This window comes from Callithrix jacchus, chromosome 15 (genome assembly GCF_049354715.1).
Source record: "Callithrix jacchus isolate 240 chromosome 15, calJac240_pri, whole genome shotgun sequence".
Lineage (NCBI taxonomy): Eukaryota > Metazoa > Chordata > Mammalia > Primates > Cebidae > Callithrix > Callithrix jacchus.
In genome coordinates, this window is record NC_133516.1 from 39,014,428 (window position 1) to 39,516,735 (window position 502,308).

At 39.5% G+C, this 502,308-nt stretch overlaps 5 protein-coding genes, 4 non-coding genes and 2 pseudogenes across 31 annotated transcripts; 5 read left to right on the plus strand and 6 right to left on the minus strand.

Moving 5' to 3' along the window:
- Nucleotides 1–33,797: 33,797 nt before the first annotated feature.
- LOC100413083 (hsc70-interacting protein) lies at nt 33,798–35,400 on the plus strand. The gene has a single exon (XM_035275868.3). The coding sequence runs from the start codon at nt 33,883–33,885 to the stop codon at nt 34,990–34,992; it is 1,110 nt and encodes a 369-aa protein (XP_035131759.1). The 5' UTR covers nt 33,798–33,882; the 3' UTR covers nt 34,993–35,400.
- DNAH12 (dynein axonemal heavy chain 12) lies at nt 33,799–380,143 on the minus strand. 15 transcript variants are annotated; one of them, XM_078351228.1, is made up of 81 exons: nt 375,362–380,143; nt 361,842–373,739; nt 358,568–358,780; nt 348,076–348,149; nt 347,748–347,992; nt 346,561–346,763; nt 336,085–336,166; nt 335,864–335,890; nt 322,401–322,590; nt 321,218–321,290; nt 320,465–320,623; nt 319,137–319,332; nt 312,885–313,073; nt 311,108–311,264; nt 310,402–310,493; nt 305,380–305,558; nt 300,045–300,180; nt 293,978–294,103; nt 292,619–292,753; nt 291,603–291,796; nt 283,487–283,727; nt 277,006–277,191; nt 275,555–275,755; nt 272,969–273,163; nt 271,479–271,600; nt 271,101–271,383; nt 268,173–268,292; nt 266,766–266,922; nt 266,369–266,541; nt 253,284–253,436; nt 252,779–253,018; nt 251,971–252,216; nt 251,495–251,614; nt 235,992–236,101; nt 232,608–232,791; nt 232,332–232,472; nt 227,782–227,865; nt 227,035–227,223; nt 222,429–222,548; nt 220,602–220,790; nt 218,452–218,603; nt 214,726–214,864; nt 212,715–212,881; nt 205,922–206,177; nt 204,753–205,052; nt 204,071–204,249; nt 202,709–202,901; nt 186,985–187,146; nt 184,903–185,097; nt 180,657–180,790; nt 180,010–180,172; nt 179,229–179,309; nt 178,703–178,879; nt 175,978–176,109; nt 174,011–174,100; nt 172,647–172,787; nt 170,515–170,756; nt 168,746–168,893; nt 168,310–168,455; nt 153,879–154,093; nt 152,584–152,776; nt 149,207–149,399; nt 144,893–145,065; nt 139,249–139,389; nt 117,196–117,354; nt 116,887–117,031; nt 111,252–111,402; nt 110,791–111,044; nt 110,141–110,281; nt 102,377–102,514; nt 98,542–98,775; nt 97,508–97,696; nt 95,220–95,323; nt 93,112–93,316; nt 88,787–88,924; nt 88,278–88,369; nt 86,593–86,660; nt 80,474–85,363; nt 80,223–80,378; nt 72,691–72,843; nt 33,799–50,680 (listed from the first exon to the last, which is right to left on the minus strand). In XM_078351228.1, the coding sequence occupies exons 6-78, from the start codon at nt 346,728–346,730 to the stop codon at nt 85,173–85,175; spliced, it is 11,880 nt and encodes a 3,959-aa protein (XP_078207354.1). In that variant the 5' UTR covers nt 346,731–346,763; nt 347,748–347,992; nt 348,076–348,149; nt 358,568–358,780; nt 361,842–373,739; nt 375,362–380,143; the 3' UTR covers nt 33,799–50,680; nt 72,691–72,843; nt 80,223–80,378; nt 80,474–85,172. The 15 variants fall into 15 exon arrangements, with proteins under 15 accessions (XP_078207354.1, XP_078207359.1, XP_078207356.1 ...); XM_078351233.1 differs by adding an exon at nt 73,347–74,057 and having other exon boundaries at nt 33,799–46,462; nt 361,842–380,143; XM_078351230.1 differs by having other exon boundaries at nt 361,954–380,143.
- LOC118148211 (small nucleolar RNA U13) lies at nt 291,308–291,413 on the minus strand. Its single transcript, XR_004734987.1, has one exon. It is a non-coding gene; the product is annotated as a small nucleolar RNA U13 (small nucleolar RNA).
- Nucleotides 323,663–335,853, minus strand: LOC128929734 (RING-box protein 2 pseudogene; annotated as a pseudogene).
- Nucleotides 324,005–324,111, plus strand: LOC118148110 (U6 spliceosomal RNA). Its single transcript, XR_004734904.1, has one exon. It is a non-coding gene; the product is annotated as a U6 spliceosomal RNA (small nuclear RNA).
- Nucleotides 339,637–339,742, minus strand: LOC118148121 (U6 spliceosomal RNA). The gene has a single exon (XR_004734913.1). It is a non-coding gene; the product is annotated as a U6 spliceosomal RNA (small nuclear RNA).
- On the plus strand, nt 352,835–352,941 carry LOC118148132 (U6 spliceosomal RNA). Its single transcript, XR_004734923.1, has one exon. It is a non-coding gene; the product is annotated as a U6 spliceosomal RNA (small nuclear RNA).
- Nucleotides 362,344–367,953, plus strand: PDE12 (phosphodiesterase 12). Its single transcript, XM_002758494.7, has 3 exons — nt 362,344–363,754; nt 365,058–365,136; nt 365,621–367,953. The coding sequence occupies exons 1-3, from the start codon at nt 362,450–362,452 to the stop codon at nt 366,061–366,063; spliced, it is 1,827 nt and encodes a 608-aa protein (XP_002758540.1). The 5' UTR covers nt 362,344–362,449; the 3' UTR covers nt 366,064–367,953.
- Nucleotides 379,213–401,741, minus strand: ARF4 (ARF GTPase 4). The gene is made up of 6 exons (XM_002758503.4): nt 401,474–401,741; nt 391,162–391,242; nt 390,390–390,499; nt 385,457–385,528; nt 383,454–383,579; nt 379,213–380,143 (listed from the first exon to the last, which is right to left on the minus strand). Exons 1-6 carry the CDS (start codon nt 401,538–401,540, stop codon nt 380,057–380,059), a joined length of 543 nt encoding a protein of 180 aa, XP_002758549.1. The 5' UTR covers nt 401,541–401,741; the 3' UTR covers nt 379,213–380,056.
- Nucleotides 401,742–423,227: 21,486 nt separating this feature from the next.
- DENND6A (DENN domain containing 6A) lies at nt 423,228–483,740 on the minus strand. 8 transcript variants are annotated; one of them, XM_008981867.5, is made up of 20 exons: nt 483,437–483,740; nt 469,918–469,956; nt 469,774–469,816; nt 463,190–463,302; nt 460,786–460,863; nt 456,837–456,942; nt 455,546–455,625; nt 453,909–453,971; nt 452,768–452,823; nt 441,544–441,666; nt 440,905–441,000; nt 439,170–439,264; nt 432,234–432,299; nt 432,088–432,152; nt 430,825–430,914; nt 428,662–428,715; nt 428,144–428,253; nt 427,854–427,956; nt 426,566–426,640; nt 423,228–426,108 (listed from the first exon to the last, which is right to left on the minus strand). In XM_008981867.5, the coding sequence occupies exons 1-20, from the start codon at nt 483,671–483,673 to the stop codon at nt 425,977–425,979; spliced, it is 1,824 nt and encodes a 607-aa protein (XP_008980115.1). In that variant the 5' UTR covers nt 483,674–483,740; the 3' UTR covers nt 423,228–425,976. The 8 variants fall into 8 exon arrangements, with proteins under 8 accessions (XP_008980115.1, XP_008980114.1, XP_078207408.1 ...); XM_008981866.5 differs by having other exon boundaries at nt 460,786–460,866; XM_078351282.1 differs by lacking the exon at nt 483,437–483,740 and adding an exon at nt 480,445–483,420 and having other exon boundaries at nt 460,786–460,866.
- LOC100414824 (ubiquitin-conjugating enzyme E2 N pseudogene) lies at nt 457,227–457,915 on the plus strand (annotated as a pseudogene). The gene has a single exon (XR_013527398.1). The product of XR_013527398.1 is annotated as a ubiquitin-conjugating enzyme E2 N pseudogene (transcript).
- Nucleotides 483,741–502,308: the final 18,568 nt, after the last annotated feature.

The following is a 502,308-nucleotide window of genomic DNA, read 5'->3' on the forward strand; positions in this document are numbered from 1 at the left end:
AAAAAAAAAAAAAACAGTACCTGGATTCTCTGAGCTTTATGTTCTGTTTGAAGCAGGAGAAGTGACAGTAACTACCTGTTAGGGTGAGTTTGAGGATTAAATGAGATACTGTGTACAAAGTTTATAGCATGGGTTTTGGATCACAGCAGAGACTAGAAAGTTCAGTTTTGCCTCCTCTTAGTCGGTCCCGAACCCCAATATACTTTTGGAAATTTTTTCAGCACAGATTTTAGAGTTTGATAGAAATAGAATCATATTGTGATCACTCCATATGTAAGGTTTCTTTTAGTCAAGAAAATGTTTTTGATATTCAGCCATGTTGTTGCACATGTCAATAGATTTTTCCTTTTTTATCCTCCTATCTCAGGTCTTAGAAAAGGAATACTGCAAAAATAAATGGAACAATATTTCCACTTGTATTAGGTTTTGGTCTACAGTTGACATTGTTCTCAAGTATCTCTAACAGGTTCCCATGGAGAGAAAAATTTATTTTCTGTCCACAACATAACAGGAATTATAACAGATGCAGAAGGCCTACTAGCCCTGTGTGAAAATCATCATGTTGACTATATTTCTCAAAAGTTAAACACAGGTGTAGGGGCAGCTGTCAGTCTTTGTTTCCTCACTATCAATCCCACCACTTTTATTTTTTCATTTGGGGAAAAATAATAATGACTGTAAGAACAATGAAAAAATAATAAAAGGACAGTAAAAAGGTTGAATGCACTGGCTGTGGCAGGGAGCAATCAGAAATGGTTTGTTATTTCCCTTTACTTCATCAAAGTTGCTACATGGACTCATTCTTACCCACCTATTGGGTAGAATCTTTGATATTTTGTATTTCACTGAGCAATTTAAGATATTAAAAAATTCTGTCTAGTTTAACACAGGAGCAGAAAACCAAGCACCACACTTTCTCACTCATAATTGGGAGTCGAACAGTGAGAACACATGGACACAGGGAGGGAACAACACACATTGGGGCCAGTTGGGGGTCGGGGGAGGGTGAGAGGGGGAGACCATTAGGACAAATAGCTAGTGCATGTGAAGCTTAAAACCTAGATGAACGGTTGATAGGTGCAGCAAAGCACCATGGTACACATATACCTATATAATAAACCTACACATTCTGCACCTGTATCCTGGAACTTAAGAAAAATCCTGTTTAGTTTAATTTCCAAACTCAAAAATCTCATTCAGCTGAAAACCTAACTCTTTTTTACATATTTTAACTCATAAAATAATCAACAATGAAAACAGGTAGAGGTTGAGCATCTCTGATCCATAAACCCCAAAATCCAAAATATTCCAAGATCTGAAATTCATCCACATCGATGGCTGAGATAGCGATATGTGTGCTTTCTGATGGTTCAATGTATACAAACTTTGATTCGTGCACAAAATTGCTAAAAATATGTAAAATTTTATTTGCGTTATGTGTATGAGGTGTACATAATCATAGGTAAATTTTGTGTTTAGACTTCAGTTATATCTTTAAGAGATCTCTTTATGTATATGTAAATATTCCAAAATATTAAAAAAATTTAAAATCCAAAACACTTCTAGTCCCAAGGAATTCAGATAAGGAATATTCAACCACTACATCTAATAAGTCATGGATACTTTAAAATGAAATTTTAAAAGTATTTAAAGAGTCCAAAAGACATCAGGAGAAAAGGGACAGGACAAAAAGTGGGGAAGGGGATGCAAACAAAAACAAACAAAATAATGAAACAAACCATTAAATTGTAAGCTTGAATCCAATTACATCATTCAACCACTAATAAATCTATATTTAATAACGTTAAATGTTAATGAATCATACCACATACTCCAATTAAAGTGCAGAGATTGCCAGAATTGATTTAAAAAACCCACAAGACCCAGTGCTGTATATGAAATAAACACTTTGAATAGAAAAAAAAGACAAATATACATCGGTCTAAATAAGTACATTTGATTTTTTTTTAGACAGTATCCTCCTCTATCTCCCAGGCTGGAGTACAGTGGTGCAATCTCTGCTCACTGTAAACTCCGCCTCCTGGGTTCGAGCAATTCTCCTGCCTCAGCCTTTTGAGTAGCCGGGAATACAAAAACCTGCCACCACGCCTAGCTAAATGTGGGGGTATTTTTAATAAAGCTGGGGTTTCACTGCATTGGATAGGCTTGTCCTAAACTTTTGACCTCAAGGGATCTACCTGCCTCAGCCTCCCAAAGTGCTGGGATTGCAGGTGTTAGCCACAGTACCTGACCCTAAATGAGTACATTAAAAATGATATACTATGCAAACAGTCAGTAATGGAAGTGTGAAGAAGCTATATTAATACCAAATAAAATATGCTTAAGTCAAAACAGTATTTCCAAAGATAAACGGGGATATTTCATGATTGCAGAAGAGTCATTTCATCAAAAAATGGATTAAAAATAATTTGTGCATCAATTTGCACAAAACAAAATTGAACTAAAAGAATAAACAAACAATCCACAATTTTTATTGGTGATTTTAATACCCATCTCCCAAGCAATTGATAGATAAACTAGACAAAATCTTAGTCAAGATGCAGATGACCTGAACAACACTCTCCACCATCTTAAACAAACCAATGGAAGACGACACCCAATAACCACAGAATACTGTATGTTTCAAGTACATGTAGTGTTCACTAGGATAGGTCACATGCTAGGTCGTAAAACCAGACTGAAAAATTAAATCAAATTGAATTCATGCAGTGTATGTTACCTGACCACAATAGGATTAAAACAGAAATTAACAATAAGAGAACGAGGAAAGCTCCAAGTACTTGGAGATTAAATATAATACACAAGCCCAAGAAGAAATCAAAAGGTAGAATATAAAATATTTTATTCTAAGGGATAATCAAAATAAAACATGTCAACACTTATGAATTACAGCTATGGGAGTTCCCAGAGGGAAGTATAGCCGTACATGCTTATACTGCAATAGAAGAAAAAGAGCAAGGTCTAAAATCAATGACGTAAATGTTCACCTAAAGAAGATTGAAAACACACACACACACACACACACACACACACACACACACACACACAGAGCAAAGAAAACTCCAACGAAGTAGTAAGAAGGAAACAATAAAGGTAAAAGTGTAGAGATAATCCAAATTGAAGACAGACAAAATAATAGAGAAAACTAACAAAGCAAAGAAGCTGGTTGTTTTAAAATATCAACACTAATAAACCTTAAGCTACTCTGATCATGAAAAAAAAGAGAGGAAACACAAATGGTCAGTATCAATATCAGAAGTGAAAGCAAAGTGAAACTATCACTACAGATCCTGCAGATGTGAAAAGGATAAAAAGAGACTATCATAAACAACGTCATGGTGACAAATTCTGCAACTTAGATGAAATGAACAAATTATCTGAATAATACAACAAAAACTAACACAAATTTTGCAGAAAATGTGTCTGGGAAAATTAAAAGATACATTAAAAAAAAGAATATGCAAGCCACAGCCTGACAGAAAATGGTCATAAATCTATTTTCAGTAAAGAGCCTAATTTCCAGAATATATAAAGCAGTTTTATAACCTGAAAATTAGGCTGGGCACAGTGGCTCACATCTGTAGTGCCAGTACTTTGGGAGGCCGAGGAGGATGAATGGCTTAAGGCCAGGAGTTTGAGACTAGTCTGGGCAACATGGTGAGACCCTGACACCTAGTATAAATACAAAAAATTAGCCTTGTATGTTGGCTAATATCAATACAAAAAGTTAGCCTGGTATCAGCTAATTGGGAGACTGAGGTGGGAGGATCACTTGAGCTCAGGAAGCAGAGGCTGTAGTGAGCCAAGATTGCACCATTGCCTTCCAGCCTGGATGACAGAACAACTAAAAAAAAAAGAAAAAGAAAAAGATAACAATTACTGTTTAGAAGGGGAAAAATTTGAGGAGCCACTTTGCAAAGATAATATACAAGTGGGACAAAATGGTTAACATCAAGGAAATGCAGATTAAAACCACAGTGAGATACTACTACACACCCCACAAAATAACTAGGTTGGGAAAGACTAAACACCAAATGTTGGCAAGAATACAGCACAACTATAACTATTGCTAATGGGGCTATAAAACAGTACAACTACTTTGTCAAATTTCTGGAATTTCCTTATAGAACAAATATACATCTCATCTATAATAAATTTCCGAGTTAGGAATTTACCCCAATTAGTGAAAATACATGTTAGTAAAAATACTTATAGAAGACCACAATAGCTTTACTCATAATAATCAAAAGTTGAAAATATTTCTGGTGACCACAAATAGAGGACCAGGTAGCGAACTACGTTATTTCATAGCATGAAATACTACTCAGCAATAAAAATGAAAGAGATACTGATATGTGTAACCTGACTGATAAATATAAAAATTATTTTGTGGACTGAATGGAGCCTTATATATAGGGTTATCACAACATGATTCAATTTACGTGGAATTTCTAAAGTTGGCAAACTTAGTCTACAATGAAAAAAATCCAAGGGTACAGAGCTGGAGACTGAGACAGGTCATGAGGAAACTTTCTGGGATTGTATTAGTCCGTTTTTCCACTGCTGATAAAGACATACCTGATACTGGGTACTTTATTCAAAAAAGGTTTAAGGGACTCACAGTTGCACCTGGCTGGGGAGGCCTCATAATCACAGCAGAAAGTCAAAGGGACATCTTACATGGTGGCAGACAAGAGAGAAATGAGAAACAAGCAAAAGGGCTTTCCCCTTATAGAACCATCAGCTCTTGTGAGACTTATTCACTATCACAAGAACAGTATGGGGGAAACTGTGACCATGATTTAATTCTCTCCCACCAGGTCCCTCCCACAACACGTGGGAATTCTGGGAGCTACAATTCAAGAAGAGATTTGGGTGAGGACACAGCCAAACCATATTAGGGATTATAGTAATGTTCTTTATTTGATAGAGTTTTGGGTTACACATATGTATACTTTTGTCAAAATTCGGTAAATACATACTTAAAATTTTTGCATTTCATCATTTGTAAACTTTACACCAAAAGGGAAAAAACGGTACCAAATTCTAGTTAATGCACGTTGAGTTACTGATATCTGCAATTTACTTTAAAATGCCTAAAAACTATAATGGATTACTGGATGGATAGAAAGATGGATCTATGGATGGACATGAGGTAAAACAAGACTCCAAGTTGGTGAAGATACAGTTAAAGTGTTCACTGTAAAGTTTTTTCAACTTTGCTGTACGTTCATAAATGTGCATAATAAAATATCAACGAAAACAATTTTCATCCCTCCTCCTCTGTGATAGCCTCAGCCTGAGAAACCCACAGTGGGAAGGGAAAGGAGGGCAGTGTGTTTGGTTATGACCATCCACCCTCACCCCTTAGTGGTGGTTTCTGGCTCTTCTAGGGTTGGCTAGGGACAGAGAGAAAGGAGAGACTGCGGAACAGATAGGGCCTTATTGAATAGTTCAGCTGTACTGTGGTGTCACATTTTAGGAGCAGGCATGCAGTTTTTGGCCCTTTCTCATGGGTTCCTGAGAAATTCTCCTGGTAGGGATCTCTGACAGCAGTTTACTACCTCAGGTAATACAGTTTCTAGGAAGCCACTAAGAGCCTTCCTACCACCTGCCTCTGGGGGTCCTGGGCAGCCTCTTCCTTACCCCTGGCAGGAAGCTTTTCAGGACAGTGTCCTCCTTAAAAATCAATGGTTTTCTCTATTATGGAATTCCTATTTGGCCCATATAAAACATGCAAACACCTTTGTTTGGCTTAACTTGAAGTACGGGCCACTCCCAGCTCCAGTCTTTATCGTTTCTATCTGCCCCATTATTTCAACTTGGCCACAGCCTTTTGCCTTTGGATTTTATTCAGATGGGATAGCAGTTCCCGAATTCTCCAGCCTTCAGGGATGTGAGCTAATCAGTTTGAATGGTTAATTAGAAATTCCTGTTCAGGCAGCTCATTAGCTTTAAAATGAAGCAGAAGCATTTTCCCATCCATGAGAATTGGGTGAGGAGGGAGTTCATACAGCACACAACCCTTTCAAAAGTCTTCAGTGTAATTAAAAAAAAAAATGCCCAGCGTGGTGGCTCACATCTGTAATCCCAGTACTTTGGGCAGCTCAGGTAGGCGGATCATAAGGTCAGGCTTTGGAGACTACCCTGGCAAACATGGGGAGACCCTGTCTCTACTAAAAATTCAAAAATTAGCTGAGTGTAGTGATGGGCCCCTGTAATTCCAGCTACTCAGGAGGCTTAGGCAGGAAAATCACTTCAACCTGAGAGGCAGAAGTTGTAGTGAGCTGAGATCATGCCACTGCACTCCAGCCTCAGGAACAGAGCAAGACTCTGTCTTAAAAAAGAGAATTTTTAGTCCTGTCCTATAAAGGTAAGGGGTAGAAAATAGTCTATTCTGGTAAAACTGGTTCTTGCCCACACCATTTGAAAAGTCTAGAACCTGATTGTAAATGAAAGGATTCTTGACAACTACTGTTTGGTGCTTGATCTTTGACTCCAATGCCAAACTTGGAGAAAACAGCATGTTTCCACTGTTCTGAAAACAGTAGCTAATCTGTGCTTCCCTTTGCTGTCTCGAGTATAGTAAAACATTTATGAGGTACAGAGGCTTGCAGAAAAGTATTGTAGAAGTGGAGTCAGAACTCTACTGTGGAAAGGGGGCTGAGAGAATCATGAATCCTATTCCTTCTCTTGCCAGAGGAGACTCAGATTTGTGATGTGGTTTCTCTGGGTAAACATGAGTAAGTAACAGAAGAGATCAGTAAAACTCTGGTCCACTGCTTAGAAATTAGTGTTTTATGACCTCCCCTCTGCCAGGGAAATAAGCATCAAGACAGCGCTTTTCCTCCCACTATTTTTAAAACTCAGATGAGCAGGTGTTCTATTGCTCCACGTGGTGCGCTTTTGAACTGAGAGGGACTGAGCACGGAGAAGCCAGAGTAGCACTGCCCCGACCCCGGGCCACCTGAAACTCATCATGCTGCTTTCTTTGGAGCGGCTGCCCATTTAAAAGAAGACTTAAGGGGTTTCATTTGGCTCTGTGATTCTGCTGGAAGGAGGCCTGAGTAAGGTTGAGCTGAGGTTGCAGAGGAAAGGGGCCGTTTGTCCTACAACCTGAACAAAACAGAACTATGATGAAGCAGCATTGTCCATCTGAGGTAATACCCAAGGTACGTTGCCTCATGTCAAGAAAATCAAGGACGTGAATACACATGGAGTGAGGTTAAGAATGGAGGTTTTACAGGCAAAAGAAGAAAAGAGAACATCTCTCTCTCCTGCAGAGAGAGAGGGGCTTCGGAGTGTGTTTTCTGGTGAATTGCACAAGGTTTTATAGACTTGTTGAGGAGGTGGTGTTTGATTTATATAGGGTCCAAATAAGGGTTGGACCAGGTGAGAGCTTTACATAGCTCGTGAAGAAGCTGGCTATCCACCCTAATCTTCTTATGCATATAGGTTTTCTACTTGGCCAGTGCATGTTGTCTGTCCCTTACTGCACTTGTGGTTGATAAAGAAAAAGGAAGATGGAGCCGTCAGGTTGAGCATGCCTGGCACCCTGGTAGCCTTCTATTGTTACAGCTGCTGACATTCGCCTGTGCAAGCTTCCAGCTTGCTTGTCTATGTCTGCAGCTTGATTTTACAGGCCGCTCTTTGTTAGAAATTGTTTTGGGGCTGCTTTTTATTCAAAGGGAAACCTTACCAAAGACTTCCTTACCCTCAATCTCTGACTAATTTCTTTAGAACTCCTGTATCAATGGGACTTCTGGATTACAGTTGAAATAGTTTTGGCTGATCATCAACTCTGCCTCCACTTAATAGTGAATGCTTTTATTTTCTATGTTTCAAGGAGGGTCTCTTTGCTTCTTGCCCTTCTTCAGAATAGCAGTGTGGAAATTGCATTTAGAACACCTGTTGAGCACAGTGGCTCGCACCTGTAATCCTAGAAATTTAGGAGGCTAATATGGGAAAATTGCTTCAGGCCAGGAATTTGAGAGCAGTCTGGGCAACATAGCGGTACCCCATCTCTCAAAAAAAAATTACTGGGTGTGGGGATGCACACCTGCTGCCCTGTTTGCCCAGCTTCTGTCAGGAGGCCATGGCAGAAAGGTCACTTGAGCTCAGGAGTTTGGGGCTGCAGTGAGCTATGGTCATGCCACTGTACTCCAGCCTGGGTGACTCCATCTCTTAAAAAAACACAACAAAAACCAACAAAAGCCCACTTCCTATCTGGAATGGGAACTGGTAGAGCCTTATGACAGTGAGTGACTCAGAGGCAGAGCAAACGTTTGGCCACAGCTTTAATGGTGCAATTTGAACCTTGTGTTTGTCCTACTGACCAAGGCTGTGGCTGTCTTAGGGTCCTCCATATGGTCTGGCCTTGGAGGAGAAGAAACTGTTCTTGTTCAACACTTTCTGTTTGTGGAGCCCAAGATAAGAACTTTATGTTTGTTTCACAGATGAGAGGGTGCTAAATAGCTTGCTTAGAATCACACAAGTCAGAGGTAGGAGGGCCACGTTCTTTAACCAGTTTGTGAGTAGATGTCTTCCCAAGAACGTACAGCTGATGGCATAATGCTGACCTTAAGCCTAGGTTAATCAAATTGATGTTTCATGAAAAGCAATAGATTTCCTCCTGTAGCCTAAGAAAGAGCCACTTGACTACAGCTAATCAGTGAGAGAAATACCTCTATCAAAGGAATAGGTGATCAGAATTCATGGGCACCAATGGGACATAGGAATGTGGAAATGAGAGGTGTGGGCTCCAGGGATGCTGGAGAAAACTCCTCCTCCAGTATTCCCTAACTCTCGAATGCTGCTGTCTTTTAAATACAAATACAAACCCACTCTGTTGTTTTGCACTGCCCCGTGCCCTGAATCTCTTTTTTGTGGACTGTATCCTCCAGTAACTTATTCAAGCAAGGATACACTGAAGCAAATTGTTCTGAAATATGACTTTATTTCTTCTTACACTTACATGACTGGTGGGGCATATAATTTTTGATTGAAAATAATTTCCCATTCAAGTTTTAAAGATACTACTCCATTATTTCCCAGCTTCTGGTAGTGCTGTTGAGAAGCCTGAAATCATTCTGATTTTTGATTCGTTGTAAATACTGTTTTAAAAAAAACTTTTCTGAAAACTTAGGAGAGCTGTTTTCCTTTGTCATATATTGCAGATTTTCAAGACAATGTTTCTTGGTGTGAGTTTGTGTTCATGTTTTTAAACCTAGGAGGTTATGTTATTCAACTTGAGAATTTGCCTTTTTTTTTTTTTTAACTTTTATTTAAGTTCAAAAGTTCAAGCACAGGTTTGTTATTTAGGTAAAGTCTGTCATGAGGTTTGTTGTACAGATCATTTCATTACTCCGGTATTAAGCCTAGTCCCATTTAGTTGTTTTTCCTGATCTTCTTCCTTCTCTCGTTCTCCACTCTCTGAAAGGCTCTAGTGTGGGTTGTTCTTCCGTCTGTCATATGTCCCTGTGTTCGCATCATTTAGCTCCCACTTGCAAGTGAAAATATCTGGTATTTGGATTTTGTGTTCCTGCATTAGTTTGCTAAGAATAATAGTCTCCAGCTCCATCTATGTCCCTGAAGAGAACATGATCGCATTCTTTTGTGGCTGCCCAGTGTTTTTTGGTGTATATGTACCACATTTTCTTTATCCAGTCTACCATTGATGGGCATTTAGCTTGAGTCCATATTTTTGCTATTGTGGACAGTGCTGCCATGGACATATGCGTGCACATGTCTCTATAACAGAAGGATTTATATTCCTTTGGGTACATACCTAGTAACCCATTACTAGGTTTGCTGAATCAAATGGTATTTCGCTCTTTAGGTCTTTGAGGAATCATAACACTTTTTCACAATGGCAGAACTAATTTGCATTCCCGAATACAGTGTGTAAGTGTTGTTTTTCTCTCTAACCTTGCCAGTATGTGTTTTTTTTTTTGACTTTAATAATTGCCATTATGACTGGTGTGAGATGGTATCTCATTATAATTTTCATTTGCATTTCTCTAATAATCAGTGACGTTGAGCTTTTTTAATATAATTGCTTGTTGCATATATGTCTTGTTTTGAAAAGTGTCTGTTTATGTTCTTTGCCCACCTTTTTATGGGTTGGTTGTTTTCCTCTTGCAAATTTAATTTCCTTACCAATGTTTGATATTAGATTTTTGTGGAATGCATAGTTTACAAACATTTTCTCACATTCTGTAGGTTGTCAGTTTTCTCTGTTGATAGTTTATTTTGCTGTGTGAAAGTTTCTCATTTTAATTTGACCCCAGTTTTCTATTTTGCTTTTGTTACCTTTTCCTTTGGCAGGTTCATGATGAAATCTTTGCCTGTGCTTATGTCCTGAATGGCATTGTCTCGTGTCTTGCAGAGCTTTTATAGTTTTTGGTTTTACATATCAGTGTTTAATCTATCTTGAGCAAATTTTTGTATGTAATGTAAAGAAGGGGTCTATTTCAGTCTTTTGCATATGGCTATCCAGTTATCCTGGCATCGTTTATTTAATAGGGAGAATCTTTCCCCCTTGCTTGTTTTTGTTAAGTTTGCCAAAGATCAGGTAGTTGTAGAAGCTTGGTTTTGTTTCTGGATTCTCTATTCTGCTCCATTAGTCTATGTGTTTGTTTTTGTACCAATACTATGCTGTTGTTTCCTGTAGCCCTGTAATGCAGTTTGAAGTCTGGTAGCATGTCGCTTCCAGCTTTGCTGTTCTTGCTTAGGATTGCCGTGGCTGTTTTCGGTTCCACATAAATTTTTCAAAAGCTGGTTTTCTGAAAAAAATAATAAAACTCAACCTACTTCTTAATATTTTTCAAGAACCCAAATGAAATCATAACTGCTCTTGGAGATGGCACTCTGTATGTTTCAATTTACTACCCAGTAACTGGTCTATTAAAATCATACTGGTTAAAAAATAATAAACTTGAAGCTAGACCAATGAAGGAGAAAGGGAGGAGATTCAAATAACCACCATCAAAAACAATAAGGGCAATATTACCACTGACCCCACAGAAATACAAACCACCCTCAGAATATTATGTACAACTGTAGGCACTTTTTCTTTAATTTTGAGATGGAGTTTTGTGCTTGTTGCTCAGGCTGAAGGACAATGGTGAGATCTCGGCTTAGTGCAACCTCTGCCTCCTGAGTTCAAGCGATTCTCCTGCCTCAGCTTCCTGAGTAGCTGGGATGACATGCATGTGCCACCATGTCTGGTTAATTTTGTATTTTTAGTAGACATGGGGTTTCTCCATGTTGATCCAGCTGGTCTTGAACTCCCAATCTCAGGTGATCAACCCACCTTGACCTCCCAAAGTTCTGGGATTGCAGATGTGAGCCACTGAACCTGAAAAAATTGAGAAATCTACAAGAAACTGATCAATTCCTGGTCACAACCACCCTCCCTGAGATGCAAGTTTGGTTTAACATATGCAAATTGATAAATGTCATCATCACATAAACAGAACTAAAGAAAAAAATTACCCATATGATTATCTCAATGGATGCAAAAACAGCTTTTGATAAAATTCAACTTTCATGTGTGTTAAAAACTCTCAATAAACCAGGTATTGAAGGAACATACCTCAAAATAATAAGAGCCACATGTGACAAAACCACAGCCAGCATCATACTGAATGGACAAAAGCTGAAAGCATTCCCCTTAAAAATTGGCACAAGATAAAGATGCCCTCTCTCCCCACTCCCATTCAGCATAGCTTTGAGGGTGTTCTTTGCTCTTGGATTTCTAATTCTTTTAATTGTGATGTTGGGTAATTAACTTGAGATCTCAATTTTGTTTTTGAGATGGAGTGTTGTTCTCTCAACCAGGCTGGAGTGCAGTGGTGTGATATGGGCTCACTGCAACATTTATCTCCTGGGTTCAAGCAGTTCTCCTGCCTCAGCCTCCTGAGTACCTGGGATTACAGGTATGTGCCACAACACCAGCTAATTTTTGTATTTTTAGTAGAATGGGGTTTCACCATGTTGGTCAGGCTGGTCTCAAACTCCTGACCTTGTAATCTGCCCGCCTTGGCCTCCAAAAGTGCTGGGATGACAAGAGTGAGTCACCGCAGCTGTCCCGAGTTCTCACTTCTTGATGTGAGCATTTAGTACTATAAATTTCTCTCAACACTACTTGACTAGCTGCATCCCAGAAACTCTGGTAAGTTGTATCTTTGTTCTCATTACTTTCAAAGAACTTCTTAAACTTCTTGATTTCTGCCTTAATGTCATTATTTACCCAGGAGTCATTCAGGAGCAAGTTACTCAGTTTCCATGTAAGTGTATGGTTTTGAATGAATTTCTTAGTCCTGATTTCAAATGTGATTGCATTTGCTTTGTGACCTAAGGTATCTTCTATACTTATGAATGATCTATGTGTTGAGTTGAAAAATGTGTATTCTGCAGTCATGATGAAATGTTCCTTGAATATCAGTTGCATTTGGTCTGTAGTAAAGATTAAATTTAATGTTGATTGATTGGTTTTCTGTCTGGAAGATCTGTCCAGTGCTGAAAGTTGGGTGTTGTAGTCTCCAGCAATTACTGTGTTAGGGTTTATCTCTCTCTTTCTTATTTGCTGCGTGTGTCTGTTCTTTTTTCTCTCTCTCTCTGTCTGTCTCTATTTCTATCTTTGGAATTCTGATCATTTTAGTGTTGAACCTGTTCAAATTTTCTTCCGGATTCCAACTTTTTTCTTATCGCTATTTCTGGAAGACATAAGGTTCATCTACTCAACTTTGTTGTCTTACTATTCTAACAAGAATTTTTCACAAGTTCTGCTGTCATATTTTCAATTTCTAAGCGTTTACTTTTTCTTTAAATTTGGTTCTTGTTTCATGAAAATGGTAACACTTTTATCTCTTCGAGAACATTCATATGGGTTTCAGAAGGTCTTTTCTCCTAGCACAGTCCTCATTCAGGCTGCATTTATGTGTCTTCTTGCTCTGGTCTCGGCCATTCATGTTAGAAGCTTTGCTCAGATGCCTGGTGACCCTTAGCTGTCTGTGTCTGTTAGAAAAAAATGGAGCACTAAAAAGCTAAAAGCTGATGGAAGTTCTGTGATTGTAACATTTTGTGGGCGGTGGTCTTTCTGGGTCAGACCTTTTCTTCTTGAGCAAGAGAGATTCTCTCTAGAGAAAAATCATCTTAACTTCTGACCAAGTATCTGCCACCCTCATTGGAACTAAGTGGTAGAAAATCTGGAGGATCTCAGTGTTCAGTGTGTACATTTAAGCACTTGTGTCTAGAGAGCTCCTGCCTAGAGACACGAAATTTTACCCTATAGAGAGGAAACCTCCACCCTGCCACCACCGTGGGATGCAGTCACCCATTCTAGGGAGAGGATCTGGGATCTACCTACTACTAAAACATAAATTCCCTAGGTAAATTTAGCTGCCAACTCTTGAACCCTTGGGGATCCTGGTTGCCTTCCTGCTACTGGCTTGGGATTTAGCATCCCTGGGTCTACTGTCAGGTGTCACTGACAGCTTCTGCTTGCCAGTTTTCTATATGCTGAAGGGATTGTCTTTATTTTCTTTTTATCTTTATTGGTTTATTTATTTTTAATCATCCCATGTTAATGTGGTTTAATGATGGAGTGAAGGCATATGCAGGTATTCAACCAAACATCTTAGCTAAAGTTTGTGTATTTCTCTTGTAGTAAAATCTTAATCATTCTATGTTTCAGTTAATCACATTTTTATATATGCATTCTGATTTGGGGATGATGTGAGGGAAGAGAGAGAGAAAGAAAGAGAGACTCAGACGGACAGAGACAGGGTGAGAGAGAGAGGCTACTGTGACAAATCTGTGGGTCTGTGTATTTGGAAGTCAATAGGAATTTAGCCGTTTTCTGTCTAAAAAGCAGGAGTGTCCAGACAATGGATCTTGAACTAGGCTAAGAATCTTTGAGGCAATGGCGCAGATCCAGTTGTGTTCAATTTTTAGTCCTTAGGCTGAAAGGGAAAATAACGTAAAACACATTTTATAAAATTTCTGGCTGGGCGCGGTGGCTCAAGCCTGTAATCCCAGCACTTTGGGAGGCCGAGGTGGGTGGATCACAAGATCAAGAGATCGAGACCATCCTGGTCAACATTGTGAAACCCTGTCTCTGCTAAAAATACAAAAAATTAGCTGGGCATGGTGGCGCGTGCCTGTAATCCCAGCTACTCAGGAGGCTGAGGAAGGAGAATTGCCTGAACCCCAAAGGCGGAGGCTGCGGTGAGCCGAGATTGTGCCATTGCACTCCAGCTTGGGCAACAAGAGCGAAACTTCATTTCTAAAAAAAAAAAAAATTTTCTGAAAGTGGTGTTTTCTGATTTGCCCTCAGATAATTAGATATAGAAGGTAGCCATACATTTTTGGCTAACTCAGCATTCGTTGCTCCATTCAGCGAATTCATCTTTATATTCATGTTCTTTCTCTCCAGCTTAATATCCAAAATTTAAAAGTGAGGAATGCAGAATAGTTGAACTAAAAGAAACAGATCAACCACAACCTGCCTCTTCTTCCTCTCACCCAAAGAAAACCATTGTTAACATTTTGCTATATTCTCTTTATGTACTTTTTTAAGGTACTTTTATTCGAATATATTTTTGATCATAAAATTGTCTTAGACAATAAGTTGCCAGAGAAGAACACCCACTCTTTGTACACTCCGGGCTTCCAGCTTGAAGGTGACTGACTTGGGAATCCTGTATTTTAACAAGATATGATGTTGATATGGAATCTTTTATTTGACTGTTCTGAGGTGTTCTCTTTTTAGCATACTCTCCTTCATCCCATTCTTTCCTGCTATACACACACATACACATTCACACATACACGCACTCTTTTTCTCTCTCACATGCACATTCTCATATGCAAGTACAAGCATGCTCATACACATGTGCACACACACACAGACACGTGCATGCACACACTCACACTCATGTGAACCAACATGCACATACACACTCTCCTTCATCTCCTTCCTCCCTGCTACACACACATACTCTAACACTCATATGCACAGACACACATGCACATGTGCACACACACACATATGTACAACATGCAATGTGTCAGAAGGCCATGTAGAAAATTATTGTTACTTTCCAAAAGGAAGGACACCCACACTTTTGCAATGAAAAAAAACAGCTCTGTTTTTGTAAAAAAATGAATTTTCTATTAGGCCTAGAAAGAAACTTAAAAAGTGTTTCTTCTTTTATCTAATCGGAACTTGTGTATGTGCACACACCCGTGTGACAGAAAGAGCCAGGGAGAGAGGGAGGGAGAGGAGGTGAAGGCAAGAAGAGAGAAAGCGATTAAAAAGCAAGTGCACTGTGGCAAGCTCGTCTGGACTAAGTGAGAAGCAGGCGGTTGTGGTGATGAGATAGGAACTCGGAATGCTTCCTGGTACCAAGACTGTCATAAGTGGCTTTTGGGGTCTAAAAAAGTGACAGCAAAATTCAGCGTTCCTTTGACAACCACTCAGAAAATAGAATGTGAGGAAGCAGGAGGAAGGGAAGGTGTGGGGCCAGCCATGAGAATGCACCCCTCTGCTCCACGGATGCCTAGAAATACTGGTCACTTATAGGGCACAGGTGAGGGGAAGTCTGGACTGGTGGCAGTAGTGCTGCCAAGCCATGTAGCCTGCTCTCTCAAGGGTGAATGTTCTTGCATAAGTAGTGGGGAAGATTATTCCCTAGTTTATATAGGCCCCATTTGTCCTAGACACAGATTTTAATGTTCTCAGGTGATCGCTTGCTTGATTGTTTGTGTAAAAGATCAGCAATCCTTTTTTTTTTTCTGGAAAGGTCTAGGCAGTAAACATTTTAGGCTTGGCAGCCCATATGGTCTCTGTCACAGCTACTCATCTCTGTGGTTGTGGTGTGAAAGCAGCCATAGAAATGGGTAATAAAGAAGTGGGGCTGAGTTCCAAAGTACTTTTATGAGAACTGAAAATTGCATTTTATATAATTGTTGACATGTCCCAAAATATTGTTACTTTTTTGAATTCTTTCACATTCGTGGCTCATGAGCTGTATGACAAGAGACAACAGGCAGGAATTGGTGGATGGGCCATGGTTGCCCAAACCCTGTGTCCAAATCATGGCATTGTACAAGCAGAAGGGATCTCTGACCCTCTCTTTTTTTTCTCTTTCCTTCTTTTCAGTTTCTCATTGTGCTGATTTGGAAACCAGAAATTGAAAGCTCTGGGAAGTGAACTCTTTCTGACTTAACCTGTTAGTGGCAGTGTTAGGATAAAATTTCAGGTCTCAAGGAGCACTTCTAAGAGCCCAGATCAGACTGAATGCTGCTTTTGTGATTGCAGAAGGCATACCATCCTCTGGTACACTAGCTCCTTAGGGTCACCCTGAATCTGAAACTTAGTTCTTCATAAAGTCTTTTGTTCTATGATTCCTCAGTGCATCATTTGCTAATTTGCGCCAGTTATTCTGTTTAACACAACTGAGATATAGACATAAGCAAAGTTCCTACCCTTTAGGAACTCACTTCTTCAGGGCCTGGTTTTGATAATCCAGACAAAGCCACTTAAATGTAGTTTTATCCTTAAAAGCAAAATCGGCTGCACTTATGTAAATTACAATAATAATTAGAATTTAGGAAAAATCCATTCTTAAAACAAGAAGGCAAAGAGAATAAAAAATAAACATCCAAGTCACCCTCTGACTGTGTGTTGGTTTTAAAACAACAAGACTATTATTTTAAGTGAACACAAAGAAAATTTTGCTACCAAGCGAGTACAATTTCTAACAGGTGATACATCGACTCCTCTGATTCCAGACATTTCCGAAAGTGCCCTTACTACCTACGTTACTTCCTTCTGTAAAGCTCTACTGATTAAGACTTTATCTTTTGTGGTTGGATTTTTGCTTTTGGAATTGCAACCTGCTTTTCAAGTCACATTTTGTAAATTAGTTGAGGTATCTTGCTGAGTGATAAAGTCTGAGTCAAAAACTTCCTGAAAAGTGCCTCGTGAACCCGTGAGACATCATGGCAAAGATCCCAATTGTTGGACTGAGGCAGAGAGGTAGAAAGAAGAACACAGACTTTAAGGTCTGACAGATGTAAGTATAGGTCCCACCTCCACCACGTATTAGATGTGTGATGTTAAATGAGCTACTATACCTCTTTGAGCCTCAGCTTTCCTCTCTGTAAAAAGATGATGTTAAACCTTTCCTTGCACTATTGTTGTAGGGATTAGAGATGATGTAAATAAAAATGTTTCCAGCATGCTCGGTATTCAATGTACCTTGGATAGTCTTATTTGGCCAGTTCACTGCAAAGGGTAATATACACGAGTAAGATTTTTTCTTTTCTTCAAAATAGACTTTTTGGGATTAAACTCTAAAAAAGTGTTAAATAAATGAATCAAGATATTTTTCATTTCTGTTGTTGAAGTATTTGCCTTCTTATGTTTGGTAATGTTATGATTTTCCACAGAAGAAGTTGACACTTTCCTTCTTAATCATACTGGCAATACCATGTTTCAACACTAGTTACTATTTTCTTTTTGAAAAGTGTCATTTGTCTAGCTTCCCTTGAAAGATCAGCTAAATGTCAAATTATCCCTGCTTCTGCTAATCTTTCAAAATGCTCACCACCATAGTCATAACATTTTCTTCATGCTCAGGTTTATTTAAAAAATGTTCGGAAAGAGTGTTGCTGAATTTTTATTTGTTTAATAAAAATTAGGCTTTTAAATATAAAAATATAGATTTATTATAATGCCTCTAGAAAGCAAAGAAAAATAGATTTGAAAAATACCTTGTTTAATCACATAAAGCTAGGCAGAGTTAAATTACTGTTTCCATTTTGGTACATTTTATTTTAATCTTTTCACTATTTTAATGTCCTTCTTTATATCCATAATGGTGATAACATGATGTATATATGAACATGTATATATTATATAAATATATAAAATACATAAACATATCTTTTAAAAATGGTATCTGTAGGCCAGGCGCGGTGGCTCAAGCCTGTAATCCCAGCACTTTGGGAGGCCGAGGCGGGTGGATCACGAGGTCAAGAGATCGAGACCATCCTGGTCAACATGGTGAAACCCCGTCTCTACTAAAAATACAAAAAATTAGCTGGGCATGGTGGCGTGTGCCTGTAATCCCAGCTACTCAGGAGGCTGAGGCAGGAGAATTGCCTGAACCCAGGAGGCGGAGATTGCGGTGAGCCGAGATCGCGCCATTGCACTCCAGCCTGGGAAACAAGAGCGAAACTCCGTCTCAAAAAATAAATAAATAATAAAAAATAAAAATGGTATCTGTTTATTTATTACATATAAATATATATCTAATGACTATATATCTACATATCTACTTATATATTTATATATCTCCATGATAGAAGTTGGAAAATACTGAAAACTGTAGAGGAGTTCGGAGAAACAACCTATAATCTCATTATACAGAAATAATTTTCTTCCCTTTTGCTTCTCCACATTTTGGCTTAGATCAAATTTAGAAATGATTTTCTTAACGTTTTTGGTATTGTGTTTTTAGAGTATCAAGATGTTGCTGCAATTCTGATTTTTATGTATAGTTGTGACAGGAACACCCACAAAAATAATTGTTCTAGAAAAGAATTTGTTAACAAATATTTTCTCCCAGGAAGTGGTGTATTAGCGTTTTAAAGAAACATTTCTGGACGTCAAAGTAGACATTGGGTTTATATCAACAGCTCAATCTTTTTTAAAATACGCTTTATTTTTAGAGCAGTTTAAAGTTAATAGTGAGGCATAGTGGCAAGTACAGAGAGTTTCTACATTCCCACCTCCCCAAATGCACAGCCTCCTCCACTATCAGCCATCCTCACTAGAGAGGTACATTTGTTACAATGGATGAACCAACCTTGACTTATCACTGTCACCCATAGTTTATAATTGACATTAGGGACCATTCTTGCTGTTGTATATTCAGTGAGTTTTAACAAGGGTGTAATGGCATGTGTCTACCATTATAGTAACACACAGAGTAGTTTCATTGCCCTGAACATCCTCTATGCTCTGCCCATTTATCCTTCCCCACTTTTCAACCCCCAGCAATCACTGAACGTTTTGATGTCTCTATAGTTTTGCCTTTTCCAGAATGTCATATAGTTGGATTCATATAGTAAGTGGTCATTTGAGATTGGTTTCTTTCACTTAGTAGTATGTATTTGAGTTTCCTCTATGTCTTTTAATGGCTTCATAGCTCACATGCTTTTTTTCTGCAACAAAAGCCACATTCAAAGATTATTGCTTTCATTGCTGAATAATATTCCACTGTGTAGATGTACAGGTTTGTTTATCCAGGCACTTACGAGTCTATAGTAACCAGTGTGGAGCCTGGGGAAGCCATAAATGGCCTGGTTGTGGTGAAGGCCTGGAGCCTATGTTGATAGGAGCCATGGAGGTTGGAGGCATTAGATCTTAGAGCCATAGGGAAAGGCCTGGAGCTTCGGTTGACAGGGTCTGTCCCATAGCCTGTGGCTATAGAAACCTGCCTGGTGTTGAGTTCACTGAATTGTGCCTGGCATTGGAGTTGATGTTGAAGTCAGGTGTTACATTGACTCTCCTCTCTGCACATACATAGTATCTCTTTCCATGCTGCACTACCCAGGTTTAGGGGCGGGGTAATGCAGATAATAGAAAACTGTCTTTTATACTCTATTTTATGCAGTTTTTCTTACTTTTCTACTCCACAAACGTGCTATAGCCTCTCACCTGGATTCCTTGTCTCTTTTGAAGACACTTTGATGCACGAATGGCTGTTCAAATTGATGTTTCTGTGAAGGAATAAGTGCTGAAAAGTTCTGTTTTGCCATTTTGTCCATGGCATTCTTCTCTGTTAACTGAAAAAATATTTTTACTGAATAACATATTGTTAAAAATTGTCAGACCCTTGGTTTAGCTCTGGAAGTTTCTCCTTTAGAGCAAGTTCCTTTCATAGTTCTCTATAGAAAGACTATAGTTGTAAAATGTTGGTAGAGATGATATTTTGTGTGTAGAATTAAGGACTGATTACACATAAATGTTTAGTGGACAATAAACATTTGTGAGTAATCTGTTCTTACACACAAAAAGAAGGTCTATAGCTTTAGGAAAGGGAAAATTATCAAGGTTATTCAGACAATATAAAATGAGTTGAGAAAATTGAAGGGAATGTTTATACTTGAATGAGACCTCATGGAGAAAGACAAAATAAGAAAGACATGGGAGAATATTTGCATTCTCGGAACCACAAAAGTGACGAAAGCCAAGAGCACAGCTGGAGTTGCACCAGATCAAGTAGACATTCCATCAGAGCCTGAACTGAGAATGCACCATTCCTAGTCACCTTGATAACAGCCCCATTTTCTGTTAATAATACTCTATGAGAAAAATCTTGCAAAAATAGTCAGAAAAGGCAGAGTCACATGCGGTTCAGTGTGTTCCACCTTGGCAGACGGTCTTAGGAGGAGTTTTGGAAGGATCGTGCTGCAGGCAATGGATGAGATAATGATGAGAAATTTTCCAGCTCTGTATAAAAAGGCAAGCGAAATATATGCTTGTGAATTTTTGGCTGCTTTTCCATGCTGTGTTTTCAGATCAATTTTATCCCAGTTAATGTGAATATAAACTCTGATTGTTATGGTTATCTCTCATGGGGTGTCTATTATTTTGTCAGAAATTGTATCAGGAATTTTATATCAATCACTAAATTACACATTTCCAAGCTGCATATGAATTAGGTATTACTATGATCATTTTACAGATGAAGAAGATGAGACTCAGAGCAATACATAAGTTGCCCAAGGTCAGAGAGCAAGTAAGTACCAGAAATAAAAGCCAGATAAATCTAATTCCCATATCCTTGCTCTTTCAATGATGTTTCAGAGTTGATTACAAAAAGAACCGTTCTGTGTGCTCAGGATAATTTACTACCTACTAAATTTAACCATAGGGCAGTCTTATAAACAGGGTAGAGTATGCAGTTAAGATAAAATTTGAGAGGAAAAAATTAAATTAAAATAGTACATAACCAATGATCAGAATATTCTCTCAGTATTTTAGAAATTTATGTAAGAATAAACTAGATACTGATAAAAAATTCACATTCTTTATGCACAAATCTTGTAAGTAGCTACTGTTAAAGAGAGGATATTATTTACCTAGAAGAAAGTGGGGTTGTCAACCACTATATAACCATTCGTGGGGTGAATGTCTTTTTTATTTTAGGCCTCTGGCTGATGGATCCAAGAGGTAGATACGTGATGTCAAAATATTCTCTTTTATAGGTAATTACAATTTACAATGGAAGATACAGAGGCCACAAGGTAGTAGAGTTGAGTTATATTAACAGAAAACCTTGTTAGAGAAAAGAACCACCTCTCACTATCATGTTCAATGGCAAAGATTAATAGAAGGTACAGCAAAATGGACACACATGCGAGTATACCCACATTGATATTGGAAGTAACTTTTTTCTTATATACTATAAATCATATCCCAGAATATACTCATAATGTGTACACTTATTGGGATATTACAATCAACGTACAAAATATGTACCATATGTACATTGACTGTGATGTACATATGTGTACACAATACAGATGTACAAAAAATGTACATAATCTGTACAATATGTACATTTATATGTACATAATGTGTACACAGTAGGTATGTACATAATGTGTACAATATGTAAATATATTGTAATATTACAATGATTTCATATAATCACAACAGCATATATAATCACAATACACATATAATACATAATATCAATATAAATGTACATATTGCACACATATACATTTACATTTATTGTGATATTACGATATGTACACATGTACATCATGCACACGTGCAGATTTGCGGTATATACAGGTGTACATAAGTGTGCACAGTATGTACATATGTACACTACACATATGTTCATATAATGTAGATATGTACCTTCTGTACAGGAGTACACAGTATGTACAATATGTACACGTATATACTAGGTACACATATAGGTGTATACCCACTTTGGTAACCGGAGAGATTTCTAACTAATATACTAAATATAAAATCCCAGAATGTAGTCATAGTGTGTACATTTATTGTCATATTGCGACAAATGTATTAAATAGGCACAATCTGTACATGTACTCTGCTGTACATAGGTGTACACAATGCACATGTACAAAAAATGTACATAATCTGTAAAATATGTACCTATATATTTCTATAATGTGTACACAATGCATAGGTACATAATGTGTGCACTATGCACATTCCTTAAAATATCAGTGATAAAATATATATAATCACAGTAAGATATATAATCACACTAATACATATATATCATGTAATATCACCAAAAAGTACGTATTGTACACTTTAGGTATGTATTAGGTACATATGTATAGTGCACATATTATGAAAATATATATGTATCATGATAACACCGTATGTACACGTATACAAATATGTGCCTACTATTTAAACAATGTACACATGCAGAAATAGGTGCAAACTACATACCTATGCACAGCAGGCTATTACTACAGTTCCGCTCGTAGCAGCCTCAATGCCCACCCTGGCTGCTTAAAGACCCCCTGGCTAGGGGGCTGTACCCACAGCCCCCGCCAGAGGGCCCATAACAGCTACCAGGCCCACGCTGGCTGCTTAGGGACCCCCTGCCTAGGGCGCTGTGCCCACAGCTGCTGGGGCCCGGCTATTTTGAAAATGTGGTGTAATATGATACTGGCAACCATATCACACAGAAATGATAATGTTATTCTGGTTCTTTACATATTAGGCAATAGTTCTAGTTACACATTTGGCATATTGACAAAAATGTCATCCTCACCCCATTGACATTAGAATTGAAAGCATAGGAGGGTTTCACCCCTTGCAATGTTTAATTCAATATAATTGTTTTCTTGTTTACATTAGTGACCATATCAGAGCACGGTGTACACCTCTTGCAGTATTCAGAGTATTTCTCTATGGGCAGCAACATTTTTCTCTCCTTATCTGGATATTAGAAAGAATATCACAGGACCGGCTTACAGCGCCAGTCACATCGTGAGCAATGTCATCTGTAATCCCCTAGTTATTAAGAACAATGTAACGGGGGTCTTGTGTGCTTTTGGAGATATTTGGAGTAATATCCTTTTAGTTTCTGGATATTAGAAACAATACTACAGTGGTGGTGTACACTTCCTGCGATATTAAGAGTATACTCATCCTTTGTCCCTGGGATATTAGGAACTACATCACAGAAGCATTGCACTTTGCCTATAATATTGGAACAATTACAGAGTGTACACCTTCTTTCATTGTAAGAGAAATGCCTACTTAGGATATGATGGATAATATCACAAAATGGACACACATGGGTATATACCCACTGTGATACTGGAAGTCATTTTTATCTAATATACTAAAAGTCATAACCCAGAAAAAACTCATAATGTGTACACTTATTGGGATATTACACTCAATGTACAGAATATGTAACATGTACATTGACTGTGATGTACATACATGTACACAATACAGATGTACAATAAATGTACATAAACTGTATCATTGTACGAATATATGTACAAAATGTGCACACAATAGGTATGCATATAATGTGTACAATATGTACATTTATTGTAATATCACAATGTTATATAATCACAACTGCATATAAAATCACAATACACATGTAATATGTAATATCAATATAAATGTACATATTGCAAACATTATGTACATTTACATTTATTGTGATATGATATGTAAACATGTACATCATGTACCCATTATGTACAGATGCACAATATATGCAAGTGTACATATGTGGGTACAGTATGTACATATGTACACTACACATGTGTACATATAATGTAGATATGTACCTTCTGTACCCGAGTACATTCTATGCACAATATGTGCACATATAAACTATGTACACACCTGGGTGTACAACCACTTTGGTAACTGGAGAAATTTCTAATATACAAAATATAATAATTCAGAATGTAGTAGTAGTGTGTACATTTATTGGCATATTGCAATAAATGTATAAAATAGGTACAATCTGTACATTTGCCCTGCTGTACATATGTGTACACAATGCACGTGTACAAAAAATGTACATACTCTGTAAAATATGTACCTACATATTTCTATAATGTGTAAACAATGTATAAGTACATAATGTGTACACTATGCACATTCCTTAAAATATCAGTGATAAAATATATATAATCAAAATAACGCATATAATCACAGTAATATATATATATCATGTAATATCACAAAAAAGTACATATTGTACACAGTAGGTACCCATTAGGTCTATATGTATTGTGCACATATGTACCTATATATTTATCATAACACCATGTGTACACTTATACAAATATATGTTCACTATTAAAACTATGTACCTGTGCAGAACAGGCTATTACCACAGCCCCCCTCGTAGCAGCCCCAAGGCCCACCCTGTCTGCTTAAAGACCCCCTGGCTAGGGGGCTGTAACCACATTACCCGCCAGAGGGCCTGTAACAGCTCCCAGGCTGACGCTGGCTGCTTTGGGACCCCCTGGCTAGGGCGCTGTGCCCGGCTATTTTGAAAATATGGTGTAATATGATGCTGGCGACCATATCATATGGAAATGATGTTATTCTGGTTTTTTATATACTAGGCAATAGTTCTAGTTACACCCCTGCCATATTGACAAAAATGTCATCCTCACACCCCTGGACATTAGAATTGAAATCATAAGGGGGTTTTACCCCTTGCAATGTTAAATTCAATATAATTGTTTTCTTGTTTACATTAGTGACCATATCAGAGCACAATGTACTCCTCTTGCCGTATTCAGAGGATTTGCCTATGGGCAGCAAATTATTCTCTCGTTCTCTGGATATTAGGAACAATATCACAGGACTGGCGGACAGCCCCAGTCATATCATTAGTAATGTCCTCTGTAATCCCCTAGTTATTAGAAAAAATATCACGGGGGTCTTGTGTGCTTTATCAGATACTTGGAGTAATATCTTTTCCGTTTTTGGATATTAGACATGATACTACAGTGGTGGTGTACACTTCCTGTGATATTCAGGGTATGATAATCTTTTGTCCCCAGAATATTAGGTAGTACATTAAAGAAGCCTTGTACTTTGCCTGTGATATTGGAACAATCACAGAGTGAACACTTGCTTTCAAAATGAGAGTAATACCTACTTAAAATATGATGGATAATATCAAAAAATGGACACACATGAGACACACACCCACTTTGATATAGAAAGAAATTTTTATCTAATATACTAAAAATCATATATCACAATATACTCATAATGTGTACACTTATTGAGATGTTACAATCGATGTGCAGAATATGTACCATATGTACATAGAGTGTTATGTACATATGTATACACAATACAGATGTACCAAAAATGTACATAATCTGTACAATATGTGCAATTACAGGTACATAATGTGTACACAATAGGTATGTATGAAATGTGTGCAATATGTACATTTATTGTAATATTACAATGATATCATATAATCACAACAGCATATAAAATCACAATACACAAGTAATACATAATATAAATGTACATATTGCACACATCATGTACATTTACATTTATTGTGGTATCACGGTGTGTACACATGCACATCATGTTCCCATTACACATGTACAAAATATGCACATGTACATATGTGTGCACAGTATGTACATTTGTAAACTGTACACATAAATACATATAATGTTGACGTGTACATTTTGTACATGAGTACCTAATATGCACAATATGTACACGTATAAACTATGTACACACCTGGGTGTACACCCACTTTGGTCAATGGAGTAATTTCTAATATGGTAAAAATTATATTTTAGAATGTACTCATAATGTGTACATTTATTGGCATATCACAAGAAATGTATAAAATAGGTACAGTCTGTACATTTACTCTGCTGTGCATAGGTGTACACAATTCACATGTAGAAAAAGTGTACATAATCTGTAAAATATATACCTATATATTTCTATATTGTGTACACAATACATAGGTACATAATGTGTGCACTATGCACATTCCTTAAAATATCAGTGATAAAATATATATAATCACAATAAGATATATAATCACAGAATAAATACATATTGTGTACTGTCACAAAAGAGTACATAATGCACACATTTGGTATGCATTAGGTACATATGTATTGTGCACATATTATGCACATATATATTTATCATAACACTATATGTATATGTGTACAAATAAGTGCCCACAATTTAAAATATGTACACATGCAGATATAGGTGCAAACTATGTACCTAAGCACTGCACGCTATTACGACAGCCCCCCTTGTAGCATCCCCCACGCACACCCTGGCTGCTGAAAGACACCCTGGCCAGGGGGCTATGCCCACAGCCCCTGCCAGAGAGCCCATAACAGCTCCCAGGCCCACCCTGGCTGCTTACAGACTCCCTGGCTAAAAGGCTGTGCCCACAGCCATGCAAGAGGTCCCTAAGCAGCCCGCAGGTTCACCCTGTCGTCTTAGGGACCCCCTGGCTAGGGGGCTTTGTCCAAGGCCCTGCCAGAGGGCATGTAGCAGCCCCCAGGCCCACCCTGTTGCTTAGGAACACCCTGACTAGGTGACTGTGCCTAGACCCCCCCCCGAGGGCCCGTAGTAGACCCCAGGCCTACCATGGTTGCTTAGGGACACCCTGGCTATGTGTTTGTACTCACAGCCCCCACCAGAGTGCCCGCAGTGGCCCAAAGGCCCACCATGGTTGCTTAGGGACACCCTGGCTAGGGAGCTGTGCTCACAGACCCTACCAACGAGCTTGTAGCAGGCACCAGGCACACCCTGGTTGCTTAGGGACACAATAGCTTGGCAGCTATACCCACATTTGCTGGGGCCCAGCTATTTTGAAAATGTGGTGTAATATGACACTGGTGACCATATCATACAGGAGTGAAAATGTTATTCTGTTTTCTTATATATTAGGCAATAGCTCTAGTTACACCTCTGCCATATTGACAAAAATGTCATTCTCACCACCCTTGACATTAGAATTGGAAGCATAGGGGGGTTTCACCTTTTGCAATGCCTGTTTCAGTATAATTGTTTTCTTTTAATTATTTTCAAAGAATTAGCGGGACAGAATATTTTTTTTTAAAGAAAAAAGGAGTTAAGGAGAGAAAGAAAGAGGAAGAAAAAGAGGGAGAGAGAACGGAAATATTGCTTAATTCTAAAAATGGGTATTAATAATGGCCGATCAATATTTGGTGTATTTAAGGTGGAGAATGTATATTTTGTTTATTTAAAGTGGAAAGCTCTATAAATATTTATTGAGTTTACTTGTTCTGGATCTGAGTTCAAGTCCTGCATATCCTTATTAATTTTCTGTCTCGTTGACTCTAAATCTCTTTATGAGTCTTATGTATCTGGGTGTTAAAATCGTTAGCTCTTATTGTTGCATTGATCGTTTTACCACTATATCTTTGTTGCTTTGAAATCTATTTTACCAAATGCAAGAATTGCAACTCCTGCTTTTATTTATTTATTTATTTTGCTCTCCATTTGGTTGGTAAATCTTTCTCCATCCCTTTGTTTTAAGTCTTTGTATATCTTTGGATGTAAACTGGGTCTGTATGTAGCATATCATTAGGTTTTGGCTCTATCTTTTGTTTGGGGGATTAGTCGACTTAAATTTAGGGTTACTGCCATTTGATGTAATTGTTTTCTTGATTACATTAGTGACCATATCAGAGCATGGTGTACACCTCTTGCCGTATTCAGAGTATTTCCCTATGGGCAGCAACATTTTCCTCTTCTTCTCTGGATATTAGGAACAATATCCCAGGACCGGCATACAGCTCCAGTCACATCTTGAGTAATGTCATCTGTGATCCGCTAGTTATGAGGAACAATATCACGGGGGGCTTGTTTGCTCTGTGAAATATTTAAAGTAATATCCTTTAAGTTTTTGAATATTAGAAACAATACTACAGTGGTGGTGAACACTTCCTGCGATATTCAGGGCCTGGTCATCCTTTGTCCCCAGGATATTATTAACTACATCACAGAAGAGTTTTACTTTGCCTGTAATATTGGAACCATCACAGAGTGTACACTTACTTTCACAACGAGAGTAATACCTACTTAGAATATGATGGATAATATCACGAAATGAACACACATGTGTGTATACACACTTTGATATTGGAAGTAATTTTTATCTAATATACTAAAAATTATATCTCAGAATATACTCATGATGTGTACACGTATTGGTATATTAGAAGAAATTAACAGAATATGTACCACATGTTAATTGACTGTGATGAGCATAGGTTTACACAACACAGATGTACAATAAATTTACATAATCTATACAATATGGACAGTTATATGTATACAATGTGTACACAAGAGATATGTAGAAAATGTGTACAATATGTACATTTATTCTAACACCACAACGATATCATATAATCACAACAGCTTATAAAATCACAATGCACAGGTAATACATAATATAAATGTACATATTGCACACATTATGTACATTTATATTTATTGTGATATTACGATATGTACACAGGTACATCATGTACCAATTAGGTACGAATGTGCAATATGCACGTGTAGATATGTGGGCACAGTATGTACATATGTACACTCTATACAAATACATACATATAATGTAAATATGTACCTTCTGTACACGAGTACATAATATGCACAGTATGTACAGGTGTAAACTATGTACACACATGCGTGTACACAAACTTTGGTAACTGAAGTAATTTCTATTAAATGTGCTAAAAGTAATATCCCAGAATGTACTCATAATGTGTTCATTTATTGACATATCACAATAAATGTATAAAATAGGTGCAGTCTGTACTTTTACTCTGCTGTACATATGAGTACCCAATACACAAGTAGAACAAACGTACAAAATCTGTCAAATATGTTCCTCTCTCTTTCTATAATGTGTACACAATGCATAGGAACATAATGTATACTTTACATACATTTATTGTAATATCACAATGATATAGCAACAGCATATGTAATCAAAAATATAATACATAATATCAATATAAACATACATATTGCAAACATGTACATTTACACTTATTGTGATATGACAATGTGTACACATGTACATCATGCATGCATTATGTAGAGATGTACAATATATGCACATGTACATATGTGTGCACACTATGTACATATAATGTAGATGTGTACATTCTGTACATGAGTACATTATATGCACAATATGTACACGTATAAAGTATGTACACACATAGATGTACACCCCCTTTGGTCACGAGTAATTTCTAATATGCTAAAAATTATATCCCAGAATGGACTCATAATGTGTAAATTTATTGGCATATCACAAAAAATGTTTAAAATAGGTACAGTAAATACATTTATTCAGCTGTATGTATTTGTACACAATACAGATCAACAATAAGAGTACATAATCTGTACAAAATGTACATTTATGTGTGCATAATGTATACTAAATAGGTATGTACATATTGTGTACAATATGTTCATTTATTGTAATATTACATTGACATCGTATGACAACATATAAAATCACAAAACACATGTAATATATAATATGAATATAAATGTACAAACTGTAAGCATTATGTACATTTCTATTCATTGTAAGATTTTGATATGTACACATAAATATCATGTACACATGTTCACATGTAAATCATGTACCCAGTACGTACACAAATCAGGTACCCATTATGTACACATGTACATCGTGTACCCATGATGTACAGATGTACAATACATGCAGATGTACAATTGTGTGCACAGTATGTACATTCTTTACATGAGTATATAATATGCACAATATGTTCATGTATAAAATATGAACACACATGGGTGTACACCCACTTTGGTAACCAGAGAAATTTCTAATATGCTAAAATTTATATCCCAGATTGTCTCATAATGTGTACATTTATTGGCATATTGCAATAAATGTATAAAAGAGTTACAATCTGTACATTTACTCTGCTGTACATATGTGTACACAACACACATACCAAAATGTACATAATCTGTAAAATATGTACCTATATATTTCTAAAATGTGTACACCATGCATAGGTACATAATTTGTGCACTATGAACATTCCTTGAAATATCAGTAATAAAATATATATAATCACAGTAAGATATTATGATCACAGTAATATATACATATCGTGTAGTATCACAAAAGAGTACATATTGCACACATTAGGTATGCATTAGGTACGTATGTGTTTTGCACATATTGTGTACATACAGATTTATCATGTTAACATCATAAGTACACGAGTACAAATATGTGCTCACTATTTAAACTATGTACACATGAAGATATAGGTGCAAACTCTGTACCTGTGCACAGCATGCTATTACCACAGCCCACATCGTAGCCTCCCCTACACCCCCTCTGGCTGCTTAAAGACACCCTGGCTATGAGGCTGTACCCACAGCCCCCACCAGAGAGCCCATAACAGCTCCCAGGCTCACCCTGGCTACTTATGGATGCCCTGGCTAGAAAGCTGTGCCCACAGCCCCACCGGAGGTACTGTAGCAACCCCCTAGCCCACCCTGACACCTTAGGGACACCCTGGCTTAAGGGCTTTGTCCAACGTTCTGCCAGAGAGCACGTAGCAACCCCAGGCCAACCCTGCAGTTTAGGGACACACTAACAAGGTGACTGTGCCCAGAGCCCCTACCAGAGGGCCCAAAGTAGACCCCAGGTGCACCAGGGCTGCTTAGAAACACCCTCGGTATGTGGCTGTACTTACAGCCTCTTCCAGAGTGCCCGTAGCAGCCCAGTGGCCCAGAATGGCTGCTTAGGGACACCCTGGAGAGAGCACTGTGCCCACAGCCCCCACCAACAAGCCCATAGCTGGCCCCAGGCACACCCTGGTTGCTTTGGGACCCCATCGCTTGGTGGCTATGCCTACAGCTGCTGGGGTCCAGCTATTTTGAAAATGTGGTTTCATATGATACTGGCGACCATATCATACAGAAATAATAATGTTATTCTGTTTTACTATTTATTAGGCAGTAGCTATAATTACACCTCTGCTATATTGACAAAAATGTCATCCTCACATCCCTTGACATTAGAATTGAAAGCATGGGGGGGTTCACCCCTTGCTATGTTTAATTCAATATAATTGTATTCTTATTTACATTAGTGACACTATCAGAGCATGGTGTACACCTCTTGCCATATTCAGAGTACTTCCCTATAAGTAGCAAAAGTTTCCTCTCCTCCTCTGGATGTTAGGAACAATATCCAGGACCGCGTTCAACCCCAGTCACATCGTGAGTAATGTCATCTATAATCCCCTAGTTATTAGGAACAATATCACGCGGGGCTTGTGCTCTCTCTGAGATATTTGGAGTGATATCTTTTAAGTGTTTGAATATTTGAAACGATACTATAGTGGTGGTGTATACTGCCTTCGATATTCAGTGTATGTTAATCCTTTGTCCCTCGGGCATGATTAACTACACCACAGAAGCATTTTACTTTGCCTGTGATATTAGAACAATCGCAGAGTGTACACTTCCTAGCACAATGAGAGTAATACCTACTTAGAATATGATGGATAATATCACGAAATGGACACACATATGTGTATACCGACTTTGATATTAAAAGAAACTTTAATATACAAAAAATCATATCGCAGAATATACCCATGATGTGTACACTTATTGGTATATTACAAGCAATTAACAGAATATGTACCACATGTAAATTGACTGTGATGGGAATATGTGTACACAATACAGATGTACAATAAATTTACCCAATCTATAAAATATAAACAATTATATGTATACAAAGTGTACACAATAGATATGTAGAAAATGTGTACAATATGTACATTTATTCAAACACCAGAACAATATCAAATAATCATAACAGCTTATAAAATTACAATGCAAAGGTAATACATAATATGAATCTAAATGAGATGGTGTATATACTCGAAAAGAAAGTAGAAAAGAGCATTGTATATTTTTTCTAACACAGTATCTCCAGAGCAATTTTGTTTTTACCACTGGGATACAAAGAGAATATTTATATTTTTTCTAACCGTGTAAAGTGAGAATTTCGGTATTTCATATGAGACAGATTATTGAGATGGTGCATATACTCAAAAAGAGAGTACAAGAGGGCATTGAATATTTTTTCTAAAAGATTATCTTCAAAGCATTTTGCTTTTAACATTGGGGTACATAGATAATATTTATATATATTTGTAAACGCGTAAATTTAGAATTTCAATATTTTACATGAGAAAGCATATTGAGATGGTGTATATACCCCAAAAAAAGGTAGAAAAGGGCATTGTATATTTTTTCTAACAGATAATCTTCAAAGCAATTTTGCTTTTAACATTGGGGTACCTAGATAATATTTATAATTTTTTCAATTCGCGTAAAATTAGAATTTCGGTATTTTACATGAGAGAGCATACTGAGTTGGTGTATATACTCCAAAACAGGGTAGAAAGGGGCATTGTATATTTTTTCTGACAGATTATATTCAGAGAAATTTTGCTTTTAACATTGAGGTACCTAGATAATATTTATATTTTTTTCTATTCGCGTAAAATTAGAATTTCGGTATTTTACATGAGAGAGCATATTGAGTTGGTGTATATACTCCAAAACAGAGTAAAAAAGGGCATTGATTATTTTTTCTGACAGATTATATTCAGAGCAATTTTACTTTTAACATTGGGGTACATAGATTATATTTATATTTTTATCTATTCGCGTAAAATTAAAATTACGGTATTTTACATGGGAGAGAATATTGAGATGGTGTATATACTCCAAAAGAATGTAGAAAAGGGCATTGTATATTTTTTCTAACAGATTATCTTCAGAGCATTTTTCTTTTAACATTGGGGAACATAGATAATATTTATACTTTTTTGTAACAATGTACATTTAGAATTTCAATATTTTACATGAGAGAGCATATTAAGATGATGTATACACTCCAAAATAAAGTAGAAAGGGGCATTGTATATATTTTTAAACAGATTATATTCAGAGCAATTTTGCTTTTAACATTGGGTACAAAGATAATATTTATATTTTTTTGTAACGGCGTAAATTTAGAATTGCAATATTTTCCATGAGAGAGCATATTGAGTTGGTTTATATACCCCAAAACAGAGTAGAAAAGGGCATTGTATATTTTTTCTGACATATTATGTTCAGAGCAATTTTGCTTTTGACATTGGGGTACCTAGATAATATTTATATTTTTTTTTTCGTGTAAAATTAGAATTTCGGTATTTTACATGACAGAGCATAATGAGTTGGTGTATATACTCCAAAACAAAGTAGAAAAAGGCATTGTATATTTTTTCTGACAGATTATATTCAGAGCAATTTTGCTTTTAACATTGGGGTACCTAGATAATATTTATATTTTTTTCTATTCATGTAAATTTCGAATATCAGTATTTTATATGAGAGAGCATATTCAGTTGGTGTATATACTCCAAAAAGTAGTAGAAAAAAGCATTGTATATTATTTCTGACAGACTACATATAGAGCAATTTTGCATTGAACATTGGGGTTCCTAGATAATATTTATATTTTTTTCTATTCGCGTAAAATTAGAATTTCGGTATTTTACATGAGAGAGAATATTGAGTTAGTATAAATACTCCAGCCCCCTCTGCGCGGTCACGCCGAGCCAGCGCCTCGGCCTGGAAGCGGGCCGCAGACCCTCAGCTTCGCCCACCGCTTCCCTACCATGGACCCCTGCAAAGTGAACGAGCTTCAGGCCTTTGTGAAGATGTGTAAGCAGGATCCAAGCGTTCTGCATACCGAGGAAATGCGCTTCCTGAGGGAGTGGGTGGAGAGTATGGGGGGTAAAATACCACCTGCTACTCAGAAAGCTAAATCAGAAGAAAATACCAAGGAAGAAAAACCTGATAGTAAGAAGGTAGAGGAAGACTTAAAGACAGACGAACCATCAAGTGAGGAAAGTGATTTAGAAATTGATAATGAAGGTGTGATTGAACCAGACACTGACACCCCTCAAGAAATGGGAGATGAAAATGCAGAGATAACAGAGGAGATGATGGATCAGGCAAATGATAAGAAAGTGGCTGCTATTGAAGCCCTAAATGATGGTGAATTGCAGAAAGCCATTGACTTATTCACAGATGCCATCAAGCTGAATCCTCGCTTGGCCATTTTATATGCCAAGAGGGCCAGTGTCTTCGTCAAATTACAGAAGCCAAATGCTGCCATCCGAGACTGTGACAGAGCCATTGAAATAAATCCTGATTCAGCTCAACCTTACAAGTGGCGAGGGAAAGCACACAGACTTCTAGGCCACTGGGAAGCAGCAGCCCATGATCTTGCCCTTGCCTGTAAATTGGATTATGATGAAGATGCGAGTGCAATGCTGAAAGAAGTTCAACCTAGGGCACAGAAAATTGCAGAACATCGGAGAAAGTATGAGCGAAAACGTGAAGAGCGAGAGATCAAAGAAAGAATAGAAAGAGTTAAGAAGGCTCGAGAAGAGCATGAGAGAGCCCAGAGGGAGGAAGAAGCCAGACGACAGTCAGGAGCTCAGTATGGCTCTTTTCCAGGTGGCTTTCCTGGGGGAATGCCTGGTGGTTTTCCTGGAGGAATGCCTGGAATGGGAGGGGGCATGCCTGGAATGGCCGGAATGCCTGGACTCAATGAAATTCTTAGTGATCCAGAGGTTCTTGCAGCCATGCAGGATCCAGAAGTTATGGTGGCCTTCCAGGATGTGGCTCAGAACCCAGCAAATATGTCAAAATACCAGAGCAACCCAAAGGTTATGAATCTTATCAGCAAATTGTCAGCCAAATTTGGAGGTCAAGCATAATGCCCTTCTGATAAATAAAGCCTTTGCTGAAGGAAAAGCAACCTAGATCACCTTATGGATGTCGCAATAATACAAACCAGTGTACCTCTGACCCTCTCATCAGGAGAGCTGGGGTGCTTTGAAGATAATCCCTATTCCTCCCCCAAATGCAGCTGAAGCATTTTACAGTGGTTTGCCATTAGGGTATTCATTCAGTTAATGTTTTCCTACTAGGAATTACAAACTTTAAACACTTTTTAACTTTAAAAATATTTAAAACAAATTTAAAGAGTCTGTTAATTCTTATATTTTTCTTTACTAATCATTTTGCATTTTTTTCTTTGAATTATTGGGCAGGGAAGATTCTTAATGTATAGAAGATTTTTTCTCTAATTCGAGTGAAATAAAAGTTTATTAGTGCAAGGCAAACATAACTCATTTCAGGATAAAGTTTGTGTTGGATATGTGGTTCCTGAAGTATTTTGACTTGTCTTTTTAAATGCTTCATCTTTTTCTTTAAAGATTTATTTCAATAAAACTAATTGGGACCACCAGTATCTCAGTAGGACCTGGGTAGAGACTGGAAGTATTTGGCAGGGCAGCAGCAATCTTGCTGTGTTTTATATAACGTGCATCCTTGGGCAGGTTGTCCTTAAATCTTACACTGTGGTGAAGGGATGATTTTTTTGTAATGCTGCAGTAGAGTTGGAGTACTTAGTTCTGTTCTTGTCTAGTATATCTAATAAATATATCATATTATTTCCACATGGGGAAAAAAAAAATAAAAATAAATAAATAAATACTCCAAAAAATAGTAGAAAAGGGCATTGTATATTTTTTCTGACAGATTATATTCAGAGCAATTTTGCTTTTAACATTGGGGTACCTAGATAATATTTATATTTTTTTCTATTCGCGTAAAGTTAGAATTTCGGTATTTTACATGAGAGAGAATATTGAGTTAGTGTAAATACTCCAAAAAATAGTAGAAAAGGGCATTGTATATTTTTTCTGACAGATTATATTCAGAGCAATTTTGCTTTTAATATTTGAGTACCTAGATAATATTTATAATTTTTCTATTCGCGTATAATTAGAATTTCGGTATTTTACATGAGAGAGCATATTGAGTTGGTGTATATACTCCAAAAAAAGTAGAAAAAAGCATTGTATATTTTGTCTGACAGATTATATTCAGAGCAATTTTGCTTTTAACATTGGGGTACCTAGATAATTATAATTTTTTCTATTCGCGTAAAATTAGAATTTCGGTATTTTACATGAGAGAGCATATTGTGTTGGTGTATATACACTAAAACAGAGTAGAAAAAAAGCATTGTATATATTTTCTGACAGATTATATTCAGAGAAATTTCGCTTTTAACACTGGGGTACGTAGATAATATTTATATTTTTTTCTATTCGCGTAAATTTATAATTTCAATACTTTACATGAGAGAGCATATTGTGTTGGTGTATATACTCCAACAAATAGTAGAAAAGGGCATTGTATATTTTTTCTGACAGATTATATTCAGAGCAATTTTGCTTTTAACATTGGCGTACCTAGATAATATTATATTATTTTCTTTTAGCGTAAAATTAGAATTTCGGAATTTTACATGAGAGAGCATATTGAGTTGGTGTATATACTCCAAAAAGTAGTAGAAAAAGGCATTGTATATATTTTCTGACAGATTATATTCAGAGCAATATTGCTTTTAACTTTGGGGTACATAGATAATATTTATATTTTTATCTACTCACGTAAATATAGAATTTCGGTATTTTACATGAGAGAGAATATTGAGATAATGTATATACTCCAAAATAATGTAGAAAATGGCATTGTATTTTTTTAAACAGATTATCTTCAGAGAATTTTGCTCTTAACATTGGGGTACATAAAGTTTATTTTCTTTTTGGTAACCGCGTACATTTAGAATTTCTGTATTTTACATGAGAGAGCTTATTGAGATGGTGTATATACTCCAAAAGATAGTAGAATAGGGCATGGTATATATTGTCTAACAGATTATCTTCAGAGCAATTTTTCTTTTAACATTGGGGTACATAAATAATATTTATATTTATTTGTAACGGAGTAAATTTAGAATTTCAATTTTTTACATGAGAGAGCATATTGAGTTGGTGTATATACTCCAAAACAGAGTAGAAAAGGGCATTGTATATTTTTTTTGACAGATTATATTCAGAGCAATTTTGCTTTTAACATTGCGGTACCTAGATAATATTTAAATTTTTTTCTATTCACATAAATTTAGAATTTCGGTATTTTACCTGAGAGAGCATATTGAGTTGGTTTATATAGAACAAAAAATAGTCAAAAAGGGCATTGTATATTTTTTCTAACAGATTATATTCAGAGAAATTTTGCTTTTAAAATTGGAGTACATGTGTAATATTTATATTTTTATCTATTCGCGTAAAATTAGAATTTCGGTATTTTACATGAGAGAGAATATTGAGATCGTGTATATACTCCAAAAGAATGTAGAAAAGGGCATTGCATATTTTTTCTAACAGATTATCTTCAGAGCATTTTGCTTTTAACATTGGGATACATGGATAATATTTACATTTTTTTAAACACGTAAATTTAGAATTTCAATATTTTACATGAGACAGCATATTGACATGGTGTATATACTCCAAAAAGAGAGGAGAAAAGGGCATTGTATATTTTTTCTAACATATTATCTTCATAGCAATTTTGCTTTTAACATTGGGGTACATAGATAATATTTATATTTTTTTGTAACCGCATATATTTAGAATTTCAATATTTTACATGAGAGAGCATATTGAGTTGGTGTATATACTCCAAAACAGAGTAGAAAAGGGCATTGTATATTTTTTCTGACAGATTATATTCAGAGCAATTTTGCTTTTAACATTGGGGTACATAGATAATATTTATATTTTTATCTATTCGCGTACAATTTGAATTTTGATATTTTACGTGAAACAGAATATTGAGATGGTGTGTATACTCCAAAAGTATGTAGAAAAAGGCATTTTATATTTCTTTTAACATTATCTTCAGAGAAATTTTGCTATTAACATTGGGGTAAATACATATTTATATTTTTTTGTAACCGTGTAAATTAAGAATTTCAATATTTTACATGAGAGAGCATATTGAGTTGGTGTATACACTCCAAAACAGAGTAGAAAAGGGCATTGTATATTTTCTCTAACAGATTATTTTCAGAGCAGTTTTGCTTTTAACATTTGGGTATGTAGATAATATTTATATTTTTATCTATTCACGTAAAATTAGAATTTTGGTATTTTACATGAGAGAGAATATTGAGATGGTATATATACTCCAAAAAAATGTATAAAAGAGCATTGTATATTATTTCTAACGCATTATTTTCAGAGCGTTTTACTGTTAACATTGGGGTACATAGATAATATTTATATTTTTTTGTATCCGCGTCAATTTAGAATTTCAGTATTTTACATGAGAGAGCATATTGAGATGGCATATATACTCCCAAAGAGAGTAGAAAAACGCATTGTATATTTTTTCTAACAGATTATCTTCAGAGCAATTTTACTTTTAACATTGGTGTACATAGATAATATTTTATTTTTATCTATTCATGTAAAATTAGAATTTCGGTATTTTGCATGAGAGAGCATATTGAGTTGGTGTATATACTTCAAAACAGAGTATAAAAGGGCATTGTATATTTTTTCTGACAGATTATATTCAGGGAAATTTTGCTTTTAACATTGGGGTATATAGATAAAATTTATATTTTTATCTATTCGCGTAAAATTAGAATTTGTTTTTTACATGAGAGAGAATATTGAGATGGTGTATATACTCCAAAAACATGCAGAAAAGGGCATTGTATATTTTTTCTAACAGATTATCTTTAGACCATTTTGCTTTTAACATTGGGGTACATTGATAATATTTATTTTTATCTATTAGCGTAACATTAGAATTTCAGTATTTTACATGGGAGAGAATATTAAGATGGTGTATATTCTCAAAAACAATGTAGAAAAGGGCATTGTATATTATTTCTAACAGATTATTTTCAGAGCATTTTGCTTTTAACATTGGGGTACATAGATAATATTTATATTTTTTGTAACTGCGTAAATTTAGAATTTCAATATTTTACATGCGAGAGCATATTGAGGTGCTGTATATACTCCAAAAGAGAGTAGAAAAGGGCATTGTATATTTTTTCTAACAGATTATCTTCAGAGCAATTTTGCTTTTAATATTAAGGTACATAGAGTATAATTGTATTTTTTTGTAACCGCGTAAATTTAGAATTTCAATATTTTACATGAGAGAGCATATCGAGTTGGTGTATATACTTCAAAAAACAGTAGAAAAGGGCATTGTATATTTTCTCGGACAGATTATATTAAGAGCAATTTTGCTTTTATCATTGGGGTACATAGATAATATTTATATTCTTTTCTATTCAGGTACATTTAGAATTTTTATATTTTACATGAGACAGAATATTGAGATGGTGTATATACTCCAAAAGTATATAGAAAAAGACATTTTAAATTTTTTCTAACAGATTACCTTCAGAGCAATTTTGCTTTTATCATTGGGGTACATACATAATATTTATATTTTTTTGTAACCGCGTAAAATTAGAATTTCGGTATTTTAAATGAGAGAGCATGTTGAGATGGTGTATATACTCCAAAACCGAGTAGAAACGGGCATTGCATATTTTTTCTAACAGAATATATTCAGAGCAATTTTGCTGTTAACATTGGGGTACACAGATAATATTTATATTTTTTTGGAACCACGTAAATTTAGAATTTCAATATTTTACATGAGAGAGCATATTGAGTTGGTTTATATACTTTAAAACAGAGTAGAATAGGGCATTGTATATTTTTTCTAACATATTAAGAGAAATTTTGCTTTTAACATTGGGGTACATAGATAATATTTATATTTTTATCTATTCGCGTAAAATAAGAATTTCGGTATTTTACATGAGAGAGAATATTGAGATGGTGTATATACTCCAAAAGAATGTAGAAAAGGGTATTCTATATTTTTTCTAACAGATTATCTTCAGAGCATTTTGCTTTTAACATTGGGTTACATAGATAATATTTATATTTGTTTGTAACTGCATATATTTTGAATTTCAATATTTTACATAAAAGAGCATATTGAGTTGGTGTATATACTCCAAAACAGAGTAGAAAAGGGCATTGTATATTTTTTCTACAGATTATATTTAGAGCAATTTTGCTTTTAACATTGGGGTACATAGGTAATATTTATATGATTTTCCATTCGCGTACAGTTTGAATTTTGATATTTTACATGAGACAGAATATTGAGATGGTGTGTACACTACAAAAGAATGTAGAAAAGGGCATTGTATATTTTTTCTGACAGACTATATTCAGAGAAATTTTGCTTTTAACATTGGCGTACATAGATAATGTTTGTATTTCTATCTATTCGTGTAAAATTTTAATTTTGGTATTTTACATGAGAGAGAATATTGAGATGGTGTATATACTCCAAAAGAATGTAGAAAAGGGCATTGTATATTTTTTCAAACAGATTATCTTCAGAGCATTTTGCTTTTAACATTGGGGTACATAGATAATATTTATATTTTTTTGTAGCCGCGTAAATTTAGAATTTTACATGAGCAAGCATATTGAGATGGTGTATATACTCCAAAAAAAGAGTAGAAAAATGCATTGTGTATTTTTTCTAACAGATTATCTTCAGAGCAATTTTGCTTGTAACATTGGGGTACATACATAATATTTCTATTCTTTTGTAACCGTGTATATTTAGAATTTCAATATTTTACATGAGAGAACATAGTGAGTTGGTGTATATACTCCCAAAAATAGTAGAAAAGGGTATTGTATACTTTTTCTAACAGATGATATTCAGAGAAATTTTGCTTTTAACATTGGGGTACATAGATAATATTTATATGTTATTCTATTCACGTACAGTATGAATTTTGATATTTTACATGAGACAGAATGTTGAGATGGTGTATATACTCAAAAAGTATGTAGAAAAAGGCATTTTATATTTTTCCTAACAGATTATCTTCAGAGAAATTTTGCTTTTAACATTGGGGTACATAGATAATATTTATATTTTTTTGTAACCGCGTCAATTTAGAATTTCAGTATTTTACATGACAGAGCATATTGAGATGGCGTGTATACTCTAAAAGAGAGTAGAAAAACGCATTGTATATTTTTTCTAACAGATTATCTTCAGAGCAATTTTGCTTTTAACATTGGTGTACATAGATAATATTTTATCTATTCGCGTAAAATTAGAATTTCATTATTTTACATGAGAGAGAATATTGAGATGGTGTATATACTCCAAAAGAATATAGAACAGAACACTGTGTTTTTTTCTAACCGATTATCTTCAGAGCATTTTGCTTTTAACATTGGGGTGCATAGATAATATTTATATATTTTGGAACCATGTAAATTTAGAATTTCAATATTTTACATGTGAGAGCATATTGAGATGGTGTATATACTCCATAACAGAGTATAAAAAGGCAATGTATATTTTTTATAACAGATTATCTTCATAGCAATTTTGCTTTTAACATTGGGGTACATAGATAATATTTATATTTTTTTGTAACCGCGTATATTTAGAATTTCAATATTTTACATGAGAGAGCATATTGAGTTGGTGTATATACTCCAAAAACAAGTAGAAAAGGGCATTTCATATTTTTTCTGACAAATTATATTCAGAGCAATTTTGCTTTTAACATTGGTGTACATAGATAATATTTATATGTTTTTCTATTCGCATAAATTTGAATTTTGATATTAGAATATTGAGATAGTGTATATACTCCAACAGTATGTAGAAATAGGCATTTTATATTTTTTCTAACAGGTTATCTTTAGAGAAATTTTGCTTTTAACATTGGGGTACATACATAATTATATTTTTTTGTAACCGTGTAAATCTAGAATTTCAATATTTTATATGAGAGAGCATATTGAGTTGGTGTATATACTCCAAAACAGAGTAGAAAAAGGCATTGTATATTTTTTCTAACAGATTATATTCAGAGAAATTTTGCTTTTAACATTAGGGTACACAGATAATATTTATATTTTTATCTATTCGCGTAAAATTAGAATTTCAGTATTTTACATGAGAGAGAATATTGAGATGGTGTATATACTCCAAAAGAATGTAGAAAAGGGCATTGTATATTTTTTCTAACAGATTATTTTCAGAGCATTTTTCTTTTAACACTGGGGTACATAGATAATATTTATAATATTCTGTAACCGCGTATATTTAGAATATCAATATTTTACATGAGAGAGCATATTGAGATGGTGTATATACTCCAAAAGAGAGTAGAAAAGGGCATTGTATATTTTCTCTAACACATTATATTCAGAGCAATTTTGCTTTTAACATTGGTGTACATAGATAATATTTATATTTTTATCAATTTGCCCAAATTTAGAATTTCGGTATTTTACATGAGAGAGAATATTGAGATGGTGAATATACTCCAAAAGAATGTAGAACAGGGCATTGTATATTTTTTCTAACAGATTATCTTCAGAGCATTTTGCTTTTAACATTGGGGATACATAGATAATATTTATATTTTTTTGTAACCGCATATATTTAGAATTTCAATATTTTACATGAGAGAGCATATTGAGATGGTGTATGTACTCCAAAACAGAGTAGAAAAGGGCATTGTATATTTTCTCTATCAGATTGTATTCAGAGCAATTTTGCTTTTAACATTGGGGTATGCAGATAATATTTATATGTTTTTCTATTCATGTACAGTTTGCATTTTGATATTTTACATGAGACAGAATATTGAGATGGTGTGTATACTCCAAAAGAATGTAGGAAAGGGCATTGTATATTTTTTCTGACAGATTATATGCAGAGCAATTTTGCTTTTAACATTGGGGTACATAGATAATATTTATATTTTTATCTATTTGCGTAAAATTTGAATTTCGGTATTTTACATGAGAGAGAATATTGAGATGGTGTATATACTCCAAAAGAATGTAGAAAGGGGCATTGTATATTTTTTGATCAGATTATCTTCAGAGCATTTTGCTTTTAACATTGGGGTACATAGATAATATTTATATTTTTTTGTAGCCGTGTAAATTTAGAATTTCAATATTTTACATGAGAGAGCATATTGAGATGGTGTATATACTCCAAAAGAGTAGAAAAACGCATTGTATATTTTTTCTAACAGATTATTTTTAGAGCAATTTTGCTTTTAACATTGGGGTACATAGATATTTATATTTTTATCTTTTCGCGTATAAATAGTATTTCGGTATTTAACATGGGAGAGAATATTGAGATGGTGTATATACTCCAAAAAAATGTAGAAAAGAGCATTGTATATTTATTATGTCAGATTATATTCAGAGCATTTTGCTTTTAACATTGGGGTACATAGATAATATTTTATTTTTATCTATTCGTGTAAATTTAGAATTTTGGTATTTTACATGAGAGAGAATATTGAGATGGTTTATATACTTCAATAAACAGTAGAAAAGGGCATTGTATATTTTTTCTAACAGATTATCTTCAGAGAATTTTGCTTTTAACATTGGGGTACATAGATTATATTTTTTTGTATCCGCGTAAATTTAGAATTTCAATATTTTACATAAGAGAGCATATTGAGTTGGTGTATATACTCCAAAAAAGAGTATAAAAGGGCATTGTATATTTTTTCTGACAGATTATATTCATAGCAATTTTGCTTTTAACATTGGGGTACATAGGTAATATTTATATGTTTTTCTATTTCGCGTACAATTTGAATTTTGATATTTTACATGAGACAGAATGTTGAGATGGTGTATATACTCAAAAAGTATGTAGAAAAGGCATTTTATATTTTTCCTTAGATTATCTTCAGAGAAATTTTGCTTTTAACATTGGGGTACATACATAATTTTTATATTTTTTTATAACCGCATAAATTTAGAATTTCAATATTTTACATGAGAGAGCATATTGAGATGGTGTATATACTCCAAAACAGAGTAGAAAAGGGCATTGTATATTTTTTCTAACAGATTATATTCAGAGCAATTTTGAATATTACCACGCACAACATTGCTGTCAGTGCATGCCCAAGCTACTGGTAGCCTAGAAATATTTCGACCTGGTTTATTAACCATACACTTGCCAGATCCAACCCAGCTAAAACATGAAATCGACTGAACTCAGTAACCCACATCTGTAATCCTAGCACTTGGGGAGGCCAAGGCAGGTGGATATCCTTAAGTCAGGAGTTTGAGACCAGCCTGGCCAACATGGTGAAACCCCATGTCAACTAAAAATATAAAAATGAGCCGGGTGTGGTGGTGCACACCTGTAATCCCAACTACTCGGGAGGCACAGGTGGGAAAATCTCTTTAATACAGGAGGTGGACGTTGCAGTGAGCCGAGATTGAACCATTGCACTCCAGCCTGGGCAGAGCACGAGACTCCATCTCAAAAAAACAACAAAAACACAAAATCAATCCCCCACCCTTCCCTTTTTTTAGAGTTAGGGACTTCCTGTGTTGTCCAGGCTACAGTGCAGTTGAGCCTCTTACTCCTAGGCTCAAGCAGTCCTCCCACCTCAGCCTCCTGAGTAACTGGGATTACAGGTACATGCCACCATGCTCAACTAATATTTGTGTGTGTGTGGAGATGGGAACTCACCATGTTGGCCAGGCTGGCCTCAAACTCTGGGCTTCAAGGGATTCTCCCATCTCAGCCTTCCAAAGTGCTGGGATTACAGGCATGAGCCTCTGTTCCTGACTAAAACCTAATTACACATTCATGAATGACCGAGGGCATGAGCTTCTGTGTCCTTTAACAATGAAATGGATTCTTCCTTGGGTATAACTTTGCTGGGGATGCTGTAATAAAGTGCAACAAACTATGTGGCTTAGAACAAGACAAATTTGTTGTCTCAGGCCAGATGCCCTGGCTCATGTGTGTAATCCCTGTACTTTGGGGAGGATGAGAGGATGTCTTGAGGTCAGCACTTCAAGACTGGCCAGGCCAATAGGATGAAACCCCATCTCTACTGAAAGAATACAAGGCCGGGAGTGGTGGCTCACACCTGTAATCCTAGCACTTTGGGAGGCTGAGGTAGGCAAATCATGAGGTCAGGAGTTCGAGACCATCGTGGCCAACATGGCGAAACCCTGTCTCTACTAAAAATATAAAAATTAGCTGGGTGTGGTGGTGTGCATCTGTAATCCTAGCTACTCAGGAGGCTGAGGCAGGAAAACTGCTCGAACCCAGAAGGTGAAGGTTGCAGTAAGCTGAGATCACACCACTTTACTCCAGACTGGAAAACAGAGCAAGAATCCATCTCAGAAAAAAAAAAAAAATTAGCCAGGCATGGTTGCATGTGCCTGTGATCCCAAGCTACTCTGGAGGCTGAGGTGAGAGGATTGCTTGAGCTAGGGAGAATGAAGCTGCAGTGAGCTGAGATCATGCCACTGCACTCCAGCCTGGGTGACAGAGTGAGTCCCTGTCTCAATAAATCAATAAATAAAATAAAATTGTTGTCTCCCAGTTGGGAGGCTGGAAGTGTAAAGTCAGGTGTCTGTAGCCGGCTCTCCCTGGAGGCTCTGGGGAAAAATCTGTCCCGGCCTCTCTCCTGGCTCAGGCATCCCTTGACGTATAATGGCCATTGTCCTTCTATGCACATCTGTCTCTGTGTGCAAATTTACCTTTGGGCAGGTGCAGTGGCTCACACCTATAATCCCAGCACTTTGGGAGGCCAAGGCAAGATTGCTTGAGCCCAGAAGTTCAAGTCTAGCCTGGGAAACACAGTGAGATACCATCTCTACATAAAATACAGAAAATTACCTGGGCATGGTAAAACACACCTGTAGTCCCAGCTACTCAGGAAGCTGAGGTGAGAAAAATCACATCAAACCCAGGAGATTGATGTTGCATTGAGCTATGACCACACCACTACACTCCAGCCTGGGTAACAGAACAAGACTGTCTCAAGAAAAAATATTTTATTCTTTTTTTTTCTTTTACTGGCAACAAATGTTCCTTATAGTAAGGACATCAGTTATATGGGATCAGGGCCCCACCTTTATAACCCATTTTAACTTGATGACCTTTGTAATGACCACATCTCCAGATAAGGTCATGCCTGTAATCCCAGCACTTTGGAAGGCTGAGGTGGGAGGATCACTTGAGGCCAGAAGTTCAAGACCAGCCTGGGCAACATAGTGAGACTTCACCTCTACAAAAACAATAAATTAAAAAAATAGCTGTTTATAGGGGTGTGTACCTGTAGTCCCAGCTCCTTGGAAAGCAGAAACACAGAGCAAGCCCAGGAGGTTGAGGCTGCAGTCTTCTGTGATTGTGCCACTGCACACCAGCTGGGCAACAGCAAGACCTAGTCTGTCTCAAGAGAAAAAAAAAGGTTTGCTGATCCAATGTGGGGTAATTTTTTTAAAACTGTAACTCTGTATTTTTTCATATTGCCTACCTTTTCCACATGATCTCTGTGATTTTAAGAAGAAAATAGCAGCCACACTACATTTTTTTTTTTGAGATGGACTTTTAATCTTGTTGCCCAGGCTGGAGTGCAGTGGCATGATCTCTGCTCACTGCAACCTCCACCTCCTGGGTTGGGCAATTCTCCTGCCTCAGCCTTCTGAGTAGATGGGACTACAGGCGCATGCCACCATGCCTTGCTCATTTTTGTATTTTTAGAGGAGAGGGGTATTCACCATGTTGGTCAGGTTGGTCTCGAACTCCTGGCTTCAAGTGATCTGCCTGCCTCAGTCTCTCAAAGTGCTGGAATTGCAGGCATCAGCCACCACACCCAGCCATACTTGTCTTTTTGTCCACAGAAATGACCAGAATTTCAATTTTTGTTTCTCTTGTTTTTCTTAGATGAAAACAAACTGGCAGTTATAATTGGGGAGGACAATTTGCATTATGGGAATCTGGGAGTCGTGCCAAGTTCTGTAATCAAAGTTGGTAAAAAGAAACTGGGGTTATGCAGTGGGGGTAGTGGCACACACCTGTAATCCCAGCACTTTGGGAGGCTGACATGGATGGATCACCTGAGGTCAAAACTTTGAGACCAGCCTGGTCAACATGGTGAAACCCTGTCTCTACGAAAAAAAAAATACAAAAATTAGCCAGGCCTACTGGTGGGTGCCTGTAATCCCAGTTACTCATGAGACTGAGCAGGAGAATCACTTGAGCCTGGGAGGGGGAGTGAGACTCTGTCTCAAAAAAAAAAAAAAAGAAAAGAAAAGAAAAGAAAATTCATCCTGGGATGCAAGGTTCAACATACACAAGTCTATAAACATAATTCACCACAAAAATAGAACCAAACACAAAAACTACAGGATTATCTCCATAAATTCAGAGAAGGCAAAACTCTCAATAAACTAGGTACTGACAGAACATATCTCTTTATTACAAACCCACAGCCAGTATCACAATGAATGGACAAAAATTGGAAGCATTCCCTTCAAAATCTGGCACTAGATAAGGATGCCCTCTCTCACCACTCTTATTCAATATAATACTGGAAGTTCTAGCCAGAGCAATCAGGCAAGAAAAAGAAATAAAGGGTATTCAAATAAGAAATGAGGAAGCCAAATTGTCTCTATTTGCAGATGACATGATTGTATATCTAGAAGACCCCAACGTCTCAGCCCAAAATCTCCTGAAACTGATAAGCAACTTCAGCAAAGTCTCAGGATACAAAATCAATGGACAAAAATCACAAGCGTTCTTAGACACCAATAACAGACTTAAAGAGAGCCAAATCAAGAACGAACTGCCATTTGCAATTGCTACCAAGAGAATAAAATGACTAGGAATACAAGTAACAAGGAATGTAAAGGACCTCTTCAAGGAGAACTACAAACCACTGCTCAATGAAATGCAAGAGGACACAAACAGATGGAGAAACATTCCATGGTCATAGTTAGAAAGAATATCATGAAAATGGCCATACTGCCAAAAGTAATCTATAGATTCAACACTATCCCCATCAAGCTACCAATGACCTTCTTCACAGAACTGGAAAAAAACACCTTAAACTTTATATAAAACCAACAGAGAGCCCACATAGCCAAGTCAAATCTAGGCAAAAAGAACAAAGCTCGAGGCATCACACTATCTGACTTCAAACTATACTACAAGCCTACAGTAATCAAAAGAGCATGGTACTGGTACCAAAACAGAGATATAGACCAATGGAACAGAACAGAGGCCTCAGAGGCAAGGCTACACATCTACAACCATCTGATCTTTGACAAACCTCACAAAAATAAGCAATGGGAAAAGGATTCCCTGTTTAATGAATGGTGTTGGGAAAACTGGCTAGTCCTGTGCAGAAAGCAGAAACTAGACCCCTTCCTGACACCTTATACTGAAATTAACCCCAGAGGGATTAAAGACTTAAACATAAGACCTAACACCATAAAAATCCTAGAAGAAAACCATGCAAAACCATTTAGGACATAGGTATAGGTAAGGACTTCATGACTAAAACACCAAAAGCATGGGCAACAAAGGCCAAAATAGACAAATGGGACCTAATCAAACTCCACAGCTTCTGCTCAGCAAAAGAAACAATCATTAGAGTGAACTGGCAACCAACAGAATGGAAAAAAAAAATTGTAAACTACCCATCTGACAAAGGGCTAATAACCAGAATCTACAAAGAACTAAAACAGATTAACAAGAAAAAAACAAACAAGCCCATTCAAAAGTGAGCAAAGGATATGAACAGACACCTTACAAAAGAAGACATACATGAGGCCAACAAACGTATGAAAAATCTTCATCATCACTGGTCATTACAGAAATGCAAATCAAAACTACATTGAGATACCATCTCATGCCAGTTAGAATGGCCATCATTAAAAAACCTGGAGACAACAGATGCTGGAGAGGATGTGGAGAAATAGGAACACTTTTACACTGTTGGTGGGAGTGTAAATTAGTTCAACTATTATGGAAGACAGTGTGGTGATTTCTTAAGGACCTAGAAATAGAAATTCCATTTGACCCAGCAATCCCATTACACCGTATATATTTAAAGGATTATAAATCATTCTACTGTAAGGACACATGCACACGAATGTTAATTTTGGCACTGTTTACAATAACGAAGTCTTGGAAACAACCCAAATGCCCATCAATGGTAGACTGGACAGGGAAAATGTGGCACATACACACCATGGAATACTATGCAGCCATAAAAAAATGAGTTTGAGTCCTTTGTAGGGACATGGGTGAACCTGGAAACCATCATTCTTATTAAACTGACACAAGAACAGGAAGTCAAAAACCGAATGTTCTCCCTCATTGGTGGGTGTTGAACAATGAGAACACATGGGCACAGGGAGGGGAGCATCACACCCTGGGATCTGGGGGTGTGGGAACTAGGGGAGGGACAGCATGGGGTGGGGAGTTGGGGAGGGATAACATGGGGAGAAATACCAGATATAGGTGATGGGGAGGAAGGCAGCAAACACACGTATGTATCTATGCAACAATATTGCATGTTCTTCACATGTACCCCAAAACCTAAAACGCAATTATATATATAATTGTATATGGAAAGTTCCCTTTCCACCTCTTTCTCAAAAAAAAAAAAAAAGAAAGAAAGAAAAAAAAAAGAAGAATTGGGGTTATTAATCAGTTGGTCAGGAGTAAAGGTCTTGTTCACAAACTTCGGATCCTTTTTTATGCAGGCTAGAAATCACTCCAGTTAGTAAAATAGTAACAGTAACGACAACAGCCAAAAGGGAAGAGTATTGAAAATGCATGAGGTGCTGGTCTAGGCACGTTCATGAGTAACATTATTTAGCCTTGAGCATCATCTTAGGAGTACATCCTCATATGATTCCTATCTGACAGGTGGGAAAACTGAGGCACAGAGACCTACGTCATCTGTCCGAACTCAAAGTGGTGTTAAGTTGTGGCGCAGGTGTCACCTGACATTGTCTTGTGCACTGAGCCTATCTAATTATTATTTTTATTTTGAGATGGAGTTTCCTTCTCGTTGTCCATGCTAGAGTGCAATCTCGGCTCACTTCAACCTCCGCATCCCAGGTTGAAGCAATTCTCCTGCCTCAGCCTCCCAAATAGCTGGAATTACAGGCACACACCACCATGCTTGGCTAATTTTGTATTTTTAGTAGAGACGGGGTTTCTGCATGTTGGTCAGGCTGGTCTTGAACTCCAGACCTCAGGTAACCCATTCACCTCAGCTTCCCAAAGTGCTGAGATTACAGGCATGAGCCACCACACCGAGTTTTGTTTGTTTTGTTTTGTTTTTTGAGATGGAGTCTTGCTCTGTCTTCCAGGCTGGAGTGCAGTGGGATGATCTTGGCTCACTAAAACTTTCACCTCCTGGCTTCAAGCCATTCTCCTGCCTCAGCTTCCAGAGTAGCTGAGATTGTAGGCATGTGCCACCACACTGGGCTAATTTTTGTAGTTTTAGTGAGTCAGGGTTTCACCATGTTGGCCAGGCTGATCTTGAACTTCTGACTTCAGGTGATCCACCCGCCTCAGCCTCCCAAAGTACTGGGATCACAGGCATGAGCCACGTCACCTGGCCACTATGCCTATCTCGTTCTATTTCTGAAAAAAGAGGGAAAAGAAATAATTGTATTTTCATCCTCACAGTAACTCCATGAAAGAGATATCATTTACCTTTTACAAATACAAAACAGAAGCTCCAGCTTTTTTTTTTTTCTGAGACAGTGTCTCACTTTGAAGCCCAAGCTTGAGTGCAGTGGCATGATCTTGGCTCACTGCAGTCTTGACCTCCAGGACTCAAGTGATCCTCCCACTTTAGCCTCCCGAGTAGCTGGGACTACAGGGGGACACTGCCAAACCTGGAAAATTTTTTGAAATTTTTTGTAGGGATGGGGTCCTGCTATGTTGCCCAGGCTGCTCTCAAACTCCTGGGCTCAAGCAATCCTCCCACATCGACCTCCCAAAGTGCTGGGATTACAGGTGTGGTCACTCCAGCTTTTTTTCCACCCCCCAAGGCCACATTAAGTTGTTAGTGGCTGAGTCAAGAGTCCTGGGGTCTGCTGACTCCTACTTCAGTGTTTTTCCATCTAGACTGTAGCCACTGTAATTCCTGAAAATATTCTAACAGTGGACTGTGATGGATTATTTGGGTGTGTAACACAAACAGAGGAACATCTCTTAGGAGACTGAACCCTGATGTTCTGATGGGGTCAGCATGTATTCTGGAAAAAGGTTCTATAGCTCCCATCCATGCCCAGTGAATAGGAATTAGGTACCAGGCATGGTGGCTCATGCCTGGAATCCCAGGACTTTGGGAGGCTGAGGTGGGTGGATCACTAGGTCAGTTCAAGACCAGCCTGGCCAACATGGTGAAACCCCATCTCTACTAAAAATACAAAAAATTAGCTGGGCATGATGGCACATGCCTGTAATTCCAGCTACTCAGGAGGCTGAGACTGCAGAATCACTTGAACACAGGAGGTGGAGATTGCAGCGAGCTGAGATTGCGCCACTGCACTCCAGACTGGGTGACAAAACAATCCTCAGTCTAAAGAAAATGCTGGGCATTGGCCAGGTGTTGTGCGGTGGCACACATCTGTAATCCCAGCACTTGGGGAGGCTGTGGCAGGCAGATCACTTGAGGTCAGGAGTTCCAGACCAGCCTGACCAACATGGTGAAAGCCCATCTCTACTAAAAATACAAAAATCAGCTGGGTGTGGTGGCAGGTGCCTGTAATTCCACCTACTCAGAGTTCTGAGGCAGGAGCATTGCATTAACCTGGGAGGCACAGTCTGCAATGAGCTGAGATCCCACCACTGTACTCCAGCCTGGGCGAAAGAGCGAGACTTCACCTCAAAAAAGAAAAAAAAGTTGGGTGTGGTGGTGTGTGGTCTCAGCTACTCAGGAGGCTGAGGTGTGCAGATCGCTTAAGCCCAGGAATCTGATGCTTCAGTGAGCTATGGTGGAGTCACTGCACTCCAGCCTGGGTGACAAAATGAAACCCCATTTCTAAAAAACTAATTTTAAAAATTAACAAAATAAGAAAGACAATAGGATAGTATTCATCACCAATAGGAGATCAATCACATCACTGACTGAATCTTGCCAACATGATCAAACTCTAATCTAATGTGGTGAGTATGAATCCAGCTGCAAATATGCCACAAATACAAAAGACAGAGAATGAGTTCACCTGCACCAGGGAAATCCAGACTTTGAGAAATGCTACAGGCACAACAATGTGGAGTCTTCCAAAATCCATAGAAAGGAAAGGGGATAGGCCAGGCAAGGTGGCTCAGGGCTGTAACCCCAGCACATTGGGAGACCAAGGAGGACAGATCACAAGGTCAGGAGTTTGAGACCAGGATGACCAACATGGAGAAACCCCATCTACCAAAAATACAAAAATTAGCCAGGTGTGGTAGCACATGCCTGTAATTCCAGCTATTCAGGAGGCTGAAGCAAGAGAATCACTTGAACCCGGGAGTCGGAGGTTGCAGTGGGCTGAGATTGTGCCATTGCACTCTGGCCTGTGTGACAGAGCAAGACTGTTAAAAAAAAAAAAAAAAAAAAAAAGGAAAAGGGATAGAGGAGAAACTTGTAGATTGTGTCTTTTTTACGATTTTAGTTTTTGGCCGGGCACGGTTGTTCACACCTTTGATCCCAATCGTTGCACTTTGAGAGACTGAAGTGGGCAGATCACCTGAGGTCAGGAGTTTGAGGACAGCCAGGCCAAAATGGTGAAAACCCGGCTCTACTAAAAATACAAAAATTAGCTGGGTGTGGTGGCATGTGCCTATAATCCTAACTCCAGAGGCTAAGGCAGGAGAATTGCTTAGAACCTGGGAGGTGGAAGTAGAAGTGAGCCGAGATTGCGCCATTGTACTCTATCCTGGAAGACAGAGCAAGATTCGGTCTCAAAATAAATAAATAAGTAAATAAAAATTTAAAAGTAGGTAAACTATTGCTTCATGAGGACAGCATTTCTGTTTGGGAGGATGAGAAAGTTTAGAGACAGATGGTGGCACTGGTTCCACAATATTGTGAATCTACCAAATGCCATTGAATTGTACACTTAAGTGTGGGTACATTTATCCAAGTTTATTATCTATTTCTACAAACATTCACGAAGGCTGGACCCCTGAAACGTCAAAGTCATGATCCAAGGTGGGGAAGGGTGAGTGGGTTTTGTGCTCCTTTTAGTACTGCTTGGTTTGTTGTCTACCTAAAGTCAGCTGGGCTAACCTCCAATGCTTGGTAGGGTAGGTGTAGTACATGCATTTGCGGGCCGGGTATGGTGGCTCATACATGTAATCCCTGCACTTTGGGAGGCTGAGGTGGGCAGATTGCCTAAGTTCAGGAGTTCAAGACCAGCCTGGGCAACATGATGAAACCCTGTCTCTACTAAAAATACAAAAAGTAGCTGGGTGTGGTAGGGTGCTTGTAGTCCCAGCTACCTAGTAGGCTGAGGCAGGAGAATCACTTGATCCCTGGAGGCAGAGTTTGCAGTCAGTGAGCCAAGATGGCATCACTGCACTGCAGCCCAGGAAACCAGACTCCACCTTCAAAAATAAAAATAAAAATCAATAGGCCAGGTACCGTGGCTCATGCCTGTAATCCCAGCATTTTAGGAGACTGATTTAGGCAGATTACCTGAGGTTGAGTGTTTTTGACCAGCCTGGCCAACATGGTGAAACCCAATCCCTACTAAAAATACAAAATTTACCCAGTGCTCACGCCTGTAATGCCAGCCACTGTGGAGGCTCAGGCAGGAGAATCACTGCAACCTGATAGGCAGAGGTTGCAGTGAGCCAAGATTGCACCACTGCACTCCAGCCTGGATGACAGTGTGAGACTGTCTCATAAAATAAATAAATGCATTTTCAACTCAGTATATTTTCCCTTCTTTTTCTTTTCCTTTTTTTTTCCCCCCCATAGAGACAGGATCTCTCTGTGTTGCCCAGGCTGGTCTTGAACTCCTGGGATCAAGCAATCTTCCCACATTGACCTCCCAAAGTGCCGGGATTAGAGATGTGAGCTACTGCACTTGGCTGCTATTATGAATTTGATAGATTTATGGAGACATGACCCCGTTGTAAGTCCAGGAGCATCTGTAATCATGCTGAAAATGGGGGTGGCTTGTGTGAGGATATGGGGGAGTGTCACAAAACACAAGGGGACCAGAGCCTGCAGGGGGACACCACAGGCTGCCTCTGGCTCAAACCCAGGGCTCCCTCCTCTGTGTCTCCTGCTGCAGGACAGACCCCAGGCTCACAGCTCTGCAAATTCATGCTGTCTGCACTGCAGGACTTGAATCCACAGCTTGGGGCTGTGGTGATGTTGGAGCAGGAGCAGGGCAGGGAGGACACATCAGGGGTTGCACCTGCAGCCACACTGGCAGAGAAAGTTCGGTTTTTTGTTTTTTGTTTTTTTGAGACAGACTTTGCTCTTGTTGCCCAGGCTGGAGTGCAATGGCATGATCTCAGCTCACCACAAGCTCAGTGTCCCATATTCTCCTTTATCACCCTCCTGAGTAGCTGGGATTACAGGCATGCACAAGCATGCCTGGCTACTTTTGTATTTTTAGGAGAGACAGGATTTCACCATGTTGGCCAGCTGGTCTCAAACTCCTGACCTCAAATAATCCACCTGCCTCAGCCTCCCAAACTGCTGGAATTACAGGCATTAGCCACTGAAACCTGGCCCTGGTTGCCCTGTCCGGCCTACAGGCTCTGCAGAGCCTCAGCTTCTCTTCCCCCCACCCCTAGCTGATAGAGAGCAACCCCCACTCCCTGGGGTTCTAGGCCACCTTCTATGAGAGCCGTGACAAGTTACATGGGAACACCAAGTACAATCTGGTGAGCTATGTCCCCACCAAACCTCACCACATGTCCCCTGAGGGCCCCCTCTTCCTTCTTCTCTTACCAGCATAAAGAGCTGAGAAATTTCCAGACAACACAGCCCCTAGCCCTGCCCCATGATGGGAAGATGAACAGGCAGCCATCACCTACACACCTGACTTCACTGAAGTGTCACACGGGTCAGGCGTGGTGTGAGCTTGCAATCCCAGAACTTTGGGAGGCCGAGGCAGGTGGATCACAAGATCAAGAGTTTAAGACCCACCTGACCAACATGGAGAAAACCCGTCTCTACTAAAAATACAAAAATTAGCTGACCGTGGTGGCATGTACCTATAATCCCAGCTACTCAGTAGGCTGAGGTAGGAGAATCACTTGGACCCAGGAGGCAGAGGCTGCAGTGAGCTGAGATTGTACCACTGCACTCCAGCCTGGGTGATAGAGTAAGATTTCATCTCAATAAATAAATAAATAAAGTATCGCACAGGAGATTCCAATGTGGCATGACAGGGAGGAAATTAATCCAGCCTGGGGCAGGGCTGGAGGTCTGAGTTAGCTGAGTAAACTGAGGCATAAGGATTTCATGGGGGCAATTTCCACAGGGTAGGGACGTGACCAGCTGCAAGTCAGCAACAGCAAACTTCTTTGACCAGGCTCATTACATCTAGATGAGTGAGGAAAACAATCACTCCTCACTGTGCGTCCCCAGAACTCCGGGAGCAAGGGAATGGGACCCATCATACTGGGGCCACTGTTTCCGTGAGTTCCCAGAAGTCTTTCACAGGCAGTGGGATTAGAACAGAGCAGAGCTTGGCTGAGCATGGTGGCTCATGCCTGGAATCCCAGCACTTTGGGAGGCCAAGGTGGGTGAATCGCCTAGTGTCAGGAGTTGGAGACCAGCCTGGCCAACATGGTGAAACCCCAGCTCTACTAAAAATGCAAAAATTAGCCAGGTGTGGTAGCACTCACCTGCAGTTCCACTACTCAGGCGGATGAGGCAGGAGAATCTCTTGAACCTGGGAGGCAGAGGTTGCAGTGAGCCAAGATTGCATCACTGTACTCCAGGCCTGGGTGATAGAGCGAGACTCCATCTTAAAAAAGTCGGGGCAGGGAACAGAGTGGGGCTAAGCGGCTTCCAGTTTTACCTCTCCTCCAATACCTTATCTCTCTCACAGTCCTGAGTTGGGGGATGCCCATGGTGTTCCACAGGTGCACTTGGCATTTTCTCTCCTGACCCCACAGGATATTTACCTAAAACAGAAGCAGCCCTGAGGCAGGACCAACTCAACTTCACTTCCAGGTATGCTGTCTCCTGGACAGAAGCGGGGACTGGGCTGCCTATGGGGAGTCTCTTAGCTTGAGCAGAAAGAAGCAGGGCTGAGATCAAAACCTCAGCTAAAGAACAGTAAAACAGGATGATTAAAACACTGTAGAAGAGCCAGGTGAGGTGGCTCACACCTGTAATCCCAGCACTCTGGGAGGCCAAGGTGGGTGAATCACCTGAAGCCAGGAGTTCGAGACCAGCCTGGCCAACATTGTGAAACGCTGTCTCTACTAAAAATACAAAAATAAGCCAGGTGTGGTGGCAGGTGCCTGTAATCTCAGCTACTCAGGCACCGAGGCACAAGAATGGCTTGAACCTGGGAGGAGGAGGTTGCAGTGAGGCCAGATCATGCCACTGCACTCAAGCCTGGGTGACACAGTGAGACTCCATCTCAACAACAACAAAACACTTTACAAACGGTGGTCCCTCAAAACACTTACACACAGCATTACCATTGGCTCTATCAAAGCCACTACCATCCATCCCAAAGGAATGTAAAGCAGGAACTCTGAGAGGTATTTGCACACCTGTGCTCACAGCAGTGCGATTCACAGCAGCTAAAAGGCAAAATCAACCGACGGGTCCACCATCAGATGAAAAGATAAACAGAGTGTGATTCATCTGCACAGCAGAAGATGACTCAGACTTAAGAAGGGAGGGAGGCTGGGCGAGGTGGCTCACGTCTGTAATCCCAGAACTCGGGGAAGTGATGGTGGGTGGAGACTGTCTTGAAAAAATAAATACATACAAATAAAGAGAAATAACAAAGGAAGTGAGAATATATCGTGAGTGACTCTAATAAGGACTGAAAGCGTTCTTAGCTGCTGATAGCATTACTACCAACCAGTTCAGTTATGTTCCTTTTCCTGGCTGGGAAGACCTGCACTTCTCCCCCAGGGCTCACCTTTCTGTACACCAGGCCAGCGATGGCTGACTGCAGCCTTATCTGCAGCACCTTGAGCTGGTACGTGTTCTGCTGCTTTAACAGCATCTGCAGGCAGGCCAAGAGGAACATCAGCACTGCAAGGAGGTAGCCCTCCCAGGCTGGAGACTTGGGGTCACCAATAAACTCCAGAAAAAGGCTTGCAGGGGAAGGATGGAGAAGGTACAGCTGGTGAGAATAAGTGCCCATGTGTGTTGCCTTTGCCCAAATCAGGCCAGGTGTGGAGGATCAGTCGGCGTGGTTGACTTTTTCACAATCATGATCTCTGTTATTTCCCCCACTGTCCTTGCTTCTTTTCAATCTTACTGCAGCTCCTCAAGATTAAGAGATGGTGTTTTTCTTCCCCCTTGTTATGGGCTAAATTGTGTCCTCACTAAATTTGTATGTTGAAGCCCCAACCCCCGGTTCCTCTGAATGTGACTGTGTTTGGAAATAGGGCCTTTAAAGAGGCAATCAAGTTAAAATGAGGTCATTAGGCTGGGCCCACATTCAGTCTGGAGTCCAGATAAGAGGAGAAAATGTAGACACACAGGGAAACACCTGGGTGGACACAGAGGAAAGACCATGAGAGTACACAGGGAGGAGGTGGCCAACTGCACACCAAAGGCAGAGGCCTCAGATGGAAACAATGGGCAGATACCTGATCTGGAACTTCCAGCCACCAGAATCATGAGGAAAATACATTTCTGTCATTGAAGCTACTCAGTCTGTGATGCTCTGTTATGGCAGCTGAGCAGACACCACTTGGACCTGGGCTGGCCACAAAACCACCTTAGACCAACAGAGTAGAGTGGAGGTAAAGCTATGCCAGCTGTGAGCCTCAGGAGAAAGTGTGGCTTTTGGCCTATTGCTTAGAACCCTCACAAGCAGCCACATGAACAAGTCTGAGCTAGCTTTTTGGAGGATGGGAACCCACATGGAACAGAAAGCCATCCCAGCTTCAGACACAAAACTGCAGGCACATGAGAAAACCCAGCTGAGCCGAGTCCACGTTACTGACCCACATTACCATAAACTAAATAAATGCATGCTTATAATTTTAAGCCACTCACTTTTGGGGTATTTTACAACAAAAGCTAATTTATACAGTCAGGAAAGAGCTTATTTGCCCTTGTGGGGGACAGTCACTTTCTCATTAATCATTTCCCTTTTTCAGTATCCTTCCCACCCACCCTCCAGTGTCCCAAGCACCAAATCTATAGGCAGAGGCATGAGAGCTGAAGCCCCCTGGCCCTGGAGGGATGCCATTAGGAGACCATCAGCCTTAGCAGAGCTCCTGAAGTCTGGACTTACCTAAGCAGCCTGGGGACAGTGAACCTGAAGACATCATTGATAAAGAGGCTGTGGGTCCCGTGATGAAGGTAGAATGGAACACCTGCCAGATGGCCCTCAGCAGGGAGCCCCACTGCCTCTTATTTTGCTATAGGAATGGCTCAGTCTCCGGAGCCTCCATGCCACTGCCTCCTTTTCTTTTAAACACTATTACCTTGGTGTGCCTTAGAGGAAGGGAGAGGCTGGCTCTGGGTCCCATTTTATACTCTCAGCCACCAGAAGCAGGGCCTGGCATTTATAACACTGAATGTAAAATGAGAGAAATATAAGATAACCCTTCTAAAATATAATTGAATGATTGGGCAATAGACAGACTGAAAAAAAAAGGTCTCTAAATTTGGTAAGAAAGAAGTCACTGATGGGCTCAGGAAACACATTTATAGTAAAGTACAAGGACTAGGAGCCATATTAAAGGGAAATGAGTGAAAATCAATTACTTTCAACAATATGTTTGAGGAATTTGGGGTCAAAGGGTAGTTGCATATTTCTTTTGAATCAGTCCATATCCAAAAATCTAAGGCTTAGGCCTTCCCAACTAAATTCCTTATGCTGATTTCTTTCTGTATATCATTTTAAATTTTTATCTTGTCATCTCTTTTTATCATATTGTTTTCACAATCTGATAAAAGGCCAAGAGAGTCCTGTCACACAAAATGGTCCAGATACTCACTTTGACACCCATTGACCATGTGACCTTAACTGCTCTGACCATCCATTTTCCCTGTCCTGCCTTCTGCCACCTCTCCAGAAACCTCAACACCCCACTCTGAGTTCTTTCAGGAACATCATTCAGGCTATTCACTCACTCATTCATTTTTTCAATCAGTGAATATAATTGAGCACCTGCTGTGAACTTGAGGTTGGAAAAACAGCAGTGAACACCATATAACGTTATCTCTGTTTCTCCTGACAGCCTTGCTCAAGCAGTTCTTTGTGTCTGGAATGCTCTTTTCTGGCTAACTCCCACCAATCCTCAGGTACCATCTCTCCCAGGAAGGACACTTGCCCACCACTATCTCCCAGATATGGCCAATAACTGAAGGCAGAGCTATAGAAATTTAACCACAGGCCTGTAAGCAAGAAATAACTGCTAGTGTAAGCTGCTGAGAGTTGGGGGGCTATTCGTTACACAGCATCATTGCAGCAAAAGCTGACCAATACAAACAGGCAAGTTCTAGGTTCAAGCTTCAGGACTGGGACATTATGAATGAACACTTAGTGTTTCTAGCCAGGGTGGGCCAATGCTAAGCAGATGTTCTCAGAAGAGACAACGTCTGAGATTAATGGAGACCTGGGTGTGAGTCTTTGCTTTGTAATGCAGGGGTAGTAAAAAGCCTAGTGATTTAAAAACATTCTCTGGAATGAAGTTGCCTGGGTGCAAATCCCAGTGCTGCCACTTATAAGCCATGTAACCTGGTACTAGTTTCTTAACTTTTGGGCCTGTTTCCTCATCTGTGAAATGGAAATGATTCAAGTGCCAGCCCCACAGGGGCATTAAGTTGATTTGGTGAGCGAATACATGTGATGTGCTATGAGTTGCTACCTTTCAGTCATTGTGGGTGAGCTTGGCTTGACAACTTTACTTCCAGAACCTTGTCATGTATCCAGCACACTTTGTGTTCTTCAGATTATTAGAAACTCTAGCTGGCATGTTGCAGCTTTCTAGGCACCAAAACCTTCTTGTGCTGACTCCATAGCAACTGCAAGCATAGACTCTGGAGTTGGACACACTCAAGTTCTAATCTGGTGACCTTGGGCAACTGATTTAACTCTTTTTGCTCATCTGTAAGATGATAGCAGTAATTTCACACGCCTCTGAGGGTACAGTGAGAATCAAATGCAAATAGTGTATTTTTTACAGAAGGACTTAGCACAGCACCTGGCTCGTAGATGATGTTATTGGCTCTTCTTGGAGAGAGCTGACCTATTGGAGAGCCATCTGCTTCTGGGCATAAGCTTGCAGGGAGGGTGTTACCAGAGCAATCCACTCTTGCCAGTAGGATCCTTTGAGTCTTTTCCCCCAAGGTTGGCAAGAGTCAGGCACAGAGAATAGGAAGAGCCCACCTAGTGTCTCCTTCTCCTCTATCTCCTAGCTGTCTGGCTTGATCCAGAAGACTTATGAGGGCCCCCTTCTTGTGAAGAAGCTCCTAGTTGGAACCCATCTCTACAATGGCCCCATCTGCCAGCACCACGATCCAATCAGCCTGGGGCAGGATGTGGAGTGCATGGGTTACAAGAGTCTGTGTCTGGGCAGGGAAGGGTTAGAAGTTAACACACATGTGGCCACGTTTCATGGTTCATGCCTGTAATCCCAGCACTTTGGGAGGCCAAGGTAGGTGGATCACTTGAGGCCAGGAGTTCAAGACCAGCCAGGTCACCATGGCTAAGCCCTGTCTCTACTAAAAATACTAAAATGAGCTTGGTATGGTGGCACACACCTGTAGTCAGAGCTACTTGGGAAACTGAGGCTTGAGAATCACTTGAAACAGGGAGACGGAGGTTGCAGTGAGCTGAAATTGCACCACTGCATTCCATCCTAGGTGATGGAGCAAGACTCCATAAAAAAAAAAAAGGAAAGAAGGGAGGGAAGGAGGAGAGAGGGAGAGAGAAAGAAAGAGGGAGAGAGAGGAAAGGAAAGAGGAATAAAGGGAAGGGGAAAGAAAGTAAGAAAAGAAAAGTCATACACCATGTGCTTTGCCAGCTTCCTGGAGCAGTGGGTAGGAGTGGGAGTATTGTCCCTGGACTCAGAGTGGGGAGAGCTCCTCTTTTGTGCTCCTGCTATCTTTCTTGAAAATAGCATTTCCAAATAGAGAAACAGGGGACTCCCTTCAGCCTACCTCAAGAAGACAAGGAGTCCATCTGACCCAGGCCAATCATCCAAGGCAGAGCTGTAGTAGTTAAACCACAGATGCATAAGCAAGAAACAGCTGCTATTGTAAGCTGATGAAATCTGAGGGGTTGTTATGTAGCATCATCACAGCAAAAGCTGACAAATAAAGAGGAAATTTGGACTCAAGTGGAAGGGGGCAGCGAGAGAAACTTGGGTTAGGACTGGATGCTAAGGGCATCCTCTGCCTTTGCCCTGTGCCCTCTGACACATGTTCCCAAACTTACTTTTCCCTGGAGTAGCCCACCAGGCCCAATGACCTGATTAAAGATGTGCTGAGTGACATGGGCATCCAAACCCATCGGGGGTTATCCAGCAGGTACACAGCTGCCTTGCTGTATGCAGCCAGGTGAGGCTCAGCTGCTGCTTTGGGCCCCTGAGAGATTCATGCCCTGTGGCCACAAAAGGAAGAGTGTCCTGAGTCTGCATCTACAGGGTGAAACTGGGAAGCCCAGGGAGGAGCAGGTTGGGACACGTCTGCCCATCAGGGTGAGGTGTTGCTCCCCATGTCTGTCCCCTGGGCACATGCTCAGCTTCAAAGCCACTCATTCCCAAGCCAGCATCCCCTGCATTCTTACCAGCCTCACTTCTCCCCTTCCCAGCATGCTTCCTGGAGGAATTACCTGTGCTTCCCAAGCTACTGTCTCCTACTCACTCTCTGTATCCATCTGAGTCCAACTTCTGTTCCCTTTCTCCACTGAGACAACCTTTAATGAGGACACCATTCATTTTTCTATTCAATGATCCAGTGGTAACTGTTCAGTCCTACTTTTTATTTTAAATTTTAATTTATTTATTTTAGGTTTTATTGATATGTAATAGTTGTACCTATTTGAGGGGCACAGGTGATATTTGAGATATGTAGAGCAGTGATCCCCAACCTTTTTGGCACCAGGGATCTGTTTTGTAGAAGACAACTTCTCCATGGACCTGGGGGCAGGGGGTTGGTTTCAGGATGATTCAAGCACATTATATTTATTGTGTACTTTACTTCTATTATTATTATTATTATTATTATTATTATTTATTGAGATGGAGTTTTGCTCTTGTCACCCAGGCTGGAGTGGAATGGCATGCTCTTGGCTCTCTGAAACCTCTGCCTGCTGGATTCAAGTAATTCTCCTGCCTCAGCCTTCCAAGTAGTTGGGATTACAGTTGCCTGCCACCACACCTGGCTGATTTTTTTTGTATTTTTAGTAGAGATCATGTTTCACCATGTTAGCCAGGCTGGTCTCGAACTCCTGACTTCAGGTTATCTGCCCACCTCACCCTCCCAAAGTGCTGGGATGATAGGCATGAGCCATTGTGCCTGGCCTGCTTCTATTAGTATTACATTGTAAAATATAATAAAATACTTATGCAACGCACTATAATGTGGAATCAGTGAGAGCCTCAGCTAGTTTTGCTGAAACTAGAGGGTCCCTTTAGGGACAATGGGAGACTGTGATAGATGATCGGGCATTAGATTTTCATCAGAAGCATGCAGCTGCAGGGCATGGTGGCTCATGCCTGTAATCCCAGCACTTTGGGAGGCCAAAGCGGGGGGATCACGAGGTCAGGAGTTTGATACTAGCCTGGCCAACATGGTGAAACCCTGTCTCTACTGAAAAAATACAAAACATAGCCATGCGTGGTGGTATGTGTTTGTAATCCCAGCCACTCAGGAGACTGAGGCAGGAGAATGGCCTCAACCTGAAAAGCGGAGATTGCAGTGAGTCAAAAATGTACCACTCTACTCCAGCCTGGGAAAGAGCAAGACCGCGTCTCAAAAAAAAAAAAAGAAAGAAAGAAAAAGCAGCAGCAGCAGCAGCATGCAGCTGAGATCCTTTGCATGTGGTCTTTAAAGTAGGGTTTGCACTCCTATGAGAATCTAACACTGCCACTGATCTAGAGGTGGAGCTTAAGTGGTGATGCGAACAATGAGGAGTGGCTGCAAACACAGATGAAGCCTCACATGCCTCTCCGCTGCTTGCCTGTTGTGCTGCCTGTACAGTTCCTAGCAGGCCTCAGACTGGTACTGATTTGTAGCCAGGGGGTGTGGGGACCACTGATGTAGACAGTATGTAATGATCATATCAGGGTAACTGAGATAGTCATTACCTCAAATATTTATCTTTTGTATTGAGTACATGACAATCCTTGTCTTCTAGCTACCTTGAAATTTACAAATAAATTCTCATTCACTATGATTTTCCTTGTGTCCTATTGATTACTATCACTTATTCCTTCTATCCAGGCCTTCTTGTCTTTCATGCATTCTTTTTTAAAATTATTTTATTTATTTTTGAGACAGAGTCTCACTCTTTCATCCATGCTGGAGTGCAGTGGCATGATCTCGACTCACTCCAACCTCCACCTCCTGGGTTCAATCGATTCTCCTGCCTCAGCCTCCCGTGTAGCTGGGATTACTAGTGCGCTACCATGCCTGGCTAATTTTTGTATTTTTAGTAGAGATGGAGTTTCGCTATGTTGGCCAGGCTGGTCTCAAACTCCTAACTTCAAGCAATCTGCCTGCCTCAGCCTCCAAAAGTGCTGGGACTACAGGCATGAGCCACCGCACCTGGCCATTCATTCATTCATTTTTTTTCTCTGTAATCTAGACTCAGATGACACATTCATTCATTCTTACATTAATTTATTCCACTAATAACTACTGCCCGGTTATCGTATCCCCATCAGGGTTCTAGGCTTTTGGGGAAACAGCAATGAAAGAAACAAAGTTTCTGCTATCTGAATGGATCCGTCATTCTAATGAGGGGGAGAGAGACAGGGAGACAGGCAATCCACAAACAAACCAGTACACAGACAGCACATCAGGTGGAAAGCGCAATGAAGAATAAAAACTAAAGCAGGTGCAGCCAGGTGTGGTGGCTCACACCTGTAATCTCAGCACCTTGGGAGGCTGAGGTGAGTGGATCACTTAAGGTTACGAGGTCGAGATCAGCCTGGCCAACATGGTGAAACCCCATTTTTACCAAAAGTACAAAAATGGTGGCACCTGCCTGTAATCCTAGCTACTCAGAAGGCTGAGGTGGGAGGATTGTTTGAACTTGGGAGGCAGAGGTTGCAGTGAGCTAAGATTATGCAACTGCACTCCAGCCTGGGGAACAAAACAAGACTCTGTCTCAAGAAAATAAATAACAAGGAAAAAGGAAAGGAGAAAGAAAATGAAAGGAAAGGAAAAAAAAAAGCAGGTGTGGGTGGAAGGCGCACTAGCATGAGCACAGTTGTGGTGGTGGTGGTGGATAAGGTAATCAGGAAAGGCTTCTCTGTGAATATTATAGAAGTAAGGGATGAGCCCTGGGAACTCCTGGGGAGAGATTTCCAACAGTGGGAACAGCAGGTGCAAAGGCCCGGGACAGAGTGTGCTGCAAGGGATCAGGAAACATCAGAGACTCTGGAGGCTGGAGTGAAGCCAGAAGATGACGATGGGAGATGGGAATGATGGATACCAGAGCAAGGTGACAGAGACCTTGCCAGGGATCATCACGACTTGGGCTTTGACTCTGAGGGAAATGAGGAGATGACCTGAAGTCAGGATCTCGAGATGAGCCTGACCAACATGATGAAACACTGTCTCTACTAAAAATATAAAAATTAGCCAGGTGTGGTGGCATGCGCCTATAATCCCAGCTACTCAGGGGGCCGAGGTGGAAGAATTTCTTGAATGTGGGAGGGGGAGGTTGCAGTGAGTCAAGATTGCACCACTGTACTCAGCCTGTGCAACAGAGTGAGACTCTGTCTGTCTCTCTCTCTATCTCTATCACACACACACACACACACACACACAAAGTGCACAAGTGGAGGGTTGGATTTGGCCTGGGAGTCACAGTTTGCGAGCTGCTACCCAAGCCATAGCTCCAGATGCATATACCCTGTGTCTTGGACATCTCTGTCCAGACCCTTTGGTGAGGCCCAGAGAGGGGAAGCAATTAGATCAACGTCACCCAGCAAGGCAGAGCAGAGTAAGACAGGAGTCTAGTCATCTCACTCTCAGTTGTCAGAGAGACTCTCACAGCCAATTCCTACCACAACTCCTTGCTTCTCTCTTTGTGTCCATATCTATTTATTAATGATTATTTATTGAGCACCTAATATGTGCTTGACCCTAAGCTGAGCACTACTTCTCCTCCACTTCCCTGATCACTTCCTGCATTTCTCCATCATACCATCCATGATGAGTCAGGGACCAAAATGACCCCCAACTGCAATGCCTCCCTGACCCAAAAGACCCTGAGACCCTCACCTTCTCCCCAATTGAAGTGTGGACTCCCGCAGGGAAGCTGTCCACATCTGGCCACAGGGCACAGGCCTCAAGGACTCTCTCCAGCCAGGCTGGGTCCAGCTACTGCCTGAGGCACACTTTCTCCACCACAGAGGTGTTCTGCACCCAGGCCTCCTGGAGAATGTAGGCCACTGAACACTAAAACACAACTTACTTTGGTCACAGAAGGATGATGGGGACAGAGGTATGACAGGTTTTGAGGAGCAGTGGGAGCTGGGCTCTCGGTGGGTGGGTGGTGGAGAGAATGAATGAAAGTGAGCTTGGCTGAGATAATGAGGGATGGAAAGGCAGTGAGGAAGGGGGACTTTCAGGATGATGGGGACATCCTGGCAGACAGGCAGGGGTGGCCTCACTTTGATGTTCATGAACCCTTCCACCTTTGACAGCTCCCCAAAGAAGACGAACAGAAGGGAGGACTTCTGTGTTCCCACTGGACCGACTACAGCCAGGAAACAGCCCTGGGGCATGGTGAGGTTTATTCTTTCAATACAAGAAAGGAGACATGACCATGGTTAGGGCCCAGCCTCCATCTTTGAGGAAGGGTGAGCCTCAGATGGAGACGAGCTTTCCTGCTCTGGGAGTCTAAGAGCACCTGTGGGGCTATTCTTTTCCCAGTCCTTGTCTGGCTATTTGAGCAACCATCCTGTGCACATCTGTGCATGTGCACACTTATGCATGCACATTTGCACACTCATACAAGCATGCTAGCGTGCACAGCAACACAATGTGGGCACACATCCACGCACACAAGCACACGTGCATACCCAAGCAATTCATGCTCACACGCATACATGTGTGCACATATTCACACCATGCACACACATGCATGCACGTCCATCCATGTGCACACAGAGTTGGCTGCTATCTGAGGGTTTCACCAGCCTAGCCTCCTGACTTGGCTCTTGCAATAAATAGGCTCTTTCCTACCCTGCCTGCCCCTGCTCTTGGTCCCACCCCACTCCTGTCCATGTTCCACAGCCCATCCTCCACCCTGTGACTAGAGGGATTTGTTAAAATCCAAGTTGGCAGCGGCTCACGCCTGTAATCCCAGTACTTTGGTAGGCTGTGGTGGGCGGATCACCTGAGGCTGGGAGTCCAGGACCAGCCTGACCAATATGGAGAAACTTCATCTCTACTATAAATACAAAAATTAGTTGGGTGTGGTGGCAGATGCCTGTAGTCCCCAGCTACTTGGGAGGCTAAAGCTGGAGAATTGCTTGAACTGGGAGGTGGAGGTTCCAGTGAGCTGAGATCATACCACCTCACTCCAGCCTGGCAACAGAGCGAGACTCTATCTCAAAAGCCAAACAAACAAAAAACTCAAGTCTGCTCTTAACACTTCCCAGCTAAACACGTCAGCACTCCCATTTCACTCAGGGGCAAAGCTAAAGTCCTGATGATCATGAACGACGTCCCAGCTCCTTCCACTCTGTGCCTCAGTTGCTTTCTTGGCCACTCTGACTCCTTGCTGTTTCTTGAACACAATAGGTAAGTGGCTTTCAACTGGGGATGACTGCACCCCCCAAGAGTCATTTGGCAAGATCTAGAGATATTTTTGAATGTCACAACTGGTAGGGGGTGCTGCTGGCATCTAGTGGGTAGAGACTGGGGGTCCACTAAACATCCCGCAATGCACAGAACAGAACCCAACGATGAAGTTTCAGCCCAAAATATCAACCATGCTGAGGTTGGAAAACCCAAGTCCAAGCATACTCCTGACCCAGGACCTTTGCATATGCCATTCCCACTGCCTAGAAGGCTCTTCTCCCATGCCAGGCACGGTGGCTCATGCCTATAATCCCAGCACTTTGGGAGATGAGGCAGGTGGATCACTCGAGATTGGGAGTTGGAGACGAGCACGGCCAACATAGTGAAAACCCGTCTCTACTAAAAATACAAAAGTGAGCTGGGTGTGGTGGTATGCACCTGTAATCCCAGCTACTCGGGAGGCTGAGGCAAGAGAATTGCTTGTACCCAGGAAGTGGAAGTTGCAGTGAGCCGAGATTGTATCATTGCACCCCAGCCTGGGTGACAGAGCAAGACTCTGTTTCCAAAAGAAAAAGCTCTTCTCCCAGACACCTGCACAGCTCAGGGTCTTTCCTTATGATCTCAGCTTGAAAGCCAAGCCTTCCCTCACTAGGCATGCCATCGTGCTCTGTCCCCCTGCCCTGGATTTCTGTTTGGGCGTCACCTCTATCAGCACATCACCCCAAGAGAGCTGGGCCCTTGTCTGTTTCTTTCACCCAATCCCCAGTACCTAGAACAGAGCATGGCCCATAGCAAGTGCTCCATCAATGAAGTGAGTGAATGACAACCAATACAAATACTGCCCAGGACATATTCTCTCCCTTCTTGTGGAGTTTCTGGGCTGGCTGAGATTTTAGGCCACAAAGACCAAGCCATGGAGTTGGGGCTAGAGATGATAATGATCTGGGACTGATATTATGTGGCACAGAATTTAGCAAAGCTGACAAGGCTGAACCATGGAACTCCTCAGCCAGCCTCACCTTGGCAACATCTTGGCCAGCTTGGGAGCAGAGGGGTGTCTCCTCCTGATGTGATACACTCAGATGCCATTGTCCCCATCTGCAGGAGGTGCAGGTCTATGCTGTATAGGTCCCTATCTGCAGGAGGTACAGGAGCATCCTGGGAACCTTCCTGGCAGAGCCCTGGCCCAACCTAACTAACCCTCGCATCCCAGGCTGGAAACCTGCACCACCCCTCAGGTGGAAGTCGGCAGGAGCCCCATGCAGCTTCTCCCTAAAAACATGAGGCTGGTTTCCATGGTTGTCATTCTGTACCTGTGGAAGCAGGGAGGGCTTTTCTGGAACCAGGCAAAGGTGGCACCATATATCATGATGCAATCATTTCTGGTAGCTGTGGGGCACAAGAGGCCAGTTACAGGAGACCCCTGACCTGGCCAGCCTCTCTATTGGAGAAGCCAGAGGCAGAAGCTGCAGCAGGAAATCTCTCTCACTGAACAAACCATCCTGCTATTTGCTGGCTTGTGTGTGACCCTGCAGGGGTCTTGTTCTTTTCATGTCCCCTGGCTAACAATCCAGGGGAAGGCAAACCATGGCCCAGAGACCAAACCCTGCCTACTGCCTACTCTTATCAATAAAGTTTTATTGGAACACAGCCAAATCCATTCATTTCTATATTTCATGTTTTGAGCAGTTGTGACAGAAACTGGCCCACTAGCCTAAAATATGCACAATCTGGTCATTTATGAAAAAGTTAACAAATTTCTGATATAAATTATCATCTAATTCCAGTCTTCCTGGAGAGTGGAGGGGGTGTTAATTTAATTTCTGATATAAATTATCATCTAATCCCAGTCTTCCCAGAGAGTGGAGGGGGTGTTATTAATTTCACTGTGGCTGGGCGTGGTGTCTCATGCCTGTAATCCCAGTACTTTGGGAAGCCGAGGTGGGTGGATCACTTGAGGAAACTCCTGGTCAGGAGTTTCAAACCAGTCTGGCCAACATGGCAAAACCCCATCTCTACCAAAGAGTATGAAAATTAGCCAGGTGTGGTGGCAGGCACCTGTAATCACAGCTACTCGAGAGGCCAAGGCAGGAGAATTGTTTGAATCTGGGAGGTTGCAGTGAGCCGAGATTGCACCACTCATTGCACTCCAGCCTGGAAGACAGAGCGAGACTCCATCTCAAATAATAGTAAATATTTATTAGAATATATATTACTTTGGGAGGCCGAGGCTGGTGGATCACAACATGAAGAGATCGAGACCATCCTGGTCAACATGGTGAAACCCCGTCTCTACTAAAAATACAAAAAATTAGCTGGGCATGGTGGCGTGTGCCTGTAATCCCAGCTACTCAGGAGGCTGAGGCAGGAGAATTGCCTGATCCCAGGAGGCGGAGGTTGCGGTGAGCCGAGATTGCGTCATTGCACTCCAGCCTGGGTAACAAGAGCAAAACTCCGTCTCAAAAAAAAAAAAAGAATATATATTATATATTTACTTTTAATTATATAACTATAATAATTATTATAACCATTATAATCAGTAATAAATATTTCACTATGACAAGTATAATTAGATTCGTGGTTCTTGATCCTTAACACATAGTTAGAATCTCCTGAAAGATTTTCTAAAAATCAAAGCTCTCATGGCTCAGCCCAGATCCACTAAATCCATTCTCACAATCAGCTGCTGTGATGATTGATATGCCCATTTTGCAGATGGAAACACGGAGGCTGAGAAAGATGATCTACTTGTTAGAATCAACCAGCTAGTCGGTGCTGGAGCTAGGATTTGGACCTGGGCAATCCAACACCATAGGCTAGGCTTTTTACCACTAGATGAGTGTTTTTCAGGTACACAGTTTGCCCACGTTCTTCAGTACAACAAGGGGGAGGATGGCTTGGTCTGGGGGGTGACAAAATGATGGGGTGGAAGGGCAAGCCCAGGTAACTTGAGTTTGGAGAGTCTCATTATGAGATGGACTCTCACTCTAGCACAGGATGGAGTGCAGTGGCATGATCTTGGCTTACTGCAACCTGCGCCTACCAGGTTCAAGTGATTCTCCTGCCTCAGCCTCCTGAGTAGCTGGGATTATAGCACATGCTATCACACCTGGCTAACACTTGTATTCTAGTTTGAACAGGCTGGTCTCAAACTCCTGACCTCATGATCCACACACCTTGGCCTCCCAAAGTGCTGGGATTACAGGCATGAGTCACCATGCCTGGCTTGCAATGATGCTTTTTTTCTAGCTTGACTAAAATGTTGTCATGCTTATCATCTTGGGTTTCTGCATGACGACAAAGAGCTGGTCTGTTAGAGCAGGTGTCCCCAATGCCCAGCTCACAGACTGGTACCAGTCTGCAGCCTCTCCGGAACTGGACCATACAGCAGGAGGTGAGAGGAGGACTAGCAAGCATTGTGTCACCTGTGTTTATAGACACTCCCCATCACATGCATCACTGCTTGAACCCTGCCTCCTGACAGATCAGCAGTGGCATTAGATTCTCATGGAAGCATGAACCCTATTGTGAGCTGCACAGGCGGGGGATCTGGGCTGCATGCTCCTTATGAGAATCTAATGTCTGATGATCTGTCACTGTCTCCCATCACCCCCAGATGGGGCCATCCAGTTGCAGGAAGACAATCTGAAATCATTATTTTATTACATATTACAGTGTAATAATAATAAATGTACAATAAATGTAATGTGTTTGAATCATCCCAAATCCATGCACCCCACCCTTGGCCATAGAAAAGCTGTCTTCCAGAACACCAGTCCCTGGTTCCAAAAAGCTTACGGACCACTGTGTTAGCACATTCCCAACACTGCGTTTAGGTATTCAACTCAACCATCAGCACCTCTAACTTTCACAGAGATGGGAGGGAGACTGAAATTTCAAATCCTCTAATGGCAAGGTTGGTTTCTTTGGCAACCAGCCTCACTGAGGCTGTCCAGGTGCCCCAGCCATCAGTCATCTCATTAGCACACAAAGACACATCACTTCATACATTACAAAGGCTTAGCCCGCTGCCTCAGGATACTGGGGCGGAGACCACACACAAACCCTTACTATGTTCCAGTAACCCACAGAATGGAAGAAAAAATCACACAGTAGATTCTTCATAAGTGCCTGTTATTCAGAATGTATAAATAACTTTTACAATTCAACAACAAAGACAATCCAATCTAAAAACTAACAAAGCACTTTAATACACACTTCACCAGCAAGCACTTGAGAGATGCTTAACATAATTAATTTAATTTTAGTCATAATTAAAACCATAAAGAGATACCCCTTAACTCACACTAGAATAGTCATACTAAAAAAAAAAAAATGTGTTGACAAAGATGTGTGGAAACGTGGACTATGAAACACTGCTTGTGACAATATGAAATGGGGCAGCACATGTGTCAAATAATTTGAAGTTTCTTTAAATGGTTGCCAGTAGATTTACCATATGACTCAGTTATTCCATTCCTAGTTATATGCCCCAAAGACCTGAAAACAGGTGTTCAAACAAAAACTTGTATGCTCTTTAAGTCTGTCAAGATCATAAATATGCAGGAAAGTCTTGGGAACAGTGTCAGGAAAACTGGATCAAAATGAAAAAACACATTTTACTCCCAGGCAGGGCAGGAGGTAAAAGTAAAATGAGTTTGTGAACTGAATTATCACATAGGAACCGTGCTGATTTCCTGATCTAGGGGTTATGTGGTGGTAACCTAGGAGAGTTTCCATGCTTTGGGTAAAATATACTGGAGTATTTTGTGGGACACTGCGAATCTGGAGCAACAATAACTGCTGGAGACTCTAAGAAAAGAAACAGGTTATATTTTGTACTGCTACTGGAAGTTTCCCAGAAGTATGACATTATTAGAAAGTAAATTACTTTTTAAAACAACCACATCAATACTATGCCAGAAAAGCAGAGACATCACCAAGCTCCACTATAGAGGCTACACTTCATCCAGAGCTGTGAACCCTTATAAAAGCCTCAATGTCAACAGACTCCACTGAGTAGATATTATTATACTTATTAGTACTAGAGGCTACTGTGTGGATACATTAGTGTTACAGCACAGTGTAGATATTAGCGTTAGGGCATGGTGTACATATTATATTGGTGATGGAGAACAGTGCAGATATTACATTAACATCAGGAAACCATGTAGATAGTATTACATTAGTATTAGAAGCAACGGTGCGGATATCAGATTAGCGTTAGAGTATGGTGTGGGTATGATATTGGTGTTAGGGCACGGTATGGATATCATAGTAATGTTAGGGCACGGTGTGATTATTATATTAGAGGCCACTGTGAGAACATATCTTAGCAGCCACTGCATCTGGATGTTGACAATGATATCAGGGTGTAGTCATAATGATGGGATTTGGGGATTTCATTTTTCTGGATGAATTTCTTTCTTTGCTGAGTACTCTAAAGACTCTCTTCTCTGCACTCAGGGCCGTGGAAAGGAAGCTTTTTACTCACCAATGAACAAGACTTAGTTGATAGGACCCTCATGGCACCTCGAAAGTTGGTCAGCAGTGGGTTCATGCGCCCTCTGGTGGCACCAGAGCTCAGCCCAGACACTTGCTCAGTTTCTTAGCAGACGAGCACCCCCGCCTGGCTGTCCTGAAATACCTATAAAATTCAAAATTCAGTTTATTCAATGTAATAATTTTGGAAACTCAAGCCAAAATGAAGCCCACTGTAGCCATATTTTTCCCAAAAATTGTGGTGGAAGACTTTGGAAGCCGTGTAGAATGAAATGAATATATACACAAAATAAGAAAAACAAAAACCTACTCAAAATAGTCCAGAGACTGTAATATGAAATGCAAAACTATAAAAAAAATTTAAAGAAAATCTAGATGACATTGGGTTTGGTGTTGACTTTTAACACACAATATCAAATGCCAATTTATGAAAATATTGATACAGACTTTATAAAACTAAATATTCTACTGTGAAAAACTGTATTCAGAGAACAAAAAGACAAGACAGACGTGAGAAGATATTTTACACAATACATATGTGATTTTAAAACTGGGTAAATATCTGAACAGATACTCAACCATAGCAAATATACCGATAGTAGGCTGGGCATGGTGGATGCCCATCTCTATTAAAAATACAAAACTTACCCAGGCATGGTGGTGCATGCCTGTAATCCCAGCTGCTCGGGAGGCTGAGGAAAGACAATCACTTGAATCTGGGAGGCAGAGGTTGTCGTGGGCCAAGATCACACCATTCCTCTGCCCTACTGTATATGTAAAAATGCAGATTCACTGAACCAGACTAAATTATACTCAGTGGAAGGCTGATCAAGGATTCAAAAGAATGCAAGCAGCCTTTTGTTTTATCTACTTCTGACCTAGAAGCACCCCCCTTCCTACTTCCGGTTGTTCCACCTGACTGAACCAAGCGACTGTACATCTTACGCATATTGATTGGTGTTTCCTGTCTTTCTAAAATGCATAAAAGCAAGCTTTACCCTGACCATCTCGGGCCGTGTTGTCAGGATCTCCTGAGGCTGTGTCTCAGGCATGTCCTTAACCTTAGCAAAAGAAGTGTTCTAAATTGACTGAGACCTGACTCAGATATTTTGGGATCACAATCCACAGTCAACATGGTGTGACAGTTGACTCCAGCATTCAGAACAGAGACGTGCCATACAGGTTTGTAGCATGGGAGCAATAGGCTACACCATATAACTTATGTGTGGAGTGGGCTACACCATCTAGGATTTAAAGGGACACTCTATGGTGTTCGGACAAGGATGAAATCACCAAGGACAAATTTCTCAGAATTCACACCAGTAGGAGATGCTTGAGTGTATTTTAAATGGTTGAAGCCTAAGAGAAGAAAAAACAAAAAACAAAAAAACTCAACTCCTGTTATGGTTTAATAACAAAGCTTAATAGAGTTAATGTATTTCATCTAATCTAAGATGCTAATGATTAACAAACATTATTTTATGCACCATCACAAATAGGTTGCCAATTAAACTTTCTGAATAACATCAAAGATGTGAATTTACTTCTATTAATGCCAGTAAAGTAAAATGAAAATGAATTATGGTTTTGACATGTTAAAGCAAAACAGGAGGAAGCTGTTAGCCAGAGGTCTTGCAAAGCAAACGGAAACCGAATTGGAGGCATTAAAACTGACTTCAAAACATTAGCAAACCAACCATTAAGTCAATGACAATAAGCCCAGCCACCAGTTGGCTGTATGACTAGAGACGCTGAGGGAACCATCCCCACAACAGGCAGTTGCCTAGCTGGAGCCAAGGAGAAACCTCACTAAGCGCTTGAAGCCCCAAGCCCTGCTTTCTGTTCTGGTGCTTCAGGTTTGATTCACGAATCATTCCTTTGCTTAAATAAACTGTTTATTTTGCCTAAAATTCTTCTAACCCCTAAATCCTAATGCCTAACCAGTAACCCCCAACTCTAACCCTGACCCCTAGCCCTAATCCTCACCCTAAGCCCTAACCATACGTTAGTTTCTGCATTTGCACTGATATGTCAGTATTGACAATTCAAACTGCTGTATTGGCTTGGCCGCATGAGTGGTGCAGATTTTATAGTAACATTGTGAACTGAGGCCCTGCATTAGCATCACAGCTGTTTTCTACATGAGCAGCGGAGCCTCAGGAATCTGAAAAGGTGGGCTTGGGTGCCCCTCCTGGTGGCGGACCACTGCAGGGCCCTCTTGCTCACATTGTAGTGGCAAGATGCCCCTGCTGGCCACTAGGGCAATGCTGCATCCTCTTGCTCACTGGGCTAGGGGGCTGTGCATATGCACATAATGTGCACCTACATGTACATGCATACATATTGTACATATGTACACAATGTGCAACTATATGTACATGTGTACATACTGTACATCTGTACATAATGTAAACATGTAAATGTGTCCATATTGTACATCTCTACATAATGTGCACATTATGTACATGTGTATATATGGTATGTCTGTACATAATTTACACAATGTGCACACGTGTATATATAGCACACGTGTACATGTGTACATTATGTACAGGTCTACATATTGTAATACCAAAAGAAATTATATGCACATGTGTACAATCTGTACATTTACTGTGATATTAGGTATTATATATATTATTGTGATTACATATATGGTATCATTGTGATATTACAATAAATGTACATATTGTACAGATTATGTAAATTTATTGTACATATGTACATCACAGTAAATGTACATATGGTACATATTATATACATTTATTGTAATATTCCAATAAATATACACATTATGAGTATATTCCAGGATATTATTTTTAGTATATTAGATAAAAATTACTTCCAATATCAAAGTGGGTATACACCCATGTGTGTACATTTTGTGATATTATCCATCATGTCCTAAGGAGGTATTACTCTCATTGTGAAAGCAAGTGTACACTCTGTGATTGTTCCAATATCACAGGTGGTGTACAACGCTTCTGTGATGTAGTTCCTAATACCCGGGGGAGAGAGAATGATTATACACTCAATATCACAGGAAGTGCACACCACCACTGTAAGACTGTTTCTAATATCCAAAAACCAAGAGGACATTACTGCATATATCTCAGGAAGCGCACACACACCCAGTGATACTGTTCCTAACAACTAGGGGATTACAGATGACACTACTCATGGTGTGACTGGGGCTGTACACCTGTCCTGTGATACTGTTCCTAATATCCAGGGAAGGAGAGGATGATGTTATTCCCATAGGGAAACACTCTGAATACGGTAAGAGGTGTACACCACGCTCTGATATGGTCACTGATGTCCACAAAAAAAAAAATTATATTGAATTAAACATAGCAAGGGGTGAAACCCCCTCCCCTGTGTTTTCAATTCTAATGTCAAGGGGGGTGAGGATGACATTTTTGTCAGTATCGCAGAGGTATAACTAGAGCTAGTGTTATTGTTCATAATCTAAAATAAAACAAGAATAACATTATCATCTCCCTATGATATGGTTCCCAGTATCATATTACACCACATTTTCAAAATAGCTGGTCCCTAGCAGCCAGGGTGGGCCTGGGAACTGCTACGGGCTCTCTGGCGGGGCCCCACTGATCTCAGCCAGCCCTGTATATTCTATCACCCTCCTCAGGATTCACTTTGCACATTGGTATATTGAAGTCTCTGAGAAATCTTGCAATGCATTTGCTTAACTTTTTAACCCAGGGTTTTCCATGACCTATCAATGGGAACATGCTGTTTAGGTGCCACAGAAATGGAATCATTTGACCTGTCAGGCCAAAGTGAAGAAAGGAGAACTAGCTCCACCATCATTGTTACAACACACTTTACAGCTTCACATTTTTACATATGTGATTTTTCTACACACAAGACCAATGCTTTCTTACAGACAAGGAAACAGATTTAGAGGGGTTAGACCTGACTCAGAGTTCTTTTCACCCTACAGTGCTAGAGTACTTTATGATTTATGCATGCTTTCTCAGAGAAGGCTCTTCTGCTTAGTCTACAAAATGCAAAGTCTTAGAAAGCACGTGGGGACAAACCATGAAGGGACCCCAATCCTAATTTTTGGCAGTGCTCTGTCATTCTCTTTTTAATTTTCAGTGTTTTTTGTTTGTTTCTTTGTTTGAGATGAGTCTTGCTCTGTCACCCAGGCTGGTGTGCAGTGGCGCAATCTCGGCTCACTGCAACCTCCACCTCCCAGGTTCAAGTGATTCTCCTGCCTCCATCTCCCGAGTAGCTGGGATTACAGGCATGCCCTGCCATGCCCAGCTAAGTTTTGTATTTTTACTAGAGATGGGGTTTCACCATGTTGGTCAGGCTGGTCTCAAACTCCTGATCTCAGGTGATCCACCCACCATGGCCTCCTAAAGTGCTGGGATTACAGCTGTGAGCCACCGCACCTAGCCTCATTTTCAGTTTTAAATTTGATAAAAGTTATCCATGTACAGAATTTAAAGAGCCAATTACTGTGAAGTCCATCGCCCTTTCCCTACATTATTTCTCCTTCCCCAGAGGCATCCTTTGGCTGATTCTTTGCTCTTCATGGCTGTATTTCGAATCTGCTTGTATTGCTACTTATTGATTTTCAGTTTGGGGATAATTTAATGACTTACCATGGAAAATGAGAATTTAATGTTTTTTTCTGCCTGCCCTCACCACCTGTGCACATTTCTCCACCCACCATCCTAATATATATATATATATATATATATAATACATATATATATTTTTTTTTAAGAGACAGGGTTTCACCATGTTGGCCAGACTGGTCTTGAACTCTTGACCTCAGGTGATTCACCTGTCTCGGCCTCCCAAACTACTGGGATTACAGGCATGAGCCACCACGCCCAGCCTATCCGAATATTCAATATTTATCTTAATGTAGGCCATTCAAAATTGGACCATATTTACATTTCCTTTTCCTCATATCCTTTTGTTTTTCCTAGAGTTAATACTTATGTTTCATTTGCTTAGTTTTCAATTTATCATTAATTCCACCCCAAACTCTAAACTGTCCACATCTCCCTTCAGGATGCCATTCCTAGCCTTCCATGGTCTTGAAGAAGCCTCTACCTGGGGCCTCCTGACTTGTTCCAATCTGGACCTCAGTGCCTAGTAATGTGTGGTCATCCTAAGACCGTTATTCCCCTCATCTTGGGGATCTCGTTTGCCTCCCACCTGCCTTGGATCTTCTGTTTCCTGGATCCCAAGCTTTTGTTTTTCACTTTACTCCCATGTTGGTAGAACATTTGCTCTGTTAGCTTCCTAACAGCAGGGACAGAGAAAGTTTTTGAGATTTCCTAGATCTGAAAATATCTTTTATGTCTCTGTCAGATTTTTTTTTTTTGAGAGTTTGAGCCAAGGAAGAATTTTAAGTTGGAAATTTTTTCCTCAGAATTTGTAAAACTATTATTTACTACCAATTACTTCAAGCTTCTAGTTACCATGGAGATGTATGAAACCACTCTGATTTTTCATCTTTTGTATATTATGTATTCCTTTTTTTTTCCTCTCAGGAGGTTTGGAGAAACTTCTCTGTTCCTAGTGACTTGTGAGTCTTTTTTTTTTTTCAGCTCTTTATGATATTTTTTATTACAATGTAAAAGAGGTTATGTTCAAAACTTAGAGTATATAAGTAGAAAAGAAAAAAAGCACCTGTAATTCCACCTCTGAGATGATTTTTTTCTGAGATGGAGTTTCGCTTTTGTTGCCCAGGCTGGAGTGCAGTGGCTTGATCTCAACTCACTGCAACCTCCACCTCCTGAGTTCAAGTGATTCTCCTGCCTCAGCCTCCCGAGTAGCTGGGATTACAAGCATGCACCACCACACCCGGCTAATTTTTTATTAGTAGTAGAGATGGGGTTTCACCACACTGGTCTTGAACTCCTGACCTCAAGTGATCCACCTGCCTTAGCCTCCCAAACTGCTGGAATTACAAGCATGAGCCACCGTGCCTGGCAGAGATGATTTTTGTTAACATTTTCACATGTATCCTTGAATTATTTATTTCTACATGTTAAATTTTAAATAACTTTTTGTTACACAAAATTCTCTAATAACTGGCTGTTCTCCATTTATACTGTTAATTCACATTTGGAGGAGAATCCTTAAACCCTCAAGATCCTAAAACACCTAACTTTACCCATCTCACTATCCATTCATTAATTACTGGCACTAAATGTGTACGAGGAGTCTTGCTAGCTGCTGAGGTGCTAAATCAGTATGAACTCTGCTAACAGACATTTATAATTTGCCACAGAAAGTGCTCTCATTGCTCTAAAACTAGAAACAAAGTGCTGAGGGTGTTGTGTCTCTTAAGGTTCATTGAGCTGGCACTAGCGGTGCCCCTTCACTCTGGAAATACTTGTCCTTCATCTTAGGAAATCATGTTCTGGACTTACTGCACTGGTGATATACCGCCTCCATCCTGTCTGTTCTCTCTCTCGTTCCTCTATTCACATGTTGCCCCTCTTGGATCATCTAGCTAATTTTCACTTCTTTCCTATTTGCCATGTCTTATTTTCTTCTTCTTCTGGAAGCTTTCCTAAACTCCATCTTCCAGCATTGTTTTTGTTTTTAAAATTTCTGCTCATATTTTAATTTTCAATAATATTTTCTTTTCTGATTTTTTGCTAACATTTTGTTCTTATTAAAATGGTTTCTCTGAGGAAGTTAATAATAATTTCCCTTTAAATTTTATTTCCTTAAGTAATCTTAAAGTTGCTTAACTCTTTAAGATTTTCCTCAGATAGCCTTTGGCTATTTGCTCATAATTAAAAGTTGAAGACTAAAAAGCTGGTTGGAAATTCTAAGCAAAGGGTGGGGCTTGTGGACTGTGGGCTTAAAAATAGGTTGATATGTTTGGTCCACTTATTGGGAAAGCTCAATATTACTATCTTTAGATCTTTCTTCTTGGGCTGGTCAGATTCCCCCAGAGAACCCCTAACCTGGAGGGTAAGGGCCTGGCTGCCAACCTTCTGGGAGGAGGGCTGGGCAGCCTCAATTGTATTTGCTTAATTCCTCCAGTGTTTTCAATCTAGTACTCCTACCCTCACCTAAAATTTTGTGGTCCAGAGACTCTCCACTTAAGCTATGCAGAGAACAAACCTCCAGGATTCTGCTGGGGTCGGGTAGGAGTGATCTAGAGATCTGACTATCTGCTTCTTCATAGTTTTCAACCAACTCTTCTATTTTAGCTGCCTGCCTTTTATCCATGCTCCATGAGGTAATTCTGCTCTCCTCTGATTTCTTACATCAGAATTAACTGGCTTGATCAAGGCACCATGCAAAATGAGCTGCTTTTAATTGGGCAGAGATTTGGCATCAGGCCACCTCCACAGGCCAGCCTATAGAAAGCTTCTGAAGGGTCAGTACCCATGTCCGGTCAGTTGGGAGCAGAGTGACAGTGCTGCAACTGTGCACAAAATGCTGCCTTTGAAACGTGTGGGCATGAAGGAGACTAAGTGCCACAGACTCTTTTTCAGAGACAAGGTATTCATTTACCTGTAAGAAGAGGAGAGTTGCCTTCAAAATTCTTAGCATTTGGATTGCAGCCATTGAGAAGAAACGTGGCATTTTCCAAGAGGCAATTGCTGACAGCCAAAAAAAGTGGCGTTTCACCATTGTGAGTGGTTTGCTCCCACAGACTGGGTTTTGAAGCTGAAATGAATTCATCACACCACACAAGTTAAGACATGGAAATAAATGTTAAATTTCTCTCTCAGAAGCGTCAAGAAGAATCAAAGGGAATTTACCGCTTAGGGTTATTTCCAAAATGTTCTTATTTAATCACACTGCAGCCTCATGCAGAGGAATCCAGCCTATCTCATCTGCTTCATCCAAAGCAGAATGGTACTTGGTTAAGTGACAATGCATCTTCTTTACCTATGAACAAGTCAAATGAGAACAGGTTCACATTTGGCACAGTTACAAGGAACCCCAGATTGCTTCCTGAATTCCACCACCAAAGTTAATGCCTGAGCCAACAGAACTCTAGCACCACATTTAATGAAAGACAAATGGCTTAAGACAGATAGTAAGGCTGTTCATCTAGCTTTCCACAACTGGGCGTGTCAACACCCCCAGCATCTCTTTACTTACAAAACATAGCTCTGTCTAGCAAGGAGCTCTTTGCTATGTTGAGCTGAAGTATTTTCTCTCAGAAAAGACCACATCAGACTCTTGACAATCAGCTCTGAACCCCCACCCAGTGTTCAGCATTTGGAAGAACCTACCTTTAGGCCTCCTGAGCTTTGAAGGGAAATGCTGCCAGCTGTCGCTGTCACTTTTTTTCTTTTTTTTTGAGACAGAGTCTCACTCTTCGCCCAGGATGGAGTGCAGTGATGTGATCTTGGCTCATTGCAAACTCTATCTCCTGGGTTCAATCAATTCTCCTACCTTAGTCTCCCGAGTAGCTGGGATTACAGGCACCCACCACCATGCCTAGCTAATTGTTGCATTTTTAGTAGAGACTAGGTTTCACCATGTTGTTCAGGCTGGTCTTGAACTCCTGACCTCAGGCGATCTGCCCACCTCGGCCTCTCAAAGTGCTGGGATTACAGGCATGAGCCACCACACCCGGCCAATGTCACCATCACATCTTACCACAAGTTAAAGAGGATAGAAGAGGAGGAATACTTAACTTTCTCTATTGCTTCAACTATTTTCTTATACTTAGCGCTCAAAAAGGAATGGAAGCTGCATAGAAAAAAATACATATGCAATTTCAAAACTGTTATCTGATAACAGGATAACCAAAAGGAAAGGGTAACAGTAGTAGTCGTTAATACGGGATGAACTCTCACAGGATGCAGTGACTGAGGCGTAATAGAAATACTTCTATTTGTAAAAGGTAGTGTGGCCCTTAACAGGCTCTACGGAAACACCTTGCCTATGTCTGTCTTCCACATTGGCCTGGTGGCCTCTCCAGGACAAGAACTGTGTGAGGGCCTGGATTGCAGTACGCCCTTAATCAGTGTTGGCTGAACTGAATCAAACCTCCCGATGATGGAAATGTCCACTATCTCATGGTAAAATTTGATGGCTGCTCTATAATGTCAATGATTCCAGCAAAAACTATTTTTAAAAATGGTGTGAGTTTAAAAAATATTCACAGAATGTGTGCTCAGAATACACTATTAGCAGTTAAGCAATGTTTTTATTATTTAAGGCTTTAAAGCTCAATTTATGAATCTTTCTTTAAAATCTAGCAAATAAGAACTGTCACCTTCCATTATTTAATTATTTAGTGAACCCAGGTTGCAGAGAATAAATTCCCTTGGACAGTCTGTCCTGTTTACAATTTGGTCAATTAAATTCTCTTAAACATTTAAACCTGCACTCATAGATTTAGTATTGTGTTTGTTTTCTACAGTAACCACACATTTAGTGGCTTAAAACAATAATAAAACAAATTTATTATCTTACAGTTCAGTAGTTCAGAAATCCAAAGCAGTCTTCACTGGACTAAAATCAAGGTGTCAGCAGGGCTGTGTTCCTTTTAGAGGCTCTCGGGGAGAATCTATCTTTTCCTTTTCCAGCTTCTAGAGGCCACCCACTTTTCTTGGCTTGTGGACTCCTTCCTCCATCTTCAACGCCAGCAATATTGGGCTTAGTCCTTCTAACACTGCCATCTCCCAGGTTCTCTCTCCTGCCTCCCTTCTTTACATTTAAAGATCCTGTGTTACACAAGGACCACCTGGGTAATCCAGAATACACCCCCTATCTAAAAGCTGATTAGCAAGCCATAATTCCATCTGTAGCCTTACTTCTCCTTCGCCATGTAAGGTTCCAGAAATCAGGACATCTTTGGATGGAACCATTACTCCACATATCACAAACATGTTCTAGTTTTCTAATTCCATCAAATACCCGACCAAATCAGCAAGACTGTGTATCATACAATTCCTGGAACTCTAATCAAGTAAATGCATAACTACAGTTAATTTCAGTTTCTCTGAAACATTTCAATACTCTACTTAGCCCAACTCTCTTACACCTTTCAACCTGAAATTATGAGTTCAAAGTCAGTTACTCAGTTATGCAATTTAAGGTTTTAATCATAAGGTTAATATAACAATCTAATAAAGCAAATTTCTTTACAAAACTTTAAAGATTATTTTAAAAGTGAATCCTAAATTGAACACAAATGTATAGGAATAGTGTGTGGTTAAAAGCAGACTCTAGAATCAGACTGCCTGGCTCTTCACTTACTAGCTCTATGACCTTGGATAGTCACTTTTCTGTGCCTCATTTTCCTCATCTCTAAATGGGGATAGTAATAGGACCTACATCATACAGAGGTAATGAGAATTAGAATTTAAAAGTTGGTATTTATGAAGTGCTTAAAATAACATGACACCCAGTGATCACTCCATGAGTTTGTTACATTTTAAAAATACTATATAGGTTTGATGTATGTCATGTCTACATTTAGTTATGAAATCTCTTGGGGATAAAAGACATTTTTCTAGTTTTACCTCTAGCAGGCAAATAGAGATTATCATCCCAAGCAAACTGGGTTATCATCCCAGAAAAAATGATGGTTACTACCTTAGGAGACCAAGGTTGCTGATTAGCCAGAGAACACGTGAGCAGATGTGCTTCCAATTCCCAAAGACAACATGTATTATAGTTTTTCTCTAGCCTGTCATAGCCCGATTTCTTTCTTCTTCTGATTTCCAGTCTGCATCACCTCATCCAGAGTTGCTGCTAACTTCCTTCAGCTACTTTTTTATTGCCTAATTCTGAATTCTTTCTAGATTATTCATGTCTAATCAAGCATAATATCTTATAGATATTTAAATGACAGCTCCTTGAATTCTGACCCTCCTGTTTTTGTCACAACACTAGAGTTTTAAGCTAATGACAAGTGTCAGCTGTTGAATACACACTTAATACTATACTGCCAATGAGAAAACCATTACCTCCCATACTCAGGTGCATGTTGAGTTGTTCCTGGCTTATAAATATCCTGTAAACTCTGTTGAATGATGAATTGGGTGTCAAAGTCTTCATCTATGTCTTCATTGCTGGTGTAATTATCCATGTGAAATGCAGACAGGTTTAAAGTCAGAGTGTATTAAAAATATTCTTCCAGTTGTGAAAAGATTATCAACTGCTTAAAATTACAAATAAAATTCAGAAACCTAGAAAATTGATAGGATTAATAAATGAAAAATATACACAATTTAGGAAACAAAATATTCATGAAAAATTTTCTATAAACTTAAGAGTTTTCTAGACTGCCACAGATTCAATAAAAATTAGAAGTTTCCATGAGTGCCGCAGGAAAAGGCACTTTTCAAATAAGACTTTTAGTTAGTGCAACTCTGACAACACTCTGATTAATCTGTTAGACTTGGCTTGTAACTTTTTCACAGTGATTGTAGCAATCATCCAAAATGATATCTTTCCTACACACAGTGTTATGCAGAAAAGAATATTTTACTTAATAAACATTAAAATAAACATGCTAATAGGAACAAATATATTCTCATAATTACAACAGAGATACAGCAGTAGTAAAAATGAATGTGTCTTATTAAGCAATATCTAAATGGTTTTAAAAGAAAAATATCAGTTTTAGCATAGAATACATTTAGTCACGTCAAAGACTTTTTACCTTTTGTTATATCCTCTAGGACAGCACTGAAGTTTTCACTGTTAAGGACTAACACATGTAAGCAAGGAAGAATTCACTCTACACAAAATAAAATTTTTACTAAAATTCTGTTTTGTTGAAATATTTTTAAATTGTTAACATACACTTAAAAAAGCAAAGGGACCACTTAATATTTCAAATTAAATATGGAGCAAATGCCGAGAAGCACGATGTCACTGCAGGTATGGAAGTTAGGACTGGCCCCAGCCACCTTACCTCCCTTGCAGGTCAACTTCACAGCTTTGATTTCCTTTCCTAGTCAAAAGGGTACGGTGAGAAATGAAATTAATGTCTTAGAGGTATGAAATAAGGGCTGTAGTTGTGTAATTGTTTTAGTATTTTCCATATTTATAGTTTCTTAATTTTTGTATTTGAAATATTTATGTATAATTACTTTAGGAAGGAGAGTGGAAAATAAACTATACTGGAGCCAAAGGATTGACTTAACATTTGTGAGGGAGATAATTTCTGATATTTGTTAAACTTTATCCATTAACCCCCCCAAATCTATTTTTCACATACAAACTTTAAAAAGAAACTAAATAAAAATGTTGAAGATTTCTCATCTGCTTCCCAAACACACTTCATTTTCCTTCCACAGGTGACCTCAAAAGAGTCCATCTAAAAGGCCATATTCCAAACAAGAGTGATATATCAGAGAGAACAATGCAATGACTATTTGAAAAGACCATTTAAAAAGTAACATCAAGATACTTGGTTTTATAATGTATATATTTTAAGACAGGTTTTTTTTTTTTTTAACTTTCAGATGTTTTATAAATTTGTCCAATCTAATCATCCAACTGACAAAGCAAAGCAACCCCACGCTTGATCCAGTGCTGAGTAGGCTGGTCTGTTTTTAACAACATTGCAATGACAAAGTTAGTAGAATGTCCCGTAGTGGAAAGAGTTCCTTTACGTTCACTTGTCTTGTAGAGGGGACAAACATAGGCATCCGACTTTATAATCTGAGATTTTTGAGCTTGAAAAAAATAAAGAAATACGTTTATTTGATAAAGGGGAATAAAGTCATCAGTACTAAAAGAACTATTTATCTTGTGTCTTGTAATAAAATGGCCAGTACTATATCTAAGATCAAAATTGTGATATTTGAAGGTTTTAGTGTGTGTGTGTGTTTAGAGTACATATAGTATTATGGTTGTAAAATAAGGCAAGAATTTCATATGGTGCATGATTCTAGTTGTGGAAGACAGAAAGAGATTTTAAAGTTCTGATCACTTAGCAGACATGAGAAAAGAGGATTTGGGAGGGAAGAAGGAGAAGAGAGGGAAGAAGGGAAGATTCGTACTATCTATACAGTATAGATAGTGGGGGAGACTTGAAAGCAGAAATATAACTGCTTAGAGCTCTAATCCAAGACACCCACACATTAGAAGAAGCTGACATTTCTATTTGTTTTTAGCAGGTAAATAATAAGAAAAACACATCAACTCTTACCAATTTACAAAAAAAAAAAACTACATACAATCCCCAAAAAGCAAGATATGAGCTATTAGGAATCTTTCTATACCGAGGTCACATTTCTCATAGTTATAACTGAACCACATTCATAATGAGAATATTTGATAGGTTGGATAGTGATTCTGGGTGATCGGTAAATGTTTTCATTTATTGTTATTTAAGAATAAAAAAGGTAAGGAAAAGAAAATAAAAGAATGAGACTCTTTTTTCCAGACTTGTAGAAAGATGATGATGACAGAAGCAGGGAAGGAGCAAGCAGTTTCCAAAATGGGGCAAAATTGGTACCCACCCCACGTGGCTGGCAGCATCTATGCCTTGGGGCACCTGGCTGGCTCCTAGCTGTTTCTTACAGCCAGAAAATGCTAGTCACTAGCTGGAGACTGTGTCAAGCTAATTTGTGCCCATGAGCAATGTGCAAAGGGAATTCAGAATCAAAATATGGATGGGCCGCTGTTCAATGTGTGAGCCCCCTCATAGAAGTGGGGGGAGGGGCTGAGAAGAATGATATATCTTATAGGCTAAGAGCATCAAAAGGCAGAATTGTATTCCCAAAATAATATAAATGCTACACACAAAGGGATAATAATTTCTAATGTTAATACTCCATCATTGTTTATTATAATCATCTTAGGTCCTAAAAAGTTTGAGCAAAAACTTATTTTGGGGAGCAGTGTATAATATCCATCCTTACTCTCCCTAAAACTCAAAATTTGTTGAGAGAATATTTACTTGGTTTTATCCATATGATGGGCATCAGGTCAAACAGAAGTTTGGGATATTGTTCAGCAAGCAATCCACTGTAAAGAGAAATGGACAGAGATTATTAGAAATAACTTACGGAATTTGCTTCTAAGAACAGATTGCTATTTACATATTGGCTTTTACCAGAAGAAAGGACTAGAGACATAGAGGAAACGAAATGTAAAAAAAAAAAGAAAATGAAAAAAAATTGAGAGAAACAAAAGAAAACTCTGGAAAGGCAAATGGTAAACAGTGGACACACTCAATGTCAGTCCATTTTTAATGACCATCCATGAGGCAGATGCTATCACATTTGACCCTGACAATGATCCTGTCCCCATTCCTATTCCTATTTCACAGATACAAATTGGAGGCTTGGAGACACTGCGCATTCTTCTTCCTTTTTTTGAGATGGAGTTTCTCTCTTGTTACCCAGGCTGGAGTGCAATGGCGTGATCTCGGCTCACCGCAACCTCCGCCTCCTGGGTTCAGGCAATTCTCCCACCTCAGCCTCCTGAGTAGCTGGGATTACAGGCACGTGCCACCATGCCCAGCTAATTTTTTATATTTTTAGTAGAGACAGGGTTTCACCATGTTGACCAGGATGGTCTTGATCTCTTGACCTCGTGATCCACCCACCTCGGCCTCCCAAAGTGCTGGGATTACAGGCGTGAGCCACCGCGCCCAGCCCGCGCATTCTTCTTAGTTACACAGCTCCTATAGGCCAGCATCAGGATTCAAACAGATCTGCCTATCTAGAAAATCTGGTTCCTTTTCACTATGCTGCATTGTTTATTAGTTGGAAGAAATGAAGATGGGAAGAAAAGGAAGAAAAAATGAATATATACACAAGGTAAAGTAAGTTAAGAAAAACAGCAGTAAAGAGATGAAAACAAAAGCGACTGAAATAATGAAATGAACTTACGTGCAGTTGACTCTCCTCATAACACTGTCTTAGAATTAGCTCTGCAGAACTATCTTATTGCCCCCTCTTACATGATTTTTCCTACTCAGTCTTTAATGCTCCCTTGGGACTCTGACCCTGGAGATAGAGGATTATGCCTATAAATGGATTGTTAAGGCCAGGGCTCCAAGGGGAAACTTTCTCTCCTCTCCTACCCCATATATTTTATTTCTTTTTTATTTTTTTTAATTATACTTTAAATTCTGGGGTACATGTGCTGATTGTGCAAGATTGTTACATAGATATACACATCCCCATTTATTTTAAAAAGGAATAGTATGGCATAATTTCCTGAATGAAGCTGGAAATTCATTATTTACTGTAAATATTTATTTATTATTCCATCAAAAGGCAAGAAAATGTTTCCCATTCACTAGCAGAAAGGAGAACTTCATTATAACTAACTGTGTTTAAAAGTGAGGTGGCCCTACACATTACAAAACAGAAAGCAACTGCTATAAAACGGAATAAGCAGGAAAATAATTTCGGCTAACTTTTCTACTGTTAAGACTACTGAAATACTGACAAAAATTATTCAGGACCTAAAAACAATAACTCATCAGTTGCCCCAGCTTGACTAATGATTTATGTGAGAATTCTGATATTATTTATTACTTGCCTTAGAAGAGGCTTTGTTTTTTAAAGCAGCAGATTGCTTATCTATGATTCAGCTACAAATGAAGAAGTCCTTGCAGGTGGAACCACTGACCTTTCTCTGTCCCAGCGTGCACCATCAAGATATAATCCGTGGATATAAACACCATCTTCTGGCGATGTATCAGATGTGTCAGATGGGATAACCTGAAGGGAGTGGGACACAGTGGCAATGATCCTCTCAGACAACTTGATCTCATAAAGAACATATTAGCTAAATATTCAGAACATATTCAGGGAAACTCTATTATATAATAGCTTATAAATAATACATTTTGTCAGACATAATTTGTAAAAAAGTATATTATTGTTTTACTGACCATGGGTTCTTTTTGAAGTATTTTATCAAATTTTATTGTACCTCATAATAATTTTTGCAGCTTTGGATTATTTAAATCAAATATTGTAATATATAAAAGTTCTATCTTAGGGATAGCAAGACAGATATTCTTCATACAAAAAGAAGAAAGTAAAAATGCTTACAATGGGTTATAATATATAAACTCGGCTTAAATACATGATTTAATGTAATGATATACTGTTGACTTTAAGGAATTAGTGTACCTCAAATTCGTATCCTAGCAAATCAATAGGGGTAGTATATTTTCTGGCATAATTCTGCATAGCTCCAGTTAAAAAGGCCTGGGTGAAAAAGAAACCTGACAGCCAAAACACACAAGGTTTTCCTGAATTATACCAGTCCTGTAAAGGGAAATCAAAACACATTATGTCAGTTTTTAAATTTATACAAGTGCCACCTGATGTACAATTTCTGATTCTGGTTTTTGTGTATGTTGCCCACACTTTCCAACACGAGGCCCTCTTCCCTGACGTCAAAAACACAGCCTATCTTGGCCCTCCCATGTCTTTCCTTTTCTAGTTACTCTTCTTGGAAAACTCAAAACAGTTTGAGCATTAACCTGAATGAAACATAGTTTGAAAGAGTCAAATCTTCTTCAAAAGCCAAATGTAAATTTGATGCTTTATTATATCATCCCACTCAAAAGCAACCATCGTTAGACATCTTACACATTGTCTAATTATAGGCCTCATTTGTTGATACCAATTCCTTAACCCTATGTATATACATATATATATTTTTTTTTTTTTAGATGTAATTTCACACTGTTACCCAGGCTATAGTGCAGTGGCACCATCTTAGCTCATTACAATCTCTGCCTCCCGTGTTTTAGCAATTCTCCTGCCTCAGCCTTCATGTACCACCATTCCTGGCTAATTTTTGTATTTTAAGTAGACACGGGGTTTCAGCATGTTGGTCAGGCTGTTCGGAACTACCGACTTCAAGTGATCTGCCCACCTCGGCCTCCCAAAGTGCTGAGATTACAGGTGTAAGCCACTGTGCCTGACCCCCAGTTTCTTAACCTTCTTAAACCCCTTGTCTCTGTGTCCACTACCCTCACTCCAGTTCATCTATTCATTGTTTTCTTTCTGTACCAGCATGTGTTGTCTTCTTGCTTCTTCCCTTTCCGCTCAATACATCCAGAAAAATGCCCCCAGAATATAACTCACTGTGCATAGTTTCAATCAGATGTAGCATCTTGCATAATTCTTAGTGACCTACCAAATTGTTCAGTGACCCACAAAATTAAAGTTTAATCTCTTGGTCTCCTATTCAAGATATTTCACATAAAACAAACCAGGCCAGGCACAGTGGCTCACACCTGTAAGCTCAGCACTTTGGGAGGCTGAGGTGTGTGGATGACAAGGTCAGGAGATCGAGACCATCTGGATAACACAGTGAAACCCTGTCTCTATTAAAAATACAAAAAATTGGGCCAGGCGCGGTGGCTCACGCCTGTAATCCCAGCACTTTGGGAGGCCGAGGCAGGTGGATCACGAGGTCAAGAGATCAAGACCATCCTGGTCAACATGGTGAAACTCCATCTCTACTAAAAATACAAAAAATTAGCTGGGCATGGTGGCATGTGCCTGTAATCCCAGCTACTCAGGAGGCTGAGGCAGGAGAATTGCCTGAACCCAGGAGTTGGAGGTAGTGGTGAGCCAAGATCGCACCATTGCACTCCAGCCTGGGTAACAAGAGTGAAACTTCGTCTAAAAATAAACAAATAAATATAAAAAATTAGCTGGGCATGGTGGCACATGCCTGTCCCAGCCTCTCAGGAGGCTGAGGCAGGAGAATCGCTTGAACCTGTGAGATGGAGGTTGCAGTAAGCTGAGATCACGCCACTGCACTCCAGCCTGGGTGACAGAGCGAGACTCCATCTCAAAAAACAAGCAAAGCAAAAATATAGATACTTCACAATCTGGCCCCAAGTTGTATTTTCAGTTCTATTATATCTCTTTTACGTCCTTTCAAGCATCTTGCATTCTAATCTGGACTGGACTAAAAAGACTGGACTATTTGCTGTTGTTCTCTTTGTGCCGGGTAGACACTTGTTTTCCTGCCTATCTTAAAGCGATACTACCCTTCTCAGTCCAAGCACATCTGGTGGTAGAACTCTACCTAGCTTCCCAGGGTAGGCTGGTGATTCTCGCCTGGCCAGTCATACTTCAGCCACAGTGACTGACTGAGAAATAGACATGTGACCCAATCAAAGCCAGAGATGCAGAAACTCTTGCTGGGACTTTTGGGGAAGAGACTCACTCTCAGCTCCTTGAAGATGTGTGGATGTGAGGCCAGAGCTGCTGTTGCTATCTTGCTACCATCAGATGAGAACTCAACAAGGAATAGAGTTTACGGGAAGGGAATGGAGACAACAGACGAAGTACAAGAAGCCAGGACAAGATATCCATATTTGCACCCTGGTCAAATGTTACCTGAAGCCACTTGGCTCCTGGACTTTTCAGTTACATGAGGGAACAAACTTTATTTTTGCTTATGTCTGAATTTTTGTTGCTTATAATGAAATCAACCCAAAGTGATACAGTGCCTTTTATCCCACAAGCTACATAGCTATTTCCTTTTCCTTTCTTTGCAGTATCAAAACCATTCATTCTTTAAATCCAGCTTAAATGCTATTTCATCCATGAAACAATCTCTGCTTTCTTGTGCCATAAGAATTATTTCCCTTTTTTGAAAGCCCAGAGCATTTTACCTGTTGGTCTTTTATGGAATATCTCTTACTATAGTGTACTGATTTTTCTTTAGATACATGGCTTGTCTCCCTGTGACCTACTAGCAGCTTGAAGGCAGGACTTACGTTGTAATTATCTTTTTATCACAGAACATGCAACAAGGTGCTTTAAATAAAATGAGGTCTCAAGTCATATTTATGAAATGAACAGATGAATCAATGAAATGATTTTTGCCTCTGAGCAGGCAGTACACTATGGGAAGAGCCAGCTTTGCTCCCTAGGGGAAGAGAACAAACTGCTGCTGGAGGTGCTGAAACAGTACAAACTCTCAGGTCAAGAAGACGCAGAGAAGAGATGAGTCTGATAAGGGCAAAACCAGGCAGAATGAGCACCAAGCACACAAAGGCTGTAAAGACTCGCAAGGCTCCATGTGAAGTTTGAGGTGGTTTTTTCCAATTCTGTGAAGAAAGTCAATGGTAGCTTTATGGGGATAGCACTGGGGGAAGACTAACATTAGGAGAAATACCTAATGTTAGCGGGATGGATGGAGCAAACCACCATGGCACGTGTATACTTATATAACAAACCTGCACATTCTGCACATGTACCCCAGAACTTAAAGTATATTAAAAAAAAAAAAAGACCCACAAGCCAATCATTTAGAAAACTTGCTCACCCATGGCTTCCTTTATCCAAGAGTGTCATTAGTGTCTGTGGTCAGCTATTTATACTATCTCTTAATTAGCTACCATTTACTGAGTGCTTAGTACATGCCAGCAGGATATGGCTGATCTATCAGATTGGCAAAACATTTAAAGGGTAGGAGAAATTCTGCTCTACATTCTTACAAGCACTAGTGATTTTATGATTAGCTTATGCAATGAAACAAATAAAGCTTTTGCACAATAAAAAGGCAAGTGAACACTGAAAGATCATATTACCTCTGTGAATTTAAAAAAATTGGGGGGAATTCTCCCCATCCCATACTCCTGCATAAACATCAACCATAGAATGGGGGCAGGTAGTTGGGAAGGAAAAGCAGTGTTCTGTCTGATGTTTATGCTGGGGGAAGGGTAGGGGGTATTCAAAATACTCATCTTTTGCCTGGTTTTCTGAGATAAGAGGCACTGATTTAAAGACAATGGCCAATTATTGATAAACTCAAGCCTCTGGCCTATAATCCCAGTGCTTTGGAAGGCCAAGGTGGGAGGATTGCTTGAGATCAGGAGCAAGGGACCAGCCTGGGGTACTTGGTGAGACTCCATCTCTACAAAAAATAAAATTAGCCCAGTGTGGTGGTACATGCCTGTAGTCCCAACTATTCAAGAGGATCCCAGGAGTTTGAGATTACAGTGAGCTAAAATCACACCACTGCACTCCAACCTGGATGACAGAGCAAGACCCTGTCTCTCAAAAAAAAAAAAAAAAAACACAAAAAGACAAAAAAAATCCAAGCCTCCAGATTTTTTGACTTACTATCAGAATTAAAATCACAAGACAACTTTAAATTGTGGTCTTACAGAACCACAAACTTAGAATCTTGGTCTCAGAGAACCACAAACTTAGAATTTTCAAAAATATAAATGTCACATATTACATGGGTTTGGATGAAGTATAATTTCCATTCAGTACTTTGAAATGTGTATATTTTTCCATATTCTAAAATTTTCATCAGATTACCATGAAGCTACTAATCACATTTCATTCAACTCAGAGACATTCAAGTGACCACAGCCAGTAACTAATATCTCCCCAATTAACCAAAAAAAAAAATTTTATACATGTATCACATTCTCTCTCTCTCTCTCTCTCTCTCTCTCTTACACTTTTACCTGTAAAAAGTTCAGCCGGGCTAGAAAATCTGTGATGTAACTTCCTAGGGGCTTAAGACTTGGGTATGATCGTTTGGCCCATATTTCCGGAACCTTTCCAATAAGCAAGTTACCGGAGAGCGCCTCCAATGCAGAATCCATCACAACCACACCCTTAATAGCTTTTTCAAGGTCTCGTAAAGTGTTACGTATAGTTATAATTAAACTGCAATAAAAGAAATTATGTCATCAACATATATATGATGGTATCAACATACAGTCTTTCCAGAAGAACAGCAGGAATTTCATTTCCAGGTTTATGAGACTGCTTCCCAAAATGTGTCACCTCCCATGAGGTGGTACGTGAGGTAATGTTAAGTGATATATGTATGAACATTTTTCATTTTAATCATTACATATATATTTTAAAATATAGAAAGTAATACAACTACCATATCAAAATTTTTGCTTTCTGGCTATTTTTGCTTAGGACCTGGCTAGTTTAAGCAGAGAACGATTTAAGGAGAAATATTAGGTAAATAGCATTTTAGGCAGCATGCAAATATGAAAAAGCTATGATGATGTGCAATGGCTGAAACTAAGGAAACGCTGCATTAAAACACAAACTGCATATTCACTTATACACTTGCAAACACTTTACTTCCACTTAGGCCCAAATTGCTAAGAACACTGTAAGTATAATATACTTGTAGTGAGAGTTTTTTTGTTTTTTTTGTTTTTTTTTTTTGAGATAAGGTGTCGCTCAGGCTGGAGTGCAGTGGTGAGATCTTGGCTCACTGCAGCCTCTGCCTCCTGTAGTGAGTTTTTAGGCTAGAAGCCTGAGCAGCTGAGAGATAGTGTGTTATTATATATACATAAATATAACCTTTGTATAAGAAATGCTGAATTAACTAAGGCATCAGGTGTTTTAATATATTTTATTTTAATATGTCAACCAGCCTGGACACTATAATAAATTTCAAAGTACTATAGACAATTCATAACCTTTTCTTATAGCCATTACTGGATAATAAGAAAAAAAATTCATAACCTAAACAATTCTCCATTCCTTAAGCCAATATTAAATTACAGAAAATTCAATAACAAATTTAAAACACATCATTTGTTAGTTATCCTGGGGTACCTAATCAACCCAGATTGGTTGAATTGTACTCAGTAAGGAAAAGGAGGGGTATGTGTGTCAGGTGACAGAAAAATGACAAAAGATGTGACTACACATAGGTCTAGCTGACATTTATTCTGTCTCTAATTCCTAAGAATAGTTAACAAATGGATAAGAAGTTATGATTAATGAATATTTTTAACCAGTAAGAACAGATCTCTCTTTCATCATTGTTTTTACATTTTAAAAGATATTCTCTCTTCTGAGACAGATTCAGGAGGTAACCATCCAAAGTTGGTACTTTTTTTTTTAATAGGGTCTCATTGTGTCACTCAGGCTGGAGTGCAGTGACACAATCTCTGCTCACTACAGCCTCCATCTCGCCAGCTCAAGCAATTCTCTCACCTCAGCCTCCCGAGTAGCTGCAGCTACAGGGCATGTGTCACTACACTTGGATAATTTTTAAATTTTTGTTGAGGGGGTTCTGCCATGTTTCCAAAGCTGGAATTTCTGGGCTCAAGCAATCCTCCTGCCTCAGCCTCCCAAAGTGTTGGGATTACAGTATGAGTCACTGTGCCTGGCTGGAACTTTTTTTTTTTTCAGATTGAGTCTTGTTCTGTTGCCCAGGCTAGAGTACAGTGGCATGATCTCAGCTCACTGCAACCTCCGCCTCCTGTGTTCAAGCAATTCTTCTGCCTCAGCTCCTGAGTACCTGAGATTACAGGCGCCTGCCACCATGCCCAGCTAATTTTTGTATTTTTAGTAGAGACAGGGTTTCACCATATTGGCCAGGCTGGTCTTGAACTCCTGACCTTGTGATCTGCCCACCTGGGCCTCCCAGAGTGTTGAGATTAGAGGTGTAAGCCACTGCACCTGGCCTGGAACTTTTTAAAAGGGGGAAATTCCAATGAAATGATAGGATGTAATAGTCTTCTTGGGTCAATATCATTGTGTGTTTTTATCAACTTTGGATAGTTGCCTTCTGAATCACATGATATAGCCTTACTTGTTAAATCTTTCCATTTCTTGTACTAACACAGTATTCATGCTTTCTTCATATCTCACGGGATACTTCTGTAGTGCTGTTTCAATGTCGAAATCACTAGGGAGCTAAAAGAATAGATTTTGAAGATCACAAATTACTCTCAGAATGGATAATTAGCTTCATTCAGCTATGATATAATAATGGCTAACACTAGGGTGTATATGTACATCAGCTCTTCTGTATGAACTAACGTGGATATGTACATTAATGTACGTAAGTCGTACATTAGCTTATCCACAGTTACTAAGAACTTGCTATGTGTCAGGCATTTTACAAACTACTTTAAATTCATGATCTCTTTAATGTTCTCAAAAAAACTTAAAATACTGGTAGTATTGAAGCAGCAGCTTCTCCACTCCTTCTGGAATCTCCCCCTGGTTCAGCCTGCCTGCCTCCACCATGTCCCTCAGGGTGACCCAGAAGTCCTACAAAGTGTTCACCTCTGGCCCCCGGGACTTCAGCAGCCACTCCTACATGAGTGGGCCCAGTGCCCACATCAGCTCCTTGAGTTCTGCTTCCAAGTGGGCAGCAGCAGCTTCCCGGGGTGGCCTGGGCAGAGGCTATGGTGGGGCCAGTGGCATAGGAGGCATCTCTGCCGTCATGGTCAACCAGAGCCTGCTCAGCCCCCTTAACCTGGAGGTGGACCCCAACATAGAGGCCGTGCACACCCAGGAGAAGGAACAGATCAAGGCCCTCAACAACAAGTTTGCCTCCTCCATCGACAAGGTGTGGTTCCTGGAGCAGCAGAACAAGATGCTGGAGACCAAGTGGAGCCTCCTGCAGCTGCATAAGACAGCTTGAAGCAGCATGGACAACAGGTACCAGAGCTACATCAACAACCTGAGGCGGCAGCTGGAGACTCTGGGCCAGGAGAAGCTGAAGCTGGAGGCGGAGTTTGGTAACATGCAGGGGCTGACGGAGGACTTCAAGAACAAGGACAAGGATGAGATCAATAAGTGTACAGAGATGGAGAATGAATTTGTCCTCATCAAGAAGGATGTGGATGAAGCTGACATGAACAAGGCGGAGCTGGAGTCTCGCCTGGAAGGGCTGACTGGCGAGATCCACTTCCTCAGTCAGCTGTATGAAGAGGAGATCCGAGAGCTGCAGTCTCCGATCTCAGACACGTCTGTGGTGCTATCCATGGACTACAGCTGCTCCCTGGACATGGACTCATCGCTGAGATCCAGGCACAGTATGAGGAGATCGCCAACCGCAGCCGGGCTGAGGCCGAGACCATGTACCAGATCAAGTATGAGGAGCTGCAGATGCAGGCTGGGAAGCATGGGAATGACCTGCGGCGTACAAAGACTGAGATCTCTGAGATGAACTGGAACATCAGCCGGCTCCAGGCTCAGATTGAGGGCCTCAAAGGCCAGAGGGCTTCCCTGGGGGCTGGCATCACAGATGCCAAGCAGCGCAGGGAGCTGACCGTTAAGGATGCCAATGCCAAGTTGTCCAAGCTGGAAGCTGCCCTGCAGCGAGCCAAGCAGGACATGGCATGGCAGCTGCATGAGTACCAGGAGCTAGTGAATGTCAAGCCAGCCCTGGACATTGAGATCGCCACCTACAGGAAGCTGCTGGAAGGCGAGGAGAGCCGGCTGGAGTTTGGGATGCAGAACATGAGTATCCATACGAAGACTACCAGCGGCTATGCAGGTGGTCTCAGCTCAGCCTATGGGGGGCTCACAAGCCCAGGCCTCAGCTACAGCCTAGACTCCAGCTTTGGCTCTGGCGCAGGCTCCAGCTCCTTCAGCCGCACCAGCTCCACCAGGGCCGTGGTTGTGAAGAAGATCCGCAATGGGAGACTGGTGTCCGAGTCCTCTGATGTCCTGCCCAAGTGAACAGCTGCAGCAGTCCCTCCCAGCCAGCCCCTCCTGCAGCTGCTCCAGGGCTCAGGAGGGAGGCCCCTGTGCAGGGAAGCCCAGGGAACAGAGACCCACTGAGGCTCAGCCCTAGCCCTCAGCCCACCCGTGGGGGAGTTTACTGCCTGGGGACCCCCCTTGCCCATGCCTCCGGCTGCAAAACAATTCAATTACTTTTTTTTATTGTCCAAAATAAAACCTCAGCTAACTCAGCCAAAAAAGAAATTGGTACTATTATTACCATTTAACAGATTTAGAGACTAATGCTTAGAGAGGCAACGTTCTTGCTCAAGATCATAATGCTGATACATGGCGTTTTCAGATTGTCATGGCAGTATCACTTCTATTTATATTATTGACAACATATTTTAAGCTAAACATTACCTTGTTGAGGATATCTTTGGTAATTTCTAACAGAATCTGGTCAGTACTTCCTGAGGCTCCTGTCTGTTTGGAGCCTCCCTGGGTGAGAAGCAAGGACTCGAAGAGCAGTTTTGTTTGTTGAAGATCCTTGGAGATGTCAACATTTTCATGTAATCCAAATATCTCAGGGTGTTGAGTAAATGGAAGTTTCTACCAGAAAAAAAATTAAACATGCATCATATTTTCCCTGAATACTGAAAGGGACGATCAGGACATGCTGCTCCAAAATATGCTACTTTGGCATAGGGATTATTTGAGCTGAAGGCAATTAAGAATCAACAGATACAGAAAGAGGTCTCTGACCTCCCCTTATCTGTCTAAAAGCAGGGCATCGATTTCTGTTTTTAACGTGGGGCATACATTTCTCTTCTTGTACGAGGATGAGGAGAATTACCCTTCTCATTGGAGACAGAACTGGCACTGAGATGAGACTGTGTAAACAGACCTCACTCAAAACAATGCTTATCTTCCACTAGTTTCTCCCATGTATTTCCTAATCACTTTCCCACAAAGTATTGCCCCTAGAGCCCCCAAGCCCTTTTATCTAGTCACATCTCTAGAATTTATCACCCTCTGTTAAAATGTTAAATGACCAAGTACAACTGCATTGTTCAGTTTCACTCCTTTTCTGCAAAGCCCCTGTGCACATAAAAATGTTAACAACAATACAAACTGTGTTGCCTTTTCTCCTGCTAATTTATTTTTTGTTAATTGATTGGCAGGCCCCAGGCACTGAACATAAGAGGGTAAAATTTTTCCTTTCCTACAATACATTAATTCATGACAGACATGTGCAGACCAAAAAGGGTTAAAAACCAGCATCAAATAACAGAATACTCAAACTTTTCTAATTTTCAGTAATCACTAGAAAAATGTTGTAAGTTGATTAAAACCGTAATACTTGTCCAAATCTATACATTAGAGAGTAACATTTCACCGTTTGCTGTTAGAAAAATCACACATTAATCTAACCTTATTTTCAACAACATCATTACCTTAATGAATTCAATGTAGTCCTCATAAGTGCCTTTAGGAGGTGCAGAATAGTTTCCACTCGGAGAAAACTTATAATGAGGATTTTCAACTATGTGCAGATTATAAAAGTCAGCCAGCATGGTTAATAGGAGACGTCTGTCCCAATCATCTGTCACTCTTCCTCCATAATTACACTCCCCAGTCAGGTAAGATATAGCTTCAAATGGAACTGTATCATATTCATTGATAAATAACTGAAGGGAAGGAAAAAAATGAAACAAGAAAAATCTTAAAGTCTTTCACTTCATTTCCATCTTAAGTATCTATCTATCTATCATCTATCTATCTAGGGGATTGAAAGAGTTATCATGAGTTGTCTTAGTTTTTTGTTGTTGTTTGTTTTTTGAGACAGAGTGAGACAGTCTCACTCTGTTGCTCAGGCTGGAGTACAGTGGCGTGATCTTAGCTCACTGCCACCTCTGCCTCCCAGGTTCTCCTGCCTGAGCCTCCCAAGTAGCTGAGATTCCAGGAGAGTGCCACCATGTCTGGCTAATTTTTTGTATTTTTAATAGAGATGGGGTTTCACCAGTTGGCCAGGCTGGTCTCAAACTCCTGACCTCAGGTGATCCACCTGCCTTGGCCTCCCTTGCTGGGATTATAGGTGTGAGCCACTGCACCTGGCCAATTATATTTTATCTTAAATTACTTTGCTTGTCTGTGCCTCTAATTTTTTCTGAAATAAAGACATATTGCTTCTGTAATGAAAGAAACATTTAATTAAAAAAAGATGACATGGAAATTACCAAGTATTTTTCATATGAATTTGGATAAACCTTGTTTTATCACACTGGCTATCAACTGGGGTTAATTTTTTCCCCTGGGGTACATTTGGCAATGTCTGGAGATAGACAGTCACAACTGCAGTGGGGAGTGGGGTGTTACGGGTATTACTGGCATCTTCTGGGTCGAGGCTTGGGCTGCTAGAAAATACACAGGAGAACTGCCCACAGCAAAGAACTATCTGGCCCCAAATGCCAATGGTGCCAAGGCTGAGAACCAGGTGCCTGGTTTAGGACACTTTTCACAATGTGATAAAAACAAAGCAATTTCAAACTTTAGTGCCAGAGCGTAAATCACACACTATGAGACAGTTCCACTGGTAAGCAATATGTATCATTTCTAGTGTCCTTACTACTGTTGTAATAGTCATAATAAAAACTACCATTTGCGTAGTTTTTATGTTGTATTATTCACCTCTCAATAACTCCGCAGAGTAGGAAACAGAGTCTGGAAAATGTGAAGTAATATGAAGGCCTGAATTTATTTTTTCCAGCTCCAGATCCCACACTTTTTCTAATATACAGGAATTTTTGATAGTATGTGTATTGGGATGGTATAAGTTATGGGTTAAGAACTTTTCTTGCCCCTGAAGTTTACCTAACAGTGTAGGAATTATAGCAGATATTATGTACAGTTGAGAAAAAATATTTCCAAATTCTTTATAACCAAGTTGAAAGAAGGCTTAATCCATCAAGACTCCCATGTTTTGAGGAGGAAGAGAAGCATCAAGAGATATGAAATGGGGACTGAGAAAGAGGGAAGGTCCTTATTTTGGGAAATGAATTATTTGCAAGAGGAAAACTTCTCCTTGTCTCCTCTTTAGGGGAAGGCAGGAATGTGTTCAACTGGGTCCCTTCCCTCCCCAAAACTAAAGGTGGAGACTTCATGAGAATTTAATGTTAAATTTGTGGCATATGCAAGAAGTAGAGACCAACAACTCATTCTCTGGCTGTCTATCCACTTAGCCATCAGTTTTCTGATTTGCCTTCTGGAGAGAAGCAGCCTGTGGGTATAAGCAGGTGCAGATGGCTTAAGGATTAATCCTCAATCATCTTTCCAATCTCTGAAGAAATGAAAGATGGATCCAGCCAATGCTGGCAGTTTTCATTGTTGGGGCTGGAAAAGTTGACGACATCAGAGGCTGGAGGCTGGACACTGGGGCTTGGCCAGAAGATGAATTCTCAGTTGACTGATTATATGCAGTAAGATGGTTTTGGCAAAATGTTCTCCAAGCTCGCACTATACCAACTAAATTGGTCTCAAAAAACCAATGTTGAAAATCAATATTTCATCAGGCAGTTACAATTCCATGAGCACCAATCTCAACAACTGTTACAAGGATTTTCAAATGGACATATTTATTCCAGTTAAGGTTTCTGTCCTGATATTTTTTAAAGCAACCATTTCTATACAAACTATGTGTTAACAATTTTTATTTTAAAGGTTGGTATAAATCTGATTAAATGCTTATAGCCTTACAAAAACTTACCTGACTGAAATATACTAGCACCTAATCAGACTTTGTCAATGTTTCTCTTTTCCCTTCATTAGGCCCTATTTCAAAAAGGCCCCTCAGAACAGCAAAAGAGCAGAAAAATATTAATATTCTGTAATTGGTGAAAGGCCAGCTACTCACTTTCCCAAGCTCCCTTACAGCTAAAGCCTATACCTCTCACCTGGGCTTGGCTACTCAGATGTATCCACCTTAAATTAAGTACGGGACTAGGGTACAAAGGAGCAAGAACAGGCTAGCTATGATGGCTCATGCCTGTAACCCAGCACTTTGGGAGGCCGAGGTGGGAGGATCGCTCGAGACCAGGAGTTTGAGACCAGCCTGGGCAATGTAGCAAGACCCTGTCTCTACAAAATAAATTAAAAAAAAAAAAACTTACAAGGGGCCAGGCACGGTGGCTCATGCCTATAATCTCAGCACTTTGGGAGGCTGAGGTGGGTGGATTGCCTGAGCTTACGAGTTTGAGACAAGCCTGGGTAATATGGCAAAACCCTATTTCTACTAAAAAACACACAAAAAAATTAGCACAAACTTGTAATCCCAGCTACTTGGGAGGCTGAGGCACAAGATCACTTGAACTGAGAGGTGCAGGTTGCAGTAAGCTGAGATCATGCGATCGCACTCCAGCTTGGGTGACAGAGTGAGACTGTCTCCAAAACAAACTTATCTGGGCATGGTGGCATGTGCCTGTTGTCCCAGCTACTCCAGAGGCTGAGGGAAAAGCATCGCTTGAGCCCAGGAGTTCAAGGCTGTAGTTAGCTATGATTGCAACACTGCACTCTAGCCTGGGCAACAGAGTGAGACCCCATCTCAAAAAAGAAAAATCAGTAACAGCAAGGCATCTCTTTGAAGTGGTCATGGCAGCAGAGGCCTGCAGTAGACTAGAGTCTGTGTGGCAGCCATGCAAGCTCTGGGGTCTAATACTCATCAAGGGTAGAGATGCTGCCTTACCAAACACAGAATGATTTTGGGTTTGACTCTGGATGCCTCTTCTCTGAGCCTGGTTCTCCGTCTGTCTTGGTGATACCCTGAGCTATCCAGTATCCTTTCAATGAATTATTTTTCTGCTTAGACAAGTTGTTTCTGTTGATTAATAGAGGCTTAATTGTAGAATTGACCCAGTGGAGGAAAGGAAAGGATAGTGAGGACATATATAAAGCCAACACTGACAATGGCACTGCAAAAAGACGAAGAACCAGGGTCCTTGATGACAACATTGTGATGTTTCTGAATTAACCAACCCTAGAGCTTGTCCTTCCTCTGCACCTCTTTATTATGCGGGATAAGTTTCATTGTGGTTTAAGCCAGTTTGAATCAGATTTCCCATTACTTGCAGCAGAAAGAATCCAGATGGAGACAGTGTTTCATAAGCCATAGTTAGTACTATCTACCCACCTATTAGTGCTGTTGGGAGAAGCGAATCAGTTATTCCAAGCAAAAGACTTGCCTAGGGCCTGATAAATAGGGATCCTTCATGAATGTTAATTTCTCGTTAATTTTACCTGCAGTTGTCGGACACTGATGCGCAAGTCTGATTCATTAAATCCGTACGGAATATTCCAACCAAGAGGACCAAATTTCTTTCTTTCTTGCACAAGGGCATGAAAAAAACAAACTCCAAACAGCAACTTCTCCCAGGCCTTTAAAAGTATACAACATTAACAGAAAATTCTGGTCAGAGTTCCATCAGTAAAATCAGAGGAAAAGATAAATGATCTTTCTCATGACCAGATTCTGTGATCAGGTATTGCTACAAACTTCTGTTTTTAAAAAATCCTATCTAAAATAATACTTACTATAAATAGTACTCATCTTATGATTTAATTCAAATATCCAAAGCTGGACAAACCACAGTAACGTTAAGCCTTGTTAACATGCAATAATGTTATCATTTTACCAAGGTATTAATTAATAATACTTTGGTATTACTCATATTTACAACTTCAATACTTAAATGTTATTCTATAAACTTGTTTGCATATGCTTGAGGCTGGAAGGGCAGGGGAATGATTAACCATTATGACATGAATAAATCCCAATACGTCATTCCTGACTTTGCAACTTTCCATTTGAAGATTATTTCTGAAACCATTGTTTATTTGATCTGCTTTGTGGCACCCTCATGTGTGTGATGTGTGCGCCACTGGGCTTCTCACAAAGTCTGTGTCAGTGCTCCAGAGGATGACTGCCCAACTCTTCAAGGTCCCCTCAAGTAAATGTCAAGTATGATACACAGCATGTATTTTAATTTAGAACATCTCAAACATAGCTCCAAATCCAGGGAAAATCCATTGAGCTATTTTCATATAATGCAGTAGACATTATTCTTTAATATTAAAATGCAAATATACTATGCTTTACTGAATAAATATGTTTTCAAAATGTTTTAAGTAAATCAAAGCATATTTTAAATATACTGGATGAATGCTGTGGTAAAACATTTCATAGGGGAAGAACATTTAGCAATAAGAACAATTACCTGATTTACATATATTCTCTACATATTTTTAAATAGTGGGTTTTCTTAAGGCAGGAACCATCCTTAAGGTTTTGGAAAACAGTATGATCGGATTTGTTTCTCTCTTTGGACTTTATTTAGACTGGGTTCCTCCAAAAATGGACCTTGAGAGAAAGACGAGGGTGATAGTGGGTGTGAGAGGTAATCCCAGGAAAAGAGGAAAGGGAAAGGGATACTGAGAAAGAGGAAAAGTTATTATCAGGAATACTGAAGTTGCTGCTGTGATGGGGACTCAGTTCTGCTGGGACAGGTGGTCCCTGAATAGTTGAAGGTTGTCCCTGGAGTTGATAATTTCTCCACATTTTTGGTCTGTGCTTATGTGTCTACAGGCCAAGAAGGCTCCTGTGGCATCAGAGGACTCTTGAGGACAGAAAACAGAATACTTGAGGCCAGCGTACTTGAGATAAAGTGCTGTAGCCTATGAAGAGTCTGAACTCACAAAGAACTATCTTCTACAGTTGTGGCTGAAATTAGACATGGACTGAAGAGCTGTGATAAAGGGCATTAGAGTAGTTTGCCACAGTCCCATTACCTAGTTCTTTTAAAAAGCTAGATATTCTTAAAAAAGCTTTTAAACATTAAAAAATATTTTCTTCAAAAATAACCCCTTCCTTTTTTTTTTCTTGCTTGTTTGTTTTTGACTAAGCCCAGGGGGCAGGAGGATGCTGCCTTCTCTGCCTAATGATGATACCACTGACCCACTATCAGTAAGGGTATGTATTTTAGTTTGTTTTCTATGACATGATGCAGTTTTGTGTTGACTCACTCAAACTCCTAAGCAAGGCATGTAAAGACTTCCAGTTTTGACCCAATGTTCCTTCCCATTCTTATTTCCTACCAATTTAGCCAAAATGAGCTTATTGCTCTTTCAACAACCTTGACATAATAGTTATACATATTAAACCTATTTCTTATGTCTACTTCGAATATCACTTCCTCCGTGAAGCATTTTTCAACTCAGCCAAGCAAATGACTGTTTCCGTTTGTGTGATTTACATGTTAATCAACATTTGTGTGATTAAATGTTAATCACATAAATGGAATGAGTCAGCAGTCCAGGGTACCAAATCCTACCTCCAACACTGGGCTGAGCTGTTATGACTGATATCATTTGCCTCTGTGTCCCCACCTAAATCTCATCTCAATTTGTAATCCCCACATATCAAGGGAGGGATCTGTAATCCCCTGGTATTGAGAGAGGAAGATGACTGGCTCATGGGGGGAAGTTTCCCCCATACTGTTCCTGTGACAGTGAGTTCTCACAAGAGCTGATGGTTTTTAAGTATTTGGAAGTTCTTTCGCCCTTCTCTCTCCTGCTGACTTTGAAGAAGATGCTTGCCTCCCCTTATACTTCTGCCATGATTGTAAGTTTCCTGAGGCTTCCCCAGCCATGTGGAATTGTGATCAATTAAACCTCTTTCCTTTGTAAATTACCGAGTCTTAGGTATTTCTTTATAGCAGTGTAAGAATGAACTAATTCAATGACTTCAATAAGTTATTTAAATCATTTGAGCCTCAGTTTCCTTATTTAACAAATAGGTGTATGAAAATGATACCTATATTACAGGGCTGTTACAAGGCTTGTATATTTAAACTACCTAAAATCTCCTGCTGGCCAGTAAATGTTTGTCCCTTTTCTCCCTTCCTTTCTTTGTCCTCCCTTACTTCATAACGCTATCATGGCTGTTGAGCCCGGTGGTTGCTAACCTCGTTGAACATGCAAGCTTTGTTTACATCATTTACATTTTAATAATTTTTATTTTACTGTGGTAAAACATTTAACATGAAATCTACCCTCTTAAATTTTTAAGTATACAATACAGTATTGTTAACTATAAGGAGAATATTGTACAGCTAATCTCTAGAATTTATTCATCTTGCATAATTGAGACCTTATTCCCATTAATTAATAACTCCCTATTCCCCACCCCCGCCACCCATCACAACCCTGAGTAACCACAATTCCATCTTCTGATTCTATGAGTTTGACTATTTTAGATACATTATTTAACTGGAATCATACAGCATTTCTTCTTCTGTGACTGGTTTAGTTCACTTAGGATTATATACTCAATTTTTATCCATATTGTCACATATGGCAGTATTTCCTTCTTTTCTAAGGCTGAATAATATTCTACCAATGGGCATTTAGGATGTTTCCACATACTGGCTATTGTGAATAGTGCTGCAATGAACATTGGCCTGCTAGTATCTCTTAGAGATTCTGATTTCAATTGTTTTAGATAAATACTCAGAAGTGAGACTGCGGGGTCATATGTTCTGTTTTTAATTTTTTGGAGAGTCTCCATACTGTTTTCCTTAATGGCTGCACCACTTTGCATTACCACCAACAGTATAAAAGGGCTCCAATTTTGTCCTTGCTAACACATTTTTTGTTTTTTGATAATAGCCATCCCAGAAGGTATGAGATGATATCTCACTGTGGTTTTGGTTTGCATTTCCCTGCTGACTAGTGACACTGAGCATTTTTTCCATATCTGTTGGCCATTTGTATGTCTTCTCTGGAGAAATGTCTATTCAAATCTTTAGCCTATTTTTAATCTGGTTCTTTTGTTGTTGTTGTTGTTGTATAGAGTTGTAGGTAGTTCCATATATATTTTGTAAATTAACCCCTTATCTAATATATGGTTTGCAAATAATTTCTCCCATTCCTTAGGTTGCCTTTTCACTTTGTTGATCATTTCCTCTGCTGTGCAGAAGCTTTTTAGTTTGATTTGATCCCACTTTGTTTTTGTGGCCTATGCTTTTGGTGTCATATCTATGAAATTATTGTCAAGATCAATGTCATGAAGCTTTCCAAGTTTTCTTCCATAAGTTTTACAGTTTCAAATCTTACATTTAAGTCTTTGATCCATTTTGAGTTTATTTTTGTGTATGGTGTAAGATAAGAGTTAAATTTCATTCTTTTGTATGTGGATATGCAGTTTTCTCAATACCATTTGTTGAAGAGACTGTACTATCCCCATTGTATATTCTTGGCACCTTTGTTAAAGATCAGTTGACCTTATATGTATAGATTGATTTCTGGGCTCTTCATTCTTTTTCACTGGTCTATATGTCTGACTTTATGTTAGTACAGGTTGAACATCCTAGATTAAAAAACCCAAAATCCAAAATGCTCCGAAATCCAAAGCTTTTTGAGTACCAACATGATGCTTAAAGGAAATGCTCATTAAAGCATTTCAGATTTTGTATTTTTGTATTTGGAATGCTTAACGGGTAAGTACAATGCAAATATTCCAAAATAAAAAAATCCCAAGCATTCCAGATAAGGAATACTTAACCTGTACCGTATTGTTTTAATCAACATAGCTTTGTAATATATTTTGAACTCAGGAAGTATGATGCCTCTAGTTGTGTTTTTTCTCAACACGGATTTACCCACTTAAGATCTTTAGTGGTTCTATATGAATTTTAGAGCTTTTTTTTCTATTTCTAAAAAAAAAAAGTCATTGGGATTTTGATAGGGATTGCTAAATTAAATATGTAGATTGCTTTGGTTAGTTTGCACATTTTAATAATATTAAGTCTTCCAATCCATGAACATGGGATATTTTTTCATGTTTGTGCCTTCTTTAATTTATTGCATCAATGTTTTGTAGTTTTCAGTGTATACATCTTTCACCTCCTCTGTTGAATTTATTCCTAAGTATTTTATTGTTTTTGGTACTATTATAAATGGGATTGTTTTCCTAATTTCCATTTCAGATAGTTTGTTTTTGGTGTATAGAAATGGAACTGATGTTTATATGTTGATTTTATACACTACAACTTTACTGAATTCATTGATTAGCTCTAACAGGGTTTTCTTGTGTGGAGTTTTGTGATTTTCTATATACAAGATCACATCATCTGCAAATAAGGACAGTTTTCCTCCTTCTGCTCTGATTTGGATGCCTCCTGTTTGTTTTTCTTGCCTTATTGTTCTGACTAGGACTTCCAGTCTGTGTTGAACAGAAGTAGAAGGAGTGGGTATCCATGCCTTGTTTCTGGTCTCACAGGAGAAACTTTCAGTTTTTCCATGGTTGAGTATAAGTTGTCATATTTTCATAATGGCTTTTATTATGCTGAGGTAATTTTCTTCTATTCCTCATTTGTTGAGAGTTTTGTTTGCTTCTGAGACAGAGTCTTGTTCTGTTGCCCAGGCTGGAGTGCAGCAGCACCATCTCAGCTCACTGCAACCTCCACCTCATGGGCTCAAGCAATTCTCCTGCCTCAGCCTCCCAAGTAACTGGGATTACAACCACATGTTACCACGCCTGGCATTTTAAAAAAATTATTATTTTTAGTAGAGATGGGGATTCACCATGTTGGCTAGGCTGGTCTCAAACTCCTGACCTCAAGTGATCCTCCTACCTCAGCCTCCCAAAGTGCCAGGATTACAGGCATGAGCCACTGTGCCTGGCTGAGAGATTTTATTATAAACAAGTATTAAATTTTGTTGGATGCTTTTTCTGCATCCAGTGAGATAATCATGTGATTTTCATCCTTCATTCTGTTAATGCGTATCACATTAATTTATTTTTACAAGTTGAATCATTTTTGCATCCTAGGGGATAAATGCCACTTGGCCATGGTGTATGTATGATAAGCTATATTTATGCTTTTTCTTGACTCTTACTTCAAATTTAGTGAATGAGAATTCCAGAAGCAGGGCACTGACATCTGTAGCTTTAACAAGTCCCCCATGTTTGTGGGGATTGTGGTTGAGCTTGCCTTCCATAGGTTTCCTTTAACTAGAATGTCGGCTCCATAGAGACAGGCCTATCGTCTCAGCCCAAACTCTCCTTAAACTGATAAGCAACTTCAGCGAAGTCTCAGGATACAAAATCAATGTGCAGAAATCACAAGCATTCCTATACACCAATAACAGACAGAGAGCCAAATCAAGAGCGAACTCCCATTCACAATTGCTACAAGAAGAATAAAATACCTAGGAATACAACTAACAAAAGAGGTAAAGGACCTCTTTAAGGAGAACTACAAACCACTGCGCAGGGGAGTAAGAGAAGACACAAACAGATGGAAAAACATTCCATGCTCATGGTTAGGAAGAATCAATTTTATAAAAATGGCCATACTGCCCAAAATAATTTATAGATTTAATGCTATCCCCATGAAACTACCAATGACCTTCTTCACAGAACTGGAAAAAACCACTTTAAACTTCATGTGGAACCAAAAAGGAGCCCACATAGCCAAGACAATCCTAAGCAAAAAGAACAAAGCTGGTAGAATCATGCTGCTGGACTTCAAGCTGTACTACAAAGCAACAGTAATCAAAACAGCATGGTACTGTTATCAAAACAGACATAGACCAATGGAACAGAACAGAGGCCTCTGGAGCAACACCACACATCTACAACCATCTGATCTTTGACAAACCTGACAAAAACAAGCAATGGGGAAAGGATCCCCTGTTTAATAAATGGTCTTGGGAAAATTGGCTAGCAATGTACAGAAAGCAGAAACTGGATACCTTCCTGACACCTTACACTAAAATTAACTCCAGATGGATTAAGGACTTAAACATAAAACCTAACACCATAAAAACTCTAGAAGAAAACCTAGGCAAAACCATTCAGTACATAGGAGTAGGCAAGGATTTCATGACTAAAACACCAAAAGCATTGGCAACAAAAGCTAAAATAGACAAATGGGATCTAGTTAAACTTTAGAGCCTCTGTACAGCAAAAGAAACAATCATTAGAGCAAACTCGCAACCAACAGCATAGGAAAAAATTTTTGCAATCTACCCATCAGACAAAGGGCTAAAATCCAGAATCTGCAAAGAACTAAAACAGATTTACAAGAAACAAACAAACCCATCCAAAAGTGGGCGAAAGATATGAACAGACACTTTTCAAAAGAAGACATATTTTAAGGCAACAAACGTATGAAAAAATGCTCATCATCACTGGTCATCCAAGAAATGCAAATCAAAACCACATTGAGATACCATCTCACAGCAGTTAGAATGGCGATCATTAAAAAATCTAGAGACAACAGATGTTTTAGAGGATGTGGAGAAGTAGCATCACTTTTACACTGTTGGTGGGTGTGTAAATTAATTCAACCATTATGGAAGACAGTGTGGCAATTCCTCAAGGATCTAGAAATAGAAATTCCACTTGACCCAGCAATCCCATTACTGGGTATATACCCAAAGGACTATAAATTGTTCTATTATAAAGACACATGCACACACATGTTCATGAGACACTGTTTACAATAGCAAAGGCCTGGAATCAACCCAAGTGCCCATCAATGATAGACTGGACAAAGAAAATGTGGCACATATACACCATGGAATACCATGCATCCATAAAAAATGAGTTTGTATCCTTTATAGGGACATGGATGAACCTGGAAACTATCATTCTCAGCAAACTGACACAAGAACAGAAAATCAAACACAGCATGTTCTCACTCATAGGCAGGCAATGAACAATGAGAACACTTGGACACAAAGAGGGGAGCGTCTCACACTGGGGTCCATTGGTGGGGGCTATGGGAGGGTTAGTGGGAGGAAGGGTGCAGGAAGGATAACATGGGAAGAAATGTCGGGTATAGGTGATGGGGGGATGGTGGCAACAAACCACCTTGCCATGAATGTACCTATGCAACAATCTTGCATGATCTGCACATGTACCCCAGAATCTAAAACACAATAAATAAAATTTTTAAAATGCTACCAAAAAAGAAAGTTCTGAAAGATGAATATTACCAGTTCCTTTCCACGGCATCCCTTGAAAAAGTCAGGATCAGAAACTGGATCACTGAGATATGATTGAAGGAGATTCAGCCGAAGACCCGTGGGAGGTTCATTAGTCATTTTTACTCCATTCTGTAGAATTGTTACTGGGAACTAAGACAAAATAAATGGAGAGTATTATACAAGATAGCAAGCGGAAGCTCTAAAAGTGCATAGACCAGTGGATTAAAAAATAGGTATAATGGAGGACTCCAGAAATATTTTAAAAACCTCTTAAGGTTATGCATCTAAAGCTTGATTAAGATATACAGATAGCTGGCTGGGTGTGGTGGCTCATGCCTGAAATCCCAGCACTTTGGGAGGCTGAGGCAGGTGGATCACCTGAGGTCAGGTGTTCAAGACCAGCCTGGCCGACATGGTGAAACCCCATCTCTACTAAAAATAAAAAAATCAGCCGAGCATGGTGGCATACACCTGTAAACCCAGCTACTAGGGAGGCTGAGGCAGGAGAATCACTTGAACCCAGGAGGCGAAGGTTGCAGTGAGCTGAGATTGTGCCACTGCACTCCAGCCTGGGAGACGGAGTGAGACTCCATCTCAAAACAAATAAGATATACAGATAGTTAAGTAAATGTATGGAATTCTATAGGAAATAAACATACTTTCGGAGATGGATAGCTCGTCAGCCAAAGTCTAAAGGATGAGTTACAGGTTTCAGAGGTAAAATCTTCACATATTTTTTCCAACATGGGCATCCAGGAGACTGCAAGGTGACAATTCTGTAGGCACACCCAAGTTCCTTCTTCTATTGCTGCTTTAATCATTTTTGTCGCAATTGGTCCTTGTCCCTGTCCCAGTGAAATAGCTTGAAACTTATTTCCTGACATAGATTTATCATTTGCAAATTTCAGCAGGCCTATGAGAGGCACAAAAAATTGTCACACTGCTTACTCTAGAATTATAAAAATGTGTCTTATGCATAGATGTTTTGTCATGAAAAATTCTAGTAACGTTTCTCTGTAAATACTGGATTTACTACCTGATTTATAATCACATAAAAAATGAGTATTGAGCAAGATGTTTTATTTGTAATTTCTTAAAAGTTTACAGTATATGCACTTACTGGCCATAGGATCTGCTCCTGGAGATAGAACAAAAATTAAGGGAATGGTGCAATTTGAATCCAAGTAACTCTTTGTCAAATCGAATGGTGGAGGCTCCACAAACTTTTTCCCTAGTTTGTCAGTTACATAGTTTGTTATAGCTGGGGTTATCTGTTGAAGAGAAAAGATATGATCTTTAGAGCAACTTTTATTTCACATAACAGCTTTGTTATTAAAAAACAACAAAGAATACAATTTGAGTCTAATAGTCAAGAAAAGCATGTAGCATTATAGACCAAAGCACTAATTTCTCTAATAAATAAAACGTATACACATTTATAGGACAAGACTAATTATTCAAAAGAAAAATGGGCAAAGGAGATGAACTCCTTAGAGAAAATGAAGTACAAATTGATCCTAAACATATGAGGGATGCTCAGTGTCATTCATTATAGCAGAGATTGCAAACTGTCCCACTTCTTTGTCTCTGTTTGGTATCAGAACCTCAAGTTTTCCTGGCATTTCTTGCAGGTAATGTGGCCATGTGACTAAGTTTTGGCCAGAGAGACACAAGTAGAAATTATGTATGGAGCTTGCAGATTATATTTTAAGGAAGCTATTTGCCTTCAACACTTTCTTTCTTTTTTCAGCAGACACAGTGTTCACAAGCCAGCTTCCATTTTGCTGAGGGGGACCACACTGTAAGCATGAAAGAACCTGAGGTTCTGGGTGATCTTAGGAGCTGAACCTTCCTGTCATCCCTCAGTCATTTGCCTCTGAGCTGTTAGGAGAGAGAGGAATTAAATTCTATTTGATTTCAGCCAGTATACTTTGCGTTCCTTTGTTACAGCAGCTTCATTTACACTCGAATACTCATAACAAGAAAAGTACAAATAATAACTATACTTAGATACCATTTTTAACCTATTGAATTGTTATATAAATGAGCCAAAGATGGCCTGTGAAGCCATGATATCCTGATCTTTGGTCAAATAGCAGTCTACATGTTGCTGCAAAGGTATTTTTGGATGAGATTAATATTTAAATCAGTAGATTTGGAATAAAGCAGATTGTCCTCCATAATGAGGTCAGCCTCATACAATCAGCTGGAAGCCTTAAGAAATAAAAAGCCTGTTTTCCCCTGAAAAAGAGGACCTTTTGCCACCAAATTGCCTTTGGACTTGAGCTGCACCATCAACTCCTCCTTGAGTTTCCAGCCTGCCAGCAGATTCACCAGCCTCCATAATCACACCAGCCAATTCCTTTCAGAAAATCAGTCAATTCCCCTCCCTTAATTGTTTTATTTCTCTGGAGAACAGAGGGAAACAAGTAGAAGGCCTGAATAACATACGCTTGAATTCCATTTAGTTGAATTGAATTCAACTTAATTTATAGACATTTGTTGAGCTTCTATTATCTGCCAGACATTGCTCTCAATCCTGACAACATAGAGCGAAATAAGACATGAGTCCTGACCTCAAGAAGCTCACAGCCTAGTAGGAGACCCTAAACAATAAGCGACAAATATTGTGCATTCTAATGGGGTAAGTGCTATGGTATATACGCACAGGCTTTCAATCGTGGCAGACAAAGCAAAAACCCTACACATGGTATTGAAACAATATCTCTATTGCCCATCAGGGCGCCATTCTGTAAAGTGCAAATAGGCAAGTGTTCCCAAATGCAAAGCTATTAAGTCTTCAGTTTACCATGAACAAGGGAGGCTACTGGTGACAAAATCATGAATAGAGCATTGTTTGCGGCTTCCGGGGACTTAAAGGGACTCTAGTGAGAGGAGAGTAAACATACACAGACACACACAACTAACAGGAAGAATGAGGTGAGTTTTAACAATGCACAAAATCTTTGGGAGGCAGGGTAAGGAGTAAAACATTTATGTAGGTCTCTCTTTAAATCTACTCAGAAATAGAGCATCCGATAATGTTTCTTGTGAGACTTTACTAAAATTGTAATTTTTTTTAACGAAGAAAGAAAGGGACTATTGCAATCACTTTCAACACCTTCGTATTTTTCATAGCGTAGGTGAAGTGACTTTCTAATATTCTTTCCTCAAACAAACCTTAGTTAGACAGGCTCCTCTGAGCCCTTTCTTCTATGAGGCCTAGTCTTCCAAGGGCCCAGTTGTAGCAAGAATCCCACTAGTTAATTTAGTGAGAGTCCCCCACCCTTTTCATCTGACCACCCTCCATAACTGATCAAATTCCTCATACCCTGCCATCACCCAGGTGGTATCTCATCACCCTGGCCTGCTTTCAGCAAGAATTCCGTTAGGTCAGGGTAGCAAGAATTCCTCATACCCTTGATGTCTCTTCTCAGTAATTCCCCCACACCTTTCTCCCTGACTGTAAATCCCCAACTCTCTCTGTTGTATCTGGAACTAAGCCTGACCGCTCTTTCCTATTGTGATAGTCTTGAGCAAAGTCTTCCTTCCTCCTTTAACATTTGTCATGAATAACTCTTTAACATTACTCAAAGCTTAGATGTATGAACATCGTTGTTTTCTATTACAAAATTATCCTTTTGTAATACTATCATCACCTCCCTTAAATTTGTGAAAATTGGTATCAGCCTACTTATCTTTAGAAAGATTTCTGTGCATGTTTGAATAAAATTGTGACATGTACAAAATGTTCTGCTATCTTCTGCTTTTAGCTATGATGTGGTTATAGGGATTGGATTTATCCCACTACCACAAACGTCTTAAAAACATTCAAAATTAATGAAACAACCATTTTTGCATCGGGGCAACAGGTGGTGTAGGACTGTGATCACTGAGAAAAAGAAAAAGTGAACGCTATTCTCTCAGCTTTCTTCTTGGAGATATGCTAGACTCTGGAACAGGGAGCGTAATTAAGGCAGGGCAATGCAGTGATGCTGAGGTGGGAAAACAAGAAAAAGATGACAAAGAGGCCAAGGCTGCTTGACGTTGCAGAGTTCTAATTAGCACAGAACTATCCAGGAAAAGTTTGGAAATCTGCATCACAATACCTCTGAATCTTTGCTGAACACTATGGTGTGTGTGCATGAGGCCAAGCAAAGAAGGTCTGAGGAACTGTAAGCAGGAGATCTGGGGAGCTACCACTGTTCATGAAGGCTGGGACTCATTCAGGTTCCCAACAGCCAAAGAGAGTCCTTAGTGATCACTTGGAGCATTCAGTAAAGGCCCCAGATTGGCAGCACTTTGGTAGAGCTAAACTATGCATTGAATAAAGGCTATTCTAGACCAGCCCTAACAAATCTTAAAAACAGTATTTGAAAGGAACAACTCGAACTTCAGTAATTTAGCCTAGCTAAAACAACTCTTTAAAACAACCAAAGAGGTTGACAAACTTTCTACAGATAGCCAGATAGGAAATATTTTAGGCTTTGTGGGACATATACAGTTTCTGTTGCATGTTTTTTGGTTTTTTTTTTTGAGACAGATTCTTGCTCTGTCACCCAGGCTGGAGTGCAGTGGTACAATCTCAGCTCACTGCAACATCTGCCTCCCCAGTTCAAGCAATTCTCTGCCTCGGCCTCCAGAGTAGCTGGGATTACAAGCGCCCACGATCATGCTGGCTAATTTTTTGTATTTTTAGTAGAGATGGGGTTTCACCATTTTGGCCAGGCTGGTCTTGAACTCCTGACCTCATGGTCCACCTGCCTCAGCCTACCAAAATTCTGGGATTACAGGTGTCTGCCACCGCACCCAGCTGATCTTTTATATTTTTGGTAGAGACGGGGTTTCACCATGTTGATCATGCTGGTCTCAAACTCTGATCTCATGATCTACCTGCCTCAACTACCCAAACTGCTGGGATTATAGGTGTGAGCCACCGTGCCAGGCTGCAGGTTCTTTTTGAAGAAACTTTTTCTTTTTTGAGATGGAGTCTCGCTCTGTCACCCAGGCTGTAGTGCAGTGGTGCAATCTCTGCTCACTGCAACCTCCACCTCCACAGTTCAAGCAATTCTCCTTCCTCAGCCTCCTGAGTAGCTGGCATGCACCACCATGCCTGGCTAATTTTTGTATTTTTAGTAGTGACAGGCTTTCACCATCTTGGCCAGGCTGGTCTTGAACTCCTGACCTCAAGTGATCTGTCCTCCTCAGCCTCCCAAAGTGCTGGGATTACAGGCATGAGCCACTATGCCTAGCTAAAACAACTCTTTAAAAATATAAAAAACATGGCCAGGCATGATGGCTCATGCCTGTAATCCCAGCACTTTGGGAGGCTGAGGCAGGTGGATCACAAGGTCAGGAGTTCGAGACCAGCCTGGCCAATATGGTGAAACCCTGTCTCTACTAAAAATATAATAATTAGCTGGGCATGGTGGCAGGCTCCTGTAGTCCCAGCTACTCAAGAGGCTGAAGCAGGAGAATCACTTGAACCCGGGAGGCAGATGTTGCAGTGAGCCAAGATCTCGCCACTGCACTCCAGCTTGGGGAACAAGAGCGAGACTCCATCTCAAGAAAAAAAAAATCACATATACAAAAAAGCATTCTTAGTTCATGGGCTGGACCAAAATGGTCATGGGCTAGATTTGGCCCACAGTTATTTGTTGACCCCTGAACTAGCAGGACAGAGCTCAACAATCTTTATAGGAAAATGAAATCTAACTCATCAACAATGTGATAGTCACAATGTCTAGTATCCAATCAAACATTATTAGACATGCCAAGAAGCAGGAAAATATCATGTATAACTAAGAGTAAAATCAGTCAATAGAAACAGATCCTGAAATGATGGAATCAGTAGTCAGTAATTTAAAAATGGTTATTATAACTATGTTCAACTATTTAAAAGAAATTAGCAAAGTAAAAAGAGAAATAACATATACAAAAAGAACCAAACAATTTTTTAGAGATGAAATATACAATTACTAAAATTAAAAAAGTAATTGAATAGGATTTGTAGCAAACTAGACAATACAAAAGAAGAAATCAGCAAATGTTAAGACAGCAATGGAAACTACCCAAATGGATGCAAGGAGATACCAAGGCTTAAAAAAAAAATAATTAACAGAGTATCAGGTAGATTATATTATATTACATGGTATCATATTAAGCAATCACATGGATGAATTTGGAAACCATCCTTTTCAGCAAACTGACACAAGAACAGAAAGTCAAACACCACAGTGTTCTCACTCATAGGCATGTGTTGAACAATGAGAACACATGGACACAGGGAGGGGAGCATTGCACACTGAGGTCTGTTTTGGGGGGCTGGGGGAGAGACAGCAGGGGATGGGGAGGTTGGGGAGGGATAACATGGGGAGAAATGCCAGATATAGGTGACGTGAGGATGGAGGCAGCAAACCACCTTGCCATGTAAGTACCTATGCAACAACCCTGCATGATCTGCACATGTACCCCAGAGCCTAAAGTACAATAAAAGAAAAGAAAGAAAGTGTTAATAAAAAAGAAAGAAAGAAATCCTGGGTGGGTGAAACAATATTTGAAGAAATAACCAAAAACATTCCCAAATTGAGGAAAACAATAAGCCCACAGATCCAAATCCAAGGAGCTCAATGAACTGTAAGCTTGATGCTCAATCTGAAATGAGAGTTAAATAATCAAATAACAATAACTTTAAGCCTAATACTTCATAAATGGAAAATTATCTAGGCTCCAAATAGAACACATTGGTCTTTTACCTTATCAGGTCTTAAGCACCGAAGAATTATTATTTTCTGTAGTTCATTTAGGCTCTTATCCATTGGTGCTGGAAATTTGACATTATATGGCTCTTTACTGTCATAGATTTCCCGCCATTCATATATATGTTCACAAAAATGTTGCCTAATAGAAAAAAGCTTAAGAATTATTCTTTTTATTGGGAAAAACTTAAAAGAGATTGTTGAACAAGGAGTAGACACCAGACAGCTGTAGGACCATTTAAAAATCACTAAAGAACAAGTTTACCTATTGCCATTCAATGATAAGTCATCAATTTAAACAATTACCTGAGTCCTCTGAAGGCAGGAAATTCACTTGCACGACAAATTTCCTCCCAGCTTTTTTCCTGTAGCCAAGTTGGATCAGGATTTTTCTCAGCACTTTTAAGACTTACTCCTCCAGTTAAAAGAAATATCAGTTCCTGGTATTCAATCTCTTTCCTTGCCCTGTATTCCAAAAATAAGGATCGTTATAAAATTGTTAATTTTAAAATTGAATGATGTCAACAGCTACTTTTATAACCTGGATAGAATAACTTAGACTGTACTTACCCACCTGCTGTAAACAACTAGAAAACTGGACAAAATTAATGAAAGAAACAACCACTTTTTGAAATTGTGCAATAGCCAGGACTGTGGCCTCTGAGAGAAGAGAGATAAATAAGGTGAGTCCTGTTCCTCAGCAGTCTGCCTGGAGGCACTTTCTAGACTACAGAGCAGGGAGGTGTGATCAAAATCAGAGCTTTGCAGTATTGCTGAGTTGAGGAAACCAGCATTAAGGTCTCCTCAACAGTATTGCTGAGTGTTGAGTTGAGGACCTCAGCATTAGGGAAGACTTAAGTGACTGGAATTTGTGATAAATCATCAATTTATCACAGCAGAGGAGGAAGATGAATGGAAAAGGTGAATGACAGTCTTAAAAATCTACAGAGGTGCTCTCTTGGTTCTACTGATAAATACAGCAGGCATTACTCATTGAATTCTTAGTGAGGCATTCTGAAGAGTGTGTTGTTAGATGATTTCATCATTGTGTGAACATCGTAACGTGTACTTACACAAATCTAGATGGTGTATATGGTATAGTTTGTTAGTCCTAGGCTATAAATCTGTACAGCATGATACTGTACTGAATAAAGTAAGCAATTGTAACATAACGGCATGTATTTGTGTATCTAAACATAGAACAGAACAGTAAAAATATGGTATTATAATCTTACAGAACCACCATTGCATATAGTTTGTTGCTGACTGAAACATTATGTGGCACATGACTGTACTAAGGCATGCATCAGTAAGGTAAAATTCCAGGAGGCCAGCAAAAAAACATCTAAGGGGCTATAAACTGAATAGTTCCCAGAGATCACACTCACTGCAGCCTCAAAATTCTGAGCTTAAGCAATCCTCCTGGCCTAGCCTTCTGAGTAGCTGAGATTACAGATGTGGGCCACTGCACCTAGCACAAGTCTTGAAAAGATCAAACTAATCCAGCGGTAATTAAACTACCTGAAAATGTGAAGTCTAAAGCTCCTTAAAGGAATACAAAATTTCCAGCATTTACCAATATAAAATTCACAACATTCATAACCAAGAAAAAGATTGGTCATAAATGCAGATGTAGAAGTGAAGGAGATAACTAGCCAATAAGAATGTTAGAATACTTATTATAAACATACTGAAGGACTTAAACAAAAGCATGAACATAATAGAAGAAATGGGCAATATTAAATAGACTAAACACAACTCCTAAAAATAAAAATACATAATCTGTTACAGGAATAGAAAAAAACCTAAAGATAAAAATATAAAAGTTAAGATATTTACTTCTTTCTTTTCCAGATGTATAGATATTGAAAAGATTTATTAGAAGTAGACCTATACTATAAGATATTTTAGGGGAAGTTTCAGATAGCCGGAACTCTGGATCTACACAAAAGAATAAAGAACAGAAATGGTAACTGTGTTAATAAACATAAAAGAGTTTTTTAAAAATTATTAATATTTAAGTCTCCGTAAAAGATAATGTCAGGAATTTGAAAGTCATCACTCTAATCCACACAATAAGAAAAAAGCTGAACGAACTGAAAATCAGCAACTTTTCTTAGATGCATCGGAGGACTAAGGTCATATGGGTAACTTACTACCTCCTAACTGGGAAGAGACGGATAAAAACCGAGAATCACAAATTACTTGAGCAGAAGCTCAGGATATTATCAATAATAATCTTGAATGTAAACAAATTAAATTCCCCAATTAAAACATATAAACTGGCTAAATAAATTAAAAACACCCAACTATATGCTGCCCACAGAAACTCACCTCACCCGAAAAGACACAGAGACCAACAGCAATGGGATGAAAAGAGATATTCCACACCAATGAAAACCTAAAGGAAGCAGGAGCAGCTATATCTACATCAGAAAAAAACAGACTTTAAGTCAAAAACTACAGAGACAAAGAATAACATTATATAATAATAAGGGGATCAATTCAGCAAGAGAATATAAGTGTAAAAATATATGCACCTAACACCAGAGCACCCAGATATATAAAAAAATATAATTAGATCTAAAGGGAGAAGTTGACCCCAATAATAACAGTTGGGGCCTTCAACACCCCACTCAGCATTGGACAGATCATCTAGACAGAAAGTCAACATAGAAGTTTCCAATATAAACTGCACCATAGACCAAATAGACCTCCAAGACATTTAAAGAACATTTCACAGTAGTTGCAGAATACACATTCTCTTCATCAGCACAGAAAACCTTCTCCAGGACTGGCCATATGTTAGGGCATGAAAAAGAAACCTTAAAAATTTTTTTTAATTGAAATAATATGAAGTATTTTATCTGACCACAATGGAATAAAAGTATAAATCAATAACAAGAGGAACACCCAAAACTACACAAATATATGAAGACTAAACATGCTCCTGAGTGACCAATTGATTATAAAAGGAATTAAGAGAGAAAGTAAAAAAATACCTCACACCTGTAATTCTAGCACTTTGAGAGGCTGAGGCAAGCAGATTTCTTGAGCCCAGGGTTTCAGGACACACCTGGGCAACATAGCAAAACCTTGTCTCTACAAAAAAATAGAAAAAATTAGCCAAGTGTGGTGGTCCAAGCCTACAGTCACAGCTACTCAGGAGGCTAATGTGAGAGGATTGCTTGAGCCCAGGAGGTTGAAATCACAGTGAGCTGTGATCATGCCACTGCACTCCAGCCTGAGAGACAGAATGACACCCTGTCTCAAAAAAATAACCTTGAAGCAAATGAAAACAGAAATACAGCATACCAAAATGTATGGGACACAACAAAAACCATATTTATAGCAGTTTATAGCAAGTATAACAAGAGGCAAGTTTATAGCAATAAATGCCTACATGAAAAAGTAGAAAGATTTCAAATAAGCTAATGATGCACCTCAAGAAACTAGAAAAGAACAAACCAAACTCAAAATTAGAAAAAGGATAAAAAAAAAAGAGCAGAAATAAATGACATTTTGAGACTTAAAAAATAGAGATCAATGAAACAAAAAGTTGGTTTTTCAAAAAGATAAACATAATTGACAAAGCATTAACTAGACTAAGAAAAAAAGACAGAAGACCCAAATAAATAAAATTAGAAACAAAAGGAGACATTACAGTTGATACTGCAGAAATACAAAGGGTCATCAGAGACTATTATAAACAATTATAAACGAATCAATTTGAAAACCTAGAGAAAATGGGTAAATTTATTGACATATACAACCTATCAAGATTGAACCAAGAAGAAATAGAAAACCTGAACAGATCAATAATGAATAATGAGATTGAATCAGTAATGAAATCAAGAAAGGAAAGTCCAGGAACAGATGTCTTCACTGCTGAATTCTACCAAACTTTTAAAGAATCAATATTCTTTAAAATTCTTCTCAAACTATTCAAAAATATCTAAGGGGAGAGGATTCTGCCAAACTCATTTTACAAGGCCAGGATATCACTGATACCAAAACCAGATAAAAATACAACATAAAAAAAATACAGACCAATAACTCTGATGAAAATAAATGCAAAAATCCTCAACAAAATAGAGTAAACAGAATTCAACAGCATGTCAAAAAGATCATACACTATAATCAAGAGGATTTATCCTAGGGATGCAAGGATGATTCAACCTGCACAAATAATGTGATACATCACAACAGAATGAAGGACAAACACCATATGATTATATCAAAAGATTCAGAAAAAGCATTTGATAAAATTCAGTATCCCTCATGATAAAAACTCTTAATAAATTAGGCATAGAAGGAAGTATATCAACATAGTAAAGGCCATATAAGACAAACTCACAGCTACCATTATACTGAACTGGAAAAGGTCAAGGAGGCCCACTCTCATCACTCTTATTCAATGTATTAATAGTAAAGTCTTAGCCAGAGCAGTTAGGCAAGAGAAAAAAAAAATGAAGGGCATTCAAATTAGAAAGGAAAAAGTCATATTGCCCGTTTGCAGATGACATGATTTTATATATAGAAAAACTTAGACTCTATTAAAAAAAAACTATTAAAACTAATAAATTCAGTAAAGTTGCAGGATACAAATATCAACTTACAAAAATTGGTAGTGTTTTTACGTAAGAACAATGAACTAGCTGGCGAAATGAAGAAAGTATTCCCATTGGCAAAAATCACAAAAAATAAAATATCTAGGAGTACATTTAACCAAGGAGGTGAAGGCTCTCTATAAGGAAAACTTAAAAAACACCAAAAAACAATGATGAAAGAAATTGAAGACACCAAAAAATAGAATGACATCCATCTTCATAGACTAGAAAAATTAATATTGTTAAAATGATCATACCACCCAAGGTGATCAACAGATTCAATGCACTCTCTATCAAAATGCCAATGACATTCTTCACAGAAATAGAAAAAAAATCTAAAATTTGCATGGAACCCCAAATATCCAAAGCAATACTAAGCAAAAAGAACAAAGCTAGATGCATCACACTACCAGACTTCAAACTGTACTACAAAGCTATTTTAACCAAAACAGCATGGTACTGACCAGACACATAGACCAGTGGAACAGAACAAAGAACCTAGAAATTAATCCATGTGTCTGCAGCCAACTGACTTTTGAGAAAGGTGCCAAGAACATTGACTGGGGAAAGGACAGTCTCTTCAGTAAATGGTTCTGGGGAAAACTGGATATCCATATGCAGAAGGACAAAACCAGACCCTCTCTTCTTATTCTATACAAAAATCAACTCAAAATGGATTAAAAACCTAAATATGTGGCTCACACCTGTAATCCCAGCACTTTGGGAGGCCGAGGTGGGTGGATCACGAGGTCAAGAGATCGAGACCATCCTGGTCAACATGGTGAAACCCTGTCTCTACAAAAAATACAAAAAAAATTAGCTGGGCACAGTGGTGCATGCCTGTAATACCAGCTACTCGGGAGGCTGAGGCAGGAGAATTGTCTGGACCCAGGAGGCAGAGGTTGCAGTGAGCCAAGATTGGGCCATTGCACTCCAGCCTGGGTAACAAAAGCGAAACTCTGTCTCAAAAAAAAAAAAAAAAAAAAACCTAAATGTAAAACCTGAAGCTATAAAACTACTAGAAGAAAACATGGGAAATACCTCAGGACATTGATCCTGGAAAAGATTTTAGTAATAAAATCTCAAAAGGGCAGGCAACAAAAGCAAAATGTAAATAAGGGAAATTGTATTAAACTAAAAGGCTTCTGCACACCAAAAGAAGCAACACAGGAAAAGACAACCCACAGAATGGAAGAAAATATTTGAAAACTATTCATCTATCAAGGAATTAATATTCAGAATATACAAGGAACTCAAATATCTCAACAGAAAAAAAAAATCTGATTTTTAATTGGGCAAATAAGGCTAGCATGGTGGTTCATGCCTGTAATCCCAGCACTCTGGGAGGCCACAGCAGGTGAATCACTTTAGCCCAAGAGTTGAAGACCAGCCTGGATAACATAGCAAAGCCCTGTCTCTACAAAATCAAAAATAGAAAAATTAGCTAAGCGAGAGGACTCAAGATGGCATTGTGAGAACAACCCAGGATTGGAGCTCTCGTTGAATCCACAAAGAGGTGAGTCTGAGCTGCATTTCCAGACTGATCTTTGTTGCCCACAGAACGGGGAAACTCCCAAGTCTAAAAAAGACACGGGACGCCAGGAAGTATGTCTGCCTGGCGAAGCCGGCAGCCGGGGCGGCGGCGGCCGGCCCTACCCAGCAATCCCCACAGGGTGCGCTTGTCTGGGTGCCCTGTTGAACTGGCAACCTGAGACTTGAGAGGGCTGGACTTGAGACTGAACGAGACTTGGACAGTAGGCCAGCCCAGGGGATTGCAGGGACAGAGCGTTCGGGGTACCCAGTGGGACGAACAAAACCGCGATTTCAAACTATCCCGAGCAGACGGTCTGAGAAGCTCTGTGGGGGAGGGGCGTCCACCACTACCAAGGCAACCCGCCCCAACTGAGATATGCGCCCACTGCTGACGCAGCCAGCCGTTGCCGAGGCAACCCGTCCCTACTGAAATACACGCCGACTGCCCACGCAGCCTCCCGTTGCTGAGGCAACCCATCCCTACTGAGATACATGCCCACTGCTGACACAGGCTGCCGTTGCCGAGGCAACACGCTACAACGAAGAGACTCCGCCACAGGGCGTGGCGGAGACCATAGCAGAGCCTGCAGGAACAGGGCGAATCACACAACAGCAGGGCGGAGCCTCGGCAGGCAAACAGTGGCTAGTCTGACTCCTAGCTGGGCAGGACACCTCATGGACATCGAAAAATAAAGCCCGAACCCCCCAACACAGAGCATTTGAGAAAAAAAGGGTTTTAATGAGCTCTGTTGCAGCAGAATCAAACATAGCAGCCTAACAGCCCTGAATGAACAACAGAGCTCACAGCTCAGCAATTGAGCTCCTAAAAAGTACTGACTGTCTCCTCAAGCAGCTCCCTGACCCCTCTATATCCAAAAGACTGACATTAGGCAGGCATCATCCTGGGACAAAGATAGCAGAAAAAGAAACGGGTAGCATCCCTCACTGTGCCACAGCTGCTAGAGGTGCACCCCAGACAAGCAGGGCCTGGAGTGGACCTCAGCAGTCGTACAGTGAAGGGGCTAGGCTGGTAGAAGAAAAACCAAGTAACAGAAATACTTCATCATCAACAATCTGGGTGTCCACTCAGAGACCCAATCGAAAAGTCAGCAACTACGCAGACGACAAGCAAATAAACCCACAAAGATGGGAAGAAACCAGTGAAAAAAGGAGGAAAACACCCGAAACCAGAACACCTCGCCTCCTAGAAAGCACCAAAACTCCTCACCAGCCAGGGAACAAAGCTGGATGGAGAATGACTGTGATGAAATGACAAAATTAGAAGGTGGATAATGAGAAACTTTTGTGAGCTAAAAGAACATGTATTAAATCAATGCAAAGAAACTAAGGAACTTAAAAAAAGATATGAGGAAACGATAACAAGAATGGATAACTTAGAGAGGAATATGAATGAATTAAAGGAGCTGAAAAACACAATACGAGAACTTCGCGAAGCATGCACAAGTATCAATAGCCGAATTGACCAAGCAGAAGAAAGAATATCTGAAGTCGAAGACCACCTCAATGAAATTAAACGAGAAACCAAGATCAGAGAAAAAAGCGCAAAAAGGAATGAACAAAGTCTCCAAGAAATGTGGGACTACGTGAAAAGACCTAACCTACGTTTGATAGGTGTACCAGAAGGGGACGAAGAGAATGAATCCAAGCTGGAAAATACTCCTCAGGACATCATCCAGGAAAACTTCCCCCACCTAGCAAGACAGACCAACACTTAAATGCAGGAAATACAGAGAACACCACAAAGATATTCTGCAAGAAGAGCAACCCCAAGGCACATAATCGTCAGATTCAACAAGGTTGAAATAAAGGAGAAAATACTAAGGGCAGCCAGAGAGAAAGGTCGGGTCACCCACAAAGGGAAGCCCATCAGACTCACAGCAGATCTCTCGGCAGAAACCCTACAAGCCAGAAGAGAGTGGGGGCCAATATTCAACATTCTTAAAGAAAAGAACGTTCAACCCAGAATTTCATATCCAGCCAAACTGAGCTTCAGAAGTGAAGGAAAAATAAAATCCTTTGCGAACAAGCAAGTACTCAGAAATTTTGTCACCACCAGGCCTGCTTTACAAGAGCTCCTAAAAGAGGCACTACACATAGAAAGGAACAACCAGTACCAGCCATTCCAAAATCACACTAAATGCTAAAGAGCATCAACATAATGAAGAATCTACAACTAACAGGCAAAACAGGCACTTAGCATCAAAATAGCAGTATCAAATTCACACATAACAATATTAACCCTAAATGTAAATGGACTAAATGCACCAATCAAAAGACACAGACTGGCAAATTGGATAAAAATCCAAAACACATCAGTGTGCTGTATCCAGGAAACCCATCTCACATGCAAGGATACACAAAGGCTCAAAATAAAGGGATGGAGGAAGATTTACCAAGCAAATGGAGAGCAAAAAAAAGCAGGAGTTGCAATTCTCATCTCTGATAAAATAGACTTTAAAGCAACAAAGATCAAAAGAGACAAAGAAGGCCATTACATAATGGTAAAAGGATCGATACAACAAGAAGAGCTAACGATCCTGAACATATATGGACCCAATGCAGGAGCACCCAGATACATAAGGCAAGTTCTTAATGACTTACAAAGAGACTTAGACTCCCACACAATAATAGTGGGAGACTTTAACACTCCACTGTCAATATTAGACAGATCAACCAGACAGAAAATCAACAAGGATATCCAGGGCTTGAACTCAGACCTGGAGCAAGCAAACCTGATAGACATTTACAGAACTCTCCACCCCAAATCCACAGAATATACATTCTTCTCAGCACCACATCACACCTACTCAAAAATTGACCACATAATTGGAAGTAAAGCACTGCTCAGAAAATGCAAAACAACTGAAATCATAACAAACAGCCTCTCAGACCATAGTGCAATCAAGTTAGAACTCAGAATACAGAAACCGACCCAGAATCGCAAAGCTTCATGGAAACTGAACAACTGGCTCTTGAATGTTGACTGGATAAAGAACGAAATGAAGGCAGAAATAAAGAAGTTCTTTGAAACCAATGAGAACGAAGACACAACATGCCAGAACCTCTGGGACACATTTAAAGCAGTCTCTAGAGGAAAGTATATAGCAATAAGTGCCCATATGAGGAGAATGGAGAGATCCGAAATTGACACCCTATCGTCAAAATTGAGAGAGCCAGAGGAGCAAGATCAAAAAAACTCAAAACCCAGCAGAAGACAAGAAATAACTAAGATCAGAGCTGAACTGAAGGAGATTGAGACACGAAAAACCCTTCAAAAAATCAATAAATCCAAGAGCTGGTTTTTTGAAAAGATCAACAAAATAGACCACTAGCCAGACTGATTAAAAAGAAAAGAGAGAACAACCAAATAGATGCAATAAAAAATGATAAAGGGGACATCACCACAGATTCCACAGAAATTCAAACCATCATCAGAGAATATTACAAACAACTCTATGCACATAAACTAGTAAACCTGGAAGAAACGGATAAATTCCTGGACTCCTGTGTCCTCCCAAGCCTAAACCAGGAGGAAGCTGAAACTATGAATAGACCAATAACAAGGGCAGAAGTCGAGGCAGCAATTAAGAGCCTACCACACAAAAAAAGCCCAGGTCCAGACGGGTTCACAGCCGAATTCTACCAGACACACAAAGAGGAGCTGGTACCATTCCTTCTAAAACTATTTCAAACAATCCAAAAAGAGGGAATACTTCCCAAATCATTTTACGAAACCAACATCATTCTGATACCAAAACCCGGCAGAGACCCAACAAGAAAAGAAAACTTCAGGCCAATATCCATGATGAACATAGATGCAAAAATCTTCAATAAAATATTGGCAAGCCGAATGCAACAGCAAATCAAAAAACTTATTCACCATGATCAAGTAGGATTCATCCTGGGGATGCAAGGCTGGTTCAACATACACAAGTCTATCAACGTAATTCACCACATAAACAGAACCAAAAACAAAAACCACATGATTATCTCAATTGACACAGAGAAGGCATTTGACAAATTCAACAGCCCTTTATGCTAAAAACCCTCAATAAACTCAGTATCGATGCAACGTATCTCAAAGTAATAAAAGTTATTTATGACAAACCAACAGCCAATATCATACTGAATGGGCAAAAACTGGAAGCATTCCCTTTGAAATCTGGCACTAGACAAGGATGCCCTCTTTCACCACTCCTATTCAATATACTTCTGGAAGTTCTAGCCAGAGCAATCAGGCAAGAAAAAGAAAGAAAGGGTATTCAAATAGGAAAGGTGGAAGCCAAATTGTCTCTATTTGCAGACGACATGATAGTATACCTAGAAGACCCCATTGCCTCAGCCCAAAAACTCCTGAAACTGATAAGCAACTTCAGCAAAGTCTCAGGATATAAAATCAACGTGCAAAAATCACAAGCATTCGTCTACACCAATAACAGACTTAAAGAAAGCCAAATCAAGAACGAACTGCCATTCACAATTGCTACAAAAAGAATAAAATACCTTGGAATACAACTCACAAGGAACGTAAGGGACCTCTTCAAGGAGAACTACAAACCACTGCTCAACGAAATCAGAGAGGACACAAACAGATGGAGAAACATTCCATGTTCATGGTTAGGAAGAATTAATATCGTGAAAATGGCTATACTGCCCAAAGTAATTTACAGAATCAACGCTATCCCCATCAAGCTACCATTGACTTTCTTCACAGAACTGGAAAAAACCACCATGAACTTCATATGCAACCAAAAGAGAGCCCACATAGCCAAGTCAATTCTAAGCAAAAAGAACACAGCGGGGGGCATCACACTACCGGATTTCAAACTATACTACAAGGCTACAGTAATCAAAACAGCATGGTACTGGTACCAAAACAGAGATATAGAACAATGGAACAAAACAGAGGCACCGGAGGCAACACAACATATCTACAACTATACAATCTTTGATAAACCTGACAAAAACAAGCAAGGGGGAAAGGATTCCCTGTTTAACAAATGGTGTTGGGAAAACTGGCTAGCCATGTGCAGAAAGCAGAAACTGGACCCCTTCCTGACACCTTACACTAAAATTAACTCCAGATGGATTAAAGACTTAAACATAAGACCTGGCACCATAAAAACCCTAGAAGGAAATCTAGGCAAAACTATCCAGGACATAGGAGTAGGCAAGGACTTCATGAACAAAACACCAAAAGCATTGGCAACAAAAGCCAAAATAGACAAATGGGACCTAATCAAACTCCACAGCTTCTGCACGGCAAAAGAAACAGTCACTAGAGTGGATCGGCAACCAACAGAATGGGAAAAAATTTTTGCAGTGTACCCATCTGACAAAGGGCTGATATCCAGAATTTACAAAGAACTCAAACAGATTTACAGGAAAAAAACAAGCCCATTCAAAAGTGGTCAAAGGATATGAACAGACACTTTACGAAACAAGACATATATGAGGCCAACAATCATATGAAAAAATGCTCATCGTCACTGATCATCAGAGAGATGCAAATCAAAACCACATTGAGATACCATCTCACGCCAGTTAGAATGGCGATCATTAAAAAATCTTGAGACAACAGATGCTGGACAGGATGTGGAGAAAAAGGAACACTTTTACACTGTTGGTGGGAGTGTAAATTAGTTCAACCATTGTGGAAGACAGTGTGGCGATTCCTCAAGGCCTTAGAAATAGAAATTCCATTTGACCCAGCAATCCCATTACTGGGTATATATCCAAAAGACTATAAATCGTTCTACTATAAGGACACATGTACAGGAATGTTCATTGCAGCACTGTTTACAATAGCAAAGACCTGGAATCAACCCAAATGCCCATTGATAATAGACTGGATTGGAAAAATGTGGCACATATACACCATGGAATATTATGCAGCAATCAGAAATGATGAGTTTGTGTCGTTTGTAGGGACATGGATGAATCTGGAGAACGTCATCCTCAGCAAACTGACACAAGAACAGAAAATGAAACACCACATATTCTCACTCATAGGCGGGTGATGAAAAATGAGAACACATGGACACAGAAAGGGGAGTAGTAAACACTGGGGTCTATTGTGGGGAAAAGGGGAGGGCTAGTGGGAGGGGGAGGTGGGGAGGAATAGCCTGGAGAGAAATGCCAAATGTGGGTGAAGGGGAGAAGGAAAGAAAAGCACACTGCCATGTGTGTTCCTACGCAACTGTCTTGCATGCTCTGCTCATGTACCCCAAAGCCTAAAATCCAATAAAAATTTAAAAAAAAAGAAAAATTAGCTAAGCATGGTAGCATGTGCCTGTTTCCCAGCTACTTGGGAGGCTAAGGTGGGAGGACCACCTGAGCCTGGCAGGTGGAGGTTTCAGTGAGCCAACAAAGTGCCACTGCATGGCAGCCAGGGCGAAAGAGTGAGACTCTTTCTCAAAAGAAAAAAAAAGGACAAATGATCTGAACAGACATTTCTCAAACGAAGACACACAAACGACCGTATGTTTTTGTTGGTCAAAAACATATGAAAAAAGGTTCAGTATCACTAATCATTAGGGAAATGCAAATCAAAACCACAATGAGATATCATCTCACTCCAGTTAGAATGGCTATCATCAAAAAGCCAAAAAATACAAATGCTGGTGAGGATTCAGAGAAAAGGGAATCTTATGCACTGTTGATAGGGATGTAAACTAGTATAACCAGTATGGAGAAAAGTATGGAAGTTTCTAAAAAAAACTACAAAGCAAACTACCATATGATCCAGCAATCCCACAACTAGGCCTTTATCTAAAAGAAAGAATTAGATCGAAGAGACATCTGCACCCTGATTTGTTTTGGTCAAACTATTCACAATAAGCAAAATATAAAATCAACCTAAGTGTCCAACAACAGATGAAAGGCTAAAGAAAATGTGGTATACATACACAATGAAATATTATTCAGCCATAAAAAGAATGAAAACTTCTCATTTGTGGCAACGTGAATAAAACTGAAAGACATTACATTCAGTGAAATATGCCAGGAGCAGAAAGTTAAACACCACATGTTCTCACTCATATACAGAAGCTAAAAAAAAGTTGATTTCATAGAAGTAAAAAGTAGAACAGAGTATACTAGAGGCTGGGAAACATAGGGAAAAGCAGGGAATAGGGAGAAATTTGTTAAAGGATACACAAGAACTTCTCGTATTCAACAGAACTGTAGGATGAGTATAGTTCACAATAATATATTACATTTGATGTCTGAACAACACGGGAGTTAAGGTGCTGACTCCCATGTGGTCAAAATTAATGTATAATTATTGATTCCCCCAAAACTTAACTACTAATAGCCTATTGTTGACTAAAAAATCTTACAATTAGTACATATTTTATATGCTATATGCATGAAATACTATATTCTTACAATAAAGTATACTAGAAAATTACAGTATATACTGTATTGATCAACACTGTAGTTTATATAATCTGTTTACACGATGAACTGTCTGTCTGAAATGGTGGGTAACCATGGCTGCAGACCTCAATCTATGGTAAACATTAAACAATTTCATTTTTTCTTGTACTGTAATAACTCTTCTCTGCCTCTTGGGAGAACTTCCAGGAAAACTACAAACCAAAATCTCTCATGAAAACAGATGCAAAAATCTTCAACAATATATTAGTAAATCAAATCCAATAATATATACAAAGAATTATACACTAGTGGCACTTTGTTTGGGTCCCATGATGTTATTCCAAGTTTGTGCTATTGTACTAAACATAATGAAAAATACATGAAAACCGTGAAGAGATCACTTTTTACTGCCATACCCAATGTACTGAAGAGATGAACTGCTCTTGAGATGATTAGCATCACCTGACATTTTAAGTGGATAATCAGAATACTTAAGCTCACTGCAACAGCAACAGGAGGTGGCTGCAAAATTCTTGCAGTAGTACAGTATGTGCTATAGTTAACTGTATGGAGTTATGATTTGATGCTACATCTTTATATTTGTTTACATTTCTTGACTGCAAATGATGCCATGTATGGACTGTGAGTTTTTATAAATTTTAACTTTTCATAATAAATTTGTGTATATTTTATGGTAGTAAATTATTTTTTAAAAGACTAGTATTTACATGTATTTTATGTATTTATGACATAGTTAACCTTTGCTTAATTTTTGGAATATTTCTGGCTAGGCAGTTCATCCATGAGTTTTTTCAAAATGTCACAAATCTTCAAAAAATTTTCCAGTATATTTATTTTTTAAAAATCCATGTATAAGTGGACTGGTGAAGTTCAAACCCATGTTGTTCAAGTGTCAACTGTATACATTTTCAAACAACTAGAAGAGAGAATACTGAATGTTACTAGCACAAAGAAATGATAAATGTTTGAGATTATGGATATACTTATTACCCTGATCTGATCACTATAACTTGTATGTTCTGAAATTTGCAATGGAACAAATACATACAATTATTATGTGTTAATTAAAATATGCAAAAATGGAAATAATGGTTTGTTCAAAATAATGTCAACAATGTATTTGGTGACTATAGCTATGGATAAGTGAAATGAATGGCCACAATGTTATAAGGGATAAGGAAAGGGGAAACTGGGAATAGTCTGTTATAGAGTACTTGCAGGAAGCGGTATAGTGTTATTTGAATGAGGACTTGGATTAGCTGTAAATGTACATTGAAAACTCAAGGGCAATAACTAAAGAAAGTTTTAAAAAGTAAGTATAATTGATCTGCTAAGAGAAAAGAAAACATTGAATCATACAAATAGTTAAAACCAGAGAAGAGAGAAAAATAGAAGATAAATGCAATAACAGTAACAACAACAACAACAACAGAACAAGGGCAATGAATAGGAAACAGTAATATATATGGTAGATATTAATCCAGCAGTATCAGTAATCAGTTTAAATGTCAATGGTCTAAAGACATCGCTTAAAAGACAGGTGAATAGGAAACAGTAACACATATGGTAGATATTAATCCAACAGTATCAGTAATCAGTTTAAATGTCAATGGTCTAAATACAGCAATTAAAAGACAGGTGATCAAAGTGGATCCAAAAGCAAGACCCAACTATATGTTGTCTACAGGAAGCCCACTTTAAACATACAAAGACACAGATACATTAAAAGTAAAGGGATAGAGAAAGATATACCATGCTAACACTAATCAAGGGGAAGCAGGGTAGCTATATTAATTTCAGACTAAGAAGATTTCTGAGCAAGGAAAATTATTGGGTATTAAGAGAACCATTATATCAAGATAAAGAAGTCACAATCTGCCAAAACGCTCACAAGGGAAAATGTGATAATCTGACTAGACCTGTGTCTATTAATGAAATTGAATCAATAATTAATAACTTTCTAAAAGAGAAAACACCAGGCTCAGATGGGTTCACTGAAGAATTTTACTAAACATACAGGAAGAAATTAAGCCAATTCCACCATGTCTTCCAGAAAATAGCAAAAGGGATACTTGCTAACTGGTTCTATGAGGCCAGTACTACCTAATACCAGAGTCAGGCAACACATTACAAGAAAGGAAAACCACAATCCAAAATCTCTAATAAAAATAGATGCAAAAATCCTCAACAAGGGGAGCAAAATATTAGCAACAAAATATTAGTAAATCAAATCCAATAATGTATAAAAAGAATTATACACCATGACTAAGTGGGATTTATTACACGTATAAAAGGCTGATTCAACATTTGAAAATTGATTAATGTAATTAATCATAGTGAGAGAGTAAAGAAGTAAAAGCATATGATCCTATCAAAATATGTAAAATAAAAGAAAAAGAAAAACTTGACAGCTGTGCACAGTGGCTCACACTTGCAGTCCCAGAACTTGGCGAGGCCAAGGCAGGTGGATCACTTGAGGTCAGGAGTTTGTGACCAGCCTAGCCAACATTGTAAAATGCTTTTGTCTCTACTAAAAATACAAAAATTAGCTAGCTATGATGGCAGGCACCTGTAATCCCAGCCACTTGGGAGGCTGAAGCAGGAGACTTCAGCACTAAAAAGAAATAAGCTATCAAGCCATGAAAGACATGGAGGAACCTTATTACTAAATGAAAAAAGCCAATCTGAAAAGGCTTACATACTGCATAATTCCAACTATGTAACACTCTGGAAATGACAAAAACTAAACCATAGAGATACCGAAAGAATCAGTAGTTGGCAGGGTTGAGGGGAGGGAAGGCTTAATAAATAGAACATAGATGATTTTTAGGGCAGTGAAACTATAATGATAGATACATGTTATTATACACTTATCAAAATTGATAGGAGTATAATACCAAGAGTGAAGCCTGATGTTAGCTATGAACTTACTTATGAGTGATAGTGATATGTCAATGTAAGCTCATAGATTCTAACAAATATATCACTCTGATAAGGGATTTTGTTAGTGCAGGCGGTCGTATATAAGAAATCTCTGTATCTTCTGCAGTTTTGCTGTGAATCTAAAATTGCTCTACAAAATAAAGCCTTTATTATCAATGTGCAAAAATCACAAGCATTCCTGTACACCAATAACAGACTTAAAGAGAGCCAAATCAAGAACAAACTGCCATTCACAATTGCTACAAAGAGAATAAAATACCTAGGAATACAACTTACAAGGAACGTAAGGGACCTCTTCAAGGAGAACTACAAACCACTGCTCAATGAAGTAAGAGAGGACACAAACAGATGGAGAAACATTCCATGTTCATGCTTAGGAAGAATCAATATCGTGAAAATGGCCATACTGCCCAAAGTAATTTACAGATTCAATGCTATCCCCCTCAAGCTATCAATGACCTTCTTCACAGACAGAACTGGAAAAAACTACCTTAAACTTCATATGGAACCAAAAGAGAGCCCGTATAGCCAAGTCAATTCTAAGTAAAAAGAACACAGCAGGAGGCATCACACTACCAGACTTCAAACTATACTACAAGGCTACAGTAATCAAAACAGCATGGTACTGGTACCAAAACAGAGATATGGACCAATGGAACAGAACAGAGGCCTTGGAGGCAACACAACATATCTACAACCATATGATCTTTGATAAACCAGACAAAAACAAGCAATGGGGAAAGGATTCCCTGTTTAATAAATGGTGTTGGGAAAACTGGCTAGCTATGTGCAGAAAGCAGAAACTGGACCCCTTTTTGATACCTTACACTAAAATCAACTCCAGATGGATTAAAGACTTAAACATAAGAGCTAACACCATAAAAACCCTAGAAGAAAATCTAGGCAAAACCATTCAGGACATAGGAGTAGGCAAGGACTTCATGACCAAAACACCAAAAGCATTGGCAACAAAAGCCAAAATAGATAAATGGGACCTAATCAAACTCCACAGCTTCTGCACAGCAAAAGAAACAGTCACTGAGTGAATCAGCAACCAACAGAATGGGAAAAAATTTTTGCAGTTTACCCATCTGACAAAGGGCTGATAGTCAGAATTAACAAAGAACTAAAACAGATTTACAAGAAAAAAACAAACAAGCCCATTCAAAAGTGGGCAAAGGATATGAACAACAAACATATGAAAAAATGCTCATCACCACTGGTCATTAGAGAAATGCAAATCAAAACTACATTGAGATACCATCTCACACCAGTTAGAATGGCAATCATTAAAAAATCTGGAGACAACAGATGTTGGAGAGGATGTGGAGAAATAGGAACACTTTTACACTGCTGGTGGAGTGTAAATTAGTTCAACCATTGTGGAAGACAGTATGGTGATTCCTCAAGGACCTAGAAATAGAAATTCCATTTGACTCAGCAATCCCATTACTGGGTATATATCCAAAGGACTATAAATCATTCTTCTATAAGGACACATGCACACGAATGTTCACTGCAGCACAGTTTACAATAGGAAAAGCCTGGAACCAACCCAAATGCCCATCGATGATAGACTGGACAGGGAAAATGTGGCACATATACACCATGGAATATTATGCAGCAATCAAAAACGATGAGTTTGTGTCCTTTGTAGGGACATGGATGAACCTGGTGACCATCATTCTCAGCAAACTGACACAAGAACCGAAAATGAAATAGCACATGTTCTCACTCATAGGCGGGTGTTGAACAATGAGAACACATGGACACAGGGAGGGGAGCACTACACACTGGGGTCTGTTGGGGGGAATGGGGAGGGACAGTGGGGGGTGGGGAGTTGGGGAGAGATAGCATGGGGAGAAACACCAGATATAGGTGAAGGGGAGGAAGGCAGCAAATCACACTGCCATGTGTGTACCTATGCAACTATCTTGCATGTTCTTCACATGTACCCCAAAACCTAAAATGCAATTTAAAAAAAATTTTTTAAGCGTTTTTTTTTTTTTTTTTTTTGAGATGGAGTTTCGGTCTCGTTACCCAGGCCGCTGGAGTGCAATGACGCAATCTCGGCTCACCGCTACCTCCGCCTCCTGGGTTCAGGCAATTCTCCTGCCTCAGCCTCCCGAGTAGCTGGGATTACAGGCGCGCGCCACAACGCCCAGCTAATTTTTTTTGTATTTTTAGTAGAGACGGGGTTTCACACCATGTTGACCAGGATGGTCTCGATCTCTTGACCTCGTGATCCACCCGCCTCGGCCTCCCAAAGTGCTGGGATTACAGGCTTGAGCCACCGCGCCCGGCCAAAAAGCGTTTTTAAAAAAGGATATGCAAGATAAAGAAAACTGTGAAACATTATAGAGTGAAATGAAAAAGGACTAAGGAAAATGGAGTGATATACTATGTTCTTAGATTGTAATACTCAATACTGTGAAATTGTTAATTTTCCACAAACTAATTTACAGTTCCAGTGTACTCCTAATCAAAACTTCAGCATATTTCTGGTTGTCTTTCCACTTTGGACTTGACCAGATGATACTAATATTTATATGGAAATGCAAAGATCCAAGAATAAGAAAGACACTCTTGTATAATAGAAGAACAAGCAAACGCAACAAAAACAAAGAGGAATAGATGGGACTTAAACTAAAAAGCTTCTGCAGAGCAAAAGAAATAATCAGCAGAGTTAACAGACAATCCACAGAATGGAAGAAAATCATCATAATCTATACATCTAACAAATAATTAATATCCAGAATCTACAAAGAACTCAAACAAATCAGCAAGGAAAACCAGACAATCTCATAAAAAGTGGGCTAAGGACATAAATAGACAATTCTCAAAAGAAGATATGTAAATGGCCAACAAGCATATGGAAGAATGCCCAACATCACGAATGATCAGGGAAAATGCAAATCAAAACCACAATGTGATACCCCTCATTCCTGCAAGGATGGCCATAATTTAAAAAATAATGGATGTTGGTGTGGATGCGGTGAAAAGGAACACTTTTATACTGTTGGAGGGAATGTAAACTGGCACAACCACTATGGAAAACAGTGTGGAGATAAATTAAGAAGCTACAAGTATATCTACTGTTTGGTCTAGCAATCCCACTACTCGGTATCTACCCAGAGGAAAATAAGTCATTATATGAAAAAAGATACTTGCACATGTTTACAGCAGCACAATTTGCAATTTCGAAGATATGGAACCAGCACAAATGCTGATCAATCAAGGAGTGAATAAAGAAAATGTGGTGTATGTACACATACACAGCCATAAAAAGGAAGAAAATCACGGCATTCGCAGCAACCTGGATGGAATTGGAGACTATTACTTTATTTATCTATTTAGAGACAGAGTCTCACTCTGTAACCCAAGCTGAAATGCATGCAGTGGTGTGATCTCAGCTCACTGCAACCTTTGCCTCCAGAGCTCAAGCAATTCTTGCCTCAGCTTCCCAAGTAGCTGGGACTACAGGCATGCACCACCACACCTAGCTAATTTTTTTTGTATTTTCAGTTTCACCATGTTGTTCTGGGTGGTCTTGAACTCCTGAGCTCAGGCGATCCACCCACCTTGGCTTCCCAAAGTACGTGGATTACAGGCATGAGCCACCGTACCCAGCCTGGAGACTATTATTCTAAGTGAAGTAACTCACCGCACTTACTGGAATGTAAAAACAAACTTCCTATGTTCTCACTCATATATGGGGGCTATGCTATGAGGTCATAAAGGCATTAGAATATTACATTGGATTTTGGGGACTTGGGGGAAAGTGTGTGGATGGAAAGGGATAAAAGACTACACATTGGGTACAGTGTATACTACTCTGGTGATGTGTGCACCAAAATCTCAGAAATCAACACTAAAGAACTTATTCATGTAACTAAACACCACTTGCTTCCCCAAAAAACAGTTGAAATTAAAAAATTAAAGAAGAACAAAATGAAACACTATCAGACATCAAGATTAATTACAGACAAACACACTAATGGAACTGAATAGAGAGCCCAGAAACAGATTCAGATAAATGAATGTATTATTTATGGCAAGGGTGGCACTACAGAGCAACAGGGAAAAGGCCAGTCTTTTCAACAAGTGAAGAGCTGCATGAAAAAAATGTAAAATTTGACATTTCTTTAGACCACATGCACACATCAGTTGCATGTGGCTTGTATATCTAAATGTGAAAGGCATAATAAAGCTTCCAGATGGTAATATACAAGAATACCTTCATAATATTGGACTGTGAAAAGAGTTTTCACAAAGCAAAAACCACAAATCAAACTATATTAAAATTAAGAACTCATGTTCAGCAAAAGGCAGCATTAAGAGAATGAGAAGGTGGCTGGGCATGATGGCTCACATCTGTATTCCCAGAACTTTGGGAGGCTAAGGTGGGTGGATCACAAGGTCAGGAGTTTGAGACCAGCCTCACTAACATGGTGAAACCTTGTCTCTACTAAACATACAAAAAATTAGCTGGGTGTGGTGGTGGGCGCCTGTAATCCCAGCTTCTCAGGAGGCCGAAGCAGGAGAATTGCTTGAACCCAGGAGGCAGAGGTTGCAGTGAGCCAAGATTGTGCCACTGCACCCCAGCCTGGGCAACAGAGCAAGACTCCATCTCAATTAAAAAAAAAAAAAAAAAAAGAATGAATGAAATGGCAAACTAAAAACTGACTGCCAATTTGTCATACATAAGTTTCCAGGGATTTGTGTCTAGAATATATAAAGAACTCATACAAATCACTAAGAAAAACCCAGTACAGAAATGCCAAGTGATATGAACAAGTACACTACAAGATTTCCAAATGGCCTATAAACATGAGTAACTATAAACATGTTCAACTTCATTAGTCATCAGAAAAATATAAATTCACACCATGATGCAATAATATGTATCACATACCAAAATACATTTCTTTAAAACAACAATATAAAATGTTGCTGGGAATCTGGTGCAATGGAACGCTCAAACTCTGTTAATGGGACATAAACTGGCATAATCATTCTGGAAAACAATTTGTAATTTTCTTTTTAGGCATCTTCCCAACAGAAATATGTGCAAGTGTGCCCCTACATTTTTACACAAGATTGTTCATAGTACCATTACTTATAATAGTGCCAAACTGGAAACAACCTAACTGTTCATTGAATTGAACAGGTTAACTTCAATGTATTCTTGTAATGGAATACTGTAAAGCAGTCAAAACAAATGAGCCAGCCTCATGCTATGACATGGATGAATATCATGAGAGTAATGTTGAAGAAAAGAAGCCAGATAAAAGAATACATATTTGCTTTATATGTATGACTCATTTTATATATATATAAAGCAAATATGTATAGATACACAAATATGTGTATATGTATGACATATATATTCATACATATATACACACATAAATATGACTCATTATATATATGTCATATATATACACACATAAATATGACTCATTATATATATATGTCATATATATGTCAAACTAAACTGCAATGTTATAAGTGAGTATAGTCGTTACCTTTTTGGGGAGTAAGGAGGTGGTAACAGAGGAGTACAAGGGCTTCAAGGATGATGGGGAAATGATCTATTTCATCACCAGATCTTTTCTTTGTAAGAATTTGTTGAACTGTACATTAATATTCTGTGAACTTTTCTGTTATGTAAATTTTAAAAATTAAATAAACATCAATACACTCATAGGAGCCATTGTTATTAGTGAAATGCACAAGTAAAATCATGACTTAAGCAAAGAAAAATATAACCTTCTGTGAGAAGAAAAAGATTTGATTTTCCAGGGAGGTTTTAAAAATAAGTAAATTATGGTAAAAGCAAGCAACTTACAGGAGAAGATTGGCACATAGTAAAAAGGAAAATAGCAGCTTGTCCTTCTCAAATAGTGATCGGCATACGTTACAATATAAGTTGTATGTGAAGTGGTCATTTAAATATCGTAGACGCTTTTCCAAAATTTTGGATTTGTTACTAAAAGGTTAAAAAGAAAGAAAATGTATCATCAAAACTAGGAAAATATAAGCAATGCGAATTCACATATACACTTTTTATTTTATCAAAGTATCACTATTAAAAACATATACATGAGGGCATGTAAGACTGGTGAAATCTGAATAAGCTGTATGGGTTTAGCAGTGTCAGTTTCTTGGTCGTGATACTGTACTATAGGCAAGACGCTACCACTGGAGAAAGAGGATGAAGGGTACATGAAACCTCTGCACCTATTTTTCTGTGTGCAACTTCCTGTGAATCTATAAGTATTTCAAAATAAGAAGTTTCAAAATGTAGGGTATAATTCTCTGAGAAAGTAAAATATGGTTTATACCATCTGTCTATTTTCCAAATCCTAAATTTCTTATTCTGCCCCAAAGTGACTGTAAACAATTAGTCAATTTTTTTTAAAAACATGCCTATTAAGTCTCTATTAGTGTAAGGCTCTATGCTAGGGAGGACAATGTAAGAGACAAAGAATTATGAAATGTTTGCCTGCCCCAAAGAAGCATAAACTCTAGATAAAGATCTACATATTTAAAAATTGCATAAAAAGGCCAGGCACAGTACCTCCTGCCTGTAATCCTAGAACTTTGGGAGGCCGAAATGGGTGGATCACTTGAGGTCAAAAGTTTGAGACTAGCCTGGCCAACATGGTGAAACCCCATCTCTACTAAAATACAAAAATTAACTGGGCATGGTAGTACATGCCTATAATCCCAGCTACGAGGGAGGTTGATGCAGGAGAATCACTTGAACCCAGGACGCAGAGGTTGCAGTGAGCTGAGATGGCACCACTGCACTCCAGCCTAGGCAATGGAGTGAGCCTCCGTCTCAAAAAAAAAAAGAAAAATGCATGAAAAGTCAGAAAACATGTGGACAACTGTACTTACTGGGTGGAGTTATAACTAATATTTTTTACACTCACATATTCCAAAAAATGTTTACAATGAGCATATATTGCTTTCAATTTTTTCCAGTTCAATTTTAAAATATAATACCTATGGGAATATAAAATAATGTAGCCATTCTAAGAAACAGTTTGGTACTTTCTTTCTTTTTTGAGACAGAGCCTTGCCCTGTCACCCAGGCTGGAGTGCAGTGGCATGATCATAGCTCACTGCAACCTCTACCTCCTAGGCTCAAGGAATCTTCCCATCTCAGCCTCCCAAGTAGTTTGGACTACAGGTACATGGCACAAGCCCAGCTAGGTTTTGTGTTTTTTGTAGAGACAGTGTTTCACCATGTTGCCCAGGCTGTCACTTTCTTAAAAAAAAAAAAAAGAAAAACAAAACAAAAAAACTGAAGAGCTTCTGTACAGCAAAAACAAACTATCAACAGAGTAAACAGCCTACACAATGGAGAAAATATTTTCAAACTGTGCATCTGACAAGGATCTAATCTCCAAAATATGTAAGGAACTTAACAAGCATAAAACAACCTCATTAAAAAGTAGGCAAAGGCCATAGGCACATCAAAAGAAGACATACACAGGGCCAAAAAGCATATGAAAAAATGCTCAATATCATTAATCATTAGAGAAATGCAAATCAAAACCACAGTAAATCACCATCTCACACCAGTCAGAATGGCTATAGTTAAAAAGTCAAAAAAAATAACAGATGCTGGCAAAGTCGTGGAGCAAAGGCAACACTTATACAGTGCTGGTGGGAATGTAAATTAGTTCACTGGGGAAGGCAGTTTGCAGACTTCTCAAAGAACTTAAAACAGAACTACCATTTTACCCAGCAATCCATTACTGGGTATATACCCAAAGGAACATAAATTGTTCTACCATAAAAACATCCACATGTCTGTTCATCACAGCACTATTCACAATAGCAAAGACATGGAATCAACCTAGATGCCCGTCAATCATAGACTAGATAAAGCTAATGTAGTACAGATGTGCCATGGAATACAAGACAGCCACCAAAAAGAATGAACTCATGTCCTTTGTAGCAGCATGGATGGAGATGGAGACCATTATCCTAAGTGAACTAATAATGTGGAACAGAAAACCAAATACCCCACGTTCTCATAACATTGAGTACACATGGACACAAGGAAGGAACAAAAGGTGGAGAGGGGGAGGATGGTGAGGTTTAAAAAACTACCTATAGGGGGCTGGGTGCAGTGGCTCACGCCTGTTATCCCAGCACTTTGGGAGGCTGAGGCAGGTGGATCATGAGGTCAAGAATTTGAGACCATCCTAGCCAAAATAGTGAAACCCCGTCTCTACTAAAGTACAAAAAAAAAAAAAAAATAGCTGGGTGTGATGGCACATGCCTGTAGTCCCAGCTACTCTGGAGGCTGAGGCAGGAGAATTTCTTGAACACCGGAGGCGGATGTTGCAATGAGCCGAAATTGCGCCACTGCACTCCAGCCTCACGCCTGGCGACAGACCAAGACTCTGTCTCAAAACAAAACAAAGCAAAACAACTACCTACAGGTACTGTGCTTATTACCTGGGTGACAAAAATCATCTGTATACTAATCCTCTGTGACATGTAATTTACCTATATAACAAACCTGCACATGTACCCCTGAACCTAAAAGTTTAAAAAGAGAGTCCTCAGTAAACCATGTGTCTTGTTTGCTTAAAAAAAAAAAAAGAAGAAAATCTGAACAAACTACTACATAATCCAGCAATTGCATTCCTGTGTATTTATCTCAAAGAAATAAAAAATTCTATTCACAAATACATGTACATGAATGTTTATAGCAGTTTTATTCATTGTAACCCCAAACTGGAAATAATTCAGAGGTCCTTCAACAGATAAATGATTGAACAGATTTTAATCTGTGGTAAATTCATGCTATGAAATATTTCTCAGCCTTCAAAAAGAGCCAAATATTTAAACACACAGCAACTTGAATGAATCCCTGGAGAATTATAATGAGTAAAAAAAAGCCAATCTCAAAAAGTTACATGCCATATGCTTCCATTTATGTAAAATTTTTTAACTAACAGAAGTATAGAAATGGAGACCAGGTTAGGGGTTGCCAAGGGTTACGGAAGGGGTAAGGATGGGAAGGAAGTGGGTACACAGGCTAATAAAGGGCAACACAGGGATCCTCGTGGTGGTGGAAATGTTCTGTATCTTGACTGTATTAACGTCATTATCATGGTTGTGATAATTGTTCTACAGGTTTTCAACATGTCACCATTGGGGCAACTGGGTAAAAGGTACATAAGATCTTTATTATTTCTCATAATCACATGTGAATCTACACTTAACTCAAAACTAAAAATTTGAGTTTTAAGAAGTAATACATAGGACCATGGGAATGGGATGGAAGGGTTGAGGGTAGTGACACTTCTCTGAGTAGATCTTTTTGTACAGGGTTGAATTTTGAAGTCACTAATGCTTTATGTACTCAAACATACAATACAATTAAACTCAACAAGGACGAAGAAAAACCCTAAAATGAAACATAAAAGTAAACAAATGAGCCTAACTATATTTCACGTGAATAACATCACATGTTGAAGGGGGATTAAGTAACCCAAGTAACTTTTGAATGCGGCATTTTATGCCCAATATTTTTTTAAACTAAGTTTGTGTGTGAATATATGCAATCAATTCTCTTGGGTATATAGCCGGGAGTGGAAATGCTGGGTCATATGGCAATCTAGGTTTAGTATTTTGAAGAACTTCCAAAGTGGCCATATTATTTTAAAATCCCACCAGCAGGAGGGCTCCAATTATTTCACATCCTCACCAAAACTTGAGATTGACGTTTTTATGTCAATTCTTTAACTTGAATTTTCTTCACCATATGGGTTGTATAAATTCAAATTCCAAATTCCAACTGAGAAGGAATCTGGAATTTCAATCACTCAGCAGAGATTATTCTACCAATAGCCAATGTCAAAATTTCTTATAGCACACACGATTGGCTCAAGTCATATTTTAAATTTTCTTAACAGGTACAACAGTTACTAAATACCAGACATTGTTATAAACACTTTACAAATATCATCTCACTTAATTGTCATAAAAACCCTAAAAGGTCAGTACTATTATCCCAACTTTATAGATAAGAAAAATTGAGGCAATTACCTCACATTAACGGACTTGCCGATAGGCATGCAGCTAGTATGTGGCAAAACTGAGATGTAATCCCCAACTCCAGTGTGACTCCAAAATTTGCATGCATTAATTGATTAAAGTGAGAATATCTAGAAAACCATTAGAAATGTGGGGTCAGAGCCCAGGCTCAGGGACCCATACCTGTAATCTAAGCACTTCACGAGGCCAAGGCAGGTGGATCATGAAGTCAGGAGTTCAAGACCAGCCTGACCAACATGGTGAAATCCTGCCTCCAATAAAAATACAAAAATTAGCTGGGTGTGGTACTGCGTGCCTATACTCAAGAGGCTGAGGCAGGAGAATTGCTTGAACCTGGGAAGCCGAGGTTGCAATGAGCTGAGATAGCACCATTGTACTCCAGCCTGGGCAACAGAGAGTAACTCCATCTCAAAAAAACAAAAAAAAAGAAAAATAAATGTGGGGCCAGGTGTAGTGGCTCATTCCTGTAATCTCAGCACTTAGGGAGGATAAGTCGGGCAGATTTCTTGAGTCCAGGAGTTCAAGACCAGCCTGGGCAACTTGGTGAAACCCAATCTCTTCAAAAAATAATACAAAATTTAGCCAAGCATAGTGGTGCACACCTGAAGTCCCAGCTATTCTGAAGGCTGAGGTGGGTGGATCACCTGATCCCAGGAGGTTGAGGCTGCAGTGAGCTGTGATTGTGCCACTGCACTCTAGCCTAGGTGACAGTGAGACCTTGTTTCAAAAAAACAATCAAATAAAACAAAGAAAAAAAGAGACTTGGGACTGAAGCCATTTAGAGACCTCAAGCCTGAAGAAAGATACACTAGAGTTGCTCAAAAATAAGTCATGTGCCTGCCTCAATGAAATATTTAAAAGAGAGAAGAAAAAAAATACTAAAGTTAATCCCTCTATGCCTAAATCTTAAGTAGGAATGAAATAACAACTTAAAATGGAAAGATAATACTTGATTATCTTTCAAGTATCGTTTTTTCTTTCACTTTTCCATTTTTTTTTTTTTTTTTTTTGAGACAGTCTTGCTCTGTTGCCCAGGCTGGAGTGCAGTAGTGCCATCTTGGCTCAACCTCCACCTACTGAGCTCAAGTGATTTTCCTGCCTCAGTCTCCCCAGTAGCTGAGATTACAAGTGCCCACCACCATGCCCGGCTAATTTTTGTACTTTTAGGTGATATGGGGTTTCATCATGTTGGCCAGGCTGACCTCGAACACCTGACCTCAAGTGATCTGCCCGACTTGGCCCCCAAAGTGCTGAGATTACAGGCATGAGCCACTGTGCTCAGCCACTTTTCAACATTTTTAATGTTCTATAATGAATATACGTAAGTAAAAAAAGTTACATTTTTTAAATGGAAAGGACTGTGAAAATCCAACCTCAGAAAGATGAATAATGTGAGAGAAGCTTACCTGTCATGAATTGAGTTGATATAAAGGTTCACAAACCAGATGAGAGAGTACTGATACATGGGATCAATATTAGCCAGGTCTGCAATGCTGAAGAACAGTACTGATGAGTGTTTGGCGATGGGTCTATAACCTTCTCGAGACTCTGCTATCTTCCGTTCTGTTTTTTCTGCAATCTAGGAGAACAGAAAAATCAAGATTAAGAAATAGGAAAAGTATTTTAATTATGTACTTTTCATATAATGAAGTTTATATATTTTTTAAAAATCTCAATGCAATGATAACATTATTTGAATTTAAATATGGTTTACAAGAGAGGGCTTTATCATACTAAAAGTCAGAAATAAAGAAAACAAAAGGGGATGAAGGAAAGAACTAAGGATGGAGGAAAGGGGAAGGAGAGAGAGGAGGAACAAATGAAAAAAGAAAAAACAAGTTTCAACTTTAGATTAATAGTATCATCTGCTACTGGCCATCTCTTTCTTATTTGAGACATACCAAATAAGAGAACTTTGCTTATTCTTTGCCTGACTCTGACCTGTGTCTATTGCAGTCATTCACCCGCTTTCACTTTAACAGGTCAGAGTCAAAGAGGGAGAGAGGACTAGAAAGCAAGTGTACTTGTGTGTATATTTAAGGTGTTAACTCATGTACTGGAACCCAGCAATCTGGCAAAGTAGGTATTCAAAACTATTTATTAATGAGTGGTTTTATAAACAAGGATGCTTTTTTTTCAACTAGCTTCTCACATGTTTAACTTTCTAATTTAATAGGGCTGTAGATATTCAACCCCCAAATAAAAATGCTCTCCAAGATAATAGCTCTTCAACTCAGTCTGATAGGTTGACATTCTATAGAAAAAATGTTTCAAGCACTATTCCAACTCCCTCTTCCTTCTTTGGTAATGGTATCCACAGACTCTGATGAATGGTATGCCTATGTAGTCATGTTTATATCAAATCCTGCTTGTTGCTAATTTAATCAAGAGGCAGGGATAGAGCCAGATCCAAGATAAGGTAATCAAAAATTTCCCTGGAGAATTAAAACTTCGGGAGCCTCAGAAACTGAAGTTAGATGGCATTGGCCTTAGGAGTAAAAGGTAGCGGGACTTTTTCTACATGTTGGTTTTAATGCTATGTGAGTATATGAAGAAAGAGATACACAAGTCTTAAAAGAAACTGGTCTTCAGATGGAGTAGAGAGAAGCACAGAATGACACACTGCCCCAGAGGTAGGGGAAGAGACACAGAGCATAGAAACTTAATGCCTTCCATTTATCCTCGAGGTCTGGATATATGTCTTATTATTGGGAAAATAAGTGATTGCCTTGTATCTTTTTCATTTTAGCTAATTTGAGTGAGTCCCTGTTCCTTGCAAACAAACTTTCCCCCAAATTATACTGTATAACCACAGATGAACCAAAGGTAAGTTTGGAATCTCAGTCCTGACTGTAAATAAGTAAAACAAAGTTATCAACGATGGTAATTAATGACACTTTACATAAGAAAGCATTATTTTAGCATTCTCATTTAAACCTTTTACTTTTTAAACTTTGATTTTCAATTCAAATGCCATTTTGCAACAGCAAGCAGAAACAAACAACAAATAGTATATTTATTTATTTATTTGAGAGGGAGTCTTGCTCTGTCACCCAAGCTGGAGTTCAGTGGCATGATCTCAGCTCACTGCAACCTCCACCTCCTGCCTCAGCCTCCGGAGTGGCTGAGATTACAGGCATCTGCCACCACTTCTGGCTAATTTTTGTATTTTAGTAGAGACAGGGTTTCACCATGTTGGTTAGGCTGGTCTCAAACTCTTGACTTCAGGTGACCTAACCTGCTTCGACCTCTCAAAGTGCTGGTATTACAGACGTGAACCACAGCACTGGGCCATAATTTTTAAACATTAAATAATAACTTAATTCATATTTAATGGCTTGATCTATGTATACTTATAAACAGTGTTTGCTAAACCTGAATCCTTAGCATGAAATGCTAGGCTTAAGAAATATAAATACATTTTAAAAATCTCTTACCATTAATGGCCTAAAGTCAAAGAAAAGGTATTTTCTAAGAAATAAAGACTGAGTACATGTTAAGATGTTAAAAGAGGACAACTTGTTACTTTTAAAATTTTCTGGTCTGTGATACTTATATATATAATACTTTCCAAAAATATAAAAGACTAAACTTCAGTCAGGAAACCATTAGAGTGGCAGTAGGGGTAAACTCTGAAATCTCTAGAATAAACTCTCAAAGTTTTGTGTTTGTTTAATCTTGTGGATTTAGGGAAAAAGGAAAAGCAGATTTTGGTTATGTTGGAAAGCCTTCCTTGAAGATGTTTTTTCTTACGTTAGGTGGGTGGATAATGGTAGAATAGAAGTCAGGGTAGATATAGAGTATGTTTTAGCTCAAACTATATAATGAATTTAAAACTGTGTTTGCAATGATCAATGGGATTCAGTCAGAAAGATACTATGATTTATTACATTTATCTCATTGTAAGATAAAGTACTTGAACCAATACATTGTTATATCTCCCTTTCTCTTCAAGTCTTAATAGAAAATAGGCCAATAAGTGTTTCCTACCCTCTCTCCCCTTTGAAAACTAGTTTGGTGAGGGAACAAGTAGCAGCTTGTTCTGCTCTGATGGACAGGTATTGGGAAAGGAGGCACTACAGAGTATCTCAGCCATAGTCCCAGACTAGGGGCTGCCAAAGAATATTACCCTAAGACCTGACTCCTTTGGCTCTCCTAAGATGAAAAACATAAAACACCAAACAGTACAAGTGACAAGAGTGAGGACCATCACATTCATGCAAAATAAATCTATCCAAAGGGGAAGGAAGGGTGCGTAGACCTTTAGAAAGTCCTCTGTCCCCAGCGCAAGGGTGTATTTTGGGGTGGGAGCAGTGCAGAGATGCTGAGTGACTAGTGCAATCTCTGTTCAGGTTTCTTTTTATTTTTTAATTACCCTAAAGTGAAGGAGCACTTAACTCATTGGTTGGGCCAAGGAAAACCAAAAGGTCTGAAGATCAGTAACGTTAGCTTACAGAAGTCATTCTGTAATACCATTTAATTGTGTAAACTTGAGCCTCAGCCAACTTTTCTGGGACCTATTTTTCTCAACTATAAAGTGCAGAAAATAAATGCTTGCTAAGGCCTTTTCTGCTTATAACATTGTATTATTCCATAAAAAGAATATCATTCGGGGTTGGGCACGGTAACTCATGCCTGTAATCCCTGCAGTTTGGGAGGCCAAGGGGGGTGGATCACCTGAGGTCAGAAGTTCAAGACCAACCTGGCCAACGTGATAAAACCCCATCTCTACTAAAAATACAAAAAATTAGCCAGGCATGGTGGTGGGTGCCTCTAATCCCAGCTACTCGGGAGGCCTGAGGCAGGAGAATCACTCGAACCTAGGAAGCGGAGGTTGGAGTGAGCTGAGATCACACCACTGCACTCCAGCCTGGGTGACTTTGTCTCAGAAATTTGAGAGGCCGAGGCCAGGTGGGCAGATCAGAGGTCAGGAAATCAAGACCATCCTGGCTAACATGGTAAAACTCCATCTCTACTAAAAAAAAAAAATATTAGCCAAGCATGTGGCACATGCTTGTAGTCCCAGCTACTGGGGAGGCTGAGGCAGGGGAATCACTTGAACTGGGAGGCAGAAATTGCAGTGAGCTGAGATTGCACCACTGCACTCCAGCCTGGAGACAGAGCAAGACTTCATCTAAAAAATAATAATAATAATAATAATCATCATCATCATCATTCAGCTGAGTTAGATGAATTTGCAATAAATGCATTATTGGCTATAGACTACTTGCCTCTCTTCTTCCACCTGCCACCCTCAACTCTCATACCTGTCTTCCTGACAAATGACATGATAATGTTGGAATTAATGTCTAGGAATCTCTATTTACTCCTTGAACCCCTTATTGTTCAATCTACCAGCAACTAACTGCATCAAGAACTCCAATCAGGAATAGAGATAAGAGAAGCTCTCAAATTCAAGTATTCAGAGAAGAGTCAATAAAAACTTGAATGAACCCAAGTAGCCTACCTTACTTATCCAATAATAATAAATATATTTTAGAGCATTCATTCTAAATTCATTTCTTCTGCATATAGATACCATATAGATCAGACCAGGTTTTAAATAATGGTAAGATATTCTCTTACAAGCTTAAATTTATGTTTGGGTATTTTATCATTATCTTTTTCCTTTCCAGCAAGCCTACTCCAGCACCTTCCTTGGGGACTGGAAGCAAATCAGAATCTTAAGAATCAAAGGATTTCTAGGATTCCTTTTTCACCTGTTGTTTCTTTGTTATCTCATTGGACATCATTTTGGCAGAGTCTAAGACTTTAATTGCACTTTCATCTTCTAAAATGTTTCCTTCTGATGATGATAATGTTTCTAAAATTTTTGTCTCTATCTCTTTCAGCTGTTTCTTGTTCGCTGCAGACTGAAGAATAAGGGCATTTCGTTCCTCTTCTAATTCTGGTCTAAAAGGATAGAAACATTTAGTCCAAATTTATAGTCTTACCTAAATTTATATCTGAGTACTACATATTACAAATTTGTAAACCTTTAATACACACTAAGGTGATTAATTGCTTTAATTTAAAGGAAAAATACTTTCACACACATAACTGAGAAGTTCAAGCAAAAAAAAGCATTAATTGTATACATGTGAAATGTGGCAATAACATGTGCTACAGTAAGTCTAAGAATACATTAGATTGATTCATATGGCATAGCTGCTATGTGAGAGTAAGAACTGGAGAAGACACTCAAAGTATGGACTTCTTATCTATTTCTTGATTTTGTCACCATGAAGTCTCATTTTCATCATATTTTCTATAGTAGCAAACATTGAGAGGATGACTGGTCATAAAACTGGCTCTTTAAGTGAAAGGCAAAATTGGTACTTATGTCAAAACACTTATGTCAAACAAAAATGGGATGAAACTTCAAAATAACACAGTCTACCATGGAATAGCACATGTTATGACATGGTTCTGTACTGGACACTCTACAAGTGGGATTTAAATATTGGAAGAAACACCTCATGGTTACATATTTTCACTTTTAATTTGATTTCATTTACTAGACCACTTGATAATGTTACATTGAGTTTCAAGTGAAATCAGATTTCCTTCCAGAAGCAATTCTTCACTAGTAGCCCTTCCAGGTATCATAATGTTTTTCCTCATTAAAAAAAAAAAGAATACATACAGTTTATGGTTTTACATTTTAGTCTTTAATCCATCTTATAGGCATGGGCAAAGATTTCATGACAAAAACATCAAAAGCAATTGCAACAAAAGCACAAATTGATAAATGGGATCTAATTAAACTAATGAGTTTCTACATAGCAAAAGAAACTATCAGAATGTACAGACAATCTACAGAATGGGAGAAAAATTTTGCAATCTATCCATCTGACAAAGGTCTATATCCAGAATAGACAAAGAACTTCAACAAATTTACAAGAAAGAAACAACCCCATTAAAAAGTGGGCAAAGGACACTTCTCAAAAGAAGATATTTATGCAGCCAACAAACATATGAAAACAAGCTCAACATCACTGATCATTACAGAAATGTAATTCAAAACCACAGTGAGACACTATCTTATGCCAGTCAGAATGGCGATTATTAAAAAGTCAAGAAACAACAGATGCTGGTGAGGCTGCAGAGAAATAGAAATGGTTTTACATGGTTGGTGGAAATATAAATTATTTCAACCATTGTGGAAGACAGTGTGGTGATTCCTCAAAGACCTAGAACCAGACATACCATATGACACAGGAATCTCATTACCAAGTATATACCAAAGGAATATAAATCACTCTATTATAAAGGTACATGCACATGTATGTTCACTGCAGCACTGTTCACAATAGCAAAGACATGGAATCAACCTAAGTGCCCATCAATTATAGACTGGATAAAGAAAATGTGGTACATATATACCATGGAATACTCTGTAGCCATAAAATGGAACAAGATTGGCTGGGTGTGGTGGCTCATGCCTGTAATCCCAGCACTTTGGGAGGCTGAGGTGGGCAGATCACCTGAGGTTGGGAGCTCAAGACCAGCCTGACCAACATGGGAAAACCCTATCTCTATTAAAAATACAGAAATTTAGCCGGGTGTGGTGGTCCATGCCTGTCATCCCAGCTACTCGGGAGGCTGAGGCAGGAGAATCACTTGAACCCAGGAGACGGCGGTTGCAGTGAGCTGAGAGGCAACATTGCACTCAAGCCTGGGCAACAAGAGCAAAACTCCATCTCAAAAACAAAAAACAAACAAACAAAACAAAAACAAGATCATGTCCTTTGCAGAGAAATGGAAGCCATTACCATCAGCAAGCTAACACAAAAACAGAAAACCAAACACTGCATGTTCTTACTTGTAAGTGGGAGCTGAAAATGTGAACACATAGATGCAGGATAGGGAACAACACACACTGGGGCTTGTTGCAGGAAATGGGGGAAGGAGAGCATCAGGACAAATAGTTAACGCATGCTGGGCTTTTACCTATGTAACAAACCTGCACCTCCTGCACATGTACCCTGGAACTTAAAAAAAAAATCAAACACATATACTGAAAACAATAAAAATTACCCATCATCTTACCACCACAGAGATAATTACTTTAACATTGGGGTGTATTCCTTCCCAATCTTTTTTTACTCTTTTTATGTATGTAGATAAACATCCATCTTTTTTAAACAAAATATTACCTATTCTGCATATAGTTTTACATGCTTTTTCCTTCTTTTACTAAGCATTTTATTATTAATATCCTGTATATACATAAAAATGAATGTATTTCTGTTTATGTTCATAGCATGGACTCCTAGCGGTGAAATTTCTGGCTCATTCAGATACAAGTCAGAAGTCATGGTGTCAGAGGCATTTGAGCCAGAGCAACTCCATCTTGAGTAGGGGCTGGGAAAAATGAGATTAAAACCTACTGGACTGCATTCCCAAATGGCTGGGCATTCTAAGTCATAGGATGAGATAGGATCAATATAAGATACAGGTCATAAAGATCTTGCTGATAAAACAGGTTACAGTTAAAGAAGCTGGCTAAATCCCACCAAAACCAAGATGGCCGCAAAAGTGACCTCTGGTTGTCCTCACTGCTATACCCTACCAGTGCCGTGACAGTTTAAAAATGCCATCACAATGTCAAAAATTTACCCTATATGATCTAAAATGAGGAGGCATAAATAATCCACCCCTTGTTTAGCATATAATCAAGAAATAACCATCAAAATGGACAACCAGCAGCCCTTGGGGCTGCTCTGTCTATGGAGTAGCCATTTTTTTATTCCTTTACTTTCTTAATAAATTTGTTTTCACTTTACTCCCTGGACTCACCCTGAATTATTTCTTGCACGAGATCCAAAAACCCTTTCTTGGGTTCTTGATCAGAATCTCTTTCCTGTAACAATGGCATGTTAACCTGAACCCAGGTGCCCGTACTAAAACTACCCAATATATGATGGTTGGCTTATAACTTACTTATAACAGATGGCTATTTTAGAGGACTGTGTGATTATTATGGTAACAAAATATAAATTTGACAACGTTTTAAGATATTCACAAAACAAGAATAGTAATGGTGTACAAATTCCTCTTTAAATCATCTAGAAGCATCTAAGAAAATACATACCTCTCCTTTGCAACAACAATACCTAGTAATTGATCTTCAAGTCCTTCTGGAGTGATCATGAAATTCAGCAAAGACACTTTTGTAGCCAGCTCTGGCATATAGTGTGGATTTCTCAGTTTCGTGGTGATATAAAATTTGAAATCAAAGGAATACTCAATAATGACCTCACCAAGTCTGATGCAATCAATGCCACCTAGATTTCAGAAAACAAATTCCTAACAAGTGAGTCAGTTACATAGCCCCTCACCCTATGTACTTTTATGGCCTTGCCTAGGTTACAAATAAAGGATCCTAGAGCAATTTAAAACAGAAAACAGGGCAGGGCTTAGTGGCTCATGCCTACAATCCTAACACTTTGGGAGGCCAAGGCAGGCAGATCACTTGTGGTGAGGCGTTTGACACCAGCCTGGCCAACATGGTGAAACCCCATTTCTATTAAAAATACTTAAAAAAATTAGCTGGGTGTCATAGTGGCACATGTCTGTAATACCAGCTACTTTGGAGGCTGAGGAACAAGAATCACTTGAACTCAGGAGGCAGACATTGAAGTGAGCTGAGACTTTATCACTGCACTTCAGCCTGGGAGACAGAGCAAGACTTTTTCTCAAAATGATAACAACATATAGAAAACAGGAGTGGCAAAAGTCACAGACACAACAGCAAGTAAGCAGTTATACAGCAGGACTCTCTCTGGATTAATAAAGGACATTTTCTCTAGCTGTCATAGAGCTTTGTAAATGAAGATTTCTTTTGAGCTTTCTTCATCAATTTTCAATCACGATTCTAAAATATGTGTAAATGACTAAAGCTCTTAAACATAAAAGTACTTGGCAGAGACAAATTTTTATAAACAGAAAGATAAAAACAACTCAGGCCCACATGCACCATCACTATTCATGGTGGCTCATTCCTGTAATCCCAGCACTTTGGGAGGCTGAGGGAGGAGGATCACTTGAGGCCTGAAGTTTGCCACGACTATTCATAACAATAGATTTTTTGTGGTCAAAGGTCACAAGATAAAGGAATTTTAAGCTGGCTTCAACTTCTTTATGTTCTCTATAGAACAGCAATCTAGATAACAGTGGTTAAGGCAATGAAGGGAGGGCAAGTTATTTATCTTAGAATACCTGGCTAAGGTTCATTCCCAATAGCTTGTTCCAAATTTCCTTTCATGCATAACAATGACCCAGAAGTTCTGAGTTATTAACATTATTATTAAATTTATGTAGTAAGGCCTCTTTCATGCCTCAAGGATAATTCAATCATCTTTCAGATTAATAGTAATTGCTTTATACCTTGTTTAAAAGTTTGTCTAAGCAGTAAAGGCTCCAAAGATGGATCCAGTTCTTCACCAACATTTTCTAATAGAAGTGGATTTCCAAACTGAATACAGTTTTCCAATGTTCTCATATAGTCTGAATCTGACAGCTTAATAACACTAAGCTGATTTTCTTTCTCAGAGTTTTTGATCCATTTATTGGCTTGACCCTGGGGGTCAATCATTAAAGGCCTAGAATATAATAAGAAAAATTCTGAGAGGAAGACATAAACATTGAGATTTATTTAAAATTATATAATTTAAACAATAAACATCACCATCAATCTGTACAAATATGAAGTATTTCACATATATTATCAAGATTACTCTTTACAAAAGTCCTATGAGAAAAAAGTTAAAAGGAGTTTTTTTTTCTTATGTATTTTTCAAATGAAGAAATTCAGTCTCAGGAAGTACTGTGCCCCAGGTTCAGCTAGTTCAGTGTTAGAAGTAGTAGAACCTTGTGAATCTATGAGCTCTGTTCTTCCCAATATAATATACTGTCTTCATGGTAACTTTAGCAATGTGACATCTGTTAACATAATATGAAAATAATACCATAAAATATTTGATAATAATTTAAAACAAGAGATCCACTAACATATAAGGGATTTCCTCAGATTATGAGTAGAATTATAAATGGTGTCCAAGTTTAGGGGTGGTGTATATTTGAGATCTATTTAGGATTTTTTCTGAGTTAGTAAAGACTTTGTGTTCAAAAATATATGATTCACGCCTCAGATGTGTAAAATAGGATGTGCCTTTCTCTTCCTCATGGATGATCTGACTGTCCTAGGTTCCTCTTGTGTTCAGTGCAGTACATTAAATTTTCTTTTAAAAATACAGCACAAAAAAGGAAGTTTTTGTCCTGTATCACTTCAGCTTTCCCATTCTCTTTTATTCCAACAGCTTCTAGGGCTAAAAAATCCCCTTTTCCTATGAATAAACTCTTTAATTTACTCCCAGATAACTGTGTTCTTTTAGTTTCCTTCTTTCCCCAAAGACAAAACTAGCTGACTGGATATTTTCTTTCCTGGCTCTAATTGTGCTTAAATCCTACTTAAAGTACAAAAAGGTCCAGACGGTACTTGAAATCTACTTTTCCTACCACAGCAAAGAAAGCAAGGGGATTCTGCAAACAAGAAAGTCACTTTTTCATACAAGTTACCTAGTAATTAGACTAGTAGATGCTTTTAGTACCTTTCAAGCCCCTGTTTAAAGAGACATTATTTTCTTCCTTTCATGTCCTTATTATTGGAAAAATGGAGTATATGTTCATTCCCTCGCAAAATGTTAACAACACCTATAAATTAACATTCTAATGTTAATAAATGTTCTTGGTAATGCCTAAATGTTCTTGGTTATCCAATAATTAGAGATTCTTGTCTACTCCGAAACAAATTTGACTCCTATTTAATATAACCTTATGTGAATACTGGAAAATTGGATTGTTGTGTCCATCATAGAAATAAGGCCAGGTTATGGTATTTGCATTCTAAGTATACCTTACTCTAGATATGAAAATAATACTAGCCTAGATTTGAGATTTTTGAGCAGTCCGAAGAAAGCAGCATTATCTATGCTTCGGACAGAGGTAGTAATTCTGAAGAAAATAAGCTTTGCTGTTAAGTAGCCAAAGCAAGGTATAAACACTAAAAAAGAACACACTATTTTGCATTTTATTTTTTGCCTCCTATCTCCATGGAGGAGACACAGTAAGTATTTTCATCATAGTTAAAACAAGGCAAAATCAGAATTTAAGATGCAGATTAAAATGAGATATTCAAATATAATTATAAAAAACTAACATTTATCGAGCACTTATATGCTAAGTGCTTTCTCACAATATTTCTATGAGCTAAGAGTTATTTTCATTTACAGATGAGAAAACTGAGATAGTGAGAGGTCAAATACATTACCAAAATCTCAGGACAGAAAGTAAGAAAAATTTGAAGCCAAATACCGTGACTCCAGAGTCTGAACTGCTCTCAACCATTGCACAATATTATAAACAAACTGTTAGAAATTATAAAGAGCAAACACAATGATTAATTATAAACTATGGTCCCAACAGCATGACTCACTAAACATCCTTCTTCCTCCTAGTACTGATGGATAAAATATGACATTATTTTAAATGCACAGGTTAACTGAAGCATGCATTTAAAAGACACATACATACATTCACACATATCTAATACATACATACCGAAAAAACACAGGTGCCAAAACAGATAAAACTAAAATCCAGAACATTAAGTGTGTGAGCTAAACTGACAGCTGGACTTGGGTAGAGTGTCAGTCTGATAACCTAGAGGCTCACTGGGTCCGTATGTGGGAGGAACTGAGACCTTTGCATAAAGTAACTGAGATCTTTGCATAAAGCTGAAACTCACAAAAGGCCTAGTGAAGTCACTGATAGAAAAATTTCAACCCTATGCATAAAGAGATAAGAAGGAAATGTTTTCTAGCCTATCTCATATCTGGCTAGAAAAAAGTATCCCCGGAAAATTTGAATGTGTAGCTGTGGGTCTATATCTCATACAGGTTTAGGGTATAAATTTATACTATCTACATGACTGAGGAAACTCCAGGCTGGAAAATTAATATGTTTGTGGCCAGTAATGCTCCCAAGAATCCTGGAAGAAATAAAGGCAAAACACACATTGCAGCTGAAAGTACATCAGAAAGTTTACCCCTGCTGCCACTCCAGTGGTTCCCGAACTGAAGTTGTCTTTTTTATTCTTGGAAAGTATAACATATACAAATATCACAGACCAGAAAAATTTTAATGAAATGCATTCTTTTAACATTTAATATATACTCACAGTGTTCATTTCTTACAAAATGTCTTGTGCTTTGATTTTAGGCTATTCATGGTAAATGACTTTTAAAATGTATCTGTATTTCTTAAGCATAGCATTTCATACTAAAAATCACCAAATTGTACAATTTAAAAGGGTAAATTTTATGGTACATAAATTGTTTATCAGCAAAGCTGTTACAAATGATGGGAGGTGGGAACACTATGGATGCCTGTAGTTCCAGCTACATCAGGAGGCTGAGGCAGGGGGACTGTTTGAGCCCAGGGGGTGAAGGCTATAGCAGGCCATGATTGCACTGCTACACTCCAGCCTAGGTGACAAAGTGAGACCCCATCTCAAAACACAAACACACACACAAACATACACAAACACACACACACATGCAAACACACCTGGACACATCAAACTGCTGAAAACTAAAGACAGAATAACTGGAAAATTTCCAGAGGAAAAAAAGACACATTACATAAAGAAGAACTTTTAAAGTAAGACTTAGAGTAGACTTGTCATGGGACTATGTAGGTCAGAAGCAATTAAGTGACATCTTGAAAGACAAAAAAAAAATGCCCCAAAACAAAAGCAAAAAACAATTGTCAATCCAGAATTATAAACTCAGCAAAGAAAAAAAAACCTTTCAAAATGAAGAAGAAATAAAGATTTTTTCAGGATTGGTTAATGGATACAGAAATATAGTTAAGTAGAAGGCATAAGATCTAGCATTTGATAGTACAGTAGGTAACTATAATTAAAAATAGTTTATTGTATAGTTAAAAACTTCTAGAAGAATTGGAATATTACAAGAAAATATAAACATTTAAAGTGAATACCCCATTATCCTGATTTGATCACTGTACATGGAATGAATGTATTAAAATATCACACATACCTGAAATATGTACAACTATTACATATCAATTTTTTTTAAAAAAAAGATTTTTTTCAGACCAGAAAAAGAAAAAAGCTGAGTGAATTTGCTGCCAGTAGACCTGTTCACATGAAGTATTAAGGGACGTTCTTCAAGCAAAGAAATGTCAAACCAAACAGAAACATAAAGAAACAAAGGGGTCCCAAAATGGGAAAAAGATGAAAGTAAACATAAAAGACTTTTTTCTTATATTTAATCCTCTGAAATATAAATTATCATCTAAAGTAAAAATAAAAACAATGTATTATAGATTTATGGCATATGAAGTGAAATATATAACAGCACAAGAGAGTAGAATTGTACTTTTGAAAGATTCTTACACTATATATAAAATAAAATTATTTGAAGATATTCAGTAATAAACTAGAGATGGATGATACTATAAACACTAAAAATAGGGAGTGTTTAACCAATAAGCCGATAGTGGTCATAAAATGGAATCATAAAAAAAAATTCAATTAATCCAAATCCAACTAGAAAAAAAAAAGGAACAAAGAACAAAGGAGACAAATAGAAAAGAACAAGATGGTAGATTTAAATCTAAATGTGTCAATAATTCCATTAAATGTAAATGATCAAATGACTGTGATTAAAAGTAGAAAGAAAAATGAAATAATTTTAAGATCAATTCACAAGTCCTCACTAAAAGAAAGACTAAAGGGACAAATCATTGAGGAAATAATGGATAACTCAACAAATAGTGCTGGAGTAAATGGCCATCATTATATAAATAAAATTATCTTTCATCGTGTCCGAAAATGCAAAAAGAAGGAAGCAAACACCAGAGTCCTAATTTTAAAAAGTACACTGCTTTACCAGGTCATGACTCTTTCTGAGAACTACGTTCCTGGCCTTTAACGCTCCTGTGTGTTACTCTGGCTTGGCCTTCCCAGCTATAAGTTACTAGACCTAAGGTGAATATTTGTCCCAAGCTAGACCAATCAGATGTTCTTCACAGGAATTAGAATTTGGGCTCAATGGTTATAGTTAATCTGTATTTCTCAACTGATGTGAGGTTTTTTGCTTGTTTGTTTGTGACAGAGTCTCACTCTGTGCCCTAGGCTGGGGGACAGTGGTGCAATCTTGGCTCACTGCAACCTCCACCTCCTGGGTTCAAGCAATTCTCCTGCCTCAGCCTCCAGAGTAGCTGGGACTACAGGCACTTGCCACCATGTGTGGCTAATTTTTTTGTATTTTTAGTAAAGACAGGGTTTCACCATATTGGACAGGCTGGTCTCGAACTCCTGACCCTGCAATCCACCCACTTCAGCCTCCCAAAGTACTAGGATTACAGGCATAAACCACTGCACCTGGCCAATTGATGTGTTTTTTTGAACTCAGGAATCAAGGCTTCCTTAGTGAATGACCATGTGCACAGATGAATAGAGCTAACATACCTTCAGAGATACACTAATGAAGCAGCTGTACAGAGAATAACACAGAAGATAAGTTCTACTGAGATAGAGCGAGAATGTGCACGTGAGAGAGAAAATATGGTTGAGAATTGCCATCAGTACTAATGGTTTCTTATTTTCACCTTCCAGCGGCCTGGTGGGCCATCTTTTCTCTGAGAGTCCCTTAATATAGTTTAAGTGAGTAACCAAAATAATGAAATCATAGATTATTATCCTGGGCCCAACTGGCAAGAAGTGGAGTCTTGGTTATAAGGATGGAGACTCATCCTTCAAAATTTACCCAGGGCATGCCCTGTTGACGAGCTAGTCCAAAAATAATAGGTAGAAAGGGTAATTTCATTGGAATGTCACTTTATTAAAAGTCATCTTTCTGACAGAAATAACAGGTTGTTTTCTTTAAATTATATACTACCCCAAAACTTCTAGTTTCCCTGAATACCAGTTAGGGCTTCTAGATAACACGACAGCATTTTCTTTTTTTTTTTTTTTCAGATGGAGTTTTGCTCTTGTTGCCCGGGCTGGAGTACAGTGGCATGATCTCAGCTCACTGCCTTCCAGGTTCAAGTGATTCTCCAGCCTCAGCCTCCCAAGTAGCTGAGACTATCTATAGGTGCCTGCCACTATGCCCAGCTACTTTTTTGTATTTTTAGTAGAGACAGGGTTTCACCATGCTGGCCAGGCAGGTCTCGAACTCTTGACCTCAGGTGATCCAAATGCCTCGCCTCCCAAAGTGCTGGGATTACAGGTGTGAGCAACTGTGCCTGGCCCACAATAACATTTTCTAAACTGCAATTTTAAAAATCGAAATGATCGATCACAGCCAGTGTCTGCCTTCACGGCAAACATGGGATCCCAAGTCTCCTGGCAGCTATTTAGTCTTAGAATAGGTCTATTTAGTCTTAGAATAGCACAGATTTTTTCTTCCATCCATTCTCACAGGTACAGTGGTAATCTCAACTTTTAAAATCAGAAGAAAGGGAGAGGACTCAAGATGGCGCTGTGAGAACAACCCAGGATTGGAGCTCTCGTTGAATCCGCAAAGAGGTGAGTCGGAGCTGCATTTCCAGACTGACCTTTGTTGCCCACAGAACAGGGAAACTCCCAAATATAAAAAAGACACGGGACACCAGGCAGTACGTCTGCCTGGTGAAGCCGGCAGCCGGGGTGGCGGCGGCTGGCCCTACCCAGCAATCCCCACAGGGCGCGCTTGTCCAGGTGCCCTGTTGAACTGGCAACCTGAGACTTCAGAGGGCTGGACTTGAGACTGAACGAGATTTGGACAGAAGGCCAGCCCAGGGGATTTCAGGGACAGAGCGTTCGGGGTACCCAGTGGGACGAACAAAACCGCGATTTCAAACTATCCCGAGCAGACGGTCCGAGACGCTCTGTGGGGGAGGGGCGTCCACCACTACCGAGGCAACCCGCCCCAACTGAGATACACGCCCACTGCTGACGCAGCCTGCCATTGCCGAGGCAACCCGTCCCTACTGAGATACACACAAACTGCTGACGCAGCCTCCTGTTGCCGAGGCAACCCGTCCCTACTGAGATACACGCCCACTGCTGACGCAGCCTGCCATTGCCGAGGCAACACGCTACAACGAAGAGACTCTGCCGCAGGGCATGGGGGAGACCACAGCAGAGCCTGCAGGAACAGGGCGAATCACACAACAGCAGGGCGGAGTCTCGGCAGGCAAACAGTGGTTAATCTGCCTCCTAGCTGGGCAGGACACCTCATGGACATCGAAAAATAATGCCCGAACCCCCCAACACAGAGCATTTGAGGAAAAAAGGGTTTTTTTAATGATCTCTGTTGCAGCAGAATCAAACATAGCAGCGTAACAGCCCCAAATGAACAACAGAGCTCATAGCTCAGCAATTGAGCTCCTAAAAAATACAGACTATCTCCTAGAGCAGCTCCCTGACCCCTCTATATCCAAAAGACTGACATTTGGCAGGCATCATCCTGGGACAAAGATAGCAGAAAAAGAAACTGGTAGCATCCCTCACTGTGCCACAGCTGCTAGAGGTGCACCCCAGACAAGCAGGGCCTGGAGTGGACCTCAGCAGTTGTACAGCGAAGGGGCTAGGCTGGTAGAAGGAAAACCAAGTAACAGAAATACTTCATCATCAACAATCTGGGTGTCCACTCAGAGACCCAATCGAAAAGTCAGCAACTACACAGACGACAAGCGGATAAACCCACAAAGATGGGAAGAAACCAGCGAAAAAAGGAGGAAAACACCCGAAACCAGAACACCTCGCCTCCTAGAAAGGACCAAAACTCCTCACTAGCAAGGGAACAAAGCTGGACAGAGAATGACTGTGATGAAATGATGGAATTAGACTTCAGAAGGTGGATAATGAGAAACATTTGTGAGCTAAAAGAACATGTATTAAATCAATGCAAAGAAACTAAGGAACTTAAAAAAAGATATGAGGAAATGATAACAAGAATGGATACCTTAAAGAGGAATATGAATGAATTAAAGGAGCTTAAAAACACAATATGAGAACTTCGCGAAGCATGCACAAGTTTCAATAGCCGAATTGACCAAGCAGAAGAAAGAATATCTGAAGTCAAAGACCAACTCAATGAAATTAAACGAGAAACCAAGATTAGAGAAAAAAGCGCAAAAAGGAATGAACAAAGTCTCCAAGAAATGTGGGACTACGTGAAAAGACCTAACCTACGTTTGATAGGTGTACCAGAAGGGGACGAAGAGAATGAATCCAAGCTGGAAAATACTCTTCAGGACATCATCCAGGAAAATTTCTCCTACCTAGCAAGACAGGCCAACACTCAAATGCAGGAAATACAGAGACCACCACAAAGATATTCTGCAAGAAGAGCAACCCCAAGGCACATAATCATCAGATTCAACAAGGTTAAAATAAAGGATAAAATACTAAGGGCAGCCAGAGAGAAAGGTCGGGTCACCCACAAAGGGAAGCCCATCAGACTCACAGCAGATCTCTTGGCAGAAACACTACAAGCCAGAAGAGAGTGGGGGCCAATATTCAACATTCTTAAAGAAAAGAACGTTCAACCCAGAATTTCATATCCAGCCAAACTGAGCTTCAGAAGTGAAGGAAAAATAAAATCCTTTGCGAACAAGCAAGTACTCAGAGATTTTGTCACCACCAGGCCTGCTTTACAAGAGCTCCTAAAAGAGGCACTACACATAGAAAGGAACAACCAGTACCAGCCATTCCAAAATCACACTAAATGCTAAAGAGCATCAACATAATGAAGAATCTACAACAACTAACAGGCAAAACAGCCACTTAGCATCAAAATGGCAATGTCAAATTCACACATAACAATATTAACCCTAAATGTAAATGGACTAAATGCACCAATCAAAAGACACAGACTGGCAAATTGGATAAAAAGCCAAAACCCATCAGTGTGCTGTATCCAGGAAACCCATCTCACATGCAAGGATACACAAAGGCTCAAAATAAAGGGATGGAGGAACATTTACCAAGCAAATGGAGAGCAAAAGAAAGCAGGAGTAGCAATTCTCATCTCTGATAAAATAGACTTTAAAGCAACAAAGATCAAAAGAGACAAAGAAGGCCATTACATAATGGTAAAAGGATCGATACAACAAGAAGAGCTAACGATCCTGAACATATATGGACCCAATGCAGGAGCACCCAGATACATAAGGCAAGTTCTTAATGACTTACAAAGAGACTTAGACTCCCACACAATAATAGTGGGAGACTTAAACACTCCACTGTCAATATTAGACAGATCAACCACACAGAAAATCAACAAGGATATCCAGGGCTTGAACTCAGACCTGGAGCAAGCAAACCTGATAGACATTTACAGAACTCTCCACCCCAAATCCACAGAATATACATTCTTCTCAGCACCACATCACACCTACTCAAAAATTGACCACATAATTGGAAGTAAAGCACTGCTCAGAAAATGCAAAACAACTGAAATCATAACAAACAGCCTCTCAGACCATAGTGCAATCAAGTTAGAACTCAGAATACAGAAACAAACCCAGAACCGCAAAGCTTCATGGAAACTGAACAACTGGCTCTTGAATGTTGACTGGGTAAACAATGAAATGAAGACAGAAATAAAGAAGTTCTTTGAAACCAATGAGAACGAAGACACAACATGCCAGAACCTCTGGGACACATTTAAAGCAGTCTCTAGAGGAAAGTATATAGCAATAAGTGCCCATATGAGGAGAATGGAGAGATCCGAAATTGACACCCTATCGTCAAAATTGAAAGAGCTAGAGGAGCAAGATCAAAAAAACTCAAAACCCAGCAGAAGACAAGAAATAACTAAGATCAGAGCTGAACTGAAGGAGATTGAGACACGAAAAACCCTCCAAAAAAATCAATAAATCCAAGAGCTGGTTTTTTGAAAAGATCAACAAAATAGACAGACCGCTAGCCAGATTGATTAAAAAGAAAAGAGAGAACAACCAAATAGATGAAATAAAAAATGATAAAGGGGAAATCACCACAGATTCCATAGAAATTCAAACCATCATCAGAGAATATTACAAACAACTCTATGCACATAGACTAGTAAACCTGGAAGAAATGGATAAATTCCTGGACTCCTGTGTCCTCCCAAGCCTAAACCAGGAGGAAGCTGAAACTATGAATAGACCAATAACAAGGGCAGAAGTCGAGGCAGCAATTAAGAGCCTACCACACAAAAAAAGCCCAGGTCCAGACGGGTTCACAGCCGAATTCTACCATACACACAAAGAGGAGCTGGTACCATTCCTTCTAAAACTATTTCAAACAATCCAAAAAGAGGGAATCCTTCCCAAATCATTTTACGAAACCAACATCATTCTGATACCAAAACCCGGCAGAGACCCAACAAGAAAAGAAAACTTCAGGCCAATATCCATGATGAACATAGATGCAAAAATCTTCAATAAAATATTGGCAAGTCGAATGCAACAGCAAATCAAAAAACTTATTCACCATGATCAAATAGGATTCATCCTGGGGATGCAAGGCTGGTTCAACATACGCAAGTCTATCAACGTAATTCACCACATAAACAGAACCAAAAACAAAAACCACATGATTATCTCAATCGACGCAGAAAGGCATTTGACAAATTCAACAGCCCTTTATGTTAAAAACCCTCAATAAACTCGGTATCGATGGAACGTATCTCAAAGTAATAAAAGCTATTTATGACAAACCAACAGCCAATATCATACTGAATGGGCAAAAACTGGAAGCATTCCCTTTGAAATCTGGCACTAGACAAGGATGCCCTCTTTCACCACTCCTATTCAATATAGTTCTGGAAGTTCTAGCCAGAGCAATCAGGCAAGAAAAAGAAATAAAGGGTATTCAAATAGGAAAGGTGGAAGCCAAATTGTCTCTATTTGCAGACGACATGATAGTATACCTAGAAGACCCCATCACCTCAGCCCAAAAACTCCTGAAACTGATAAGCAACTTCAGCAAAGTCTCAGGATATAAAATCAACGTGCAAAAATCACAAGCATTCGTCTACACCAGTAACAGCCTTAAAGAAAGCCAAATCAAGAACGAACTGCCATTCACAATTGCTACAAAAAGAATAAAATACCTTGGAATATAACTCACAAGGAACGTAAGGGACCTCTTCAAGGAGAACTACAAACCACTGCTCAACGAAATCAGAGAGGACACAAACAGATGGAGAAACATTCCATGTTCATGGTTAGGAAGAATTAATATCGTGAAAATGGCTATACTGCCCAAAGTAATTTACAGAATCAACGCTATCCCCATCAAGCTACCATTGACTTTCTTCACAGAACTGGAAAAAACCACCATGAACTTCATATGGAACCAAAAGAGAGCCCGCATAGCCAAGTCAATTCTAAGCCAAAAGAACACAGCGGCGGGCATCACACTACCGGATTTCAAACTATACTACAAGGCTACAGTAATCAAAACAGCATGGTACTGGTACCAAAACAGAGATATAGAACAATGGAACAAAACAGAGGCACCGGAGGCAACACAACATATCTACAACTATACAATCTTTGATAAACCTGACAAAAACAAGCAATGGGGAAAGGATTCCATGTTTAACAAATGGTGTTGGGAAAACTGGCTAGCCATGTGCAGAAAGCAGAAACTGGACCCCTTCCTGACACCTCACACTAAAATTAACTCCAGATGGATTAAAGACTTAAACATAAGACCTGGCACCATAAAAACCCTAGAAGGAAATCTAGGCAAAACTATCCAAGACATAGGAGTAGGCAAGGACTTCATGAACAAAACACCAAAAGCATTGGCAACAAAAGCCAAAATAGACAAATGGGACCTAATGAAACTCCACAGCTTCTGCACGGCAAAAGAAACAGTCACTAGAGTGGATCGGCAACCAACAGAATGGGAAAAAATTTTTGCAGTGTACCCATCTGACAAAGGGCTGATATCCAGAATTTACAAAGAACTCAAACAGATTTACAGGAAAAAAACAAACAAGCCCATTCAAAAGTGGGCAAAGGATATGAACAGACACTTTACAAAAGAAGACATATATGAGGCCAACGAGCATATGAAAAAATGCTCATCGTCACTGGTCATCAGAGAGATGCAAATCAAAACCACATTGAGATACCATCTCACGCCAGTTAGAATGGCGATCATTAAAAAATCTGGAGACAACAGATGCTGGAGAGGATGTGGAGAAAAAGGAACACTTTTACACTGTTGGTGGGAGTGTAAATTAGTTCAACCATTGTGGAAGACAGTGTGGCGATTCCTCAAGGCCTTAGAAAGAGAAATTCCATTTGACCCAGCAATCCCATTACTGGGTATATATCCAAAAGACTATAAATCGTTCTACTATAAGGACACATGTACAGGAATGTTCATTGCAGCACTGTTTACAATAGCAAAGACCTGGAATCAACCCAAATGCCCATTGATAATAGACTGGATTGGAAAAATGTGGCACATATACACCATGGAATATTATGCAGCAATCAGAAATGATGAGTTTGTGTCGTTTGTAGGGACATGGATGAATCTGGAGAACGTCATCCTCAGCAAACTGACACAAGAACAGAAAATGAAACACTGCATATTCTCACTCATAGGCGGGTGATGAAAAATGAGAACACATGGACACAGAAAGGGGAGTAGTAAACACTGGGGTCTATTGTGGGGAAAAGGGGAGGGCCAGTGGGAGGGGGAGGTGGGGAGGGATAGCCTGGGGAGAAATGCCAAATGTGGGTGAAGGGGAGAAGGAAAGAAAAGCACACTGCCATGTGTTTTCCTACGCAACTGTCTTGCATGCTCTGCTCATGTACCCCAAAACCTAAAATCCAATAAAAAATTTAAAAAAAAAAGAATCGAAATGATCACCCCACACATGGAAATGGGTTCTAAAACAGAATTAACAGAGTCAAGAGTCTAATATTCTGTTAAGCAGAATGATCCTTGCTCTACCACAGAGCACAATAACATTTTCTAAACTGCAATTTTAAAAATCTGAATGATCGCCCAACACATGGAAATGGGTTCTACAATAGAATTAACAGAGTCAAGGGTCCAATATTTTGTTAAACAGAATGATCCCTGCTCTACCACCGAGCATATTTTTTAACAACTAAAATATATTCTTTTATAGATTATATTAAATTTTGCTTATTGCTTACAAGTTTCAAACTAAGTTTGCTCTCTAATAAAGTTTTGAGTGCAAACATATGATTATATACATTCTTATTTTCTTAAAACAATACTATCAATATAAATGAGAGTTGTTTTGAAGTTTTTAGAAGAATGTGCAAAGAATATAAAACAAACAATAACTCAAAATTTCAGGATGTTCGATTTCCTTATATCTTTAATTACTCTCATCTAAAAAAAGACTGAAATTTCCATTATGATTTTAAAGGCAATGAGTGTGATATCCTATTCCTCAATTCACTCTAGTGTAATAATTAAGAGCAGGAATTTGAAAGTTAGATTGCCTGGATTCAAATTCTGACTCTAGCATTTATCCACTAAGTTATCTTTACTAATTTAAAATTACTAAATATTCTGGGCCTCAGTTTCCTCATCTATAAAATGGGAGAATAATAATACCTAACTTATAGGACGTTGTGAAGATGTAGGGCACTTAGAATAGTACCTGATGAATTTAAGATCTCTGTAGTATCCATCACAGTATATTTGAGATACAGTCCCATGAAATGACTTTTGAAATTGGATGACAGCATCACTATATAACCATCATAGAAAACTTTTTCTCAAAGGAGAATAATTTTCCAGGTTTTTCAAAGTGATATAAATAAAAGGATAACAATAAACGTCATTTGAAAAGTTTTTATAGTTATCAGACTAACCATGATAGCAACTAAAAAATGTACCCATGAAATTGCATAAATTATCAAGTTACAGTATCTTGAAGATGGGTAGCAATACCTAGCTAAAATAAATACATTGTATAGGTAGAAACTAGAAATTGCCCCAATGTCCATCAATAGGAGAATTTATAAAATGGAACTCAGCAACAAAAAACAGGAACAGACTACCAATGCATGCAATAACATGGATAAATCTCAGAAAAAAAATATGCCAAAAGGAAGAAGAACATATACATTATGACTCCTTATATGAAATTCCAGAACTAATCCTTAACTTGTATAACTAAGCCTTATACAAAAGAACATTCCTTTATATGAAATTCTAGAACTAATCCATACAAAAATAACCTATAGTGGGAAATAATCAGAACAATGATTTCCTGCGGTGAGAGGAGGGTAGGGATTTACTGGAATAGAACATAAGGAAACTTCCTGGTGGTAGTCATGTTTTGTATCTTGATAGAGATTTGGGTTGCACTGGTGTGTATCTTTGTTACAATTCACTGAATGGTATATTTGGGTTTTATGTATTTCATGTATGTAAAATTTTACCTCAAAAGAATAAAACATAAGCAAGTATTGAAGTTTAGTTGATGATATCCATGCTGAAGTATTTGGAAGGAAGTATATCCATGTCTGCAATTTACGTGGAAATGCATTTTAAAAGATGAGTTGATGGAGCAATAGAGGGAAGGAAAGGTATGTGATAAAGCAGCAAGAATATTAAAATGTTAATTGCAGATTCTCAGAGGTGGTAGTTATATCGGTACTTATGATAAAGTTCTTTCAACTTTTCCATATGTTTGAAAACTTTCAAATAAAACAATGGAGAAAATAAGTGTTTTCTATTTCTTACCAACGCCTAGAGTTGTTAACAATCACTCCGTTATCTATGGAAAATGTATCTGTTGGTAATCCAGCAATATTCCAAGCTCTAATTTTTACGGGATCGCCCAGGGTTTTACTCAACAAGAACTCCTCTGAACATGGGATTTTTTTCTTCTGTAAGAAATAAACAAAAATCTGTTATCTTTCATCTTGTTAACTAAAATATTTGTAAATTAAAATATCGGTTTAATTGTCACTAGGTATTATTTAATAACTGTAAGGAACATAAAAAAATGAAAGTTGAACTGTGGAAGTATTTTACTGATGAAACAAGAAGCAAAAAAAGAAAGACCCCATGTTTTCAGTGATTTCTTTTCTGTCCTCATTATCATCCTTTCCAAAAAATATCCCAAAAGGTACTTTGGATGCTCTAAAACAAGATTTACAAAATATAAAACCACTACCTTGCACAACATGCTCCAATCTTTTGTACATGTTTGTCGAAAGCCGGACGTGAAAGCACCAAGGTAGGCTATTACCCCTGCTGATACTAAGACATCGCCAATTAAATTTTCATACGTTATCTGAAGGTCATCTGCAGCTTGAGCCCATCTGTGCCATCAACCAAAGGCAAAACAGATTTACAGCAGAGAATGATGAGAGACAGTAATCAAAAGGGCAATTCTGTAACAAAAAGCTATAAAATGTTGGGCACCTGCTTATCTGTAAAACCAGCTTGGAACCCTTCTAGCTCTTACATGCTATAACATATATCTGTATTATGTGAATGACAATCTTCCTTTCATTATTAGAATATTAAGCACTTCTTACAGGACTTGGCCCTTCAGAAAAGGCAAAAAAAAAAAAAAAAAAAACCACCAACATTTTTTTTTTTGAGACGGAGTTTCGCTCTTGTTACCCAGGCTGGAGTGCAATGGCGCGATCTCGGCTCACCGCAACCTCCGCCCCCTGGGTTCAGGCAATTCTCCTGCCTCAGCCTCCTGAGTAGCTGGGATTACAGGCACGTGCCACCATGCCCAGCTAATTTTTTGTAGTTTTTAGTAGAGACGGGGTTTCACCATGTTGACCAGGATGGTCTCGATCTGCCGACCTCGTGATCCACCCGCCTCGGCCTCCCAAAGTGCTGGGACTACAGGCTTGAGCCACCGCACCCGGCCAGAAACCACCACCATTTTACCTAAGAATTTTCTCTCAGATGATTTGGTCTAGTGGCTGTGCTATTTGTTTCAGTATTTATTGTTAGACTGTAAAACATAGGAACATTTGTAATTCATTACCAAAAATTACATTTATGCTGTATAGAAGCTGACATATGGCCAGGCGTGGTGGCTCATGCCTGTAATCCCAGCACTTTGGGAGACCAAGGCAGGCAGATCACGAGCTCAGGAGTTCAAGACCAGGCTGGCCAACACGGCAAAACTCTGTCTCTACTAAAAATACAAAAATTAGCCAGGTGTGGTTGCAGGCGCCTGTAATTCCAGCTGCTCAGGAGACTGAGGCAGGAGAATCTCTTGCACCTGGGAGGCAGAGGTTGCACTGAGCCGAGAACATGCCATTGCACCCCCACCTGGGAGACAAGAGCAAGACTGCTGTCTCAAAAAAAGAAGAAGCTGACATGCTGTTACTAAGATTGATATTTTTTCCATTTAATAAAGCCCACACAATAAAAGTGTATTCCCAAACTATCTAATCTGTACTGCAAAGTCTTGTCAAAGACTTGTTATTATCTTATCATGCTATTCATTCAACAAATAGAATAAATAAAATAGTTGGCTGTCTAATCCAAGTAAATACATTACAAGAAAGCTTACTGGTTTTGTTAGATCAAGCTAGTTACATCTTCTTTAACATAAAATTGAACCATTGAACCATGCATTCACTACTCCCACCAAACACTACAAAAAATTTTGAACATACATAAAATTAAAAAGAACTGTACAACAAACAACTACATACTCACCACTTTGATTAAGAAATTGTTACCATTTGCCTTATTTTACTTGTTTTAAAAAAAAAATTTTTTTTGAAAGCAATTTGCAAACACCATTCTCAACACTGTATCCTTGTTTAGAGAAGCCTGGCCAGGTGTCTTCCAGAATCCCACATTCTCAACCAGCTATTGTAAAATCAGTAATCACAATAAATACCCAAAGAAGGTCACATATTCAAAGCTGACATTCTTAAATCTTGTTAAAACAAATAGAAATCTGACCTTGATTTTTCTCCACCCAGTCCTCCAATTAATTGTGAGGCTCTTTCAAGTTTCTTAGCACAGAGCTCCACCTGGTCTTCTAAAGCAGCCTTTTCCTCTGTTTTCTCAAGAAACGTCATTTGTAAATTTTCCAAATGATGTTCTACTTCTGCCAATTCTGCTCTTTTCTGATTCAAAAGCTTCATTGTCTCAGCTAAAGACTTCTGAGCTTCTGATAAGCGAGCTTTCTTAGGAGCCACTACCTTTTTGGGAACAATATATGCAGATATGATGTGTACTATGTAAAACTGGCATCTATATAATTCCTCCTTTATAGATATTATGGATTAGAAATGCATAATAAAATACATAAACATTTTGCCTTAAATATTCTGTTTTTACATACAAAATAAAATGTAAATCTAGACTAGCAAATTGTCACCTATAAAATAGATAATTTATTCTGGGCTAACAAAATGTCAAAATATGTAGCAAAAATGTCACAAGATGTCTCAAAATAGTGTCTCTCAACTGCTGTCAAATAACAGAGAAAAACATGTAACATGTAATAATAAGTGTTTGTTTAAATACATTAATATGTTTTTTTTTTTTCCTTTCCAAACTTGTGATTTTCTTCCCAGACTGAGGCTTACATTTGCCTCACCAGGATTACAGCCGTGATGGTGGAAATACACAGGAAGAAAACCCTGATGCTCAGTTTCACTAACCAAAACTGCATTTTCCTCAACAAATATCGAAAAGCCACAGTTGACTGCAAGAAAAGGGATTTCCTCAAGGTGTTTTCTTATGCTCATCAGCCTATCAAGAATGCAGTTTAGCCATCTGGATCACTGAGCATCCTCCAAGCTCTTGGTACAAAGAATGCAGAAGATGACCAGAGAGAGCCTGTGCCCGTTAGAAAGCAGACTGACCTAACCCTTCTGGCAAATTGCCATGAATGAAGCTGAAGGTAAGGAGGGATGAGAAAGAGAGCAGCATATCAGACACAAAATGCCCTGCTTTCTCTCCTCTGCATTGAAATCACAAAAGAAAATGTGTTAAATAAGTAGCTAGCAAGCAGGAAGCTCTCTTTTCTACTTCAGGCTTCAAAGAAGACATTGGGCATATTTCCCTTCCATGCTTCTGTATCAACATGAGGCAGCTTGTATCAGAATAAAAATGGCAGTGTGGAGGTGTAGAGTGGGAAGGCAGGAAAAAGCCTGAGTGCCTTGTTTTCTTTGCTTGTAAAAAGGTTCCACAAGATTCTACACATCCCGTGGAACACATGGAAATAAGCTGAGCTACCATCAGACTACTATGTGAAGGGACAAGATATTTAATGGAAGGACACCCTAAATAAAACTAACTTTATTTCTTTAACAGGTTTATTCAGGTCTGCTCCCTTGAAACTAACCAAGTCTCTACCTCTCTATAGGTACATGTACATACATCATTTAGGACATTTAGGAAGACCTTCCCAATTACTACAGTTTGATCATTTATTCTATCTTCTGAGCTTGTTTTAAACACATGCTACCACATGTTTTCATCTACCTTGTTATTTACATTTCTTTATTCCCTGGGCAGAATTCTGCAAGCTACAAGGGCAAAGCCTTTATTGCCCTGGTCCTTTGCTAGACAAATTTACAAAATGCTCCCAACTATTCTCTGCTCTCCCAGAAATTTGGACCCAGTGGGTATTCCATGAAAGATTCTATATCAATGCATGTTATTGTTTCAAGGGATCTATCCATGCTCTTCCTCTTAACTCTACTGGATCCCCTACTTCTGATCCTTTGAATCAACTTTTTAATCTGGCACTTTCCCTTTAATGTTTTAGATTTTTCTTTGCTTCTGCCTCATCAAACCCTAATTCCCCTTTGTCCTGGATCCTAAAGCTAATAAGTCTGACTAATTCTACTCATCATCCCTGCTCCTTCATCACTACCACCCACTGCAGCCCCAAACAGGTTATGTGATGCACAAGTAATATTTTTGTCAACTAGGTATGCAATCAATATATGATTATATGCTACTGCAGGACAAATTCTCTGTGGTCAGTTTGAGAAACTTCTTAACTAGTAAATATAGGCACAGCTTTTAATTCCTGAGAATATCTTAGTAGAAAACTGATGTGCTAATCTTCAAAATACCTTTGCAACTCTGTCGTACACTTCCATTGCCATGATCCACTTACACAGACCCTCAGCTGCAGAAGAAGCTTTAGCAACCTTAGGGGGATCAAATTCAGGGTTTGTTAAGTATTCACTACGAATCTTCTGCATAACAGTCACCTATACAACAAAGATTAAAATTTCAATATAGATCACATAATCATCAGATGGAAAAAACTCATATACAATAAAAACATTTGTATAAAAATGATGTTGGCTTTAAAAGTCAAAATAAGTATTTTGAGATAACTTAAGTATAATTGTAGCAGAAATACATCACATTTGTGAGCAAAATATGCAAATTTATTACAGATACCGGGGCAAAATGTTACTTCCAAAAATATTAAAAGACTTTCAAGTTTAGGCCGGGTGCCATGGCTCACGCCTATAATCCCAACACTTTGGGAGGCCATTGCTGGTGGATCATTTGAGACCAGAAGTTCGAGACCAGACTGATCAGCATGGTGAAATTCCATTTCTACTAAAAATATAAAAATTAACTGGGCATAGTGGCAGGTGCCTGTAATCCCAGCTACTCAAGAGGCTGAGGCAGGAGAATCACTTGAATCTGAGAGATGGACACTGCACTCTAGCCTGGGTGACCAAGCCAGACTTCATCTAAAAAAAAAAAAAAAAAAAAAAAAAAAAAAGGCCAGGTATGGTGGCTCACACCTCAAATCCCAGCACTCTGGGAGGCTGAGATGGGCGGATTATGAGGTCAGGAGATCCAGACCATCGTGGCCACCATGGTGAAATGCTGTCTCTAGTAAAATACAAAAAATTAGCCAGGGGGTGGTGGCAGACTCCTATAGTTCCAGCTACTCAGGAGGCTGAGGCAGGGGAATTGCTTGAACCCGGGAGAGGAAGGCTGTGGTGAGCAGAGATCATGCCACTGCACTCCAGCCTGGCCACAGAGCAAGACTCCATCTCAAAAAAAAAAAAAAAAAGATATAAGATGAAAGAACAAATGGAAACAAGGGAAAAGAACAATTAAACATTTACAAATACCAATCTGGATAGAAAAGAATGTGCTATACTTTTTAAATCTTACATACACATTTATCAGATTTTAAGAAATAAACTATTATAAGAAGATACTTAGAAAACTCTTTCAAGTCAATAATACACTAAAAGAGTAACTTATTAAATAATTTTTAACTATCTGAAAGAGGAATGGTTTTAAACATTATGGGAATTCATAGTATCATTAATAAATGTAGTATCTAGTATCGTAATACTAAAATGAACTATTTCTATATGTGTTGTAAACTATTGCATAATATTAAAGCTCTTATATATCTTAGCCAAGTCACATTTATAGAAAAAAAACGAATGCAACTCACTGGAATGTTGTCCTTGTCATATTCTTTCAAATCTCTTAAAAAATTCATATCTCCCAGCAGTTTTTTGCTTGGTGCCCAGTAATCTAATATCTACAAATAAAATTTATGGAAATTTGTTACATTTGCAATTAAAGATGCCAGATGTAAAATGTTTCTTCTTGAAGTTTAACAGACATTACCTCGTAAACTAATCATATACTTTCTTTTTTCTTTTTTTTGAGTCTTGCTCTGTCACCCAGGCTGGGTGCAGTGGCACAGTCTCAGCTTACTGCCTCCTGAGTTCAAGTGATTCTCCTACTTCAGCCTGCCAAGGAGCTGGGTCTACAGGCATCTGCCACCACACCCGGCTAATTATTGTATTTTTAGTAGAGATGGGGTCTCACCATGTTGGTCAGGCTGGTCTCCAACTCCTGACCTCAAGTGATCTACCTGCCTCAGCATCCCAAAGTGCTGGGATTACAGGTGTCAGCCACCATGCCTAGCTGAATCATATTTCAAAATATCAATTTACATCTTCTTGGAAATTAAGACTACTTTCCCCAAGAACATGTTAAACATAAAATATTTTTAAATAATGCAAATGCATTTATAGATTGAATTTGTTTTAAAAAAGTAAACGCTGAAAGGAAAAATGTGATTATTTCTTTTGAAAACTTAAGCAACTTGCATAAACACCATCACAATTTCATATAAGTAAATTTTTACTTCTTCAAACTTTATTTTCCTTTATTCTTTGATTCTTTCAAGTAACAAAGTAGCAAACTTTTCCTTAAAGACAAACTCCTCACTTACCTAGGCTCTCCAAGTGAAATTAAAGAAGAAATCAGAAGGCCAAAGATTATGCATTGCTCTGCCAACCACAGAGCAAAAGCGCATGCTACTTATGCTGGCAAAGAGTTTAAATATCCAGACAAAAGTTCTTTTTTCTACTTCCAGAAGCCTGGTAAGGAGGGAGAGAAGGAGGGAGGGAGTGTGTGTGTGTGTGTGTGTGTGTGTGTGTGCTGTAAATGAGAATAACTTAATAAGAGCCTACTTATTTTATTATCTCAATGCCCCCCCCACAAAAATTCCAATTCTTTAATTCAGGAATTTAAAGCCAGGTATTACAATAACCTGAAAAGGAAATAAGTCTGTAAATTCAGTTTAGAATGGATACTATGCCTTCCTTAAGGGATATATCATTGAATAATAATAGTAATAATAACAGCTAACATTTATTATGCACTGTTTGTGAGGTTTTATACCTAAGAACTTCATATATATTAACTAATCTAATCCTCACATTACTTTATGAGGCAGATATTTTGAGTACCCTCTTTTTAATGTAATCCCACACAGGTTAAATTCATTGACCAAGGTCACACTGCTAGCGGGGTCGTGATTTCTCAATACAGACATTCTAACTCAAGAGCACATGCTTTTAGCAACTTCATTATATTGCTTAGCTTGCAGATTTTTTGGAATACCCAGAGAGAATCTTAATTGGAAAAGTACAGTTACCTTGGTGTTCCTTTAGTTCCAAGCCCATGGTAGTGGAGAATTCTGCATAGACAGAAAAGGGGATGGAAGCAACTAGAACCACATTTTTTTTTAGCTGGAGTCTCACTCTGTCACCTAGGCTGGAGTGCAGTGGCACAATCTTGGCTCACTGCAACATCCGCCTCCTAGGTTCAAGCAACTCTCTTGCCTCAGCCTCCTGAAGAGTTGGGATGACAGGTGCCCACCACTGCGCCTGGCTAATTTTTGTATCTTTAGTAGAGATGGGGTTTCACCATGTTGGCCAGACTGGTCTGGAACCACGTGTTTTTTGACACTACATCGCCTTAGCTTTACCCTAGAGTACACATAGACAATATCTGGAAAAGTGTTTCTTCCCTAATTGGGGTACTGTTGATATTTGATAATAGTTGCTGCTGACAAGTTCTGTGCATTCATGAATATAACTCAAATCTGTGTCAAGTTATTACCTTGCCTCCAGTCCCCGAAGGATCTGAAATTTTTTCTGGTTTTATATCTTTCATGACACAAACAGCAGCCATAACTAGTTTAACACCAGCTGGAGGATTCTTCATTGATTTCACAATTGTAATGTCGGCTGGCTAAAAACAAACAAAAAACAACAGGACATCCTCAGAATAGTTTACTTTTAAATAATGAAAAATTTTAAAGTAATGTTGGGGAATAATAAAAGCACCCTTTTCTATTTGAGATCTAAGGTTTTTTTTTTTTTTTTGGCTTTATGTGGTTATAAAAGAATTAGCAAGAGAATTCAGCACAGATTAAGATTAATCATTCTCAAATGTTCGGAGAGGTCAAAGATGCTTATGAGAATATAATGGCAGCTATAAACCCACTGGAAAATATAATTTTTTACATATACAATCACATACCACATGCATACATAGAACCCAGGTTAAGAATCCTAATTTAGAGAAAGACTTAATTCTATATTTGCTTATATATATTAGTTGTATTGAAGAAGATGAAAGAAGAGGTAGGTCCCAATTCCAAACCTATTTTCTAAAAAGGTATATATTGTCATGACAGTTAGAAAGATTCACTTATCCATTCCATATATTTCTGACATTTCTTGCAGTGATGTAAATGTTGGAAGGCTAACACCTATGTATCTTTCATGCTACTAGCGTTCTGGGTGAGAATTAGGTTCCAGATCACTTCAGTGATATTAGAATTCAGACAATAAATGGGGAGAGTGGTAGGGTGTGAGACATCCATTGTGACAATATTTAGATTATAGTGGAAATTACATAGCATCATAGGAAGGCTCTGCAGGCTTCCTACTCAGAGGGACAGCTGCTCTGATAGATCATTTCTGCATTGTGGCTTTGTGAGTTATTCCCGGAAGCTCAGCCTAGAATCTGATTCTTTTACCTCTTCCAACAATCCTGTAATCCACTTATAAAATTCCCTGAAGAATCCTTGTCTGCTTATGCTAACTACAGTCAACTCTCTTCTCTACAACTGAACTCTAACTCAGGTAATATAGCATTTGATACCGGGAAGGGTACAAGCATAAGACTCTCAATGAAAGGGGAACCTAATATTAATGATCTAATTGGTGAGAGTTTGAAGGCATCAATAATCCTGTATTAGAGGAGGGAGTGCTGAAAGTTCATGGAACACAGAAGCCACTTAAATTAATGCTCACGGTCACCTAGAATAGAGTGCCTCTTGAAACAAGGCTTTGTCCAATTAAGTAGCTGCTGTAATAAATCTCTAAGGAGAGAATGTAGAAAGATCACAGGGTAATAAATCACTCTTCAATGTGCTAAAGTTAGCCAACCATGGTGGCATGTGACTGTAGTTCTAGCTATTCAGGAAGCTGAGCGGAGAGGATCACTTTAGCCCAAAAGTTTCAGATTGTGGTGAGCTATGATCTCATTACTGCACTCCAACCTGGACGACAGAGTGAGACCCTGTCTCAAAAAAAAAAGTGCCTGAGAGCATAAAGAAAGAAAATAATAAGCTCAGAGTTTTAAATTACTGATTCACAGCACATTGAGAGCACTAGGAAATTTCTTTAAATGCCCTAAAATAATCTCTTGTCTTATAACTGAAGGGCTGATGTTACTGAAAATCAGATAGCGTTTGATCCTGTGAGATGCTGAATTATGCACAGGTTGAATTTACAGTCTTGTCAGGTCTGTTACATGAAAGAAAGTTAGAGAACTGATTAGGAAAAAAGGCAAAGATGGGGCCTGAATATACTGTTGACCCCCTAGTCAACAGATGTTCTCTCTCCTTCTGTGGTTGGTGCATTTGTTCTGGTCTTGCCTAAAGCATTGTAAAATATTATGTACAACATAATGTGGTAACGATAGGTGCCACTCGCAGCTGTATTGGAAATGGCCTTTAAGTTTTTTCTGTGTGTGCAGGTCCAGGAGGCTGCAGAAGACTAGCTCCACACTCTACTTAACATATGCCTGCCAGTCCATGTACAGAACCACTTTGGCCTCCAGGAGTCTGTTCATCTCATTCCCACTAGAAAATCCTGAATGAAAATTATAAATAATATATAAAAAGCAAAAATAGGCAAGGCATGGCAGCTTATGCCAGTAAACTCAACACTTTGGGAGGCTAAAGTGGGAGAATCCCTTGAGCCCAGGAGTTTGAGACCAGCCTGAGCAACAGAGGGTGACTCTGTCTCTACAAAAAAAGTTTAAAAAGATTAGCCAGGCATAGTGATGTGTGTCTGTGGTCCTAGCTGCTCAGGAGGCTAATGCAGGCTGATCATTTGAGCCCAGGAGATGGAGGAGGCTGCAGTGAGCCATGATTGCACTATTGCACTCCAGCCGGGTCAACAAAGTGAGACTGTCTCAAAAAAAAAAAAAAGCAAAAATACAAAACAACAATATATCAAAGGCAAGTTGCTGGGGGGTTTTTTTTGTTGTTGTTTTTTTTTTAAGACGGGGTTTCACCATGTTGGTCAGGCAGGTCTTGAACTCCGGACCTCAGGTGATTTGCCAGCCTTGGCCTCCAAAGTGCTTAGATTACAGGCGTGAGCCACCACACCCAGCCTTCAAAGGCAAACTGTTCAGCAGAAAGTTTCATTTGACTGTACAAAAACAGATAATACCACCCACTGAAATAGAGCTATATCTAATAAGCCAAATGCCCATATTTTGTTTCCCTTGGTTGATGAAATACAAAGCAGCTAATTCAAATACTGACCTTAAGTGTATCCAGTGCAGACAGAGCTGCTTCCAAGGCTGGAATCGCCTCTGCTAGATCACTTTCACATTCATTTTTCAGAGCTTGGGCTTCTTCAGCTTTCCCACTGGCCACCTCTTCATCCAGTTTCACAAATTGTCTTTTCGCTTCCACTTGTATAGACTCTATCTCAATAATCTAAAGAAGTGAAAGATAAAGATAAATAAAAATGCATCTCAAACACCCTATTGTTTTCTGAATTCTGGACTAAAGAATATTTGAAAATTAGGGAGTCTAACATCATTATGAACGACAGAAGGATCTGTAATAAATGAGGAGAAATACAAATACATGCCAACTAATTTAGCAATGGTCTTCACAAATGCCTTTCAAAAGGCAGAACCCACCTTGGACCCAGTAAGACAGCCAGTCCATAGAAAAGAGTATAGTCTCTGAAGTCTGGTGGCAAAAATTAACCCTTATTTTCAAGGCCAATTTTACACATTTCAATCGTCCTTTGACATCAAAAACATTCAGGATACTCTACCTGCATCATATTTGCATTTTCAATTTTAGCTTCCTCCAATTTGGGCTGTAATTCAACAAGCTCCATTTGCATTTCACCAACCTAAAGAGACAGTTTATAATATGATTAAGTTTCCACTGCTATAATGCTATTGAAACCAAATGCAGAAAATAGAAATTTAAATGTATCCATAAAAGTCTTGGAGCAGAAAATCTTAACTTTTTCTTCTAGTTCTTTGCACAATAAACAAAACTATGAAAGTGTGGGCCAGTTTTCTTCACAAAAGACTTCAGTAGAAGAATGCAGTTGCCATGAAAGAAATGTAGACTGAAAACAAGCAGCATCTCAAATTATTCCTGTTATACTATGTGCATGACATATGGTAAAAGATCAACCAATCTCCATTATTTATATTAAACTAACACTAATAAGTATTGCTAGCACTTGACTCATTCAAAAAACCACAAATCTCATATTTAACCAGTTTTACAATAAAAAGTAACTTAGAGTTATATTCTCTTAAATGGTAAATAATTAATCAAAGACCAAACGAGATGTTTGAGTCTGTGAGGTCTGGCCAATTTACCGAACTTCCGTAAAACTTACTGTACTCATTTGTAAAATGAGGATCATAAAAGTGTCTACCTTACACAGTTCTTATGAAGAATAACGGAAGGAATAGATGTGAAATGCATAACAAAGAGCCTGGCATATCACATATTCTCAATTAATTATAGCTTGTATGATTATTTCTTACACTTCTCAGTATATATTACCATCTTGAGCAGCTCATCACATTTACCTGAGACTCAGCAAAAGCTAATTTGTCAAGCCCATTCACGTATCGTTGTTTTGCTTCCATGACAGCTTGTCTCTTCTTTGTCAAAAGCTGTCGAAATGAGCCAATGAGTTCAAGATAAGAAGTAGCAGTAACATAGTTATGTCGTCCTAACTCATTCAAGAACCTAAAAGAGAGGCAGATAACATAGCTCACTGTAAGTTATGGATTTCACAAAAAAAAGGTAAATTCAACATACTATTAACAGACATTTAAAAATAAAGATTAAATTTTATACAGAAGATACTGAGTACTTGAACATTGTAAGACTCTAGAATCCTATATATTACCACATTCTAATGTCTTGTCTGTAAAATATCAACTAGTGGTGACATATTTAAAAGGCACAAATCAGGTGAGAGCCTATCTTTAAAAAAATACAAATCAACAAATATGCCTATAAAAGATGAACTGCAGCAGAAAGAATCTGGCTATTTCACGTTTCATAAGCTGGGAGGATCCAACTTGGTAAGAGACCCAAGATATCATGTAAACCAGGTAAGTACAGTAGGAAAGGGGACTGCAAATAAGATAGCAAATACATGTGAACTAATTTGGAAATGGGCTTCACAAACCCCTTCACTGTCATTTTAAAATTTACTAATACTAACCTTTCTGAAAGATCCATAATGGAGGTGTGAAAGTGTTTACAGATTGGAACTATCTCTTGTCGTTGAACCTCAGTAAGCTCCAGTGTTTCTAAGAATTTCACAGCTACACGTTCAAGAGCATCTTCAGGCCATGGCTAAAAATAAAGAAAAGAAACATTCTTGAAATTTAAGATGAATAGTAGTCCCACTCCAACTCCGTAAGTTAATGCATAATAAGTTACATGACTTCCTGTGGGAGAATAATTTTGTGTTAAGAAAATTAAAACTTTAATGAAAGCAGAATTAGAGGGACTAAGGTCTCTGAAATACCTAATATTCTTATATATTAAAATAAAAATAGGTTAATATAAAGGAAAGATCAATGAAATTTTATTTATCAAAGATATATTACACTGCCTTCCCAACTCTTCCACTTGTATGCCTAGCAGATAACCCAAATTTATCATGCCAGTTGCCCACCCAATATCTACTAGCCCCTTCTTCTTTAGGACTCCAATTTTATTCTAGATAGCAGTATACCCAGCTAAAAGACTAGATTTCCTAGACTCCCTCAGAATTCAGAATGGCCAATGACACATAAGCAGCTGTTGGGTGAGGACCTCAGGGAAGACTTTTTAGAGAGTTACACAGAGCTTAGATGTCCTTTTTGTGGCCTACTTTTGTTCTTCTACTTGTTTGGAACACAGTTGTGAACAATGGCACTCCAGCAGTCACCTTCAGCCCTAAGTTACTTTGAGAATGGAAATTGCCTGCTAAGGAAACCAAAGCAGAAATAACTTGGGATCCTCATGAATTTGTCAAGCCACAAAAGCCCCACTCTGCTTACCTTTAGATTTTTTTTCATATGACACTTAAAAAACACTATGTGCAGCCTGGCACAGTGGCTCAAGCCTGTAATCCCAGCACTCTGGGAGGCTCAGGTGGGCAGATCACGAGGTCAAGAGATCGAGACTAACCTGGCCAACATGGTGAAACCCTGTCTCTAACAAAAATACAAAAATTAGCTGGGTGTGGTGGCGCGTACCAGTAGTCTCAACTATTCAGGAAGCTGAGGCAGGAGAATCGCTTGAACCCGGGAGGTAGAGATTGCAGTAAGCTGAGGTAGTGCCACTCCACTCCAGCTTGGTGACAGAGCAAGATTCTATCTCAAAAACAACAACAAAAACTCTGTATGTTTAGTTTGGGTTTCTGTTATTGGCAGACCATCACAATTTCTGCTATAACGTCCAAAGCTGATTTTTAAATTTTCTTCCCCACAGATTTGCTTCCTATCCAGTCCTCTCCATCTTAGTGAAATGGTTCCTTCCCTGGTTTTCCTGGAATATGCCAAGCATGCTCCTACCTCTGGGCCTTTGGATGTACTTTTCCCTCTGACTAGAACCTTCTTCCCTCAGACCTCCATATGGTTCATGCTCTCACTTCCTTTGTACCCAAACTCATACATTGACTTACCAGGAAGGCCTTCCAAGAGCAGTCTTCATAAAACAGCATTCCTTCCCTCATTACTGTCTTTCACACTGAGTTTTCTTCACTTACCAATACCTGGTATATCATTCATCTTTATTTGCTCGCTTGAGTATTTTCCAGGTTTCCTTCAATTTAGTTTCAATAAGATGCCTGTAATCTTTTTCCTTTGTAACAGACAATATACATTTTAAGACCAATTTTTTTGGTGTCTAGCCCTACATCCTAGTAAAATCCAAATGTTTTTGGTTCAAGTACTCCATTAGTCAAAAGTTTTAAGCATATACTGCCAGCATATGGCATTTTTAAATTAATAGATTATTATACTCGTGTGATCCAATTGCACCAATATATATTTTAAATCTAAAAGGCTTTTAAAGATCGATGATTAAGATTAGTGTGTTACTGGATGGCAAGGAAGAGAAAAGAAGAAAAGAAAAAAGATCAGTGAAATTTTATAAAATACCAGGTTAAATGTCATATAACTTATGTATCATTAAAAAAACATTACAGAGACTTATCTTTGTGTTCTGGGTGCTTCATTTTTAATCATCTTGCTAATAATCATACATATTTAATATGATCTGTAGCAGTTAGAATATTTATGACTAAAAAGGCAGAAAACCAGTCTTACTGTGTCTTAAAAAAAAGAGGATGCATATTTTTATGGAGTAATATCCAAAAGCAGGGAATTTCCAGGGTTGCTTCATTTAGAAGCTCAATCATATTATCAAATATTCACGTTCCTTCCATCTTTTTGTTCCTTTTCTCAGTACACTTGATTTCATCCTTGGGCTTGTCCCATTATAGTGAAATGATGACTGCTGCAGCTATGGCCATCACAAAAAAGGTCCTTTTCCTACCATGCAACACCTTGTATAGTGAAAATACTTTTTTTCCCCAAAGCTCTCTAGCAGATTTTACCTCAGGACCCACTGGCAAGGAATGGGTCATACATGGGCCCAGGTATCAAACAATCACTAGCAAGAGAAATGAGAGCACCAATATTGACTTAGGGCCAGGCACAATGGATCATGCCTGAATCCCAGCACTTTGGGAGGCCGAGGTGGGAGACAAGCCAGGGCAACATAGAGAAAACCTGTCTCTATAAAAAATAAAATTAAAAATGAGCTGGGTGTGGTGGCATATACCTATAGTCCCAGCTACTCTGAAGGCTGAGGTAGGAGGATAGCTTGAGCCCAGGAGGTGGAGGTTACAATGAGCCATGACTGCACCAGTGCACTCCAGCCTGGGTGACAGAGATCCTGTCTCGATAAACAAATAAATAGATTAAGAGAGAGAGAAAGAGAGAGAGAGACCAGCCATGATTCAATCCCTCTAATACATAGCTACATGAGGGTGATTTCCCAAACAAAACCAGAATACAATTGATAATAAATAGGCAAAAGAAAATAAAACAAATTAGTACCAGAAACTAATTTTTAAAAAATATTATCCAATACTTTACCTACTATTGGGCATAAAACAATTAAATAGAAGGTACCATGAGCTACAGTTCTGAAAAGTATGAATACCAAATCGTTTTACACAGGCAGTGACAGTCTGTCTTAGGTGAGGCAGTGGCCTTCACCATTTGCTTCCAGCATGACTGAAATTGCTCCCCAATTGGTTTTCCTGTCTCTTGTTTTGCCCTACTCCAATTCACCCACCACACAGCTTCCAGCTGTTTTTTTTTTTCCCCCCTAAATGCAGATGATTTAAAAATATGTTAATGCCACTGTAATGTCTCTGGTATAAAACCAAATTCCTAGGAATACCTTGCCAATCCCAATACCTTGCAAGGTTTTCCTAGGAATTTGGTTTTATACCAGAGACATCAACTGCTCCTGCCCTTAATGCCAGTCGGCTATACCAAACAATTTTCAGTGGGGTAGACGAGCCATTCTTTCCCCATCCTTCTCCTTTTCCACATACTATCCACTAATAATGGTTCACTTTATGTGTCAACTTGACTGAGCTTCCCAGATATTTGGTCAAACATGATTCTGTGTGTTTCTGTGAGGGTGTTTTTACATGAGTTCAACATTTAAATCAATAAACTAGGTAAAGCAGACTGCCCACCCTAATGTCAGTGAGCTGCAGCCAATTGGCCTGTCCGACTTTGTTTAATTCAACACAACAAAAATGCTGACCCTTCCCCAAATTCCGACTGTATGACTGCCTTCAAGCTGGGACATTGTTTTTTCCCCCCACCTCAGACTTGGAATGAATTGGCTCTTCCCAGCTCCTGAACCTGCTGGCCTTCAGACTAGAACGACACCACTGGCTTTCCTGGGTTTCCACCTGCCAACTGCAGATCTTGGGACTTTTTAGGCTTCATAATCATATGAACCAATTCCTCATAATAAATTTCTTTACATATAAATTTCCTATTGATTCCTAATATACTCTCCCTCTATGTAACTAATTCATCTTCATGATTCAGAAATTCACTGTCTTCATATGTATACCCTTTGCACACCAACATTATGGCTCTCTTATATGATCATGATTGCTGACTGCTTTTTCTGTCTTCCAGTCTACAGTGTAAGCTCCTTGTGAGGATCATGCAGTCTTAGCAGTCTCTGGTGCCAAACATTATGCCTGTCATTACAGTAAGTGATCAAGAAACACTTGCTGAATGTATATTAATAAAGTTTTTTGACTATTTCAGTAAAATACCTTTTTTTAACAAAATGACTTGTTCACAAAGAATAAATCGTTTCAGTAAAATTCCAAAGGAGTTAGTTGCCTCCCCCTCCAACCAAGAAAAATTACAAACCTGAAACCAATCAATGGTACAGCAGTTGATGAGAGATGGAAACTGTCTCAACCGATTTCGAAAGGCATCTCCAATGGGGCTAAAGGCCACCACGACATGAAGATTATCTTTGCAGCGATTCACAAAGAAAGCAAACAGGGCTAAGGGACTGAGTTCATCATGTTTATTGCCAGCTTGAGCTACTGGGCGAACACCCTAGGGAATATCAGAAAATAAAAACCTTGTACATAAACATAGATAAGCTGGTAATGAGATTAGCGGATATTAGAATATGAAGAAGTTTTATTGCTCCCTATAAATATCTGTAAAATTTTGGTTTTATATCAATAGAATGGCTTTGACGTAGTTTGTAGTCAGAAAACCTCTTTCAACTCCAAAATTCTGTAATTTAAAAACAAGTATCTGCCAAGAATTTACCTTATAAAGAAAATCATAAAAGTTTGCCAAGATGTGTATGTATAGAAATATATATTAACATTTTTTTTTTTTTGAGACGGAGTTTCGCTCTTGTTACCCAGGCTGGAGTGCAATGCGCGATCTCGGCTCCCCGCAACCTCTGCCTCCTGGGTTCAGGCAATTCTCCTACCTCAGCCTCCTGAGTAGCTGGGATTACAGGCACGCGCCACCATGAAGTATCAATCAGTAAGGAACTGGTTATAAATGTAAAACATCCACATATTAGCATTTCATGCAACTGTTAAAAATAATAAAGTGGTATCTCATGCCTGGAATCCCAGCTACTTGGGAGGCTGAGGTAAGAGAATCACTTGAGCCCAGGAGTTCGAAGTTGCAGTGAACTATGATTGTATCACTGCACTCCAGCCTGGATGACAGAGCAGTGAGACCTCATCTCTAGTTAAAACAAACAAAACAAAAATTTAAAAAAAAACACAAAAACAAAACACATACACAGTGTATTTTGTGCTATAGGATGATAAGATAAAATAACTAAAAAAAAGTTTTTGCAACAGTATGTAGAATATGATCCTGTTTAAAAAATATAGATGTATATAAAATGGCAAATATAAAACAGAAATAGTGAAGCAACAGAAAAGTTTAATAGCAAAGTGATGGGAAGAAAAGCTAGATAGTAGCTAAAGCTGCAGGAAAGTCTAGGAAAGTTTCGGAAATTCCATTTCCCAAAGGTACTATTCCTTGGATGGGCATACGGAGGATGTATTTCTCATATAAATCAGAAGAATACTACTACTAATTGGCAGCCTTGGTTACATCTCTGACATATCCCAGATAAAAGCAAAGAACATGAGTTTTTTCCCCCACTCTTTTCTCCTTCCACACTCCAGACCTTAACTGCTAATGCACCGTTTACTGAGAGCTGTGTAAGTGCCTAGTACTACGTAAGTGCTTTATTTTGTCTGATTCTCAGACCTCACAACAACCCCATGTAGGAAGAATTCAATCCGTGCTGCCATTTCATGGAAGAGAAAGCAGAGTACTTGAAAGTGTGAGTCCATTTCACTCCAGGTGTTATGGCTGCAGCTTGAGAAGTAAATATCCAGGTGTGAGTGATATATTTTGTGGGTAAAAGTGGTTATGGTAATGAGAAAGCATGACATTACTTTCAGCTTACAAATGAGGGTTAAAGTATGTGACCGTAGTGGATGCTTCATAATGGTATTTTTTGTCAAACCACAAACAAGACTTTCAGATGTATCAGCACCATAAGATACTTTTATTAAAACTTTTGAAAAATGTACTAACCAGAGGTAAACGATAGAGACTAATAAAGTAGCATTAAAAGCATGTTTTCTTACCTCAACGTAACCTTAAGAGATGATTTAAAAATTTCTAATCACTCGTAAAACATGCTAAATATCATTAAACAGATGAAACAAACTGCCACTATTATGAAGATAGGAATTATAAAATAAAAATTATGTCTTATAACTATGGTAGAAGCAATTTAAAATTCACCAAATGATGATGTATTAAACTAATATACTTTAAACATTTAATTACCAAAATCACATGTACAAACTATATTTATCCTCAAGAGCAGATAAGAGGTTTCAAGAAATACAGTTTCTGTGCTAGGAGCAGCACTTCCCCAAAAGCGCTTACCTCCATCACTTCTTGTTTCTCATCTGCTGCAAAAATGTTAGGCACTTCTCCTGTATTGAGCACACTGTCAATATCCTCTAGAAAAGCTTCCTCTTTAATCTGAGTGTCTGTGATGAGAAAGACGGTCTTCTGGCCCTTCATGCCCACATTCCTTAACAGACCCTTAAAATAAAAATGTACTTATAAACAGAATATGGTAGACATCTGTTGGTTTTGATTTCCTTCACTTTCCCCTTCTTTGGATAACAACACTTTGTTTTTAGGGTGGTACCTCTCCCCACTTCTAGTGTGGCTGTCAATCAGGGCCTCCATTGCTTCCATCCCCTAGATGGGAGATCCAAACTGGTCAATGTTTCCCCAAACCCCTAGACATAATCACTGATTCAGAGGAAGGCATATGATTTAAGCAGGGCCCAGTCACAGTCTTACTTCAGGGACTGAGATGGACTTGAAACAGGAAGAGTCCTGGCTGTTCTAAGATGGAATATACAAAAGTCAGTAATCTAAATTACTTGGAGCTAACTGCCTCATGGAATGAGCCTGCTGGAGAAAGAAGCCAAAATGAGCAGAATTGTGTCAGGAGATAGAAAGAGCAATTACTAAGGACATAATTTGAGATCCTAAATTCAGCTATGTCAAGCCTATCTACCTCTAGACACTTCAGTGTAGACAGGCTACGGTTTTTTGTGGAGGGGTCAACTGCAACCCAAATTCCTAATATAAGATATGGGCTCAGTAGAGTGCTGAAGTTGACTTGTATAGGCTTGTTAGAACTGATTGTTAAAATTTCAGGAACTTGTCAGAAGTTTGTAAAACATAGGCAGGATTTAAAAATTGAATTATATAAACTTACAATTATATAAAAATATAGTTATATTTAAAAGGGAGGTATATGCTTAAATTTCATCATGTCCTATTTTACGTTATTAGTATCTATGCTATGGAAAGTTTTTCAATCTATTTTATCAATACAGTTAAATCCCATGCAATCGTGTTCTACACCCATCTCTTGTCAATTCTGTTCTCAGTGACATAATGCTGGGATCTTCAAATTAGCCACGGTAAAAGTTTTTACATCATGGAAATTGGAAAATCTATCATCAGAGGCTCCCTCTTACCCCCAGTCCTGGAAATCTCGTTTTTAAACATTTGTCAGCATACAGACTGGCTATAGTTCACAGTGAAAATAGCATTACAACTTCTGTAAGTTATTTTTAAAAACAACCTTCTCAATTGTAAAACCATTTATTTAAAATCATTAAATATTAATATTTTAACTCCCTAAAATAAATGGTGGATTTTTATATTGTACACAACTATGTCCTTTTTCCATTAAAGCCATCTTCCAATATCAAGACCGTTTTATTCTTAGAAATAATTTTCTGTCATCAAAACTAGGGAGTCTAGTTTTTAAAGCACTATTGTATCAAAACATGTCAGGCCTGTAATTATTAATATTATATCAAAACAAATATTAGGTTGGATGCAGTGGCTCACCCCTGTAATCTGACCACTTTGGAAGGCTGAGGCAGGAGGATTACTTGAGCCCAGGAGATTGAGAGCAGCCTGGACAACATAGTGAGATCCCATCTCTAAAAAAAAAAAAAAATTAGCCAGGCATGGTGGTACATGCTTGTAGTCCCACAGGCAGCTACTAGGGAGGCTGAGGTGGGAGGACTGCTTGAGCCTGGGGGGTTGAGGCTTCAGTGAGCTATGATGATCACGCCACTGTACTCTAACTAGGGTGACAAAGTGAGACACCTCTCCAAAAAATTTTTTTTAATTTTAATTTAAAATAAACTTTACAATACAATATAAACAAACACATTTAACTTATTGTCATAAGCCTTATTTTAATTTTTTTTTTTTTTTTTTTTTTTTTTTTTTTTTGAGACAGAGTCTTGCTCTGTCACCAGGCTGGAGTGCAGTGGCATGATCTCAGCTCACTGCAACCTCTGCCTCCTGGGCTCTAGCGACTCTCCTGCCTCAGCCTTCCAAGTAGCTAGGATTACAGGTGCCTTCCACTATAAGTTATTCTCCTGCCTCAGCCTCTGGAGTAGCTGGGATTACAGGTGCATTCCACCATGCTCAGCAAATTTTTGTATTTTTAGTAGAGACAGGGTTTCACCATGTTGGCCAGGCTGGTCTTGGACTCCTGACCTTAGGTGACCCACTTGCCTCAGCCTTCCCAAAGTTCTGTTATTAGAGGCATGAGCCACTGCAAGTGGGTCACTTGTAGAGTTCAAGACCAATCTGGCCAACGTGGTGAAACCCATCTTTACTAAAAATACAGAAAAAAAAAATCAGCCAGCCATGGTGGTGAGCACCTATAATTCCAGCTACTAGGGAGGTTGAGGCAGGGGAATCACTTGAACCTAGCAGGTGAAATTTGCAGTGAGCCAAGATTGTGCCATTGTACTCCAGCCTGGGCAACAGAGTGAGACTCTGTCTCAAAAATATATATATATTAATTATATGCCAGTAATATTAATGAAAATCCTTATATACATTACATAATTTAACCATAACAACCTAAGAAATAGGTGGTATTATCCAAGTTTTACAAATGAAGAATCTAGAAAGTGATATCAGCAAGATAATGGTCTAGGAAGCTCTAGACCCTTGCTCTCCCCTGAAGACACTGAATTAGCAATATACAGTTACCTTTGTGAGAACTTCAGAAACTAGTTAAGTTGCTGCAGCACCCAGAAAAGAGCACAAACAAGAGAGGGGACTGTTCCCAGAAAGGTAAGACAATACCTCACATTTTTCTCACTCTAGCCCCTCCCCCAACTGGGCATAGTGTGAGGAGATCCAGAGAATACCATTCAAATCCTGGCTCCTTGCTTGGGACAGAGGGAATATAGTTGAACTTGAGCCCAGCATACTGGCTTGTGTGAGGGCTGTTTCACCTGCCTTTGAGTGCTGACAGGAATGGCCTATTTGGATACCAGGTTGGAGGCCACTGAAACAGAGGTGAGTTCGCTGGTGGGTTAGAGCAGCAGAGGTTGCAGTTCTATAGGCAGGCACCAGAGGGAGGAAGAGATCAAGGGCAGAGGAATACAGCTCAGTCAGCAACTGAAACCTCCTGAGAAGAAACAGGAAATTAAGATAATCAAAAGCTCTCATACATGCTACAATAAAAACACACAACCTCAAAGAAGACGCATCCCCATAAAAGGTCTGAAAGGTCCTAGAACCTCTACATTGATTGGTGAAGGTCTTTCCTGCATGAGGCAAGTCATAATAATTGGGAGGGGTAGCTGTATTTCAAATCATCAACTCTTAACAAAGATCACAAGGAATGCAGAGAAATAACTGTGGCCCAATGCAAGAAACAAAATAACGCTCCTGAAACCAACCATAAGGAAAGGCAGATCTACAAACTGACTAAGAAAAAATTTAAAATAACTACCTTAGGAGAGGACTCAAGATGGCTCTGTGAGAACAACCCAGGATCGAAGCTCTCGCTGGACACACGGAGAGGGTGAGTCGGGGAAGCATTTCCAGACGGATCTTAGTTGCCCACAGAACGGGGAAATTCCCAGGTATAAAAGAGACGCGGGACGCCAGGCAGAGGTCTCCGCTGGCGTAGCCGGCAGCCGGTGCAGCTCCGGCCCGTGCCGGAGCACAGAGGAGCTCCACAGCGCTCCATACAAAAGCACACTGTTACGGGTGACCTGTTGAACCGGCAAACTAAGACCCGAGAGGGCTGAACTTGAGACTGAACGGGTCTTGAACTGTGACCCAGCCCAGGAAATCCCAGGGACTCAGCGTTTGGGGGAGCGCAGTGCGACAAACAAAACGGCGATTCCAAATGCTCCTGGTGAATAGGTTTTTTTTTAAAGCACAGCTCAGCAGGGGAGGGGTGTCAGCCATTACCGAGGCAATCAGCCCCTACTGAGGTACACGCCCATTGCTGACGCAGCCTGCCGCTGCCGAGGCAACCCGGTACAACAGAGAGACTCCGCAGCAGGGTGTAGCCCGTGGCAACAGGGCGGAGACCACAGCAGAAGGGCAGAGCCTGCAGGAAAAGGGCGAACCTCACACCAGCAGGGCGGAGCCTCGGCAGGCAAAAAGTGACTAGACTGCCTCCTAGCTGGGCAGGACAGCGAGGCGGACACTCACAAGGAAAGCCCAAACCCGCCCCCAGACAGAGCATCTGAGGAAAAAAAGGGGTTTTCTTATGAGTTAGGTTGCAGCAGAACTAAACATAGCAGCCTATCAGCCCTGAATGAACAACAGAGCTCACAGCTCAGCACTTGAGCTCCTACAAAGTACAGACTGTCTCCTCAAGCAGCTCCCTGACCCCTCTATATCCATAAGACTGACATTCGGCAGACATCATCCTGGGACAAAGATAGCAGAAAAAGAAACTGGTAGCATCCCTCGCTGTTCCGCAGCCGCTAGAGGTGCACCCCAGACAAGCAGGGCCTGGAGTGGACCTCAGCAGTCGTACAGCAAAGGGGCTAGACTGGTAGAAGGAAAACCAAGTAACAGAAATACTCCATCATCAAAAATCTGGGTGTCCACTCAGAGATCCAATCAAAAAGTCAGCAACTACACAGACGACAGGTGGATAAATCCACAAAGATGGAAAGAAACCAGCGCAAAAAGGAGGAAAACACCCAAAACCAGAACACCTCGCCACCTAGAAAGGACCAAAACTCCTCACCAGCAAGGGAACAAAGCTGGATGGAGAATGACTGTGACGAAATTATGGAATTACACTTCAGAAGGTAGATAATGAGAAACTTTTGTGAGCTAAAAGAACATGTTTTAAATCAACGCAAAGAAACTAAGAACCTTGAAAAAAGATTTGAGAAAATGATAACAAGAATGGATACCTTAAAGAGGAATATGAATGAATTAAAGGAGCTGAAAAACACAATACGAGAACTTCGCGAAACATGCACAAGTTTCAATAGCCGAATTGACCAAGCAGAAGAAAGAATATCAGAAGTCGAGGATCAACTCAATGAAATAAAATGAGAAACCAAGATTAGAGAAAAAAGCGCAAAAAGGAATGAACAAAGTCTTCAAGAAATGTGGGACTACGTGAAGAGACCTAACCTACGTTTGATAGGCGTACCAGAATGTGATGAAGAGAATGAATCCAAGCTGGAAAATACTCTTCAGGACATTATCCAGGAAAATTTCCCCCACCTAGCAAGACAGGCCAACACTCTATTGCAGGAAATACAGAGAACACCACAGAGATATTCCGCAATAAGAGCAACCCCAAGGCACATAATCATCAGATTCAACAAGGTTGAAATAAAGGAGAAAATACTAAGGGCAGCCAGAGAGAAAGGTCGGGTCACCCACAAAGGAAAGCCCATCAGACTCACAGCAGATCTCTCGGCAGAAACACTACAAGCCAGAAGAGAGTGGGGGCCAATATTCAACATCCTTAAAGAAAAGAACTTTCAACCCAGAATTTCATATCCAGCCAAACTGAGCTTCAGAAGTGAAGGAAAAATAAAATCCTTAGCGAACAAGCAAGTACTCAGAGATTTTGTCACCACCAGGCCTGCTTTACAAGAGCTCCTAAAAGAGGCACTACACAAAGAAAGGAACAACCAGTACCAGCCATTCCAAAATCACACTAAATGCTAAAGAGCATCAACATAATGAAGAATCTACAACAACTAACGGGCAAAACAGCCAGCTAGCATCAAAATGGCAGTGTCAAATTCACACATAACAATATTAACCCTAAATGTAAATGGACTAAATGCACCAATCAAAAGACACAGACTGGCAAATTGGATAAAAAGCCAAAACCTAGCAGTGTGCTGTATCCAGGAAACCCATCTCACATGCAAGGATACACAGGCTCAAAATAAAGGGATGGAGGAAGATTTACCAAGCAAATGGAGAACAAAAGAAAGCAGGAGTTGCAATCCTCATCTCTGATAAAATAGACCTTAAAGCAACAAAGATCAAAAGAGACAAAGAAGGCCATTACATAATAGTAAAAGGATCGATACAACAAGAAGAGCTAACGATCCTAAACATATATGGACCCAATGCAGGAGCACCCAGATACATAAGGCAAGTTCTTAATGACTTACAAAGAGACTTAGACTCCCACACAATAATAGTGGGAGACTTTAACACTCCACTGTCAATATTAGACAGATCAACCAGACAGAAAATCAACAAGGATACCCAGGGCTTGAACTCAGACCTGGAGCAAGCAAACCTGATAGACATTTACAGAACTCTCCACCCCAAATCCACAGAATACACATTCTTCTCAGCACCACATCACACCTACTCTAAAATTGACCACATAATTGGAAGTAAAGCGCTGCTCAACAAATGCAAAACAACTGAAATCATAACAAACAGCCTCTCAGACCATAGTGCAATCAAGTTAGAACTCAGAATACAGAAACCAACCCAGAACTGCACAGCTTCATGGAAACTGAACAACTGGCTCTTGAATGTTGACTGGGTAAACAATGAAATGAAGTCAGAAATAAAGAAGTTCTTCTAAACCAATGAGAACGAAGACACAACATGCCAGAACCTCTGGGACACATTTAAAGCAGTCTCTAGAGGAAAGTATATAGCAATAAGTGCCCATATGAGGAGAATGGAGAGATCCAAAACTGACACCCTATCGTCAAAATTGAAAGAGCTAGAGGAGCAAGATCAAAAAAACTCAAAACCCAGCAGAAGACAAGAAATAACTAAGATCAGAGCTGAACTGAAGGAGATAGAGATACGAAAAACTCTTCAAAAAATCAATAAATCCAAGAGCTGGTTTTTTGAAAAGATCAACAAAATAGACCGCTAGCCAGATTGATTAAAAAGAAGAGAGCGAGCAACCAAATAGATGCAATAAAAAATGATAAAGGGGAAATCACCACAGATTCCACAGAAATTCAAACCATCATCAGAGAATATTACAAACAACTCTATGCACATAAACTAGTAAACCTGGAAGAAATGGATAAATTCCTGGACTCCTGTGTCCTCCCAAGCCTAAACCAGGAGGAAGCTGAAACTGAATAGACCAATAACAACGGCAGAAGTTGAGGCAGCAATTAAGAGCCTACCACACAAAAAAAGCCCAGGTCCAGACGGGTTCACAGCCGAATTCTACCAGACACACAAAGAGGAGCTGGTACCATTTCTTCTGAAACTATTCCAAATAATCCAAAAAGAAGGAATCCTACCCAAATCATTCTACGACACCAATATCATCCTGATACCAAAACCCGGCAGAGACCCAACAAGAAAAGAAAACTTCAGGCCATTTTCTATGATGAACATAGATGCTAAAATCTTCAATAAAATATTGGCAAGCCGACTGCAACAGCAAATCAAAAAACTTATTCATCATGATCAAGTAGGATTCATCCCGGGGATGCAAGGCTGGTTCAACATACGCAAGTCTATCAACGTAACTCACCACATAAACAGAACCAAAAACAAAAACCACATGATTATCTCAATTGATGCAGGGAAGGCATTTGACAAAATTCAACAGCCCTTTATGCTAAAAACCCTCAATAAACTCGGTATCGATGGAACGTATCTCAAAGTAATAAAAGCTATTTATGACAAACCAACAGCCATATCATACTGAATGGGCAAAAACTGGAAGCATTCCCTTTGAAATCCGGCACTAGACAAGGATGCCCTCTGTCACCACTCCTATTCAATATAGTACTGGAAGTTCTAGCCACAGCAATCAGGCAAGAAAAAGAAATAAAGGGTATTCAAATAGGAAAGGTGGAAGCCAAATTGTCTCTATTTGCAGACGACATGATAGTATACCTAGAAGATCCCATTGCCTCTGCCCAAAAACTCCTGAAACTGATAAGCAACTTCAGCAAAGTCTCAGGATACAAAATCAATGTGCAAAAATCACAAGCCTTCCTCTACACCAGACTTAAAGAGAGCCAAATCAAGAACGAACTGCCATTCACAATTGCTACAAAAAGAATAAAATACCTTGGAATACAACTCACAAGGAACGTAAGGGACCTCTTCAGGGAAAACTACAAACCACTGCTCAATGAAATCAGAGAGGACACAAACAGATGGAGAAACATTCCATGTTCATGGTTAGGAAGAACTAATATCGTGAAAATGGCTATACTGCCCAAAGTAATTTACAGAATCAATGCTATCCGCATCAAGCTACCATTGACTTTCTTCATAGAACTGGAAAAAACCACCTTGAACTTCATATGGAAACAAAAGAGAGCCCGCATAGCCAAGTCAATTCTAAGCAAAAAGAACACAGCGAGGGGCATCACACTACCGGATTTCAAACTATACTATAAGGCTACAGTAATCAAAACAGCATGGTACTTGTACCAAAACAGAGATATAGATCAATGGAACAGAACAGAGGCATCAGAGGCAACACAACATAGCTACAACTATACAATCTTTGATAAACCTGACAAAAACAAGCAATGGGGAAAGGATTCCCTATTCAACAAATGGTGCTGGGAAAACTGGCTAGCCATGTGTAGAAAGCAGAAACTGGACCCCTTCCTGACACCTTACACCAAAATTAACTCCAGATGGATTAAAGACTTAAACATAAGACCTGGCACCATAAAAACCCTAGAAGGAAATCTAGGCAAAACCATCCAGGACATAGGAGTAGGCAAGAACTTCATGAACAAAACACCAAAAGCATTGGCAAAAAAAGAAAAAATAGACAAATGGGATCTAATGAAACTCCACAGCTTCTGCACAGCAAAAGAAACAGTCTCTAGCGTGAATTGGCAACCAACAGAATGGGAAAAAAATTTTGCAGTTTACCCATCTGACAAAGGGCTGATATCCAGAATTTACAAAGAACTCAAACAGATTTACAGGAACAAAACAAACAAGCCCATTCAAAAGTGGGCAAAGGATATGAACAGACACTTTACGAAAGAAGACATATATGAGGCCAACGAGCATATGAAAAAATGCTCATCGTCACTGGTCATCAGAGAGATGCAAATCAAAACCACATTGAGATACCATCTCGCGCCAGTTAGAATGGCGATCATTAAAAAATCTGGAGACAACAGATGCTGGAGAGGATGTGGAGAAAAAGGAACACTTTTACACTGTTGATGGGAGTGTAAATTAGTCCAACCATTGTGGAAGACAGTGTGGCGATTCCTCAAGGCCTTAGAAATAGAAATCCCATTTGACCCAGCAATCCCATTACTGGGTATATATCCAAAGGACTATAAATCGTTCTACTACAAGGACACATGCACACAAATGTTCATTGCAGCACTGTTTACAATAGCAAAGACCTGGAATCAACCCAAATGCCCATCGATGATAGACTGGATTGGGAAAATGTGGCACATATACACCATGGAATATTATGCAGCAATCAGAAATGATGCGTTCGTTTCGTTTGTAGGGACATGGATGAATCTGGAGAACATCATTCTCAGCAAACTGACACAAGAACAGAAAATGAAACACTGCATATTCTCACTCATAGGCGGGTGATGAAAAATGAGAACACATGGACACAGAGAGGGGAGTACTAAACGCTGAGGTCTATAGGGGGGAAAGGGGAGGGTCAGTGGGAGGGGGAGGTGGGGAGGGATTGCCAGGGGAGAAATACCAAATGTGGGTGAAGGGGAGAAAGCAAACAAAACACACTGCCATGTGTGTACCTATGCAACTGTATTGCATGCTCTGCACATGTACCCCAAAACCTAAAATGCAATAAAAATAAAAAAATAAAAAATAACTACCTTAAAGATGCTCAATGAGCTGAAAGGAATACAGAGCTAAATCAGGAAAACAATGCATGAGAATTAGCAAAGATACAGAAACTATAAAATAGAAATAAAAATTCTGGACCTGAAACATACAACTGAACTAAAATATTCTCTAGAGGGGTTCAACATTAGACTCAATCAGGTAGAATCAAAAGTCAACTTGAAAACAAGTCATTGGAAATCATTGGGTTAATGGACCAAAATCAAACCAAACAAAAACAATAAAGAAAGGTGATGCAAACCTAAGGGATTTATGGTTGGTACACCATCAAGTAGACCAATATATGCATTATGGAAATCCCAGAATGATAAAAGAGAGAGGAGGAGTGGAGAGAGAGCTTATTTCAAGAAATAATGGCTGAAAATTTCCCGAATCTGAGGAAAGAAGTCTACATAAAAATTCCATTTTATGGAAGATCAATGAATTCCAACTAGAATGAAGTCAAAGAGATCCACATTGAGAAACATTATAATCAAACTTTCAAAAGTCAAATACAAAGAGAAAATCTTGAAAGCAGCCAGAGAAAAGCAACTTGTCATCTACAAGGGCACTACCTTAGGATTATCAGTGAATTTCTCAGCAGAAATTTTACGGACCAGAATGAAGTGGGATGGTATATTCTATGTGTAGAAGGGAAAAAAAACCTGCCAACCAAGGACACTGTATCTGGTAGAATTGCCCTACAAAAATGAAGGTAAAATTAAGACCTTTCCAGATAAACACTGAGGGAGTCATTATCACTAGATCTACCCTACAAGATATGCTAAAGGGAGTCCTTCAACTTGAAACCAAATAACCCATAATGTAACATGAAGCCATACAAAAGTATAAAGTTCTCCAGTAAAAGTAAATGTGGACAAATAGAGAATCCTATATTACTGTAATTTTGGTGCATAAATCTACTTTTAATTCTGAAAGACAAAAACATGTCTTATAAATGTACTTTTATTAGCACATAATATATTAAGATATAATTTGTGAAATCCAGAATGAAAAATGGGGAAGGGGTGGAGCTATAAAGGAGTAACATTTTTATATGCAGTTGAAGTTAGGTTGTTAGCAGTTTAAAATAAATTGCTGTAACTTTAGGTTGTTTTATGTAATAGCAATGGTAATCACAAAGAAAATGTAGAATATAAACAAAAGGAAATGAGAAGGGAATAAAGAATGCCCCTACAAATAAAAATTATCAAAACATAAAAGGCGGCAGGAAAAGAACAAATGAGGAACAAAGAAGCTGCAAGACACAGAGCAAACAAATCTCAAAATGGCAAGAATAAATCCTTCCCTATTAGTAATTACATTCAATGTAAATAGATTAAATTCCTTAATCAAAAGACATAGAGTGGCCAAACAGATTTTTTTAAAAAGAGATACATTAACATGCTGCCTACAAGAGACTCATTTTTTTTTTTTTTTTAATTTTTTATTGGATTATAGGTTTTGGGGTACATGAGCAGAGCATGCAAGACAGTTGCGTAAGTACACACATGGCAGTGTGCTTTGCTTTTCTTCTCCCCTTCACCCACATTTGGCATTTCTCCCAAGAGACTCATTTTAAATCGAAGGAAATATATAGGCAAAAGAATGGAAAAAGATATTCCAAGTAAATGGCAACTAAAATAGAGCAGGAATAGCTATACTAATATCAGACAAAATAGACATTAAGTCAAAAACAACCACAATATAAGAAAAATATCATATAATTATAAAAGGGTCAATTCACCAGGAAGATATAACAATTACAGTCGACCCTTAAACAATACAGGTTTGAACTACGTGGGTCCACTTACATGTAGATTTTTCTCTGCCTCTGCCACTCAAGACAACAAGACCAACTCACTCCCCTTCTTTCTTTTCATCCTCAGCCTACCCAGCATGAAGATCATGAGGATGAAGACCTTTGTGATGATCCACTTCTGCTTAATGAATAGTCAATATGTTTTTATTCCTTAGGAATTTTTAAGTAACATTTTCTTTTTTCTGGCTTACTTTATTATAAGAATACACACAAAATACATATTAATCAATGATTTATGTTATCAGTAAGGCTTTCAGTCAACAGTAGGCTATTACTAGTTATGTTGTGGGGAAGTCAAAAATTTTATGTGGGCCAAGCACGGTGGCTCATGCCTGTATTCTCAGCACTCTGGGAAGCCAAGGAAGGAGGATCACTTGAGTTCAGAGGTTCAAGACCAGACTGGCCAAATGGTGAAACCCCTACTTTCTACTCTCTACCAAAATACAAAAATTAGCTGGGTGTGATAGCATGCACCTGTAATCCCAGCTACTCAGGAGGCTGAGGCATGAGAATCGCTTGATCTCAGGAGGTAGAGGTTGCAGTGAGCTGGTATTGTGGCACTGTACTCCAGCCTGGGGCAGAGTGAGAGTCTATCTTGGGAAAAAAAAAAGTTACCTGTGAATTTTCATCTGTGTTGGGGGCTGGTGTTGTTTAAGGGTCAACTGTATAAATATTTATGCACCAAACCACAGACACCCTAAATACATGAAGCAAACTTTGAGAAAGTTGAAAGAAATGTACAGCAACAAATATAGTAGAGTCTCCCCTTATCCATCAGGGATACATGCCAAGACTCCCAGTGGATGCCTGAAACAACAGATAGTACTGAATCCTTTATATGCTATGTTTTTTTCTATACATGCCTCTAAGTTTAATTCATAAATTAACAGCAAGACATTAATAACAACCAATAATAAATAAAACAATCATAACAATATACTGTAATAAAAGTTATGTGAATGTGGTCCTTTCCACTCTCAAAATATCTTATTGCACTGAACTCACCTATTTTTGGACCACAGTTGACTGTGGGTAACTAAAACTGCAAAAAGAAAAGCCATAGGTAAGTGGGGACCACCGTAATATTAAGAAACTTCAATACCCCACCTTCAATAATGGACAGAACACCTGCAGAAGATCAGTAATAGAGGACTAGAACACTGTAAACCAACTGGATCTAACAGATATATACAGAACACTCCATCCAACATCAGCAAAACACATACTCTTCTCAAGTGCAGATGAAATATTCCCTAGGATAAACCATATTAGGCCACAAAACAAGTCTTAACACTTAAAAGAAATCATAGAAAGTATCTGTCCTGATTGCAATAGAACAAAACTAGAAATCAATACAAAAAAATTTAAAAATTCACAATACATGAAAATTAAACTGTTAATTTAACTATTAGTCTTAACCAGTAATTTAAAGAATAAATCACAAGGGAAATTAGAAAATATCTTGAGACAAATGAAAACAAAAACAAACCAAAACTTGAGGGATGCAGCAAACATATTGTTAAGAGGGAATTTTGTAGCTGTAAACACCTATATTAAAAAAGAAGAGGCCGGGCATGGTGGCTCACACCTGTAATCCTAGCACTTTTGGAGGCTGAGGCGGGTGGATTGCCTGAGCTCAGGAGTTCAAGACCAGCCTGGGCAACATCGTGAAACCTGGTCTCTACTAGACTACAAAAAAAAAAAAAAAAATTAGCCGGGCATGGCAGTGTGCGCCTGTAATCCCAGCTACTTAGGAGGCTGAGACAGGAGAATCACTTGAACCTGGGAGACAGAGGTTGCAGTGAGCCAAGATGATGCCACCACACTCCAGCTTGGGCGACAGAGCGAGACTCCATCTCAAAAAATAAAAAATAAATAAAAATAAAAGAAGAAAGATCTAAAATCAACAAATTAACTTGAAACCTCAAGGAACTGGAAAAAGAAGAATAAACCAAACCCAAAGCTCCCAGAAGGAAGAAAATAATAAACATTAGAGTGGAGATGAATGAAATAGAGAATAGAAGATCAATACAGAAAGAAAAAAGAGAAGACGCAATGAAAATCAGAAATGAAAAAAGTAGCATACTTTGATAGCACAACCAATGCCATGGAAATAAAAAGAATTATAGGAGAATATGAACAACTGTATGCCAACAAATTGGATAACCTAGAAGAAATAGATAAGTCCCTAGAAACTAAAGCACAGATCGATTTAGTGATATGCTGAAATCATGCAAAGCAGGAACTAATACTGTATCTGTCTAATTTCAAAGTCCATGTTCTCGCTACAATGAAGTAGTACATGAAGTATGCTGATTCCTAAATCTGTAGTTAATTTGGTAGTAAATGCATCAAAAGTTTTCCACTAAAGTGTAAGCAGGAAAAGAAACAATATAAGTGTAACTTTTCCTTTCATGTCTATGTAAATAGATTTCTTTGATATGAGTTTCAGTTATACCATTTCCGCCTAGAATTGGCAAAGAAAAATCCATTTCCGTATGCTAACTTTTAAGTTGTAGAAATTTAGTCAGTGAAAATGAAAGAAGTCCAGTAATTTCTCCTTTTTTTCCCACCTTGTATTATCTCTCTCTGTTGGGTCTACAGACCACTAGGCACATAAGGATGAAGCCTCAAGTATGTACTCCATGATCCTGTTGGTTACTGGGACAGCAATAAAGCTCTGAAGAAACTATTAAGATTAAGGCTGGGCACAATGGTTCACGCCTGTAATCCCAGCACTTTGGGAGGCTGAGGCAGGCAGATCATGAGTTCAGGAGTTTGAGACCAGTCTGGCTAACATAGTGAAACCCCATCTCTACTAAAAATACAAAAATGGGCTGGGCATGGTGGCTCAAGCCTATAATTCCAGCACTTTGGGAGGCCGAGGCGGGTGGATCACAAGGTCAAGAGATCGAGACCATCCTAGTCAAAATGGTAAAACCCCGTCTCTACTAAAGATACAAAAAATTAGCTGGGCATGGTGGCGCATGCCTGTAATCCCAGCTACTCAGGAGGCTGAGGCAGGAGAACTGCCTGAACCCAGGAGGCGGAGGTTGCGGTGAGCCAAGATCAGCCATTGCATTCCAGCCTGGGTAAGAAAAGTGAAACTCCATCTCAAAAAAAAAAAAAAAAAATTCGCTGGATGTGGTGGTGGTGCCTGTAATTCTAGCTATTTGGGAGGCTGAGGCAGAAGAATCACTTGAACCGGGGAGGTGAGGTTGCAGTAAGCCAAGATCACGCCACTGCACTCTAGCCTGGGCAAGTGAGAGACTCCATCCCCCCCACCCAAAAAAAAGCAGAAAAGAAACCATTAAGATTACTACTAAGACAACATTAATGCCATTCTCTTAATCGGGTTCATGTTTATATCTGCTGGAAACTATATTTTATCTGAAATAAGTCCTCTCTGAAGTGGAATAAATATACAGTCAGTGGTATAAGCCAGGAACAGAAAGATAAACATCACATGTTCTCACTTACATGTAGGAGCCAAAAAAGTTGCCCTCATGGAGATAGAGAGTAGAATGACAGTTATCAGAGGCCCGAAAGGAGATGGGGGGTGGGGGAGGATAAAGAGAAGTAGGTCAATGGGTATGAACATACAGTTACAAAGAAATAAGTTCCAGGGTTCAACAGTACAATAGTGTGACTATACTTAACAATATACTGCGTATTTCAAGAGAGAAGATTTTCAATGTTCCCAACACAAAAAACATCAATGTTCTACATGATATCCTAAATGTGCTTACTCCATATTCATTCCACACATGTATCAAATATCACATGTGCCTCATAAATATGTACAAATACTACATATCAATTTTTTTAAGTAGCAGCAGTGGTGATAGTGTGGTGGATAAGACGAGTTAGAGAGCCTTGCTCTGTTGTGTGTCACATGCCACTCAGCTTCAGTAAAACACAGAGACAACCCACCTGCTTCATTGCATTGCTGTACCAAAAAACGAGATCATTTAGGTAAAAGCTAGTTAAAGCACCCAGGGCAGAAGTCAGCACACACAGCAGATGCTCTAGGAACAGTATTATCATCATCATCGCTGGAGTTGAGTATACAGCTACACAGGCTGGCTCTAACTTTACAAGTAAAATAATGACTGCTTTCATTTGAAATATTAGGCTTCTTCATCATTTTACCTTTATATCCTCTCTCCATTCATTCATACCATAGCTCTTAGAAATTTCTGGTTGGAAAATATGCATTTTTGCCATGGATGTAGCCAGACGAGTTAAAGATTGACGACCACTTCCTCCAAGTCCAACCAGCAAAGCATTTCCACCAGACTGCTTTAGAACTCGACATATTCTTGATAAGTGTTCCAAAACATACCTACCACAAAATAAAAATTTTGTTAGACATTACAATACCAATGTAATGTATATTTACATGTAACTATTGTTTTACTTTCCTAGAAGAATGTGACTTTGCTGTCCCATATGTTACTATTCCAATTTTAAAGAGTTTACTATCAAAAAGTGTGTGATTTTTCAAAAGTAGTTACCAATGGATCATTTGATATAGGGGAAAACTAATTAAAAGTCCAAATTCAGGAAATTTAATATATAAGTTATACAAATAAAATGAAATATTAACTGCTTATCTGGCAGTATATTAACATTTTTATTAAATATGTTTCTTCAGTCTCTTAAGATTTCTATGTGAGAAATAAAAGATCAGTTACCTATAAAATAACAAATTCAGAAAAGAAACTTAGCTTCACTAATAACTAGGTTAATTAAAATTAATCCAATGAGATACCATTTCACTCTCCTTAGACTAGAAAATCTTACAATATCTGTCAATCCTAAGCATCAGCAAAGGTGAGGAAATATGGAAGCTCTCAAAAAAATCATTTTTAAAGACGTTTTGGCAAAGTTTAGTAAAGTTGAAGATGCTTATATGACACGATAATCCCACTTATGAGAAAATAGCCTAGAGAAATTCTCACACATGTACCCAGAGAGACAAATTCTCACACATGTACCCAGAGAGAAAATTCTCACGCATGTGAATTTTCAAAGCCTTTTTTGTAATAGCAAAAACTAGAAGTGACCTAAAATTTGTTTCAGAAGAATGACTACACTGTGGTACAATTATATAATAGAATGCAATAGAGTTGTAAAATTCATTTTTCCATGACTCTCACAATATGGAATAAGAAACTAACAGAAGACTGTATCCAGTATTATACCATTTATAAGCAGTTTTTAAATATGAGAAAAAGACTGCATATGTATTTAGGAATATACACATGAATAGTAAAAGTTCTAAGAAACACAAGTTTCTTTTCACTACTACACATATGACACAGGATGCAGGAGAGAGGACGGCTACAACAGGGAGCTTCAAATACATTACTAATATTTTATGTATTATGCTGGATAGTGGGTACAAAGTTTTTCACTGTATTTTTCTTTACACCTTTTGGCACATTTTAAACATTTCTTAGTAATATTTTACAGATAGCAATTACAAACATCAACACCAAACATAGGTACCTAAAAATGACAAGATTCATTCTTGTTTTGTGAGTTTGATTATACTCATCTAAGCACTGGTCCACAACATCATTAAAATGATGATTATTTGGAATTTCAATATAAAGTCTCTCATCTCCTTCAAGGTCAGGATTCATATAATCACCAAACATGAGATTTCTTAAGTCTTCTTCAGTTACCTATAAAAAAGAAATCAACAAATTACAAAACATAAAACATTTAAAAATAAATTTAACATACAAAATTTTTGTTTCATCCATGTTATAAAATGATTAATTCTTAAACATTAGGGTAGTAAATAATATACTTATAAGATTAATACCTGAAATTATATCCTTTGAAAATAAAAAGTAAGATTTTCTATCATATGTTTTGTTGTCGTTAGGCTAGAGAAGTCATTCTGAGCGACTCCCATTTATTGAGTGGTTATTTCGTGATGGTCATCATGTTAAGCACTTTATATCTATTATATCATTTATTCCCTATCACATACGGTGTTATTCTTTAAGTAACTTCTATGTTGCACACATATTCCTATGAAGATAAATCTTCTCAAAACAAACACCTATCTACAAGGAAAGCTAAAAGAATATGTTCGTTTAAAAATGATTTTTAAAAAGATAATGTTAACAATTCATATATTTATGCTTTAACTTGATATGTTCTTAATCACTGTACTCACTGGTGCATTTTGTTTCCTCAAATGTGAAAAGATACTGTCAAATGATTCTTTAAAATGTTCCTTCACAACAGTTTTAGTTAACTGGAACAGCCATCTTCGATCATCATCATTAATCAGGCGGTCGTAAAACACTCGGAGAACCTCATGCACAAACAGACGGATCACAGTGTGTTTGCTCTGCACAGAGTCTCTTTCGATGAGTAAACAGCCGCGGATGACACGTGAAAAATCACGCAAGTTGAAAGTATAATGGGATTTGGTGGGAGTGGGTAAAAGATTTTCCATGGATTGTTTATATATCTGAATATGAAAAAAGAAACAAAGCAAAAATAAAATGCTTATAATCAGCAAAGTCATATAACCAATGTAATGTTATACAAAATATTTGCTCTATCAGATTATATTGGCTTGGGCTGGACGTGGTGGCTCACACCTGTAATCCCAGCACTTTGGGAGGCTGAGAGGGGCAGATTATCTGAGGTCAGGAGTTCGAGACCAGCCTAGCCAACATGGCAAAAACCCATCTCTACTAAAAATACAAAAATTAGCTGGGCATCATGGCGCACACCTGTAACGCCAGCTACTCAGGAGGCTGAAGCAGAAGAATGGCTTGAACCTGGGAGGTAGAGGTGGAGGTTACAGTGAGCCAAGATTGCACAATTGCACTCCAGCCTGGGCACAAAGGGAGACTGTTTCAAAAAGAACAAAAAAGATTTATATTGGCTGAGAAAACTGCATAGTACTAAGCCTAGTATGGCATATATGTTTATTTTGGCTTACAGCACTCAGCCAGGCATCATGAAGTTAAGGGAAGTTAATATTATCTGATTCCATCCAAGCCCGTCCAAATAGAAACCCCATCTCTACTTTTATTTCCCAGTTATTATGGTTGTACCATTTAAAGGTGAATAATTTTAGTGATTAAAAAACAAAGCCTCTGGAATGTCAAATTACTTGCTCTAAGTCATATAGCTGGGAAATAGCAGTCAAGGCCCAACCCAAGTTAGATTCCCTGATTTCAAATCCTGTGATCTTCCCATTCTCTGGTCTTCTGAACAGTTTCTCTGACACCAAAGATCAAAGTAGACAGCTAAGTGGGAAACAATGTTAAAAAATAAAATGAGGGCAATATGTAATATCAAAACATTTACACTGCTTTATTGACTGACCTCCATAGTCCCATTAACTATCTGGTTCCCAATTACAAAGTACTCTGGAGGAAATTCACGAGTTCTAAGGTAGAATGCTACAATAGACGAGAAGATTCGGACCATAGTTTCATCACTAAAAGAATTAATACTGCAGACGTTGAAATGTCGAATAAAACGGGGAGTAACTGGATTTCTTCCACCACCTGGAGGGCCCATTGCAGCAATCAGCTCTATGTCCACCAGCGTGATTTTACCTGTGTCCTTAAGGTCGTACCTTAGAAAGAGCATAAAAATTTTTTAGATAATCTGTTATAAAGATGGAATGAAATATACATCTCCCAAGAAATTTAATCAGATTTTAGCTTCTCTAAAAGGAATAACTTCAGATAACACTTTGAGTAGGACAGAATTTTTTTAAAAGCAGAATTTCATTTCTCCCCTCCATGACTGATTCTGTTACCCAGATTCTGGGTATCTAGAATGACCCTTCCTCTTACTTTTTCCTCTCTTTCATAGTCTTCCTTGCAGTTTGGCTCTCCATTTCTCCTTTCTTATTCAAGATCTAGAAGCATAGATGAGCGATCAATCCTATTTGTAACTGTTTATAGATAAGGTGACCGTGTATCTCATTTTACCTAGGACAAGTCTGGCTTGTGCTTGTTGTATTGAAGTAATTATTTATAACACTCCCCTTTTACTCTCAGAAATGTCACAGTTTGAACACTAATTTATATAGTCTAACTGGTTGTAGCAATGTCCTGAGTTTCTTTTTCTCATCTCAAACCATAACTTCAGAGTGGATAAGGATGTCTAAATAGGACCTATACATTTTGTTATAGAATGGGACCCATTAGGGAAAAATGAATGAAACAATTGAGTTGGAACCACTCAGAGTAAAAGGTTGCTATTGTCAATAAGCCATCAAGTCTTTAGTATTGAAGCTATTGCAGACCCAGACACCCAGACATACAGACACAGAGGCTGGGGGAGGATTCTATCCAGCCAGTCCTTAGGCTAAGAGCATGCTAGAAAGTATAAAAATAAGGTTTTTGGTAACAACCCTAATAATCCTCAATGGAAGATCAGCTAAGTAAATTATGGTGACATCCACATAACTAATATTAAAAGCGAATAAAATGAATGAGTAGACAAAGATGCACTGATACGGATATTCCAGATAAATATGTAAGTGTAAAATAATTTATAACATATCACATGTAATATGAGCCTATTTTCAAATGTAAAAATATATAGAAAAAATTAAGGAGGGTGACTATCTCCTGAGATACTCGCAGTGATTATCTCAACAATGGTTATCTCCCGGAAGCAGAATTCCTAGGGCCTATAATAACAAAAATGCATCTGTAAAATATGACTTAGCTTTGAAATTAGTCTGCCCTTGACTTCCGAGGCAGGTGGATCACGAGGTCAAGAGATCGAGACCATCCTGGTCAACATGGTGAAACCCCGTCTCTACTAAAAATACAAAAAATTAGCTGGGCATGGTGGCGCGTGCCTGTAAGTCCAGCTACTCAGGAGTCTGAGGCAGAAGAATTACCTGAACCCAGGAGGCGGAGGTTGCGGTGAGCTGAGATCACGCCATTGCACGCCAGCCTGGGTAACAAGAGCAAAACTCCGTCTCAAAAATAAAAAAATAAAAATAAGAGATCGAGATCATCCTGGCCAAATGGTGAAACCCCGTCTCTACTAAAAATACAAAAAAATTAGTTGGGGATGGTGGCGTGTGCCTGTAGTCCCAGCTACCCAGAGGCTGAGGCAGGAGAACTGCTTGAACCCAAGAGGCGGAGGTTGCAGTGAGCCAAGATCGCGCCACTGTACTCCAGCCTGGCACCTGGGGACAGAGCAAGACTCTGTCTCAAAAAAAAAAAAAAATCATGGCATATTAAGGAATAGAAAAGTACATTTAAGAGAAGGAAATGAATTATTCATCCTAACTAAAAGGTGCCGTATCTTGCAGGTTAGAAACTAATGATATCACCATAAATTGGTGTGGGGAGAATGGAAGGGTTTCCACAAAATTGCTGTCAAAACCAAGCCATCTCAAAGATATGGTTGGTATTCCCAAGCAGCCACAGAAAATATAGAGTTAAACATGGTAGAAAAAACGGGTGCTGATTATGGTTACTTAGGTGGGACACTACCCACAAATTCTTGACTTGGGGGAATGGTACTTTGAAGGATGTAATCTGTAAGTTATTTTCAGTAATTAAAACTAATAGTTGAAGTGTAGGCATATCCCATTTTATTTCACTTCACTTCATTAAGCTTTGCAGATACTGTGCTTTTTTCTTTTCTTTTTTTTCTTTTTTTTTTTTTTTTTTTCTTTTTGAGATAGTCTTGATCTGTTGCCAGGCTGCAGTGCAGTGACGTGATCTCGCCTCACTGCAACCTCCGCCTCCCAGGTTCAAGCAATTCTCCTGCCTCAGCCTCCCGAGTAGCTGGGACTACAGGGCATGCCACCATGCCCGACTAATTTTTCTATTTTTTAGTAGAGACAGGGTTTTACCATGTTGGCCAGGATGGTCTCGATCTCTTGACCTTCTGATCCACCTTCCCTGGCCTCCGAAAGTGCTGGGATTACAGGTGTGAACCACCATGCCTAGCTGATACTATATATTTTACAAACTGAAAAAGGTTTTGTTTGTGTTTTTGAGACAGAGTCTCACTCTATCACCCAGGTTGGAGTGCAGTGGCATGATCTCAGCTCATTGCAACCTCCACCTCCTAGGTTCAAGTGATTCTCCTGCCTCAGCTTCCCAAGCAGCTGGGACTACAGGTGCATGCCCCCAAGCCCACCTAATTTTTTGTATTTTTAGTAGAGATGGGGTTTCACTGTTGTTCGTCAGGATGGTCTCGATCTCCTGACCTCATGATCTGCCCACCTTGCCTCCCAAAGTGCTGGGATTACAGGTGTAAGCCACCACAGCCTGCCAGGTTTTTTTTTTTGTTGTTGTTGTTGTTGTTTGCTGTTTTTTAAGACAGAAAGTTTCACTCTTGTTGTCCAGGCTAGAGTGCAGTGGCACCATCTCAGCTCCCACAATCTCCATCTCCTAGGTTCAAGTGATTCTCCTGCCTCAGCCTCCTGAGTAGATGAGATTACGGCATGTGCCACCATTCCCAGCTAATTTTGTATTTTTAGAAGAGATGGGGTTTCTCCATGTTTGTCTGGCTGGTTTCGAACTCCTGTCCTCAGGTGATCTGCCCACTTTGGCTTCCCAGAGAGCCAGATTATAGACATGAGCCACCATGCCTAGCCTGAAAAAGGCTTTTAGAAACCCTATGTTGAACAGGTCTACAGGCACCATATTTCCAGCAACATTTGCTTACTTCTGGTCTCTGTGTCACATTTTGGTAATTCTTGCAATATATCAAACTTTTTTTATTATCGTTATGTCTGGTACAGTAATCTGTGATAAGTAATCTTTGATGTTACTATCGTAATTGTTTTGGAGCACCTTGAGTTGCACCTATATAAGAAGAAAAACTTAACTCATACTGATAAAAGTGTGTGTTCTGACTGTTCCTCTGACTGGCTGTTCCCCATCTCTCTCCCTCTTCTCAGACCTTCCTATTCCTTGAGATACAATATGGAAGTTAGGCCAATTAATAATCCTCCAAGCTTGGCATGGGGGCTCACACCTGTAATCCCAGCACTTTGGGATATCGAGGCGGGCAGATCACTTGAGGTCAGGAGTTTGAGACCAGCCTGGTCAACGTGGCCAAACCATCTCTACTAAAAATAGAAAAATTAGCTGGGTGTGTGGTGGTGCATACCTGTAATCCCAGCTACTTGGGAGACTGGGGCATGAGAATCACTTGAAACTGGGAGGCAGAAGTTATAATAAGCCAAGATCACGCCACTACACCCCAGCCTGGACAACGAAGTGAGACTATGTCCCAAAAAGCTAAAAAACCAAAAACCTCTCAGTAAACTGAAAATAAAGGTAACGTCTTCAACTAGGTAAGATGTTATTATCCTTACAGCTAATATCAAATGACGAGACTCTCCAAGCTTTTCCACCAAAATCAGGAAGAAGATAAGAAAGTCCCCTCTCGCCACTTCTTTTCAACATCGTACTAAATGCTAGCAATAAGACGAGAAAAAAAGAGGTAGACTGGGAAGAAAAAAATGAAACTGTCTTTGTTTGCAGATAACATGATGATCTATAAAAAAATATGAAAGAACTACAAAAAACTCCTCAAACTAATAAGTGATTATAGCAAGCTTGCAGAATAAACAGTTATCCTGCAAAAGTTAATCACTTTTTCATATACCGGCGATAAGCAAGTGGAATTTGAAATTAAAAGTACAATATCTGGGCCAGGTACAGTGGCTTACACCTGTAATCCCAGCACTTTGGGAGGCTGAGGCTGTTGGATCACTTGAGGTCAGGAGTTCAAGACCAGTCTAGCTAACAGGGTGAAAACCCGTCTCTACTAAAAATACAAAAGTTAGTTGGGCATGGTGGCACATGCCTGTAATCCCAGCAAATTGGGAGGCTGAGGCAGGAGAATTGCTTGAACCCGGAGGCAGAGGTTGTAGTAAGCCAAGATCATGCCACTGCACTCCAGCTGGTGTGACAGACCAAGACTCCATCTCAAAACAAACAACAAAAAAAGGTACCATACCATTTACATTAGCATCCACTCCTGGTGAAATACTTAGGGATATATCTAAAAAAATATATAGAAGATCTATATGAGGAAAACTATAAAACGCTGATGAACTAAATCAAAGTACTAAATAAAGAGAGAGACTCCATGTTCACAGATAGAAAAACAATATTATGAAGATGAGAGTTCTTCCAAACTTGACTGGTAGATTCAATGCAATCCCAATCTAAGTCTCAGCAAGTTATTTTTAGATATTGAGAAACTGATTCTAAAGTTCATATGGAGAGGCCAAAGGCCCAGATTAGTCAACACTATTAAAAGAGAAAAACACAGCCAGAGGACTGACACTACCCAACTTTAAGGCTTACTATAAAACTACAGTAGTCAAGACAATGTGGTACTGGCAGAAGAGACAAATAGGTCAATGGAACAGAATAGAGAGCCCAGAAATAGACCCAATAAATATAGTCAACTGATCTTTGACAAAGAAGCAAAGGCAATATTATGGAGCAAAGATAGTCTTTTCAACAAATGTCGCTGCCCACAGTGCCTCACACCTGTAATCCCAACTACCCATGAGGCTGAGGCAGAAGAATTGCTTGAAGCCAACATTTGAGAACAGCCTGGACAACATAGCAAGACCCCTGTCTTTTAGCAGAAAACAAATATTGTTAAACAACTGAACATCCACACGCAAAACATTTATCTATACATAATTTACACCCTTCACAACAATTAACTAAAAATGGATCACTGGCCTAAATAATAAAGGCAATACTATAAAACTCCTAGAAGATAGCATACGAGTAAACCTAGTTGAACCTGGGTATGGCAATGACTTTTTCCAGACACAACACCAACGGATTAGTTGAAAAACTGTACTTCATTAAAATTAACAACTTCTGCTCTGCCAAAGACAACGTCAGGAGAATGCGAAGACAGGCCTGACTTGGAGAAATAATTTCAAAAGACACATCTGTAAAGGACTATCATCCAAAATATACGAAGAATTCTTAAAACTCAATAAGTAAGTAAAAAACTCAATTTAAAAATGGCCAAAGACCTTAACTGACACCTCACCAAGTAAGATACACAGAGGGCAAATAAACATATTGAAGGATGCTTCTTATCACATGTCATCAGGGAAATGCAAATTAAAACAATGAAATACCACCACACACTTATTAGTGTGCCAAAATCTAGAACGCTGACAATGCCAAATGCCAGAGAAGATGTGGAGCAACACTAACTCTCATTCGTTCCTGATGGGAACACAAAATGGTATGGTTATTTTGGAAGATGATTTGGTGGTTTCTTACAAAACTAAACATATTCTTACCATATTGTTCAGCAATTGTGTTCTTTGGTATTTATTCAAAGAAGCTGACAACTTATGCTCACATAAAACCCATACACAAATGTTTAGAGCACTTTATTCATAATTGCCAAAAACATGGAAGCAACCAAGATGTCCTTCAGTAGGTTAATGAATTAGTAAATTGGGGTATATCCAGACAATGGGATGTTAGTTAGTGCTAAAAGGAAATGAGCTTTCAAGCCGCGAGAAGACTTGAGGGAAACTCAAATGCCTATCACTAAACGAAAGAAGCTAGACTGAAAAGGCTACATACCGTATTATTCCAACTATCTGACATTCTGAAAATGGCTAAACTATAGAGAGAGTAAGAGATCAATGGCTCTCATACAAATGGGCTGGAGTTGGGGTAGGAATGAAAAGACAGAACACAGAGTATCTTTACAGCAGTGAAAATACTCTGTATATTATAATGATGGATACATGTCATATACATTTCTCCAAACCCATAGCATGTACAACATATAAAGCAAACCCTAAAGTAAACTATGGACTTTGGGTGATTGCAATTTATCAGTGTAGGTTCATCAGTTGTAACAAATGTGTCAATTTGGTGGGGATGTTGAGACTGGGGAGGTTATGTATGTGTCGGGCAGGGAATATATAGGAAATCTCTGTACCTTCCACTTAATTTAAAATAGCCTTTTAGAAAGATATTAGAAAGCCTTCCTTACTGTATAGGAAATTATAGCAACCATTCTTTTCCCTAAACAGCTTGAAAAATATATTTTACTTTGGAAATCTAAAAGAAAAACTGAGCTATAACTTCGGAATAACTTGAGACTTGAAATAAATAGTTACCAATGTCCACAGTCAAAAAATTGTCGTAATAATTCAATAGGAGGTTGAGCTCCATATTTCTCCAGTGCAGGCATGTTCATATCATCTATGAAAATTATACACTTCCTTCCCATAGGTGGTCCAAAGACTCCTTTGCGTCTTTTATCCAATCTGGCCATGATAATGTTCTGAAATATAAAGGAAGAGTAGTATATTTACTTATAATTGAATTATGTATTTATTATTATACTTATGTTAAATCAGTATCAACAAGTAAAACAACCCATTTTGCGAGAATCCATGGAATTTTTATCAGTAACAATTGTTATCTGCTGAATTTATCAATGATTAACTTACCATAAAATGTCATATTTACCACCAGAAAAACAAAGTTTAAGTCTCTGAGGGAAAGCATACAAAGCAGCATTATGTGTGTATTTTTATTTATTCATTTTTAGGGTGATACTAAACTTCACAATCAACATCATTTAGACATTTGTTGAAATCCTTCTATGCACTCACAATTGTTACACACATATTTATGTATCTTTGTGTAGTATATGCATATTTCTACAATATTTCTACAAATGTCACCAAAATTTCTATAATATTTTCCTCATTGGATAACCAACATATCTATTTTTATTTTTTTCTTCACTGAATAAATTTTTCTTTCCAACTTCTATTTCAGGTTCGGGGAGTATACATGCAGGTTAGATGGGTAATTGTGTGTTACGGGGGGTTGGTGTACAGATTATTTCATCACTGAGGTAATAAGCATAGTACCCAATATGCAGTTTTTCAGTCCTCACCCTCTTCCCCGCTTCTACTCTCCAGTAGCCCCAAATTCTGTTGTTTCCTTCTTTGTGTTCATCTGTATTGAACAACATACCCGTAAACAAACTAACTTAATGCATTAATCTTTACATTTGGCAGCTTTTTTTTTTGAGACGGAGTTTCTGTCTTGTTACCCAGGAGTGCAATGGCGCGATCTCGGCTCACCGCAACCTCCGCCTCCTGGGTTCAGGCAATTCTCCTGCCTCAGCCTCCCAAGTAGCTGGGATTACAGGCGCGTGCCACCATGCCCAGCTAATTTTTTGTATTTTGAGTAGAGACGGGGGTTTCACCATGTTGACCAGGATGGTCTCGATCTCGTGACCTCGTGATCCACCCGCCTTGGCCTCCGAAAGTGCTGGGATTACAGGCTTGAGCCACCGCGCCCGGCCCATTTGGCAGCTTTTTATAGCCAAAATAAATGTAGATGCTTTCTTATAGTTCTAATACTTTTGGAACTTACTTGTCTATTGGAAAAATAAACGAAAATTATTGTTTTCATTCAAATAAAGCTCCACAGTAAACAAGTTCTACATTTGTAAGATTCTGAAGTGCAGGGAAGTATATATAGACTTAACACAATAGAAACGGGGCAGGAAATAATGGATAGGCATACATTTAGGAATGGACGATACAAACGGCAATTAGAAAAGGTTTCATGAAGTAGTTTCACCTTGGCACATTTGAGGCCAAAGGGTGGAATGCACTTACGTGGTCCCTGTCACAGGTTACACAATAGCCTATGGTTTGAAAGGTCCAGTGAGCAGCAAATGCCCCTGAGGACCATCCAGGAGTCTTGAGAGAACAATTCAAAGTTCTCTTATTTCTCCCTGGGTCTCCCAGTCACTGCCCCACCGTGTGTGTGTGTGTGTGTGTGTGTGTGTGTGTGTGTGTGTGTGTGTTCGCGTGCGCGCGCGCGCGCACGCGCGTGGTGTGTCTTTTATACTCCCTTCACCAGTTAAGAAATCAATTGTTGCTTCAAGCTTAAAAAAAAGGTAATAAATCTCAATAACCCACTAATGTAAAAATGCTCTCTGAAACTTTTGTCATTAATTTCAAAACTTGTAATTCCCCAAACATTTGAAAGTTTTAAATTTATAGAAGTATACAGTTGCTTATTTAATGTACAATTTTAAACACTGATCAAATGAGGCAAAAAAAATTAATGATAGACCCACGTTTGTATCTTTAAACTAACCTGAACCTGATTGGCACTGGTCCGTGCAGAAAAGTTAACATAAAAAGGAAAGTACCGGTCCTTTTCCAAGTGATTCATTAGCTTGTCCTTCACATACACAGACTTTCCTGTACCCGTTGGACCCACAAAAAGCAGTGGCCTTAATAAAAACAGTGAATATATTATTCAAAATGGAAAAGTCAGTATACATTTCTACTAAAGGAGGCTGTAGTTAAAAGCTTACATAAGAATCAAATCATCTTCATTAAAAACTCATATTTTACCCATAATTATTATTTCATGAAATATGGATAAAAGTAATGATTGGCATACATTTTTCCATAATGTTGCAGGGACTTTATTTTGTATCATTTTTTATTCTTTTTTTGAGACAGAGTCCAGCCCAGGCTGGAGTGCAGTGGCATGATAATGGCTCACTGCAACCTCCACCTCCCAGGTTCAAGCAATCCTCCTGCCTCAGCCTCCCAAGTAGCTGGGACTACAGGCGTGAACCACCATACCTGGCTGTTTTTTGTATTTTTAGTAGAGACGGGTTTCACAATGTTGGCCAGGCTGGTCTCGAACTCCTGACCTCAAGTGATCTACCTGCCTCAGCCTCCCAAAGTGCGGAGATTACAGGCATGGGCCACCATGCCCGACCTATTTTTATTTTTTGAGATAAGGTCACACTCTGCCACCCAGTCTGGAACGAAGTGGCATGATCATAGCTCACTGCAGCCTCAAACTCCTGGGCTCAAGTGATCCTCCTGACTCAGCTTCCCACGTAGCTAGGACTACAGGTGGCATGCCACCACACCCAGCTAATTTTTTTACTTGCAATGTTTTGAAGAGACAAGACCTGGCTATTTTGCCCATGCTGGTCTCAAACTCTCGGCCTCAAGTGATTCTCTCATCCCAGCCTCCCAAAGCACTGGGATTACAGACAGGAGCCACTGTGCCTGGCCTTGCAGATACTTTCATAGTAATAAACTATTATTTGAATAGATACAATGTTGCTATATACAAAACACTTATAAAATAATATGCTTAACTTTTTAAAACAGAAAGTCAAAGTCTATCTCCTCAGAAAAGAGCTGTATGTGTACTTTTTAGTTAGGGTACAGATATGGGGGCAGCATGTGCAACAGAATAATGGGGTGATGACAGTAAGACAGCTGTAGGCTGTTTCCCAGTGATCTCAATAGCCAAAGGTTTTGTGAGAGATGGAATGACAGTGAATTCTAAAGCTAACAGTTATATATACTGTTAACAGCATTTTAAAATCAATTCAATTACTCACTGAAATATTTGTCTAAAAGCAAACTCTAAGGAATTCTCTATTCAGCGAGGCTTCAAGCAAGGTTTCCGATTTTTTTTTTTTTTTTTTTTTTTTTGAGGTGGAGTTTTGCTCTTGTTGCCCAGGCTGGAGTGCAATGGCACTATCTTGGCTCACCACAACCTCTGCCTCCCAGGTTCAAGCAATTCTTCTGCCTCAGCCTCCTGAGTAGCTGGGATGACTACGATGTAGCAATTGTATGAATAGTACCTGTGTCTTTGTCACCAGTAGAAATCATAGCTATTATTCTACACATTACAATTGTTACAGTGTCTCAAAAATATCCCTCATGCCCATTCCTTCTTCAAAGGTATTATAGTCATCAGACCCACTGACAGATCTTGTTATTTAATGTGCTAATAAAGAAACATATATATTACTACTGTAGCCCAGATATGTTCAATATTTTAATAAATGTATTTCAACATAGGAAAAAAACTGGCTGGGCATGGTGGCTCATGTCTGTAATCCCAACACTTTGGAAGGCCAAGGTGGGTGAATCACTTGAGGCCAAAAGTTAGAGACCAGCCTGATCAAAGTGGTGAAACCCCATCTCTACCAAAAATACAAAAAAGTTAGCCAAGCATAGTGGCAGGAGCCTTTAATCCCAGATACTTGGGAGGCTGAGGCAGGAGAATCGCTTGAACCCAGCGGGCAGAGGTTGCAGTAAGCTGAGATCATACCACTGCACTCCAGCCTGGGAGACGAGAGAACAATTCTGTCTCAAGAAAAAATAATATAATATATCTATAATTACATATATATGTATGGTTTGCATATATATATATATATATATATATATATATATATATATATATATATATAGTTTACTATATAATTCTATTTGTACTTATTTATTTGAAAGTATTATTCTGGCAAATGGTTCTTGACACAAAAGAACTGTATTGCCGGTCACAGTGGCTCACACATGTAATTCCAGCACTTTGGGAGGCTGAGGCAGGTGGATTCCTTGAGCTCAGGAGTTCGAGATCAGTCTGGGCAACCCTGTCTTTATCAAAAAAACAAACAAACAAAATATGGCATAGTGGTGCATGCCTGTAGTCCCAGCTATGTGGGAGGCTGATGCGGGAGGATCGCTGGAACCTGGGAAATCAAGACTGCAGTGAGCCATGATTGTTCCACCACACTCCAGACTGGGTGACAGAGTGAGATCCTATCTCAAAAAAAAAAAAAAAAAAAAAAAAAAAAAAAGAACTGCTATACTAGGAATGTCCCAGAATTGGCAACTGTCTTCCTTGCTTAGTTTTTAAATGCAAAGATGCAACTACAGACACAAAATAGGGGTAAACTAATTTTCCCTCATAAGGTATTTTTTCTGTTTTTTCTTTTAAACAAGATAAAATTATTCACAGAATGCATTCAGAAACAGGTTATCAAAAAAGACATTTATGAATCTAATATTGTCTAGTTTAAATAATATGAATGATAAATTATGCCTACTGTTTTAAAAGAAAAATAACTATTAAATGTTATTAAGAAAGTTGGTATGGATATGCAAAGAGTACATATTTTTGATTAGTTTCATGTGTCTTTTTTTGATGGACTCTTCTGAGTTAAGTCTGAGTTTTTAATATTAATCTTAAGTTATGGAATCCACAACTGGCACAGGACATATGTGAAAATGCCAAATGTAATAAGAGAATGACATCTCAGGAGTACACTGAATCTTTCAGTGGAATGTATACTGTGTGTGTGTGGAGGGAGGGGGCAGAGGGGGAAGAGGGGAAGAGGGGCAGAGAAGCGAGGGGGAGAGAGGGGAGAGGGGAAAGGAGAGAGGGGGGCAGAGCGGGAGTGAGGTAGATGGGCAGAGGGGGTGTTTAGCTCTTGTTGCCCTGGCTGGAATACAATGGCTCAATCTCAGCTCACTGCAACCTTTACCTCCCAGGTTCAAGCCATTCTCCTCCCTCAGCCTCCTGAGTAGCTGGGATTACAGGCATGTGGCACCACGCCTGGCAATGTTGTATTTTTAGTAGAGGTGGGGTTTCTCCACATTGGTCAGGCTGGTCTCAAATTCCTGACTTCAGGTGATTTGCCCACCTTGGCCTCCCAAAGTGCTGGAATTACAGGCATGAGCCACCATGCTCAGCCCAATGCATACCTTTTTAACAGTAGCACTGCAGCAGACTTTTAGTGTGCTGTTACAAATCAGAAAAATGTTAGGTGACTTATGAGGCAGCAAAGTATGATGGCAAGGGCTTTGGAGTGGGCAATGGGAAATGTGCATTCCAGGTTTGCCTATAGCAACAGATGTCACTTTGAACCTGTCAATTAGTCCCCCAGGATCTCAGTTATCTGAAAAAGAATGATCTTAAATACTCCAAAAATTGCCATAATCCTATTAAAATGGTACTTTTAATTTCAAAATACTTGTTTATAGCGGAGTTACTTACTTGGAGTAGGTAATACTCAAATCCATTAGAAATGTATATCTGATTGTGTCCATCGTAGGGACTATGATGTCTTGAATCTTGGTTTGTTTATCTCCTAAATTAGTATTTTTAATTAATTCATTCCAGTGGAGCCAGCGACCTCTGTTTTTCAGCTACAAGAAAAGATAAGTTTTAAATTGAAACCACACACTTGCTATATCTGAAAGGCTCTTTTCAACATTTATATTATATTAGCTTTTAAAAACTTCAGTCTTCCTCCTTTTAACAAAATATTACAATCATATTGAAGAACACATATAACATATTTTAAGTCATAAAGCAGATTAATAAAATAAGCATTCATGAAAACACCGTTCAATTTAAGAAATACTTTTTAAATTTTCCTTTTTAATAACCTGAAAAACACAATGAAACTTTTGTTATCACATATTCAAAATATCTAACATTTCAGATATTTTTGCCTTGATTTCTTCTTAACACTCAATATTCCCTAAATGCCTTCAAGATGCCCTTTTGCATACATCAAGGATTTATTTGAAAGCTACTCTAATGTACCTCAAGTAACAATTTCCTGGATTTTGGCTTTACTTTTTTTATTTTAAAATAAATGGGCAATAATCTAACTAAAAATAAAATATCAGTAAAACCACTACATTTGTTTCTCTAACATTATTTTCTTTAGCATTTTTATCCAGGCTGAAACTATCAGGATATTTATCAGCATAGCTGTATTGATGGTTACGATATGAAATTCTTCTGAACCACTGGCTAAATAGCTGCTAACCTGACACCCCTGAGTGCCTCCCAATCTTCACTCCAGCCCTAATCATTATCTTCTCCAGGTTGTTATGACCCCTCCTTGGAGACTCACAACCCTTCCACTGATTTTTTTTTTTTTTTTTTTTTTTTGAGATGGAGTCTTACTCTATCACCAGACAGGAGTACAGTGGCACTATCTGGGCTCATTACAACCTTTGCCTCCCGGGTTCAAGCAATTTCCCTGCCTCAGCCTTCCGAGTAGCTGGGACTACAGGTGGGTGCCACCATGCCTGGCTAATTGTGTGTGTGTGTGTGTGTGTGTGCGCGCACGCGCGCGTGTATGTGTGTGTGTGTCTGTTTTTAGCAGAGACAGGGTTTCACCATGTCGGCCAGGATAGTGTCGATCTTCTCACCTCATGATCCGCCCGCCTCGGCCTCCCAAAGTGCTGGGATTACAGGCATGAGCCACCATGCCCGGCCTTTCCACTATTAAGTAACAAAAGTTTTAATACCTGCCAGAGTAGGAGGAGTCTAGGACCCTATTCCAGAGCTGTGGCTGGAATCTCTAAATCTTTTCCTTTCTTACAGCAAATTATACATGTATGTTGCAAGTTTGGGTGTATGTTTCTTTAATAATTCATATTTGTATGTTTTTAAATGTTAGCTTTTTTTTAATCAACATTAAATATATACATATTTCACAGTCGAAGGATTTATAAGATTAAGAAAAACAGCATTTCCCTACTCTCACTTTCCCCGTCCTAGAGACCTTTACCTCTCTAAGCTGGATTGTTTGATATTCATTTTCAATTCTAAAAGAATATGCTTGTGTTACTATCGCTTTTTCACTTTTAGAGATTACTTTATTGACTTGACTTTCCGCTATGACTAATGAGGATGACACTCTCTTTCTGGCCATATTCTGAAAATTCCGTGTCAGCGTGGTTTTGGGGAAAGGGTCCTGAACTATTAGTCAGGAGAACTGGAGTCAAGTCCTGGCTCTGCTAGCCACTAACCTTTTTAGGTTTACTTCCTTATCATAAAACTTGAGATTTAGGTCAAATGATAACTAATGCTCTATCTAGATCTTATAGGGTATGAAATAAAATTTGTAAGAATCAAATAATTATTCAAATACTTGCTGTTTTAAAAATGCTTTGGGGAATTATTTAATAAAATGAAAATTTTAATTTAAATGTAAAATTATAAAAATATTATTAAAGCAATTTATTTTTACAGCCAGTAAGTTATGGGAGGTGAAACTAAAAGAAGGGAGACTAAAAAGCTCACCACAGGAGTCAAAATGACTCTAGGATGAAAACACAGGAGCTTTGTCTGCTGATCCAAGGCTTTGTGTTTTATTTGACTATACCAAGCTTTCAATGTCATACCTCATACATGTAGTCATAGACTAGGCCTTTTTCATCAAATGGGCATTCCCATTTGCCCACAGAGTCTGGCACTGGGTTTTCTTCATCTTTTCCCAGTATGATTAATCGTATAAAAGCATCAAAAACATGACGGCCATCTGTATCACAACTTCCTCCAATAGACCAAATCAAAGAGAATATAAAGCAAGCCTGTTGGTGGAGAAAAATTTTAACTTATATCAATTACACTTGGTCTAGCCAAAAGGCCAAGAAGCGATAACTTATATCAATTATTTTAAAAGAAATTTTAGGAGAAATTTAACCAAAATTCAACATGTTAGGACCTGCTCAACCTACTTGAACAAGGTCATAAATGTAAATAAAGTGGAATGGAGCACTGCTAAGCCACGTAGAGTCATTTCTCTGGCAATTTCTATCAAAATATATGCATGTCTTTTTTTTTGAGACAGGATCTCACTCTGGTTGCCCAGGCTGGAGTGCAGTGGCACAATCTCAACTCACTCAACCTCAACTCCCCAGTTCAGGTGATTCTTGTGCCTTTGTCCTGAGTAGCTGGGACTACAGGCATACACCACAAAGTCTAATTTTTTTTTCTTTTTTCCAGTTTTGTCTTCTACTTACTCATCTGATAATGTTTTATTTTTTAAAGCAGAAATGGGGTTTTGCTATGCTGCCCAGGCTGGTCTTGAACGCCCAGACTCAGCAATCCACCTGCCTCAGCCTCCCAGAGTGCTAGGATTATAGGCATGAGCTACCGTGCCTGGCCCAGTATCTATCAAAATTTTAAACACCATACTGGCTGAGTATGGTTGTTCACACCTATAATCCCAGAGCTTTGAAAGGCTGAGGTAGAAGGATTGCTTGATATCAGGAGTTTGAGATCAGCCTGGGCAACATAGTAAGACCCTCATCTCTAACACACACACACACACACACACACACACACACACACAGTTTGTTCGTTCGTTTGTTTGTTTTTGTTTCTTGTTTTTTGAGATGGAGACTTGCTCTGTCACCAGGCTGGAGTGCAGTGGCACAGTCTTGGCTCACTGCAACCTCCACCTCCTGGGTGCAAGAGACTCCCCTGCCTCAGCCTCCTGAGTAGCTGGGACTACAGGCATGCGCCACCATGCTTGGCTAATTTTTTGTATTTTAGTAGGAATGGGGTTTCACCATGTTAGCCAGGATGGTCTCCTGAACCCATGATCTACCTGCCTCAGCCTCCCAAAGTTCTGGGATTACAGGTGAGAGCCACTGTGCCCAGCCCAAATTTGTTTAGTATTAAATCACCTTATTAAGTGTTTATCAAATTATACTCTTTCAAAAAAAAATAGGATAGTTTCCAGGCATGGTGGCTTATGCCTATAACCCCAGCACTTTGAGAGGCCGAGTTGGGTGGATCACAAGGTCATGAGTTCAAAACCAGCCTGGCCATTATGGTGAAACCCCATCTCTACTAAAAATACAAAAATTAGCCAGGTGCAGTGGCAGGTGCCTATAATCCCAGGTACTCAGGAGGCCGAGGCAGGAGAATCGCTTGAACCCATGGGGCAGAGGTTGCAGTGAGCCAAGATCGCACCACTGCAGTCCAACCTGGGCGACAGAGTGAGACTCTAGTTTTGGTTCCTTCTGACATTTTAATTTCTTTAAAGTGCTTGTTAATATCAGAATACCAGGTGTCAGGGCAACTTTAGTGTCTCCAGCTATTCTTTCAATGCTCACCAAAAAATAGCTTTGGATCTTGTCATGTCTTTCTCAATATAAATATCATGTACCAGAAGCATAATTTATTCTGTAATTAAAAACTACATGAAGTACAAAACAAACCATAATCCAAATACGAATGTGCTTGCTGGAAGGATCATCTTCTACCACATTACAAAGTAGTACTTCAAAGAGGCGTGTGAGGGATACAACCACATTGCTGTTGCTTGTAGGAATCAGTTCCTGCAAGGTGAAAACAAGGTAACTTTCTTAATTTTCATCATATGTAGAAAATAAACACTTTATTTTTAAAAACTGATCAAAGTAAACATGGTTTTAATATGGTCTCTTTTTTTTTTAAGATGGAGTCTCACTCTCACCCTGGCTGGAGTCCAGTTGCACAATCATAGCTCACTGCAGCCTCCAACTCCTGGGCTTAAAGGATTCTCCTACCTCACCCTCCCAAGTAATTAGGACTATAGGTGTGAACCACCAGGCTAATTAGTTGTTAAGGTAGGGTCTCACTCTGTTGCCCAGGCTGGAGTGCAGCGGTGTGATCACAGCTCAGTGTAGCCTCAACCTCCTGGACTCAGGCAATCCTTCTGCCTCAGCCTCCCAAAATGCTGGAATGAAGACATGAGCCACCACACCTAGCCTCATGAGGTCTTTATAATAAACTTAGAATATTTAAGTAGGCATGATAAAACATTTCTCACATATTTTAGTTTGCCATATTATATTCCACAACTATACATAACAATTGTACAATCACACATAACATTCTAAATTCTCTGACAAATCAAAACTAGCTACTGTAAGAGAATGAATGTTCTAAGGAGAGCAGAAATGAAGTCTCTAGGAGACTTTCATTTATTTATTCAACAAACATTTATGAAAAACACTCTATACCTATGTGGCAAGCTAGGAGATATGAAAATAAAAGAATCTCTAAAAAGGAATGATAATAAATTAAATAGACAAAAATAATATAATATAATAATAATATGACAGAGAAAGTCTCAGGGAAGGAGGAGGCTACTAGAGTGCTTGGGATAAACAACTGGAGGAGTGGACAAGGAGGAAAATGGGAGAGAGATACATCAAGGAGGGCTTCCTGGAGGAAGTAGTAATAGCTGAGCTGAATTTGGAAGGAAAATGTTAGTTTGCCAGGTGAACAAGGGAAGGATGTTCAAGGCAGGGGAAACTATGTATACAAATAAATGGAGAGGCGAGCAGACAGATTATTAAGGGGATTCTGTAGGATAGGAAAATAGGGTATGAAGGACAAACGGCCAAAAATAAGGCTTGAGAAATAGACAACAGTCAGATCCTGAAAAGTTTTATATGCTGTATTAAGATTTAATTACCAATGGAACAGAACAGAGGCATTGGAGGCAACACAACATATCTACTACCATACAATCTTTGATAAACCCAACAAAAACAGGCAATGGGGAATAGAGTCCCTGTTTAATAAATGGTGTTGGGAAAACTGGCTAACTATGTGCAGAAAGCAGAAACTGGACCCCTTCTTGACACCTTACAGTAAAATTAACTTCAGGTGGATTAAAGACTTAAACATAAGACCTAACACCATAAAAACCCTATAAGAAAATCTAGGTAAAACCATTCAGGACATAGGAGTAGGCAAGGACTTCATGACCAAAACACCAAAAGCATTGGCAACAAAAGCCAAAATAGATAAACGGGACCTAATCAAACTCCACAGCTTCTGCATGGCAAAAGAAACAGTCATTAGCGTGAATCAGCAACCAACAGAATGAAAAAAATTTTTGCAGTTTACCCATCTGACAAAGGGCTGATATCCAGAATTTACAAAGAACTAAAACAGATTTACAAGAAAAAAATAAACAAGCCCATTCAAAAGTGGGCAAAGGATATGAACAGACACTTTACAAAAGAAGATATACATGAGGCAAACAAACATACAAAAAAATGCTCATCATCACTGGTCATCAGAGAAATGCAAATCAAAACTACATTGAGATACCATCTCACGCCAGTTAGAGTGGCGATCATTAAAAATCTGGAGACAACAGATGCTGGAGAGGATGTGGAGAAATAGGAACACTTTTACACTGTTGGTGGGAGTGTAAATTAGTTCAACCATTGTGGAAGACAGTGTGGTGATTCCTCAAGGACCTAGAAATAGAAATTCCATTTGACCCAGCAATCCCATTACTGGGTATATATCCAAAGGACTATAAATCGTTCTACTATAAGGACACATGCACACAAATGTTCATTGCAGCACTGTTTACAATAGCAAAGACCTGGAATCAACCCAAATGCCCATCGGTGATAGACTGGACAGGGAAAATGTGGCACATATACACCATGGAATATTATGCAGCAATCAAAAACGATGAGTTCATGTCCTTTGTAGGGACATGGATGAACCTGGAGAACATCATTCTCAGCAAACTGACACAAGAACAGAAAATGAAATACCACATGTTCTCACTCTTAGGAAGGTGTTGAACAATGAGAACACATGGACACAGGGAGGGGAGTACTACACACTGGGGTCTGTTGCGGGGAATAGGGGAGGGACAGTGGGGGTTGGGGAGTTGGGGAGAGATAGCATGGGGAGAAATGCCAGATATGGGTGAAGGGGAGGAAGGCAGCAAATCACACTGCCACGTGTGTACCTATGCAACTATCTTGCATGTTCTTCACATGTACCCCAAAACCTAAAATGCAATTTAAAAAATTTAATTACAAGAGAAAGAGTTCCAAGGGAAGGTTTTAAATAAAGAAATAAACAGAAAGGATTTGTGTTTTGCAAACTTCATTCTGTAGCAGGATGTAGTCTGGACCAGAGCAACTCTATTGTATTGGATTCAGGTAGGAAATGATGAAGGTCAGAACTGAGATACTATAATAGGAAGAGTGGGGTGAGGAGGTGGTTCAGAAACAAGGATGGAAAGAAAACAGATATAAACATTAACAAGAGGGGAAAAATCAATAGATCCTGGAGTCTGGGTGCAATGCTGGCTCACGCCTGTAATCCCAGCACTTTGGGAGGCTGAAGTGGGAGGATTGCTTGAGGCCAGGAGTTCGAGAACAGCCTGGCCAACACGGTAAAACCTCATCTCTACCAAAAAAAAAATTAGCCAAGCGTGATGGTGCAAGCCTGTAATTCTAGTTACCTAGGAGGCTAAGGCATGAGAATTGCTTGAACCTGAAAGGTAGAGGTTGCAGTGAGATTGCACCACTGAACTCCAGCCTGGGAGATAAAAAGAGACTCTGTCTAAAAAAAACTGGAGAATGAACTATGAGAATAAAATCCATTACTCATTGCATGGGAAGATAAAGACTATTTTGTATTATTTACAACATACAGCATTAGAGCTTTAAAACTCCCAAAGGACTATTCTCTGTGAAAACACCATACAGAATCTTCATAAACTGGAATTGTTCATTTTTTTCTTTTAAATGGCACTTTCTCTATCCCTAAAACAGTATTTTAGGAGGATAAATCTGAGTATCTCTTTCCCCTCTCTATATCAACATATTTATTTGTATGTAAGAAACTAGTGTGTGTGTGTGTGTGTGTGTGTGTGTGTGTGTGTGTGTGTGTGTGTAGGTGATGGTGGTAATGGTTGAACAGTGGTTCCCAAAAAGATATTTCCATGTTCTAACCTGAGGAACCTATAAATGTGATCTTATATGGAAAAATGTCTCTGAAGAAGTAATTAAGTTAAACATCTCAGGAGGAAGACATCATTCTGGATTATCTGGTGGATGGTAAATCCAAGTTCTTACAAATGTCACATGGAGGAGAGACATATGGAGTAGAAGGCCATGTGAAGACAGAAGAAGAGATTGGAGTTATGTAGCCACAAACCAAAGAACACCTGAGGGTACCAGAATCTGGACAAGGTAAAGAAAGAGTCTCCCTTAGAGCTTCCAAAGCAGTATGGCCCTACAAACATCCCAGTTTCAGACTTCTGGCCTCCAGAACTGTGAGAGAATAGATTTCCAATTTTGGGCCTTTTTTTTGTTTTGGGGGGTTTTTTTGAGACAAAGTCTTGCTCTGTTGCCTAGGCTGGAGTGCAGTGGTGCGATCTCAGCTCAGTGCAACCTCCATCTTCCAGGTTCCAGCAATTCTCCTGCCTCAGCCTCCCGGATAGCTCGGATTACAAGCGTACATCACCATGCCCAGCTAATTTTTATATCTTTAGTAAAGATGGGATTTCACCATATTGGCCAGACTAGTCTTGAATTTCTGACTTCAAGTGATTCGTCTACCCCAGCTTCCCAAAGTGTGCTGGGATTATAGAAATGAGCCACCGTGTCTGTAGTTTTAGCCATCAAGTTTGTGGTAATTTGTTATGACAGCCCCAGGAAGCTAATACAATATGTAAAGCTTTCTCATAAAACACTAAGTATTAAATAACCCCAATTCACTAAATATACATGTGAGTTTTTAGAGGCACATACTTAAAATAATTTGAAATACAAAAAGTAATTGGAAATTTTAAAGCTTTAGACACTATAGTTGTATACAAATAGTTTCGCTGGAGTAAATTCAACCCCTGGGTGATTCAGCCATAACTTGATCAATATAAAACCAAGGGAATAGTAAATGTATAAGGACAAACTGTTTTCCGTTATTCATTCTACCAACCACCGGGACTTTACACTTAGTCAAGTTGAATGGAAACGAAAGACACTTGAATAGGTCAGAGAATTATGGGATTACCTTGCATTTTTTCTTACGATGCTTTAAAGAGGGTGGTATTAACCAGGCAAAAAGTCCTCTCAGAAGAGCCTGATGTTCTGGTTCAGATAGAGGTCCTTTCAGTGAATTCAACCAAGAAGACACAAGTGGTTCCCATCCTAACTGTGAGGGCTCCAAATATATCATACCACAACGGCTTACAGTGGCAGGCTAGAGAAAAAAGACAAATCTTTTTCTATTGTTGCTTTTATACTAGTGGCGGCTGACAATTATCAACTACTTCTTGGGATGACTTATGAGGCCCTTCACAATCTAGCTCCCATCTGCCTCACATAGCTTCACGTAAGTCTAGATGTTCCCCATACAGAAAAATATTTGCAGTTCAGTTCCCCAGACACATGGCTCCATGTCTTCTAACATTATCTTGATTTAGAAATGCTTAGGATTTCCAAATCCAGTCTCCCTGGAGAAGTCTTACATCTTTCTCAAAATCACATCAAACACTCGTCACCTTCCACAGTGCTTTTCTAACCCTCCTCCTTACAGATGCTCACTCCTCTCCACACTCTTAAAGCACTAACATGTAGCTGTGTATTGAAATTATTTATTAGGATGCTTCTCATACTCCCTCAACAAGCATACGCTGTGTCTTATTCATCTTTGTATTCCCAGTGCCTAACCCATTTTCTGACATATAATAAAAAATACTTATTGGCTAAATTAATGAAGAAATGAACAAACTGCTATTATATTAAATTATGAACTTACAGATGCCTGGGAAAGGTCCATTGTTTCAAAGATGAGACTCATCTGGGGGGACATCTGAATGATTTCTCCACTCATAAGGCAAAGCTAAAGGCAATTATTTTTAAAACATTTTTAAAACCTTCAAGCTTCTCAGATAAAAATTTATACTATATATAAGATAAAGCAGCTCCTGTGATATAATGAAATAAGAATTAGAATGGAAGCCAGAAATCTTAATTCTAGATCTAGCCATGTTACCACTGTTAAGCAAATACTGAGTCTCAGTCCCTTCATCTATAAAACAGGAATAATATCCCTCTTGTAGAATTGTGAGAAAGGAAACTATTAGACAAAGTCCAAAACCTATAAAATCCTATATAAATATCAGCTATTAAGAAAAGTAAACGAGTCCGTGATCTCAGCACTTTGCAAGTCCAAGGCAGGCAGATCACGAGGTCAGGAGATCAAGACCATCCTGGCCAACATGGTGAAACCCTGTCTCTATCAAAAATACAAAAATTAGCTGGGTGTGGCAGTACACGCCTCTAGTCCCAGCTACCCAGGAGGCTGAGGCAGGAGAATTGCTTGAACCTGGTAGGTGGATGCTACAGTGAGCCGAGATCATGCCACTGCACTCCAGCCTGGTGACAAAGTAAGACTCCATCTCAAAAAAGAAAAGAAAAAAAGAAAATTAAATAAAATACTACTGAATTTATAAAGTTACCATAGACCATTTTATTAAATTTAAAAAATTGAAACTAGCATAATGAGTACTCATATACCCACCTCTGAGATTTAATCAATGTTAAGATTTTGCCATATTACCATTGCCTTTTTAAAAAACTTTTCTTTTTTTGAGATGGAGTTTCACCCTGTCACCGAGGCTAGAGTGCCAGTGGTGTGATCTCAGCTCACTGGGTTCAAGTGATTCTTCTGCCTCAGCCTCCCCAGTAGCTGGGACTACAGGTGCATGCCATCACGCCCGGCTAATTTTTGTTTTGTTTTTCAGTAGAGACTAAATTTTTAGTAGAGACTGGGTTTTACCATATTGGCCAGGCTGGTCTCTAACTCCTAACCTCGTGATCTGCCTGCCTCAGCCTCCCAAAGTGCTGGGATTATAGGCATGAGCCACCGTGCCCAGCCTTAAGAAACATTTTAAAGAGCATTATATACATCATGGCATTTCACATCCAAATGCAAATGTCTCAAAAAGAAATATATTTTCTATGCAATCCAATAAGATCACACCTAACAAAATTAATAATTCCTTATCATCTGATACTCAAATTTCCTCAGTTGTATCAGAAATGTCTTTTCAATGGATTTATTCAGAGCAAAATTCAAAGACTATGTATTGAGGTTTTTATGTCTCCTTGGTCTCTCTTAATCTAAAACATTTCTTCTTTTATTAAATATGTCAAAAACTGAATTTATCAACTGCTTCCTTTCCCTCAAATTTCTATCTTCTCTGTTATTATTAAAGCCATCCTGTCTCCTCAATCTCTTTGGCTTGTACCTTTGGAATTGTCATTAATTGTTTTGTTTTGTCTTTGGGGGTTTTTGTTGTTTTTGGTTTTGTTTTTTTAGATGGAGTCTCGCTCTTGTCACCCAGGCTGGAGAGCAGTGGCATGATCTTGGCTCACTGCAACCTCCGCCTCCCAGGTTCAAGCAATAATTCTTCTGCCTCAGCCTCCTGAGTAGCTGGGAATACAGGCATGTGCCACCACACCTGGCTAATTTTTTGTATTTTTAGTAGAGACAGGGTTTTACCATATTGGCCTGGTAAAGGCTGATCTCGAACTCCTGACCTTGTGACCTGCCTGCCTCAGCCTCCCAAAGTGCTGAGATTACAGGTGTGAGCCACCACACCTGGCCATCACTACCTTTATTAACTTGATACCTAAATTGATTTTATTACTAAGTCTTTGAAATTCTTCCTCTACATTTAGTTTTCAGTGTTTCCTCTCTGCTTTTACAATCATCACCTCTAGTTCCAGTTCTGCCCCATCTAGTCACAAGTCAACAATGAGAAATTTAACATTTGTGGATTCCATTTCCTAACTGCAAAATGAATGATGTAGAGCTGGATTGTCCAATATGGTAGCCGCTAGCCATATGTGGCTATTTATATTTAATTTTAACTAACTAAAACTAAAAGTTTAAATTCAGTTCTTCAACTGCACTAAGCCACACTTCAAATGCTCAGTAGCCACAGGTGACTAGTGGCTACCTTATCAGAGAATGCAGGTAGTTTCATTATTGTACAAAGTTCTACTGGACCTGCTGGTCTAGAATACTTTTAATCTTTGACCAGATGATTTCAGCAAACATTCTCCTACTCTCCACAAATTTGAAAGGTAGGTTCAGCATTCGCCTCACTGTCCCATGTTGTTTCCCAACTACTTCTATTCTACCCCAGTGACAGCCCTTGCTTCTTTGACAACTCCTGCTTTTTTGCTGCCACTCCACAGCAGCCAGTGATTCCCTCCTCCATAGCTAAAGGCCCAATCTCTCTCTCCACTATAACTCTTGTCTGCTCCAGTGTTAAAAAGACTGAGAATCTCAACACAGTGGCCCATCAGATCCTTGACTACCTTGCTCCACTTCAGCCATCCACTTTATGTATCTGGGACCTTCTCTCCTAAAATATTACAGAATTCTGAACTATTACACTCAAGTATCTCAGTCTCTGCCCATAGCCTCCAATCCATCCAGTTATTTCATTCATTGTCTCCTGCTACACTTGCTCTTCATTTTCACATCCCTGATGTGTTTACTTCTTTCATTAGGCAGCTTTTGTCCTATGGTCTAATGCTTCTACCATTCTTATGTCAATATCTTTGAAGTCTTACTATATTTCCAAGCCTGAAATATTACCCAGGCTTAAGCTGCTTAGATTGGTAGAGAGTATCTCACAAAGGCAGACAGTGGCACTGCTACTACTAATGTATGATCTTCCACTCAATCAGGCTCGCAGTGCTACCCAGAAATGTTTCTATGTTTTTCTAGGTAGCTCTCTTTCCCATCTTCCACAATGGCTAATTTTGCAAAGAACCAAGGCCCATCACTTCACTAAGAAAACAGAAATCATCGGAAGGATTTGCCTTCAAATTTCCATAATCAAATACATATACTCACCTGTAACTCCCTTTTTGTAATTTCCTCTCGTGACAAGAGACAATCCAGTCACTTGGTTCTGAATTCTTAGACTTCACTCTCCAATTAGAATAACTTTTCTACTTCTTGTCTACTTATTTTCCACACTCAGTTCAACCACTACTACTAAATGAATGAAGGAATGTGAATGACCAACCACCTATAATAAAGTGCTTGAGTGTATCTTTTTTTTTTTTTTTTTTTTTTGAGAGAGAGAGAGAGAGAGAGTCTTGCTTTGTTGCCCAGGCTGGAATGCAGTGGTGTGATCTCAGTTCACTGCAACCTCCTCCTCCTGGGTTCAAGTGATTCTTCTGCCTCAGCCTCCCAATTAGCTGGGATTACAGGCACCCACCACCACACCCAGCTAATTTTTTAAAGTTTTATTTTAGTAGAGACAGGGTTTCACCATGTTGCTCAGGCTGGTCTCGAACTCCTGACCTCAAATGATCTGCCCACCTCCGCCTCCCAAAGTGCTGGGATTACTAGCGTGAGCCACTGCACCTGGCCTTGAGTATATCTTCAAATGCTAATTAAATGAGTTTGCTTATTAAGTAGTATAGTCATTTCATGTAAATATGAAAATAAATTGTGATATATTCACATACTAGGATACTAATAGATATAAAAGGCATAAGTTAATGAAACTGAACCGCAACAATATAAGTATCACATATATATTGATTTTAAAAAAGAAAACACTGAAGAATATGAGTCCATTTACATGAAGTTCAAGAGCTGGCAAAACTAATTCTTCATAGAAGTCAGAAGAGTGACTATCTCTAAAGGAAGATATACAAACTGGGAAGGAACATAAGTGAATCTTGTAGGGTATAGGAAATTTCAAGTGTCATTTTTTGGGTTGACGATTATGTGAATGTATAAATACATTTTTAAAAATCACAGAATCTATACTTGAAATTGGTGTACATTTGATACTTTATATATGTTGTCTCTCAATTAAATATTAGAATACTTTCACTTGCTAGTTCTTTTGCATATCTCACAGCCCCTAAGGTGATATACTATATATAAACACTAAAGCATTTCATGTTTTCAAAAGGAATGAGGCTTTTGTTATTTTCTCCCAAAATATTAAAGTTCTATAAAAAACCATAAGACTAAAGCCACTTAACAACTTATTCTCACCTGGATTTCTACACCTTCTGCCTAACACAGAAATTTTAATACAACACTTTCATTCTATAAAAAAAATTAAGCCAAGGACTTAATTTTTACTACTTACTATAGCACAGTTTTCATTGAAAAGCGAATTTATAAACCTCAACTTGCTGCATCCTTTATTATATTTTATTTTTGCATCCTTTATTTGAAATAGGGTCTTAGTTGATTAGTTGTTGAACACATAAAATTGCTTAATCATGGCTCAATCTGCTGCTCTTTTGATCATGATTTACCTTTTTATTATCATCCAATACTGTGTTCATGCTCTCAATCCACAAAGTGTCAATAGGACCATCAAATACAACCCATTTCCGGTCAGGTGTTTCTGACAAGGCAAATTCTCTAAAAGTATTAGCCACGATACCATCAGTCCACTAAGGGGGGAAAAAAAGAATTAAAAAGCTCTCTTCATAAAATTCAATTTAGGAGTGAAACTATGAAAATACTTCACATTTCTTGCTTTAACACACATTTTCCATAAGAGTTGAGAATGTTTATATTTAGGTTACCTCATGAGACACTGGGTCAAACTGTCCAAAAAGTTGGCCCATGGTAATAGATTTGGGGTTTACAGTTCTGTAAATGACCTTTTCTTCCTCTCCATAGCCATGTTCATTCATTAAAGTTAGCGTATCTGCCAGCACGTGCAGAACTTTTGTCTTAGCAGCAAAAGGCTCTCCTACTAACATAAAACTATTAAAGAAAAGAAATAATTATATAATAAGAGTCTTTAAGAAGTTAAATTATTTATATCAGCTATATGCTGAATTATCACTTCACCTTGTGATAATTATTACTTATAATTTTTGAAATCATATGAATTTTTCTCAAACATGAGGAAAACATGTCAAATTCTTCACACTAAAATTCTTCACACTTTAAATCAAATTCTTCACACTAAAATTTTCTCCAAGAGAGAATAAAGAATCTTCAAACGACAATGACAACTAAATATCCATATACTCTAACCTGAACTAAACTCAACCTAAAGCCCCCTAAGGAGAGAAATGGGAAAGATTTATATTCCCAAAGTCTTCATTTGCTATTAAATTATTAGTGCTCTTTACTCTTTCTGGATCTCCTCCCTCCTGGTACATATAGGATTTCTGGCCCTCTTGTGGAAAGACTAGGTAACTAGTTCTAACCAATTAGTAATAAATGGAAATGATGGTTATTACTTCCAAGCAGGGGAAGATAATTGCCCACTAGAAACCTTACAGAGATCCCTTTTCCCTCTAGCACAGCTATGACCCACAATGTTAAGGTGGTGCTTACTCTAATAGGCTGGGCCCTGAGTGGTCATAATGAACAGGGCTGCCCTGCTAACCCACTATAGACACAGTACACGTGAGAAATCTCTTTTAAGTCACTAACATTTGAGTGTTGATTATTCCTACGGAATATTCAAGCCCATACTTAACAACAGAAATTGGTACCTAGAAGTGGGGAGGGTGTTCTTGCCATAAAAAAAAAAAAAAAAAAAAAAAAAAAAAAAAAAAAACTAATGTGGTATTGGCTTAAAGGCCAAGTTGTGAGTGACAAATTAACTGTTATCAGAAGCTAAAATATGGACAATTATTATTATGCAATGAATGATGAAACATTTGGTAACTGTATCCCTCGAGATAACCTGGAAGACAGCTAATTACCTAAGGAAATGAGAGTTTTAGGTGAAAAGAATAGTAAACAGAATGTTACTAGTATATAATGGCAACTACTGGTTTCATTTAAAAAAAGAACCAAATGAAAGAAATGAACCCAGAAAAAGACATGGCCAGTTTGTAAGCAGGAATGAAAGGGAGTCCAGAAATTCACGGACTTCTGGAATTGAATGCATCAAGTTATTCTCATTTGCAATTGGTAAAATATAAAATGAAGGAAAACTAAAAAATCTATTAAAATTTAGTGTGGCATCAAGGGAAAAAATCAAGGATAGGGTCACTGTAGCTCATTGTTAAAACCTACAAAGAATTAATATGGGCCGAGTGGCTCCAGCCTGTAATCCCAGCACTTTGGGAGGCCAAGGCAGGTGGATCACTTGAGGTCAGGAGTTCAAGACCAGCTTGGCCAACATGGTAAAACCCGGTCTCTACTGAAAATACCAAAATTAGCTGGGCGTGATTGCATGCCCCTGTAGTCCCAGCTACTCAGGAGGCTGAGGCACAAGAATTGCTTGAAGCCAGGAGGTGGAGGTTGCATCAAGCGGAAATCTTGCCATTGCATTCCAGCCTGGGTGATAGATTAAGACTCTATTTCCAATATATATATATATATATATATATACACACACATATATATATAATATATACACACACACTGGGAAATATATAAATATATATAAATAAATATATATAAATATATATATATTTCCCAGTAATCATTTCAGGAGGATAAAATGATTAATGAATAATAGACTAAGATTGCGGCTCCCTCCACAAAGCTTGATAGGGTCAAGGATACTACAAGGAAATTTTAAAAGGCACAACTTCATAAGGACAATTGTTATGGATATAGGAACATGGAGCTGCCTGGAATCAAACAGATAAAAAGCTGATTGTTTTTGAAGGAGTTTACTGACCAAAAAACCATGAGTCTAGTCTAAAACATATGTGAATGCTCAAGACTTAAATACTCCTTGGGAACCAAGTGTGGTGGTGCGCACCTGTAGTCCCAGCTGCTTGGGAGGCTCAGGAGGGAGCATCACTTGAGCCCTGGAGTTTGAGACCAGCCTGGGCGATATCAACAGACTCCATCTCAAAAATACATCATAAATAATGTTTAAAATAATCCTTGGGTATTGGGTGCATAAGGGTTGTTTGTACTATTCCCTCTATTTTTGTATATGTATTTTAAAATTTTACATAATGTTTTTGTAACCCTACCTTTTAAAAAATCATGACAATTGAGATTCTAACTTTCTACAGGCAGGAATCAGGTTGAAAACATTTCTCAGTTCCCAAGAACAGTATTTTCTCTCTTACCCACTTCATATATACCCAGAGAAGAAAGTGGAAATGGAGAGACCTCTCAGAAGGTTAAACCAAGGCCCACAGAGAAGAATTAAACTGGAAAGCCCCTCCCAGGTAGCAAAATCAAGCAGAGGTAGATTCTGGTTTTAAGAAAGGTGGCTCTCTAATATGTATAACTTTACTTAGATATTTATAACTTTTACTTACTTATATAATTATAAATACAAAATATCCATAACCACTTTAATGACACCCTATATAATAAATCACACATACAAAATGCTTATGGCTCCTTGGATGAGGCCCTACAAGTGTGAGGTCCTGAAGTTTAAACTCTATTAGTTTCGCAATCAATCATCTCTAGAACTGGGGCCCTCACATGACCAGCTGGATTTCAGAATTGTCACAGAACAGTGTTGGCTATGTCTTCTATTCTTCAGTTTCTGAATGGGAGTGTTTGCTCTGGTAATCCTGTTCTGATAAACCCACAATTGCGCAGTGGGTTTGTGGAGAAAAGATAACTTGTCTTTCTAGGTTATAGGTCTCTAAATCAAGAGGAACAACTTCCAGATGTAATACAAAGGCTACCATGCATCATCACCTAGGGATCCTGAACTTTGAGTCTGGTTCATTTGATGATTAGAACTTTTAGGTGTCTCCTTGGGAAGGGAAGAGTGTATTTTTATGCAAATGATGGTGGTTATTAGTGCTAGGTCTCTGAATGAGCACTTCTTACCAATCCTTGTTGGACATGTAGTATGACAGAGAAATAAACCTTTGCCTTTTAAGCCACTGAGGGGCCAAGGAGGCAGGTGGGGGTTGCTTTCAAGCTCACCAATCAGTTTGCCAAGTCTTTGGTTCATGGATTTTAGTTAACAGTTTAATTAAGAAATAACATCTAACTACAGCAATATGTAATCTTACCCATGTCTAACAATCATCATTTCATATGTTTGAATTATTTTTTCAAGAAAAAATTTAACAGGCTGAAGATTACGTGCATTGCAGGCTTCATGAGCACATTCTAAAAATTCCTGAAAAACAAAAGTAATGCATTTCTACAATACATTATAAATCATGTCATACCTGTCTTAAAAGCATAGATTTTAAATTTACAAGTTAATTTCATTGATGAATTATTTCTTAAACCTTTATTATTTTTTCAAATCAAGAGGAGAAACATACAGACTTAAAATACTTTTAATATATTAGTCTTCCCTATTATAAGTTATGAATGATCACAGCATCATAGCATTGGGTGTATACTGCATGAAAACAACACTCCTTTTAATAGTGTTTCCCAGAATTCCACTTTTGGTTAGAATATAGAAAGACATGCCCAACAATCCTTTATACTGTAGTAACTAGAAATAAACATGTTTTTTAAAATTATAAAACACTTAAACACATAGAAATACTTTAGATGCAAATAAACATAAAGGAACTCAATTTCAGAAAGGGATGATGAGCCTTTCCTAAGCAAGTACAAAGCAACTGCTGTTTATCCTGGGGACATTTTCTAAGTCTGGACATGGTGGATATTGGATTGGGCCTGCTATAGACAGAAGGACTTAGTCAAAGTAAGAAGAAACCAATAGTGATTTTAATGGTTGTGTGAGCTTATGTGACAGATTTGAATTTGGAGGAGCCCAAATGCCAAGCTGGTTCTCCCCACTATCCATGCTTTTGCTCAGCAGGTAGTGACACAAGAGACCACGGGTTCAGCTGGAAAGACACACAGTGAGATTTCTTCAGTCTCAGAATGCTTAGATCCCAAAATCCTACTACAGGGAAAAGGGTCAATCCTATAGCAGCACAATTCTTGCTCTGAACACATTTGAAACCAGAAGTAAACAAAACTCTGACTTCTGTCAACTCTCTATTGAATTGATTAGCAATTCAACCTAGCTATCTGAAATAGGAAAAAAAAATCCATGATTTTTCTTCAGGAAAATACTACCACCTTAGTTTGTACAATTATTTTACACACAATAACATACAATCAAAACTTAAAGTTGGAAGTCCTAGCCAGAGCAAGCAGGCAAGAGAAAAAAATAAAAGGCATCCAAATAGAAAAAGAAGTCAATCTCTCTTCTCTGACAATATGATTCTCTGCCTAGAAAACTCTAAAGACTCTATCAAAAGGCTTCTGGAACTGATAAATGACTTGGTAAAGTTTCAGGAGCAAAATCAATATACAAAAATCAGTAGCACACACCAATAACATTCAAGCTGAAAATCAAATCAAGAATGCAATCTGGCTGGCCACAATGACTCACAGCTGTAATCCCAGCACTTTGGGAGGCCAAGGCAGGTGGATCATTTGAGGTCAGAAGTTCATAACCAACCTGGCCAACATGGTGATACCCCATATCTACTGAAAACACAAAAATTAGCTGGGTGGTAGTGGCACATATCTGTAATCCCAGCTACTCAAGAGGCTGCAGTGAGCAGAGACTGCACCATTGCACTCCTGTCTGGCCAACAGAGTGATACCCTGTCTCAAAAAAGAAAGAAAGAAATCAATTCCATTTACAATACACACACACACACACACACACACACACACACACACACACACACAGAATACATCTAATCAAAGAGGTAAAGATCTCTACAAGGAGAACTACAAAACACTGCTGAAAGAAATTACAGATGACACACACAAATGGAAAAATATTCTATGCTCATGGATTGGAAGAATCAATACTATTAAAATGGCCATACTGCCCAATGCAATCTATGGATTCAATGCTATTCCTATGAAGCTACCAAGATTACTTATGACACAACTAGGAAAACTTATTCTAAAATTCAGATGGAACCAAAAAAGAGGTTGAATAGACAAAGAAATCCTAAGCAAAAAGAACAAAGCCAAAGGAATCACATTACCTAACTTCAAACTACAAGACTACAGGAACCAAAACTGTATGGTGCTGGTACAAAACTAGTGACACAGGCCAATGGAATGACTAGAGAACCCAAAAATAAAGCTGCGTATCTACAGCCACCTGATCTTTAACAAAGTGGACAAAAGCAATGAAAAATGGACTCCCTTTTCAATCGATAGTGCTAGGATAGCCTGCGAGCCATATTTAGAAAAATTACTGGACCCCTAACTTTCACCATATACAAAAATTAACTCAACATGAATTGAAGAGTTAAGATCTCAAACTATAAGAATCCTAGAAGAAAACCTAGGAATCACCATTCTCAACACTGCCGTTGGGAAAGAATTTATGACTAAGTCCTCAAAAGCAATTGCAACAAAAAATTGACAAGTGGGACCCACTTAAACTGGAGATCTTCTGCATGATGAAAGAAACTCTCAACAGAGAAAACATAGAACCTACAGAATGGGAGAAAATATTCACAAACTATGCATCCAGCAAAGGTCTAATATCAAGAATTGATAAGGAATTTAGACAACTGAACAGAAAAAAAAAACATTTTTAAAATGGGCAAAAGACATGAACAGACACTTTTCAAAAGACGTGCAAGCAGCCAACAAATACATGAAAAAATGCTCAACATCATTAATCATCAGAGAAATACAAATCAAAAGTACAATGAGATACTGTCTCATACCAGTCAGAATGGCTATTACTAAAAAATTTTTTTAAAAAAAGATGTAAGACTGCAGAGAAAAGGGAATGCTCATACACTGTTGGTAGGAATGCAAATTTAGTTTAGCCATCATGGAAAGCAGTTTAGAGATTTCTCAAATAACTTAAAACAGAATGGACATAGGGGAAAGAGAAGATGGCGCTATAGGAGCAACTCAGGATTCAGCTCCTAGTGAAAGCGCAGAGGGTAAGTGGAAGCCGCATTTCCAGATGGATCTTTATTGCCCACAGACCAGGAGATTCCCAGATGTAGGAGCCCCACGGGCCACCAGTGTGGCTGTTTAGGCCAGCATGGCTGTTTTGGCGGGTGCCGCAGCACAGCGGCACTCTGTACAAAATACACTGGTCTGGTTGCCCTGTTAAACCAGTAATTTGAGATTTGGGAAGGCAGATTAGCACATTCATCTGATTAAACGGGACTTAAACAGTAAGCCAGGCCAGGAGAGTCCCGGGCAGTGACGTTGTTTCAGCCGGCGCAGTGGGTCACCGCACAGGAAATCACACAGATCCCAGTGCCCTTTCAGCAGGTGACTAGAACACCTGGGAGAGAATCAACCATTCAACTGAAAAAAAAAAAAAAAAAAAAGGGCTCTGAGGCAGGGAGCCAGGGGATCAGACTCGCCAGATCCCACCCCCACAAAAACAAACAAAACAACAATTGGAAATGCTCAGGGTTGAGAGTTTCACAGCAAGCACAGCTGAACCCAGGATGGTGCAGCTCGGGGAGGGGGGGTCCGCCATTACCGAGGCACTCCACCCCTATGGAGGTACTCTCCCATTGCTGATGCAGCCTGCCATTGCTGAGGCAACCCGCCATAACAGAGGGAGTCTGCCATTACAGATGTGGGCCACCATCACCACAGCAGTTCTAACCACACCCATATAAACAGGACTACAGGGAACAACACACGGCAGCAGAGCGAAGCCCACGACAGCAGGGCAGAGCACACGGCAGCAGGGCAGAGCCCAGAGCAGTTCAGCATAGCCTCTGCATGCAGGCAGTGACTAGACTGCCTCCTTGCTGGGCAGGACAGTGCAACAGATACTCATAAATAAAGCCCTAACTCCCCAGGACAGAGCACCTGAGGAAAATAAAAGGAGCTTTATGAGTTCTGCTGCAGCAGACTTAAACGTACCTGCCTAGCAGCCCAGAAGAACAACGGAGCTCACAGCTCAGCACTTGAGCTCCTATAAAGTACAGACAGTCTCCTCAAGCAGCTCCCTGACCCCCATATATCCAAAGAGTCACCTCACAAAAGACTGATCAGACTGACATTTGGCGGGCATCATTCTCGACAAAGATAGCAGTAGAAGAAACTGGTAGCAACTCTTACTGTTCCACAGCTGCTACAGGAGTTCCCCAGGCAAGCAGGGCATGGAGTGGACCTGAACAGTCCTACAGCAGAGGGGCCAGACTGTTAGAAGGAAAACTAAGAAACAGAAATACTTCATCATCAACAATCTGGACGTCCACTCAGAGACCCAATCAGAAAGTCAGTAACTACTCAGACGACAGGTGGATAAATCCACAAAGATGGGAAGAAATCAGCATGAAAAGGAGAAAAACACCCAAAACTGGAACACCTCCTACAAGGGACGACAACCCCTCACCAGCAAGGGAAAAAAGCTAACAGAGAATGAGTGTGATAAAATGACAGAATCAGACTTCAGAAGGTGGGTAATGAGAAATTTCCGTGAGCTAAAAGAACACATTCTAACTCAATGCAAAGAAACTAAGAACCTTGAAAAAAGATTTGAGGAAATTATAAGAATGGACAACTTAGAGAGGAATATGAGTGAATTAATGGAGCTGGAAAACACAACACGAGAACTTCATGAAGCGTGCATAAGTCTCAACAGCCAAATTGACAAAGCAGAAGAAAGGATATCAGAGGTCAAAGATCAACTCAATGAAATAAAACGAGAAGGCAAGATTAGAGAAAAAAGCGCAAAAAGGAATGAACAAAGTCTCCAAGAAATATGGGACTATGTGAAGAGACCTAATCTACGTTTGATAGGTGTACCTGAATGTGATGAAGAGAATGAATCCAAGCTGGAAATACTCTTCAGGATATTATCCAGGAAAATTTCCCCAACTTAGCAAGGCAGGCCAATATTCAAGTCCAGGAAATACAGAGAACACCACAAAGATATTCCACAAGAAGAGCAACCCCAAGGCACATAATCGTCAGATTCACCAGGGTTGAAATAAAGGAGAAAATGCTAAGGGCAGCCAGAGAGAAAGGTCAGGTCACCCACAAAGGGAAGCCCATCAGACTCACAGCAGATCTCTCGGCAGAAACTCTACAAGCCAGAAAGAGTGGGGGCCAATATTCAACATCCTTAAAGAAAAGAACTTTCAACCCGGAATTTCATATCCAGCCAAACTGAGCTTCAGAAGTGAAGGAAAAATAAAATCCTTTGCAAACAAGGAAGTACTCAGAGATTTTGTCACCACCAGGCCTGCTTTACAAGAGCTCCTAAAAGAGGCACTACACATAGAAAGGAACAACCAGTACCAGCCATTCCAAAAACATACCAAATGCTAAAGAGCATCAACAAAATGAAGAATCTGCATCAACTAATGGGCAAAACAGCCAGCTAGCATCAAAATGGCAGTATCAAATTCACACATAACAATATTAACCCTAAATATAAATGGGCTAAATGCACCAATCAAAAGACACAGACTGGCATATTGGATAAAAAACCAAAACCCATCGGTGTGCTGTATCCAGGAAACCCATCTCACATGCAAGGATACACAAAGGCTCAAAATAAAGGGATGGAGGAAGATTTACCAAGCAAATGGAGAGCAAAAGAAAGCAGGAGTTGCAATCCTCGTCTCTGATAAAATAGACTTTAAAGCAACAAAGATCAAAAGAGACAAAGAAGGTCATTACATAATGGTAAGAGGATCAATACAACAAGAAGAGCTAATGATCCTAAATATATATGGGCCCAATACAGGAGTACCCAGATATATAAGGCAAGTTCTTAATGATTTACAAAGAGACTTAGACTCCCACACAGTAATAGTGGGAGACTTTAGCACTCCACTGTCAATATTAGACAGATCAACCAGACAGAAAATTAACAAGGATATCCAGGACTTGAACTCAGACCTGGAACAAGAAAACCTGACAGACATTTACAGAACTCTCTATCCTAAATCCACAGAATATACATTCTTCTCAGCACCACATCACACCTACTCTAAAATTGACCACATAATTGGAAGTAGATCACTCCTCAGCAAATGCAAAACAACTGAAATCATAACAAACAGTCTCTCAGACCATAGTGCAATCAAGTTAGAACTCAGAATTCAGAAACTAACTCAGAACCGCAAAGCTTCATGGAAACTGAACAACTGGCTCTTGAATGTTGATTGGATAAACAATGAAATAAAGGCAGAAATAAAGAAGTTCTTCAAAACCAACGAGAATGAAGACACAACATTCCAGAATCACTGGGACACATTTAAAGCAGTCTCTAGAGGAAAACATATAGCAATAAATGCCCACATAAGAAGCAAGGAGAGATCTAAAATTGACACCCTATCATCAAAATTGAAAGAGCTAGAGGAGCAAAGATCAAAAAAATGCAAAACCTAGCAGAAGACAAGAAATAACTAAGATCAGAGCTGAACTGAAGGAGATAGAGACACAAAAAACCCTTCAAAAAAAAAATCCTAAATCCAAGAGCTGGTTTTTTGAAAAGATCAACAAAATAGACAGACCACTAGCCAGATTGATAAAAAAGAAAACAGAAAAACCAAATAGATGCAATAAAAAATGATAAAGGGGAAATCACCACAGATTCCACAGAAATTCAAACCATCATCAGAGATTATTATAAACGACTCTATGCACATAAACTAGTAAACCTGGAAGAAATGGATAAATTCCCGGACACTTGTGTCCTCCCAAGCCTAAACCAGGAGGAAGCCGAAACTATGAATAGACCAATAACAAGGTCTAAAGTTGAGGCAGCAATTAAGAATCTACCACACAAAAAAAAGCCCCGGTCCAGATGGGTTCACAGCCGAATTCAACCAGACACACAAAGAGGAGCTGGTACCATTCCTTCTGAAACTATTCCAAATAATCCAAAAAGAGGGAATCCTTCCCAAATCATTTTATGAGACCAACATTATCCTGATACCAAAACCCGGCAGAGACCCAGCAAGAAAAGAAAACTTCAGGCCAATATCCATGATAAACATAGACGCAAAAATCTTCAATAAAATACTGGCAAGCCCATTACAATAGCACATCAAAAAGCTTATCCACCATGATCAAGTAGGATTCATCCCGGGGATACAAGGCTGGTTCAACATAACCAAGTCCATAAACATAATTCACCACATAAACAGAACTAAAAACAAAAACCACATGATTATCTCAATTGACACAGAGAAGGCCTTTGCTAAAATTCAACAGCCCTTTATGCTAAAAACCCTCAATAAACTCTGTATTGATGGAACCTATCACAAAATAATAAAAGCTATTTATGACAAACCAACAGCCAGTATCATACTGAATGGGAAAAAACTGGAAGCATTCCCTTTGAAATCTGGCACTACACAAGGATGCCCTCTCTAACCACTCCTATTCAATATAGTACTGGAAGTTCTAGCCAGAGCAATCAGGCAAGAAAAAGAAATAAAGGGTATTCAAATAAAAAAGGAGGAAGCCAAATTGTCTCTATTTGCAGACGACATGATAGTATATCTAGAAGACCCCATCGTCTCAGCCCAGACTCCTGAAACTGGTAAGCAACTTCAGCAAAGTCTCAGGATACAAAATCAATGTGCAAAAATCACAAGCATTCCTATACACCAATAACAGACTGAAAGAGAGCCAAATCAAGAATGAATTGCCATTCACAATTGCTACAAAGAGAATAAAATACCTAGGAATACAACTCACAAGGAACGTAAAGGACCTCTTCAAGGAGAACTACAAACCACTGCTCAACAAAATAAGAGAGGACACAAACAGATGAAGAAACATTCCATGTTCGTGCTTAGGAAGAATCAATATCGTGAAAATGGCCATACTGCCAAAAGTAATTTACAGACTCAACGCTATCCCCATCAAGCTACCAATGACCTTCTTCACAGAACTGGAAAAAACTACCTTAAACTTCATATGGAACCAAAAGAGAGCCCGCATAGCCAAGTCAATTCTAAGCAAAAAGAACACAGCAGGAGGCATCACACTACCGGACTTTAAACTATACTACAAGGCTACCTTAATCAAAACAGCATGGTACTGGTACCAAAACAGAGATATAGACCAATGGAACAGAACAGAGGCATTGGGGGCAACACAACATATCTACTACCATACAATCTTTGATAAACCTGACAAAAACAAGCGATGGGGAAGGATTCCCTGTTTAATAAATGGTGTTGGGAAAACTGGCTAGCCATGTGCAGAAAGCAGAAACTGGACCCCTTCCTGATACGTTACACTAAAATTAACTCTAGATGGATTAAAGACTTAAACATAAGACCTGGCACCATAAAAAACCCTAGAAGAAAATCTAGGCAAAACCATTCAGGACATAGGAGTAGGCAAGGACTTCATGACCAAAACACCAAAAGCATTGGCAACAAAAGCCAAAATAGACAAATGGGACCTAGTCTAACTCCACAGCTTCTGCACAGCAAAAGAAACAGGCATTAGAGTGAATCGGCAACCAAGAGAATGGGAAAAAAATTTTGCAGTTTACCCATCTGACAAAGGGCTGATATCCAGAATTTACAAAGAACTAAAACAGATTTACAAGAAAAAAATAAACAAGCCCATTCAAAAGTGGGCAAAGGATATGAACAGACACTTTACAAAAGAAGATATACATGAGGCAAACAAACATACAAAAAAATCCTCATTGTCACTGGTCATCAGAGAAATGCAAATCAAAACTACATTGAGATACCATCTCACGCCAGTTAGAGTGGCGATCATTAAAAATCTGGAGACAACAGATGCTGGAGAGGATGTGGAGAAATAGGAACACTTTTACACTGCTGGTGGGAGTGTAAATTAGTTCAACCATTGTGGAAGACAGTGTGGTGATTCCTCAAGGACCTAGAAATAGAAATTCCATTTGACCCAGCAATCCCATTACTATGTATTTATCCAAAAGAAAATAAATTGTTCTACCAAAGAGATACATGCATGCATTATGTTTATCCCAGCACTATTCACAATAGCAAAGACATGGAATCACCCTAGGTCTGACAGTGGATTGAATAAAGCAAATGTACATATATGCTATGGAATACTATGCAGCCATACAAAAGAACAAAATCATGTCCTTTGCAGCAATGTGAATGTAGCTGGAGGCCAACATTCTAAGCAAATTAACACAGGAACAGGAAACCAAATACTGCGTGTTCTTGCTCATAAGTGGTAGACAAATATTAAGTACTCATGAACTATTGGGTAATATGCATAGTGCCTGGGTGATGGGATCAAGAATACCTCAAATTTTAGTATCATGCATATGCCCATTAAACAAACCTGCACATGTACCCCTTGAATCTAGAAATTGAAATTCCTTTTTAAAATAAAAAGGCCAGGTGGTGCAGTGGCTCACGCCTGTAATTCCAGCACTTTGGGAGGCCAAGGTGAATGGATGGCTTAAACCCTGGAGTTTAAGACCAGGCTGGGTAACATAACAAGACCTCCTCTCTACTAAAAATACAAAAAATTAGCCAGGTGTGATGGCACATGCCTGTAGTCCCAGCTACTCAGGAAGCTGATGTAGGAGGATTGCTTGAGCCAAAGAGTTGGAGGCTGCAGTGAGCCATGACTGCACTGCTGTACTCCAGCCTGGGTGACTGAGCAAGACCCTGACTCTAAATAGCCAATTCACAACAAAATAATTAAAAAGAAAATAACAAAGTCATGAGAAGCAGCTGATGACCAAGAGAAAAAATAGTAAACAAACTCACAGATGACCCAAATGTCATAATTAACAAATAAGAACTTGATAATACATTTACAAAGTATCAAAGAGAATAGATTATAAGACGGAAAAAAAGAGAAAAAAAGTAAGAGAATTTTAGCAGAGAAAAGGAATCTCTAAAAAGAACCAGTTGGACACACTAGAACTTAAAAAATCAAAATATGTGAAATTAAGAATTCATTGAATGGGCTTATCAGCAAACTGGACAAAGCCAAAGAAAGGACCATTAACCTCGAAGATAGGTCAATAAGAAAACATCCAAACTAAAGTACAGAGAGAAAGGAATGAAAAACAAAAGAGAGCATGAGAGACACATGAAACTATATAAAATGGTCGAATAAACATGTCACTCAAGTTCCAGAAGGAAAGGAGAGAAAAAATTAGGACAGAAAAATATATAAAAAGGTAATTACGGAATATTTTCTGGCTGAGTACAGTGGCTCATGCCTGTAATCGCAGTACTTTAAGAGGCTGAGCCAGGAAGATTGTTTGAGCCTAGAGCTTGAGACCAACCTGGGCAACAAAGTGAGACCTTGCCTCTCCGAAAATAAAATAATTATCTGGGTGTGGTGGCACGTGCCTGTAGTCCCAGCTACTTGGGAGGCTGAGGTGGTAGGATTTCTTGAGCCAGGAGATTGAGACTGCAGTGAGCTATGATCATGCCACAGTATTCTAGCCTGGGTGACAATGAGACCCTGTCTCTAAAAAAAAAGAAAAGAAAATTTTCTGGCAAAACACATCAACCCACAGATTCAAACAGCATAGCAAATCCCAGACCATAAAGTACAAAACAAAGCTAAGCAGATAGTCAGTCTGCTCAAAACAGAAACAAAATAAATAAGAAAAATGCCTGACTTCTAAGCACAACAATGAAAGGCAAGAGTCAATGAAGTAACATCTTTAAATGCTGAGGGCAGGGTGGGGTGGGGAGGAGATACCTGCCAATCTAGAATTCTATACCCATGAAAATATTCTTCAAAATTAAAGATTACATAAAGACATTTTCAGACAGACAAAAAGTGACGGAATTTGTTGCTAGAAGACACATATACACACAAGAATTACTAAAGGAAGTAATTTAGGTTAAAGATAAAAGATCCCAGATGAAAACACATATCTGCTGGAAAGAATAAAAGCACTAGAAAGGGTACTGTAAAAGGCTTTTAAAAAAATACTAATAGTTAAAGCAGAAAATAATGTATTGTGGTGTTTAAAAATATATAGAAGTAAAATATATGAAACAATAGCACAATGGGCAGGAGTGAGTGAATAATGAAACTATACAATTTAAGGTGCTTAAATTTTTTTGTGAACTGGTAAAATGCTAACAACATAAAACTGTAATAAGCCAAGGATATATACCGCAATATGGGGACACTAAGGTAAAACTAAAAAGTCAATAGAGAAGATAAAGCGGAGTGATAAACATTTTTTGAAATTCAAAAGAAGTTGGTAAAAGAAAAACAAATACAGAACAGATTTAAAAGCAAGATGGCAATTTAGTACTATTTTTCAAACTGGAATCTATGGATTTATTGCTGTATTCATAAGAGTACATAAGAGTTCAAGAAAATATTACAATTTTCTGTTTTCATTTTGGTGTTTAAAAATCATATTAGCATATCCTGACTCATCTTCATAGTCACCTTAACCTGCCATAAAATACTGGTATTAGTATTTGAGCATGAGAACTTAAAAAACAGACAAAAAAATAAAAATACCTTTAAGTGAACTGATGTCTTGATGATATGACAGCTCAAACAAAAAGATTTTGCAGTCATATTTGCAAAGAGAAGAGGTGAAAGAATTGAACCACTTGGCAAAAGCTGGTTTATGCATGTGAACTCAAAGAGAATCTTCACTGTACATTTCACAGTAGAAATTCCCATAAAGCGACAAATTAGTTTCAGCTACATATCACCTATTTCATTAATTGTGTTAAATTGAATTTGAGATTGTTTTGTTTGTAATTTTTGTTTGTTTGTTTTTATTTTTATCTAGGAGTCTCAGTCTGTTCCCCAGGCTGGAGTGCAATGGCATGATCTTGGCTCACTGCAACCTCTGCCTCCTGGGATCAAGCAATTCTCCTGTCTCAGCCTTCTAAGTAGCTGGGACTATGGTGTGTGTCACCATGCCCGGCTAATTTTTGTATTTTTAGTAGAGACAGGGTTTCACTATGTTGGTCAAGCTGGTCTCAAACTCCTGACCCCAGGTGATCCACCCACCTCAGCCTCCCAAAATGCTGGGATTATAGGCGTGAGCCACCATGCCTAGGCTATTTCATTTATGAGACAGAGTCTCACTGTTGCCCAGGCTGGAGTGCAGTGGTGCAATCTAGGCTCACTGAGACCTCTGCCTCCTGGGTTCAAGTGATTCTCCTGGCTCAATCTCCCAAGTACCTGGAATTCTAGATGCCTGCTACCACACCCAGCTGATTTTTTTTATTTTTAGTAGAGATGGGGTTTCACCATGTTGGCCAGGCTGGTTTTGAACTCCTAATCTCAGGTAATTCACCTGCCACAGCTTCCCCAAGTGCTGGGATTACAGGCATAAGCCATTGTGCCTGGTCTTTAATTCATTTTAAATTGTATTCTGGTTTTATACAACAGCTATAGGCAGCAGACAAGTATATACAAGTAATTAGGCTTCAGTATAATGTGTATAATAAAATTTAAATGAAATTGGAAATGCAATTGGTTTGTGTCTTATTTTTATTTGATATTTTAAAATTCTAATTGACAAAAATTGTATATATTTAAGGTGCATCATGATTCAATAAACATATACATTGTATAATGATTACCACAATCTAATTAACATATCTATCACTACTCATAGTTGCCATTTGTGTGTGTGTGTGTGTGTGTGTGTGTGTAAGGACCATTTCCTTTTTTAAAAAAGTGAGCGTACTACCTAAATTTGAGAAACAAAGCCTTATTATGTTACCTATAGAATATACTACTTCCATTTCTACCTAATAAAATACATAATAGTATTTAGTATACATACTGTAATAGCATATTACAGTATTATAGTATACATAATAATAAATCACAAAATAGAAAATAAAATACTGAACGATCCAAGATGGCTGATCACTAACATCCCAGGATTACAGCTCTCAGGGAAGGCGCGGAGAACTAGAGGACGCCACACTTTGAGACAAATTCTGGTAGCTCATGGAGCAGAAGATCCCCCAGTGGAGAAAACACATGGGTGGCCAGCATGACTCTCGTGGCTGGTGCAGCGGTTCCGCCGGCACCTCGGCACGGCAGCGCTCGGCGCAGAGTAAACTGGACCGGTTCCCCTTCTGACCGAGGTTTGGAGCCCCGGGAAGGCAGAGTCACCTACTATGGACACAAGAAGGAAGCCAGACAGGAGAATCCTGGGCAGAAAAGCACCATCAGTTTTAACGCCGCTGTTCTGGCCCTGGGAACTAACAACCTGGACATCCACTCAAGAGACCTAATCTGAAAGTTGGTAATTTCAAAGATGACAGAAGGATAAATTTACAATGATGGGAAGAAACCAGCGTAAAAAAGCTGAGAATACCCAAAGTCAGAACGCCTCTCCCTCTAAAGATGATCACAGTTCCACATCAACAATGGAACAAGGCTTGATGGAGAACGAGCACATCCTGATGACAGAATCACTCTTCAAGGAATGGATAATAACAAACTTCGGTGAGTTAAAAGAACATGTTGTAGCCCAACGTAAAGAAACTAGGAACTTTGAAAAAAGGTCTGATGAACTCCTATTGAGAATAGACAACTTAGAGAGGAGTATGAGTGAATTGATGGAACTGAAGAATACAATACAGGAACTCCGAGAAGTATGCACAGGTTTAAACACTCGAATTGTTCAAGCAGAAGAAGGGATATCAGAGGTCAAAGTCCAACTTAATGAAATAAAACAAGACAACAAGATTAGAGAAAAAAGGATAAAAAGGAATGAGCAAAGTCTCCAAGAAATGTGGGACTATGTGAAAAGACCAAATTTACGTTTCATAGGTGTACCTGAATGCGACGGAGAGAATGAAACCAAGCTGGAAAATACCCTTCAGGATATTATTCAGGAAAATTTTCCTAAACTAGCAAAGCAGGTCAACATTCAACCCCAGGTAATACAGAGAACACCACAAAGATATTCCTCAAGAAGAGCAACCCCAAGGCACATAATCGTTAGATTCACCAGGGTTGAAATGAAGGAGAAAATACTAAGGGCAGCCAGAGAGAAAGGTCAGATTACCCACAAAGGCAAGCCTAACAGACTTACAGCAGATCTCTCAGCAGAAACTCTACAAGCCAGAAGAGAGTGGGGGCCGATATTCAACATCCTCAAAGAACAGAACCTTCAGCCCAGAATTTCATATCCAGCCAAACTAAACTTCACAACTGAAGGAAAAATAAAATCTTTTATGAACAAGCAAGAACTCAGAGATTTTATTACCACCAGGCCTGCTTTACAAGAGCTTCTGAAAGAAGCATTACACACAGAAAGAAACAACCAGTATTAGCCTTTCTAAAAATACACCAAAAAGTAAAGAGCACCAACATAAAGAAGAATTTACACCAACGAATGGATAAAACAGCCAGTCAACATCAAATGGCAGTAACCCTAAATTTAAACTGACTAAATCCCCCAATCAAAAGACACAGCCAAAACCCTATGGCATGTTACATCCAGACCTGTTTCACATGCAAGGATACACAAAGACTCAAAACAAAGGGATGGAGAAAGATTTACCAACCAAATGGAGAGCAAAAATAAATAATAAATAAATAAAAAGCAGGAGTTTCAATTCTCGTATCGGATAAAATAGATTTTAAAGCAACAAAGATATAGTGGTAAAAGGATCAATGCAACAACAAGAGCTAACGATCCTAACACCCAGATACGAGACTTAGATTCAATGAGACAGAAAATTAATAAGGATATCGAGGACTCGAACTCAGATCCGGAACAAGTAAGCTTAATAAATATTTATAGAGCTCTTCACTTCAAATACACAAAATATACATTTTAGTCCATACCACACCACACCTACCCATAAGTTTAAATGAAACATTGATAGGCCATTATTAATACCCAATTTTTTTCAAAATAAAGCAATATTTCCATTTACTCTCCCTCTTTCTTTTCCTCTTTCTTCCTCTCCTCTACTTATTTTTTTTTCTTTCTTTCTCTCAAAAAAAAAAAAAAAAGAAAAGAAAATACTTATCCTCTTACAAAGAACATTACCTTTAACTGAATCTTTTTTTTTTTTTCTTTTTTAGACAGTCTCACTCTGTGGCCCAGGCTGGAGTACAGTGGTGGGACACCACCACGCCTGGCTAATTTTTTGCATTTTTAATGGAGACTGGGTTTTGCCACATTAGCCAGGTTGGTCTCAAACTCCTAACCTCAAGTGATCCGCCTGTCTCAGCCTCCCAAAGTGCTGGGATTACAGGTGTGAACCACCGTGCCTGGCTGGTTTAACCTGAATCTTGACAGGTAACCCTGGCATCATATAGTAAGAGGTACCCTTGACCGGGTGTGGTGGCTCATGCCTGTAATCCCAGTACTTTGGGAGGCCGAGGTGGGTGGATCACAAGGTCAGGGTATCGAGACCACCCTGGCCAACATGGTGAAACCCCGTCTTGATTTTAAAAAAAAGAGAGAGAGATAACCATATTTACTTATCATTATTAACTAAAGTGGCCAAAATAAGGGGATTTTACTCCAAATAGAATTTCACTCTAATAAATCTTGGTAAACAACTGAGTCATCAGATGAATTTATTATTCTGAAATAAGTTATTCTCGTGAGTTTACTTACATGATAGTCAGCTTCAGGAAGTTTAATACCAGGAAATAAGTCACTAGTTATTCCATTAAATAAAGGTATATCATGTGATAAGAACTTTGGTTCATTTACATCTTTAATTGATCGAAGAAGCTAAAATTACCCCAAAAGTGCAATATAAGTTAGTTGCCAGCATTTGCAATCCCACTTTTCCCTCCCCACCCTGCCCCCCCACCCCACTGCCCTGGCCAAAAGTCAAAGTTTATTTTACATTGCTCTATGGAATCCCTATAATAAAAAGCCAATACTATGCTTATCAAGCCAAAAAGTCTTTGTATTCATATGAAGTGTAACAATAACATAACGCAAAAAGCTATCATTTCAACCACATGTGAAAAGACAAGGCACAACCTTCTCAAGTAAGTGCCTGTTTGTAGTTCCCGAGCAACCTCACTAAAGAAAAGTATCTTTCTACTGAAACTTTCACAGTGTGTGTATTTAATACTTACAAGTATATCTTCATTTTCATTTGGATATTTTAGTTTTAGATTGCCAGCAGCCACTAAAACTGCTTTTACTGCTCGCATTCCATAGTCATAATGAAACTGCGATGAGAGCTGCTCTGAGCAAAGCCTATAGGTCATTACTATTTTCACAGACAGAGGTTTTGCATTCAAAAATCCGCAGGAGTAGAGGGAGATTTCTGCTATAAGGGCATAGTTTGGAACCATCATAGCCACTGTTCTAAAAAGAACCTGAAGTATAAAATAAATGAAATTTATTACTTATATAAATGAAGCTGTTTTTAAGCTGAGCATAAGCATTCAAAGAAGTGGTGTTGATTTTCAAGTTTATTCCCCAAATGCAGCACCTTTTTCTAAACTCAACTTTTAACATTTGTATGCACTTAGTATTTTTTTTTTTTTTGAATGTCTAAAAAAGTTTGGGAGCGAAATTATAATTACATGGAAAAATATCATTTTGAAATGGATTATGCTGGGTTTTTTTATTCACAAACTTAAATTCTTAAAAAACTATTGTCCAGGCACGGTGGTTCATGCTTGTAATCCCAACACTTTGAGAGGTCAAGGCAAGTGGATCACGAGTGAAACCCCGTCTCCAATAAAAATACAAAAAATTAGCTGGGCGTGGTGGTGGGTGCCTGTAGTCCCAGCTACTCAGGGGGCTGAGGCAGGAGAATCACTTGAACCTGGGAGGTGGAGGTTGCAGTGAGCTAAGATTACGCCACTGCACTCCAGCCTGGGTGACAGAGCGAGACCCCATCTCAAAAATAAATAAATAAAACTTAAAAATTACCTTAAGATTGTCCGGCAATTCAGAGCGTCCTGCATAGCCAGGATTCATGGTAATAGCTACAAAACAATTTGGATTGAGCTTAAGTTCTGTCCCTTCAAAAACAAACACTTCCAACTTCTGTTGAATGGCTCTCTGAATGCAAAGGATCTGTTGAGCTACCACAGACAACACTTCCAACTCAATTCGATTGAATTCATCAAAGCAAGCCCAAGCTCCAGAAGAAGCCAATCCTTTAAAAAACTAAGGACAAGGAAAAAATGAAAGTGATTTTTTATTAGGAAAGAGTATCATCTCTTAAAACAAATATCTAACATTTTAAGTCAGAATTGAAAGTTAAGTTTAATAAAAGTTCCAAGAATAAAAACAACGTATTTACTCCTAAAATGAGAGTTCAAGTAATATTCAAACCACATTCATATGTCTAAACATGTTTACTTCCATTTATCCAATAGACCTAGCTGTAAGTTTGTAACATTTAATATTATTGATTCAATAATTTAACTACCTTTCCCATTGCTAGATAATCTAGCCCATCAGAACAGTTGAACACCACACACTGCACAGCAAGAGCTTTAGCCAAATCCTTGGTGGTTTCAGTTTTTCCTGTGCCTGCTGGCCCCTCTGGAGCACCTCCAAGGTTTAAATAGAAAGCACCTATCTGAAATGAAAAGTATGTGTGAAAAGAAGTCCATACTTAAATGTAAAAACAAAACAGACCCTTGTTTACCAAATGGATTTAATCTTTTCTGTGGCTTCAGAGAAGCCATTAAATAATTATATTGTTCAGTTAATTTTTAGCACAAATTTTTCTAGCTGTACAAAGAAAAGGCAGTTTAAAATGTTCGAAATAGTGAAAATGTATCAAAACTTCCTTGTCTTCCGACACTTTCATAGGTATCCCATTTACCTTTAAAAACAAAGAAAATCTAGCCTTGTGGGAGTAAAATTAGTTCAGGAAGGTTTTTGTTAGAAGTAGTTGTGGAGGACAATAATGACACATTCTGGACGGCTTGCTGCAAAGCCGGTTTAAAAAAAACACACTGAAAAGTGAGAGCTATAAATGGCACCCATCATTAGGAAGAGAAACAGATGACCTATTATATAATTTTGTCTATGATTCGCCTAGCTATTGCCTTTTACTTTTGGTATTTTCTCCATTTTCTACATTCCCATAAAGCTGTTCTATGCTTCTTTAAGGTCTGCACCAGACTATGCCATGGTAACCTCTGTGACCTGCACATACACTCCAGGTGAGTTCCTGGAATTAGAAAGTTTGAAGTAACTGGAAGACCATGAAAAGGGGAAGAATGATCAATCGCTGCAGCACTAATTAAGGGGACACATTCTTCTACTGTTCCTCATTCCGCCTCAACTGTTAAGGCAATTAAACTTTGTAACTGACCTTGGTCAACCTTGTGACTCCAGACCCTATGATCCCTTTCCAGCTTGCAAAAACCATCCTGAACTGTAACTTCTGTAACTTTCTACTGCCTATCCCAAACCTATAAAACTTTTATCCCACTGCCCTCTGCTGACTCTTTTCAGATTCAGCCACCCTCACCTGGGTGATTAAACAGCCATGTTGCTCACACAAAGCCTGTTTAGGGGGTCTCTTCATTCAGAGCGTGCATTTAATATCTGGTGTTGAAACCCGGGACAGGGGTACTCCTATGGGGAGACCAGATCCCTGTCGCCACTCCCCCTCTAGGAAGAGACCCACTGAGAACTCAACACAGCTCTCTCCCCACTCTCAGATTGGTTAAGCAGTCTACCCCTCTTTCTCTCTTTTCTTTTAGAGAAAAGAAGACAAGTCTCTCCCTTTCTCTCTCTTTTCCTTTAGAGATAGAGTATCTCTCTATCTCTAGGAAGAGAGAGAAAAAGATATGTCTCTCCTTTCTCTCTTTTCCTTTAAATCCTTCTCCTTCTAGGTAGAGAAAAGGAGACAAGTATCTCCCTCTCTCTCTTTTCCTTTAAATCTTTCTCCCTCTAGTAGAGACAAAGAAGATACTCTTTATCCATGTAGTGACAGAGGAGGCAAGTCTCTCCCTTTCACTCAAAAACTCCAACATTGGTCACAGATGGGAAGACAGTCTTCCCTTGGTGTCTGGTCAATCATGGGGACACGTGCCTCAATCACTCACCCACATTACAGCCCAGGATTCAGTCAGGGATGCCTACTGAAAACCCTGGTGGCTTCTCACTCCTTCTCCTCGTCTCTACTCTACTCCTTTCCTTAAACTTATCTCCTTCACTATGGGCAATACTCAGCACTCCATTCCTCCATCCTCACCTCTAGCCTGCATCCTAAAAAACCTAAAATCTCATCAACTGTTGCCCAAACTGAAACCCAAACGTCTCATTTCCTTTTGCAATACTGCCTGGCCCAATACATATTAGACAATGGTTCCAAATGGCCAGAAAAGGGCACTTTTGATTTCTCGATCATGTGATCTGGACAACTTTTGTCACCAAATGGGCAAATGCTCTGAAGTGCCATACGTCCAGCCATTTTTCATGCTCAGATCCCTTCCAACTCTCTGTTCCCAATGTAACTCATCCAAAAGCTTCCTTATTTTCCCACCGCTCCTTCAACCCTTTCCCGACACTGAATCTTCCTCCTTATCCATTGATCCCACTGCTCTCTCCTCCCCCCTGACCCTCTCCCCGCTCCTCCTATTCCTAATGCTTACCCACAACCTAACCCCTCTCCAGTCAACACTCTGCCTCCCTAACTCCCTCCTGGTACCAGTCCACCTCATACTAGATCTGGTTTACAATTCAACCCTGGGAATAGCCCTTCCCCGCCTACCCAACAGTTCCCCCCTTGAGAAGTGGCTGGAGCTGAAGGCATAGTCAGAGTCCATGTTCCCATCTCCCTGTCTGACCTCTTTCAGATTAGCCAACAATTAGGCTCCCTTTCCTTAGACCCTACAAAATACACACAGGAATTCCAATACTTGACCCAGTCTTATAGTTTAACCTTGAATGACTTAAATGTCATCCTAACCTCCACTCTCACCCCAGAAGAGTGAGAAGGAGTTTACACCCTGGCTCAGTCCCACACTGATGATTGCCAGCACCTATAGCCTACTTTCCAGGAAGGTTCCAGGGCAATTCCCCAGGAAGAACCTGACTGGGAGTACCAGGCAGGTTCCCCTGGTATAGGAAGGTAAGATTATGAGATTTCATGCTTAGTAGAAGGGCTAAAAAAAATCAGCATGTAAAGCTGTCAACTATGACAAACTTAAACCATCCAAGGCAAAGATGAAAATCCTGCTACATTCATGGCCCAATTAGCAGCCACCCTTAGACAATTTACTGCTTCAGACCCAGAAGGGCCAGAAGGCTTATTCTTAATATGCATTTCATTACCCAATCTTCCCCTGATATTAGGAAAAAACTTCAAAAACTAAAATCTGGCTCTCAAACACCACAACAGGAACTAATCAACCTCACCTTTAAGGGTTAAATAACCAAGGAGAAGCTGCCAAGTGGCAACATATTTCAGAATTAAAAATGCTTGCCTTTGCTGTAAGACACACCCCAGCCACTCCTTCAGCTGGCAGAAGTTTCAGACAACCAAACCCACAGTGTTCAGGCTTCTCTTCAGGACCTCCTCCCACAAAGCCTTGCTTCAAATTCAGAGAACCTGGCCACTGGGCCAAGGAATGCCAGCAGCCCTGGATTCCTCCTAAGTTGTGTCCCATCTGTGCAGGACCTCACTGGAAATCAGACTGCCAGACTCAAACTGCTGTCTTTAAGGCTCCAGGAGCCCAACCCCATATCCCTTAGGCTAACTCTTTCCCTGATCTCCTCAGCTTAGTGGCAGAAGACTGATGCTGCCTGATCATCTTGGAAGCCGCCTGCACCATCATGCTGAGCTTTGAGTAACTCTTACAGTGGAGGGTAAGTCTGTCCCCTTCTGGATCGATACCGGGGCTACCCACTCCACATTGCCTTCTTTTCAAGGGCCCGTTTCCCTTGCCCCCATAACTGTTGTGGGTATTGACAGCTAAGCCTCTAAAACTCTTAAAACTCCCCAACTCTGGTGCCAAATTGGAAAGCATTCTTTTATACACTCCCTCTTAGTTATTCTTACCTGTCTAGTTCCCCTACTAGGCCGAAACATTTTAACTAAATTATCTGCTTCTCTGACTATTCCTGGACTACAGCCACATCACACAGCTACTCTTTTGCCTGATTCAAAGCCTCCCTCACAACCTCCTCTCACATCTCCCTACCTCAACCCATGTGCATGGGACACCTCTACTCCTTCCTTAGCAACAGATCATTCCCACCTTCCCATCTCAGTAAAACCTAATCACCCTTACCCTGCTCAACGCCAGTACCCCTCTCACAACAGGCTTTAAAGGGACTAAAGCCTGTTATCACCCACCTATTACAACATGGCATTTTAAAGCCTACAAATTCTCCTTACAACTCCCCTATTCTACCTGTCCAGAAACCAGACAAATCCTATAGGCTAGTCCAAGACCTTCGCCTCATCAATCAGATTGTACTTCCCATCCGTCCTGTTGTACCAAACCCTTATACCCTCCTATCCTCAATACCCTCTTCTACAACTCATTATTCTGTTTTTGATCTCAAAGATGCCTTTTCCACCATCCCTTTACACCTCTCCTCTCAGCCTCTTTTCACCTTCACCTGGACTGACCCTGACACCCACCAGTCTCAGCAACTCACCTGGACTGTTCTGCCCAAGGCTTCAGAGATAGCCCTCACTACTTTATTCAAGCCCTTTCTCAGGATCTACTTTCCTTCTGCCCATCTGCTTCTCACCTTATTCAATATGTGGACAACCTTCTTCTTTGCAGTCCCTCTTACAAATCTTCCCAGCAAGATACTCTCCTGCTTCTTCAGCAACTATACCCAAAGGGGTATCGCATATCCCCTCCCAAAGCCCAAATTTCTTCCCCATCCGTCACCTATCTTGGCATAATCTTCCAGAACACACATGCTCTCCCTGCTGACCGTGTCTGGTTGATCTTCCAGACCCCAACTCCTTCTATTAAACAGCAGCTTCTCTCCTTCCTAGGCGTGGTAGGATACTTCCACTTCTGGATACCAGGCTTTGCCTTACTGGCAAAACCACCCTGTAAGCTTTCAAAAGGAGACTTAGCTAATCCCATAGACCCTAAATCCTTCCCTCCATCTTCTTTTCATTCTCTGAAAAAAAAAAAACCCTAGAAACTGCTCCTACACTGGTGCTTCCCAACTCCTCCCAAGCCTTCTCTTTACACATAGCAGAAGTGAAAGGCTGCGCAGTTGGAGTTCTTACACAAGAACCAGGCCCACGACCCATAGCCTTTCTGTCTGAATAACTTGATCTTACAGTTCTTGGCTGGCCAATGTGTCTGCATCCCATGGCACCTACTGCTGTTTTACTCCTGGAATCCCTTAAAATTACAGGCTACGCTCCACTTACCCTCTACAGTTCTCATAACTTTCAAAATCTAATTTCCTCCTCACACTTGGCACACATACTTTCTGCCCACCCCCAACTCTACTCATTATTCATCGAAACCCCCCAATTACCATTGCCTCTGGTCCAGATTTCAACCTGGCCTCACTTAATACCTGACACAAACCCTGAACCCCATGACTGTGTCTCCCTAATCCATATGGCATCCTCCCCATTTCCTCATATTCCTCTCTTTCCTATTCCGGACTCAGACCACACGAAGGTTTATTCATGGCAGCTCCTCAAAGCCCAGCTGGTCATCACCAGCAAAAGCAGGTTATGCAATAGTGTCCATCACATCTGTTACTGAAGCTGCTATGCTTCCCCCTTTTACCATGTCTCAACAAGCTGAGCTTATTGCTTTAATCCGTGCTCTCACACTTGCAAAAGGATTGATGTCAATATCTACGCCGATTCTAAACATGCCTTCCACATCCTTCTGTTTTATGGGCAGAAAAAGGATTTCTCACTAAACAAGGGTCCTCAATTATTAACAATGTCCCCCTGATAAAAACCCTTCTTAAAGCTACTTTACTTCTAGCCAAGGCCAGAGTCATTCACTGCAAGGGACACCAAAAACCATCAAATCCCATTACTCAAAGAAATGCTTATGCTGATAAAACAGCTAAAGAGCAGCTAACACTGCAATACCTGCCCCTCATGGTCAGTATTTCTCCTTCTCATCTGTCACTCCTACCTACTCTCCCATCAAAACCTTAACCTATCAATCACTTCCTACTCAAGGCAAGGGGTTCTTAGATCATGGAAAATTCCTCCTCCCTGCCTCGAAAGCTCATATTCTCTGGTCCTTTCATGACCGCTTTCACGTAGGGTATAAGCCACTAGCTTGTCTTTTAGAACCCCTCATTTCCTTTCCATCATGGAAGTCCATCCTCAAGGCAATCACTTCTCAATATTCCATCTGCCAATCTACTACTCCTTAAGGGCCCCTCCTTTTCCAACACATCAGGCTCGAGGGTTCACCCCTGCACAGGACTAGCAGACTACTCATATGCCCTGTGTCAGAAAGTTCAAATACCTCCTGATCTGGGTTGACACTTTCACAGGATGGGTGGAAGGAAGCCTTTCCCACAGGGTCCAAAAAGGCCACCAGTCATTTCTTCCCTTCTGTCAGACATAATTCCCTGCTTCGATCTCCCTACTTCCATACAGTCAGATAACGGACTGGCCTTCATTAACCAGATCATCCAAGCATCTCACAGGCCCTGGGCATCCAGTGGAATCTCCACGCCCCATACCATCCTCAGTCCTCAGAAAAAGCAAAAAGAACTAACAGCCTTATAAAAACACATCTCACCAAACTCAGCCACCAGCATAAGACTGGACAGTTCTACCCCTTATTAATCTCAGAATTCTGGCCACTCCTCCAGAACCCACAGGGTACAGACCCTTTGAATTCCTATATGGCCGCACCTCCCTGCTTGGGCCCAACCTTATTCCAGACGTCAGCCTTCTCGGAGGCTACCTTCCAATCCTCCAGCAGGCCAGACATGAAATTTGCCAGGCTGCTAAGCTTCTCTTACCTACTCCAGATATCCAGCCATTTGAAGATACCCTGGCCAGACAGTCCTGATAAAGAGTCTGGCTCCCTGGTCTCTACAACCTCAGTGGACAGGACCCTTTCTGGTTGTCTACAGCACCCCAACCACTGTCTACCTGCAAGACCCTCCCCAGTGAGTTTACCACTCCAGGGTGAAGTTGTGCCCATCAGACAGCCAGCCTGACTCCTCCACCTCCTCTTGGAAGTCGCAAGTACTCTCCCCAACCTCTCTAAAGCTCACTCGAATTTCCGAGGAAATTTAAATGCCCTGTTTTTGTTTACACTGCCAGTTTACATTTTTCTTACAGGCAATTATGGCCGATATTTCGTGCTTTTATCCCAGGCTGTCACCCTCAACTCTCTTTTAGAGTGGTTAGATGATCTTCAGTGGCAAGGAACTCTCCAGTTCTTCCACCCCGATGAAATCCTTTTCTTTTACACTCACTCCTAATCTCTCCCCCTTTCTCCTGCTATCCCCTACCTCTCCCTGATTACCTCCAACCTACCATAAACCTAACCCACTCTCTCCTAGCAAACTTGAACCCTTCCTTAGTCAGATTGCTGGCTATGCTCTTCCCTCGCCTCATCCCACTACACAGCTGTTCCCACCCTACTGACCAACTGGACAAACCCTCCCATTTCTCTATACCTCCAGACTTCAACACCCCCACCTGTACCCCCAGAATTCCTCTACCTCCTAGACAGTCGATGAGATACCCCAGATATCTCATCCCAATAGGCTGATGCTCTTCTACACACCTACCTACATAATCTTTCCCCCTATGTCAACTCAACACCCCCGATCTCAGACCACTAACTACTATTCCTATTGCTGCTCCCTTATGTATTTCCTGACAATTACCCACTGGAATCCCCCTAGGAAATATCCCACCCTCTTTGTGTTCCTCCACACTTCACTTCAAGAGCCCTACTACCCACGTTAACCAAAAAATTAGAAGCATATGAACTGCACATTACAGAAAAGCCCTCTCTTATTACTGGCAGCCTTTAAAAATGTCAATAGCAGGTTTTGCCTAGGTAGCCATTTACCCTGCCTCTCACTCTACCCTTGGCTACCCTTTCCTTGCTCCTCAGACTCTCCTCCAGAACCCCCTTCCTGTCTCTCATACCCAAACCTGTTCATGACAGTGAGTGGTTACTTAGATACCACACACTGCCTCATACACCATGAAAACAAAAGCTCTCCCTTCACACACTTACCCTACCAAACCCCACTACAACCTTTAATACCTGCAGCCCTTGCTGGTTCCCTTGGTATTTGGGTCCAAAGCCCCAGCCCCCTCAGAACACTTTCTGACCTTTTCAGTTTACACTTCCAGTTCTGTTTAAGCTAAGGACCTTTTTTCCCCTCTGTGGTTCTTCTTCTTAAATCTGCCTCTCTACCAACCGGACAGGCACTTGTACCCTAGTTTTCCTTACTCCCAAAATTCAGTTTGCCTCCCTGTTCCCCTTGTGGTCCTGGCATGACACATGCAGGTCATTCCACTGATCCCTTTACTTGTAGGGTTAGGAATTACTACTGCACTGGGCACAGGCATAGCAGGCCTTACCACTTCAATTGGCACCTTCCGTAGCCTCTCAACCATTTCTCTGCTAGCATCGCAGAGTTAACTCAGTCACTATTCCTTCTTCAAGCTCCAGTAAATTCCCGAGCTGAAGTTGTCCTCCAGAACCACAGAGGTCTTGATTTACTGGCTGCTGAAAAAGGAGGTCTTTGCCTGTTCCTAAATGAAGAATGTTGTTTTTATGTAAACCAGTCTGACCTTGCATATGATGCCATCAATAAATTAAAACACAGAGTCCAAAGCTCGCTAATCAGGCAAATGGTTACTCTGGACCTGGCTGGACTGGCTGGACACTCTCTAACTGGATGCCATGGCTTCTTCCAATCCTCACTCCTCTGGTACCTATCTTTCTCCTTCTCTTATTTGGACCCTGTGTTTCCCGATTAATCTCTCAATTCCTACAAAATCATATACAAGTGATAACAAATCAGTCAATATGACAATGTTCCTTCTAACAATCCCACAATATCACCCTTTGCCCCGAGATCTCCTAGAAGCCTAATTTCTTTCCCATTTTTAGTTTTCTGATCCGCCCCCAATCCCACTTGAAGAAGCCCTGAGAAACATCACCCCATCACCCTTTTGTGCCGGCCTTCCTAATATTCCATTGCCCTCCACTTTACATTTCTTTTTCCTTTATATTACTAATATAAAAGACAGGAATGTAAGGTCTTTTAGGCTGATGACTGCACCACAGACTATACCATGGGGAACTCTGTGACCTGCACATACACTCCAGGTGAGTTCCTGGAACTAGAAAGTTTGAAGTAACTAGAAGACCACGAAAAGGAGAAGAATGATCAACCCCTGTGGTGCCTAATTAACTTAAGACATTCTTCTATTTCTTCTTATTCCCACCTCAACTGAAAAGGCAATTGGACTTTGCAACTGACCTTGGTCAACCTCGTGACTCCAGACTCAGGACCCCCTCCCAGCTTGCAAAAACCACTCTGAACTATAACTTCTGTAACTTTCTACTGCCTACCCCAAACCTATAAAACCAACTCCTATCCCACCACCCTCTGGTGACTCTTTTCGGACTCAGCCCGCCTGCACCTGAGTGAGTAAACAGTCATATTGCTCACACAAAGCCTGGGTTTAGGGGGGTCTCTTCATTCAGAGTGCGTGTTTAACACTTCTCTTACCAGTAGTATCACTTTCTACCTTATATTATACTTAATTACATACATTCTTTTTTCTCATCAGTTAGTCTTGAAGCTGCTAAAGGGCAGTATCACCAGTATTTGAATTATTCCTGGGTCCCCACAATGACTGGAATAGTGGCTGGAAATTTTTAGAAAAATAAATTACAGTCAGCTCTCTCTAACTACAGAGTCCATTTCATGGGAGTTTCAAATTTAACTTCTTTTAGAAAAAGTTGGGCTAAGTGATCAAGAGGAGAAAGGGGAATAAGAGAACCCTGTACTTTGCTCTTAATTTTGCCACGAACCTAAAATTGCTCCAAAAAAATGGTCAATTTAAAAAAATAAACCACAAAATATTTTTATTTTATTTTAAAAACCCAAGAGAGACAGCTAGTATTAAAAAAAATGCAGCATCAGTGATATTTCACACGTTTTATTTTTTAAGACGGGGTCTCGCTCTGTTGCCCAGGCTGGAGGACAGTGGTGTGATCTCAACTAGTTGCACCTCTGCCTCCTGGGCGCAAGCAATCCTCCCACTTCCACCTCCCGAGTAGCTAGGACTACAGGTGTATGCCACCACAATCAGTTAATTTATTTTTTTATTTTTAGTAGAGACGAGGTTTCACTATATTGCCCAAGCTGATCTCGAACTCCTGAGCTCATGCAATCCTCCTAACTCAGTCTTCCAAAGTGCTGGGATTACAGGTGTGAGCCTGTATAAATGTTAAATTTATAATGGATGCTCTATTATTAATGTCCATTAACTTGATTGCTGAAAACCTCAGGCTCTTCCTTCTTTTCAATGTTAAGAAAATGTTCACAAACATGTTCCCTTTATTATGAATAATAAATATACTGGGAGACTTTTTTCTCAGTGTCTAGTTATTCAAGTGTTTAATAGGATCCCTGGAGGGAGCAGTGGCCTACACCTGTAATCCCAGCACTTTGGGAGGCCTAATCGGGTGGATCACTTGAGGTCAGGAGATCAAGACCAATCTGGCCAACATGGCAAAACCCCGTCTCTACTAAAAATACAAAAATCAGCCAGGTATGGTGGCATATACCTATAGTCCCAGCTACTTGGGAGGCTGAGGCAGGAGAATTGCTTGAACCTGGGAGGCGGAGGTTGCAGTGAGCCAAGATCACACCACCACACTCCAGCCTGGGTAACAGAGTGAGACTATCTCAATTAAAAAAAAAAAAGGTGTTAAATATGATTCTGATTTTTACAACTCAAAGTTGTTAGCCTCCACCTTACGAGCATATCGAGCTTCTGACTTCACTGAGGTAACAGATGTGACATCCTATCTTGAGATTCATCTGCTCAAAAAATATTTAGGGATAACTGTTTTTGTTCAGCACTAGAGTAAAGTACAATACAGACATAGTCCCTGCCCACAGGCAGCTACCGAGAAAATAAAGGATTTGGTGAAATCTTTTCTCCTAGACCCATTGTTGCCCTACCCAAAGCCCCTTTACCCAGCCATTGCATTCAACCCCAATTTTCCGTGTAAGTTGCAAACAGCTCACAGCTGCTCTTTTCTCCTTAACAGCAAGAAAATGCCTGAAAGCTTACTCATGTCCCTGCCCCCAGAGATGACCCTTAGTCAACGACAATAAATGGGTACAAAAGCCAGACCCCACTGCTTTGAAATGGAATAACTCATGCCATTCATGCTTCAAAACGCCCAGTGAGATCACGCTACAACCATAGGTCTGTTGAAACCACATCTTTGCTTAGCTTTTTCCCGTCCCATCCTGCGGTCCCTATTTCCCTACAGCTTTTTACTAAGACCATTCCCTAATAAATCATTTGCACAAGAATCACCCTTCATTTCTGCTCTAAACTTACTCGATGACACGTTAATTTCACTTACTCAGTACAGGTAGAGTCATACTTCTTGATGCTCCTTCTCAATTCCCATAGGTAGGGTTGCCAGATTTAGCAAATAAAAATACAGAATGCCCAGCTAAATTTAAATTTCAGATAAACAGCCAGGAGCACTGGCTCACATCTGCAATCTCAGCACTTAAGAAGGCTGAGACAGGCAGATGGCTTCAGCCCAGGTGTTTGAGACCAGCCTGGGCAAGCAACATGTCTACTTAAAAAATACAAAAATTAGCCGGGTGCAATGGTATCTGTAGTCCCAGGTTCCTGGGAGGCTGAGGTGGGAGGACCACTTTGAGACCAGGAGGCAGAGGTTGCAGTGAGCCATGATGGTGCTACTGCATTCCAGCCTGGACAACACAGTAAGACTCTGTCTTAGAAAAAAATAAAAATTATGTTACAGTGGGTGGCTAATTAGGTACCAGGAGGACCGGAGAGAGCTTCCCACCCCACACACACCAGGAATGTCGGGCAACCATCAGGCGGTCAGGGGTTTTTAACTGTTGCGCTAAAGTAATAATTGGTCACAGCTGGTGTCAGGGAGAGGCAGTCTCCTAAGAGATAGAAAACACCTGAAACTGGTGATAAACAGCTTCCCTGTAAGATCTCAGGAGTTGGGTGAGTGGGGAGAAGTAATGCAAGACCCAGGAAGTATGCCAAGGTATAAAACCCCAAGTCAAAAGGTCAAGCTGTGTACTTGATCTCTCAAGTCACCCACTTAGGCCTCCTCCTCTTTACTTCTTTTCTTTCCTGCTCTAATGCTTCTTAATGAACTTTCACTCCTGCTCTAAAACCTGCTCAGTCTTTCCTGCCTCATGCCCCTCAGTCGAATTCTTTCTTCTGAGGAGGTAAGAATTGAGGTTGCGGCCGGGGGCGATGGCTCACACCTGTAATCCCAGCAATTTGGGAGGCCAAGGTCGGAGCACCTGAGTTTGCGACCAGCCTGATCAACATGGAAAAACCCCATCTCTACTAAAAATACAAAATTAGCTGGGTGTGGTGGCGCATGCCTGAAATCCCAGCTACTCGGGATGCTGAAGCAGGAGAATTGCTTGAACCTGGGAGGGAGAGGTTGCAGTGAGCCAAAATTATAGCATTGCACTCCACCCTGGGCAACAAGAGCAAAACTCCGTCTCAAAACACACACACAAAAAAAAAAAAAAAAAAAAAAAAATTTAGGTTGCTGCAGACTCGTACCAATACAGAAACGTTCCACTGGTAACACATTTTGGTGCCGTGTAACCTGGGTAATTTCCACTGCTATCATTCAGATAGACAATGAATAATTTATTAGTGTAAGTATGTCCCATGGAATATTTGGGACATATTTACTTATACTAAAAAATTATTTGTGGTTTGCCTGAAATTCAAATCTACCTTGGAATCCTGTATTTTATCCAGCAAGCACATTCCCAGGGTTTTTATAGCTACAACTCTGTCTTCCATAGCTCCCAACCAAGCACAGATCTCAGCACCAGCCTCCTACATTTCATCTCTCCATCCTATTCAACAGCACTAATTCGGTGTCCTAAGGCCCAAATGTACTTTCCTCATCTTCCTGTCATCTCTCCCAAGATTCCACTGCAAAAATTAATACCATTTTCCAAAGCTTCAGTTTTGTCATTATATTGTTGATACTGTCCTTTTTCTAATTATGAAACTCATGATATTTCTAATTGTGGGAGTTTCTAATTATGAAACTCCCAATGGGAGCGACTCACAACTTTCATACAATAAAATTTAAACACTCTTGTATGCTACAAAAGCACCCAGAAGTAAATATTCATTATTATAATTTTGCATAAAGAGAATTTGGGATTAGAAAGAGATAATTGTATTCAACTATTGCAGGTAAGACAGTGAGAAAAGATAATGCTACAGCATAAAGTTATTGTTAATGAGTGAATTAAGACAATTTAAATACATACCAGTGTTCTGTAACACCTGTCAGTTAGAGGAGTAATGACAAGTCGAGGTGAGTTACCAAGATATTCATAAGCATATTTTACATTGCAATTAATGATACGAACGCGGGCGTTCTCATTTTCCCAATAATACCGGAGCTGAGCAAGCCACTGGAAATCTGTAACATGTGAGACACCTAGAAAGAATAAAGTAAGATGCATGATCTTTAAATGGAAATAATTTGAAAAATAAGTATTTTATCTTTTATAACAGCAAATATTAAAATAATTCATGTTTGCCAACTTATAAAAAAGATTGTGTTAAATAAATTCTGTTGAGAGAAAAATACTTATAGTACAAGTCTTTGTTTCCAGATGCTATCAACATTTTATCTTTAAAAATAAAGAAAAAGTCACATACCCATTTCAATCATGTCCATAACCACATCTCTAGCATGGACATCAATAGTAACCAAAGCCCCCAGAGTAGTCCTGGTCTGCTTAGACAGTTTTCCTCTTACCAGCTCTACAATATCATTCAGTTGGTTCTGAAGTTCCCTATAGTACTTCTTTAATCCCTACAAAATAAAAAAAAGCAATCTAATTGATGTCATATCATACTTAAAACATGTATTTTATATATGTAGTCTTTTACAAAACAATTCTGACTTCATAATCTATGGGTTCAAGCGATTCTCCTGCCTCAGCCTCTTGAGTAGGTGGGACTACAGGCATGCACCAGTAGATCTGGTTAATGTTTTGTATTTGTAACAGAGACAGGGTTTCACCATGTTGGCCAGGCTGGTCTCCAACTCCTGACCTCAAGTGGTTGATCCACCAGCCTCCACCTCCCAAAGTGTTGGGATTACAGGCGTGAGCCATGGCACCCAGCCCAAGATGGGAGGATTGTTTGAGGGCAGGATTTCAAGGCCAGCCTGACAAAGCAGAGACCCCCGTCTCTATCAAAATTAGCCAGATGTGGTGGTGTGTGCGTGTCATCCTAGCCATTCAGAGGCTGAGGTAAGAAGACAGCTTGAGCCCAGGAGTTTGAGGTTATACTGAGCTATGATTATGCCACTGCACTCTAGCCTGGGTAACAGAGCAAGACCCTGTCTCTCTCTTTTGTTTTCTTTTTTCCTTTTTTTTTTGAGACAGAGGTTTGCTCTTGTTGCCCAGGGTGGAGTGCAATAGCACCATCTCAGCTCACTGCAACCTCAGCCTCCCAATTTCAAGTGATTCTCCTGCCTCAGCCTCCTGAGTAGCTGGGATTACAGGCATGCACCACCACACCCAGCTAATTTTTTGTATTTTTAGTAGAGATGGCGTTTCTCCATGTTGGTCAGGCTGGTCTCGAACTTCAAGACCTCAGTTGATCCACCCACCTCGGCCTCCCAAAGTGCTGGGATTACAAGCATGAGCCACCATGCCCAGCCGACCCTGTCTCTTAAAAAAAAAAAAGAAAGAAAAGAAAAGAAACACACACACACACAAATGAATTTTGTGAGCGATTTCGTCTAAGCCCAGTAAAATATTAAGAACAAGTTCTCAATGAATAGTATAATTTCAAGATTACATATAGAAACTGACAGACATATTATCTTTGCAAACAATAGATAAGCTAACTAAGAAACATGGAACAGGGCCAGGCACAGTGGCTCATGCCTCTAATCCTAATACTTTAGGAGGTTGAGGTGGGAAGATTTATTGAGGCCAGGAATTTGAGACCAGTCTGGGCAGCACAGCAAGATCTCATTTCTAAAAATAATAAAATTAAATTTAAACAAAAAGCGAAATGAAGAATGTTGCTTAAAAGCAAACAGTGCTTTACCTCTGTCCCATCACTTATAACTTCCTGTGTCTCAGATGTCCAGAACATTTGAGAAACACAAAGTACCACTTGGCCAGGCCACTCTTGAACCCAGTCTCTTCTTGCAGATTCTGGATAAGCCTGAATAATTAAAATAAATTTCTAACTTTAAATAAAAGACTGAATGAGAAAAAATAGCTAAATGTCTAGCAATAGAGAAGTGAAATATTTGGTACATACATAGGCTAGAATATCATATAGTCATAAAAAATATTAAATGGCTATTTAAAAGATTCCTCCCAAATTTCATAAATTATTATTGTATTTTTGAAATACTTATTTATAAAAGAATAAAAAGATAAACACCAATATGTTAATAATGGACAGATTTAACTGTTGATTCTTCTGGAAGTTGACTTCTATGTGATTTTTATGTTCCCTTGCTATGAGGAGTTGTCAAGTTCTCCATATAGAATACCTATTACTTCTAGTATAATAAAGTATAAAAACTTTAGTAAACTTAAAAAAACTAGTCAAGGCTAAGTGCAGTGGCTCACACCTGTAATCCCAGCACTTTAGGAGGGTGAGGCAGGCAGATCACCTGAGGTCAGGAGTTTGAGACCAGCCTGGCCAATGTAGTGAAACTTCCGTCTCTACTAAAAATACAAACAAAATTGGCCAGGCATGATGCGGGCACCAGTAATCCCAGCTACTAGGGAGGCTGAGGCAGGAGAATTGCTTGAACCCAGGGGGCAGGTTGCAGTAAGTGGAGATCACGCCTCTCTCTGCACTCCAGCCTGGGCAACAGAGTGAGACTGTGCCTCAAAAAAAAAAAAAAAAAAAACTAGTCAAATAGATTATGTATATTGATGCCAAGATTTAATTGAAAAGGAGTTTAAACTACAATATAGTTTAAAACTGCACTAATAGCACCCTTGTATTATTTATCTATAGCTTTTCTAAAAACCCATGTGATCAGAGTATATAATTTAATAATCATACATTTGTTCAATTATGTATAATTGAACAATCTGTAGTTTTGAATTCAAGGTATATTTTCTTTTTTTTCCTAACACTTTGATATTCAAAATGCATTTAAGTGGATTTATGGAGGCAGAGGTTTAATCTTTTTTAGAATAGCTTGTTTAAACAGTAAATGACTTTAGCAGATCCCAACTATAAATTGAAAACAACTACAGAATGAATTTTGAAGTTGATGCTAATGCAAACTATATTTTCAATAAAATAATATCATCTTAGATATAAGAATGTTAAAATAGGATATAAGTATTATTACAATACGCTTATTAGTAATATTTAGAAATAAATGCAAATGATAAGCCAACCTAAGCTTTAAAGAAGGATGAGTGGTGACTAAAAGCCATTGCTAGGTACATAGAAGGTAAATTTCTATACTGATTAAGGAAATACTTTTATGGAAAATGGTGATTCTTTCCTATGTGTTTTAGTTTGTTTTGAATCATAAATAGCAAAAGGGAGAAAAAGTCAAGATTTATCTGTAGTAACACTGAAGCTAAACAGAATAGCCACCACAACAAGATGAGCTTCATAGGGCTCCTGGTGAAAGAAAAAGAACACTCACTGACATACAGTGAGTTGCTGAATATAAAGCATTTTAAAACTATTCTACTATGCAACTGCTCCTCTGTGGTCTTAAAGGCAGAAACACATGTTTATCATTCAATATTAGGTTAATTAAATTAGCATAAGTGAGATACATGTAGTGCCGAGTGTTATCTTTCAAATTTATGATATATTCTTTAATATTTGTTCATCTCATTCGAGTTTCTAAGTAGTTTTAAGTATAAAAAGCAGTAAGTGAACTAGGTCTTGTATTTACCACTCATGTCTGAAGAGAACTGTCCTACAGATTCGCATGTGCTAATGTGCAGGATTGTTTGCCTATGAAACATATATACTAGGCTAGCTCATAACATTTCTATTTTAATACATCTAAAATCGAACTCATGATCTTCCCCTAAGCCTCACAAACCTGCTTCTCGTCCAGGAATTGCCCAGAACAAATGCCACCCATATGCTGACATTAGAAGCCTAAAAGTGATTTTTGAGACCTCCTCCTCCTTATCCTTGTTGTACTCTACAACAAATTCATCATCAAGACCTGTTGAAATTAACTACAAAATATATTTCTGATATTCTACTTTGCTCCATATCTTCTGCCATTTGCCTAGTACCAGACTACATCTTTTTTCCCTTATTTTTGGTTTTTATTTTTGTTTTTTGAATTTGAATCTCTGACAAACCAGCCCACATCATCTTTCATCTACACTAATCTGAGTCTCCTAATTTGCCTTCCTGTTTTCACATCTCCACTACTCTTTTCCTTATACCATGACCATAATGGTATAAAAATATAAATCAGACTATGTCCCTCCCATGATTGAAATATTTAGGTGGTGCTCCATTGCATTTAAAGTAAAATGCAAACTCCTAACTGCCTTCCTTTCCAACCTCATGTGACTTTGCTCTCCACTTTGCTTCCCCTACTCCAGACACATCTGTCTTCTTTCAGGATCTCACAACTCCCCAGTTCTTTCTGATCCCAGGGCCTTTACACAGGATACCTAGATGCTCTCTCACTTGCTCTTTACCTGGCTAATTCCTACCTAACCTTTGCGTCTCAGTTTCAACATCACCTCCTCTAATAGCCTATCACTGGACCTTCCCCCATACTAAATTATATACCTCTTATTATTCTCTCATAATATATTTTATCTTTTATAACCATCACATACTATTATCAATTCATGTTAATACTGTTGTGTTAATAATGTTAGAAACAAACAGGTAAAAAAATAAATGATTTAAAATAGTAACAACTTTAAATGTTAATTTACTGGTTTTCAAAACCTCTTAAACAAAGCATTTGCAGAAAATAGAGTATACATCAAATCCTAGGAAACATACAAGCCTGGCTGCAGCGATCACATTGTGAATACTCCGGAGCATTAGATCTTCCACTTGAATGAGCCACTTTTCCACAGCACCCCGAGCTGCAGAAGTGGAAATGAGTGCTATCAACTCCACTCGTTCACCCTCAGAACTATACATGGCTTTAATGTCCAAATTGGGAAGGAACTCCAATTTAGCAATGCCCTCAAAGCATTTTTTTAAATGCGGCTGAACTCTAAGTGGATCTTTGGTCTCCGATAAAATCTCTAACATTTCATCATTAGATAAGAAGAAAAAACTAGAGAAAAACATAGAAATACAAAAGCTTTAGTCATAATTCATTACACATATGAAAATGCTTTTAATTACAGCACAATTGATTATCTATCATACCGAGGGAAGAAAAGACGTTTCTTTTCAAGATATGCATTAAGACCTTTCATAATTTTCTCCAAAAGTTCATTGCAGTTCTGCAGTTTTTCCAACAAACCTGTTAATGAAGTGGCAGCAAGAACCTAAACGAGACACATTCAAGTCAGCACTTACGTGCTAGATACAAGACTTAAATATCAATCTATACTATATGTTAAACATTTTTTAATGTTAAAAGGTTTATGAAAAAATGTCAGGTTTATAAAATTTGCAATGAAATCTTTTTTAAATGAAAAAACAAAAATTCAATGAATTATAAATACTTATGCAAAGACACTACTTAAAATGACAAGTTATGATGGTCATGCATATTGTCATTTCTCCTACATTATTTTGAATATTGTGAGAAAAGTCTGTTTGGCTGGTGCTCAATTTAATGTTTACTTTCACTACTGTCAACCATAAATTCAGCAATCTATAACAAGGAGTTGGCCAACTATATCCTGCAGGCCAAATCCAGCCTGCTCTCAGTTTTTGTATGGGTTGTAAGCTGAAAACTATTTTTACACTTTTAGAAGTTAAAAAAATCAAAAGAAGAATATTTTGTGACATATGAAAATGTCCGTGTCCATAAAATTTTACTGTCGCACAGACGCATTCATTTACATATTATCTCTGACTGCTTTCTCACTGCAATGACAGCAGAATTGAGTAGCTGCAAAAAAGACCTGTCTTACAAAGTCTTAAATATTTATATATTTGAAAGACAAAGTCTAAATATTTTACTATTCTGCCCTTAGCAGAAAAAATTGCTGACCTTTGATCTATAAGAAATCATATTTCACAAAGATTCTGAAGTCCACAGGTAAAGTCAAATTCTTAAAACATAAATTTCAGTGCACTACTGACTCTCAGTGAGTCCAGCACAGCTACTTTGCATTCAGCATGGGAATAAATTGTTACTTCTTAAATTGAATACCAGTTGAAAAAGTAGATGCATATCTATGGAATATGTGCACTGGGTGTATGAAAAATATATAGTATGCCTTTCAACATTTACTGGGAGAAATACTGGAATTGAGACCAAGTGAGAGAGCAGCAGATTTTTCCCTATCACTCCCTGAGTATACAGGGTCACTAGTAGAATGTCAGGTGAGTCACCTGCACTATTCATTCTCTCTCCCTCTCTCTTGTTCTCACTCTCTCCGTTTGATTTATCTATTTATTTTGTGAGGAGGAGAGCAGTGAGTGTGTATAGTAGAAGTCATGTGAATCAGATGTAAATTTGAAGCAGCTCCACTAGGTATACTAACGAGTTGCAAGCAGTGTATCTCATGAATTGAGAAGTAAACTTATTTTAATACTTTTATGCTTTCTTATATTTTTCTGAACTTTCCAGTTTGTATACATTGAGCAAGTTAATTTTTGTAATCAGAAAAAAAGTCAGATGTTTTCTTTAATATCCAAAAACGAAGGTTCACCTACTGTGAGAGAGAAAACAAACACTTCACCTTTGGATCCTTTGCACAAAACTTCATGATATCCCTCCAATGTCTGTCTACTGTCTGAAATTGACGCCCTTCTTCTGGCATCTGTTGCATGATATCCTCAGAACAAAAGATAGGCTCTAAGTAAAGCCATTGAGCTTGTACTTTTAACCACTCATCAATTGTTTCTTGTATTCGAATTAAACGGTCCTCCCAGGCCTTAATGAAAAGCATACTGCATTAAATTCTAGTTATTAAAAAAAGCTATAAATTATAGCAAGGAAAATGCATTTTAAATTTACTATTATTTTTAAATAAATGCAAAACATCTTACAGCTTAAGCTTACTTATGTATGTCTCAAAACGGCTTAGAAAAATTCTAAGAGGTCTGAGGTTTTCCTAAATCATTGGAACTTATAATTGGAAATTACTGTAAAGTTATTTTGAAGAGTTTCCTGATCTCTAGGTGAGCCATGTGGAGTCCCAAAAGCACCCAAGACATATCCTGCTCTACAGCAGTGGTTATCAATCATGGGCAATTTTGCCTCCCACCCCAGGGAACATTTGACAACGTCTGTTAACATTTTTGGTTGTCACAACTGATGGGGGAAGATGCTACTAATGTCTAGTGGGTAGAGGCCAGAGATGCAGTTAAACAACCTATAATATACAAGACAGCCCCCATCACAAAGAAGTATAGAGCCCAAAATATCAACAGTGACAGGTTGAGAAATCCTGCTCTTCCTCAACACAGCTCACAGAAAAATGAGCTGAAATGAAAAATAAAATGAAATAAGCCTCCTTATTCTCATAGATCCCCTAGAAATGACAATATATTTCATTAGCTAAAGACCATTAACATAATTTATCTCTTTGGTCCTTAAATATGTACCTAAATCTATGTGTCAAGAGATTGTCTCATATCTTTGATTTTTTTAAAAAAAAAATCTATAAGATAGCTTTTAAATTTGTTTTCTAAATTCCTCTTGTTAGACAAGTAAATTTCTACAAAAAAGTAATATTTATCAGGAAAGGCTAGGATAGACTGCTTCTTAGGATAATGTCCAGCCTTATGTACTCTTGGAAAAACATGACTCTGTTTTCTCCAAATAATGACAGCCAAAATCTTCTATAAAACACTACTTATGCTCATATCAAAACAAAACTGCCTTGGTTTGAACCCCAGCTCTGTCATTTATTAGGTAGGTGAACTCAGGAAAATGACCTGTCCTCCTATACCCTGGTTTCCTTGTCTATGAGTACAGATAATAACAGTGCCGGCCGGGAGCGGTGGCTCACGCCTATAATCCCAGCACTTTGGGAGGCCGAGGTGGGTGGATCACAAGGTCAAGAGATCGAGACCATCCTGGTCAACAAGGTGAAACCCTGTCTCTACTAAAAATACAAAAAATTAGCTGGGCATGGTGGTGCGCGCCTGTAGTCCCAGCTACTCGGGAGCCTGAGGCAGGAAGAATTGGTTGAACCCAGAAGGCGGAGGTTGCGGTGAGCCGAGATCGTGCCATTGCACTCTAGTCTGGGTAACAACAGCGAAACTCCATCTCAAAAAAATAAAAAAAATAACAGTGCCTACTTTGAAGGTCAGCTGCAGGGATCAAGTGGGTTAATAAGTGTAAAGTTCCTAGAGAAGCATCTGGAACATAGTTTGAAATCAACTGATATCAGGGTAAAAAAATCCAGTTGTCTTTCCCCGATTTGTATAGTCCTCAGTTAGAATTTTTACAATACCTACAAAGCTATTAGTTACCATAATTTGTTTGCATTCTATATTTACCCACATCAACCAAAAAGTATGAAATAATCTTGGAGCCTCAAATACCATTTATTTTTCTCAAGTGAACAATAATTCATTAATTACTCTAAAAGATCCTCATGTGTGTGTTCTCATTGTTCATCACCCGCCTATAAGTGAGAACATGTGGTATTTCATTTTCTGTTCTTGTGTCAGTTTGCTGAGAATGACACATGGACACAGGGAGGGGAGTACTACACACTGGGGTCTATTGGGGGGAATAGGGGAGACACAGCGGCAGTGGGGAGCTGGGGAGGGATAGCATGGGAGAAATGCCAGATGTGGGTGAAGGGGAGGAAGGCAACAAATCACACAGCCATGTGTGTACCTATGCAACTATCTTGCATGTTCTGCACATGTACCCTAAAACCTAAAATGCAATAAAAAAAATAAAAAACAAAAGATCCTCATGCTAGCTGTTTACAACTATAATTAAAGCATGGTGTATAGAACTTTACTACAAGTTGCAGCAATGCAGCATGAAACAGGGTCTAGGTTTTCTAAAGTTAGAGTAAATAATACCACCTGTTTTCCTCTTGAGTCTATCACTGCCATTGGAGAAGATTTTAATAAGACATTTTTCTTTTAAAAATCATTTATGTCTCAGGTGTATATATTTCTATATTAAATTTTGAATATCATTTTGTATTTTATGAGATAAAATATCAAGGTTATAGGTCTATGATTTGAATAAACACTTAAAAATCCATCCAATAAACTACATATTACCATGACAGCACATATGTAATAGACTGCAATCTGTATAAGTGACCAAGAGCTGATTGTCACATTTAACATACCTTGATCTCATTTTCAAATGGTTTGATGAAAGGTGAGCCTCTCATTGTCTGAGTTTTTATAATTTGATCATCAAGGATAGCCTGAATCTCATCCACTGAAGAAAGAATACAGACTCCAGTGTCACGATAAAGACTTATATGAAAAGCAATATCATCCCAAGTTCCCATCATTGTACGCATGGCTTTCTCTAATGAAAATTCCTGAAAGGTAGGAATGAAGAAACAATGGGATGGTGACAAAAGACTCTTGTTTACTATACTGACTTTCCCTAGTGAATTCAGTAAGCATTTGATATACTACATTATCACTTCCTTAAGACAATGTCACTTCAGTATAACTTTTTAAGTTAGAAAGGTTTTTTTTCAACATTTTCAAAATGACTAAGAAAAACAATTATGTAGTTTTTAAAGATTCACTTGCTATGAAAACTACTGCTGTCATTACTAAAAATAAACAAGAGAGGCTGGGCATGGTGGCTGATGCCTGTAATCTCAGCACTTTGGAAGGCCAAGGTGGGCGGACCACAAGGTCAGGAAATACAAAAAAATTAGCTGGGCCTGGTAGCACATGCCTGTAATCCCAGCTACTCAGGAGGCTGAGTCAGGAAAATTGCTTGAACCCAGGAGGCAGAGATGGCAGTGAGCTGAGATCATGCCACTGTACTACAGTCTGAGCAACAGTGTGAGACTCCATCTAAAAAAAAATGGACAAGAGAGTAAAATGCCTGTAGGACTTTCTTCAAAGTGGCCTTTCTACAGGAAGCCCATAGTCTGAAGATGTTTTCTGTGTACTTCAAGAACCCATTCTTTAGGGCCATACTTACCCTGCTAAAAACACACATATCACATGCCACACATGCATCAGTACTCTTAACGAAAACATTATGTACCAACACTAGCACATCATCCAACTACATCAGAATGTGGCAGAATTAAGAGGATGTCAAAGGAGTCATTTCTCATTTGGATTCAGGACAAGTAAGTACACACTTTGTGTAGGGGTGGAAGAGTGTTTTTTTGTTTTGCTTTGAGATGGAATTTCACTCTTCTTGCCCAGGCTGGAGTGCAGTAGTGCGATCTCGACTCACTACAACCTCTGCCTCCCAGGTTCAAGCGATTCTCCTGCCTTAGCCTCCTGGGTAGCTTGGATTGCAGGTGCCTACTGCCATGCCCAGCTAATTTTTGTATTTTTAGTAGAGACAGAGTTTCACCATGTTGGCCAGGCTGGTCTCAAACTCCTGACCTCAGGTGATCCCCCTGTCTCAGCCTTCCATAGTGCTGGGATTACAGGTGTGAGCTACCACTCCCAGCCAGACAGTGGTCTTCTACCACTCTCCCCCACCATCTCCCACTGCTATCCAGTACTATACACATTCAACTACAACAAAAACTATGATTACTTGATTAACAAACTCATCACGTAAAGTATTTCAGTTGATCTTTATGTTTACCTTGCTTGCACCTGCACTTATCACTTCGAATTGTTCCAAGTATGGGGTAAGGTTTAATTTTAAAACTTTTCTCAGTGTAGTACCAGAGTCTGGAGTCAAGTCATAGCCTACAATATCTGACATCTGTTTCCAATGACGAGGTCTCATTCCTGGATTGCACAGAATGGAGACAGTAGGAATATATTCCTAATGGCAAAAATATAAACAATAATGAGTGACTCATTTGATGCCACACACATAGATTCCGTAGATGAAGGCTTGATAGTATAAGGATTACATTTCTTCAAATTATTTAATATATTTCTATCAGTACGATCAAAACCTCAATTAGATTTGGAAGGAGAGAGATGCTAATAAAATGAATCCAAGGTTCACCTGCAAAAATAAGCATGTAAAAATAGCCAGGAAAATTATAAGATTAAAAAAGAAGAATGAAGGGCCAGGCACAATGGGTTCATGCCTATAATCCCAGCACTTTGGGAGGGTGGGACGAAAGGATCTCTTGAGCTCAGGAATTTGAGGTTACAGTGAGCTATGATTGCAATACTGTACTCCAGCTTGGGTGACAGAGTGAGGCCTTGTCTCTATTTAAAAAAACAAAAGGGGGCCAGGCGCAGTGGCTCATGCCTGTAATCCCAGCACTTTGGGAGGCCAAGGCAGATGGATCACGAGGTCAAGAGATCGAGACCATCCTGGTCAACATGGTGAAACCCCGTCTCTACTAAAAATACAAAAAATTGGCTGGGCACTGTGGCACGTGCCTGTAATCCCAGCTACTCAGGAGGCTGAGGCAGGAGAATTGCCTGAACCCAGGAGGCAGAGGTTGCGGTGAGCTGAGATCGCGTCATTGCACTCCAGCCTGGGTAACAAGAGCGAAACTCCATCTCAAAAAAAAAAAAAAGGAAGAATGAGGGGTAATTATTCTATAAGATATTAAAGTATATGATAAAACTTTGGTATTATTTTAGAAATTCAATTGTGTTATATATATTACTTGCAGAAAAATATAACATATAGTTATAAATACACACATATAGCATGAATGGGGAAAATATCTGTGCCAAAATCCCAAAACGTAACAATGTTTTATCCCTGCTGAGTGACACTTGCCTTGGCCTCCCAAAGTGCTGGGATTACAGGTATGAGCCATCATGCTTGGCCCCCTCTTTTATTTTTTCATGAGTCATGTTTTAACTTTGTATAAGTAATAACTTAATATTACAAAGTTTTTCAATTGGAGGACCACAAACTAGCACATTTTTTGTTTTGCTTAGTTAAGGGTTCTGTTTTAACCTCCTATTGGTTATCACCATCATGTTTTTGCTTATCACATATTCCCTAGAATTCATCAGAACATACTATAACAGGCACTCGGTAAGTATTTTTAAATAAATAAAGTTTTAACATCTAAAAAGTAGGAAGGTCATACTCTTTATTTGCTTATTTATTTAGACAGAGTCTCACTCTGTCGCCCAGGCTGGAGTGCACTGACGCGATCCTGGCTTGCTGCAACCTCCACCTTCCGGATTCAAGAAATTCTCCAGCCTCAGCCTCTTGAGTAGCTGGGCCACACAAAAGTGAAAAAACTCCAAGCAGAGGAGCAGACAGTAAGAGAATCAAATTTCCACATCTACAATGCCCCTCCCCCTATTCTGTCTGGTACCAAGTGGGCAGAAAATTTCCCCCCAGATCACTGTTTCTACCCTGATAAGAGTAAGGTCAAAGTGGACAACCAGCTACCCCACCACCCTGGGCTCCCTAGCAGGAAACCCGTTCCTGCCTTAACCCATAGGAAGCATTCCCAGTGCTTGAAGGAATAAATAATTCCTGAGGACAGAGACAAAGGGAGGAGGTAGGACTACCCTTCCCAGTCCCGGAAACTCTATAATCCACAGGAGATGCCAAATTAGAGTGGCTATTCTGCAGCACCACACTGTAGGAGGTTTGTCCCACAGGTCCCCTGGGCACAAACTCCTAGACAGCTTCCCATACTGCCAGAATATATATACCCTTTGGGACCGTCCGCATTCAGGAAAGGGAGGGCCTCCCATTGGGTACTAGAGCCAAGACAAACCTGGGCTTAAGGTGCCACCTGGAGCTGAAAAGGAAGCAGTGACCTAGCGCTAAAGAAACTCTAAGCAAATATATCCAATATAAACCAAAGCAAGCTAGACAATGTTAGAATAAGTAATACTTCAATGCAAAGACACAGATGAACATCCAGCAAAAACAACAGCAACCCAGAAACCATGATCTCCACAAACAGACGAAGTGCAGGAGACAGGGATATGGGAGCCCTCTGACCAACAATAAACAGCTAAATTCCTAACTAGACTGTTTAACAAAAAAAAGAGAGAGAAAATTAAAAGAACCAAAATTTAGAATTTAAAAGGAGCTAGCACTATAGATTCTACAGACATTTAAAAGATAATAAAGAAATGTTATTAGCAACTTAATGGCAACAAAATCAATGACTTAGAAGAAATGGACAAATTCCTTAAAAAATACAATCTACCAAAATTAAATAGAAAATCTGACAAGCCCTATATCTATTAAAGAAATTCTGTTTTCCGCCGGGCATGGTGGCTCACACCTGTAATCCTAGCACTTTGGGAGGCCGAGGTGTGTGGATCACCTGAGTTCAGGAGTTCAAGATCAGCCTGGCCATCATGGAGAAACCCCATCTTTTAAAAAAAAAAAAAAGAAAAAGAAGAAATTCTGTTTTCCTTCACATAGAGGGGAAATTGGCACAGAACTTGCTTCAGCCAATGTAATATGGGTGGACATGAAGTATGTCACAACTGAGTGGAAGATCTAAACTCAGGTGCATGGTTTAGCTCAGCCCTTGCTCTTTCTCTCTAATGCTAGATTGGCTCACATTAGCTCAAGGCATAGCCTGTGTCCTGGAACCCAGGAGCAGAACAGGACTGCAACTTGGAGCAGAGACTCAGCTAACCTGTGGTCCTTAAAGAATATGAAGAAGAAATCAGTACTTGAGAAATATATAGAGAGAGTCTGTTTTCAAAACCTTTCCTACCAACAAAACTTCAGGCTAAATGGTTTCACTAGTGAATGTTTCTCTAAAATAAGAAACAAATAATACCAATTTATAAAAAACGTTTTCAGAAAATACAACTTCCTAATTTGTTTTCCAAAGCCAACATAACTCTGATACCAAAATCTGACAAAGACATTACAAGAAAAGAAAACTAAGACCAAAATCCTTCCTGAACATAACCTCAAATATCCTGAATAAAATATGAACAAATAATAAACCATAAAAGCATTAGAAAAAAATAATTTGGCATGGGGAAGGCATATTAAACTACAGTTCAGAACCCAAGTGCCATAAAGGAAAGGAATAAAAATAATTACATAAAAATAAAAGGCTTCTGCAAGGCACAAGCTACCATAAGCAAGGTCAAAACACAAACAATAAATATTCACATCACAGACAAAGCCTAATTTCCCATATATATAGGAAAAGAAATCAGTAAGAAAAAGGCCAATAATTCAAAAGAAAAATAGGCAGAAGTATGTTAAAACAGTTAACAGGAAAAGAAATATAAAACACTCTTAAATATATGAAATATATGAAAATGTTTAAGATTTTGCTTGCAATAAGAGAAATGAAAGTTCTCTTAGTAGAGCAGCAAAAACCTAAAATTTGATGATATTTTATTATGAAAGTTGATGAGAGTATATATTGGCATAACCCCTACAGAGGGTAATTCAACTGTAGATTTTAACCTAGCATTTACTCTTCCACAATTTACCCTACAGGCACCTTCAAACACATGCATCACACACACACACACACACACACACACACAGATTATTCATACATTATATTATATAGGTATGAAAAAGAATGAAGAAGCTCCCTATATATAACAAAAAAAGTCTCTAAGATAAATTAAGCAAAAAGAAGAAAGAAAAGAAAATCATATACATCATATGCTACATTTTATGTAAAAAGATAGACATATTAGAATATATATTCACATTGTTATATGTGTAAAAAAAAACTCTGGAACTATAAACAAGGAAGTAATAACACTGATCACCTGAGTGATACAGGTGAGAAACATGAGGAGAATTTTCAGATACATCTTTTTATATTTTTTAGACCATGCAAATGTATTCAACACTGAAAATAATTTTTAAGTTAAAAAAAATCAGGCAGCCATGGAATCTCTGAGACGACTAGACATAGATAGGAACAAAGCTTAAATCCAGTCACAGAGTTTGCACTCTGGGCATGCTGACAGTGGAAATTTGCCAATAAAACCAGTGCCACTACTGCCTTGGGAAGAGGATGTATTACTGACTGTCACAAAAACTATTTTTATTCTCTGTTTATAAATGAGAGGACTGAGGCATAAGCAGCTAAATATCTTGCTCAAGGTATGGACTGCTAGGTGCAGAATAGTATAACTAAGCAGTATGGCTCCAAGTCCTTCCCAGTAAACTGTTACCCTGTGTTGCTGCACTTAGTATAGGCTACGTGGTCTGCCCTAGTAAATTTATGTCCTTGTTTTTGTTGAGACAGGGTCTCACTCTGTTGCCCAGGGGTGCAGTGGTACAATAATAGCTCACTGTAATCTCAAATTCCTGGGCTTAAGTGATCCTTCCACCTCAGCCTCTGGAGTAGCTGGGACTTCAGGAACAGCTGAATTTTTTTATCATGTCTGGCTAATTTTTTATTTTTTTGTAGAGGTAGGGCCTCACTATGTTATCCAGACTGGTCTTGAACTTCTGGCCTCAAATGATCCTCCTGCCTTGGCCTCCCAAAGCCCTGGGATTACAGCTTACAGGTGTCATCCACTATACCCAGCCTGCTTCCAAATCTTTCTATTTCTTTTCATTAGCACTTGATGATGAGAAAAGCTCTATCAAGGCTTTCTTGAGTAATTTTTTTTTTTGAGTAATTTTTCAGGCTGGGCATGAAGCGGCATGATCTCGGCTAACTGCAACCTTTGCCTCCCAGATTCAAACAATTCTCCTGCCTCGGTCTCCTGAGTAGCTGGTATTACAGGTATGCACCACCACGCTCAGCCAATTTTTTTGTATTTTTAGTAGAGACGGGGTTTCACCATGTTGGTCAGGCTGGTCTCAAACTCCTGACCTCAGATGAGCTGCCCACTTTGGCCTCCCAAAGTGCTGAGACTACAGGCATGAGCCACCATGTCTGGCCTTGAGTAATTCTTAAAATTTAGAATCCGTGGGTCAATAATTTATCTGGGCTCAAAAGCCTTCTCCACCTAAGCATTTTGCAAATGCTAAAAACTTTTAATGTATTCATCTAGAAAAAAATAGTTATAACCTCACTTCAAAGTTTGGATTAGACTGAATTAATGGCAGCCTATTTTATTAGATTTGTTTAGTTTATTAAAATTATGAACAATGGTGTACTCTTCCTATGTTTTCCATAGGAAAATGATTTGGTATCATTTTCAAAGTATGCAATCTGCCCAAATAGAGCTGAGCAATCTTCTACTGCCTTTCTTGGGCCAGAAGAACTATTTGCCCCAGTTTTGTCAGATCTGGCCTTATATGTATATTCTCTTTGATCTGCCCCTCAAATATGGCTGCCATTCACCACCCATTAACCTTCCCTACACTCCATAATGGTGCTTCATGATGAAGAGCTAAAGTTGTGGGAATGAGACACCAAAACATCAAAGATGCAAACAGATGTAATTCAAAAGATGAGAAGAATAAAGTGCCCTCTTTTGCCCTTACCACTTCCTCCCAACACCAGTCACTCAGCTCTGCCTACAATACCCAGGCCTACAATACCCAGGCCTACAACAGAGCTGGGAGTAAGTCAGAGCTTGACCAAGAGGCTGAGGCATAGCAGAGGAATTTTAAATCTTATTTTTTCTGATTGTTTCTCCTCAGTATCTTCATTGGCCACACTCCTTTGATTACAAGTGACAGAGACCCAATTCATTGGCCAAAGAGGAAGAAATAGTATCTTCTTCCTGAGCCTAGGAGTCTGAGGCTACAGTAAGCTGTGATTGTGCCACTGCACTCCAGCCTGGGCAACAGGGTAAGACCCTATCTAAAAAGTAATAATAATAGGCCAGGTGTGGTGGCTCATGCCTGTCATCCCTGCACTTTGGGAGGCCAAAGTGGACAGATTGCTTGAGCACAGGAGTTTGAGACCAGCCTGGGCAACATGGCCAAACCCCATCTCTGCAAAAAATTAGCCAGGCATGGTGGTATACACCTGTAGTACCAGCTACTCAGGAGGTTGAGGTGGGAGGATTGCTTGAGCCCAGGAGGTGGAGGTGGCAGTGAGTCGCCACTACACTCCATCCTGGGAAACATACTAAGACCCTGTCTCAAAATTTATTAATAATAATAATTAATAAACATGTAAAACAAGAATATAGGCTTTATAATTTATATATTATGCAACAGAAAAGTTGAGAAGATAGCTAAAATATTAAAATATTATTATATACATTTATACCTTAAAAGCTTTTATCTGTTCCATGACTGTGCTGCACATAGTAATAGTAGGATTCTCTTTGGGTTCTTCAATTTTCTCTTCTTCCAGAGAGCGTTTTCTTGCTGTCTTTCTTTTTTCTTGTAATTCTTTCTTTAGCTTCATTTGGAAAAATTTTAGTGTCTTAAAAATTTCTCGGGAAAACTCTTCCACATCAGCCTCCATACGTTCCCCATTGAGGTCCAAAAACCCTCCATCCATCCACCTGAATTGAAAGAAAAAAATTCTTAAACTCAGACTTTTGGAGTTTGAAGGGGCCTTAGAGATCCTTTAGGCTAGACCCCTTATTTTTTTTTAAGAGAGAAAAATGAGGAAAAGAGCTGTTAACAGTTTTTCTCAGGTACATAGGTAGAGCTGATGGTAGAAAGACAAAACTAAAATAATCATTTTGACTATGCTGCATGTGCTAAAATATGTATCAGATTATAAATGGATGACTTATAATACCCAAATTAATGCAGATTCACATCAGAGAAATGCAAATCAAACCACAATGAGAGACCATCTCCCATTGACCAGAATGGCTATTATTAAAAAGCTTAAAAAAAAACAAAAAATAGATGCTGTGAAGAAAAGGGAATGCTTATTCACTGTTGCACTGTTGGTGGGACTGTAAATTAGCTCAGCCACTGTGGAGAGTAGTTTGGAGATTTCTCAAAGAACTTAAGACAGAACTACTATTTGACCCAGTAATTCCATTACTGGGTACACACTCAAAGGAAAATAATCATTCTACCAAAAAGACACATGTACTTGTCTGTTCATCACAGCACTATTTATAGTAGCAAAGACATGGAATCAACCTAGGTGCCCGTCGACAGTGGATTGAATAAAGAAAATCTGGTAGAAAAGTAACATGATTGAAAGTGGGGGGAGGGGGGAGGACTCAAGATGGCACTGTGAGAACAACCCAGGATTGGAGATCTCATTGAATCCGTGGAGAGGTGAGTCAGAGCTGCATTTCCAGACTGATCTTTGTTGCCCACGGAATGGGGAAACTCCCAAGTATAAAGGAGACTCGGGATGCCAGGCAGTACCTCTGCCTGGCGAAGCTGGCAGCCGGGGTGGTGGCGGCCGGCCACCCCAGCACTCCCCACAGGGCACGCTTGTCCGGGTGCCCTGTTGAACCGGCAACCTGAGACTTGAGAGGGCTGGACTTGAGACTGAACGAGACTTGGACAGGGGGCCAGCCCAGGGGATTGCAGGGACAGAGCGTTCGGGGTAGCCCAGTGGGACAAACAAAACCGCGATTTCAAACAATCCCCGGGCAGGCGGTCCGAGACGCTCTGTGGGGGAGGGGCGTCCACCATTACCGAGGCAACCCGCCCCAACTGAGATACACGCCCACTGCTGATGCAGCCTGCTGTTGCCATGGCAACCCGCTACAATGAAGAGACTCCACCGCAGGGCGTGGCGGAGACCACAGCAGAACAGCAGAGCCTACAGCAACAGGGAGAACCACACAACAGCAGGGCGGAGCCTCGGCAGGCAAACAGTGGCTAGTCTGCCTCCTAGCTGAGCAGAACACCTCAGCGGACATCCAAAAATAAAGCCCGAACCCCCCAACACAGAGCATTTGAGAAAAAAAGGGTTTTTTTAATGAGCTCGGTTGCAGCAGAATCAAACATAGCAGCCTAACAGCCCTGAATGAACAACAGAGCTCACAGCTCAGCAATTGAGCTCCTATAAAGTACAGACTGTCTCCTAGAGCAGCTCCCTGACACCTCTAAATCCAAAAGACTGACATTTGGCAGGCATCATCCTGGGACAAAGATAGCATAAAAAGAAACGGGTAGCATCCCTCACTGTGCCACAGCTGCTAGAGGTGCACCCCAGACAAGCAGGGCCTGGAGTGGACCTCAGCAGTCGTACAGCGAAGGGGCTAGACTGGTAGAAGGAAAACCAAGTAACAGAAATACTTCATCATCAATAATCTGGGTGTCCACTCAGAGACCCAATAGAAAAGTCAGCAACTACACAGACGAGAAGCGGATAAATCCACAAAGATGGGAAGAAACCAGCGAAAAAAGGAGGAAAACACCCGAAACCAGAACACCTCACCTCCTAGAAAGGACCAAAACTCCTCACTAGCAAGGGAAAAAAGCTGGATGGAGAATGACTGTGAGGAAATGACGGAATTAGACTTCAGAAGGTGGATAATGAGAAACTTTTGTGAGCTTAAAGAACATGTATTAAATCAATGCAAAGAAACTAAGGAACTTGAAAAAAAGATATGGGGAAATGATAACAAGAATGGATAACTTAGAGAGGAATATGAATGAATTAAAGGAGCTGAAAAACACAATACAAGAACTTCGCGAAGCATGCACAAGTTTCAATAGCCCAATTGACGAAGCAAAAGAAAGAATATCTGAAGTCGAAGACCAACTGAATGAAATAAAACGAGAAACCAAGATTAGAGAAAAAAGCACAAAAAGGAATGAACAAAGTCTCCAAGAAATGTGGGACTATGTGAAAAGACCTAACCTATGTTTGATAGGTGTACCAGAAGGGGACGAAAGAATGAATCCAAGCTGGAAAATACTCTTCAGGATATTATCCAGGAAAATTTCCCCCACCTAGGAAGACAGGCCAACACTCAAATGCAGGAAATACAGAGAACATCACAAAGATATTCCGCAAGAAGAGCAACCCCAAGGCACATAATCGTTAGATTCAACAAGGTTGAAATAAAGGAGAAAATACTAAGGGCAGCCAGAGAGAAAGGTCGGGTCACCCACAAAGGGAAGCCCATCAGACTCACAGCAGATCTCTTGGCAGAAACACGACAAGCCAGAAGAGAGTGGGGGCCAATATTCAACATTCTTAAAGAAAAGAACTTTCAACCCAGAATTTCATATCCAGCCAAACTGAGCTTCAGAAGTGAAGGAAAAATAAAATCCTTTGCAAACAAGGAAGTACTCAGAGATTTTGTCACAACCAGGCCTGCTTTACAAGAGCTCCTAAAAGAGGACCTACACATAGAAAGGAACAACCAGTACCAGCCATTCCAAAATCACACTAAATGCTAAAGAGCATCAACATAATGAAGAATCTACAACAACTAACAGGCAAAACAGCCACTTAGCATCAAAATGGCAGTATCAAATTCACATATAACAATATTAACCCTAAATGTAAATGGACTAAATGCACCAATCAAAAGACACAGACTGGCAAATTGGATAAAAATCCAAAACCCATCAGTGTGCTGTATCCAGGAAACCCATCTCACATGCAAGGATACACAAAGGCTCAAAATAAAGGGATGGAGGAAGATTTACCAAGCAAATAGAGAGCAAAAAAAAGCAGGAGTTGCAATTCTCATCTCTGATAAAATAGACTTTAAAGCAACAAAGATCAAAAGAGACAAAGAAGGCCATTACACAATGGTAAAAGGATCGATACAACAAGAAGAGCTAACGATCCTGAACATATATGGACCCAATGCAGGAGCACCCAGATACATAAGGCAAGTTCTTAATGACTTACAAAGAGACTTAGACTCCCACACAATAATAGTGGGAGACTTTAATACTCCACTGTCAATATTAGACAGATCAACTAGACAGAAAATCAACAAGGATATCCAGGGCTTGAACTCAGACCTGGAGCAAGCAAACCTGATAGACATTTACAGAACTCTCCACCCCAAATCCACAGAATACACATTCTTCTCAGCACCACATCACACCTACTCTAAAATTGACCACATAATTGGAAGTAAAGCGCTGCTCAACAAATGCAAAACAACTGAAATCATAACAAACAGCCTCTCAGACCATAGTGCAATCAAGTTAGAACTCAGAATACAGAAACCAACCCAGAACTGCACAGCTTCATGGAAACTGAACAACTGGCTCTTGAATGTTGACTGGGTAAACAATGAAATGAAGTCAGAAATAAAGAAGTTCTTCTAAACCAATGAGAACGAAGACACAACATGCCAGAACCTCTGGGACACATTTAAAGCAGTCTCTAGAGGAAAGTATATAGCAATAAGTGCCCATATGAGGAGAATGGAGAGATCCAAAACTGACACCCTATCGTCAAAATTGAAAGAGCTAGAGGAGCAAGATCAAAAAAACTCAAAACCCAGCAGAAGACAAGAAATAACTAAGATCAGAGCTGAACTGAAGGAGATAGAGATACGAAAAACTCTTCAAAAAATCAATAAATCCAAGAGCTGGTTTTTTGAAAAGATCAACAAAATAGACAGACCACCAGCCAGATTGATTGAAAAGAAAAGAGAGAACAACCAAATAGATGCAATAAAAAATGACAAAGGGGAAATCACCACTGATTCCACAGAAATTCAAACCATCATCAGAGAATATTACAAACAACTCTATGCACATAAACTAGTAAACCTGGAAGAAATGGATAAATTCCTGGACTCCTGTGTCCTCCCAAGCCTAAACCAGAGGAAGCTGAAACTATGAATAGACCAATAACAAGGTCAGAAGTCAAGGCAGCAATTAAGAGCCTAACACTCAAAAAAAGGCCAGGTCCAGACGGGTTCACAGCCGAATTCTACCAGACACACAAAGAGGAGCTGGTACCATTCCTTCTAAAACTATTTCAAACAATCCAAAAAGAGGGAATCCTTCCCAAATCATTTTACGAAACCAACATCATTCTGATACCAAAACCCGGCAGAGACCCAACAAGAAAAGAAAACTTCAGGCCAATATCCATGATGAACATAGATGCAAAAATCTTCAATAAAATATTGGCAAGCCAATTGCAACAGCAAATCGAAAAACTTATTCACCATGATCAAGTAGGATCCATCCCGGGGATGCAAGGCTGGTTCAACATATGCAAGTCTATCAGCGTAATTCACCACATAAACAGAACCAAAAACAAAAACCACATGATTATTTCAATCGACGCAGAGAAGGCATTTGACAAAATTCAACAGCCCTTTATGTTAAAAACCCTCAATAAACTCGGTATCGATGGAACGTATCTCAAAGTAATAAAAGCTATTTATGACAAACCAACAGCCAATATCATACTGAATGGGCAAAAACTGGAAGCATTCCCTTTGAAATCTGGCACTAGACAAGGATGCCCTCTTTCACCACTCCTATTCAATATAGTACTGGAAGTTCTAGCCAGAGCAATCAGGCAAGAAAAAGAAATAAAGGGTATTCAAATAGGAAAGGTGGAAGCCAAATTGTCTCTATTTGCAGACGACATGATAGTATACCTAGAAGACCCCACCGCCTTAGCCCAAAAACTCCTGAAACTGATAAGCAACTTCAGCAAAGTCTCAGATATAAAATCAATGTGCAAAAATCACAAGCATTCGTCTGCACCAATAACAGACTTAAAGAAAGCCAAATCAAGAACGAACTGCCATTCATAATTGCTACAAAAAGAATAAAATACCTTGGAATACAACTCACAAGGAATGTAAGGGACCTCTTCAAGAAGAACTACAAACCACTCCTCAATGAAATCCAAGAGGACACAAACAGATGGAGAAACATTCCATGTTCATGGTTAGGAAGAATTAATATCGTGAAAATGGCTATACTGCCCAAAGTAATTTACAGAATCAATGCTATCCCCATCAAGCTACCATTGACTTTCTTCACAGAACTGGAAAAAACCACCATGAACTTCATATGGAACCAAAAGAGAGCCCGCATAGCCAAGTCAATTCTAAGCAAAAAGAACACAGCGGGGGGCATCACACTACCGGATTTCAAACTATACTACAAGGCAACAGTAATCAAAACAGCATGGTACTGGTACCAAAACAGAGATACAGACCAATGGAACAAAACAGAGGCACCGGAGGCAACACAACATATCTACAACTATACAATCTTTGATAAACCTGACAAAAACAAGCAATGGGGAAAGGATTCCATGTTTAACAAATGGTGTTGGGAAAACTGGCTAGCCATGTGCAGAAAGCAGAAACTGGACCCCTTCCTGACACCTCACACTAAAATTAACTCCAGATGGATTAAAGACTTAAACATAAGACCTGGCACCATAAAAACCCTAGAAGGAAATCTAGGCAAAACTATCCAGGACATAGGAGTAGGCAAGGACTTCATGAACAAAACACCAAAAGCATTGGCAACAAAAGCCAAAATAGACAAATGGGACCTAATCAAACTCCACAGCTTCTGCACGGCAAAAGAAACAGTCACTAGAGTGAATCGGCAACCAACAGAATGGGAAAAAATTTTTGCAGTTTACCCATCTGACAAAGGGCTGATATCCAGAATTTACAAAGAACTCAAACAGATTTACAGGAAAAAAACAAACAAGCCCATTCAAAAGTGGGCAAAGGATATGAACAGACACTTTACGAAAGAAGACGTATATGAGGCCAACAAGCATATGAAAAAATGCTCATCGTCACTGGTCATCAGAGAGATGCAAATCAAAACCACATTGAGATACCATCTCACGCCAGTTAGAATGGCGATCATTAAAAAATCTGGAGACAACAGATGCTGGAGAGGATGTGGAGAAAAAGGAACACTTTTACACTGTTGGTGGGAGTGTAAATTAGTTCAACCACTGTGGAAGACAGTGTGGTGATTCCTCAAGGCCTTAGAAATAGAAATTCCATTTGACCCAGCAATCCCATTACTGGGTATATATCCAAAAGACTATAAATCGTTCTACTATAAGGACACATGTACACGAATGTTCATTGCAGCACTGTTTACAATAGCAAAGAACTGGAATCAACCCAAATGCCCATTGATAATAGACTGGATTGGAAAAATGTGGCACATATACACCATGGAATATTATGCAGCAATCAGAAATGATGAGTTTGTGTCGTTTGTAGGGACATGGATGAATCTGGAGAACGTCATCCTCAGCAAACTGACACAAGAACAGAAAATGAAACACTGCATATTCTCACTCATAGATGGGTGATGAAAAATGAGAACACATGGACACAGAAAGGGGAGTACTAAACACTGGGGTCTATTGTGGGGAAAAGGGGAGGGCCAGTGGGAGGGGGAGGTGGGGAGGGATACCCTGGGGAGAAATACCAAATGTGGGTGAAGGGGAAAAGGAAAGCAAAGCACACTGCCATGTGTGTACCTACGCAACTGTCTTGCATGCTCTGCTCATGTACCCCAAAACCTAAAATCCAATAAAAAATTAAAAAAAAAAAAAAGAAAGTGAGGGTACAAATAAGAAAAAAAAAGGAAATTTGGTACATATACACCATGGAATACAACACAACCCTAAAAAAGAATGAAATCATGACCTTTGCAGCAACATAGATGCAGCTGAAGGCCATTATCCTAAGCAAATTAATGCAGAAACAGAAAAGCAAATACCTCATGGTCTCACTTTGAAGTGGGAGGTAAGCCCTGGGTACACATGGACATAGAGATGGGAGCAACAGACACTGGGGACTACTAAAGGTGAGAGAGAGGGAGGGGAACAAGGTCTGAAAAACTACCTAGTAGATGCTATGCTCACTACCTGGGTGATAGGATCATTTATACCCCAAACCTCAGTGTCATGCAATGTACCCATGTCACAAATCTGCACGTTTCTGAATCTAAAATAAAAGTTGAAATTATAAAATAAAAATAAAATACAGATTTGACTCCATACTTCTAATTTTGGGGGTAAACATTAGTGAAATTAATCTATTATATTAAAAAGGAAATTGACTCTCAGAAACCGAAATGACAACTCATATATTTTTCATGTCAGAAGGGTAATGTGCTAATGTCTCAGAAACCGAAATGACAACTCACATATTATATATATATATTTTTTTCATGTCAGAGGGGTAATGTGCTGACATTGTAACAATGTTTGAAGGAGGCATACTTCTCACACATGAGCATGAAAATCCAATCATTAAGCCCATAAGCCAGAATAGGATCCCAGATATTATATTAGTAAGGTTAGTGGTTCCTTAACAGCACAGGATGCTTCTCCTCTATGGTACTTGGTTCTCTTTCCAATGGACAGATAACATCTACTTTTAAACACTTAACCAAAAAAATCAGTTTATATTTTGCAAGTTATTTTCTATCATTTGCTTGATTTTTATTACATTACCAGAAATTACCGTTTTTCTGATCGTTGCCACTTCAGAACAAAATTAAAAAACTTCTGATAGGGCTCAATGTTAACTTTTAATTTATCCAGTTCAGGATATTTTGTCAATTCCCACTTGAAAAGTTCCTCTTCTTTATTAATAAACCGCACTGCTTCTTCAGATTCCTGAATACGTTTTTGTAGTTGTCTTACATCTGTCACATACTAAAAACAAATAATTTTTTTGTCTTAAAAATATTCAAGTAATGTTATAAAATAGTATGGTATTGTGTAAGATATGTTCTTGCATTTATACAGCAACCTTATTTTATTTTTAGGCTGGAGTGCAGTGGTGCTATCTGGGCTCACTGCAACCTCTGGCCCCTGGTTCAAGCGATCCTCCCGCCTCAGCCCACCGAATAGCTGGGAATACAGGTTCACACCACCACACCCAGCTAATTTTTGTATTTCTAGTAGAGGTGGGGTTTCACCATGTTGACCAGGCTGATCTCAAACTCCTGACCTCAAATGATCACCCACCTAGCCTCCCAAAGTGCTGGGATTATAGGCATGAGCCACCACGCCCAGCCTATACAGCAACTTTAAATATTAGCTTTACAACATAATTAGGATTGAGAGAAAAAGGTATAATTATGTCTATACTACAAATAGAGAACTAAGTCACAAGAAAGATTACATAGTTCCAGTTCTGGGCCTAAAATTCAGGTCTTTGTTTGCCATGGCAAAACCCCATCTCTAAAGAAAATATAAAAAATTAGCCATGCGTGGTGGCACATGCCTGTTAGTCCCAGCTACTCAGGAGGCTGGGACTATATATAAAATGTTTATATAAATATTTATGTATTTTACTATATATTATAGTATTAGATAAATGTAATTATGTTTTTTATATATTATATGTATCTATATAATATAGTTAACATAAAAAATATAGTAAACATATTTTTTATATTTTTAAATTTATGTTAACATGTCCTGTATGACTCTATGGGCTGGCCATAGCTTTGTCGTATACATTTATCAGACCTGTTGCATGCGTTCCAGCTCTGCAAATTCTGTAAACTCTTCCATGAGGCGTGATTCCTTTTCTATTTCCAAAATAAGTTTCTCTCTCTTGGCCATTAGTTCATCTTTTCTTTTATGTTTAGCATTCTCAATTAGCTTTTTAAAAGACAATTTAATCATGTTAGTCAATCTGTAACAAAGAATTACCAAGTCAGAAATCTAAATACTGTGTATAATCATAAAAAAAATCAAAGGGCTGGGGGCGGTGGCTCATGCCTGTAATCCCAGCACTTTGGGAGGCCGAGGCAGATGGATCACAGTCAAGAGATTGAGACCATCCTGGCCAACATGATAAAACCCTGTCTCTACTAAAAATACAAACATCAACTGGGCGTGGTGGCGCATGCCTGTAGTCCCAGCTACTCGGGAGGCTGAGGCAGGAGAATCACTGGAACCTGGGAGGTGGAGGTTTCAGTGAGCCGAGATTGCACCACTACACTCCAGCCTGGGTGACGACAGAGTGAGACTCTGTCTCAAAAAAAAAAAAAAAAAAAAAAAAAAAAAAACAGAGAAGTAAATATGAGTACAAAAATAAAACAGTTTATAATAACTGATATAAAAATGCAAAGAATAATAAACCACACAGAAAAATGTTCCTAGATCTCCAAAGTGACTTTAACAACTGTGTTCATTAAATACTTTATTTAACAGATTCTAGGATAATAATAAAATTACCATTTATTGAGCATATGCCCAAGAACTATTAAATACCTTACCTATATTATTACTGGTATTATTATTCTCATTTCAGAGAAAAGAAATGGAATCTTATGGAAGTCATGTTCAAGTTCACAAAAAAAATCAAAATCTGGATGAGAATCTTGGTTTATCTGATTGAAGGCCACACTTTTTATTACAATACCATCTTACCTCCCAATTTAGGATAAACTGGTTTACATTAGGACTTTTTCAATATCTGAAATATATTCAGTCTGATATAAAATCATAAATCTTATCTGTGATACCGAGCTATTTAATTTCTCTGAGTCTCATATTTCTCATCTATAAAATGGAAGAAATGGGAGCACATGAGATTTTTATGAGAGGGAAATAACTGAATAAATGGAAAGCATTTTCTCAGTTAAGTGCTTCTGTTATTAATTTATGTAATAGCTCTGACTTTTTAAATGTCAGCTCCACTACTTACCAGACCTGTGAGTTAAGCCTAACAGCTTGCCTCCATAAGGGTGGCCAGTCTCAAACTCATATTTACACACAAAATTACCTTTAAAGCTAGATGGCCAGTAGATATGAAATTAAACGTGAATTCTATGCTTGAAATGTCAGAATACAAAAATACATACTGAAAAATATATTTACCTCATCATTTTCATCAAAAATGGGATTAATTTTCTTAGGCCACATGAGGACAGTTGCATTTAAAGCTAAGTCTTCTTGAGGAAATAGAAAAACATCTAAAAAGTAGCTCATTTGGCGTTTAGATTCCTACAAAAGAAACTCCAGATATAATATGCCATATAGAAAATCTAAGTCATTATGAAAAAGATAATTAACAACAACAATTTTTAATACCCTTTCGGATTTCAACTAGAAGCAGATTATTAACCGATATTTTATATATCGCCCAAACCAGATGGGTATTTCAATAGCTATAGTATTATTTATCTTGTTTCATGTCACATAGTTGCTTACTTTTATGCTGGAAATAAGGCTTTTAAGAAGTTTTCACTTGCAGTTAACATAACATAAAGGAACTCTTGGTCCTCCCTTTTTATGAATGAAAAACATAACTAAATGTTCAGCAAGTATTTAACTTTGATTTTAAATATTTTATTCTTATGAATTTTTAAATTTTTGAATCTCTAATGACAAAGATACTAAAGTGTCTTTTGTTTTGTATCTTCAGTGACATCACCATCTGTTTTGCCTACTTCACATGTTGCTGTATGCAATAGTTTAGAATATTGCTGTACGTAATCACTCAGAAAGAGTTGTAGGTGAGTTGGTTGGGTGTGGTGACTTACACCTCTAATCCCAGGGCTTTGGGAGGCTGAGGCGGGTGGATCACCTGAGGTCAAGAGTTCAAGACCAACCCGGCCAACATGGCGAAACTCTGTAGCTACAAAAAACACAAAAATTAGCTGGGCATGCTGATACACGCCTGTAGTCCCAGCTACTCAGGAGGCAGAGGGTGCAGTGAGTCGAGATCCACCACTGCAGTACTCACTCCGGCCTGAGTGACAGAGTTAGACTCTGTCTCAAAAAAAAAAAAAAAAAAGAGTTGGAGGTGGGTTGCAAATTAAAAAACTCCTAAAACAATAGATTTATCTGAGTAGAGAGTTTGAATAATTTTACCTTCTGTATTTTTCAATGCTCTATAAGCTGTACTGTAGTACTAATTTTTAAAAACTGAAATACAGATTCAAAGGCAAATTTAAGGTTTTTTATTTTATATTATATAGCTATACATAATTATATATTGCAAATAACATTAAATGTGTATTTTGTACATTACATATATATAATGCATGTGGAAATAAAACTTTAAAATAAAAAATGATCCATGTAATCTATTTGTAGATTATAGATTTAATAAATTATAATTTTTATAATTATAGATTAATAGATTAAAGAGAAAAAGCATATGATCACCACAGTAGATGCAAAAAAGAGCATGTAATAAAATTCAAAGTCCACTCGTAATAATTTTTCTTTAAAAAAAACCTAGTAGCACATCAGCAATAGAAGGGAATTCATTAATCTAGCAAAAGTACCTATATAAAACCCATGACAAATGTCATACTTAATAGTGAAATCTTGAAAGCTTTCTCCTTAAGGTTGGGCTAAAGATGGGAAACCTGCCATTCACTGCTATTCAGCATTGTACTAGAGTCCCAGAAAGTCCACTGTTGCAAAGAAAATGAAGTTTTGCAAATGTGTAATATTTGAAACAAAACTGTCATTATTTGCAAGTTATATAATGCAATATACAGACATTCCAAAATAATCTTCAGATAAACTATTAAAATTAAGAAGTGAAATTTAAAATATATGAAAATATTAAAGTTGAATTTTTTTTTTTTTTTTTTGAGATGGAGTTTCACTCTTGTTGCACAGGCTGGAGTGCAATGGCATAATCTCGGCTCACCGCAACCTTCGCATCCCAGATTCATGTGATTCTCCTGCCTCAGCCTCCCAAGTAGCTGGATTTATAGGCATGCACGCTCAGCTAATTTTTTGTATTTAGTATAGATGGAGTTTCACCATGTTGGTCAGGCTTGTCTCAAACTCCTGACCTCAGGTGATCCACCCGCCTCGGCCTCCCAAAGTGCTGGGATTATAGGCATGAGCCACTGTGCTTGGCCTAAAGTTAAAATTTTTAAATAGAAAATTTTAAAAGAAAAAGTGAGCGATGGGTATTAAACTACTATATAAAAATAAATTTTATATTATAGCCCAAAGTATAAAATAAATATTCATAAATCCATATTGATATGAATAAATCATTGAATAAATTAAAAAGTGGGGTAAAGAGACAAATCTCTGATGCATAAAAGTTCCAAATAAATTGTGTATATTCTGCATCCTAAAAGAAAGAGAATGTAACCTCCCGATTCTTAAGTATGACCTGCAAATAGTGACTTCCTTCCAGAGGGTACAAAATGGAAGGGGGAGGAAAAAGATGGAGAGACCTGACAAACACGACTTCAGCCAGGTGATCAAAGCCAACAACAGTGATAAGTCATGATAATTGTATATACCCTTGATATGATGTCATAAAGAGGTACTTAACCTCTGTGATCCTCCTTTCAAAGAAACCACACCTGAATCTAATCCTGAGAAGAAACGATAGACAATATCCATAGGAGGCCATCCTACTTGATCAATACTTTTCAAAACTGTCACGGTCATCAAAAACAAGCAAAGCCTGAGAAACTGTTATAGCCAAGGGGAGCCCAAGGAAATACGACTAAACATAATGTGGTATTTTAGATGGGATCTTGAACAGAAAAATGGCATTAAGTAAAAACTAAGGAAATCTGAATAAACTATGGGCTTTAACTAAAGATTTCCTTAGTTTTTACTTAATGCCATTTTTCTGTTCCAAGATTTGTGCGGTGGCTCACACCTGTAATCCCAGTACTTTGGGAGGCTGAGGTGGGGGGATCATTTGAGGTCAGGAGTTCGAGACCAGCCTAACCAGCATGGTGAAACCCCATCTCTACTAAAAATACAAAAAAATTAGCTGAGCATGGTGGTGTGCACCTGTATTCCCAGCTACTCAGGAGGCTGAGGCAGAAGAATTGCTTGAACCCGGGAGGTGGAGGTTGCAATGAACCAAGATCATACCACCACCGCACTCCAGCCTGGGTGATAGAGTAAGACTTTGTCTCAAAATAATAATAATAATAATAATAATGTATCGATAATGGTTTATCAATGGCAACAAATACACCATACGAATGTAAGACATTAATAATCAGGACACTAAGTGTGGAGGGGAGCACCAGGGGTGGGGTGGCAACATAAGAACTGAAGAACTGTCTTACTATCTGCCTAATTTCTCTGTATATCTAAAATTGTTCTAAAAAATAGATATTATTTTATAAGTTAATTATATTTCTGTATTCAAGCAATAAACAGAAGATTAAACGATTTAAAAATACCAAATAATATAAAGAGATATTTAGTACCTAAAATTATACCTAAAAAAGGTAGGTACCACCTCTACAGAGAAAATTATAAAACAATGAGAGATGTTAAATAAGAGATAAATAAATAAAAGATTCTATTATGAATTGGAAGACTCCATATTGTAAATTTACCAATTCTCTCCATTGTCTACTTAATACATTCCTAATCAAAATCCCAACAGATTTTTGTGGAGTATGAAAAGTTGATTATGAACTTTATATGCAAATGTTAAGGGCTAAAAACAAGCAAGAAACATGACAAAGAACAAGGTGAAAGGACACATTCTACCAGGTAACAGGACTTATTACTGTTATTGTCATTAACCTGTTATAATTAAGTGAATGTGGTATCAAGACAAGGATAGACAAAAAGGCCAATGGAGGCTGGGCACAATGGTTCACATCTGTAATCCAACACTTTGGGAGGCTGACACATGTGCATCACTTGAGGCCAGAAATTCAAGACCAGCTTGGCCAACATGGCAAAACCCCATATCTACAACAACTACAAAAATTAGATGGCCGTGGTTGGTACATGCCAGTAATCTCAGCTACTCGAGAGCCTGAGGCACAAGAATCACTTGAACCAGAGAGATGGAGATTGCAGTGAGCCAAGATTGTGCCACTGCACTCCAGCCTGAGCAACTGAGACTCATCTCAAAAAGAAAAAAGAAAGAAGAGGAAAAAAAAGAAAAAGGCTAACGGAACAGAATAAGCTGCCTCAAAACATATCTACACATATATGGACACAGTGGGGATGGTCTCTTCAATAAATATGTAATTGCTCATCTATATGGGAAAATATTTAAATTGGACCCCACATTCACAGAAATAAAATTTCAAGATTGAAACATAAATCTGAAAAGCAAAACTAAACAGCTTCTAGAAAAGTGTGGAATAAAAATATCTTTGAACCAAGGTAGGAGAGGATTTCTTAAACAAAACACAGAAAGCACTAGCTATAAAATAAAAGATTGTTCCATTTAACTGCATTAAAATTAAGGACTTTTATTCATCAAAAACACCATTAAAAAGTTAAATTACACAGTGACCAAAAAGACACCCAATAATATATTAAAAATTACTACATTGAACTGTAAACTTAAAAACGGTTAAAATTGTCAATTTTGTGTTATTTTATTTTACCACTTTTTTAACTGCTACAAATCAATAAGGAAATGGTATGTAAAATCCAAAAAATAAATGAGCAAAATATATATACTGTCGTTTCACAAAAGAGGCACTCCAAATGGCCAATAAGCATATGAAAAGTGTTCAAATTCTTTTTTTTTTCAGGAAAATGCACATTGAAAATACCAAACTTTCGCCCAATAGAGTGGCAAAATTGAAATTATCTCACAATTGCAAGTAAGGATGTAAAATAATAGAAACTTTGTGCACTGCTAATAGGAGTCTAAAACTGGAACTACTTGGAAAAGAATTTTGCCTTAATTAGTAAAGTGAAGAAAAGCATATCCTATAACACCTGGAAGAAATGAATATATGCACCAGGATACATGTATAAAAATGTTCCCAGAAGCATTTCCAGTAACAGCAAAAGCAGAAACAACCAAATATCTAGAATAGTAAAAATTTTAAAATAAATTATTATATACAATGTGGAATGGATGCAATATGGAATGGAATACTAGACAGCAATGAAAATCAACTAAAGTTAAGGAACAATGACATTACTATACTAACATATCATTGCCAAGAAGCAAAAGAATATAAACAATATGACTCCCTTTACATAAAGACCAAAATCAGAAATTACAGTGATTAGAAATGCATGTCTAAATTATACAACTATAAAAAAGAACAAGGAAGTAATTACTATAAAAATCAGAATAGGCTGGGCACAGTGGCTCACACCTGTAATCCCAGCACTTTGGGAGGCCGAGGCAGGTGGATCATAAGGTCAGGAATTCAAGCCCAGCCTGGCCAATATGGTGAAACCCCATCTCTACTAAAAGTACAAAAATTAGCTGGGCATGGTGATGGACACCTGTAGTGCCAGCTACTCAGAGGGCTGAGGCAGGAGAATCACTTGAACCCAGGAGGCGGAGGTTGCAGTGAGCTGAAATTGAGCCACTGCACTCCAGCCTGGGTAACAGAGCGAGACTACGTCTACAAAAAAAAAAAAAATCAGAATAGTGCTAACATCCAGAAGACAAGAGATGATGATGGGCTTCAAGGGTGTCAGCAAGGTTATATTTATTTCCCTAGGTGGCAATTACTGGCTGTTTACTTTAGAACATTCCAAATTGTACAATTTGTGTTTTATGTAATTTGGGTATATGTATTGTTTAACATTTTAAAAAGTTTTTTAAACAAAGAAATAAGAGTAAAATATAGGTAAATAGGTATATAATCTTGTGCTGAAGAAGGTATAAATTTAGAAACTATAAAAGAAAAAATATGTCTAAAAATCTATATTGTTTAAGGACATACACACAATTGGAGAAACTAAAGAAATTCAAAGCTATGATTACTGTACAAATCAACTGCAAACCTCAAGAGGAGGACAGGGAAGGAGAGGTACTGTGATCAGAAAGTCATATGCAGAGTCCTGGGGTGTTAACAGTACCCTATTTCTTGACCTAGATGGTGACAATATAACTATTCAATTTACAGTTATTTGTGTAACTATCTGTTTTACACATCTTCATTATGAATATTGTATTTCACAATGAAAGAAACACAAAATGTGTAAATTAAAAGTTTCTTACCTGAATTCTTGAAATCAACTCTTCGATTCCTGCAGTCCGGGCTTTTTCTACATAAGTTATCAGATCCATCATCTCTTCTGTTGTTTCAGGGACTTTTAATGCATGTTCTTTAATTGCTTCAAATTCACTGCAAATACTGACATAATACTTCTCTTTAATAGACTTATGTTAATTAATATTACATCATATTCAATAAATGTGTGTTATGACAATTATTATAAAATAAGAACTGTGCTATCCTAAAAATAATTGGTTGATTCACTAAGGTATCTTAAAATATTAAGCTTGACCAGACACAGTGGCTCACACCTGTAATCCCAGCATACAAAGACAAATTGCTGAAGGACACCGTATTCAATAAACAGTGCTGGGAAACCTGAATAGCCACAGGACTCCCATCTCTCACCTTACACAAAAATCACCTCAAGACGGATGAAAGACTTAAATCCAAGACCTGAAACCATAAAAATTCCAGAAAAAAACATCAAAACAAAGCTTCTGGACATTGACCTATGCAAAGAATTCATGACTAAGACCTCAAAAGCAAACACAACAAAAGCAAAAATTTAAAAATGGGACCTAATTAAACCAAAAAGCTTCTACACAGCAAAAGAAATAATCAGCAGGGTAAACAGACAACCCACAGAGTGGGAGAAAATATTTGCAAACTGTGCCTCTGACAAAAGACTAATATCCAGAATCCACGATGAACTCCAACAAATCAGCAAGGAAAAACAAATAATCTCATCAAAAAGTGGACAAAAGACATGAATAGGCATTTCTCAAAAGAAGATAGACAAGGCTGGGCTTAGTAGCTCACGCCTGTAATCCCAGAATCATGGGAGGCCGAGGTGGGCAGATCATGAGAGATCAGGAGTCTAAGACCAGGCTAGCCAATATAGTAAAACCCCATCTCTAATAAAAATACGAAACTTAGCCAGGCTTGGTGGTACACACCTGTATTCCCAGCTACTGAGGAGGCAGGAGAATTGCTTGTACCCAGGAGGCAGAGGTTGCAGTGACCTGAGATTGTGCCACTGACTCCAGCCCGGGCAACAAGACTCCATCTCAAAAAAAAAAAAAAAAAAAAAAAAAGAAGATAGACAAACAGCCAACAAACCTATGAAAAAATGCTCAACACAAGTAACCATGAGGGAAATGCGAATTAAAACCACAACGAGATACCACCTCATTCCTCTAAGAATGGTCATAATTTAGTCAAAAAATAATAGATGTTGGTGTGGATGTGGTGAAAAGTGAACATTTAAACTGCTTGTGAGAATGCAAGTTAGTGCAACCACTATGGAAAACAGTATTGAGATTCCTTAAGAACTGAAAATAGAACTATCATTCAAGCAATCCCACTACTAGATATCTATCCCAAGGAAAAGAAGTCATATGAAAAAGACATTTACACAAGCATGTGTGTAGAAGCACAGTTAATTGCAAAGCTATGGAACCAACCTTAGTGCCCATCAACCAATGAAAAGGCAAAGTTGAAACATGGAATACTACTTGGCCACAAAAAGGAATGAAATAATATCTTTTGCAGTAAGTTGAATGGAGCTGGAGGTCATTATTCGAAGTGAAGTAACTCAGGAATGGAAAACCAAATATAGTATATTCTCTAAAGTGGCAGGTAAGCTATGAGGATGCAAAAGAGTGATATAATGGACATTGGGGACTCTGTGAGGAAAGCTGAGAGGCAGGTGAGGGGTAAAAGACTACATATTGGTACAATGTACACTGCTTGGGTGACAGGTACACTAAAATCTCAGAAATCACCACTAAAGAACTTATCTGCTGGGCGTGGTGACTCGCACCTGTAATCCCAGCACTTTAGGAGGCCCAGGCTGGTAGATCACTTGAGGTCAGGAGTTTGAGACAAGGCTGGCCAACATGGTGAAACCCGTCTTTACTAAAAATACAAAATTAGCCAGGCATGGTGGCACATACGTGTAATCCCAGCTATTTGGGAAGCTAACCCAAGAGAATAGCCGGAACCTGGCAGGCAGAGGTTACAGGGAGACTTTAGCTCAAAAAAAAAAAAAAAAGAATTTGCATGTAACCAAACCATTTGTAATACCCAAAACTATTGAAATTTTTTAAATTAAAATAATTTTTTTTTTAAAAGACAGGGTTTCATCATGTTGGCCCAGCTGGTCTTAAACTCCTGACCTCAGGTGATCCACCCGCCTTGGCCTCCCAAAGTGCTGAGATTACAGGCGTGAGCCACCACATGTGGCCAATAATTTTTTCTTTAAGAAAAAAAATATCTGGCCCAGGCACAGTGGCTCACACTTATAATCCCAGTGCTTTGAGAGGCTGAGGTAGGAGGATCTCTTGAGTCCAGGAGTTTGAAATCAGCCTGGGCAACATGATAAACCATGTCTCTAGTAAAAAAAAATTTTTAATTTGAAGTAAGAAATAGAAATCTGTATTGTCATGCTATTACCAGAAATAAAGGAAAACACCATGTAAAAACAAAATATAAAAGAGGTAAGTAACCTCTTAGTTCATGTAGGAATTTAAGAAATATGTGGGAAATTATACTTGCTCATTCACTCGTTTAATAAACAGCTGAGTACCTACAATATGCTAAGAAAAAGTCTAAACATTGTAAATATAGCGGCAAATGAGACCCTGTCCTCATAAAGCTTATATTCAAGCTGAGGAGAGAGACAAAGCACACAAATATGTACTATGTTAGATAGCAAAAAAAATGATGAGGATCCCTTAAGCCCAGGAGTTCAAGGCTGCAGTGAGCTATGATCGTGCTACTGCATTTTAGTCTGGGCAACATAATGAGACTCTGTCTATAAAGAAAAAAAAAGCTATGAAGAAGCCACTATTTTATAAAGAGTGGCCAGGGGAGGCCTTGCTAGGAAGGTGATATTCAAGGTAGGGAAAAAAAAAATGAGTCGTTCAAATAAGAGGAAAAGAGATTCCAGGAAGAAAAAACAGCAAGGACAAAGGCCATACAGTGGTAATAAGCTTGGCATACTTTAGGAATGGCAAACAGGCCAGTAGGAATGAATACAGAAAGAGGACCTAGTACGAAGTTGGAGTGGTAAGCAGGAGACAGATCAAGTAGGACTATATAGCTAATTCTTGATTATCAGAAATACAAGAGGAATGTGGCCAGGCACGGTGTCTCACACCTGTAATCCCATCACTTTGGGAGGGCAAGAAAGGAGGATCGCTTGAGTCCAGGAGTTTGAGACCAGCCTAGGCAACAAGTCAAGACCTCATCTCTAATTAAAAAAAAAAAAAAAAGAAGGAAGGAAGGAAGGAAGGGAGGGAGGGAGGGAGGGAGGGAGGGAGGAAGGGAGGGAGAAAAAAGTATAGGAGGAATGCATTAATGTGGATAACGCAAAAAGACAGATAATCCTCCTGGGGATCATCTTGCTAGAGCAGAATCTGAGTCCTTTGGGGAGAGATATTTCAGCAAAAGAAAAGGAGGCAAACAAAATTATGAAATCAAGACGGCCCAAGCAGATGCTAAACCAAACTGTGAAGTAAGCAAATTGCTCTTCAATGACCTTGTACTTAATCCAGTGGCACACATTTCCTCCCCTTGATGTTATGTAAAGTACAGAATTTAAACAGGATGGAATTAAAGAATAAACTAGGTGAAGGAAACTGGACAAATTTTCAGTTGCTTCTATATCATAGGTTTATAATAAGGTAGTTATTTTGTGAGAAGTATGGAATTTTCCAGAAAAATCACAGATACTATGAAAATAAATACAAAAAAGTTCTGTTAAACATTTTTTTTTTTTTTACTAACTGTGGCATTGCCATTGTTCTTACTCATCAGGATGGTTACAACTCTCAAGGGAAAGGTTCTAATACTTTACCCTCTTTGATATCTTCTTGTGAAGTCTACTTTTATACAGAGTATGCCTGATAAACTTGACTTCTGACTGTAATATATTTGCTTATTGACTTTAAAATATTTATTGGGCTCCTATTCTATACCAAGCAAGCTGCTCGATATTTTACAACTGTTATCTGTGATCGTAGCGTTAGTCCTGAAAGGAAGGTACTATTTCTCATAGTTGGCACAGTAGGAAACTGAAGCTCAAGAAAGTCAAGTAGCTTGCCCAGATTTATGGAACTAGTAATGGCAGTCAGGATTCAAATTCAGGTCTTTCTGATTCCAAAGCATACAATTTTTTCACTTTACTTCCAGGAAAATAAACATAATAGCTAACATTTATGGAGTACCCATGTGCTAGGCAGTGTGCTAGGTGCTATACATACATTAGGTTTAATCTTTACAAAAGTTACAAGCTTTTTGGGGGACCCGCAGATAACAAATTAGTTCAATAAATTGGATGATGGAGGGCCGGGCGCAGTGGCTCACGCCTGTAATCCCAGCACTTTGGGAGGCCGAGGCAGGTGGATCATGAGGTCAAGAGATCGAGACAATCCTGGTCAACATGCTGAAACCCCGTCTCTACTAAAAATACAAAAAATTAGCTGGGCATGGTGGCGCATGCCTGTAATCCCAGCTACTCGGGAGGCTGAGGCAAGAGAATTGCCTGAACCCAGGAGGCGGAGGTTGCGGTGAGCCGAGATGGCGCCATTGCACGCCAGCCTGGGTAACAAGAGCGAAACTCCGTCTCAAAAAAAAAAAAAAAAAAAAATTGGATGATGGATTGGTTGAGTACTGGGTAAATAAACCACAGGACATATTCCCTGTCTAACAAGGAAAGTTGCTTCTTAGCTCCATTTATCACAGCTGGCCCAATGTGGCATGTTCTTCCCACTTTTTCAAGAAAAGTAAGAAATCCAAAGTGTGTGTGCATGCACATGCATGTGTGTGTGTACTCCTAATTTTAAAACAATAGCAAGTCCAAAATGTGTTTAAACAAAATAAAACAGTGTGAAAGAAGCAAAACACATCTACATGACATACTCAGGTAGCAGCCCACTAATTTATGAATCCAGTTTTATAGTCACCTGCAAAGTAGGTATCAGTGTCCCCATTTTACAGATGAGAAAAATAAGCTAGCTGATAAAATAAGTAAATATTGGGGTCAGGGATGATCACCAAAAGTCTATAATCTTATCATTATCATGTAATCTGTACCTGAATCTGGTTTATTTCCATTTCTTTTCTTTAAAATCCTGGGTTGCATTAAAAATAGTATCAAACAAAAAGAACCCAGCCCAATGGGACTACAAAGGCACCTCTATAGGAGGCAGCTATGAAGAAAAAGTTGTAAGTACTTACATATTTTAAGCTTTTGTTTTTAAATGAGAATTACTTTAGCAAAATATTTCTTTAAGCCATATAATTCTGAGCTTGGGAATTAATTCTACTTACCATTCATTTTCTTTTCTATATTTTGAAGCTATATCATTTAATAATATGTTTGCAAAGGCTTTTGCTTTATTTGTCAGGCCTGTCTTCAAATCTTCACAATCCAAACGCACCATAGGATAACGAATCCACTGAGGCAAAAGCATTATTTCTGAGGCAAGACTGAAAAATTTTTCTATAAACTTGAAAAACAGTGTTCAAATTAAAAAAAATGCTTAGAACGTTCACTGATTTTATAATATTGTATCGTTATGAAATTCTTGATTATATAATATAAATACACTTTATTCCTTTTCTGCTAAGTAACTAAAATTTTTTTCCTTGTTGCATACATATTTTTTTCACCTGTTCTTTCCTTAAGGAATTTGCCAATTTACCAGTAAATATCAAATATGATGCCATTCACAGTATCAAAATCTGAACATATCACAAGGTAAAATTTCCCTCAATAATTATTTTTTAAAATTATCTGCAGAGTCAACTTGCATAGCGGATAAATACTTGCTTTTGCCATTACTGATAGCTCATTAAATTTCTAGTTTTTTTCACACTTTATGTTCACATGGTCAAGGATTCTAATTCAATCTTCAGGGAAAAAAATATATATATATAAGCAACTATTGGTTTTTGTCAAAATACTCCAAGCCAGGCATGATGGTTTGAGCCTATAATCCCAGCTACTCAAAGGAGGCTAAGGTGGGAGGATCACTTGAGCCCAGGAGCTTGAGGCTGCAGTAAACTATGATGGAACCCTGCATTCCAGGATTGGTGACAAGATGAGATCCTATCTGTTAAAAATAATGATTTTTTTTAAAAGATTAAATAAATAAATTATAATGATAATAATCCAAGAAGAGAGAGATACTATGCTCTGCAATTACCAAGATCCAAGATTTTGGAATGTATGCCAACTTCTTTTTTTTTTTTTTTTTTTTTGAGATGGAGTTTCGCTCTTGTTACCCAGACTGGAGTGGAATGGCACGATCTCAGCTCACCACAACCTCCGCCTCCTGGGTTCAAGCAATTCTCCTGCCTCAGCCTCCTGAGTAGCTGGGATTACAGGCACGCACCACCATGCCCAGCTAATTTTTTGTATTTTTAGTAGAGACGGGGTTTCAGCATGTTGACCAGGATCTTCTCGATCTCTTGACCTCGTGATCCACCCGCCTCGGCCTCCCAAAGTGCTGGGATTACAGGCTTGAGCCACGGTGCCGGCCTATGTATGTCAACTTAAAGTTTGAAGTATGCCAACTTCTAACCCAAACACTGGGATAATTTTTTAAAATTAAACAAAGTAGTATCAAGAAAATCTGACAAGCTATGTTGTACTTGGTAAAAGTGAAACATACTTACCAACTTTGGACAAACTTTGACTTAATTTCACAATCCACTTTCAATGTTTCTATCTGCCTTACTTCTCACTCAATCTCCACTCTCTACCAAAATGTCCTATTCCTTTTATTCTTCCTTCAGGAGAACTTTCCTTCATGTTACACTCTCTCAATGCTATCCCTTTTTTCTAGAGTATCTAGGATGTGGTGAATTGGGTTTAAATTTGTTTAATGTTCAAGGGGGAAGATAACAATGAATTAATTCAAAGACTATCTTAAGCACCTGCCTTGTTCTTGGTTGGACATACACCAAATAGGCTGGGCATGGTGGCTCACACCTGCAATCCTAGCACTTTGGGAGGCTGAGGAAGGTAGATCACCTGAGATCAGGAGTTCAAGACCAGCCTGGCCAACATCGTGAAACCCCGTCTCTACTAAAAATATAAAAATTAACTAAGTGTGGTGGCACTCCGCCCCCCAGGTTCAAGCAAGTCTCAGCCTCTCAGGTAACTGAGATTATAGCATCTGCTATCACACCTACAAACCCAGCTACTCGAGAGGCTGATACTTGCTTGAACCTGAGGGGCGGAGGTTGCATTGAGCAGAGCTTGTGCCACTGCACTCTAGCGTGGGAGACAGAGCAAGACTCTACCTCAAAAAAAAAAAAGAAAAGAAAAGAAAAGTAATACACCAAATAAACAAATAAAGGATAGAAAGAACTGACGGCACTGAAAAAAGATAAATATGGATAAATTTTACCATAACAAAAGAAGAAAAACACAAAAGAACATATACAGTATGACATCTTTTATATACTATGGATAAAACTAAACTGTATCATTTAAGTATACATACATAGGTGGTAAAACCATAAAGGGAAGAAGGAAATGTCAGGATAATAGTTACCAGGAAAGTTATAACTGGGGAGAGGCGCATGGTGGCTTCTGGGTATAGGAAAGTTCTCATTCTTTTTTTTTTTTTTTTTAAGCTCCCTATGATTTCAGAAAGTTCTCATTCTTAAGCTGCATGGTTATTACCACCTAGGTTATAATTAACTATCAATCTATACATACGTATAATTTTTTACATAGTTTTCTGTATGTATATTTCACAATTATATTAAACTTTTTCATGGAACATTTTAAACATACAAAAATAGGCAAAATGTACCCATCATCCAGTTTCAACAATTAGCAACTCATGACCAACCTTTTGTTAACTATACCTCTAACCACTCCCCGTCCTGTTTTATTTTTACAGAAATCACAAGTATCCTATAAATTCGTCTGTATAAGCCAGCCGTGGTGGCTCAATGCCTGTAAACCCCCAGCACTTTGGGAGAATGAGACAGAAGAATTGCTTGAAGCCAGGAGTTTGAGATCAGCCTGAGCAACATAGTGAAACCCCCATCTCTACAAAAAAAAATAATTTTTTTTTAAATCAGCCAGCCAGCTAGGACAACATGGTGAAACCCCATCTCTACAAAAAAAAATACAAGAATTAGCCAAGTGTTATGGCATGTGCCTATAGTCCCAGCTTCTCAGGAGGCTGAAATGGGAGGATCACTTGAGCCCAGGAGGCAGAGGCTACAGTAAGCTGTGATCACACCACTGCATTCCAGCCTGGGTGACTCTGTCTCGAATAAAAAAAAAAATTAGGCATGATGGCACACACCTCTAATCCTTGCTACTCAGGAGGCTGAGGTGGGAGGATTTCTTGAGCCCAGGAACTTGAGGCTGCATTGAGCTATGATCATATCATGGCACTCCAGCCTGGGCAATAGAGACCCTGTCTCTAAAAAAATAAAGAAATAGAGGCCAGATGCAGTGGCTCACACCTGTAATCCCAACACTTTGAGAGGCCAAGGCAGGTGGATTACTGGAGGTCAGGAGTTTGAGACAAGCCTGGCCAACATGGTGAAACCCCGTTTCTACTGAAAATACAAAAAAGTAGCTGTGCGTAGTAGCAGGTGCCTATAATCCCAGCTACTCAGGAGGCTGAGGCAGGAGAATCACTCGACCCTGGGAGGCAGGGGTTACAGTGAGCTGAGATAGTCCCAGCTACTCGGGAGGCTGAAGTGAAGGACCCGGGAAGTTAAGGCTGTAGTGAGCCATGATCATGCCACTGCACTCCAGCCTGGGCAATACAGTGAGACCCTGTCTCAAAAAACAAACAAACAAACAAAAAACTCTGTATGTTTAAAATTTAGGATGTTAGAAAAATTAAAATGCATAAAGTACACATTAAAAATCTAAACAGTCAATAGAAAGAAGGAAAACGAAGAAATATAAGGCTAGTTTTAACCAATAAGGTCCCTTGAGGAGGTAGGAATCTTTTCTCTTTCAATTGCCTTTTCCCCCACCGCTACCAGAATTGCCTTTTTTTTTTTTTCTTTTTTTGAGACAGAGTCTCGCTCTATTGCCTAGACTGGAGTGCAGTGACACAATCTCCGCACACTGCAACCTCTACCTCCCAGGTTCAAGTGATCCTCCTGCCTCAGCCCCCAAGTAGCTGGGATTACAGGCATGTGCCACCATGCCCAGCTAGTTTGTATCTTTAGTAGAGATGGGGCTTCACCATGTTGTCCAGGCTGGTCTCAAACTCCTGACCTTAGGTGATCCACCCACTTCGGTCTCCCAAAGTGATGGGATTACAGCGTAAACCACCACGCCTGGCCCAGAATTATCTTTCTAAAACTCAGATCCGAATAGATTACTTCCATGGTAAAAAATCTTTAGAACAAAGCACAAACTCTTAAGCAAAGGTACCCCAGGATTTTCCCATGTGCTCCAACTTGCATTTCCAACTTCATCATATTCTAAATCTTTCATGTTCTGTGTCCCTGATTCCTGTTCTTTAACTATTTCCATTCATGTATGTTCTCTGAACACTTTGGTTCATGCTACATCCCCTCCCTTCTCATCTACTTCAAAGCCTAATTCACATTTCACTTTTGCATAATACCTTCACCAATTTTCCAGAGCAAACAAACACTTTGTCCATATCTCTATTCCAGTACTTATATCAATACATCATAGCTGTTATTTCCGTGTCAGACTTCCAGGCCAAATATAAGCTCCTGAAGACAGTGTTTATGTGTGTGTGTGTGTGTGTGTGTGTGTGTGTGTGTGTGTGTGTACATATATATACATATATACATTTTTTTTTTGAGACAAGGTCTCGCTTTGTTGCCCAGCTGCAGTGCAGTGGTGCAATCATAGCTCACTGCAGCCTAAACCTCCCGGGCTCAAGTGATCCTCTTCTTGCTTCAGCCTCCTGAGTAAGAAGGGACCACCATACCTGGCTAATTAAAAAAAAAAAAAAAAAAAAACTTTTGTAGAGACAGGTTCTCACGATGTTGTCCAGGCTGATCTCAAACTCCTGGGCTCAAGCAATCCTTCTGCCTCATTCTCTCAAAAATGCTGGGATTACAGGCATTAGCCACCACACCCATCCTATCATTTATTTTTGCATCACCCAACCTTGCCAGGTGTCTGAATGGGATAAGGAAATTTTTGCTGAATTAACAAAAGAGTAAATGAATGACTAAAGAAATTACAAGGTAAGCTAAGGAGTTTTACTGAAATATTTTAAATAAGAAATTCTATTTAAGCATTTACTTCTTAGAATGAAAAGATCCCACTATTATAAAAAAAATTCAAAACATATTCATAAAAATAGAGTTACCACTTACCTCTGTATATTCATCAAAAGTATGATCTTCTGTCTGAAAAGTCTCTATATTCTCAACTGCCATCCCATCAAGGAGCCAATTATATTTTTCAACTGAAAATTAATAATCTAATTAAAATTCAACAATACCCTTTTTAAATAATAAAACACTTTTTTATATGATCATGGAATGGGGAACCTACTCAATTAACTTTCATTATTATTATTATTATTATTATTATTATTATTTTGAGATAGAGTTTCGCTCTTGTCGCCCAGGTTGGAGTGCAGTGATTCAATCTCTGCTCACTGCAACCTCCACCTCCCGGGTTTGAGTGATTCTCCTGCCTCAGCCTTCCAAGTAGCTGGAATTATAGGCATGTGCCATCATGCCTGGCCAATTTTTATATTTTTAGTAGAGACAGGGTTTCACCATGTTGGCCAGGCTGGTCACAAATTCCTGACCTCAGGTGATCCACCCTTTAATTATTCCAACATTTCTTCTTTCTGCCTTTGACTTTATCACCCTGCTCCAGTTAACATGCACCCTTTGGACTGGACAACAAAATACGCTGGGTTTGATCCTTGACTCTGCAAAAGCCATGCCTCTGCTCACTTCCAGCTCTCCTTGTTCTTTCATGGCAGCCCCAGACAAACAAATACCTGACTAAACTCCAGCACAAAAAAAATGATCAAAAATGGTATAATATTATATATGTCATATATACCGTATGTCTCATAATGTTTTCTTGCGCCTTCTAAGTTCTGACGTACTGCTGCCTTCAGTGTATTAACAGCCCAGTGTAACACGTGTTCAGGAAGTGCTGTGTCAAGATTTACTGGTGTTAAAGTTCCTGATAGCCAAGAGGGGATTGTTTGGACATTCTAAGACAAATAAAAGAAAGAATTTAATAAATATCTAACTGTATAATCTATATATAGTGGGGTTTTTTTGTTTGTTTGTTCGTTTTTGAGACGGAGTCTTGCTCTGTCACCCAGGCTGGAGTGCAGTGGTGCAATCTCAGCTCACTGCAACCTCCACCTCCCAGATTCATGCAATTCTCCTGCTTCAGCCTCCTGAGTAGCTGGGACTACAGGCACATGCCGACACACTCAGCCAATTTTTTGTATTTTAGTGGCGACAGGGTTTCACCATTTTGCCCAGGCTGGTCTCAAACTCCTGAGTTCAGGGACTCCGCCTGCCTCTGTCTCCCAAAGTGCTAGGATTACAGGTGTGAGCCACTGAACCTGGCCTATGTGTAGATGTTATACAATATTTTAAAACATTCTTTTCAGATTTCAATGGCCCAAGAAAAAATAATTGATACAAAATAATGATTTAATTGTATAGTTTGTAGTCTAAACATAAAACAAGTTGGGCCAAGTGCAGCAGCACATGCCTATTGTCCCAACTACTTGGGAGGCTGAGGCAAGAGGATCACTTGAGCCCAGGAGTTTGAGGCAGCAGTGTGCTATGATCATGCCTGTGAGTAGCCACTAAATGTCCGCCTAGGTAACATAGTGAGACCCTGTCTCAAACAAAACAAAGAAAACCTCAAGTTTCATTAGTTTTCTATCATTCAACAAACATTTATTGACTAATGTCAAAGTAATTATACCAGAAAACTCTAGAAATAACAAATATTAATTGGATCTTGTTCTTTTTTTTTTTTTGAGACGGAGTTTCGCCCTTGTTACCCAGGCCGGAGTGCAATGGTGCGATCTCGGCTCACAGCAACCTCCGCCTCCTGGGTTCAGGCAATTCTTCTGCCTCAGCCTCCTGAGTAGCTGGGATTACAGGCACGCACCACCATGACCAGCTAATTTTTTGTATTTTTAGTAGAGACGGGGTTTCACCATGTTGACCAGGATGGTCTCCATCTCTTGACCTCGTGATCCACCTGCCTCGGCCTCCCAAAGTGCTGGGATTACAGGCGTGAGCCACCGCGCCCGGCAGGATCTTGTTCTTAGGAGGCAGAGGCGGGTGGATCACGAGGTCAACAGATCGAGACCATCCTGGTCAACATGGTGAAACCCCGTCTCTACTAAAAATACAAAAAAATTAGCTGGGCATGGTGGCGCGTGTCTGTAATCCCAGCTACTCAGGAGGCTGAGACAGGAGAATTGCCTGAACCCAGGAGGCGGAGGTTGCGGTGAGCCGAGATCGCGCCACTGCACTCCAGCCTGGGTAACAAGAGCGAAACTCGGTCTCAAAAAAAAAAAATGAAAAGAAAAAAGAAGCTCACAACTCAGTAGAGGAGATGAGACATGTCAAAAAAAAATCAATTCATGGCTACAAGAAAAGTTCTAAGAAGAAAAATGTCATCTCCAGCCAAGAGACTTTTTCAAAGAGAAAGCAATTTCTAATTTAAAATAATTGGGGAAGGAAAATAAAAGAGTTATAACATTTTATTTACATATATACTTCACAGAGATTCAACTCAAATAATTTAAAATTCTTTCAAAAAGCCACGTAAAGAAATCCAATGGGTAAAGACGTAATACCTGCAGAGCTTCGGCTATTCGTTCTACCAAACTCAAAACGGTATCTTCCAAATCTTGAAAGGTAGGATAAAATTCCATTTTGTCATCATCAAATGTCAATTCCATCTTAAATATTGGCAGCCTTTGTTGATCTTTCGGGTCAAAGAGTTTTACAAATTCTTCTACAGTTCTCCTTAAGAGATCCTTTAGCTGCATAATATAAATTACTATTATTTTAGAGAGTAAAAATTCAACCTTTAACTGAAATCAGTAAACTGATTATAATTGCCTATATCTGATTATAATTGTCTATAATTAAAACATCCTCTCAATCTATTTAGTCTTGAAAATTATCTTCATTCAGCATACTATATATATGTGTGCATATGCACACACACACACACGCACATACACATATATGTGTTTTTGTTTTATTTTTATTTTTTATTTATTTATTTATTTTTTAAAGATGGGGTTTCACCATGTTGGTCAGGCTAGTCTTGAACTCCCATCCTCAGGGGATCCACCCACCTTGGCCTCCAAAGTGCTTGGATTACAGGCATGAGCCACTATGCCCGGCCGTTTTTGTTTTTATTTTAAGTCAGTGTCTCATTCTGTTGCGCAGACTGTAGTGCAGTGGGACCATCACAGTTCACTGTAAACTTGAACTCCTGGACCCAGGCAATCTTTCTGCCTCAGCCTCCTGAGTAGTTGGGACTACAGTGCATGTCATCATACCCAGCTAATCAGCATATGATATGTTCTTTTTAATTTTTAGTATTTGTGGGTACACAGTAGGTGTATATATTTATGGGTTACATGAGATACTCTGACACAGGAATGTAATGTTTATTAGTTACATCAGGGTAAATGGGGTATCCATCACTTCAGGTATTTATCCTTTGGGTTACAAACAATCTAATTATACTCTTTTAGTTATTTTTAAAGGGATGATTAAATTATGTTTTGCTATAGTTACCCAGTTGTGCTAGCAAACAATAAGTCTTTTTCATTCATAGTTTTTTCTTTTCTTTTTTTTTTTTTTTTTTTTTCGAGGCAGATTGCCCGGGTTGGAATGCAGTGGCAAGACCTTGACTCACTGCAACCTCTGCCTCTTGGGCTCAAACCATCCTCCCACCTCAGCCTCCCGAGTAGCTGGAACTACCTGCACATGCCACCACGTCTGGCTAATTTTTGTATTTTTTGTAAAGACAGGGTTTTGCCATGTTGCTCATAGCTGGTCTCAAACTCCTGAGCTCAAGTGATCCGCCCGATTCCGCTTCCCACACTGCTGGGATTACAGGCATGTGCCACGACACTCAGTTTATTCATTCTTTCTAATTTTTTATTGTATCCATTAAATATCTCCACTTACCCCCCACTTCTTCCACCACCTTCCACAGCCTCTGGTAACCATCCTTCTACTCTTTATCTCCATGATTTCAACTGTTTTAATTTTTAGCTCCCACAAATAAGTGAGAACATACATTAACAAACAAAATAATAAATAGAACATTATATGCAAACCCTAATTTTGTTTTTGTTTTTGTTTTTTAAGACTAGGCTAGAGTGCAGTGCCACAATCATAGTTCACAGCAGCCTCGAGCTCCTGGGATCCTGGGCTCAAGCAATCCTCCTGCCTCAGCTTCCTGAGTAGCTGGGACCATAGGCATAAGCCACCATGCCTGGCTCATTTTTCACTTTTTTTTCTAGAGACAGTGTCTCACTTTGTTAGCCAGGCTTGTCTTGAGCTCCTAGGATCAAGTGATCCTCCCACCTCAGCCTCCCAAAGTGCCGAGATAATAGGCGTGAACCACCGTATCAAGCCAAATCTTAATTCTTAAATAGAATATCAACAATCTTAAAATGGTAACTCAGAATTTTTCACATTCTTTTTTTTTTGAGACAGAGTTTCATTCTTGTCGCCCAGGCTGGAGTGTAATGGCATGATCTTGGCTCACTGCAACCTCCACCTCCCAAGTTCAAGCAATTCTGCCTCAGCCTTCCGAGTAGCTGGGATTACGGGCGTGCACCACCACGTCCAGCTAATTTTGTATTTTTAGTAGAGATAGAGTTTCTCCATGTTGGTCAGGCTCATCTGGAACTCCTGACCTCAGGTAATCTGCCCGCCTTGGCCTACCAAAGTACTGGGATTATAGGTATGTAGAATTTTTCACATTCGTTATTAATTCTGTCCCTGGTACAGAAAATGTTCCAGAAGATCAAACAACATAGTAAAGGCTGAGGGGAGGGGAGGCCTGACAGCTGGAGGTAAGGGTGTAATGTGGATCATGCACATGGAGTGAGGCACAGTGGAATACTATTGTCTCAAAAGCAAATTGTTAAATATTCAAGAATTTTGTGAGCCAGTTGCTAAACTCTTAGAAACTTGAAATTTACCATAGTGGGAATATTTACACCACAGAAATCAGCAAACACTACAAGTCAGGGTAATTTTCTTTTTCTCTTGTTTGTTTGTTCTTATGTTGAGACAGAGTCTCATTCTGTTGCCCAGGCTGGAATGCAGCACAACCTCCGCCTCCCAGTCTCAAACTACTCTCATGCCTCAGCCTGTTGAGTGGCTGGGATTATAGGTGTATGCCACCACACCTGGCTAATTTTTGTATTTTCAGTAGAGAGGAGGTTTGCCATGTTGGCCAGGCTGGTCTTGAACTCATGAACTCAAATGATCCACCCACCTGGGCCTCCCAAAGTGCTGGTATTATAGGTGTGAGCCACTGCGCCCAGCCTCAGGGTGATTTTCTTTTCTGGAGAGCCATATCTCTAGCACACTACTAGGTGAAGGTAAAGCCACTGGAACTTAGAAATGTGCACAACGAGCTTCTAAAGTATGAATAACGCTTTCTTATAGAGAACCAACTGTTGGGAATTTAGCCCAGCAGACAAACATGGATCTAAATTATCTTCAAGACATTCCTCATCTCTTTACTTTTATTAATAATCATAGTCCTCTTAAGAGGATAAAGGTAGAAAGGAAACCATGTATATTACTTACAGCATTACATATTAGATATTAAATATGTATATTCTCCTTTTAAACATGCAAGACAAAAGTAATGGAATTACTGGAAATCTTTATCAAAAGGGAAAGTTTTTCTTCAAAACTATTTTTCTAGAATTGTATGTCTACAATAATAAAAATTTGAGGAGGCCATAAATATAATTTCATAAAATTAAAAATTCTCACCAGGCACAGTGGCTCACGCATGTAATCCCAGCACTTTGGGAGGCTGAGGCGGTTGGATCACGAGGTCAGGAGATCGAGACCATCCTGGTCAACATGATGAAACCCTGTCTCTACTAAAAATACCAAAATTAGCTGGGCATGGTGGCATGTGCCTATAGTCTCAGCTACTCAGGAGGCTCAGGCAGGAGAATTGCTTGAACCCAGGAGGCAGAGGTTGCGGTGAGCCGAGATCACGCCACTGCGCTCCAGCCTGGGTTACAAAAGTGAAACTCCATCTCAAAAAAATAAAATAAAATAAAAATTCTCTATTTGTCATTTAAAAATTATCAATGATTTTTAAAATTGTTTCCACTAGATTCCTCTCACACAATGATCAACAACATTTTAAACCAATATTTTACTGAAAACAAAATGAAAATCAATCAACTTGGAATCTAATGAATTCAAAAATATATTACTAGAATAGTTTTTTGTTAACATACTCCAATAAAGCTATAATTAACTTACATATCCTTTAGGCATGAGCCAACTAATCACTCATAATACTGACATATACTTCTAGACTTCTTTTTTTTTTTTTTTTAGGAAGGGAGGAAAGGAGGAAGGGAGGGAGGGAGGGAGAGAGAGGGAGGGAGGGAGAGAAGGGAAGGAAGGAAATTGAGCAATGAAAGAGACATTGCCGACCTGGATCTAGAGGTCTACAAGTTGATTTCTATTTTTTCTTTTTTTGAGAGAAGGAAAGAAAAAAAAGGAGTAAAGGAGAGGAAGAAAAATAGGGAGAGAGAAGGGAAATGTTGCTTTATTCTAAAAAAAATGGGTATTAATAATGGCCAATCAATGTTTCATTTAAACCTATGAGTAGGTGTAATGTGGTATTGACAAGAATGTATATTTTGTATATTTAAAGTGGAGAGCTCTGTAAATATTTATTAAGTTTACTTGTTCCGGATCTGAGTTCGAGTCCTTGATATCCTTATTTATTTTCTATCTCGTTGAGTCTAAGTCTCTTTATAGGTCTTATGTATCTGGGTGTTAGGATCATTAGCTCTTCTTGTTGCATTGATCCTTTTACCACTATATCTTTGTTGCTTTAAGATCTATTTTATCAGATACGAGAATTGCAACTCCTGCTTTTTATTTATTTATTTATTTATTTTTGCTCTCCATTTGGTTGGTAAATCTTTCTTCATCCCTTTGTTTTGAGTCTTTGTGTATCCTTGCAAGTGAAATGGGTCTGGATGTAACATGCCGTTGGGTTTTGGCTGTATCTTTTGATTGGGGATTTAGTCGATTTAAATTTAGGATTACTGCCATTTGATGTTAACTGGCTGTTTTATCCATTCGTTGATGTAAATTCTTCTTTATGTTGATGCTCTTTACTTTTTGGTATATTTTTAGAAAGGCTAATACTGGTTGTTTCTTTCTGGGTGTAATGCTTCTTTCAGAAGCTCTTGTAAAGCAGGCCTTGTGGTAATAAAATCTCTGAGTTCTTGCTTGTTCATAAAAGATTTTATTTTTCCTTCAGTTGTGAAGCTTAGTTTGGCTGGATATGAAATTCTGGGCTGAAGGTTCTGTTCTTTGAGGATGTTGAATATCGGCCCCCACTCTCTTCTAGCTTGTAGAGTTTCTGCTGAGAGATCTGCTCTAAGTCTGATAGGCTTGTCTTTGTGGGTAATCTGACCTTTCTCTCTGGCTGCCCTTAGTATTTTCTCCTTCGTTTCAACCCTGGTGAATCTAACGATTATGTGCCTTGGGGTTGCTCTTCTTGAGGAATATCTTTGTGGTGTTCTCTGTATTACCTGGGGTTGAATGCTGACCTGCTTTGCTAGTTTAGGAAAATTTTCCTGAATAATATCCTGAAGGGTATTTTCCAGCTTGGATTCATTCTCTCAGTCGCATTCAGGTACACCTATGAAACGTAAATTTGGTCTTTTCACATAGTCCCACATTTCTTGGAGACTTTGCTCATTCCTTTTTATCCTTTTTTCTCTAATCTTGTTGTCTTGTTTTATTTCATTAAGTTGGACTTCTACCTCTGATATCCTTTCTTCTGCTTGAACAATTCGAGTGTTTAAACCTGTGCATACTTCTCAGAGTTCCTGTATTGTATTCTTCAGTTCCATTAATTCACTTATATTCCTCTTTAAGTTGTCTATTCTCAATAGGATTTCATCAAACCTTTTTTCAAAGTTCCTAGTTTCTTTACATTGGGCTGCAACATGTTCTTTTAACTCACAGAAGTTTCTTATTATCCATCTTTGGAAGCCTGATTTTGTTAATGGGATGCGCTCGTTCTCCATCAAGCCTTGTTCCCTTTTTGATGAGGAACTGTGATCCTCTTTAGAGGGAGAGGCGTTCTGATTTTGAGTATTCTCAGCCTTTTTACGTTGGTTTCTTCCCATCATTGTAAATTTATCCACCTGTCGTCTTTGTAATTACCAACTTTCAAATTAGGTCTCTGAGTGGACGTCCAAGTTGTTAATTCCCAGGGCCGAAATATGAGCAACCCACTGCACCGGCCAAAACAGTGGCGTTAAGACTGATGGTGCTTTTCTGCCCAGGAATCTCCAGTCTGGCTTCCTTCTTGAGTCCATAATAGGCGACTCTGTCTTCCCGGAGCTCCAAACCTTGGTCAGAAGGGGAACCGGTCCTGTTTACTCTGCACCAAGAGCTGCCACGCCGAGGTGCCGACGAAACTGCTGCGCCAGCCACAAGAGTCGTTCTGGCGATCCGTGGAGCTCCTCCACTGGGAATCTTCTGCTCCGTGAGCGACCAAAATTTGTCTGAAAGTGTGGCATCCTCTCATCTGAGCTTTCGCTAGGAGCTGCAATCCCGAGATGTTAGTGATCAGCCATCTTGGATTGTTCCCCCCTTCTAGACTTCTTTCATTTTAGTTTCAGAAACTCAGTATTTTTTTGCTAAAATTATTTAAATAATATTACAGTAGAAATATTCTAATTTATTTCAAAATAATTACTTAGCACTATGTTTACATAGAATTTTTATTTAAAATACTGAACTAATTGTAATAACATTATCATTGAATATATATAAAGTGTATTTACCTGATTTGACATAAGTGTGGAAACACAGCTATAAAATGCATCCAACTTTTCAGGTTTAATACCTTCTAGTGCCTCCTTCTTGGTAAAGATGTTTATAACCTTTGGATACCATGTATTCATTATCTTCTCTTCTGCTTTTCTAGCTTCTATTGATAGATCAGTTTTCAGTGATTCACAATCAATTGGACCTTTAGCTCTATTTATGAGAAAAATAAATATGATTTGAAGCAAATGATACATATTGGTCTTAAAAAACATTTGTTGGGCCAGGCGAGGTGGCTCACGCCTGTAATCCCAACACTTTGGGAGGCTGAGGCAGGTGGATCATGAGGTCAGGAGTTCAAGACCAGCCTTGCTAACATGGTGAAACCCTGTCTCTACTAAAAATACGAAAATTAGCTGGGCATGGTGGTGTACACCTACAATCCAGCAACTCGGGAGGCTGAGGCATAATCATTGCTGGAACCTGGGAGGCATAGGTTCAATGAGCTGAGATTGTGCCACCACACTGCAGCCTGGGTAGCAGAGCAACACTCCATCTCAGGGAAAAAAACAAAAACACACAACTGTTGAAACAAGTAAGCTATATTGGTGTTCTTGTTTTGTTTTGTTTCTTTGTTTGTTTTGAGGCAGAGTCTCACTCTGTCCCCCAGGCTGAAGTGCAGTGGTGCCATCTCAGCTCACTGCAACCTCTGCCTCCCAGGTTCAAGCGATTCTCCTGCTTCAGCCTCCCAAGTAGCTGGGACTACAGGTGTGTGCCATTACACCTGGCTAAGTTTTTTTTTTTCTTTGAGACAGAGTTTCACTCTTGTTGCAATCTCATCTCACTGCAACCTCTGCCTCCTGGGTTCAAGCAGTTCTCCTGCCTCAGCCTTCCGAGTAGCTGGGATTACAAGCATGTACCACCATGCCTGGCTAATTTTATATTTTTAGTAGAAACGGGGTGTCTCCATATTGGTCAGGCTGATCTCAAACCCTCAACCTTGGGTGATCCACCCACCTCCGCCACCCAAAGTGCTGGGATTACAGGCATGAGCCACTGCACCCAGCCTAATTTTTTTGTATTTTTAGTAGAGGTGCAGTTTCACCGTGTTAGCCAGGATGGTCTTGATCTCCTGACCTCATGATCTACCCATCTCGGCCTCCCAAAGTGCTGGGATTACAGGCATAAGCCACGATGCCTGGCCAAGATACATTTTTTATATTCTAAAATCTAGAGAAAAGTGTTGAAATTAGGAATCAGTTTTTTAAATTATACAGTCAAAAATACAGACCCAAGCAAAGAGCCATTCAAATTTTAAATTTAATTAGTAAGTACAGGATTTTACCTAATTCCTGTGAAGTCCAACAAAACTGTATCACCAAATGTTGTATAACCAAGGTCCAGCAGCATTTTCATAGTTGGATGAACAATGTACAAATTAGAGAATATTTGATTTCTTGCCTGCACATAGCTAGAATGCCAAGGATTAGAATAATCTAGGCCTCTGGAAAAGCAAAACACATGTCAAACATGATTAAAATAATATACCCTAAACTTTAGGAAATAATGTTTATAACATGAATTAATATTAAAGTGAGAAAACTGGGGCTTGAGAAGAGGGCACTGTGGTCACTAATGGGAGCCTTAGGATATATGCATTTAATAAAAACACATCAAGAACTCAAAAGTGCATTATCTTCAGAAAGAACAGAAATAATTTGTGAGTAAGGCTGACTGATGGGTCAGATCTGAGAGCTCTGCTAACTTCCACTGTGCTTTGGTTCAGTCACCCCAGGTAAAGATGAAAGAAAACAGTCTTTAGGACTGAAGAAAAGGGATGAAGAGATCTTTCTGGCACACACCAAAGCTTACTCAAGGCTAAGGTAAGCTATGCATTCATAAACATCTCCCCAATTTTCTATGCAGAACTAAACAAGCAGAGTGGAGAGGACACCTCTGGGGGAAAAACAAGTGCACTTTTTTTTTAGATGTGTTCAAAATGCCTTTGAGCATCACAATTGCAGACCTCAATCTAAGATCAGTTTATTTTTGATTTGTATGAAAAACTGAGATACTCTTTTTAAAATAATTTACTCACACAGGGGATTCAGGCAAAGGACCTCCTTCATCTTCAAGCCATTTAACTGGTGGTTTCACAAGAACGTTCTGCACTAAAATATGTAAATATATTATTGCTTCTTGAAAATCTCTGTACCACCTATTCATATCAATGTTTCTTACTTTTGATTTTGGATGTTATCGTTTACTGTGCATTAAAAGGAATGCAAGAAAAAACTCCTTTATTTGAAACAAAATCAAGTTCTTGATACTATTTTGGCCTTACTTTAGAGGAAAGTTCACATAAAAAAAAGCTTTAATACACTCTCAGTTTTTCACATTCCATCTACTCAAAAGTCACCAACATGGCCACTTAAAAAAACATATTTCATGGTGGCTACCGGGGCTGGGAGGATGTTGGTCACAGGCTACCAAATTTCAGTTAGATAGGAGGGAACAAGTTCAAGAGATTATACAAGATGGAGGGCGGGCACAGTGACTCATGCCTGTACAGTACTTTGGGAGGCCAAAGCGGGCAGATCACCTGAGGTAAGGAGATTGAGACCAGCCTGGCCAACATGGTGAAACCCTGTCTCTACTAAAAATACAAAAAATTAGCTGGGCATGGTGGCACATGCCTGTAATCCCAGCTACTTAGGAGGCCGAGGCAGGAGAATTGCCTGAACCCAGGAGGCAGAGGTTGCGGTGAGCCGAGATTGCACCATTGCACTCCAGCCTGGGTAACAAGAGTGAAACTCTGTCTCAAAAAAAAAAAAAACATATGTAAGAAATACATATAGTTTAGGCCAGGCTGAGTGGCTCCCTGTAATCCCAGCACTTTGGGAGGCCAAGGTGGGCACATTGATTGAGCCCAGGAGTTCGAGACCAGGTTGGCCAACATGATGAAACCCTATCTTTACCAAAAAATTAAAAAATCAGTTGGGCATGAGGGTGCATGCCTGAAGGTCCAGGTACTGGGGAGGCTGAGGTAGGGGAATCACTTCAACTCAGCAGGGGGAGGCTGTAGTGAGCTGAAATAGCATCCCTGCACTCCAGCCTCGACACAGTAATCCTGTCTCAAAGAAAAAGAAAAGAAGAAAAAAATAGATATCATTTAAATATATAGTATTCATTATTCATTTTGCCTATTTCTATTTTTGATTCAGTGGTGTTGGGGAGAAGCAAAGGTGAAAGAAGCTTGGTATGTGTTAAATGCTACTTACCCAAATGTCTCTTCATGCTGTTTTCAAAGTCACTTGACACCTCATTTATTAGACTTTCAAGGAGCTCTTCTCTTTCTTTCCCTTCCTTTAAAGACTCAGGTATCAGCCTTAACATGTGATCCAGCCATTCCTGCTGAATAGGTACTATAGGACTACTTTCTACACATTGCTTCAAATACATATAGTTGAACTGTGAACATAATAAGAAAAAATTAAATGTTCTGCATGATTGTAGCATTTTAGTGTAACTCCTGAACTCTCCTTCCTAAGATAACATTTTTTCAGATTATAAATAATCTGAAAAATAACATTTTCAGAATAAAAACCACTTAATCCAAAAGTACACCCTAAAAATAAACCATTTTATCTTTTTCTTTATGATGAATTCTTGCCAAATTAATATTCTTAATAGAGTCTTCATTTTCTCAAGGCAAAACAAAGATTATCTAACTTATTATCCCTTATTATCTAACTTATTATTATAATATATCCACTGACTCAACAAATATTTGGACATTGTTCTAAACGCTGAGTATATAGTAGCTGAACAAAACAGACAAAGCCTGTGCTCTCTTGGAGATTATATTCCAGGACCATCGTAGTATAATATAATTTCATAAATTCTTTCATAAGAATGGTCTGACTAAAAATAGACATGAATAGATGAAAAGACACTTGATCTTAGTAAAGACATTTTAATGTCATAAAAATTTCAGTTTTCCCAAAATTAATTTAACACAATGCCAATAAAAATACCTACATATATTTTTATGGAATTAGATAAGTTGATCCTAAAGTTCGTGTGGAAAAATAAACATACAAGAATAACCAAGAAAACCCTGAGAAAGAAAATCTGCAATGGAGGGCTAGCCCTAGGAGACGTTAGAACATACCAGAAAGCTGGTGTAGCCCAGGTGTATGAACAGACAGACCAGTGGAAAACAAAAAAAGTCAAAAAATAGACCAATATATCAGAAAATTTAGCACATGATAAACATGGCATCTCAAATCACTAGGTTTTAATAACTACTTCTGGAACAACTGGTTAGCCATTTGGAAAAAGATAAACTCCACACACACGAATCAACTACAGAATTTAACTTAAACAATGAAATTATATACAAGGATCAAGAAGAAAAACATAGATGAAGTATTTTATAACTTGAGCATAGGAAAAACCTTTCTATCTACGATTCAAATACTAGATACAAAAAAATCAAATGATAGATTAATTTTCACTACATAAAAATATAAATGTTTGCATAACAAAAACAATTTAAAAAGACAATTGACAATCTGGCAGAAAATATTTGCAACATAGATCTCAAAGTATAAAAATGCTTTAAAATTTAGGTGATGGGTGAACCTTAAGGACGTTATGCTAAGTGAAATAAGCCAATCCCAAGGAGACAAGTATTGCATTATTCCACTTATATGAAAAATGGAGCAGTTAAATTTATAGAAACAGAAAACAAAATGGTAGCTACCAAGGGGTATGGGGAAGAGGAAGTTGTTATTTAGTAAGAACAGAGTTTCAGTTTTGCAAGATGAAAATGTTCTGGAGAGTCACTGCACAACAAGGTGAAACGACTACTAACTAAACTGTGCTTGCTTTGGCAACACATATACTAAAATTGGAATGAAACAGAGAAGATTAGCATGGCCCCCATGCAAGGATGACACACAAATTCATGAAACATTCCATATTTTTGAAACAATAAATACTGGCGAGTTGTGGAGAAAAATGAATGCTTTTACACTATCCGTGGGAATGTCAATTATTTCAACCATTGTGGAAGACAGTATGGTGATTCCTCAAGAATCAAGAACCAGAAATAGCATTTGATCCAGGAATCCCATTACTGAGTATATACCCAAAGAAATACAAATCATTCTACTACCAAGACACATGCACACATATGTTTATTGTAGCACTATTTATAAAAGCAAAGTCATGGAACCAGTCCGAATGCCCATCAATGATAGACTGGATAAAGAAAATGTGGTACAGATACACCATGGAATGCTACACACCCATAAAAAGGAATGAGATCATGTCCTTTGCAGGGACATGGATGAAGCTGGAAGCCATCATCCTCAGCAAACTAACACAGGAACAGAAAACCAAATACCGCATATTCTCACTCCTAAATGGGAGGTGAACAATGAGAATACATGGACACAGACAGGGGAACAACACAAACCAGGACCCCATAGTGAGGTGGAGGGCAAGGGAAGGGAACCTAGAGGATGAACCAATAGGTGCAGCAAACCACCATGGCACACGTATATCTATGTAACAAACCTGCACGTCATGTACATGTATCCTGGAACTTAAAAAAAAAAAAAAATTTAAGAAAATACTACTAAACTGTACCCTTAAAAATGGTTAAGATGGGCCGGGCATGGTGGCACGTGCCTTAGTCCCAGCTACTCGGGAGGCTGAGGTGGGAGGATGGCTTGAGCCCAGAAGTTCTGGGCTGTAGTGCACTATGCTGATCTGGTGTCCGCACTAAGTTCAGCATCAATATGGTGACCTCCGGGGAGCGGGGGACCACCAGGTTGCCTAAGGAGGGGTGAACTGGCCCAGCTCGGAAACGGAGCAGGTCAAAACTCCAGTGCTGATCAGTAGTGAGATCACACCTGTGAATAGCCACTGCACTCCAGCCTGGGCAACATAGCGAGACCCCATCTCAAAAAAATAAAAATTTAAAAAAAATTTTTTAAATGGTTGAGATGGTGTTACATTATGTGTATTTTTTTACAATTAGTAAACATTTAGGGGAAAATAACACCAAAACTGCAACAGAAAAATGGGCAGAAGATATAAACCAACATTTTACAATAAAAATATAATTAAAGGCCAGGTGCAGTGGCTCATGCCTGTAATCCCAGCACTTTGGGAGGCCAAGGTGGGTGGATTGCTTGAGGCCAAGAATTCAAGGCCAGCCTGGCCAACATAGTGAAACCCTATCTCTGCTAAAAATATAAAAAAGTGGCCAGGCGCGGTGACTCATGCCTGTAATGCCAGCACTTTGGGAGGCCGAGGCGGGTGGATCACAAAGTCAAGAGATCGAGACCATCCTGGTCAACATGGTGAAACCCCATCTCTACTAAAAATACAAAAAATTAGCTGGGCATGGTGGCACGTGCCTGTAATCCCAGCTACTCAGGAGGCTGAGGCAGGAGAATTGCCTGAACCCAGGAGGCGGAGGTTGTGGTGAGCCGAGGTTGCACCATTGCACTCCAGCCTAGGTAACAAGAGTGAAACTCTGTCTCAAAAAAAAAAAAAATATATATATATACAAAAAAGTAGCTGGGTGTGGTGGTGGGTGCCTGTAATCTCAGCTACTCGGGAGGCTGAGACAGGAGAATTGCTTGTACCTGTGAGGCAGAGGTTGCAGTGAGCTGAGATTGCTCCATTGCACTCCAGCCCAGGTGACAGTGCGAGACTCCATCTCAAAATAATAATACTAATAATATTAATAATGGCACCTAAACCATATTTTGAAATGTATAATCTTATTGATAATTCCAGAAAGCAAATTTAAACTACCCTGAAATAGCATCGGTCACATATCAGATTGACAAAATTTTTTTAAAATATGACCCCCACATTCTTTTGTGAAACTATGGGGAATCAAACACTCTCATAAATTGCTAGCACATTTTGGAGAGAAATTTTACAATATCTAACAAGACTACATATTGACCCAGAAGTCCCACTTAGAGAAATTAAAACTATACCTCCAACAGTATGAAAACACACATATACAAGGTTATTCATTACAGCAAAATACTGGAAACATTTAAGAATGACTGATGCATACATTGGTGTTCTGTGCAGCAATACTGAAAAATGAGGAAGGTTGATATGGAGCGATTTCTAGGATAAATTATTGAGTTAAAAACAAAATGTGGCCAGGTGTGGTGGCTCACACCTGTATTCCCAGCACTTTGGGAGCCAAGGTGGGCAGATCACTAGGTCAAGAGATCTAGACCATCCTGGCCAAATATGGTGAAACCCCATCTCTACCAAAAATACAAAAAAAAAAAAAAATAGCTGGGTGTAGTTGTGTGCACCTGTAGTCCCAGCTACTTGGGAGGTGGGGCAGAATTGCTTGAACCTGGGAGGCGAAGGTTGCAGTGAGTTGAAATCACACCACTGCACTCCAGCCTGGCCGACAGAGCAAGACTCCATCTTTAAAAAAAAAAAAAAAACCAGAGCAAGAGTACCTATAGTATGCATTTTGTGTAAGATAAAAGGAAATAAGAAAACATACCTGTTCATTTGTGAAAAAAAACACACATACAGAAGGATAAATCAAAAATTAATGAGATTGGTTATATATGGCTTGGAACAGATAGAAAATATGGGGGCATAGGAACAGGGTAGAAGGGACGGGAGATGCTTCTCTGAGGTGTACTTTTGGTATAGTTCTGATTTTAAACCTTGCTGTTGTTTCACATGCTCAAAATATAAGTAAAAAATATCAACACAAATGGGGGAGAAAAGAAGCTCCAAATGAAAACAAATCAATGAACCCACCTGAATTTCAAGTTATTAATAATTACCTAGCTGAAGACATATTAATAATTACCTACTGAACAGGAGTGTAGAACCAGTATTGAACACAATATTTTAACCATATATCTTTATGCTAAGAATAAAAAAACTATAGATGAAAATTCAATTACGGTGAACAGGTTTGTTTGTCACAGTAGCATGAGTTAGCAATTTTGAAATTATTTATGTATACTCTAGGATTTAACAAAATAAGTAAACCTTGTGGCTAATGGATGAAAGCCAGATTCCTCACTGTCAGAGAAGGTAGCTATGCATAGAGAAAGGAGGACAGGCTAGAATGAACCCTGTGATGTTGAACTGGAATAGGAGGTATCAGTATGAATCCATGGTTTTTTGAGAGAGAGAGAAAGAATTATTTTCTAGATCTTTCTGCTGAGAAAGCCAGGAAGCAATGACACTCAGTATCATGGAGCACATCTAACACACATATCATGGTTTCTAACTACCATTCTCTATGAAAAGGAGCCAAAAATCCCTAGAGAAATTACTGATTCCAGGGCTAGAATAGAAAAAGTGTGCATAGCATGATCCTGGAACATCTTATGCCAAAAAGTACGGATGTGCTCAAAGAATGATGAGATATGTAAAAAAAAGATGAAAGAGTCAACTTGAAGGGCTCCCACTGGCCAAATATGGAACAACAGAACTTCAAAACTAATAATAATAAAGCCAGCTCACATGGCTCGTGCCTGTAATCCCAGCTACTCAAGAGGCTGGGGTGGAAGCATGGCTTGAGTCCAGGGGTTCAAGGCTGCAGTGAGCTATGGTCACAACACTGTTCTCCAGCCTGGACAACAGAGCAAAACCTCATCTCTAAAAACTAATCATAATAATTATTAATAATACATTATAACTTAATGGCTAAAATAAAAATCCATAGTCCAACCACACTGATATAAATGAACAAATGGATGAAGAAAAAAATTAGAAGTTATTTCTTACTATAGAATTCCAACTAAAAAATGTAAAAGAAGTGATAAAAAAAATTACTATTTGGCAACTATCATAGTAATCATTGTTACAGACAAAGATGTTAATATTATGGGAACAGATAAAGCACACAGGGGATTTCTTGGTACTCTTTTTTGCAACTTTTCTGTATGTCTAAAATTTTTCTGATACAAAAAGATGTTTTTAATGTATAGCCTAGATGGACATTTTTTCTTTTGTATCTTACCTTTATTTTTTTTAATTAGTTGCTCACTCAAAATTCTTACAGAAAGACATTTTCTATGCCCACTCCACTAATGTACTGCTTAATCTTAAATCTCATGATTGTCCCCAATCCCTCACCGTATCAATGGGCTGACCTCTGTCTAGCATTGAACTTGGTCCTCTTTCTACTCCAGCTCATCCCTCCTCTCTAGATGATCTTAATAAGTGTCGCCAATTACCCAGGCCAAAGCCTTAGAGTTGTCCTTGGTTCCTCTTTTCCTCGCCCTCCACATGCACTCTATCGGCAAGTCCTGTCACATCTACACCCAAAATATGAGTCTAACAATTTCTCTCTAGCTCTATTGCTATTGCTCTAGTCTAAACTACCATTCTCTCTCACCTAGACTGTTATCTTATACAACTACCTGGTTCTTCCTTTATATTCCTACTGTAGCCACAATCCATCTTCTAAAGAATCTTACTGGGCATTTTTATATAATTGTCAAAGTGACTTTTCAACATTAACTCAATTTATGTTATCCCCATGGGCAGAATCCTCCAGTGAGTTCTAATTGTCACTTTGAGTAAAATGCAAGCACCTTACCATAGCCTACAAGGCCCTCGTATCTGGCTCCTGACTCCCTTTTCAAGTTTATTTTATACCTTCCCATGAGCTCAGTCAGTATGCTCTAGTCAAGCTGGAACATACCAAGTTGTTTTCTCCTTCAGATAACTTAACTCAGCTGTTCTCTCTGTTGGGAAATTCTCAACCCCAGGTCCTTCCATGGCTGGCTCCTTTATACCATTCAGGTCTCCATAAATGTCACCAATTCAGGAATGCCTTCTCTAACACCTGCCTGATACAACCCCACTCCCTCACCAGTCACTGTCTATCATACTACCCTGTATTTCCTTCAGAGTAATTATCACAATTTTATTTGTTAAGTGAAATAAATAGAAAAATTTTGATTATTATATGTCTTCCTCATTAAAGTATAAGCTTCATAAGGGCAATAAGTCCATCTTGTCCAGCAATCTTCAGCTTCAGGATCCTTCAGCACAGGATCAAGTATAGGTATTTATTAAGTATCTGATGAATAAATAAATTATACAAAGATATTTTCTCAATACCCCAAACCTATAGCAGTTCTAGAAAGCAGGTCATGGTCAAGCTCTGAAATATTATATAGAAAATTAAGCTTGAATAAAATTACTATATGACCATATAATAAAAGGAAATTTATGGAATGTGTTTTTCTGTGGAAAAAAAAAAAGGAAAAAGGAAATTTAAATTCATTATTCTAATTATGTATCTTTAGCTTATGCCTTTTTGAAACTATTTCATCTCCTGAAATAAAAATGTTTGACCCAGGCCAGGCGCGGTGGCTGAAGCCTGTAATCCCAGCACTTTGGGAGGCCGAGGCAGGTGGATCACGAGGTCAAGAGATTGAGACCATCCTGGTCAACATGGTGAAACCTCGTCTCTACTAAAAATACAAAAAATTAGCTGCGCATGGTGGCCCGTGCCTGTAATCCCAGCTACTCAGGAGGCTGAGGCAGGAGAATTGCCTGAACCCAGGAGGCGGAGGTTGCAGTGAGCCAAGATCGCGCCATTGCACTCCAGCCTGGGTAACAAGAGCGAAACTCCGTCTCAAAAAAAAAAAAAAAAGTTTGACCCTTAGAATTAAAGTATATATAATCTTCCTTAGCAAAATGCTATCTGTCTTTTCTAAATCAAGTGATGTACTTTCAAAATCTTTCGTGAAAGCTTCATGGGCCAGCACGGTTGGCTCATGCCTGTAATCTCAGCACTTTGGGAGGCAGAAGCAGGTGGATCCCTTTCAGCTCAGGAGTTAGAGACAAGTGTGGGCAACATGGGGAAACCCCATCTCTATAAATAAATAAATAAATAAATAAATAGCCAAGTGTGGTGGCTCACACCTGTAGTTCCAGCTCCTCAGGAGGCTGAGGCTAGAAGATCGCTTGAGCCTAGGAAGCAGATGTTACAGTAAGCCCAGATCACTCCCCTACACACCAGCCTGGGTGATATAGTGAGAAACTATCTCAAAAAACAGAAAAAAAAAAATGTTTAACCTTTCTATTTTATGCCCTCACTGTAGTCTCTTCATACTTCTATCGTAACAGCTGTTATATTTTACTGAACATGTATTTTTATATTTATTCATTCATCAATCGTTCATTAACTATTTTTGGTGCTTGACAGCATAGTAGTTGATTAAGAAGCAACTTCTGCCCCAGTGTGGTGGCTCACACCTGCAATCCCAGCACTTTGGGAGGCTGAAGCAGGCAGATCACTTGAGGTCAGGAGTTTGAGACCAGGCTGGCCAACATGGTGAAACTCTGTCTCTACTGAAAATACATAAATTAGCCAGGCATGGTGGCGTGTGCCTGTAATCCCAGCTATTTGCGAGGCTGAGACACGAACATTGCTTGAACCCGGGATGCAGAGGTTGCAATGAGCTGAGATTGCCCCACTGCATTCCAGCCTGGGTGACAGAGCAAGACTCAAAACAAGAAGAAGAAGAAAAAACCCACTGTTGGCCACTGTGGTCAAGACAAGGGATGAAGTTCTGATCAAAGGCTAGGACACGAAAATGACTGATTTGAGAATGATATACAGCTCTTGGGGACTAAGTATATGGAGGGAGATAGTTACAGAGGGCAAAAAAGAAGTTCAGATTCAGATATTTTAAGCGTGAGTAACCAGAGAGATGGTGCTAATAACAACTAGAATAGAAAATGAGGAAGAGGAGTCTTATGAAGGAAGCTTGTGGAGTCATCTTTTTTTTTAACATGTTGAATCTGAGATATTTGTGCAGAAAAGTCTCTGGGAGTCCTCTACATATGGAAGGTAGTCGAAATCAGAAAAGGAGAGAATCATCCAGGGAGATTCAAGGAAAGAGAAGACTGGCTACAGGCCACTCAAGGAAGAGGAACACATGGAGATGACAGAGAAATAATGAAGAACAAGATGAATAAACGTAAGGGAATGTTAGAAAGGAAATAAATGGTCCGTGGTGTCAAAAGTCAGCTGAAATTGTCACTGTCTTTTATTTCAGCCATTCTAATAGGAACGTAGTGAAAACGAATCATGGTTTTCATTTGTATTGCCATAATGGCTAATGATGTTGAATACCATTTGCCATCCATATATCCTCTATGGTAAAATGTCTGTTCATATCATTCTTTTTTTTGGTGGTGGGGGGGTTAAACTGCACTTTGTTACTCTAACTTTTTTTTTAATGCAACAGTGTTGAGAGAGCTAACATTTTTTAACTGCTCAACCATAAGCAAGCAAAAAGTTCTCCTCTGAATTAAACTGCTTCCACAACCTGTTGTACAGAAATGAGTAAATATAAAAGGTGATTCAATTTAGAGTTCTCTCCTTTTTTTATAGCACACACCACAGAGGTAGAAAGGACCATCTTTAAAAATTATCTTATTAATTGCAGAGAATTTCTGAAAATAAAACTACAGAATGCTAAACCAAACCTTTGATGGGTCCCAAAGGACCACAGACCCATCGACTCCTATTTGAAGAATTAATTCCCTGGAGTGTTCTAGCCGCTGTAGGGCACTTGATAACAAGATCCACCAGGGCTCTGAACACCTGCACTAAGGAGCCTTCTAACCACTCTCATTTACCGATTCTTTGGACCACCCAGTCTTGCCTGCAGAGAGGGCAGCGATTGTTCTGTTTCACCCACAGGTACATGCAGCAGATGTGGAAGGAGTGATTACATTCTCCCCAGACCACAACACAGTCTTCTTGTTTGTTTTCAGCTTCATATCTAAGACAGGCATCCATCACCTGGACTCTGCAGGATGGCGCGCGTATTCAACTCCAGGTCCCAGCTCCACATGGCCACCGTGTTTCACTTCTTGAGAGAGAACATCTTGCTGCCTCCCGACCTGGAGCCTGCGCTCCGGGAATGAAAGGACAGGGCGCAGGGTTCCTCACCTTCTTCCACGTGGGCCATGGTGGCGCCGCGGAGCCTTTGGGTTGGGGAAGACGGGCGGCTATGGCGGTTCTGTGGGGCCACCCGACAGGCCACAGCGCAACCACATCTTTCTTTTACCCATTTTATTTTTCTTTTCTTTTTTGAGACAGAGTTTCGCTCTTGTCACCCAGACTGGAGTGCAGTGGCATATCTCGGCTCATTGCAACCTCTGCCTCCCGGGTTTAAATGATTCTGCCTCAGCCTCCCAAGTAGCTGGGATTACAGCTAGCTAATTTTGTATTTTTAGTAGCAACGAGGTTTCACCATGGTGGCCAGGCTGGTGGCAAACTCCTGATCTCAGGTGATCTGCCTGCCTTGGCCTCCCAGAATGCTGGGATTACAGGCATGAGCCACTGCGCCTAGCCATTTTTATCCTTTTTCTAATCAGATTTTTTTGTTTTTATACTGTTGAGTTTTAAGAGTTCTTCATATATTCTAGATACAATTCCTTTGTCAGATAGGCAATTTATGAATATTTTCTCCCAGTGTATAGCTTGTTTTTTCATCCTCTTAACAGGGTCTTTCACTGAGCAATCGTTTTTAATTTTGATGAGATCTAATTTATTCCGTTCTTAAAATTTCTCTGGATTGTGCTTTTGAGATCACACCTAAGAACTCTTTTCCTAGGCTGGGTTTTTCTAAAAGTTTTATAGTTTGTTTCTCCTATGCCTTTTTCTAATTTTTTAAATAGTTTTACATTTTACATTTACACCTGTGATCAATTTTTAGTTAATTTTTTACAAGGTGGGAGGTTTAGGCTGAGTTTTTTTTTTGTTTTTTTTTTTTTTATGGATATCCAATTGCTTTCTCCCATTTCTTGAAAAGACAATTCTTCCTCCACTGAATGATTTTGCAACTTAGTCAAAAATCAGGGGCATGGTGGCATGCTCTTGTAATCCCAGATACTCGGGAGGCTGAGGCAGGAGGATCACTTGAGCCCAGGAACTCAAGATCAGCCTGAGCAGCTAAGAGAGACCTCCATCTCTAAAATAATAATAATAATAAAAATCAGTTGGCTATATTAGTGTTGGGTCTATTATTTCTGTGTCATCTATTCTGTTCCACTGACCAAAGTGTTTTGTTTTGTTTTGAGATGAAGTTTCACTCTTGTTGCCCAGGCTGGAGTGCAATGGCGAGATCTCAGCTCACTGCAACCTTTGACTCAAAGGTTCAAGCAATTCTTCTGCCTCAGCCTCCCAAGTATCTAGAACTACAGGTGCCCGCTACTACATAGGATTACAGGCACCTGCTACTACATCCAGCTATTTTGGGGGTATTTTTAGTAGAGACGGGGTTTCACATGTTGGCCAGGCTGGTCTTGAATTCCTGACCTCAGGTGATTCGCCCACCTCATCCTCCCAAAGTGTTTGGATTACAGGTGTGAGCCACTGCACCCAGCCCTAGAGTTTTTTAAAAGGACAAGTGGAGGCCAGGCGCCCCAGTGCAGTGGCTCATGCCTGTAATCCCAGCACTTTGGGAGGCCATGGAAGGCGATCACCTGAGGTCAGGAGTTCAAGACCAGCCTGGCCACCATGGTGAAACCCTGTCTTTACTAAAAATAACAAATATTAGCAGGCACCTGTAATCCCAGCTACTCGGGAAACTGAGGCAGGAGAATCGCTTGAACCCGGGAAATGAAGGTTGTGGTGAGCAGAGATCACACCACTGCACTCCAGCCTGGCTGATAGAAAGAGATTCTGTCTCGAAAAAAAAGACAGGTGGAGGTCTAAGAGAGAAAGAAGTATAGAAAAAACATCCTTTGGCTGGGCTGGGTAGCTCACACCTGTAATCCCAGCACTTTGAAAGGCTGAGGCAGGTGGATCACCTGAAGTCAGGAGTTCAAGGCCAGCCTGGCCAACATGGTGAAACCCTGTGTCTACTAAAAACACAAAAATTAGCTGGGCTTGGTGGCGCAGGCCTGTAATCCCAGCTACTCGAGAGGCTGAGGCAGGAGAATTGCTGGAACCCAGGAGACAGAGATTGCAGTGAGCTGAGATTGCACCACTGTACTCAAGCCTGGGTGACAGAATAAGACTCTGTCTCAAAAAAAAAAAGAAAAGAAAAAATATCTTTTGAATTTGGCAGTTAGTGGTTACTTTTGACATTCATGATGAAGTGATGGAATTCCTAGAAGCCATATTGCCAAGAGCAGTGGGCTCAGAAGTGAATGACTGTATGCCTGGCTAGTAACACTGAGGATACTAAACACACACACACACACAAATGCCAAATACATTTGGCAATTTACACACTAAATATTGATTAATGTGTTGGGGTTGTTGTGTATCAGTAACTATACCCAGTAAAAAGGAAAATTCACATCTGAAGTCTCCAGAAACGTTGGGCAGCCAGGTAAGGAGGAAGAAGAGTATTTTAAAAGGCCAAAACCAAAACCAGGAAAAGCTAAAAAAGAGTTTCCTCCAAATATCTGGAATTCATAGAGGCTGAATTCACATCTTCAGCCTCTATCCCCAAAGTGAATTTTAAAGCACTTAAGAAGCTTATACCCCACCTGAAAACATGTTGCATGATTTCCTCTTTCATGTATCCAGCTCCGTACATTTCTCCATATGTTTACTAGCAGATTATTTTGCTAGTAAAGAAATTTTAGATGGTTTCATCTTTCCACCAATCACATCATAGTCTCCTGTTGTCACTCATGCAATCACTCTCTCTCTCTCTCTCTCTTTTTTTTTAATTCTCTAGTACATAGCATGTGGCTAGCATATAATAGATTCTCAATACATATTTACTGAGTGGCTACTATATCATTATATCAATATTAAAATATTCAGTTATTACCCTAATAAAAAAGGAAGATGTATTTCCTTTATAACTGCCACTATGACTTTTTTTCAGGTGTTTGGAATAAGAATAAAAATATTTATATAATTAATCTGAAAATAATGAATGGCAACAAAAATATAATTCTTAAAACCCATATTGGCTGGGCACAGTGGCTCACACTTGTAATTCTAGCAGTTTGAGAGGCCAAGGTGGGAGGATCACTTGAGCCCAGGAGTTCAAGACCAGCCTGGGCAACATAGTGAAATCTCATTTCTACAAATAATTTTTAAAAATTAGCCAAGCAGGTGAGGCACGGTGGCTCACGCCTGTAAGATCACAAGGTCAGGAGTTGGAGACCAGCCTGGCCAATATGGTGAAACCCCACCTCTACTAAAAATACAAAAATTAGCTGGGCATGGTGGCGGGCACCTGTAGTCCTAGCTACTCCAAAGGCTGAGGCAGGAGGATAGCTTGAACCTGGGAGGTGGAGGTTGCAGTGAGCTGAGATGGTGCCACTGCACTCCAGTCTGGGTGACAGATCAAGACTCTGTCTTAAAAAAAAAAATAAATTAGCTGAGCATGGTAGCATGTGACTATAGTTTCAGCTACTTGGGAGGCTGAGGTGGGAGGACTGCTTGAGCCCAAGTGGTGGGGTTGCAGTGAGCTGAGATCACACCACTGCCCTCTAGCCTGGGTGACAGAGCAAAACCCTGTCTAAAACAAAAAAGTCCTTATTGCCATATTGTTGTTCATGACATGTTTGTTCCCTTGGGAAGAGAAAATAAAAAATATCAGTTTCTAAATTTATCTCTTTTCTAGAATGGGACTTAGCAGGTGGTCTTAGAAGAAACTACTTTGCAATAATTTCTTTGAACATTTTCAAAACAGGAAATATAAAAACTTGAACTCACTCCTTTTTTTTTCATTTCACTGTTCATCTGTCAAAAACAAACAAACAAAATATAATTAAATCAAGGAGAACATTTTAAAATTAATATAAATTGTTTAAAAATTATATAGTTTAAAATATATCCATGATTCCTTTTAAAAACATTAGTTATATTGAGATTGTCTTAACTACAAATTAAAATGATAGAAGGATAAACATTTTAAAGAGAAAACAAAGACTTACAGTTTGAGGATAATCAGGGGGTGGTAATACAGGTGTTCTTTTATCCAGCGTTCTGTCTAAATTTCTTTTGGCTCCATCAATTCTGAAATTTATAATTAGAAATATGACTCTCTTGATAACATTAGCATAAGTTACTAAAATATTACAATTTGAGCATTATTCCATCTATACTAAGAGATAATCAAGAGTTATCTTACTGAATTTTTTTTGGTGGGGGAAGAAGGGAGGAAGGCAGGAAGGGAGGGAAGGAGGAAGGGAGGAAGGCAGGAAGAGAGGGAAGGAGGAAGGGAGGAAGGAAGGAAGGGAAGGAGGAAGGGAGGGAGGAAGGAAGGAAGGGAAGGAGGAAGGGAGGGAGGAAGGAAGGGATGAAGGAAGGAAGGAAGGGAGGAAGGGGGCAGGGAGGGAGGAAGGAAGGGATGAAGGAAGAAAGGAAGGGAGGAAGGGGGCAGGGAGGGAAGGAGGGAGGAAGGGAGGGAGGGAGAGTAGGGAAGGAAGGAAATCAAGCAATGAGAGAGACATTGCCGACCTGGATTTTTTTGAGAGAAGGAAAGAAAAAAAATGAGTAAAGGAGAGGAAGAAAGAGGAAGAGAAAGAGGGAGGGTGAATGGAAATATTGCTTTATTCTGAAAAAAAATTGGTATTAATAATGGCCAATGCTTCATTTAAACCTATGAGTAGGTGTGATGTGGTATTGACAAGAATGTATATTTTGTGTATTTGAAGTGGAGAGCTCTATAAATATTTATTACGTTTACTTGTTCTGGATCTGAGCTCGAGTCCTTGATATCCTTATTAATTTTCTGTCTCATTGAATCTAAGTCTCTATGTATTTGGGTGTTAGGATCGTTAGCTCTTGTTGTTGCATTGATCCTTTTACCACTGTATCTTTGTTGCTTTAAAATCTATTTTATCCGATACGAGAATTGCAACTCCTGCTTTTTATTTATTAATTTATTTATTTTTGCTCTCCATTTGGTTGGTAAATCTTTCTCCATCCCTTTGTTTTGAGTCTTTGTGTATCCTTGCATGTGAAACAGGTCTGGATGTAACATGCCGTTGGGTTTTGGCTGTGTCTTTTGATTGGGGGATTTAGTTGATTAAAATTTAGGATTACTGTCATTTGATGTTAACTGGCTGTTTTATCCATTCGTTGGTGTAAATTCTTCTTTATGTTGATGCTCTTTACTTTTTGGTATATTTTTAGAAAGGCTAATACTGGTTGTTTCTTTCTGTGTGTAATGCTTCTTTCAGAAGCTCTTGTAAAGCAGGCCTGGTGGTAATAAAATCTCTGAGTTCTTGCTTGTTCATAAAAGATTTTATTTTTCCTTCAATTGTGAAGCTTAGTTTGGCTGGATATGAAATTCTGGGCTGAAAGTTCTGTTCTTTGAGGATGTTGAATATCGGCCCCCACTCTCTTATGGCTTGTAGAGTTTCTGCTGAGAGATCTGCTCTAAGTTTGATAGGCTTGCCTTTGTAATTAACCTGACGTTTCTCTCTGGCTGCCCTAGTATTTTCTCCTTCGTTTCAACCCTGGTGAATCTAACGATTATGTGCCTTGGGGTTGCTCTTCTTGAGGAATATCTTTGTGATGTTCTCTGTATTCCCTGGGGTTGAATATTGACCTGCTTAGCTAGTTTAGGAAAATTTTCCTGAATAATATCCTGAAGGGTATTTTCCAGCTTGGATTCATTCTCTCAGTCGCATTCAGGTACACCTATGAAACGTAAATTTGGTCTTTTCACATAGTCCCACATTTCTTGGAGACTTTGCTCATTCTTTTTTATCCTTTTATCTCTAATCTTGTCTTCTTGTTTTCTTTCATTAAGTTGGACTTTGACCTCTGATATCCTTTCTTCTGCTTGAACAATTCGAGTGTTTAAACCTGTGCATACTTCTCAGAGTTCCTGTATTGTATTCTTCAGTTCCATTAATTCACTTACGTTCCTCTCTAAGTTGTCTATTCTCAATAGGATTTCGTCAAACCTTTTTTCAAAGTTCTTAGTTTCTTTACGTTGGGCTACAACATGTTCTTTTAACTCACAGAAGTTTCTTATTATCCATTCCTTGAAGCGTGATTCTGTTATTGGGATGCGCTCATTCTCCGTCAAGCCTTGTTCCATCGTTGATGTGGAACTGTGATCCTCTTTAGAGGGAGAGGCGTTCTGATTTTGAGTATTCTCAGCCTTTTTACGCTGGTTTCTTCCCATCATTGTAAATTTATCCTCCTGTCGTCTTTGAAATTACCAACTTTCAGATTAGGTCTCTTGAGTGGACGTCCAAGTTGTTAGTTCCCAGGGCCAGAACAGCGGCGTTAAGACTGATGGTGCTTTTCTGCCCAGGATTCTCCTGTCTGGCTTCCTTCTTGTGTCTGAAATAGGTGACTCTGCCTTCCCAGGGCTCCAAACCTCAGTCAGAAGGGGAACCAGTCTCGTTTACTCTGCGCCGAGAGCTGCCGCGCTGAGGTGTCGTCATAGCCGCTGTGCCAGCCACAGGAGTTGTGCTGGGGACCCGTGTGGGTCCTCCAAACCTCGGTCAGAAGGGGAGCCAGACCTGCTTACTCTGCTCCGAGAGCTGCCACGCCGAGGTGCCGGCGAAACTGCTGCACCGGCCACAAGAGTCGCGCTGGCGACCCGTGTGACTCCTCCACTGGGGATCTTCTGCTCCGTGAGCGACCAGAATTTGTCTGAAAGTGTGGCGTCCTCTAGTTCTCTGCGCTTTCACTGAGAGCTGCAATCCCGAGATGTTAGCTATCGACCATCTTGGATTGTTCTCTCTTACTGAATTTTTTATACGAAACAAATCCCAATAGGCATTATCAATGAGACCTTAATTTTTTTTTTTTTTTTTGAGATGGAGTTTTGCTCTTGTTACCCAGGCTGGAGTGCAATGGCCCAATCTTGGCTCACCGCAACCTCCGCCTCCTGGGTTCAAGCAATTCTCCTGCCTCAGCCTCCTGAGTAGCTGGGATTGCAGATATGCACCACCACATCCAGCTAATTTTGTATTTTTAGTAGAAATAAGGTTTTTTCCATGTTGGTCAAACTCCCAACCTCAAGTGATCTGCTCACCTTGGCCTCCCAAAGTGCTGGGATTACAGGCATAAGTCACTGTGTGCCTGGCCTTCATTTGTTTTTTGTTTTGTTTTGTTTTGTTTTGAGATAGAGTCTAGTTCTGTCACCCAGGCTGGTATGCAGTGGCATGATCTTGGCTCACTGCAACCTCCGCTTCCCAGGTTCAAGCGATTCTCACGTCTCAGCCTCCATAGTAGCTTGAGATTACAAGTGCCTGCCATCACACCCAGCTGATTTTTGCATTTTAGTAGAGATGGGGTTTCACTGTGTTGGTCAGGCTGGCCTTGAACTCCTGACCTTGTGATCTGCCTGCCTCGGCCTCTCAAAGTGCTGAGATTACAAGTGTGAGGTACCATGCCCAGCCTAAACCCCTATTCTTTATAAATTATCCAGTCTGTGGTATTCAGTTATAGCAATAAAAAATAGACTAGGATACCTCTGTAGCCATTCTGGTTTATCAGTGTCCCTCTTTTAACTTTCATTTTATATGGAATACCTCACAAATTTGTACGTCATCCTTGCACAGGGGCCTTACTAATCTTCTCTGTATTGTTCCAATTTGTGTGCATGTGCTGCCAAAACAGCACTCAAAGTCCTTCTTGAAGTGTGACCCCAGAGTTCCATATGACGTTTGACCAGTGCAGAGTGAAAATTTTCTCTCCCACTGCCTAGACACGATGCATTTATTAAAGTATCCTACGACTGAATTAGCCTTTTTGAGCAGCCTCGTTTCCCTGTTGAATCTTACTGAGCCTGTAGTAAACTAAAACTCCTAAGACTTTCTCACATGAAGTAGAAAATGTACCTGGATATCCTCCTCCTTCTTTTCTTTGTCAATCTTCAAGACCTTGGCCAGGCTTCCCTTCATCCATCATGTCTCCATAAAGAGTCTAGCTCTAAGTTATTACTACTTTCAAGGAATTTGCCTTATACTTTGGTATGCTAATTGGCACTAGTCATAGTCAGGCTTGCACTGTAATTATACCAACATAAATATGCCTGATTTCCTGTTCTTTATATATAAATGCCACCCTTTTACATAGCAACAGTTTCTAGAGCATGTTTTCTCCTACTGGCTATAAATAAAAAGAGCTGGAAGAACATAGGAGTGAGCCTTTTCACTCCCTGGCTGTTTTTGATTTGTATATTAACAATTAAAAACAGGCTGGGCACAGTGGCTCCCAGCACTTTGGGATGCCAGCACAGGTAGATCACTTGAGTTCAAGACCAGTTTGGGCAACATGATGAGACTCTGTCTCTACAAATAAATACAAAAATTAGCTCGGCACGGTGGTATGCACTACACCTGGAATCCCAGCTACACAGGAGACTGAGGTGGGAGGATTGCTTGAGCCAGGAAGTCAGAGGCTGTAGTGAGCAGTGAACACCACTGCACTCCAACCTGGGCCACAGAGTGAGACCCTGACTCAAAAAGAACATGGTGAGGGGGATAAATAATGAATACTCATAGCTAAACTAAAAAAATTTATAATAAAACCAAATAAATAAAAACTTGAAAATTTCAAATGTGTGAGAAACCACATGCAGTAAAGGAGAGAAACGCTTGAAACAAGAGGTGAGGTAGCTGCCAATAAAGAAGGCAGGCTCATTCTTGGGACTCTGGAAAGCTACAAAACGATACTGGCTCAGCCAAGTGTTCCCAGGGACTGGTCCTAGTAGGGGGCCCACTTCTACCCATGACTCTTTATACTCTACCTCACCCCAGGAACTCCCTCTATCCACAGATGTCACTCCACCTTTCAAAAAGGGAAGTCTGCATGCCTGTCGTCTAACAGGTGCAGACAGCAAGGGATGGAGAATCCCAAAGTCCATAGCCATCCAGAAAGATATGTTTCCAGTTTTTAAAAAAACTATTTAATTTTATCAGTTAAAAAAAATTGGTTTCTGAGGCTGGGCGCAGTGGCTCACACCTGTAATCACAGCACTTTGGAAGGCCGAGGCAGGCAGATCACCTGAGGTCTGGAGTTCGAGACCAGTCTGCCCAACATGGTGAAACCCTGTCTCTACTAAAAATACAAAAATTAGCCAGGCATGGTGGTGGGTTCCTGTAATCCCAGCTACTCAGGAGGCTGAGGCAGAAGAATTGCTTGAACCCAGGAGGCAGAGGTTGCAGTGAGCTGATATCGTGTCATTGCACTCCAGCCTGGGCAACAAGAGTGAAACTCCATCTAAAAAAAAAAAATTGGTTTCTGAAAGTTTTTTGCATTAGACCTTTGGCCAGCTGAAAATGAGTTTGAAATCCAAGGAGAATACACCAAATATACTTAAAAGAAACACACACACATGATAAACTTAGTTTTCTTTTCTTTTTTTTTTTTTTTTTTAAGATGGGGTTTCTCTGTGATGGCCAGGCTGGTCTTGAACTCCTGACCTCAGGTGATCCACCCAAATCCTCCCTAAGTGCTAGGATTACAGGCGTGAGCCACTGCGCCCAGCCGATAAACTTAGTTTTCAAAGAATATGCTTATTAATAAGGAAATGGAAAAAAAACAAAGTGGAATCCAGTATGAGGTAAAGCTTAGCAAAGTGAGCATTCACTGAAGTAACTTTTTTTTCTTTTTTGTTTTTACTTTTTTTTATTTTTAGGAGAGACAGGGTTTCACTGTGTTGGCCAGGCTGGTCTCGAACTCCTGACCTTGTGATCCTCCTACCTTGGCCTCCCAAAGTGCTGGGATTACAGACATGAGCCACCACGCCTGGCCCTTTTCTTTTTCTTTTAAATGAACCTAACATTGTGAACACATCCAGGGAAAATAAAATAAAACCAGTAATTCCAAATGCATTTTTCCCAAAGAAACTCATAGCAGTTCTAATCTCAGTATTAATATAGCACTATGCTTCAGGTAATTTTGAGGCAGCATTTTTAAATTAAGCACCAAAATAAAAGTTGTACTACTTACAGATCTGTATAAAGCACAATAAGGCAAGTTTCTTCCTTAAAAATTCATTCATCCCCTCATTCGTCAACAATAACATGCCAAACCCTGTGATTTGTGTTGAGATCCCTCTCCTTAAGCATGCCAAAGTGGAGAAGAAAGACAACTAAGAAAATAAAAGAACATTGTATTGTAACATACTCTGTGCTTAGAACATCCTGCTCTTCTGCTTTTCCTCCTTCCTTACCAGTCATACTTACTCTACTTGCTGGGTGACTTTTCTCCACACCTGTAATGCTATGCCCTAGGCCTTTGCCTTTCTCAGTTCACTTGCTCACTCGCGCTCTCCCCTGTGTTCTCTCTTGCCTAGCTCTCACCCTCACTCTCTGTGTGATTCCAATGATTCCCTATAGCTTTAAATATCACTTACATACAAAAAAAAAAAAAATCATCTACATTCTAGTGACTCCCCAATTTTTTTTTTTTGATATGGAGTCTTGCTTTGTCACCCAGGCTGGAGTACAGTGGCACGATCTCTGCTCACTGCAATCCTGCCTCCCTGGTTCAAGCAATTGTCCTGCCTCAGCCTCCTGAGTAGCTAGGATTACAGGGGCACACCACCACGCCTGGCTAATTTTTGTATTTTTAGTAGGGAAGGGGTTTCACCACGTTAGGCTGGTCTCAAACTCCTGACCTCGTGATCTGCCTGCCTCGGCCTCCCAAAGTGCTGAGATTACAGGTATGAGACACCACTCCCAGTCGACTCCCAAATTTTTATATCTCCAGCCAAGATTTCTCTTACCTATCCAACAGCTATTAATATATTTCCCTTTACATATTACATAGGCACTTATGCTCCAAAAGAGAGCAAGAAGTGTCAAAAAATAAAGAGTATTATTGTGCTTTTTAATCCCCATCACCTGTACTTCCTCAATTCCCTATCAGTCAGTGACACTACTATCCACCTAGGTACCAGAGCTAACCCAACAGCAAATCCTACTGATCCTGCCTCTGAAATACATCTCCTGTAAATCTATTTTCCTCCTCCACAGTCTCCAGCCTTATCCAAACCACTGTAAATTCTCACCTATGCTACTGTAGTGGCATCCTCCCTGGTCTCTTTGTGCCCCCCTACTCTTCCTTCTTCCCCTCCACCTCACTCTATTCTTAATAGCCAGAGTGATACCTTTTAAATGTAAATCAGGTTTCATATCACTTCCTTGTTTGAAACATTTCAGTAGCTTCCGTTGCACTTAAAAATAAAATCTGAATTCCCTGTCATGGTCAACAAGGCCTACACAATCTGTTCCCACCTCCTTCTCCATCTTCACCTGATACTACCCTTCCCCAGGCTCATGATACTCTAGAGATGTTGGCCTTCATCAGTTTCTAGAATGTACTGAAAGCATCATTATTTCAGAGATTTCATGCTTGTTATCCCCTTTGCTAGAGAGCTTTTCTCAAGTTTACTTAGATGACAGGCATCTTCTCATTCTCTGGATCTCTACTTACATTTTTTTTTTTTTTTTTTTTTTTTTGAGATGGAGTTTCACCCTTGTTACCCAGACTGGAGTGCAATGGCGCAATCTCGGCTCACCGCACCCTCCGCCTCCTGAGTTCAGGCAATTCTCCTGCCTCAGCCTCCCGAGTAGCTGGGATTACAGGCGCACGCCACCATGCCCAGCTAATTTTTCGATTTTTAGTAAAGACAGGGTTTCATCATGTTGGTCAGGTTGGCTTGGAACTCCTGGCCTCAGGTAATCCACATGCCTTGGCCTCCCAAAGTGCTGGGATTACAGGCATGAGCCACCATCTGTTGTGTTTTCCATGGTCTCCTCAGTAACAAGTGTCTGTGTAACAGCAGATACTTAATATCTGCTAAATAAACTGATGTGAGACAAATGCATACAGAGGGTTAAAGCAGCATGAAAAGGATTAGGAGAAAGCTTTCGAGAGAAGGTGACCCAGAAACTGAACCTGGAAGAACTAGGATAAGTATTCAGGCAGATAGGGCAGTGAGGGAAATTGCAGAGTACATCTCTAAACTGTGAAAAATACAGTATATTCATGAAACTCCAGGCAGTTCAACATGATAATGCAAGATAATGAAAAGTTATGAAGTTAAAACAATCTAGGCCTGACATTGATGGAGTGGCTCATGCCTGTAATTCCAGCACTTTGGGAGGTCAAGGCAGATGGATCACTTAAGCCTAAAAATTTGAGACCAGACTGGGCAACAGGGCAAAACTGTGTCTCTTCAAAAAATACAAAAAAATGAACTGGGTGTGGTGGTGCATGCCTGTAGTCCCAGCTACTTGAGAGGCTGAAGTGGGAGGATCACTTGAGTCCAGGAGGTTGAGGTTGCAGTGAGCTGAGATCATGCCACTACACTCCAGCCTGGGTGACAGAGCAAGACCCTGTCTCCAAAAAAAAAAGAACAATCTATCTCTACTCTAAATCTACTGAAACATTGAATAGAATCTTAGGAATGAAGGAGGAAGGCATCTCTCTTTTTCTTTTTCTTTTGTTGAGATGGAGTTTTTCTTTTTCTTTTTCTTTTTTTTGAGATGGAGTCTCTGTCACCCAGGCTGGAGTACAGTGGCATGATCTCGGCTCACTGCAACCTTCCCCTCCCAGATTCAAGCAATTCTCCCACCTCTACCTCCTGAGTAGCTGGGATTACAGGCACCTGCCACCGCGCCCAGCTAATTTTTTGTATTTATAGTAGAGACGGGGTTTCACCATGTTGGCCAGGCTGGTCTCAAACACCTGATGTCAGGTGATCCACCCGCCTCGGCCTCCCAAAGTGCTAGGATTACAGGGGTGAGCCACTGAATCTGGCCTCTTTTACTTTTAAAACTATTTTTATTTGCTTGTTTGAGATAGGGTCTCGTTCCATTGCCCATTGCTGGGAGTGCAATGATGCTATCACAGCTCACTATTGCTTTGACCTTCTGGGCTCAAGCAATATTCCTGCCTCTGCCTCCCAAGTAGTTAGGACCATAGGCATGTCCCACCACACCTGGCTAGTGTTTTGGTTTTTTTTTTTTTTGAGAGATGAGGACCTTACTACCTTGCCCAGACTGGTCTCTATTCCTGGGCTCAAGTAATCCTCCCACTGTGGCCTCCCAAAATTCTGAGATTACAGGCATTAACCACCATGCCCAGCCTTTTTTTTTTTGTCTAAGTCTTTAACACTTAAGCATTTCTAATAATACAGGTACTGACATTAGTTTATATGCCCTATAAATATATATTTAAATATGAGTAAATGATTGATGGACTAATAAAAATATAAATTTAGGGACCGCCATGGTGTGGCTCATGCCTGTAATCCCAGCACTCTGGGAGGGAAAGGCAGGTGGATCATGAAGTCAAGAGTTCAAGACCAGCTCGATCAACATAGTGAAACCCTGTCTCTACTAAAAATACAAAAATTAGCTGGGTGTGGTGGCAGGTACCGGAAATCCCAGCTCCTTGAGAGGCTGAAGAAGGAGAATTGCTCAGAACCTGGGAGGCAGAGGTTGCAGTGAGCTGAAATCACACCATTGAACTCCAGCCTGGGCAACAAGAATGAAACCCTGTCTCAAAAAAAAAAAAAAGTAACTCTAAAGAAGTTATATGATGAATATATGTTTATATTAAACATTAATATAAAAAATGTTTAGTTGTAAGGAAAGTAAAATTAGCAAAAATTAAAATTTTTAAATTGGCAACAATACTTATCAGCTGCAAAAAATGTTTTTAAATGAGGCCAACCAAGAAAGGAAAGAGAATGTAGAAAGGGAAACAAATCCCTAAGAAAAATTTCTCATTTTATAGTTTAAGTGTTGCCTTGAATTTTTCTTTTTATTTATCCCTAGAACTCAGCAGAATCAGGTGTTTAGGAAATTCTCAATAACTGTCTAATTGAACTGAACCAACCTCATCACAGCCTTAGGCAGCAGGTACCTAAATTAGTTTTAATTTCCACTAAATTGGAGCTGGGGGGTGAGTAGGATGTTGAACCATGTTTCCTTTCATATCAAAAAATTTCAAATATAAGTAGTTTCAAGATATTTTATTTAAGTATTTGTTCAAATTGTAGAGGTTTAGTTATTTGATTTTACTTTTGGGAATCAGTATGGTTATATTGAGAGGAGGAATAGTGTGGAGCTTAGTGAACTTTAGAACCAGACCAACCAAGTCCAAATCCCAGCTGTGCAACCTTAGGCAAGTTACTTAACTTCTCTATACCTTAGTTTACTCATCTAAAAAATGGAGCTAACAATAGTACCTACCTGATAGGATTGTTGTAAGAAGTACAGGTGGTAAGAACAATGTCTCACAGGGTACAGTGTATAATATTTGCTATCATTACAATTATTTTTCAATTGTTTTTCTAATTAACTTGAAAATAGTATTTTACCCATGAACAACCTCCACAGTTAAAACTTTTTATGAGAATATGAACACCAATCATTTCACTTGAATTCCAAGCAAGAATTATCTACTAATATGCTACTTACATTAATTGATTGATTTTCTTCTGCTGCTCCTTGGATCTTCTGTATTTTAGCAGCTTACTTTGTGTTGGCGTATCAGCGCCTATGTTTTCTGGGACATGGACAATGGGGGGTAACTTCAAGTTCAGAGCTTCCTTTTCTGCTGCAATGGCAGCTTTGTTTGGATCTGACATCTTGATCCCCTAAAGATTAAAATGCTCTGTACTCTGAGGAGAAAAAGTCCATAAAGCCATTATTGTATAAGCAAGCCTCGATATAACAGGTCTAATATACCAATACCAAAAATAAAATTCTGGACACGTTTTGGATCTTCCTGCCAAGTATGGCATTAGTCTAAAGAATGGCAGTTGAGGTAAGTTGGCAGGGATTCCTGTTAGAACTCTACAACGCACTTATGAAGCAACGAGCCAGTCAGTTCCCCTTTAGGACTTGTTTCCTTATGGATGAAATTAAGGAATTGAATTAAATGCTTTGTAGTATCCCTACAGCTCTAACATTCGGGGTTCAAAATTTTTCCTATATGCAAACCACCCCCACCACAACAAATCCAGTTGTTGAGGGATGATCCCCTTCCATGTGAAAGCCAATTTTAACATCTTTTATTTATTTATTTATTTATTTTGAGACAGAGTTTCGCTCTTGTTACCCAGGCTGGAGTGCAATGGCCCGATCTCGGCTCACCGCAATCTCTGAGCAATTCAGAATTGCTCCTAGGTTCAAGCAATTCTCCTGCCTCAGCCTCCCGAGTAGCTGGGATTACAGGCATGCGCCACCATGCCCGGTTAATTTTTTGTATTTTTTAGTAGAGACGGGGTTTCACCTTGTTGACCAGGATGATCTCGATCTCTTGATGTCGTGATCCACCCGCCTCGGCCTCCCAAAGTGCTGGGATTATAGGCGTGAGCCACCGCGCCCGGCCAACATCATTAATGTTTTTAAACATCAGTAGGATATCTTAGTCTTGCTGCCTTCCGGTGGTGCTATGATCAAGCAAAAAATAGGCATACTTAATGCATGGCAAATCTAAAAGGTCATATAAATGCTCAAAAATTTTACTGTGACAACAACTATATTTGCCATGAATGCCTACAGGATTTGGAGATTCCTGCCTTGAAAGAGTGTTTAAATTGGCACCCAGATAGCGGTACCTGCCCTGAGAGGGAAAGGAAGAAAAAGCAAAGAACAAGTACCTGATGGTTTCTCACTATTTTCCCGCTGCGTGGACGAGAGAGACAGTCTGAGCCTCTCCTCAGGTGAAAGGAAGGTGATAACGAGGGCGAAACCTCCCGAAAGCCAGCGGCTGTCAGACGCGTAGCTGGAGAAGGGCGAGTGGAAACAACGTCGTCGCTATGGAAACTGTGGAGGCCCCAGCCTGTAGGGCCGGGTGAAGGTTGCTTGGAGAGGCAGTTGCCGAACTGGGAAGGATTAGGATTACCTGTCACAACAAAAATTCATTACTTTAGTAAATAGTGTGTGAGTTTTTTTGTTGTGTGTGTGTGTTTTTTTTTAAAACTTAACTGGCTTTCCTTGGAAGGGTACCAGGAAATCAGGATCTTCAAATTGTGGAAAACTGCAAGACTGGAAATATAGATCTGTTGGAAAATAGATTTATGGAAACACTCAGCAAGAGAATCAAGTCTTCAAGTGTCCCTAGTGACATCCTGTAAATATTGTAACTAATTAGCAATATAATTTATCTTGCTTCAAGATTTGCTATTTGTTGACACAGCACTTCCAGGAATTCTTTGGCAAAATCAAACAGGTTAAGGTGTGTGAATTTAGTTCGCTGGGAGAAAGATGTGAAATTTTGCTATTTGAAGCTGCACAACTAAACTGTAATAGCCTACAAGAATATTGTGTCAAAATTAGGGAAGTGAATAAATCCTGCTGGTTTGTTAATAGCATATTCATTCTTAGATCTCATGAGACTTAAAAAAAATAGCATATTCATTCAACAAATATTTGAGCACCCTCTCTCTGTCACTCACTACATAATTTTTTTTTTTTTTTTTTTTTTTTGAGACGGAGTTTTGCTTTTGTTACCAAGGCTGGAGTGCAATGTCGCGATCTCGGTTCACCGCAACCTCCGCCTCCTGGGTTCAGGCAATTCTCCTGCCTCAGCCTCCTGAGTAGCTGGGATTACAGGCACACGCCACCATGCCCAGCTAATTTTTGTATTTTTAGTAGAGACAGGGTTTCACCATGTTGACCAGGATAGTCTCAATCATTTGACCTCGTGATCCACCCGCCTCGGCCTCCTAAAGTGCTGGGATTACAGGCATGAGCCACTGCGCCTGGCCAATTTTTTGTTGTTTTAACGAAAGTATAGGCAACACTCGTGTCTGTCTCACAGTAGGTGCTCTAAAATGTCATTTAAGTGAGCGAATGAACAAGTTAAAACTTCTGGGTAATTCGTAAAAGCAAACTATCTTTCTGTAGAAAATAAAATACTTGTATAAATATGTGACCTTTTGTTGTTTAAATTCTAATCCTATAACAGATTAGACAGTTTTTTAAAATGTCAATTTATTAGCGTTTATTTTTTATAGGCAGGGTCTCGCTCTGTCACCCAGGCTGGAGTGCAGCGGCACCATCATAGTGAAAGGAATCAGCTAGCTTTTGCCTTAGGTAGATAGCAAGGGAAGGGTCCCCTGAGAAACCCCAGCCCATGGGTCAGTGCCTCATCCCCACATAACATAAAAAGCAGCCTGGGGGGAAAAAAATCAAGCTGCAGGCACTGATAAGGGAACTAGCATAGGGTTTTGTGTCTGGAGATATGCCCACGACTGTACAGATAGAAAAACCTCCAGCCCATTTAGACAAAAACTTGCACCGACCTTCTCACTCGCATAAAGGAACAAGGCCTGGCACAGAAATGCCTTTGTCTTTGTATAGTCCATGGGCTCCCGGGAAGAAAAAAGTTTCTTCTCCTTTTGTGGGCGTGGGCACAGTACGGTCCAGTAGGTTCCGGTGGGCACTCTACTTTCCGTTATTTGGATTGTAAATTGGGCTTCTATGAATCATCGCTTCAGCTGCTGATTGGTCCTGGGCCAAGCTCCAGGGCCAAGCTTTCACTTTAGCTCTTGATAGGTCCTGGGCCAAACTAGGCAGCATCTATGAATCATCGTTTCAGCACCTGATTAGTCCCAGGCTAAGGCCCCTGGGAAGGGGAGTGGGGGGCATGAAGCACATTTCTTCCCCTTCCCAGTCCATAAAAGCCCTGGACCCCAGCCTCACAGGGAGCACCCCATTCAGGCGCCCCTCTCTGTTGGCAGAGAGTTTTCTTCTTTCACTATTAAACTTTCACTCTATTTTTTTAAAATATATATATATTTTTAAGACGGGTTTCACCATGTTGGTCAGGCTGGTCTTGAACTCCCGACCTCAGGTAATCCGCCTGCCTTGGCCTCCAAAGTGCTTGGATTACAGGTGTGAGCCACCGCGCCCAGCACTCTAAACTCACCTTGGGGTCTGCCCTACTTACTTGTCTTGGACGTAGGACAAAGAATCCCAGTTATCTCAGACAACGAGAAACTGTTTTTCTTTGAGATAGAGTCTCGCTCTGTCACCCAGGCTGGAGAGCAGTGGCCTGATGTCGGCTCACTGCAACCTCCGCCTGCCGGGTTCAAGCGATTATCCTGCCTCAGCCTCCCAAATAGCTGGGATTACAGGCACATGCCACCAGGCCCAGCTAATTTCTGTATTTTTAGTAGAGATGGGGTTTCACCATGTTGGTCAGGCTGGTCTCAAACTCCTGACATCTTGATCCACCTGCCTCAGCTTCCCAAAGTGCTGGGATTACAGGCATGAGCCACCATGCCAGGCCTGAGAAACTGTTACATCTTGCATTGCTGAGACTACTGCAATAGCTCACTGCATCCTCAAGTTCCTGGGCTCATGGGATCCTCCCACCTCAGCCTCCTGAGTAGCTGGGACTACAGGTGCACACCAAGACATTGGATAATTCTTAAAAATATTTTGTTGGGACAGTGTCTCACTATGTTGCCCAAGCTTGTCTCAAACTCCCAGGCTCAAGCAATCCTCCTGCTTCAGCTTCCTAAAAGTGTTGGGATTACAGGCTGAGTTACTATATCTGGCATGAACATCAATTTGGTTAGGCTAAACTAGAAGGACTAAAAAGAAGGCAGCAATCTTATGTATGATATATCCACCTCCTCCCAGTCATTCAATCCAACACTAATCTAGGGCTGCTGTGAAGAGATTACAGATATAATTCAAGTCCCTGGTGGACAACTGACATTGGTCTAAGGAGATTATCCTGGGTGAGCCTGATTCAATCAGTAGAAATCCTTTTAAAAAGATTTAGGCCTGGCAAAGTGGATCAAACCTGTAATCCCAGCACATTAGGAGGCCAAGCCAGGCAGCTTGCTTGAGCCCAGGAGTTTGAGAGCAGCCTGGGCAACATGGTATAACGCCATGCCTATTTTTAAAAATTTAAAATTTAAAAAATAATAAAAAGGCATGCTCTGAGTCAAACTCCAAAGAGCAGCTGGATCTACAACTGCTCTCAATTTTCTAATTCTTCCCTTCCTGACAGCCTGCCCTACAGACCTTGGACTTGCTTAGCCAGCCCCTTCCATTGCATAAGCCAATTCTTTGTAAAACAAAAAAAATTTTTATATATATACACACACACATACACACACATATATCTATATATGGATATAGATGATATATATTATCTCTTACTGGTTCTCCTTCCCACTTTGAAACCTGACTGATACAATGTACATCTTTTTTTTTTTCACTTTTAAAAATAATTTTATTTTAAAAAGAAAGTCTCACTATGTTGGCCAGGTTGGTCTTGAACTCCTGGCCTCAAGCAGTCCTCCTGCCTTGGCCTCTAGATGTGCTAGGATTACAGGAGTGAGCCACCACACCTTGCCAATGTACATCTTTTTAATAGCCAATGTTTCCAAAAGTGTGTTCTTTTACAAAAACAGATTCCTCTTGAGCTTATACAAATAAATATATTGTCATAAAATAAGAATACACATGAATAGTTTCCTAATTCTGGAGTTATCAGGTAGAGAAAAAGGTAAATTTTACTCACAAAATATACCAAAAAGTTACCAAATTGCTGTAAAACTACAGATAATGCAGAGAAAAAAGTTTTCTTAACTATGAAAGAAAAAAAATTAAAATGTCAGCAAACTTTCAATCAAAAAAGTCATTAAAACCATTTCTGTCCTCATTAGTCCCATGTAATTAATTTTTGTTCTACTTGATAAATGAGACATTTTAAGTCCAGTTTCACCACTGCAGTTTTTAAAGTTCTTATTCAGTCCAACTGAATAATCAACAGAGGCCTGTATTGCAGAGTATGTAACAGAGACTTTTTATGCTTTTCATAAACCTCTTTGAAGACACAATGCTTTAGGGTTATATTTGCTTGCAAAGATCATTTAGAAGAAACATCAGAATAAAGCAATTTACTATGAACAAGAAGATTTAGAATGGCTGTGGTGAAAGACCTGGTAAAAGTTTACAACAATAATGCAATTGACAAGGAAATTTGCTTTTTTCTGTAATCTATAACAGTTTTACTTAGTGGCCATAATTATGATTGAAAACATATACAAAGACACATCAGATTCTTAGGAATCTCATATACTTTGTAAACACATATTAATAATATGTTCATGTAAATGTAATGCAAAGAAGGTTTTCCATATAATTTATGTATCAAATAAGCCTAATATGTCTTTCTTAGACTTCCAGGGCCATTCTGGGATAAACTAAGATTAGTTTGAGGCCAAAAAGACTTAATTTAGAATTTGAAATTTGATTTTGGGAAGCCTGTCAAGTATGTCAAAGGATAAAAACACTCAATTAAAATAGAAAAGTCCGGGGTCAGTGGCTCAAACCTGTAATCCCAGCACTTTGGAAGGCCAAGGTGAAAGATCACTTGAGCCCTGGAGTTTGAGAACAGCCTGGGCAACATAGGGAGATACTGTCTCTACAGAATATTTTTTAAAACTTAGCCAGGCGTTGGTGGTGTGTGCTTGTGGTCCCAGATACTTGGGACACTGAGGTGGGAGGACTGCTTGAGCCCAGGAGATCAAGGCTGCAGTGAGCAATGACTGCACCACTACACTCCAGCCTGGATGAGAGTGAGACAGTGTCTCAAAAAAAATTTTTTAATGAAAACAAATTAGGAAAGTTTTAAAACATTTTATCAAAATAAGAAAAGATCACTGTAAAATATCAGTCATTCATTTAGCCAAAGTGATAATTTAAAAAATTTTACAAAGCAGTGCTCATTTCAGCGGCACAAATACTAAAGCCGAAATGATTCAAAGAAGATTAGCATGGTGCCTGCACAAGAATGACACACAAATTTGTGAAGCATTCCATAGTTTTTTTTTAAAGATTTTATAAAGCAAAATCCCTCACTTTTTGATAGAGAGAAGACTCGGTTTTCCAAATAATGAAAAGATCTAACAAAGAGAGCAGGGCCAGATCCAGTGGTCTGTGCCTGTAATCCCAGGTACTCAGGAGGCTGAGGTGGGAGGATCACTTCAGCTCAGGAGTTCAAGGCTGCAGCGGGCTATTATGGTTGCACCTGTGAATAGCCAATGCACTCCAGCCTGGGCGTTTTGTTGTTGTTGTTTGTTTGTTTGTTTTTGAGACAGAGTCTCACTCTATCACCAGGTTGGAGTGCAGTGGCACAATCTTGGCTTACTGCAACTTCCATTTTCCGGTTTCAAGCAATTCTCCTGCCTCAGACTCCCGAGTAACTGGGACTATAGGTGTGCACCACCATGACCGGGTAATACTTTGTATTTTTAGTAGAGACAGGGTTTCACCATGTTGGCCAGGATGGTCTCAATCTCTTGACCTTGTGATCTGCCTGCCCTGGCCTCCCAAAGTGCTGAGATTACAGGCGTGAGCCACTGTGCCCAGCCAGTCTGGGCTTTTTTAATTAAAAAATTTAGGCGGGGCATGGTGGCTCACGCCTGTAATCCCAGCACTTTGGGAAGCTGAGGTGGGTGGATCATGAGGTCAAGAGATCGAGACCATCCTGGTCAACATAATGAAACCCGTCTCTACTAAAAATACAAAAAATTAGCTGGGCATGGTGGCGCGTGCCTGTAATCCCAGCTACTCGGGAGGCTGAGGCAGAAGAATTGCCTGAACCCAGGAGGCGGAGGTTGTGGTGAACCGAGATCACACCATTGCACTCCAGCCTGGGTAACAAGAGCAAAACTCTGTCTCAAAAACAACAAAAAAAAATTTATCAGGCCAGGTGCAATGGGTCATGCCTGTAATCCCAGACTTTTGGGAGGCTGAGGCAGGCAGATCACTTGAGATTAGGAGTTCCAGGCCAGTCTCGTCAGCATGATGAAATCTGATCTCTACCAAAAAATATGAAAATTAGCTGGGCATGGTGGTGTGCACCTGTAGTTCCAGCTACTCGGGAGGCTGAGGTGGGAGAATCGCTTGAACCCAGGAGGCGAAGGTTGCAGTGAGCCAAGATCACACCACTGCACTCCAGCCTGGGCAACAGAGTGAGACCCTGTCTCAAAAAAAAATTTTTTTTAATATTTTAAACAGCATGAGGCACACAATCAGTTTCTCTCTCTCCTCTTTCTTTTGCAATATACTCAAAAAGTGAACAAAATCTTTTACCATATTTTATTTTCTTTTATCTTTTGAGACAAGTTCTGGTTCTATCACTTAAGCTGGAGTGCAATGGTATGATCTCAGCTCACGGCAACGTCAGCCTCCCAGGCTTAAACTATCCTCCCACCTCAGTCTCCAGACTGAGGACGAGAGTGTACTGCCTGCTAGGACTACAGGTATGAACCAACATGCCCAGCTAATTTTTGTATTTTTGGTAGAGACAGGGTTTTGCTGTGTTGCCTAGTCTGCTCTTGAACTCCTGGGCTCAAGCAATTTTTCTGCCTTGGCCTCCCAAAGTGCTAGAATAACAGGCGTGAATCACTGTGACTGGCTTACTATCTTTTATTAATACTACCAGAAGGCCAGGTGTGGTAGTTCACACCTGTAATCCCAGCACTTTGGGAGGCTGAGGCAGGTGGATCATGAGGTCAGGAGTTCGAGACCAGCCTGGTCAACATGGTGAGACCCCTGTCTCTACTAAAAGTACAAAAATTAGCCAAATGTGGTAGCAGATGCCTGTAATCCCAGCTGCTCAGGAGGCTGAGGAGGAGAATCACTTGAACCTGGGAAGTGGAAGTTGCAGTGAGCCAAGACCAGGCCACTGCACTCCAGCCTGGGCAACTCCATCTCAAAAAAAAAAAAAGTACTACCAGAAAATCATGTTCAAATGAGAGAATCAAATCTTACATTTGTATCAGTGTATTACTAATACTAAAGCAAATTTCAATAAAATCATATGGCCAGGCATGGTGGTTCACACCTATAATCCCAACACTCTGGGAGGCCAAGGTGGGAAGATCATTTGAGGCCAGGTGTGCAAGACCAGCCTGGACAACACATTGAGTGAGACCCCCATCTCTACAAAACAAAATTTTTTTAATTAGCCAGGCATGGTGGCACATACCTGTAGTCCTAGCCACTTGGGAAATTGATGCAAGAGGAATGCTTAAGCCCAGAAATTTGAGATTGCAAATGAGCTATGACTACACAACAATACTCCAACCTGGGTCACAGATCAAGACCCTGTCTCTTAAAAAAAATACAATGAATAAATAAATATTAATAATAACCTTATAAACAAATAGATCCAGTCTCAGTCAGCTTTGACTACATAAGAATTCCATAAGCGGGCCAGGCGCGGTGGCCCAAGGCTGTAATCCCAGCACTTTGGGAGGCCGAGGCGGGTGGATCACGAGGTCAAGAAATCGAGATCATCCTGGTCAACATGGTGAAACCCCATCTCTACTAAAAATACAAAAAAAAAATTAGCTGGGCATGGTGGCGCGTGCCTGTAGTCCCAGCTACTCGGGAGGCTGAGGCAGGAGAATTGTTTGAACTCAAGAAGTGGAGGTTGCGGTGAGCCGAGATCGCGCCATTGCACTCCAGCCTGGGTAACAAGAGCGAAACTCCGTCTCAAAAAAAAAAAAGAATTCCATAAGCCTTTTATAACCTCTTAGTTTTTAAATTTTTTTCTCCAACTTTTTATATCCATTTATTTTTGTGTATAACATTTTCCATACATTTGTTCGCTTTTTTTTTTGAGATGGAGTCCTGCTCTATCACCCAGGCTGAGGTGCAATGGCTCGATCTTGGCTCACTGCAACCTCTGCTTCTGGGGTTCAAGCAATTCTCCTGCTTCAGCCTCCTGAGTAGCTGGGAATACAGGTGTGTGCCACCACACCTGACTAATTTTTTGTATTTTTAGTAGAGATGGAGTGCATCATGTTAGCTAGGATAGTCTCAATCTCCTGACCTCCTGATAGACCCACCTCAACCTTCCAAAGTGCTGGGATTACAGGTGTGAGCCACCATGCCCGGCTTGTGTGTGTGTGTGTGTGACAGAGTCTCACTCTGTGGCCCAGACTGGAGTACAGTGGTGCAATCTTGGCTCACTGCAACCTTTGCCTCCTGGGTTCAAGTGATACTCCTACCTCAGCTTCTTGAGTAGCTGGGACTCCAGGCACATACCATCATGCCCAGCTAATCTTTTTTTTATATATATTTTTAATAGAGACAGGATTTCACCATGTTGGCCAGGCTGGTCTTGAACTCCTGAGCTCAGGTGATCCCCCCACCTTGGCCTCCCAAAGTGCCACATATTTATTGTAAAACAACCTTTACATATCCTTTAGTTAGTCAAATGTTTTTCTTTTTTGTTGTTGTTGCTATTGTTTCAGTGGTTAGAAACAAACATTTTTTAACAAAAGAATGTATCGGCTGGGCACAGTGGCTCATGCCTATAATCCCAGCACTTTGGGAGGCTGAGGAGGGTGGATCACATGGTGAAACCTCGTCTCTACTAAAAATACAAAAATTAGCTGGGCATGGTGGTGCATGCCTGTAGTCCCAGCTACTCAGGAGGCTGAGGCAGGAGAATTGCTTAAACCCAGAAGGCGGAGGTTGTGGTGAGCCGAGATCGCGCCATTGCACTCCAGCCTGGGAAACAAGAGCAAAACTCTGGCACCAAAAAAAAAAAGAATATATCCTCATGACTTAACTTTTCTTCACTAAAAATATATGTTGCTCTTACTATGTAAAATTATTTCTTACTTTTAGTAATTTTAATTACATATATTAATTTGAATTTTAACTCTTAGTAACATTAGTTTCTAGTGAAAACCCAGGAAGTCAGTGATTTTGAATTTTTTTATATCAGTGTTTGCAGACAAGAGCCATGTAATAATTTCTAAAAATACGTTTTCTCAGTTTGTTAATTTGTTGTTGATCAGTGGATCCAAACATATTTAGTTGTCTATATCATATGAAGCAAGACATCAAAAATTAAAAACAAACAGAACTTGACAATAAGTGGAAAAAAGTGAAAAAAAAAAGACATCAAAATATATAAACTTAAACTTACGTTTAATAATTAATGTTTCAGTATTTTCACTCACTAACTTAGAAATAACTCAAACATTTTACTTTTTTTTTTAGAGATGGGGTCTCACTATGTTGCCTGGGGCTCAAACGATCCTCCCATCTCAGTCTCCCAAAGGGCTGGGATTAGAGGCATGAGCCACTGTGCTCAGCCAGCTCAAGACAATTTATAATCATCTGTTACCTAATTTAATATAACATGACTTTATGATTTTAAATTACTGAAAAGATTTTTGAAACTATGACAAGTTTATTTGTAGATGCTTATTCCATTCACACTTACCTAATTTGCTAGTCCTTAACAACTGTATTTCATTTGCTTATGGAAAGCAAAAATAGCCATTTACTTATTTATTTTCATTAAGCCTCTTCCATCCGAGAAAGTTATTTATTTTGAAAAAACAAAGCCACCAGGCATAGTGTCTCACACTGCCAATCTCAGCCCTTTGGGAAGCTGAGGCAGGAGGATCACTTCAGCCCAGGAGTTTGAGATCAGCTTGGGCAATATAGTGAGATCCCCCATCTCTACAACAAATACAAAATATTAGTTGGGTGTGGTGGCATGTACCTAAAGTAGGAGCCCAAGGAGTTCAAGGCTGCAGCAAGATATCACAGTGCCACAGTGCCACAGCACTCCAGCCTAGGTAACAGAGTGAGACTCTGTCTAAAAAAAAATAAGTGGCCAGGTACGATGGCTCATGCCTGTAATCCCAGTACTTTGGGAGGCCAAGGCAGGCAGATCACCTGAGGTCAGGAGTTCGAGACCAGCCTGACCAACATGGAGAAAACCCGTCTCTACTAAAAATACAAAATTAGCCAGGCGTGCTAGTGCATGATTGTAATCCCAGATATGTGGGAGGTTGAGGCAGGAGAATCACTTGAACCTGGGAGGCAGAAGTTGCAGTGAGTCAAGATTGTGTTATTGCACATCAGCCTGGGCAACAAGAGCAAAACTCCATCTCAAAAATAATAATAATAAAATAAAATAAAAATAAAAGCAGCCGGGCACAGTGGCTCATGCTGTAATCACAGCACTTTAGGAGGCTAAGGCATGTGGATAGCCTGAGGTCAGGAGTTCAAGACCATCCCTGTCTCTACTAAAAATATAAAAACTTAGCTGGGCATGGTAGCAGGCACCTGTAATCCCAACTACTGGGGAGGCTAAAGCAGGAGAATCACTTGAACCCAGGAAGTGGAGGTTGCAGTGAGCCAAGATCACACCAATGCACTCTGGCCTGGGCAACAAGGGCAAAACTTCGTCTCAAAAAAAATTAATAATAATAATAAAGCAAAGAAAACACAAAACTAACCTAACCCTTCATCAGCCAGTCTCATCTTAACCAAGGCCTTTAAGATATTGGACAAAGGTACTTTTCCCAATATCCCTTGCCCTTCTCCCAACCCCAGTCATCCTGTTCCTGAGTATCCATGTGGCATCGAGGACAGCTATGAAGGGAGAGCCCATCTGTGTCCTGGATTTACATACCAGGTGTAGAGCCCAGTACAGAGGATAAAGCTGTGAAGATGACAGTGGAGGTTCCAACCCCTCCCAACATGACAAGGATAAAGCGTTGGGCCAGGGAGGATGGGGCCATACTAGTCTTGGCTCCACCATTCAGCTGGTGGGCCAGGTGACACAGGCACACATATGTTTCCAGGTTTCACCACGGCCACCTGTCAAGCTCTCAGAATCCAGAGGCTGAAAAACAAAGGCAAAAGCTCATATCAAAATGTGTGCAAGGTTTCAGGGGAGCCCAGCAGCCAGCCCTCATGGTTTTAGCTTATACACAAATCAAGCAAGTATTAAAAGTATCATGGAATCAACAGTTTTATGACTTTAAAACATCTAGCAGAGGAAGCATAAATCTGTCTGACCAATTGATGCAGGCAAAATGTAATGTCTAAATTAAATTCTTAAGCTATTTATTCTCCCCTCCCCTCCAGACAGAGTCTCTCTGTTGCCCAGGCTGCAGTGCAGGGGCACAATCTTGGCTCACTGCAATCTCCATCCCCCAGGTTCAAGAGATTCTCCTGTCTCAGCCTCCCGAGTAGCTGGGATTACAGGTGCCCGCCACTGCGCCTGGCTATTTTTGTATTTTTAGTAGAGACAGGGTTTCACCATGTTGAGTAGAAGTGGTGAAATCCCATCTAAATTTTGTATTTTTAGTAGAGACGGCGTTTCACCATATTTAGTAGATGGTGAAACGCCGTCTCTACTAAAAACACAAAAACTAGCCAAGCATGCCAGTGCACACCTGTAATCTCAGCTATTAGGGAGGCTGAGGCACAAGAATTGCTTGAAGCTGAGAGGTGAGATCTCACCACTGCACTCCAGCCTGGGCGAGAGAGTGAGGTTCCATCTCAAAAAAAAAAAAAAAAAAAAATTGTACGGAGGCCAGTGACAATTATGGTATCAAACACTTTTTTTCCTGCAATTAAAACTAAATATTTTTAGCTTTTCCCCTTTCAAGAAAATGAAAATTAAAACTTTTCCATAATTGCAAGCAAAACAACTCTAATGGCCCTCTTAGAAGAAATCCAGAACTGCATACTATGGTTTAGAATGCACTACACAATCTGGTAGATGCACATCTTTCCTGTCTGTTACTCTCCCCTGGTCTCTTTACTCATCACACTGGATCTCTTTCTGGTCTACAGTTAAAACATTCATTCTTCAAGACCTTTAAAAAAATAGCAATAAAATACAGGATGTCTTATGTGGGTCAAGATGGCCAGGGGGAGACCTATGTTAATTCTAGCTAAATAATTATAAGCTTGCGTGGCTCCTAGTACACTCAAGTTTATACACCAAACTAAACTATATTATTGGCACAGTTAATTGGAAATCAAGCGGCAACAGGAGGCCTACGGTAAAGGCCATCAGAGAGTGCAGTAACACCAGGGACACCTCGGGGTGGTTGCAGAGCAGGTGATACTGGTCTGGTCCCATGAATGCCTTCTCAACATGGAGACTGCATGAAGGCCTCATAAAGAGGGCTTATGCAAAGATCTCTAAGAAGGGAGGTGCCCTCTGCTCACAAGATCTGGGAGGGTCTTTGCAGATGGGAGCTGGCAAGGAGGAGAAAAGCCTTGCAGGACAGAGATCAGGGAACACTTTAGGCTCTGCCTAGGTTTTCGGAATATAGAGTGATTTTAATTGCTCTATGTCCTCAATGCTCGGGAGATAAAAGCTCCTTGATGCATTGGGTATGGTCAAACACCCCGCCAATCCACTATACTTCTGATGTAGCTGCACCCTGATAATAATTGCTGATAAACTTAGAGCACTAGTTTAGCATGTCTTAGAAGGATCTCAAGTGCTCTTCCCCCATCCCCATCTTACCAGCTTCTTAGTCCTCCCCTTCCACACTGGTAGGATCAATGAGATTATGCACATAATAAAAGTGTTTGGAGCCCAGAGCTCAGGGCCAATGGGATTCCCACGCTTGTGTTGGTCCCCTGGACCCATGCTGTAACTTCTACTCTTGTGTCTATGTCTTTATTTCCTTTCCTCAATCCCTTGTCACTGCCGGGATTGAGGGCACCCACATACGAGGTTGGGGCTGGTACCCAACAGGGGAGGTGGCTTTCACTTATTTCAGGATTTTGGGAGGCCAAGGCAGGTGGCTTGCTTGAGGCCAGGAGTTTGAGACCAGCCAGGGCAACATGGTGAACCCTGTCTCTACTAAAAATACAAAAATTAGTTGAGCGTTGGTGGTGGGTGCCTGTAGTCCCAGCTACTTGGAAGGCTGAGGCACAAGAATTTATTGAACTCTGGAAGCCGAAGTTGCAGTGAGCCAAGATCACACAGCTGCACTCCAGCCTGGGCTAAAAGCGAGACCCTGCCTAAAAAATAACAATTATATTAAACAAATAAATTCAGTTTTTTTGTTGTTTTTTTTTTTTTTTTGAGATAGAGTCTTGCTCTGTTGCCCAGGCTGCAGTGCAGGGGTGTGATCTTGGCTCACAGCAACCTCCACCTCCCGGGTTTAAGCGATTGTCCTCCCTCAGCTCCTGAGTAGCTGGGATTACAGGGGATTACCTCCCGGGTTTAAGCGATTGTCCTCCCTCAGCTCCTGAATAGCTGGGATTATTAGCCACTACACCTGGCTAATTTTTTGCTTTTAATAGAGATGGGATTTCACCATGTTGGTCAGGCTGGTCTCGAACTTCAGATCTTGTGATCTGTCCACCTCCTCGGCCTCCCAAAGTGCTGGGATTACAGGCGTGAGGGCCCGGCCAACTATTTAAGATAAGTATGCCCCATTTTTATTCCTTGCTTATCTGAAATTCTAATTTAACCAAGAGTCCTGTAATTTTATTTGTGAAATGTAGTAACTCTAAACAGAAAGTCTTCCTATCTCTTTACTAACAACAATAAACAGAGCATAGCTGGGTGGCTCTTGCCCGTAATCCCTGTACCTGGGAGGCTGAGGTGGGAGGATCTCGGGAGCCCTGGAGTTCGAGGGGGCAGTGAGCTATGATAAGGCCACTGCACTCCAGCCTGGGTGTCAAAGTGACAACCCGTCTCTAATAAAAAATAACAAACAACCTTCCGTAGTTTGTCAGTACTATTTCTTTCTGTCAATTAATAGTTGTGTGACCCTGAGCAGCTAATGTCTCTGGACTCCGCATGTGTAAAGCGACGGATAAAGGGACCTGAGAAGAACTATGAGGCTTAAATAAGATAGTGTGTGTAGTGTTTCTCGCATAGCCTGTACTCACTAAATGGGAGTTATTGTATATTGTTTATTATCTACCACAAAGTCTCTGCTCAGTGCGTAGGTGCTGGCTCAGCCTGGGATGTACCCACCACGCCACCGAAAAGAGCGATTAGGGTGGGCTATGTTGTGGAAATGAAATGGGCAACACCTTCCACACCGCGAGTAAAGCTCGCAATCCAGGTGGAGGTCTCCATGTCCTAGTGCAGTCCAGCCCGGACCACAGGTAGGAGAGTTCGTTCACCAGCCAAGATTCCAGGACAGACGTCCACGTCCTCCAACGAAGCGGAACACGTGACACTGCCCCATAGACTTCCGGCTTGGAGCGCAGGCTACCTCCCGTCTGCAGCGTGCACTTTCGACAATCATCGAATCTAGTATTTTCCTCTGACACCTTTATGTTTTCTTCACTTCCCTATAATTCTGACCTATCTTGTAGATAAAAATTAATCATCAGAGAATTAGAGACGTGAGTGCCCAAGCGTCTGGCGAAAGTGCGAGGCGGAAGCACTTCATTCCCTCTCTCCGCTAGCCGGAAGTCGTGAGGTCTGAATGAGTCAAAGCCGGCGGTCTCGGCTCCTCAGCTCCACCTGACAGTAGGCCGCTGATCGGCCGCCGGTCTGGTCGACCGCTAGGCCACCAGGTTCATGTGGAGGCTCCCAGGCGTTCGCGCCGCGCTTCGGAGGATCCGGACGGCGGTGGAGCAGCTGAGCCGAGCTGAAGCGGAGAGCGAGAAGGCAGCGGGAGCGATGGAACGAGCTGTAGTGCGCTGTGTACCCTCGGAACCTAAGCTGAGCCTGTCATTCGCTTTGGCTGATGGCAGCCACAAGAACATGCAGCGCGACCAGAGCGAGCCGCTGGGTCGAGTCCTCAGCCGCATCGCTACCAATGCCCTAAAGGGTCACGCTAAGGCGGCCGCCGCCAAGAAGAGCAGGAAAAGCAGGCCGAATGTGAGCGGCGGTGCGTCCTGTTCAGGGCCGGGGTCTGAGACGGCGGTGGCCTGCGAGCCCGTGGTGAAGCTGTATTACCGGGAGGAGGCAGTGGCTGAGGACGTGCTCAACGTGGACGCCTGGCAAGACGGCGCGGTGCTGCAGATCGGCGATGTTAAGTACAAGGTGGAGCGCAACCCGCCCGCCTTCACCGAACTGCAGTTGCCGCGCTACATCATGGCCGGGTTCCCTGTGTGCCCCAAACTCAGCCTCGAATTTGGAGATCCCGTCGGCTCCCTCTTCCGCTGGTACAAGGAAGCCAAGCCCGGAGCGGCGGAGCCTGAGGTCAGTGTCCCCTCGCCATTGTCTCCCTCCTTTCCTTCTTCTTGGACCGAGACTGACGTGGAGGAGCGCGTCTACACCCCGTCCAATGCCGACATCGGGCTAAGGCTCAAGCTTCATTGCACCCCAGGCGATGGGCAGCGCTTTGGGCCGAGCCGGGAGTTGGAAAGTGTGTGTCGGGTAGAGGCTGGGCCTGGCACCTGCACTTTTGACCACCGGCATCTCTACACGAAGAAGGTGACGGAGGACGCTTTTATCCGCACTGTCTCTTACAACATCCTGGCAGACACGTACGCGCAGACTGATTTCTCGCGAACGGTCCTGTACCCATACTGTGCCCCCTACGCCCTGGAGCTCGACTACCGCCAGAACCTTATCCAGAAGGAACTCACCGGCTACAACGCCGATGTCATCTGTTTGCAGGAGGTTGACCGCGCAGTGTTTTCTGACAGCTTGGTACCCGCCTTAGACGCCTTCGGGCTAGAGGGGGTGTTTCGAATCAAGCAGCACGAAGGCCTGGCCACTTTCTACCGAAAGTCTAAGTTCAGCCTTCTTAGCCAGCATGACATTTCGTTCCACGAAGCCCTTGAGTCCGACCCACTTCACAAAGAACTGCTGGAGAAACTAGTTTTGTACCCATCAGCACAGGAGAAGGTGCTCCAGAGATCTTCTGTTCTTCAGGTAAAGTAACTCCGCCCATCTCTTCACATTACTGTCCCACTTTTAGGGGCCTAAAAGGCAAGCGGTGAGGTGGGGGTTAAAATTGCGATGAAAGTATCCAGGTATTGTTGAAAGGTGTGTTTGCGCTTGTATCTTCAACGCAAAGTTTACTCTTAATTCATTCAGCAGATATTTTTTTAACACCTCTGGTGTGCCTGCCACACTGCAGGTTGCCTTGAACAAGACAAGCAGGGACTTTTACAGTGCTTACAATCTAGCGAGAGGGACACATGCTAAATGCAAGAACTATAGTAGCTAATGTTTTTTACTGCTTGCAGAGCACTGTTCTGGCACATTTTAAAGTACTTTTTTTTTTTGAGACGGAGTCTCACACTGTTACCTGGGCTGGAGTGCCTGGGCGCGATCACCACTCACCGCAAACTTCGCCTCCCAGATTCAAGCGATTCTCCTGCCTCAGCCTCCCAAGTAGCTGGGATACAGGTGCCCGCCACCACGCCTGGCTAATATTTTGTATTTTTAGTAGAGACGGGATTTCACTATGTTGGCCAGGCTGGTCTCAAACGCCTGACCTCGTCATTCACCCGCCTCGGCCTCCCAAAGTTCTGGGATTACAGGCATGAACCACAGCTCCCGGCCCAAATTACTTAAAATTTAAGAGCTTGGTGTGTTTTGAAATGCTCCGTAAGTATAAACCAGTTGTTTTTTTAAATCATAGGCTTATTGAATCTTCACAGTAATTCCCCTGTTCCCATTTTATAGATGTCATTCGTGCGTTAAAGTTTTTAAGTAATTAATTTTGTTCATGGTAAGAAGAGCATCTACCATTTTTTTGAGCACCTGAGGGGCTTCGTGCACCGGTGTAAGATCGTTTAATTGTCTCCACACAACAGTCCATGTAGATGGTATTGTCAGTGATTACGAGTTCGAAAGTGGCTAGAAAAGTGTCTTTCTGCAGGTCCCATTGCTATACACGGTAAAGTGAGTATTCAAACCCAGGTCTGCCTGACTTGAACCTGCACTTACGCTTGAAAACACTTCTCTCCAGTCAAAGTGTTGTCATGTAAAATGTATTGTTTACATACTAGCTTTATATATTGGATTGCTATTAAAACATGTTACACGGACTCCTACTCATGTAGATCCTGAAACTTAAATAACAAATCGGATTTCATGATTGCAGTCCTAGTTCATCAAGAGAAGGAGATGGAATAAAATGTTAGTTCATCATATAGTCTTAGACACAAAAACATTTGGGAGATTTGCAGATGCCAGCCGAATTCTTGGCACTTTTTGTTTATTTTAGGTTTCAGTTCTTCAGTCTACAAAGGACTCTTCTAAAAGGATATGTGTTGCTAATACCCATCTTTACTGGCATCCTAAAGGTAGGTTTTACTTAGTCTCACAAGTGACTTAAATGTGGCTTAAGATTGTTTAAAGCTATTTTACACATATATTCTTTTTTTTTTTTTTTTTTTTTGAGACGGAGTTTCACTCTTGTTACCTAGGCTGGAGTGCAATGGCGCGATCTTGGCTCACCGCAACCTCTGCCTCCTAGGTTCAGACAATTCTCCTGCCTCAGCCTCCTGAGTAGCTGGGATTATAGGCACACGCCACCATGCCCAGCTAATATTTTATATTTTTAGTAGAGACAGGGTTTCACCATGTTGACCAGGATGGTCTCGATCCCTTGACCTCGTGATCCACCCGGCTCGGCCTCCCAAAGGGCTGGGATTACAGGCGTGAGCCACCATGCCCGGCTATATATATCTTCAATGTCACCGAGAGACTGTAATTTGTGTAGTTTTTTCTTTTTTAACTTAAATGACTTTTTAAAAATGCTTACATTAATGTTTTTTATGTTCATAGGTGGGTATATTCGCCTCATTCAAATGGCAGTAGCCTTGGCTCACATTAGACATGTTTCATGTGATCTGTATCCTGGCATACCAGTTATATTTTGTGGGGACTTTAATAGTACACCATCAACAGGAATGTATCATTTTGTCATCAATGGCAACATTCCAGAGGATCATGAAGACTGGGCTTCCAATGGGGAGGAGGAAAGATGCAACATGTCTCTTACGCATTTCTTCAAGCTGAAAAGTGCTTGTGGTGAACCTGCTTACACAAATTATGTTGGTGGCTTTCATGGATGTCTAGATTACATTTTCATTGACTTAAATGCTTTAGAAGTTGAACAGGTGATTCCATTACCTAGTCATGAAGAAGTTACCACCCACCAGGCCTTACCTAGTGTTTCCCATCCCTCTGATCACATAGCACTTGTATGTGATTTAAAATGGAAATAGATGTGTGTTTAATGGAACTGAAGTCTAAAGAGGAAGTAGTTACTTTAGCAAAAAAATGTAATATGAATCAAAGTTTATATGTAACCTTTGAAGAGGAATGGTAAATGTTCAATACTCCTAGTTAAGTTCCAGATGTCTTTGTTATGAAACTGTTAATGTTTGCATCACAAATCTTCTTTCCTTTTTTTTCTCTACATTTGGAGGAGAAACAGATATATTTATGACTAGCAAAATAGAAAATTGAATTATTTTTCTTCAACTTGAGGCTCTCAGAAAAAAAAGGAAGATTCAATTATTGTGTACATTTTTTTTGTTTTTGAGATGGAGTTTTGTTCTTGTTGCCCAGGCTGGAGTTCAATGGCACGATCTCAGCTCACTGCAACCTCCGCTCCCCCACCCCCCCACCCCAGGTTCAGGTGATTCTCCTGCCTCAACCTCACAGGCACTCACCAACATGTCCAGGTAATTTTTGTATTTTTAGTGGAAACGGGGTCTCACCACGTTGGACAGGCTGGTCTTGAACTCCTGACCTCACATGATCCTCCCGCCTCAGCTTCCCAAAGTGCTAGGGTTACAGTCGTGAGCCACCATGCCTGGCCCTTGTGTACATGTTTTAATAAGTAAATTTTTTTAGCTAGTACTTCAGAATTTTTAAAGTACCATTTGAATGATCTTAATTTTTCTTTCATAACAACACATTCCAAATTGAATCATGTTTATGTACTAAGAGGGAAAACGTATATAAGTGAAGGTGAGAGACTAAGTTATAGGTGACGTTAGAGACCTAAGATGAGAGACCTGAAACATGGAAGGTGTAACATTAGGGTCTACCTCTACCTCAATTTAGTTAGCGATTTACTACAATTTTAGAGCTTTAACAAAGATAAAAAGAAATCGTTACCAATTGTTATTGCTTCTCATCTTTCATTTTTCAATGAACAAGTAAAGTATTTTCATTCCTATTTTTAGGATTTTAGTTTTTAGTGTATGGTACAAATGAACACAATTTATATTCTAATTCTTACTGCAGCTCATTTTAATTTTTAGGATGCAAGCACAATTTAGTTGCAAAGTGAGTAGCAACATACTCAACTTGATCTCATTGTCTTTAATTACTCTTGCCCATGAAAAATGTTCACAAATGAACAGGATATTTGACCATATGATATTAAAGAGTACAGCACAATACATTATAAGAAACTACCTACTGATACAGACTTGAAATTTTGGATGAATCATTGAGCATTTCTATGCTGGAAGTAATTTCAAAATTGTTGGTTTTTATAAATAGGAAAAAGGGTGAGTAGTGGGACTTTTAAGCATCTCTGAAATAAAAAAATACTATTCTTTTTATAGACAAGCATTATAGTTTGAGTTACAGACAACAGTGTGTATATATGTAATATATAGTAAAAGAAAATTTATATGTGAAGCCAAACTTTTTAAAATTAGAAATTACAAATGGCTATGATGATTAGTGTCTAGCCTAGAGTGTTAACGGAGCTATACTAATTAAGTTGTCAAATACATTATTTATAATACTTTAGCTGTTGCTTTTTTGATGTTCAGGGTAACTATGTTATCTCATTTCTGCATTTAATTAATAGCTCGGGTATTAAAAGCCCACCCCCTTCAGGAAAAGCTTTGGTTTTCCCCAGTCATGAAAGCCCTTGTTTCAAATTCTTTAATCTCTGAACCAGTATCATAAAAACTTTCCTCTTTTGTTAACGTCTGTACTTATTCTGCTCACTATCAAATGTATTGTTAACTTTTTGTAAGTTTGAGAATGAAAGGGTTTTATCTGCACTTGATCAAGGGAAAAATCAAAGGGGAAGTTTCTTGGGATCTTGTTTAGAAAAAAAGTATAAATAAAAAATTGATGCTACCAAATTGTGCCTTCCTGAATACCATTTTTGAGAGCATTTTAACAGCAGTTTACAAATATGTAAATAATAGATTAAAACCAAAACCTGAGTCTCGTATTTTCTTTCATTTTTAAAATGTGTTTTTGGTCTCCTTTCAAACAAAGATGTTGACAGGACCTTTAGACTAAATTGGGAGAAAACAGTGTCACTGTGAAAAGTTGAGAAACATTTTGAAAGAAAAAATTCAAATGTGCCCATGAAAAAACATACAGGTTCCACATTAAAACTAGCTAGATTAAAGTCTAGTCAGAAAAACTCAGCACTTTACAGACATTCCATGTTCTTATCCTTCTCTGACTAAACAGTATACTCAGATTGTATACAGGCATTTCAGATTATTAGGACATGGAATGTTATTGTGAAGTATCATATAATCTGATCAAATCTCCAGTATACAGGTATTTTAGAATGACTGGAGTCCAAAGGTATCAAACACTAAGAATGCATAAATAGCATACAGTTTCTTTGTACTCATGAGGTAGAATGCATTGTTATTCAGAAATGTCTGTTTCTTTTTTATTTTATTATTTTTTAATAGGGTCACCTCACCCGAGGAGCTGGAACTTTGAGTCTCCTCCTACTGCCCGTAGGCACCCAGAAATGTCTGTTTAAAGCAACCCGTGTGATTGCATTTTTTTATTACATTTGGATTTTTTAGTAAATTTAAAGAAAACATGGAAAATTTAGTGAGTTTCTTTGGTAAACCACATTTTATAATGTTACAAGTTCTTGCTATAGGAATTAATATTCTAAATTTTTTTTTGAGATGGAGTCTTGCTCTGTTGCCAGGCTGGAGTGCAGTGGTATGATCTTGGTTCACTACAACCTCTGCCTCCTGGGTGCAAACAATTCTCCTGCCTCAGCCTCCCTAGTAGCTGGGACTACAGGTGCATGCCATGCCTGGCTAATTTTTTTGAATTTTTAGTAGAGACAGGGTTTCTCCATGTTGGCCAAGATGCTCAATCTCTTGTGATCCGCCCGCTTCGGCCTCCCAAAGTGCTGGGATTACAGGCATGAGCCACCACGCCCAGCCTGAAAACTAATTTTCTAAACACAAATATTTCCATGTTTCGAGCATTTTAATAATTGGCCGGCACAGTGGCTCACACCTATAATCCCAGCACTTTGAGAGGCCAAGGTGGGTGGATCACCTGAGGTCAGGAGTTCAAGACCAGCTTGGTCAACAAGGTGAAAACCCATCTCTACTAAATGTAGAAAAATTAGCAAGAGGTGGTGGCAGGCGCCTGTAATCTCATCTACTTTGGAAGCTGAGGCAGGAGAATCACAAACCTAGGAGGGGGAGGTTAGTGAGCCAAGATCACCACTGCGCTCCAGCCTGGACAACAAGAGCGAAACTCTTTCTCAAAATAATAATAATAAAATAATTGCTCAATATAGTACAGGAAGGCAACACTATCTAGAGGACTAGGCACAGTGGCTCACAACTGTAATCCCAACATTTGGGGAGGCTAAGGCAGGAAGATCACTTGAGCTGAGGAGTTCAAGACCAGGCTTGGCAACACTGTGAGACCCCATCTCTGCAAAAAATAAAATTAGCCAGGCATGGTAGTGCATGCCTGTAGTCCCAGCTACTCAGGAGGTGGAAGCCAGAGAGGATCACTTGAGCCCAAGAGATCAAGGTGTGATCTGCACTCCAGCTTGGGTGACAGAGCAAGACCCTGTCTCCAGAAAACCACTCTAGATTTCATTTTGTTGGGGGTAGAGAGGACAATTTTTAACAGCTTTAACTGACATGGGTAATATATAAGTTCTGTGCTCCCGCTTTATGAGAAAGTACTTTTTTAAATGTTGAAAATACTAGAGCTGTGTTAATTTGATGATTTTTTTTTCGTAGCATTAACTTCAGAATAACCATACAGTATTGCTTGCTGATATATTACCAAATCATTTTTTCTTGAGATAAAATTCATACGATTCACATGAGATTAACATTCTCAAGTGTATAAGCCAGTTGCATTCAGTACAGTCACAATGTGAAACAGTCTAGTTTGTACTGCTTTTAAATCTTGATTTAGGTATGCATTTGCAGATAGCAAGAATAAGAAATACTAATTTCTGAGAAACTGAAATGACAGTGGCTGAATATAACCAAGTTATGCTGCTTAAAAAAAAAGACCAGCTGGGCATGGTAGCTCACGCCTGTAATCCAAGCACTTTGGAGGCCAAGGCGGGCAGATCACCTGAGGTCGGGAGTTCAAGACCAGCCTGACCAACATGGTGAGACCCCGTCTTTCAAAAAAAAAAAAAGAAGACCAAACTCTACTTATTAAAAATATATTTTAAAAAGAAAGCTCTAAATTCAAGATAAGATTTTAAAATACATTTTTTTAAAATTGAGCTAATATGACATTCAAAATTATAAAAGTAACGGGAAATTATTTTGCAAATTGGCCATCTTCACAGTGTACTGAATCATATTTAAGACATGCTAAATTTTAATTTTTTTTTTCTCTGTCACCCAAGCTAGAGTGCAGTGGCACGATCTCGGCTCACTGCAACCTCCGCCACCCGGGCTCAAGCGATTCTCCTGCCTCAGCCTCCTTAGTGGCTGGGATTATGGATGTGCACCACCACGCCCAGCTAATGTTTGTATTTTTAGTAGAAATAGGGTTTCACCATATGGCCAGGCTCATCTTGAACTCCTAACCTCAGGTGATCTGCCCGCCTTAGCCTCTCAAAGTGCTGGGATTACGGGCATAAGTCACCATACCTGGCCTAAATTTTAATTTTATATATGTGGTAAAATAATCTTAAACATACTAAATCTCTTCAGCTATCTGCTATGCTAGCAAACTCTGGGTTGCCAAAATTCCATGTTCATATTGCCAGTGTTAGACTCTAATTTAAAATTTCCTTGCAAAATTTCATAGAAAACTGAATTATTCATCTCTATCTTCTGTCCAATTTATGTACTGATTGTATGTCAAAGCATTTATATAACACAGACCATTTTGCCCAGTAATTCACCTTAATGATGTTATCATGAAGTGTTGATGTAGCTTTTTTTTGGTTCTTTTTTTTTTTTTTGATGTACCTTTTTTTTAAGTGTATTGAAGTATTCCTAGGTTGCATTTTTGCTAGTTTCATACCATTTGTGTTCCTTATATGTTGAAGATGGTTCAGTAGGGGAACTGGATAGGTTTTATTTAGTTGGCTTTCTCTTTTTTTTTTTTGAGACAGAGTTTCACTCTTGTTGCTCTGGCTGGAGTACAATGGGTTGATCTCAGCTCACTGCAACCTCCACCTCCCAAGTTCAAGCAATTCTCCTGCCTCAGCCTCCCAAGTAGCTGGGATTACAGGCATGCGCCACCATACCAGGCTAATTTTGTATTTTTAGTAGAGACATGGTTTCTCCATGTTGGTCAGACTGGTCTCCAACTCCCAACCTCAGGTGATTCACCCACCTCAGCCCCACAAAGTGCTGGGATTACAGGCATGAGCCACCATGCCTGGCCTTAGTTGGCTTTCTTATACTGGATAACATAAACAGTCTTCTTTTTTGAGACAGGGTCTGGCTTTGTCACCCACGCTGGAAGGCAGTGGTGCCATCAAAGTTCACTGCAACCTCTACCTCCTGGACTTATGCAATCCTCCCACCACAGCCTCCCCAAATAGCTGGGACTACAGGTACACACCACCACACCTGGCTAATTTTTGTATATTTTGTAGACAAAAAAAATGGTTTCACCACGTTGCCCAGGCTGGTCTTGAACTTCTGAGTTCAAGCAATCCACCCCCCTTGGCCTCCCTAAGTGCTGGTATTCCAGACGTGAAGCTACCCCACCCAGTTAGCACAAAATTTTTTTTTATTTAAATAATAAGACAGGGTCTTGCTGTTGCCCAGGCTGGAGTGTGCAGTGGCATGATCATAGCTCACTGAAGTCTCAAACTACAGGGCTTAAGCGATTCTTCTACCTCAGTCTCCTGAATAGCTCTGACTACAGGTGCATGCCACCAAGTCTGGCTAATTTTTAAAATTTTTTGTAGAGATGACGTCTCACTATGTCGCCCAGGCTGGGTCTTAAACTCCTGAGCTCAAATGACTCTCCCACTTCAGCCTCCCAAAGTACTGGGATTATAGGTGTGAGCCACCACACACAGCCCTTTATTAAAAAAAAAAATTTAAACAAGTTTTTTCTCCAGGAAAGAACATATTTAGCAATTTTAAAAAACATTTTATGGGTACATAGTAGGCATATATATCTGTGTGGTACATACTTTTCAATAAATTGAGTACCCATCACATCAATCATTCATCATTTGCGTTATGCACATTCCAACTGTACTCGCTCAGTTATTCTAAAATGTGATATACACACTTTTAAAAGAATTTATTGCATATAATCCTTATATCCCCTGTGGAAGTTTGGAGAAATGGTACATCCAGAGATAAAATCAGTTAGAAATAATAGTGGCCTTCCTCAGAAAGGCTGGGTTAGGTATAGTGTTTTGGGTATCTTAAACCAAGAAAGGATATTTCTTTCTTTTTTGAGACGGAGTTTCACTCTTGTTACACAGGCTGGAGTGCAATGGTGCGATCTAGGCTCACCGCAACCTCTGCCTCCTGGGTTCAGGCAATTCTCCTACCTCAGCCTCCTGAGTAGCTGGGATTACAGGTACGCGCCACCATGCCCAGCTAATTTTTGTATTTTTAGTAGAGACGGGGTTTCACCATGTTGACCAGGATGGTTTCGATCTCTTGACCTCGTGATCCACCTGCCTCAGCCTCCCAAAGTGCTGGGATTACAGGCTTGAGCCACCGCGCCCGGCCAAGAAAGGATATTTCTATCCAAGCTGTAGAATTTTTAATAATTATATTATAAATAATGGAATCAGGCCCACACAGTGGCTCACATCACATAATCCCATTCTCCATAAGAGCTTTTCATCACTGCATATCAACACAGTTGACAGGGACTGGTCCCCAAAAGAAGCTGCATATTCACTTGACAGTCACTCCCTATTTCCCCTAGCTCCTAGCAACAACTTAACCTGTCTGAATTTGCCTATTCTGGACATTTCATATAAATGGAATCATACGGTTTATGTAGTCTTTTGTGACTGGCCTCTTTCACTTAAGATGTTTTTTAGGTTCTTCCTGTTGTAGCATGTATCAGGAGTTTGTTTTTATAATGAATGTTCCATCTTATGAACATACCACATCTGTCCATTCATTAGATGACAGACATTTGGATTGCTTCCACTTCCTGGCTTCTATTAATAATACTGCTATAAACATTTGTATACAAGTTTTTGAGTGAATATGTGTTTTTGTTTCTCTTGGGCACATACAAGGAGTGGAATTGTTGGGTCGTATGATAGCCTTTTGAGGAACTGCTAGACTGTTATGGAAAGCAGTTGCATTATTTTGCATTTGCACCAGCAATATGAGGGTTCCAATTTCCTTCCATCCTCATCAACATTTTATTATCTTTTTTTGCCTATAGGCATCCTAGTGTTAAGTGGCATTTCATTGTGGTTTTGATTTGCATTTCCATGATGGTAAATGATGTTAAGCGTCTTTTTATGTGCTCATTGGCCATCTATATATCTCTGGAAAAATGTCTTTTGAAATACTTGCCCATTTAAAAGTGTTACTGGTTGTTTAGCCACCCCTCCTTAAAAATACATATAATGATAATAATAATCCATCATCTCTTGCCTTTTCAGGGCCGTGCAAGAGGCAAATCTTTCTTAGTCTGTGCTTCAGACATCCCTTTAGTTCCCAGCCTAAAAAAAAAAAGAAACACTGTAACCAAAATCAGGTGAGTTCCCAGAAAGCAGGGATAAGCTGTCCAACACCAAGTACTTAACATGCCCAATAAAATTGAAAATGTGGCTGAGCGGGGTGGCTCATGCCTGTAATCCCAGCACTGTGGGAGGCCAAGGCAGGCCTGATCACTTGTCAGGAGTTTGAAACCAGCCTAGCCAACATGGTGAAACCTTGTCTCTACTAAAAATACAAAAAAAAATTATTAGTCAGGCATGGTGGTGCACTCTTGCAGTCATAGCTACTCTGGAGACTGAGGCAGGAGAATCTCTTGAACCCAGGAGGCAGAGGTTGCAGTGAGCCAGGATTTGCAGGCGACAGAGCAAGACTCCATCTCAAAAAATAAAAATTGACCAATTGAGGTGGCTCAACGCTTGTAATCCCAGCACTTTGGGAGGCCGAGGTGGGTGGATCACAGGGTCAGGAGTTGGGAGACCAGCGTGGCCAATATGGTGAAACCCCGTCTCTACCAAAAATACAAAAATTAGCTGGGTGTGGTGATGTGCGCATGTAGTTCCAGCTACTGGGGAGGCTGAGGCAGAAGAATCACTTAAACCCTGGAGGAGGTTACAGTGAGCTGAGATTGTGCCACTGCACTCCAGCCTGGGTGACAGCGAGACTGCCTCAAAAAAAAAAAAAAATTGAAAACATATTATTTGAACAATATAAAAATAACTGACAAGGAGGAAGGAACCTAACTCCACTACCCTCTAACACATGAAGCCGTGGTGGCAGGCCTCCAGCAGTATAGCTACCTTAATTATTTTTTGCCTGTGTCTAGATAAGCACTTTTGCTATTCATTTCTCACAATGTTATTAGAATTTAACTATTGAAGATAAAGGGATAGTCCTCTAAAAGTAACATAGTGAAAAACAACAGCAGCCAAATAACCTTCCATTAGTGGCCCAGGAATGCAATGTCACAATGTATATACCAGTAGAAATATATTTTCCCTATTAGATCCTCAGATAATTAACTTACAGATTGTTATTATTAAATCTAGTTTTCATACTAATTCTACCAAAGCTGGTAACCAAAATTTACATTCTTGAAACACCTAGAAGTACAAGCTACCGGAAGGTACAAGCACTTGTTTTCTCTCGTTTCTCCCCATTGAGAAGCACTTAGCTGGGTGCAGTCCCAGCTGGGTCCCAAAACTTTGGGAGGCTGAGGCGGTGGGGATCACCTGAGGTCAGGAGTTCAAGACCAGCCTGGCCAATATGGTGAAACCCTGTCTCTACTAAAAATACCATGGTGTGTGTCTGTAAGCCCAGCTACCCGGGAGGCTGAGGCAGAACTGCTTGAACCCCAGAGGCAGAGGTTGCAGTGAGCTAAGATTACACCACTGCACTCCAGCCTGGGCAACAGAGTGAGACTCCATCTCAATAAGATAAAAGAAAATAAAAGCACTTGTCTTCAATGACAAGTTAGTAGTCACTTTTAAACATCCATGACAAAGAACCAGGATTTCACATTTAAGAAAGTTCCCTATTAGATCCTCAGATAATTAACTTACAGATTGTTATTATTAAATCTAGTTTTCATACTAATTCTACCTGTAGAATTTACATTGGCTCCTACCTGCAATCTCAGCACTTTGGGATGCCTTGGTGGGTCAATCGCTTGAACTGGAGTTGAAGACCAGCCTAAGCAACATGGCAAAACCCCATGTCTCTATAAAAAAATAACAAAAATTAGGCAGGCATGATGGTGTGGGCCTATAATCCCAGCTACACAGGAGACTGAGGTAAGAGGATTGCTTGAGCTTGGGAGGTTAAGGCTCAGTGAGCTGTGATCATGCCACTGCACTCCAGCCTGGGCAACAGAGCGAGACCCTGTCTCAAAAAAAAAAAAAAAAAGTTTGATCCCAGTAAGTGACCTGAAAGTAATTACTACTAGATGAAAGATAATTCTGTATGCTGAAATAAATAAGTTATACTCTCCACAAAAGACATATTTCACTTCTTTTTTTTTAGTACAGTGAGATGGTGGTCTCACTGTATTTACCAGGTTGGTCTCAAACTCCTGACCTCAGCCTCCCAAAGTGCTGGGATTGCAGGCATGAGCCACCAAGCCTTTTTTATTTCAATGGAGGGTATATAAGGTTAAGCGGAAAATTCCATGGAAATTGAAACCCTTAACAAAGTATCAAGATATTAGATCACAGAAAAGGAGCTTATGTTAAAGTAAGACAAAAGACAATGGGAAATATTATGGACAAAAAAAATAAGCTTATTGGACAGGGAGACCAGAGAACAGATAATCATACTATTCTTAACTCTGATGCTGCCAAGTGAGCCTATAAGGGAATCACAATTTCTCTTTAGTTTGTCTACTGACATTATTTGACAGAGTACTTTCTAATCTGGCAATATAATCAACAGCTCTGTACAACAGGGGTAGTAACAGAGAACTCTTATTCATTGACCAACATGTGTTTTAACATTTGAGTGAACAGTAAGCATTCAATTTTGATAGCATAAACTATTTCATAAGAGTACTTCAATAACCAAGGATAGTGACAGTGATTTTGTATTTGCATAAAACAGGGAAAGGCTAGGAGTTACCTCTCAATACTTTTCCCCAAAACATTTAACCACTTCTATTTGGGGGGGGGGGGACTTAAAAAATATATCACAGAGTGAAGACAAAATAATTTTTTTCTTTTTTTGAGATGGAGTTTCGCTTTTATTACCCAGGCTGGAGTGCAATGGTGCGATCTCGGCTCACTGCAACCTCTGCCTCCTGGGTTCAGGCAATTCTCCTGCCTCAGCCTCCTGAGTAGCTGAGACTACAGGCACACGCCACCATGCCCAGCTAATTTTTTGTATCTTTAGTAGAGACGGGTTTCACCATTTTGATCAGAATGGTCTCGATCTCTTGACCTTGTGATCCACCCGCCTCAGCCTCCCAAAGTGCTGGGATTACCGGACAAAATAACTTTTAGGGGTAAACAAGTATCAAGTTGCTAATACTTTCTTTAAAAAATATAAAAGTTGGGGTTTGGGGCATGGCAAAAATAAAAAAAAATTAAGGCTAGGCACAGTGGCTCATGCCTGTAATCCCAACACTTTGGGAGGCTGAGGCGGGTGGATCACAAAGTTAGGAGTTCAAGACCAGCCTAACCACCATGGTGAGACCCCATCTCTTAAAAAAAAAAAAAAAAAGAGAAAAATATAAAAATTAACTGGGTGTGGTGGCTCATGCCTGTAGTACCATACCTGTAGTACCAGCTACTTTCAGGGCTGAGGTGGGAGAATCACTTGAGCCCAGGAGGTGCAGTGAGCCAAGATTCTGCCACTGCACTCCATCCTGGGTGACAGTGAGATCATCTCAAAAAGATCTGCCTTACATCACAAGATTATATGGATTCTCTAGTCCTTCTTTACAGTCCATGAAAACATCTTTGCATAACTGGGTTAAATACCTTGGCAATTTAATGATTTAACTACAACCCTAACACTGAATTTATTCACTTACGGTTTTTTGTTTTTGTTTTTTTTTTTTGAGACAGAGTCTTGTGTCACCAGGTGCCAGGCTGGAGTGCAGTGGCGTGATGTCATCTCACTGCAACCTCCGCCTCCCAGGTTCAAGCAAATCTCCTGCCTCAGCCTCTGGAGTAGCTGGGACTACAGGCACACACCACCATGCCCAGTTAATTTTTCTATTTTTTTTTTAGCAGAGATGGGGTTTCACCATGTTGGCCAGGATGGTCTCCATGCCTTGACCTCGTGATCCGCCAGCATCGGCCTCCCAAAGTACTGGGATTACAGGCGTGAGCCACCGCACCCGGCCTCATTTATGTTTTATATTTCCTGGTTGATACCCTATAAGACTACACACACATATTAAACTATATATAGCTCAGTTTTATCTAACAAGAAATGACACCTCTTCTTTAGGGGAAGCAAGAAGGGAGAATTCATCCAGTTGGCTAGGAAAACAGCATTTCTAACAAGTAACACAAACTAGTTCAAACATACTTTGCCCTAATCATCAACTAATTCTAATTTCCTTTTGGTTAATCCAGTATTTCTTCTTTTTGAGGGGGGCGGGGGCAGAGTCTTGCTGTCACCCAGGCCTCAGTGCAGTGGCGCAATCTCAGCTCACTGCAACCTCTGCCTCCCAGGTTCTAGTGATTCTCTTCCCTCAGCCTCTCAAGTAGCTAGGACCACAAGCATGCAGCACCATGCTGAATTTTTATTTTCGGTAGATTTGAGGTTTCACTATGTTGCCCAGGCTGGTCTTGAACTCCTGAACTCAGGCAATCTGCCTACCTTAGCCTCCCAAAGTACTAGGATTATAGGTATGAGCCACTGTGCCTGGCCATTGTTTATTATTATTTATTTGGCAATTCAAAATTATGTTTTTTACAGGTAGGCATTCGATTTTGGAAGTAATTTTCAATCCATAAATTTAGCCGAATCTTTACAAGCCATTAAGAATGCAACATTAGAATACAGACAGAAACTAAGTTACTCAGTTATCAAGTTGAGCCCTTACCAACTTAATAGATGTAGTTGATGAGGTATACTTTTATGAGTTAAATGCAACTTTTTGTTGAAGTTCCAAAATGTATCATGTTAAAAAGTGTGGTCCGGCATGGTGGCTCATGCCTGTAATCCTAGCACTTTGGGAGGCCAAGGTGGAGGGATCACCTGAGGTCAAGAGTTTGGGACCAGCCTGGCTAACATGGTGAAACCCTGCCTCCACTAAAAATACAAAAATTAGCTGGGCATGGTGGCACATGCCTGTAATCCCAGCTACTCGGGAGTCTGAGGCAGGAGAATCGATTGAACACAGGGGGTGGAGGTTGCAGTGAGCCACAATCACGCCACTTCACTCCAGCCTGAGCGAAAGAGCGAAACTCCATTTAAAAAAAGAAAAAAGTGCCTGTGAAACTTTTTTGTAGAAGAGTAACATCACTTAGTCTCTATATTGGCCATACAAGCAGCACTTGAATTTTTCGTAATTAACCTTAACTAAAACACACATGCATACATGCTTTTTGAGCAGTTCGTTTTATTATAGTCTTTTACTCTCCCCGCCCTACTCCACATACCATGCCTCTTCCCTGCTGTTTGTTTCTTTTTAAGTAGAGACAGGGTCTCACTATGTTGCCAAGGCTGATCTCAAACTCCTGCTCTCAAGTGATCCTTCTGCCTCGCCTCCCAAAGTGCTAAGATAATAGGCGTGAGCCACTGTGCCAGGCCTACCTTTTACTTTTGATCTGACTTTAGAAAACTTAAGTTTTTAATAGTGCTCCCCATGTTATTATACACATGAAAACAACCCAGATCTCCACTTTATACAATTAGTAACCTAGTACCAGTGGGATCTGTATTAATGTTCACAATACACAAAATATGCAAGCAAAGTTTGCTATATGAGAAAATACATTTCAAACACCTTAAAAACTCAAGAACACACAATTACATATTTTATCATTTTATTAGGAATAATTCCAAATGGGTTATGAAGAAAATGTATTCATTGAATTTGACGAGTTTTCCAAAAACCCTTAATGAAGATATGTCTGCCCAATAATAAAACATCAGCAGAACTATCATATATTGAGCAAAAAAATCAGGCTGATAACAAAAGCAACATGCAACATAAAAAAGACATGATATAAAGGAAGACAATCTGCTGAATATTAAAAACCATCTAAATATCAATTCTTTGCAACCAGCACGGAACTAATTAGCTATCAAATCAAAACCACACCAAGGTAAGTTTGGCTGCTGTAGGCCAGGAGTCAATGCAGGGGGAAAAAATTTCCTCAGTGCAAGAGAGCTGAATAGTGTTTTGGATCTTTTCCTGGCTGGTACAAGCAGTATTAGAAAATCTTTTTTGGCAAGGGAGAGAAATAAATACAAATGGAATGCTACATTTTTAAATTAGCAGACTGTCTCAGGAATGATAAAGGTGTCAGTAAAGTAGCAAGGGGATAACTTTAAAACATTATTTGTCTGGGGCTCAAAAAACACTCAAAACAGATTTATTTAAAGGTTTCACAATAGCTATGTCCAGGCATTTAGGCTTATGGGAAGTAAAATTAAAAGAGGATACTTTTTCCCCAAGGAGAATTTTTTTAAAACCAGTAACATTGCTAAATAGCAACATTATATTTGGTAAACAATAATTGGCAACAAAATAAGTTCTGCCCAAACCAGTCCCAGATACTGTTTAATAACCAAGATACAAACTAATTTTGTTGTAACAAGCCTAGACCAATTTTATCAAACATGTCCTTGGTTAGTTATCCAGTTTCATTTAACGTTTTGAAAGCTCATTTGACAGCCAGTCAAGTCCTTCATACAGACCAGTTCCTTGTGTTGCACAAGTGGCTTGAACATACCACTGTAAAGAAAAGGTAAGAAAAAACTTGATTAACACAGTTAATATATAACCAGTGTTTCAACCTTCTTAGCCAAAATTAGGAGTCTTCTCAACCTCTTGCTTCTCACAGAACTCTCCCATATTTAAAGCTACTTCTGGCTGGGCATGGCGGCTCACACCTATAAATCTCAGCACTTTGGGAGGTGGAGATGGGAGGATCACTTGAGTTTGAGATCAGCCTGGGCAACATGGTGAGACTTTGTCTCTACTTTTTTAGATTAAATTATTTTTTAAACATAAAGCTACTTCTACCTATACTGGAGGCTGCAGTGAGCCAAGGTCATGCCACTGCACTCCAGCCTGGCCGAGAGAATGAGACTCCATCTCAAAAAATAAAATAAATAAATAAATAAATGATAAAGTTACTTCTACCTATTCATTATATTTAAACAACATTCCCCACCCCCTCAGTCATTCAGCTTTTTTTCGGTGCTGGTTTTTAGTTCCCTTTTAGTATATTCTACCACTTAATCTGAAAATAGAAATCATGGGGAAATTAGTAACTAATAAACTACCCCAAAGTAGAAGAGGTAAATTTTTGAAAGAGTAGAGTTTGTTAATATTTTAGGGGAAAGCTTTTCGGATAATTCTACTATCTTTAGTCCCATGCATTCTAAAATGTTCTTCCTTTTTTTTTGAGACTGAGTCTCACTTTGTTGCCCAGGCTGGAGTGCAGTGGCACAATCTTGGGTCACCACAACCTCTGCCTCCTGGATTCAAGCGATTCTCCTGCCTTAGCCTCCTGAGTAGCTGGGACTACAGGCATGCACCACCATGTCTGGCTAATTTTTGTATTTTTAATACAAATGGGGTTTCACTATGTTGGCCAGGTTGGGCTTGAACTCCTGAACCTCATGATCTGCCTGCCTCCCAAAGTGCTGGGATTATAGGCGTGAGCCACAATGCCCAGCCTGTTCTTGCTTTTTAGATGGTAATGAATCTTATCTCTAGTAACTATGTGAAAGTATCAAGAAAAGAAAATAAAACCTAGAAAGCAATTTACATTTAAGGCATAGTTTAATTAATTTTTTTGACCAGTTTAATGTTTCAAGGCCACTACAAGTATACCATATTACCAATTATTTGAATACCAAATCTCAGTAACCTAGGAGGCTGGGAAAAGGCTCAATTTCATAGCTTCACAGTATGGAAAACTTGTATCATTTACAGTTAATGTTGTTTATTTATTTATTGTTTTGAGACAGTGAACTCACTCTGTGGCTCAGGCTGGAGTGGAGTGATTTCAGCTCACTGCAACCACTGCCTGGTAGGCTCAAGAGATTCTCATGTCTTCAGCCTCTCAAGTAGCTCGGGATTACATACGCATTCACCACCACACCCAGCTAATTTCTGTATTTTGAGTAGAGACAGGGTTTCACCATGTTGGCCAGGCTAGTCTTGAACTCCTGGTCTCAAGTGATCCACCTGCCTTCGCCTCCCAAAATGCTGGAATTACAGGTGTGAACCACCACACCCAGCCCAGTTTAAGTTGTTTAAATCAGCCTGAGATGTCTCAAACAGGCAATAGGTTCTCTGTTGTTTCATTTTTTACCACAGCCACAGTATTTGCCTTGTTTATAAGTTAATGCAAAACTACTATAAAAAGTACATGACACTAAGTTTATGATAATTTATCTCAATCACTGATCTCAAATGATAAGCGATTTTAGAGAAGTACAATTTTTTTTCTAAAGAAATAGTCTTTTTCTGTCACCAAGGCCGAAGGGCAATGGGTACAATCACAGATCACTGCAGCCTCCAACTTCTGGGTTCAAACAGTCCTCCCACCTCCGCCTCCCAAGTAGCTGGGACTAAAGGCGCATGCCACCACACCCAGCTAATTTTTATTTTTGTAGAGATGGGGTTTCACTTTGTTGCCCAAGCTGGTTTCGAACTCCTGGCATCAAGCAATCATCCTGCCTTGGCTTCCCAAAGTGTTGGGATTACAGGAGAGCCATGGTACCTGGTCCCCTCCATAAGCTGATAACAAGCAAACAAGGCTGAGCACCATAGCTGGAGTCCCAGTGCTTTGGCAGGCTGAGATAGTGGGAGGATTGCTTGAGTCCAGGACCTCAAGACCAGCCTGGCAACAAAGTGAGACCCCCATTGCCACTTTTAAAACAAGCAAACAAACACTACTAAACAATATTAGCTAAATTTCAGGTGCTAAAAATACTGGACCCTTAATATGAAAGTCAAATTACAAAACGTTTGCTGTAGGGTTAAAAGATACAAAATTAAAATTAAGACTATCAATAATCTTCTTTCCATTCCTTCCACCTCCCCCTTCAAAAAAAAGATTAAAAAAAGACTATCAATAATCTTTAGACCAATTCCACAATAGTTTTCTATATCTTTTTTTTTTTTTTTTAAAGATGGGGTTTCACCATGATGGCCAGGCTGGTTTTGAACTCCTGACCTCAGGTGATCCATCATCTTGGCCTCCAAAGTGGTAGGATTACAGGCGTGAGCCACCACACCCGGGAGTTTTCTATATCTTTACAAAAAATCAAAGATATTTAAAGCTTATTACCATTTTTTGTTTTGTTTTGAGATGGAGTTTTGCTCTTGTTACCCAGGCTGGAGTGCAATGGCGCGATCTCGGCTCACTGCAACCTCCACCTCCTGGGTTCAGGCAATTCTCCTGCCTCAGCCTCCTGAGTAGCTGGGATTACAGGCAGGTGCCACCATGCCCAGCTAATTTTTTGTATCTTTAGTAGAGACAGGGTTTCACCACGTTGACCAGGATGGTCTCCATCTCTTGACCTCATGATCCACCCGCCTTGGCCTCCCAAAGTGCTGGGATTACAGGTGTGAGCCACCACGCCCAGCCTATTACCGTATTTTTAAACAAATGATGTGTTCATTACTTGTCGAAAGGAGATAATAAATAAATGTTTAAACTGAATACTAGTTTACACAATTATCCTTTTTATCTTTGAGACGGAGTCTCACTCATGTTGCCCAGGCTGGAATGCAATGGCATGATCTCAGCTCACCACAACCTCCACCTCCTGGGTACAAGTGATTCTCCTGCCTCAGCCTCCCAAGTAGCTAGGATTACAAGCATGCGCCACCACACCTAGCTAATTTTGTATTTTTAGGAGAGACGGGGTTTCTCCATGTTGGTCAGGCTGGTCTTGAACTCCTGACCTCAGGTGACCTGCCCGTCTCAGCCTCCCAAAGTGTTGGGATTACAGGTGTGAGCCACCGTGCCTGGCCTAATAACTCTTAATAGTCAAGAGGTTAATATTAACCTCTGTATACTTACTGTTCTGTTACGAAGAGACTGAAGACCTAGTTTATCTGTCATTTCACTGATGGCCATAGCATTTGGCAAATCCTGTTTGTTTGCAAAAAGCAGCAGCACTGCATCTCTCAACTCATCCACCAGAAGCTGGAAATAAAAAGGTAAGGCATTAAAAACTACCAACCAGCATCCAATTTTTGAAACAAACCGTCCTCCTAGATATACTTTACTCAGCATTATATATATTATTAAACATTAACCAAATTTCTCTACATAAAGTTCAGATACTCATAACTCACACCACTCAGTTTTTAAATCCAGAGCAAACAATCATATGCCTTCAAGTAAGACAGATTGTTTTTCAAGTCCATCATCCTAAACCCCACGAAAGCAAATCATTCAGCCTTCATGATTACCCATTGTCAGAATTGAAAAGGGCAAGAAACACATATGGGTATAAAATGTTTATGACAGGGTCTTACGGTACTTCATAGCAGAAGTACTTTTCAGACTTCTTTCCTGCCAGCTGGACCAACAGCGGGACAACACCACAATTATTTGGGCAGTATCATGAAAAATACAAAAACGGAACCAAGAATAGAACTTGTACTGATGCATGATACAATATAGATGAACCCTGAAAAATTATGCTAAGTGAAAACAGTCACAAAAGAACACATTGTATGTTTTCATTTATATGAAATGTCCAGAATAGGTGACTATATAGAGACTAATTAGTGGCTGTCAGAGGCTGGGAGTGTAGCGCAGGAGAGGAAGGAAATGGGGAGTGACTGCTAATGGTTCCTAGATTTCTTTTCGGGGTGATGAAAATTTTCTAGTAGTAGATTGTGGTGACGGTTGTACAACTGTACACAAAAGCCACTGCTTTGCAATTTAAAAGGTTGATATTTATAGTATGTCAACAAGTATGTCTCAATGAAGTGCTTTTTTTTTTTTAAAGAGGGAAAGCTGGTGACATTTGACTCAGGCAAAAATCCAACAATGATTTAGTTACACATATACTGGTACAATGGCTTTACAAACTGCACTCTAGTTTTAGGAGTAATGAATGAGAATTAAGATTTCATTTCAGGCATGGTAGCTCACACTTATAATCCCAACACATTGGGAAGACAAGGTGGGTGGATCACGAGGTCAGGAGTTCAAGACCAGCCTGGTCAGCCCGTCTCTACTAAAAAAATACAAAAAATTAGCCGGGCATGGTGGCACATGCCTGTAATCCCAACTACTTGGGAGGCTGATGCAGGAGAATTGCTCGAACCCTGAAGGCAAAGGTTACAGTGAGCCAAGAACATGCCACTGCACCTCCAGCCTGGGCAACAGAGCAAAACTATGCCTCAAAAAACAAAAGGAAAAAAAATATTTCATTTCAGTAAACATTTTATGCCTACAAGTTTAAACTCATGACAAGGATTTTCTCCTAAGTTTTCCTCTGTTCAGAATAACAACATGAACACATGAAAACATTAATCCAATATATGGCAAATCTGCAAAATGCCACTGTGAACCAAACTGTCTCTACTTTCAGAAGGAATTCCTTATCTTTTAATGGTTACTATTAAAAAACATTTCTAAAGTAATTATTGGAACAACATAGAGAAAATGAAACCGATGAGCCTGGGAACAAAACATCTGAACCAATAATCTTAGGGTCAAAACTGCTTCAGCAATACAGATTCGATATCTGTAAAACAAGGCACTGAGCTAAATCTGATATCCTCAGCCAGACACAGGCATCAAGATTACCCATGAGGCATTCTAAAAATAGCTGCTGTGCCTTCCTCCCAACTTACTGAAGTAGCTACTCTTCCATGAGTTTTTTTAAAAGCTCTATAAGAGATTTTGAAGTACATTATTAAGAACCTGTGGATAATATAGTTTCTTAAGTTTATTTCTAGCCCCTTCAAAAACTGTTTGTATAATCTAATCATAGCTAAAATGTACTAACCGTTTCACCCAGAAAAACACACCTTGGAAATTGTGAATTTAAAGTATATTCTTACCATTTTCTGCAGCTCATCTGCTACTTCCTGAATTCTTTCACGATCATTGCTATCTACCACAAAAATAAGACCCTGGGGAAAGATTGTTTCAGTAAATTTTAAGAGTTAAACAACACTCTCCATAAGAAACATAAACGTAGGCAGAAAAATGTTATCAATGGTTAGACATTAGGAAGAAAATGTCTCATTAAGGCTGTAACGCTGAAAGCTGATTTGAGAACTATTTGTAATTTTAACTTATCAGTGCTATTTCAAATCTAAAAATATCTTATTCTTCACCAATTAACTACTTTTCTCAACTGCGCTAGGTATAAACCATATCCATTTTCCCCTCTCCCCTCTGTACTTTCACACATAAGTACAGGTACCAAAATATCCACATAGTAGGAACAAAAAGAAAAATAACAAATCAAGAAGCCTAAAGAATCATGAATTTGGCCAGGCAATGGTGGCTCATGCCTGTAATCTTCTGGGAGGCCGAGGCAGTCAAGCAATCAGGCCTGAGATCACTTGAGTTCATGAGTTCGAAACCAACCTGGGCGACATGGCGAAAGCCTGTCTCTACCAAAAAAAAAAAATGCAAAAATTATCTGGGCATGGTGGCGTATGCCTGTAATCCCAGCTACTTGGGAGGCTGAGGTGGGAAGTTCAATTGAGCCCAAGAGCCGCTGCATCCAGCCCCAAAATATTGCAGTTTCAGGCATAAGCCACAGCACCCAGTCCTGGAACCTACCCTTTACAAGAGGTAATGCCCCTAAAAGGGATCTAATCATTTTCTATTTACTCTCAGGATTACCACAGTACTAGGCTCTCCAGGGGCATCCAATGCTTATTTGATATCCATTAAATGACAATTTCCTTTGTTTTAGCAAATTACAAGTCCATTTCCTTTATCTCTGTTGGAAACCATAACTTTTAATTTTATTTTAGACTGCATCTACACCACTTGGAAACCCATCACATTCAGTATACCATCCTTTGAAAAAACTTTTGGCTGGCATGGCACCTCTAATCTCACCAATTGTGAGGCTGAGGTGGGAGGATCATGTGAGGTCAGAAGTTCAAGATCAGCCTGGGCAACAATAAGGCCCTGTCTCTACAAAAAAAAAAAAACAAACTTTTAGTAGGGCATGGTGTCCTACCTACTCAGGAAGCTGAGAAGGGAGGATCACTTGAGCCCAGGAAGTTGAGGCTGCAGTGAGCCATGACTGTGCCACTGCACTCTAGCCTGGGCAGTAGAGACCCCATCTCAAAAACAAAAAGTAACTTTGATGCTCTAGGAGCCAATATACTATGGTGGGAAAACAGACTCAAATTCAAATCTTACACCATTTGTTACATATATTACCTAATCCTTGAATATACCTCTTCTATTAAATAAAAATACTACCAACTTTATAAACTTCCTAAAGATTAAATGGAATCACAGAGGTATAAAAGATCTATCATTGTGCTTGGCTTATCATAGGCATTTACTTAGCAAATCTGTCTCCTTTCCCTATTTCAAAGGCTACTCCTTTTTAGAACCAAACCTTTTTCATCTTTCTTCTTTTCAAAAAAGAGGCAAGGTCTCCTTTTGTCCCCCGTGCTGGAGTACAGTGGCACAACCATAGCTCACTTCAGCCTCCAACTCCTACGCTCAGGTGGTCCTCCCACCTCAGCCTCTCAAGTAGCTGGGACTACAGGAGTGTGCCACCATGCCCAAGCAATTTTTTTTTTATGGAGACAGGGTTTCATTCTGTTGCCTGGGCCGGTCTTGAATTACCACTGGCCTAAAGTGATCCTCCTGTCATGGTTCTCCCAAAATGTTGCAGTTTCAGGCATAAGCCACAGCACCCAGTCCTGAAACCTACCCTTTACAAGAGGTAATGCTCCTAAAAGGTATCTAATTTTATCTTGATTACTAACCTTTTATTTTTATTTTTTTAAATGTAAAGACAGGGTCCCCAGGCTAGTCTCAAACTCCTGAGCTCAAGCGATCCTTCCACTTCAGCTTCCCAAAGTGCTGAGAATACAGGCATGAGCCACTGCACCCAGCCTTTATTCTGTTTTAAAACGTAAATAATATCAGTTACTTTGGGACTGATAGTAAATAATACTCCTAACATTACTGAGAAGGAGAACTGTTTTAGCAATTAATCCCTAATTATTTTCTTCCTGGAACAGCCTAGAATTAAGAGTGAAGAAAAGTTCGGATTCTATAGATAAGCCCAGCTGCTGTAAGATTATTTTAACAGCCAAATATTTGCTTAATTATTTAGAATGGCAAATTAGTTGGAATTACCTAATAGGAATTTATTAAACACTGTGCCATGGTTTGTTAGTATAAGTTAGAAACATGGTTAAAGTTATAATTAGTTTCTTTTAAATTTTACAGCTAGAAGAACTGATCAGGAATGCTGGGAATGCAAGCTAAGAACTTAGCTTTGATTGTATCAAGTAACACATAAAGCTTTCCCCAGCTAGCATGAACTCCCTAGGAAATAGTACTTGGACTTTTATTTCTAAGGTGGTCTGAAGAGGCCAGAACTGGGTCTAATCTCAAATTAAGAATGCAAAGTAAATTAAAGCATTCTAAACAAATCTAGGGATAAAGCCAGGGTTACCCTGGGTCAAGAATTATTAGGATTAAGGATTAGCAAGGTTTTACTTCATATCTAACTCTTTCAAAATATATTGGCCAGGTGTGATGGCTCACATCTGTAATCCTAGCACTTTGAGATGCCTAGGCAGGTGGATCACATGAGGTCAGGAGATTGAGACCAGCCTGGCCAATATGGTAAAACCCCATCTCTACTAAAAATACAAAATTAGCCAGGTGTGGTGGCATATGCCTGTAGTCCCAGCTACTTGGGAGGCTGAGGCAGGAGAACTGCTTAAACCCAGGAGGCAGAGGCTGCAGTGTGCCAAGATCACGCCACTGCACTCCAGCCTGCGCAACAGAGCGAGACTCCATCTCAGAAAAAAAACAAAGACTAGAGGGTAGAGCACATTAGAGATGACTCTATATGTATACAGAGTTTCTTTAATCCAAAACCCCAAAATCCAAAACTTTCTGAACTCCAGCATAAAAATTCATTGGAGTATATCGGATTTTGGATTTCTGGATTTAGGATGCTCAACTGGTATAATGCAAATATTCCAAAACCCCCGAAATTCTGAGATCAGAAACAGTGGTTTCTGGTCCCAAGAATTCTGTATTTAACATTTTCCATGATGAAGCTTTTTTTAAAGCATGTGCCTCTGTATCAAATATCTTTTCTAGTCACAGCTATATTGATGACCGTAAACATTCTCATTTTTAAATTAAAAAGCATATCACTATTTAACATGACATACTATGTAAACCTGGTTGTCCCAGCCACTCACCTAGGGTATTCACTGCCACCTGGTGGCAATATAACCCACTTGTATGCAATGTTTTAAGAGTAGGATAACAAGATGACATTGCAAGTCTTAAACATAAAAAGTGCTAGTGATATCACATTTAAAAAAACCTTACCAACTTAAGTAGTAAATGAAAACTGACAAGAAATTCCTTAGGGGACAGAAAAAACAACAGATTTGGGACCAAGTTAAACAAAGGTAGAGTAAGAGCAAACGCTCCCATCTTGGGTAAGTCATTCTAAGTTTCAGTTTCCTCAAATATAAGAGAGTTAGTTAAAGAACAGTGGTTCTCAGCAGGGAGCAATTTTGCTCCCAGGGGATATTTTGCAGGTGTAGAGAGATTTTTGGCTGCCAGATGGGGGGAGCTGCTATTGGCATCTAGTGGGTAGGGGACAAGGATGCTACTACACATTCTACAATGCATAGAGAGCCCTCCCCATACCCAACAACAAGGAATAACCCAGCCCAAAATGTAAATAGTGCTGTGTTGTAAGATACCAGACCAGTAGTATCAGCACGACCCAAGAAGTGCTAGAAGTACAGAATTGCAGGCCTTACCTAGGACCTATGGAATCAATGTGTATTTTTAATAAATACCCAGGTGATTCATATGCATATTAAAGTTTAAGAAACACTACTATACTATACCTGGATTATATACCCTGAGATTCTGATTCAAATTGGGATTTTTAAAGCTCCCCATGTGATTCTTTTTTTTATTTTTATTTTTTATTGAGACAGAGTTTCGCTTGTTACCCAGGCCAGAGTGCAATGGTGCAATCTCGGCTCACGGCAACCTCTACCTCCTGGGTTCAGGCAATTCTCCTGCCTCAGACTCATGAGTAGCTGGGCATGCACCACCATGCCCAGCTGATTTTTTGTATTTTTAGTAGAGACAGGGTTTCACTATGTTGACCAGGATGGTCTCGATCTCCTGACCTCAGGATCCACCCACCTCGGCCTCCCAAAGTGCTGGGATTACAGGCATGAGCCACCGCACCCAGCCCCCATGTGATTCTTAAGTGCCACCAAATTTGAGAACTCCTGTTCTACAGGAATACTAAGGTCTCTTCCATGCCAGTATTATATATACATACTACATGGCAATATAAAAAATATCTTACAAATCAATGTAGCAAACTGACCTTAATGTATTTAATAAAGTAAACACCGAACTGTGCTAAACAAAGATCAATTGTCTTATATTCATCAGAAACTACAATGACAGTTCATACAGACCTTACTTTCTAAACTAAGATGGAAACCAAAGAACTATGGATAAGAGACCCAATTCATACTTGAGAAGTACACCAGCACCCATTCCATCTTCCAAACATTTACTGTAATTGCTATACAACTCTTCCACTCTACATAAGTTAGCCTTCCAAGGCATAAGTGAGAGTCCACTGAAGAATGTGGAAGTGGAGATAAGTCAAATGCCAACTCATAGTAAACACCCACATCCAAGTAAATACTAGACACTGATATAAACTTTAGAGCATGAAACCCACAAAGAAAAGTTATAAAAACATACAGTATCCCTTACCTGGGTATTCTGGAAGTAATGCTTCCAGAGAGGCCTAATTCTATCTTGACCACCAACATCCCATACCGTGAAACAAATGTTCTTATATTCTACCGTTTCCACGTTAAAACCTACAAAGAAAAACAAAAATGACCGCTGTGCAGCGTCATTAAGAAAATAAAACCTTTTATTGTGGAATTTTTGTTAGAATAGTGTTTTAAAAGCAATTATTTCTTTTTATATTAAAAAAAAATTTAAACCTAAACATCAGAGACAAGGTCTCGCTATGTTACGCAGGCTGATCTTGAACTCCTTGGCTCAAGTGACCACCCGCCTTGGCCTCCCTCCCAAAGTGCTGGGATTACAGGCATGACCACCATATCTGGCCTGGTTTTTCTGAGACAGAGTTTCACTCTTGTTGCCCAGGCTGGAGTGCAATGGCTCGATCTCGGGCCCAGGCTGGAGTGCAATGGCTCGATCTCGGCTCACTGCAACCTCAGCCTCCCAGATTCAAGCAATTCACCTGCCTCAGCCTCCCGAGTAGCTGGGATTACAGGCATGCACCACCATGCCCGGCTAAATTTTTTTTTTTTTTTAGTAGAGACAGGGCTTCTCCATGTTGGTCAGGCTGGTCTTAAACTCCCAACCTCAGGGAATATGCCCACCCAGCATGTTTTAAAAGTACTTCTAAGATAATCAACAAGCTTAACAAAAAGACAGTGTCAAAACTAGACTGTATTATATTTCACTTTACAACATATCATGATATAAAGTCATCTGTAAACTTTCTTACCAATGGTAGGAATGGTGGTGACTATCTCCCCTAACTTCAGTTTATAAAGAATGGTTGTCTTGCCAGCAGCATCCAATCCAACTAGAAGAAGACATTACAGATTTAAAATCCAGACCAAAAGCATACTCCCAACAAATAATTTTACAATAAATATATAGTTCAAAAGTAGAAGTTAACTGTTCAAGACACAAATGAGTAAGAAATGAAATAATCTTATTTCTGATTCCCAAAGGCAACACTTCCTACAGCAAGCCTTTCTTTTTTTCTAGACCAAGAGAGACAGCATGTACTAATAAAAGGAAAAGAGTATATAGCTGACTTAGGCTCTAATCTCTAGCTTTCCAACAAACTAGTTGAGTGACTTTAGGTCACTGAGGCCAAAGAAATGAGCCATAAAATAAAGGGACTGGATGAAATCATCTAAGATCTCTTCCAATTCAAGTCCTTATTAATCCTATGAACTATCACCATTTTTTGGAAGTTGCAGGAGGGACGAACTCTCGCTCTGTCACCCAGGCTGGAGTGCAGTGGAGTGATCTTCACTCACTGCAATCTCTGCCTCCTAGGTTCAAGCAATTCTCTTGCCTCAGCCTCATGAATAGCTGGGACTACAGGCGCCCGCCGCCACGCCCGGCTAATTTTTGTATTTTTAGTAGAAATGAGGTTTCACCATGTTGGTCAGGATGGTCTCAAACTCCTGGCGTCAAATGATCTACCTGCCTGGGCCTCCCAAAGTGCTGGGATTACAGGTGTGAGCCACTGTGCCCAGCTGTACTACCACCATTTTTTAAAACACAAATTATGTCAGTTGTAAAAGAATTGTGAAAAAATTAAAATTAAAATTAAAAAAATTTTTAAAAACAAATTAGAAGTTGATTCAGAGAACACATAATAAGTGAATAAAGAATTATCTTAAGATTTGTAAAAAAAAAAATTTCTCATATATACAGAGTAAAATTTGGGTAACATTTTGATGCTAAGTGGTAAAAATACACTGGTATACCTATGTCCTAGTCACCTTATGATAATAAAGGAAGATGAAGCCAATTTTGCCCCTGCTTAAATCCATTTCAACATTAAATGTGCCAAAATGAAAACCAAAGTCTGATTAACCTATGTTATAAAAACGGCACTCTCATATTCATCTCCAATATAAGTAATATCTTTTTTAAAAAAAATTTTTCAGAGAAGGAAATAGGTTCTGTGACAATATAAGTAATATCTAAATTATTTTTCTTAAGACAGAGTAACACTGTCACCCAGGCTGGAGTGCAATGGTGCGATCTCAGCTCACTGCAATCTCCATCTCCCAGGTTCAAGCGATTATCCTACCTCAGCCTCCCAAGTGGCTGGAACTATAGGCACGCACCACCATGCCCCAGCTAATTTTTTAGGAGAGACAGGGTTTCACCATGTTGGCCAGGTTGATCTTGAACTCCTGAACTCAGGTGATCCAACTGCCTCAACCTCCGAAAATGCTGGGATTACAGGTGTGAGTCACTGTGCCAAGCCTACATTCTTAAAATGATTCATTTGAGGCAGAAGTTCATATAGGGAGAAATGTGCTTGCTTGTGAAAAAAAATCCACACTGGAACAAGAGGCTATACTCCTTTATTAGAATGATAGTGAAGAACAAATTAAATGCTTATAAGTATGAATCTCTTAAAAGCTGTATATTCTGCAGTGTTTGCTAAAGCCCTCACAAATGAAAGATCAATATCTAATAGCCTAATTGAATATATGTTTGTTCTTAGGATATCATATCTGGTGGCCTGGATTTAACTTAGCGCAGATTTTTATATCCATTCAACTGAGTATTGGTTTAAGCAAGGACACTTTCTTAATATTTAAGTCAAAGCATGACTTAGCACATAAAAGCAATGCTAGTAAGTTAAAAAAGAACTGAAATTATCTCACTTATCCAATTTACATTCCAGTGCAACTAATTCTATCTTTTATGAGTTAATCCAAAACAGAACTGAAGGCTACAGGCAACTCGGATTCCTTGGACTCTCTTAAAAATCCTTTCTACTCTGTGCCCTACCAATAATAACTTTAAGATCTTTTTGGAGACTCAAGCCTTTTATTCCTTTGTCCTGTAAAACCCTGTTCGCCACTTCATACTGGATGCAGGTTTATTCCTTCCCAAATACTAGTCAGTGTGATCAGCCCACGCCAAACCTTCATTCATGAGCATAATAATAAAAACCAACTGTTACACAAGCGTTTTATTTTTTGAGCATGGAACAGTACCAAAAAGATCAGAAAACATAATTCTAAAAAATACCATAAAAAGGAGCTAAGTTAAAGTTTGGCATCTTTAGTAACAAGATAAAAAACAAAGGCAAAGATGGCAAAAAAAAAAAAAAAAAAAACCTGGATCTTTAAATGATTCTACAAAGCTAAGTCTCTTGAAAACATAAAACCCTTTGGGTAATTCAGATCAACTTAAGTTAACCAAAATTAACTTTTAACTAAGTTCAAATATGATTAAGTCAAGTCAGAATTGAAACTGAGATGCTGATTAGCAAACACACACACAAACACACACACACACACACACACACACACACACCCCAAACTATGGTACCTACCAGTTCTTACTGGAGCTCCAACTGGACCTCAGATTGCCATTTAAAAACAATGTAAGGCTGGGCATGGTGGCTCACACCTGTAATCCCAGCACTGTGGGAGGCTGAAGCAGGCAGATCACCTGAGGTTAGGAGTTTGAGATCAGCCTGGCCAACATGGTGAAACCCCGTCTCTCCTAAAAAATTAGCTGGGGCGTGGTAGCGTGTGCCCGTACTCCTAGCTACTCAGGAGGCTGAGGCAGGAGAACTGCTTGAACCCAGGAGGCGGATGTTGCAGTGAGCCGAGATCGCGCCACTGCAATCCAGCCTGGGCAACCAGAGTGGAACTCCATCTCAAAAAAAAAAAAAAAAGTAAATCCAAAAATATTGACAAAGAATGGAAGCAATCCAAGACAAATCATGATTATATTATTGTGAATTATAGAAAAGCATGCAGGTAATCCAAGTTTTCTTTTAATAGCTTTCATATGTGTTTGTATGAACAGTTGCCTTGCTCCTCTACTTACAGAATTGTTTAATAGTTTCCTTGCTCCTCTACTGATAAAATTTTTTTACCCAAAAACATGTATTACTTTTATGAAAAGAGAAAAAAAATTGTCGAAGTAGATTTCTTTTATTAAAATGTTAAACTGTTTACATTTCCTGATGTATCTTTTTGAAGATGATTGCTTGAGGGCCTTAAATATATAATATTTTATATATTCAGTTTACTTTTTTAAAAAGGTAAGGGTTTACAAAATAATCCAACCATTTCTAGGTCACTCCAGAATTCGGGGCGGGGGGGTAGGGGAGGAGAATAATACACCCATAATAACTTTTAAGCATCCACAAATTATTTTTTAAATATATATTACAAGATAACAGTTCAGTGGCTCACAGCGACATAGAATGTATCTTACACAGTTGCATCAAAAATAATAATGCTGTATAAATGCAAAAATTTTTAAAAAGGTATTTCTACTAAGCTTTAAGGCACAAATTAAGCATGTAACATCATCACTTAAAACTTATAGTTCTTTATTCAAAACATATCGATCCAACAATTGTGTGCCACTTTAGTCATTTCTTATGTACTTCCTTAATGCTGCAATATTTGGCAATGAAATTTCTCCACAAAATGAAAACTACAACTGATTTTCAACTGGCCAAGATAAGACTAATCTGTATAGCCCAGCAATGTTCTCCCTCCCTTCCACGTCCATAAACAAGCAACCATCTTGAAAGAAGTACTGGAATTATTACTTGTTCTCCTTAACTAGACTTGCAATTTGACCAAAGTGTTAATATAGCAGCAAAACTACCTCAGAAATCTCTGTCGGCCAGACACAGTCACTCACACCTGTAATCCTAGCACTTTGGGAGAGGCTGAGTCGGGAGGATTGCTTGAGCCCAGGAGTTTGAAACCACCCTGGTCAACATAGCGAGATCCATCTTTATAAAAGAAAAATTAAATGAGCCGGGAAGCTGTGAGTGGTAGCTCACACCTGTAATCCCAGCACATTGGGAGGCTGAGGCAGGTGGATCGCCTGAGCTCTGGAGTTTGTGACCAACCTGGGCAACACAGCAAAACTCTGTCTCTACAAAAAATACAAAAATTAGCCAGGTGTGACTTTTTTGTAGAGATGAGGTCTTGCCATGTTGCCCAAGCCACATAATTTTATATAATAATTTAAAATTGAATACTTACTGCATTCTAAGCATAGTACTAGATGATTCTATACATTTTTGGAATTCAATCCTCACAATAACCTTCCATTTTTCAGATAAGACATTTAATGTTCAGAAATGTCCCCACAATCACAGAAATAGAAGAACAGTTATTTTAAAATCTAAGTCTTGCAGAGAAATTAGAACCCTTATATATCGCTAGTGGGGATGTAAATGGGGATGTAAAATGGAAACATTTATCAGGTCCTCAAAATGTTAAACACAGTTACCATGACACAATTCTACTCCTAAGTATTTATCAGAGAATTAAAACACATGTCCACACAAAAAACTTGTTCACGAATGCTGAAGAGCCAGAAAATGGAAAAAAACAAATTTTCATCAACTGATAAATGGATAAATAAAATATGGTTTATCCATACAATTGAATTACTATTTGGCCATCAAACGAAATGAGGTGCTTATGTGACATGAATGTAAAAATATAAAATATAAAGAAAGAAGTACTAATATATGCTATAATATGAATGAACTTTTCCTTTTTTTAAATTTTTTTCTTTTCTTTTTTCTTGGAAGATTCTGGATTCATACCTGCAAACTACACAAAGAATATGAATGAACTTTCAAAACATCATGCCAAGTGAAAAAAGCCAGACATAAGAGGCCACAAATTATATGATTCCATTAAATGAAATATCCAGAATAAATGAACCCAAAGAAACAGAAAACAGATTAGTGGCTGCCAGAGGATGGGAAGAGAGGGAATGGGAACAACCACTAATGCGTATCAGGTTTCCTTGGGGGATGGTGATGGTTACACAACTTTGTGAATATATATACTAAAACCCAGGGAATTATACACTGTAACAGGGTAAATTTTACGGTATATGAATTATCTCAATTTTTTTTTACTTAAGTTTTCTAAAAAGCCAGAACCAAAAAACCCTAGTTCTGATGCCAGAGATTTCAAATACCATTTACATACTGCCATCCTGCCTTTAGGTTTTTCTGGTGGACATACTGTGTCTTAATATTTTGGCTGGGCACAGTGGCTCATGCCTGTAATCCCAGGACTTTGGGAGGCCAAGGCTGGTGGATCACCTGAGGTCAGGAATTCAAGACCAGTCTGAGCAATATGGTGAAACCCTGTCTGTACTAAAATTATGCAAATTAGCCAGGAGTGGTGATGGACACCTGTAATCCTAGCTACTCAGGAGGCTGAGGCAGGAGGATTGCCTGAACCCAGGAGGTGGAGGTTGCAGTGAGCTGAGATCATGCCACCGCACTCCAGCCTGGATGAGGCTGAGATGCCATCTTAAAAAAAGTGTGTGTCTGTGTGTGTGTGTATTTACTCTAATTCATCAGAGGCTTGACTATCCAAACTGAAACTGAGGCTACCAGGTATATGGAAAAATGTGAACTTAGGTTCTGCTTCTACACGTGTATGAGAAACATCTACATTTTTATCAGTGAGTTAATTAGCAGAAAATTATCAAAGTTTCTGACAGCCTATTGCCTTACTGTAATAATGCAAAAGGGTGCATCTAAGGATGGTTATACCTATCAACTAGTAGCATGAAACTAAGAATTTTTGCCTTTTCTGTTTCCTATATTCGCATAACTAATCAGAAAAGCCCTTTTTTTTTTAAGGCTAGGACTAGAGATGCCACTATGCTCTGCTAATTTTTTTTATATGTTCAACCAATAACCTGAGAAAATGCCTGCTAAATCAAAAAGAGAGGACACAAAACTACATATTTCACAACTATTTTAGAGGAACAAAAACTTCCTCTCAAAAGACTGGGAGTTTACCAGATGTGATGGTTTACACCTGTAATCCCAGCACTTTGGGAGGTCGAGGAAGGAGGATCTCTTGAACCCAGGAGTTTGAGATCATTGGGGCAACAGAGCAAGACCCCCTATTCTCTAAAAAATAATTTAAAAATTATTTTTAATAATTTTCAGGAAAAAAAATTAAAAATTTACAAAATATGCTAAGAAACAAATATAAAACACCATTCTTTAGCTTGATAATACTTTTTAAAGTGACAAACACAGGATCTTTCTCCTGAACCTCTCTAGGCCCTCAAAACCACAGTCACATACAAGACAATACAGAACTACACCAGCATACTGCACTACACTGGTATCAGCAAACTTTTAAAAAGTAACCGTTTTTCACCTTTTCAACAGGCAAGAACTGGGAAGTTCAAAGTAAAGAGATCAGAATTAATAATTCCTCTGCAGAACACATTAGTATTTTTGGATATATACATAATTTAAGGATTCATTTAGCAATATTACAATATTACATCTTATCATGGATCAAGATACAGAAACCAGACTTAAAATAGGACAATGCAGCCAGGCTCAGTGGCCCACTCCTGTAACCCCAGCACTTTGCAAGGCCAAGGTGGGAGGAACGCTTTAGCCCAAGAATAGGCAAGATAGTGAGACCCTGTCACTACAAAAAATTTCAAAAATTAGCCAGGCATGGTGGCGTGTCCTTGTCGTCTCAGCTACTCAAAAGGATAAAAACATTATTATTTAAAATAAATGTATATATAAATATTTTAAAACAACAGCAACAAAAATATATATATACAAAATACAGAAACCGGCCAGATGTGATGGCTCTGCCTGTATTCCCAGCACTTTGGGAGGCCAAGGCAGTTGGATCACCTGAGGTCAGAAGTTTGAGACTAGTCTGGCCAACATAGTGAAATCCTGTCTCTACTGAAAATACAAAAATTAGCTGGGCTTGGTGGTGGGCGCTTGTAATCCCAACTACTAGGGAGGTGGAGGTTGCAGTGAGCCTAGATCATGCCACTGCACTCCAGCCTGGGCAACAAGAGCAAAACTCAATCTCTAAATAAATAAATAAATAAAATACAAAAGCTATTGCTTTATTTTTATTTTTTTCAAATAGAGATGGGGTCTTGCTATGTTGATTAGGCTGGTTGCAAACTCCTGGCCTCAAAGCAATCCTCCCATCTTGGCCTCCCAAAGTGCAGAGATTATAGGCGTAAACCACCGTATCTGGCCAGAAGCTATAGCTTTCTAACTCGGGCAGCATCATTACTCGTTCCCCTTACAAATAACTACTAGATAATTTCTGTCAATCAATAGTTAAGATGATGTTAACTCTGATACACTGTGTTGGCTTTTTATTTTCAATTACAGTTAACTACAAGCTAACTTCCAATATCATTTAAAGTTACTTGAACTTTCGGGAGAACAGCAGGTATAGGAATTAAATTGAAAACTTCTCCATAGAAGGTTGGCAAACTGAAACATCAGCTAACTGCTACCTCCTTATATTTAAAATGGTAAAGTCTGAAAAAAACACTGACTCAGGAAGGCATGAATCTTATCTGAGCTTTATAAAGAAAAAAGCAGCACACTAAGGTCAAATATTAACTGATAAATTCCAACAGTTGAATGGGGCAGACACTTTAAAAGTAATCTTTTTTTTTTTTTTTTTGAGACGGAGTTTCGCTCTTGTTACCCAGGCTGGAGTACAATGACGCGATCTCGGCTCACCGCAACCTCCGCCTCCTGGGTTCAGGCAATTCTCCTGCCTCAGCCTCCTGAATAGCTGGGATTACAGGCACGTGCCACCATGCCCGGCTAATTTTTTGTATCTTTAGTAGAGACAGGGTTTCACCATGTTGACCAGGATGGTCTCGATATCTTGATCTCGTGATCCACCTGCCTCGGCCTCCCAAAGTGCTGGGATTACAGGCTTGAGCCACCACACCCGGCCATGTGATCTATTATTTTTGCTGCCACTCATAAAGCCAGACAGAAAAATGTAAAAATTATCAAACTTCCAAACTACCTTTTTCCCTGTTCATGCCCATATCTCCCTTGTGTTGATAATTCCTTTGATGAGTTACCATAAATGTTGATCTTGTGACTAAAGTGTTTTTAGTCAAGGAAAACTGATTATCCCAAAATTAAAGCGCAAAAGAATAGCATGCCTGAGTAATAAAACATTCAAAACAAATACTCCTAAATCATTCCTTCAATCCTCCGCACAAATGCAGAAAGTTAAATATTTTTTCTCTCCCATTTTCTTCCAATCATTTTTGGGGGTGGTGGGAAATGCCTCCCAATATAGTAAATATAGGAAAATGCTGGTAGCATACTTATATCTTCCTTGCCCCTCTGATACTTTCATCAGACACAAAAGACTAAGGAAATGAAAAACATCAATTCATTTACAATAAATCTTAAGTAAAAAGACCAATATACTACATGTTCTGGAACACAACCACGTATTGGTAAATCTCTTTAAGGAACAGGTTGAAAATACATTTATCACAGTCCAAAGTCCACTCATTAACTTCAGATCCTTTTTCAGACTGCCAACTTTCAGCCACTTAAAAATTAAATATGCTTGCTTTCCTAAAATAATTCTATCCTCTTGACAAAGGAAATCTAAGAAACTCTGAAAGAGAAAATACTTTTATTTATCTTTATGAATGAATCATAAACAATTGTCTTAAAAATTATAAATAAGCTGAATTACGAGGAACTTAAACATGAGCCAATGTAAATACTTTTACTCTTCCTATACCTTGAAATACTACAGAAGCTTGTGTTTGAAAACTTTCAGTGGTAGAATAGCTCGAAAATAAAACCTTCATCCGGGCGTGGTGGCTCATGCCTGTAATCCCAGCACTTTGGGAGGTTGAGGCAGGCGGATCACCTGAGGTCAGGAGTTCGAGACCAGTCTGGCCAACATGGTGAAACCCCATCTCTACTAATAATACAAAATATTAGCCGGGCCTGCTGGCGCATGCCTGTAATCCAGCTACTTGGGAGGCCGAGGCAGGAGAATCGCTTGAACCCAGCAGGCGGAGGTTGCAGTGAGCCAAGATTGCGCCTCTGCACTCCAGCCTGGGCGACAAGAGCAAAATTCTGTCTCCAAAAAAAAAAAAAAGAAAGAAAATAAAACCTCCTCCGGTAGAAAACAAGCTAATGAACCAACAAGTTTCAACGTTCAAAGTGAGAAGGGCTTCTTTCGGCGTTATTCTAGTCCATGGAGCTCAACTGTAATGTAGAATGCTCACAGTAACCGGGAGCGGTTTGCTTATATCAGCCAACTGACAGCCCTTCTTCCTCAGCTGAGCAAAAACCCGCCCCCTAAAGTAGTTTTTAAAAAGCCAATTATCTAAAAAGAATTTTTTTTAAAAAACTGTAGTTCACTATCTAACAAGGCTACCCTAAAATTCAGCGTCATGATGTTCAGTTACTGAAAATTTATCAGGTATTTTTTAAAAATTAGTTTCCAAAATTCTTTTGCATTAGACCTTAGGCCAGCTAAAAAGAAGTTTGAAAACCTAGGAGAATAAACTAAATACATTTAAAGTTTTTTTAAACAGCCAAGACATAGACAAAAGATAAGCTCAGTTTTCGGAGAATGCGATGAACAAGGAAGGAAAAACTTGAAACGGAAACCAGAGCACGGCAAAGTTAACCAAAGTGAGCGCTTAAGGACTCCAGAGGCTTCGGAAACGTTAGGTGCTCCCTGGCCACCGCACTTCCTGCCCCGGGCGGCTCTGGGCTCTGGGTGGCCGCTGGCTCACATACCAGTGGAGTGTGCAGGGCCTGTACACGAAGCGCAGAGGGGGAGGGAAAAGGCTGGAGTTGTTCTGCCTCGCTCCTGACTGCTGTCCACACCCGGGCAAGAAGGTATGCAGATCGCACCCCCAGGAAGGGCCTAGCCAAGTGTCTGATTCCTAGAGTTGGCTTTCCCCACATCTTTGCCCAATGTTGCCCAGCTTTCAGTAAGATCAAGGAGAAAAAGCCAAGTCCAGAAAGAAGCCCTGACCGAAGCCCCGTCCCTGCCTCGCCGGGCGACAGATCTGGGGCGATCGCTCACCCTCCGCTCCATTGTTCCCCCCTTAAGAATTTCTACCGACCCCCGACCCAGCGCCCCTCCCCCACCACGGCTGGCGGAGGGAAAAACAGGCCCAGAGGCCACCACAATTGTGGAGACCCTGCCTTTCTCGAGTCCCGCCACGACTCGCGGACCCTCACTCACCCATCAGAATGCGCATCTGCTTCTTGCCAAAGAGGCGGGAGAAAAGGGAGGAGATAGTGAGGCCCATGGCGGTAGTGGCACTTGCGATGGGCAGAAGCAAAAGTGGTTTGGGGCGGCCCCGTGCTTTCTCCTTTCGCGCTCCCAGCAAACTAAACCAGAGGGAAGAGAAAGCGGAGGAAGAAACAGAGAAGCTAGAACGTCTCGCTGGCCGCTGTGCCGATGAAGCTCCGGGACAGGAATTAGCCGGTAGAGGACCTGCTAGGCGACTGGCGCGGCAGCTCCGGCTCTAGCCTTTAGGCTTTGGCTGTGCCACGTCACGCGGCGGCCGCGACGACTTCAGCCGCGGCCCGGCCCCTCCAACGCGGACAGAATCGCGTCACCGCTGCCCCATCCCCCTGCGCTTCCGGTGCCGTCCGAGCCACTGCGCTTGTGTGCGCAGAGGATTGGCTAGTTTCGCTGACGTGCTTCTCTCGTCGCCACCACCGCCCGGACACGGCTCCAAAAGCCGAGAGAGGCCAGCTGACACATGCGTACTGGAAGACGGACAAAGTCCCACAATACCTCGCTTCGTCACTTCCCCAATCAGAGTATGGGCGAGACGCTTCCGCCAGGATGAAGGCATTGTCGGGGTGACAGTCTTTGTTTCCGGAAAGGCAAGCTGAGCATTGTGGGGTAGGTGAGGAACCGCGCCTTCTTCTATTACGGTACGCGTGTTGGGGATTCTCTGATGCCCTGAACTTACACGTCTCACACACCGCACCAGACACTTGCCTTAGTTTACGCGTGAAGATCGGGCAGTACTTTTGCAGAGAAAAGTGGTTAACAACCGACTCTTGGGCGGAGAAGCTGTGGCACCCCAATAAGGAGCTAGGGCTAGACGCTTCAACCACTACGCCAGGTCATACCGAAGATCCCTAATTCTGTCACGGCGAGAGCGCTCCAACACATTCATCGGCTGTTGCTTTTTCAAGAGAAAGCAACGAAGAAGTCTTGCTTTTCTTGCACTTTTTCTCCTAGAAGCATGAAAGATTAACACCTTATGTTGAGGAAGTGGAAAGCCTCTTCACTTTAAAAGTATTTGTGATCAGGCCGGGAGCGGTGGCTCACGCCTGTAATCCCAGCACTTTGGGAGGCCGAGGTCTGAGGTCAGGAATTGGAAACCAGCCTGGCCAAGATGCTGAAACCCCATCTTTACTTAAAATATAAAAATTAGGGCCCGCGCCTGTAATCCCACCACTTTGGGAGGCCGAGGTGGGTGGATCACCTGAGGTCGGTAGTTTGAGACCAGCCGGGCCAACATGGTGAAACCCATCTCTACTAAAAATACAAAAAGCCCGGCATGTGAGCAGACTCCTGTAATCCCAGCTACTCGAGAGGCTGAGGCAGAAGAATGGCTTGAACCCGGGAGGTGGAGCTTGCAGTCAGCCGAGGTTGTGCCACTGCACTTTAGCCAGGGCAACAGAATAAAACTCTGTCCCGGGGGGGGAAAAAATTAGCCTGGTGTGGTTTCGGGCACCTGTAATACCAGCTACTCGGGAAGCTGAGGCAGGAGAACCGCTTGAACTGAGGAGGAGGTGGAGGTTGCGGTGACCCGATCTCGCCATTGTATTCCAGCTTAGGCGACAACAGCCAGACTCCGTCTCACAAAAAAAATTATAATCTCATAGTTTTTCTGATTACAAAATAAGGTGTGTATCTTGGGAAAAAAAAGAAAGTATTAAAAAGCAAGTTCCTCATAATTTTCTCCACCTCCAACATACTTCTTCCATCACATTGTTGCTGCAAGCCATCCCCTGCTCTTGCCCCAGTTAAGCCATGTTCACCCACCTTCAGATCTGTTTAAAGGTATTTGATCTAGGAAAATACTTATTCGACTTCATGAAGAGATAAATCTATTACTCAGCTCAAAGCATCATAACCTCCCTTTGTAGTTATTATTTCACATTTAATATTACTATTGACGGCCCGCGCCCTTCCCCACTTGTTGGAAAACACCAGGAGGGCAGAAAACTAGTCAATTTTTATAGTACATTGTATTTCCTGAACTTGGCACACCGCTAATACTCAATAAATATGATTGAGTGATGGGATGGCTGAACAAACTGGTGTATCCATGCTACAGAATAAGGAGAGCTGGGTGCAGTGGCTAACGCCTATGATCCCAGCACTTTGGGAGGCCAAGGAGGACAGATTACCTGAGGTCGGGAGTTCCAGACCAGCCTGACCAACATGGAGAATCCTCGTCTCTACCAAAAATACAATATTAGCTGGGCGTGGTGGCGCATGCCTGTGATCTTAGCTACTTAGGAGGTTGAGGCTAGGGAATCACTTGAACCCTGAATGGAAAGGTTGCGGTGAGCCGAGATCACGCCATTGCATTCCAGCCTGGACAACAAGGGTGAAACTCCCTCACATACACACAAAAAAGATTAAGGAGTCAGAAGAATGATGTAGAAAGACATACTCTAATGAAAAGTTCTCCAAGGTATATTTAGTGGGAAAATGCCAAATAGTTTAAGTGCTATAAGGTAACAGAAAAGTATATATATTCCCCTGGGTGTTTGTGTGTTTGTAAATGCAGAACAAGAACTTGTAGAATCCACTTGCAATAGTGATATGGGTTACTTTTGCACCAACCTTATAATTAGTGGTTACCTGATTTACTTGTGTGGAGGAAGTAGGGGGCCATCACAGGGAGTGAGAGAACCTGGTTTTGGATTGGTAGTCTAAGGAGAGCTTATTTGTACTTTGTCTGCTTGAGGCCGGGCATGGTAGGTCATGCCTGTAATCCCAGCACTTTGGGAGGCCGAGGTGGTTGGATCACGGGGTCAAGAGATCAAAACCATCCTGGCCAACATGATGAAACTGCATCTCTACTAAAAATACAAAGATTAGCTGGGTGTGGTGGCACGTGCCTATAGTCCCAGCTACTCGGGAGGCTGAAGCAGGAGAATCGCTTGAACGCAGGAGGTGGAGGCTGCAGTGAGCCAAAATTGTGCCACTGCACTCCAGCCTGGTAACAGCAAGACTCTCAAACACACACAAAAAGTCTGCTTGAGATATAATTTACTGCAATAAAATCCAATTTTAAGTATATAGGTTGATTATTTTTTTTTTCTAGATCAGTAGGCTCACTGCAACCTCCACCTCCTGGGTTCAAGCCATTCTTCTGCCTCAGCCTCCTGAATATGGCTAATTTTTGTATATTTAGTAGATATGGGGTTTCACCATGTTGGTCAGGCTGGTCTCAAACTCCTGACCTCAGGTTATCCACCAGCCTCGGCCCCCTCAAAATGTTGGGATTACAGGCATGAGCCACCAAGCCTGGCAATTTGATGAATTTTAACAAATGTATACAGTAGTATAGCTATCACTATAATTATGGTATCAAACAATTCTATTACCTGCAAAAGTTCCCTCATGCTCCTTTGCTGTCATCTTTTTCCTCTTACCTCCAGCTCCTGGCCCGTCACTGAGCTGCTCTCACTATAGTTTTTCTCCTTTCTACAAGCTCATATATGTAGAATCATTCAGTATGTCTGGCTTCTTTCTTCTAGCATAATGATTGTGAGATTCATCCATGTTATTGTGTGTATCAGAAGTTTGTTCTTTTTTATCGCTGAGTGCTATTTGATTGTATACCACAGTTTGTTTACCCATTCATTAGTTGGTGGACTTTGCATTGTTTAAAGTTTTGGGCTATTATGAATAAAGTTTCTATGAACATTTAAATACATGTGTTTTTGTGTCTGTATTAATTTTATAAAATGAATTTATTCATGCATTACTGTACTTGCATAATTTAAAAAATAATCTTTGATGAATTAACCAGCTGGGTGCAGTGGCTCACATCTGTAATCCCAGCACTTTGGGAGGCCACAGTGGGTGGATCATGAGGTCAGGAGTTCAAGACCAGCCTGGCCAACCTGGTGAAACCATGTCTCTACTAAAAATAAAAAAATTAGCTGGGCATGATGGTGCGTTTCTGTAATCCCAGCTACTTGGGAGGCTGAGGCAGGAGAATTGCTTGAACTGGGACCTGGGGTGGAGGTTGCAGTGAGCAGAGATCAGGCCACTGCACTCTAGTGTGGGCTACAGAGTGACACTCAATCTCAAAAAAAAAAAAGAACCACTGTTAGCTTGACATTCTTTCAGACTTTACTCTATTTTTTTGGTTTTTTTTTTTTTTTTTTGAGTTGGAGTTTCACTCTTGTTGCCCAGGCTGGAGTGCAATGGCCCATCTCAGATCACCTTAATCTCCGCCTCCCGGGTTCAAGCGATTCTGCCTCAGCCTCCCAAGTAGCTTGGACTACAAGCGACCGCCACCATGCCTAGCTAATTTTTGTATTTTTAGTAGAGATGGGGTTTCACCATGTTGACCAGGCTAGTCTTGACCTCCTGACCTCAGGTGATCCTCCCACCTTAGCTTCCCAAAGTGCTGGGATTACAGGCATGAGCCACTGTGCCCAGCCAGAATTTTTTTTTTTTTTTTGAGACGGAGTTTCACTCTTCTTACCCAGGCTGCAGTGCAATGGCGCCATCTCAGCTCACCTCAACCTCCACCTCCTGGGTTCAGGCAATTCTCCTGCCTTAGCCTCCTGAGTAGCTGGGATTACAGGCACACACCACCATGCCCAGCTAATTTTTGTATTTTTAGTAGAGACGGGGTTTCACCATGTTGACCAGGACAGTCTCAATCTCTTGACCTCGTGATCCACCTGCCTCGGCCTCCCAAAATGCTGGGATTACAGGCGTGAGCCACCGCGCCCGGCCAGAATTTTTTTTTTTTTTTTTAAGACAGAGTTTCACTCTTGTTGCCCAGGCTGGAGTACAATGGTGCAATCTTGGCTCACCTCAACCTCTGCCTCCCAGGTTCAAGTGATTCACCTGCCTCAGCCTCCTGAGTAGCTAGGATTACAGGCAGGCGCCACTACACCCAGCTAATTTTGTATTTTTAGTAGAGACGGGGTTTCTCCATGTTGGTCAAGCTGGTCTTGAACTCCCAACCTCAGGTGATCCTCCTACCTCGGCCTCCCAAAGTGCTGGGATTATAGGAGTGAGTCACTGTGCCCAGCCCAGAAATATTTTTTAATGTATCATAATTACTTAAATATCTTCCAAGCTACAAAACATAGAAATGAGAATTTACATTTTTTTTCCTCTAAAAATTAGATTTACTGATTCATGTAATACTTCCTTCATAGTAAATGGTAGTTGATAGTGTTAATGAAATAATCACTTAATGTTAAATTCATGTATCTATATGGTTCTCAGATTTTAATAGAATTCTCAAACTTAATTAAGCCTGAGGGCTTGTTAAAACTGGAATGCTAAAAGCTTGACATGGTGGCCCATGCCTGTAATCCCAGCTACTTAAGAGGGTCATTGGGGCCGGGCACGGTGGCTCAAGCCTGTAATCCCAGCACTTTGGGAGGCCGAGGCGGGTGGATCACGAGGCCAAGAGATCGAGACCATCCTGGTCAACATGGTGAAACCCCGTCTCTACTAAAAATATAAAAAATTAGCTGGGCACGGTGGCGTGTGCCTGTAATCCCAGCTACTCAGGAGGCTGAGGCAGGAGAATTGCCTGAACCCAGAAGGCGGAGGTTGCGGTGAGCCAAGATCGCACCATTGCACTCCAGCCTGGGTAACAAGAGCGAAACTCTGTCTCAAAAAAAAAAAAAGAGGGTCATTGGAGTCCAGCCTGGACAACAAAGCAAATCTCACTCTGTCACTCAGGCTGGAGTGCAGTGGTGTGATCATGGCTCACTGCAACCTCAAACTCCTGGGCTCAAGTGATCCTTTTCCCTTAGTCTCCTGAGCAGCTGGGACTATAGGCATGTGCCCTCATGCCTGCCTAATTTTTAAAATTTTTGTAGAGATAGGGTCTTTCTTTTTTGCTGAGGCTGGTCTTGAACTCCTGGCTTCAAGCGATCCTCCCACCTCAGCCTCCTGAAGTGCTGGCATTAAAGGTGTGAGCCACTATGCCTGCCAAGACTCCGTCTTTTTAAAACAACTAACTAGATTGCTGGGATTCTCACTTCTAGCCAAGATCAAGTAACAAAAACCAGATTTACTCACTCACCTAAGACAGAAACAAACTAGGCAGCCTATATGAAATAATGGTTTTTCAAGACACTGGACACCAGGCAACAAAGGACAACAATCCCTAAAAGAGAGGAAACAAATGTAGGGGGATATTGCCTTAGGAATGTGTCCACAATGCAGCACAGAAACGGGGAACTGAGAGTTAGCATGGTGGACTCTTTGAGCCAAGAGTCTAAGAAAACCAAACCTTAGGACAGAAGTCCAGAGAGGAGAGAGCAGCACAGAAAGGGAGAGATCTGCAGAAGTTTCCTTAGAACATTCAGCAGAGTACTTACTAGCACATTAATCTGAGCTAACTACCCAAAACCAAAGGAAAAATCAACAGATAAGGTTAGAGGAAACAGTGCCCAGAGTTGGTTGGGAACAATGCCTGGTCCTATCAGCCAGATTGAAAAAAACTCCTAACTTACGGGACAGTGGATAGAGTACTCAAAAAGGTCTTACTTCACTGATGAAGAATAATTAATTCCTAGATTGAGCACTACTCTAGGACTACCTAACAAATTATAAAAAACCTGAAAAGATAAAATTATTTCCCAGTCATTTAACTACATCCTAGAACAAAGCTCACAAGGATTTAAAGTAATACAAAAATATACAATATCCAAGAAGGTAAAATTCTGGCATCTAATCCAAAATTATTGGGCATACAAAGAGGAAGGAATACATAACCATCATGATGAGAATAATTGATCAATTGAAACCAACACAGAACTGACACAGATGTTATTTTAAATAAGACATATAAGATATTTTTTAAAAGACTTGAGCATCTAGAAATAAAAACTACAATGTCTGAGATTAAAAATACACTAGATGGAATTAATAGCAGATTAAACTACACAGAAGAAAAGATTAACAAACTTAAACTCATAGAAATAGGAATTATTCAAAATGAAACAGAAAAGAGTCAAAAAGGAAAAATGAAGAGCCCCAGGGAGCTGTGAGATAGCCTCAAATAGCCTAATACATGGGTAACTGAAGTACCTACAAGAAGGGAAGATGTGTCTCAATCCAGTTAATGATCTTATAGCACTCTTATATATCCTTCAAAAAAACAAAAGGAGGGAAGAGTGACAGAAAAAATATTTCAAGAAGTAATGACCCACATTTTCACAAATTTGGTAAAACCACAGGTATAGATGCTTTACTAACCCCAAGCACAAGAAACACGAAAAAAATTATATCAAAGTATGCTGCCATCAAATAAGTCAAAACCAGTGATAAAGAGGAAATCTTAAAAGCAGTAAGAGAAAAAGAGACTTAGTAACTATATAGGAACAAAGATAAGGGTGACATCATATTTCTTACTGGAAACATTACAGGCAAGAAGACGGTGGAATAACATCTTAAAATAGTAAAAGTAAAAAAGTTCAACCTAGAAATCTATATCCAGCTAAAACATCTTAGAAGGAAAAATAAAGATGCCTTCAGACATGCAAAAGTTGAAAGAATTCCTGACAGCAAACCTGTACTACCAGAAATGTTAAAGGCAGTTCTTCAGGCGAAAGAAAAATGACACCATATGGATGCACCCAAAGAAACAGCATGGGAAAAGATTAAGTATAATAGTATATATGTAAACTTTTTTTAAATTTAAAACTGTTTTTTTTAAAAGATAACTGTTTAAACAAAAAATAACATACTGTGATATTTATGACATATAAAAGTCAAATTTATGAACAATAACATCATAGAGGCTGGAGGAATACAATAGAAACACACTATTGTAAGGTTCTTATTCTATACACGAAGTGGTATAATATCACTGAAGGTAGACTGGTAAATTAAAGATGTATACAATACATCTTAAAGTAACCACTAAAATAATAAAATAATTATACCTAATAATCACTCCAAGGACATAAAGTAAGACCATTAAAAATATTCTATTAATTTGAAAGAAACCAGAAAAAAAAGAAAAAAGAACAAAAAGCAGATAAGACAAATAGAAAACAAAAGCAAGATAATAGACTTAAACTTAACTGTATAATCACATTAATGAAGTGGCATAAACATACCAATTAGGGTCAGGTGCAGTGGCTTATGCCTGTAATCCCAGCATTTTGGGAGGCTGAGGCTGGCAGATCACGAGGTCAGGAGATTAAGACCATCTGGTTAACATGGTGAAACCCTGTCTGTACTAAAAATACAAAAAATTAGTTGGGTGTGGTGGTGCACAGCTGTAGTCCCAGCTACTCAGGAGGCTAAGGCAGGAGAATTGCTTGAACCTGGAAGGTGGAGGTTGCAGTGAGCCAAGATTGTGCCACTGCACTCCAGCCTGGGAGACAGAGTGAGACTTCATCTCAACAACAACAACAAAAAAAAATTTACAAAGAACTCAAACAGATTTACAGGAAAAAAACAAACAAGCCCATTCAAAAGTGGTCAAAGGATATGAACAGACACTTTACGAAAGAAGACATATATGAGGCCAACAATCATATGAAAAAATGCTCATCGTCACTGGTCATCAGAGAGATGCAAATCAAAACCACATTGAGATACCATCTCACGCCAGTTAGAATGGCGATCATTAAAAAATCTGGAGACAACAGATGCTGGAGAGGATGTGGAGAAAGAGGAACACTTTTACATTGTTGGTGGGAGTGTAAATTAGTCCAACCATTGTGGAAGACAGTGTGGCGATTCCTCAAGGCCTTAGAAATAGAAATTCCAGTTGACCCAGCAATCCCATTACTGGGTATATACCCAAAGGACTATAAATCGTTCTACTATAAGGACACATGCACACGAATGTTCATTGCAGCACTGTTTACAATAGCAAAGACCTGGAATCAACCCAAATGCCCATTGATGATAGACTGGATTGGGAAAATGTGGCACATATACACCATGGAATATTATGCAGCAATCAGAAATGATGAGTTCGTGTCGTTTGTAGGGACATGGATGAACCTGGAGAACATCATTCTCAGCAAACTGACACAAGAACAGAAAATGAAACACCACATATTCTCACTCATAGGCGGGTGATGAAAAATGAGAACACATGGACACAGAGAGGGGAGTACTAAACACTGGGATCTATTGGGGGAAAAGGGGAGGGCCAGTGGGAGGGGGAGGTGGGGAGGGATAGCCTGGGGAGAAATGCCAAATGTGGGTGAAGGGGAGAAAGCAAACAAAACACACTGCCATGTGTGTACCTATGCAACTGTATTGCATGCTCTGCACATGTACCCCAAAACCTAAAATGCAATAAAAAATAAAAATAAATGGCAAACATTGTCCGACTGAATAAAAAAGCAAGAATGAACTATATGCTACATACAAAAAAAAACTTTAAAAATATAAAGACACAAATAGGTTAAGAGTGTAAGTATGGAAAAGATATACCATGCTAAGACTAGTTAAAAGAAAGCTAGGAGAATTATAATACCAGATAAAGTAGATTTTAGGACAAAGAATACATGAATCCACAATTATAATTATTGTAATCAAGAGATTTGAATAGCCCTCTCTTACATATACAACAAATAGGCAGAAAATCTGACTCGAACAATACTATCAGCCAACTTGACCTAACTGACATTTTGTAGAACACGCCACCCAACAACAGCAAAATACACATTGTTCTCAGGTGTGTACCCAGAACATTTACCAAGATAAACTACATTCTGGGCCAAAAAACAAATCTTAAACCAGAAAGGATTCAAATCATACCAAGTATGTTTGCAGACCATACTGAAATTAAATTTGAAGTCGGTAACAAAAATATTTTTGGAAAATCTGCTGCTTTAGTTTGTATTTTTAGAAAAAATTTTTGAGAGGAAATCTCCAAATATTTGGAAAGTAAGTAAAACCCTTCTAAATAATCCATGGATCAATAAATCATTATATAAAAAGGGCACCTGCTGGGCACGGTGGCTCACACCTGTAATCCCAGCACTTTGAGAGGCCGAGGTTGGTGAATAGCCAGAGGTCAGGGGTTCAAGACCAGTCTTACGAACATGGTGAAACCCTGTCTCTACTAAAAATACAAAAATTAGTTGGGCATGGTGGCGGGTGCCTGTAATCCCAGCTACTTGAAAAGCTGAGGCTGGAGAATCGATTGAACCCCAGAGGCAGAGGTTCCAGGAAGCCAAGATCTCGCCACTGCACTCCACCCTTGGCGACAGAGCAAGACTCTGTCTCAAAAATAAATAAATAAATAATAAAATTAAAAAGACACCTGCACTTGTATGTTGATCGCAGCAGTATTCACAATAGCAAAGTCATGGAGTCGACCTAAGGGTCCATCAGCAGATGACTGGATAAAGATGTGGTATACCGACGCATACCAAGGTATACTACTCAGCCATAAAGAAAGAATGAAATCATGTCTTTTGTAGCAACATGGATAGAACTGAAGGTCATTATCTTAAATGAAGTAACTCAGAAACAGAAAGTTTAATACTAAATGATCTTACTTATAAGTGGGAACTGAACAATAGATACACATGGACATATATAGAGTAGAATAATAGACACTGGAGACTCCAAATAGGGGATAGGGCAGGAAGGGTGTGAGGGATAAGAAGTTACCTGTTGAGCACAATGTACACTTTGGGTGTACATTGTATTTGGGGTAACGGTTACACTAAAAGCCCAGAATTCACCACTACACAGTATATCCATGTAATAAATATGTACCACTAAATCTATAGATATTTTTAAAATAAAATACGAAATCCAACCTGGGAAACATGGTGAAACCCCATCTCGACCAAAAAAATTACAAAAACTAGCTGAGTGTGGTGGTACATGCCTATAATCCCAGCTACTCAGAAGGCTGAGGTGGGAAGATCACCTGAACCCAGCAGGTTGAGGCTGCAGTGAGCTGAGATTGCACCACTACACTTCAGCCTAGGCAACAGAGTGAGGCCCTACCTCAAACAAACAAACAAACAAAAACAAATAAAGAAAGCATACTAAAAAAAAAATCCCCAGATCAAAGAAATCAAAAAGGAATTATGGCCAGGCACAGTGGCTCATGCCTGTAATCCCAGCACTCTGGGAGGCTGAGGTAGGTGGATCGCTTGAGGTCAGGAGTTCAAGACAAGCGTGGGCAATACGGTGAAACCCTATCTCTACTAAAAATACAAAAATTAGCCAGGTGTGGTGGTGTGCACCTGTAGTCCCACCTACTTGGGAAGCTGAGGCACAAGAATCACTTTAACCCAGGAGGTGAAAATTGCTGTGAGCCGAGATAGTGCCACTAGACTCCAGTCTCCAAAAAAAAAAAAAATTAGGCCAGCGAGGTAGCTCAAGCCTGGTAATCCCAGCACTTTGGGAGGCCAGGGTGGGCGCATCATGAGGTCAGGAGATTGAGACCATCCTGGCTAACATAGTGAAACCCCATCTCTACTAAAAAAACAAAAAGTTAGCCAGGTGTGGTGTCATGTGCTTGTAGTCCCAGCTACTCAGGAGGCTGAAACAGGAGAATCACATGAACCCAGGAGGTGGACATTGCAGTGAGCCGAGATCGCACCACTGCACTCCAGCCTGGGTGACAAAGTGAGACTCCATCTAAAAAAAAAAAGAAAAAAAAGGAATTATAAGGTATTTTGAACTGAATGAAAATATAAAACATGTTAGAATTTGGGATGACACTAAAGCAGTACTTGGGGGAAGTTTATAGCAGTAAAAGTTTATGTTAGAAAAGAATGGTCTCATGTCAACAACTGCAACTTCTACCTTGAGTAACTAAACAAAGAGAGAGAAGGCCGGTCGAGGTGGCTTGCACCTGTAATCCCAGCACTTTAGGAGGCTGAGGTGGGCAGATCACCTGAGGTTGGGAGTTCAAGACCAGCCTGACCAACATGGAGAAATCCCATCCCTACTAAAAACAGAAAATTAGCCAGGCGTGGTGGTGCATGCCTGTAATCCCAGTACTCGGGAGGCCGAGGCAGGAGAATTGCTTGAACCCCGGAGGTGGAGGTTGCAGTGAGCCAAGATCAAGCCATTGCACTCTAGCCTGGGCAACAAGAGCAAAAACTCCATCTCAGAAAAAAAAAAAAGAGAGAAAAATTAAAATCAAAGTAAAGAAAAGAAAGGAAAGACAAAAGCAGAAATCTATGAAAGTGAAGGAAAAATATAGGCCAAGCACAGTAGCTCACACCTGTAATCGCACACTTTGGGAGGCCAAAACAGATGGATCACTTGAAGTCAGGAGTTTGAGACCAGCCTGGCCAACATAGTGAAACCCCATCTCTACTAAGAACATAAAAATTAGCTGGGTGTGCTGGTGTGCTCCTGTAATCCCAGCAACCCGGGAGGCTGAGCCAGGAGAATCACTTGAACCGGGAGACGGAGGATGCAGTGAAGCTGAGATCATGCCACTGCACCCCAGTCTAGACGACAGAGACTCTGTCTCAAAAAAAAAAAAAAAAATAGAAAATCAATAAATACAGTAAATATAACCAAAACCTGGTTATCTGAGATCGGTAAAATTGATAAGCCTCTACTATCAGGAATGAGAGGTTACATCACCACAGGGTCTCCAGATATTAAAAAGATAATGAAGTAATAATTCATATCCACACATTTTACAACTTAGATGAAATGGACAAATTTCTTGAAAGACAACTAAGAAAGCTCACTCGAAGAAACAGGCCAGGCTTCTAGCACTTTGGGAAGCCAAGGTAGGAGGATCACTTGAGCTCAGTAGTTTGAGAGCAGGCTGGGCAACATGGCAAAACCTTGTCTCTACAAAAAAAGAAAAAAAAACACAAAAAATTGCCAGGCCTGGTGGTGTACACCTGTACTCCCAGCTACTCAGAGCTGATGTGGGAGGATCACTTGAGCCCAGCAGAGAGAGGCTGCAATGGGCCATGATTGCACCACTGCACTCCAGCCTGGGCTACAAAGTGAGACCTTGTCTCAAAAAAAAAACAAATAACAAACAAAAAAAAACCAAAGGAGGAGGAGGAGGAGATGGTGGTGGTGGAGTAGGGAAGAAAAGAAGAAGAAGAAAGAAGAGAAGGAGGGGGAAGGGAAGGGAGAAGAAGAGGAGGAGGGAGGAGGAATAAGAGAAGAGGAGGAGAAAGGAGGAAGAGGAGGAAGAGATGGAGAAGAAGAAATAGACTACTTTAATAACCTTGTAACTATTTTAAAAATTGAAACTGTAGTTAAACACCATCCCACAGAGAAAATTCTAGGTCCAAATAGCTTAACAGGTAAATTATACCAAATTCTATCTTTAAGGAAGATATAATACCAATTTCACACAAACTTCCAACTTATTCTATGAAGCCTGATATCAAAAACAAAGACATTACCCAAAAAATGACAAACCAGTATGTCTCATGAACAAAGATGCAAACATTTTTAAAAAATTAGCAAAGTTCATAAAAAATATTCTAGGCCAGGCACAGTGACTCATGTGTGTGATCCTTGCACTCTGGGAGGCTGAAGTGGGAGGATCATTTGAACTCAGGAGTTTGAGACCAGCCTGGGCCAATAGTGAGACCTCATCTCTACAAAAAATTTTAAAATTAGCCAGGTGTGGTGGCACAAGCCTGTATGTAATCCCAGTTACTTGGAGGCTGAAGCTAGAGAACTGCTTAAGTCTGCGAGGTCAATGATGCAATGAGCTATGATCAGACCAGTGCACTCCAGCCTGGGCGACAGAGCAAAGACCCTGTCTAAAAAAAGCATTCTAGAGATGTGAATGAAAACCACAATGAGATACCATCTCCCACCAGTCAGAATTAAAAAGTCAAAAAACAACAGTGTTGGCAAGGTTGTGGAGAAAAGGGAATGCCATTGGTAGGAATACAGATTAGTTCAGTCCCTGTGGAAAAGTTTGGAGATTTCTCAAAGAAGTAAACACAGAACTATCATTTGACCTAGCAATCTCATTACTAGGTATATACCCAACCGAAAATAAGTCATTCTACCCAAAAACCATCTGCACTCCAGTGTTTATTGCAGCACTGTTCACAACAGCAAACACATGGAATCCACCCAGGGGCCCATCAGTAGTGGATAGGGCCAGGCTTGTTGGCTCACACCTATGATTCTAGCACTTTGGGAGGCCAAGGTGAGAGGATCACTTGAGCCTAGGAATTTGAGACCAGCCTGGGCAACACTATGAAACCTCATTTCTACAAAAAACATTTTTAAAATAAATGTCATCCAGACTGGAAAGAAGTAAAACAGTCTTTTTTTTTTTTCCCACCTGCAACTGTCTTGATTGAGTTATAGTAAAACAGTCTTTAATCACAGACTGTTTTAAAAAAAATCTAATGGAATCTTCAAAAAAGGCTACTGGAATATAGTAATATTGAAGGATACAAGATCAATTTATAAAAATCAACTGGGCCAGGCCCAGTGGCTCACGTCTGTAATCCCAGCACTTTGAGGGGCCAAGGCAGGTGGATCACGAGGTCAGGAGTTCGAGACTCGCCTGGCCAACATGGTGAAACCCATCTCTACTAAAAATACAAAAATTAGCTGAGCATGATGGTGCACACCTGTAATCCCAGCTACTTGGGCGGCTGAGGCAGAAGAATCACTTGCACCCAGGGGCAGAGGTTGCCGTGAACCGAGATCATATCACTGCACTCTGGCCTGGGCAACAGAGCGAGGCTCCAACTCAAAAAAAAAAAAAATCAACTATATTTTATGTACAGTACTAGTATTTTGAACTAAATTTTTGAAAAACTGTAAATTTAAATTTTTAAAAAATAAAATTTGCAACATCAAAAATGATAGGCTTAGTGATAAATCTCATATAAGAAAGACTTGTTCCATTAATATGATAATTACAAAATATTGCTGAGAGAAATTAAAGAACACATACATAAATGGAAACATATACTTTGTTCATGGTTCAGAAGACTTGAAATTATTCAGTTCTCCCTCAAATTGATCTATAAATTCAAAGCAATCCCAATCAAAATCCCAGCAGGAATTTGTGTAGAAATTCATAAGCTGATTCTAGAATTTATATGGAAATGTAAAGTAATTAAGCAAGCAAAACCTTTAGACAGGACAAAACCAGAGGGCTAACACCACCCAATTTCAATAATAAAGTTACAGTAATCAAGCAATGTGGCATTGGCATCAAGATAGACACATAAACCAGTGGTACAGAATAGGAAGTATAAAAATAAACCCACATGTATATGGACAACTGAATTTTGAAAAAGGTACAACAAAGCCAGTGTAACTGATTTCTAGCAATAATAATAACCCATCAACAAATGGTGTTGGGACAATTGGATATTCATATGCAAAAACAAACCAAAAAAAAAAAACCCTTAAATTAATACTTCACATACACACTAAAACTAATTCCAAATGGTTTATAAACCTAAATGCAAAACCTAGAACTGTAAAACTGCTAGAAGAGGCTGAGTGCAGTGGCTCACACCTGTAATCTCAGAACTGTGGGAGGCTGAGGCAGGTGGATCTCTTGCGGTCAGGAGTTTGAGACCAGCCTGGCCAATATAGTGAAACCCCATCTTTACTAAAAATACAAAACTGGAGAACGATCCAAGATGGCCGATCGCTAACATCCCGGGATTGCAGCTCTCAGGGAAGGCGCGGAGAACTAGAGGACGCCACACTTTCAGACAATTCTGGTCGCTCACGGAGCAGATCTCCCAGTGGAGGAAACACACGGGTGGCCAGCGCAACTCTCGTGGCCGGTGCAGCGGTTCTGCGGGCACCTCGGCGGGGCAGCTCTCGGAGCAGAGTAAACAAGGTCGGAGGACCTGCAGGGGTCCCCAGCACGACACCAGAGCCCGGCGCAGGGCTGTGACGGCACCTCGGCGCAGAGTAAACGGGACCGGTTCCTTTTCTGACCGAGGTTTGGAGCCCCGGGAAGGCAGAGTCGCCTACTACGGACACAAGAAGGAAGCCAGACAGGAGAATCCTCGGCAGAAAAGCACCATCGGTTTTAACGCCGCTGCTCTGGCCCTGGGAACTAACAACCTGGACGCCCACTCAAGAGACCTAATCTGAAAGTTGGTAATTTCAAAGACTAAAGGAGGATAAAGTTACAATCATGGGAAGAAACCAGCGTAAAAAGGCTGAGAATACTCAAAGTCAGAACGCCTCTCCCTCTAAAGAGGATCACAGTTCCACATCAACAATGGAACAAGGCTTGATGGAGAACGAGCGCATCCTGATGACAGAATCACCCTTCAAGGAATGGATAATAACAAACTTCGGTGAGTTAAAAGAACATGTTGTAGCCCAACGTAAAGAAACTAGGAACTTTGAAAAAAGGTTTGATGAAATCTTATTGAGAATAGACAACTTAGAGAGGAGTATGAGTGAATTAATGGAACTGAAGAATACAATACAGGAACTCCGAGAAGTATGCACAGGTTTAAACACTCGAATTATTCAAGCAGAAGAAGGGATATCAGAGGTCAAAGTCCAACTTAATGAAATAAAACGTGAAGAAAAGATTAGAGAAAAAAGGATAAAAAGGAATGAGCAAAGTCTCCAAGAAATGTGGGACTATGTGAAAAGACCAAATTTACGTTTCATAGGTGTACCTGAATGCGACGGAGAGAATGAATCCAAGCTGGAAAATACCCTTCAGGATATTATTCAGGAAAATTTTCCTAAACTAGCAAAGCAGGTCAACATTCAACCCCAGGTAATACAGAGAACACCACAAAGATATTCCTCAAGAAGAGCAACCCCAAGGCACATAATCGTTAGATTCACCAGGGTTGAAACGAAGGAGAGGATACTAAGGGCAGCCAGAGAGAAAGGTCAGGTTACCCACAAAGGCAAGTTTATCAGACTTACAGCAGATCTCTCAGCAGAAACTCTACAAGCCAGAAGAGAGTGAGGACCAATATTCAACATCCTCAAAGAACAGAACCTTCAGCCCAGAATTTCATATCCAGCCAAACTAAGCTTCACAACTGAAGGAAAAATAAAATCTTTTATGAACAAGCAAGAACTCAGAGATTTTATTACCACCAGGCCTGCTTTACAAGAGCTTCTGAAAGAAGCATTACACACAGAAAGAAACAACCAGTATTAGCCTTTCTAAAAATACATCAAAAAGTAAACAGCACCAACATAAAGAAGAATTTTCATCAACGAATGGAAAAAACAGCCAGTCAACATCAAATGGCAGTAACCCTAAATCTAAATTGACTAAATCCCCCAATCAAAAGACACAGCCAAAACCCAATGGCATGTTACATCCAGACCTGTTTCACATGCAAGGATACACAAAGACTCAAAACAAAGGGATGGAGAAAGATTTACCAACCAAATGGAGAGCAAAAATAAATAATAAATAAATAAAAAGCAGGAGCTGCAATTCTCGTATCGGATAAAATAGATTTTAAAGCAACAAAGATATAGTGGTAAAAGGATCAATACAACAATAAGAGCTAACGATCCTAACACCCAGATACGAGACTTGGATTCAATGAGACAGAAAATTAATAAGGATATCAAGGACTTGAACTCAGATCCGGAACAAGTAAACTTAATAAATATTTATAGAGCTCTCCACTTCAAATACACAAAATATACATTCTTGTCAATACCACATCACACCTACCCATAAGTTTAAATGAAACATTGATTGACCATTATTAATACCCAAGTTTTTTCAAAATAAAGCAATATTTCTATTTACTCTCCCTCTTTCTCTTCCTCTTTCTTCCGCTCCTTTACTTTTTTTTTTTTTCTTTCCTTCTCTCAAAAAAAAAGAAATCAACTTGTAAACCTCTAGATCCAGGTCGGCAATGTCTCTCTCATTGCTTGATTTCCTTCCTTCCCTTCCCTCCCTCCCTCCCTCCCTCCCTGCTTCCTCCCTTCCTTCCTTCCTTCCTTCCTTCATCCCTTTCTTCCTCCCTACCGTCCTTCTTCCCTCCCTTCCTGCCTTCCTCCCCCCACCCAAAAAAAAAAAAAAATACAAAACTTAGCCAGGCATGGTGGTGCACGCTTATAATCCCAGCTACTGGGGAGGCTGAGGCAGAAGAATTGCTTGAACCCGGGAGGCCGATGTTGCAGTGAGCTGAGATTGCACCACTGCCCTCAGCCTGGGTGACAGAGCAAAAGTCCTTTTCAAATAAAAATAAAAATAAAAATAAAACTGCTAGAAGAAAACATAGGTCTTTGTGACCTTGGGTAAGAACACAACACTTAAAAGAACAAATTCATAAGTTGAACTAAACCAAATTAAAAATTGCTTTTCAAAAGACACTTTAAAAAATGGTGGAAAAAGTCATAAACTAGGGATGCAGGGATCTTTGCAATGCATGCATCTGAAAAAGAACTTGTATCAAGAACATATAGAGAACTCTGGCCTGGCGCAGTGGCTCACACCTGTGATCCCAGCACTTTGGGAGGCCAATGTAGGTGGAGTTCAAGACCAGCCTGGCCAAGATGGCAAAACCTCGTCTCTACTAAAAATACAAAAATTAGGCAGGCGTGGTGGTACATGCTTGTAATCCCAGCTACTTGAAAGCCTGAGGCAGAAGGATTGCTTGAACCTGGGAGGTGGAGGTTGCACTGAACCAACATCATGCCACTGCAGTCCAGCCTGGGCAACAAAGCAAGACTCTGGCTCAAAAAAAAAAAAAAAAAAAATTGTAAAGAACTCTCAAGACACAACCACCATAGTAAGCTACATAATAAGCAAAAGATTTGAGCACTTTACCAAGAAGATACAGAGAAGACTAATAAGCACACAAAAAGATGCTCAGCATCAAAGGTCATTAGCAAAAATGTAAATTAAAATCTCAATAAGGCACTGACACAAACCTATTAGAATGGGCTGACATTAAAAAGGCTGACCATACCAAATGTTAGTTGGGACGTAGAACAACTGGAACTTTCAAATACTACTCATAGAAACAAAACAGTATAACCACTTTGGAACAGTTTGGCAGTCTCTTAAAAAGTTAAATATTCACCTACATATGACCCAACCATCCCATTCATACCACTCCTAGGTATTTACTCAAGAAAAAAGGAAATATATATCCATCCAAGGACTAGTACGTGAGTGTTCACAGGAGCTTTACCTGTAATAGTCAAAAACTAGAAACAATCCAAATGTCTGTCAATAGGTAAATGGGTGAAAATTGTGTTTTACCCATATAATAGAATACTACTCAGCAATAAAAATAAATGACCTGCTGATACAGGCAACGACATGAATGAATCTCAAAATCATTACGCTACGTGAAAGAAGTCAGACCCCTCTCCCCACGAAAAACAGAAAGAATACATACTGTATGATTTACATAAAACTCTAGAAAATACAAACTACAGCGACAGAAAACACCTATAATGGTTGTTTGGGGGAAGACAGAAAGGAGTGTAAATGGGCATAAGGAAATGTTGGGGGGGGTGATGAATATGTTCACTATCTTGGCTGTGATGACAATTTTATGGGTGTATTCAAATGTGAAAACTCATCAAATTATACACTTTAAATATGTTCAGCTTATTGTATGCCTATTGTACCTCAATAAAGCTGTTTTTAAAAAGTATGATTTATGGCTGGGTAAGGTGGCTCACGCCTATAATCCCAACACTTTGGGAGGTGGAGACAGGAGGACTGCTTGAGCCCAAGGAGTTTCAGACCAGCCTGGGCAACACAGCAAGAAATCATCTCTACAAAACAACAACGACAACAAACAAACAAACAAACAAAAACTGATTTGTTGATTTCTACCACAAGAGCCTCTGCTTATAAAATTATTTACCCATTTCATATAACTCAATCAAGACAGTTTAACAAAAAAAGTAAAAGTATTTACCCATTTCATTAAATTTTTAAAAGCAATCATTTCAAGTTTCCTACTGAAGAATAAAAATTCATTCACTTAAGGCTAGGCATGGTGGCTCATGCCTGTAATTTCAGCACTTTGGGAGGCTGAGGTGGTGGATCACCTGTCAGGAGTTCAAGACCAGCCTGACCAACATGGTGAAACCCCATCTCTACTAAAAATATAAAAATTGGCAGGGCATAGTACCTCAAGCCTGTAATCCCAGCACTTTGGGAGGCTGAGGCAGGAGGATCACGAGGTCAGGAGATTGAGACCAACCTGGCTAACACAGTGAAACCCTAGCTACTTGGGAGACTGAGGCAGGAGAATTGCTCAAACCTGGGAGGCAGAGGTTGCACTGAGTTGAGATGGCGCCACTGCACTCCAGCCTTGGTGACAGAGCAAGACTCCCTCTCAAAAAAAGAAATTCACTTAATAAGAAGTATAACTCTGGAATGTAAAGTTACTATTTTCCAAAACTCTTTCAGTCAATGTAGAAGCAATTTAAACCATAATGTATTTTGACTGGCTGTCATGGAAAAATGTGAGGGACAGGCTAAATCATGTAGGATCAGTGAAGTCTGGCTTTCTAATGGTTAAGACAGAAATAGTATAATGATGCCAACAAGAATGGGAGGCAAAAATAAGCAGAAGAACCTAAGTCTAATGGTGAAACTAGTAAAATGGAATGAAGCATGATTATCGAACAACAAAATCTTTAAAAATTTTTTTTAAATATTTTTTCTTTTATAGACAGGGTCTCACTCTGCTACTCAGGCTGAGTGAAGTGGCATGATTAAAGCTTACTGCAGCCTCGAATTCCTGGGCAAGCAGTATCCTCCCACCTTAGCCTCCCGAGTAGCTGGAACCACAGGCATGTACCACTATGTCTACTTTTAAAAACCTTTTTTTAGAGATGGGATCTCAGGTGCAATGGCTCATGCCTGTAATCCTAGGACTTTGGGAGGCCAAGACTGATCACTTGAGATCAGGAGTTCGAGACCAGCATGGTCAACATGGTGAAACGTGGATTGTTTCTAATATTTGTATTCTCCACTAAAAATATAAAAATTAGCCAGGCGTGGTGGTGCATACCTGTAATCCCAGCTACTTGAGAGGCCAAGGCAGGAGGATCGCTTGAACCAAGGAGGTAGAAGTTGCTGTGAGCAGAGATTATGCCACTGCACTCCAGCCTGGGTGACAGTGCAAGACTCCATTTCAAGACAAGAAAAAGATTATATATATAATGTAGTTGCTACTTTTAAAAAAGAAGAGAAAGAAATAAAAATAATGGGAGATTTGGGTTTTAAAAAAGGTAGCAAATGAAGGTAAATCTAGCAATAACTGAGATTATTCAGCTAAAAAAAATCATTCTTTTGAGTCTTGCTCTGTCACCCTGGCTGTGATTATACCCCTTGACCTCCTAGAGTCAGGCCATCCACTCATCCGCCTCAGCCTCCTGAGTAGCTGGGACTACTGGCATGTGCCACCATGCTCTGCTCATTTTTTAATTTTTTGTAGAGATGGGGTCTCACTTTGTTGCCTATGTGGATCTTGAACTCCTGGGCTTAAACAATCCTCCTGCCTCAGCCTCCTAAAGTGCAGACAATATAGGTGTGAGCCACCACACACGGCCAGTATTTTTACCAGAATATTTCATAAAATAAGTGCACTGCTAAGAAGGATATGAAGTCACTTAACTGATCTGTCTAAACAGAACTGTTCACCTGCTCATAGTGAAATACACAGAGGGTTTTCATTTGAAGTCCTTAAAAAAACAACCTGGCAGGAAACAGAAGGAATCTCCTAATGCACAAGTTTTATTATGCATTTTCCCCAAGCAGTCCAACCCCAATCAGAAATAACACAAAATATCAAAGTGCTTTAAAATCCAAGGCCTTTATTTAGTTTTTGGTAATGACCACAAATGCCTTCACAAAACCTCTTTTTCACTGTAAATAGAAGGCACTAGGCATTACATAATACCCTTAAAGCACTGTGATTCCTCCTGATGCTGGTAGAGATAAAACATTTCATGTCAGGGTTTACATAGTAACAAAGTCTTCTTAAAAAAAAAAAAAAAAGACAAATCTGAAAATCACACACCAAAAATTATCAGTCAGTCTTTCTCAGGTTCCAAATGCAACTTTACATCATTTTTACAAGTACATAGTTTGAAATTAAGAGATAACTAGGTATGATACGGTTTTCAACATGTGTTAGGTTTCAGTTAAATACAGTAAATATGAAGACACCATCATCATGCTAATTGGCATCCTTTGCTACTCTTTAGCTGTGCAAAATAAACTTGAAATGATATATCTTGTAGTGGTATAATTGAAAAGATCCTTGATATGACACTAAAAACTTGCAAATTCTGGTCACAAACTGTATATAAATTGTAAGAGTATTAAAAAATACCTTTTTGAAAAATAATAAGATGACCATTTATACCTAAATAAGGTTTCTCAGAAAGTTATGAAATACTTTAGCATATAAAAGTAGTTGCCCATTTTCTGAAAAGTCAGCTGTTGTTTACAAAATAATTCACATGATCCAAGGCAAACGATTTCTTTCAAATGCCATATTCTTTCTATGACTTTGAGGTATGCTTCAAGAGACTGTATCCATAAGAACAGAACACATTTGAGTATTAGACCACAGTAACAAACGCAATGAGTCTTTCTTGGGTCAGGAATGCTCCTAAGAGTTATATAACAGAGAACAAAAGATAGCTTCTGGAGCCATATCTTTTACAAATATACAATAAATTTGGTTATTTAGAAGATAATTCAAGATACGGCTATTAACCACATGCTGTGTCATGTGTTCCTATTTTAAATAGTGGCTTGTGGTTGTGTGCAGTGGCTCACGCCTGTAATCCCAGCACTTTGGGAGGCCAAGGTGGGTGGATCACCTGAGGTCTGGAGTTCAAGACCAGCCTGACCAACATGGAGAAACCCTGTCTCTACTAAAAAATACAAAATTAGCCAGGCGTGACGGCACATGCCTGCAATCCCAGCTAATTGGGAGGCTGAGGCAGGAGAATAGCTTCATCCTGGGAGGCAGAGGTTGCAGTGAGCCGAGACTGCGCCATTGCACTCCAGCCTGGGCAACGAGAGCAAAACTCCGTCTCAAAAAAAAAAACAGTGGCTTCTGCAGGATACTCTTATTCAAACACAAACCAAACAACCTTACTCTACCAAATTACATTCTTCTATTTTTGGCAAGGTAGTATTGTTTAAACAAAAACAACAACAAAAGCTTACCATAATAGTGATTCAGGCAAAAGTTATCATGTCAAATAACAGTAAGAAAAGTGTTCTAAGAAACATTAATATTGAGAATAAAAAAACACTACCCAACAAATAATGCTGGAAATCAATCTTATCATTACTCAACTATCACATAAAAAACTTATGAATGCCTTTGAAATAAGAATAGTTCAGTTTAAAAAAATAGCTGATTATGAGATTTATAATTAGAATGTCTTTGAATAGCATCCAAGTTCATTAATTTAAACATTTAATAATATTTAAATTCATATTTATTATTTAATTTTAATTTAAAGTTTAAATGGAGCCTCACTCTGTCACCCAAGCTGGAGTCCAGTGGCACAATCTTGGCTCACTGCAACATCCACCTCCCAGATTCAAGTGATTCTCACATCTCAGCCTTCCAAGCAGCTGGGATGACAGGCACGTACCACCATGCCTGGCTAATGTTTGAATTTTTAGTAGAGACGGGGTTTTGTCATGTTGACCAGACTGGTCTCCAACTCCTGACCTAAGGTGATTTGTCTGCCTTGGCCTCCCAAAGTGCTAGGATTATAGTCGTGAGCCACCATGCCTGGCCTAATGTTTAAATTAGTTAAGGGTAAGAGAAAATAAACTCTTCCATAATTAATACTAGATGCCTTCTTGTCTTTGTGGAGAATCTGGTAAGATTAAATTTTGAAAATGGTAGAGAAAACAAAATCTGTATGACAACTGAAAAAACCCCACCATGTCTACTAATAAACACAATGGGCAACAAGAAATATATTTTTTTAAACAATGATCACTCAACAGAATATCTTATAAAATTACGTGTCATCACCAAGCGAAGGAAAAGCTTCAAGACTAGCAGCTGAACTGTGAAACATGTAGGACAACAGAAGGCACTACATAAATATCAATTCCTCCTAACTATAGTTGGACAGTTCAGTCTTTCTGTTCTTAAGAAGACAGCCAGTGTGAATGTTATTTTTATATCCCCCTGAGTTTTAACAGGATTGGGCAAAACAGCACCAATTTAAAAAAATACCTGCAATGCCAGCACTGCAGTATGAATTCACTAATACTGATGACGCCACAATTCTCTCATAAGAGCACTTTAGAACATGATTAAAAATATAGAAATGCCTTTCGGTGTTTCAGTATTAAAGTGGAACCACCACAGATGTCCACTTTTAAAAATAATGCACTAAAAAGGTCTATTTATATAATACAGTCTTTCTACCCTGTGACTAGCATTCATGGCCGATTTCCCACTCTGCTGCCACTGAGCGATCTCCACTGTGCATCTGGTTGACATGTCAGTATGCCTTCTGGTGCGTAATCCTTTTTGGCTAGAAAATCTTGGCAAATATCACGTCATGCCCGTTTTGAGCAGTATGCCTTGCAGGTCCTCTGGCAATGCTAAGATAATGGCATCTATGTGTGTCCGTAACTTTTCCATAGTGTCAGGTTTCACAGGTAAGTGCTCTCGATCAGCCTGCAACTACATAAGGAATATTTCATAGCATTTACATTATCTTCAGAATTTGTATTAATACATTATATTCTCTAAGTAAACCATTTTAAAGGCCTACAATTGGATACTTGTTACAGAATTTATAGAAACTAAAAAAGCAAAGAGCATTCCATTTAAACAATTCGTTATTGAGCTCAATAACAGGCTTCTATGTAAATTCATAATAAAACCCAGAAATATAAACAAGAATGTTTTTATAGAGCTCATTAGATTCCATGTAGATAAAGTTAGAATAATATGGCATCATAACAATTTGTTTCGGTGACCAAGTATTTTCAGCAATAATATACCATCAATTGACCGATTTCAAGCCCTCTCATTTAAAAAGTTGCTTCTGTGAACTATCACAGGTTGTCAGCTCACATGAGAGGAAGATATCTTCACAGAAAAGTCAATTTAGTCTTTGACTGTTTCGGCTACATACCAGCTTATTTTTCAGCTTCAAAACAAGGTCTACTGTTTCTACTTCTGTGTGTTTCTGGATCCAGAGGAGTAAGTCCTAGAACAATAATAAAATCCCAAATCAGTAAGTTCTCAAAATAATATTCAAACCTCTCTATTTCAATAGGTAAGGCTACTGTGAAGAAAGGACAAGAAGGAAAAGAAGAACAAAGCATTTAACCCAGATATAGTGCTACAGAGCAAGAATAATTCTCATTAATATTCTAATAACTGTCAGATATTTTTCTGCATTAGCCAGAATAATTGTCTCATGTCTGGAAGTAAAACAAAATGTAAGAAAATTCCTTTCTGAGGTGGCTTTTTTAGATCAAGCAAGAAAAACAAAATTGCAGCTGAAACTGTAATATTAACCCCCACTGCCACTAAGTAGTAACTAACTTATGAAGAACATTAGCTAACAAATCAAGATAACTGAACATGAGTTTACTACTGGATGTAAACTTTGTTTTCAAATAACCTCTTCCTGGGCTTATGTTGCAGGTGCATTCATCATATTCCTTTTCTCAAAGCCACAGTCACTGGGAGTTTCTGTGTAGAAAGTTAACACTGAGGCTAGCACACGTCACATTTAAAGCTAAATATAAATGAAAGACTATCCCTTTTATTTTCACAAGTAGTTTAATTTAAAATAGCCTGGTAATACAGGACATAAAAAAATCAGTCCACATTTTTTAAAGTGTTAATACTAACTAAAAAAGGTAAATACGTCATACAGAAAAAGATCTGCAGTTAGGCTTCTTGGATTAGAATCCTTATTCTAGTCAGTAATGTGCTGGTAAATATTTAACAAGTGGTTCTCCAAAAGAGGTATCTGGTTTGTAGCATTTCTGTGGTGTAATATTCCCACTGTAGGCTATGTCAAGCTACCAACCTGAGGTCACTGAATGCAGAGCTGAGAAGAGATGTAAACAATCAGCTCTTGTGAGCCAATGCAAGTGGACTCCAGCACACTGCTGACTCTACTACTTAGCAGGGATGTGATCTGAGGCAAGTCATTTAACTTCTAAGCCAAAGGTTTCCCATAATGCAGTTCATAACACACCTACCTCAAAGAATCATGGTAAAGATTAAAACAGATTATCAATATAAAGCCCCTATAATGTCCTTGGCACATAGCGCATGATCTAGAAAGGTTAGTCATCATTACTATTTATAAAGAGTGGATAAAGGGTATGATCTTAAAGCTCTAAGAATAAGTATCTTTATTTTCAACAGTTGTTAATCATTATACAAACACACAGCTTTCGAACCTCTTCACAGAGAGCTTCTAGATGGAGTGCCTCCAATTTTTGGGTCATTTCCTTCCGCCGGGTCTTAAACCAGCCATCAAAATTTGGAGACTTTAGGAAATGCCTATAAAAATACATTTTAAAAAAGCAAAGTTTGATTATAACTTATTTCCTTTCCTTAATACCGTTCCTATTCAGAGAACCATGTCAAACTTTAGAATTATTTTAAAAATAAGTTTAAAGTCTAGCTTTTTGTTTTGTTTTTAAATAAAGCATGACACATGGGTATAAAAAGATAAAAAAAAACTAACCGATAAAGTCCAATCCAATCGCCTTTTAGTCGAGAGGTTAGCTGAGGTCCTGTTTTCTCCAGGGTTTTCATAAACTCTTCTGGAAGAAACTGTCTTATCTGAGGTGGACTCTAGAAAACAGGACATACAGTATTTAGAAATTAGAAGTGGAGGCCAGGTGCAGTGGCTCACGCCTGTAATCCCAGCACTTTGACAGGGCAAGGTGGGCAGATCACAAGGTCAAGAGATCGAGATCATCCTGGCCGACATGGTGAAACCTTGTCTCTACTAAAAATACAAAAATTAGCTGGGCGTGGTGGCACGTGCCTGTAGACCCAGCTACTCAGAAGGCCGAGGCAAGAGAATCACTTGAATCAGGGGGGTGGAGGCTGCAGGAAGCTGAGATCACGCCACTGCACTCCAGTCTAGGTGACAGAGAGAGACTCCGTCTCCAAAAAAAAAATTAGAAGTAGATATATTCACAGAAGTTAATTACAGTTAGAGAACCCAAATAGGAATGCATTTGAATATATTCATACCTTCCACGGAGAAATACTTTTCTGCAAAGGCATCAAGCTTGCCACGTATCTTTCCTAAAACCAAGAAAAAAAGTTAATAAAAAAAGTGTCTTCAAAAATATTTAAATAGACCTACTTAAAAGGAATGGGTCTTTTAAGTTTTTCATTATATGTCCTTTCAATGGACAACAACTCTATAACTCCCCACAACAGATACAGCTAAATTCAGACTGATTTGGGAAGTCAGATTTTAAATAAAAATTCAATTAAATCTTGGATAATCCAAGGGACTACCTTTTCCTTTCTTTTTTGAGACATGGTCTTGCTCTGCTACCCAGGCTGGATGCAGTGGTGCGATCATGACTCACTGCCTCCTGGGCTCAAGCAATCCTACCTCAGCATGTAGCTGGGACTACAGGCACAAGCCACCACGCACAGCTAATTAAAAAAATTTTTAGGCCAGGTGCCGTGGCTCATGCCTGTAATCCCAGCACTTTGGGAAGCCACGGTGGGCAGGTCATGAGGTCAGGAGTTCAAGACCAGCCTGACCAACATGGTAAAATCCCATCTCTACTAAAAACACAAAAACTAACTGGGTGTGGTAGTATGCACACCTGTAATCCCAGTTACTCAGAAAGCTGAGGCAGGAGAATTGCTTGAATCTGGGAGGCGGAGATTGCAGTGAGCCAAGATCACACCACTGCACTCCAGCCCGGGCGACAGAGCGAGAATCCTCCTCAAAATAAATAAATAAATAAATATAAATAAATAAAAGTAAATTTAAAAAAATTTATTCTTACTTAAAAAAAATTTTTGTAGAGACATGGTCTCACTATGTTGTCCAGATTGGTCTTGAACTCCTGGGCTCAAGTGATCCTCCTGCCTTGGTCTCCCAAAGTAATAATGTTATAAGCATAAACCACTGCGTCCAGCCCAAGGGATTACATTTTTTTTTTTTTTTTTTGAGATGGAGTTTCACTCTTGTCACTCAGGCTGGAGTGCAATGGCGTTATCTCAGCTCACTGCAACCTTTGCTTCCTTGGGTTCAAGTGATTCTCCTGCCTCAGCCTCCCAAATAGCTGGGATTACAGGTGTGTGCCACCACACCTGGCTAATTTTGTATTTTTAGTGGAGACAGGGTTTCGCCACATTGGTCTCCAACTCCTGACCTCAGGTGATCCGCTTGCCCTGGCCTCCCAAAGTGCTGGGATTACAAGCGTGAGCCACCACACCCAGCCTCATGCTCTTTTTTTTTTTTTTTTTTTTTAAGACAGTCTTGCTGTTGCCCAGGATGGAGTGCAGTGGTGCAATCACAGCTTACTGTAGTCTCAAACATCTGGCCTTAAGCAATCCTCTCACCTTGGCCTCCCAAAGTGGCAGGCCTGAGCCCAGTGAACCACTGTGCCAAGCCTAGTCCATGCTTTGTAAGCACTACAGTAAAATTTATTTATTCAAACAAATAGACTTAATAAAATAAGTTGATACCCATAGACCAAAAAAGAATATTTCTTTCTAAAATATAACAGGAAAGATCTCCAGGATGCCCCATATAATGTTCATAGATACATTACTTTATATTAATAACTACACTAAGTTTCTCTACGATGCAGTCTCCAGACTAGGGTCATATGGTACTGCCTATACTTTAATATAACACCCTTCTGAATTTCTTCTTCATCTAGTCATTTATTCCATAAATAGTTGAGAGCTACCATGTGCCAGGCTGGTGAATTACTAATAAGCAAGACAGATATGGTCCCTGTTATTATGGAGCTACAGCCTCATTGACATTATATCAAATCGTATTCAAGATAACTATCAGAGAAAGAAGCTCTACGATAATCTTTTTTTAAGGTGAAAAATGCAGTAACTAAATAATATTTCATATAAAATATATCATTTAAAATTCCCAACAGTCCTGACAGGTACTTAGGAAAGTGGAATCAGCCACATTTCAGAGGTAAGAAAATTGAGGGTCTGAGAGAGGGAGTGACTCACCAAACTTGAACAGTTAAGACTAAAACAAATAATCTAGCTCTCTTGCAAAGGACTTTATTTTTAATCACTAAATATACCAGGCTGGCAAAACACACAACTTAAGATATAGTTTTGGAGGGTGGGAAAAACATTTATACACCCTTCACCAATTCATTAAATTATGCAAAAATGTATTTATTAACTTACTAATGGAATGATGAAACTTTGTGTCAGTTCCAAAAAATAGCGTCGAAGAATAACACTTTGAGCCTCAGAAGGACGTTTCTGTTGTATACCCTTAAAAGAGGAAATAATGAGAATGCATATTCTAGTGTTGGAATATAAAACAATGAATAACTATCACATTCAACTGCTATATAATTTATGCTTGATATTTAAAAAACTAGAACTTCACCTTGAAGTAACTTAATGTGAAGTTCATTGTGCAATATCCTGTGAAAATGATCTTTACTGGAGTAAAACATGAGTCCTTAGCTTAGGGAATACTGTTCATCCCATACTGTAACAATGTGAGTTCACAGCTGGGCACCGTGGCTCACAGCTGTAATCCCAGCACTTTGAGAGGCTGAAGTGGGTGGATTACCTGAGGTCAGGAGTTCAGGACCAGCCTGGCCAACATGGGGAAACCCTGTTTCTTCTAAAAAAAAAATACAAAAATTAGCCAGACATGGTGGCGGGTGCCTGTAAATCCCAGATACTCAGGAGGCTGAGACAGGAGAATTGCTTGAACCTGGTTAGGCGGAGATTGTAGTGAGTTGAGATTGTGCCAGTGCACTCCAGCCTGGGTGACAATAGTGAAACTCTGTCTCAAAAAAAAAGTGAGTTCACAATAAAGACAATCTTTATTTTATATCTGCTATATTAAACTATTTGTATTTTTTTAAAAATGATTAACAATCCCGCTAGATGCTATGTTACCTCATGGTAGAATCTATGGCTTTTTCACTGTAATTCTCAAGTTTCTAGAAAGATTGACATTCATGTTTAGCTAAAGTCCCAAATTCATGCCCATACTGTTGCTAGCTTAGTCTTCTGATTTTCATAAAACTTTGAGTCAAAAAGCAGACCCCGGCTGGGCATAGTGGCTGATGCCAATAATCCCAGAACTTTGGGAGACCAAGGTGGGCCTATCACTTGAGGCCAGGAGTGTGAGACCAGCCTGGCCAACATGGCAAAACCCTGTCTCTACTAAAAATATAAAACTTATCCAGGCATGGTAGTGTACACCTATAATTCCAGCTGCTCAGGAGGCTGAGGCACAAGAATCACTTGAACCCAGGAGGCAGAGGTTGCAGTGAGCTGAGATCATGCCACTGCACAGAGTAAGACTCTGTCTCCCAAAGAACAAAACAAAACAAAAAAGGAGAGATCCTATTTCACATATTGCTTAACGAGATATCACATACCTGAATAAGGAAATTTAAATGAATAATATGAGCAACTAATTACCTTCTGTAACTGTTTTATGATCTCTTCATCTCTATTTAAATATGGCTTATATGAAGTATAAACTCCTAGGAGCAAAGAAAAGAAGGTAAATAGAAAAACCCAAGTACTATATAAATATATATTTAAAAATTAATAAAAGTCAATACCAGGTTTAGAATCCAGAGTCTTTAGATTCTTCAATTTCTTCACTTTAACCTGCTTAGGAATTTCACCTGAAGGAAGCAGCATAAAGATTTTTATAATTATTCTAATCATATATATTATAAAATTGGAACTTTATCAGATTTATAATCTGTTTATTACTTAAGGATATTACAATTAAAGCATTCTTAACATCAATTAATATGTTAAGGGTTCAGTCTTGATATTTTAAAACTGAATAAAATGAATACTGGATTATTACAACAGTACAGAAACAATTCATGTCAATTATATAAAATGGATATTTGATCTTTCATTAATATTTATCATTAAATTTGTCCCTTTTTGTCTCTCAACCTGTAACTTAAAATCTACATGCCAAATACATAAACTGAAAATTTATGTGCTAAATAGGAATAAAATACCCTTTAAGTATAAATGGAATAGAGAGCAATTCTTAAATGACTATGACATGTAGTCTTCAAGGGTTTGTGTGTGTTTTTTTTTTTAAATGCCTCTTTGAATTTGGCTTTTCCATTATAGAAATTTACACTGCCAGCAAGTGGCGATGGTGTGTGCAGCAACCACAGGTCTGAGCCACAGATGGACAGGACTCCTGAGCCAGGAGTTGAACAGCTTGTGTAGTATATACAGGCCCTGGTCTTAGGCTCAAAGAAAGTTAACACCTAAACAAACTTTATAACAGGCAGAAAAATGCCTCAAGATACACATTTAAAAGTCTCATGAATACACCTAATTTCACAGACTTTCTCCACCCTCCCTCTTCTCTCCATAAGGGTTAAAAGAACTTAAGAACTGAAAGACAATCTAGAGATTATATTATTATAGAGATTATAATTTAATTCAAGCCTCTAAATTCATGAAATACCTTTGTTAAAATAGTTCCATAGATCAAATTGTTAGTTGTGGTATATCTGGGGGTGGGATTATAAGAACAAAGAACATTTTCCTTTGCAATCTTATATTGCTAAAAAATTCTAAAAGCATGTACTATGATAAAACAGTTATTTCTATAAACTTTTTACTTTGAAATGCAGTTGACCATTGAACAACAGGGGTTTAAACTGTGATTTTTTTTTCCTACCTCTGCCACCCCTGAGGTGGCAAAACCATTCCCTCCTCTTCTTCTTCACCCTACTCAATGTGAAGGCTATGAGGATAAAGACTTTTATGACGATCCACTTCCACTTAATAGTCAGTATGTATTTTATCTTCCTCATGATTTTCTTAGTAACCTTTTATTTCTCCTAGCTTACTTTATTAAAAAGATACAGTATACAATACATACAACATACAAAATGTGTGTTAATCAATTGTTCATGTTATTGCTAAGATTTCTGGTCAACAGTAGGCTGTTAGAAGTTAAGTTTTAGAGGAGTCAAAGGTATACATAGATTTTCTACTACATGGAAGGCTCGTATTCCTAATCCTTGTGTTGTTCAAGGGTTAACTGTAATTTCAATCTTGCAGAGAAACTGCCAAATAATACAGTCTATAAAGGAAAGAATGAAAGAGATTTTAAAAAACAGTCTATACTCCAAATTTGTCAACCACCCCAATAATAATTTTAAAAAGATACTTGTTAAAGAAGCAATATCATGGATACACAGTCTTATTTTTCATCGATTCAGTAAATAATAAATAAATGCAATATACTGGCAATACAGGAAAAAAACAGCTAATTCCTCACATCAATGAGACATAGTCTAACAACAAAATATGACAGAGAAATGACACAGAGGACTAGGTGCTAGGATAGAATATGAACAGGATACTATGGAGACACAAATGAGTATCCTGGCCAAAGAGGAGTAAGACAATTATTGAGGATTCCTAAAGGAGGTAATATTTAAGCCAACTTATAAGATAAATAAAAAGTCAAGTCTTCTTTCATCTTGGCCAGGCGTGGTGGCTCACACCTGTAATTCAAGCACTTTGAAGGCCAAGGCAGGTGGATCACTTGAGGTCGGGAGTTCAAGACCAGCCTGCCCAACACGGTGAAATCCCGTCTTTAAAAAAAAAAAGTTATAGATGGTGCAGTGGCTCACGCCTGTAATCTCAGCACTTTGGGAGGCCAAGTGGGGCAGATCACCTGAGGTTGGGAGTTTGCAACCGGCCTGACCAACATGGAGAAACCCCATCTCTACTAAAAATACAAATTAGCTGGGTCTGGCGGCACATGCCTCTAATTTCAGCTATTCAGGAAGCTGAGGCAGGAGAATCGCTTGAATCTGGGAGGCAGAGGTTGTGGTGGGCCGAGATCTGGTTGCACTCTAGCCTGGGCAACAAGAGGAAAACTCCGTCTCAAAAAAAAAAGTTATCCATAGAAAGAAGAAAAGATCTTTAAGTAAAAAGTTAAATACAGAAGCATGAATAACATGTTGCTTAAAGAGTTGCAGATAATGGTAAGAACAGTAATAGCTACCATTTACTGAAGATATTCTCTGTGCCTGTCTCTGGTCCAAGAACACTGCACAAATTATCACATTTAATCTTCACAATTAAAGTTTTGTTTAAGATGCCCATTTCACAGATGAAGAAACTAAAGCATGGGCAAAACTGATATTCACCTGGTATGTATCAGAACGAGCTGGCTACTGCATCATGCATTCTGATTGAGTGCCCTATTAAGACAGGTTGTTATCTCAGTCATAATTAGACACAGAGGAACATCCTGCCCAAGAATGTGGGTGCACTAAAACTAGGCACAATAGAGAAAAGGCAATCCCTTTATATCAGGAGGAATGATACTCCTGCAAGGATAACACTAAATGTATGTTTCTGGTAAAAGTTTCAGGACACAGGAGAGCAAAATGTTAATTCTTCCCTCTTTGTTCTACAGAAAATGCTTTTTTCTGTAATTTTACTGACTCTGCCAGATTTCTTTTTTTCCTTTGCTCACAGTCTATCTCAGATTGTTTTGAGTTTCAACGCTAGAATCCTGAGCAGGGCTCTTTGTTGCATAACTTGTGCAGCATTTGCAATGGGCCCAGCTGGTTTTTAACTCAAGCAGAAAAATGCTCCAAGATGTATACCACCCATAGATTAAAAGATACATGAGATTTCATGACTATGACACCAAATACACAAGCAATACAAGGAAAAAATAAATAAGACTTCAAACAAAAGGGAAAAAGAAACAGAAGAAAACAAAAAAAGATAAATAAAACCATTATATTATAAACTTCTGTTCACAGGCTGGGCACGGTGGCTCAGCCTGTAACCCCAGCACTTTGGGGAGGCTGAGGTGGGTGGACCACAAGGTCAGGAGTTCAAGACCAGCCTGGCCAACATGGTAAAACCCCATCTTTACTAAAAATACAAAAAGTAGTTGACCGTGATGCTGCACAGCTGTAATCCCAGCTACTGTGGAGACTGAGGCAGGAGAATTGCTTGAACCCAGGAGGCAAAGGTTGCAGTGAGTCAAGATTGTACCACTGCACACCAGCCTGGGAAACAGCAAGACTCCATCTAAAAATAATAATAATAATAAATAAACTGTCCATCAAAAGACACCATCAAGAGAGCAAAAAGACAATACAAAATATAAGAAAATATTCACAGAGCATGTATCTGATAAGGATGAGTAATCAAAATACATAAGGAATTCCTCTAACTCAAAAAAAAATAACTATTTAGACAACCCTATTAAAAATGGGCTAAAGACTTGAACAGACATTTCTCAAAAGAAGATACATAAATGGCCAATAAACAATAGAAAGATACTCTAAAGAAGATATATAAATGGCCAATAAGCAACAGAAAGATACTCAATATCACTAATCATGAGGGAAATGAAAATGAAACCCACAATAAAATACTCATGCCCATTAGGATGGCTACTATCAAAAAAAATGGAAAATAACAGGCTGGTGTGGTAGCTCACTCTTGAAATCCCAACACTTTGGGAGGGCAAGGCAGAAGGACTGCTTGAGCACAGGAGTTCAGGACCAGCAACAGTACAAGATCCCGTCTCTATAGAAAAAAATAAAAAATTAGCCAGGCACGGTGGCATGCACCTATACTCCCAGTTACTTGAGAGGCTGAGGCAGAAGGACCACTTGAGCCCAGGAGTTCAAGCTTACGGTGAGCTATGATTATGCCAGTGCACTCCAGCCTGAGCAACAGAGAAAGACCCTATTGCTATAAAAATAAATTATTTTAAGGCAAAATATTTAAACAGACATTTCACCAAAGAAGATATATGAATGACAGGAAATAGATGAAAATGTGCTCACCATCATTAGTCATTAGAGAAAAGCAAATTAAAATCACCATTTCAAACATTCTAGAATGACCATAATGAAAATGACAACATCAAATGTTGGCAAGAATGTGAAGAAATAGGAACCCTCATACATTGCTGGTAAGGATATAAACTGATGGGCCACTTTCGAAAACAATTTGGTGATTTCTTTAACAGATTTATCAATTCATGCTGCTCTACCAATGATTTTGTGCAAAAGTTCTCTACCTACATCTAGCAGAGAGACTTCTTCTACTGGAAAGAGAAAATAATCAGTAGTCTACTACATTACAATGAATAGTCTAAATTATTAGGCTCAAACCATGAAAATGTCAAGATTAAACTAAGATTCAAAAATAAATTATCATATCTTCTCATACCCAAGACTCTTGAAACTGTTGTTCTCTGAACTATCAATAATACTGTAGACAGAACAGTAATAGAATGGTAGGGGACCATGACATTTACAGAGTACCATGTACCAGGCACTGTGTTTAGTCTTCCTAGCAAACCAAAAATTTGAGGCTCAAAGATGCTATTCAATTGGTATTAGCACACAGTTCTGATTGCCAAGGTGAAGCCCTTTGCTCTTTCCTCTATTTCATAAGGCTTCTAAAGTCTTCAGTGTAATACTGAGTCCAGAATTTGCAAATAGTACTATTTAAAATGTTATCCTTGCCAGGCGCGGTGGCACACGCCTGTAATCCCAGCACTTTGGGAGGCCGAGGTGGGTGGATCACGAGGTCAAGAGATCAAGACCATCCTGGTCAACATGCTGAAAACCCCGTCTCTACTAAAAATACAAAAATTAGCTGGGTGTGGTGGCGGGCGCCTGTAGTCCCAGCTACTTGGGAGGCATCACTTGAACCCGAGACAAGGAGAATCACTTGAACCCGAGTCATGGAGGTTGCAGTAAGCCAAGATCATGCCACGGCACTCCAGCCTGGCAAAAGAGAGATTCCATCTCAAAAAAAAAAAAATTGTTATCCTTCATTCTAATACTTCCATTTAAATACATGTATATACCAAAAGGAATATCTTATAAAATCAGATTATTAAATCGTGTTTTAAATATACCTATGTATAGCAAAAGGAACAAGTTTTAAAAGTAGTGGCTACTGGCCAGACGCAGTGGCTCAGCCTGTAATCCCAGCCCTTTGGGAAGATGAAGTGGTCAGCTCACTTGAGGTCTGGGGTTTGAGACCAGCCAGGCCAACATGGTGAAACCTTGTATCTACTAGACTATAAAAATTAGCCAGGTGTGGTGGCACTTGTCTGTAATCCCAGCTACTCGGGACACTGAGGCGGGAGAATCTTGAACCCAGGAAATGAAGGTTGCAGTGAGCCGAGATCACGCCACTGCACTCCAGCCTGGGTGACAGAGCCAGACTTTGTCTCAAAAAATTTAAAAAAAAGTAGTGGCTGGGAGTGTGGCTCACACCTGTAATCCCAGCATTTTGGGAAGCCAAGGTGGGCAGATCACCTAAGGTCAGGAGTTTGAGACCAGCCCGGCCAACATGGCTAAATCCCATCTCTACCAAAAATACAAAAAATTAACCAGGCATGGCGTTGGGTGCCAGCAATCCCAGCTACTTGGGAGGCTGAGGCAGAAGAAATGCTCAAACCTGGGAGAGCAGAGATTACGTCACTGCACTCCAGCCTGAGCAACAGAGTGAAACTCTGTCTCATAAATAAATAAATAAATAAATAAAGTACATTATAAAGTTATTAGAAAATAATTTCATAATCCCAACTATTTCAGTGGAAGATTCATGAATGTCCATTGTTATGTAAGATAAACTTCTACTGATGGAAGGAGAAAATAGTCCGTAGTCTACTACATCACAATTAATAAAATAGTCTAAGGCTCAAACCATGAAAATAAATGTCAAGATTAAATTAAGATCAAAAACTTCTTTTTCATATCTTCTCATACCCAACACTCATGTCCTTAATTAACGTACCATTTAGTTGTCATCTAGGTTAACAAAGCTTCCAACCTCAGAATTCATATACTTAAACATTTGTTAAACTCCTATGATGGAGCTGGGCATGGTGGTGTGTGCCTGTAATCCCAGCTACTCAGGAGGCTGAGGCAGGAGAATTGCCTGAACCCAGGAGGCGGGGGTTGCGGTGAGCTGAGATCGCGCCATTGCACTCCAGCCTGGGTAACAAGAGCGAAACTCCGCCTCAAAAATAAATAAATAAATAAATAAAACTCCTATGATGATCAAGGTACTGTGCTGTCTTTTCCAAGTGGGAAAGACACTTTTAACCACTCCCTAAATCAATAACCTGTGCTACAGTAACGTATACTTGTTCTGAGACCTAGCTGAGAATTTTGTGACAAGTCTGGAGTAATTCTAGTCTTTTACAAGGTTTTACTCAAGCGGTACTGGAAATTTCTGCTTTATTGAGATTAACATTTTTGAGACTTCATTTTACTATAATTCATTCAATGTCTGTAACACTATAAGCACATTTTTTGGTAGGAGGACATAACAGATTATATATAAGAACCTGCATATTTTAGTGGGAAGTTATACTCTTCTCCAAAGGCCTCAAAGAAAGCTGCCATCAACATAAAAAGTAATCAAGGATGAAAAGAAAGGAAGAGCGAAACCTGTTCGGCAACATTGCGCACTAAAAACAGAACACCAAGTTTATACTTTACCTGTAGGTTTAAGGTCTCCTATTCGAATAATATGTGGCCAGTGCTGCAGTGTCTTAGCAAAAAAAGGGTTGGTTACTCCTAATATAACTGAGGGCCTATATAAAACAAAACAAAACAAAAAAGGTGAGAAAAAGATGAATGTTAAATCAGTGAAGAATATCTTACATTTTCTTTTCAATGAACAAAACACAGATTGTTTTTTCCTTTACTCAACATATTACTATCAACTATATGTCAGGCAATGTGTTTTGTACTAGGCATATAAAGATGAAAGGACACAGTCCTTCCAACAGCACACAGGAAGAAGAGTATACACACCCAGTTAGAATACCAAAATTAGAAGACAATGAAGGTGGTTTAAAATGAACGCTAATCACAAAGGAGAACCTACATCTATCGGGGATTAAAGGACAGCCTCACCAAAGAGATAATATTTACAGGAAGACATGAAAGATGAATAGGAGTTTTTTGCCAAGTGGATGAGAGAGGGAAGAATGATACAGAACAAACTATGTTCAAAGCAATGAAGTGACATCATGGCCTGTCCGTAGAACTACAGAGTTTAGCATTCCTGAAGCAAAAAGCAGAAAGGATGAATAGTCAGAAATGAGAATATTGTTGCCCAGATCATTAGTACCAAGTTTGTATGCTAAGAAGTTTAGATGTTATCTTTTTTTTTTTCAAGACTTGGACTGCCTGATAGATGTTATCTTACAGGCAAAGGGAAAGTACTAGATAACCAAGTAAAGGAATGCTGCATGAAAGAAAAAGTGCTTATTAGAAAGATATCTCTAGAAGAAATTTGAAAGATACCTTATGAGGAAAGGGAAAGGAAGGGATGGATACAGGGAGGGAGGGAAGAGAGAGAGAGAAAAAATGAAAAAAAAGGAAGAAAGAAAGGAAAAAACAGGGCAATGATATGCCCACTGGGTCAAAAAGTGAGAAGGGTCTTGATGATTTGGCAAGAACAAATTCAGTAAATATGAAGAAGTCCATCCACAGCTGACTAGAAGCAACCAGAAAATCAAGAAGTGGAGATAGTACATGGAGATTTTTGTTGTTGCTTTAGAAATCTAGCTATAAAAACATGAGCAATAGAGCAGGAGATAAAAGGGAAAGGGTAAGATTATTTTTTCTGTTCTTTTTACAGACTGAAAGGATTTTTCATGAAAAAATAGAATTGAAAGTACAATATAGTGGCTATTAATGACAATATAGCTTCCATTAATAAACAAAATCACTTGGGCTGGGTGAGGTGGATCACACCTGTAATCTCAGCACATTGGGAGGCTGAGGTAGAGAGATCATGAGGTCAGGAGTACAAGACCAGCCTAACCAACATGGTGAAACCTCATCTCTATCAAAAATACAAAAAAGTTAGCCAAGCATAGTGGCAGGAGCCTTTAATCCCAGATACTCGGGAGGCTGAGGCAGGAGAATCACTTGAACCCAGGAGGCAGAGGTTGCAGTGAGCTGAGACCACACCACTGCACTCCAGCCTGGACAGCAGGGCGAGACTCCATCTCTAAATAAATAAATAAATAACTTACTCAAATAAGGTACTAACTCTTAAAATCTAAAATTACTTTCAGCAGCTCCTCAAACTTTCCTTTTATAAGATCATTCTGACTATAAGTTCACAATTTAGGTTAAACTTTTACTACCAAAAATAATTCTATATAATTTTGGTTATAAAGGTAATACCTGGTCAATAGAAGTTATTCTGTTTACTTACGGAGCTTGAGTGCGGGTAGTATATTCTTTGAACTCACTATCATGAATAGTGAAATAAGGTCGGAAATCACTGAAGTACTTTAAAGGAGAAATACAGCTGTGGAACAGGAAAACAAAGGACACAAAAAATTAAAGGTCCTAATCCATAAGCAGATAACATCTACACAAATAGTATACACACAAAGGGATACTTTGTTTACTTCAATAAATGGTAAACTCATTTCACAGAATTAAAAAATATATATATATATACACATATATATATTTATGTATATGTAATGTGAAATGGCATACTGAAAGAACACACTGGGTCTGGGGCAGAAAATGGGGTGAAATTCTGGCTCTACCATTTACTAGCTATGTGCCTTTGACTCTACACTGATCAGTCGTGTGACTGATAGTAACTAGTACATAGCTAGTAAATCAATCATGGTCCAGCCCTCATGGAGCCTGAATCAATTTTCTCATCCATAAAATGGTGCTATAATAAGCATTACCTTCTGATAGGGGTGTTGCGTGAATCAATGCAATAATGGGTGGGGAAACATACGACAGATGGGAAGTGCTGCAAATATCACCAACAGGTTCAGTACTACAGCATAAAAAAAGAAAGTCAAAAATAGTAACCAAATATACTCACTTAACAAGTGCCAATACAGTCTCTGACGATTCCGATGGTGATGGTGCCATAACCACAAGGGGCTCCCCCAACAGCACCAGCTCCCAGAGCATCTGACTATGAAGAAAAACTGGGCAGAAACACCTGAAAGGTGATGTACAGTAGAAATATTTTTTAATATAGCCAATCCTGTTTTTCTTAATTGAACAAATGGCTCCAGATTTTTTTTTATTGAACAAATAGCCAATCCTGTTTTTAAAATTCCTACATAATATTTCTAAAAACTCCACACCGACATAAATTCTTCCTGCTATTTGTATCTTGATCTGATACACAAATTCATTTAGAAGATGGTGATATATAGAGACATTAAGTCCCTTTTATTCACATAAAAACATCTATCAATGACTCATACTAATTTTTACAAAATTAAATGTAATATACTGACACAAGGAACAAATGACAAATAATAAAAGCATATAATTCTTAAATTGTTGTATCAGGCTGGGCACGGTGGCTCACGCTTATAATACCAGCACTTTGGAAGGCCGAGGTGGATGGATCATGAGGTCGAGAGATCGAGACCATCCTGGTCAACATGTTGAAACCCCGTCTCTACTAAAAATACAAAAAAATTATCTGGGCATGGTGGCTTGTGCCTGTAGTCCCAGCTTCTCTGGAGGCTGAGGCAGGAGAATTGCTTGAACCCAGGAAGCAGAGGTTGTGGTGAGCCGAGATCGCACCATTGCACTCCAGCCTGGGTAACAAGAGCGAAACTCCGTCTCAAAAAAAAAGAAAAAAAATTGTTGTACCATATGATAGATCTATTTTATCGATATTACTTTCATACATTTCTATTTCAATTCTAAATATTTTTAAGGAAACAAGAAAAATTAATTTTCTTCAAGAGGCACTTATTGGATATACTTAATTTAAAAGCCAATACTTTTGACATTAAAGAATGATGACAAATCACAAGGGGGAGTGCTAATGCTGAACAAGAGCAAACCTCCTGGGCAGATCCTCCCACTACAGAAATGCCACGTATTTTTACAGCAGCCCTGGAATTGCATGGAGGCCTGTTGGGACACAACTCTGCTAGTATGCTACTAAGCCTAAGACATTTGGAAACTTTCACTTATTTAGGAATTTCCTCCTGGCTTGGTAAAAATTTTTTCTAGTAAATTAGGGGGGAAAATCTTATCTATTTATGAAAAACATAACCAATCCACTCAGTTGAAAAGACACACATGCAAAGAAAAAGAAAAAAAAATTAAGTGCAAAATATGCAACAAATTATGAGATGGAAATTAGGGGAGTTAATTTTAACTATTCAAAAACAAGACAAGTGCCACAAAAGAAAAAAACAAAAACAAAAAACAGCTCATGGGTAAGGCAAAAGAGTTCTTCCTCTTCCCTTCCTAAACAACTCAGTCCTAAAGCAGAACATGGTAGGTATCTCTGCCACAAGGAGAAGAGAGCCACACTGGCCAGCGAGGCATGTCTGAGCTTATGTAAAGTAAGGTGGGCATCTACATCCAGGTGGTGGCCTGCTGTGGTGCTGCTGGAGCCCAAATGTGGTGAGGAAGGTATACATTTGTGGGGATTATTTGGTCTGCATTCACAGAGCCCAGAAAGCACAGAGAGGTAGCCCGATGTGTAGCATCAAAGACAGAATGAGTTGAGGAGGCTGTCACAGTGCGGGATCACTTGGTACAACGTGTCAGAGCAGAGGAATGAGGGTATCTTCATGGAGAAGTACCCCGGAATGGGGTGTGTAAGCATACAAGCAGGGTAAGGAGGGCATTGATGTGAGGCTTGACCTGATGTCAAGTCAGAGCCCAAAAGAGGGGAGATGGCACCCACTTGTATACATGATCTTATGGGATAAAGTTACCTGAATGAGACAGGAGGGTATCCATAGGGGGAGTCAATCCAACAAGGAGAATCAGAGAGTGAGCAGGGTAAGGAGGGTATCCATGCAGAAGGGAAGCCAGGTGTGGAATATCAGAGCCCAGGAGGGATGAGAAAAGTATTAGCATGGAGGACAAAGTTGCAGCAGAGTCCTAGCCAGAGCAATCAGACAAGAGAAAGAAATAAAGAGCATGCAAATTGTTAACAAGGAAGTTAAACTGTCACTGCTGATGACATGATCACATGCCTAGAAAACCCTAAAAACTCATCCAAAAAGCTCCTAGATACTGGTAAATGAATTCAGCAAAATTTCAGGATACAAAATTAATGTACACAAATCAGTAGCTCTCCTATACACCAATAGCAACCCAGCTGAAAATCACATCAACCCCTTTTACAATAGCTGCAATAAATAAAATTAAATACTTAGGAATATACTTACCCAAGGAGGTCAAAGACCTCAACAAAGAAAATGACAAAACACTGATGAAAAAAAATCATAGACAACACAAACAAATGAAAAAACACATCCTCCTACGTTCATGGATGGGTAGAGTCAATATTGTGAAAATGACCATATTGCCAAAAGCAATCTACAAATTCAAAGCAGTTCCCATGAAAATACCATCATCATTCTTCACAGAACTGAAAAAACAATCCTAAAATTCATATGGAACCAAAAAAGAACCTGCATAGCCGAAGTAAGACTAAGCAAAAAGAACACATCTGGAGGCATTATATTACCTGCCTTCAAACTATACTGTAAAGCCATAGTCACCAAAATAGCATTGTACTGAAATAAAAAAATAAGCATATAGACCAATGGAACAGAGCAGAGAACCCAGATATAAAACCGAATACTTACAGTCAACTGATCTTTGACAAAGCAAACAAAAACATAAAGTGGGGAAAGGATACCTTATTTAACAAACGGTGCTGGGATAACTGGCAAGCCACATGTACAAGAATGAAACTGGATCCTCATCTCATCCTATACAAAAATCAACTCAAGATTGATCAAATACTTAAATCTAAGACCTGAAATCATAAAAATTCTACAAGATAACATTGGAAAAACCTGTCCAGGCATTAGCTTAGGTGAAGACTTCATGACCAAGAACCCAAAAGGAAATGCAACAAAAACAAAGATAAATATATAAGACTTCTTTTCCTTCTGTACAGCAAAAGAAATAATCAGCAGAGTAAACAGACAACTCATAGAGTAGGTGAAAATCTTTACAATCTATACATCCAACAAAGGACTAATATCCAGAATCTATAAGGAAGTCAAATTAGCAAGAACAAAACAATCCCATCAAAAAGTGAGCCAAGGACATAAACAGACAATTCTTAAAAGAAGGTATACAAATTGCCAACAAACATGAAAAAATGCTTATCACCACTAATTATCAGGGAACTGTAAATCAAACCCATAGTACTCTAGCACCTCACTCCTGCAAGAATGGCCATAATCAAAAAATAAAAAAATAATAAATGTTGGAGTGGATGTGGTGAAAAGGGAATACTTTCACACTGTTGGTGGGAATGTAAACTAGTACAACCACTACGGAAAACAGTATGGAGATTCCTTAAGGAACTAAAAGTAGATCTACCATTTGATCCAGCAATCCCACTCCTGGGTATCAACCCAGAGGAAAAAGAGTCATTAAAAAAAAATACTTGTACATAGATGTTAAAAGCAGCACAATTCACAACTGTAAAAATATGGAACCAGCCCAAATGCCCATCAATGAATGGATGAAGAAAATGTTGTAAATACATATATAGTTGTGTATAGACATATACCATGAAATACTACTCAGCCATAAAAAGGAATGAAATAATGGCATTCGCAGCAACCTGGATGGAATTGGACACTATTATTTTAAGTGCAGTAACTTAGGAATGGAAAACCAAACATCACTATGTTCTCACTCATAAGTGGGAGCTAAACTATGAGAATGCAAAGGAAGAAGAATGATACAATGAACTTTGGGAACTTGGCGGGAAAGGGAGGGGGTGAGGGATAAAAAGACTACACATTGGGTACAGTATACATTCCTTATATGATAGGTACACCAAAATCTCAGAAATCATCACTAAAGAACTTACTCATGTAATCAAACACCATCTGTTCCCCAAAATTCTTTTGAAATAAACAAAAAACTTAAAAAAAAAAAAACAGTTGCAGCAGAGATGGAACATTGATTACTAACAGGGGTACTGATCCAATCAGCAAATAAAGAGTAATTTAACATATTATATATGAATGTGCATATATACATGCATTTATATATGAATGCGTATACACACATGCACAAACATACACACATATATCCTAGCTCTGTCTACTTGAGAGGGTCTAAAGGCAATGACATCCCAATATCAATAAGCATACCAGGTGCCCACATGTCATCTGCAAAATCCTATTCTCTGCTAATAAGAACCAAGGCTTTTTATATAAATGGCTGATTCTAGGGCTGGGGAAGGGAAAATACAAGATGATCGGGAACCCAAGAGAACAGAAAACATGTCCACACAAAGACTTATACACAAATGTTGATAACAGCATTATTCGTAATAACCAAAAGTGTAAACCATCGAAATCTCCATCAAATGGTGAATGGATAGGCAAAATGTGGTATATGCACATGGAATATACAACACACACACACACACACACATCTATAGATGAACATATATATGTGTATTAAATATGTATACATATATATATGTGTGTATATATATATATATATATATTTTTTTTTTTTTTTTTTGACGGAGTTTCACTCTTATTGCCCAGGCTGGAGTGCAATGAGGTGATCTTGGCTCACCACAACCTCCACCTCCTGGGTTCAAGCGATTCTCCTGCCTCAGCATCCCCAATAGCTGGGATTACAGGCATGCACCACCATGCCTGGCTAACTTTGTATTTTTAGTAGATACGGGGTTGCACCATATTGGTCAGGCTGGTCTTAAACTCCTAACATCTCAGGTGATCTGCTTGCCTCAGCCTCCCAAAGTGCTAGAATTATAGGCGTAAGCCACCGTGCTTGGTCCATCCACATGGAATATTACTCAACCATTAAAAAAAATGAAGTTCAGGCAGTCCCCATGTTACAATGGTTCCACTTACAATTTTCAACTTTATGATGTTGTAAAAGCAGTGCGCATTCAGTATGCTCCTCAACTTATGACAGACTTACCTCCGGATAAGCCCATTGTAAACTGAAAATATCAAAAACACACTTTCAACTTATGATATTTTCAAAGTTACAATTGGTTTAACAGGACATAACCCCCTTGTAAGTCCTGTACTGATTCATGATACTGCACAGATCTGGGTGAAGGAAGCACTGTGCTGGGTGAAGGAAGACAGACACAAAAGGTCACATTTGGTATGATTCTAATTAAATATCTAAAACAGCAAGTACATAGAGGTCCATAGAGACAGAAAGTAAGTTAGTAGTGGCAACGGGCTGGGAAGAAGAGGGAATGGGAACTGCTAATGTGTACAGGGCTACATTTTAAAGTGACAAAAATGTTCTGGAATCAGCAGTGATGGTTGCACAACTTTGTGAATACATTAACAAACTAGTGAATTGTACTTTAAAAGGCTGAATATTTTATGGTATGAGAATTACACATTAGTTTATTTAATTACCAAAAACAAAAAAACAATAAACCTGGAATATCTTGCACCAGAAAGCAAGGAAGTATTCAAAGAAGGACAGAAGCTGGCCCCGTGGCTCATGCTTGTAATCCCAGCAGTTTGGGAGGCAGAGGTAGGTGGATCACAAGGTCAAAAGATCAAGACCATCCTGGCCAACATAGTGAAACCTGTCTCTACTAAAAATAAAAAAGTTAGCTGGGTGTGGTGGTATATGCCTGTAGTCCCAGCTACTCAGGAGGGTGAAGCAGGAGAATCACTTGAACCCAGCGGGGGAGGCTGCAGTGAGCCAAGATCACGCCACTGCACTCCAACTGGCGATAGAGTGAGACTCTGTCTCAAAAAAAAAAAAAAAGAATGACAGAGATATGGCAAAAACACAGAAGCCAGCCTATAGTAAGTTCTCACTGGCTAAACTGGGGACACTTGGAATATCAAAATAGATAATAATAGACTAGAATCCACTGAATAAAGCAAGAAATCAGAGTCCAAGCAAATATTTAAAAATAGTATGCTGATTTAAAATACGTCCAGGCTGCCATGGTGGCTCATGCTTGTAACCCCAACACCTTAGGTGGTGAAGGTGCGAGGATCACTTGAGGCCAGGAGTTTAAGACCAGCCTGGGTAACAGCAAGACACCCTCTCTACAAAAATAATAAAAATAAAAATAAACAAATAAAATCTGTCCACAAATTCTTTGACACTCCTTTCAAAACATGGAGCCTAATTCTCTTGTTCTTGAGTGTGGACTGGATTAGTGGTTTGATTGCAAGCAACAGAATATGGTAGAAATTACAATGTACATCTTTGAAGGCTAGGTCTTACAGGACACTGTGGCTTCAGCCTTCTCTCAGTGCTTCCTCTGGGAAAAGTTAGCTGCCATGTTGTGAGAACATTCAGGCAGCCCTATGGAGAAGTCCATAAGGCTAGGGCTGAGACCTCCTAACAACAGCCACAAGGAACTGTGATCTCCAGCCAACAGCTGTGCCAGCAAGCCTTGTGGGGAAGTAGACTCTTCAGACTCATGTCTGATTGACTGAAACCACAGATAACAATTGACTGCAACCACATAAAAAACTCCGAGCCAGAACCACCCACCTAAGCAGCTCCCAGATTTCCAACCCTCAGAAATTGTGTGAAATAATGTTTGCTCTTTTAAGCCTCTAAGTATTGGGGGTAATTTGTTACACATCAATAAATAACTAACATACATAGTTTCAAATGTCTTCCCCAAGAATATCTAATTACAAAAGGAAAAAACAGCTTATCAGTGGAGAAGCTTGGAGGATACCACGTTAATCAAGTGATCAAAATGAACATCATCAATAATGAGGCAAGCTCAACTTGTGTGCCACCTCCTGAAAGATGCAGAGCCTCAATCTAATCAGAAGTAAATACCAGACAATCCTAAACTGAGGAGTTTCTGCAAAATAACTGTCCTGTAATGTACAAAAATACCAGGATCATGAAAGTGACAGACTAAAGAACTATTCTAGATTCTAAACTAGACATTATTATAATAACTGGTAACAGTTGAACTGGTCTTAGTATTAGATGTTATTAACTGATCAATGTTGATTTTACCAATTTTGATGGTTGCATTGTATACCTGTTTGTAGGAAATAGACTCTAAAGTATTAAGGGATGATAGGGCACCAGGTGTCCAGTTTACTACCAAATAGTTCAGGAAAAAAGTCTTCATATTGTACTTGCCACTTTTCTGTTGGCTTGTAAAAAATAATCAAAGAAAAAATGAAAAAGGCCTACATGAAAACATCTGATCAACTGACTTTAATAGTGGGATTCCTTTAACGCACCAAGTTGCAAATCATTGTCTTTCAAATATCTTAATATATTATTAGCAAAAGGCACAAATAGAAGATAGGAAGTATAGTTACAAGATAAATCATTTTTTGAAAGCTTTGTATTATACTGATAATATGTTATCAAAGTAGGTTTTTTTGGGGGGAGGCAAGTTTTTAATATTCAGGAAACTTATCTCCAGCTCTAACTAAAAAATATTAGTAGTGTGCACCAAATTAACTACAGTACAGGATTACTGAAATGAAGGTCTGTAAGGAAATCACCGGATCTTTTTTTTTTGGTACCACATTTATATTCCCATTCTGGAGTACCATGCCTTTATGTTATGCTCTCAGCATTAAAACAGCCATGCCTTGGGAAAATAATTAGGAATTAACTTTCAAGAAATAAATAATGGTTTCAACCTTTTGAGAAAGATATAGTATGTTATTATAATCTGAAACCTAAACCCAAAGGAAATTAACATGTGTCAAATAGCATGAGATATATTTTATGGGGTGAGTGGCTTTCTCAATCTCTGAAACACAGAAACAGCCATAACTGTTGTCTATTCAGCCAATGCGGTAGAAAGCCAAAATAACTTGTTTCTCAAGTCACAACAGGGAGCAGGGGAGAGAAGCAGATGGTGAGAGGTGATAACTGATGTCTCTCTCATTGTACTAGGAACCAATAGCAAATATCATCAGGTAAAATGTCTCTGACTGTAAGACAAGAAAACGTCCATTTCTTTCAACAGAAAACCGCCCTTCAATTCTAATGTCACCTCAAAAACAGAATGAGAAAACTATTTCTCTGTTAAGAAATCTGAAGCCAAAAGCATGGTCCATGGAATAGACCTTGACCTAGTGAAAGGAGCCCCTATACTCTACTGTATCTCTGCCACTCAAATTCAAATGCCTTTCTAGGTCTCTCTGCTCTCAAGCTCAGTCTTGATGTAAATATATCACCTTCAATATAACTGGTAAACTTTCATTCACACTAATAAATGTGAAATATAAGCTCTATCGACACAAAACAAAGCACACTGTCACAAATAAACTATTAATCTAATTATCAGCTATCAAATGCTTGACATAATACTATCACCATGTGAGATTATTTGTCAAAATTTGGTTTCCTTATCTCTTGGGAAACAAGAATTAAAAAACAACAAACTAACTTGTCCCACTCTTAAAATAATATTATGTAATTCACATCCAGGAGAAGAGACACGTGCTAATTAAAGGTGTTAGTGATGGGGGAATTAACTACAGGTTGGGCATCTCTAATGTGAAAATCTGCAATCTAAAATGTTCCCAAATCCAAAAGGTTTTGAGCATTGACATGATGCCACAAGCGAAAAATTCCATACATGACCTCATGATGAGTCAAAGTCAAAATGCAATCAAAATTTTGTTTCATGCACAAAATCATTAAAAATATTTTTAAAAAGTATGTTCAGGCTATGTGTATAAGGTGTACATGAAGCGTAAGTGACTCTTGTGTTTAGACTTGAGCCCATCCCCAAGATATCACATTATGTATACTTAAAAATTCCCAAATTAAAAAAAGTTCAAAATCCAAAACACTTCTGATCCTAAGCATTTCATAAATGGCATATGCAACCTGTACCACAAAAGCTAAGATAATCAGTAACAAACAAAAAAGCATAAGTCTCATACCCAGAAGTTCAAAAGAAAAAAATGTCTGATAATTAAACTCTGTATTAATTGAGGCCACTTCAGCAAACAAATTATTCCTTAATGAATCAAGTATTAAAAGGAGAAATAGTATACATTCCTCTTAGTGCATTTTTTCTGTAATATTTATTCATTTATTTTGAGGACACTCCCTCTTTTCATCCTAACAATGCTATAACATAATTTTTAAATTTGTTTTAAAAGTCACATTTATTACTTGATATATTCTTAGGAGTTATGGGTAAGAAAAGTAAAATTAAAAAGTCATATTTATAGTTTATATACAGTAAAATTTACCCTTACCAAAGATCTATAATAGTTCCATCACCGGCTGGGCATGGTGGCTCAAGCCTGTAATCCCAGCACTTTGGGAGGCCAAGGTGGGTGGATCACGAGGTCAAGAGATCGAGACCATCCTGGTCAACATGGTGAAACCCCGTCTCTACTAAAAATATACAAAAAATTAGCTGGGCATGGTGGCGCGTGCCTGTAATCCCAGCTACTCGGGAGGGTGAGGTAGGAGAATTGCCTGAACCCAGGAGATGGAGGTTGCAGTGAGCCGGATCGTGCCATTGCACTCCAGCCTGGGTAACAAGAGCGAAACTCCGTCTAAAAAAAAAAATAGTTCCAACACCTCATGAAATCCCTGCAGCCCTTATGTAGTAGATTTCTTCCTTTAGCCCCAGGTAACCACTGATCTAATTTCTGTCCCTATAGTTTTACCTTTTCCAGAATATCATATAAATGAAATCATTCAGCAAGTATCTTCAAATATCTGGAGTCTTTCACTTAGCATAATGCTTTTGGAAGTCTTCCATATTGTTGCATATTTTAACTGTTCCTTTTTTTTTTTACTCCTGAGTAGTATTCCATGTGCATTCATGTATTACATTTTATCTGTCCATTTATCAGTTGATGGACACTTTGGTTGTGTACAGTTTTATACTACTATGAATAAAGCTGCTATATATACATTTGCGTACAGGTCTTCACATTTTTTTGAGTAAATACCTAGAAATAGAATGAGTAAATATCTAGAAATAGAATGACGGTACTGTGCTAGGAGCAACATACAAAGCTAACCAATTTTTTTGTTTTTTTAAAAACTAACCAATCTTTGAAGTAGTATTCCATGTAGTTTATAAGTCATTAAAAAAAAAAAAAACACTCTGGGCAGATGTGGTAGCTCACACCTGTAATCCCAGCACTTTGGGAAGCAAAGGCAGGTAGATCACTTGAGGTCAGGAGTTTGAAACCAGCCTGGCCAACATGGTGAAACAGCGTCTCTAGTAAAAATACAAAAATTAGCCAGACGTGGTGGTGTGCACCTGTAGGCCCAGCTACTTGGGTGACTGAGGCAGCAGAATTGCTTGAACCTGGGAAGCGAAGGTTTCAGTGAGCCGAGACTGTAGCACTGCACTCTAGCCTGGGCAAGAGAGTGAGACTCTGTCTCGAAAATGAAAAAAAAAAATCCCACCAAAAAAATCTATTTTATGTCTTCCATGACTTTTTGAGCATTTGGTAACTGCAGTGGTTTTTCAAGCTGGCCTATACATGAGAACCACCTGGGGAGCTAGAACTTGGCACCAATCCAAAGATTTAGCTGCTCTGGGTAAAGGCACAAACATTACTTTTTCTTTTTCCTCTATTTCTTTTTTAAATGCTAACAGTATCACTTTTTTATTTTTTCATTTTTCATGTTGACATTTTTCAAACATACAAAAAAAAATAGTGAGAGACATCAACATACACATCACTTAGATTTAATAATTAATGATATTTGCCATTTTATGTCATCTATTTTTTTCTTACTGAAGTATTTAAAAATAATACACAAACCTCATGACATTTCACTCCCAAATAAAATGCATGTTTTTTTTTAAATCACGTTTTCTAACATCATTACAATATAATTCTCACACCAAAGCAAACAAAAAATATTTTTACATATTGTATATCCAAATTTCCCTAATTGTCAAAGCTTATAACATGTAGCCAGGGATGAACCATAGATTTATAACATGTAAAACATAGTAACTATTTTCTTCCCATTTTTTTCTACATTCTATATAAGAACATTCTTTTTTTAATATATTATCACCACCATCACAAAGCAAAAGAAAGAAAAGTCAGTTAACAAAATTTTTTATTCTTTACCTGAAAAGATCCACCTCATGAACAGTAGGTAAAATAACAGATATATTTGTGTCTGCCTGAGAGATAAAAAAGAAAAATAATAGAGAAGATATCACCAAAATTTACAGAAAATTCAAAGTATATCTATCTTGTGATCAATAAGCCATGTTGTTCTATCTAACTTTTAAGATTCTCTTCCTTTAGAAGCAGCCAGAGAGAGAATGGGTCTTAACAATCTTCCCTAATATAGCAGAAGATCAAGCATACATAGATATCTTGGATAAAAAGTTAATCCCAGGTTCATGCCTGTAATCCTAGCACTTTGGAAAGCCAGGAGGGAAGATGGCTTGATGCCAAGAGTTCGAGATCAGCCTAGGCAACAGAGCAAAATGCCATCTGTACAATAAAATATTTAAAATTAGCCAGGTGTGGTGGCATACACCTATAGTCCTAGCTACTTAGGAGGCTGAAGTGGGAGAATTACTTCAGCCCAGGAATTAGAGGCTGCAATGTGCTATGATCATGCCACTGTACTCTAGTCTGGGTGACAGAGGGAGACCTCCTCCTTGTTTAAAAAAAAAAAGAAATTAATCTAATAGTCAAGATTAGATTAATTCGCAACTGTATGAAATACTACTATTAATACTGATTGATATGTGACAGAAATGTTAGTTTTCCTACTGCTGTTTTTTATTCAATTCAAAGAACAAAGTACAACAAAAAAATGTATACCAGTTAAAAACACCAGTTAAAATATTTCGAATGAAAACTTCAACCCTATCCATGAACAGATGGTGCTTTTGGAAAAATAGGGCAATCGTAACTACAGAATCCTTTTAACCGAATCTCCTAAAGTCAGAACTCTCCTAAGATAAGAGGTTTTCCCAGAATCAAAGCTTGTTGAGAAAAAATTCACTTTCCCCTTTTTGTCAGAATTAAAATATAACTTCTGAATTCTCCGGTGTCTACTGGAAAAATAACAAGAAAAAACACCCTAAGAAACATTAGAGAACATATTTGCAATTCATTAAAAATTATTTAATGTGATATTTCAGTAATATTCAGAAATATGTAATAAACTCAAGAAACTGCATTTGCTAGTTTTAAAAGTCTGTTAAAGAGACTATATGTGCTGGATCATTCTACCACAGTACCACACTACCTGCTGAGTAAACTGTACTATTTGAGTTGTCCCAGGCTTGTCATGACATGTGGGAATCCGTACCTTAAAGAAAGAGAGGAAATTATTTTTGGCTACAAAAGAATAGGGGATGAGAAGTACTGCTAAAAAGGTATGGTCAGTAATGCCAAAAAAGCTACAAAAAATAAAATATTTATGTCAGAGTTAAAAACTAAGGTCATACTTATTTTTAGTCACAGCAAAAAGTAAGTAAATCAAGGTCCCCATACCCACATATACACAGAAATCACTAACTTCCTGAGAAGCAAGTATGTTGAAAAACAGAAAAAGGACATCAGCTTCATACTGCTTCCTGTTTATTGTTCCAATCTTTGCTTCATTAATATACACACACCCAAACACACCCTCTCAAGCTTGCCAGACGTTTGGATAAATCTCACAGGAAACAATGAGAACACTCAACAAAGAGCTATCAGTATTACTTTTGATGATTTCCCAGGGAAAAACACAATACAGATCCTATAAAAATGAACACATGTACAGAGAGAACATAGTCATAAGTCCTACTCGATAGTGAATTGCAAAGCACTTACAGTACACTCATACAAGTCTGAGAGGAAAATGCTAATTAATTTAAAAGAAAAATCTAACAGGAAATAATACCCTGGGATGAACATGTTTGGTCCTGACATCTCATGTTAAGAACATCATTTAGAACTAGAAACCAACAGCTTTCCCAATTTCTCTTAATTTTTATTAATTCATAATCAATTCTACTAAGTGATCTGTTTCTGCATATCACTCATCTCTGGAGGCACTGGTAGGGCCATAGAGCTGCAGAACTCTAGAAGGTAGCACTTACATGTACATGTATTACATTCAAATGACACTCTTCTGCAAACTCTACAGGATGCCATGGGATCAGAAGTGCCTGAAGCTGTGTGCTAGTGGTTCTAGGAAGCAAAATGAATTGCAGTATCTCTGTAATGCCACACATCAATGACAAACAAGTGAAAGCAATAACATGATTAACATTAATAGAAGGTTAAAAAGCAAAGCCCATGTGGGAGCTTCCTACAAAGTTCTTTTCTTTCTTTCTTTTTTTTTTTTTTTGAGATGGGGTCTTGATTTTGTCATGCAGGATGGAGTGCAGTGATACAAACATGGCTCACTGCAGCCTCAACTTCCCAGCCTCAAGCAATATCCCAAGTACCTAGGACTACAGGTGTGCACCACCATACCCCACTAACTTTTGTATTTTTTGTAGAGACAAGGTTTTACCATATTGCCCAGGCTGGTCTTGAACTCCTGGGCTCAAGTGATCCACCCACTTTCGGCCTCCCAAAGTGCTGGGATCACAGGTATGAGCTACCACACCTGTCCAAAAGTTATTTTAAAAGATCACAATTAGCCTGGGAAACATAGTGAGATCCTGTCTACAAAAAATTTAAAAATTAGCCAGGCATGGTGGTGCATGCCTATAGGCCTATAGTCCTGGCTACTTGGGGGACTGAAGTGGGAAGATCGCTTGATCCCGGAAAGTTCAGGCTGTAGTGAGCTGTGATCATGCCACTGTACTACAGCCTGGGTGACAGCACAAGACCCTGTCCCCCCAAAAATTAAAATAAAAAGGAGACAATTAAGATATGAGATATTACCTTCATTACTACCCCCATGATAGGCAGGTGTAATGTTTTCCCTGGCACTGGAGCAGGCCATCGATCAACATCATTACAAGCTGAAAAATATAACAAAATATTTCCCTAGAATAAGTGAAAATATCAAGTATTAAAAATAAGAGATTAGAAATTAGAACACTACTTTCCATATAGCAAAAAAATATATACTGGGAAGAATTAAAGATAAAAGACAAAAAAAAATCAAAGTGATGAAAATATTTTACATTTCACTCAGAAATACTCATATGTTCTAGGATATAAACTGGTTAATACAGTTTTTGAAAGCAATAAACTAACTACTTTTTTTAAAGATAAAGTCTTGCTCTGTTGCCAGGCTGGAATGCAGTGGTGCGATCTCAGCTCACTGCAACCTCTGCCTCCCAGGTTCAAGCTATTCCCCTGCCTCAGGATCCCAAGTAGGTGGGACTACAGGCACGCACCACCATGCCCAGCTAGTTTTTTGTATTTTTTTTTGAGATAGGGTTTCACCATGTTGGTCAGGATGGTCTCGATCTCCTGACCTTGTGATCCGCCCAAACTGCTGGGATTACAGGCATGAGCCACCGCATCCGGCCTAAACTAATTTGTTGTTGAGACAGTATCTTGCTCTGTCATCCAGGCCGGAGTGCAATGGTGGGATCTCAGCTCACTGCAACCTTCACCTCCCAGGTCCAAGCAATTCTGCCTCAGCCTCCTGAGTAGCTGGGATCACAGGCATCCGCCACCACACCCAGCTAATTTTCACATTTTCAGTAGAGACAGGGTTTCACCACATTGGCCAGGCTGGTCTCAAACTCCTGACCTCAGGTATCTACCCACCTTGGCCTCCCAAAGTGCTGGGATTACAGGCGTGAGCCACAGCGCCCGGCCCTAAACTAAGTATTATAGGGAGTTTTTGTATTCATTTATTACTACTAATTAGCTACAAAAGCACATCAACAGGCAAAGGCCTTCCATCTGTTACAAGTGACATAAGGATTTTTGTTCAATAGAACTCTGAATATTAAAACTGTCAACTTGATATTCATTTATTATTATCTTAATAATAATAATAGGCACCATCAAAGCAGTTAGAGGAGATAACAAAAGACAGTTTTGGTACAGATGCCAGACAAATAGTTTTATATCTTTCTCCTATTATATATTCCTTAAATTCCTACCTCAACTTTTATAAATTTTTATAAATCAACTTCAGTTTTGTCACTCAATTTCAGTAAAAATTTTAAAACTCCTTCATAAAGGTACTCAGCTCACACAATGTTAAACTTACCTGCTTCCAAATAAGGTTCACTCTTTTCAAAATACTCTGGTGCTATCTGTTTGAGGACAGTGTGAAAAAAATGAATATAAGGTAGTCTGCTGATCAAAACCAAGGACTGAGGGAAAAAAAAGAAACAATGTTTTAAAAGTTGCTTTGCCATTCATTTCTTACATAAGCAATTACTAAGAAGCTAAATTCAGCAAAAAGTGTGGATTTTAAAATAAAAAAGGTTTTACAGTGGATAGTTAAAATGATAAAACCATAGCTGCAAAATACAAAATGTTTAACTTTACTACTATACTTTAAGAGCATAAAGGCATATTAACAGATGTTCCTCCTCTTCAAAAAAAAAGAATTTTCTATAAACAAACTAATGTCTTCCCAGTTTCCGAGGAAGAAAAAGAAAAAAAGGGGGGAAAAAAAACTAATGCCATGAGTAACTTCGAAAGCCTAGCTGCTATTATCCTTATAATAGCAATATCAAGAATTAGCCGGGAGACCAGAGGTCGAACTTGGGTTCTGACAAGATGGCTGGGCTGCCCCGCAGGATCAAGGAAACCCAGCGTTTGCTGGCAGAACCAGTTCCTGGCATCAAAGCAGAACCAGATGAGAGCAACGCCCGTTATTTTTATATGGTCATTGCTGGCCCTCAGGATTCCCCCTTTGAGGGAGGAACTTTTAAACTTGAACTATTCCTTCCAGAAGAATACCCAATGGCAGCCCCTAAAGTACGTTTCATGACCAAAATTCATCATCCTAATGTAGACAAGTTGGGAAGAATATGTTTAGATATTTTGAAAGATAAGTGGTCCCCAGCACTGCAGATCCACAGAGTTCTGCTATCGATCCAGGCCTTGTTAAGTGCTCCTAATCCAGATGATCCATTAGCAAATGATGTAGCGAAGCAGTGGAAGACCAACAAAGCCCAAGCCATAGAAACAGCTAGAGCATGGACTAGGCTATATGCCATGAATAATATTTAAATTGATCTGATCATCAAGTGTGCATCACTTCTCCTGTTCTGCCAAGACTTCTTCCTTTTTGTTTGCATTTAATGGATGCAGTCTTAGAAACATTACAGAATAAAAAAGCCCAGACATCTTCAGTCTTTGGTGATTAAACGCACATTAGCAAATCTATGTCTTGTCCTGATTCACTGTCCTAAAGCATGAGCAGAGGCTCTTAGTATCATCTGGATTATTGTGAAAGGATTAAAAGCAGCGGCCCCTTCCTGCTTTTACTCATTTCCCCCATCCTGGTTTAAGTATAAAGCACTGTGAATGAAGGTAGTTGTCATGTTAGCTACAGGGGTGTGGGTGTTTTTCTTTATTTTTTTGAAGGGGGAGGTAGTTATATTTTAATTTTATGGGCTCCTTTCCCCCTTTCATGGTGATCTAACTGCATTGGTTAAAAGCAGCTAACCAGGTATTTAAAGTATGCTCTCTAGCCAAGTCTAACTTTATTTAGACGCTGTAGATGGACAAGCTTGTTTGAACCAAAATGGGAACATGAAACAAACATCACAGCCCTCACTAATAACATTGTGGACTTTGCTGTTAAGTGTAGATTTACCCCTTCAAAAAAAGCTTGTGGCCATTTTGTATGGCTTGTCTGGAAACTTCTGTAAATCTTATGTTTTAGTAAAATATTTTTTGTTATTCTACACACACACACACACACAAAAGAAGTAGCTATATGAACTTTTTCCATTAAAGAAAGAGCAGGCTGGGCGTGGTGGCTCACACTGTAATCCCAGCACTTTGGGAGGCAAAGGTGGGCAGATCACCTAGGTCAGGAGTTCAAGACCAGCCTGACCAACATGGAGAAACCCTGTCTCTACTAAACATATAAAATTATCCTGGTGTGGTGGCACATGCCTGTAATCCCAGCTACTTGGGAGGCTGAGGTAGGAGAACTGCTTGAACCCAGGAGTTGGAAGCTGCAGTGAACCAAGATCACGCCTCTCCAGCCTGGGCAACGAGAGCAAAAATCCATCTCAAAAAAAAAAAAAAGAGCAAATTTTGATACTCCTCCAAAATATTTATGAGTTGTATTTTACAGTTCAACTGTCATAGTCACATAGCTGGAAATTGTAACTTTACAGTTTGATTATTTCAGATATAAATTATGCTAATTTTTATACATTCTTTTTTTCTTAAAAACCACTCTTTATCTTTCTAACACCAATTAGTGGTCAGGGCAAATTCTGAGTACAAAAAGGAAAAGTGTGTCTTGCTAGCTGGGATTAAATAGAACAGATTATTTTCTCTTTTTCTTTTTTTTTTTTTTTTGAGACAAGGTCTCACTCTGTAGTGAGTCTCAGGCTGTAGTGTAACGGTGTGATCATGGCTCACTGCTGCCTCAACCTCTTGGGCTCAGGTGATCCTCCCACCTCAGCCTCCTGAGTAGCTGGGACTATAGGTGTACTCCACCAAGTCTATTTTTGGGGGCGGGGGGGCGAGGGTGGATTTTTGGTAGAGATAGGGTTTTGCCATGTTGCCCAGGCTGGTCTCAAACTCCTGGGCTCAAGCAACCTGCCCACCTTGGCCTCCCAAAATGTTGGGATTGTAAGTGTAGGCCACTGTGACCTACCTGATTCTTTTTAAGAAAGAAAAGGAACTGTACATTTGGAATAGAAACAATAATGGCTAAGATGTTATTAAAGTTCATTTATTGGCTCTTCAAAAAAGGATATAATAGTTCAGCTTTTATTAGTTGTAACAATGTTACAATCTGTTTATTCCTTCCCTTATTCTAAAATGTCAAAATTAAGCAGACTCCTCTGGCTTTTGACAGAATGTCGTCCAATAACTATAACTTGCAGTCAGGAATCTAGCACAGAGAACAAAAATTCAATAGCAATTAAATAGAGATAGGTGTCAATCACTTTAAAAAAGAAGATAAGGGCCGGGCGTGGTGGCTCACGCCTGTAATCCCAGCACTTTGGGAGGCCGAGGCGGGTGGATCACGAGGTCAAGAGATCGAGACCATCCTGGTCAACATGGTGAAACCCCGTCTCTACTAAAAATACAAAAAATTAGCTGGGCATGGTGGTGTGTGCCTGTAATCCCAGCTACTCAGGAGGCTGAGACAGGAGAATTGCCTGAACCCAGGAGATGGAGGTTGCAGTGAGCCGATATTGCGCCATTGCACTCCAGCCTGGGTAACAAGAGTGAAACTCCGTCTAAAAAAAAAAAAAGGTAAAATATAAACCCAAGGCTGGGTGTAGTGCCTCACACCTGTAATCCCAGCACTTTGGGAGGTCAAGGTGGGTGGATCACCTGAAGTCAGGCGTTCAAGACCAGCCTGGCCAACATGGTGAACTCTGTCTCTACTAAAAGTACAAAAATTAGCTGGGTATGGTGAGGGTGCCTGTAATTCCAGCTACTTGAACGTGGGAGGCAGAGATAGTAGTGAGCCCAAGTTGTGCCACTGCACTCCAGCCTGAGAGGCAAGGACAAAACTCCATCATATATATATTTATATATATATATGCTGGGCACAGTGGCTCACGCCAGTAATCCCAAATCCCAGCACTTTGGGAGGCCGAGGTGGGTAGATCATGAGGTCAGGAGTTCCAAACCAGCCTGGCCAAGATGGTGAAACCGTCTCTACTAAAAATACAAAAAATTAGCCAGGTGTAGTGGCAGGAACCTATAATCACATTTACTCCAGAGGCTGAGGTAGAGAATTGCTTTAACTCAGGAATCAGAGGTTGCAGTGAGCCAAGATCACGCCACTGCACTGCAGCCTGGGTGACAGAGTAAGACTTCCTCTCAAAAAAAAAAAAAGATATATATACATAAATACACACATTATATATACACTTATATATATAAATCCAAGTATGTTTAAAGATAAAATACCAAAGACTTTAAAGACTCTTAAATCTAACAGTTTTTATTTTTCTAATCACAAAATAAAAAAATACTCTTTTATTAGTGTATATGACAATTACCTTCTGAAAGTAGCCTCTTTTTAGAGTTTTATCTCGAACTTGTCGGAAATACACATATCCATAAAAATAAGCAGGATCCTTCTATGAAGAAAGTGACAAGTAAATGTGTGTGGGATTACATATGTATGTGTTATCTGTATCTATATCCATATCTTTTACTATTAACATCAGGTTCCTTTATAAACCCAAATCAAGACATGAGATATACACAAAGAGCTAGTTATGCTTTTCCGCCAACAAACAATAATCATGACAGCAACAGCCAGATCAGAACCTTCCAACTCTTGACATGGTCCATATAATGTTTGTAAAAACTTAAAATTAAAACAGAAAAACCCTCCTAACTTGCCCAACGATGGCAAAGTACTAATCACAAAGTAAGTATTAAAGTCAGATTTTCCCCCATAACTTACTCAGCTTACATTCTTTATTCGTATCTATACTAGGTGAAAGTTAAACAACAGTCAAATTCTGTTTTTCCCAATGTTATATTTAGTTTCTAAAAAATTCTACCTACAATTTTGAGATTGTCAAGGATAAGGAGTCAATCTTTAAACAAAATGAGGTACCCTAACATACAATTTCAAGAGAGAAAATAAAAGAAGTTAAATGACAATCTGGATCTTCTATAGTCAGTTATACATTAACCCAATAATACTGAAGCATCACAACGTTTATCAATATACAATCTGAAAGAAAATTGCATTCTAAAATTTTAAGAAGTGTTTACATCTTAATGGAATAAACTTTGGCTCAGTTCCTTATTTGATTATTATTCCTTAAACAAATATATATTGACAACCTACTTTGAATAGGGTATTGTGTTAGAGAAGATAAAAAGATGCATAAGACACAGTTCTTCCTTAAGGATATCATGATTTAGAAGGAATAAGAAATGTACAAAAATGAGTATTATTGTAATAAGAAGGTGGGTACCATGAAAAAGCACAAAGTGTAACAGGAAAGTCAAGGGGAAAGAGTAAAGATTACAGGGAGGCAGCTGTTTCTGAATTTGGCATTGAAGAATGGATATAACTTAAAGACAAAGGCATTCCAAGTTGAAAGGGCTAGGAGTTTCAGTAAAAACACAAAAAGACAGAAAAATACATGTTCTCTCAGGAAATAATACATAGTTCAGTTTGACTAAAATATGGCACATATACGGCACATGTAGAAAGGAGATGAGGGTGAAATTTTGATAGAATAAAGGTCTTATTTTGGAAGGTCCAAATAGTGAGGACAAGGAAGTAATACTATACCCCTTTACTAATTAAATAATTCATAGTCATTTTAGATTTTATTTTTATAATATATATGTACACTTTAGCTGGCAATACTATATAAGACACATTGTACTGGAATAAAACAAGAGATGGATGTCCTTGAGTAAATTTCTTATCCTCAATAGCCCTCAATTCCCTCATCTGCAAAAGGAACTCTCTTGGAGCACTGTAGGGAGGATTAACTAGATGATATATGCTTATTAATATAGTATCTAAAACACAAAAAGCCCTAACAAATAACAGCTATTATTATTATTGGTTGGAAGAACATATTAGTAATGATAGCAAGGAGGAGATGGTGCTAAGAAACATTTCACAGGTAGTATCTCTACTATTAGAGGAACCAGAGAAGTAAACGGTAAAAACTGTTATCAGGCAAATTAGTGGAACCCAGGGAAGTAAACTGTAGAAACTGTTACCAGGCAAATTATGTCAAAGTCACACTGGAGGTGCTGATAGGGCATCCAAATGAAAACGATCCTCATGTAGTTAAAGATGTAAGCATGCAGTACCAAGAAGAAAAATCTAGACTCTAAGATTATCTGAATTATTAAAATATTTGAAATAAATAACTATAAAACAAAACCCATTCAAAAATCAAAAAGAGACAACTATATGTTATCATCAAGAATGACTACCCTCAACTCTAGATGATATTTACTGTATAGTACAACTCCACTCCCACATATAATTCAAGAATTTATTAACAAATGAAAGAAAATTACCTTAACATTCTAATCCTTTTTTTCTTTTTGAGACAGAGTCTTGCTCTGTCGCCCAGGATAGAGAGCAGTGGCATCCTGATCTCCGCTCACTGCAACCTCCACCTACCAGGTACAAGTAATTCTACTGCCTCAGCCTCCCAAGTAGCTGGGATTACAGGTGCCCACCACCATTTTAATAATTCACAATGACATTATGTTTCAAGCATACTAGCTGTATAAAGTCTCTTTCATTCACATGCTGAATCCTTATGAATAAGACTCACTTAGGAAATTTAGTTACATAATATAGTAGCAAAACAAAAGCAAAATATTTCTGAATGGTATCAGAGGTAACTGAATAAATGAGTTCTAAAGTTTCCTCTCACATGGACATTTTTCTATGACTAGTTTTCCAACCTTTAAGTAAACTGGTAAATCTTTGTCAAACTGATCCAGGAGACAATGCAGTGACATCCTCCTCCCAGAAGACTGTCGAAATCTAAAACAAAACTGGGTATCTCCAAGACAACCTAATGAAAACAAAAATGAAAAAAATTAAGGATAACTTAGTATAACATTTATCTAGTTTCATCCATTTTAGAGCTGAAAAAAATCCTATCAATCATTTTAACCTATTCTGTCATGTTTTGGAGGGAAAAAAGGAAATCCTAAGAGTTCAAGTGACTTGCTCAAAGCCATCCTTGATGGTTAGAGGCAGAGTCAGAAGTAAAACATGCATCTTAACTCCTAAGTCTCTTTACTGTTTTTCCTATTCCATATCCCTCATGTAATTAAAAGTTTTTGGAATATGGCTACATATAATGTTGACTCGCAAACATAATAATGAGCAAAAGACGCCAAACACAAAAGAACACATATTGTTCAAATTCACTTTTATAAAATGTTTTCATAGTGCTTAGGGATGCAAGGCTGAATGATAAAAATATAAAGAAAAGTATTATTATAAGAAAGGATAGTGGTTACATTTGGAGGAAAGATTCACCTCAATTTCCTTGTCAACAAAACCAAGGAGTATTATTAGACAATCTCTAAAGTGACTTCCAGCAGCAACATTTGAAGATTCTAAAATAAAATTCCACAACTTGACCTATGACTGTACTGAATTCCAAGCATCTTACCCAATATGCTCACTAAGAAAAATAAAGATCTACATGATGCAAAAAGATATAAAAGTTATGCTGTGAGCACCATAGCTGACGATTCACTTAAAGATAAAAAAATTTTTTATGAAAATTTTTTCTTTTATAAACAGTTATAAAAATTAACTTACATGATTTTTTTTTTTTTTTTAGAAATGATTACAAATGATTTTGTGGAATATATCAGAGGCTGACTTCAATTAATTATGAAAAAGAGTAAGTGGCCGGGCGCGGTGGCTCACGCCTATAATCCCAGCACTTTGGGAGGCCGAGGCGGGTGGATCACGAGGTCAAGAGATCAAGACCATCCTGGTCAACGAGGTGAAACCCCGTCTCTACTAAAAATACAAAAATTAGCTGGGCATGATGGCACGTGCCTGTAATCTCAGCTACTTGGGAGGGTGAAGTAGGAGAATTGCTTGAACCCAGAAGGCGGAGGTTGCGGTGAGCTAAGATCGTGCCATTGCACTCCAGTCTGGGTAACAACAGCGAAACTCCATCTCAAAAAAGAAAAAGAGTAAGTATACCCAAAGCTCTGTGGCCTCGAACTGTCTGAGAACAGGGAACTATAATGCAAAGTTGAATATTTTTGTTTTTTTTGAGACAGAGTCTCCCTCTGTTGCCCAGGCTAGAGTGCAGTGGCAGGATCTTGGCTCACTGCAATCTCCACCTCCTGGGTTCAAGAGATTCTCCTGCCTTAGTCTCCCAAGTAGCTGGGATTACAGGTGCACACCAACCACACCAAGCTAATTTTTGTATTTTTAGTAGATACCGGACTTTGCCATTTTGGCCAGGCTGGTCTTGAACTCCTGGGCTCAAGTGATTCTCCCACCTCAGTCTCCCAAAGTGCTTGTATTTATTATAGGTGAGAGCCACCATACCAGGCTTTAGAATGTTATTTCTATATTTGTACAAACACAGCTACAGACTGAATCAAAATGTTTAAGACTAAGATAAAACATGAAGCTTCAAGAGCCAGCCCCTTTCCTTCTCCCCTCCACTTATATAGTCCCTCTCTCTGTGATTAGGGTGGTTAAGCTGGATTGCTGAGAAACAGTAGTTTAGACCAGAGTTTTTCACAGTTTATTCCATAGACTGATACCAGTCCATAAACTCGTTATTCTTCCATAACCAAATAAACATGCGAGTTGAGAATATATATTTAGAAACTTTCACAGCAACTTGATATTACAGTAATAAATTTGGACTTTTAGGCCAGGCACAGTGGCTCACACCTGTAATCCCAGCACTTTGGGAGGCCATGGTGGGTGGAGCACTTGAGATCAGGAGTTTGAGACCAGCCTGGCCAACATGGTGAACCCTCGCTACTAAACATGGCCGTCTCTACTAAAAATACAAAAATTAGTCAGGTATGGTAGCAGGCACCTGTAATCCCAGCTATTCAGGAGGCTGAGGCTGAAGAATTGCTTGAACCCAGGAGGCAGAGGTTGCAGTGAGCCAAGATCACAGCACTGCACTCCAGCCTGGGCAACAGAGCAAGACTCCATCTCAAAAAAAAAATTAGACTTTTATTTTATATTTCTTTGTTTTTTCCTTTCATTTTATTTTTCTAATAATTCAATTAAATTGTGTTACAAAAATATGGGTCCAAACAGACTAGAAATATTAAAAACCCCAACTGGTCCTTCAACACAGTATGAGAAGTGCTGCTTTAGCTACTGGGAAGTGCAAAGCACATGATGATGTCCCTGCTGTTTACAGAGAAAAAATGTGTTGAGACAAATATTATCTGCATGTCAAGTCCATCCGTAACAAGTAGGATTAATCTTTCCCTCAGATTTATTATTGCTTCAAACTCTCTCTACTAATGCTGAGTTTTACTCTCTGGACCTGTTTAAAATATACTGGCTACTGTCCTTAGGCACTCATCACAGCTTAAGCCTCAGCAACACCTATATCCAGATGATATTAATGGTAAATGGTAAGGAGAAAAACACTGGATACACTAAACTTAGGAACTTAGGCTCCTAAAGATAAAATCCATTCAAATGGAACAAAAAAATTAAACCTAAAAAAACAACCAAACAAAGCTTTTTCTAAGGTTGTGGAGGGGTTGGGGAGGACAAACCATTCCAATCTCAAAAGGATTTTTTTCTTTTTCGAGATGGAGTCTCACTCTGTCATCCAGGCCGGAATGCAGTGGCATGATCTCGGCTCACCGCAGCCTCTGCCACCTGGGTTGAAGCAATTCTCCTGCCTCGGCCTCCTGAGTAGCTGGGATTACAGGCACCTGCCACCCCACCAGTTAATTTTTGTAGTAGAGACGGGATTTCACCATCTTGGCCAGGCTGGTCTTGAAATACTGACCCCATGATCCACCTGCCAGCACCTCCAAAATTACTGGAATTATAGGCGTGAGCCACCACGCCTGGCCTCAAAAGCATTATCTGTGTCATTTTTTCATGCAGTCTAAAATGGTATTTTAAGTGTATACAAGGCTTGATTTATGTCTCTTTCCTAAAGACTGCTGTACTGTGTCTGGCTTTCCTTCCATAGCAATAAAAGCTATCCTGGGAAAAATTAAATCCATTTCAAAGTTGGTACAGTAATTCCAACTTCCTTTATTTTCTTGAGAAGGAGTCTTGCTCTGTCACCCAGGCTGGAGTGCAGTGGCACAATCTCGGCTCACTGCAACCTTCGCATCCCTGGTTCAAGCGATTCCCCTGTCTCAGTCTCCTGAGTAGCTGGAACTGCAGGCACACACCACTGTGCCCAGCTAATTTTGTATTTTTAGTAAAGACAGTGTTTTACCATGTTGGCCAGGCCAGTCTTGAACTCATGACCTCAAGTTACCACCTGCCTCAGCCTCCCAAAGTGCTGAGGTTACAGGTGTGAGCCACCGAACCTGGCCTCCAACCTTCATTTAATAAACACATAACAGAAACAAACTGTTTGGATAACCACAACTGAGAATAGTAACTTCAAATATTTACAAAACATAGGTATCTTACAAAATCTAGGTCTCTTGCTACCTAGATTAATGATGAGCTGTTAAGACAGCAAGGTGCCTGCTTTCAGGTCTTTTGTAATTTTACTTGTAAGTACCAACCATACTTCAAGTCATATGAACCATACTTCATTTAATGTGTGGCACATAAAAAAAGCATTTAAAAATATCTATGAGAAAAAAAAAAATCGGCTGAGCATGGTGGTTCACGCCTATAATCCCATCACTTTGGAAGGCAGAGGTGGGTGGATCACTTGAGGTTGGGAGTTTGTGACCAACTTGGCCAACATGGTAAAACCCCATCTCTACCAAACATACAAAAATTGGCCTTAATTAGCCAGACATGGTGGCACACACCTGCAGTCCCAGCTACTTGGGAGGCTGAGGCAGGAGAATCACTTGAACCTGGGAGGCGGAGGTTGCAGTGAGCCTAGATCATGCCACTGCACTACAGCCTGGGTGACAAAGTGAGCTTCTGTCTCAAAAAAAAAAAAAAAAAATTAGCTGGGCATGGTAATGGGCACCTGTGGTCCCAGCTACTTGGGGGGCTGAGGCAGGAGAATCACATGAACTGGGAGGTAGAGGTTGCAGTGAGCTGAGATCATGCCACTGCACTCCAACCTGGGTGACTGGACAGAGCAAGACTCCATAGGTCATTCATAAGCCAAAAATACTTAAAAATTTTTTTGATTTACAAAGATTTCCATTTGAACTTAACTTCCAAAGAGAAAACGACACTAAGGAGACTATAAAACTAGATATAAACTATTTAAACACTACAGAATTAACTTCTTAGCCTTAATGGATAAGTGTAGGGGACTTTTTGTCTACCATCTTAGGTTCAGTAATGGGGGCCTGTGAAACAAACAGACAACAGATTAACAAGAAAAGATTTAGTTTGAATACATACAAAGGCTTCAGAGAAAAACATAAAAACCCAAAGACGTGGTTAAACTTGGGAGCTTAGAAACCATTTTAACAAAGGAAACTAAAATACAGTGACTACACAAAGGAAAAAAGATTTGGACTTCTAAGGGTGGTAAATTGTGGGAAGGTAAACATATGGGTGAAACTAATGAAAGATAAGCGTTATTTTAGCAAGGCTTATTTATGCAGAATCAAGCTGGTAGCATTAGCCAGTGATCAAGTTTTCTCTGGTGATTCAAAATCTTTCTCTTCTTCCTGGTATGGGAAAGGGGAGGGATGACCTTCACAGAGGGAAATATATGCCCTGCTTTTAGGCATATCGGGGGAGGGTAAAGAGCTCTTTTTGCATCTGCTGTTTCTCAGTTGCCTTCAGCTCAAAATAATCCTTAAGCATAAGTGACATATTTGGGGATAGCATATTCTGATCCCCTTCAGGCTCATGTAGAGAAGGGAAAAAGAGAGACGAGCCGAGACAACCAGCCATGTTCTGAAAGAAAGGAACATCCAGTGTAATTCACTGGGATTCCATGCAGAAAGTCAGTCCATCCTGCCATCTATACAACTCAGCTTACTCTGAGTCCTGGAAATCTAACCCATCACAGTGTAAGGCCAGGTGCAGTGGCTTATGCCTGTAATCCCAGCACTTTGGGAGGCTGAGGAGGGAGGATCTCCTGATGTTGGGAGTTCGAGACCAGCCTGATCAACACAGAGAAACCCTACCTCTACTAAAAATATAAAATTAGCCAAGCATGATGGCACATGCCTGTAATCCCATCTACTCAGGAGGCTGAGGCAGAAGAATCGCTTGAACCCTGGAGGAGGAGGTTGCGGTGAGCCGAGATTGCACCATTGCCCTCCAGCCTGGGCAACAAGAGCAAAACACCGTCTTAAAAAGAAAAAAGAAAAAAAAACCATATGTGCAGATTTTATAAGAAAAATGTTAACTGAAATGAAGAAGATACATTGCTACAAGACCTCTGTATCACTATTTCATTAATGGGCAAAAACATTAAAATAATTCCAGGTCAGAAAAAAATGCCTTAGTGTGATCTCTAAAAGGCAATATCTAATTTACCAAGATATCACTTTTCTTTCATATAGTTCACCAATGCTGAGTTACAAATGTATAGAAAAAAAAATTCTGGCAGCATTTACACAGAAAGGAGAAAATGCTAAAAAAAAAAAAATTTTAATGTCAAATCAGATTAAATGAATGAATTAACAGAATATTAGAAGTAACCACAAAAGGAAAGAAAACTAGATTGTCTCTGCTTTATAACTGTGTGTGGCCTGAGAAACTGAATGTTTTGGTCACGGTAAGCCAAAAAAAACTAGTTTGAAAGTGAAAAACAAGAGGTAACCTGAAGGATGTCAATGATTAGGACCACACAAAACGAAGAGCTTGAAAGAGACCAGCAAAACCAAACTCAACAATAAGCGGGCCCTTATATGTTTTTTCTATATACCAAGCACTATGCCAAGGCTTTGTATATATTAACCCATATAAACTATTGCAAATAACTTATGGCCTTGCTTCCTAACCAAACTTATCCTGGCTTTTTAAAAATGCACTGCTTTTACAGAGTTCCTGGTAAGCTCCCAGATTCTGAACTGAAAGTAAACTATATACTCTATAAACTATTTAATACATACTCCATGAATCCCAAATATATCAATGTCGCTGATTTTCAACCTCTTCATTTTCCAGAGTTTATTGTTTCTTGATGGTTTACCTCATCACACCATAACAGTTATTTTAAGAGTTGAAACAACTACAATCAACGATGACATGACTAGGTATCATTAAAATAGGAATCAAAATCACTGATCTATTTGGCTGAATCTGTGTTTGCATTCTAACATGTAATTTTAATCAATACTTTTAACGGTATTACTAGCATTCTTAGTATAAAATTAAACAGAAACACTATGTGAAAAATAGTTACCTGAATTTGAATCTGGAAAAGACAAATAGCAAATATTGGTTTTCTGAAAAAGAAAACAAAAGCTATGTATGCTGACACACACATAACCAATGAAAACAAACAGAAATATAACAGTAAACTATATAGAGCAAGACTTTTACTTACTTCTTTGTCAGTAAGTTTGGAATGTTGAGGATAAATTACCTGGAAGAAAAGAGTTAAATTTTATTAAACATATTATAATAAACATTAGTTATAAACATATTATAGGTCGGGTGCAGTGGCTTGCGCTCATAATCTCAGCACTGTGGGAGGTCAAGGCAGGCAGATCACTTGAGGTCAGGTGTTCAAGACCAGACTGGCCAACATGGCGAAACCCTGTCTCTACTAAAAATACAAAAATTAGCCAGGCATGATAGTCCATGCCTGTAGTCCCAGCTACTTAGGAGGCTGAGGTGGGAGGATCACTTGAACTCGGGAGATGGAGGTTGTAGTAAGCCAAGATTGCGCCACTGCACTCCAGTTTGGGTGATAGATAAGACTCTGTCTCAAAAAAAGTGTGTGTATATATATATACATACATATATAATAAACATTAATCTAAATAGTAGTTGGATATGGTCAAATCACTTTCAGAAAGAGTTCACAGACGCATGGATAAAGAAAATGCAGTAAATATACATAATGGGATATTATTCAGCCATTAAAAAAATGAAATCCAGGCCGGGCTCAGTGGCTCATGCCTGTAATCCCAGCACTTTGGGAGACCAAGGCGGGTAGAATCATGAGGTCAGGAGTTCAAGACCAGCCTGACCAACATAGTGAAATCCCATCTCTACTAAAAGTATAAAAGTTAGCTGGCCATGGGGGCATGTGCCTATAATCCCAGCTACTTAGGAGGCTGAAGCAGGAGAACTGCTTGAACCTAGGAGGTGGAGGCTGCAGTGAACTGAAATTGTGCCACTGCAATCCAGCCTGGGCAACAGAGCGAGACTCTGTCTCAAAAAAAAAAAAGAAAAAGAAAAAATTAAATCCAAGCCAGCATGGTGGCTCACACCTGTAATCCCAGCATTTTGGGAGGCCGAGACGGGCAGAGTTCAATACCAGCCTGGTCAACATGGTGAAACCCCATCTCTAATAAAAATACAAAAATTAGCTGGGTGTGGTGGCTCATGCCTGTAATCCTAGCTATTTGGGAGCCTGAGACATGAGAATCACTTGAACCCAGGAGGCAGAGGTTACAGTGAGCTGAGATTCTATCAGGTGTACTCCAGCCTGGGCAACAGAGTGACAGTCTGTCTCAAAAACATTTAAAAAAAAAAAAAAAAGAAATCCTGTCATTTGCATCAGCATGGGTAGAACTGGAGAACATTAAGTTAAGTGAAATAAGCCAGGCACAGAAAGACAAATATCACATGTTCTCACTCTTATGTGAGGGCTAAAAAGAGGAACTCGTAGAGATAGAAAGTAGAATAATGATGGTGAGTTACCAGAGGCTGGGAAGGTTAGTAAGAGTTTGGGAGGGCAAAATGAAGAAAGAATGGAGGGGTACAAAAATAGTTAGATAGAAGGATAAGATCTAGTGTTTGGTAGCACAATAGGACAACTATAGTTAACAATAATTTATTGTGTATTTCAAAATCACTGCAAAGTTCCTAACACAAAGAAATGATAAATGCTTGAGGTGATAGATGTCCCAATAACCCTGATTTGATCATTATATGTTGCATGTCTGCATCAAAACATCACACATACCCCATATATGAGTGCAACTATTATACATCCACAATAATTAAGTATATTTTTCATTTTGTTTGTTTGAGAAGGAGTTTCACTCCTGTTGCCCCAGCTGGAGTGCAATGGCACCATCTCAGCTCACTGCAACCTCCACCTCCCAGGTTCAAGAGATTCTCCTGCCTCAGCCTCCCGAGTAGCTGGGATTCAAGGCAGGCACCACCACGCTCGGCTAACTTTGTATTTTTAGTAGAGACAGGGTTTCACCATCTTGGTCAGGCTAGTCTCGAACTCTTGACCTCAGGTGATCCACCGGCCTCGGCTTTCCAAATGGCTAGGATTATAGGCCTGAGCTACCATGCCCAGCCAAGAGTATTTTTTTAAAAAATAAATAGTTCTGGCCAGGCACGGTGGGCCTTTTATAAGTGGGAGGAGCTAAATGATGATACCTTATGAACACAAAGAAGGAAACAATAGACACTGGGGTCCACTTGATGGTGGAGGGTGGGAGAAGGGAAAAGAGTGGAAAAGATAACTACTGGGTACTGGGGTTAACACCTGGGTGATGAAATAATCTGCACAACAATCCCCTATGACATGAGTTTACCTATGTAACAAACTTTCGCATGTACCCCAAAATCTAAAATAAAAGTTAAAAAGACAAAAAAAAAAAAAAAAGAAACAGTTTATAAACTTTAATAATAAAACAAGGAGGAAAGCTGGGAGTATAGAGTAATATTTATATTAGGTAAAAAAGTTTTTGGTTTAAAGTTATCTCCAAAAGATTGGTAAACTCGTAAGTTATCAAGAATCATTTAGCAATTGAATTACTAATAACTCAAAGCTTACTAAGTCTTTTCTTCGGGACCCTAGAATATAAAGAGAACTTAATCTTTCAGCTGGCATCTACTTCAAGAAACAATAATTTTCAACTGACTCCAACAAGTAATACACACCCTATTTAGTTACTGAAAATGAAAAGGAAAAATAATTATCTGCAGTTTAAGAAACCTCAAGGACCATCTCCACAATAAAGGCTATTCTAATTCTCTTTGGTCCCTTTAAAGAATCATTATGCATTTTCTTAAACAGGTTATTTTAGAGTCTACAATGACCACAGCCACCTTCTAAAGAAACTCCCACCCCACAGCCCCTGCAAAGAAGCAGATGGTTTGATCAATTACCATCAGAACAAACACTAGTAAACACCACACCCAAGGGCACACACTCTACAGGCCAACCAGGCTCTGTTATAACCAACCTGACCTCCTTAGGAGATGAACATTACATTTATCAAAGTGACAAAAAGTATGCACCCAATACTTAACTAGTCAACTGGCACTACATATGAGTTACAGAAGGCATCTTGTGTGCATTGATAGTAATGCCTCTCTCATGCCACCAATTATCAAAGACCAGTGATTTTCAAAATAGCAGAGGTGCCTTAAAGGCCACCTCGTGGTACTAATGGCTGACTTAGGAGAGTTGGGCCCCTCCAGCACATACTTATATACACTATTTAGTCTTCCCTGTGTATCAGACACCCAAAGACTCAGAACTCTGCAAACTTTTCAAATTCCCAGTAGTTTGCAGTTTAACTTTTTTTTTTTTTTTGAGTCAAAGTCTTACTTGGTCGCCCAGGCTGGAGTACAGTGGCGTGATCTCGGTTCACTGCACCCTCCGCCTCCTGGGTTCAAGCGATTCTCCCGCCTCAGTCTCCTGAGTAGCTGGGACTACAGGCGTGTGCCACCACACCCGACTAGTTTTTGTATTTTTTAGCAGAGACGGGGTTTCAGCATATTGGACAGGCTGCTCTCAAATTCCTGACCTCATGATCTGCCCACCTCGGCCTCCCAAAGTGCTACGATTACAAGTGTGAGCCACCACACACCCTGCCTATATTTTTTTTTAATGAAAAGAAACTTTAAATCCATATGTATTTAAATCTACATTTTTCATTTTGTAATTTCCCTTCCTGCTCTTACTCTTAGAAAGTCCTCTTGGCCAGGGACAGTGGCTCAAGCTGTAATCCCAGCACCTTGAGAGTTTGAGGTGGGAGGATCCCTTGAGCCCAGAAGTTCAAAACCAGCCTGGGTAATATGGTGTATATTTTGTAACATGGGGCACACCATTTTGTAACATGGTGGCACACATCTGTGGTCCCAGCTACTGGGGAGGGTAGGTGGAGGATTGCTTGATTCCAGGAGGTAGATGCTGCAGTGAACCAAGATCATGCCACTGCATTCAAGCCTGAGCAACAGAGTGAGACCCTCTCTCAAAAAAAAAAAAAAAGTCCTTGGCCAGGCACCGTGGCTCATGCCTATAATACTAGCACTCTGGAAGGCCAAGGTGGGTGATCACTTGGGGCCAGGAGTTGGAGACTAGCCTGGCCAACATTGTGAAACCATGTCTCTAGTAAAAACACAAAAAACTTAGCCGGGCGTGGTGGTGGACGCTTGTAATCCAGCTACTTGGGAGGCTGGGGCACAAGAATCGCTTGAACCCGGGAGGCGGAGGTTGTAGTGAACCAAAATTTGCCACTGCACCCTAGCCTGGGCGACAGAATAAGATTCTGTCTTTAAAAAAGAAAAAGTCCACTGGTTAAAACAATTCTTTAAGATATCTGAAAAAAAAAAAAAAGGAAAAAGAAATAGTCCTTTTCTTGCTGTTCCAAGGTGTCTTAGAAAAAGTCCTTCTCTCATCTTTTAACAGTTAAATGCTTGTTTCCTAAGGCATGGCACATATGCCAGTGGAGCTATTATATGGGGCACAGCCCTTTTAAAATTTTAGTAGTCATATGTACTGTACTTATTTTAGTGGGTACTAGAAAAAAAAGTAACACTCAAAATCACTATAGCATAGATACAAATGCTTAAGATATAGCTAAGTAAAAAAGGAGGCAGAAGGATGTGAAGAATCCAGTTAAAGAAAAATATTAATCGTACAAATATGACAAGAAATGACTGAAACTTGGAAAACAACAACGAATTAAGTTTTTGCATATTTTCTTCTAATTTTTCTTTAATTCTGAGCTATAGCTCAAACTGTTATTTTTCAGTCTCGCTGTTACCTAGGTTGGAGTGCAATGGCATGATCTCAGCTCAATGCAACCTCTGCCTCCTGGGTTCAAGTGACTCTTGTGCCTCAGCCACCCAAGTAGCTGGATTACAGGTGTGTACCACCATACCAGTTAATTTTTGTATTATTAGTAGGCTGGTCTCGAATGCCTAACCTTAAGTGATCCACCCACCTTGGCCTCCCAAAGTGCTGGAATTACAGACATGAGCCACCATGCCCAGCCTCAAACTGTTATTTTTTAAATTGTCAACATTCCCAACACTATTTGCTCCAAAGAAACAAAAAACTATTTCCCATTGATATGTAAGGCTCTAATGGTGCCTTCTAATAAGTTCCACCTGCTACTCCTATGTCCTATCATTTTAATCAATTCTCTACAGTGAAAGACAGCAGAAAGATGGAGAGAAATCAAGTCCTTACATTATCTCAACTATAAATTCAGTTGTGCCTCGAATCAGGCTTACCTGTGAACTTTGCAATAACATGAATCAATAAACTTTGTTTTCTTATGCCAGTTTGGGTTTTGTTGTCTTTTTAGGGGGTGGGGGACAGGGCCTCAGTCTATCACCAAGGCTAGAGTGCAGTGGCACAATTGCAGCTCACCGCAGCCTTGACCTCCAGGGCTCAAGTGATCCTCCCACCTTAGCCTTCTCAGTAGCTGGAACTACAGGCATGCACCACCACACCTGGCTAATTTTTAAACTTCTGTAGAGATTGAGTCTTGCCACGTTGCCCAGGATGGTCTCAATCTCCTGGCCTCAAATGATCCTCCTGCCTCCACCTCCCAAAGTGTTGGGATTACAGGCCACCCACGTCCAGCCTTCCTGTCACTTTTAACAGAAAGAATCCATGAATGCTTTTTTATTTTGATGGCGCAAAGCACTACTATATCTTAATTCACTAGATCTCAACATTCTTCCTTGCTTTGTATCAGATTGCATTGACTCTTTCCCTTTCTACCTGGGATTAATATAATCCTTCTCAGTTCCTAAATAGAAGCACTTGGTAGAGGTTAATTATATCCTATTCTTTGTAAGCTGTTATATCATCTTAAATAACCAACCATCTAAATGCTGAACTATTCAGCCATTTTTGTCAAAATCACTAACTCATCACAATTTATCACTAACTCATCATAGTATCTCATTAAACCAGTCTAACACATCTCATTTAGACATTCCTAAAGGAAATGACTCCTTTTACTTTTTTTTTAAAAAAGGACTTTCTGTTATAATCCACTTAGACTAAATACCAAGTTCTTTTGGCAGTCATAGGATAATTTCTCCTAATACTTTTTCCAGGATAAATACAAATTTATAGAGTATATTCTTGATGTTTAAATTTTAACACAGATCTCTACAGCTTATCAGAAATCAATAGTAGTTTCTCCCAGCACATAAATGCCTTGATAAACAGCTATTTTTTTCTGAGAAACACATTCTTCAAGACCCATAAAGAGCACCTCACACACGACCTTCCCCTCAGAGAGGGCATAAAATGATGGTTGGTTTCTAGACAGAGAATGAAAATAGTTTAAGATGAGATTTTTTTTTTCAGGCAATCGGGGGAGAATACAGTTGGGGCTCAAATCCAGAGATATCTAGTTAGATGGTGATATGGACTGAATTCTGTGTCCCCCAAAAATTCACATGTTAAAGCTCTAACTTCCCATCATATATAGAGACGAGGCCTTTGGGAGGTAATCAGGTCATGAGTGTAGAGCTCACACAATGGCATTAGTGCCCTTATAAGAGGAAACACAAGAGAGATCTCTCTCTCTCTCTTTCCACCATGTGAGGATATAGCAAGAATACAGCCATCTGCAAGCCAGGAAGAGTATCCTCACCAGGAACAAAATTGGCCAGCACCTTGATTTTAAACTTCCACCAGCCTCCAGAACCAAGAGAAACAGATTTCGGTTATTTAAGACATCCAGGCCAGGTGCAATGGCTTATGCCTATAATCCCAGCATTCTGGGAGACTAAGGCAGGTAGACTACTTGAGGCCAAGTGACCAGTCTGGCCAACATGACGAAATCCCATCTCTACTAAAAATACAAAAATTAACTGGGCATGGTAGCACACACCTGCGATCACAGCTACTCAGGAAGCTGAGACACAAGTATCGCTTGAATTGGGGAGGTGGAGGTTACAGTGAGCCCAGATGGCACCACCGCACTCCACCCTGAGTTTATGGCATACAACCCCAGCTTAGAAATCTTTCAAAATAAACCTTTGATCACATAAGATTATAACTGCTTGGCTGGATGCAGTGGCAAGCACCTGTAATTCCAGCACTTTGGCAAGCCAAGATGAGCAGATCACCTGAGGCTAGGAGTTCAAGACCAGCCTGACCAACATGGAGAAGCCCCATCTCTACTAAAAACACAAAATTAGCCAGGTGTGGTGGTGCACACCTATAATCCCAGTTACTCGGGTGGCTAAGGCAGGAAAATCGCTTGAACCCTGGAGACGGAGGTCACAGTGAGCCAAGATCAGGCCATTGCACTTCTGCCTGGGCAACAAGAGTAAAACTCCATCTCAAAAAAAAAAAAAGATTATAACTGCTCTCAGGTAAGGCAGTGAATGCTTGTTGTTTTCCAATACCATTCCTCCTCCTCCTTTTATTAATATAGGCATATCTTGTTTTATTGTGCATCATTTCATGGTGATTTGCAGTTACTAGTTTCTGCAAGTTACAGGCTCCTGTCAAGCAAGTCTATCAGCATCATTTTTCCAACAATGTGTTCATTTTGTGTCTCTGTGTTACATTTTGGTAATTCTCACAATACTTCAAACTTCTTTGTTACTATTCTATCTGTTACAGTGGTCTGTGATAAGTTATCTTTGATGTCAGTACTGCAATTGTTTTGGAGCACCGCACACCATGCCCATATAAGATGGCAAATTTCTTAAATAAATACATATGTTCTGATAGCTCCACTGACCACCCATTACCCCATCTCTCTCCCTCTCCTCAGGGCCCCCTATTCCCTAGGACACGAGAATATTGCAGTTGGGCCAATGAATAACTCTATAATGTCCTCTAAGTGTTCAAATAAAAGGAAGAGTCATACATCTCTCACTTTAAATCAAAAGCTAGAAATGATTAAGTTTAAGAGGAAGGCATGTCAAAAGCTAAGATAGGCCAAAAGCTAGGCCTCTTGGACCAAACAGCCAACTTGTGAATGCAAAGGAAACGTTCTGTCTTTCTTTTTTTATGCCAACAGGGTTTCACCATGTTGCCCAGTCTGGTCTCAAATTCCAGGGCTCAAGGAATCATCCTGCCTCAGCCTCCCAAAGTGGTGGGATTACAGGCCTGAGCCACCACACCCAGACAAAAGAAAAGTTCTTGAAGGAAATTAAAAGTGCTACTCCAGTGAACACATGAATGATAAGAAACTGAAACAGCCTTATTGTTGATGTGGAGAAAGTCTGAGTGGTGTGGATAGAAGAGCAAACCAGCTACAACATTCCCTAAGCCAAAGCCTAATTCAGAGCAAGAGCTCTTTTCAATTCTGTTATGGCTGACAGAGATAAGGAATCTGCAGAAGAAAAGTTGGAAGCTAGCAGAACATTTATGAGATTTAAGGAAAGCAGCTGTCTCCATAACATAAAAGTGAAAGGTGAAGCAGGAAGGACTGACAGTACAGCAAGTTATCCAGAAAATCTAAGAGAAATGATGAAAGTGATTACACTAAATAACAGATTTTCAACATAGGTGGAACAGCCTTCTATTGGAAGACTATGACCTCTAAGACTTTCATAGCTAGAGAAAAGTCAATACCTGGCTTCAAAGTTTCAAAGGACAGGCTGACAGCCAGGTGCAGTGGCTCACATCTGTAATCCCAGCAGTTTAGGAGGTGGAGGTAGGAGGATCCCCTGAAGCCAGGAATTTGAGACCATCCTGGACAACAAAGCAAGACCCCATCCCTACAAAAAAATTCAAAAATCAGCCTGGTACAGAAGCATATGCCTGCAGTATCAGCTACCATGGAAGCTAAGACAGAAGGATCATCTGAGCCGTGAGTTCAAGGCTTCAGTGAGCCATTGCATCACTGTACTCCAGCCTGGGCGACAGAGTGAGACCATCTCAAAAAAACAAACAAACAAACAGAAAATAACTTATGGTTTGTAAAATTATATTTATGAAGAATTGCTTCTTTTTTGCTTTTGTTTTTTGTGACAAAGTCTTGCTCTGTTGCCCAAGTACAATGGTATGATCTCAGTTCACTGGAGCCTCCACCTCCCGGTTCAAGTGATCCTCCTGCCTCAGTCTCCTGAGTAGCTGGGATTACAGGAACGTGCCACCATCCAGGCTAATTTTTGTATTTTTTTTTTAGTAGAGACAGGGTTTTATCATGTTGGCCACGGTGGTTTCAAACTCCTAACCTCAAGTGATCTACCCGCCTCAGCCTCCCAAAGTGCTGGGATTACAGATGTAAGCCACAGCACCCAGCTTATGAAAAGTCTAACGATCTCACAAACTGTTTATGAGAATATTTATGAATAAAAGCAGACTCATGGTAGACACGTTTAGGAGACTGCTGCCCATATCATGCTTTGGTAGTGTCCCTCTTATTGCAGGATGAGCCTAAGTGACTGCTACTGCTATTGAAACCTTGTCTCCTGACCACAGGTGAACAAAATGGGACACATGTCCCATGCTGAGCCAATCAGATACTCCAGTATTAAGCTTCAGCCTCATTTCAGAAAAAGAGTTTGGCTAAAATCAGTACCATGGAAACCCAAAGTCAAGCAGAGTAATGAGGGATCAGAAACTGAGGCCACTGCAGCACAAACCAGTCTCAGCATGGAGAATGGAACAGACATGCAAAGAGCAAAGACAAAGAACAAAAAACAACTCCAGAGACAAGGGCAAAAGCAAAAGCCTGGGGCTTTCCAAATCCCACAGGTTCATCCCCACTTCCCACACACTTGGATTCCAAAAGACTGCCTGGAATCCCTACAATCTACATCCCTTTACTCAAGTTTATTTGAGGTTTCTGTTCCTGTCAAATTAATCCTTGACAGATACAAAATTATATAAAGAAAAAAAGCATCAACAAAAATGCCAAATATTAATAGCAGTTGCCTCTTAGTAGAATTGAGAGTGATATTTTCTAGTGTTTATAATTTCTTTACTTGCCAAGTTTGCAACGAGTATGTTATTCACTCAGAAAAAAAAAAATACTTGAATAAATAAGGTAATTCTATATTTAGATAATTAAGGCTTTATTAAATAATGGGTAATTTCAAAGCTAAAAGTGAGATAGAATATATAAAACCCAAGAGGTTTCAAACCTTGTTCCAGAAGACACTTTGATTCTGCGGTTATGCCTCCAGAGCCACTTCAGGAGAAAAGCAGCTCAGCAGGCATCCGCTGTAGTCAACACTTTGTTCAGTTTCTTCCTAGCTCAAAGACCTCCTTAACATCCCCTTCACTCAGGGCCATAAAAGGCATTTTGTGCAAGGTGAACCACTCCCCCTTCTACTCAGGTCTTTAGCTAATTGTATCACGGTGTGCAAGGTGAACCACTCCCCCTTCTACTCAGGTCTTTAGCTAATTGTATCACGGTGGGAACCTGCCCCAAACCAGGCCAGATTATATTCCTCTTGCATTTGGAAGAGAGTTAACCCAGGAGGTAGAGGTTGCGGTGAGCTGAGATGGCGCCATTGCACTCCAGCCTGGGTAACAAGAGAGAAACTCAGTCTCAAAAAAAAAAAAAAGATTCACTCTTTTTCACTAAAGTAGCTAAAAACATTAACTTCCACCTTAAAGATCAGAGAAGGAGGGCTGGGCATGGTGGCTCACGCCTATAATCCCAGCACTTTGGGAGGCAGAGGCAGGTTAGTTTGAGGCCAGAAGTTTGAGACCAACCTGGGCAAGATAGTAAGACTCCATCTCCACCGAAAAATTTAAAAATAGCTGGGTGTGGTGGTGCATGTCTGCAGTCCAAATACTAAGGAGGATCCCTCCAGCTTAGCAGTTCCAGGCTATAGTGAGCTATAATCATGCCACTGCACTCCAGTCTAAGCCAGGCCATGTCTCTAAGGGAAAAAAAAAATCAGAGAAGGGGAAGAAACCAGTTTGCAGGAAGCATGAAATATAAACAAGACCCCTACACACACACACACACACACACACACACACACACACACACACAGAAAAAGCAAAAACAAAAACAAGAGGTTTCCCTGGTTCTGAACTCTAGCCATTTTCTGAAGCCCGACTAGGTTTATGTCTTAAACAGCTAGAAATAGGTCTGAGGTAGCTTAAATTAGTTTCTGTTGTAGACAAACAAAGACACACACATAAGCCCCATTTCAACAAGATTAGTCATTAAGGTTCCAGATTAGATTTATATTTACACAGGGAACCAAGTTCCCCTACTAATAAAAGGTATTGATTCTAGTACCTCAATTCATTTTACAATTGAGAAAACTGAGGGTGAATTTCATAAAGCAAAAGTCAGGGGTTCTCTTCACTGAAAAAGGAAAGCCAGACATGATGGCTCCTGCCTGTAATCCCAGCACCTTGGGGAGGCTGAGGCAAGTGGATCACCTGAGGTCAGGAGTTCAAGACCAGCCTGGCCAACATGGCGAAACTACGTCTCTACAAAAATACAAAAATTAGCCAGGCACGATGGCAGGTTGCTGTAATCCCAGCTACTCAGGAGGCTGAGGCACAAGAGTTACTTGAACCTGGGAGGCAGAGGTTGCAGTGAGCCAAGATCATGCCATTGCCCTCCAACCTGGGCGACAGGGTGACACTCCATCTTAAAAAAAAAAGAAAAGATATGATGTGATCTGTTTTCAGGAAAAAAAAAAAAAAATCAAAAAAGAAAAAAAAAGGAAAAAGGAAATTTCTAGAAAATCAATGCTTCTCAAATGCAGACTTAAATACATCTTACTGTGTCCCAGGAACTGTTCCAAATGCTTTATAAACATTAAATTACCTAATCCTCAAAACAATGTCATGATATACGTACTGTTATCCTGTTATAAAGAGGAAGAATGTGAGGCTCAAACAAACTAAGCAACTTGCCCAAAGTTACATGGATTCAAACCTAGGCAGACTAGCTTTAGAGTCTGGGTTTTGTTTGGGTTTTTGGGGGGACAGTGTCTCACTTGGTCACCCAGGCTGGAGTGCAGTGGCACAAATATGGCGTATAGCAGCCTCAACCTTCCTTTTTTAGGGACTTTCCCCTACCCTCATCCTACACATTCTAAAATCAGTGATTCTTAATGTGGGGACAATGGAATAGAAGGTCCATGGATAAACTCAGATAGTCTATGGAAACACATACATGATTCTGTATCACGAAGCCTTTTTCTAGAGGAAAGTTCACAACGTTCATATTTTTTAAAAATCCAGAAAGCAAAAAAGTTAAGAATTTCTGACCTAAAAAAAAAACTCTATACAGTGGCATACACCTTGGAAAATGAAATTCAAAATAAGTCCTTTAATAATTGACATTTTTGCAGTACCTCAACTATATTAAGTATTCTGCTTATTTGGTCAAAAGACATACTCACGTTATAAAGAATGTCCCAAATAATGAGAATCCAAAAAGATCTCCTTTAGCAATTTAAAAACACAATAAACTACAACCACCCATTCTTATGCTTTCTGATTAAATTGTATGTTGTTGTACATATAACTTCAGGTTAACATGGCAAGATGAATAATAAATGGCTTATAAAAATCTCTGGGAACCGTTTTTCTTACATGAATGAGATAAACAATTGCTCACATATTCATCCATTCTAACAAAAGTATGTATAGAATGCCACTAGGTGCCAGGCACTGCATTTGGCCCTATCAGCTACTATGATTAATTCTTGGTTCTCCTCTAAATTGTTGCCTCAATCAACAAATATAGATAAGAGCACACCCTATTTGTATGCCCTGCAACTAATATAATGCCTGGTTCTTAATGGAAACTTGCTGTCGTTGAACTGTGTTATAAAAAAATACCCAGAAGGCAGGCCGAATACAAAAGCAGTAGTTTCGCATTAAGAAACCCCCCTAGCCAATTTTCTCAGTCAACCAGGCCACTACAGTCAGAATGAGATCAAAATCTGTCACCAATACCAAAAAACAAAAACAAAACAAAAACGTCTAAACGCCACTCTGATAACCTTTTCCTAGGACACATGAAGACAAGCAATTCCTTATGCTAAAAGGACCTTAAAGCAACCTCAAGAATGGATGTTTCTAAAGCCTTTCGATAAGGGGCCATACATAGCATAAGGATGGAAAAGTTGACTGATTCACAAGCAGACGATTTTCCCTGTATTCATCTTGATATTAGTTTCACGCCACTATTCGAGGCAACACAAAAAAATAACAGAAATAAGTTACAAAAGGAGGAAGGGAGAAAATGCATGCTTAGATAAGCATTTTGGCTCAGGCTGAGGGGAATGCTCTAAGAGTTACTGCAAATGACCAAAACAATGTGAGCCTTTAAAGTTGGTTGTGCAAGTCTGGCTATTAGAGTTCCTCATCTGTTACAGGCATTGTTCCCTTCTTGAAAAAGTACCAAACATCCTGCCTGCAGGCTTCTCCGGGTGGATGCTACTAACCCTTTTAGTTATTCCTGTCACTCTGGATTGAAAAGAAAGAAAAAGATGAACATCAACAAGTATTTAGGAGGGGCCAAGAGAGAACTTTTCACCCCTAGCCGCAGCCCATGATCCTCCCACGGGAAGTGCCCTAGGACCGCAGCCCCGCCGAGCGCCGGAGGGGAAACTGGCCACGCCCGGATGCACGGCGGATGGGGTCCAGGCCCACCAGCGGGCCCAGGGCTTTGCTGGAGCCACCCCGGCGCTGGGGCGGAGCTCGGAGACAGAGCTGGGCCGGGCCTCACCTCCACGGCCTGGCCCAGCTCCAGGTCGAAGCCCACCACACACACGCAGTGCAGCCAGGCGGAGAAACCGTCCCAGCGCAGCAGGCCCCGGCCACGGCCATCGTCCTCTTCATCGTCCTCTGGCGCGCCTCCCGCCGCCACAAGGGCCGGCGCCTCGCGCCCCTCGGCAGCCGCCACTGCCTCGTCCAACCGCCTTCGAGAGCCGGGCCCCAAGCCCGCGGGGCCCCTCAGAGCCATTCGCCGCCCCCTGGCTGTTCGCGCCGCCTCAACCGCGGACCGCGCAGTAGAGCGCGCTTGTTTCCGCGCAGGCGCAGACGCCGCTGCCGCAGCCGCCGGGGATCCATTCGGTCCGGGCGGGGCTGCGGATCACGTGACCCTGGGAGCTCGGCTCTGCGCAGATCCTCCTGGGCAGGACCGGACATGGGGACGTCACGCTACCGCTTGTCGGATTGTGAAGCCGGCCCTGGCCTCCTTCTCTGAAAGCTCTTTGGTTTATGAATCTCTATCAACCTCATTCGCAGTCAACGACCAGGGAATAAATTATTCGTGGAATGACACCGTTCATAATTATTATAAGGTATTACTCCATTATGAAAGTGTAATGGTAACGGTGAATAATATTGAACGCTTACTTTGTGCCAGTTGATGTTCCAAATACAAGTGCGAATATTTACAAATATTACCTTATTGAATCTTCACATAATCGCAAATAAGTAGACAGTATTTCTTTTTACAGATAAGGAAATGAAAGTTCTGGAGGTTACATGACCAGCTCAACAAATATGACAACTCCGATGTTGGCTTGCAGTTCACTCATTCAGTTTGCTGATTCAGAGATCTGTGCGTTCACTCAGCTGTTCCTTCTCCAGCAAGGCCTCCCACCCTGCCACCTCCACCTTCCTTGTCCTGGCTGTCTGTGACTCACTCAACACACATCCCCAGACCTTTCTGGGACCCCAAGTTGGGCAGATTGGCCTCCACGGCAACCTGTGGATCTCTGAGCACTGGGGCAAGGGCCTGGTCTCAAGCAGCTTCGTATTCTGAGATCAGTTGTTACTGATTATTGGACCAGCCAGGATACTAACTAGTATTTATTCACCACCTACTATGTTGAGTGTAAATAGCATAGTAAAAGTAGGAAACACAATAATACCTCAGTAGAAAAATGAGTAAACCAGCGACGTGTCACGCCTATGATCCCAGCTACTTAGGAAGCTAAGGTCAGTTAAGGCCAGGGATGATCACTTGAGCAGGAGTTCCAGGCTGCAGTGCGTTATGATCACGCCTTCAAACAGCCATTGCACTCCAGCCTGGGCAACATAGCGTGACTGCATCTCTAAAAAAACAACGCAAAACAAAAAACATAGCAGAACTTAAGCATTTTGCTGTACTGCCGAGTCAAATCCATTACATTTGACAAATAACTGCCCTCTTCACATTCTTAGAATTTTTTTGGAACAAGTGTTGGCATCCCTGTTTTCAAGGAGGTGGTCAAGTATGCACAGACATCCCTAGTGATGTTTGCTAGAGACTTCCTTTAGACTCTAGCAAACATCACTAGGGAAGGGGAATTTAGGGACAGCACTTAAGTTAGAGGCCAAGTCTTTAGCCAATGTAGCCTGCCATCCTACTGCAGAGACCTGCTGTGCTTAAAAGAGGAAAAACTGTATTTTGCGATCAAGTAAGGCTCTAAACTCAGAATTAGGACAGTAATACTGAACAGTACTAGGACAGTAGCATTTTTTGTATTAGAAGGAACACTGGGCTGAAAGTCAGAAGTTCTGGATTCTAGTGCCAGCTCCATGCACAATTATGGTAGGCAAGCCACTCCAAAACTCAGTTTCTGGTAAATGGGAATGGTGACTACTAACTCACCTCCCTGACTGCTGGGAAAAGCTATGCTATCCTAATGCACACATTTTACCAGATGCTACTTCATTTTTAATGATTAATGATCTCAAAACACCAGTTGTGGCCAGGCACAGTGGCTCACACCTATAATCCCAGCACATTGGGAAGCCGAGGGGGTATGATCACTTGAGCCCAGGAGTTTGAGACCAGCCTGGGCAACCTAGGGAGGCCCCATCTCTTAAAACAAAAAATTAAAAATTAGCCGGGCATGGTGGTGCACACCTGTAGTTCCAGGCTGAGGTGGGAGGATCACTGGAGCCCAGGTCAAGGCTGCAGTGAGCCATGATTGTGCCATTGTACTCCAGCCTGGGCAACACAACAAAACCCTGTCTCAAAAACCAAAACCAAAAAGAAAGACCACTACTTGGCCGGGCGCGGTGGCTCACACCTATAATCCCAGCACTTTGGGAGGCTGAGGCGTGTGGATCACGAGGTCAAGAGATCGAGACTATCTTGGTCAACAAGGTAAAACCCTGACTCTACTAAAAATACAAAAATTAGCTGGGCATGGTGGCATGCGCCTGTAATCCCAGCTACTCGGGAGGCTGAGGCAGGAGAATTGCTTGAACCCAGGAGGCGGAGGTTGCCGTGAGCTGAGATCGTGCCATTGCACTCCAGCCTGGGTAACGAGTGAAACTCTGTCTCAAAAAAAAAAAAAAAAAGAAAGAAAGAAAGACTACTACTTGTTCCACAGGGCTGGTTCTTTGATACATAGACACAAACTATGATTCTCTGAAATGCTGCTTTATAATACTGGATTAAGGATAATCTTGTCAAAATACAGTACCCTGAAAACAGCATGTTAGGAGGACCAGAGTTTTCAGAGAAAGAAAGCACACCAAAGCTCTAGAGAATTTTAAAAGTAAAAAACCTGTTGGGGGAGAAAAACAGAAAACAACACACTAGTACTTAAATCTTTATACACCAAATAACCACCAGGGAAAACAAAGTAGCTATGGCTTTATTTCCCTCTATCTTCATAACTCTGACATTCTGCCTTACCGTATTTTCACACCGTTTCTGTTGTTAATGGGAGCTAAGGAACAAGATACTGACACCTGATGGTTCATCATCAGGACCTTTGACTTGGAAAGGATCTTGGATAGGATCATCTTTTCCAACTTCCTATGCTATTCATGAATCTTCTGACATTCAGTTAGCCAGCCTCTTTTCTAACACTCTCCATTAAAGTTAAGTCATTAGCCTGTAATCCCAGCACTTTGGGAGGCAGAGGCAGGTGGATCACCCACCCGAGGTCTAGGAGTTCCCGACCAGCCTGGCCAACATGGTAAAATCCTATCTCTACTAAAAATACAAAAATTAGCCAGGTGTGGTGGCGCAAACCTGTAATCCCAGCTACTAGGAAGGCTAAGGTGGGAGAATCTGAACCAGGGAGGTAGAGGTGACAGTGAGCTGAGATCACACCACTGCACTTCAGCTTGGGCGACAGAGGGAGACTCTGTCTCAAAAAATAAATTAATTAAATAAATAAATAGGCCAGGTGCAGTGGCTCACGCCTGTAATCCCCATACTTTGGGAGGCAGAGGTGGGGGGATCACTTGAGGTAAGGAGTTGGAGACCAACCTGGTCAACATGATGAGACCCTATCTCTACTAAAAATACAAAAAATTAGCTGGGTGTGGTGGTGAATGCCTGTAATCCCAACTTCTCGGGAGGCTGAGGTGGGAGAGTCACTTTAACCTGAGAGGCGGAGGTTGCAGTGAGCCGAGATAGCGCCACCGCAGTTTAGCCTGGGCCACAAGAGCGAGACTCTGTCTCAAAAATAAAATACAATAAATAAATAAAGTCACTACCTTTCAGAGCGGCTATTTTCTAGGTGTTCATAAGGGCTAGAAAGTTCTTCCCTTTACAGAGACAAAATCAGCCACTTTGTAATATACACCCATTGGTCTAAGCTGTGCTTGCTGAGATTACACAAAAGAGTCCAACTCTTCTACATGATAACCCTGTAAACGTTTGAAAATAGTTATCTCACACCCCCATGCCTTCTAGTTTTCAGGGTAACTACCCCACATCCTCCAACCGTTCCTCAAAAGATGTAGTTTCTAGGCCATTCATCATCCTGTTGCCCAATTTGGGCATACTCCAACTTGTCAACATCACTCTTAAAGCATGGAAGGAAACACCATCCATCCTCCAGGTGTGATCTGACCATTGCAGAATGTACTCTGGGACTATTACTTTCCTGTCCTAGCCACCAGGCTTCTTTTAATGCCAGTTCATATCACATTTACTTGTTTTGGCAGCCAGATCACATCACTGGCTCAGGTTGCATTTACTGTCAACTAAAGCGCTGGATCTTTTTTCATGTGAGGAGCACTTAAGTCAGGGTAGACTGCATTAGCCAAGAGCATGACTAGATTCATGGCTCTGCTGCTCTTCTAATATTACCAAGCACACTGAACACAGGATTAAAAACATTCCAAACTTCCCTACTCACCCCTAGTCAAACTTGTGGCATTTCAACAGTTTTCACAGTTTTAACAGAAGAAAAAAAAAAAAAAGGGTGAGCATTAGACAATGGTGTGAATTATAAAATGCAGTGTCAGGTCTCTGGGCTTAGTTTTACCAAAAAGACCCACAGGGAGTCCAAATGCCCTAGATATTTACCTAGATGGGCAGCCAGGGGACTTCTCTCTTGCGCTTAAGGTAAACACTGTCAGGAGTGCTGGGACATAACTATACTGGTGGTGGTAAAAAAACACATAGAGAAATACACAGAGGTCCAATGCCAATATGTTATCGATAGAGAACTGAGTTTACTGCTGTACTTCTCTGAAAGACAAAAGTGCTCAAATACAGATTTTGGAGGGAGGATCCAGCCAAAGAAAACTATAAAATCTTTTCTTTGGGGCCAGATGCAGTGGCTCATGCCTGTAATCCCAGCACTTTGGGAGGCCGAGACAGGCAGATCACTTGAGGTCAGGAGTTCAAGACCAGCTTGGCCAACATGGTGAAACTCCATCTCTACTAAAAATATAAAAATTAGCCAGGCATAGTGGCATCCACCTGTAATGCCAGCTTGGGAGGCTGAGGCAGGAGAATCACTTGAACCTGGAAGGTGGAGGTTGAAGTAAGCCGAAATTGTACCACTGCACTCCAGCCTGGGCAACAGAGAAAGACTCCATCTAAATAAAATAAAATAAAAATGCACTATCAGGTTTTCCTAACAGTGTTTCCTTAAAAAATGATGGTTGGGTGTGGTGGTGGCTCAGACCTCTATTCACAACACTTTGGGAGGCCAAGGCAAGAGGATTCCTTAAAGCCAGGACTATGCAGCACATACCTGTAGTCCTAGCTATTCAGGAGGCTGAGGCTAGAGGATCATATGAGCCCAGAAGATCAAGGCAGCAGGGAGATGTGATTGCACCACTGCACAGCCTAGGCAATAGAGTGAGATTCTGTCTCAAAAAAAAAAAGAGAGAGAGAGAAAGAAAAAATAATAAAGAGCTTTTTTTGGTTTTATTTTTACATTCTTAATATTTATACAGGGCCTGATATGTGGCAGGCACTCAGTACATATTTAATGAATGAATGAATGCACTTTAAAAAAGTATCTTGAACTGCTCTTTCCTTATTTTACAGAATTTTCCTTCCATGGTCATTTGTATGAACATATTAAAAGTTAACATTAAAATGTTTCTTAAGTGTAACGTACTCTTAGCTTAAGAAAAGTAAAGATAACACAGTGGGAGAGTAACCTTATTTAAAGGTTACTTTTCGGCTAGGTGCAGTGGCTCACACCTGTAATCCCAACACTTTGGGAGACCAAACTGTGGGAGAAGTTAGAGATCAGCCTGGGCAACACAGGGAGGCTCCATCTCTACAAAAAAATTTAAAACATTAGCTGGTCATGGTAGCCCATACCTGTAGATCCAGCTACTTGGGAGGCTGAAGCAGGAGGATCTCTTGAGCCCAGGAGTTCAAGGCTGCAGTGACCTATGATCATACCACTGTACTAGAGCCTGGGCAACAGAGCAAGATCTTGTCTCTAGAAAAAAATAAACAAAAATAAAGATTACTTCTCCAACTGTCTGATGCAGTTAGTACTAGGAAGTGGGTTTAATAGGCTCAATATAAGCCAAAATGCAGAAAGAGAAAATAGTCAGATTCAATCAAAGACACGTGAGGTTTTCAGTCATAACTTATTTGTCTAGGTTTACACATAATTCCGGCTGGTCCAAGTTCAGTGCTGTTTACAACTAATTGAACACAATCAATTAGAGATTTCTTCTTCTTCTGTTTTTGTTTTTTTTTTGAGACTGGGTCTTGCTCTGTTACCCAGGCTGGAGTATAGTGGTGTGACCAATTAGAGATTTCTTTGTTCCTTTTCTATTCCCATTGCTTTAAAAATAATAATAAATTTATACATGATTTTAATAGATTTATTTGGTTGGTTTCCTAGACTAAGAAGCAAATAAGAAGAGCAAAGAGGTTGCTTGAGGCAGAGCATGACAAGAGCAGAAAGCAAACAAGCAAAAAAAACCATCGTAGGTTAATAGAATAGAAGAAAAAGAAAAAAGTGAGTCAGAAAACAAAACTTTAGTTGATGCACATTAAATTAATAGTGTTTCCTTATGGGGCATAGAAGTGCCAGGAAATAGAAGTACTGGTGAATAAAATAGGGAATTTTTCTTTGTATTTTACACAATACTATATTTTGGGAATTATTTAGAAATAACATACATTGCTTTTGTAAGTAAAATATTAACAGAATAAAATAGAGTTGCTTACAGTAGTAAAAAATTAGAAGCCACCTAAATGTCTAACAATAGAGAAATGAATTTTAAAAATTAAAAATCACTGGCTGGGCACAGTGGCTCATACCTGTAATCTCAGCCTTTTGGGAGGGTGGGGTGGGTGGATTGCTTGAGCCCAGAAGTTCAGTGTAGACAACATTTCTCTACAAAAATACAAAAAAATTAGCTGGATATGGTGGTGTGCATCTGTAGTTCCAGCTACTTGGGAGGCTGAGGTGGGAGGATCGCTTGAGCTTAGGAGGTTGAGGCTGCAGTGACCCGTGATCATGCCACTGCACTTCATCCTAGGCAACAGAATGAGACCCTGTTTTTAAAAAATAATACATTAATCCCTTTGAACTGGAGCTGCAAGGTAAAACATAAAAATAAAAATGTTTTAAATTCATAAGTTTCAATTTGTATACTATTCTGAGTAGCATACTGAAATCTCAGAGTGGTCCATCTCATCCCTTTGTCCATGGTTTCCATGTTGCATATGCCAACGGTCCTTAACATTTTTCAGACCAGAATGGAGAGGATGGTTTTGGTATGATTCAAGTACATTACATTTATTGTGCACTTTATTTCTATTATTATTACATTGTAACATATAATGAGACAATTGTACAACTCACCATAATGTAGAATCAGCGGGAGCCCTGGGCTTGTTTTCCTGCCACTAGATGGTCCCATCTAGGGGTGATGGAAGACAGTGACACATGTCAGGCATTAGATTCTCTTAAAAAGCGGGCAGCCTAGATCCCTTGCATGCACAGTGAATGATAGAGTTCACATTCCTGTGCTGCTGCTGATCTGACAGGAGGCAGAGCTCACGTGGTAATAATGCCAGTAATAGAAAGCGGCTGTAAATACAGCTGAAGCTTCGCTCACTTGCCTACCGCTCACCTCCTGCTGTATGGCCCAGTTTCTGAGAGGCCATGGAGACCAGTACCAGTCCCTTGCCTGGGGATTTGGGGACCCCTGGTATATGCTGCTCTACTATTAGTCACTTAGTAGTTGTCTGTATTATCAGATTGACTGTTACAGTATCGCAATGCTTGTGTTCAAGTGACCCTTATTTTACTTAATTATGAATGGCCATAAAGTGCAAGAGCAGTGATGCTAGCAATTTGGATATACCAAAGAGAAGCCATAAAGTGCTTCTTTTAAGTGAAAGGGTTAAAGTTTTTTGGTTTTTTTTTTTTTTTGAGACAGGATCTTGCTCTGTCACCCAGGCTAGAGTGCAGTGGTGCTATCATGGCTCACTGCAGCCTCCCAGGTTCAAATGATCCTCCCAGCTCAGCCTACCAAGTATCTGGGACTACAAGCACAGGTCACCACACCCAGCTAATGCTTCTATTTTTTGTAGAGATGAGGTCTCCCCATGTTGCCCTGACTGATCTCAAACTCCTGGCCTCAAGTGATCTTCTGCCTTGGCCTTCCAAAGTGGTTGGATTACAGGTGTGAGCCATGGTGCCCGGCTGAAAGTTCTTGGCTTAATAAGGAAAGAAAAATCTTGGCCAGGCACGGTGGCTCAGACCTGTAATCCCAGCACTTTGGGAGGCTGAGGCAGGTGGATCACCTGAGGTCGGGAGTTTGAGATCAGCCTGACCAACATGGTGAAACCCCCTCTCTACTAAAAATACAAAAATTAGCCAGGCGTGGTAGCACATGCCTGTAATCCCAGCTACTCGGGAGGCTGAGGCAGGAGAATCGCTTGAACCTGGGAGGTGGAGGTTGCAGTGAGCCAAGATCAAGCAATTGCACTAAAGCCTGGGCAACAAGAGCAAAACACTGTCTACAAACCAAAAAATACTAAAATAAGGAAAGAAAAAATTCATATGCTGAAGTTGCTAAGATCTACAATAAGAATAAATCTATCCATGAAATTGTGAACAGCATTGTCATAACTGTTACATTTTGTCAGTTGTTAATCTATTACTGTGCCTAATTTATAAATTAAACTTTATCATTATTATATATTATATGTAGGGAAAAACTTAATGTATATATGGTTTGGTACTATCTGCAGCTTCAAACATCTACTGGGGGTCTTGGAACATATTCCCTATGGAAAAGGGGGAACTACTGTATCTATTCTTTGCTTGTGTGCCCATTGTATTTTGGAAGCACATAATTATATGATTCAGAACTTCCTAGCTGGAGAGGAATTTTGCCTTAGGTTGAATCTACCTCAAGTGTCACTCATACCTGATTTAGATGACATTTAGATAAGGGTTTCAACTTTAGAGTTGATGATGGAACAAGATAAGACTTTTCAAGTTACTGGGATAGAATGGATATATTTTTGCATGAGAGAAGGACATGAATTTGGGGGGGGCAGGAGTAAAATGTTATGAACTGAATATTTGTATTCCCCCCGAATTCCTACATTGAAGCTCTAACCCCCAGTGTGATGGTATTTGGAGGTGAGATCTCTTGGAGGTCATTAGGTTTAGATAAGTTCATGATGGTGAGGTCCCCCCATGATGAGATTAGTGTACTTACTAGAAGAGGAATAGAGACTAGAACTTGCTCTCTCTCCACCATGTGAGGACACAGTGAAGAGGCTACCATTTTCAAGCCAGGAAAACAGGCCTCACCAACAATCGAATTGCCTGGCACTTTATCTTGAACTTCCCAGCCTCCAGAACTATGAGAAATAAAGATATGTTTTTGTTTGTTTGTTTTTGAGATGGAGTCTCGCACAGTTGCCCAGGTTGGAATGCAATGGCATGATCTCGGCTCACTGCAACCTCCACCTCATAGGTTCAAGCGATTCTCCTGCCTCAGCCTCCCAAGTAGCTGGGATTACAGGCACCAGCCCCATGCCCAGCTAATTTTTTGTATTTTTAGTAGAGATGGGGTTTCACTGTGTTGGCCAGGCTGGTCTTGAACTCCTGAACTTGTGATCTGCCCACCTTGGCCTCCCAAAGTGGTGTGAGCCATCGGGCCCGGCCAATATATGTTTTTCAAGCAACCTAGTCTGTGGTATTTTGTTAGAGCAGCAGAGCTCACCAAGAAAGCCATTATCCATTATTCCCTTTCTCCTTAGTAATGCAGGCTGGCCGGGCACAGTGGCTCATGCCTGTAATCCCAGCACTTTAGGAGGCCAAAGTGGGAGGATCACTTGAGCCCAGGAGTTCGAGACCAGCCTGCGCAGCATAGTGAGACCCTGTCTCTCTTAAAAAACACACACACACACACACACACACACACATATATATATACACACACACATATATACACACACACAGACATACATTACACACACACACTCATAATGTAGGCTGGTTAAATTCTGGGGTGGCACTGATCCCAAGTGAAATACTATATTCTCAGTCTCCATTGAAGATATATGTAGCCATATGAAAAATAAGTGCTGATTGGAATACCTGGTTGTGTTCTTTAAGAAGCAAGCAGAAAAAATAAATAAAGCAAGTACTTGTTGCCTTTTTGGAGTTTTCTGTTTTTCTTTTTCTTTTTCTTTTTTTTTTTTTTTTTTGAGACAGAGTCTCACTTGTTGCCCAGGCTGGAGTGCAATGGTGCTATCTCTCAGCTCACTGCAGCTTCTGCCCCCGGGGTAATTAATCCTCCCACTTCAGCCTCCAGAGTAGCTGGGACTATGGGTATGCACCATGGCGCCCAGCAAATTTTTGTATTTTTTGTAGAGATGGAGTTTTACCATGTTGCCCATGTTGATCTTGAATCCCTGGGCTCAAGGGGTCCGCCCACCTTGGCCTGCCAAAGTGCTGGGATTAGAGGCATGAGCCACCTCGCCCATCCTTGTTCCCCTTTTATAAAACCCTTCACTTCCTGCTACTGTCATCCTGGACATGAAGGCCAAAATTTCAGCAGCCATTTTAGGTCTATAAAGAAAATATCAAGAGAGTCATATCCATAAGGTGATAAACCAATGCCAGCAACAGTTTGCCTCTGAACCTCTTCTTACATGAGAAAAACTTAACTGTTACCTGTGTAAGGTGCTGTTAGATCTGTTACTGGCAGCCAAATGTAATTTATAACTGACATGAGTCAGCTTTTTCATTAGAACTTTTACCCTGTGCAAAACTACATCAGAAAGTTCAAATAGTATGTAGAAGTTAGAAAGAAATGTGTGTTTAGAGTTGACTTCTTAATTACTTTTATATAAAAACAGACTTTAAAATAGTCTTGTTCTTTTGAGGAAAGACTAGTAGTACTCAGCATTCACTTTGTTCAGATTTGCTCAGCATTCCAACTTTGATGTGGGAAGAGAAGAAGAACCTCACTTGACTTTTGGGTGATTGACACTTAATATGTAATTTCGGATTTTTTATTTAGCAGGGAGAGTTGGGGAATTGAATGATATACTATTTTTGGAAGATAAGTATGAAGGGCTTGAAAATCTTAAGCATGGGCACTTCGGACTTCTTTTAAAAATTGCTCTTTGGTCTCTTTTCACTTTTCATATACTGAAATAAAAATAAATTAAATTTAAAAATTGCTCTTTGGAGTAAACCAGAGGGAAACAGAAAAGTCTGGTATTCCTGAATTAAAGGCTTTTGAATTATCTGGGAAATGGTTAAAATGCAAATTCTCATGTGTCATCCAAGAGCCACAGTTTAAGAAACAGTAAAAGAAAGAGCCTGCTCAGTTGACCAGGTGCCCACCACATTTTTTTTTTTTAAGAGACAGAGTCATGCTCTGTCACCCAGACTGTAGCACAATGGTGCGATCATAGCTTACTGCAGCCTCAACATCCTGGCTCAAGCAGTCCTCTCACCTCATCCTCCCAAGTAGCTGGGACTACAGGCACATGCCACTACACCCAGCTAATTTGTTTTTTTAAGTTTTTCTGGCTGTAAGTTCATTCAATGCAAAATAATCCTCTCCAGTTTTACTGAGGTAGTTGACCACATCCATGACCAAATCCATTTCTAAACTGGAATTGGGTTGCTGATACAGCCCCAGCCTCGGCTTTCTTGTCGGCACCAGGGGGCACAGCACTCCGCATGTAGGTGTCTCTGTAGGTTTTCCCTCTTGTGAGTCACAGGTCACTCACCCTCCAGACCTTTAGGCCAAGGCCTGCCAGTCTCTGGATGGCTGGGGGGGCAGGCACAATCTCCAGGGGCATATGAAGGTAATCAGAGATACTGGATACCCTCATTGGTAAGGTACCAGTAGAAAAGTCTCCAGGTAAACTGTTCACTCATAGCCTTAGGACTTGAGAGACTGCATGGCCTTCATGACCTGAAGGTTGGGCACATTCTTGTCTGCCAGCTCCGGGCGCTTAGGCATTTGGACATCCTTCTTGGCCACCATGACTCCCTCCTTAAAAAGGAGTTCACAAATGGCAATCCAGTTCTTCTTAGGCATCAACAACTCAGAAGCTGGCTTTTTTTTTTTTGAGACTCAGTTTCCCTTTTGTTGCCAACCTCCGCCTCCCAGATTCAAGCGATTCTCCTGCCTCAGTCTCCCAAGTAGCTGGGATTACAGGCATGCACCACCACACCAGGCTAATTTTATATTTTTAATAGAGATGGGGTTTCTCCATGTTGGTCAGGCTGGTCTCGAACTCCAGACCTCAAGGTGATCCACCTGCCTCGCCCTCCCAAAGTGCTGGGATTATAAGCATGAGCCACCTCACCCAGCCACCCAACTGATTAAAAAAAATTTTTTTTTGTAGAGATGGGTGTCTCACTATGTTGCCCAGGCTGGTCTTGAACGCCTGACCTCAACTGATTCTCCTGCCTTGGCATCCCAAAGTAGTGAGATTACTTACAGGTGTGAGCCATGGTGCCTGGCCCCTGTTGAAATTTATAAGAAATTACAGAAGACACTGAATATGGACAAATCTATTAAGACAGTATGATCTTTTGACCTGGGAGTCCCTATGAGGTCAAAATTTGTCATAATGGCCAGGCACAGTAGCTCATACCTCATGTTGTAATCCTATCACTTTGGGAGGCCTAGGCAGGAGAATTGCTTGAGGACAGGAGTTTGAGATTAGCCATAGTGAGATCCCATCTTTAAAGAAAAAAGAAGAAAAACTGTCATAACAACATTAAGATACTATTTGGTACAAAAAGTAACCAGGTATGGTGGCATGCACCTGTAATCTCTGTTACTTGGGAGGCTGAGGCAGAGAATCTCTTGAACCTGGGAGACAGAGGTTGCAGTGAGATGAGATCACATCACTGCACTCCAGCTTGGGTAACAGAGCAAGACTCCATGTCAAAAAAAAAAAAACAAGACATTATTTGGCCTTTTTTACAATTGTCAAGTAAATAGTGGAGTTTCCCAGTAATTACATAACAGGTACACAATGGAATTAATGGAATGCACAAGCACATAAGAACCTAGAGCTCCTTTATTAAAGAGATCATAACACTTTTAATTTCTAATACAAGTATTGATAATCCATATAACAAAAATTTTTCATGTCTAGTTTTTCTGAAAACCAAAAATTTGCCTAATTAGCAAATTAAACTAGTGTTTTTATGAATTAAAGAAAAATGACTATTTTGTTTTAAATACTTTTGGCCAGGAGCAGTGGTTCATGCCTGTAATCTCAGCACTTTGGGAGGCTGAGGTGGGCAGATTGCTTGAGGCCAGATTTCAAGACCAGCCTGGGCAACGTGGTGAAACCCTGTCTCCACTAAAAATACAAAAAATTAACCAGGTACAGTGGCACATGCCTGTAGTCTTAGCTATTCAGGAGGCTGAGGTGGGAGGATTGCTTGAGCCTGGGAGGTCGAGGTTGCAGTGAGCCAAGAGCATGCCACTGTACTCCAGCCTGGGCAATGGGAGTGAGACCCTGTCTCAAACAACAACAACACGAAGTTCTGTTTTGCAAAACTAGGATTCTTTTTGTTGTTAGTTTAGTTATGGAGTCTCACTGCCTTTACTTGCCATGATCCATTGTAACCTATTCTGCTTAAGAGTCCCCAGTTTACGGCCAGGTATGGTGGCTCACTCTTGTAATTCCAACACTTTGGGAAGCCAAGGAGGGAGGATCACTTGAGGTCAGGATATCGAGACCAGCCTGGCCAACATAGTGAAACCCTGTATGTATTAAAAATATCAAAATTAGCCAGGAGTGGTGGCACGCGCCTGTAATCCCAGCTACTCAGGAGGCTGAGGCAAACTGAACCCAGGAAGTGGAGGTTGCAGTGAGCCTAGATCAAGCCACTGCACTCCAGCCTGGGAGACAGAGGGAGAATCCATCTCAAAAAAGAAAGTCTCCGATTTCCAATGGGGAGCCACCTCCTCAGTGTTCTCAGAACATGAGGTTCAAGAGGAGGTAAGCGCTACTCCTGGATTCCAGCATGCGCACATAACCCAGGCTAGACAATCAGTGTATTCTAGATACCTAGAACAAAGATGGGCACAGGTATATTCCCATGCATGACCCAATCAAACAATGCAACTCAACTCTGGGAGTCATTAGAACTGTCCCAAAAGAGGCACTGTCCTAGCACTGGGATTGCTGAAAGGATAGAACATAAGCTTGGAGCCTTATCACTATATAGGAAAAGCTTACCCAAAAAAGAAAATGCTAAGAAATAGAAAGAGTAAGATCAAGTCCAAATGACATTATGCAGTCCTGGATTCAGCCAAGGCTGAACTTTGCACATGCATGAGTCAATAAATTTTTCTTTTAGATTGAAACCAGTCTGAGCTGGATCTTCTGACATGTGCAACTGTAAGAGTCCTGACTAATATAATTACACATAGTTAACAGTACTGATTCATTACATTAGCCTTTTACCATGCCAAGTGCTTATATGAAATCTTCCCTTAGAATTTATTTCCCCTCCACAAAAGCCATATGATAGAATACTTACCTAATGAATTGTTTCTGGATTTTTATATCCTAAAATAATCTACAAAAGCAGCCTAAGTGTCCATCAGCAGATGAATGGATAAAGAAAACATGGTACAGATACAATGGAGTACTATTCAGCCGTAAAAAGGAATGAGATCCTGTCATTTGCAACAATATGGGTGGAACTGGAGGTCATTATGTTAAGTGAAATGAGCCAGACACCAAAAGACAAACTTCACATGCTCTCACTTTATTTGTGGGAGCTAAAAATTAAAGCAATTGAACTAATGGAGATAGAGAGTAGAAGGATGGTTACCAGAGGCTGGGGAAGGTAGTGGAGGCACAAGGGGAAGTGGGGATGGCTAATGGATACAGAAAGTAGATGGGGATGGATACCCCCATTTACCATGATGTGATTATTATGCATTGTATGCCTATCTCAGAATATCTCATGTATCCTGTAAGTATATACACTTACTACACTTAGTATGTACCTACAAAAATAGTCCACAATTTTTTTTTTGACATAGAGTCTCACTCTGTCACCCAGGCTGGAGTGCCATGGTGCTATCTCAGCTCACTGCAACCTCTGCCTCCTGGGTTCATGCGATCATCCTGCCTCAGCATCTCAAGTAGGTGGGATTACAGGTGGGTATCACCAGGTCCGGCTAATTTTTTATATTTTTAGTAGAGTTGGGGTTTCACCATGTTGGCAAGGCTGGTCTCAAACTCCTGACCTCAAGTGATCCACCTGCCTCAGCCTCCCAAAGTGCTGAGATTACAGGCATGAGCCACTGTGCCCAGCCAACAAATTATTTCTTTTCTTTTTTTTTTTTTTTGACTAGTCAAGTGCAGTAGTGAGAAGGGGGGAAAGAGTAGAACAAGGAGTTCGATCTGTAACTGACTGTGAACAATCAATTAACAAATTATTTTTAATATGATAAAATAGGGGAAATATCATTACTGTAATATAATTCTTATTGTCTAGTAAAGGATATTTATCTCACCAAAAAATAAACAATTCTCATGAAAAATGTCTTCAAAACAAAAAGAGATAGAGGTCAGGAGCGATGGCTCATGCCTGTAATCCCAGCTTTTTGGGAGGCCAAGGCAGGCAGATCAACTGAGATCAGGAGTTTGAGACCAGCCTGGCCAACATGGTGAAACCCAGTCTCTACTAAAAATACAAAAATTAGCTGGATGTGGTGGTGCATGCCTGTAATCCCAGCTACTCAGGAGGCTGAAGCAGGAGAATCACTTGAACCCAGAAGTTTGAGGTTGCAGTAAGCTGAGATAGCGCCACTGCACTCCAACCTGGGTGACAGAGGGAGACTCCATCTCAAAAAAACAAAAAACAAAAAACAAAAAAACAAAAACCAGAAACAAAAAGCAAAAAAAGATAGCTCAATTCATTCTCCCTTCCTTCCTTCAAATATTTGTTTGAGAAAATACTTGTTTAAGAAAAATGCAGTACTAACTCTGAGGGATAGCAAATTGAGTAAGATACTTTTAGACTTTATAATTAGCAGGGCAGATAAAACATGTATGCAAGTAAGTTATTCGATGTTGCCTGAGAATTACAGAATAAAAATAAATACTATCTAGAAGTGGTTAAAAAAGTCCTGTAATATTATTAAAGCTGTAAGAGTTCTTGGAGATGTGACAATTCTCTCAACACATGGTGGAGGAAATTGCAGTTGAGAGAGCTAGTGACTTAGTTCCAATAGCAAGTCAGAGGCAAAATTCCACTAGAAACATGACCTCTTAGACACAGTCCAACACTCTTTCTTATTACCCCACCCTACCTCTGTTAGGAGAGAAGCCAAATACCAAGAAGTTTCTCGATCTATAATTTTTCTTCAGCACAACCTGAAATGGAGAGAGAATCTCCAAGACCACACTAAAATAAGCTTGATAATCTCTCTCTCTCTCTCTCATTTATAGAGGTAAAACAGGAAAGACTCTCCCTCAGTCCTCAGAGTTTGGCTTCAACTTTCTGTTATGGTTTTTCTTTCATTGACTTTGTTTTTTAATTAGTCTACCTTGAATGTGCAACAACTTTGCCAGAGCAAAATCCCAAACAGCTAGTTTTGAACATGTTTGTTCTCTTCTCTCTTCTGGGCAAGCTAATGGAGCCTGGGAGTGCAAACTTTAGTTGCCTAAGTTAAACTTAATCCAGGAAGTCTTCTTTGGCTGATTTCCCAGTTTGGCAGTGCCAGTCTGAACAAAAGACTAAGATATTGCAAATTCTAATTCTCTTGTGATTAAGAGTTTTGTCTAGGGAAAATAAAGAAAATACAACTATTCAAAACTAGCACTATTATTCTTAGACACCTTTTTGTCAAGAACTTACAAGGACAACTCATTGTCATTAGAAATAATTGTTGAGAAGGACAAATTTTTACAGTGTCACTGAGAGGGCAACTGCCTACAAATAATTTGAGATAGTGGATTAAAAACTTTGTTTTAAAGAACAAAGTAGAGGTCTCACACTCCCTGATTTCAAAACTTACTACAAAGCTACAGTAATCAAAAGTACAGTGTGGTACTGGCATAAAGACAGACCAATAGAGTACCATAGAGAGCCTGGAAACAGATCATTGCATAGTCAAATGATGTTTGACTACAGTGCTGAGACCATTTAATGGGGAAAGGACAGTCTTTTCAAGAGCAAAGAGTACTGGAAAATTGTATACCCACATGCAAAAGGATGAAGTTGCATCCTTACCTTATACCATATACAAAAAACAATTCAAAGCCAGGTGTGGTAACTCACAGCTGTAGTCTCAGCTACTGGAGGCTGAGGCAGGAGGATCACTTGAGTTCAGGAGTTCAAGGCTGCAGTAAGCTATGATCATCCCGTTGCATGCCAGTCTTGGTGACAGAGTGACATCATTACTCCCCACTGCCCCAAATCCTCAAAATAGACCAAAGGCATAAACATAAGAGCTAAAGCTATAAAGCTCTTAGAAGAAAATGTAAGAGAAAAGCTTCATGATGTTGGATTTGACAATGATTTGATATGGCACTAAAAGCACAGGCAACAAAAGAAACGAGATAAATTGGACTTCAACAAAATTAAACACTTTTATATATCAAAGGATACCACCAACAGAGTACAAAGGCAACCAACAGAATGGGAGAAAATATTTTCAAATCCTTTATCTAATAAGGAATTAATATCCAGAATATGTAAAGAACTCCTACAACTCAACAACATAAAAACCAACAACCCAATTCAAAAGTGGGCAAAGGACTTAAACAGACATTTCTCCAAAAAAGATGTACAGATGGCCAATAAACATATGAAAAGATGTTCAACATAATTAACCCTTAGGAAAATGCAAACCAAAGCCACAGTGAGGTACCACTTCACATCCATTAGGATAGCAATAGAAAAAGGGAAAGGGAAGGGGAGGGGAGGGGAGGAAGGAGAAAGGGAAGGGAAGGAAAGTAGGGAGGGAAGCAAAATCAAATTTTGGCAAGGATGTGAAGAAACTGAAACACTTGTGTGTTGTCAGGGGACTGTAAAGCCACTGTAGAAAATACTATGGAGTTTCTTCAAAAATGAAATTTATTTCTTTTCTTTCTTTCTTTTTTTTTTTTTAGACAGAGTCTAACTTTTTCACCCAGGCTGGAGTGCAGTGGCACAATCTCAGCTCACTGCAACCTCCGCCTCCCAGGTTCAAGTGATTCTTCTGCCTCAGCCTCCCAAGTAGCTGGGATTACAGGCGCCCAACAACATGCCTGGCTAGTTTTTGTATTTTTAATAGAAACAGAGTTTCACCATGTTGGCCAGGCTGGTTTTGAACCCCTGACCTCAAGTGATCCACCTGCCTCAGCTTCCCAAAGTGCTGAGACTACACCCAGATAATTTTTGTATTTTTTGTAGAGATGGGCTTTTGCTATGTTGGCTAGGCTGATCTTGAACTCTTGAGCTCAAGCAATCTGTCCATCTTGGCCTCCCAAAATGCTGAGGTTACAGGTGTGAGACACAACACCCATTCAGAAGATTTTTTCTTAATGTGAAAGTAATTTGACCAAGCTTTCTTTGTTTTTGTTTTTGTTTTTTTTGAGATGGTCTCTCACTCTGTTGCCCAGGCTGGAGTGTAGTGGCATGATCTCAGCTTACTGCAACCTCTGCCTCCTGGGTTCAGGAGATTTTCATCCCTCAGCCTCCCTACTAGTTGGGACTACAGTCGCCCACCACTACACCTAGCTAATTTTTGTATTTTTAGTAGAGATGAGGTTTCACCATGTTGGCCAGGCTGGTCTTGAACTCCTGACCTCAGGTGAACCGCTTGCCTCAGCCTCCTGAAGTGCCGGGATTACAGGTGTGGGCCACCGTGCCCGGCCTTGACCAAGTTATGATGCATTTTTCTGTTTTAAAA

Bases quoted from the DNA above. Each gene is read 5' to 3' on its own strand.
- DENND6A (XM_008981866.5), bottom strand. From the start codon at position 483,673: ATGGCTCTGAGGGGCCCCGCGGGCTTGGGGCCCGGCTCTCGAAGGCGG. The intron at 452,824-453,908 runs GTAGTGTGGTAC...TTTATCTCTCAG, and splicing joins TAGTACAGTTTACTCAGCAG to GCAGACACAAATATATCTGT. The intron at 428,716-430,824 runs GTAAGTTAATAA...TCTTGGTTTTAG, and splicing joins AAAGTTTCATCATTCCATTA to GAAAGATACGTGGCAAGCTT.
- LOC100413083 (XM_035275868.3), top strand. From the start codon at position 33,883: ATGGACCCCTGCAAAGTGAACGAGCTTCAGGCCTTTGTGAAGATGTGT.
- PDE12 (XM_002758494.7), top strand. From the start codon at position 362,450: ATGTGGAGGCTCCCAGGCGTTCGCGCCGCGCTTCGGAGGATCCGGACG. The intron at 363,755-365,057 runs GTAAAGTAACTC...TGTTTATTTTAG, and splicing joins AGAGATCTTCTGTTCTTCAG to GTTTCAGTTCTTCAGTCTAC. The intron at 365,137-365,620 runs GTAGGTTTTACT...TTATGTTCATAG, and splicing joins TCTTTACTGGCATCCTAAAG to GTGGGTATATTCGCCTCATT.
- ARF4 (XM_002758503.4), bottom strand. From the start codon at position 401,540: ATGGGCCTCACTATCTCCTCCCTTTTCTCCCGCCTCTTTGGCAAGAAG. The intron at 390,500-391,161 runs GTAAGAAAGTTT...TTTTCTTTGTAG, and splicing joins CACCACCATTCCTACCATTG to GTTTTAACGTGGAAACGGTA. The intron at 380,144-383,453 runs GTAAGTATACAG...TTTTCTTTACAG, and splicing joins AGTCTCTTCGTAACAGAACA to TGGTATGTTCAAGCCACTTG.
- DNAH12 (XM_078351228.1), bottom strand. From the start codon at position 346,730: ATGTCAGATCCAAACAAAGCTGCCATTGCAGCAGAAAAGGAAGCTCTG. The intron at 251,615-251,970 runs GTAAGTATTAAA...GGGTAATTTTAG, and splicing joins ATGAAAATGAAGATATACTT to CTTCTTCGATCAATTAAAGA. The intron at 86,661-88,277 runs GTCAGTGGTTCC...TTCTCTTTACAG, and splicing joins GCACGCTGGGACAGAGAAAG to TGGATTGCTTGCTGAACAAT.